This window comes from Hyperolius riggenbachi, chromosome 4 (assembly GCF_040937935.1).
Source record: "Hyperolius riggenbachi isolate aHypRig1 chromosome 4, aHypRig1.pri, whole genome shotgun sequence".
In the NCBI taxonomy this organism is placed as follows: Eukaryota; Metazoa; Chordata; class Amphibia; order Anura; family Hyperoliidae; genus Hyperolius; species Hyperolius riggenbachi.
The window spans coordinates 190,246,894-190,823,609 of record NC_090649.1 but is presented as its reverse complement, the minus strand read 5'-3'; the positions used below and the strand labels follow the sequence as shown (position 1 = coordinate 190,823,609).

General features: G+C 43.3%; 2 protein-coding genes across 3 annotated transcripts in view; both read right to left on the bottom strand.

The window, feature by feature from the left end:
• Positions 1–215,956: 215,956 nt before the first annotated feature.
• On the bottom strand, positions 215,957–495,295 carry XXYLT1 (xyloside xylosyltransferase 1). Of its 2 annotated transcripts, XM_068281152.1 has the most exons (4): positions 494,748–495,295; positions 432,627–432,774; positions 367,103–367,235; positions 215,960–216,829 (listed from the first exon to the last, which is right to left on the bottom strand). In XM_068281152.1, exons 1-4 carry the CDS (start codon positions 495,201–495,203, stop codon positions 216,433–216,435), a joined length of 1,134 nt encoding a protein of 377 aa, XP_068137253.1. In that variant the 5' UTR covers positions 495,204–495,295; the 3' UTR covers positions 215,960–216,432. The 2 variants fall into 2 exon arrangements, with proteins under 2 accessions (XP_068137254.1, XP_068137253.1); XM_068281153.1 differs by lacking the exons at positions 432,627–432,774; positions 494,748–495,295 and adding an exon at positions 378,969–379,044 and having other exon boundaries at positions 215,957–216,829.
• Positions 495,296–522,205: 26,910 nt separating this feature from the next.
• Positions 522,206–576,716, bottom strand: part of ACAP2 (ArfGAP with coiled-coil, ankyrin repeat and PH domains 2) — a 121,992-nt gene continuing 67,481 nt past the window's right edge. Inside the window, exons 8-23 of the mRNA XM_068233321.1 lie at positions 572,197–572,292; positions 569,760–569,834; positions 564,998–565,110; positions 564,667–564,687; positions 554,720–554,771; positions 552,274–552,374; positions 550,693–550,798; positions 547,028–547,224; positions 544,821–544,890; positions 541,021–541,115; positions 539,601–539,767; positions 528,027–528,119; positions 527,236–527,441; positions 524,861–524,970; positions 524,054–524,164; positions 522,206–522,383 (exon numbers count right to left, since the gene is read on the bottom strand). Of these exons, the coding sequence (XP_068089422.1) occupies positions 522,206–522,383; positions 524,054–524,164; positions 524,861–524,970; positions 527,236–527,441; positions 528,027–528,119; positions 539,601–539,767; positions 541,021–541,115; positions 544,821–544,890; positions 547,028–547,224; positions 550,693–550,798; positions 552,274–552,374; positions 554,720–554,771; positions 564,667–564,687; positions 564,998–565,110; positions 569,760–569,834; positions 572,197–572,292 (1,791 nt within the window). The remainder of the gene's footprint in view (positions 522,384–524,053; positions 524,165–524,860; positions 524,971–527,235; positions 527,442–528,026; positions 528,120–539,600; positions 539,768–541,020; positions 541,116–544,820; positions 544,891–547,027; positions 547,225–550,692; positions 550,799–552,273; positions 552,375–554,719; positions 554,772–564,666; positions 564,688–564,997; positions 565,111–569,759; positions 569,835–572,196; positions 572,293–576,716) is intronic.

The following is a 576,716-nucleotide window of genomic DNA, read 5'->3' as shown; positions in this document are numbered from 1 at the left end:
GGCGTCGTCTCTCCTCGAGAAGTAACTGCAGGTATGCCTAGTCGCCAGTGTCCCTCAGGTGCTGCAGCAGCTGCTGTTCTGCACCGTCTATGTGCTCAGAGCTTAAGCTTTGTAGAACAGTTACTTAAATAACAATGTTCTATTGTTCTGAAAATGATCTCCAAACAACTGCAAAACTATCAGCAATTTGGGCTCTGCCCCACCGCTGCCTACCAATGTGACGTATGCCCAGTCACCCACCAATTCCTGTTCCCTTTGCTGCAGTTTACCATAAAGCCTCAGACCCTGAGGGAATCATGAAGACAGTCAGAACTGCAGGCAAAGTAACCTTTTGGATTGGTTGGTGAGTCCACACACAGTCCAATTTCGATTGTATATACAATCGATACAATTTGTGCTCTCATATAAAGGCCAGGTCGCTGCCACCAATCTGCAATAAAAGCGTGTGAATGCGCTAAGTCTAACTCTAGCTAAATCCTGTAGGAAAAAGGGTTAATTTGACAACCTTTCTAAAGATAGCAAAACTAACAATATTTAATATCAAAACCGTTATGGTAACATGTCTCTCTTTGAAGATATGAATTCTTTTGGCGGAGATTTGTTTCAGAACAGCACTTAGACAAATGATTTTTTAATCGTTTATTTAAAGAAAGAATGCAGAACAAAATATAGCAATAGAAACAAATTGATACAGAAATAATAAGGGTTCAATATGAAAATAATAGCTGGTTACAGTCTGAGCAGTTTGTCAAGTTACCGTGTCCTTTGCGGTAAGTCCCACAGAAGATATGTAGTTCAATTCTGGAAAGTTCTGTGGAATGGGTATTAATCCTTTTATCATCCAGCCCAAATCCGTGATGGTACAGGATAGCTGGGGTCTCTCTCTCCAGGCTGAGTGTCAGTCGTTTTTTAACCCTTTCTCTGCCAGAGGGTGTGGATGGTAACAAGAGAGGTTGCTCCACCCTTAACAATCTGACCTCAGGCTGCTGAAGTCCGCCCCTATTGTCTGAGGGACAGAATTGGCAGTTTCTCCAAGTATGCCATAACTCAGCGGATATCTGACATATCATATAAAACCCAACATTTTACATTCTGTCATCATGCGCTGAACCAATCGATATCAAACTCGCTTGGAGTGCCACCTTCCCTGCCTATGTAATCTATATCTCAGGCTGGGAGATGACTAGGTGATCGATTAACGTCTCAGAAGGTATGCTGCGCTGGTCGCAAGGCGCACTGTGAGTTGTGGACCGTTGGGCCCAAACGGTTCCGCAATATCCATCAAATTATGGACTACTATGAAATGAGATATCAAAAGCTCATTAAGCCAGGGACATGTCTCTGGGTATTCTCAGGACAGGCAGGAATGTGAATGGGTCCTAATGAGTTTATGAGGGGGTCTGTTCCTCTCCTTATCTTTAAAACTAGGATGGGAGAAACTTCCTGGAGAATCTTTATTGCCCTACTTATAGATAACCTTTTTCCTGTGTGAATGGTCTGGTTTTAGGGTGAATGGCTTCTCTCAGTAAATACAACACAAACAAACACTCACTCACTCACATCCCCCAGGGCAGGGGTGGTGAGATGGAAGAGCACTGAGTTTCTAAAAGCCAGGCTAATGAATTAAAGGGGCTCTCCAGATCACAGTTTGGGCGCATGTACATGCGCTTGCCGCAATGGCGTTCGCGAAATCGTGACAGTGCTTAAGTAAAAAAAATCCCTATGATTGCCATTACTTTTTAGCCCATTATGGCCCATTTTACCTGTTTACCTGAGAGAGGCCAGCTATCTGGAGATTGTTTTCAAGATTACACATAAGCTCCCCCTCCATACTCTTATCTTTAACTCATCCGGGGCACAGTAGGAGGTAACAATCCCTTAGTCCACAGCATAAGGACAAAAGTTCTTGGCAAGTGAATGTTTTATTGCTCAATAGCAGTGTTTTAAGATTTTCAGAGTTCAAATACATGAACTATTGACTTTTTCTATCTCTCCCCTGCACTCAGAAGTTGTATTCTGCCAAGATGACTTTTGTGGCTGCAACTTTCTTATCAGCGAGGTTTACTATATTCTATTATTATAAGACAGAAGCTGTCACTTGCATGCCTGAAAATTAACTCTTTCAGGTAGCAAAATAAAAAAAAAAGATAAACAGCCTGGTTATTAATATATATTTTACTGTATATACACATGTTTATCTCATCATGTCACTTGTCACCTCCTGGGGACTGTGCGCAGTAAATCCTACGCCGCACTTGTGGCTGCCTAAGCCTGATGCGGGATTTACGCCACTTGCTTTTTCCACTCCCGCCGCGATTGTGAGCACCTGAGAGGGGAGATTAAGCTGTCATATGACAGCTGACATCTCCTTTCACTGATCAGGAACCATGGTGATTGGCTCCTGATCACTACGATTGCCAGCCGATAGTAGTGATCAACCTAAGCAGCGACCGTAGAAGGGGACGAAGAGGACTGGGGCTCACCTTCCTGACATTCCCCTGGTGATCGTCGCTCCCCTCTGCTCTGCATCCCTGCTCGCTCTGGCTCTAATGTCGGGACCCGGAACTTAGCGTTAGTGCAAGCAGGGATGCTGGGCAGAGTGGAGGAGGGTAGTGCTGCTCATCGCTGGAGCTTGGGAGGTGAGTAATGGCTGCTGGCTATAATGGGGACATACATGCCCAGGGGCGTAGCAATAGGCCCTGCAGCGCCTGCGCCCGCGGGGGGGCCCGGTCCCCCCCCTGGGGCCCGCTCGGGGCCGTTTTTTGGGGGCTGGAGGGGTGGCAGCATGAGGGGAAAGCCTTGCCCACAGTCGGCGGGGAGAGGGGAAGTTCCCCCCTCTCCCTCACCTCGGGGCTCTCCCCTCTGCGCTCCCCTCCAGCTAGTGAATGTGTGTGGGCAGCGGGCAGCGGCGGCGGGATACATACCTTCTTCCTTGCGTTCCATCGCCGCCTTCTCGCTCTAGCGGCTGACGTCACTTCCGGAAGCGGAAGTGACGTCAGCCGCTAGAGCGAGAAGGCGGTGATGGAACGCAAGGAAGAAGGTATGTATCCCGCTGCTGCCCGCTGCCCACTGCCCACACACATTGAAATTCTGCAGGGGGATTTTCAGGTGTCTGCTGCCCACATTATGATTTTCAGGTGTCTGCTGCCCACATTACGATTTTTAGGTGCCTGCTGCCCACATTACGATTTTCAGGTGTCTGCTGCCCACATTACGATTTTCAGGTGTCTGCTGCCCACATTGCGAATTTCAGGTGCCTGCTGCCCACATTACGATTTTCAGGTGTCTGCTGCCCACATTACGATTTTCTGGTCACTGCTGCCCACATTGCGATTTTCTGGTCACTGCTGCCCACATTACGATTTTCAGGTGTCTGCTGCCCACATTGCGATTTTCAGGTGCCTGCTGCCCACATTACGATTTTCAGGTGTCTGCTGCCCACATTACGATTTTCTGGTGACTGCTGCCCACATTACGATTTTCAGGTGCCTGCTGCCCACATTACGATTTTCAGGTGCCTGCTGCCCACATTACGATTTTCTGGTGTCTGCTGCCCACATTACGATTTTCTGGTCACTGCTGCCCACATTGCGATTTTCTGGTCACTGCTGCCCACATTGCGATTTTCAGGTGTCTGCTGCCCTCATTACGATTTTCAGGTGTCTGCTGCCCACATTACGATTTTCAGGTGTCTGCTGCCCACATTGCGATTTTCAGGTGTCTGCTGCCCACATTGCGATTTTCAGGTGTCTGCTGCCCACATTACGATTTTCAGGTGCCTGCTGCCCACATTACGATTTTCAGGTGTCTGCTGCCCACATTACGATTTTCAGGTGTCTGCTGCCCACATTACGATTTTCAGGTGTCTGCTGCCCACATTACGATTTTCTGGTGTCTGCTGCCCACATTACGATTTTCAGGTGTCTGCTGCCCACATTGCGATTTTCTGGTGTCTGCTGCCCACATTACGATTTTCTGGTGTATGCTGCCCACATTAGGATTTTCTGGTGACTGCTGCCCACATTGCGATTTTCTGGTGACTGTTGCCCACATTGCGATTTTCTGGTGACTGCTGCCCACATTGCGATTTTCTGGTGACTGCTGCCCACATAAGGATTTTCTGGTGACTGCTGCCCACATTAGGATATTCTGGTGACTGACTGCTGCCCACATTAGGATTTTCTGGTGACTGCTGCCCACATTAGGATTTTCTGGTGACTGCTGCCCACATTACGATATTCTGGTGACTGCTGCCCACATTAGGATTTTCTGGTGACTGATGCCCACATTGCGATTTTCTGGTGACTGCTGCCCACATGGCGATTTTCTGGTGACTGCTGCCCACATGGCGATTTTCTGGTGACTGCTGCCCACATGGCGATTTTCTGGTGAACTCTGCCCACATTACGATTTTCTGTCCCACATTACGATATTCTGGTGAACGCTGCCCACATGGCGATTGTCTGGTGAATGCTGTCCACGTTACAATTTTCTGGTGACTGCTGCTCACGTTACGATTTTCTGGTGAACTCTGCCCACATTATGATTTTCTGGTGAACTCTGCCCACATTATGATTTTCTGGTGAACGCTGCCCACATTACGATTGTCTGGTGAATGCTGTCCACGTTACAATTTTCTGGTGACTGGTGCCCACATTACGATTTTCTGGTGAACTCTGCCCACATTATGATTTTCTAAAGGCCCACATTACGATTTTCTGGTGAACTCTGCCCACATTACGATTTTCTGGCCCACATTACGATTGTCTGGTAAAATGCTGCCCACTTTACAATTAATTTACAGTGAAACGCTGCCCCATTACGATTATTTGGCACCTATGGGGGGGGGGGCCATCCAAATATTCGCAGGGGGGCCCAGTGATTTCTAGTTACGCCCCTGTACATGCCTAGCTATCTATACTGGGTATACCGCTGCCTGGCTATCTAAAAGTGCCCCACCCAACACATGTAAAAATGCTCTGGTCCTTAAGGGGGTTAGGCTGCCAGTCCTCAGAAAGTTAAGAAAAGAAGCCTCTGAATTTCTGAATAACAGCCTGCATGGAGCTAGGGGTTATCAAGTGTTGGAAAAAGGAGGTCCATGCTCACCCTGCAGAAATGTTTTGTAAACAGTTCCCTTAGCATTTTTATTTATAAAACATCCCTGTGTATATAAAATTCCCCCACAGCAGGCTCACCAGCTTTTTTGCATGGATGTCCTGTTGATCTTTTGCCTTTATTACTTTTAGGGCTCGTTTCCACTGTTGCGACGCGATTTCGGCCGCATTCCGACGCTTGTAAAAACGCATGCGGATGCGTTTCCGCATGCGTTTTTACCCGCGATTTCGCGTGCGATTTCGCATGGCAGGGTGCCATGCGAAATTAACCATGACACTGCCAGGGCAAAATAACATTGAAAAGGTGCGAAATCGCCCGCGAATTCGCGGGTAAAAACGCATGTAAAAACGCATGCGTTTTTACTATTAAATACATTAGCGGCGATTCGCCCGCATTCCTGAGGCACGCGAATCTGCACGACCCTGTCGTGCAGATTTTCCCCGCACAGAAAAACGCCGCCGCCGCCGCACACGTGGAAACAACCCCATACAGTAACATTAAGTATGCGAATCCGCATGCAGTGCCCGCATGCGGATTCGCTACAGTGGAAACGAGCCCTAAGCCACTGACCCATAAAGAGTATGCAGATCAGGAGCTCTGATTAAAGTCTGGTTGCAGTGGCCACATGCTTGTTTCAGGTGTGTAATTTAGACACTACTGAGGCCAGAAAGTGCAGCAGTACAACTAGGATGCTGAAATTGTTTTAAAGGATATAAATAAAGCAGTCCATATACATCGCACTATAGAGTCACTTCATTTAACATTCATAAAATGACAAAAAGGTACATATTTGTGTCAAGCAGATGGCAATTAACAGACCTATTTTTTCACAGTGTTGGTGATGGTGAAGCTGTTGAGTTGAGTTGGATGTGTTGGAAGGTGAAAAGAGAGCAAAGGCTGCTAATGTATCAGCCGAATGCCAATCAAAAGCAGAAATTTCACACATACTAGATGCAGTTTTCACAAACAATCTTCTTCTGGTTCAAAGACAGCATGGCAAAATTTACAGAGGCCAGTAGAGAAAATGGATGAGAAGAATGATTTCCCGGATAGATGATTTCTTATTTCAGTAACACTTTTAAAGGGGCACTAGGCTAGTGTTGGGCGAACAGTGTTCGCCACTGTTCGGGTTCTGCAGAACATCACCCTGTTCGGGTGATGTTCGAGTTCGGCCGAACACCTGATGGTGTTCGGCCAAACTGTTCGGCCATATGGCCGAACTAAGAGCGCATGGCCGAACGTTACCCGAACGTTCGGCTAGCGCTGTGATTGGCCGAACGGGTCACGTGTAGTGTTGGGCGAACATCTAGATGTTCGGGTTCGGGCCGAACATGGCCGCGATGTTCGGGTGTTCGAGCCGAACTCCGAACATAATGGAAGTCAATGGGGACCCGAACTTTCGTGCTTTGTAAAGCCTCCTTATATGCTACATACCCCAAATTTACAGGGTATGTGCACCTTGGGAGTGGGTACAAGAGGAAAAAAATTTAGCAAAAAGAGCTTATAGTTTTTTTAAAAAATCGATTTTAAAGTTTCAAAGGGAAAACTGTCTTTTAAATGCGGGAAATGTCTGTTTTCTTTGCACAGGTAACATGCTTTTTGTCGGCATGCAGTCATAAATGTAATACATATAAGAGGTTCCAGGAAAAGGGACCGGTAACGCTAACCCAGCAGCAGCACACGTGATGGAACAGGAGGAGGGTGGCGCAGGAGGAGAAGGCCACGCTTTGAGACACAACAACCCAGGCCTTGCATGAGGACAAGAAGCGTGCGGATAGCAATTTGCATTTTGTCGCCATGCAGTCATAAATTTAATACAGATGAGAGGTTCAATAAACAGGGACCGGAAACGCTAACCCATCACAGATGTTCATTGTTCATGTTACTTGGTTGGGGTCCGGGAGTGTTGCGTAGTCGTTTCCAATCCAGGATTGATTCATTTTAATTTGAGTCAGACGGTCTGCATTTTCTGTGGAGAGGCGGATACGCCGCCGATCTGTGACGATGCCTCCGGCAGCACTGAAACAGCGTTCCAACATAACGCTGGCTGCCGGGCAAGCCAGCACCTCTATTGCGTACATTGCCAGTTTGTGCCAGGTGTCTAGCTTCGATACCCAATAGTTGAAGGGTGCAGATGGATTGTTCAACACAGCTATGCCATCTGACATGTAGTCCTTGACCATCTTCTCCAGGCGATCGGTGTTGGAGGTGGATCTGCACGCTTGCTGTTCTGTGTGCTGCTGCATGGGTGTCAGAAAATTTTCCCACTCCAAGGACACTGCCGATACCATTCCCTTTTGGGCAATAGCTGCGACTTGTGTTGTTTGCTGCCCTCCAGGTCGTCCTGGGTTTGCGGAAGTCAGTCTGTCGGCGTACAACTGGCTAGAGGAGGGGGAGGATGTCAATCTCCTCTTTAAAGTCTCCACAAGGGCCTGCTGGTATTCTTCCATTTTGACCTGTCGGACTCTTTCTTCAAGCAGTTTTGGAACATTGTGTTTGTACCGTGGATCCAGAAGGGTATAAACCCAGTAATTGGTGTTGTCCAGAATGCGCACAATGCATGGGTCGCGTTCAATGCAGTCCTAGGCCGAAGAGGTCATAGCCTAGGGTCACAAAAACCTGTTTATTTGGGCTATTTCAATGGTAGTGATGGTGACGTACATAAATCTCAGCCATGGCCGTTAGCAACGTCTGAATTTCACGAAATGTCTCATGCAGGTAGAAGACATATTGTTAGACTTGGATTCCAAAGATGGGGTCCCTACATCTCTGCAAACCAGAGTTACAGGGGTCCAAAATTGGTAAAATCCCCCAAAGGCTTTCATTGCCTCCTCATTTCACTTTCCAAAATCTCACATCTTTTCAAAGGGCAATGGCTCAGCAGTACCAAATTTTCTAGCATTGTAGGGACCCTTAGGGGGAACATGAGTGGTGAGTTTCGGGCCCCTAGGCCAAAGAGGTCATAGCCTAGGGTCACAAAAACCTGTTTATTTGGGCTATTTCAATGGTAGTGATGGTGACGTACATAAATCTCAGCCATGGCCGTTAGCAACGTCTGAATTTCACGAAATGTCTCATGCAGGTAGAAGACATATTGTTAGACTTGGATTCCAAAGATGGGGTCCCTACATCTCTGCAAACCAGAGTTACAGGGCTCCAAAATTGGTAAAATCCCCCATAGACTTTCATTGCCTCCCTATTTCACTTTCCAAAATCTCACATCTTTTCAAAGGGCGAATGTGATTAGAGATAAATTTGTCTGTAGTCGAATCTGCCCATACACTACAAGCCAATTTCCGTCCGATTTCAGGATGAAGTCATCAGGGAATCGGCTGAGCCGCCGCGTCCGCCCCGCCGCTGCCCCCAAAATGTATAAATGTATGTAGTGTAGTGCATTTATACATTACCTGTCCTGTAGCAGCTTCCGCATGGTGTCCATCCATCTCGCCGGATAACAGCCGCATACACGCTAGCGCCGCATAGCGTCTGACGTCAGACGCTATGCGCAGCCGGCATGTATGTGGAACCCGGCGAGACGGAAACTGCATGGAGGTTGACACCGGACAGGTAATGTATAAATGCGCTACACTACATAAATCTATACATTGCGGCGGTAGCGGTGGGGGTTGTTGTCGTCTCGTCGCAATTCGCCACCGTACCACTGTGCACCCGACCAACCAAATTTTCCAGCATGTGCAATTGACCGTGCGGCCAATTTCTGTCCCAAAATTGGTCGCTTTGACGGTCGGGCATGTACTTGGCAGCACCAATTTTCATCCAATGGATTATAATAATCGAATGGGATGGTCGATTGGTTGGTTGGTTGGCTAGTGTATGGCCCCCTATAGATTGACATACTCTACTGTGATCTAGAGTAAGAATAAAGCACACAGTGCTTTGAAGTAATGACTTTGGTCTTCTCTTCAAATTTATTGTTTCAGTTATTCACTATTTTAGAGGTTAGAAGCATTATTGGTGACTAACCCATATAGAGTAAGCCATGATCAGCTGCAATCTCCTACTGGACAGGAAAATGCTGTTTTATTTTCTTTTTTAATGTAGCCCACTCTCACAAGATGCCACCCCCACAATTCAAACCACATATATGGCTTTCAATATTTAGGCTTGGCTTAAGAGGCAGGGCCTACTACCCATCTGCCTGCCTGCTACTCTGCTTCCCTGACTCTGCCTGCATCATACCTGAAAGTATACGTGTTGCTGCTGGGCCCCATACTTTGTAGTTATCCATGCCCTCTGCAGCCACTATGCACTGAGATAGACTGTTCTGCTCTGCTCACGTGGCTGGTTGCATTGCACTGCTCAAGGGGTAGATTGTACTGCACTGCTCATGTAGTGGACTGTTCTGCACAGCTCATGTGGTGGCTGTACTGTATCGCACTGCACTGCTCATGTGAATGACTGTACTGCGCTTCACATGTGATAGCCCGTCCTGCACTACTCTTGTGATGGACTGTTTTTGCAATGCCCGGGTGATGGCCGCCCTGCTCCGCTCACGGGACGGACTGCTTTTGGAATTGGACGTGTACACTTTGTAACACTGATTGCTGCATCCACTGATCTGCCTTGACCTGTACTGTATTGATCTGAACTGTCTCTGTGGGCAGTGACCCTGCGCAATGCCAGGATCCTCCACCCCCCATGGGCGCCTTACTCCCACCATCAGCCATTCCCACGCCACCACACGCACCACGTACTCCAGGGAGCAACTTCTGCGGTGGGAACAATGTGGCCCATCATCCCCTGAAGCCAAACTCCTGCCAAACTTGGTCCAGAACTACATCCAGCAAGTCCTGGACTCTGCCCCTTGGCACAGTGCAGGCTGGCGGCGAAGGGGCTGTCGAGCTGGGGCTCGCGTGAGACTCAAGAGGAGGGGACTGAGGTCAGCCATCCCCTCGATACTCTTGGCAAATGTCCGCTCTCTACCTAACAAGCTGGACGAACTATGTCTCCTCTGTGGCAGGTGGGAGCTCGGGATGAACACCCCAGTGCTCTGCTTCACGGAGACTTGGCTACATGAGAACATCCTGGAGAACGCCCTACACCTTCCAGGATTCAGCCTCATTCAGGGGGACCATGACCCTACCCTCTCTGGGAAGAAAAGAGGTGGTGGAATCTGATTCTACGTCAGCTCCTCATGGTGCCCCACCCCACCAGTACTCAGGGACGGATCTAGGGGGGGGGGGCAAGCGGGTATCTTGCCCCAAGCTCAGTCTGTTGAATTCTTAAAAAGGCGGCAAAATTTGGATGGGGAATGGCAGTTTAGGCGCCAAAACCTGACCTTGCCCCAGGCGCAACTTGGTCTAGATCCGTTCCTGCCAGTACTCGACAGGAGGTGCTCCCCAGACCTAGAACTTCTACTCGTGAATTGCAGGCCGACATACTCACCACGGGAGTTCTCCTCCTATGTCCTTGTCAGAGTCAGGGGCGTTTCTAGGGTCCTTGGAGATCGGGGGCACCTGTGGGCACCAGGTGGGGAGGCAAAAAATGGGTGTGGCCATGAGGTGAGTGGGCGTGGCCATGGGTGGGGCCAAATGTACATGAACTTAGCCGCGGTGTAAGCTACAGATAACGGGCCTGCCCATCGAAATATTGGATGGAGCCCCCTGTCCTTTATTTAGATAATTTACAATCAGTATAGGCATAGATCAAAGATGTATACGCACATACAATTTTGATTGGTCAATCACTGACCCCCAATTTTACCACCCCCGTGCAGTAAGTGGGCCAACAGACAATGAATTTTATGAACAGAGCTAAAATTGGCTAATCAAAATTGTATGTGTGTACCAGGCTTTACAGCTAATACTGTACATACTGAAAGTAGCAGGGATTAGCATACAATATAGCTGGTTTACAATCAGTAAAGGCACAGAGTAACACCTTACACTGTACACACTGGAGGTAAATCAGCACACAGTGCAGGCACTAGAGAACAGCGTATACTGTCATGGCCGGATTTCTGGCAAGGCCACATAGGCCTTGGCCTAGGGCACCAGATAAACAAGGGGCGGCCTGCACACATGGGGCATTATTTGCAGGGCATTATTTGCAAGTGTCCAAACAAATGAAAGTGGTCAGGATAACTGCACTATTAGTACCAGCTGGCAACTGCCTGTGCTGTGCTACAGGCAGCTGCAGTCCGTTAACCAAACGTTTGTGAACAGTGTGTGACTAGCAAAAAGCCAGACCTTGTCCAATAACATAGCAGCAGCTCCAGGCAGTTACAGAAGGCCAGGTCTCACACACTTGGTGTGGGGGATGAAAGAACCAGGGGCAGCACCAGATAATAGTACAGAATACAAAAGGCAGTCTCTCACAGTACCCATTTCTTAATTATTGATTGGCCAACGCTGTTATCCTGGAGACAGCAGTGGGTACAGGACTCACTTTTACGTGTTGCTGACCCCACCCAATGTCCAATTGTGAGCCACTTGTGACTATGTGGGTGTGGTGGACGGCTCCCACCACGCCCATCACCTGTAGATCGCTTGATTGACCAGTTCCCCCATGTGACATGATTGATTCACTTCACGTTGCCATGGAGACCTTGGCACTAGCCCCAATAGTGGACACCATCAGCCCAAATTTTTTTGAATGGGTGTGTGTGGAGAGAGGTGGTAGGATACGGTTTCGGTTGGGGCGGCTGGTAATAGTCGGCCTAGGGCGGTAAGAAGTACAAATCCGGCCCTGTATACTGTACATACTGTAGGCAGCAGAATTCAGCACACTGCAGCTAGCGTGGCAAAAATATGAGGATCACGTTGTGCGGCGTGCTTATCGCGCCGCACTGAAAAATGGGTGGGCCATGGACCAAAATATAGGTGTGGTAACGGGTGGAGACAAATTTACATGAACCTAGCAATGGTGGGACATCAGATTATGACAGTGGTGGCGAACCTTTTGGAGGCCGAGTGCCCAAACTGCAACCCAAAAGTCACTAATCTATCGCAAAGTGGCAACAGCAATTTAACCACTTCCCGACCGCCTAACGCACAGAGGCGGCCGGGAAGTGGAGCCCTGAAGGACCGGCTCACCCACAGAGGCGGTGGTCCATTTAAGGGCATGGGCGGAGCGATCGCGTCATCCGTGACGCGATCCTCCGCCGGCGCCTGTCACTGCTCGCCCGCCGCAACATCCCGCCGGCTATACGGAAGCGCCGGCGGGATGTTAACCCCGCGATCGCCGCATACAAAGTGTATAATACACTTTGTAATGTTTACAAAGTGTATTATACAGGCTGCCTCCTGCCCTGGTGGTCCCAGTGTCCGAGGGACCACCAGGGCAGGCTGCAGCCACCCTAGTCTGCACCCAAGCACACTGATTTCTCCCCCCCCTGCCCCAGATCGCCCCCAGCACCCGTCTGACCCCCCCCCTGCCCACCCCCCAGACCCCTGTTTGCACCCAATCACCCCCCTAATCACCCATCAATCACTCCCTGTCACTATCTGTCAATGCTATTTTTTTTTATCTCCCCCCCTGCCCACTGCCCCCTCCTGATCACCCCCCACCCCTCAGATTCTCCCCAGACCCCCCCCCCCCCTGTGTACTGTATGCATCTATACCCCCTGATCACCTGTCAATCACCCATTAATCACCCCCTGTCACTGCCACCCATCAATCAGCCCCTAACCTGCCCCTTGCGGGCAACCTTTCACCCACCCACACCAATAGATCGCCCACAGATCCGACATCAGATCACCACCCAAACGCAGTGTTTACATCTATTTTCTCCTCTAAACACCCACTAATTACCCATCAATCACCCCCTATCACCACCTGTCACTGTTACCCATCAGATCAGACCCTAATCTGCCCCTTGCGGGCACCCAATCACCCGCTTACACGCTCAGATTGCCTTTAGACCCCCCCCTTATCAATTCGCCAGGGCATTATTTACATCTGTCCTTCCCTGTAATAACCCACTGATCACCTGTCAATCACCCATCAATCACCCCCTGTCACTGCCACCCATCAATCACCCCCTGTCACTGCCACCCATCAATCAGCCCCTAACCTGCCCCTTGCGGGCAATCTGATCACCCACCCACACCAATAGATCGCCCGCAGATCCGACATCAGATCACCACCCAAGCGCAGTGTTTACATCTATTCTCTCCTCTAAACACCCACTAATTACCCATCAATCACCCCCTATCACCACCTGTCACTGTTACCCATCAGATCAGACCCTAATCTGCCCCTTGCGGGCACCCAATCACCCGCCTACACGCTCAGATTGCCCTCAGACCCCCCCTTATCAATTCGCCAGTGCATTAGTTACATCTGTTCTTCCCTGTAATAACCCACTGATCACCTGTCAATCACCTGTCACTGCCACCCATCAATCACCCCCTGTCACTGCCACCCATCAATCACCCCCTGGCACTGCCACCCATCAATCACCCCCTGTCACTGCCACTCATCAATCAGCCCCTAACCTGCCCCTTGCGGGCAATCTGATCACCCACCCACACCAATAGTTCGCCCGCAGATCCGACGTCAGATCACCTCCCAAGGGCAGTGTTTATATCTGTTCTCTACCCTAAACACCCACTAATTACCCATCAATCACCCCCTGTCACTGCTACCTATCAGATTAGACCCCTATCTGCCCCTAGGGCACTCAATCACCCGCCCACACCCTCAGAATGCCCTCAGGCCCCAGCCCTGATCACCTTGCCAGTGTATTGCTTGCATCTATTCCCCCCTCTAATCACACCTTGAGACACCCATCAATCACCTCCTGTCACCCCCTAGCACACCTACCCATCAGATCAGGCCCTAATTTGCCCCGTGTGGGCTCCTGATCACTCGGCCAAACCCTCAGATCCCCCTCAGACCCCCTTCCGATCACCTCCCCAGTGCATTGATTGCATCTATTTTCCCCTCTAACCACCCCCTGAGACACCCATCAATCACCTCCTGTCACCCCCCTAGCACTCCTATCCATCAGATCAGGCCCAATACAACCTGTCATCTAAAAGGCCACCCTGCATATGACCGGTTCCACAAAATTCGCCCCCTCATAGACCACCTGTCATCAAAATTTGCAGATGCTTATACCCCTAAACAGTCATTTTGAGACATTTGGTTTCCAGACTACTCACGGTTTTGGGCCCGTAAAATGCCAGGGCGGTATAGGAACCCCAGAAACGGACCCCATTTTAGAAAAAAGACACCCCAATGTATTCTGTTAGGTGTATGACGAGTTCATAGAAGATTTTATTTTTTGTCAAAAGTTAGCGGAAATTGATTTTTGTTTTTTTTTCACAAAGTGTCATTTTTCACTAACTTGTGACAAAAAATAAAATCTTCTATGAATTCGCCATACACCTAACGAAATACCTTGGGGTGTCTTCTTTCTAAAATGGGGTCACTTGTGGGGTTCCTATACTGCCCTGGCATTTTAGGGGCCCTAAGCCGTGAGGAGGAGTCTAGAAAACAAATGCCTCAAAATGACCTGTGATTAGGACGTTAGGCCCCTTAGCGCACCTAGGCTGCAAAAAAGTGTCACACATGTGGTATCGCCGTACTCAGGAGAAGTAGTATAATGTGTTTTGAAGTGTATTTTTACACATACCCATGCTGGGTGGGAGAAATCTCTCTGTAAATGGACAATTGTGTGTAAAAAAAATCAAACAATTGTCATTTACAGAGGTATTTCTCCCACCCAGCATGGGTAAGTGTAAAAATACACCCCAAAACACATTATACTACATCTCCCGAGTACGGCGATACCACATGATTGGCACTTTTTTGCAGCCTAACTGCTGCTAAGGGGCCCAAAGTCCAATGAGTACCTTTAGGATTTCACAGGTCATTTTTGTTTCAAGACTACTCCTCACGGTTTAGGGCCCCTAAAATGCCAGGGCAGTATAGGAACCCCACAAATGACCCCATTCTAGAAAGAAGACACCCAAACGTATTCCGTTAGGAGTATGGTGAGTTCATAGAAGATTTTATTTTTTGTCACAAGTTAGCGGAAAATGACACTTTGTGAAAAAAAACAATTAAAATCAATTTCCGCTAACTTGTGACAAAAAAATAAAAACTTCTATGAACTCACCATACTCCTAATGGAATACCTTGGGGTGTCTTATTTCTAAAATGGGGTCATTAGTGGGGTTCCTATACTGCCCTGGCATTTTAGGGGCCCTAAACCATGAGGAGTAGTCTTGAAACAAAAATGACCTGTGAAATCCTAAAGGTACTCATTGGACTTTGGGCCCTTTAGCGCAGTTAGGGTGCAAAAAAGTGCCACACGTGGTATCGCCGTACTCGGGAGAAGTAGTACAATGTGTTTTGGGGTGTATTTTTACACATACCCATGCTGGGTGGGAGAAATACCGCTGTAAATGGACAATTGTGTGTAAAAAAAATCAAAAGATTGTCATTTACAGAGGTGTTTCTCCCACCCAGCATGGGTATGTGTAAAAATACACCCCAAAACACATTGTACTACTTCTCCTGAGTACGGCGATACCACATGTGTGGCACTTTTTTGCACCCTAACTGCGCTAAATGGCCCAAAGTCCAATGAGTACCTTTAGGATTTCACAGGTCATTTTGAGAAATTTCGTTTCAAGACAACTCCTCACGGTTTAGGGCCCCTAAAATGCCAGGGCAGTATAGGAACCCCACAAATGACCCCATTTTAGAAAGAAGACACCCCAAGGTATTCCGTTAGTAGTATGACGAGTTCATAGAAGATTTTATTTTTTGTCACAAGTTAGCGGAAATTGATTTTAATTGTGTTTTTTCACAAAGTGTCATTTTCCGCTAACTTGTGACAAAAAATAAAATCTTCTATGAACTCACCATACTCCTAACGGAATACCTTGGGGTGTCTTCTTTCTAAAATGGGGTCATTTGTGGGGTTCCTATACTGCCCTGGCATTTTAGGGGCCCTAAACCGTGAGGAGTAGTCTTGAAACGAAATTTCTCAAAATGACCTGTGAAATCCTAAAGGTACTCATTGGACTTTGGGCCCTTTAGCGCAGTTAGGGTGCAAAAAAGTGCCACACATGTGGTATCGCCGTACTCAGGAGAAGTAGTATAATGTGTTTTGGGGTGTATTTTTACACATACCCATGCTGAGTGGGAGAAAGATCTCTGTAAATGGACAATTGTGTGTAAAAAAAATTAACAAATTGTCATTTACAGAGATATTTCTCCCACCCAGCATGGGTATGTGTAAAAATACACCCCAAAACACATTATACTACTTCTCCTGAGTACGGCAATACCACATGTGTGGCACTTTTTTGCAGCCTAACTGCGCTAAGGGGTTCAAAGTCCAATGAGCACCTTTAGGCTTTACAGGGGTGCTTACAATTTAGCACCCCCCAAAATGTCAGGACAGTAAACACACCCCACAAATGACCCCATTTTGGAAAGTAGACCCTTCAAGGTATTCAGAGAGGGGCATGGTGAGTCCGTGGCAGATTTCATTTTTTTTTTTTGCAAGTTAGAAGAAATGGAAACTTTTTTTTTTTTTTTTTGGTCACAAAGTGTCATTTTCCGCTTACTTGTGACAAAAAATATCTTCTATGAACTCACTATGCCTCTCAGTGAATACTTTGGGATGTCTTCTTTCCAAAATGGGGTCATTTGGGGGGTATTTATACTATCCTGGAATTCTAGCCCCTCATGAAACATGACAGGGGGTCAGAAAAGTCATAGATGCTTGAAAATGGGAAAATTCACTTTTTGCACCATAGTTTGTAAACGCTATAACTTTTACCCAAACCAATAAATATACACTGAATGGGTTTTTTTTTAATCAAAAACATGTTTGTCCACATTTTTCGCGCTGCATGTATACAGAAATTTTACTTTATTTGAAAACTGTCAGCACAGAAAGTTAAAAAAATCATTTTTTTGCCAAAATTCATGTCTTTTTTGATGAATATAATAAAAAGTAAAAATCGCAGGAGCAATCAAATAGCACCAAAAGAAAGCTTTATTAGTGACAAGAAAAGGAGCCAAAATTCATTTAGGTGGTAGGTTGTATGAGCGAGCAATAAACCGTGAAAGCTGCAGTGGTCTGAATGGAAAAAAAGTGGCCGGTCCTTAAGGGGTAGAAAGCCCTAGGTCCTCAAGTGGTTAAACTAAATACTGTACAAACGTTTTCACTCATACATGAACATTATGGAAAATCCAAGTTGAAAATAAACTGTGAAGATAAACCATTTCATCCATCCTACTCCTGAAAAATGTATTCAATTTTTTAAAACCTCCCAGTTTTATTTTCGGTTTTAAAAAGCTAAAACAGTAGGTTTAATGTTATTGTCTCATATGATAAGGATTCAGCTTTTCCCATAGTCTCGCAGTTAGCAATCATGTGACCCCCAACAAGACAAATTCAGCAATCATGAGGCCCCCAACAAATCATGAGGCCCCCAACAAGACAAATTCAGCAATCATGAGGCCTCCAACAAATCATGAGGCCCCCAACAAGACAAATTCAGCAATCATGAGGCCTCCAACAAATCATGAGGCCCCCAACAAGACAAATTCAGCAATCTTGAGGCCCCCAACAAATCATAAGGCTCCCAACAAGACAAATTCATGAGGCACATAAATGGACAGCATTTCACATAAATAGGCAGAATGCCCCCTTAATATGGTAGCCCCCCAAGTTAGGTAGTGAGTGACAGGGACCCCCAGGTTAGCTAGTGAGTGACAGGCGCCTCCAGTTAGGTAGTGAGTGACAGGGACCCTGATAGTGAGTGCCAGGGAGCCCCTTTAGGCAGTGAGTGCCAGGGAGGCCCTTTAGGTAGTGAGTGAGTGCCAGGGAGCCCCTTTAGGTAGTCAGTGAGTGCCAGGGAGCCCCTTTAGGCAGTGAGTGAGTGCCAGGGAGGCCCTTTAGGTAGTGAGTGAGTGACAGGGAGGCCCTTTAGGTAGTGAGTGAGTGACAGGGAACCCCTTTAGGTAGTGAGTGAGTGCCAGGGAGCCCCTTTAGGCAGTGAGTGAGTGCCAGGGAGCCCCTTTAGGCAGTGAGTGAGTGCCAGGGAGCCCCTTTAGGCAGTGAGTGAGTGCCAAGGAGCCCTTTTAGGCAGTGAGTGAGTGCCAGGGAGCCCCTTTAGGTAGTGAGTGAGTGACAGGGAGGCCCTTAAGGCAGTGAGTGAGTGCCAGGGAGCCCCTTTAGGCAGTGAGTGAGTGACAGGGAGCCCCTTTAGGTAGTGAGTGAGTGACAGGGAGGCCCTTTAGGCAGTGAGTGAGTGCCAGGGAGCCCCTTTAGGCAGTGAGTAAGTGCCAGGGAGCCCCTTTAGGCAGTGAGTGAGTGACAGGGAGCCCCTTTAGGTAGTGAGTGCCAGGGAGCCCCTTTAGGCAGTGAGTGAGTGACAGGGAGCCCCTTTAGGTAGTGAGTGAGTGCCAGGGAGCCCCTTTAGGCAGTGAGCGAGTGCCAGGGAGCCCCTTTAGGTAGTGAGTGAGTGCCAGGGAGCCCCTTTAGGTAGTGAGTGAGTGCCAGGGAGCCGCCACCGCTCCCCCCCTTACCACGCAGTCAGCAGACCTCAGGATCAGCGGCGACCCGACCAGTAGTACGAGCGGGCGCCGGACGCAGCCGCTCTATATGCGGAAGTGATATCACTTCTGCATATCAGTGCGGGCGCTGGGTCCTAGCGCCCGCACGATTGGTCGCTGCCTGATCGAGGTCTGAGTGACGCGGCGGCGACTGGAGGGAGCCGCTGACAGAGGGGGTGAGCGGCGGCCGGGCGGAGATCCGTGGCACCCCAGGACAGATTGGGGGCACGTGCCCCCCCAAAATAGGGCTAGCGACGCCCCTGGTCAGAGTGTATATCCCCCCTGACGCTGATGTCAAATCTGCCCTGAGTACCCTCAACGACACCATCTCGCAGTGGGAAATGTCTCTCCCAGACTCACTGTTATTCGTCATGGGAGACTTCAACAGGGCAAATCTTCGACAGGAGCTGCCACGCTACCATCAGCATGTTGCTTGCCTCACCAGAGGACTGAACACCCTCGATCATTGCTACACGCCACTGAGGGATGCCTACAAGGATATCTCTGGGGCTGTGCTTGGCTCCTCTGACCACTGCCTTGTTCATCTCATCCCCAGCTACAGGAGGCTCCTGGTACCGGCAAAACCGGTTGTAAAGTCCTCCAAGGTATGGTCAAGTGAGGCCAAGCTCCACCTTCAAGCCTGCTTTGACTGTACGGACTGTACGACCCTGGCAGCCCCAGACCTGGACGAGTGGGTGGATGTCACATCACACATCAGCCTCTGCGAGGTCTCCTGCGTCCCAACCAAATCCTTCAAGGTCTATCCGACCATCAAGCAGTGGTTCTCCAACAAGCTACGGCTATTGCGGAAGTGCAAGGAGGTGGCACACAAGGCGTGAAACCAGGAGGAATTCAGGAAGGCGAGGAACACTCTGAAACGAAAGCTGAGAGCTGCAAAAAAGGAGTTCGCTGAGAATATGAAGCAGAACCTGCGCTCGAACAACTCACGAGCCGTATGGCAAGGGCTTAAGGTGGCCACAAACTACAAGCCTCCCCCACAATGTGCAACACTCAGCCCCGAGTTAGCTGAAGAACTAAGCAAATTCTACAACAGGTTCGAGAGTCGTGCTGAGCCTGGGGGGCACCTACCACCTCCCACTCTCCCCCCAGCCCCCAAGAACAGCAACCCAAGTGAGAACTCACACTCTCTGGTAGTGAGTGAGGCAGACGTTCGACGCCTCCTGTCCATGCTAAATGCCAGGAAAGCGTCGGGTCCCGACCTGCCTCAAAACCTGTTCGGGGCAACTTGTCCCCATCCTCTCGGCCATCTTCAGCAACGTGTCCCCAGCCTGCCTCAAAACCTGTTCGGGGCAACTTGCCCCCATCCTCTCGGCCATCTTCAGCAAGTCTCTGACAGAGGGCAGAGTCCCTGCATGCTTCAAGAGGTCCACCATCATTCCTGTTCCTAAGAAACAAGGCATCTCCGACCTCAACAACTTCAGGCCTGTGGTCCTGACATCTGTCATCATGAAGTCCCTATTGAGAGTGGTCTTATCCATCCTCAAGCTATCCACCTTGCCCCTACTAGACTCACTCCAGTTCGCCTACAGGGCAAATAGGTCCACTGACGATGCTCTAAACATTTGCCTGGAATTCATCTACAACCATCTTGACAGACCAGATGCGTATGCCAGAGTACTGCTACTTGACTTCAGCTCAGCATTTAATACTATAATGCTCACGCATCCTCCAGAATGTTCTGACCACACTTGGGGTCCACTCCACCCTACGCCTATGGATCACGGACTTCCTCTCTAACAGATCCCAAGCTGTTAGGCTAGGGGACATCTACTTGTGAGAAATGATAACCAACACAGGGGCACACTAGGGCTGCGTCCTGTCCCCGCTGCTGTTCTAACTCTACACAAATAACTGTAGATCCATGGTAGACTCCGTCAAAGTCATAAAATTTGCCAATGACACCACCATTGTCGGCCTCGTCACCAAGGACAACATCCAGGACTACCAGCAGCAGGTGGAGAGATTATGCCACTTGTGCAAGGAGAACAGTCTAGTGCTCAACACGGCCAAAACCGTCAAGCTAATAATTGACTTTAGGAAGTCTGTTCCCACCCCTCCCATCTACATCGATGGCATCAAGGTGGCCAGAGTGCCCTGCGCTTGCCTTCTGGGCACCAGCATCTCCAGCAATCTCAGTTGGAGGACCAACATCATGTCAACCCAGCGGAAAGCCCAGCAGAGACTCTTCTTCCTCTGCCAACTGCGGAAGTTCGGCATGGCGCAGGAGATTCTAACATGCTTCTACTCTGCCATCATTGAATCGATCCTCTGCTCTGCCATTTTGGTCTGGTATGCGGGAGCCACCGTCGGTGACAGGCACAAACTGCAGAGAGTCATCAGGACGGCGGAGAGGATCATCGGGAGACCTCTGCCTCCACTTGACCTCCTGTATAACACAAGACTGTGGGCCAGGGCACTGAGGATCGCAAGTGACCCCTCACACCTGGGCCACTGTTTCTTCCCCCCCCCCCCACTTCCATTAGCCCGGAGACTCCGGATCATCCCCACCAAGACCACCAGACACAAGAACTCCTTCTTCCCTATGGCCGTTAGCCTCCTGAACTCCCTTAACATTCTTCCACCCTCAATCAATGCCCAGTCATCATTTTTAAACTGATCAGACTTTTTCCGCACCTTTGGTAGACTTCGGCAGTGTTTTTGGAAGATGCATACTGATGTTTAATGTATTTTTGATGCTGAATGTATAATTGTGTATGTATATATTTGAGAATGATGTAAAACTGTCATGTCTTTTTGTATTCTGTCGCTTTTTTCCTGCCTTTCTGTCCATGTACCACTCGGTATTGTGCCAAACCCAATTCTGGGCATGACCCAGTCATGCTTGGTGAAATAAACGATTCTGATACTGATTCTATTTCCTTCTTTTCTTGTCCTAGTTGCTCTTCCTTCCTTATATGCATTCGGTTTCTTCCTATTTCTTTTTGTCTTATGCTAGGTACACACCATACAATTTTCTGTTAGATTTACCTGCCAGATCAATTTTTTCCAAAATGTCTGATCTTAATTTGTATCTATTTTCCAATAGATTTTCTGATCGGTTTCCATAGAAGTGAACCGAAAATCATCAAAATTAAGATCGGACATGTTGGAAAAAAATCGATCTGACAGGTAAGTCCAACAGAAAATTGTATGGTGTGTACCTAGCATCCACTTAGACTGACCATATTATGTAGGTACAAAGAGCAGTGTGGATGCCTGCCACTGGGTGACCCATTTTCCTTGGGGTTGTGCTCCTTCTGGACTAAGTTGAAATATAATGGATCACTACTTTTGTGGACCTAAAATAATATCCTTGACATAATTTTGTCAGACTGCCTACATTAATTTATCTATGCATTTCTATAGTTTATCTTGGTTATTACCCAATGCAATACTGGACTGGATGGAGTAATATGCATACTTTAAAAGCTGTTTGGTTTTCCCCTAAATAACCATCACCCAGGTGAATAAATAGAGAAATCTGTTTAATCATTCTTACTTTCTCACATGAGTGGTTAAGGAGAATCTGTACTGTCCGATTTGTACAATGAAAAACATACCAACCGAGTCACTGGGATCTCCTGCATCCCTCTTTGCCGTTTCCGCCATGATCCTGGCTTTTAATCGCCAGTTCTAGGCAGTGTTTACTAACAAAGAACATGGCCACTAACCAGGAAGTGACAAATGAATATATATATATATATATATATATATATATATATATATATATATATATATATATATACACATATATATATATATATATGTATATATATATATATATATATATACACATATATATATATATCATGTTACAGTATACTACAGTTTTTTATTACATAGTGAATTATCTGCACTCCAGTCTGGGATTCTCACAGTTTCTCAGCATGTGACAGGCAGCTTCCTTCCCCCTCAGCCTCACAAACTGCATGACACAGACAAGCTGTTTGTGAGAAATAAACAAAGCACACAGGGCGTGCATAACTTGTATTCATTACAGCAGATGCAGCCCATTCCTCCCTGGGTCGACAAAGCTTGACAAAGAAAAGAAGATTAGATATATTAAGAGGCAGTGCAACTAGAAAAGGCTGCTGTAGTCCAGACCACAGGTATAGGAACTTGTAGGATAGAAAAATAAGGCTGAAAAGGTTGTTACAGAGTCTTTTTAAATTAAAAAAAAATCACCCATAGCAAGTTAGAAATACAAACAAGAAACACTTGCTTTTTAAAATAAATGTTATGTCCCCACCATTATTCATCAGTCACAGTGTACATTTTTGTCTCGTCACATTCTTCATCTCTGTGCTTCTGTAGCCTGGTCAGGAGAGCACCTAAAAGAAATGTATATATTTTTTTTTGTCCCTCTGAGCAACAGAAGTTGTGTTGCGCTGCTGGCTCAGGGGAAGGGCAGACTGAGATTGATGGGCAGATTGAGGTAGCTGCAGTGGGAGCGAGGAAGTGCGTGCGCTGGTATGGTCGTACGCACTTCTCTCGGTTGCCAAGCAACTAGGGGATGCGCAGCGGGGAACGAGAGCGGCGAGGCTTCTAGAACGGGGGCGCTCGCGCTCAGAGCGTGAGGTTCAGTGACGAGGCGGCATGCGGGGAGCCGTTGGAGAGGCTGGTTATAACCAGCTCTCTCTGAGGTGACACAGTTTGGCGGCGGAGAGGCAAGGGAGAGGACACGGCTGGGGCTGCGGGGACTGTCCAGCAGACAAAACTGCGGAGATGAGTGGTAGAGCCAGCGAGCACCAAGAGATCCCCCTGCATCAGTCAGACGCCATTCTGGGGGGGGGGGGGGAGTCTGTGAGGCCAGGAGAGAGAGACACTTCTGATGAAGAGCCTAATAACAAGGGCAGCAGACAGGGAGTCCACATTGTGGCCTTTGGAGTGATGAGTACAACCTATATTGGTATCAAGCTAATCTTGAGAGAAGAAAATAGTATGACAGTACCCACAAACTGAATCTTATAGTAAAATTGAGCTGACAGCGAAGAAGGGTGAAAGAAAGAGTTAAGATTCACTACTGCCTGTCTGTTAATAGCTTGTTTTTTATTCATTTACCTTTTTGAGAACTGCATTTTTGCTATTTATTTTTATTCTATGCTCTCTGGCCATAGTTAATCACTAAGTGGAAAATGAGGAGGTGTAATTAAATGCCTGAATACAGTTGAAGCCTCCTTCTTTAATGATTTCCAGTGCCCAGTGTTGGTTTATGTGTGTTTGGTTTAACCCATAGCAACCTGAATCTTTCATATGGTGACTGTACCTAAACATATGGACTGTAATTACCGCCTGCTAAAGCCATCCTGTATGGTCACCTGAGAGATAATACCCTGAATGCTGTGTCCTGATATTCATATATACTGTAAGGCCTCTGCCGCCTAATTTATACAAATATTAAGATATTATAAAGACATGAACTGCTTATTTATAAGAAGCCAGGAGTTGTTTTGAGAGAAAAGGATGCTTACCTAGAGTCCGGTTGGTGCTGCAGACGCTCCAGAAGTCTGAAAGAAAGGAAGAAGATTAATACAAGAAAATTACCAGTTTAAATAGAAGTTATTGGTTAATTACCTTTGGAAAGACTGTTCCGGTGGTATCTGGATCACCCTATGAAAGAGGAGTGAACCAAGGAAGTTTTTCTTTGTTGTTTAGAAAAGAAACTATGTTTATTTTTATTTTGCTCACCAGTCGAACTCATTTTTGGCATTTTTTTTCCTTGTCTTCCTCATCCTCAGGGATTTTGGTTGGAAGAGTTCACCTAAAGAAAAATGGAAACATAACTGTTAATTATTTTAGAAGGAAGACAGAGATTATTTATTTATTAACTTTTTCCTATTCTATTAACTAATTTATCTATTTATAACCATAATTCTTTTTATTTCTTACTTTAGCAACTTCCGAATTTATGAATTACACCATTTATTTATTTAATTTATTAATACACTAATTTATTAATTTATTTGTGGATATTTATTAATAATTTTTTTTCTCGTCTAATATATTAATTCATTAATCTATTATTTGGCTAATCTGTGAAAACACCTAACCAGTTATTTATTTGAGGAGTCTATTTACACCAAGATCGGACCTTTGTCAGTGGCTAGGTATGAATTAAAAGGGAAACACCCCACCAGGTTAATATGGGAATATACTTTAGTCACTAGGGAAGTGGACCATTATAGAGTTTTGCTGATCAGCAAAGGAAATATTAAGGTTCCAGAATTAAAGTGTCAGATGGGGTTTCCATGAATGTTTTCTAGGAAATTGACTCTCTGTAGTGAGGCTTAAAATATATAGTCACAGCAAGTAATAATATTTGATTAGAGGGTAATCTAGGTCATATATATATATATCTATATGTATATACTATAGAATTGTCCAGTTATAGATACTTACCGAGAAGGTGCCGGTGTGTTGGGATGATTGAGTTGGGGATCTCTTCCTGGGACAGCCGGAGTTGCCTATTCTAAAGAACCAAGAGTCTAACTGAACGGTGTTGTAAACACTGTGGTATTTTTCATTGGTTGAGATTCCATTTATTTTTACCAACTTCATTGTTTGTTTTTTGTATTAATAAAACACATTTTCTTTTGCTAAATTACTGTGTCGGTGTCTGATTTCCTCCCATCAGTCCCGTTTCATTCTGGTTACACTTCTTGCTTTTCAAATTTGCCACTGATGACCCCAGTGGTCTTGACCAATGTGGATCCTTGTTTTGAAATTCAAAAGTGTCAGAGTTCTCCTATCTGCTGGTGTGAGTGAAGTGAAGATGGACTGCAGGGAAAGAGCACTTCAATCAGGCTAAATAAACACAAATGAAACATTTGAAATACAAATATGGAGCAGAAGCCATGATCAACGGGCACCATGCGAGTGCATTCTACTTGACCCATGCTGTAGTTGTGATGTACAAAGAACATTTTGATATTAATATCATGCCAATAGATATGCGATTATTCTATCTAGCATTACAGTATGCTTAGAGCTTCGACTTCACTGGGGAAATGTTTAAATGTGGTTGTATGCAATTATATATGTTTTAACTTTGCTACCGGTAAGCCTCTCTTAGATGGGAGGATAAACAGTGAGCTTATCAGGCAGTTCATCATCCGCCCACTAGCGCCATTCGGCTGCAATTGCCACACTCAGCCGGTGCAAACCAGAAGCTAACAGGTGTTGAATTCACTGCTTTCAGATACCTGTATGGAAGAGGCCTAAATGTTATATTGTACTTGTAGTTAAATGTATTCTCTTACAAAGTGTAATTACTACAGTATTTAGATGGGATTACAGGTGATTCAGTTGTATTAATGATGTCTTCCCTGACAAAATCCATGGTTGAAAACCAGCACTGCCTGCTATTTTCTGCCAATCACTTCAGCAATTGTTTAAGGCATAAACCACATGGCAATATCCCATTAAATCCCTATTGCTTGTTCAACACTATGGACCATACTATTATTATTATTGATTTATAAAGCGCCAACATATTCCGTGGCGCTGTACAAAGTAAGAAACAAACATGGGGTACATAATACAGACAATGGTGTACACCAATATACAACATACATAATTAGTGACAAAATACAAAGAATGATACAAAATACAAATTATTGAATTGGTAATGATAGTGATAAAAGTAACATGATGAATAAAAGGTATAATGGTTACCAAGACATAAAAGGGGGAGAGAGCCCTGCCCTTGCGAGCTTACAATCTAAAAGGGAATGGGGGGGGGGGGACAGGAGGAGGGGTAGTATGCAGCAAATATATAGAGGCTTTGTGCTTTAGGATACCTAGTAGGAGTGCAATTTGGTCTTAGTACAAAGGGAAGTGGCCTAAGGTAGAGCATATGCTTGTCGGAACAAGTGTGTTTTTAGATAGCGTTTAAAAGTAACAAAGGTTGGCGAGTGACGGATGTGTTGTGGGAGGGCATTCCAGAGAAGGGGTGAAGCACGTTCAAAATCTTGTAAGCGTGAATGTGAAGAGGTGATTCTAGAGGAGGACAACAGAAGATCGTGTGCCGATCTGAGATTGCGATTGGGTTTGTATCTGGAGATTAGTGAGGATATGTACCGGGGAGAGAGATTGTGGAGAGCTTTGTAGGTTAGGGTTAGGAGTTTGAACTGAATCCTCTGGTTAATTTGCAGCCAGTAAAGAGCTTGACAAAGAGGAAGATCGAGAAGAAAGATGAATGAGACGAGCAGCTGAGTTCAGTACTGACTGGAGCGGGGCCAGTTTGTTAGACGGTAGTCCACAAAGTAGTATGTTGCAGTAGTCCAGACGAGAAAGTATGAGAGCATGTATTAACATTTTAGTTGTGTCTTGAGTGAGAAAGGGACGGATGCGAGATATGTTTTTTTGTTGGAGATGGCAGGAGCTGGTTATGGAGTGAACATGAGGAATAAAAGAGAGAGATGAGTTGAATATCACCCCCAAGCACCGAGCTTTGGGAACTGAAGTTATGGGAGTGTTATTAACATTTATTGTTACTTCAGCCAGGGAGGTGGACAGAGACGGTGGAAAAATTATTAGTTCTGTTTTACTTATATTAAGTTTTAGGAAGCGAGAGGACATAAAGGAGGATATAGCAGACAAGCAGTCAGGAACACGTTTAAGGAGGGGGTTGAGGTCTGGGGCAGAGAGGTACAGTTGTGTATCGTCTGCATAGAGGTGGTATTGAAACCCGAATGAGTTGATTAAATCACCAAGACCATGCATGTAGATGGAAAAGAGGAGGGGACCAAGGACAGAGGCTTGGGGAACCCCGACAGACAAAGCATGAGGAGAAGAGATCTGATCTGAGTAGGAGACTGTGAAGGACCTTCCAGAGAGGTAGGAAGATAACCATGTGAGAGAAAGGCCCTTTATTCCGACTTTTGAAAGTATTTGTAGGAGTAAGGTGTGGTCGACAGTATCAAATGCTGATGACAGGTCAAGAAGGATGAGTATGGAAAATTGACCTTTGGATTTGGCTGTAAGAAGGTCATTGGCCACTTTGGTAAGGGCTGTTTCCGTGGAGTGGTTAGAGCGAAAGCCAGACTGGAACTGATCAAGTAGGGAATTAGCAGATAAATAATGGCTTAATTCTGCATGTATTAAGTTCAAGTAGTTTGGATGCAAAAGGGAGAAGTGACACTGGGCGGTAGTTGGCAAGTGTGGTAGGATCTAGAGAAGGTTTTTTAAGTAGTGGTGTCACAACAGCTTTTTTGAGTGGGGACGGAAAGATGCCAGAGAGGGACAGGTTAAATAGCGTTGTTAGTGCAGGCAAGAGAGATGAGGATATGCAATTAACTTTTTCTCCCGAGTTTTCTCAGAGAAGATACATTTTCATCTTCTATTTTAAAAAAAATTCTAGCGCTTTTCAACTGAAAAAGTACTGAAAAGTATGTGAAAAAGTACTGACAAAATCATTTTGAGTATATTCTTGCTTTCTGGTGGCTCAAAGGGCATTATATTGACAGGTTTAAAAATATCACCTAGGAGAAAAAAAAAGTTAATTGCACATGGCCCATATGCAATTTACTTTTTCTCCTTAGTTTTCTCTTAGGTGATATTTTTTTTCATCTGTTCTTCAAAATAACTTTTCAGCATTTCACAATTAAAATAAGTACCAAAAGTAGTCGAAAAAGTACTTGTAAATTGATTTTGTGTATTTTTTTGTTTGCTGGTGTTTTAAAAGGCATTTTATTGTTGAGGTGTGAAAATATCAATTTGGAGAAAACTAAAGAGAAAAAGTGACTTGCATATGTCTTGTAAGTCTTCTAATAGGAGATAATTTTTCATATTTTGTTCAGATAGATTATTCTATTTTCTTGCTTGGTGGTGACTTAAAAGGCATTTTATGGTCAAGGTGTGAAATTATCACCTAGAAGAAAATGTAGGAGAAAAGACAAATTGAATGCAGTTGACTTCTTTTTAACATGTGTAGCCATCAGGATTGCAGCTGGATTACCTCTCTTCACTGTTTCTGTAGCAATAGAAAAACCATGCCTACGCAGTATACAATTATAGGACATTTATGATAAATAGTTAAACTGGACCAGCCACATTTTAAGAGCGAATGGGGCTTAAAAAGTAATGGAATGCACACATGCACAATATTTCAAGCTGATTTCACATTTAGCGGTTTGGATTTTAAATGTTATTTTATTGAGTAGTGAAACAAGTGTTTATTATTGTTTTTGGCAAACTTTGATTTGCAGATTTTCTGGGTTTTTTGTCTGTAATATGTCCAATTATTTTAAGAATTAGTTTTGAAACTGTTATAAAATGATTTGGAATGGAATTTATATGGATAACAGACATATCTCAGGTAAAACACAAATGCAGCTTAAAGAGAAACTCCGACCAAAAATTGAACTTTATCCCAATCAGTAGCTGATACCCCCTTTTACATGACAAATCTATTGCATTTCACAAACAGACCATCAGGGGGCGCTGTATGACTGATTTTGTGATGAAACCCCTCCCACAAGAAACTCTGGTACCGCGGTACTCTGGGAAAACTGCCACAATGTAACAATGTTCACAGACAGGAAATGGCTGTTTACAGCTGTCTGTAACAGCCAAAACAGCTAGGAGCAGCTACATAACCTGCCCACAGTAAAAATGTCACCATGTGATAAATGTCAGAATGTAAATCTGGGAGAGGAAAGATTTTACAATGAGCAAACACTGACTAAATCATTTATACATAATTATTGTAAAAATGAAGCACTTTTTTATTGCATTATTTTCACTGGAGTTCCTCTTTAAATGCATAGATCAATTAATTATTTTACTTGCCTCCGATTCTTACATTTATCTATACTTACCCTATGTTAGAATCCACAGGCAGGGTAGTAGTTAAAGAAAAAAAATACTGCATGTAATAAGATTCAATATTGCCTTGCCCCGATGTTTACAGTCCTGTACACTTTGCTTATTTATATGTACATCATGGCTACAGGAAAGCTAATAAAGTTCTGAAAAACTGTCACGCAGCGCCTGATCACGATTAACAACATATTTCCAACAAATATGTTGTTATTTTACAAGAACCAAATGTCGGTCCCTGAATTCTAAATGCGGTTACATCTGCCTGGAAACTACATTTATAATCTGTAATCATTCATACATGATAACCTTTATAAACAACAAATGGTGTCAGTGCTTTTATTTATTTTTCATTAAGTATTTCTGTATGCCAGCACTGCCGCGCATAGATTGAACTGCTCAATACATGTATTTCTTTGCAGAGTTAACAAATGATCTTCTCATCAAAGGAACTCAGCTCCGGCATCCCAACTGCATACAAATGATGTTTCCGCTAGAATGGCCAATGGCTGAATCAATAAAAGCAGAGACATTGATAATTCACTAAGCATTTTAGGACAGACTGTGCTGGTACATGGGCTTGTTTAATATGAGTAATTAGGAGAGACTCATAACAAGGTCTTTAGGTAATCATAAATAAAATATTCTTCTATATTTTTCATTTGCAAGCAGGAACATAGATTTATGCAGCGGATACATTATTTAATAAATCACTTATGTGCTTAAAACAAAAAAGTATTTATTATTTTGATTATTATGTAACAAATGTTGTCCCGGATAAGCTCGCTGGCACATATTGTTCCATTTAGGTTTATAATGGACGACCTTCAAATGAAGAGAAGCTGTCAACAAAAACATTATTTTACCTTGAAATTTGCCATTCATCTGTATTTTAAAAAAGCATGATTTTATTCATAGGATTGATGTAGATTTGCATAATGTCATTCGAATTGGAGTGCTCGTCAACGGTGTTCCTATCAGTTATGAGACTGATGATTTACTAGGTTGTTAAAGTGTTAACTATCAAGCATAAAATAAAAAATCTATTCTTTATTTTTATCTGGTAAACAAGTAATAAGGATGCTCACCAGGCAATCCAAAAGTTAAAAATCACTATTACTTTTCTTGTTGATAAATGATCATTACCCAGTTTACCTGACTCATATTTGGTACACTGCCATTGGCACAAAGGAAGTTGCAGGGCATGCTAGGTTGTCTTTTTTTGCTTCTTTACTTTCCCCTCAGACTTAACTAATGCAGCCTGATTAGCTGAAGCCTCTTTCCCTCCGGTTTTCCCCTCCCACACTTCTGTTCCTCTCTGATTGGCCAATATTTATCATGCTGAGACAATGAACTTTCTATTGCAGAGCTGGGTGGGAGTGCCTGAAGACTGGGAGGAGGGGGAGTAATGCATACACAATCAGGCAGAGGAGAGTAAGGGAGGAAGTGACATCAGGATTGGCTTCAAGATAGACACAGTTAAAATGGAGACTCCTAAGAAGGATTTTCTCTTTTTTTTACTACAGAAAAAGAACTAAAATTAAAACGTGGACTGTGCAATACATATGTTATGTAGTATTTATCTACTTATATATTTTTTTTTTCTGATATAGTATGGCTGACAGCTCCTCTTTAACCCCTAGCCAACCGCTCCATGCCGATTGGCGTGAACACGGCGGCAGCCCCAGGACCGCTCCACGCCATTGGCGTGAATGGCTGCGGACGGGGATTGCAGGAGATCATGTACGCTGATGCGAGCGCATCTCTGCATGAATGACTGAGCTCCACCTTCAGTTGATCGCTGTGATAGGCTGATGGGGGGAGGGAGGAAAAATAATTAAAAAATAGTGAAATTTATTTAACCTTTTTGGCGGTAACCCAGAGCTGAGGTTAGGCTAAGCCACCACGGAAGATTTCTCAGGCCCTAGTGGGTCGATCGCCGCTGGGGTACAGGGGCCCCCCCGCATACCCCTTGCGCAGTCTGGCCAATTGCCGCCAGGCTGTGCTATGGGGTGGATCGGGACTCCCTGTGATGTCACGACGTCGATGACAGCAGGACAACGACCCTAAACATAAAGTCAGGGCAACAATGGAATGGATTAATACAAAACATATCTATGTGTTAGGCCATGTCACAAGGTAAAACAAAGCAAAAATGGTCAGATATATTTGCAATACATTCCTTTTGGGGGTCGAAGAGGCAAAGCATTATTGAAATTAACAAATACCACACTATTAAACATGAGTGGCTGAACAAATATAATTGCATTTTAAAATACAAAAGAACAAGTTATCCTAGTTAATATATAGTGGTATGTGTTTCCAAATTCCACTGTAAATAATACTTTCTTTTACCTTCTGGGTGACATAATATCTGTAAGCTAAAATTCCAGCAGATTATCCATTTCTAATGAAAATATTTTACAAATAAGAATCTGGCATGGCCAGGGCACTTATTGCAATTAACCGAATGCTCCTTTTAGAAGGTATTTCATAAGAATAGCTTCTAACTGTATGTGTGGTATTTTGAACATTTAAATGACAGTATATTATATGCTGAAAGTGTATAACGTAAATATTTGAAATATGTTCACCACAAATAGATATTATAAATGAGAGCCTATAATGTATTGGTGATGCTTGAAATCCTATCTGTTAAAATGCCTCAATGTAATAAAAAATCACAATGGGGCATATTCACTAAACTGCGGTTAAGTCTAACGCAGGATAAGTAAAGCGTAATGCAGTGTAGTAAGACCCACTACCATGCACTCTACCTACCGTGTGTGAATGTGCTCCTACCACTTCTTACTTGCCTTTTGTTTAGAATATATTACGTAACTTGTTGTTTTATTACTGCCTTGTCAAACAGAAAATGCTAATACTTTTTTAAGTAAAAATAAAAAAGCACACTACAATGCTCGACTTATCGTGTGGTAAGAGCTTATGTACGCTATTTTGAAAACCGCACTTTAGTGAATATAGGTTTAATTTGAAAAATTAGAATATTGTGCAAAAGTCCATTTATTTCAGTAATTGAACTTAAAAGGCGAAACTAATACAGTATATCAAATAGACTCATTACACGCAAAGCAAGATATTTAAAGTCTTTGTTATATTTTAATAATTAGGGCTTACAGTTTATGAGAATCCCAAAATCGAAATCTCAGGCCATTAGAATATTGTAAAAATGTTCAATATTCTAGGCTCAAAGTGTCAGACTCTAATCAGCTAAATAAACCAAAACACCTTCAAAGGGTCCCTATTTCATATATTAGTTTCACATTATAAGTTGAATTACTGAAATATATGGATTTTTGCATGATATTCAAATTTTTCGCGTTTCACCTGTATACCCCAACATATCTAATTTTCTACAGAATGACCCTTAGAGAAGCTTGCAACTAAAATAAAGTGCATAGGGTTTTTTTTTTCTACTCCATTAATTTGGAGCACCATAATTTTTCTACTACGACAGACTAGAAATTCCCTCACAGGAATTTGTGTTTTATGCTCCCCGAGTCTGGCCCTTGATGAAAGATTTTTGTGAAATATACTGATTCTTGGCAATACAATTTTGTGAAATATAACCTTTATTGTGATGTACTTGACTCCATTCCCTTTCACATTATTCCTACCCTGCCATTCAATTCACAGCCCCAGAAACCCATGCAGAGCCATATAACAGGTGCAAAAATAGCCTACCACCATGGTCTGATTTTAAGGTAATCACTGAAAAAGACATCTTGGATATCCTCTCAAACCTTCACCAGACTACCTGCGATCTGGACCCTGGCCCCACTAAGTTCATGTTGAAATGCCCTGAACTATTTACACCGGCATTCCACAAAATAGTCAACGGCTCCTTACAAGAAGGGTGGTTTCCCTCTACTCTGAAAGAAGCAATCGTCAGGCCTCTACTCAAGAAACCATCCTTAGACCCAGATGCTCTAAACAGCTACAGACCTGTCTCAAACCTCCCCTTTCTGGGAAAAGTTATTGAAAAGGCTGTCTACCTCCAACTTGAAGCCAGGCTCTCCAGAAACAACATCCTTGACCCTCTTCAATCTGGTTTCAGGAAATATCACAGCTGTGAAACACCCCTCACCCAGATTTGCAATGATCTGCTCATTGCAAGAGACAAGGGTCAATGTTCCATCCTGATTTTGCTCGACCTCTCAGCGGCTTTTGACACAGTCGATCATGAAATCTTACTCAACAGGCTACAAGAGTACTGTGGCATAGATGGCATTGTTCTCCGGTGGTTCAACTCCTTCCTGGCTGGCAGAACACAAAGGGTAGCCTTAGGGCCCTTTCTCTCCAACCCTGTACCACTAAAATACGGTGTACCTCAGGGCGCAATATTATCCCCTTTACTGTTCACCATATACATGCTGCCACTTGGAGAAATCATACAAAAACATGGCCTGACATATCATTGCTATGCTGATGACACCCAGCTATATTTGTCATTCAAACCTGACGTCACAGACCCTACTCCACAAATAAACGCATGCTTAGCTGAGCTTCAGGAGTGGATGAATAATAATTGGCTAAAACTTAATGCTGACAAAACTGAGGTTCTTGTTATCGAGGGCCAGGGCTCAACAGCAAAGCAGCTCCAGTCTCAACCAACACCGCTAAGGATAGGGAGCTCAGACCTGAACAACTCAGACTGTGTGCGCAGCCTGGGAGTACTGATTGATGGGAAATTAAGCTTCAGGAATCAAATCTCAGCTGTTGTGAAACATTCCTTCTTTCACCTAAGGAATATTGCAAGGATCAAACACCTAATTCCTTCAGAGGATCTTCCAACCCTAGTTCATGCCTTCGTCACATCAAGGTTAGACTACTGCAACGTCCTCTACACAGGCCTGCATAAGAAAGACTTACTCCGCCTGCAATTAGTACAGAATGCCGCCGCAAGGCTGTTAACGAGCCAACCCCGCCATTGCCACATAACACCAACCCTGAGCTCACTCCACTGGCTACCGATAAAATGGAGAATTCTGTTTAAGATTGGCTTACTGACATTCAAATCCTTGCACAATCTGGGCCCTGGATACCTGAAGGACTTGTTGCAACTACATCACACCCCCCACAATCTTAGATCAAAAGGACGTAACACCTTGGTCACCCCCAGAGTCCACCTCAAAACCTTTGGAGACAGAGCCTTTTGTCATGCTGCCCCTACACTTTGGAACTCCCTGCCACACCCAATCAGGACAGCCCCATCCCTGGAAACATTTAAGTCTAAACTGAAAACCTACCTCTTTAGTCTGGCATTCATGAACATCTGACTATCTCCTCTGTAACACAACCCAGCCTGAAACCCTGTATTAATCTGAGACACAGCTATGCGCTTTGAGTCCTATGGGAGAAAAGCGCTTTACAAATGTTATTGTATTGTATTGTATTGTATTGTACCCTATCCTTCTCCATCTTACCTGCCCTAACTCTACACTTTATATATTACTTTCCACTGACATCTCTCCCTCCTCAATCAAGTACGCCATCATAAAACCAATCCTCAAGAAACACTTACTGGACCAGTCAGTCCTCTACCGATGTCTATAGCTCTTTCCTTCTCATCTAAATGACTGGATCAGCAGCTTCAGACTTGGTCTACAAACTCCCTGCTAACAGTATGTTTGATGACTACCTCCAGTCTGGTTTCTGTCCTAACCATTGTACTCTAACTTAGGCCTCAATTCACTAAGCTTTATCAAACACTTTATCAAACATTTGATAATTTACCTCATGGGTAAAATCTAATTTTGAATTCGCTAAGGTGTTGTATATTTATCAAGTGTTTTATCGATAAAACATTCAATAAATCTATAACACCTTTGTGAATTCAAAATTAGATTTTACCCATGAGGTAAATTATCAAACGTTTGATAAAGTGTTTGATAAAGCTTAGTGAATTGAGGCCACAATGTACTTATTAAAATGACTAATGATGTACCAACTGCTAAATCCATGCTATATAAACGCATTCTCAATTTGTTGTCAGCATTCAGCACCATTGACCATTCTTTACTATTTCACATTCTGTCTTCCCTAGATATCCAGGATCTAATAATATTTTGGCTTTACTGATATCTCTTGGATTCATTTAGGAAATCTATCCCCGGGTGCCTGTGTCATGTGACAAATGCTAGAGGTCAAACACTAGTGGCATACATGTCAGACCTCTAGTATTTGTCACATTACACAGTCACCCTGACATAGAAGACACACGGAGGAACACCTCAGCATGGAGAGAAGACACAGGAGGAGATACACCAGTGGACAGGTAGCTGCATGGACAACAACCGGGGGATACTTTATGTGGGGGAGACCTGGGGCCTGGCTGGCGGCGGCTCCACAGTTTGTTTATTTTTTTGAAAATACTTGTATAGTGTGTGCGCAGTTAATAGATCAGATTCAATCAGAGATGTACCGATCTGATGGTTGATCTGTTGGCTATCTATTAGTGTATGGCGACCTTTATGCTATTATCCCCTTTTGTTATCTCTAGTGGTTCCCTATCACAAAAATAATTCAGTTTAAGCTTCTAACTCTAGCCTTTAAAGCCCTCTACAATGCTGCCTCACAATGCATTGCTGAATAAATACTATGATAAATCTCAAAATGTATCTTCACTCTGGAAATTAACTTCTCTTGTAATTCTGTCAAATTACATCCTTCAATATCAAAGAGCTGCAGAACACTTGGATCCTTCAAAGTATAGTGATTCACCACACTCACCAGGAGTGGGGGAGTTGGCCTTTTTTTATTTTTAGCAATGTCAATAAAAAATGAAAATTTACATTCCTCATTTCACTTATATATACATTTCCTTTATTCATTATCAAATATGCAATATGAAAAGTGCATAAGGGGGGTTTGCTTATTTGATAACGAATAAAGGAAATTTCTATATAAGTGATATGAGGAATGGCAATATTCATTTTTGTATTGAAATCCTATCCTTCTGCACCTGCATTGAGAACTTTCTGTGGGATACTCTCCTGTGAAACTCTCTTGCACATTCTATTTGGCACTCCTAGTCCCTCTAAATTTTCAGATGCAACCTTAATACCCATTGTCTTCAGGCAAGTACATAGTCTAATCTAGAACATGTTATCAATTTTCTGATCTAGCTTGGTTGCATTTCTTTTTTTAGTACCTAGTCATGGAAACACGGCCTACTGATTTTCTTCACCTTGTATTTTCCATCTCTTTATTTATTTATTTATTTATTTAGAATGTAAGCTCTTATGATGTTGCACCCCTCAGAAGGTGCCTTGAATGGTACAGGTATTAAAGGTTTTCCCTCCTGCTATATGCCTCCTACCTACTGTATTGATGTATGTTATCTGTATTATCCTTGTTTGTATCATGTAGTTGCCTCTATACTTTGTCGGTGCTGCTGTAATTGTAAAGCACCATGGAACATGCTGACAGTACATAAATCTATACTATTTGTATCATCAGTAGCAGAGTTCTATGCTAGGTTACCATCAGTTAAAGTTTGAAATAAGAATTGCACCATTTATTGGCTAACTTAAAAGATTAACAGAAAAGCTTTAAATACAATATATTCTGTAGTACCTTCAGACTCCCATCTTGTTACTAGATCAGACGCTGAAAACACAACTTGTATACGTTTGATCATCAGACAGAGGCTTAGAGATTGCTTTCATTCTACAAATCAATGTATTTAAGATGTTGTATAGTTATTTAACAATTTTTAAGTCCTCTTGAAGTATTCTTAGATACCTTGAAAAGTCTGACTTAGCATGAGAAATTACAAATCTAGGACTCACTCAGATAAAGTTATTTAAACAAGGCAGATTGTATTATTATTATTATTAGCAGTAGCAGTAGCAGTAGCAGTAGTAGTAGTAGTAGTAGTAGTAGTAGTATGTTTATTCATGTAGGGTAGACATCTTTCAAAGCAGTTCACAATGTACATAAAACAAGTTATGCCACTAATTTTTAATCAGAGTATCTCACAGCTCAATCCCTACCAGTCACAATGCAGGGCCTGATCCAATTCACTTTATATCCTATTTTTTCATTTTTCTGTTTCAAATAACGTTTGCTCTCTGCAATTGAAAAAGTACAAAAAAGTGGGTAAAAAGAAAGTACAGTCAAAAAGTATTTTTTTACTTGCTGGTCCTAAACCCCCCTAGTGACCAGGCTATTTTTTTTACAAAATAGGCCACTGCAGCTTTAAGGGCTCACTGCAGGGCCATACAACTCAGCACACAAGTGACCCCCCCCCCCTTCTGCCCACCAACAGAGCTTTCTGTTGGTGGGCTCTGATCACTGCTGTGTTTTTTATAAATATTTATATGTTTTTTTATAATAAATAACACTATTTTTTCTTTATTTTTGTATTTCCCTACCCGCCCTCCCCCTGCCAGCCAATCACAGTGATCGGCTCTCATAGACATCAACCTATGAGAGCCGATCACTTCCTGAGCCAGCCGTGTCACACGGCTGTCCCCAGTACAGCGCTGCCATAGATCGCATCACTGTACAATGTAAATAGACAGCAGTTTTGCCGTCTAATAGTCTCCTATCGGCAAACGCCACTGGGAGACTGATGACAGAGCGGAGTTCCGTCATTCAAGCGGAGATGCATGCGCAATGGGGTGTGCGGTCTCCTGCAAAGCCCCGCCCTAGGACTTCATACCAATTGCCGTGAAGCGGTCCTGGGGCTGCCGCCGCATTCAGGCCAATCGGCGTGGATTGGGCCGGCAACAGGTTAAAAGACATTTTATTTTAGAATGAGTAGTCATTTTTTGGACCTGTAGACAACACTTATTACTGTATAACACATTTCTTATACACTTGCCTTGCTAAATACAGCAAGTGAAGTTGAATGTTACAATATATTTATAAGAATGTAGAATGTGCTATTGTACAAAAGGATTTATTTTGTAAGTGACCTGTACAAACTGTGCATTGCATTGTTGTTCTGCCTTATGGCTGGATAGTGTAATGGTTAAGGGCTCTGCCTCTGACACAGGAGACCTGGGTTCAAATCTCAGCTCTGCCTGTTCAGTAAGCCAGCACCTATTTCAGTAAGGAGTTTCTTGGGCAAGTCTCCTTAACACTGCTACTGCCTACTGAGTGTGCTCTAGTGGCTGCCTCGCAAGAGCTTTGAGTCCGACAGGAGAAAGGCGCTATATAAATACTGCAATTATTATTGCAATTATTATTATTATCACAGAATAAAGAAATCATGGGTTTTTTTTGTTTTGTTTTTTCTTAAATGATGCCTCAGTGAATAAAGATGCAGAGGTTCACTGACAAAAATCAAACTAATGTTCCAGTAGCATTACACTTCTGTGGCCAAGGAAGTATCTTGAGTGACCTTCGGCTACTGTACTTACGGGTGACTTCACATGAAACAGGGATAGCTTAATGTGGGAACTAAAGGTTGAAGAGAAATCGAGAGCCCAATATGGTGTAGTATGTCAAAATTGATTTGATAAATGAAACAGTGAGATGGTAATACTCACAAACACGGGTTACCACCTAGGTAACCACTCATTAGGCAGGTGAGGAGATTAGACCTGTCCTCACTCAGGATTAAGAAGTCGCTGTCTGTAGATAGGAAGAAAGGGGGTAGATCACCCCTCCACCTGGGGTGGACTCAAATATATTGGTAGGTGAACAGAGGCGCCAGAAGGATAAAAGTACATAAAATTTTTTAAAAATTGCTGGGAGGAAGTGGTGGACTCGCCACCGTTAAAGCAGACACCAAGGACTGTAAATATATAGATATACACATTTATTGAAAATACCCCAAAGATGCAACGCGTTTCGCGGGCACAGCCCACTTCTTCAGGCAATAAGCAGGGGATAAACAACAGCAATTCAGTTATAGCAAGCAGAGCACCTCTGCGCAGAGCACCTCTGCTTGCTATAACTGAAGGTTATAGCAGAGGTGCTCTGCTTGCTATAACTGAATTGCTGTTGTATATCTATATATTTACAGTCCTTGGTGTCTGCTTTAACGGAGGCGAGTCCACCACTTCCTCCCAGCAATTTTTAAAAAAATGTATGTACTTTTATCCTTCTGGCGCCTCTGTTCACCTACCAAGCTTAATGTGGGAAACAACATTTATTGAAACACTATCAATGTTTTTTTTTTTCAATTGAGATAGTAATAGTTTGGGAAGTGCTTTTCAGTACTGGTGTATTCATTTCAATGCTAATCTCTTTGTTTACTGTTATAAAATTCCTTTCACACTTCGGTGTCGCCAAATCTGACGGACTAAATCATGAGAGGAGGGGTATTCCATCTCAGTACATCTGTTAACCCTGTGTGTGAGAAAGCTCTCTCTGCAGCTGCCTGTGTCTCTAAGAGAGCTGTCTGCAGATAGCAGAGGAAATGTATCTTATGTGCAACATACACATTTATAATAGTGTGTGTAATAGTGTGTGTAATAGTGTGTGAAACCTGACACCAGAGGCAGTTCATGTAACTCTGCATTAATATTACACTGTTCTTAGCATGTCAGACTGCAGAGAATCACTGTTGCAAATGAGACATTCCAAACGCAGCTAAAACCTACACACAATGAATTAACCACTTGATGACCCAGCCTTTACCCCCCCTTAAGGACCAGCGCTGTATTTGCTGATCTGTGCTGGGTGGGCTCTACAGCCCCCAGCACAGATCAAACACCAGGCAGAGCGACCAGATCGCCCCCCTTTTTTCCCTACTAGGGGGATGATGTGCTGGGGGGGTCTGATTGCTCCTGCCTGCGTGTGGCTGGCAGGGGGGGGCACCTCAAAGCCCCCTCCACCGCAGGATTCCCCCTCTTCCTCCCCCGGAGATCGGAGGCTGCACAGGAACGGATCTGTCCTGTGCAGCCTCTAACAGGCTCCTGCCTGTCATGTGACAGCGATCCCCGGCCGCTGATTGGCCGGGGATCGCTGATCCAGTACAACGCTGCTACTGTTAGCAGCGTTGTACAAATGTAAACAAAGCGGATTATTTCCGCTTGTGTTTACATTTAGCCTGCGAGCCGCAATCGGTCGGCCCGCAGGCTATTCACGGAGCCCCCCGCCGTGAATTGACAGGAAGCAGCCGCTCGTGCGAGCGGCTGCTTCCTGATTAATTAGCCTGCAGCCGGCGACGCAGATCTGCGTTGCTGGTCCTGCAGCTGCCACTTTGCCGACGCGCGGTATGAGTGCGCGGTCGGCAAGTGGTTAAAGCTTTTGACATGATTTGTAAATTGTCATTTTAGAACACTTGGGCCCATATGCAATTTACTTTTTCTCCTGAGTTTTCTCCTTGGAGATATTTTCACAACTTGCCTTTTCAACCATCAGCAAGCAAGAAAATACTCAAATTAAATTTAATAGTACTTTTTCACCAACTTTGGGTTACTTTTTCAATTATAAAATGCTGAAAAGTTAGTTTAAAGAATAGATATAAATTCTCTCCAAGGAGATAGCTCAGGTGAAAAAGTGAGGTCAGTCATTTTTTCACCTGAGTTTTCTCCTAGGAGATAATTTTTCAGCCTCAATTTAAAAGTAGTTTTCCAGCACTTTTTAACTAAAAAAGTACCAAAAAGTAGGTGAAAAAAGTAATATTAACCACTTCCCAACTGAGGGGTTTTACCCCCTGACCACCAGAGCAATTTTCACCTTTCAGCGCTCCTTCCATTCATTCGTCTATAATTTTATCATTACTTATCGCAATGAAATGAACTATATCTTGTTTTTTTCGCCACCAATTAGGCTTTCTTTAGGTGGGACATTATGCCAAGAATAATTTTATTCTAAATGTGTTTTAATGGGAAAATAGGAAAAAATGTGGGAAAAAATTAATATTTTTCAGTTTTCGGCCTTTATAGTTTTTAAATAATGCATGCTACTGTAATTAAAACTCATTAAATGTATATGCCTATTTATCCCGGTTATAAAACCGTTTAAATTATGTCCCTATCACAAGGTTTGCCGCCAATATTTTAATTGGAAATAAAGGTGCATTTTTTTCAGTTTTGCGTCCATCCCTAATTACAAGCCCATAGTTTATAAAGTAACAGTGTTATACCCTCTTGACATAAATATTTAAAAAGTTCAGTCCCTAAGGTAACTATTTATGTATTTTTTTTAAAATTGTAAATTTTTTATTTTTTTTTAATTACAAAAAAAAAAAAAATTGGGGAGTGTGGGAGGTAAGGAGTTAATTTTTTGTGTAAAACTAGTTTATTTGTGTGTAAAAAATGGTTAGGGTGTAGTTTTACTATTTGGCCACAAGATGGCAACAGTAACTTTTTGTTTCATGCGACCTGCAAGCGTCCTTCCGGACCCTTGCAGGAAGTAGAAAGAGGCTGGGACTTTGTTATTGCTCACAATGATCGCGCTGCTCAGCCGAGCGGCAGCGGATCATTGCGGGGCTTAGATCAACGAACGGGAATGGATTTTCCCGTTCATTGATCTCTGGGCGAGCGGGCGGCGGCGTGTTTAGTAGCGGCGGGCGGCGTGTTTACGAGCGGGAGCGCGGGCAGCGGCGGGAGTGCGCAAAGTACGGATTTCTCCGTCCCTGGGGGTTAAAGGATGGAAAAAGGGACGGAGAAATCCGTACGGGCGGGGGTAAAGTGGTTACAATTATTTTGACTATTTTCTAACTCTTTGGTGGCTTAAAATGCATGTTATTGACAAGTTTAAAAATATTACCTAGGAGAAAACTCAGGTGAGAAAGTGAATTGCATATGGGCCTTGGTTTGATAGCATCACTTTAAAGGACCAGGGGCCATATGCAATTCACTTTTTCACCTGAGTTTTCTCCTAGGTGATATTTTTAAATTTGTCAATAAAATGCCCTTTAAGCCACCAGCAAGCAAGAAAATACTCAAAATAATTTTTATAGTACTTTTGTACTTACTTCTTAGAACTTTTTCAGTTGAAATGTGCTGGAAAGGTATTTTAAATAGAAGATGAAAAATTATCACCTAGGAGAAAACGCAGGAGAAAAGTGGAATTGCATATGGGCCCAGGACTGGGAAAGGTTAGGCATCTAACGAAGATATTGGGCCATATGCAATTAACTTTTTCACCTGAGTTTTCTCCTGGGAGATAATTTTTCATCTTCGATTTAAAATAGCTTTCCAGCACTTTTTAACTAAAATAGTACCAAAAAGGAGGTGAAAAACTAATATCAAAATTATTTTGAGCATTTTTTTGTTCTCTGGTGGATTAAAAGGCATTTTATTAACAAGTTTAAAAATATCACCTAGGTGAAAAGTCAGGAGAAAAAATGAATTGCATATGGGCCATTATGTCAAATGCTTATTTTTAATATCTTTTGAGTTAGTAAATATATGCAATTATCCTTATTGTGAACCTTTTGCACATCTTGTAAAAGAAAAACAATTTTACATGCAGACTTGTAACTTAAGCAATATGTTTGCTTTAAGCAGTAGTTTTCATAATAAAGGCAAAAAACAACTCACCACCACCTAGCAGTTCAATAAATGAATTAATGTGCCCTCTCCAGTTTGTCAGTGTCCAGATTAATGTTCTGCTGCCATAATACAGTCATTGTGATTTCAGTGATTTTGAGTAATTATGTCCTTGCAAAGAGCAATGTTGACAGTTGAAATCTCTGTAGAGTTTTTTGGTTGTGCTTTGGGGGTTTCAGTTAAAATGACATGAATTTCAAATAAGAGGAGATAGAAGATGGGCCATTTGTTTGAATCATAAACTGTGTTTAAAATAACAAGACTTGTGCCGCTATGCTAATGATGCTGGCATACGGAGAGAAATGACAAGGTGTTGTGTTTCTGCACATACTGTTGAGGATTACTGAGATTTGTATAATACTATCCGACCTGCAACAGGAACTGTATTTGCAGCTAATGAATTAGTGTAAGCAGTTGCTGATAGACAGATAGATAGGTAAGCAGGTAGGAAGAAGCACTCACCCTTTTTCTTAGACCTTCAGCAAGATGGGTCAACAACAGTGCATTGGGGTCATCTAGGCTGCCCCCGCCTTATCCAGACCTCTCTTTTTCTGCTCTCACTTGTGTAGAGCTCATGTACTCAATGCACCTTAAATAAAGATCATTCGACCCTTCATAGCTTAAAAACGTCTTAAAAGTTTTATACTTTTAAAATTTCAAACTCACATTTCACAGCAGAAAAGCATGCAGAGAGTTTTAATAGGCTCTATCCCATGCATTGGGCGCATGGACGACTTTTGGGCTAATTCTCCATGTCTCACGCCAATGGCCACCTTCGTCTCTGGTTTTGCATCCTAACCCACCACTTGAAACTAGTTTTATTGCAACCGCGACTCTTCAGGAACATCTTGCTGAGGGTCTAAGAAAAAGTGTGAGTGCCCCTTTCTATAGGGTGAGGTGGTGGTACTACTCTGAAGTCACAAGAGCTTTCTTTGCCATGATACTCTGTCTATGTGGAGGTGCTTGTGTGACTTGAACATATGGATTCATAGTGTGCAGTCTGATAGTTGAAGTCGTATAGTGTGATTTGTAATTGACGCCCACCACCAAGTGAACTTTTATTGTTGTTCACCCAATTTTTATGTCAGCACAGTATTGCATAACTATAGTAAAGTGAACTGAGTGATATACTCTGTAAAAGCACTGTGAAAATGTTAGCAGTACATAAATGCTTAACAAGAATTTTAACAACAACTCTTTGAGTATGCCATAAGTCCAGCACATCTATCACGGCACCTCTGATAATTTAGGTTTCGTTTTTGCAACTGGTACAGTGACTCTGTTCTGGCTTGAATAATGTGACACCTCATACACTGTATTATCACAGTGGTTTGGCGGTCACAGTGTATAATGAAATTGTTCCGTAGCAATTGTTACGTAGTCCATAGTAGTATGGTTATTGCTCAGTTAATATTTTCTTCCCGTTGCTTGTAAGTATAATTTTAATGGTGTAACCCGTTTAATGGGCTGGGTTGACAGTTCTGTGCCTAGAGGGTTGTGTTAAATCACTCCCTTTATAGTACTGAATTTCACAAACAAAAAGTGAGTACACTGCAGAAAACATGTTTTCTGCACGATTGAGTTTCCATAAAAATATATTATGTATCTTGACTTGTCATGCCATTAATACAAATTAGTCAAGAAAAATGATGCCCTTTACATAATAATTTCCCACGATACACAAAAGCTACAGAAGACTGTTTTCTATAAATCTAAACCCTGAATTATTCACCATCGTATGAATCATGATATGGCCAAGAAAGACAATCTGTACCCTGTCTCTTAAATAAAAGCAGCATATAAACTACTTTGTAATAAGCTGTCATGGATGGCAACCACTGCCAGTGACTGGAGATTCATTTTCTTTCTTCCCAGTCTCTAATGACCGTGTTCATGTAGAACTGTGATGGCTCATGGATGAGTAGGTATTTGGCAATAGTCATCTATTTAGGTTGTTAAGGACTATTTACTTTTTATGGATGAAGTTTTCTTCTGATGAACAGCTGCATATGCATGTAGACCACTGCCAGAGAATATTGCTGGCTGGGAGATGTATGTAGTCCAGTGCCGTTCATGCCTGCTTTTCATAAACTAAAAGAGCAAATTATAAAAGCGGTATCTACTTGTCGGTTTTTCTGTCCATATTTTATATTTCATACTGCAAAGGATTACAAGACCATATCTAATGATCTGGGACTCCAAACCTCAGTATTATCTCCTAGTGATGAAGATGGGAAACAATGGTGAGTTTTCCCATGAGTGGTTTGGCTAAATTATTGTAGGAGTGCAAGGACAACTAATCCAGGAAGCCACAAAAAATCCCAGAACATCCAAAGAAAAGCAAATATGTCTAGCCACTGCTAGTCAGTGCCCATGATTGCACAATAAAAATTCATGGGAGAGTAACAAAGCAGAAAGCATTGTTATCCAAGAGTAACACCAAAATGTAGGGTTCCTGGACAAGTTAAAGTGAACTATTTGGCCACATGGGTTCCATAATGCATGCAGGGTTGTAATACTTTTCTAATATGTTTCAATATACCCTGGCTTGGTTAAAAAAAAAATAGTTAAGCAGAATTTTCAAACAATCAAAATTGATAAAATATTAAAGTAAGTGAATAATCTTGATACATTTTATGTTTACTTATTATAATACATTTTCCTTGAAAAAAAAAAGTGCCACAAGGGCATTTTATAAATTGTCTATAAAAAAATGATTAATAATAATAATTATTACAAATAACAACAGTCTTAGTATGATTAATAGGGACTTGATTTATCAAGGGTGGCCTGGAGTTGTTGAATATATTCTTCGGTTAAGTGACAAAAGTTACAACTCCTACTTAGGTCATATTAGACCAGGCTATCCTGGATTTATTTGAACTAAAAAGTCTTCACTGGAGGTGTGCATGCAACCACTAGTTTACAAAGTATTCTAAAATTCTACATGACCTAGGGGAGGTTTGCCATCTTTTGAGGACTAATAGCCAAACATAGGCCTCAATTCACTAAGCTTTATCAAACACTTTATCAAACGTTTGATAATTTACCTCATGGGTAAAATCTAATTTTTAATTCACTGAGGTGTTATTTATTTATCAAATGTTTTATCGATAAAACATTCAATACATCTATAACACCTTAGTGAATTCAAAATTAGATTTTACCCATGAGGTAAATTATCAAACATTTGAGGCCATAGTCATGACAGGTTTTCAGGATCACTCATATTTTACAATATCTAGTTAAAGAGAACCTTAGCCATTTCATTTGAAAATGTCAAAAGAAAATGTATAAAGACTGTTTCCCAAAAAGGAGGCTCTCAGTAAATTTAGTATATTTTAAGCAAACGTAAGCCAGCCACATAGTCATCTACTTGCAGATTATGTCTTATGATGCGAAAAAGTGACATGGGTCCCTCCAGGATGCAAAATATAAGGTGCCCTCTAGTTAGTGTTCTTCTAGAGCATCCTAAAAGGGATGGAAGGCCTGGCCCCTAGTGGACACCAGGCTCTTTGCTGCTGAAAACACTGAGGACCACCCTACTACCAAACATAAATATGAAGAAATATGGGGATCACTTGGGAAAATACTGGAGAAGTGCGATATGGTAGGCCAGCTGATGATGGGTTAGGCAGTGATCAGTCAAAAAAGTGGACAAACAGTGGCCAGGTAGCTTTTAGGCAACATGGTGGTCAAGCCAGGCAACATTCAGGCAGTACGGTGGACAAAGTGAGCATGGAATGCAGAGAAGTAATGAGAGGTTATGCCAGAAGAGAATAGGTTTAATGAGTTAAAATGCACTTCTGGCATTGATGGCCCACCTAATGTGGGCAGTGTAGTGCCATAATAACACTTGACACTTCACGCCAGTGCACAGACACAAACAGCTTTGGGTAGGAGAACACTGATTCATATCTGCCTGGCTGTCCAAGAGAAAGTGCATGCACCTAATAACAAGGAACACATGCACGTGCAGCCGTATGATGTGAGAAAAGGGAATGTTCTAATAAAAGTAATCTATAAGTTTCCAATTTCCTGCACTTACTGTCAGAAATTCTACAGTTCACATAACAGCTGATGCCTATAATATATCAAAAGAACACATTCACAAGAAACATGGAGATTTTTAAGACCGAAGACAGACAGAGGAGACATTAATAAAGAAGCTATTATGTTGTAAGCAAGTGGACATGTTACCTTAACCTACTTACGGTAAATTGTATTGACATGCACCAGAGAGGAATAAAAAAGAACAGTGAGTAAACAGATGTCAGAATGAAGAAACATAAAATCATTTCAAGGGATACAATAGTGCAGAGCAGGATGCCCTTATATTACTGGTCTACTTGACCTTCTAAACCAGATGATTTAGATACACACGTGAGAGGGATAAAGGAAAAGGGGAAAGTAAGTGATCTTCATTGCAAGTTAAACTTACAAAAATGTATCCATGATTATGTATTTCCATGTGTATAGGCACAGACATTTGAGCTGATTGCACAGTCCTATACAAGATATCACAGGAGATATCACAGGTATCAAGTTCTTTTCGTAACCCAAGCTAACTTCTCCAAGCTTTGGCATTCCCGGATTAGCCTAACCCTAACCTCACCTATGTTGTGCCTTATCTTAATTTTCTTCTCATGCTTAAAGCCTCGTCTACACGAGGCGATCCGGCGGCTCGATTAGCCGCCGGATCGCCTCTACCGCATCCCCGCACGTACCCGCTGTGTCCCCGCTTGCCCGCGCATGCGTCGGATTCGATCCCCCGCTCGTCCCCGCCGGCGCCGCTGATCTTCCGCTCGATTCCCTGCCATTGTCCCCTCGTGGGGAACGAGCAGGGAATCGGCGGTGGCGAAATCCGACCTGACGGATCTAAAGCCCTGTCTACACGGAGCGAGGTTTCCATGATATGCCTCCGACAGGTCGGATCTCGTTACCGCCGATTCCCTGCTCGTTCCCCACGAGGGGACAATGGCAGGGAATCAAGCGGAAGATAAGCGGCGCCGGCAAGGACGAGCGGGGGATCGAATCCGACGTACACGCGCGGGCAAGCGGGGACGCGGTGGGTACATGCGGGGATGCGGAACAGGCGATTCGGTGGCTAATTGAGCCGCCGGATCGCCTCGTGTAGACGAGGCTTAAGGAGCACATTTAGTAATACATTTTTGAAGTTCTTCACCCCATTTCTAAAGTGACAACAAATGTAGCAATTATTCATCATTAAATCTTTTCAGTCTATTCATAATAAATATAAAATGTATCACTTCATTCATAACTAACAAATAAGCTTTCAAAGATATGTTGTGGTTATTTAAATCTACATTATTGTGAATCTCAGATTTCATGTTTGAAATACTGAGATCCTCTCCGACGAAAAAGATTGTAGATATAAAGCTTCCAGAAACACCTCCAAAACATTGGTCAACTTCGGGTGCATAATGGGGTACTCTCGGCTCTCCAGATTCTCGTCTCATGCACTGATTTGTATCCCCACTGCTGAAGTCAGAGTGCACCTATCAACTTCAGAGAGCCAGAACTAATACTGGCCAAAGGGGAGCTGTCCCCATCTCTTCTGGAGGGATCACTCAGTGCCTTCATTACTTTGCTCCAGCAGTGGCTGGATACTGGGACACTATTGAAATCTATATCTACTGAAAAATAAAGTCTCTAAACGTATCTGTTGATTCTGAGGGGATCAAGCTGTGGGTTTTGGATATTTCTCATATATCAATTTAATAGACCATGGAATTGAGTGGTGGAAGAGTCTCTGGATACTTTGGGACATCAGGGCCGCCATCAGAATTTTCTGGGCCCCATACTGGGCAAACCCCCCTTACTCCCCTATGCCTCCATATGTCAAATCACAATCTGATAGGTAACTTGTAGTAGCAGGTAGGTATTGCTAGGTGTATAGCAGGTGTGGGGAGTGGGGCCTCTTGGTATAGTAGGCCTCCTCCACCTGCCATATTAGATTCCCAAGGGGTCAGGGCCACATGCACGGGCAGGGCCACAGCATGATGGGGCAGAGCCACAATGCATTGTAGTCCTCCCCCTGCATTGTCGCGTGAAATTTTTAAGTTCTTCTATAGCCAGAAGTTAATGGGTATAAAATTACAAAAAAAAAATATCATATTTATTTCTGGTCTGGGGTGTAATACAACCTTTGTCTTTACATATGTTTTTCAACACTTTTTTGGATACTTAAGTGGCGTTTTTTCATCACTTTAGTGTAAATTTAGTGTAATTCAAGAAAAAACAATTCACACCTTTAGAAGTTTGGTAAAAAGAGACTGCAACTAAAAAGAGAACTGAAAGGTGAAGCTTCATTGTCAATAACTTTGGACATTTTTTCCCAATGATAGAAAGCTCTTTTGATCTAGCTAACCACTTCTGGTTCTGGTTAGGGTATCAGTGGTCTTGAATGGCCTTCATTTGTACTCATTTTGTTTGACTGTTGAAATGTAGTTTTTTTTTTTTTTTTTACTTAAATCAAACAGAATGGGTACAAGTGAAGGCCATCTTTAGAGATACCATCCTACACGCAATCTCCACTCTACTAACAATATTCTCCTGTCTTCCTCTCTGGTCACCGCTTCTCACTCCCGCTTACACAACTTCTCTTGATCCTCTCCTCTCTTCTGTCCCTCAACATATCACCCACACTTACTCTTTTTAGGTGCAATCTGAAAACTCACCTCTTCAGGTAAGCATACTCTCCTAGCAGCCACTGACCACTAGAGATGGCCTGAACTATTAGCCCGCGAACGGTTCCCGGCGAACCGGAAACTTTTCCGGAAGTTCGGTTCGCCCTCATAGTGCATCATGAGGGTCAACTTTGACCCTCTACATCACAGTCAGCAGGCACATTGTAGCCAATTAGGCTACACTCCCTCCTGGAGCCCCACACCCCCTTATAAAAGGCAGGCAGCGTCACGCAGTGGACTCACTCGTGTGCCTGCAGTAATTAGTGAAGGGATAGCTGCTGCAGACTCTCATAGGGAAATCTTAGTTAGGCTCTTGTAGGCTTGTTAGCTTGCTTCTGGCTGATTGTTATTGCTAAAAAAAAGCACCCCTCAACAGCTCTTTTGAGAGCTAATCTTGTTTTTGTGATCTATTTTTTTTGTGTGGCCCACTTGCATTATATACAGCCCTGTCAGTCAGTGTCACTGTGCCTGTCTGTGTGTGACAGGTGCACATGTAATACCCATCACTGCATATACCTACTACCTGTTGTTCACTTCAGTGCACCCACCTACCTACGTGAGCGCACGCAGTGGGATATACCACTCCGTGCATACCTGTTAACTGCACCTGTGTGACTGACTGCACATTGTATTAGTCAAGTCAGTGCATACCTTTCACTTCATCCCCCCCCCCCCCCCCCAATATGGACAAAATAAAAGGCAGAGGCAGGCCACCTGGCAGGTCTGTTAGAGGTCACGCTGTCGTGATTTTGTGCGGCCCGCGACCAAAGTACAGTGTTCAGAATAAGGCACGTGCCATCAACCCCCAATATTGTCAGGACGTAGTTGACTATTTAACACAGAACACCTCATCTTTCTCAGCTTCTGCACGGAAGCATGACATATCTTCCTCCTCCTGCTCTGATTCTGGCACCCCACTTAACACTCAGTCGGCCGCCACCACCAAAGTGCCATCACCCCAGGGCTCAGCGGTGTGGAAATTTTTTTGTGTGAGAGCAATGCCATCTGTACTCTCTGCCACCGAAAATTGAGCCGTGGAAAGACCAAGACCCGCGTAGGGACAACTACCTTACGAAGGCACCTGATTACACAGCACAAACTGCAATGGGATGACCACCTGAGGGAAAGCAGTACACAAAAGCAAGTCCACACACCACAGTGGAAGATAACAGGCCACAATTATTTCCCAAAAAAGGCAAAACCCAAACTGTACCGTGATGTTGAAAGGCAAGTGGTGTCATCTCTGGCACACAGCGTTGGTCAAGGGACCATCTGACCACGTGGTCTGCAAAGCACGGTCAGGCTTGCCCAAAGACTAAGTCAGTCCTCACACACAGCATCTCTGCCTGTGCGCCGTGTGACTGCCTGCCCCAAGACTAAGTCGGTCCCCACACAGCCTCTCTGCCTGCAGGCCACTTGACTGCCTTCTCTGCCACCCCCAACAGGGTTCAGGACTCCAGGCGGATTCCTGAATTTTTAAGGCCAGCTGGTATATGGTTTATCCTGCTACTGCACAAGTTCCCGGCAGCGTTAAATACTATTCCCCCTCTAGGTCCACGTGGATAGTGGGGAATAATGTAATTCGGCTTCCAGCTATTGCTTGAGGCCAAATTACAGGGTTTTAAAAGCAACTTCACCTCCGTCTTCTGACGGCGCAGAAGTTACTGACTGTGCGCTGCTATAGCCGTAATTTCTATTAAGGCCTATGATGGTGCCGGCTGCGCCCAAATCTCCTGCGCTGTTATTACATCGCTCGGCCTCTGAACCCTACAGAGGATTCCCGCATCGTTCTTGCACCTACTGCCACTCCACGGGACCCTCCGGTAGATCAGGGCAGCACTCCTCTTCATGCACGAGCACAGCTGTGCTGCACCAGCGCAGGTGCTCATGCTTGAAGAGAAGTTGGTCGCGATCAGAATCCTGTCGAGCTCTTATCAGATTTATTGTCGGTGGAGGTGGTCTGGAAGATGGCATGGGAAGTGGATCCAGAGGCCTCCCTTCATCTTAGGTAAGGATCTGTTTCTTTATCTGAGGAACACCCGAGAACACCTCTGGAACATGGTAAAAATATTAGTTTATTATCGTTTTAAAGCATATATATATATATATATATATATATATATATATATATATATATATATATATATATATATATATATATATATATATTTTGCTCGTACTGAGTTGAGCCAACCACCTAATTTTGAAGGAGCTATTGTTGCAAAGAAAGTAAATCTCCACTGGCCATCTCTTACATTGTTTTTATTTGTTATTTCATTAGCTTGCTCTAAGCAGTCCCGACAGTCTCAGATTGCTAACCAGAACCAAATGCAGGATGTTTGCTCTGATTCTTGGCACAAGCTACGAAAAAGGAAACATGAGCAACTTTCATTAAATTCCCAGCTACACTTCGCCGTGCACCTGCCTGATAATGATCAAAGCCATTTATTACTATTTGGGAACATTATTTTTTTTCCCTCCAAAGGCAGGATATGTTGCTAAGATTCAAATACACAACTAAAATCCGCCTATTTGCTATGTGGGAAACACACAGAAAAAGTTAAAATGACAGAGGTGTTTCGTTTCAAGGCAAAGACATGAGTATCATCATATCAGGAAATAAAACAATACATGTCTTCATGGCAGCTAGGACAGAAGAGTAGTCTGCTTGTAGTCTGTGGAAGGCCTGTAATCTGTTTTGGAAATAAATGAGTTTTGTGAGTTTGATTATAGTTTCCTCTGAGGTTATATACAGTTTCAGCTGCTTATCTGTAAACGTTCTTCTTGCTGTGAGTGTCAGCGCCAGGAGAAATACAAAACTCCTTTTTGCTTCTGAATTTGAAAGCCAAATAAGAGATAAATTATAACTTTGCAGTGCTCTAGCATGGTTCCTAATTAATAATGCACATCTACTGCATTATTGATAAGGAGAGATAGTTACTACATTACACAGTATGTGGTTGTTTTTCACCAAATATGAAATTGTGTGTCAGTAGTGAGGTGTTTTGTTTTCTGAGGTAAGGGCCTGTTAACACTACACAAGACATGCACAAATGCAATGTTATGCATGGGTTCCTAACGCACGGCATGTGCGTTGAAGTGCGTTATAGCATGGATGTCAGCAGCCTCAAAACAATAGAACTGACAGGAAATGGCATGCGTTGTGAGATAAAATGTCCCCGGCCACGTTACATCCCTACACATGGAAACACACAGCTGTACTGGTAACTGTGACATGAAAGTCTATGCACTTTTAGGCTACCATACAGTCCACCACATGCTATGTGCAGGGCGTCATAACTGACACAGCAGCACATAGTGTGAATGAGACCTAAGCCGTTGGCAGCACAAACACAAGCACCTCTTTTTTCTTCAAATGACAGTTTATTGAGTGCATAGGTCAGTCTACAACAGACAGTAAATCCGTCAGACAAACTCTTTCCCCCCTTGATGAGCTTGAAGTGCCAACATGTGCAAATTGCAGTGCAAATCCTCCACAACTGAATTATGCAAACATATACTGCAACTCAGTGCAACTATGGTTCATCTGTGACTTAAATACAATCAACATTAGCGCGAGATGACGGAACAACCATAAGACTACAACTGTCCATCACCGCCCTTGTATCCACCTCAACCTCTCCAGTCTCACTTTAGTGATGTGCCGCCACCTGTCATGTGAGCACACCGCCATATGTTTCAATGCCATGTTATTGTTACAATAACATTGTGTTACAATAACAGTATGTGACATTACATAATGGTGATAGGTGGTCTTTGGAAACAACAAGAGTCAGATTGGACACCTTGCATCTCCCCTGCCACTGAAGAAGGATCAGGAGTAGGTCCTCAAGACCTCACTTACTGGAGCCAGCTAGCAGGCGGCTGCAAACCAAGAAGTGGCCAGGAGAGGACTTTTGGGTTACAATCAGTTGCAGTTATCAGAAATGAAAAACCACAAACATTCAGGTTCGCTCTTAAGGTATCGCTCTAGCGATGTACGGGCAGATCAACCAAGAGAAATCTCTCTCTGATCAAATCTGGTCAGAGAGAAATCTGCTGGCTGCCAATACACCACAGGTTGATTACTGATGGACTTCAGCAAGAAATCTGTTGGGAATCTGCCTCATGATGCCACTTTTATCGGTGCCACCCCCCCCCCCCCCCCCAATGTAAATATGCCCTTGCCCATGCATTACAATCATTTACTTGTCTGCTATTACTGCTAGTGTCCAGCTGTGCTTCCGCATTGGCAGCCCATGTGAACATTGGCATATAGAACATGGCATATGTGTGACATCACACATGCGCCCTATGTGCTATATGGTGGCTGACACATGGGGAAGGACACCTTCATTGGTATAGCAATTTTTGGAAACACTGGCAATTCCAAGAAAGCATAAATTATTGCTGAAAGCACTCTGGTGTGTCCTAGACCTGCAGGTTGGATGTGGCTCCAGTAGTCAGCTTGTTTCCCTTTTTTACAAAAATGTATTTCGCTTACAAAAAGTCAAAGCACCTTGCAGGTGTCAGCACTGAGGGTTCCATGAGTTGAAGTGGATACAGATGTAATCCACTCTTCTTGGTTATACTATTTCCTGCTCACTCCACACAGTGATTGCTATACAACAGCGACACGGAATATGTTGGCGCTTTATAAATCAATAATAATAATACAATACTTATATACATGATGACCATGGATGCAAGATGCTGCTGATGATCAGAAACAGCAATATGAGAGCACAGCTTTAATCTATCCAGGCACACTGACACCATAGTGCAGCTGAGTATGGAGGAGATAATGAATCAGCCAGCCTGTCATGGAACAATATGGTCTGCCCAGCTGACAGAGGAAACAACAGTAGTATAGTGTGCTGAGCTGTCTCTACTGCATTCTTTGTAATCTGATAATCCAATTTACTCTGACTGATTGACAAAAGATACACATAAGCAAAACCCAGGAATTCAATAGAAGCAGCACACTATGCTGGTGCGGTATCTCCAGCCATATATAAATATAGCATATCACTGTGTGACAGCTCAGATGAATATCTTCCCCAGCACAATTCCTCAAAATATCATAGCAGCAGAGATAAAACACCTGTTTCTTGGCTGCTACTATTGGTTATCAATGCCATGAAGGAAAGGCAGGCCCAGATTAAAGACAAAGTGACAATGGCACCCATCGGGGACCCCACAAATATGGTAGTTGTCAAGGGGCTCAGCTGTCTTTTCTCCTGCAGATACTCACCTTCCTTTACCTTCATTACAGGCACAATTTGGGCATCAGCAATTGGCTACAGTATAGCCAAGCACCAGTTATAAGAGAGAGAGCATGATGGTACTATAAAGCCAAGCTCCAGTCGTTTACCCATGACCAGCACTTGGCCATTCTGTAATCGTGCATGGCCTCACAAGTTAAATGAACAGTGCTGGATAGGCGCATATGGACACTATTTAACATAGTTGTCTGTTGCAGAATTTGCCTGGATTTAGTTAACATTGGCTATTTTTCACACTTTTCAATCCCCTTTATCTTCTATTTAGTTGCTCTTCCTCTTCATGTCATTCCCCCCCCCCCCCCCCCCCCCTAAATGATTTAATCTCCATCTCTGTGTCACTCTTCCTTTCCTCCTCTTCTGTGTGTCTTTATCTTCCACTCTGTATTACTCCCCCATTTTCCTCTCTGTGTCACATGTGTCATTCCTCCCTACTATGTATTTGTCTGTTTCTGTCTGTCATTTTCCCCGACTCTGTGTGCCACTCCACACCCCTTCTCATCCCTTGGGCCTGATTCACAAAGCGGTGATAACTCAGTTATCACGCCTAAAAGACTTTAGGCATGATAACCTTTGCACCACACTGGTGAAAAGCCAGTTTAGGTGTGATAAGTTTAGGTGTGATAAGTTTAGGCATGCTAAGTTTAGATAAGTGTAGATAGCGTGCAAAGTCCCGCACGCAAAGCAGCGCCATTAAACTCTATGCGAAGTGCACCAGACTTTGCTAGCGCAAAACTTTTGATCAGCTGTGCACTGCGGTGCTAACGCAGTTGGTGCTTAAACTTATCATGCCTAAACTTATCACACCTAAACTTATAATGCCTAAACTTATCACACCTAAACTTATCATGCCTAAACTGAGTTTAGGCGTGATAAAGGGCTTTTCACCAGGGTGCTAACTGTTAGCACCGCTTTGTGAATCAGGCCCCTTGTCTATTTAGTTATCTCTACTCTTTGTATTACTACCCCTTCCCCATTCTTGGGGCTGTCTCACACACTGTTAGTCACTTGGCCCCTCTCTCAATGTGGCTCTCTTCCTACCCGTGTCATACACATACATACCTCTCTCTCTTTCACCCCTCCTCCCCTGGGTGTCTAGCCCTCTCTGTTTCATTTTACCCCCCTGTGTAGCTGCCTCACCATCCTCTTTGTTTTGCTACTCCCTGCCTTGTCCATGTAGCATCTCTACTCTGTATAATCCCCCCCCCCCACCACCTTATTGCTGTCAGTCTATCACACTAACACTTGCCCCAAGCACTTACCGGACATCCACCACTGCATGCCAGGCTTTGCTTGCAACGTTGCTCCATTGCGTCCCGCCACTCTGCAAAGAGAACTGGGCCCATTCACGAAACAACAGTAAAATGTATGTAAAATTTTACCAGCATTTAAGAAAACTACGTAACAGGAGTTGCGCTAGTGTTCCGGTCAGCTTTCATTGTTAAACGCCAGGCTGGATCAGGTCAGTGCTACTGTGCAGGGGCAATTAGTCTGAGCAGTAGCATGGAGCCGATCAGGCTCTGCTATTTCTGTAAGAGTCCAAGTAGGATGGTACTATTTGCACAGTGGGAGACATGGCAGCGCTTTCAAACAAAACTTATACCTGAATGATTTATCTGCATTGATGTGCAGAGCTCCAATAACTGGACTATATTACACACCTAGCACTCACTACAGGCAAAGGGGGGTGTTAGCTTCAGTGATAATGTGTGCACAAATTATGACCTAATAGACTTCCCCACAGTGGTGACGTACCCCCTTCGGGGAAGACCTAACACTAATCTAACTATAATAATAATCCTCGGATTATTATGTTTTTATTGTTAGATTAGTGTTAGGTCTTCCCCGAAGGGGTACGTCACCACCGTGGGGAAGTCTATTAGGTCGTAATTTGTGCACACATTATCACTGAAGCTAACACCCCCCTTTGCCTGTAGTGAGTGCTAGTTGTGTAATATAGTCCAGTTATTGGAGCTCTGCACATCAATGCAGATAAATCATTCAGGTATAAGTTTACCCCCTTTTGCCTGTAGTGAGTGCTAGGTGTGTGATGTAGTCCAGTTGTTGGGTTCCGCACATCAATGCAGATAAATCATTCAGGTATAAGTTTTGTTTGAAAGCGCTGCCATGTCTCCCACTGTGCAAATTGAATGTAAGTATACTTGTGGCTAGCTGCATTCACTGCTTCACATCCACTTTCCCCAAAAAAAAAAAAAATTAGATTAGAATTAGCACATAATTTGCATCTGTTTTGTATTCAAGGTATGTATTTAGTTTCAGAGGGGATCTGCATTGCCTCTGTAGGCTTGCAATTCAGGTGCATCCTTGAGCGCTGTCACTTTTTTGTCAGGATGGTACTATTGCACGTGCACAGGGAGGGCACACTTTTCGGGGGTCCCAGCGGTGGAACAGGCTGACGTACTCTTTAGGATCCAGAGGCTTCCCTCTCTTAATGTAAGCATCTGATTTATTAATTTAAATAAGTCACAGATTCACTTTAATTGTCTTTGTCATACATACTGTATATGCTGGCTTTGCTTTTACACACATCTGCAGACTTGCAAGTTCTCCCGGCACATCCTGTGACCTCCATAACTTTGATTGACTCCAGTCTTGAGTTTATGACTCACCTGGAGATGATCATCAGAGCTCTTATGATCACTACAAACTCTTTTAAAGACAGGACAAAAGTTGCAATGTTCCCCAAGGAGATCAAGAGCAATCTAAACTTCTACAAAGAGAAATATTATATTGCTTCTTCTCAGAAAAAACTGTGTTAGAGAACTATGACAAGTGCATTCAAAATAAGGGTCTTGTCATTCACTGGATAGGTCTCCTTAGATGCTTATTGAAGAGAATTGATTTTAAAAATACATGAATGACATTATGTAGTCAGCAAGTCTAAAATTTCTTGTCTATTTCCTAATTAATGCCGATTTAATTTTTACTACAGAAAGACACTGCACAGTTATAAAAGAACATATCAAATACAGCTTGACGGCAATTGTCTGTAGGGATTATTGTCATTCTTTGTATGTCTTTGTCTATATCTAGTAGTTGATGATCATTGTTGATCCATAGAATTTTGTATTCTTCTTATTTGCTTATAGGATGTTTGCATTATAGTAATTTCACTAAAACTAACATGCATTTATATATTCAGGATGATACGTGCATAACGTTATAGCTATCCCTACAATTACAAGTAAAGTTAATTTGGTATCACCTCAGTAAGCCAAACAAGCCTGAATGCTCAGGGAATTAGTGATACTTGCACCAGGGGCACAGTGTAAATGGATCTGACAACACGGCTGGCTCAACCTGAAGAGGAAATAAACTGATGAGATAAACAATTGTTTCTAAAGAGATAATCCTAAATACTTTTCCCGTAGAGTTTCCTATTGTTACCGTATGTTGATTTTAACGGTTACATATTTAGTTGTGGAAATGTAACTGCCTCACTATTGTTCATTGCTGCATTTAATTTTTACTGATGTTAAATGGTAATGATGACCTATTGGACTTTACCAAGTACCCCACGGCCCCGAGGGGCACTTAATAGAGGGCGAACCAGCCCGAAACGTTTTGCCGGTGCTACTTCATGTATTCTGTTCTAAATAAAGTTACTATTCCGTGATAACTTAACCACTGGTTGAGCCCTGGTTCTTTGCACTCCTTGGATCTGTTGGGGAGTGCTGGACTCCTTTTTGTCTGGTGGATCCCGAGAGGACACTTTACAAGCCTGCAGGGGACCTCCTATCTGCATTTGACCTATTGGTCTCCGTCAGCAGTGTTTGTAAACTCAAACACAATTTTTTGTAACCTGTAGAATTAACCCTACACATATATGAGAGCTGTCACCTGCTGGGACTGGGACTTGATCCCTCTATTGACAGTTTGGGGCTGGGCTCTATATAGACACATCGCTAGCTTTTACTTTGGAGGAAGGAGCTGTGCCAATGGTGCTGTGCACAACAAAGTGGCATGAAGCAGGTGGGAGGAGTAGGAGAACAATGTCCTTGGACTGCACAAGGTGGAGATCACCCACCAGGCTGATTGCTCGCTGATGCAATGAGGGGGATCGGGGACCACTCCACGCACACTTAGCTGAGAACCATCTAGCGTGTGTACAAGTAAATGTCCATGTTCTCTAGCTGCAGGGAAGCAGTGCTATAATTTTTCTCACTGTGTTTCTTCTGTTCTATATTTTCTTAAAAGCTGTTGCAGTATCTGGTACCATTAAACAAAAGCATTTCAGACCATTAAGGAACATTTTGAATTGAAAGGGTTATCTAGTGTGGCAGTGGATTTTTATTAAGGAAGTGGGGGAAGGTGCAGTGAAGGACTATGTGGCCTTGTGCTGCAAAACATGTACTGTATTTCTGTTGGCTTCTAATACAAACTGAATTAAATGAGGTGGCACATCAATCACTACTAAACAAATGATTTCTGATTTAGAAGTAATCAGTCACTTGCTGGATTGGGCCATTATCGACTAAGTGTACTTCAGTGATCACCTGCACTGTTGGTATATCCAGCTGACAGAGATATCTTCCAGAGACTAAGCTGTGAGTGATTTATGAGCATAAAAATGATATTACATTTCCAAACTAGTCCAAATCTTGCAATATCTCTGTGGCTTTTCATGGATATACAAAGCATAAGTGCAGTAAAAGACTAGTAAACATTAGAGCTACTTGGGTTACAGTGTGCGTTATTTCATGATCACTATGCACTTTGCACTTCAGTGTTATTTGTACCCTTGACAAACTCAATGCAAATGTGTATAATAAACACAGAAAAAAAATGAGAAAGAAAGAGGAGAAAGAAGAAGGAAGGAAGGAAGACAGACAAAGGACTGATAAGGTAGGTAAGAATAAACAGAGAGAAAAGAGAAGGGGCGGGAATCCATATAAGCTACCAACACTATTATCAGAAGGACTACAGGGAGTGCAGAATTATTAGGCAAGTGGTATTTTTGAGGAATAATTTTATTATTAAACAACAACCATGTTCTCACGGAACCCAAAAAACTCATTAATATCAAAGCTGAATATTTTTGAAAGTAGTTTTTAGTTTGTTTTTAGTTTTAGCTATTTAGGGGGATATCTGTGTGTGCAGGTGACTATTACTGTGCATAATTATTAGGCAACTTAACAAAAAACAAATATATACCCATTTCAATTATTTATTTTTACCAGTGAAACCAATATAACATCTCAACATTCACAAATATACATTTCTGACATTCAAAAACAAAACAAAAACAAATCAGTGACCAACATAGCCACCTTTCTTTGCAAGGACACTCAAAAGCCTACCATCCATGGATTCTGTCAGTGTTTTGATCTGTTCACCATCAACATTGCGTGCAGCAGCAACCACAGCCTCCCAGACACTGTTCAGAGAGGTGTACTGTTCCCTCCTTGTAAATCTTACATTTTATGATGGACCACAGGTTCTCAATGGGGTTCAGATCAGGTGAACAAGGAGGCCATGTCATTCGTTTTTCTTCTTTTATACCCTTTCTTGCCAGCCACGCTGTGGAGTACTTGGACATGTGTGATGGAGCATTGTCCTGCATGAAAATCATGTTTTTCTTGAAGAATGCAGACTTCTTCCTGTACCACTGCTTGAAGAAGGTGTCTTCCAGAAACTGGCAGTAGGACTGGGAGTTGAGCTTGACTCCATCCTCAACCCGAAAAGGCCCCACAAGCTCATCTTTGATGATACCAGCCCAAACCAGTACTCCACCTCCACCTTGCTGGCGTCTGAGTCGGACTGGAGCTCTCTGCCCTTTACCAATCCAGCCACGGGCCCATCCATCTGGCCCATCAAGACTCATTCTCATTTCATCAGTCCATAAAACCTTAGAAAAATCAGTCTTGAGATATTTCTTGGCCCAGTCTTGACGTTTCAGCTTGTGTGTCTTGTTCAGTGGTGGTCGTCTTTCAGCCTTTCTTACCTTGGCCATGTCTCTGAGTATTGCACACCTTGTGCTTTTGGACACTCCAGTGATGTTGCAGCTCTGAAATATGGCCAAACTGGTGGCAAGTGGCATCTTGGCAGCTGCACGCTTGACTTTTCTCAGTTCATGGGCAGTTATTTTGCGCCTTGCTTTTTCCACACGCTTCTTGCAACCCTGTTGACTATTTTGAATGAAACGCTTGATTGTTCGATGATCACGCTTCAGAAGCTTTGCAATTTTAAGAGTGCTGCATCCCTTTGCAAGATATCTCACTATTTTTGACTTTTCTGAGCCTGTCAAGTCCTTCCTTTGACCCATTTTGCCAAAGGAAAGGAAATTGCCTAATAATTATGCACACCTGATATAGGGTGTTGATGTAATTAGACCACACCCCTTCTCATTACAGAGATGCACATCACCTAATATGCTTAATTGGTAGTAGGCTTCCGAGCCTATACAGCTTGGAGTAAGACAACATGCATAAAGAGGATGATGTGGTCAAAATACTCATTTGCCTAATAATTCTGCACTCCCTGTAGTGTGCTCGCACATATCCAACAGTCTCACATGCAGATAACTGCCATGGCAAAATAAGCAAACTAGAAATGATGTAAACTGAGGGAAGTGGCACCCCAAAAAAAGTATAACATTTTTAAAAACTGTTTACATGGTAAGTAGAAAAGGCTTTCCTCAATGATATGCACCACTTGTGTAGGATAAACAAGTTTAACAACCCACTAATGACAATGCGTTTGGCAGGTCACCATCTGCTTTTTTAGGTCAAATACAAGTGTCTAAAATCAGAGAGAGGCCATCGTAGCTGCGGCTCTCTCTGATTTAAGACACTTGTGTTTGTAATCACTCAGTGACTCAGTGCTTTACAATTACTGTATTTCCCTCACTTCTTGTCTGGACTTGTTCTACTCTAGTCTTCAAGATCCACTGACAGTGTTCCATTTCTACTATCAAACACTGTTGCATTAACCACTTGAGGACTGCAGTGTTAAACAGCCCTAAAGACCAGGCCATTTTTTCCCTAATTGACCACTGCAGCTTTAAGGCCAAGCTGCAGGGTCGCACAACTCAGCACACAAGTGACCCCCCCCCCCCCCCCTTTCCCTCTTTTCTCCTCACCAACAGAGCTTCCTGTTGGTGGGGTCTGATCCCCCCAACAGTGTTTATTTTTTTAACCACTTCACCACTGAGGGGTTTTACCCCCTGAGCACCAGACCAATTTTCACCTTTCAGCGCTCCTTCCATTAATTCGTCTATAACTTTATCATTACTTATCGCAATTAAATGAACTATATCTTGTTTTTTCCGCCACCAATTAGGCTTTCTTTAGGTGGGACATTATGCCAAGAATTATTTTTTTCTAAATGTGTTTTAATGGGAAAATAGGAAAAATGTGGGGAAAAAAATAATTATTTTTCAGTTTTCGGCCATTATAGTTTTTAAATAATGCATGCTACTGTAATTAAAACCCATGAAATGTATTTGCCCTTTTGTCCTGGTTATAAAAACATTTAAATTATGTCCCTATTACAATGTTTGGCGCCAATATTTTATTTGGAAATAAAGGTGCATTTTTTTCAGTTTTGCGTCCATCCCTAATTACAAGCCCATAGTTTATAAAGTAACAGTGTTATACCCTCTTGACATAAATATTTAAAAAGTTCAGTCCCTAAGGTAACTATTTATGTATTTTTTTTAATTGTAAATTGTTGAATTTTTTTTTAATTACAAAAAAAAAAAAAAATGGGGAGTGTGGGAGGTAATGAGTTAATTTTTTGTGTAAAAGTCATTTATTTGTATGTGAAAAATGTGTAGGGTGTAGTTTACTATTTGGCCACAGTAACTTTTTGTTTTAATGCGACCTCCAAGCCTCCTTCCGGAAGCTTGGAGGAAGTATAAGGAGGCTGGACACGTGAGTTTTTCTTCACAATGATCGCGCTGCCCATCGGAGAGCAGCAGATCATTGCGGGGCTTAGATCAACGAACGGGAATGGATTTTCCCGTTCATTGATCTCTGGGCGAGCGGGCGGCGGCGTGTTTACTAGCGGCGGGCGGCGTGTTTACGAGCGGGAGCGCGGACAGCGTCGGGAACGCGGAAAGTACGGATTTCTCCGTCCCTGGGGGTTAAAGGATGGAAAAAGGGACGGAGAAATCCGTACGGGCGGGGGTAAAGTGGTTAAATAAATATTTACATTAAAATTTTATTAATACATTTTGCTTCCTTACTTTTTTTTTCTTTCAAAAACCCCTCCCACCCCCCAGCCAGCCAATCACGGCGATCGGCTGTCATAGGCTTCTGCCTATGAGAGCCGATCGCTCTCGAGTGCCCCAGGAGGACAGCCGTGTCACACGGCTGTCCCCAGTACAGCGCAGTTGCTGATCGCAGTGCTGTACTAATAGAAAAGACGGTGGTTTCGCGACAATTGCCGCTCGGAGACTGAAGGCAGGGCGGAGCTCCACTCCTGAACAAACCCTGAACCCTGCAAACTGCAGCCCCAGGACTTGACGCCAATTGGCGTTAGGCGGTCCTGGGGCTGCCACCACGGCCACTCCCATTGGCGTGGAGTGGTCTTCTAGTAGTTAAAGTGGCCTGAAACTCAGCATTTCTTTTTTGCTGTAAAAGATTCCTTACAGCTTTAAAGCTACTATCACAAAAAATTGTAGCAGAATAGCATTCAAACAGTAAAACACAGCACTTTATTCTGCCATGCAAAGCCCCTTTAGCTTAGGATCCGATCCGAAGTGGAGATAACAGTATCTTTTGTTTTCATTCCTCAGTTGTTACAGTGGGGTTGATTCATTAAGTACAATAGCGCAAGTAACCTCCTGTTACTCGCACTATTTTTGCCTGCGTGCCTTAATGCACGATACGCACATTATTGGCGGTGTAGCGTGCTTTATTAAGTTTGCTGAGAGGAGCACTTGCTATGCTATGCACAGCGAGCGCTAGTAACTTACGCCGGCTACATCTTCATAACAGGTGCTCTGATTGTCCCATCCTGAACCCCTTTGGGTCCAGTGGCTTCAAAGGACAAGATCCCTGTGTCAGGAACCAGCCCGCGGCACGCCTGCGTATACGGTTCCCGACTGCGGGTTTGACCAGATCAAGCGGGGAGCAGCCTTATTCGAGCTAAAACAAGGCTGGGATCCCTCAGAACACCTCTCACTGCCACCACTAGCTGTTCGCTAGACACTTCCACTCTGCTGTCGAGTCCTCAGCGCGCACTCCGCGTTTTCGTATTTGGGTCAGCTTTGCGCTTAGGCCGAATACGGGAACGCCACGCACTCACACACACACACACACAGTTGCAATCTTACACTGTAGTGAAGCAAAAACCCAATAACAGTCGTTCCGAACGATACTGTTAGCCACTCTGCTGTCGCTACTCGCACTGGCGTTTTTCGTCCGTTGGGTCAGCTGCGCGCTTTAGGCCAACGTATGACAAACGCCCCCACACACAATGCAATTACAATTTCATATGGTAGTGTTGCTCAAGCATAGAATTAGGCATGGACTATACACAGTTGCACTTCAATCTCTTCTAGGCTATGAGTGTTAGTTTAGCACAGCAGAAGTCAAGCTTATTAAATAACGATGTAATATTCCATAAAAAACGTGGAACAATGCAGAACAGAATATATACAAAAGATTACAAAAAACAAAATAAAATGTTACAAAGATAAAAGTTACAAAAATACACACACGGATATTTGCGTAAAAATAAACGGGGGGAAAAAGAATGTTACCAGCTTAGGTTAGAACGCTGTTTGACGGGAGGACGCCGTTTTGACCAGGAGTCGCGATCATCCCTAGCTAAAGCGCTACCTCCAAGAGAAGATTCTTTCTAGGTATCTGGCTCTTCTTTTTATACTCTGAAGTGTCCCCTGGGGCATTTAATGTACAGCCCCCAGGAACTAATGCAATTTCACGTTTGTGACATCACCGAACGCTTGTCATAATCTTCCTGTGATATGCAAACGTCAAAGGGTTCCTGTTTTAGCTTCTTGAAGGTTGCAGAATTCAATAGGTAAGATTGTATCCTACCAGACATCAAAAGGTTTCCTCAACATTATTTCCTAGGTTAAAATGTATTTTAGCACATACCTGAAAAGACTTCCCTAGTCCACGTTACAGGTGACAACCCCAATGTTGACAGTATTTCCTAGCTGATCAAAGATAAGGATATAGTTTGCACCTCCACCAATAATTTAATTTCCTCACAACAAAATAGTGTTTAACACACAGGAGGCTCTTCCTCAACAGAAGTGTAAATGTTTCAAGTGTCAATGACTTCCACACTTCACTTCTGCCATTGTCTGATTACCCCAGCTTATTCACTGAAGTCCCTTTAGATGCAAATGTAGTACAGCCAGATGACTATCGCTTCAAAGCAGAATACACATGTGAGATGTAGCAGACAGAAAAATGACAGAGATATGTTCCTGTACTCCCTAATATCATCAGCACCTCAATATATCGCCACACCCTGCACTTTCATAAGCCAAATAGGCTGGCTGTCAAGTGACAAGGAAATCAAAGTGCAGGGATCTCGTCCTTTGAAAACACTGGTGCTGAAGGGGCTCAGGGCGGGACGAGCAGAGCACCCATTATGAAGATGTAGCTGGCGTAAATTACTAGTGCTTGCTATGCACAGCATAGCGAGCGTTCCTCTGAGCAAACTTAATAAAAGCACGCTATGCTGCCAATAGCATGGTAGCGTGCATTAAAGTGCGCAGGATTAAATAGCGCAAGTAACAGGAGGTTACTCACTCTATTGTTTTTAGTGAATCAACTCCATTGTGTGCAACAACTGAAAACAAGCTCTCTGTGAAGCGCTCTCTCTCTGCAGCTCACTAGAAGATTTTTATATACAATGAAAAGCAGCTTAAATAAAATGCAATAGCCGCTTTCAGAGTAAATAAACTGTACTTTGGGAACTTGTAATTTGTAACAGACAATATTACTTGTATTCAAAAGCAAATATGTTAACTGTATGGGTAATAAAAAGTAGGAAAATCCATTTTTATTGAATGTTATGTCAAAGTTTCAGACCGCTTTAAGCAACCATCAGACCACTATTCAAGAAACCATCCTTAGACCCATATGCTCTACACAGGTACAGACCTGTTTCCATCCTCCCCTTTCTGGGTAAAGTTATTGAAAAGGCTGTCTATCTCCAATTTGAAGCGAATTTAAATCTCTTCAATTTGGTTTCAGAAAACATCACAGCCCTCAACCAAATCTGCAACAATCCGCTCAAGAGACAGAGGCCAATGTTCCATCCTGATTTTTAATGACCTTTCAGCGGCTTTTGACACAGTTGATCTTAAAACCTTGCTTAACAGGCTACAAGACTACTGTGACAAAGATGGCTTAGTTCTCCAGTGGTTCAACTCCTTCCTGTCTGGCAGAACACAAAGGGTATATTTGGGGCCTTTCCTCTTCTATCCTGTACCACCACAAAAATATGGTGTACCCCAGGGCATGATACTATCCTCTTTGCTGTGCACCATATACATGATGCCACTTGGAAAAATCATCCAAAAAGCATGTTCTTACATATCGTTGTGATGCTGATGACACCCAGCTGTATTTACCATTCAAACCTGGCATAACAGACCCTACTCCACAAATAAAGACATGCTTAGCTGACCTTTAGGAGTAGATGAATGATGACTGTCTAACTGCTGAGGTTCTTGTTATTGAAGGTTAGTACTCAACAGCAAAGCAGCTTCAGTCTCAGGCAGCACCACTAAGGGTAGTAAGCTCAGACCTGAACAACTTAGACTTTGTGCGCACCCTGGGTGTACTGATTGATGGGAAATTAAGCTTCAAAAATCAAATCTCAGCTGTTGTTAAAGGGACACTTAAGCCAGAAAAAAAATGAGTTTTACTCACCTGGGGCTTCTACCAGCCCCCTGCAGCAGTCCTGTGCCCTCACAGCCACTCACTAATCCTCTGGTCCCCTGCTGCCAGCTAGTTTCGTTTTTGCCGACAGGCCTGGCCACGCGTTGCTTTCTCCGCATTCCCGACTGTAATTAGCGCTATTGCAAGTCGCAACGCGTAAAAAAATACGCGGTGCAGTATTACCTACGCATAGATATGCGGCAACGCGTATTTTTGTACGCGTTGCGGCCCGCAATAGCGCTAATTACAGTCGGGAATGCGGAGAAAGCTACGCGTGGCCAGTCCTGTCGGGCCTGTCGGCAAAAACTAAACTAGCTGGCAGTGGGGGGCCAGAGGATTAGTGAGTGGCTGCGAGGGCACAGGACTGCTGCAGGGGGCTGGTTGAAGCCCCAGGTGAGTAAAACTCATTTTTTTTCTGGCTTAAGTGTCCCTTTAAACATTCCTTCTATCACCTAAGGAGCATTGCACAAATTAAAGGGCAACTGTACTGAGAAGGATATGGAGGCTGCCATATTTATTTCCTTTAAAACAATACCAGTTCCCTGGCTATCCTGCTAACCCACTGCCTCTAATACTATTAGCCATAGATCCTGAACAAGCATATGCAGATCAGGTGATTCTGACATTACTGTCAGATAAGACAAGATTAGCCACATGCTTGTTTCTGGAGTTGTTTAAACACTTCTACAGCCAAATAGATCAACCGAACAGCCAGGCAACTCGTATTGTTTAAAAGAAAATGAATATGGCAGCCTCCATATTCTTCTAACTTCAGTTGTCCTTTAAGCACCTCATTCCTACAGCAGATCTTCCAACCCTAGTTCATGCCTTCATCACATACTGCAATGTTGTCTATACAGACCTTGCAAACCAAAACCTGCACAGACTGCAATTAGTATAGAATGCCACTGCAAGACTGTTAACAAGCCAACCCCGCCATTGCCACATAACACAAACTCTTCAGTCACCCCATTAGCTACCGATAAAATGGAGAATTCTATTTAAGTTTGGCTTATTGACATTAAAATCCTTGCACAATCTTGGCCCTGGATACCTGAAAGATTTGTTGCAACTGCAACCCCCCCCCCCCCCCCCACACACACACACACACAATGTTAGATCAAAACGATCAAATAACGTAATCAACTCTTGAGTCCATCTCAAAATGTTCGGAGACCGAGCCTTCTGTCATGCTGCCCCTACACATTGGAACTCCCTGCCACACCCAATAAGGACATCTCCATCCCAGGAAGCATTTAAGTCCAAACCAAAAAGCCACCTGTTTAGTCTGGTATTTATTAACACCTGATTACTTACTCTGTAACACAGTCCAGCCTGCAACCCTGTATTGATCTGAGACATATCTATGCACTTTGAGTTCTATGGGAGAAAAGCGCTTTACAAATGTTTTTGTATTGTATTACTGTATTGTATTGTGATTACCTTGTAATTAATAATGTAATGTAATTAATTGTAATGCACTTTTATAAGGAAACAGTATTTTACAATATTTATAAAAAACAAAAACAAATAAAACCACTACAAATAATTCCCATTGCTTTGTAGATTACAGATGGCTACACAGTCATTCTTGTTGTGGCTGTCACTCCTGTGACATAGGACTATGACTACAGCAAAATCTTACCTTCAAGCTAGCAGACAGCCCCTGAGCTAAGCCATTTATCCGACCTTTACTTCCTGGAGAGGACCTGCTTTGGATATTGCTCTCCATACCTCTGTACATAGTCTGTAAATGTGATTTTCTAATCTTGTCTCACAAAAACATGCTGTGAATGCTAAACAATAATAAAATCTATTTCGAGAAACAACATGCCATAACTTCAGTGAGAATAAAACAGATTGCTTACTGCAATCTTCCCTCAGCAGTAGCAGTGATTTATAATAGCAAAGAAAAATATGGTCTTTAATCTCGTGTAAAAAAAATTTTTCTATGAAAAAAACCCCCTGCAAATACAAATCGCATACGTTATAAAAATGTTATTCCCCAGAAGGATCTCTTATGTGGACCCGGGACTTAAATATTTCTCTTATACCTCTTTCATTAAGCCAGCAGCTCAGTTTAGGGAGGAATTGAAAAAGGAAATGCTTAGTCATCAAATTAGCTTCACAAGATATTTATGGAAAAAAAAAATTCTAGACATGATGGTTATTAGACAAATAAATGAACTATTAATCTCTATGTAAAAAATACAGGTAGATTTTTTCCCCCTGGATTACTGCGGTTATTACCTTATGAACATTAAAGAAATATTCCTGGGAGTCAGTGTAATAAGTTAGACAGGATGCTTAAAGAGACACTGAAGTCTCTTTTTTTTTTTTTTTTTTTTTTTTACCTTATTTTCTTATTCATCCTTCTTCAGCATTAAATTCTAAGCTGAATCGCCGCATCCCTGTGGCAGAACAAGTTATTTATAGCCCTGAAATTGCCCTGCAAAGTTACACAGGTCGCATCATTCTGCTTCCTGGTAGAGGAAGAGCTTTGCGCAGTAGCTCTACCTCTACTCTAGTCAGTCTCCACAGATCTCCACCTCTCCCCACCCCTCTCAGTCTTATTTCACTGAGAAGAGCGGGGAAAGGCAAAGATCGTCAGAGATTGACTGGAGTAGAGGCAGAGCTACTGCGAAAAGCTCTGCCTCTACCAGGCAGCAAAATCTACGACCTGCAAAGCTGTGGAAAATTTCAGGGCTATAAATAACTCTTTCTGCCATGGGGAGGGGGTGATTCAGCTTAGAATTTAATGCTGAAGAACGCTAAATAAGAAAATAAGGTAAAAAACGAGACTTCAGTGTCTCTTTAAAGATAAATAGTCCTTTAGGGACAACTGAAATGAGAGGGATATGGAGGCTGAACAACTCAGACTTTGTGTGCAGCCTAGGTGTATTTATTGATGGAAAATTAAGCTTCAGGAATCAAATCTCAGCTGTTGTGAAACATTCCTTCTTTCACCCGAGGAATATTGCAAAAATTAGAAAACACCGGAAAAGAGAAGGATAAAAAGGCATATCTATTTCTTTTTAAACAATACCAGTTCCCTGGCTATTCTACTAATCCTCTGGTTCTAATACTTTTAGACATAGACCCTGAACAAGCATGCAGCACTTCAGCTGTTTCTGACATTATTGTTAGAAATGTCGCGAACCTCCGATTTTCGGTTCGCGAACCTCCGCGAACCGCAATAGACTTCAAAGGGGAGGCGAACTTTGAAAATTTGAAAAGATTCCATTGGCTGGAAAAATGATAGAAAACATGTTTCAAGGGCTCTAATACCTGGAGGCCCTCCCTCCTCCCTCCACCCTTCTACCTATTCCCTCCTCCGGTCTCATCTGCCAGGGAATTATACTATTTCAAAAATCAGTTTACATACCATAGCTGGGAATCGAACCCAGGTCTAACTGTGTGGTGGGCAAGCACCCTAACCGCTGTACCACAACAGTACTAACTGAAGCTGCCCTAGCATTTACTATTTATGCTCAATGCAATAGAAACATTAGGTTGCTTAAAGCGAACCTTAACTGAGAGTGATATGGATGTTTCCTGTAAACAATACCAGTTGCCTGGCAGTCCAGCTGATCTCTGTGACTGCAATAGTGGCTGAATCACACCCTGAAACAAGCATGCAGCTAATCCAGTCTGACTTCAGTCAGAGCACCTGATCTGCATGCTTGTTCAGGGGCTGAGGCTAAAAGTATTAGCGACACAGGATCAGCAGGCGATTCAGGCAACTGGTATTATTTTAAAAGAAAAAAAATCCATATCCTTCTCCGTTTAGGTTCCCTTTAAGGATGTGTAGCATAAAAGCCAACTCACATTGGCTGGGATTTGAACCCGGGTCTCACTGTGTGGTGGGCAAGCACCCTAACCACTGTACCACAACAGTACTAACTGAAGCTGGCCTAGCATTTACCATTTATGCTCAATACAAGAGAAAAAGTAGACAGTAAGCCAGCACCTATTCAGTAGGAGACCTTAGGCAAGTCTTCCTAACACTGCTACTGCCTATAGAGCATGCCCTAGTGGCTGCAGCTCTGGTGCTTTGAGTCCGCCAGGAGAAAAGCGTGATATAAATGTTATTTGTCTTGTCTACTTTTTCTCTTGTATTGAGCATAAATGGTAAATGCTAGGCCAGCTTCAGTTAGTACTGTTGTAGTACAACGGTTAGGGTGCTTGCCCACCACACAGTGAGACCCGGGTTCAAATCCCAGCCAATGTGAGTTGGCTTTTATGCTACACATCCTTAAAGGGAACCTAAACGGTGAAGGATATGGATTTTTCCTTTTAAAATAATACCAGTTGCCTGAATCGCCTGCTGATCCTGTGTCTCTAATACTTTTAGCCACAGCCCCTGAACAAGCATGCAGATCAGGTGCTCTGACTGAAGTCAGACTGGATTAGCTGCATGCTTGTTTCAGGGTGTGATTCAGCCACTATTGCAGTCACAGAGATCAGCTGGACTGCCAGGCAACTGGTATTGTTTACAGGAAACATCCATATCACTCTCAGTTAAGGTTCCCTTTAAGCAACCTAATGTTTCTATTGCATTGAGCATAAATAGTAAATGCTAGGGCAGCTTCAGTTAGTACTGTTGTGGTACAGCAGTTAGGGTGCTTGCCCACCACACAGTTAGACCTGGGTTCGATTCCCAGCTATGGTATATAAACTGGTTTTTGAAATAGTATAATTCCCTGGCAGATGAGACCCTCCTCCCTCCGGTAGAAGGGGAGGAGGGAGGTGGGAGGAACCAGCTGTCCCTTAACTAATTAGTGTAGGCAGACAAGTGAGTGAAATGGCATAAGGACCTTGCTTGGAGGAGGGAGGGGGGGCGGGCCTCGAGCAGTGTGTTTGGTAATAATGTGACTGCTGACTGTGATGTAGAGGGTCAAAGTTTTGCTCAATAGAGCATTATGGGGCGAATCGAACTTCCGCAAAAGTTCGCCTGGTGCAGGCAAACGCGAACCCCCAAAGTTCGCCTGGAACCGTTCGCCGGCGAACAGTTCGCTACATCTCTAATTATTGTCAGATATGACAAGATTACCTGTATGCTTGTTTCAGGTGTTATTAATAAGTAAGGGACAATTTGCATATTCAGCAGTGTTGCTTTGCGGGAGACCTCATTTGCTCACTCCAACCTGAATAATCGCAAATACCTTCTGTTTTAAGAAGGCAAATTTCCATTTTACCATTTCTGGTGTATGTGTATGTAAGGAATGATTTGTAACAATCCCAAAGGTCCAGGGTTCATTGGGTCCAGAACCTGGGCAGAGCACCGTACAAACATGGGCAGAGCATCAGCATGTCAGGGTGGTGTTTGGACGTGACTGGATGGACTTTAGGTAAGAAGATTATAGTCTACTATAAGTAACATTAGTGGCTTGTTTTTTATGTAGGTCCACTTGTGCCATTCGGCCACGTGATGCAATAAAATTCCTTAGAGAAAGACCTAATGCTAGGACTGATCAGTGGCAAAAAGTGACAAGGCCGCCAGAGAAGGCGTTGGCTTGACACCATCAAAGCTGACACAGGATTGAGCTTAAAGGACGACTGTAGGGGGAAAAAGGTGAATTTACCTGGGGCTTCTAATGGTACCCCGCAGACGTCCTGTGCCCACGCAGCCACTCACCGATTCTCCAGGCCCCGCGCCTCCAGTTCACTTCTGGAATTTCCAACTTTAACCACTGCGCCTGCGTGGCCATGTCCTTGCTCCCGCTGAAGTCACCAGGAGTGTACTGCACAGGCGCAGACTGTACTGGGCCTGCACAATACACTCCTGGTGACGTCAGCGGGAACGAGGGCACGGCCACGCAGGCGCAGTGGTTTTCTGACTTTAAAGTCGGAAATTCCAGAAGTGAACTGAAGCGGGGACCTGAGCATCAGTGAGTGGCTGCATGGGCACAGGACGTCTGCGGGGGAGCATTAAAAGCCCCAGGTAAGTTCAACTCTTTTTACCCCTACCCCTCTACAGTAGTCCTTTAAAGAGACACTGAAGCGGGGGAAAAAAAATATGATATAATGATTTGTATGTGTAGTACAGCTAAGAATTAAAGCATTAGGAGCAGAGACATAAGTCTAATATTTGTTTCCAGTACAGGAAGAGTTAAGAAACTCCAGTTATCTATGCAAATTGCTATTGCGCTCTGCAACTTTCAAAGTTGTAGAGAGCTCTGTGTTCTGAAGGCTGTTATCTTAACTGTATTGTTTTTCTTTTGCAGAGAACAGTTCAGGACAGGTCAAAAGTTCACTGCCTGTTCTGTAAAAAACATTTAGAATGCTGAGTAGTGTGTAAACTGCAAATATTAGAGAATGATGCAATGTTATAAAAAAAAGCTGTATAACTGAAAATAAAACTATGAGAATATTTTTTTTGCTACTAATGTTCTAGTAATTATCCGTACTACACAACCAATTCATTATATCATCATTTTTTTCCGCTGAAGTGTCTCTTTAAGGCAAATGGCAGAAATGGTACAAGATTGGACAGCATGGACAGAGCTAACCCATGGGATCACCAAGAGTTGGATACGACTGAATGGATAACATCATCATCATCACATGTGCCATGCCTAAGCCACTGGTTTGAGCTAGATCAATGTTATAATGTTTAAGCTGTGTAGGATTCAGGGAACCCCCAGGTACCTCCTGGAGTTAGACTCCTTTACACTACTATCCATTTATAGACACCCTGAAACTGCCATCCTCAAAGCAAGAAATAACCATCCAGTGTATGGAAAACACACCATGCTGTGCATATGAAAAGAAGCAAACGTTAAATACTCAGCAGTGACTAATCTGGCTTTGGGAAATGAGAGAGATTATTTTTTATTATTCATTATTTAATTTACCCTATGACTAGCTTTTGCGGAGTTGAATTAGTGACAGAATTAGTCGGTACACAATAGGGCTAATTTACTATGCCATTAGATTGGAAATTGCTTTCCTTCTTAGCATGGCAATACTCAGCAGGATGCAATCACACCCTGCCTGGGCACTGAGCAGTCATAATGTTCAGAGCTGACCCAGTGTTCTGCACATCAGGAGTCATGGCCACCCACAGGAAAACAGTGCGTTAGCATGCATGTCTGCCTATTCATTACAGCGCATCACAATGCCCAGACAGCAGTGTGTCTCACTGGGGGGGGGGTTCTAAATCCCCTGCCAGTCATTATTAACCTCTTATCCCCCATACAGGCAATTGCCAAGGTGAAGCCAGTACGTGTCTATGAGCAATAGCAATACATACGATTCTTAACACTGGAGGTTATGAAAGGGCGAGAAAACTTCCATTGTCTAATGTGAAGGATAAATGATTTTTTTCAAGGCAGGAACAAATTTACCAGAATTGTGTGCATTTAGAAACATACGATATTTTGCCACAATCCCATTGCAGAAATCGTGTATGCAAAATGCAATTGCAAATGCAAAGTACTGCAATCTTCAAAACAGCCAGAGACATTGGCCTCAATTCACTAAGATCGTGCTGGAGATAATAAGGCAAGAGAAAACTTACCTCCACACAGTAAGAGAGTTATCTTATCTCTTCATTCCTTACGTTACCTCTTCTGTAGTTAATTTACCTCCACTGTAGTTAATTTACCTCCTCTGTAGTTAAGTTACCTCCTCTGTAGTTATTTTAACACGCAGTTAATGAACGGCCTGTCTTTAACTCTGGAGTTATTTTAAGGATTAAAGAGTTAACTTAAAGGGAACCTAAACTAAGGTTATGGATTTTTCCTTTTAAAATAATACCAGTTGCCTGACTCTCCTGCTGATCCTGTGTCTCTAATACTTTAGCCACAGCCCCTAAACATGCATGCAGATCAGGTGCTCTGACTGAAGTCAGACTGGATTAGCTGCATGCTTGTTTCAGGTGTGTGATTCAGCCACTACTGCAGCTAAAGAGATTAGCAGGGCTGCCAGGAAACTGGTATTGTTTAAAAGGAAACATCCATATCAGTCTCAGTTTAGGTTCCCTTTAAAGACAGAAGAGTTAACTTTAGGTTTGCCTGAGGTAAAATGTTTCCTGAATACTACATGCCTTATCACCATGGTAACAACTCTAGAAGAGTTATTAAAGACAGGAGATAAGCTTAGTGAATTGAGGCCATTGTGTTGGAAAGTGTGCACCCAGCCTGCTTGCATCTACAGCTCCATCTCCTGCATATAAAGGCTATATGAGACACATTTAATAATATGGTCTTCCATCACAGGCCTCATTTGCTACACTAGTATACAGTGGCGTAACACTACAATTCATCCCCCCCAATCTTCACACGACCTTCCTTGCCTCCCTTTGGTGCTCATCACAGCATGGGGGCCCATCTCATTATGGTCATACAACAAGTGTGACCATCATGCTCCTCACACCCATAACAAGTATAGCCACACAAACACCAGGTCTGAAGTATAGTCCCCTGCATCAGAGGAAGGGAAGGTTAGTAGTTGCCCCCCAGCTCTGGGCTCCCCTCTAGTTATGCCCCTGCTAGTATGTATGCTATTTTCCTATAGTAGACTTGCAATCATTGTTTTCTGAAATCCCGCAGATTAGCCTGCCTGAATTTGATTTACCAAGATTTGCCTCAACTAGAAACCAAAAGTAGAGGAAAAAATGAACTCAGCAAATCTGTCCTCAATCTCTAGAAAACTGGCTTTTGTAATATAGCAAAGGCCTGTAGTCCTTAAGGTGGCCACTAACGGTCCAATTTCTAGCAGAAAATTGTTCAAGTGATCAAAAATTCTGATCGGATTGGTTGTGAATCTCAGCAGATGGGCACAATCGATTATGAACGATTATAAAAACAGTCATCCGATGGAATTTTTTGTTGAACCAAAATTTGTATTTTCTTATTGGTTGTGATACATAGGAAGCAAAAATTGGTTTGTTGATGTTGTAGTGAACGATTTCACTTCCGATCAGAATTTCTGATCGCTCCAACAAATTTACACTAGAAATTGGATCGTTAGTGGCCACCTTAACTTGGATTACATCAGACCATGGCAAAAGGTGGGCGAATTAGTATTTGTACTATTCCCATCACATGCATACACCTACAATTGGTTACCAGATTAGGTCACTATTGAACAGTGGATGGCCACATTTAGGAGCGGAGATGATGGAGAGACAGCTGCCACAGGCTTTAATGATTTCTTTGTTACAATACAGATATCATGGTTACCTTTTCAGAACAGGTAAAGCTGAAAGAAAATACCGCATGGTGTCTGATGTCTCTGTGGGTACACAAGATATTATTCACTTCTTAATTTATTGACTTGTGCCACAAGTTTGTAAACTCAGATTTTATATGTTGTTTATAATTCACCCTCCTCGGGCTGCATTGTTCAATATTTACAGCATTCATTAAAAAATGTGCCTCACCCCTTGTTACACATCATGGTTGCATGAATGAATGATAAGTGAGCTCCATTAGTAATGTGTATGGTAATCATGTAATAAATTCCACCACTAGAAGTACATGCTAGCTGACAACAATCTCTGTCTTTTCTTGTACCCTTGTTACTCAAATAAAATCTTTATTACAGAGTGAAATCTGCCTTTGATAATGAATTGGTTAAGTAAACTCCTGCTACTGAATGCCCAAATGAAATCCAATAAAGTGCTAATTTACTGCCAACACGTGCTTGCTAGCGAAACGAGTCACCAGGCAGATTATGCTGTCCCCTTAAAATGTTTCAGTATCAGCCTGGGATTCTGGTAATTGGCTCTCCCGAGCACCACACTATGAATATTTCATGACCAGCTAAAAGCATCTATTTTTTCTTTCCTGCAGGTCTGGCTGTTCATTGCCAGCACAAACCTCGGAAGAGTTTTCTTTCTTGTTTCTACCCTGTCCAAATCCTGTCATGCTGACTTTTTCTGGGAAATGGTTCCTCCTCTCTCTGTTTCACAAAATATTGGTAAATAATACAGAAGGTGTACATTTCACCTCAGAGCTTGATTTCATTGGCCCTTCCAAATTAAAGACACATGAACTGTTAATAATGAATAATTCTGCTGTCACCATTTAAATGTTTACATAGCAATATATATTCTGATGAAACGCACACAGCCACATATGCATACTTTGTTCCGTTTGTTCTCCTCTTGCTCTGCAGTATGCTGATGTCATGTCATTTTGAATGGCAAGACTCACAGCTGAATGTACAACTATAGAGCCTATAGGCACGAGACTCAGGGCTGAATGTACAACTATAAAGCCTGTACGGACAAGACTCAGGGCTGAATGTACAACTACAGAGACTATAGGCACAAGCCTCAGGGCTGAATATACAGTACATCTATAGAGCCTGTAGGCACAAGACTCACAGCTGAATGTACAACTATAGAGCCTATAGGCACGAGACTCAGGGTGAATGTACAACTATAAAGCCTGTACGGACAAGACTCAGGGCTGAATGTACAACTACAGAGACTATAGGCACAAGCCTCGGGGCTGAATATACAGTACATCTATAAAGCCTGTAGGCACAAGACTCACAGCGGAATGTACAACTATAGAGCCTATAGTCACAAGACTCGTGCTGATTGTACAACTATAGAGCCTTTAGGCACAGGGCTCAGGGGCTGAATGTAAATCTATAGAGCCTGTAGGCACAAGACGCACAACTGAATGTACAACTATAGAGCCTATAGGCACAAGACTCAGGGGCTGATTGTACAATGGGCTGATTGTACAACTATAGAGCCTGTAGGCACAAGACTCAGGGTGAATGTACAACTATAGAGCCTGAAGGCCCAAGACTCAGGGAAGAATGCACAACTATAAAGCCTGTAGGCACAAGAGGGTGAATGTACAACTATAGAGCCTGAAGGCCCAAGACTCAGGGAAGAATGTACAACTATAAAGCCTGTAGGCACAAGACTGGCTAATTGTAAGTCTTGAACGTACAGTTAAAGGCTAATTGTAAGTCTTGAACTTGCAATTAAAGCCTGTAAGTTCAAGACTCAAGGATGAATGTACAATTATAGATTATATAGGCACAAGAATCAGGGGCTGATTGTACAACTATACATCTTATAGGCACAAGACTCATGACTGAATGTACATCAATAGAGCCTGTAGGTACAAGCCACAACTGGCAGAAAAAATGTTCGGGATGCAAGGAAAAACCCACAAATAACTTCAGGTGAAATACAGGACTCTGGAAAAATGTGGTGTGATAGTTTCAATATGCACAATACAGAGGCAGAAAGATGGGCTGCATGGTCGAGTTGCTAGAAGAAAGCCATTACTACGCAAATGTCACAAAGTATCCCACTTACAATATGCCAAAAAGCACAGAGACAAGCCAAAAACCTTCTGGCACAAAGTCATTTGGAGTGATGAGACTAAAATTGGACTTTTTGGCCACAAACATTAAATGCTACATTTGCAGAGGAATCAACAAGGCCTATGAAAAAAGATTCATCATTCCTACTGTAAAACATACTGGTGGATTGCTGATGTTTTGGGTATGTGTGAGCTAGAAAGGCACAGGAAATGTGGTCAGAATTTATAGCAATAGGAATGCAGTAAGTTATCAAAAAATGCTGGAGGAAAATTTGCATTCATCAGCCAGGAAGCTGAGCATGGGACATACTTGAACATTCCAACACGACAATGATCCAAAACACAAGGCTAAGTCGATCTGTCATTGGCTAAAGCAAAATATAGTGAAGGTTCTGGAGTGGCCATCTCAGTCTCCTGATCTCAGTATCATTGAGACACTCTGGGAAGACCTCAAAATTGCAGTTCATTCAAAAAAGCACAAGTATTTTCGGGACCTGTAAGCTTTTTATGCCTGGAAGAATGGGCATCTTAACATTCGAGAAGATAAAGAGCCTCAACCACAACTACCACAGGAGACTGTCATTGATGTTACAGGAGACAATAAATGGTATTAAGAACTGTGGTATGTAAACTTTTAATCAGGGCCATTTGGGTAATTTGTGTAGTGATAGAGAGTAAACACAGTTGTTTTACAATAAATGACTTCAGCCAACCAGTAACCATGAGAAACTGTACCGTGATGTTGAAAGGCAAGTGGTGATGTCTATGGCACACAGCGTTGGGTCAAGGGTCCATCTGACCACGGATGCCTGGTCTGCAAAGCACGGTCAGGCTTGCCCGAAGACTAAGTCAGTCCCCACACACAGCATCTCTGCCTGCACGCCATGTGACTGCCTGCCCCAAGACTAAGTTGGTCCCCACACACAGCATCTCTGCCTGCACGCCGTGTGACTGCCTGCCCCCAGACTAAGTCGGTCCCCACACAGCATCTCTGCCTGCAGGCCTCTTGACTGCCTTCTCCGCCACCACCAACAGGGTCCAGGACTCCAGGCAGATTCTTGAGTTTTGCGGCTGCTATAATAATTTTTCTGGTGCGTGTACGTGCCTGCCTATTTTTTCTGGCTGCACTGCAGCTGCAACAACAAAAAAAAAGGCATGTACATGTGTCAATTCCCCTTCGTGATCATTACCTTGCCGCGGTAAAGGGGCTAGCGTATCACAATGAAGCAATGACCGACGGCTATATGAGTGTCTCGGGGGGTGGCACACCAAAGATAATAAGGTTGTTGCTTCATTGTGGACAAACCAAATTCGATCAGCTGGACAATCACTGCTGTTCTGTCATTGAGCTATCTCAGCCTGGTGACCATATGGGCTTGAAAACCGCTATCACCTGCACTCTCGCCATGGTGCGCACCAGTCCAGCACGACCGTCACAACAAAAACAGCTGTTTGTGGTGCGTTACACAGTGATTTTGGTGTGTCAGTGTGAAGCAGTACTCTAATTACACTCACTGATTGATGTATACACATGCAAGATGTTTTAGAGCACTTTAGGCCTGCAATTTAGCATTCAATGTGATTTCTGCCCTTAAAACGCTGCTTTGCTTCAAATCCAGATTTTTCCCCAGGACTTTTGGCATCTATCCCACTTATCCATGCAAAAACTCAGATGTTAGACACCTTGAAACATCTTTTCCACCACTGTTCTGGCCAGCATAAGTGTTTCTAGTTTTCAAAGTTTGCCTCCCCATTGAAGTCTATTGCGGTTCGTGAAAGTTTGCGCGAACCGAACTTTTGCGGAAGTTCGCGAACCCGGGAAAATCGGAGGTTCGGGCCATTTCTATTTTCCATGCACCATGGTCAGGCTGAAGTAGTTCACTGACAGTTAAGTGACCAAAAAAACCCACTGATTCTGCACTGAGGCCTAATACTGGGGGCAGTATTGGATACTAGATGCCAGTAGGGTTATAGGGCTATGGTCAGAGCACTACTAGGACTAGCAGACCTGTCTCCAACAGCCAACGTGTGCACTGGACACACAGAATTGAAATATAACAATAGCAAGAAAAAGAAAAACAGCCCTTACAAGGGCTATTGATTTATCATGTTGGTGCACTACTAGGACCGGCAGATCTGTCTCCAACAGTTAATGAGTGCAATAGACAAACAGAATTGCAATATAACAATAGCAAGAAAAAGATCCCTTAGAATGGTGAACTACTGTAGCACTAAGCACTGACTGCACCTGTCTGCAACAGCTTAAGTGTACTATAGACACACTGAACAGCAATATCACAAGATAAAAACACAGCTTTTTGAAGACTGTTATGTAGATGGTGAATTGGTACTGTAGCAGCAAGACACAGAACACTAACGCTTTCCCTAATGGTAGTACAGCTCTGTTCCCACAGTGTGAAATGGCTGCTCTGCTGGCTTTCTGATAGGTGAGGAGGCGGTCCAGGTGTGAGGGATAGCAGATTGGCTGCCATGTGTCTGCTGACTCTGGGGTGAGGGGTCAATTATTGGCTTCATTATAATGTATAGGGGGCGAATCGAACACACCATATTTTCGTGAATAGACCCGAATGTGAACTCTCGTTGTTTGTTGCAAACTATTCGCTGGGTGAACAACTTTAGTCATAGACCCTGAAAAGCATGCAGATAAATGTTTCTGACAAAATCTGAAGATTAGCTGCATGCTTGTCAAGGTGTGTTTCAGACTCTACTGTAGCAGCAGAACGGCCAGGCAACTGGCATTGTTTAAAATTGAAATAAATATGGCAGCCTTCATATACCTCTTTAAGTGGAGTTACTGAGTAGTTTATTTAGCCAGCTTAGAAACAAATCGTGTTTATCATGATTGTTCTTTGCATTGCTCTAGTTTATAAACCACTCATAGTACACATTGCAGTACAAATAATGCACTTCACCATAAAGTACATTCACAAATGAATAGAATAACCATACGGCTTAGCAAAACAGGATTCGCTTTAGAAAAAAACCTGGATGTACATAACCTATATAACCCTTATTATCTCCTTGATCACAGCAACACAATTGTCAATAAGATACATTGATTTGTTTGCTAGAAAAATAAGCTCATCAATATGTAAGCAGCAGAATCAAATTAAACTGCTGGGAAATGTCACTGCCATCCAAACATTCATTGACATCTGATAAAAACTGGCTTTAGGGTATGCTTGTGCCTATAGTCAGAGTTATATTTATTACCTTCATTGGAGCACAAAGCAATACGGATGGTTAAATACGGCTAAATGATACGCTCACCGAGCACTTTATTAGGAATACTAGATTAAAACTGGGTAGAGCCTCTCTTTGACCTCTAAGTCCTTCATTGCATGGATTCCAATATTGGAAACATTCCTTTGAGATACTTATTCATGTTAACATTTTATTGTAAAGCTGTACTTGTATGCTTCATATCTCTTGTTTAACAGCATCCCAAACCACCAAAACACAGTGCAGGCTGGGTCTATGGATTCATGCTACTGATGGCAAATTCTGTCCCTACGAGATGCAAGTCTCAGCACAAGGGAAGACTCTCACCAGTCCTGGCTAAGTCCTTCCACTTTTTAACCGTCCAATTTTGGTGGGCCTGTGCAGTCTCATCTTAATGCTCTTGGCTGCCAGATGGTGTAACCGACCAATCGATTACTATCACAAGGAGAGAGTTCCCTTATTACTCTTAAAGCGGAAGGACAGCGACTGACCAGGAGGATAAATTGGTGAAAAATAACAATTGATTTTATTTGGCAAACAAAGAAATAATGTCCACTAACATGCAGAACAAGAATACAAACCCCCAATTGAAATCCTCAATATCAAGACCACCCTTGAAATACACTAAATTAATGAGGTAAAATAAGCAACAAATTCAGAGTTAACACTTCTTGCTTGAAGGTCTAGCACCTGAAAAGAAAAAGGTTACTTCCTGAAATATCATTAGAGGCTACTGCACTTGGACCTTGCTTGAAGTTCCTGCACCTGTAGGAAAAACAAAGAACAAAACACAGCAAATACACATTTCACAAATCTTCATCAGACCTTTTTCTTCATCTCACTCTCAATACGTCTATAGCGATACAGTTTTCTCTTTCCTATCTAAAAATATGTATGCATACATGTATGTGAACAAATACACCTGAGAGAAACCAAATAGGAAATGGACTAATGCTTCTGGTTGGGTAGATAAGTAGTGACTGACTCGAAGTAGTCCTTACTGTATGGTAATGACCATAACAGTCTTCAGTTCCTTGCAAAAGTCTTATCTAACCATACAGTGGCTATGAATTCATATTCACACTTAAACCTGTATATGATCATGGAGTAGGGGTACCCCTTTAAAAGAACTGATGATAAGTTGCTGATGAAAGATCTTTTCCTGAAGCAGATGATAGCTTATAATAACCTTACTTTACTTTACATGCAGCACACTCCAAGATGCCAGTTCAATAATTCTGAAGTAAGTTTCTTCCCTTTATTGTTATCAAAGTTTTTCTTTTTCCTGTATGTCACATATGTAAGTATCAATTCTCTCCTTTTATTACTTCTCACTGCAGGTTGGTTTAAGCTCTAAATGCAATCACTTCACTTGCAGAACACACAGAACACAGCAACAGATCTGTTCACGGGTAAGTTCCTATTTTTCTCCCATGAATTGATAAATTTCTTTACTAATGTGTTATTCTCTTTTCTCCACACAGAGAGATTAACACTCCAAAAATATCGTCAGGTAAGTGTCTTTTCCACTCATATCAGGCAGAGCCACACTGGGGATTATTCTTGAGGCATATGCACAGTCAATGTACAGAGCAAATGCATTCAAACACAGGCTGACTGGCTTTACTGTGGAGAGACAGATGAATAATCAGTACCAGTGAGTGCACACACAGATTCTCTCACTGATCAGCTCTGTGGTGACAGGTAGGGAAACACAGTCATTGATTCACATCATACAGTACTCTGGTGTTGCTATGACAACATTTCTTCTCCTCACACACACTGTATATATATTATCTAACTGTAGAGAATCAGACGAAGAATATTTAGCTGATTTGATTTGACAGTCTGATTTTTGTGTCATTACTATTAGGAAAACTCCTGTCATTTTCTTTCTGTGTTTCTGTGTGGTGAAATTTCACTTATCTGTCAATTTTTCCTGAAGTGGTCTCCTTGGCCTTGCTGAGCTATCTCTCACTCCTCTGTGGATGAGGTGTCTCCCTGTTTTGACTCAGGGAGCTGTCTCTCATGGTCCCCTTTCTGTGTGTCATCAGTGAGCTAAATTCCTCTGCTACTGAATGCCATTTCTCTCTCTGTCAGCTCAGTTTCTCCCCCTCTGGTCTCTGTCATCTCTCCTCACGCTGCCTGTGTCACCTTCTGAGGTAAAAATCAGAGAGGGCTTGCCTCTTCAGCTGACACCCGCCCCCTGACTGAGAGCAGAACAGCCATCTTGAGTGCTGGCTGCTTGCTCTGTGTAAATACAGCCTGTGCCAGCACTAATTCTCATAGCTGATGCTGGCCAGAAATAAAAATACATGGTTTTTTTTTTTTTTTTTTTTTTTAAATTAAAGAAGCTGCACTATTTGTAGCAGGGCTACATGGGAAAACCAATGTGGCACTATGAGATGCTTCTTTGCCCACCACCAGAAAAGTGGTTATCTGAGTTACCAAAGCCTTTCTGTTAGCTCAGACTAGTATGGCCATTCTCCTATGATCTCATCTCGCTTGTCATCAACATGCTGTTTACATCCACAGAACTGACACATTAAAGTTCTTGATATCTACATTATTTTATGCATTTAGCTACTGCCACATGGAAGGCTGGTTATGTTACAGAGAGGCTAAAGACATGGAAGGAGAGATTTGGGTGGAGTTACATGGGGGCGGGGATGCTAGCCTTCCTAGCGGTAGGATTACTTCCAGATTTTATTGTCTAAAAGTGGTGCAATTTTTTCACAAGCTTTTAGACCCTATAAATCATACCATTAGATAGATCTGGAGCACACCTGCACATTACACAGCTCCCATGGATCCAGCTCAGGGTTACCGTTTAGAGCTGCAGATTTCCAGCCAGAGCCTGACTTGGGGTTACCGCCACGGAGCCTAGGGCGGGGAGGGGATTATGATAGAGCAGATTACTGAGACACAGAGGGTCACTAGTATTTTATGTCGAGGACATCATGAAAGATGAAGGGTATGGGTGGGGAGCAAAACTAAATTGTCAAATCTCTATTCTAATATTGTAGCTAACATACAGTATAAAGCTGGGGAAAATACTTTCTATTTCTACTGCTATTATACAGTATTTTCCCACTATCTATAAGTTGAGAATACCTCAATCATGCACCAGTATTGTGATCATACAAACTGGTATGGCAATACATTCATCTGTACTATTGAAGATTGCAGGGTTAATTGTGTCTTCACAAGTTAATTCATAAAAGTCATGTAAAACAGACCCCGCTCTTTGTTATGGAGAGCACAAGGATTTGTTTGGAGGTCAATTGTAGTCAATTATGTATTACCCACTTAGCGACCACAAGCAATAACAGTGCATGTCAGTTGCTGCATGACTCCACCCGACCCCTGCCAACACACTTTGCAGGCACAAGTTGTTTTTAGTTCAGCAAAGCTCAGAAACCATGCTAAGAGTGATACACTAGAAAGCTTGCATAGCTAGGCATAGTGCAGTGCTCTTGAAATGAATTTGATGTTTAATGCCCTTTTGCACGATCCCACATTTTACATTGTTAGTAAAGGTGAACTAGGCCAATAGTTACACAATTTTGATATTTGATGCAGCCATTCCAGAGAAATTCCCTTTGGAAAAGTCTGTCACATGACCCATATTTTACACACAATATGCATAAAAATAAAGACAGAAGCCTCAGCTCGGTATAAATTATGCATTACATAAATTACCGGTCTCTTGTAATATAAAGTTCTAACAGCCTGCTGAGTCCTTTCCCGATGATTCGTGTCAGCCAGCTTCCAGTGTATAGCCCAGCTCTACTCAAGATAGAGAAAAAGAGAGAACACCAAGAGCCCAATATAATGTAGTATGTACTGGTAATGTATAATTGGAAGAGTAATAATATTAATTTAATACTCACAAGCCAGGGTTACCAAGTAGGCAACCACTGTCAAAGCAGGTGGGCAGATTGTCCTGACCCCACTCAGGATTAAAAAGTCGCTCTCTGTAGTAGAAGAAGGAAGGATACAACCCTCCACCAAGGGTGGACTTGATGTAGATAATAGGATAACAGAGGCGCCAACAGGATTAAAAAAAACACTAAAATAACTTAAAAACCCATCTTGGTAATAGAGGAGGCAGTGGTGGACTCACCTCCTCCAAGCAGAACACACGACTGTGGATTTTCAGTCAAAACAATTCTATTGGACACTCCAAATAAAGTGCAATGCGTTTCGCGGGATACAAACCCGCTTCATCAGGCAATAACAGATAGGAGTAAACAGCATCTGCCAGTATCATCAACACTGAGCGCCTCAGAGGCACTCAGTATTAAAGATACTGGTAGATGCTGTTTACTCCTATCTGTTATAACACTGAGGATCCTTTTATAGGATACCTAAGCTGAATAGTGAGGGGGAAAATGAGACCATACATAGGTGAGCACACCAAACGAGCAATAGGGACAGCACTCAAATCACTGGAGGTGATGGAGCGTGCTGCGGAGCCAACTGGGTTCACCCAAAAGAATCCGGCACTTCTCTTTCACAAATAATTCTTTATTAGCTGTGTGGCGTGACCAAGGACCAGGAAGGTACAAAACGGTGGACCGTAGCCACTGTACAGCTTAGGTTTTATACTGAAGCTTAAATAAAGAGAATGGTTTGTGAAAGAGCTGTGCCGGATTAATTTGGGCGAAGATACATAGGTGAGGGCATGTATGCTGAGCCTCGCCTATGTTCCAGATTACTCCTGAGAGACTCCGATTTGCTGCGGTAGTAGGCGTGACTTTAATCCGTTGCCAACCTATGACCTGGAGGTAGCAGCTCTGCACATGGGCAGTCTGTCAGCTCTAAATGCTGTGACCACGGTCTCCGTTCTCACACTTTATCGTACATGACGGGAGCACAAGAACAGAGACCGCAGGCACAAAATTCAGAACTGAAAGACTGCCCAGAGTCCTGAGAGGCTCCGATTTGTTGCGGTAGTGGGCGTGACTTTAATAAGTTGCCAACCTATGACCTGGAGATAGCAGCTCTGCACATGGGCAGTCTGTCAGCTCTAAATGCTGTGACCACGGTCTCCGTTCTCATGCTTTATCGTACATGATGGGAGCACAAGAAAAGAGACCGCAGGCACAAAATTCAGAACTGAAAGACTGCCCATGTGCAAAGCTATGACCTCTGGGTCACAGCTTACTGAAGTCATGCCCACTGCCGCAGCACCTCGGGAGTAATCTAAAACATAGGTAAGGCTCAGCATATATGCCCTCACCTATGTATGGCCTCATTCTCACACTCACTATTCAGCTCAGTCATCCTTTAAGTAAAGGGTAGTAATATATGACAATCAATCAAACTTTACTGTTTAGTGATCTGATTTCAAGAAGTTAAAGGCTGATTGTGATGTTTCTTTGTGTTGCTTTTTTAACAAGCCTGGTTATTTGACATATGCATTCCAGGGAATCGCTGCACAGTGTCAGTGAAAGTGTTTAATGGGTTGTTTTAGGCTTGAGGTTCTGCCTTTACCAACAAAGCACACATCTAAAAAGGATACAGAGCCATTCTGCAATTCACTCCCCACTCTCCACGCTCTATAAATATCCACCAGCACTTCCAATTACAGCTCCAGGGCTGTAATTCAGTTCAGGACTATAGCTGCAGCCCATAAAGCTGCACACTACCTGCAGGATTTATGACATCTGCAGCCTCTGATTGAATCAACACTCAGCATTGAATTGAACACCATGTAGCTGGGGAAAAAACATACAGTGAGCTTTACAGACCCAGGAATTGATTGGAGGAGTGTAATAAAGAAATGGCGTAGAATTAGGAAGGCGCTGTGTATTGCCTTTGTTACAATGTACACAACTGACAAAGTAACATTTCCCTGAGGTAACATTCACAATTTTATATGATAGTATATAGTGTTATTTTTACAGGACAATACGGGGAACGATTTGTTTCTCTAAGACGTTGGAGGAAACCGGTCACACATACAGCTAGAAATGCGTCCACATAATTCTATTTATAAAGGCTGCATTGTATTACTTGTTATAAATATTTATATATCGCCAACATCTTCCACAGCGCTGTACAGAGTATATTGTCTTGTCACTTAACTGTCCCTCAGAGGGGCTCACAATCTAATCCCTACTTTAGTCATATGTCTATGTATGTATCATGTGTAGTGTATGGATTGTAGTCTAGGGATGTTGGAGGAAACCGCAGTGCCTGGAGTAAACCCATGCAGACACAGAGAACATACAAACTCTGTACAGATATGAACCAGGAACCCAGCACTGCAAGGCGAGAGCGCTAACCACTACACCACCATGCTGCCCCATGCTACATAGAGTATTGCTACATTCACACCTCCCTGCCATTTTTCTCCATGGGGAAAGCTGAGAATCCCATCTTAACCTCCTCTGGACTGTGTATAATTAAATCTATGCTGAGTTTATAGATGTTTAATCTTGACACAGCGTAGATCTAAATACGCTCCCTCCCTGATTACACACTCACACTACCCAGGGCCTCTTCTAGGCACAATGGGGCCCTGGGCAAAAATTAAATGGGGCTGCCCTGACCCACCACATCACCACCTCCTCTTGATAGCTACATAAAGGTCACCCCTTTGTTCCTGACCACACACCCCCTTCTGGTGGTGTTGGGTGTTCCCCTATGGCCCCAGATCCGGTTGTCAGATCCCGCCCCGGGTCTCCCAGCAAGTGAATAGTGGTCCCAAGTGCCCCTGCAGAGTAGTGACAGTGGAGTGGCTCACTTGTCCAGCTGGCACGCTCTTCCATTAGCCTGTGTGCTTTCATCTTCATCCTTGCTAGACGTACTCACTTAACATGCCACCAGGTCAAAGAGAAGTGGCAGCCAGCTGGAATGAAGAAGGAAGCACACACTTATGGAGGAGCACACTGGCCAGACAGGTGAGTCTCTCAATTGCCAGTACTCTGCAGGGATGCAATTCACTTTTGGGGAAACTGGGAGGCGGGCTAAGTTAGCTCTGGGGCCCTGGGCAATTTCCCATTTTGTCTTTATGGAAGCACCAGCCATGGCTTCATCACTAACTCAACTGTTATTAGACAGTTGAGTTTTATGTAAGCACAAGGAGCCAGTTTCATTGGCTCCTGACCCTGTGATCAATGAGAGCCAACCACAGTAATCACAGGTTCAGAATTGTAAAACGTGCTCTGAAACCTAAGGGGGTTCTGCATGTTGGTACTGAGGGAGTTAAGATTGCCATAAATGACCCAGTCTTGCCCTGGTGATGTAAAGTAATGCACAGGCAAGAATGCCACTGTTTAGGTCCATCTAAATGCTAACTTTGCCGAATTCCTCCTTTCTTTGGATTTGGCTGGCCAGCTCTGGTCAGATCGCATTCTGGCTGGCCAAAGTCCGAAAGGAGCAAGTTCTTGGCGTACTGGCCGCATCAGTCAGCCACTTTGGGTATTGGCTGGCTAGATCGCGAAGTGGTCAACTTTGGGATCTGGTCGTAACATATACAAACTCTGTGCAAACACCAGTACAAATAGCTGTGGTAGCATTTCGTGTACAAGTGTCTAGCAGACCTCTTTCACACAGTCCTTTATATGACCAATGATAACGATGGCATGGAATCAACAGGTTTTTTTTTTTTGCCATAATTCTAAGTCTAATCTGAAAGCCTTGTTCATGTGGTGGTGCAAGAAATGTAAAACAGTAGGAAATCAATAACAATTTTTATATGGAGAGATCGATTTTTATATATATATTTTTTTTACACAATAACACAGGTCAGAGGTTGCACGAGAGAGACAGACAACAGGAAAGGAGTGTGGACAGAGTGGCAATTAGAAGCAGAGAATAATGTGGAAACAATGAACAATCTCACACACATAACCATCAGTGACAGGAAAAAAGTATAATCTAGAAGTAGGACTATGCAACTTGTTGCCAATGTGGGGATGTCAGGCTATTGTTCCAAGCTGTGTGCTGGCAGCCTCCTGCTATTTCATCATACAGAGTAGCCATAACACATAGCATAGCTGTAAAAGCTGTGCTCAACAGATCAACACTGGACATGTTTGGCAACCTTAACAATTTCAGATACTAAGTAAAAAATTACTGATATGTTCAGGGGCAAACGCAGGATTTTTAAGGGGGGGGGGGGGGGGTTCCTGAAAGGTCCAGAAGCACGTATGTCCCCGAGTGCTTCCGAATACAGGTGGCTCCATACTGCCCATGCACAAAAGTGCGCTGGCGTATTACGGAGCTGCCTATCTTTGGAAGTACTCAAGGACACGAGTGTTTCTGAGGGCTTCTGGTAGCAGCAAATGTGAACGGGGTACAGCTCTGGAACAACTCCCCAAGAGAGGAACAGGAGATAGAGTTTGGACAATTCAGTGGAATATGCTACATAGTGTCACATAGCGCAAGCGATACCCATATGATGCAGGGATATATGCATCTGCGGAAGATGGCGGCGCTATATAAATACTAAATAATAATATTTTGCCTCACCAGGATTCCACTTTTATTTAGCTTTCCTGTATGACAAGAACACACAGCCAGCTCTAGGGGAAGAGGGAAACAAAGGTGAATGAAGGAGGCTGGTGCACACCAAGAGTGCTTCTGAGCGTTTTTCAAATCAACAGTGATTTGAAAAGCGCTTGGCTAATGTTACCCTATGACAGTGTTCCCACAGCAGCGTTGTGATTTTTTCAAAATCGCAGGTATACTGCATGTAGCATGTTTTTGAGCAATTCATTCAAAAATCGCTCTGAAAATCACTTCACAAAATCACACTCACAAATTGCTAGCGATTGCTATTGTCATTTTGGCGTGCACTAGCCCAGAGAGAGGAGTGGAGAAATTGAGAATAGCCTGAGATGGAGCAGAGAACTTATCTGTATTGCAGTCCCACATCACACAGGCTACTTGCCTGTAATCGGACTCCTGTCCCTGTCAGTCTCTCACACAAGTCAGAAAGAAGCCCTCCTGGAGTCTAGGGACTGTCAAAAACTTTTCAGCTTGTTAAACACCTTACCCACACATGCAGTCATTATAACAATGGGGAGAGACCAGACAGATGTTTGCCCACAGACCCTCCAGGCAAGCTCTGCATCATGCTGTGCATATTTACCAGCTTGCCTGCACTCTAATTTCATCATGTCTGACACTTCTGTGCTGTGGAGAGTCCAGGACTCCATAATCAACATTCTCTCACTGCAGGCTGCATCTTCTTGTGAGGGAAGCTGGGCTGCCTTTTTTCATTCTATTAGCTGGAGGGAGGCACCAGCCATGCTTTGAAAACACACTCCTAATTATTCACCCTCTTTGCTGATGAAAGGCATGGTTTACCTCTTGGTAATTAGCTCAATAAAACAATTAGAGGTTACTGAACTTTCTGCGGATGGGGACGGTCGGCAGGTCTGCTCAAACAGGCCAATTTAACAACTTTGAATGTAAAATACAAGGTAAAATTAAAGTTTATTTTAATAATGAAACAGATAGTCGGCATACATTTTTCATGTGCTATAGAAATGTCCTGAGTGAAAAAAAGGTGCTCGGTTCACTTTAAAGACTCACAATACACCAGTGGTTATGGGTGTGTAACTGGCTTCCAGAGCATAAAGAGATGATTTGCATATGCAGAAGTAATGCATCATGGGAAACCACAGTTGCTAATTTAAAGCTGAATAATTGAAAATACCTTCTGTTTTAAAAAGGAAACCTTATATTCGGTGTTGTTTTTTAGTCAGAGGGCTTTTTGGTCTATTTTGGCCTATTATACTTTCCAGGTGAGCCACCATGAGCTTCTGGGTAATCTGTTAAACTGCTAAGAAGCAGTGCAACTGTGCTGAAGTCCTAAATTCTACTCAGTGTACTGAGTGCCACACCATTCACTGCAGCTAGATTCAGCAGGCTTTACACAATACTATTAGAGGAGCTGCCCCTACTCTCTTGCCATTGTGTGAACTTCTCTGAGATCTTTGAAGGGCTGTAGGACCTGAGAACTTCAGTCTTGCATTTTAAAAAAGTGAAACTCAAACCTGGAAAAACAGCCCACCTCCCAAGTTGGCTTTAATCCTCAAAATTAAAGAAATGTACAAGTTAGAGCACATCACTTCCTCTATCTCCAACAAGCCGGACGATTTTCTTGGCACTTGGAGTCAATGGTCGAACTGGATATCATCCCATTGACTTCCTCATTTGCAGGCAAACAGGAGGACAAGAAAAGTCTGGCACTATGGTTTATTCTGTGCAGCAAAAAACAACAGGATGGTGTATAGTGCCTTCAACTTGCAACAAGCATGGCTTGAACAAACATCAAGGAAAACAATACACATCTGAGGTGTGCACCTCAGATGAAGCTCGGCAACCGCCTAGCGAAACGGTCGTAAGGACCGTGCACCTTCTTGGCGCCCACACCTGCTACCTCTCTCACATCCAGGTACAGCTTAAACACTGTGTATTGTTTTCCTTGATGTTTGTTCAAGCTATGCTTGTTGCAAGTTGAAGGCACTATACACCATCCTGTTTTTTGCTGCACAGAATAAACCATAGTGCCAGACTTTTCTTGTCCTCCTGTTTGCCTGCATCTATTCCTGCTTTTTGTCTTGAGCACATGGTTTGCTGGGTGTTTTGAGCCAGCTAAAGACAGCTTTCCCCGAGTGCCTGCCAGCTCTCCCACAAGAATTGTACCGACTTCCTCATTTGACCTGGATCTGGTGTAGACCTTTGATGTTTGTTTATTCAAGGTAGTTCGGTTAACTACAATATCCTTGCTCACTCCTTGATCACGGTATTGACCGATTCTAGACCTGATTAGTCACATGTTTACCTGCTTATTGTACCTTTCCTATTTCTTTTGTGCATTTGCTATTCTTTCTTTACTCCTAACTGTGTATTTTTTTTTTCAGTCTCTTCTTTATGGCTGGAAGTTATACATATTGACAGTTCCCTACTACTAAACCCTTCTGGCTATTGTTTATACTGTTATACTTGTATTGTTCTTTTATCTTTATTTATAAAAAGAGAAATGAATAACAAGAAAGTTTTTTTAAAAAATTGAAACTCTCCTGGCTACTCCTAACCTGCTTTTTGCATTGGGAAGGGGTGACGTTATTACCAGCCTCTTACTCAAGATATATGGTCACTGGGGCTTTCAGGGGGATGCTTTCAATCAGAACAATGGAGCATACTCATTGTTTTTAAATAATTTAATTATTGCCTACTTCATTCCCACTGTTGTCAATGGAGGGCAGCATGGCTATGGGAGCTACCTGTTTTCTTTACTGAAGAGGCTCTTGGGTACAGCATGTTACCTTATGGAAGAATAGGTGGCTGGGCAATCAATCACCTCACTCCACCCTTCTGTATGGAAGGAATATGGTCAGAGATAAGAGGTGAATTGTAGACCAGTCCAGGAAAGAGCTTGATGGTTGTTTAGAGAGAAAGTCACATGATTGCTGAAGTTAAGGACCTCCATTAGGTGAATATGAGTGAGTATTTGGAGGAGGTTCCCAATGATATGTTGAGCAGAGGTTGCGAGAGGGATATAAGGGTATAAGGGGGGGAATGTTGGAACCAGTCTATAACTAAAACACTAACCATTAACTATTACTAAGTTTAAAGACACCAACCTAATATTGATGCCTACAGTTAAACCTAAAGCACAAGTAAACCCAAAATGTAAAGACTCATGTTCATTACTGCAATATTAAGTATAACTTTTTGAAAATAACTTTTCACATTTCCTGCAACTGTGCAGCAATATACGCTGGCTCAAAAATCCTAGAGCCTGCTGAAGTTTCCAGCACCACCACTGCATTTCTCTACTAAAGAGATACCTGTCTCAGTTTGTGACACTGCATACATTTATCCATCCTTAGAGAACCATCACAACAGACAGCTAACATTCTAAAAGGCAATCAGCAGTGCTACCTTCAATCTCCCTCTCCGTTCAAATTCTCTGTAATAAGTAGCCCCAGTTCTTTGCTAATTTTTTTGTTTACTGATCAACTGCAGGGAAAAGTTCTCTTCCCTGACACAACTGTCTGTAAACAATTTCACTGACCTCAGGCTGACAAATAATATAATTTTCTCAGCATGCTAAAAGTCTCTCTCTCATGCTACAGCTTTTCATTACTGAGGAAGGCTCCTTGAAGATGTATGTGTAATATGTCTCAAAACTAATTTAAGTGACCTAGCAGGACTTTCACACATCAGAAATAAAGATATTGGAAACATGAATAACCTTTACATAAATGGCTCTGCAGAATGCTTGCCTCTTTGCTTGTCCTTTTTCCTGTAAAGTACAGCATTATCCTATTAAAATAAAATTACTTTGACCACAAATCCAATACACAAGAGATTTATTCCCCATTTGAAAGAGAATTCAACCTTCACAGATCTTTTTATCAATCACTTTCAACAGCATTATAAATTTATAACATGCTTTGTGAACCCTTCTTCTTTCTAGTTTGTAAGGTAAATCAAAGCTGTTTGAATAATTTACTATATTTGCTAAGAATGTCACATGGGGTGACATTGTTGTTAAGGGCTTGGTTTATTAAGGTTCTTCTGTGCTGTAGATCACTGCAGAACGTCTATGGCCCTTTATATCTAGTCTGGACCTAATAACCACTATCTATCACTAGGTGGCAAATTATACAACCTTTACCCTGGTCACAGCGAGAATAGCTGAAAGTATAGGTGTAAATGCAAATCATTGGGCCTCCCCAAAAAATCATGATGGCACCTCTCCTCTATACCCACTCATCAGCTCCTCCCTTCCCCTCCCGGGTTGTGTCCATGGCTAGAAGGACCAGCTGCTGAGTGCTGAGTATGGTCACCATGACTCCCCTCCAGTCACAAGAATACCTGCTCTGGAGTGCCCTGTATCCAAGAGAAAGAGGGAGACCAGGAAGTTGGAGCCTCCCATGAATCTGAAACCCACTGTGGCTGCAGGAGTTGTTCCCCCATTAGTTACACCTCTTGTTTGAAAGTTTCATAAAATGGCAGCTGTGAGATTGCAGTTCTAGGTTTATTATAAAAGAAAAATCCCAATGACACATGTTATTCATGCCTGGGAGGAAATGACCTGACATGGATGCAGTGGTCCCTGTTCCTAGAACCAAATGACTACAGGGCCATTAGTGGTGGCCCTATACTGACAGCATTTAAAAAAATACATAAATAGTTACCTTAAGGATTCAGCTTTTTTCAATATGTTTTTTATGAGGGTATATGACTGTTTTTGCAAATAAGGGCTTGTAAACCCTTTATTTCCAAATAAATATTATCACCATACATTGTACTAATGACATCATTAAAATGTAATAACCAGGACACACAGTTCTATCTACAGTAGCATTTTTTATTTTTAAACTATAATGGCTGAAAACTGAAATATTGACTTTTTTCATTTTTTTCTTACTCTCTTTAAAATGCATAGGAAATAAAATAATTCTTAGCAAAAAGTACCACCTAAAGAAAGCCTAGTCTGTACCACAAAAAAAAACAACATATAGACCATTTTAGTTTGATAAGTAGCAATAAAGTATTTAGCAAATGAATGGGAGGAGTAAAATGCAAAAAAAATTATGTGGTTTTTTAAGGAGAAATAACCTGTTGTAGGCAAGTGGTTAAAAATGAAAGTGCATGCACACGAACAATGACTTGCTTTTGTTTTGTTGCTATGAATGGTGTAGAAAGGACAACAGCATCTCGCACAATGAAGTGGCTTCTGGCATTCGGGGTAAACAACAGATTATCCAGTATTAGGGCTCAGCCACACTATAAGCGTTTGTGATTGATTAGTGTAATCGTGTAAAAATCACAGCGATTTTTCGCGCATGCGATCGCAGCGATTTTTTTTCCCGCTAAACAATCACGAGCGCTCAGAAAAGCGCTTACAGTGTGGCCGAGCCCTTACAGGTCCTTTCGCCAGTGTATCTGCGTGACTGTTCACACACTAGATTCTTGGCATAGATGGTCATGAGTCTAGCATGCGTACAAGGCTATAAGCCAGGTGTCATTGATGCCGGTTGATATGCCCTATCCGGTTACTGACTCTCAGATCTCGCTGCTGAGGACTGTAGTGAAGCGGCGCAGGTGCACATGTGCGAGATCTGAGAGGCATTGAAGGTGGTAAATAGGATACAAGGGTGGGCCAGAAGGGTGAAAGAGGCGTGATTCTTGGCATAGATGGTCATGAGTCTAGCATGCGTACAAGGCTATAAGCCAGGTGTCATTGATGTCGGTTGATATGCCCTATCCGGTTACTGACTCTCAGATCTCGCTAATGAGGACTGTAGTGAAGTGGCGCAGGCGCACATGTGCGAGATCTGAGAGGCATTGAAGGTGGTAAATAGGATACAAGGGTGGGCCAGAAGGGTGAAAGAGGCGTGTTTTATGGGCACTGCGCAATCTATTCTTCCATACCGCTCTGAAAGACGGGGAGACAAGGAGAGCTGACCAATACACTTTTTTTTTTATCTGGTGTGCGTTGGAAAAGGGGTAGTTTTATACGGCAAGTACATCTCAAACTCTATATTTTAACTGGAAAAAGTTTGGGGGTCGTCTTATATGCCCCGTCGTCTTACACGCCGGAATATACAGTATTTTTCAATGCCTTATAATACAAGATTATATCTAAGCAGCGAAACGATGCTTTAAGAGGATGAGTGCCGCCAACTTAATCTGCATGTGAAAAAGTGACAGAGGTGGTTTATGGAAGAAGTCCAGCTTGCACAAAGAAGAGCGGAAACTGATAACTGAAATGAGGCATATAACGGATGTCCGCACAAAGGAAACTTCTGACTGAACCGCGAATGTGGAAGACTTAGATGTTTGTAAAATACATATACAAAGAGATTATACTGTCAGCTTGAGCAACTCATCAGCCTGTCCTACCACAGCTACTGCAAAACACACTGTCTTGGCCGAACCTACAGATTAGCAGCAACTGCCTTATCAACATCCTGAGCAACAACCCTGGGAAGCTACTGTGTGCGTTTACTTTCCACAAACTGTGGCTTTTTTTTGAATAATACATAACCTCAGTGAATATGTATTATAGACCTGATACTACAGGATCTTCTAAAAAAATTAGCATATTGTGATAAAGTTCATTATTTTCTGTAATGTACTGATAGACATTAGACTTTCATATATTTTAGATTCAAATACACACAACTGAAGTAGTTCAAGCCTTTTATTGTTTTAATATTGCTGATTTTGGCATACAGCTCATGAAAACCCCAAATTCCTATCTTAAAAAATTAGCATATTTCATCCGACCAATAAAAGAAAAGTGTTTTTAAAACAAACAAATTCAACCTTCAAATAATTATGTTCAGTTATGCACTCAATACTTGGTCGGGAATGCTTTTGCAGAAATGACTGCTTCAATGTGGAGTGGCATGGAGGCAATCAGCCTGTGGAACTGCTCAGGTGTTATGGAGGCACAGGATCCTTCGATAGCGGCCTTAAGCTCATCCAGAGTGTTGGGTCTTGTGGATCTCAACTTTCTCTTCACAATATCCCACAGATTCTCTATGGGGTTCAGGTCAGGAGAGTTGGCAGGCCAATTGAGCACAGTAATACCATGGTCAGTAAACCATTTACCAGTGGTTTTGGCACTGTGAGCAGGTGCCAGTTTGTGCTAAAAAATGAAATATTCATCACCATAAAGCTTTTCAGCAGATGGAAGCATGAAGTGCTCCAAAATCTCCTGATAGCTAGCTGCATTGACCCTGCCCTTGATAAAACACAGTGGACCAACACCAGCAGCTGACATGGCACCGCAGACCATCACTGATTGTGAGTACTTGACACTGGACTTCAGGCATTTTGGCATTTCCCTCTCCCCAGTCTTCCTCCAGACTCTGGCACCTTGATTTCCGAATGACATGTAAAAGTTGCTTTCATCCGAAAAAAGTACTTTGGACCAGTAAGCAACAGTCCAGTGCTGCTTCTCTGTAGCCCAGGTCAGGCGCTTCTGCCGCTGTTTCTGGTTCAAAAGTGGGTTCATGCTTCCATCTGCTGAAAAGCTTTATGGAGATGAAGATTTCATTTTTCAGCACGACCTAGCACCTGCTCACATTGCCAAAACCACTGGTAAATGGTTTACTGACCATGGTATTACTGTGCTCAATTGGCCTGCCAACTCTCCTGACCTGAACCCCATAGAGAATCTGTGCAATATTGTGAAGAGAAAGTTGAGAGACGCAAGACCCAACACTCTGGATGAGCTTAAGGCCGCTATCGAAGCATCCTGGGCCTCCATAACACCTGAGCAGTGCCACAGGCTGATTACCTCCATGCCACGCCGCATTGAAGCAGTCATTTCTGCAAAAGGATTCCCGACCAAGTATTGAGTGCATAACTGAACATAATTATTTGAAGGTTTACTTTTTTTGTTTTAAAAACACTTTTCTTTTATTGGTCGGATGAAATATGCTAATTTTTTGAGATAGGAAATTTGGGTTTTCATGAGCTGTATGCCAAAATCATCAATATTAAAACAATAAAAGGCCTGAACTAATTCAGTTGTGTGTATTTGAATCGAAAATATATATACGGCTAATGTTTATCAGTACATTACAGAAAATAATGAACTTTATCACAATATGCTAATTTTTTGAGAAGATCTTGTATAGTTGTATATCCAGAAGTGGTAATAAATACTGAGCCTGAGCTTTCGAGGAACTGTGTGGTTTACCTATTGTTCATATAACATATTGCATCTTTTCTTTTTCTTAAAACAGATGCAGAAGCTTTAGCGACAGGAATATGAAGGCGGTCATCTTTATTTCCATTTAAAAATCAGACTATTCCCCTACCTTTAATATTTTTTGAATCACATATCCAGAGGAAGCCTGGCTCAAGTGTAACTCCACTGGCTGCATGTTTGTTCCTGGTGTGGCTTGGACACTACCAAAACGAGAACATAAGCATCTCGGTCAAGCAGCTAGAATATAGTAAATGAGGAAAAAGATGGCAGCCTCCATACTCCTGTTACTTCCTTTTAACTCGAGTCACATATACCGTAAATAGTACTGTTTAATTATTCTAAATTACTGCCAGTAGAACCTGATTCTATCTATATTTCTATGTCACTTTCTATTGAGGGCCAGTTTACAAAACCTTTAAGGATTATACTGAGTGATGCCTACTCCTCCTGTTAGTTTTTTCCACCTCTCCGTACCCCATGCAAATGATCATTAAATACTATTTTGTAACTGAATGCAGGTTTAAAAAAAAAAAAAAACAAGCTTGAGTTAAGAATAACTCTGCCTTTGTACCACACCCTAGAAATGGTTAAACGAACACCAATGATAGCACTTAAAGGAGTGTCATTAGCTATGTGAATTCCGGATAGATTTGTTTCAAGCATTTTTGTGCCATGGTCAAAATGTTTACATTTTCTATTGTCCATGCGGTGGTATTTTTTCTTTTTGTTGAAACTCTGCTGCTGGATATAGCTAAACCTGGTGGGTTGGCTTCATTACTACCCTCTTAATTCCAGGTGTCCATTTGTGACATTGAAAGATGAATTCTCTTTTACTAATTCTATTACTGCCAGTCAGAAAATGCAAAAAAGGGGGAAAAATAAAAACAAACAAACAGTCCAGCTGTTTAACCAGTGATTTCATCATTTCTTTACTGGTAAGACTGTGGAAATTGGGAGGTAGGAGTGAGGAGAGTGAGGGAGAGAGGGGGAAAACCAAACAAAACACAAAACTGAAAACACAGAAGAAATTAATAATAAAAGATCCACTAGCAATGAATATCTCTTTCCAGAGCTTCCCAAAGTATTGCACCAGCTATTAGTTTGTTATTCCCGTAGGACTCCTCAATGCCTTTGTCTTGTTTAAATATTGCGTCAACACCACTCCCCTGTTAGTCATAAACTGGAGTATGGGCCCTGTGCCAGTATTTCGTAATATGTTTTCTAGCAATTAGTGTTTACTTAAAGGTCAACTTCCTCCCTAATCTTTCGCCTCTTTTAAAATATATTAAATTAACTTGTAAAGTTGTCTAAGTTTGAAACAAAATAGGTTCTATCCTAACACAGAAATAATTACATTTTTTCCTCCCAAAACAGTCAGTTTGGGGCTGGTACGCCCATTCAGTCAAGGATGGATGGTCTGCATCAAGGCAGTATTTCCCCTCGCAGTTAATTGTTTCTAGTGACTGCAGTCCTGAATCACAATACATTACCATCATCTAATACCGTCTTTCCCCTAAAATAAAACCTACCCCGAAAATAAGGCCTCCCTTATATTTCAAGCATGCTTGAAATATAAGACCTACTCTGAAAATAAGGCCTAACTGGGGGGGGGGGGGGGGGGCGCTGTGTGTATGGGGAGGTGTGTGGGCTCTTACCGCACCTCCCTTGTGGCTGCGTCCCCCTCCGTTCCAAGTAATTTCTCCGGTGGTGGTGGCGGCGACATGGTATTCAAGCTATGAGGGCGCCCTTTGACCCTCACGCTGCACGCAGTACGCTTTGCCGGTGTAATGTCAGAATGGGCAGCCCCGCAGATTGGGCAGCTCTGTTGGTTCTGCGCATGCGGATGTAGTACGTGCGTGCTGCGTCATCCCCCCTCGCAAGAAGGAACTTAGGTAAAGAGCATAATTTTAGTGCTGCTCTGCTCCACCCCTCGCCGCCGAATTGAAATAGTTGGTTGAACGCAGCAACAGCACATCCCCCCTCCCACCATCCTCTATCAGGCAACACAATTAGCACCTCTCTAATGCAATTGTTGTAAGTCAATGGAAGCGATTTTTAAAATGCAGAAAATGAGGCGGAGGATATCGGGGAGGGCAGTAGGTTATTATGCTGATGACAGTGCTGGTGGTAGGCGGAGGCAGCAGCAGAAACACGGGCACGCCTATCACATTGTCACGTTCTGATGACGTGTAGCCCGATGCTCTACTACGTGATGATGTTTCCCTTCAGCGTGCTGGGCTGCTCTCGGGCTGCCCATTCTGACATTACAGCGGCTCTGTGCTGATGCTCCCCTCATGTAATAATCAATGTGCGCCTGGGACGCATCAGCCAGGCGCACGATTATGATAGGAAGGGAGCGCCAGCGCAAAGCCGGCATAGCAGACCGCATGCAGCGTGAGGGTCAAAGGGCGCCCTCATAGCTTGAATACCATGTCGACGCCGCCACCACCGGAGAAATTGCTTGGAACGGAGGGGGACGCATACACAAAGCATGCACAAAGCTTCTAGCCCCTCCCCCCCCAAAATAAGCCCTAGCACATATTTCTTCCCCAAAAAGAATATAAGACAGTGTCTTATATTCGGGGAAAGACGGTAGTACATACTGCATGTAGACACAGTGTGCAATGGAAATGAATGAAAGTTTGATCCAGGAGCTTCTTGCATTTTTCAACTTTACGCAACAATCTACTTATACTTGTGTGTTTACAAAGACTGAAAATGGATTCTGATCAAGTGTGCACTGATTCCTGTTTGATAGGTGTACTTCTAAATTGTCCTCGACAATTCTGAAATGTTTCCTACCTTCTCTCTTGTTGTAAATGGTCTCCCTGTCTGGGTAGCTTTCATCAGCACACATGAAGCATGGAGTATTCTGTTGATGAGTTAATTCTCACTGCAAACAATGGCAGTGACATGCCATTAGCTTAAAACAGAGTGGAGATCCACACTGTAAGGGCACACCGAAAAGCATTTTGCGGGTCATTTTTCCTGTTTTAAAAATCGCTTCCATTGACTTACATTAAATCTGCAGTAAAATTGTGGCAAAATAGCTGCAATAGTGATTTTTCAAAAAATCGCGATTCACTGCGATTTTGATGTAAGTCAATGGAAGTGTTTAAAAAAAAATCGACCCGCACAACACCTTTCAGTGTGTCAGGGCCCTTAGTTTGTGCTTTTAATAAACAGATCCATAATTTTATACACTTTTACCACATTCAAGTATCAATATACACAGGGCTTGCTCACACTAGGTGCAAGTGGTGTTAATACATATACAATGCATTGCTGTCAGGTGCAGTGAGGACTCCATTCATTGTTAAATGTTTGATGGTGTTTTTCTGCATTGTGTCCAAAAGTGTTTCCTGCTCCATGATAACACATCAGTCAGGAGCGCAGCCTAGCAGTGGAAATGTCAGACATTGTTCCCCTCACTGTTTACCATTGTGTGCATAAAACCAAAAAAAGTAGGTTGCCATGTCAACCCAAGTGTAAGACCCTGTAAACTTTAAGACATGTAAGCCTGAGAAATATATGACAAACAAAATACCTCTACAGAAAATAATGTGTCGCTTATTTATAGCTCAGGCTTCAGCAATGTACATGGCTAATACAGCCTAATCCTACTGCGCAAAATTGTGCTTCACGCCTTCAAAAATACTTCAAGTCAAATGGATGAGCAGGTTATAAAAATAGAAAATGGGGGTGGCATAGATGCCGTCAGCACTTACAGTACGATCAGGAGCAGAACACCTCTGCACAGCAATATACTCATTTATGCCCTGCAAAAAATATATTCAATGAATAACTAGAAAATAAATCAATACTTTATTCTAAAGTACTTCAACCTCTTGTTTAATTAGACATGCCAATGTTTGGCATAGTAGTAAATCAATTCCATAATATAAAATCAATACTTAATCACCAGCAGGACTGTGGGCTTTTACATAAGTCATACAGTTAAGTCAAGGTGAATCATTTCAAACACATTTTCTGCTGATAATTGCACTACAAAAGGCCCATTTTATACAGTATTTTTGATTAATAAAGCACCAGCATATTCCATGGTGCTGTACAGAGTACAGTACAGTAGGGGGTAAGGGGACCTACTAATCTAAGTCCTGTCCCCTTCAATACATCAGAGAGATAAGGGGCACTGTGTTATTGCCTTAAGATTCAGTTCCTCAGAAAGATGATCATATCCCGTAACCATAATTTGGGAATTAAAAAAAAGGTAACTAGGTACACTTTGCTTCATTCCAGCTCACACTTGCAACCAGGTTAGCCGGAATCAAATGATTGGTGTTTGTAATACCCGTCGTTCTTCCAGGGGGAGGGGAAAAAAACAAATAGCAAAGAACTGGGAGCCCCTTATGGTGTAATATAAAAATAATGCAAAAAAGAAAAAATAACAAATAGAGTACTCACAAATCAGGTTGCAGAATGGGGACCCCGGATTTCAGGTTGTAAGTGGTGAAACCGACCACCAATAGGGAGCTGATGTGTTCAGTGTTGTTAGGTCCCACTCCAAAATAAAAAAAGGATAGTAGATGGGAAACTGTAAAAACGATTGCTAAAACTAAAAACCAAACCCCATAGGGGCATGTAAGGAGGCACCCCAAAGAATGTATAATATTATTAAAACAGTTTAAAGGGCAAGAAAACTTACCCCAAGACGAGGCCTAATACAAGATACACAAATAATTTATTAAAAACGCTGGTTAAGTTTTGCGGGCATCGACCCACTTCCTTAGGTCAATGAAACAGTGTCTAAAATGTAATACAAAAATTCCCTTTATATTTCATTTCCATAGACTTTTATTGACCTGAGGAAGTGGCTCGATGCCCGAAAAACTCCTTGTCCAATGTTTTTTATTACATTATTGCTGTATGTTTTATTAGTCCTCGTCTTTGGGGTACCAGAACTTGACATTTAAACAGTTTTTAGCCAATTGTTTAAGCTTAATTATTAAAGATAATTTTGGCTGCCTTTTACAAGCGTGCACTGATAATCCCCTTATGTTCGTCATGAGTTGTTTAGCAGTCTGACATGTTGGAAATTCATGCCCAATTGCTATTGTAAACTGTAAAAATGCCAGCAGTTCCGTTCCTATTCATCATCCTCCCTCCCTGCTCCATAGAGCAGTAACCACTGCACAAGTGTTACAGTGTAATTTTATGGTTCTTTCCAAAATTGCTGCCTAAAATCATCTGTAAAAATCATTTGGGGTGACAAAGATTCAAGATTTGTACAGCGCCTTAGAGCAGCTGCCTGGATTGTTCCACAGGTAGGGTCACTGCTAGTAGGACAAAAATGTTGGCTTTACAGGCCTTAGTAGAAAAGTCTGTCAGCCATACATATTTCTGTTTGCAGACATTGGCAATGGATATAAATGTACTTCTGTAGCTTGCGAGCATGTCCTAAAGAGAACCCAGGGCGATGTGGGGTTGACAGATGGGACACAGAGGCATGTTCTCTGCCTCATGACATGCCTCGGTGTCCCTCAGACGCCCCTCTTTCTCCACCCACCGTCGCGCTATAGCCTCCTAAAATTAATTATTTCTCATTATTTCGGAGGGTAATGGGTGGAGAGGGATCCCCTGCTCAAAAAGCCCACTGGGGGCATTCTTGCAGGCTTTCCAGATTTGCCATTAGGTAGCTCTCTCTTCCTGGCCAAGCCCCCAGCAGTAACAAAAGTGAAAGGGAAACAGTGCAGGCCAGTGCTGCTCATCAGGATTCCGGATATCCGGGTAACCCGGATATCCAATCATTTTTACGATATCCGGATCAGATTCTGGATTTCTCTAGAAACTGGTTAACCATCTGCGGATATTTGGTCACATAACCCGGATATCCGCGGATATCCGGATCCGAAATACTGTAACTAAGGAGCTGACGTCCTGGAGCCAGAGGGCTCCCAGCAGAAGCCCTAGCAACTAATCGCAGAGGGGAACCCTGGACAGCCCCACCTGACCTCATTGAGCCAATCAGAGGGCTCCCAGCCTAAACCCTGGCACCCAATCACAGAAAGGAACTCTGGCCAGTCCCCCTGTATAATAAGTAGGGCTGCCATGATGAGACATATCGTATTACCTTACTGAATGCTCACTGAGAGACATGCTCCAGTGCTGGTGGCCTAGCAAGGGGGCTGTACACAGTTATAAACTTAAAGCTGACCAGTGATTAACCCCTTCACTACTATAACTACATTATTGTTAAATCATTAATTAGCTTGATTGATGTCATAGTGTGACAGTCAGAGTGTTTGCTCCAGTGCTGCTGGGCCAAGGGCTGTACACAGTGATAAGCTGTTCAGTGATTAACCCCTTCACTACTATCACTACACTATTGTTAAATCGTTAATTAGCTTGATGTCATTTGTGTGATAATCAGAGTGTGTGCTGCAGGCAGCTGCTATGTGTCTGTGTGTGTGCTGTGAACAAACCAGGCCAGCTGCTGCCTGCTGGCCAGCTATTAGCCTTACGCATAGGTTAGGTTAGGGGATAGGATTACTGTGTTATTGTGTAGTTAGTACTGTAGTACTGCAGTCAGTGTGCTAGTAGTTAGAGTAGTAGTACTACAGTACAGTTAGTGTGCACTAGTGTCTTCTCCTCTGCTGTCTGACTGTCACTCGGCACTTGGCACGTGTCACTTGGCACGTGTCACTTGCCAAGTGGCACGTGTCACTTGCCAAGTGTCACATGGCACTTGCCAAGTGTTACGTAGCACTTGGCAAGTGCCACGTGCTAAGTGCCAATTGCAATGTGTCACATCCGGCATGCTCCTGGCATACATTACACCTGCTGCTGCTGCATTGCCCTGCTCCTGCTGCCTGTGCAGCTTCCACCGCCAGGCCAGGGTGCCACAGGCCACTGATATATTTAACCCAAAACACAATCGCTGCATAATTTTTTGGAGGTGTCTTGGCTGAAAACTGCCATGTCCCAGTTGTGTGGTTGGACTTTGGACACAATGCGGGCTGCACGACCGCTGTCTGGAACCTAGGCCTTCCAGTTTTCTACACGGATATCCGAATCTGCCAGATACTAGGGTCAGATATCCGATTCGGATTCCGGAAATTTTGAACTCTGATATCCGACCCGGATCGGATAGCGGGGTATCCGGATCCGAATCTGATCTGTATTTTGAAAAGGGATATCCGAGCAGCACTGGTGCAAGCCAACAGAGCGGCGGCTACCTGATCTGCTCACCGCGGGCTCTCTTTAAAGTACACTTGAAGTGAGAGGGATATGATGGCTGTCATATTTAGTTCTTTTCACAGTTGCCTGGAATCCTGTTGTTCTATTTAGCTGCAGTAGTGGCTGTATCACACACCTGAAAAAAGCATGCAGCTAATCCAGTCAGATTTTAGTCAGAACACCTGATCTGCATGCTTGTTCAGGGTACATACTGTAGCTAAAAGTATTAGAGTCAGAGGCTCTCTCACTTCAGGTGTGCTTTAACATCTTGTCTGGCTGTCTCTGGCTAAAAGGTGGCCACTAACGGTCCAATTTCTAGCAAAAAATCGTTTGATCGATCAGAAATTCTGATCGGACGAAAAATCGTTCACTACACCATCAACTAACCAATCATTGCTTCCCATCTATCACGACCACCAAGAAAATCCAAATTTTCGTTTGACGAAAATTCATTCAGGCGACATTTTTTTCACTCATTCATAATCGATTGTGTCCACCAATGGAGATTATTTACAACCAATCCGATCAGAATTTCTGATCGCTAGAAATTGGACCGTTAGTGGCCAGCAAGGGGTGTCCATCAAGAGAAAATAGAATGTAGTCTCCACTGTCCACTTGCAGGTGAATGTGGTAGCTTATATTTGTTATGCAGAGAGTGGGTACTAAGCTTCTCTTTGTGCACCTGGATCGTGAGATCACTTGGCAGAGATAAGGAGTGACCTATAAGTGCTTTATTTGAACCTGTAGTTATAATAGGGCACAGGCAGAGACTGCTCCTTTCTCTCAGTATCATTTTAGAAATGCGCAGCGATCAGACTCAGAGCAGCTGCGCTATGGTGAAGCGGCATGGTAACACATCTTTGAGTACAGATAATTGAAGCTCACAGAGGTGAGGTGGGATGCAGGCAGCTGCGTAATTCTCTGCAGATGTCAGCATTTCTATAGTTCTGCAATATAACACACATTTCCCAGCAAATACTGTGTCTTGCTATTTAGATGCTTATTTTGCAGTGATTTATAGATGGTGCAGGTTCATTTGCTTAGGTACTGACTGTAACTAAGCAACATACATAATGCAGGCATTTTACAGTTAAACTGCGCCATACCATAAAGGATAAAGAAAGGAAAAAAACTGTCTAGATTACAGTCAGGCTTTGCACGCTTAGTTCTCCATATAAATGAAGGATTCTCAAGCACTGTGAAAGAAAAACAATGAAAATAAATTACTTTATATCAGTGCGATTCTTTTGTTAATTATGCAGTTAAATCAGATAAGGATTATATGCAGCCACATGTTCTTCATGTTACATTACTGATAATGCATATTATTTCAGCACAGCACAAATACAATGGCTGTGTTTTGAAGGACAGAATAAATGCATACATTTGTGTTTAGCATAGCATTCATGTTTAGCAAATGTAGATTTTTTTTTTAAAGAGGTTTTATCATATTTTGTATATTAATATATATATAAGTGCTGGATATACAGAACCAGCCAAGGCCTTTTTCTTCAAGGAAATTGGGCTATGCTGAAATGGGGTCCAGTGACGCTTACATCAAACACAATGTGGCAGCCCATTACGACTTGTCCTCATTTGAATACCGATTCGGTTTTAACTGGTCACCAGAGGTTCTCTTTAAAGCAAGCCAGAAGTGAGGTTAGATCCATACCTATGTAGAGGGAAGCCTCTAGATACCATAGTCCCTTCCTGGTCCTTGGTCCGTTCCGTCGCTACAGGGGCCGTCCACCTTTGAAGTTCTGGGGCCAGCTGTGTATCCAGTACTCCTTGAGCACATTTATACTAAGCATGCACAAGCCGGGACTCCCATGTGTGCGGTGAAGATGTTCTTGAATTTGAATTACTCGGGGAGACTCAAATACTTTTGAGGGCTTCCCTGAGTCCCGAAGAGGTATTCAATCTAGCAAGTCAAATAACTTTGATGGGAGACAGCAATGGAACAACAGGAGGGACTGAGGACCTGAGAAGGCTCTATGGTAAATACCTAACCTTAAGAGAGTTTTGTCACTTGCACTATCTATAACTTTTTGAGTGACACTGAGTACAATGTGAGAACTGCCAACAGGGCCATTCAAAAGCCAGGCTGAAATTTGTGCAACAAAGTTTAGTAAACCCCCTGTTATCCAGTTCATGTGTGGACAGCCTGATATCAGATGACGGTACTTTCTGTCTTCATGAGCATGTCCTCTCCTCAGCCATGCAGAGCAGTGAGTGACTTACCAGAGAAATAGGGTGCCATCCTCCTCTCTGCTTCTTGCAGCTGCTGGCCGTGCTGCTGCATTCTCTCCGATGACACACATCTGTAGCCTACAGAGGAGGCTGCAGAACAGCAGGTGGCTCCGATAAGTCACTCCGCTGTTTGGTGTACCCGCTTAGCTAGAGAGGATACAGAGGCACACACACCCATGAGACACAAGACAATCTGATTGCTTCAGATTGCCGGTTTCCTGTATGCCAGATAGCAGGAGTTATAATATGTTAGCTTAAGGGTACCATAATTTTTGGCCATGCTATTTTTTATTTTTATAATGATTTGAACTATTTTATAGAATCACAACTTCTAAGTCTGACTTTCGTTAATTATGAAATAAACTCCATTGCCAATCAGCTTTGACCGTTTCAGGTTATTTCGGAGGCAATTGTTGTTCTTTGTGAAGGGGTACTGACAATTTAGTCCATGTCTTTTAGTAAGTAACTACCAACAGCAGCAAGAAACTTCACGTTTGCTGGCTTACAGTGTGTTAGTTAACCAGTGCTTTTATATGCCATAGGTACAATTGGCACCCTTACCACACTAAACTTACTGTTGTTGCCTAACCTGCTTCCAGCAGAGAAGCCTTTGGGATCGGGCTGTCATTTTAGAATTCCGTTTGTTGCAATGTTCGGAGGAGATAACACTGGCATCCAACTGGGGTGTTATTTGAGTGCTTGTGTTCATTGGCATTACTGACTGTAGTGTATGTACAGCTGGAACTTGTTTGCCCAAGAGCAGGATAAAGAAAACCCTACTGTGAGGGATACTTGCTTCCTGATGAAGATCTAAGGAGAGTCGCATGACTTACGGAGCAGCCATTAAAAACACTGATGAGGGAGAGGCTTGACTTTTACTAAAATGTTCAGCATTTTTATTTAGCCAATCAGCCTAGCTGCTGACCATAAATTAAGAAGCTTAACTTTATTATGTATTAGCAATACCCTTGTCATGTTTACCATCTTTTAAAACCATTAAGAATGATTGTTCTGCCAGGTGGACTTGATAGACCCATGGGGTGCCTTGCAACTATGAAGGTGCTCCCAGTAAACCCACACCAGTCAGGAATACTAAAAGGGACTGCCTTGCATATGCCTAACCATATATGCAACATGAAATGTGCAACATCAGGTGATCTGAGCATCCAGGTCATCCTAATTTATAGGATGTCATCACTACAAGTAACTCCTTTATCATAGTTTCACTTCCCATTGCTTCATTGGCTCATGTGTACATAGTAGTTTGGATTTGTTCTGCAGAGATTAGATGGCCTCAACTCTGCTTAAAAAATCTGCAAGCAATGCTATCCTAATTTACAAATAAAATAGAACAGTATCATTTATATACAGTAAAAAATGGCCATAGTGAATAACAGAAACTGTCTAAGTTTTGTGTATTTTCGCATTTTATTGCCATACTTGAACATTTTTTAGATCTAGCCATTTGTTATTTATTAAAACACCACTATTACATTTGTGAGTTTTTAATGATTAAGAAATTCATATTTGTGCCAGTAATGCATATACTGTGGATTCAATAGTTTAATAGAAATGTAATTTTGATAAATATTTGAGTGACTATTGATGTACACTTAGGTATTGATACATGTGGAAATTCATAGCTGAGAATCAGCTCAAGACAGGACCCTAAAATAATGAGTAACATTTTGTTTGGTTTTTTTTGGATATTTACTTTTGCATTTCTGGATGTTTATGTAGACTCAAATAATTTATAAGCAACTGTGATGCTAACAACAATTCTCATCATGAGGAATGTGTTTATAAAGCCAATGAATCTAGCTGAAGAAATGCATTTATGCATGGTTGATGTTTGTAAAAAAAAATAATGCATTAATATTACTCATAAAAAATAATCAAGGAACTTATTTAGTAAAACAAAAATTGTAATTTGTTGAAGTGGACACATGCCTCGCTGATCTATTTGAAGTGCGATTTTAGTGATGTGTTTTCTTTGAAAACATTTTCACACTTGATTGCATTAGTCTCTTCAATATTTGTAGTACTTCCTGTAATTGCCACTAGCTCTCCGAGAGCAAAGCAGATTGCTCATATGATGGGCCCCACATGTAGCCTGTCTGTAAGGATCATTTCAATGACTACAGAGAAAGTCTACTAAATGAACCATAGATTGACATATTTATCAAGCTCCACGTCTTGCCTTTGTAGGCTATCACAGGACTGATCAAATCTCCAAGAAAACTCACAGCATGTGTTCAAATCCACAGAACACACTCATGTTTTTAATTGGTACATTTGGTAGCAGTTATCAAGCAAACCATCTTCACAGCTCATTTTAGTTGTTAATATACAGTTACCTTTTTAGCTCAAATATCTGCTAACAGCTCAGAAGCTGGTTTTCCACAGCTGGTCCAAAAGATACTATAAAAGGGTAATCTATACGCCCAGATCTTAAGGGCTTTAAAACATCATGATTGTTGAAATATGTAAAATGTACATTATATCTATACAAGCATGTTGTAAATATTTTAAATGGTTATAATAAATATTCTTTTTTTCATTTCAATCTGCAGCCAGCCATGTTTTTCTGAAACAACCAATCAATTTGAGTTTTCCCACAGGCATTTCAACAGTACGCAGTTTCCTAGCTAGCTTTCTTACCTTCATGCATGAGTAATAGACTCTGTTTTCCCCAGAAGTCCATATATTTCAAGCATCCCTGGGACTGTTCCTGCATTTATTTTGCTGAGCCTTTCCTCTTGGGCAGAGAGTAATGTACATCTTCAGGAATTTTAGGGCGCTTTTTTATTTTCAAAACTCAGAAACTCTAAAAGACCTTTTTATTATAAATGTGACAATCAGCCTGTTCCCTGAAAAGAGCCCAGGATATTTACACTGTAAAAAGTGGTTAAAAGCTGAAATAATCAACACTTCCCATTACCACGTCACCATTATTTAATGGTGCTATAGTGATGATCTCCATATTTATGAGGTGGTGATTAGCTAATCTCCACTTTACAGGCCATAAAAAGCATTCTCCTTGTTTAAAGGAGAGAACGCTGTAGGCTAAAATGTAAAACAGTTGCAGATTGCTGATGTATGATTGATAACTATGGTATGGCACTCAAAGCACTGATTGCCTCCATGACAATTCTTATTGCCCATTCATAAATCTGGTGTTATTAAAATGGTCAGTAGCGGAGAACAATGAAGTGATTAACTGTTTTCAGATTTCCAAATCTTTCTAATTAGTTATGCTCTCAGTCTGTGGCATGCTCTGACATAGCAACACTGTAGACTCCTTCTCTACAAGAAACATGCATAGGTTGTATTGGTCTAGCAGGGTCCCCTGGTCGCAGTGCTGGCATAGTTTGTTTTCCTGGGCTTTTGTTTGTTGGTCTCCTACACTCAATTTCAAGGCTGTTGGCACTCTGCAGAGTCCAGGGCTTGCCACTCCAGGCATGAGACCACCTTATGGTGTTTCTGTAAACCTGTTAGCCTCTGTGACTCCTCCATTCATGCGCACAGCTCCCCTTGGTCTTGGATGTTCTGTATTTAATCTGGGCTCTTATTAGATGTGAACCGAGAAAGAAGCAGACCACCTCTTTTAGGGCATATGGCTTTTCCTGATCTCCGATGAGCTGAAAGACTTTATAACAGATGGAATCTAGGCTGCTGTCTCTTCTCCCTCTCTATCTCTCTGTCTCTCCCATATTGTTTGGTATTGAATAAAACACGTGTAAATTGTGATCAAAATGCGCTAAGTGCAGTAACTCTTGTAATCAAATCTTATTTTCTACTGCTGAAATCAGTACATGAGGATACTTGACTGGTTGCTTTGAGTTAGAGATTAGATTAAAAGGTAATTGCATGTCATACACTTCATTTTGGTGGTACGCACACAAAAGGGTCAAGCAGTGTTTTCTCCATTCCTATTATTTCATGATTAATCATCTATGAAATGGTAGAAAATGATTTGGTATGCTACCACACATACACACTATTGCTTTTTTATATCCTCTATCAATTTGACATAACAATGCTCCATTGTGCAGCTATATGCAGACACTCTTGCACAAGATGCATTAGTACAACTCAAGGTTAAATATATCTACATGCCCTGAATACAGAATGTACTGGAAAAGTTGATAGACAACAAATGTAAACTTTATTGTATAATGTAACCTGCGAAATACTGTATGTTTTAGATACATTTTATTTTTTGGTGCTTTTATTTTTATCACTGGCTAATCTGTATTGGAGTTTTTGTTTCCCTTTATTGTATTTAGTTGCTTAAAAAACGTACATTTCACAACTAGGAACGTATTAAGCAGGCATGAGTATTTAAGAGACTTAGAACTGGCCATTGGTAAAAGTACACATAAACATGGTATTTTGGTCAGATAAAATGGCCGATATCAAACAATTCAGGTGACCATCTGCAGAGCCATCTTGCATTATCAGAATGAAAGATCTTTCTTTGCTAAAGGATCCAACTACTCAAATAGATGCTTACTGCCAAGACTTGGAGAACATAATGTAACCATGGTAACTTTCTTCACTGCTGCCTCTGCATACATCTAGCTGTAGTTGTCAGATGATACAGGGCCAATAAGTTGTGAAGTGCCTGGGGTCTAGTGTGCAGCCAGGTTGGCTAGTTGTAGGTGTTTGCCAATCTGCCATCTGCGGACTTCAGCATACATACGTTCCACTTTTGTAGTGTGTTTTGTTGGCAAAGTCACCTCTAATCAGTGAGATATTAGTATTCAGTTATCTGCAGTTAGGAATGCGGGCCTCTTTTAAACATCAAGCAAAAAAAGACTTCATATCAGTTCTTGACAGAGATCACGAAAAAGCCTTTCCACTCTAAACATGATTTTGGCAGCTGAGTAATATAATACCATGCTACATTATGAATCACTGAACCTAGGTTCACAGAAACAGCACAATATGTATTCTGAACAATTTCTGTATAAAAGAAACCTCGTATATTGATGTTTTCCAAGAACAGCAATAGAACTGGCATCATACTGGTTTATTCAGCTTCTTTGGAAAAGTTCTTTGTCTGACAAAGAATTATCCTGTGGTGTTCTGATCTTTACTTGTAGATAAAGAGAAAGGCATGAATATTCTAATTATTCTATTTTCGGTTGGCATAAATAGTACCATCAAGCAATGTAGGTTTAAAACACTTGAAACATATCTCATGAAGTTCAAGTACGCCGATGTATACATGTAGAGCCCTGCACAAAAACAACTTCAATACACCAGAGCCTTTCTCCACTCCAGTTTTCATGTTGTTTGGTCCATTGGCAGAATGAGTCTATTACATAAAGTGTAGCTACAGATCTGACTACTAAATAACTGCATAGATTGGAAAAAAAAAAGTTTTTGTGTAAAAATGTATAAAAAGTGCTGCTCATGTTTTGTTTGTTCTTGGTGGAATGTTGTTGTATGCCTTCAACAAGCTCTTGTTAATTTGGGTACTGGATGATGGCAATGGAATATCAGTAATGTACAGTTACTGGTATTCTACTGTCAGCTTTGCGAAGGTGCTTTTCCCCGGGATTTCGGTGCTGTTCCCCATGAATCAGCTACCCCTGAATAATAACTCTCTCCTTCCTAATGCCCAACCCATAACTCTACATAAAGTAAACCCCTTACCTGAATGTTAATTACTTCCTACTGCTTGAGCCCAACCTTTCTCCCAATGTATAACACGTCCTGAAGCCTATCCCTAACTTCTACTACTAGCACAGTTTGTTTTACTAAAGATCTAACCCTAACCTCTTAATCATAAAGGAATAAATCTAACACTTTCCCCTTCAACACCAACCCTCCTAAAATAATCATCTTCCATTGTCTTCCTTCTTTGATGCCTGCACACGGGAACTGGGCTATTGTACAGTTTCATTGATTAAAACAGAAGCCTGTCCCAAAAATACAGTCACCATGATTTTGGCAGGAGTGCTCAGTGTTTTGACATTTTTGACAACAGGTTTGGATGCTTCCACTGTTGTCTTTTTTTCCTCATAGGCCCATCAGTTCCCTAGAGACTCACCTGATGAATACTTCTCAGTAATATACAGTCATCTGCAATGCCCCATTATGCACTACGTGAAGTATTACATTTTTATTCCATTTCAAAGTAACACAATGCGGAATTGTTGTAATTTTATAAACACTATGGGCTCTATTCACAAAACCTCTCATACATGAGTTATTTATCACATAATTAATAAATAAATAAACTTTGAGCACATTTAAAAGCAAAATAATCACTTAAAAGTAAGTTGTTCCTAAATAACTTCATTTCAATATTACTTTTTTCAATGTTACTTTTCTTACCTTAATTATATTATATTTTTGCTCTTTGGGAGCTTAAAAATTTAACATAGATAAGGTGAAAACAGATGAATAGAGGTGAAAAAGCTTTGTGAATCATGTCCAATATTCCAATTTGGAAGGGCAGCCACTATTTAATTTATTTACTTATTATACTAATTTGACAATCACTACATTTATAAAACCACTTTGAGTGCTGCACAGTAATTACATTTGAGCCATAAACACTTTTAAGTTCTTGATTGCTGTCCAGTTGACCCACAACTGAATAACTACTCATACATTTTCTTTGGTCTGCTCACACAGAACATACAGCTGCCACACTCAGTATGGCGCATACAACAACAACAACAAATAACATTTGTAGAGCGCTTTTCTCCCATAGGACTCAAAGCGCATAAGCATGGCTCAGACCATCGTGGTACAGAGGAAGAATTTTATAAGTCCGGAAATGCCAGGCTAAACAGGTGGCTTTTCAGTCTGGATTTGAATAGCTCCAGAGATGGTGCTGTCTTTACTGGGTGTGGCAGGGAGTTCCAAAGAGTAGGGGCAGCATGACAGAAGGCTCTATCTCCAGATTTTTTGAGGTGCACTCTGGGAGTGACCAAGTTTATAGAACTTTCTGATCTGAGGTTGTGAGAGGTGTGGTGCAGCTTCAGCAAGTCCTTCATGTATCCAGGGCCCAGATTGTGCAGGGATTTGAATGTCAGCAGCCCAATCTTGAAGAGTATTCTCCATTCTACTGGTAGCCAGTGCAGTGAGCGAAGGATCGGTGTAATGTGACAGTGGCGAGGCTGGTTTGTTAGCAATCTGGCAGCAGCATTCTGCACTAATTGCAGGCGACGCAGGTCCTTTTTGGGGAGGCCAGCATAAAGGGCATTGCAGTAATCCAGCCGTGATGTGATGAAGGCGTGAACTAGGGTTGGAAGATCCTCTGGGGGAATCAGATGTTTAATCTTTGCAATGTTCTTCAGATGAAAGTAGGAAGATTTAACTACAGATGAAATTTGGTTTCTGGAACTCAAATCCCCATCGATTAGTACGCCAAGGCTGCGCACAAGGTTGGAGCTGTTTATGTCTGAATTCCCAATCCTGATTGGTGTTGCTTTAGGATAGAGCTGTTTTGATGGCGAGCACTGGCTTTGGACAAAGAGGACCTCAGTTTTGTCAGCATTCAGTTTCAACCAGTTATCATTCATCCATGCCTGTAGCTCAGCTAAGCAAGAGTTTATTTTTGGAGTAGGGTCTGTTCCACCAGGTTTGAAGGACAGGTATAGCTGTGTGTCCTCGGCGTAGCAGTGGTACATCAGGCCATGTTGTTGGATAAGTGTACCGAGTGGCAACATGTAGATTGCAAACAGCAGAGGGGATAGGATTGATCCTTGTGGCACTCCGAATTGCAGAGGTGCAGGTTTGGACATTATAGGACCTAGGGATACTCTCTGTGTTCTGTCAGTCAGGAATGATCTGAACCACTGGAGGACTGATCCACTGATGCCACAGTACTCCTGCAGTCTGTTAAGCAGGATTTCGTGGTCAACTGTATCAAAAGCCGCTGAGAGATCCAACCGGATTAGGATGGAACATTCCCCTCTGTCCCTTGCCATGAGCAGATCGTTGCAGACTTGCATGAGGGCTGTTTCACAGCTGTGGTGTTTCTTAAAGCCAGATTGTAGAGGGTCCAGGATGTTGTTTACTGACAGCCTGGTTTCAAGTAGCAGATAGACAGCCTTTTCAATAACTTTACCTAAGAAGGGGAGGTTGGAGACAGGTCTGTAGCTGCTCATTGCATCTGGATCCATGGAAGGTTTTTAAGAAGGGGCTTGATGATTCCTTCTTTTAAAGAGGTAGAAAACCTCCCTGCTTGCAGAGAGCAATTTACTATTTTGTGAAATGCTGGACCAAGCAGGTCAGGGCATTTCAGCATATGTTTAGTTGGTCCAGGGTCCAGGTCGCAGGTTGTCTGGCGGAGGTGACGGAGGATGTCTGAGATCTCTTCCTCACTAATACTTTTGAAGTCAGTTCAGGGTGTTAGGTTGTTTTTGCAGCTATTTCCAGGAGTTGCATGAGTCTTGGGTGCTGTGGACTGAATGAGAGACCGAATAGAGGATACTTTGTCAGCAAAGTAGCAAGCAAATTTCTCACATAGCTCCTTTGAGGGAGTTATAGTAGGCTTTAGGCAGGATGGGTTACATAGTCTATCAACTGTGTTAGTCTGCGCACTTCTTTTATACAGCTGCTACACTCAATGTGGCTGCAGGTACATACAGCTGCCACACTCAGTATGGCCGGAGGAACATACAGCTGCCACACTCAGTATGGCCGGAGGAACATACAGCTGCCACACTCAGTATGGCTGGAGGAACGTACAGCTGCCACACTCAATATGGCCACAGGAATATACAACTGCCACAATTATTATGGGCGTTGGAAAACACCACTAATGCCACATCCAATATGGCTGCTGCCCTTCTCTATGCCCACCTTGGTGATGGTGATTGAGCATTTATCCTTTGGAGCACGACATACAGAGACTCCCTGAAAATCTGAGTGGGGTTGGGTTTACATTCCCCACCTGTGGTGTGGTTGCTTGGCCACCTTTCAGGTGACCAACCATTCTCAGTATCTCATTATCTTCCTACTATTTACAAAATATTTTGTGGTACATCAAGGTTGGCTTCCAGTACTGTCTTTTTCATACTGTGAAGAAACTTTTAGAGTAATTAGCACTTACCCAATATGAAAGGACATATATATCCCCGTAAGAGCCCCTAAAAGCATTCGGTATTCAAGTGTGTTATATCACCTGATCCCACAACCATACATCACCAGACTCTAGACCGCCTACTACATGTAGTCCATAGCTGGTAATTAAATATAAGTATGATCAGGCACTGTTAAACCAGATCGCCTCTAAAGTGTAAGCATTTGAATAAAATTAATGTAGTTCAGTGGACTTGAGGTAAGTTTTTTTAATCTAAAAACATGCAACATGATGTTTCGGAGTCACACAAGACACCATGATCAAGCCATAAATTCAGAGTTGGTAACTGACTAAGCACCATGGACCAGTTGAAACAGGCTGATCAACCCTCAGCCAATCCACTGAATTAAAGTGGATCCAAAATAAACTTTTACTCATTGCATAATTGTGTTCCAATTGTGTTGTTTCATATAGCTTATAGGGCATTTCTCAAGCCAAATACATTTTTTTGTTTGAATACTCTAATTCCCTATAAACTAAACAAGCCTCGCCCACAGCTTTTTAGAGTGCCTTGGCACTGTAGCAAGGGCTTATGGGAGCTCAGTCTGGGCAGGAGGAGGAGTAGTTTACTAGCCAGAGATTTCAGAGGTGGGGGGGGGGAGGGAGGAGGAGAGGAGACTGAATTGACACACAAGCAAGCTGATAGCATCTCCAGCCCTCAGCCTGTGACAATGTGAGAAACAGAACATGGCTGCCCTCATTGTAACACAGGAATAAATAATCATAAACTTTTGAAGCTGTTTGCAGCTAGATATGCTGTGTAAACTATCTAAACTTTAGATAAGATATATAGACAAGTTACTTGTTATAGTTAGTTTTTCATCTCGGATCCGCTTTAAATAAACTCACTTCAAAATCACTGAATGTTATTATAATTCATTCAGAAACCTTATTTTCTGACTTCTCCTCACAGTAAATACCTGTTATCTGTGTACTTTGACAGTAAGTAATTAAATGTTTCTTCCCGGCAGCAATTCATTCTAATATTTTCCCAAGCATAGTAATTAATTCTAATGCCCTACTTATTATGTCATTAATGATATAAACTCTTTACAATGCAAGGAACGATAATCTTACCGTCCATGCAACACCAAGACTCTTCAGGAAAAAGAAAACCCCCTAAAGCGTTAGAATACTCCCATCCAAAATGCATTCATACACACATACACACATAGATAAATACAAAATTGTAGAGGGTACATACAGTAGAGTGGGATGGATGTGACAAAGAGACTGTTCTAGGTTGAGCAGATATTGAAGATGCACCAGCTATGCTTTGATTTGACAGTCGGCCTATTGGGCCAATCAAAGTGCAGGAATCTCGTCCTTTGAAGCCACTCGACCCGCCGGGGCTGAGGGCGGGTTCAGTGGAGTGCTCGTTAAGTTTAATGAAGTGCTTGTTAAACTATTGTAGCATAAAGCTATTTAGCAGCACACGCTATGGCTGCATAGCGTGCGCTGGGGATTATTACCACTTCCTGCTGTCATTAAGCTGTGCTGCTTAGTGAATCAACCCCATTGTGACTAATGTAGCAGTTATTGGTCTTTATGTTTTACAGTAATTTGTATTATCCTTTTTGTTTACTTTAGGCAGTGGACGCACTTGACTGTTTTCATGCGCGTTTTGTGAACAGAATAACCAATTTAAACTAAGCACTCATGTTAATCAATGGACTAATTTACACTTAAAGTGAACCCGAGGTGAGAGTGATATGGAGGCAGCCATATTTGTTTCCTTTTGAAACATAAAATAATATCCATATAACTCTCACCTCAGGTTTTATTTATTTATTTATTGTATTAGTTTAGGTTACAGACAATATTTAGGGGTGACATGCAGCAAAATGACAATACATGAATACAAGAAAGACCAGACCATGCAGCACAGTATGAGTACAAGGTAATGCTTAGTCAGTCACTGGAGGGGAGCATGGAGATTAGGCAAGTCAGGTTCACTCAGATGTATAGCATGGGTTCACAGTAATGGAGGTGCATGATCAGGTAGGACACAAAAGGAGGAGGACCCTGCCCAAAGGCTTACAATCTAGAGGGAGAGGTAAGGACACGAAAGGTAGGGGACCAGAGTTCAGCTGTGGGTTAAGAGCACTTGTGAGGGGTAGTAGGCCAGAGTGAAAAGGTGAGTTTTAAGGGCTTTCTTGTAGATGCTGAAGGGTGGAGGTAGGGAGTTCCATAGTGTTGGAGCAGCTCTTGAGAAGTCCTGGAGGCATGCATGAGACTGGGTGATGCGGGGGGGGGCGGTTAGGCAAAGTTCATTGGAAGAGCGTAGTGAGCGGCTAGGTGTGTACCTCTGGGTAAGATCAGAAATGTAGGTTGGACAGGTTTTGTGAATAGATTTGTAGGTCAGACACAGTATCTTGAATCGGATTCTGGACCGGATAGGAAGCTAGTGGAGGGATTCAAGGAGGGGATCCGCCATTGTGGAGCGATGGGAGCAGTGGATAGTTCTGGTTGCCGCATTCATGATGGACTGCAGTGGGGCTGTTCGGGTCATAGGGAGACCAGACAGCAGGGCATTGCAGTAGTCAAGGCGGGAAATTATGAGGGCATGGATGAGGAGTTTGGTGGTGGCAGAGGTCAGGAAAGGGCGAATCTTACAGATGTTACGAAGGTGGAAGTTGCAGGACTTTGTGAGGTTTTGGATGTGGGGAGTGAAGGAGAGTGCCAGGTCCAGGGTGACACCCAGACAGCAGGCTTGAGAGGTAAGGCGAATGGTAGTGTGGTTAACAGTTACATGCACATCTTGGAGGTTCATGGATGGCCAGGTTGGGAGGGGTAGTACAGTGGCCTGCTTGAAGTCTGAGGGGAAGGTGCCTGTGGATAGGGAGAGGTTGAACAGGTTCATTTTAATGCTGTTTTGCATGCAGGAAAAAAAACCTGCAGTATAATTCTGTAAATTTTGTCAGTTTTCTCTACCAATTACATTAGCTGCTGTAGGAAAAAATGTGCGCATTTTTCTACATACAAATACACATGGTGTGCAGAAAACGCATGCAGAAAACTGAAAGACAAGTGTGTCCCCTGCCTAAGTGATTTAGGCCTCAATTCACTAAGCTTTTCTCCTGTCTTTAATAACTCTTCTAGAGTTGTTACCATGGTGATAAGGCATGTAGTATTCAGGAAACATTTTACCTCAGGCAAACCTAAAGTTAACTCTTCTGTCTTTAAGTTAACTCTTCAATCCTTAAAATAACTCCAGAGTTAAAGACAGGCTGTTTATTAACTGCATGTGAAAATAACTACAGAGGAGGTAAAATAACTACAGAGGAGGTAACTTAACTACAGAAGGGGTAACTTAAGGAATGAAGAGATAAGTTAACTCTCTCTTATGTGGAGGTAAGTTTTCTCTTCACAAGAAAGAAGAGACGGCACACCACAGGCTGCAATAAACTTTGCTGTATTGGAACAAGTGTACACTACATGTTACGGATATTACATCCTTCCTCACGTGTATAACAGCAACTGAAGATACATACAGCTTTTTAAACATTCAGGGCTAATTGCCACACCTACTACTGTGATACGCCACACCCATTCAATTAACCCATTGTATAATGTCCATCAATATATCTTCACGGTCATTTGGCACTCCATATTGGCTACCACTAAGTGTAAAAACATGACTGACCGTGATCCAAGCACTTCCCTCCATGGACTGCCACTGACCACCTATAAAAAACATGCAATAAATAACATGTATAAAATTCGTTGCAACAATAAATTTCACGCATATTGCAGACCAGCTTATCATAAAAAGCATTTCAGGGGTAACCTCTCATTCATGCCCCTTGGGGCTACCACGTCAAGCATGTGAATCCATCTGGCTTCTTTCTGTTTTAGTATTTTTTCCATGTCGCCTCCTCTATTTGATGGACTCATGGATTCCAGTACACACCACCTCAGCTGCGCGGCACCATGCCCCATAGCAGCAAAGTGCCTCGCAACTGAGGTGTCATAACCCTTGCGCTCACCCTCAGCATATTTGCTGATGGCCCTTTTATGTTCCTGTATCCTGTTTCGAACTGGCCTGGTCGTTTCGCCTACATACATAAGCCCACAAGGGCATTTCAACCCATAAACAACCCAGGGTGTGGAACAGTAGTGTCTACCTCTAATGACTATTTTACGGCCAGTATGGGGGTGACATACAGCATCCCCTTTAATAATTCCATTGCATACATTGCAGTTTAAACACGGCTGCGTTCCCGCTCTCCCCGTGCTCGACAATTTTGGTGTGGGGGCAGTGTCGGTGTGTCTTACACTATCCTGAATCGTTTTACCTCTTCTTATGGCAAAAACGGGTTCCTCCTTAAACAAAGGCCCCAATTCTTTGTCCGAACTCAACAGGGGCCAAAACCTACGGATGGATTTTTTAATCAACTCTGTATTTTTGCCAAAGTTCATGACCACCGGTGTCCCTTTCTTTTCTTCCTTGCCAACCCTTCTGCGCAGCAAAGTAGATCTCTCTATGGCTGACACCTCCTGTCTGACCTTCTCAATCTTCAAATTGTTGTACCCTTTCTGTTTAAATTTTCTGCTTATGGCCAAACTCGCGCAGTTGTAGTCTTCCTCCCTAGTGCAAATACGTCTGGCCCTAAGGAATTGCCCCCTCGGTATGGCCTTGACCACATGAGCATGGTGGTGGCTATCATGCCGCAACACGTTGTTGCGGTCGGTAGGTTTACGGTACAATTTAGTAACCAACTTCCCTTCAGATGTCTTAATAGAGACATCCAGAAAATTGACGCTCTCCGCGGATATCTCCGCCGTAAATTTAATGGTGGGATGTACCCGATTGGCCTGGTCAACCATCTCTAGGAGCAACTCCCTAGGGCCTTTCCACAGCAATAAAATGTCATCGACAAACCGAAAATATTGCACAATATGCTTTCCATACATGGGGTTCTTTAAAAACATGGACTGCTCCAATGACTCCACAATAATGTTAGCGATGGATGGAGCTGCCGGGGACCCCATACTCGCTCCCTGTCGCTGCACATATACATCGTTGTGGAACCTAAAATAATTCGATTTGAGGGTCAATTCCAAGATGTCTAATAAAAAATATACAAGCCCGTTGGAGAGGCTGGTCTCCAGCAGCCTGTCCTCTATTACTGAAATCGCCTCATCCTGCGGGATGGCTGTAAATAAACTTTGTATATCAAGGCTGCAAAATAGCAAATCGTCAGTGATATCACCCATCTTCTCTAGTCTTACCAGCAAATCTGTGGTGTCCTTCAAACAGTGAGGAAAGGACGCCACGACTGGCTGCAAGAATGTGTCCAGAAACCCTGCTAGTGGATACAACACTGACCCCCTGCTCGCCACAATTGGCCGTCCAGGGGGGTCCTGTAACTGCTTGTGAACTTTCGGCAGAAGATATAATAAAGGGATGACAGGGTGATCAACTGTGAGTCCCTTAGCTGTACTGTCATTAATGACACCATCTTCCACTGCACACTTTAATAAAATGTCAGCTTTTTCTTTTATTTTAAGGGTAGGGTCATCATCACATTTCACATAGTGTGCTTCATTCTGCACATGTCGGAAACCTTCTCGCAAGTAGTCTTGTAGATCCTGCACTACAGTGGCACCCCCTTTGTCTGCCTTAGTGATGATAAGATTGGGGTTGTCACCAAGTGATTTCAGTGCCTGTCGTTGAGCATAAGTAAGGTTGGGATGCACATATTTGCTGTTGTCCCAATGCTGCTTGATCTCCCGTTTGACCAATTTTTCAAACAAGTCAATCGCTGGGAACTGTTCCTCCGGTGTCCAATCGGACCTCTTTAAATACCTTGATGCTCTGTTCCCCCCTATAGTGTCAACCGGGCAAGCATTACTACAATCTTTAAAATGTGCCTTCAGTCTAAGCCTCCTAGTGAACCTAAATAGATCCACTTCCCAGTCGAACAGATCATCACAGTGGGTTGGCACAAATCCCAAACCTTTCTCTAACACTGACACTTCAGCAGGATTGAGTTCATAGGAGGAAATATTGATAATGTTGCTCACCTCATCTAATCCCTTTTCCTCAGATCGTAGTTGGCTCTCTGTGGATGCTGTGGGTGCTGGTACCTCCTGTTGGCACCCGAGCTGCCGCCGCGTTGTCCTGCCCCGCCTGACGCGCCCCCTACAGTGGGAGCGCGGGCCTCTTGAAAATCCTGTTGTGAGTCAGAATCTGTCATGGACTCAGCGGTGTCCCAGTTCCTATGTCTCGGTGTACCTCTACCGCCTCTGCCACCCCTTGGTCGCAGGCCTCTCCGCCTCCGGCCGCCTCCGGCCGCCTCTTCCTGCCGGACCCGGAAGTGCACCTCCGCTGCCTTGTCCGCGTGGAAACGCAGCAGGCCTGGAACTGACAACTTGGTTCCCCTCTGCGTCCACCGCTGCTGCTCCGGCGTGTGGCGGAACTCCGCCTCTCCCTCTACGCCGTTCCTCTTTCCATGAGTAGACGCGGTCGGCGCTATAGTCATCAGCGTCTCTCTTCAATTTAGACTGCTTTCTTGCTGCGATCGTGCGGCGTTCACAGCTGATCTGCTCATCCATCTCCTCCATGATATCAGTGTATTCGTCAGAGTCAACCTGGCTTTTCAGCGCATCTTCTGCCTCACGTATGTCACTTCTCATTTTGGACAGGTGCATCTGTAATCTTTCAATGGTGAGTACCATAACATCGATACTGCATTTATTCAATATTTCAAAAAACTTCTGTATGAAAAACTGGTCGTGATTAAGTAAGGTAGAGCGCAATCCCACTCTGTAGCCTCTGGGAATCCTTCTGTTTTTCACATATTCCACCAGGAATACTTGATGCATAGAGTATTGTAACTCCTTGCGCTTGAGTTTGTACAGGGAATCTTTCATGTTATCACTACTGGCGCCCACCTCTGGTTCGAAGTCATCCATGGTGACCATGTCCAATATGCGTAGAATCTCTTCCTCACCATATGCAAAAGTGAGGGCTTGTTGTCTGTTAGCTGCAGCAGTGGCCGTGCTGTTACCTTCACCACTGTCCTCGTTCCCAATGTTCTCCATCCTAGAGCAATCAATGTACACAGACCGAATCCAATGGATGTCTGGAGAACACTGTGTAAGGGTCCTCTGGACCTTGATCGAGCCGGTGCCTTGTCTCAGCCGGATTGCTCTCACGGCTATAGAGTAGCTCAACACAAGAAAGAAGAGACGGCACACCACAGGCTGCAATAAACTTTGCTGTATTGGAACAAGTGTACACTACATGTTACGGATATTACATCCTTCCTCAGGTGTATAACAGCAACTGAAGATACATACAGCTTTTTAAACATTCAGGGCTAATTGCCACACCTACTACTGTGATACGCCACACCCATTCAATTAACCCATTGTGTAATGTCCATCAATATATCTTCACGGTCATTTGGCACTCCATATTGGCTACCACTAAGTGTAAAAACATGACTGACCGTGATCCAGGCACTTCCCTCCATGGATTGCCACTGACCACCTATAAAAAACATACAATAAATAACATGTATAAAATTCGTTGCAATTCCTTAGGGCCAGACGTATTTGCACTAGGGAGGAAGACTACAACTGCGCGAGTTTGGCCATAAGCAGAAAATTTAAACAGAAAGGGTACAACAATTTGAAGATTGAGAAGGTCAGACAGGAGGTGTCAGCCATAGAGAGATCTACTTTGCTGCGCAGAAGGGTTGGCAAGGAAGAAAAGAAAGGGACACCGGTGGTCATGAACTTTGGCAAAAATACAGAGTTGATTAAAAAATCCATCCGTAGGTTTTGGCCCCTGTTGAGTTCGGACAAAGAATTGGGGCCTTTGTTTAAGGAGGAACCCGTTTTTGCCATAAGAAGAGGTAAAACGATTCAGGATAGTGTAAGACACACCGACACTGCCCCCACACCAAAATTGTCGAGCACGGGGAGAGCGGGAACGCACCCGTGTTTAAACTGCAATGTATGCAATGGAATTATTAAAGGGGATGCTGTATGTCACCCCCATACTGGCCGTAAAATAGTCATTAGAGGTAGACACTACTGTTCCACACCCTGGGTTGTTTATGGGTTGAAATGCCCTTGTGGGCTTATGTATGTAGGCGAAACGACCAGGCCAGTTCGAAACAGGATACAGGAACATAAAAGGGCCATCAGCAAATATGCTGAGGGTGAGCGCAAGGGTTATGACACCTCAGTTGCGAGGCACTTTGCTGCTATGGGGCATGGTGCCGCGCAGCTGAGGTGGTGTGTACTGGAATCCATGAGTCCATCAAATAGAGGAGGCGACATGGAAAAAATACTAAAACAGAAAGAAGCCAGATGGATTCACATGCTTGACGTGGTAGCCCCAAGGGGCATGAATGAGAGGTTACCCCTGAAATGCTTTTTATGATAAGCTGGTCTGCAATATGCGTGAAATTTATTGTTGCAACGATTTTTATACGTTATTTATTGCATGTTTTTTATAGGTGGTCAGTGGCAGTCCATGGAGGGAAGTGCCTGGATCACGGTCAGTCATGTTTTTACACTTAGTGGTAGCCAATATGGAGTGCCAAATGACCGTGAAGATATATTGATGGACATTATACAATGGGTTAATTGAATGGGTGTGGCGTATCACAGTAGTAGGTGTGGCAATTAGCCCTGAATGTTTAAAAAGCTGTATGTATCTTCAGTTGCTGTTATACACCTGAGGAAGGATGTAATATCCGTAACATGTAGTGTACACTTGTTCCAATACAGCAAAGTTTATTGCAGCCTGTGGTGTGCAGTCTCTTCTTTCTTGTGTTGAGCTACTCTATAGCCGTGGGAGAGATCCGGCTGAGACAAGGCACCGGCTCGATCAAGGTCCAGAGGACCCTTACACAGTGTTCTCCAGACATCCATTGGATTCGGTCTGTGTACATTGATTGCTCTAGGATGGAGAACATTGGGAACGAGGACAGTGGTGAAGGTAACAGCACGGCCACTGCTGCAGCTAACAGACAACAAGCCCTCACTTTTGCATATGGTGAGGAAGAGATTCTACGCATATTGGACATGGTCACCATGGATGACTTCGAACCAGAGGTGGGCGCCAGTAGTGATAACATGAAAGATTCCCTGTACAAACTCAAGCGCAAGGAGTTACAATACTCTATGCATCAAGTATTCCTGGTGGAATATGTGAAAAACAGAAGGATTCCCAGAGGCTACAGAGTGGGATTGTGCTCTACCTTACTTAATCACGACCAGTTTTTCATACAGAAGTTTTTTGAAATATTGAATAAATGCAGTATCGATGTTATGGTACTCACCATTGAAAGATTACAGGTGCACCTGTCCAAAATGAGAAGTGACATACGTGAGGCAGAAGACGCGCTGAAAAGCCAGGTTGACTCTGATGAATACACTGATATCATGGAGGAGATGGATGAGCAGATCAGCTGTGAACGCCGCACGATCGCAGCAAGAAAGCAGTCTAAACTGAAGAGAGACGCTGATGACTATAGCGCCGACCGCGTCTACTCATGGAAAGAGGAACGGCGTAGAGGGAGAGGCGGAGTTCCGCCACACGCCGGAGCAGCAGCGGTGGACGCAGAGGGGAACCAAGTTGTCAGTTCCAGGCCTGCTGCATTTCCACGCAGACAAGGCAGCGGAGGTGCACTTCCGGGTCCGGCAGGAAGAGGCGCCGGAGGCGGAGAGGCCTGCGACCAAGGGGTGGCAGAGGCGGTAGAGGTACACCGAGACATAGGAACTGGGACACCGCTGAGTCCATGACAGATTCTGACTCACAACAGGATTTTCAAGAGGCCCGCGCTCCCACTGTAGGGGGCGCGTCAGGCGGGGCAGGACAACGCGGCGGCAGCTCGGGTGCCAACAGGAGGTACCAGCACCCACAGCATCCACAGAGAGCCAACTACGATCTGAGGAAAAGGGATTAGATGAGGTGAGCAACATTATCAATATTTCCTCCTATGAACTCAATCCTGCTGAAGTGTCAGTGTTAGAGAAAGGTTTGGGATTTGTGCCAACCCACTGTGATGATCTGTTCGACTGGGAAGTGGATCTATTTAGGTTCACTAGGAGGCTTAGACTGAAGGCACATTTCAAAGATTGTAGTAATGCTTGCCCGGTTGACACTATAGGGGGGAACAGAGCATCAAGGTATTTAAAGAGGTCCGATTGGACACCGGAGGAACAGTTCCCAGCGATTGACTTGTTTGAAAAATTGGTCAAACGGGAGATCAAGCAGCATTGGGACAACAGCAAATATGTGCATCCCAACCTTACTTATGCTCAACGACAGGCACTGAAATCACTTGGTGACAACCCCAATCTTATCATCACTAAGGCAGACAAAGGGGGTGCCACTGTAGTGCAGGATCTACAAGACTACTTGCGAGAAGGTTTCCGACATGTGCAGAATGAAGCACACTATGTGAAATGTGATGATGACCCTACCCTTAAAATAAAAGAAAAAGCTGACATTTTATTAAAGTGTGCAGTGGAAGATGGTGTCATTAATGACAGTACAGCTAAGGGACTCACAGTTGATCACCCTGTCATCCCTTTATTATATCTTCTGCCGAAAGTTCACAAGCAGTTACAGGACCCCCCTGGACGGCCAATTGTGGCGAGCAGGGGGTCAGTGTTGTATCCACTAGCAGGGTTTCTGGACACATTCTTGCAGCCAGTCGTGGCGTCCTTTCCTCACTGTTTGAAGGACACCACAGATTTGCTGGTAAGACTAGAGAAGATGGGTGATATCACTGACGATTTGCTATTTTGCAGCCTTGATATACAAAGTTTATTTACAGCCATCCCGCAGGATGAGGCGATTTCAGTAATAGAGGACAGGCTGCTGGAGACCAGCCTCTCCAACGGGCTTGTATATTTTTTATTAGACATCTTGGAATTGACCCTCAAATCGAATTATTTTAGGTTCCACAACGATGTATATGTGCAGCGACAGGGAGCGAGTATGGGGTCCCCGGCAGCTCCATCCATCGCTAACATATTTGTGGAGTCATTGGAGCAGTCCATGTTTTTAAAGAACCCCATGTATGGAAAGCATATTGTGCAATATTTTCGGTTTGTCGATGACATTTTATTGCTGTGGAAAGGCCCTAGGGAGTTGCTCCTAGAGATGGTTGACCAGGCCAATCGGGTACATCCCACCATTAAATTTACGGCGGAGATATCCGCGGAGAGCGTCAATTTTCTGGATGTCTCTATTAAGACATCTGAAGGGAAGTTGGTTACTAAATTGTACCGTAAACCTACCGACCGCAACAACTTGTTGCGGCATGATAGCCACCACCATGGTCATGTGGTCAAGGCCATACCGAGGGGGCAATTCCTTAGGGCCAGACGTATTTGCACTAGGGAGGAAGACTACAACTGCGCGAGTTTGGCCATAAGCAGAAAATTTAAACAGAAAGGGTACAACAATTTGAAGATTGAGAAGGTCAGACAGGAGGTGTCAGCCATAGAGAGATCTACTTTGCTGCGCAGAAGGGTTGGCAAGGAAGAAAAGAAAGGGACACCGGTGGTCATGAACTTTGGCAAAAATACAGAGTTGATTAAAAAATCCATCCGTAGGTTTTGGCCCCTGTTGAGTTCGGACAAAGAATTGGGGCCTTTGTTTAAGGAGGAACCCGTTTTTGCCATAAGAAGAGGTAAAACGATTCAGGATAGTGTAAGACACACCGACACTGCCCCCACACCAAAATTGTCGAGCACGGGGAGAGCGGGAACGCACCCGTGTTTAAACTGCAATGTATGCAATGGAATTATTAAAGGGGATGCTGTATGTCACCCCCATACTGGCCGTAAAATAGTCATTAGAGGTAGACACTGCTGTTCCACACCCTGGGTTGTTTATGGGTTGAAATGCCCTTGTGGGCTTATGTATGTAGGCGAAACGACCAGGCCAGTTCGAAACAGGATACAGGAACATAAAAGGGCCATCAGCAAATATGCTGAGGGTGAGCGCAAGGGTTATGACACCTCAGTTGCGAGGCACTTTGCTGCTATGGGGCATGGTGCCGCGCAGCTGAGGTGGTGAGTACTGGAATCCATGAGTCCATCAAATAGAGGAGGCGACATGGAAAAAATACTAAAACAGAAAGAAGCCAGATGGATTCACATGCTTGACGTGGTAGCCCCAAGGGGCATGAATGAGAGGTTACCCCTGAAATGCTTTTTATGATAAGCTGGTCTGCAATATGCATGAAATTTATTGTTGCAACGAATATTATACATGTTATTTATTGCATGTTTTTTATAGGTGGTCAGTGGCAGTCCATGGAGGGAAGTGCCTGGATCACGGTCAGTCATGTTTTTACACTTAGTGGTAGCCAATATGGAGTGCCAAATGACCGTGAAGATATATTGATGGACATTATACAATGGGTTAATTGAATGGGTGTGGCGTATCACAGTAGTAGGTGTGGCAATTAGCCCTGAATGTTTAAAAAGCTGTATGTATCTTCAGTTGCTGTTATACACCTGAGGAAGGATGTAATATCCGTAACATGTAGTGTACACTTGTTCCAATACAGCAAAGTTTATTGCAGCCTGTGGTGTGCCGTCTCTTCTTTCTTGTGTTGAGCTACTCTATAGCCGTGGGAGCAATCCGGCTGAGACAAGGCACCGGCTCGATCAAGGTCCAGAGGACCCTTACACAGTGTTCTCCAGACATCCATTGGATTCGGTAAGTTTTCTCTTGCCTTATTATCTCCAGCATGATCTTAGTGAATTGAGGCCTTAGTCTTTGTTACATTTCTCATTGTATGCTCATTTACACAAGGTTTTCTTAACATATTCGAGAGTAGAAATCAACCAGTTTCTGAGGGATCTTAGAATTAGGGCTCATTCACACTATACAAAGCATACACGAATGCGATTTTGTGCAGGCGTACCTGACGCACTGTATGCACGTCGTGGTGCGTTAAAGTACAGACGCCTGCGGCCGGTACACAGTCGAGCCTGATGGGAAACGGCATATGTCATTTGATAAAATGTTCCCAGCCGTGTTACTTCACAACGCATGGAAACGCACAGCTCTGCTGTGAACGGTAACTTGAAATGTTACCATGCAGATTGCACCCTGTGTGCAGTGCGTTATTACTGACAGCATTACACAAAGTGTGAATGAGTTACTTTGTTGCACTGGACTCATCTGCTGTTAATTGACTCAAATGTAGTGTGCAAAGTGTGTAGACACAACTGTCCCTGTCGATCTTTTAGACCACAGCACCTGCTGCTATATTGGCTATGACATAATGTAGAATGTACTTGCTGTCACAGACCGCGAGCCGGTCTGCGGGTGGGGTAAATCGATCAGCGTCAGAAATCCTCTCACACGGTCATTTGTTCATCACGAAGGGTAACCCGCATTCGCAATTTGATGAACTGACTCGCGAAGGGAGCGTTCTGATACCAACCGAATCACTCCACACACATATACAATTCAAAGATCTGCCACCAAGCGAGTTACACAGCCCGCTACTGTAATTTTACTAGGACTTCGAGAACACTTTAGTAACCCCTAGCAGTATACAAGAATCTGGGCCAGATCGTTATGTCTGGGCCGGGTTCTCGCATACGGGTTATAAATGTATACTTCTATTAAACACAGGGTAGCGAGTTCAGGAGAATAGGTACGATTGGGTATGTTCAGCAACAGGTCATAACCGCTAAACGATTTTTAAACGTTTAATAACACAAATGCATTACATACAGTTATATACACCTATTAACATATAAAACACAGAGCTTAAAAATAAAAGGAATAAAACAGAAAGTTCTTACTTAGTTAGCTGAGCAGTCCATTTGAAGCATGAAGAAAATAGTCCAGTTTAAACGTAGGCATTCAGCTTAAAAGTCCTTTGTACACAACATGCGCCCGGTTCTTCCGTGAGCACATGTCTGGACTTCCCCAGTCGATGTAAATTGAAGAACTGGGTGGAGTACCTTGCATACGCTTTTTACTGACCAGAGTTTTGGGGCGGTCACTACCTGGAAAGTAGGTGTGTTTGAGGCAGGGTTACCTCCTGGCAAGTCAGGTTACCACCCACAGACTTGGAGCAAGGAATGTACCAATTATTAATAATTTGTGTAATTCCGCCCCAGATGGGTGCATCGCAGATCCGAGACCATATTCATAAGCAGCATGCGACTCTGTATTAAATGAGACTATACACGCCTAGTCTAACGAATTTGCTCTACGCATGCCGGATAAAGCGGTTTCTCAATTGATTCCTGATAGCTAGAGAATGATAATTCATGTGAATTATAGACCTGTTTCCTAGGTATCAGGAAATGTAATTTTGGTCTTGCTGTGCCAAACCTATTTTGAATTATTAATAAGTTAACGTTCCCTTTGTGTGAAGCTATACGCTTGGAGGGAAATTTTGAATCTCAACCAGTTTGAGCTGGGTTTCCTTTTGGGGAAAGATGAGCTATGTACCAAATGTCTGCTGTCCAGGTGGTCTGGCCACGTGTGAATTCTTTCCTGACCTGAACAGGATGTGGGGGGAAGGTTACTGTTCTCAGTAAGAGAGAGGGAAATTGACATCTATTGTGCATTTACCCAAGACTGACAGGGACTGCGCACGACTATTGCGAAAATCGTTGGCGTTTACGCGCACGACTTTCGCAATATCCGTCACATCTCTCTCCTACCAGACGGACGCACAGAGTGGGTCTGCATGACCCGCTCTACACGGCGCTTAGCTACTGAACGGGTTCTCGACTTCTTATCTGACTGCCCGTTAGACAACTCACCAGAAGCGTAAGGCCTCATGGTCCGGTGTGTCCCAGTGTCCGCTTTGCGGACGGTGCGAGGCACACCAACAGGCTTACCTCTAAAGGCCTGGCTGGGTTTGCATAGCGTTTCCTGTAAGGGAGAGAGTCGTTGGCTGACATCCGGGTCACTTCCTGACTCTCGGGTGTCAGCCTGCGAATCTGGAAGCAGCGTAGCATACCCCTGCTCTAACTGACTACACCTTGGCACAACATTTTGGTCAGCACAACCTAGGTGAACATTAGAGCACAATTTTAAAAACGAATTTGCCTTCACCTGGGTGGCGAGGCTTGCCCCTTCTCCAGGAAGGATAGAGGGTGGACCTGTGGGCAGTTTTGCACTGGGTTGCTTCTGCAAGGGGAAGACATGCAAGGGTGAGACAGGGAAGGAACGGCCTGTCTCCACCAGCTGTTTGTTAACAGCAGACAATGGTGGAGCACTCTGGCTGTCATAGCAGGAGGGGAGGTCTAGGCCCCCAGCTGCCTGCTCTGACACCTGGCCTGCTTCCACTGCCCTGGACGGATATGACCCAGGCAAAACAAGACTGTTACCTCTTAGATTAGAGACTGTCACATTTAAACATACATCATTTTTAGCACTGTGAGATTCAGCATGAAAGCTATTAGCAACATCTGGTACAACATTAAAATCACAGTTACGTTCATTTTTCACATGTACACAGGTATCTGGAACAACAGTGACAGGTTTAGAATCAGACAAACCGTGACTAGACAGCTGTCCATTAGAAACAGGTACCGCTTCCTTCCCTCCTTCCCTAGGAGGGCTAGGTACCATTACCCTGGCTGCCTCCCTCTGTCCCACCCCAAGCTTGTACAGTACCTGAGTGGGTCCAGACTGGCAATCCGGGGTGTTGATCACAGGTTCATAAAAGGATCGTAGGGTGCCAAGATCGGTGCCCAACAGCACAGGCACTGGGATGTCATCTGTCACCCCCACAACTTTTGACTGGCGGCCCCTTCCCCAATCGAGAACAACACGAGCTTTGGCGATGCGTGCATGTGTGCCACCAACTCCCAAAAGTGTGACACGCTCATTAGGCAGGAAATTCTCCCTGGCTACAAGATGAGAGCGAACCAAGGTAAGCTCTGCGCCTGTGTCGCGGAAACCAACAGCGATCTGGTCGTTAACTTCCACGACTTGATGATTTCCGGAAAGTTGAGGATTTGCTGCTCCCATGACGAGGTAGGCGTGTGCAGTAGAGGATGCGCTAGCCACTTCTGCGCTAGGCTCTGGAGACGGCGTCCTCACCTCGGGGCAGGCAGACCTGATGTGTCCTCGCTGTCCACAGTGGTAACACTTCGGAACATATGTGGCATCAGGCGGATGAGTAGCAGGTGCAGCATCCGGCCTCTGTGGCTGTGGGACCCGATTCCCACGGTTAGCAGGGGGAGGAGAGCTGGGTTGCATAGGTCTCCCCCCTCTCCAGCTCTGGGCTGGAGGTTTGCGGCTGTCCGGCACACGGGTGGCCACAAAAGTGTCTGCAAGTTCTGCTGCAGTTTTGGCGGAGTCCGGCTTCCGCTCCAAGACAAACTGCCGGACATCTGGAGTGCAGCAATTCAGCAACTGCTCCTGCACGATGAGGTCCTCCAGACCTTGGTGAGAGTCTTTTTTGAGGCCCCGTGACCACTGCCTGAACACAGTCAGCAGGCGACTCTCCAGGTCGGTGTAAGAGTCAGTGTGGCCTTTCTGCAGGGAGCGAAACTTTTTGCGATAGACCTCTGGGGTCAGCTGGTATTTGGCGATAATTGCAGCTTTTATCGCCTCATAGTCATTGTCTTTCTCAGCGGGTAAGTCCACAAACGCCTCAAGCGCTTTGTCCCGCAAGTTGGGTGTCAGATATCTCGCCCACTGCTCCTGGGGCAGATGATGCTGACGACAAGTCTTTTCAAAGGAGTGTAAATAAGTGTCCGGGTCGGTTCCCTTCTCCATTTCTGGGAATTTAAACTTTGGAGTCCCAAACGGGCCTGCTGTGGGCCGGGGTTCCGGAGCACTTTGCGAGGGATTTTGGCCTTGCGCTCGCAGGTTGGCCATTTCAAGGTCATGTCTGCGTGCGGCTGCTCTCTCCTCTCTTTCCGCTTCTCTCTCAGCAAGCCACCGGCGCTCAGAGGCTTCCCGTTCCGCCTGGCGTTCTGCACGGTCAGCATTTTCTCTGACAATCTGCATGTACAGCTCAGGATTTGTCTCCAACAGCCTTTGTAATCCAGGTTGCATTCCAGCATCAGGAACACAGAACAGGTTGGCATGGGCGGGCTCCTGCCGGCCACCATGCTCCTCAGCAGTTACAGCGACCGGTTCAGACGTGGTCCTGTTTTCCTCTGGGTCTGGAAGTGGGTTGCTTTGCTCCAACCGCTCACTTTCCTCTGCCCCAGTTACAGCACCGTCTGAACCAGGAGTGTGCTCTCCCAGCATCTGCTCCGGCTGGGTATTCAGTCGCAACAAGTCCTCGATCAATTGCGATTTCTTTTTTCTATAGGTCATAATGCCTTTTTCCTCACACAAGTTTACTAGGTCTGCCACTGACATTTTCTTGTATCTTGCTGCAGCCATTTTTGCCAAATAAAAGATAGGATAGCAAAAGAGATTGGGGGGGAACTCTGTGCTACACGTTTAGTCTATATAAATGGTAATGCACCGGTTATCGACCACAGATTTTTGATCTGTTCTGGCAGGTTAATCAAATAACGTTGCCATTGATGTTCTGAACATACACAAATCCCAAAAAGCTGCCAAACAAATGTCACAGACCGCGAGCCGGTCTGCGGGTGGGGTAAATCGATCAGCGTCAGAAATCCTCTCACACGGTCATTTGTTCATCACGAAGGGTAACCCGCATTCGCAATTTGATGAACTGACTCGCGAAGGGAGCGTTCTGATACCAACCGAATCACTCCACACACATATACAATTCAAAGATCTGCCACCAAGCGAGTTACACAGCCCGCTACTGTAATTTTACTAGGACTTCGAGAACACTTTAGTAACCCCTAGCAGTATACAAGAATCTGGGCCAGATCGTTATGTCTGGGCCGGGTTCTCGCATACGGGTTATAAATGTATACTTCTATTAAACACAGGGTAGCGAGTTCAGGAGAATAGGTACGATTGGGTATGTTCAGCAACAGGTCATAACCGCTAAACGATTTTTAAACGTTTAATAACACAAATGCATTACATACAGTTATATACACCTATTAACATATAAAACACAGAGCTTAAAAATAAAAGGAATAAAACAGAAAGTTCTTACTTAGTTAGCTGAGCAGTCCATTTGAAGCATGAAGAAAATAGTCCAGTTTAAACGTAGGCATTCAGCTTAAAAGTCCTTTGTACACAACATGCGCCCGGTTCTTCCGTGAGCACATGTCTGGACTTCCCCAGTCGATGTAAATTGAAGAACTGGGTGGAGTTCCTTGCAAACGCTTTTTACTGACCAGAGTTTTGGGGCGGTCACTACCTGGAAAGTAGGTGTGTTTGAGGCAGGGTTACCTCCTGGCAAGTCAGGTTACCACCCACAGACTTGGAGCAAGGAATGTACCAATTATTAATAATTTGTGTAATTCCGCCCCAGATGGGTGCATCGCAGATCCGAGACCATATTCATAAGCAGCATGCGACTCTGTATTAAATGAGACTATACACGCCTAGTCTAACGAATTTGCTCTACGCATGCCGGATAAAGCGGTTTCTCAATTGATTCCTGATAGCTAGAGAATGATAATTCATGTGAATTATAGACCTGTTTCCTAGGTATCAGGAAATGTAATTTTGGTCTTGCTGTGCCAAACCTATTTTGAATTATTAATAAGTTAACGTTCCCTTTGTGTGAAGCTATACGCTTGGAGGGAAATTTTGAATCTCAACCAGTTTGAGCTGGTTTTCCTTTTGGGGAAAGATGAGCTATGTACCAAATGTCTGCTGTCCAGGTGGTCTGGCCACGTGTGAATTCTTTCCTGACCTGAACAGGATGTGGGGGGAAGGTTACTGTTCTCAGTAAGAGAGAGGGAAATTGACATCTATTGTGCATTTACCCAAGACTGACAGGGACTGCGCACGACTATTGCGAAAATCGTTGGCGTTTACGCGCACGACTTTCGCAATATCCGTCACACTTGCTCCTTTTAGAGAATGTTCCTATGCCATTTATATCATACCCTTCTATGATATGAGTGGTGAGTGCTTTCAGTGGTAACCTGGTAAGTAAGAGGTTCTTGTTTTGCTTGGCATTTAGAGACTTGTGAAAAACAAAGCATGCAGCCCCTGCGGATGAGCTAACAGGTTTTTCATATCATCCTTGTGGCCTTTAGCATTCCCATGTAGAAGGCCATCATATATATGGCATATGAGCGTCCTACAAAAGAAGCAATGGCATTTTACATGGTAAGGGCTGCCAGGATAAAATAATTTGCTGTGGATTGATGCTTAATAGAGATGGTGTGAGATGATCATCATTTTGAGCGGATACATTTTTTTTTTTTACTTTTGAAAATGGACAAGTCAAAATCATGACGTACTGCATTTGATTGGTCTAATACAGGTATGCATACATTTGCACAAAAATTAAATTACATTTGCATCAACTCTAAACTAGTAGCATCTCATTGACCTTCTATTGTCATCAAGATCGTCAGTGACCATTATTGACAAGCCGTACACACTGTAATGACATGTAGTAGAATGTAATACAATATTCAGGACACCTAGTTTTACTTTAAAGAGACCCTGTAACAAAACAAAGTGCCCCTGGGGGGTACTTACCTCGGGAGGGGGAAACCTCTGGATCCTATTGGGGGCATACACTGCTCGATTTTGCCACTCGATTCTCCCGATCTATCGATTCCCCGCTTGATTCTGCAGACGAATGTCTTATCTTCCGCTAATTTTTCTTATATTTTTGCATTGTCCTCAATGCAGAACCGAGCGGGGAAACGATTGGGCGTGAGATCAGACGTGTCGGAAATGATCTATCGAGCCCTCTAAATGGCTCAGAATCGAGCCGTGTATTTCCAGCATTACTCTGTCGTCCTCCGTCCCACGGTGGTCTCTCTGGGCCCCTCTGAAGCCACAGCCTGCAATATTTACCTTCCCCGGCTCCAGAGCAGGTGCTGTTCGGATGGGCCCAGCGAGACCACCGCGGGACAGAGGAGGACAGGGGAAGCCTCGATATGATCCAGAGGCTTCCCTCTCCCAAGGTAGGTGCCCCCCAGGGGCACTTTTTATGTTACAAGTTTTCTTTAATTATCCTGATTTCATAATCAGAAATGCTTCTTACAGTATATATTACTGTATAGTAGTATGTAATCTAGCCCTCACTGTGATGCTTAGACTAGGCTATTTAGTTAGGCAACCTTCTCCCCAGCGCTCTCCCGGAGATCAGGGGGTGTTCCTGCTCATTTTACAGAGTATGAGGGGGGGGGGGGGCATTCCACAATGAGGTCCTTGCCATCAGTAAAGATGCTGACATCACTGATCAATTGAAGAATGTAAATCAGGTGGAGGTAGGATGGTCCAATGGGCAAACATTCAGTAATAAATTTATTAAATTAATATGGTAAAAAAAAAAGATTTATTCAAGAAGTTATGTGCAGGAAAATTCCACCTAACAGCTAAGTAAGGTGAAAGAGAACAGTGATGAATCATTCTAAACTAATTTGCATCTATCAAGTTGCTATATTGATGATCATAACATCCTTAATCCCTTTTGAACCCTCCTGTGGAATGGTATGATATACAATATATAGCATAGGAACATAGGAACATCCTATAAAAGGAGATAAAAAGAAGAAACCGAGAGCCCGATATAGTGTAGTACGTATTGGAACCAGAAGTGTAATAGACAAGTAAGTAATATACTCACAAACATGGGTTACCACACAGGCAACCACTGTATAGGCAGGTGGGGAGATTAGACCTGTCCCCACTCAGGATTAAGATGTCGCTCTCTGTAGAAGGAAAAGAGGGTAGAACACCCTTCCACCAGGGTGGAAAATTCTGATAGTAAGCTGTGCAGAGGCGCCAAAAGAATAAAAGTATACTAAAAAGTTTAAAACATTCGGGTGGCGGCGGTGGACCGGTCACTCCAAAAAAGGACACGATAATTCGCGAATTAATTGTGGAGTATTAAATTAAATTGTCTGTTCCTCAAGTGACAAATATCGTGTCCTTTTTTGGAGTGACCGGTCCACCGCCGCCACCCGAATGTTTTAAACTTTTTAGTATACTTTTATTCTTTTGGCGCCTCTGCACAGCTTACTATCCTATAAAAGGAACAAGGACATGTTACAAGATTAGCACTGCTAGCATATTAGCAGTATATGTGGACTATTGTTTTACACGATCATCAGTGACTCGTGTACCGAAATCCTGTGCACACTAATTATTAACAACAACTAAAGGACGTTCAACAGAATAAGTGGTGGATCATTCATAATTGATTTGCATCTTTCAAGGTCCTATATGGAATATTCTGAATCATTGATTGCTTTCTAAGTGATAGTGGCAATTTTGTCTATAGCTTGTTAGTGTGTTGTGCCATACAGGTGAATGCTGATTATATTGCATAGGTTATCAGGGGACAAAATGTTCCCTTGAATACTTCATGTTTTGGGGGATTTATATTAATGATAAACATTGAAAAAGGGCACGATGGTAATTTGTGCCCCAGAAAAAGGAACTAGTGGAATTTTAGTAAAATAATCGATATTCCACTATTGTCCATGCCTAATTGTGATAGTAAAATCCACCCGGCAGATCGTTCAGGAAAAGCCCTATCAGTCCGCCGACAGTTTGTACACATGCACTACAGTCTGCTGAAAACCCGCCCAGCGGGAGGTGCCGACGGCTGCTGTCGTACGTGTACGCACCTTTACCCTAAATGATCCCTGTCAGGAATATAGCAGCTGGTTATGATGGGGGGTACAGTTGCCACTGGGCTGAGAGACACTTGAGCAGAAGTGACTCTCATACATCCCCAGCTTGTGAACCCGGGGCAGTACATACCTGGGAAAATGATTGCTGTCAGAGGAGTTGGGGGTGTCACCCCAGCCATACCCACCGCCTTGGTCCACCTGGATTGGGGGGCCGGCAGCGGAATGAAGTAAGTTGGGGTAACTGACAAAATCCCCACCAACGTTTTGCGGGGTACTGACCTGGGACGGTTAGTAGCCCGGTATGAGCCTAATTCAAACCCCGTGGAGCCCGCCTCCCCAGCAGAAGTTCAGGACTCTTGCAAAGTACTGTTTGATAACTCTGTGCAAGTGGGGGTGCTGGGGGGCCTCCCGGGGCTACGGACTGTATACTAGGAACCAGTCCTAGTGATTCTCCAGTGCCTAGGCCTGGAGTGGGACATGTTGATACAGAGAATGCAGAAACTGATGATGTCATTTATGACGCACGGACTATCGAGGCGATCGATGCAGGAACTGTTGATGCTACTTGTGAAGTGCTGAGTAGCACTGTGTATAATGCTGCAGATAATGTTGATGTGGAATGTGATGTTCTAAATGTCAATATGTGTAAGGCGGATAATGTTGATATCATATGTGTTGTGCTATATAATGATGCTTGTCCTGTGGACACTCCGTCGGCTGCAGGAGTAACCAGCAGTGGTCGCTGGGCTGCAGCAGGTGGACTGCCCACTGAAGGGGCAGACGGCACCAGGCCAGATCTTTCCCCTTCAGATGTTGTTGAGATCAAATGTTGGAGCAATGATATGTGTGATGCAGACACTCCCTCCACTGCAGTGGTAACCAGCAGCGCTAGTGGGTCTACAGCAGAGGGACTGTCCGCTGAAGTGGCAAAGGTTGCTGGGTCAGCAACATCCACTTTGGAACCGAGCCCTGAGGGCCCAGGAGCCTCTCAGTTTGCAGCCTTCCTGGAGTGTGTGACAGGCAGCACTGAGCTATTTGGGGCTGTTCGATTTGACAGCAGCCTGGAAGAGCTCAGGGGTCTGGCCAGCGGGTCACCGGCTGGAGGGGGCAGGCTGAGAGGGTTCTGGGAAGTTATTCCCTCGGAGCTGTCCGAAGTGGAAGAGGCAGACCGGCAGATAATCGTTACCAAAGGGACCGAGAGATAGCTCCTGCCACTATAGAGAAAGTGCGTGTAGCGACTGTTGGAACCCTTCCCCAGCTGCAGCACTGTCTCTATGGTCGCAAATTCACGGTCGTCACTGACCCTCATTCCCCTGGTTGGTTACGTCAGGTTGCCAGGGGCGACGTCACATTGCAGCAACCTGACCTAGCTTTACAGTCGTGTAGCTTGAAGCTAACTGCCAGGTGGGAAACCCTCATGAGAATGCTAAGGAGTTACACCCCCCCCCCCCCCCCAGGCCCGGCCGTCAGTGTAGGCTTTGGCAGGACGATTCGTTAGAATCATCTGCCAGCGCTATCTGAAAGAGGGGGCGTGTCAGGAATATAGCAGCTGGTTATGATGTTGGGATAATACAGGAGTATATTTTCATTTTTCATCTGCTGTGTATCTTTCAGAGGTGGATGTAGGCCAGTCTGGCTTCCTGGAGTCCTTATATAATGTAAATTAGCTCTGCATTCAATGGCCAGCAGGGGCCAGCATTGTCTGCTCCTAATTGGGAAAGAGGTAATTAGATAACGAGCCCCTCTTTTGTCTTTTGTTGCCGTGCTTTGAACTTTGTGCATATGTCAACAAGCCAAAATACAATCCAGACTGGACAGTGGAAGCGAACACAGGAATGTTTGAAGTTTTCAGATGACAGCCTACCTGGAAGTGGGTGAAGTGGTTTGAAGTCCTTTTGATACAATTTTACCTGTGGTCTGAATTGCTTTGAAGTCTGCAAGGTGTGACAGGAAAAGCCTTGAAATTCGCATGTCACAGCTAACCCAGATGTGACAAGTGGCTCGCCAGACCGTGATGTCACAAACGGGGAAATTGCGTTAGATTTGGGGATGGAATATTCAATGCCCCAGGCCCCAAATGGGCCTATAAGAACCTGCACAGGTCCTTCACAACTGGTAGCTCTTTGGAGATAGCAAACGCTAGGGCTATCCTGGTCTGACCAGAAGCTACGTTCTCCCGCAAAACGACGTTTAGACCTTCAAGTTGGTAACATTTTGATTCCCGTTTATTTTTATGCAAGTATTCTTGTGTGTACCATTGTAACTTTTATCATCGTAATTTTGACTTGTTTTGGTAAATCTTTTGTATATATTATTTTCTGCAGTGTTCCACTTTTTTCCTGGAATATTAAATCGTTATTTAATAAGTTTGACTTCTGCTGTACTAAACTAACACTCATAGCCTAGAAGAGACTGAAGTGTAACTGTGTATAAGTCCATGCCCAATTGTATGACTGTGCCACACTACCGTATAAGATTGTAATTGCATTGTGTGTATGGGGCACTTCTGCGCTCGACAGCAGAGTGAGAAGTCTCGAAGTGGCTAACAATATCGTTCGGTTAGTTAGTGGTTTGGCTTCACTACAGCGTAAGATTGCAATTGTGCGTGTGTGTGGGGAGTTTGTCATACGTTGGCCTAAAGCGCGCAGCTGACCCAACGTACGAAAATGCCAGTGCGAATAACTCGACAGCAGAGTGGAAGTGTCTAGCAACGGCTAGTGGTGGCAGTGAGAAGTGTTCTGAGGGGTCACAGCCTTGTTTTAGCTTGACTAAGGCTGCTTCCCCGATTGATCCGGTCAAACCCGCAGTCGGGAACCGTATACGCAGGCGTGCCGCGGGCCGGTTCCTGACAATCCCTACTGCAAACTTTGCCATTAGTTATGCCTAACCTATTCCCACATGAGCACTCCCCCTTCCGATGCCTAACCCTAATCAAAGCCCCATTTAATTTCTGCCAATATCTGCCCCTCCTTTGCGGCTATATTTATTTGGCACCAGCCACCTAATTCCGATATTTATTGGAAGTTGCCGGCACCAAAATTACTAACCAATATTGCGGTCTATGGGGGCGCTCATTTTACCACAGTGCCACTGCTGCCCCAAATACCTGCTTCAATTTATATGTCCTGTCATAAAGGGTAAGTGCTTATTTCTCTAAAAGTTTTTTTTTTACATCAAGGGCAGTTGTTCATGAAAAATTAGTAGTAGGTTCTCTTGTTTTTGATTGTACATGGATACCCTTCCAAAATTATCAGCACAAAGGGAAAGCCTTCAGTAGTGGTACCTACAGGCATGGGGTGATAAATCTGTCCCTACTTAAAGAAAATCTAAAACACAGCCAGGTAACAGAAACAGAGCTTATGGGTGAAGCAAGTTAATTTGGTTGTAGCTGATTCAGCATCAGTGGCCACATTACTAGCAGAAAGGTGTATGTATTTGGCCCCTTATGCATTATTGGCTACCATCTAGAACTGAGACCATCAGTGGCTGGAGTAGTTTATTGGTTGAAGAGGGGAGATTGGCCACTAGATGAGGATTCACAAATGGAGGACAAAAGAGTAAGTAAGTCTTGTTGTAATAAGCCCAGATTAATAGGGTTAGTATGAGGGTACGGAGAGGGGATATATGGCTTCAGTTAAGGTTGGGCATCAGGAAGGGGTTAACTTAAAGAGGGCGTTAGGGTCAGAGGTTAACGTTAAGGAAGAGGGAAGGGTATTAATGTTAGGAATCAAGATAGTGTCAAAGTTAAAGATGGAGCTTAGGATTAGACATCAGGGCAGCGTTAATGTAAGAGAGGATGTTAGCGTTTCTTTCAGGAAAGGGTCATGTTATAGGGGAGAGGTTAGGGTTAGCTATTGGGAAGTGGCTTTTTGTATCATATTTGGGTAATTGATGGTGGTTGTTGAAAACATTGATGAAAACTGCATCGCAAGAGTGAAAAACCAGAGTACTGTCAATTGGCTACTAATTGGATACTCAGAGTATCAGCTATAGTTTTTCCAATGTTTGGCACCCATGTCGGAATTCATATATACTGTTACGTCTGTAGACATGAGCTCACAGTGCCTAATGGGAAATCCATCCCTACTGTGACAACTTTCAGCAATTCTAGAGATTTAAGAAAAATGTAATAGAGCAAAGTTAAAAAAAAAAAGAAAAGAAATCTAAGCTCTTGAACATTTCTGTTGATTAGTGAAAGCCATCACATCAAAAGGTCAGCTGAAAGGCCTGACAAGACAAAGGGGGTGGACTTCCTCCTGACATCCCTAGCAACAAAACTTATTTGCATATCATTCCCCAGGGTATATTCCTGGAACAAAACAAAATTATTTTGTCATAGTTTTCATTTTACTTTATCATTGTATTATCAGCTCATATTATTCGGGCTAACTTTATGGTCACTTTAAGACTTCAGACACTCATCGTTATTAACAGTCAATCTGCAAAAAAGAAATGTGCTATATGCAATGGAAGGAGATGCTATAATAGTAGTGGCCTACAATAGCCAGTTATTCAGCTTAATAAAGGTGAATTATGCCGTCTTTAGGTGCGTCACGATTTGGTAATATATATTATGCTTCTTTATGCTTAAATGTGCAGAAGCCAAGCCACAGCTAATTGCTGTAAGGATGAACATTGTGCTCCCTTTTGCCCCCTCTCAGCGGCAGTGAATCTCTATCTGCTATAATGAGGTAGTTACTTCTGACCTGACAAACACGGCATGCTCTATTGAAGTGTGTAAGTGTAATTACTGTGTAACAAACAGCTGCAGCTTCCGGGTGGAAATGAGACTTCAGAGAGATATTTTAGCAAATGAAACAAGGACCCTGGCAGTTTTGCGTAGGTTACTTCTCACTATATTCCACTGATCGTTATTATTTGCCAATTATGCTTGTAAAACACAATAAAGGACGACCCCTGATGCCAGTGTCTATCCTGGTCATCCCGCAGTCAGAAATATAGGTCAGAGAGAAAGCAACAAGTGCTCTGCCATTCGGTACACTAACCTCCGAAGGGCACAAAGTAGATGAAACGGTCCAGAGACATATCCTGTAATAATTGGTTTCCTCTCGTTATGCAACTGCTTCAGTGACGCATCATTTCTAACGGAAGGTGCACAGATATACATTTTCTTGGCTTCACCTCATTTCTTTGCCTTGCAGCTTAGAATAAGCGCCCACATATCTGACCTACATAGTATAAAAAGCAACAGACATAGTAAAACACAGTAGATAGTAACAGGCAATAGATTCTCAGCACTGAATATTAACCCTGCGAAGTAGGATTTCAAATTCCTATACATTTAAAGTCGGGTCCATTTAGGCACACAATGAAAAAGCAGCACTATGTGCAACTCTTAAAGGGACTCAGTGGTGGATTGGGCATAGGAGGATCCATGCATACGAATCCACTATAGTTAAAACACAGCACTTTCCAGTCCCAATGTGATAAATCCTCACACCTTCCCTCTCAATGGAGATAAGACAGCAGGAGTCATCAGAAGGAAGAGGATGAGGAGAGAACACAGGGAGCCAGTAACAAGATTAAATGACCTTCAGGATTTTTTTATATGGCTAGATAAGACAGAGGAAAAGATGTTCCGTATAAGAAACAGCAACCGTGCTTTTATAAAATGCTTCTATTCAGTGGCGTAGCTAAGGAGCTGTGGGCCCCGATGCAAGTTTTACAATGGGGCCCCCCATGCACTCTATACATAACAATTGATATGGCGCACCAAAACCTGCCAATGGCAACTACAGTGTTAGAGGTACAAGAAGGGGATGGGAAACAGTTTGTTAATGATTACCTCTATTCAAAGCATCTATAGAAGTGATTATTATGAGCACAGGAGCAATATAGAGCTAATATTGTAGTTGAGGGAGGGCCCTTCGGGGGCCCCTCCGGCCCAAGGGCCCTGATGCGGTCGCTACCGCTGCAACCCCTATTGCTACGCCCCTGCTTCTATTTAGGATACAACAGTGGATTTATATCTATGGACCCACCCCCAACATCACTTTAAAACAGAACTGAGGTTAAGGAAGAAAAACAATATAAATGTTTTACATTTTTGACATTTAAAATGAAATCAAGCAGACTGGAACTGTAATGGGCCAAGGGGTGGGCACATACATTGCCACATCTGTAAGCACTTTACCTTTAATCTACTTAAATACTCATCTACACCACCTAAGCAGTAAATCACTTCTCTCCCTTGACCATTCCTTTTTGAGGTCTCTATATAATCCAATGAGGGTAACCGCTTTCTCTAATCTGAGCATAACGTTCCCTAGATTCAGATTTAAATAATCCATCTGTTGAACAATTCTGTCTTAAACAGGGCAGATGATGGCTGGTGGCATGGAGCAAGTATTACTAGCTGTGGGATTGCGAAAAGTAGTAGTTGCAATAGCACCATCTACTATCCTTAAATTAACCACTTACAGAGTGGGTAAAAAGTTGAAATCTACACCATATTTATGCCCGCTTATTCCTGCCAGGGCGTCGATTTAAATTCCTGCTTTTGCATGCACATGCCACCCCTGCTGATACTGAGATGCCATAACCCGCTGGCTCTGCCGTCATGCTGACAGCAGAGCTCTGTATGGCTCCTGACCCTGTGATCACTGCGAGCCAATCCCAGTGATCACTGCTTGTTTTCTGGAAAAATCTCTGGTCTTTAAGAGGCTAGCGATGCTGGGTCCCAAAGTGGTAAAGGTCATTCAAAATGCACCTAATGCAAATCAATGGAATAGATGCCATTGACGTGAATTTAACTTCGATTTGCAGGGAAAATTATGGATAGCATGCCGCAAATTATCGCAGCAGGCATCCGATTCCCCTTCAAGTCAACAGGAAGTTACATCCAGCTGCATACAGACTTCTGGAGGGGCCCGCAGCTGGAAGCAATGGGATGATCGCATCGCACCGCGGTGATGTGGCTAGTGGAAATGGGCCCTTAAAGACATTATATGACAAGGTGTGAAAATATCTAGGAGAAAACTCAAGAGAAAAAAGGGAATTACATAAGGGCCAATATGTTTTAACCTATTTATCATTATATATCAGGTATTTTATAGTACATGGACAGCATGGGGAAAAAAAACAAAAACATTACGGGTTGATCATACAACATTTTTCAGTTTTACCACATTTAAGTATTATAAAACAGATTGAACACATTTAGAACAGATTAGGCCTTCTTACTATACAAATGTGATAATACTGAACGAAAATCCTATATAATAAAAGCCCTGTGTCCCTAGCTCAATGACTGTCAATGAGAAAAAGGACACAATGTTAAATTATGCCATGTAAACCATCCCATTGATTTACATTGGTTGTGAGTTCTAATGCTGATTTATGTGTGGGAAAATGCATGCACATTTGGCAAGCGTGATCTTTGCCTTAAGTCCATTTGCAGGCTGCATACATATGCATAACAAAATTGCACAAACTTGTATCAGAATTATTTGTATGCAATTGACCACCCCTAATCATTTCGCATCAGAACACTGATTGACCAATGCTGTTGCTAGCTCTGTATTATGCAAGCACCACACCAGTGAACACTGATTTGAAAAAAAAAACTGAACCCCCCCTCACTTGATATTTTGATCGAAATGGCAAACATATTTAAAACATTTACTGTTTTTATGGACTGTAGTCTACTAGAAATCTCTAATATATGGTGCAATGGATTATTCTCACCAACATTCAGTATAACATGTATGGGAAAACTGTGAGCTTACATGGTAACAAGCATTACATATTTATACCTGAAGCACAAGTGTCAGTGACTTCCTCTTAATTCATGAATTAACAGCTACATTTAGTCTGCAGTGCCAAGCTATATTCATTTTGCATACATTCACACTGGACATTGGCAGTAGATAAAAAGATAGCAGAGCAGCATCTGCGAACTGTAATTTATCTGCACTGACAGCCTCTAGTTCTCTGACTGGCCATTCATATTCTCAGGCCGGAATCTATAGCATGAATCACAGCACCAGGAACTTGAAGCTGAGGGTAAATTACAGCTCCCAGCTGCTACTCCTTGGCATGAAACACTTATACCTATGGCACTTACCAGCTGGAACACTGCAAAGTACAGTTCTGCCTTCTGACTGAAGGTATTTGTAAGTGCAACCGCCACATGTGCTGCAAGCAATGCAAATAATGCATCAGCATCTCCTCAGGACAGTGGAGGGAATAATCCTACAGAACCATTGGTTTGAGGCTCGTTAACTTTACAGTTACATGATTCAACTTTCAGGCATCTGATTGTTTTCACCAACACAAGGTTATGTCTATGGGGCCCTTCCTGTCCACCCCTGTACCACTTAAGTATGGGGTGCCCCAGGGCTCAATCCTCTCTCCCCTGCTTTTCATGATTTACATGTTACCGCTTGGAAAACTAATCCAAAAACATGGCCTGACATACCACTGCTATGCGGACGACACCCAATTATATCTTTCCTTGAAACCTGGTGTGACAGACCCAGCTCTAACTATAAGCGCCTGCTTACGTGAACTACAGCAATGGATGAATGACAACTGGCTGAAACTGAATGCAGACAAAACTGAAGTCCTTCTGATCGGAGAGCAGCGCATGACAGCAAAACAACTTAAAGGGGAACTGAAGAGAGATGTATATGGAGGCTGTCATGTTTATTTCCTTTTAGACAATACCAGTTGCCTGGCAGCCCTGCTGATCCTCTGCCTCTAATACTATTAGCCATAGCCCCTGAACAAGCATGCAGCAGATCAGGTGTTTCAGTGGTTCAGACTTATAAGTCTGATCTGACAAGACTAGCTGCATGCTTGTTTCTGGTTTTAATCAGATACTACTGCAGAGAAATAGACCAGCAGGGCTGCCAGGCAACTGGTATTGATTAAAAGGAAATAAACATGACAGCCTCCATATACCTCTCTCTTCAGTTCCCCTTTAACTTGCAGTCTTCACCACTGGGAATAGGAGGCACGGATCTATGCAGCTCTGATCATGTGCGTAGCCTGGGAGTTCTAATTGATGGGGATTTAAACTTCAGACCTCACATCTCTGCTGTGGTGAAATTATCCTCTTTTCACCTTAAGAACATCGCAAAAATCAAGCACCTCATCCCCCCAGCAGATCTACCAACTTTAGTTCATGTCTTCATTACCTCCCGACTGGACTACTGCAATGCTCTCTACACTGGCCTTCCAAAAATGGTCTTATACCGCCTACAGCTGATACAGAATACCTCTGCCAGACTGCTAACCAACCAACCCCGTCACTGCCACATAACGCCAGTCCTGCACTCCCTTCACTGGCTACCTATAGAATGGAGGGTCCTATTCAAGATCGGCCTACTGACATTTAAATCCCTGAATAATCTGGGCACTGGATACATGAAAGATATGTTGCAGCTGCGTAGCAATCCCCGCATTCTCAGATCCACAGGTTCTAATAATCTAGTCATACCCAGAGTCCACTTGGAAACTTTTGGTCCCAGTGCCTTCTGTCATGCTGCCCCTACGTTTTGGAACTCCTTACCTCAACAGATCAAAACGGCTCCATCCCTGGACGTGTTTTAAAGGGAACCAGAGGCCCCAGAAAAAAGGTTTTATACATACCTGGGGCTTCCTCCAGCCCCATACGCACGGATCGCTCCCACGCCGCCGTCCTCAGCTTCCTGTATCCGGCGGTACCGGGTCCCGTAGTTTTGGCCAGTCGGCGGCAGGACGCGGCCAATTGTCCGCATCACAGGGGCTCCCGGCATACACTTACGAGTGCAGCTGCATGCTGAGCATGCGTAAGGGTATGGAGGGAGCCCCTGCTCATGCGGACAATTGGCCGCGTCCGCCGGAAGTGACGGGACCCAGTACTGCCGATACAGGAAGCGGAGGACGGCGGCGTGGGAGCGATCCGTGCGTATGGGGCTGGAAGAAGCCCCAGGTATGTATAAAAGCTTTTTCTGTTTGTTTTTTTAGTTCCTCTCTGGTTCCCTTTAAATCCAGACTGAAAACCCACCTGTTCAGTTTGGCATATAGAAATGTTATTGTATTGTATTATGTAAAAAAAACAAAAAAAAACATTTTGATATTTGATTTTCATTTCAACAAGACACATGACACAACAAGTCACATAGCATTTGTACTGTGCTTTTCTCATGGCAGACTCAAAGCACTTCAGCATTGCCACTTAGGACGCTCTCCACCAGCGACCAGGAGCTTTAGCTTACAGTTTTATGTACTGGGCTGAGCAGGGCCGGCCCGCTCATGAGGCGGGGTGAAACTTTTGCCTCAGGCGAAAAATTTCTAGGGGCGGCATCCACCCGTCCGTGGATGCGGGGGGGGGGGGGGGGTTGGGGCGGCCACCGAGCTGGAGGGGTAGCGGGCAGGACGGGGGTATTGGGCCTAGCCTGGGTCCCCCGATCTGCGCTCCCCTCCAGCTTTAAATGGCGAATAAGCAGCGGACAGTAAGAGGCAGCGGGTGGGGATCACTCACCTCTTCCTCGTTCCAGCGTGCGCTCCACTGACGTCACTTCCTGCAACGCCGCCCACTGTATTGTACGTGGCCGGCGTTGCAGGAAGTGACGTCAATGGAGCGCATGTTGGAACGAGGAAGAGGTGAGTGATCCCCCGCCCGTGCCTCTTACTGTCAGCTGCTTACTCGCCATTTAAAGCTGGAGGGGAGCGCAGATCGGGGGACCCAGGCGAGGGGGGGGGGTCCGACCCACCCCCATCCTGCCCGCTACCGCTTCAGCTCGGCGGCCCCCCATGGGGGGGGGCAGGGGGCGTGGGATGCGGGGCAATTTTTTCAAAATCTGCCTAAGGCGGCAAAAAGTCTAGGGCCGGCCCTGGGGCTGAGCCAAGATTTGAATCCTTGTCAAAGGGTCAAACCCGTAACCAGTATGCTATCCAGATAAACAAAAGGTTATAAAACAAAATATGATGTAAAAAAAGTTATTGGATATACTCAAAATAAAGTTGACTTCAGGTATAAGTTGACCACCTTCTATTTTATCTTTAATTTGGAAACTGAAGACTGTACCTACAGGAAATACATATGGCCATATCACCTCCCCCTTCCACTTATAACAAGCATAGCAATGCACCAGGGCCGGATTACTGACCAGGCAACAAAAGCAGTCGTTTAGGGCCCCCATTCAGAGTCAAAGGGGCCCCATCAGCACATAAACCAGCCATCGCCATCCTGTCAGCGGTGGCTGGATGGTATAATGGTTAAAGGGACTCTGAGCAGTGCAGTAACTATGGAAAGATGCATATCATTTTAAAGCTCTCTTTCCAATGATATATAAACCGCCGCCCTATGACTTTCAGTTTTCGCTATCAAAATCGCGGCCACGGCAATTTCGATCGCAAAAATATCGAAAACTAAAAGGCGTAGGGTGGCAGTTTATCTATCATTGGAAAGAGGAGAAAGAGCTTCAAAATGATATGCATCTTTCCATAGTTACATTATATTACACAGGACGACTTTTCTCCAAAGTCGGCAGCTCGATTCAGCACAATGTAATGAAATATAAGGAACCCAGGGGGATATAAGTACAAACATCATGCTGGTAGGTGTGAGGATGTAATTAATTAGTTGTGGGTATGCTTAAAGGCATACCCACAGGCAATGTTCGGAGTCCCTTTAAGGGCTCTGCCTCTGACACAGGAGACCAGGGTTCGAATCTCGGCTCTGCCTGTTCAGTAAGCCAGCACCTATTCAGTAGGAGAACTTAGGCAAATCTCTCTAACACTGCAACTGCCTATAGGGCGTGTCCTAGTGGCTGCAGCTCTGGCGCTTTGAGTCCGCCAGGAGAAAAGCGCGATATAAATGTCTTGTCTTGTCAAATGATGCCATGTGCTGCTGATTGTCTTCAGAGCCAGGCTCTCCTCCTAGGTCCACCTCCTGCTACTGTGTGCACTGCCACTGCCCACTCCTCCCTCCCTTCCCACAGAGAACCACAGCTGCAGCAAGAATGATAGCAGCAGATGGCAAATGCTCACTCACCTATCCATGATTCAAGCGATAGAGATCCCGTCATCTGAAACCCCTCTGTCTCTTCTACAATGCAGCCGCTCGCTCTGAACTTCCTGATTCTCAGATCAGACAGGAAATAGGAAGTAGTAATAGTAGTAGTAACAGAGCGACAGCACTCTAGAGGAGACAGATGGGCTCCGGATGACAGGACCTCTATTGCTTGGATCACAATAGGTGAATGTGAGTCATCTGGTGCTGTCATTCTCCTCCGCTGCGGCTGCCTTCTCTGCTGGACTATCGTATTCACTGGGATGGAGGCTGCATGGTGGCTGTCTAGTTTGGGAGGAAATCGGTTGTTCGGTGGTGGGGGTGGTTATGTAAATCTGTCTGGGGAACGGCTTCCGGTTTGGCAGTGTCCACCAGAGCTTTCTGCTATTGCCAGGCTGGAGATGCAGGGGGAAAGTGCTGCTGCTGTGATATCTGGCGCCCTCTTCACAGGGGTGCCCCAGCCCCTGAGTGCAAATGTCCCAGCCATTCATCTCTCACTCTGCATTTTGCCGCTGCTATTCCCTACATTGTGCAACCACAGAGGAAAGCGGGCTGTTGCCCATAGCAACCAGTAGCTCGGCTGCCCCGGTGTGTGCGGCATGTTGCTGTGCAGCTGCATCTTCTGATTCTATTACGACATGATGGGGGGGGCCCAAATCAGTTACTTTGCTTAGGGCCCCATTTAGCCTTAATCCGGCTCTGCAATGCACCCCAACAGAAGTATAGCCCTGCCCCAACCTCACACAACAAGTAAAGCCATGCCTACCTCCCCCTTGTAACAAGTATAGTCATGTGTCCATCCCTTTATACCAAGTTCCCCTCTCCCGTATAACAAGTACAGTCATATTAACTGTGTACCTTCCACCTCATAGCACATAAAGCCATGCCCCCTTCCAACTGCTGTTAATTTTTTGGACAATATTTATAATCCTAACAATCCTATTGGTAGTAATTGTTCTACATAAGCAGTTTTCCCTCTTGTCTTATGCACACATCTTGTAATAATATTGTTTAGGGCTACAGAAGATAATATAGGTACAATATTATTACTAATAATAATATGAATATTATTATTGTTATTATAAAGAAAAAGGGATTATTTCAGATCATTTGGCAACATCATTTTATCAACAGACATTTATTTTAGTTTCAAAATACTTTTATTAAGGAAAGGTAGAACTGTACATAGTTGGCAAAAAAGACACCATCACCCAACATGGGTGGTGGGTCGGCAGTAGAAAACATTTAAATTCACAATCGTTACAGAAATATAAAACATTGCAGTAATTATGACGTGGGTGGTGTTTAGTTGTAGGACTACGTCAGAAAATTCTATATATAAGTATACATATTCAGATATTCAAAAATACAGATGCATACATATATACATCAAGTTACAGTAATGGTTCGCAAAGAAAAAGAAAAAGAAGTAAAAAGAATAAATAAAATAAACAAATGTAGCATTGGGGATACTATATGATAGGTATATGCAGAATTGGCGTGTATGTATCATGGGAGAATATTGGGGGTAGTGTCTCGGCAGGAAGAGTCGGGGTCGTTGAGTGGGTACATGAAGTTGCTGGGCTAGGAATGTGATAAGGACCCTCTTTCATTGAAGTTTCTATAGTAGAGTTAGGCCTCCAGGACTGCTGGGAAACTAAGATTTCCCCTAAAGTCAACCCATGGCTCCCAAATGTTAACAAATTGGTCCATTGTATCTTTAACTAGAGCATTTAGACGTTCGCACACCATTATATGATCAATTCTTCGTTCCAGTGTGGTCAAGGAAAGGGTAGGCTGGAGCCATTGGGAGGCTATATAGGTTTTGGCAGCCACTAAAATAAATTGTAAGAGTCTATGCTGCGAGTTTGTAAATCTAGGGGGTTTGAGGCCTAACAGGCAAATTTTGGGGTCTTTTGGGACATGGGGGGAAAATAAGTTAGATATTTTCCTAGTTAGTTTCGACCAGAACCGTGCAACTTTTGGGCATGTCCACCATATGTGGAGAGTGGTCCCGTTGACGGTGCAACCACGGAAACAGTGAGCAGATTGGGTTGGGTCGATTTTGTGAAGGCGAACAGGGACCAAATACGATCTGTGTAGGAGTCTAAGTGAGGACTCCAGATTAGAGGTCTGAAGGCTACCTCTGGAGAGGGTATCTAAGCATTGTGACCATTGTTCTTTAGTTAGTACTAGATCAAGGTCCTTTTCCCATTCTAGCATATAGGGAAGTTTGTGGTCAGGGGGAGGTTGATTAAATGTACAGTACAGAAAGGATAGGATCCCCTTGCGCAGTGGGCTATTAAGACAGATGCTCTCAAAAGAGGACTGTTGCGCCCCCTGGTCAGGTGGTACTAAGGGGTTAAGATAGTGGAGGATTTGAGTGGCCCTAAAATACTCTGAAGGTGGTATATTTTTGTCCTCAATTAGCTGGTTGATAGTGTAAAGCTTGCCTTTCGTTATAAAATCTCTGAGGGATGTCAGTCCTTGAGATTGCCACCAATGGAAAGCTCGCGAATCCTGGCCAGGGAGGAAATCCGGGTTTTTGAGGAGCTCTAGTCTTGGGGACGGTTGGGATTGTAATTTCATTTTAAAGCGGCATCTGCGCCATATAGTCAATGTATGTGCTGTCAGAGGGGAGTTCTTAGCTACCACAGTTGGAATAGTTGTTTTAGCCCATAGGGCACCTTTCCATGAAATTGGAGATAGGAAGGCATTCTCTAGGGAGACCCATATGGGAGTGTGGGGGCCAGCATAGATTAATGGCAGTGAGGCTAATTGGGAGGCGTTGTAATATCGTTTTAAGTGGGGGACTGAAAGACCCCCATCCTTCCTGTGCCAGTGCATAATTTTTCTCGAAATACGGGGGCGTTTGTCTCGCCAGATAAATTTGAATAAGGCTGTCTGTAATTTCTGTAGGTCTGAAGTTTGTACTTGAATAGGCAGTACCCTAAAAAAGTATGTAAGTTTTGGTAGCCACGTCATTTTTATAGCCGTGACTCTTCCGAGCCAGGAAAGATGGGGGAAATTCCATAATGATAAGAGGGTCAATAATTCTTGTACCAGGGGTCTATAGTTCCATTTATACGCTTGAGAAACATCATTGCATAACTTAACACCTAAATATTGGATGTAATGAGGTTGATATTGGAAGCGAAACACTGAGGCCATCATTCTACCCACGTCTTTAGAGTAGTTACAGAACATGATCTCAGACTTGTCAACGTTAAGTCGCAGGCCTGAAATCTGACCAAAAGAGCGGAAAGTCTCCAGGAGGTTGGGAATCGAAACCACAGGGTTGGTAAGAGTAAGAAGGACATCATCCGCAAATAGACTGAGCTTTGCTGTGTGAGGGGGAATTTTGTATCCTGAAATGTCAGGGTGAGATCTGATATGTTCTGCGAGTGGCTCCATAGCCAGAGCGAAAATGGCAGGAGACAGGGGGCAGCCCTGCCTCGTGCCTCGAAAAATATTAATAGGTTGGTAAGAGGTACCAGGTAGTTTCAGTGTAGCTTGTGGAACGGAGTACAGAAGTGTAAGCCACTGCAAAAAGTTTCCTTGTATTCCCAATCTCCTGAAGACCCCAAACATGTACGGCCATGTCACGGTGTCGAAGGCCTTCTCGAGGTCCAAGGCCAATAGGACCAGTGGCGTTTTGGTTCTTTGAGCATGCGCTATGATGTTAAAGTTCCTCCTTAAGTTATCTGATGCCTGTCTGTGCGGGACAAAGCCCACCTGGTCCCTGGAGACCAAACGAGGTAAAAGTTTGTTGAGACGAGCTGCAAGTATGGAAGTCAGGATTTTATAGTCTAAATTTAAAAGGGAGATGGGGCGATAATGTTTTGGGTTGAGGGGGTCCTTATGAGGTTTGGGGATAATGGTGATAGTGGATGCCAAAAATTCAGGGGGGATATGGCTCAGTCTTCGTAATGAATTTAAGGTTTTAGTTAGTGGAGTGATGAGGTGTGGGAGGCATTTTTTATAGTACAAAGCTGAAAGACCGTCTGGGCCTGGAGCCTTATGTAGTTTTAGTTTTTGGATTGTTTTAGTTACTTCAAGTTCGGAGAAGGGATCATTTAAAGAAACTAAAGTTTCAGGGGCAACCACAGGAAGGTGTACCTGGTCTAGGAATTCGTTAATTTTGATAGGGTCTTGCTGTGAGGGACAGTTATAGAGTTGAGAGTAATATGAATGGAAGACTTCATGGATTTTGGCTGGATCAGCTGTGACATTACCCTCAGGGGTGCGAATTTTGTAAATATGGTTAATTTTTTCCTGTTGGCGAAGTTTGTTTGCTAGAAGGGTATCTGCTTTATTAGCGTATCGGTAAAATTTTGCCTTGGTCCATCTCATAGCCTTTTCAACCGTTCTAGATAGTACTAGATCTAGTTCTAATTGTGTGTCTTTTATTAGCTTGTATAAAAATCTAGAGGGATCTGTTTGGTTAAGCAAGGTCAGTCTTCTAAGTTTGTATGAGAGGCGTAGAAAGTTATCAGAGCGTTGTTTTTTAAGGCGAGAAGATATCTGGATCAGTCTGCCCCTTATGAAAGCTTTGTGAGCTAGCCAGTTGTTCATGGGGGAGGTGTCTTCAGGGACATTTTGATCGAAATATTGGGAAAGGGCCTCTAGTGTCTCACTGCGTGTGGTGGGATCTATAAGAAGTGATTCGTTTAGTCTCCAGGGAGTTCTGCGGGCTGTTGGAATTCGGGTATCCATACATATTAGGACAGCGTCATGGTCGGACAAAGGGGTGGGAATATGTCGTAGATAAAGAAGCTGAGGGACCATAGAGGTTAGGAGTAGCACGTGATCCAGCTTGGCATATGTGTTATGTGCTACTGAATGGTGGGTGTACCCACGTTTATTGCCATGATATTCCCTCCAGGCATCAACTAAAAAGTTATCTTCTAGGAGAGTTTGAAGGACTGCCCGTTGGCGCTTGGTTAATTTGTCAGGAGATGGGTTTGATTTTTCTAGGGCCTCGTTCAGAGTGAAGTTGAAATCGCCACACCAATATAGCATTGTATTAGGTGCATGGGATATGAGTGGGGCGACCTCCAAAATTGTAGAAAATGCCTGTTCTGGGGGTGCATAGCAATTAATAATTTGGATGTTTTGGGAATACAGTGTCCCAGAAAGAATAAGGTATCTACCCGCCGGATCACGCACCACTCCACCCACATCAATTGGCAGTGAGTTTTTCAGCAGGATTGCTACTCCACGGTGCTTTTTACCAGAATTAGCCATATAAAATTTTCTGTAGCTACTGTGCAGATAGTTAGGATGAGATGTCTCTGAGAAATGCGTTTCCTGCAGACATATTATGTCTGGAGTAAGGCGCTGGATGTCAGCAAATAGTTTTCTGCGTTTTTGTGGCGAATTGAGACCCCTAGCATTCAGGGAGAGCAACTTAAATGAAATAGACATATGTTAACCTAGACTTCTGCTTGCATAGTATCCTGGATATACGACCCCAAAATCTCCCGTATAGATCCCCAACACAGAAATAAAATTTAAACATAAAACAATAACAATCTACGGCAACAGTCAGTATGGTGGTTAAGCCACCTATATTACTCGGGTACCGAGGGATGGGGGGGACCCATATTATTGGGTATGACCTCATTCCTCAATAGCGGGGTACAACATAAGGTCCCCGACCGAGAAGGGCATATAGCATATATAATAACCTGTAGGGGAAAAGTGAGGGATAATCTGCTACCATGATATACGTTAACTGAATAAGGCACAATATAGATGAATGAGGCTACTTCTGCGAGCATATTAGATGTCTCATGGTGGTGTAAGAAGAGGCCTGCCGCTTGAGGTAGGGAATGCAGTTAGTTCATGCAGTTTATTGCCGGAGTTGGTCCTGAAAGAGGACATAGTAAGAAAGACCCAAAAGTCCTGGGTTTCAGTGGCAGCATCTCATGCGGAGGAATCGGCTGAAACAATTTAAACAAGGGAGATGGTAGCTAGATAGTTTCTAAAGTGCGTCAAGGCAGGAGCTCCAGGCAAAAGTTCAGGCCTAGACTGTTCACTGGAGCCAAAATGGCGTCTATAGCGCCAACCTAGAGTTTGTTTAAACAGTGGGATAAGGGCCAAAAGTGAAATAAGAAAATTCCGTGTGGTTGCGGAAAGGGGGGTATCATGTCAACCTTATTCAATGTACTTAGCTGTCTGAAGGTGTTGGGGAGGCGTTCTGGTCCCGCTGTCTTCTCGTTCCAGACCTCCATATTCTTTCAGGCCTCTGGGAAAGAGGAAGAGGGGCAGGAACCGGTAAGGCAGGTGCAAAAGTGGTAAGCTGTTCCAGGCGTATGTCGGCCTCCTCCAGGATTTTTTTGCCCTCAGCGGCAGTTCGGATGACGTGTAAGACTTCTCCTATCTGGAAAGCAAGTTGGCAGGGGAACCCCCAGCGATAGCGTATCTTCTCCCTAATCAAGGTGAGGGTGACCTGTCTCATCAAGCGTCTCTTCTGGAGGGTCAGCGGAGAAAGGTCGGAGTATAGCTGAACCGTTTGCGGGACCCCGGGTAATGTGGAGAGGCTGCGAGCTGCCGCCATGAGCTGGTCCTTCACCTCGCCGTAATGAAGCTTGAGTACGACATCACGGGGTAGATTGGAGTTTCGCGGTCGGCCCAGTGCTCTATGTATTCTGTCCATGCGAAACATGGATGGGTCTAGCTGGGGAAGCAAGGCCGCAAAAAGGTTGGTTGCAACCTCTCTGATCTCCGTCATCGTTTCGGGAAGGCCCCGGATGCGCAGGTTGGAACGGCGGGCTCTGTTCTCGAAGTCTTCGAGCTTATTTTCTAATTGGGTTATCCTTTCCTCCTGGGAGTCCAACCTTTGTTTGTCTTCCGCTAGTGCGTCCGCTATTTCATCATGGCGGGTTTCTAGATCGTTTACCCTTTCGCCTATGTCCCCGATTTGGGCGGTAATGTCGCGGACTGCCGAGGCCAGCTCTTGCTTGAAGAAGGCTTTGAGTTCCCGATACTGATCTGGCTGCGGGCTTAGATGGGCTGGAGTTAGTGGAGGATCCGATAAAGAACTTCCAGGGGAGGAAGGAGCCGAGCCTTGTGTCGCAGCCTCCGCCATCTTGGAATCCAACTTCTCCCGCTGGCGTTTCAATAACGCTTTTATCGTGCCCGGAGCAGCTTCTGGTGAGTTCTTGGCTCCCTTACGCTTGCCTCCCATGCTTAATAAGGTGCCGGTGAGCAAAAAGGTGGGCTAGCTGTCCCCAAAGTGCTTAAAAAGAGCCCATAAATCTCGGTCAGGCACGGAGCCAGCAGGGTTCACATCCGTCCTCGCTGGCGCCGCGCATGCGCCCCCGACATTTATTTTAAAGTATAAAATATTAATTTTAAACTACAAGGGTGACTTTAAATAACAGATCCAGACAGTATTGCAACATAAGTGTCCATGAAATGAATACACTTTCTTAAACAAATGTGAATCAATCAAGGCACTTAACAGGTGTCTTGTTGAATTGAAAGTCAAATATCAAAATATTTCAATTACTGTAGCTCCATAGTTGAGAGTGCTACATCTTTCAATAGCGGATTAAAAGGAAAAAGGATCTTTAGGCTGAAATGTCCTAAAACAGGTGGAGACACCCATAGAACTGAACAGTGAGCTAAGCTTCTCTCTTTTCCTGCCCCCTTATATACTGTAAGGAAACGCGGAAATGCCGCCGTCTCTCAAGGTGAGGCGGCTGTTTCCGCGTCCAGCATGGCGTCACAACGCGGAAAAAACGCTGCATGCCGCATAGGCAGTGCGGCGGAATCCGCATTGGGAACGGCGGAATCCGCATCAGAGGCGGCCCCCGCACTAGATACATTGCATGACAGTACTGGTGTGGCTGGGACTGATAGTCCACCAAGATTCAGACTTACACGCGCGCGAGCAGAGAGGCAGCGTTTAAATAGCAGTTAGAAGGGTGTCGGCTGACCAGCTGGGTCAGCTGACAAATTCCACTGCTCTCATTGGACCAGCAATTAGGGAGGTCCTGGAAAGGTCCTAGAGTATATATACTGCTGGCTGTTCACTTGCTCTTTGTCTGGCGTGCGATCACATATGTGGGAGCACCCAGATCCGTAGTCAGATCCGCAAGTGTGCCGGGACCAGCTGGAGCTGTAATCCTACACTTAGCTAGATTATTGATAGCTAAAGTACTAGTTTGATTATGATTATCTGTTATGACTTTTGCCTGCCTCGACTATCCTCCTGAACTCTGACCTTGTACCTCGATATTTCTGATACTCTGTTGCCGAACCTCGGCTCGTTCCTAGACTCTGTTTCTGCCTCCTGATTTTGTACCCTGATATATCTGATACCCCGTTGCCGAACCCTGCCTGTACTTTGACTCCGCCTTTGCCTACTGTATTTGTACTTTATCTGTCCGTGTGTGTACGACCTGGCTTGTCCGACCTCGAGAACCGACCTCACGATTGGAGGCGGTTCCCAGTCCTGTTAGTGACACTTCTTCCTGAGTGTCACTCTCGGACTTTCCTTCCTACTGTCAGTCTGACTCCTCCCGTCTTGGAGAGCTCAGGTCTGCGGAAGGAATCCGTGCAGTTCTCCTTGCTGCACTGAGGCCTAGGCCTCCTAGTGTTACTGTTACACCAAAACACTACACTCTACTCAGGCGAACAGAGGTTAGTTTGTATATCGGATTATCGGTGAGACTGCAGATCACTTATAATCTGGTATATATCTGTATTTCCGGTGATACTGCAGATCACCGGTAATCAGATACTCTCTGCGCCCACCGATCGTTACAGAACGCCAGACCCAAAAAATGCAAATGGACGCACATACTGACCGTCTGGGCGCACTTGCCACTTCGGTGGAAAACATCAACCAAGTGCTGGGTAGCCACAAGACTATGATTGATGTCCTGTCAGGCTCTGTGCAAACCCTCCAGACGTCAGTTGATTCAGTGCGATCCTCTCCTAGTACTGACATACGTATGCCTGTACCTGATAAATTTTCCGGCCACAAGTCTGACTTCCGGAATTTCAGGAGTAGAGTGTTATCGTATTTCGAGTTGAGACCCCGATCCTCGGGTACTGAGACCCAACGGGTCACCTTTATTAAAACTTTGCTGTCTGGTGACTCCCAGTCATGGGCATACAACCTGCCTTCTACCGATACTGCTCTGACCTCGGTAGAGGAATTTTTGAAGGCCATGGCCGTAATCTACGACGACCCTGACCTTGCTGCATCCTCTGAGCGGAAGCTCAAACTTTTACGGCAAGGCAGGGGTCCAGTCGAGGATTACGCGGCCGAATTTCGTAGGTGGTCAGTTACGGCCAGGTTTGGCACTTATGCCCTGTTAGATTACTTCCTGTCTGGGTTGTCGGATGAGGTCTCCGACCTAATGTTAAGCCAACCCGAACCCAAAACAGTCGACGAGGCCATCTCATCGGCCATTCGAATCGACCGTAGGCTACGCCATCAGAGACAGACTAGGGGCAGTCATCGGCTTAGGCCGACCTCTTACACAGTGCCTCCCGCTGCACCCCTAGTAACTCCGTCTCCTTCTGTCTCATCATCTCCGGTCTTGCCTCCACCTGAGCCGATGCAGATCGGTCGGTCTAAGTTGACCCAAGTGGAGAGAAGACGGAGATTGTCGGAACAACTATGTTTATACTGTGGTGAAGGGGGGCATAGGGTACGAGACTGTCTCATTAAGCCTAATAAGGATAAGCCGGGAAACGCTACCGCCTAGGAGTGATAAGGGGTGACACCCTAGGCGCCCAGCTCGCACCCCTGAAAGAAAGACGATTGCTCCTCCCCTGTACGATTACATGGGGGGACAAATCTGAAGCCACGGAGGCCTTTATTGATTCAGGCTCCGCGGCTAACTTCATGAGTTCCGAATTTGCAGAGAAGTTGGACATTCCTCTCACCCCAGTAAAACCACCTATCCAGGTTACTGCCGTGGACGACTCCCCGTTACAAAGGGACCGTCCGCTGTCCCAGACACCAGAGGTGGAAGTCATTACTGGGGTACTGCATAGGGAGAGTTTACGTTTTTTTGTGTTACATATGACCACCTCCACCATTGTCCTAGGTATGCCTTGGCTGCAGCTTCATTCGCCACAGATTAATTGGGCGACAGGACAATTAACCAGTTGGTCAGACTTCTGTTCCCAACAGTGCCTAGGAAAAGTGGTATTAGGTCAGACCAAGGTACATGTGGAGGGTGTTCCCGAGCAATACTCCGAGTTCTCGGATGTATTCTGTCCCAAGGCTGCTGATAGGTTACCTCCTCATCGCCCTTTCGATTGCCCCATCGATCTCCGTGCCGGTTGTATGCCCCCTAGGGGTCACCTGTATAATTTGTCTGGACCAGAGAAGGTGGCTATGCAGGAGTACATCCGTGACAATCTGGCCAAGGGGTTCATTCGCCCCTCCCGCTCGCCTGCAGGGGCCGGTTTCTTTTTTGTTAAGAAAAAAGACGGAGGTCTTCGACCTTGCATCGATTATCGGGGCCTAAATAAAATCACGGTGAAGAATCGTTATCCGTTGCCATTAATAGACGATTTATTCACGCAGGTCACAGACGCTAAGATCTTTTCAAAATTGGATCTGAGGGGTGCATACAACCTGATCCGCATTAGAGAGGGCGATGAATGGAAGACGGCCTTCAACACACCCGATGGGCATTACGAGTACTTAGTGATGCCCTTCGGGTTGTGCAATGCGCCAGCCGTCTTCCAGGAATTGATTAACGAGGTATTCAGGGAGGTGTTGGGTAGGTTTGTGCTTGTATACCTTGACGATATACTAATTTACTCCAACAACCTCTCCGAGCACAGGGTCCATGTCAGATTTGTGCTAAACAAGTTGAGACAAAATCTGCTGTACGCCAAGTTGGAAAAATGTATTTTTGAAGTTACATCTGTCGCCTTTCTGGGGTACATAATCTCCACCTCGGGCCTGTCTATGGACCCTGCCAAGGTATCCGCTGTTCTGGAGTGGCCTCAGCCGGTGGGGTTAAAGTCGTTGCAACGTTTTCTGGGTTTTGCAAACTATTATAGGAGGTTCATAAAGGGGTACTCCACCGTTATTGCACCTCTCACCAGTCTCACTAGGAAAGGGGCGGATACTACTCACTGGTCGCCTGAGGCCCTACAGGCATTTTCGACCTTGAAGGAGCTGTTCTGCACAGCACCCATACTAAGACACGTAGACACTTCCTTCCCTTTTATTGTTGAGGTAGACGCCTCAGAAGTCGGGGTGGGGGCTGTGCTGTCTCAACGTTCAGGCTTACAGGGTAGATTGCACCCATGTGCCTATTTTTCTCGGAGATTCTCTCCAGCAGAGAGAAACTACGATATAGGCAACAGGGAACTCTTAGCCATTAAACTAGCCTTTGAAGAATGGCGTCATTGGTTAGAAGGAGCGGAGCATACTATCACGGTTTTTACCGACCACAAGAATCTGGAATACATCGAGGGGGCTAAGAGGTTAAGCCCTCGTCAGGCTCGATGGTCCCTGTTTTTTTTCAAGGTTCACATTCGTGATTACGTACACCCCGGGCAGTAAGAATACTAAGGCAGATGCGCTATCCAGGTGCTTTGAGCCAGAAACAGCACAGGCCTCCGTCCCGGAGACAATTGTTCCGCGAAAATTGGTGCTGGCTGCAATTGAGACTTGGGAAGACTGGAAGGAGACGTTGAGCCCCTTCCAGCAGGACATCCCGGAAGGGAAGCCTGAAGGGGTCATGTTTATTCCCTTGCCCTTTCGTCTTCAGATCCTTGAAATGTTCCACGCACATAAAAATGCTGGACATCCTGGAGTTGCCAGAACACAGGATCTTGTAGCCAGGTGTGCCTGGTGGCCTTCCCTGTCTGTTGATTGCAGGGAATTTGTTAGGGAATGCGCAGTATGTGCTAAGAGTAAACCCTTCCGGCTGGCACCTGTCGGTACCTTACAGCCTTTGCCCGCCCCGAGTGAGCCATGGACCCACTTGTCCATGGATTTCGTGGGTGAGCTCCCCAGGTCTGAAGGCATGTCGGTCATTTGGGTGGTAGTCGACCGCTTCAGCAAGATGGCCCATTTCGTGCCCTTGAAAGGACTCCCCTCGGCTCAGGAATTGGCCGACCTATTCATCATCCACATTTTCCGGCTGCATGGCATTCCGGAAAACATAGTGTCGGATAGGGGAGTCCAATTCATTTCTAGATTCTGGAGGGCATTTTGCCACCAAATGGGCATGAAGCTGTCTTTCTCGTCCGGCTACCACCCACAGACTAATGGCCAGACTGAAAGGATAAATCAGTCTCTAGAACAATTTTTGAGATGTTATGTTGCGGAGGCACAAGACGACTGGGTCAGATTTTTGCCCTTCGCAGAATTTGCTCAAAATAACTTGAGAAATTCCTCCTCCGGATTTTCGCCTTTTCAGGTGGTAACGGGGAGATCGCCCAAGTTTTCCCCCTTGCCAGTTGCCTCCTCTCCGTTTCCAACCCTGGAAGCCTGGCACAGGGCATTTAAAGTCATCTGGGGGAAGGTGAAGAGTAATCTGGAAAGGGCATTCCAGAGTCAAAAGGGTCAGGCTGACAAAAGACGCTCATTGGAGTGGAAGTTCCAGCCAGGAGACTTGGTCTGGGTGTCCACACGTCACTTAACCCTGAGACAGCCCTCAGATAAACTGGGCCCCAGGTTTCTGGGTCCATTTTCAGTGGCCAAGAAGATCAACAACGTTACGTATTCCGTTGATCTTCCCGCCAGCATGCGTGGGGTAAAGTCCTTCCACGTATCCCTGCTTAAACCAGCAGTCCATGTGGGTCCCACTCCTCCTCCTCCTGTGGTGGTGGACGACCAACCTGAGTACGAGGTAGAAAAGATATTGGATTCACGCATGGTACAGAATTCGGTACAGTACCTCGTACATTGGAAAGGGTACGGCATTGAGGAGAGACAGTGGGTACCGGGTTCACGCATGCATGCAGACGAGTTAAGGAGGGAGTTTCATGCCTTACATCCCGAGAAACCTGGTAGGAGTTGTCCGGAGTCCACTCCTCGGGGGGGGGGGGGGGGGGGGAACTGTAAGGAAACGCGGAAATGCAGCCGTCTCTCAAGGTGAGGCGGCTGTTTCCGCGTCCAGCATGGCGTCACAACGCGGAAAAAACGCTGCATGCCGCATAGGCAGTGCGGCGGAATCCGCATTGGGAACGGCGGAATCCGCATCAGAGGCGGCCCCCGCACTAGATACATTGCATGACAGTACTGGTGTGGCTGGGACTGATAGTCCACCAAGATTCAGACTTACATGCGCGCGAGCAGAGAGGCAGCGTTTAAATAGCAGTTAGAAGGGTGTCGGCTGACCAGCTGGGTCAGCTGACAAATTCCACTGCTCTCATTGGACCAGCAATTAGGGAGGTCCTGGAAAGGTCCTAGAGTATATATACTGCTGGCTGTTCACTTGCTCTTTGTCTGGCGTGCGATCACATATGTGGGAGCACCCAGATCCGTAGTCAGATCCGCAAGTGTGCCGGGACCAGCTGGAGCTGTAATCCTACACTTAGCTAGATTATTGATAGCTAAAGTACTAGTTTGATTATGATTATCTGTTATGACTTTTGCCTGCCTCGACTATCCTCCTGAACTCTGACCTTGTACCTCGATATTTCTGATACTCTGTTGCCGAACCTCGGCTCGTTCCTAGACTCTGTTTCTGCCTCCTGATTTTGTACCCTGATATATCTGATACCCCGTTGCCGAACCCTGCCTGTACTTTGACTCCGCCTTTGCCTACTGTATTTGTACTTTATCTGTCCGTGTGTGTACGACCTGGCTTGTCCGACCTCGAGAACCGACCTCACAATTGGAGGCGGTTCCCAGTCCTGTTAGTGACACTTCTTCCTGAGTGTCACTCTCGGACTTTCCTTCCTACTGTCAGTCTGACTCCTCCCGTCTTGGAGAGCTCAGGTCTGCGGAAGGAATCCGTGCAGTTCTCCTTGCTGCACTGAGGCCTAGGCCTCCTAGTGTTACTGTTACACCAAAACACTACACTCTACTCAGGCGAACAGAGGTTAGTTTGTATATCGGATTATCGGTGAGACTGCAGATCACTTATAATCTGGTATATATCTGTATTTCCGGTGATACTGCAGATCACCGGTAATCAGATACTCTCTGCGCCCACCGATCGTTACATATACTATATGAAAATATTCTTGCTTTTATGGGGTTTTTTTTTGCTGGCTTACAAAGTTGATAAGCACAGAGTAACTGAAGGAGCATTTAAAGAGACTCCGTAACAAAAATTTCATCCGGTTTTCTTCCATCCTACAAGTTCCAAAATCTATTCTAATGTGCTCTGGCTTACTACAGCACGTTCTACTATCACCATCTCTGTAATAAATAAACTTATCTCTCTCTTGTCAGACTTGTCAGCCTGTGTCTGGAAGGCTGCCAAGTTCTTCAGTGTTGTGGTTCTGTGATGCATCTCCCCCCCTCCAGGCCCCTCTCTGCACACTACCTGTGTGTTATTTAGGATTAGAGCAGCTTCTCTCTGCTCTATTATCTTTTACAATCTGGATAAATCCTCCTCTGAGCTGGCTGGGCTTTCACATACTGATGAATTACATACGGGCAGAGCTGTCTGCACTCTGCAGGAAGAAACAGCCTGACACTTCAGTGGAAGATAGCTGCATAGGGAAAGAAACACACAAATGATCTCTTGAGATTAAAAAGGAAGGCTGTATACAGCCTGCTTGTGTATGGATGTGTTTTCTATGTGTGGACATACTGTACATCAACCTACTTCCTGTTTTGGTGGCCATTTTGTTTGTTTATAAACAAACTTTTTAAAACTGTTTTTAACCACTTTTAATGCGGCGGGGAGCAGCGAAATTGTGACAGAGGGGAATAGGAGATGTCCCCTAACGCACTGGTATGTTTACTTTTGTGCGATTTTAACAATACAGATTCTCTTTAATGTGTTCCTTTTAAATACAATCTATCTAAAGAAACTTTTACAGCAAGGCAACAGTTAATTGTAGCCTGTATATAAGGAAGGCACCCTAGCATCCTTGACTGATCCATATAGCTTAACAATGCCCACTGATTGCCAGGCAAAACTTCAAACATGTAAGTGTTTTGCAGATAGAGTACTGGTTCGGGGCACCACCTTTAACATAGGAGACCAGGGTTTAAATCCTGGTTAGGGACAGTACCTAATTAGTAAGGAGTTCAAGACAAGACTCCCTAACACTGCAGGGTGGCCTCTTGAGCGCGTCCCAGTGGCTGCAGCTCTCATTCAGATTACAGCATGTTGGTGGCAGCCTTTTCCCCAACAGATTAAAGGGACTCCGAGCAGTGCAGAAACTATGGAAAGATGCATATCATTTTAAAGCTCTCTTTCTCCTCTTTCCAATGATATATAAATATAAATCGCCGCCCTACGCCTTTTAGTTTTCGCTATTTTCGCGATTGAAATTGCCGCGGCTGCGGTTTCCATCGCGAAAATAGAGAAAACTAAAAGGCGTAGGGCGACAATTTAGGGGTCGTAAGAAAGAGGAGAAAGAGAGCTTTAAAATGATATCCATCTTTCCATAGTTACATTGTATTACACATGGCGACTTTTTCTGCTGAATGGAGCTGCTGACTTTAAAAAGTCGCCCTGTGTATACAATGTAACTATGGAAAGATGGATATCATTTTAAAGCTCTCTTTCTCCTCTTTCTGACGACCCCTAAATCGCCGCCCTACGCCTTTTAGTTTTCTCTATTTTCGTGACCGAAATCGCTGCAATTTCAATCGCGAAAATAGCGAAAACTAAAAGCCGTAGGGTGGCGGTTTATATATCATTGGAAAGAGGAGAAAGAGAGCTTTAAAATGATATGCATCTTTCCATAGTTTTTGCACTGCACGAAGTCCCTTTAAGTACTCTCTGTTCTATCTCCTCCTCCTGTACATGTGTTGCAACATTTACAAAGCAAGGATTCCTGCTTCACTAGCAACCAATGACAGAAACCTGGACACAGCGAATACACCTTGGCTTATTAATGGAGGTACTAGTCTCCATTCATATTATTGCTTTATAAAGCACCAACATTATTGTTGCGACACAAGTGCATACATAAGCACCAACACAAACACAAACATGGGATTGAATGACCTAAATTGGAGCTAGTGAGATCCTTCCAACAATATTATTTATACTAATTTATTGGTGACTAAGCAAACACTGGCAATCCAGCTCAGGAGATTTGGGCGCAGCCGGCGCCACCATTGACCGTAATAGGAATTACGTCTATAGCAGCGCACAGGGAGTAACTTTGGCGCCATCAGAAGACAGAGCTGAAGTTACTTTTAAAATACTGTAATTAGCCTTCCAGCAATAGCTGTAAGGTGAATTACATCATTCCCCACCATCCACGTGGACCTGGAGGGGGATAGTAATTACGTCGCTGGGAACTTGTACAGCAGCAGGATAAAGGTGGCCACACACGATACAATAAAATGATCCAATTTTACAGTAATTCGATAAAAACGATCGGATCTCCCGGAAAAATCGAAAGCTTTTTTTTCAATCGACTGAAAAATCCGATCGGAATTCCCGTTTTCTTCGATTTTAATCGATCCGGAATGCCAGATATTTTTCTTCAAGCTTTCTAAAGATTGTATGGTGTGTGTTAGATTGTCAATTTATTAATATACACACCCTAGCAATTTTGTCAGAGTTTCCAATCATTTTTACCATAATTGGGGGAAAAATTGAACATGTGTGTGGTACATTGGTCATATTTTTGAAATGTTACAATCAGTCAGAAAAATTGATTGCAATTCTTAAATTGAACAGATATTTAAAAAATTGTATGGTGTGTGGCCACCTTAAGCCGTACCGGCTGTATCCTGCACCCAAGTCTCCCGCGCCGATTCCTCTCCTACGCTGGCTAAGACCTATGTACCTCTCAACTGCAGTTTCCTTTATTTAAATATGCATTTATCACAGCTCCTGATGCTATGGTCATCAGTGTATTACACTGGGCTCACTAGAACACTGGTCTCATCTGAATTTTGCATATGTATTTAGCAGATCACTCTGCTACCTTAGCTCAGATTAGCCAGCAGCATGCGTGGTAAATGCATGGAGTGCTCCATTGAGGTGGTGGTGGCACTATACCTCACATGCCCTAGTTTTTGGTAATGGAGAAATAATTTTATTCAGCTTGTTGCTGCTGATTAACCACCTTGTTTCAGTGGAATTTTTCGCTTGTCTTTTAAAATGTGTCTTTTTGTACACGATGTATACCTAGTCATCCACCCATTTCATATTTTTTAGTTACATTGTAAATCAAACTCACCTAGATTTTATTGTCTGAATATTCATATCACATTCACCTGTATTACAGGGAGTGAAGAATTACCATATTTTTCGCCGTATAAGACGCTCCGGCATATAAGACACACCCAGATTTAGAGAGAAAAAACTAAACCTAGGTGTGTCTATGATGCAGGAGTGTCTTAAGGACTTTTTACCCCCCCCCCCCTTTCCAGTTACATTACATACTTTTACACCACATAAGGGGACAGTGTGATGATTGGTTGTTCCCATGTTGCCTGCCTATGTTCCTCTATGTGGTCAGTGTAGTGATTGGCTGTTCCTGTGTCCCCCTGTGCTGGTCCTGTGCTGTGTCTCCCTGTGCCTGCTGGGTCCCCCTGTTCTGCCTGCCATGTCCCCCTGTTGTGCCTGTGACCCCCTGTGCCTGCCATGTCCCCCTGTTGTGCCTATGCCCCCCTGTGCCTGCCATGTCCCCCTGTTGTGCCTGTGCCCCCTGTTGTGCCTGTGCCCCCCTGTTGTGCCAGTGACCCCCTGTGCCTGCCACGTCCCCCTGTTGTGCCTGTGCCCCCCTGTTGTACCTGTGCACCACTGTTGTGCCTGCCATGTCCCCCTGTTGTGCCTGTGCCCCCCTGTTGTACCTGTGCCCCCCTGTTGTGCCAGTGTCTCTTGTGCCTGTGGCCCCCTGTTGTGCCAGTTCCCCCTGTGCCTGCCATGTCCCCCCCTGTTGTGCCAGTGTCCCTTGTGCCTGTGGCCCTGTTGTGCCAGTTCCCCCTGTGCCTGCCATCTCCCCCTGTTGTGCCTGTGCCCCCCTGTTGTCCCAGTGTCCCCCTGTTGTACCTGTGCCCCCCTGCTGTGCCAGTGTCCCCCTATTGTGCCAGTGTCCCTGTGTGCCTGCCATGTCCCCCTGTGCCTGCCATGTCCCCCTGTTGTGCCTGTGCCCCCTGTTGTGCCAGTGCCCCCCTGTGCCTGCCATGTCCCCCTGTTGTGCCTGTGCCCCCCTGTTGTACCTGTGCACCACTGTTGTGCCTGCCATGTCCCCCTGTTGTGCCTGTGCCCCCCTGTTGTACCTGTGCCCCCCTGTTGTGCCAGTGTCTCTTGTGCCTGTGGCCCCCTGTTGTGCCAGTTCCCCCTGTGCCTGCCATGTCCCCCCCTGTTGTGCCAGTGTCCCTTGTGCCTGTGGCCCTGTTGTGCCAATTCCCCCTGTGCCTGCCATCTCCCCCTGTTGTGCCTGTGCCCCCCTGTTGTCCCAGTGTCCCCCTGTTGTACCTGTGCCCCCCTGCTGTGCCAGTGTCCCCCTGTTGTGCCAGTGTCCCTTGTGCCTGTGGCCCCCTGTTGTGCCAGTTCCCCCTGTGCCTGCCATGTCCCCTTGTTGTACCTGTGCCCCCCTGTTGTGCCAGTGGCCCCCTGTTGTGCCAGTTCCTCCTGTTGTGCCTGTGCCCCCCTGTTGTGTCAGTGTCCCCCTCTCCTGGCTCCAATCCTGCCCGATCCTCTTCTTCCATCTACCGCTGCCCGCTGCTGCCGAACATCGCTGGCCGGTCCTAATTAGCCACAGGGATATGCTATCATCACACGCATGCCGCCGAACAACGCTGGCTGGATCTAATTAGCCATACAGGAATACGCGATCAGCACACCACGTGTGCCGGGGTCACGCATACGCATGCGTGACCCGGCGCATGCTGATCTCGTATCCCTGCGCGGCTAATTAGGACCGGCCAGCGTTGTACGGTGGCATGCGTGTGATGATAGCCTATCCCTGTGGCTAATTAGGACCGGCCAGTGATGTTCGGCAGCAGCGGGCAGTGGTAGATGGAAGAAGAGGATCGGGCAGGATTGGAGCCAGGAGCGCGGCGGCAGGAGCAGGTAATGCATATACTGCTTCCCTGCGCACCTCTGCACCCCAAAATCTGTACCTTCGCCGCATAAAACGCACCCACTTTTGGGGAAGAAAAAGTGCGTCTTATACGGCGAAAAATACGGTATTAGGCAAATGAGTATTTTGACCACATCATCCTCTTTATGCATGTTGTCTTACTTCAAGCTGTATAGGCTCGAAAGCCTACTACCAATTAAGCATATTAGGTGTTGTGCATCTCTGTAATGAGAAGGGGTGTGGTCTAATGACATCAACACCCTATATCAGGTGTGCATAATTATTAGGCAACTTCCTTTCCTTTGGCAAAATGGGTCAAAAGAAGGACTTGACGGGCTCAGAAAAGTAAAAAATAGTAAGATATCTTGCAGAGGGATGCAGCCCTCTTAAAATTGCAACGCTTCTGAAGCGTGATCATCGAACAATCAAGCGTTTCATTCAAAATAGTCAACAGGGTCGCAAGAAGAGTGTTGAAAAACCAAGGTGCAAAATAACTGCCCATGAACTGAGAAAAGTCAAGCATGCAGCTGCCAAGATGCCACTTGCCACCAGTTTGTCCATATTTCAGAGCTGCAACATCACTGGAGTGCCCAAAAGCACAAGGTGTGCAATACTCAGAGACATGGCCAAGGTAAGAAAGGCTGAAAGACGACCACCACTGAACAAGACACACAAGCTGAAACGTCAAGACTGGGCCAAGAAATATATCAAGACTGATTTTTCTAAGGTTTTATGGACTGATGAAATGAGAGTGAGTCTTGATGGGCCAGATGGATGGGCCCGTGGCTGGATTGGTAAAGGGCAGAGAGCTCCAGTCCGACTCAGACGCCAGAAAGGTGGAGGTGGAGTACTGGTTTGGGCTGGTATCATCAAAGATGAGCTTGTGGGGCCTTTTCAAGTTGAGGATGGAGTCAAGCTCAACTCCCAGTCCTACTGCCAGTTTCTGGAAGACACCTTCTTCAAGCAGTGGTACAGGAAGAAGTCTGCATCCTTCAAGAAAAAACATGATTTTCATGCAGGACAATGCTCCATCACACGCTTCCAAGTACTCCACAGCGTAGCTGGCAAGAAAGGGTATAAAAGAAGAAAAACTAATAACATGGCCTCCTTGTTCACCATTTCTGAACCCTATTGAGAACCTGTGGTCCATCATAAAATGTGAGATTTACAAGGAGGGAAAACAGTACACCTCTCTGAACAGTGTCTGGGAGGCTGTGGTTGCAGCTGCACGCAATGTTGATGGTGAACAGATCAAAACACTGACAGAATCCATGAATGGCAGGCTTTTAAGTGTCCTTGCAAAGAAAGGTGGCTATATTGGTCACTGATTTGTTTTTGTTTTGTTTTTGAATGCCAGAAATTTATATTTGTGAATGTTGAGATGTTATATTGGTTTCACTGCTAAAAATAAATAATTGAAATGGGTATATATTTGTTTTTTGTTAAGTTGCCTAATAATTATGCACAGTAATAGTCACCTGCACACACAGAAATCCCCCTAAAATAGCTAAAACTAAAAACAAACTAAAAACTACTTTCAAAAATATTCAGCTTTGATATTGAGTTTTTTTGGTTCATTGAGAACATGGTTGTTGTTCAATAATAAAATTATTCCTCAAAAATACAACTTGCCTAATAATTCTGCACTCCCTGTATAATCCAATAATAAAAATAATACTTAGTTATTATCAAATCAATCTATAGCCTTCTAATTAGTCACAAAAAAAAAACATAATTCTTTTAGAGAACATGTTTATTCTTAGAAAGCACATTCATTTGCGTACTCACATACACTCTGATTCATTTAATCTATTATGATCTTTAAGAAGAAATATAATCCAAAACTCATGTCATTAGACAGTAGGAAAAACTGTCTTATGATAATATTAATACCATAGTATTAATAATATCAAGGGTTTCTTAGTGGATGAATCAATAACTACAACTGAAGAATCGATTTTAACCTGATTTAGGCTCCCTGCACACTGGAAATCCATTCCGATTCTGTTTCCGATTTGCAATTCCGATTTTCCCTGAATGCAATCAACAGAAAAATGGAGGAAAAAACGCAGCATGCAGTAATGATTAAAAATCAGAATCGGAATCGCACGTAAAAAACGATTGAAGATCGGAATCAGAATCGCATGCAGTGTGCAAAGAGCCTAAGTGTGATGTCAATAAGTCAGTCAATGTCAATGTAAATCAATGTTTTTTGCCCATTCGTAGTTTTCTCCAAAGTCCTTTTTGAAATGTGTTATATCCATATTTTTTATTGTTTATTGATTTTTTTGTTTACATTTATAATGCAGAGTGTCTTTATATAATCCTTGTAGTATTTAAGTGTTGGGTTTTTGTTTTTTTTTTGGTTTTTTTTTGAGCCCACAACAAAAATATTGGGTGCTTTCTTTCCTCCATTACTCAAATGGCTACTCTGTGACATTATCAAGACCAAAATTTGCATAGGCCATAGAAACATCTAGTTTACAACTGTATAAAGACTGGATAGCCATTGGGATGCAATTTTAGGTTGAGTTTATGGAAATTTATGAAGCTTGGAATTTAACCAATTCAAAAGCATAAGTTGCATAAATATATATAAGATTTGTATAACATTTTAACCTTGGAATTTTTAGAATTGTATTAACCATCACTAGTATGAAGTTCACTGCAGGTTACTGCTACACATCAGATTTCAGGACAATGCTGGTCTAGTTTCATGCATGACACAAAATAAGAAACATGCATTTTAATTGCATTTTTGCGTATTCCCTAATTACTCTGCTGATGTCAGTGATTTATTTTGTACAACAAAAGTGGAACATCTCCTTGTGGTAAAGCCTGAGTGTTCACAACACAAACACACAGGGAAAAAAGCTGTGTAGAGATTTCCTAGGTGCATCATGTAGTAAAAGACTAATAAAATGTGAAAAGTTGATATGTCTATAATTAGATAATGTACACAAATCCCATAACTGTTTTACTATTCAGCAAAACAATGGCTTAGATCTTTCCAGTGAGAGCTGACTCAGGAAAAGTTTCTTCAAGACGAGAAGTGTACAGATTGCATTAAAAGTACCCTTCGGAAAAAGCCTGCATTATGCCCCCTTCCCCAGATTTCACAGGGCAGTGTTATTGATCACATATGACTGACAGAATGGTGACTGTCAAATGACATTACGTTCTCAGGTTACAGATATCCACTGAAAGGATTCTAGTTTGTCCTGTAAAGAAGTGGTTCTATTAGCATTCTCTTTTCCATATCTCCTGCATTTCAGTAGCTGGATGAGAATGTACTTAACCACTTGAGGACCGTGGGCTTTACCCCCCTTAAGGACCAGCCACTTTTTTTTCCATTCAGACCACTGCAGCTTTCACGGTTTATTGCTCGCTCATACAACCTACCACCTAAATGAATTTTGGCTCCTTTTCTTGTCACTAATAAAGCTTTCTTTTGGTGCTATTTGATTGCTCCTGCGATTTTTACTTTTTATTATATTCATCAAAAAAGACATGAATTTTGGCAAAAAAATGATTTTTTTAACTTTCTGTGCTGACATTTTTCAAATAAAGTAAAATTTCTGTATACATGCAGCGCGAAAAATGTGGACAAACATGTTTTTGATAAAAAACAACCATTCAGTGTATATTTATTGATTTGGGTAAAAGTTATAGCGTTTACAAACTATGGTGCAAAAAGTGAATTTTCCCATTTTCAAGCATCTATGACTTTTCTGACCACCTGACATGTTTCATGAGGGGCTAGAATTCCAGGATAGTATAAATACCCCCCAAATGACCCCATTTTGGAAAGTAGACATCCCAAAGTATTCACTGAGAGGCATAGTGAGTTCATAGAAGATATTAATTTTTGTCACAAGTAAGCGGAAAATTAAAAACAATGGTGCATGAGCCAGCCTGGGGCCCCGGGAACTCTCACTGCCCGGGGCCCCAGAACCAGCATCTAACACCATATGTGAGCGCAGCCAAATCCTTGGAGCTGCCACCCCCAAGGCCTGTCTCCTACTGCTCTAAAACTTACCAAACACACAATTGGAGAAACTCACTCCCAAACCGTTCTCTGCTGCTTTATAAAGCCTGCAGGCTGCTTATAAGCCAATGAGAAATGCACACATATAATACACCTAGCTTGCAGTGATTAATCAAGCAGAAGCTGAGCAAGTCAGCCAGTCAGTTGGAGAGGGCTTCAGTTGCATATAGACAATGGCTATATGACCAGCAGGGGGCACCAGCGTGCAGGATATTCCCTCTCCTCTGCCCCCCTCCTAACTAAACTGCATGGGATACTACAATAAAATTAAAAACAATGGTGCATGAGCCAGCCTGGGGCCCCGGGAACTCTCACTGCCCGGGGCCCCAGAACCAGCATCTAACATAGCCATTGTCTATATGCAACTGAAGCCCTCTCCAACTGACTGGCTGACTTGCTCAGCTTCTGCTTGATTAATCACTGCAAGCTAGGTGTATTATATGTGTGCATTTCTCATTGGCTTATAAGCAGCCTGCAGGCTTTATAAAGCAGCAGAGAACTGTTTGGGAGTGAGTTTCTCCAATTGTGTGTTTGGTAAGTTTTAGAGCAGTAGGAGACAGGCCTTGGGGGTGGCAGCTCCAAGGATATGGCTGCGCTCACATATGGTGTTAGATGCTGGTTCTGGGGCCCCGGGCAGTGAGAGTTCCCGGGGCCCCAGGCTGGCTCATGCACCATTGTTTTTAATTTTATTGTAGTATCCCATGCAGTTTAGTTAGGAGGGGGGCAGATGAGAGGGAATATCCTGCACGCTGGTGCCCCCTGCTGGTCATATAGCCATTGTCTATATGCAACTGAAGCCCTCTCCAACTGACTGGCTGACTTCCTCAGCTTCTGCTTGATTAATCACTGCAAGCTAGGTGTATTATATGTGTGCATTTCTCATTGGCTTATAAGCAGCCTGCAGGCTTTATAAAGCAGCAGAGAACTGTTTGGGAGTGAGTTTCTCCAATTGTGTGTTTGGTACGTTTTAGAGCAGTAGGAGACAGGCCTTGGGGGTGGCAGCTCCAAGGATTTGGCTGCGCTCACATATGGTGTTAGATGCTGGTTCTGGGGCCCCGGTCAGTGAGAGTTCCCGGGGCCCCAGGCTGGCTCATGCACCATTGTTTTTAATTTTATTGTAGTATCCCATGCAGTTTAGTTAGGAGGGGGACAGATGAGAGGGAATATCCTGCACGCTGGTGCCCCCTGCTGGTCATATAGCCATTGTCTATATGCAACTGAAGCCCTCTCCAACTGACTGGCTGACTTGCTCAGCTTCTGCTTGATTAATCACTGCAAGCTAGGTGTATTATATGTGTGCATTTCTCATTGGCTTATAAGCAGCCTGCAGGCTTTATAAAGCAGCAGAGAACTGTTTGGGAGTGAGTTTCTCCAATTGTGTGTTAAGTAAGCGGAAAATTACACTTTGTGACAAAAAAAAAAAAGTTTCCATTTCTTCTAACTTGCGACAAAAAAAAATGAAATCTGCCACAGACTCACCATGCCCCTCTCTGAATACCTTGAAGTGTCTACTTTCCAAAATGGGGTCATTTGTGGGGTGTGTTTACTGTCCTCGGATTTTGGGGGTGCTAATTTGTAAGCACCCCTGTAAAGCCTAAAGGTGCTCATTGGACTTTGGGCCCTTTAGCGCAGTTAGGCTGCAAAAAAGTGCCACACGTGGTATTGCCGTACTCAGGAGAAGTAGTATAATGTGTTTTGGGGTGTATTTTTACACATACCGATGCTGGGTGGGAGAAATATCTCTGTAAATGACAATTTTTTAATTTTTTTTACACACAATTGTCCATTTACAGAGATCTTTCTCCCACTCAGCATAGGTAGGTGTACAAATACACCCCAAAACACATTATACTACTTCTCCTGAGTACGGCGATACCACATGTGTGGCACTTTTTTGCACCCTAACTGCGCTAAGGGGCCCAAAGTCCAATGAGTACCTTCAGGATTTCACAGGTCATTTTGAGAAATTTCGTTTTAAGACTACTCCTCACGGTTTAGAGCCCCTAAAATGCCAGGACAGTATAGGAACCCCACAAATGACCCCATTTTAGAAAGAAGACACCCCAAGGTATTCCGTTAGTAGTACGGTGAGTTGATAGAAAATTTTATTTTTTGTCACAAGTTAGCGGAAAATGACACTTTGTGAAAAAAAACAATAAAAATCAATTTTCGCTAACTTGTGACAAAAAATAAAATCTTCTATGAACTCACCGTACTACTAACAGAATACCTTGGGGTGTCTTCTTTCTAAAATGGAGTCATTTGTGGGGTTCCTATACTGTCCTGGCATTTTAGGGGCCCTAAACCGTGAGGAGTAGTCTTGAAACAAAATTTCTCAAAATGACCTGTGAAATCCTAAAGGTATTCATTGGACTTTGGGCCCCTTAGTGCAGTTAGGGTGCAAAAAAGTGCCACATATGTGGTATCGCCGTACTCGGGAGAAGTAGTACAATGTGATTTGGGGTGTATTTTTACACATACCCATGCTGGGTGGGAGAAATAACTCTGTAAATGGACAATTGTGTGTAAAAAAATCAAAAGATTGTCATTTACAGAGGTATTTCTCCCACCCAGCATGGGTATGTGTAAAAATACACCCCAAAACACATTATACTACTTCTCCCGAGTACGGCGATACCACATGTGTGGCACTTTTTTGCACCCTAACTGCGCTAAGGGGCCCAAAGTCCAATGAGTACCTTTAGGATTTCACAGGTCATTTTTGTTTCAAGACTACTCCTCACGGTTTAAGGCCCCTAAAATGCCAGGGCAGTATAGGAACCCCACTAATGACCCCATTTTAGAAAGAAGACACCCCAAGGTATTCCGTTAGGAGTATGGTGAGTTCATAGAAGTTTTTATTTTTTTGTCACAAGCTAGCGGAAATTGATTTTAATTGTTTTTTTTTCACAAAGTGTCATTTTCCGCTAACTTGTGACAAAAAATAAAATCTTCTATGAACTCACCATACTCCTAACGTAATACCTTTGGGTGTCTTCTTTCTAGAATGAGGTCATTTGTGGGGTTCCTATACTGCCCTGGCATTTTAGGGGCCCTAAACCGTGAGGAGTAGTCTTGAAACCAAATGTCGCAAAATGACCTGTGAAATCGTAAAGGTACTCTCATTAGACTTTGGGCCCCTTCGCGTACTTAGGGTGTAAAAAAGTGCCACACATGTGGTACCGCCGTACTCAGGAGAAGTAGTATAATGTGTTTTGGGGTGTATTTTTACACATACCCATGCTAAGTGGGAGAAATATCTCTGTAAATGACAATTGCTTGATTTTTTTTTTACACACAATTGTCCATTTACATAGAAATTTCTCCCACCCAGCATGGGTATGTGTAAAAATACACCCCAAAACACATTATACTACTTTTCCTGAGTACGGCGGTACCACATGTGACACTTTTTTGCAGCCTAGGTGCGCTAAGGGGCCCAACGTCCTATTCACAGGTCATTTTGAGGCATTTGTTTTCTAGACTACTCCTCGCGGTTTAGGGCCCCTAAAATGCCAGGGCAGTATAGGAACCCCACAAGTGACCCCATTTTAGAAAGAAGACACCCCAAGGTATTCCGTTAGGTGTATGGTGAGTTCATAGAAGATTTTATTTTTTGTCACAAGTTAGTGAAAAATGACACTTTGTGAAAAAAACCCAATAAAAATCAATTTCCGCTAACTTTTGACAAAAAATAAAATCTTCTATGAACTCGTCATACACCTAACAGAATACCTTGGGGTGTCTTTTTTTCTAAAATGGGGTCACTTGTGGGGTTCCTATACCGCCCTGGCATTTTACGGGCCCAAAACCGTGAGTAGTCTGGAAACCAAATGTCTCAAAATGACTGTTCAGGGGTATAAGCATCTACAAATTTTGATGACAGGTGGTCTATGAGGGGGCGAATTTTGTGGAACCGGTCATAAGCAGGGTGGCCTTTTAGATGACAGGTTGTATTGGGCCTGATCTGATGGATAGGAGTGCTAGGGGGGTGACAGGAGGTGATTGATGGGTGTCTCAGGGGGTGGTTAGAGGGGAAAATAGATGCAATCAATGCACTGGGGTGGTGATTGGAAGGTGGTCTTTTGGGGATCTGAGGGTTTGGCCGAGTGATCAGGAGCCCACACGGGGCAAATTAGGGCCTGATCTGATGGGTAGGTGTGCTAGGGGGTGACAGGAGGTGATTGATGGGTGTCTCAAGGTGTGATTAGAGGGGGGAATAGATGCAAGCAATGCACTGGTGAGGTCATCAGGGCTGGGGTCTGAGGGCATTCTGAGGGTGTGGGCGGGTGATTGAGTGCCCTAGGGGCAGATAGGGGTCTAATCTGATAGGTAGCAGTGACAGGGGGTGATTGATGGGTAATTAGTGGGTGTTTAGGGTAGAGAACAGATGTAAACACTGCACTTGGGTGATCGGACGTCGGATCTGCAGGCGATCTATTGGTGTGGGTGGGTGATCAGATTGCCCGAAAAGGCCGGCAGGTTAGGGGCTGATTGATGGGTGGCAGTGACAGCGGGTGATTGATGGGTGGCAGTGACAGGGGGTGATTGATGGGCGGCAGTGACAGGGGGTGATTGATGGGTGATTGACAGGTGATTGACAGGTAATCAGTGGGTTATTACAGGGGAGAACAGATGTAAATATTGCACTGGCGAATTGATAAGGGGGGGTCTGAGGGCAATCTGAGCGTGTAGGCGGGTGATTGGGTGCCCGCAAGGGGCAGATTAGGGTCTGATCTGATGGGTAACAGTGACAGGTGGTGATAGGGGGGGAGAGAATAGATGTAAACACTGCGCTTGGGTGGTGATCTGATGTCGGATCTGCGGGCGATCTATTGGTGTGGGTGGGTGATCAGATTGCCCGCAAGGGGCAGGTTAGGGGCTGATTGATGGGTGGCAGTGACAGGGGGTGATTGATGGGTGATTCACAGGTGATCAGGGGGGATAGATGCATACAGTACATGGGGGGGGGGCGGTCTGGGGAGAATCTGAGGGGTGGGGGGCGTGATCAGGAGGGAGCGGGGCAGGGAGGATAAAAAAAAATAGCATTGACAGATAGTGACAGGGAGTGATTGATGGGTGATTAGGGGGGTGATTGGGTGCAAACAGGGGTCTGGGCAGGGGGGGGTCTGATGGGTGCTGTGGGCGATCTGGGACAGGGGGCGGGAAATCAGTGTGCTTGGTGCAGACTAGGGTGGCTGCAGCCTGCCCTGGTGGTCCCTCGGACACTGGGACCACCAGGGCAGGAGGCAGCCTGTATAATACACTTTGTAAACATTACAAAGTGTATTATACACTTTGTATGCGGTGATCGTCGGGTTAACATCCCGCCGCCGCTTCCGTATGGCCGGCGGGATGTTGCGGCGGGTGAGCGAAGCCAGGCGGCGGCGGAGGATCGCGTCACGGATGACGCGAACGCTCCGCCCATGCCCCTACAAGGACCGCCGCCATTTGTCAATACGGCGGTCCTTGCGGGGTCCACTTCCCGGCTGCCAATTGTCAATACGGCGGTCGGGAAGTGGTTAAGAGGGAATCTGAGTTGAGAGACATATGGACGCTAAAATATTGATTTCATTTTAAAAATGCATATTGTCTAGCTGTGCTGCAGATCTATTGCCTCTAATACTTTTAACCAGACCCTGAACAAGCATATACAGATTAGGCGTTTCTGACAAAAATCTGACAAAATTAGCTACAGGCTTATTTCAGGTGTGTGATTTAGACATTACTGCACCCAGGCAACTAGTATTGTTAAAAAGGAAATAAATATGGCATCCTCCATATATCTCCGATCTCGGGTTCCTTTTAAAGTTACCGTATCATGTCACATTTTAATCTATAATAATTTGAACTCAGAATTGTGAAGCAAAATTTTGGCCTCGATCCATTTCACTCCTTCACTCCTAAGTTTTCTCCTAGGAGATGTTATTTTAAACTGAAGATAAAACATTTTCAGCACTCTGCAATTAAAAAAGTAATATTCAGAATATTTTAACCCACTTTTTATTCTCAAAAATAATTCTCTTCTACTTTTTGGTACTTTTCCAACTGCAGAGTGCTGAAATGTGATTTTAAACTTTTTACCTGCCTCTTTATCTCCTAAGAGAACTTATAAGTAGTGTTGCACATCCTGAGAAATAGGTGCGCAATGCAACAGGGATATAAAGTTGCAGCTGTGGTGGACCAGTCCAACCAGCATACAGTTTTAGACTTTTTGCTTGCACTGCCCATCACCAGGTAACACACTCTGTGCTGTGTGTTATCCTGTCAGAAATCACCACAAAAGAAACAGTGTAAAAGCTCCCATTAGAATATAATTGTATCAAATTTTAATGCGATTATATTGTCCATTGCGCTGCAACGAACGTAGTGTGAAAGGATCCTTTGTGTTTAAAATTATTACATTGCAAATTATTTTACATGTAACGCAATCCTGATATTATTGGGTGCATGTGCAGCTTTACCAGGTGCATTCGAACTTTTCTCACATCAGATGTTACTTTTAGGCATACCGGTGGACAGTTTCTATTGCTTCTGGTGAATACTATTTTGCACACACATCACATATTGGGCATGATTCACAAAGCTTTTTCACCTGTTTTTCTGTTTTCACCTTATCTATGTTACATTTTTAACCTCCCCAGGACCGCCTCACGCCGATGGGCATGGTCGCGGTGGCAGCCCCAGGACCGCCTAACGCCGATAGGCGTCAAGTCCTGGGGCTGCACTTTGCAGTAGATCTGTAGTTTGCAGTCTGCGCGCGCATCTCCTGCTCTGGGCCCGGAGCTCCGCCCCGCCTTCAGTCTCCGTGCGGCGATCGCCGCTTGGGAGACTTATAGATGGTGGAACCGCCGTCTAATTAACATGTACAGCACTGCGATCAGCAGAAGCGCTGTACTGGGGACAGCCCTGTGACACGGCTGTCCCCTCCTGAGGCTGGGGAGTGATCGGCTGTCATAGGCTGAAGCTGAAGCCTATGACAGCTGATCACGCTGATTGGCTGGCGGGGGGAGGGAGGGAGCAGGCGAATCTAGATAAGGTAGAGCAATCCGGCTGGGACTGGGCACCGGCAGAGACACAGGCATCTAGAGACCTGCAGAGCTGTTCCCCACGCAGAGATTGGTTTTTGATAATCTAGATAAGATAGGCATTTTTATATTAAAAAAAAAAATACTATAAATATTGATACAAAAAATAAACACAGGGGGGGGGGGGGCGATCAGACCCCACCAACAGACAGCTCTGTTGGTGGGGAGAAAAGGGGGGAGGGTCGCTAGTGTGCTATGTTGTGCGGCCCTGCAGCTTGGCCTTAAAGCTGCAGTGGCCAATTTAACTAAACATAGCCTGGTCTTTAGGGGGGTTTAGCACTGTGGTCCTGAAGAGGTTAAGCTCCAAAAGTGCAAAAATATGATATAACTAAGGTAAGAAAAGTAATATTGAAATTAAGCTAACCAGGAGCAACTTACTATGAGGGATTATTTTGCTTGTAAATGTGCTATTTTTTATCAATTAGGCGATGTTATTTATGAAAAGTTTTGTGAATAGAGCCCATTGTCTAGCACATTTGAATTTCCCATCAGGGCTTTCCATTGGCCCAGCCAAGTATGAAGTTCTAAACCTCAGGAGGAACTTCAGACATGCCAGGGCTCTAGGTCAGTGCTTTAAGAGGAGCTATAATCACTTTAACAAGGCAAACTACACTCAGCGTTGGCTTTTTATTTATAATAGTCTTGCTGCTTTTATTTTGTTATGTTCTACTTGAGGTTTGCATTACAAATTTTGGTCAGCAAACCAAAATTCACCATCTAGTGCATCTGAATACATTGGTGTGTGTGAGATTAAATGTTTGCATGTTGCATAATGTTTTGCGCTGTTTGCATAAAAAGTAGTAGCAGATTTGCATATGATTTGCATCTGAATTGAATGCAAAGTGTGCAGAAAATCTATTTAGGTGCTGCACACTGAGCTGGTGGTCATTTCAGATGCAGCCTTAGTGTTTTGCGCTGGCGTTCCGCTCGCTGTTCAACCAAATGTAAGTTACACATTTTTTTTGCTTAGCTGCTCCCAAGGTTTTAAATTTAGGTTAGGCCACTTGCCCGGAGGTTTGCCTCACCGTGGCGCAAGTGTCTAGTATAATATACTTTGCATGCAAACCATATTGGAAGCTAAAGTTCCTCCTAGTTTAATAAATGTTAGCACTTGTCTTGGATGCAGGGCATGCATTTTTCAGTCTGGCAGAGGCGGTGTATGCCTGTGCGATTAACCATTCAATTGCAACATATGTTTAGGGATGCGCGGCCTTTCCACCCACCTTTTCTTAACTGTCAGGTTAGCTGCTCCCAGCCCCTCCTCCTGAGTTTCCTGTTTGCATAAAAAGTAGTAGCAGATTTGCATATGATTTGCATCTGAATTGAATGCAAAGTGTGCAGAAAAACTATTTAGGTGCTGCACACTGAGCTGGTGGTCATTTCAGATGTAGCCTTAGTGGTATGCGCTGGCGTTCCGTTCGCTGTTCAACCAAATCACACTAAGCATTGCTTTTTAGTAGGAGGACTTTTCAGGCTCTTTTAATCCCCTTTACTTTCCTAGTAGTTTTGAGTCACCCCGAGCTGCTTGGGTATTCTGTTTATGAAGACTCTGGAACATTGCAATCACTGGGAAGTTGAATTAGCCTAAAACTGTCCAGTCGTAACATTAGTATAAACATTTGTTTTGTTATTTTTACAGTTGAATGCGAAAGTTTGGGCAACCTTGTTAATCGTCATGATTTTCCTGTATAAATCATTGGTTGTTATGATGAAAATTTTAAGTTAAATATATCATATAGGAGACACACACAGTAATATTTGAGAAGTGAAATGAAGTTTATTGGATTAAAGAAAGTGCACAATAATTGTTTTAATAAAATTAGGCAGGTGCATAAATTTGGACACTGTTGTCATGTTACTGATTCCAAAACCTTTAGAACAAATTATTGGAACTCAAATTGGCTTGGTAAGCTCAGTGACCCCTGACCTACATACACAGGTGAATCCAATTATGAGAAAGAGTATTTAAGGGGGTCAGTTGTAAGTTTCCCTCCTCTTAATTTTCTCTGAAGAATAGCAACATGGGGGTCTCAAGACAACTCTCAAATGACCTGAAGACAAAGATTGTTGTAAAACTGAGTTATTTGGGCATAACAAGGAGCATTGATGCATGGAGGAAAAACAACACAGCATTCCAAGAAAAAAAAACAGGTCACTTTAACACTAGCATAAATGTGAATAGAATCAGGCCCTCTGTATTTACTTTGCTAAACTGTCATAATAACTAATAAACAGTCCGGTCTGACGATAAGAAAGAGGAAGCAGCCTGAGCAAAACAACTGCAACTCTCACATTAGAGATACAAGAGTGAGGTTTTTATTTATCATAGTCTTGCTGCTTTTATTTTATGTTCTACTTGAGGTTTGCATTAAAAAAATCTTGGTCAGCAAACCAAAATTCACGATGCAGGCATGGGCAAACTCGGCCCTCCAGCTGTTACGGAAATATAAGTCCCACAATGCATTTGCCTTTATGAGTCATGACTGTGGCTGTCAGACTCCTGCAATGCATTGTGGGACATGGAGGGCCAAGTTTGCCCATGCCTGATCTAGTGCATCTGAATGCATTGGTGTGTGTGGGCACCTTTAAAACAAATATATTTTGCCTTGCTGCTGCATTATGGTTGACCTAAAAAAAACACACACACAAAAAAAAAACAACACATCAAAATACAGGACTGAGGCTATTCTACCAATCATAGATCACCTAATAGCCATATTAACCATGCTTTCTAGAGCAGTGGCATGCTGTCAGATTCATTCCGCATCAGTTGGAGTTACCTATACTGAGGCGCATAGAAAGGCAAAACGACCGTATATACTCGCCTATAAGTCGAGAAATTTAGGACTGACTCAAAGTATAAAAGTGGGGGGGGGGGGGGGGGTCGCCTTATACTTGAGTAGTCCTAAATTTCACAACTTATAGCCTGGCATTGTGGGGGAGCCTCTTTCTCTCACCTTACCCTGTGCTAATGCAGCAAGCTTTCCATAAAGCCCCCCTCCCTCCCATCACCACGCAAAGGGTGTCCGCTTCTCCCTCTCTCTCCCCCCTGTGTCTGTCATCTAATGCGCAGCCCCAGCGCTTAAGCGGAAGCCGTAACTCACTGATTACACAGCGCAACATCCTCCCTGATCCCTCTGCTCACGCTGGTCTGTTTTACAATACCACAGCTACGGCTCCGATGTCACGACACATGAAGTCACATGACATCGGAGCCTTAGCTATGGTATTGTAAACAGACCAGCGTGAGCAGAGGGATCAGGGAGGATGTTGCGCTGTGTAATCAGTGAGTTACGGCTTCCGCTTAAGCGCTGGGGCTGCGCATTAGATGACAGACACAGGGGGGAGAGAGAGGGAGAAGTGGACACCCTTTGCGTGGTGATGGGAGGGGGGATATGCGGAAAGCTGCTGGGGAGAGGGTGAGTGAGGGGGGGGGGGGGGGCGGCATTACAGCAAGCTGCGTGCTGTAGCACTGTGAGAAGGAGAGACAGATGCTGGCTGCTGCAGATCCTACAATCCAGTGTAAAACAAGGGACACACAGCTAGGGGACACAGGGGCCACACAGCCAGGGGGAAATGGGCCACATAGCTAGAGGGGCCACACAGCCAGGGGGACACAGGCCACAAAGCTAGAGGGGCAACACAGCCTGGCAAACACAGGGGCCACACAGAGGGGTCACAGTGACCACACTGAAACATCCTGGTGACATCCTGGTCCCCAAATGCAGTCTTTAGCTTTCCTGGGTAGGCTTATACTTGATTAAATAAAAAATTCCAGCTTAAGAGGGTCAAATATTGGGGTCGACTTATACACGAGGTCGACTTGTATCCGAGTATATACGGTACTTTGTCTAATAAACCTCCTTGCAGAATGTAAATAAGTTCAGGTGATGCACAGAAAATTCTCCAGGTTTGCAATGCTTAGTATGATTTGCAGGTACTTGCGATAATTCATCTGGTTTGGGGTCAAGCGAATCTGCGTGGGTATTCTGTTCAGGTTTGCAAATCTTTAACCACTTTCCAACTGAGGGGTTTTACCCCCTGACCACCAGAGCAATTTTCACCTTTCAGCGCTCCTTCCATTCATTCGTCTATAATTTTATCATTACTTATCGCAATGAAATAAACTATATCTTGTTTTTTTCGCCACCAATTAGGCTTTCTTTAGGTGGGACATTATGCCAAGAATAATTTTATTCTAAATGTGTTTTAATGGGAAAATAGGAAAAAATGTGGGAAAAAATTTATTATTTTTCAGTTTTCGGCCTTTATAGTTTTTAAATAATGCATGCTACTGTAATTAAAACCCATTAAATGTATATGCCTATTTATACCGGTTATAAAACCGTTTAAACTATGTCCCTATCACAATGTTTGCCGCCAATATTGTAGTTGGAAATAAAGGTGCATTTTTTTTCAGTTTTGCGTCCATCCCTAATTACAAGCCCATAGTTTATAAAGTAACAGTGTTATACCCTCTTGACATAAATATTGAAAAAGTTCAGTCCCTAAGGTAACTATTTATGTTTTTTTTTTTATTGTAAATTTTTTATTTTTTTTTTAATTACAAAAAAAAATAAATTGGGGAGTGTGGGAGGTAAGGAGTTAATTTTTTGTGTAAAACAAGTTTATTTGTGTGTAAAAAATGGTTAGGGTGTAGTTTTACTATTTGGCCACAAGATGGCAACATTACCAATTTGTTTCATGCGACCTGCAAGTGTCCGCAAGGACGCTTGCAGGAAGTAGAAAGAGGCTGGGACTTTGTTATTTTTTCACAATGATCGCGCTGCTCAGCCGAGCGGCAGCAGATCATTGCGGGGCTTAGATCAACGAACGGGAATGGATTTTCCCGTTCGTTGATCTCTGGGCGAGCGGGCGGCGGCGTGTTTACTAGCGGCGGGCGGCGTGTTTACGAGCGCGGACAGCGGCGGGAATGCGCAAAGTACGGATTTCTCCGTCCCTGGGGGTGAAAGGATGGAAAAAGGGGCGGAGAAATCCGTACGCGCGGGGGTAAAGTGGTTAACTAACCAAAGGTAAGGAAATGTAACATGCTGATAAGTTAGCTGGAAGTTAGACTTTGATTGTCTGAATTTTTACCCCTTCCTTGTCACTAATGAGTATCTTTCAAACAGGATTTAAATGGTTATTAATTTAACTATTGTTTCCAGTTGAACACTTCTAGTTGCAGCCATTGCATCACAATATGTAACGGTTGCTGACACCTACACAACAACATATATATAAAAAAAAATACAAACTTGAAAAGGAAACAGTATATTTATATTTCAAAATGATTGGAAACAGCAGACAAGAATACATAAACCACAGGTTATAAACAGCAAGATATTCTAAAAATACATATTCATTCAACCTCTCGTTCTTCCACTCACAGTAGCAGGATTCCTGTGAGATCACATCTACTTTTAATGCAGTATATAGATTGGTCCTCAAACTTAACATATAATATTGTGTGTCTTGCAGCTATGAAATTCAGAGAAGATTTGCAGTTCCATGAATGATTTACCAAATTAATAATACAACAGTACATCTACGTTCCTAGACTATCCTCCTATATATTAGTGGATATAATTTTTCCCCCATTTCCACGGGACATCTTTTTATTGTGTACATGTATTTTTGATACGATATAACAAGTTTTCTTCTGGAAAGCTGCATCATTTATTTAGTTTATTTTATGCTTTTATAGTTCCTATTATGAACTTACCTGAATTAATGTATACCTGAAGCATTGTAAAAAGAAAAAGTTAGATACTTACATCAGTAGTTGAAAGCCTCGGTATGGTCCAGAGGCATTCAAGATCCTCTTACAGCCCACCGCTTCGGTTTCTTCCACCTTCTTCTCTTCACCAGGGGCGTATCAATAGGGGGTGCAGGGGTTACGACTGCATCGGGTCCTTGGACCAGAGGAGCCCCACCTCAAGCACAGTATTAGCTCTCTATTGGTCCTGTGCTCATAATAATCACTTCTGTAGATACTTTAAATAGTAGTGATCATTAACACACTGTTACTTATCCTCTTCTTGTACCTCTGACACTGTGTTGTCCTTGGAGGTTCTGGTCCGCCGTATCAATTATGTATAGAGTGTTGGGGGACCCAATGTAAAAGTTGCATCGGGGCCCACAGCACCTTAGCTACGCTACTGCCGACCACACTCCCGGCCATAGACTAGTGCTTCCTGACTGGGCATGCGCAAGTAAGGTACACAAATGCATAGTAGAATGATGCCGCTCATGCAAGTTTTATCCCCCCTTTGTGCGCAAATGCTTTGTTCTTTGAGCGCATCCAGACTAGGCATGAGCAAGTAAAGTCCGAGCATCCCCAGTCAGGATGTGCTTGTCCATGGCTGGAAGAAACTTTTAAAACCGGGCTAGTAAAAAAGGGCGCACAGGGATAGTGGACAAAAAGGGCACCGCCATAGACTGAAATGCAAAATATCGGCTATTCGGTGCCCGGCAGGAAAAAAGGGCGCCCAAGAAATAGCGGTTACAGGGATCGTGTTAACAAAAGTTTTCGTTTACAAAATAAGGTTTATAACAAATATCGTTTACAAGTTCGTTTTGAGTTTGTCTTATACTTATTTTTTTGTTTTTAAATTTCGCTTATATCAGTTTTAACTTATTTTTTAGTTTTAAAATTTCTCTTACAAAAGTATAACAACTACATTTTCGTTTACACTTCTTTGATCATTTAAAAATTTGTTTTCATATGTAGAATGCTTAAATAGCATTTTCAACCTTATTGTATTAGAAATACATCGCTTTTGGTATAAACTTTGTTTTTACTCTTATAATGCGTTGATTATAGTTACTAAAATATCGCTTTTAATATTACTGTTATTTTAAGTTTTCTAATGCGTACATGATTGTAAGGCTATCTATTGTATTGTATATATTTATATATACTTTTCTCTATTTATAATATTAATGTATACGTGATTTTAAGGCTATTTTAAGGCTATTTATTCTATTACAAATAAATAAATTATTTTATTCAAGTTATTTGTAGAGAAGATAAATTATTTTATTCATGTTATTTGTAGAGAAGTATTTTAAGGATTAAATATATTATTGTTTATACGTGTTTAGAGTGTTTGTGCGGTGGGGATGGTTAGGTTTAGGCATTACCAGGGGGGTCTAGGGGTTAGGGATAGGTACAGGGAGGGTTAGGCATAGGTTCAGTATAATATATGCAACCAGGGGGTGGTTAGGGTTAGGCACCACCAGGGGGGTCTTAGGGTTAGGCACCACCAGGGGGGGGTCTTAGGGTTAGGCACCACCAGGGAGGTCTTAGGGTTAGGCACCACCAGGGGGGTCTTAGGGTTAGGCGCACCAGGGGGGTCTTAGGGTTAGGGATAGGTACAGGGAGGGCTCTGTGTGAGAGTAAGGTTAAGTATAGTTACAGCATAATATATGTAATATATACAATTTATTAAATTATGTATATTTAAACAAAGAGGGGGTCTAGGGGTTAGGGATAGGGAGAGATCTGTGTGAGCCTACAGTTAGGTATAATTACAGTAAAATATCTGAAAAACCTACCATTGCATGGCTATGCTTAATACAAGTGTAAATATCACTTTTGTTATAGACGCAATTTGATGTTTTTTTCAGAATTCGTTTGTTGTTATAGACGGTATTTTGCCATTTCATTTCCGTTTATTTAACCTATTTAGCACAAAATTTTCGTTTACAACCTCTTAAACGAAAAATATGGTTTTGCATTAAAACTTACAATTTCGGCTATACCCCGCGCCCTTTTTTCCAGGCGCCCTTTAAAACTGGCGCAAGTTCAATATATATTTAGAGGGACCCATTGCTGGAACGGTGGGCTGTAAAATAATCTAGAAAGCCTCTGGGCCATCCAAAGGCTTGGCAGTGTTGAAGCCACGTTCACAGTGGTGTGTTGCAATGGCAGCTTGTAACACAGCTTCCTGCACTGCAATGCACCACCTATGCGATGATCACAGTGCGGCGAGTGCGTTGTGGTATAACGGGTTGTGACATAGTAACCCTGCATGCCTGCCTCTCACTTCAGGTTCCTTTAAAGTAAAACTTTCCAATTCCTGGAAAAAAATGCTCAGACTGAGGAATCAACGATTTCTCAGAAGGTCCATGAGTGCAGTGATTAATTCTGGTGCGTGAACTGAAAGGAAGGTGACCTTTTTTTTTTTTATCACCGAGTGCTCTTACAATAATTTATTGGTACATTTACCGTATGTTAGTACTTCTATTTTTAATGCCGGGATTTTGTGTCTCTTGTTTGAATACATACTATATAACATAAAGTACATTAATGTTAAAGTATGGTGTTCTTTTTCAGTCACTTTATCTATTTTTTAAATAGAATTGTAGTTTGGCACTTCAAATTTATCTCAGTGCTTTATAACAACTAGGGATGGTCAATAGGATGCTGATATTTTTGAGTTGACGTGTTAATCGTATGCAAATTTATGGTGGCTTGAACTGGACATATCAAAACGACTGCATAAAGTTCATATAAAATTTGCTTCAACTCAGATGATAAACATCTCATTGGCCATCTCTTTTAACAACCAATACATTCTTTAATTATATTTATTTTGATTATAGGCTGTCAAAGTATTTTACAAAATACTTCAGACAGTACTAGATGCATATATCATATGTCAGACTACTCTAGATGCACATATCATACGTGAGACTACTCTAGATGCACATGTCATACTTCAGACTGAGCTAGAGCCATATATACCTCAGACAGTACTAGATGCACATATCATACTTCAGACTGAGCTAGATCCACATATACCCCAGACAGTACTAGATGCACATATTATATGTCAGACTACTCTAGATGCACATGTCATACTTCAGACTGAGCTAGAGCCATATATACCTCAGACAGTACTAGATGCACATATACTTCAGACTGAGCTAGATCCACATATACCCCAGACAGTACTAGATGCACATATTATATGTCAGACTACTCTAGATGCACATATACTTCATGTCACAGGGCCCCTGGTGGCCAGACCGCAAATTGCCTTCCAATCGGTTTCAGCACACAGACCATGCAAGCTGTGGTCGCGATCAGTGGGTAGAAACCGACAGAATTTGGGCAGCAGCCCGACCAGAAGGGAGCCTGTGAGGTACGGTAATTACAACTTACACAATATTTCTGGGTATAACTGCCACCACTTCTGCTTTCCTGGGCCAGAAGCACCCACTAACTAGCTATTTCTAGACCTGCAAATAAAACGGTTAAACACACTCTACTCTGTCTACCTAGCAACAAAAGTAGCGTCTCCTCAGAAGTCTGGGTTCAGTTTCTGTGTATAGCTGAATAATAGGGTAGCTGAATAAACAAAGGATGTTTGAACGTTGTTTATTAAATATGCAATATGAATAATTAATATATACAGAAAATTATTAAAATCAACAATTATTGAGACATGAGATAACACAGTATGAAAATAAAAAGGAGAAAAACGGATACTTAAAGTTCATGGAGAGATGTCCTTTTGTGGGAAAATCATAAAGTTCTTGGTTTCAATTTCAGCAAAGTTCTTTTGTTTCAGATCAGAGCAAAGTCCAAACAAGATGGCCGTTAGCCATGTGTCCTCTGGCTGGCAGCACACAGGCTCTCATACAGATAGAATTTGGAGGACTGAAGTCCGCCTGCTGGCACTGTGCTTTTGATGAAGCTGGCTCGGGGGTGTGGCAATGCCCACCCTCTCTGAATTACCAACCAATGACAGTTCATTCTCTCTGAGAGAGATTTGAGGTTTAAACGTATAAAATGCGTAACTCATGGATGATACATGTCATATTTAGGTGGATAGCAGATTCCTAATTGTCAGAAAATACCGATTAATATGACATCAGACATGACTAAGACAGCGTTCCTGAGAAGATTCATACTGCAATAACTGGACGAGAAATTGCCATGAATGTTATATCAACACGTTGGGCAGACTTTAACCATTTTCGGACCGCAGTGATTGAGATCTACGCCCTGTATTGGTGGGCTCCTGGCTGGCAGGGCGTAGATCTCAATCACTGTCCGCAGCATGCATCCGCCGTTTCCGCCGCTACCCGCCGCTCAAACCCGACGATTTTCGCCGCATCTCACAGGCTCTGCCTGTCTCTATGACGGCATAGTCATGTGAGCCGGTCAGGAGCCGATTTCATTGGCTCCTGACCCTGTCTTTCAATGTAAGCCGTTCCCATTGGCTTACATTGAAAAACAGGGTCAGGAGCCAATGAAAGCGGCTCCTGACCGGCTCACATGACTCTGCCGTCATAGAGACGGTAGAGTCTATGTCCTGAGGGTCCCGGCGAGCGGCGATGACGGCGGTTGCGGCGGGTATGTGCGGCGATTCGTCGGGATTTCGTCGGGATTGGACCAGCGGTCTCTGGTCTTTAAGTGCCCAGAGACCGCTGGTCCTTAAGTGGTTAACGAATAAGACTATATGAATTTTATAGCTGTGCGATATACGGTCTCCATATAATAGGTAAGAAACCATACATCACATGCATTAATATCTGTCCTTATCAATGCCGCCCTGGCTGGCTTTCTCATGGCCCCCCTGGGAAGCCAGCTTCCTGGCTCTTTTCATGGAGCCATTTGACTGAGGGGGGAATGAGCTGGTCCCTGCAGGGAATCTGGCCACGTGCGACATTCCTGAGGGGTGAGGGGAATGCTTTGCTCACAGGGGGACAGATCTCTGGTTTAAAAAAAACACAAATAAGTCATTTTCTGATCGATTGCACGACTGGCAAATCTGACCAAGAAATCGGAAAAATCGACGGCGTTCCTCCCAGATTTTACAGGGATTCTCTCAGCTAAGACCAAACCTCCCATCTGTTCCTAGTCAGAGGGAGATTACACATCACATCTCGGTTTAACGATTTGTGTCGCAAACCGACCGCAATTGCGTTTTGGCCGACTGGGCGTCGCCTGGCGTCACACCTCAGATTACTCTAGATGCACATGTCATACTTCAGACTGAGCTAGATCCACATATACCTCCGGCAGTACTTAGAAGCACATATCATACTTCAGGCTGAACGAGATCTACATATCATACTACAGACATACTTCAGACAGTACTAGATGCACGCAATCAACCGTCAGACTGCGTTAGGTGACCATATTAAACTTTGGAAAGAATAGATGCACATATGCACCTTCTTGCTAAATTCCTGGTGCAAAGTCCCGTACACATCCTAGAAGGTTCTCGGTCGGTGCTGTCTCTGCTGAGAATCTAGGGTGTACAACTTTCCCTGATGTGTTGAGAAATCCGGCGTGCTGCATAGTCCCAGCCAAGTGCTTTGTTCCTCTCCTTACCACTCCCACTGTAAAGCAGTTCATCATGCGCTGCACCATCTGCCCTCCAAACCCCTTCTCACGGCGTATCTGTACAGTGCTTGGCCCCATGCTTTTGCCAAAGACTGAGTTTCAATCCATGCAGCCGTCTTTCTTAGCGCATGCACACACACCTTAAAAATGCAGCTGTCAAGGGTAACGTACCCACAAAAAATTACAGCAGTCACAGAAAACAATGTGGCGAGCGATCAGCTCTGGAAGATGAAACAAAAGGCAACTGTAGTACAGTGGGGTGTAGCAGTGAGGAGCAGCCACAAGGCAGCAGAAGACACACAGAGGCTTGTGAGAGGATTAAAAAAACAACAACAAAAAAAAACTTAACTGTCTGCAGTTAAGCCCCTATCATCCACCCTGCAACCACCAACCTCCCCTTCTTAAAAAAATAAAAATCTGCAGTTATTCTTTAAGCTTAGAGTTACTTCAATGAATGTCAGACCAGCTGCAAGGCATGATAATTATGGCTTACTAAGATATCCACTACACATCCTGAAATATGTGAAGCATTAACATTTGTATTTCTGTGTATGTGTATATAGGGATTTTATGTATTTCAACTTGTGTTTTAGGTTTAACTAACACTGCATGATAGGTAAGCCAGTACTTCTGAAATGTACCGAAATAAGAGTTCAGGACTCATTGTACATTGGCTTCGGAAAGCATTTAACTGTTAAAAGCAGATGTTGGTTGTGACTCCTGGCATGTTCCTGAAGTGCTGCTGAACCTTATCTTACAAGATAGCACCACTTTAATGCACAGCTTAATCAAAATGCATGGTGGAGAGTGTTTCCTCAGGCGGGCAGAATGATCAAATGAAGAGGACACAGCGCAAAGCCGTAAAGCCATCAGAGACAAAGAATGTCAGGATTTACTGCTAGTTCTGGGAACATAGCGATTTCTACGTCAGGAGCAGCAATCCATCTACTGGAATTCAGGTTTAATACACAGAACACGCCAAAAACTGAGCTGTACCCACATTAGGCTGCAGAACATGGACTCCAAACTATATGTGTTGTTGGGAAGAATCCTCAATTTATAACAGTACGTATGGGAATATTAAACATGTTAAAGGGCTCGTTTTATTCCCTGATGGTCCCCTTAGTGGCAAATGCCACAATACATTCCATTCCTCCATAATGAAGTGATGCAGATCTGTGTTATGCAGCAGGGGCAGTCTATCACACCCATCAATGACATTATCTCCTATCGTGTGTGTGTGTGTGTGTGTGTTAGATAGATAGAGGAGGGGGAGGAAGAGTTGGTGTGCTCCCCCCCCCCCCCCATGGGCTGACATCATTAATTGATGTCATAGGTCCCCACTGCCATGAGATGCTAGGTTACACCACTATTTTCTGGGTATATTGGAAAGAGTGAGCAGCACCACCACCAGTAAGGGGAACTGTATGTGACTGGATTAGGATGAGGAATAGCGCCTCCAGCCTGCCTCTGTACATTATGTCTATATTTCCATGTACAGTAGTGGTCTGTTCTGTACTGCTGGGTTGTTTGCATTTTGTCGTTATTGTGTAGCTCATGTCCCCTTGTTTTCTGCCTAGCCTAGGAACAAAACCCTCATCTGCTAGGTTTTTATATTGCCCTCTGATGTAAATGTATACAGGTTAATCTAGATCTTCTCTACAAACATTGTTAATTCTGGGACATGCCTATAAACCGGACTGTGACACCCAGAACAGGCACCTGACCATTGTTACATCTGAAACCCGCTGCAACGTTTAGTATTGTATTCTAATATATAGAGTGCACAAGCTATTTTTTTTTTTTAGTTTTCGTTTTCAATCCCTTTGGTTCACTTTAACAATATAATCTGCACTGGAAATAACATTCTCTCTCTACCAAACACATTTTTAAAAATGATGTTTTCATTCAACTGTTGTAATTTCTGCTTAAATCGGTTGCCTTAATTGCTTAGGTGATGACCCTGGCCTGATTCCTGTCACTGTGGCTGATATGTTTTTCCCTGTGACACTCATTACAATAAAGTGCACACTCAGTGCAGTTTATCTTCAATAGGCCGTGCCTGTGCAGCGGGATATAACTGGAAATGGTCAGCACTCAGACACACTTCCATCGATTTTCTATAAAATACTTGCACAAGGCAGGAACAAACCATCTCTACATTGCTCCTCAGGGTGAGGATGATTCAGTGTCAACATCTTTTGCGCTAGCTGAAGAACGCACATGCTGGAAGGGGGAGACATACAGGGACATGACAGGATGCACCAGATAGCTCATTTATACGTCAGTATTCCAGCCCAGAGGGGAGAGACAGTACATTAGCACAAAGAGAGGACCGTCACTCTAAATGATCCTGGAAAGGTTAAGTCCTCGGCAGAACACATTCGATGCCCACACAGATATAACGTCACAGGATCCAATAAGCTCAGTGAAATGGCGTATGATGGCTCCCAGCTACAGCAGTTGATAAACTAGCAATGTTGCTGCCATGAATTCTGTTGATCTCATTTGTGCAACTTATATACTGCAATCTGCTTGATAAGCTGTGTCATGTACAACGTGGACAGCTCAGAAACAGAATATTACTGTTACCACACTCTGATATTGCTTACTCAAGACCGTACTCCAACAGTACTCCAATTATTAAACAGTATGGGGAACTTTTTCAGGGGAGTATAAAGCTAAAAGTGGCAATTTTGACAAACAAATTAATACATTAAATTCGTAATTTTTTACACCATCATAAAAAAATTAAAGAAAACCTGTACTGAAAAAAAGTTCCCCTGGGGGGTACTCACCTCAGTAGGGGGAAGCCTCTGGACCCTATTGAGGCTTCCCCCGTCCTCCTGTGTCCCACGGCGGTCTCGCTGCAGCCCCCGGAACGCACAGGCGACAAATCCGACAGCCTGTACAATATTTACCTTTTCGGGCTCCAGCGGGGGTGCTGTTGCAGCTCTTTTGACGGAGATAGGCAAAAATAGTCGATCTCCGCTCTACTGCGCAGGAGACTTGCGCCTGCGCGGTAGAGCGGCCCGACGGAAATCGGCTATTTTTGCCTATCTCCGTGGGAAGAGCGGATACTGCGCCTGCGCTGGAGCCAAAAGGTGAATATTTACATCGCCGCCGCTCCGGACGGATTTTCTCCGCCGCCGTGGGACCGAGGAGGACGGGAGAAGCCTCAATAGGATCCAAAGGCTTCCCCCACCTGAGGTGAGTACCCCCCAGGGGAGGTTTTTTCATTACAGATTTTCTTTAAGATTTTCCAAGCGATGTCTTACACAACATAAAACATAAAATGTATCAACCTTCTTAAAGTGGAAAAAACTCTGACATAACATTTAATAAAAATGTGTTTTTTTTTTACTTTTTATCACCCATACAGTTACCATATTTGCTTTTGTGCACAAATAAAGTTGTCAATTTACAAATGACAAGTTCCCAAAGTTACAGTATCTGCTCTGAAAGCTGTCATTGCATTTTATTCATAGCTGTTATAATTATATATTAACATTTTCAAGTGAGTTCTTCTGAGCTGCGTGCATGCTTGAAGCAGAGAGAGATGGTTTTCAGCACAGCTAAGAATGTAAGAACAGAGGAATGTAAACAAAAGATAATGTTATCACCTCTTCAGATGCAGATCAAAAACTGAAGGAGCTCTCCACTGCTGAACAAAGCACTGTGTTTACCTTTGTAAATGCTGTTCTGCTACCATTTTTTTGTGGTAGTAGGTTTAAGGCTGTAAGTAATCTTTTAGAACAAGGAAAAAATGTTGAGTTTCTGATCACTTTCGATACAAAGATGAGAGCACACATGTATAAATTTTCACTTTTTGGGGGATGCCATTATGTTCATAAGTAACACACAGAGCCAAAACCCTGAGGTGTACATGTATTACCAATATTCTACTACCTAATTGGCTGGGCAGCGGCAGAAGTCTGTGACGGCTAGGCAGCGGCAGAAGTCTGTGACTGCTGGGCAGCGGCAGAAACCTGTGATGGCTGGGGAGCGGCAGAAGTCTGTGACGGCTGGGCAGCAGCAGAAGTCTGTGACGGCTGGGCAGCAGCAGAAGTCTGTGACGGCTGGGCAGCAGCAGAAGTCTGTGATGGCTGGGCAGCAGACTGAATAACTTCAGGTAGTAAAGCAGGCAGAGTAGCTTTGGACAGGAGAGCAGGCTGAATGACTGCAGACAGGGTGGCAACAGGCTGGATGGTTTCAGACAGGGTGGCAACAGGCTGGATAGTTTCAGACAGGGTGGCAACAGGCTGGATAGTTTCAGACAGGGTGGCAACAGGCTGGATAGTTTCAGACAGGGTGGCAACAGGCTGGATAGCCTCAGGGAGCTAGTCCATTGGCTGAGCACCTGGCTGGGTCATTGGCTGAACACCTGGCTGGGCCGTTGGCTGATACCCCGATACAGTCTGTGTGGGCTGGAACGGAGCCTTTGCGGGTTGGAACGGAGCCTGTGCAGGCTGGATACAAAGTTCTGTAGACGGGATGCAAGATTCTGTGGAACAAATGGCTGGATTGGTCTCCGGATTTGATGCAAGCAAGATCTTTAATAACTGTGAAAGAAAATCTAAAGTCTGTATCAGGGGGAAATTGGCTGGAGGCTGCACCAGACAGGAGTCGGTTGAAGGCCGCACCAGACAGTAGTCGGTTGAAGGCCGCACCAGACAGGAGTCGGTTGAAGGAACAGGAACTGACTGGAGTAATAGAGGTTGTAGGAAAATATTTGCGTTTTGTTTTGTGGACCAATCTGGAAACAGGAACAGGTTCTTGTGAAGTGACTGGACACTGCCACGACCAAGGTGTGGACCAGATGGCTGTTTGCAATTTCTTAGGTTTTATCTTTTACAGACTCTGAGCTATGGACATGGTTAGAAATATATGGAGAGTGAGCAGAAGGAGGAGAGTGGAAACAGGAAGAAAGGATCTCATACCAGACCGCATTCATTCTTGCAAAGCTTGTGCACCATCAAATATTCTGTCGCACGTATACAGGCAGACACATGATTCACATTTCTCTGAGTAAAATTCAAAAACCCCTTGTTTGTCTCTCTTCAAATATCGATATAAATGGTCAATCTGATTAGAATTGAAAATTAAGTCAAATTGTTGACTTTTAGGATGTTTAAATGCTGTAGGCTGAGGGTTCTGAACTTAATGAGAGACACTCAGAGGGTTAGCAGAAGAATTGTCTAACTGCAGAATTGCTGACTAGGCAGTGTAACGATCGGTGTAACACAGAGAGGGTCTGATTACCGGTGAACTGCAGTCTTACCAGGAATACAGAATATACCCGATTATTGGTGATCTGCAGTATCACCGATAATCAGATCTATCTACTAACCTCTGGACACCAGGGAGAACAAGTGAGTGTTTATGCAACAGTATACTTTGAGTACTTCTCCAGAAGTATGTTCCTTCCTATGGCCTAGACTCTCCAGGAGGGAGGAGCTAGGCTAAGGGTAGGAAGGTCAGAGCGTGAGTGACACCCAAGAGGGAGGGTGTCACTAACAGGTCTGGGAACTGCCTCTAACAGTAAGGCCAGTTGTCGAGGTCGGCTAGCCAGGTCGTTAACACACAGATAGATAAAGTACAGAATCAGGATGCAAATACAAAGTCCAGGAACGAGCAGAGTTTGGCAACAGGATGTCAGAAATAGCAAGGTACAAGATCAGAGTTCAGAGGGATAGTCAGACAGGCGGAAGGTCATAACAAATAATACAATGCAATGTTCCTAATGCTAAGGTTTGAACGCCTTGATGTCAACACCTTTGGAAACTATGCTAGAACACAGATACAGACAAGGTCTGAGTGCTACCACGTTGTGATCGCAACGGCAGACAACCAGAGAATGCCCAGCACCCAGTATATATAGTAAGGTACTCTCCAGCGCCTCCCTAAGTGCTGGACCAATGGCAAGTGGTGAAAATGTCAGCTGACCGGCCTGGTCAGCTGACCCTTTTCTGGCTGTCATATAAGCTCTGCCTCTGAGCGCGCGCGTGCGTCCTTCTGAATCTGTGTGGACTAGCAGTCCCAGCCACACCAGACATGTCTTGCAATGTGACTCTTGATGCAAGCGCGGGGACCGCCGCCCCGCTCTCTAAGGGAGCGGCGGTTTCCCCGCGTCCGGCTGCACTGTCAGCAGCTCTGCCATCCGTGCAATCTGCCGCCTCCAACGCGGACTCCACCGCTCTGCCCATGCGGCGGTTTCTCCGCGTTGTGCCGCCATGTTGGACGCGGAAACAGCCGTCTCACTCTGAGCCCTTGCGGCGGCTTTTCCGCGTTTCCTCACAGGCAGCAATTAGAGCAGAACCAGATTCATACTTGCAGCAATTGGCATGCATCAAATTCTTAATGGCATCCAAACACCCAGACACAAATTCAATAGATTGCTTGGAATAAAACTCAAAACATTCTCCCCATCTCTCTTCAGATAATGCTAATACATGTCTACCTGTTCAGAAGTAAAATCAACCTAAACTGGGCTTATAACAGGTGAGGCAAGGGCTGTGGAAACTGCAGAAATAATTATCTGCCATGCATTTAGCAAGAGAGAGGCTTTCCCGTACTCGCATATTCCCTGAGTAATTAAGGACTGGAGGGAATCAATGCAAGCTTGCACGGTCTGTTTATTTTGGTTTGAGTAAAAATCAAGGAAACACTTCCTGTCGTCCTCAAACAAGTTAATCAGGGTTGAAATGGCATAATTATCAAAAGGTAGTAGGTAATCACTGACTATCTTTTGATTATTATCAATTTGCAGGTGAACATTTGTTGATTTAAGCCTCATCTACATGGTAGAATTTTCCATCAGATAGCCGGATCTATTAGATAGATCAAATAAGAAATTGCTTCGTGTGTAGATGTCCAAATTGTTTCAGATCAATTTTGTGATGGATTTTGCTTTGATAAGTACCCAAAATCTATTGCAAAATCTAACGCAATCCGATTGAACCGGTTGGAAATGATCTAATAGAGCCGTCTAATAGATCCGATCAGACGGAAAATGGTCCTGTGTAGATGAGGCTTTAGGGTATGCCAGATCATTCCAGATCCTGGCTAAACTCTCAATATCTTGTGTACAAAATATTCCCAATGTGACATAACTATAGGTCTGGCTAATCAACTGCTGCAATTCAACGCTAGAAAATTCAGCAAAATCCGCACGACACTCAGCTTCATCCTCATGAGAAAGCAATGCATAATTAATTTGTTGCAGATCCATTTTTGGACATAACAGGTATCAGAGTGCAGTATAGCTGCAGTAGTCAGTGTATATATGGCCAGAGCTTACTGTTATAAGCCTGAATGGAGGAACAGGTAATGACCACAGTGTGCAGCAATACAGACACTGAAACAATGAATAATATGCAATAATGGATTATTGTGACCTGGATTGTGCAAACAAACAGATAAATGCAAATAAGATGCAAATACTTGTGCAACACACTATCTATAGAGCAGATGCAAACCATGTGCACAACACAGTATATACAAAGCAATCACCATTAGAGATGGCCCGAACCTCCGATTTTCAGATCGCGAACCTTCCGCAAAAGTTCGGTTCGCGCAAACTTTCGCAAACTGCAATAGACTTCAATGGGGAGGCGAACTTTGAAAACTAGAAACACTTTTACTGGCCAGAAAAGTGATGGAAAATATGTTTCAAGGGGTCTAACACCTGGAGGGGGGCATGGCGGAGTGAGATAGACACCAAAAGTCCCGGGGAAAAAATCTGGGCTTGACGCAAAGCAGCGTTTTAAGGGCAGAAATCACATTGAATGCTAAATTGCAGGCCTAAAGTGCTTTAAAACATCTTGCATATGTATACCTCAATCAGGGAGTGTAATTTGAGTACTGCTTCACACTGACACACCAAATTCACTGTGTAACGCACCGCAAACAGCTGTTTGTGTAGTGACGACCATGCTGGACTGGTGCGCACCATGGCGAGAGTGCAGGCCGTGGAGGTTTTCAAGCCCATATGGTCGCCGGGCTGTGGTAGCTCAATGATAGAACAGTAGTGACTGTCCAGCTGATCAAATTTGGTCTGTCCACAATGAAGCAATGACCTTATTATATTGGGTGTGACCCCCCCCCCCCTCCCCCGAGACACTCATATAGCCATCGGTCATTGCTTCATTGTGATACACAAACCCCTTCACCGTGGCAAGGTAATGATCACGAAGGGGAATTGGCACATGTACATGCCTTTTGTTTTGTTGTTGCAGCTGCAGTGCAGCCCAAAAAATTAGGCAGGCATGTACACACACCAGAAAAATTATTATAGCGGCCGCTGCTAGCAGCGGCCTTAAAAATTCAGGAATCCACCTGGAGTCCTGGACCCTGTGACTTAGGCGACTTCTCTTCTCAGTGACAATGCCTCAAGCTGCGCTGAAGGCCCTTTCTGACAGGACGCTTGAGGCAGGGCAAGACAGAAGTTGGATGGCAAATTGGGACAGCTCTGGCTCAGGTCAAGCCTGCGCACCCAGCAGTCCAAGGCTTCATAGCTGCTTACAGTGTCTACATTCACACGTAAGGCCAGGTAGTTGGCTACCTGCCGGTCCAGGCGTTGGTGGAGGGTGGATCCGGAAGGGCTAAGGTGAAGCGTTGGACTAAAGAATGTCCGCATGTCCGACATCACCATGAGATCGCTGGAGCGTCCTTTCCTTGCCTGCGTGGACATGGGAGAAGGATTACTGGCAGTGGTACCTTTATTGTGTTGTGTTGTGTTGTGACATCACCCTGAAACCCATTGTAAAGCATAGTTGCCAGCACGTTCTGCAAGTGCCGCATCCTTTCTACCTTCAGGTGAGTTGGTAACATGTCCGCCACTTTGTGCCTATACCGAGGGTCTAGTAGCTAGAGTTGGGCGAACAGTTCGGCTGTGTTAGCCGAACTGCAGCCGAACTGTTCGGCTGCCCAAGCTGTCATTTATCTGTGGCTCTTACTACTTCCGGGTCGCAATGACCCGGAGTAGTACGTCTGCGCTGGCCCGGCGGAGCGCGTCCTAGATCGCGCTCCCGTTGCCGGGCACTCTATGCGCATGTGTGTGACATCATGAGTGACGTCACACACATGCGCAGAAAGTGCCCGGCAACGGGAGCGCGATCTAGGACGCGCTCCGCCGGGCCAGCGCAGACGTACTACTCCGGGTCATTGCGACCCGGAAGTAGTAAGAGCCACAGATAAATGACAGCTTGGGCAGCCGAACAGTTCGGCTGCAGTTCGGCTAACACAGCCGAACTGTTCGCCCAACTCTACTAGTAGCGTGGCCACCCAGTAATTGTCATCCCCCTTCAGTTTTTTTTATACGGGGGTCCCTCAACAGGCTGGACAGCATGAAAGACGCCATCTGCACAAAGTTGGATGCAGCCATACTATCCACGTAGGTAGGTGGGTGCACTGAAGTGAACAACAGGTAGGTACAGTGGTGTGAAAAACTATTTGCCCCCTTCCTGATTTCTTATTCTTTTGCATGTTTGTCACACTTAAATGTTTCTGCTCATCAAAAACCGTTAACTATTAGTCAAAGATAACATAATTGAACACAAAATTCAGTTTTAAATGATGCTTTTTATTATTTAGTGAGAAAAAAACCTCAAAACCTACATGGCCCTGTGTGAAAAAGTGTTTGCCCCCTGAACCTAATAAATGGTTGGGCCACCCTTAGCAGCAATAACTGCAATCAAGCATTTGCGATAACTTGCAACGAGTCTTCTACAGCGCTCTGGAGGAATTTTGGCCCACTCATCTTTGCAGAATTGTTGTAATTCAGCTTTATTTGAGGGTTTTCTAGCATGAACCACCTTTTTAAGGTCATGCCACAACATCTCAATAGGATTCAGGTCAGGACTTTGACTAGGCCTCTCCAAAGTCTTCATTTTGTTTTTCTTCAGCCATTCAGAGGTGAATTTGCTGGTGTGTTTTGGGTCATTGTCCTGCTGCAGTACCCAAGATCGCTTCAGCTTGAGTTGACGAACAGATGGCCGGACATTCTCCTTCAGGATTTTTTGGCAGACAGTAGAATTCATGGTTCCATCTATCACAGCATGCCTTCCAGGTCCTGAAGCAGCAAAACAACCCCAGACCATCACACTACCACTACCATATTTTACTGTTGGTATGATGTTCTTCTGCTAAAATGCTCTGTTACTTCTACGCCAGATGTAACGGGACACGCACATTCCAAAAAGTTCAACTTTTGTCTCGTCGGTCCACAAGGTATTTTCCCAAAAGTCTTGGCAATCATTGAGATTTTTTTTTAGCAAAATTGAGATGAGCCTTAATGTTCTTTTTGCTTAAAAGTGGTTTGCGCCTTGGATATCTTCCATGCAGGCCGTTTTTTGCCCAGTCTCTTTCTTGTGGTGGAGTCGTGAACACTGACCTTAATTGAGGCAAGTGAGGCCTGCAGTTCTTTAGATGTTGTCCTGGGGTCTTTTGTGGCCTCTCGGATGAGTTTTCTCTGCGCTCTTGGGGTAATTTTGGTCGGCCGGCCACTCCTGGGAAGTTTCATCACTGTCCCATGTGTTTGCCATTTGTGGATAGTGGCTCTCACTGTGGTTTGCTGGAGTCCCAAAGCTTTAGAAATGGCTTTATAACCTTTACCAGACTGATAGATTTCAATTACAGTACTTTTGTTCTCATTTGTTCCTGAATTTCTTTGGATCTTGGTATGATGTCTAGCTTTTGAGGTGCTTTTGGTCTACTTCTCTGTGTCAGATAGCTCCTATTTAAGTGATTTCTTGATTGAAACAGGTGTGGCAGTAATCAGGCCTGGGGGTGACTACAGAAATTGAACTAAGGTGTAATAAACAACCTTAAAGTTATTTTTTAACAAGGGGGGGGGCAATTACTTTTTCACACAGGGCCATGTAGATTTGGAGTTTTTTTTCTCACTAAATAATAAAAAACATCATTTAAAACTACATTTTGTATTCAATTATGTTATCTTTGACTAATAGTTAACGGTTTTTGATGAGCAGAAACATTTAAGTGTGACAAACATGCAAAAGAATAAGAAATCAGGAAGGGGGCAAATAGTTTTTCACACCACTGTATATGCAGTGATGGGTATTCTAATGTACACCTGTCACACACAGACCGGTACCAGACAGGCACAGTGACACTGCGTGCGCTTACGTAGGTAAGTGGGTGCATTGTGAACAACAGGTAGGTATATGCAGTGATGGGTATTACAAATGTGCACCTGTCACACACACACACACACAGGTACCGAGCAGGTACAGTGATACTGCATGCGCTCACATAGGTAGGTGGGTGCACTGAAGTGAACAACAGGTAGGTATATGCAGTGATGGGTATTACAATGTGGGCCTGTCACACACACAGGTACCGGATAGGCACAGTGACACTGCGTGCGCTCACGTAGGTAGGTGGGTGAACTGTGAACAACAGGTAGGTATATGCAGTGATGGGTATTACAATGTGCACCTGTCACACACAGACAGGTACCGGACAGGCACAGTGACACTGCGTGCGCTCACCTAGGTAGCTAGGTGCACTGAACACAACAGGTAGGTATATGCAGTGATGGGTATTACAATGTGCACCTGTCACACACAGATAGGTACCGGACAGGCACAGTGACACTGTGTGCGCTCACGTAGGTAGGTGGGTGCACTGTGAACAACAGGTAGGTATATGCAGTGATGGGTATTACAATGTGCACCTGTCACACACAGACAGGTACCGGACAGGCACAGTGACACGGCGTGCGCTCACGTATGTAGGTGGGTGCACTGAAGTGAACAACAGGTACTAGGTATATGCAGTGATGGGTATTATAATGTGCACCTGGCACAGCAGTAATTATACCACCAAGGGCCATAAGGCGAACTGCGACTGACTGACAAGGCTGTATATAATGCAAGGGGGCCACAAAAAAATAAAATAGATCACAAGAACAAGATTAGCTCTCAAAAGAGCTGTTGAGGGGTGCTTTTTTTAGCAATAAGAATCAGAAAGGAGCAAGCTAAGAAGCCTACAAGAGCCTAACTAAGCTTTCCCTACGTGAATCTGCACAGCAGCTCTCCCTTCTCTAATTAATGCAGGCACACGAGTGAGTGAAAAGCCTGACGCTGCCTGCCTTTTATAAAGGGGGGGGGGAGTGGCTCCAGGAGGGAGTGTAGCCTGATTTGCTACAATGTGCCTACTGACTGTGATGTAGTGGGTCAAAGTTGACCCTCATGATGCACTATGGGGGCGAACCGAACTTCCGGAAAAGTTTACGGTTCTCCACAATCGCGAACCCCGGAAGTTCGCCGGGAACCGTTCGCCGGTGAACTGTTCAGGCCATTTCTAATCACTATACATATAAATGTGCAAAACCCCCAAAGACCCGATCTATCTATTCTAGCTAACTAATATATACTTATATATGTACATGATAATATATACAGAAATAATATACAATAATCGCGGTACAAAAGGGAGCAGGCAGAAATCACAGTCAAACGTAATGCAAAGTCAGGCAACAAAACAATCGAAGTACAGAGGAGCAGGCAGGAATCAGAGTCAGACAAAGTATACAGGGTTCAGCAACAGAAAGGCAAATATAATCTCAGGGCAAGGAACAGGTCAGGTAGCAGGTTTTCCAGAAGCTCAAGGCTGCAAAAAAATTCTAAGCTCTGGCAACCAGCAGGAGGAAAAGGCAGTTCTTATATAGTCCGGTAGCAAACAAGATGCATGTGGAAATTGCTGAAGGGCTGCTCACAGTCCACAGAGCCCTCTGCTGGTGGAGGACAGAACCCCAGGGCTGCTACATGTCCATAAAGCCCCCTGCTGGTGGCATAGTGCAAAGTCCAAGGCAGTCCCAGTGAACACCACCACCAGCAGGCAGGAACAAAGCAGCACATAGTTCGTAATACACTGCCTATAAAAATCAATACAGATGGTCGGCAGCATTTTTCTGTATCACATATGCAAATCCCTACAGCCCTGCATATAGGCATCAGAACAGTTGCCAGTGTAATAGGCAAGAAGGCTGCACCACAGTTGCCAGCATTGATTGTGGCAGGCTGTTTAGGATGTCTCCTGCAAGTGGGCCCTTAACGAGCCGTTTGGTGAATCTGCTGGTCTATGCCTGTTCAATCAACTCCCTCTTTGGCGTGTTCTCTGATATTTCTGCATCCTATAATGTCACACATCACTGGATGGTACTCACGTTATGCCCAATGCTTGTGGCAATTGCAAGCATCCACAAATTTGGGCAACACAACTCCAGGATACAGTCTCACCTAAAACTGGGTGTCATGTGACCTGATATGTACACAAAGTTAATAATTTGCATATGATGCGCTCTTCTTCTGGTACTGTGATCTGCATGTGTCTATGTTCTTTTTTCATATTGTTGCAATTTCACTTGTGAGGGGTGTATAAAAAACAAACAAAAAAAAAACAGTATAAAGTACCCCTGAATCTGGGGAAAAAATGAATGGACCCATGGAGGGCTAACATTACGTCCTCCTGAGTAGCCAAATGCTGCGTGTTGTCCTTTAAGATCTCTCATTTGAATACTTTCAGTACAGTTGGAATCTCACAGGTGCGCAGTTCAGAGTCACTCTGATAAACTTAGGGGAGGCTGGGAGATAAGAGGACCAGGGGAGGAGAACCGGCAGGACAACAAGCAGTCTCTTGAGACTCAGAAGGAAGTCATTTATCCCACCATGGGCTTCATTCAGTAATTTTTCCACAGGATTCAGAGGTATAGGTTTCTCATGAATTCATATTGGAATGCGACACTTTCATATTTGGTACCCAAATGTCTTTATATAAATGTATCTGTTTAAAGAACAAGTGACACTCATGCTAACTCAGAAATAAAAACACATATATAAGTAGATAAATACTAGTTCTACCTCCGTGGACTGTGTATTGCACTGTGTCCACGTTATGATTCCTGTGTATTTTATAAAGGAAAAGCAGAGAATCCTATTCTAGACAGTTTCCATCCTGGTTACCTTTGAATGAAGCTAATCCTGCCATCATTTCCTCCCTCACTCTTTTTCTCCTCTTGCTAATTGTGTATTCGTTACCCGCCCTCCTCCCAGAGTCTTCAGACACTCCCACTGAGGTATATACTAGGAAGTGCACTGTCTTATGTCATTAGAAGAAGGGGGAAATAAAGGGAAGAGCATGAATATATTATAGATAAAAAAGACCCCTCAGCATGCAACTGTATTGCCAGCTAATGGCAATTAAAGGGCCAGTACTCCTAAGGTATGTGAGAACTCCAAACCATAACAGCAGAAAAAGTTTTGAATGCAGGATTAGCATCTTTATCACTTAATACACTCAGACCAGTTGCTGTTGAAATTTGTTTTTTTTTATGGTGAAATACCGCTTTAAATTACAGCTAAGAACAGCTATAGCAAACCCACACATACACAGGAGAACATACGACTTAGGTACACCTATATTCACATAGGTGCTACAAGCATCCTAGTATCTATAAGTGAATCACAAGCCTGCTCTTCCTATCACTGTGTGCAGCCAACACGGCTTCTGAGCACAGCAGCAGCCAGACTGCATTTATATTACATATCACAAGACTGCACTTCTATTACCAGGGGAATGCAAAGAGCTGGGATTTAAATGACACCTTAAACACACCAAACACTGACTGAAAAACACTTTACCTTAATGGCTCTCCAGTTTCAAAATGTATTTTAATCACCACGACTTGACAGAGCTTCAACAATACAGGAGTTGAGGCAATAACCTGTACATTTGAAAAGAGCAATGCTTTTAAGCAGCTGTAATTGCTTCTCAATGTCTACAAGCCATACTGGGTTTTCATTTTGGCTAATCAACCCCTTTAAAAGAGGTAAAACATTAAGAAGCACAAATTGCTAAAGGAAGGCTGTGCATTTCTTAGCATTACAAGCAAATTCATGACGCTTGATGAATTTGCTCTAAGTGAGAATAAGATATTGTCGATGCTGAGCTCAGTACTGCACTAAAAATGGGTCAATGAGTATTGTGCTCATTCCATGCCACATATTCCTCGCCTGGATTCCAATTCTGTTTTTTTCCAAATAGGACTAACAAGAAAAAAATGTCAACAGAGTGGATGTCTTGCATGTCCATTTATAGGTCTTCTTAGGAAACAGGAAACCTGCTTATTGTAATGCTAGGCAGCCAGTAAATGAGCTGGCACATCTTCATAAGGGTCCTGGCAAAAACTAACTTGGCGTCTGCAAAAGGAGAACCACGAGATGTGGAGGACTGCAAAGACGGAATAACTTGTGGGTCAATTATCCGGAACACGGGGAAGCAATTCAAACACATGCAGTCAGTCACATGCTCGTACATCAATGGCGTAAAAGTGCTACAATTTATAATCACCTTAGAAAGTAACATACCACCCATCTGTTGGAAATCAGATCAGCTTGACTCTTTCTTGCTGATTCCTGAGCAGAAGGATTGAGCTCCTGGATGGAAGCTTGTAAAGAGAGTAACATATACTTTATACACTCATTTATAAGTGGAGTCATTTCTGTTTACTTTAAATTAACCCCTTCATGCCTGAAGGTTTTTCACAGACATATTAAGATGTATTTTATTATTTTGCTGTCTTTACAATGAAGTGCTACTAACTTTATAACTGTTCTGAGTATTAACACAAAAACATGCTTCTATTGTTTACGGTCAGTCAAGACTTTCTTCTGGTCCCAAACTGAAAAAGGGTGCTTTTATTTCTGCTTATTGTTCAGGTAAAATCTGGTAATCATTATAAAAGAAAATTCTATTTCTCCAACACCTAGGTGGAAAGAATGAAATCTTTTATTCTATTTCTTTTATTTATTTCCATTGTCTAACTAATTAAATATTAAATATACTATTAAATATAAAATATGCTAAGTATGGTTGATTTACACCACAAACTGATTAATTAATTACAAAATTAATGTATCCATAAATGCTCAACTATGATTTTTTTTAATTGTGACTCCCTTTGTCTTATTTAAAAACAAAACAAAAAACAACAACGTTTCACTATTCTTTTCTAAATGAATACCATGTTTCTTTCCATACTATCCCTTTTTTCTTATTAATCTACCATTAAGTAATAGATGAATTGTTACAAAGCTTTATCATGCAGCTTTCTCACATACTTAGCCAATCAGACTGCTCCATTTATTATGGTGATGGGGTGTTTTACTTTTTCATTTATTTTCAGTTATTTAACTAAAATCAGTACGGATTTTCAAAAATCAGTCTTAATTTATAAAGGATTGTTACACCGGGTATGCAGAGCTTATAGAGGAAGGCCTTCAAGAGGAACCGTAAGATCGTACTGGGGGGGGGGGGGGGGGGGGGGGGGTAAATCAATACATTACAAAAAGAGAAGTTAAAGATAGATCAAGAAATGATTGCTAATCGCTGTGTAATTCGTTCATGTTGTTTGTTCCAACCTGAGCCTACTGGTCAACATCTTTACTACTGGCATACAAGAAAAAACCCAGCAACAACTGCCATTATCTATAAATACATCCACTAACAATGTGATAGGCTAAAATGTTATATTGCTTGGCAGTTGGAAAGCGCTGTTATTTCCCACAACGCAAAGAGGTTCACAGACAGGAACTTGTCAGGACCATGGTCCTCATCAAACTCTGGGAGGGATGTCACCACAATATCAGCCATACAGATGTCTTTGTTCATCTATTCGAGAAAAGGTAAAGATTTGTTATGTGAAAGGGGATGATGGCTACTGATTGAGATGAAGTTCAATCCTGGGTAAAAGTTCCTCAGTGAACAGTGAACTTGTAACGACCATGAAAAATCGACTACAAAATTACCCAATTATAATGCGGTAACAATTTGAACCTGAAAAGGTGTGAGAAGTGTGTTTTTTTTGTAGTTGTTGTAATATACGGTTCAACTTTACCAGCCGTCTGTGTGCACAGATCTGCAGTGCATAAAACCTTCTGGTCAGACATATAAAACAATATATACATTTATGAAAACATACTTCAATATAATAGAGCTTCAAAGACCAGACCACACAAAATGCAAAATACATTTTTATTTTACACCATGAGTATCAGAAGAATGCATGGCAATTACTGTTCTACAAGCATGAGGATTGTATCAATGCATTTTTTTTATAGTTTTAAAAATCCTGTACATATATGACAATAATTGGCACATTAACACTGAGAAGGTCTGCACACATATACACCTGTAATGTTCTTCAAGGTTTGTACAGCGGAATGCTTGAAGTATATCTAAACCTTTCCTGTTCCAAGCTTTCTGTGAAGGAAATGGGTGTGAAATTCTGAAGCTGCCCGAGAGGTCCACTCTACACTAGTGCTTGGAACAGAGCCATAGATGAGGTTCATAGAAATCAATTAAGCAGCTTTCATGCAGCTGTATTCTGTTTCCTGATCACAGAGCTTCAACCAGACTCAGGTGCACTTTAAGGGCTCATTCACAATGATTTACTGGAAACCACTTTCAGATACAGTGTGGTGACAAGGTGTTCATGAAAGCATGCCCAGCTGTACACAGCTCACCATCATTACTGAGATGGTACTGACAAGTCCCAGTGGACTGCTGGTAAACAGGGCCTTTCTGAATTTCAGGAAGGCCACATAACCCGAGACCGAGGGGTAACAGCCGCTAAATGGGGAGCTATTATCTGGAATGAAGAGTTTCTGAAAATTGTGATAGGAGATGCTGAAAATGGGGTGCTGAAGATAGAAAGAAGAACCTGATGTTCATATCTTGGCAGGGGGGGGGGGGGGGGGAGGGAGTGCTGCACACAAAAAAAGCAAAGTAGAGAGTCCACACAACAGATATGGACTAGGTAAAAGGTATAAATGTGGCCCTGCTGGTAAACCACCTGGGACAATAATTACATATGCATGGGCCATAAGCAGCCCTCTGTACAAGCTTTAGCTCACCGTAACACATGATGCAGTTTTGAAAGTTTGAAACCAGGTGAAAAAAAAAGTACATACAATAGGGTTCAATAGAGAGGACAAGAATGCCCTGAAATGTTACACGAGAGTCCAAGCAAGATAAATATTGATCATGTAATGCACATAAATAAGAACATTTCTGACATCTCAAATGAGACACCACCAACCTTTCCTGTGTTGTGCATGGCAACCACATAATCATATTCAAGTAATTGATTTACATTTAGACAGTTTTATAGGTCACAAACAATAAATGAGGGCAGGTAAAACTACACTATGACACTTTGATGCATATAAATGTGGTCATGCGAGTACATATTCTTTAGCTCTGTCTAGGTTTTGCATGGACTGTGTTAATTTCCCCATTTGCTTGTCAACGCACAAAGAAATGAGCAGTGTGTTATTTGCTGGGTGGTACACTACAATCTCTCCTTTTTAATCATCACTGCTTTATGCGCTGATGGCACATTCCTCAAAGGATTCAGCATTATGCTACAGCAGTACTGCTACCTCCATCTGGGTGATATTCATAAACAGCGAAGCACAGGCACATAGTAAGTGTCTGCATACATGATCAGAAATGGCATACGTTGAGAAGAATATGTATCTGGTAGAGGTCATCAATTGTCTAGGGGTACAATTAGATGGAATGCACATTCATTTAAAGTGAATTTTCACTGCCCGCCACTAGAAGGTGCCATTGGAAACCATGATTAGTACTGTCCTTTCTCTGAAACCTCAGGTAGAGCACGGTGTCCCATATCATTGCTATTGTTCCCTGCTTGGAATTCTGGGAGTAGACATAGCACAGACAGTCAATCATACTTCTGTAATACAGTGTCCTATGGGAAGGGAACACAACCAGGGCCAGCTTGAACAAATGAGAAGATGACTCCGGCACTCTCCAATACGAAACATCTTTATTGAGCCACGATGCAAAGGTACAAACAATACCCCAGCCAGAGCCAGCACTCTCCTTGGCAGTGAAGAGGGAAGCTGGTTAGTTCACTGAGGGGAAGGTGGGGGGTGCCTAGTGTCATAAGATCTCAGAGTAAAGATGGAAATTATGGTATTTAGAGGCTTTCTTGTTTCCAGTATTTTACCTAGTAACATGATGATGTTTGGTAGATAATGGAAGGGACCAGGTATAATTCTTTAAATTCACTTTAAGTGACTAAGATCAATATACATTTTATTTTTATTCTGAAAAAATGTACGTTACTATTTAAAAACAAAAACTTCCATTTTCTAAAAATAAAATATAGAGTACCTGTTACGCTGAATCATAGATTCCTCCATCTCTTTTGCTCCTGCTACCCTTCCTGCAGGCAGTCACAACCATGCCCCCCCCATACATCACTGGTGACCAACGATTTATGGTAGAGAGGTGTAGAGTCTACAGTAGAGAGGTGTGGCTACAGCCAAAGTCAGACAAGACAGACAAAGTAGTCAGTCCTTCCTCCACACTGCATGGGCAGTGCCACTGTAGTCCTATTGTGGCCTATGGCGGCACGATTCCAAATGCCAGTGAGAAGGGAGATGCAAGCAGGAACAAAAAAGTCACCAAGGAAGGGATGGGTATTTGTGATTCAGTGCAACAAGCACGTTTGATTTTAATTTTCTTTGCATAAAGTGCATGCTTTAAAATAAATAAATAAACCTTTTGCATTCATATTTACAAATGTCATTCATTCTATCACAGAGATAAAGCAGAGAGGTTGGGTGACTTTCTGCAGAAATGAAAACAGGACCAAAAGGGTGTGATGAGACCGGCACCAGCATCTGATCTCTTTACAGACACTATTTTCCATGTAGGATCATATTAATGTTTAACTGATTAATAACAGCTACAAAGAGATTGAATGGAAACTTCATTATGGCATCCATTCATAACCTGTCACAGAGTACATTAATTCCCACTGCAGAAAAGATGAAATAATGGTACACAGACACAATTATAATAGCCAACATGAAAAAGCACTGCTGCTTACAATGAACAGCACCAATCCATCATTAAATATTTCTAGAGAATCATAACAAAGGCCATGTCTGAGGAACAGAGATTCCAAATTTAGTTGCATTAATGAAAATATTTATTGCATTTAATATGCTGCATGCAGAGTAGCTTATGAAAACACAAGTTTACTACTTGCTTATGTAAGTGTTCCTCCACCCACTGATAGATGTTGCCATTTGCAAACAGAAGACTGACACAGTCTAAAGCTACATACTCCCCAGAAGTTGGATCAGGGGACCCAAGGCAATGCGACCAGATGAAGGAACGCTCTCTGAACGAGAGTTCAAACGACTGTGGCACTTTGCGTTGTCAGGGATTTTAAAGGATACATCCAGGCTCCAAAAAAAACAATCCACTTATCTGGGGCTTCCTCCAGCTCCTGGCAGCCGTCCTGTGCCCTTGCCGCAGCTCCGGTGGCTCCCGTTGTCCTGCACTGCGATAGCCAACCTCGCCAGGTCGGCTTCCTGTGCATTCCATCGCGCGGGTCACGTGGTCCGGCCGATGTCATCAGGATTGTACTACGCAGGCGCAATAGTTCTGCGACGTGCGCATTACAATGCTGATGACGTAGGCCGGACCACGTGACCCGCGCAGTGGAGCAAAGAAGCAGCTGACCAGGAAGCCAACCTGGCGAGGTCGGCTTCTGCAGCGCAGGACACCAGGAGCCCCCGGAGCTGTGGCGAGGGCACAGGACAGCTGCCAGGGGCTGGAGGAAGCCCCAGGTAAGTGGATTTTATTTTTTTTTTAGCCTGGACCTTACCTTTAAAGATCCGGTCCGCTTACAGGGCGAGCTAACTTAATTAAAATGTGTGTTCTGCCGGGATTCATATACCTCTTCATACACATCCCAATTCAACTACCCACCCATCTGTTCTCTACACGTAATACAATGAACACCTCTACTCCTTGTATTGCCCTCTCTGCATTACAGCTCCTGGTTCACCAAGGGGGGTATAACGATACCCAAATTCAAATTTTACTACTGGGCAGCGGTCCTACCCACGGTCTACTGGTGGTTTGGGGAGTCCCAATACAATCCGGCTTCACTGCTGGAGGAGGCAATCATAGGCTAGCCATTAGCTCTGTCAAACCTACCGTTCTGAGGCCTAAAGCTTCTTCCTCAATGACTCTTCCCATGATCACTACCGATCAGGTCTGGAAAGCCGCAGGGAATTTCTTATTACAAACAGAAAAGTGGTGTCCCTATGCTACATTGTGGAATAATACAAAACTTAAAGAGTTTTCGTCTACTCCTTACCCGTCTATCTGGGTAGGAAAGGGTATTACGAAACTCAGAGACATGTTGGGTGGAAGAGAAATTATGCAATTTAATGCACTTAAAGCTCAACATTCTTTACCAAACGCTATGTATTTTCGATACCTTCCTAGATACAATTTGGAGCACATGGGTTTATTATGCAGTCCCATGCCATTGAGGAACTACTGAGCCACTCAGGCCACACAGGGATCACTTCTCTCCTCTATAATATTCTTATAAACACAGATAAGAATGCTACTAAGAAACTTTTGTCACTGTGGCAAATATACTGGACCTGACTGACAAAGAATGGCCAGAAGCTACCTCATTCTTCCTACTGACCCTGATGGCAGCTCTCCACAAGCTCACTGCACTTAAATATCTCTGCAACACCTACCTTAACTCCAACAAATTATCTAAAAATAGGCACTGCTGACCACAACAGATGTTGAAGATGTGGTGAATCTGGGCCAAAATTCTATCATATCTTCTGGACATGTCCTGCCACTAAAACTTATTGGGAAGATGTACATAATTTACTTGCAGAACTGTTTCCATTTCTTCCACTCCTAGGACAATGTTGCTCAATATTTTTGGCAAAACTACCTAGTCAGAGAGGAAATTATTTCTAGCTAGGCTACTTCTATTTTATGCCAGGAGACAAATAGCCCTGAAGTGGAAAAAATGGGACTGCACCAACCCTTACAGAAGTTCTTAAAGAGAACATGTAACATAAAAAACCCCTCTGGGGGATATTTACCTCAGGAGGCGTCCCAAGGAGGCTTCCCCCCGTCCTGCGGTGTCTCTGGTGTCGGCGGCTGTCCATTCAGGCTAAGGCGAAAATAGCCCAGTCCGATCGTATCCACTCTACTGCACAGGTGCGAGTCCTTTGCACCTGCGCAGTAGAGCGGATTGATTGGGCTCAGCTTTTTCTGCCTTAGCCCGGTGAGCCACTACTGCGCCTGCGCTGGATCACGGTATGGAAATATTGCCTACCGCTTGTCAGGTTTGTCGAGGAGGTTTCAGGGGAGCCAGCGCCAAGCTTTGTCGAGGAGGTTTCAGGGGAGCCAGCGCCAAGCTTTGTCAAGGAGGTTTCAGGGGAGCCAGCGCTGGGTGCATTGTTCTTGGGGAAAAAGAAAAGAATATTTTACACACACACACACAAAAAGAATCCATTTAGGATGTAAGCATCAAAGTGAAATTCCAGGAAAATTAATAAAACTGCAAGGGCTGTTATCACTCCCATCCTCAAATTATAGTGTAGATAAAAACAAAGTAAAGAACATTTTTGTGGACTGCAAACCAGTGAAGGTAATGTGACTTTGGTCCCCACTCCCAGCTGCCTGTGCTTCTGGCGGAAGTCCTGTCCACCAGCTGACATTAGCACACTGACTTTGGCATTTGTGTCAGGAAAGGGGGGACTTCTACTCTGTCCATAGGCTATAGACAGATTCAATGCTTGCAAAAACGTGTGCTGAAGTCTCAGTTTTACAAATACAATTGAAATATCCTCAGCTCACCTAGTTGCAAATATACTTGTATAGAAATGTACTTGTATAGCACTGACACGTGTTCATAGCTTGTTTTTTTTTCTGCGGAACCATTTTGAAACAAGGAGACAATGAGGAAACTTTATGAAACAAGACTGTTCAGGTTATTATCTGGTGTAAATCAATCCCTTTCTTCAGATGAGTGCCTATATTCAAATGGAGTTGCCCGGCAAAATCAAGACTTAATCCCTTGGGGCAACAGTTCAAGGCCCAATTCTGTACAGACACATTGTTAGTCACCAGGCTAGCATCACATTCTTCTGCTATAGGGTGGGGCGACGGGCCAACAGTGTGATGCATGAGTGGCATACAGTAGGGTGGGGTGAGTAGGAAAACAATACAATACTTGGCCAAGCCATGGCTGACCCGTGGACTGCTGTACACATGCTTGATTCTCATCAGAGGAAGCCATCTAGCGTGTGTACAAGGCCTTCTTTTTCATAGGGTTTGGAATGTTTGTTCTTTGTTTTTGTGACTTGCGTCCCACAGTCCAGAACAGATGACAATTACAGCAGCTTTGAACAGCACATAGTGGTCTAGGGCAGCTTTACTCTGAGCAGCATAGAAGGAATTAATCAATAAAGTTATATGGCTATAGTGTATCTGCCTCACAATTTGTTGCCTTGCTCCTACTTTGTGGTTCTTTGCTGAGTGGTACAATCGATAAAGCTCAACCAATGTTAATAACACTCGGCCTTCAGATTGCTCAGTAGACATTACCTCTTACATCCAGTCTGTTTGTGGTGGAACTATTGCCACACTTTTCCAGACATACAGATTTGCTAATCAGGCATGGCATTTATCCAAAGAATCCATTTCAGTTAAACTGATTTGGAATAAAACGCAGTTCTATTACTATATTTCCCATACTTTTAAAGAGACACTGAAGCGAGACTAAATCTCGCTTCAGGTCTTATATATAGCAGGGGCACGTGTGCCCCTGCTAAAACGCCGCTATCCCGCGGCTTAACGGGGGACCCTTCACCCCCAACCCACCCCCCGCAAAAGTTGGTCGTAAAATGGTCGCTGGGAATCTTCTTCCTGGAGGCAGGGCTAACGGCTGCAGCCCTGCCTCCCAGCGCGTCTATCAGACGCGCATCGCCGCCTCTCCCCGCCCCTCTCAGTGAAGGAAGACTGAGAGGGGCGGGGGAGAGGCGGAGATACGCGTCTGACAGACGCGCATGGGGCAGGGCTGCGGCGGTTAGCCCTGCCCCAACCAGGAAGCGCTCCCCCGCTGCACGGAGGGGGTTTGGGGGGACAGGGACCCCCGTTAAGCCGCGCTATAGCGGCGTTTTAGCAGGGGCACGCATGCCCCTGCTAGCTATGAGGTCTGAAGTGAGATCTATTCTCGCTTCAGACTCTCTTTAAGGTGAGCAAAATAAATGACATATTGGCATGACTAAAGTGAGCCATATATCCCAGCATGGTCATATACATAGCAAATTGTTTTAGATTTGTAATCAGAAACAAATGGTTCTCTTTAACTGACAAAAGAGTGGATGTCCACTCGGTTTTGTTAAACATTGGCAGCTAGAAGTCATAATTGCCCTTTCAGCTCTACAAAGTGCAGTTTGGGGCAGTATGTGTAGAAGAACTAATCTTCCAAGATGGGAGTATTGCAGTTGCCATGAAGTATCTTAATGTGGCTTTCACACTTATAATACTGATCAAAGATGTCAGCATACCCATGATCCTTCCACCAGGTACACAGTTGTCTATTCCAGCTACAGTCTAGAACATAGAAGAGTTCTGGGTGCTCCATCCCAATCATAGAAAAGAAGTCCTGGTCTCCTAAGTGTCCCTTGAAGTGGTATTTTTCAGCAAGCTGACGTACAGCAGTGGGCTCCAGCAGCTGGTTGTAAAGTTTGGATTGGCGCATGGCTTCTAGGTTTAATAGCATCACTCCACTGTTAAATCCAGGCATCCCCTCTGGTGGGGGTTCACCTACCTTGGTGTTTGGATTCTCACGACGATACTGCCAAAATGTATGCCTAGCAAAGAAAAAAAAAAGCAAAACAAAGAATTGTTTCACTGAGGTGAAAAAAGGAGCAATACAGTTGCTGACTTTTACTCTACAGCCCCCTAATATTTCAATTACAATGGTGGAAAATAACTTACTGAACATAAAAAGATTATAGCAGAAAATTACTGTATGTGAAGGCACAACAAAAATATCCTCGCCACTCAGGGAAAAACCAACAGATAAACAGAACATAGTACAATAATGCAACACAACTGATTATTTGTGCACACAATATTTTAAGGAGTTCTATAAATACAATTCGTTTTGTGATTACAAAGGTTTACTTAATTCAGGACATGCAGATCCTGACTAGGGATGATCGATGAGATGCAAATATTTCTGAGTTCATGCAGGATTATGTAATTTTTTATGCTGATATATGCAGCTTGAAAACGGACCAATCAATTTAAATCTGGGTGGGACTTGATTGGTCCATTTTCATGCTGCATATATTTGCATAAAGATTTACATAATCCTGCATGAACTCAAATATTTGCATCTCATTGATCATCCCTAATCCTGACGAAGGTACATTTAACCATTAAAATCTGTTATTTATACTCCAGGATTCCTTTCTTTTTAGTTTTCAAAATGTTTTTATTGCAAAATGAAAGTAGCAGAACATATAGTTTGAAGTAAAATTGTACATACTTTTCCTTACAGGTTTCTTAATTCAGTCATAATGGAACAGTACATCAGTATAGAAGCACGTTTATACAGTCATAGCAATCTGTTAGCAGAATATAGCAGGATAACCAAGGAAATACCAAATCATGAACATTTCAAAAGCTCAATCAGATGGATGACAAACTTTTCAATACCAGCTAAAGAGACATTCTGTACTTAAAGGACAACTGAAGCAAAAAAGGATATGGAGGCTGCCATATTTATCTCCTTAGCAATACTAGTTGCCTTGCTATCCTGCTAATTGTTTCCCTCTAATACTTTTAGCCATAGACTCTGAATATGCAGATCAGGTGTTTCTAACATTATAGTCAGATCTGACGAGATAAGCTGTATACTTTGTTTCAGGTGTTACTACTGTAGTCAAATATATCGTCAGGGCTGCCAGGCAACCAGTATTGTTTAAAAGGTAATCAATATGGCAACCTTCATATTCTTCTCACTACAGCTGTACTTTAAAGGGAACCTAAACTGAGAAGGATATGGATTTTTCATTTTAAAATAAAACCAGTTGCCTGACACTCCTGCTGATCCTGTGTCTCTAATACTTTTAGCCACAGCCCCTGAACAAGCATGCAGATCAGGAGCTCTGACTGAAGTCTGACTATATTGGCGGCATTGCTTGTTTCAGGTGTGTGATTCAGCCACTACTGCAGCCAAAGAGATCAGCAGGCTTGACAAGCAACTGGTATTGTTTAAAAGGATAAAGGGGAAAGAGGCACCCAGAGAAGATAAAATGCGTTCAAAACAAATAAAATGAAAAAAGTGAGGTTGCTTACTTCAATGAAGACAAATTCACGTATTAATAGAATTTTATTGCACTGGCAACGCGTTTCATTGGTGCATACCCACTTCCTCAGGCCAAATAGCAGTGCCTAATAGTGCTTGCAGCCACAAATAAGGCGCCTCATTTGTGGCTGCAAGCACTATTAGGCACTGCTATTTGGCCTGAGGAAGTGGGTATGCACTCACAAAACGTGTTGCCAGTGCAATAAAATTCTATTAATACGTGAATTTGTCTTCATTGAGGTAAGCCACCTCACTTTTTTCATTTTATTTGTTTTTAACAATTTTATCTTCTCTGGGCTCCTCTTTCCCCTTTATCCTGTGCCTTCGCCCTCCTTTTGGAGGGGGATCAACCCTCTTTGACCAATTTAGGTCATTTGAGGTTTGCTTTTTATCAAGAGTGCGACCATCACCAGCTCCGTCTGGTCACCCGAGTGGAGTCAGGAGTTCTCCACCATCTTCTAGTTGTCGGTTGCCCTTCTGCAACCCACCTTTGTTAATATAATTCATCCACATATTTTACATACTTATGGTACTGTGACATACTGCACCATTTGGGCTGCTGTTGTCTCTGTGTTTTCTTTCTGCAGGGTGCAATTTTTATTATCTGTACTTTTTGTCCACTGTTTAACATCCTTAGCGATATGCACGGCACTGTGTCAGGCATACCGCTTCCTGGCCCCAAGAGTCCCTCATGCATAATAAATGAGTTCCCATGCCTGAAAGTAGAAGCTAGTAGAAGTGCCCGGCATCCCCGATCCTCCCGTTAATACATTACACAGCCTTGATCCAGCGATCGCGCAGCCTCCTTGCACAGCTTCGGTCTCTCTATGGGGAGGATCTGGTTTGCACATGACATCAGGACGTCGGCAACATCATGATGTCATTTGCGATCCTCTCCATAGTGAAGATCGGAGCTGTGCGGAGAGGCTGCGCCGATCGCTGGATCCAGGCGGGGAGGAGCGGCGGAGATCAGGGGGTGTCGGGCACTTCTACTAGCTAGCCTAATGCTAGCTAAAGGTTTTTCAGGCATGGGATCTCATTATACTGGGGGGCACAAACTGGCAAAACCTCCTGAGTGGTGTAACGCTCAGGAGGTTAAACGGAAACATCCATATCCCTCTCAGTTAATATTCCCTTTAAGCTAACACTCTAACATTGTGGTAAGTAATGATTCGGGTTCTAGGCTCTGAGATTGGGGGTGAAAGTCTCATGTAAAGACACACCCGACCCCAACCCAGGAAAACAGTATATCTAGCCCTGAAGGTGTAAACAATATTTGTGGTTGAAAGGACCTTATTGAAAATGTCAAGAACCTTCATCAAGCATGTGGTTCGAGACCCTGCCGATAGGTACCCCCCCCCCCCCCAACTCCACACAGCAACAGAGAAAATGGATAACAGGAACGTTTAGAGCCAGTGTGCGTCCTGCAAGAACTTGTATTGATGCGAGTACACATCAGAGTTGCTTAGCCGTGCCATGCACAGCTATAGGGATTTGGGTGTGTGCTGCAGGAAACTGCAGCATACCATCTAGAATCCCACCACAATTTGTAAACAAACATGAGCTGTACAGGAAACCTTGGCTGGGAGATCTTGCCTTTGGCATCCCTGTGAGGGTGGCCTCATCCATCAACTCCAACTACAATATTCAAGGCACAAACCATAAATAAAAAAAGAAGATTCCAGTGCTGAGCCCAGACATGTCCTCAAATGTCCACATAAACAAAAACACCTCTATGCAGATCTCCTAGGATGTTGTCTGAAATGACACCTCAGTGCTAAAAAAAACAAACAGCAGGTGACCAACCCCTTAAAAGAGGGAACGTTTACCAACCCCAGACAAAACAAGTTATAGGATGTCAGAAAGCGCAATTCCTCTGCATAGACCACAGTCAATTCTCCCTATTTCTGGAATCCCAATCTTGCACTCAGAGATGTCCTGAATAACGGATGAATAAAAATATAGTACTAAGTGTAGGTTAATCTTCAAATAATGTTTCATGGGGTCTAATACCAGGAGGAAGACATGGTTGAGTAAAACACACATCAAAAGTCTCAGAAAAAAATCTGGATTTAATACAAAGCAGTGTTTTAAGGTCAGAAATCTCATTGAATGTTCAATTGCAGGCCTACACTACTTTATGACATCAGGAATCCTCTCTCTCTCTTCCCTCACTCCTCTCTCTGCTCCTCTCTCTCTTCTCTCCCTCTCTCCCTCCTCCCGAAGGGAGGAGGGTCTCATCTTCCAGGGAATTGTAGTATTTCAAAAGCCAGCTTACATACCGTGGCTGGGAATTAAACCCAGGCTGGGCTGGGAATTGAACCCAGGTCTCAGTGTGCAGTAGGTAACTCATTTAAAGGGGAACTTCAGCCTAAACAAACATACTGTCATCAAGTTACATTAGTTATGTTAATTAGAATAGATAGGTAATATGATCTCTTACCCACCCTGTTTTAAAAGAACAGGCAAATGTTTGTGATTCATGGGGGCTGCCATCTTTGTCATGGGGGCAGCCATCTTTTTGGTTGAAAGGAGGTGACAAGGAGCAGGAGACACAGTTCCAACTGTCCTGTGTCCTGATTACCCCTCCCAGCTGCACACGCTAGGCTTCAAATGTCAAATTCAAAATGTAAAAAGCAGTTTTCTTCTGTGCAGCTAAAAATGAGGCTTGTATAAGAGAAACAAAGCTCTGATGCTGTGAAACTGTTAAAGCGGACCTGAACTTAAAATTTAACTTTGCCTTAATACACTAAACCCTAATGAATATGGACGGTTTTTAAACATTTTCTTAAAATTGTTTATTAATAAAAAGTTATGCTAAATATGCGCTTCTAGCCACGCCCCCCCCAAGCTTTTCGTGCCGCGGCATGGGCCCCAGCATTCATAGCGGCGCTTTGCTGCTGGGCGGATATCGCTCTGTGGCACCTTGTGACATCTCGCGATGCTTCCTCCTGAAGCATCACGTGATGTCAGCGTCATTTGGAAGCGCCCGGTAGTTTGTAGTTCGCCGGGGACACAGAGAGGAAGAGCGGCCGGTGTTCAAGAAGAGCGGGGACCGGAGAGAAGAAGCGGATGAAGCGGCGGACCACGTTGGAGGACGCAAAGCACCAGAGAGAAGGAGCGGAGGAGGCGCTGCAGACGGAAGAAGCCGAGGACACGAAGAGGAGGACCGGAGGACACGAAGAGGAGGACCGGAGGACACGAAGAGGAGGACCGGAGGACACCGTGGACCAGATCGGAGGAGCAGATGCGTGCAGCGGAGGACATCGCCTGGCAGTTCTGGAGTGGTAAGTGGTATTTCTTCCCCTGCTGCAGCACCTAGCAAACCTCTACTAGGGGCACCTACCTAACTAAGCTATACTGGGGGCAACTACCTAACTAACCTATACTGGGAGGCACCTACCTATCTAACCTATACACAGGGCACCTACCTAGCTAACCTATACTGGGGGCACCTACCTAACTAACCTATACTGGGAGGCACCTACCTATCTAACCTATACACGGGGCACCTACCTAGCTAACCTATACTGGGGGCACCTACCTAGCTAACCTATACTGAGGGCACCTACCTAACTAACCTATACTGGGAGGCACCTACCTAGCTAACCTATACACGGGGCACCTACCTAGCTAACCTATACACGGGGCACCTACCTAGCTAACCTATACACGGGGCACCTACCTAGCTAACCTATACACGGGGCACCTACCTAGCTAACCTATACACGGGGCACCTACCTAGCTAACCTATACTGGGGCACCTACCTAACTAAGCTACACTGGGGGCACCTACCTAACTAAGCTATACTGGGAGGCACCTACCTATGTAACCTATACTGGGGGCACCTACCTAGCTAACCTATACTGGGGGCACCTACCTAGCTAACCTATACTGAGGGCACCTACCTAACTAACCTATACTGGGAGGCACCTACCTAGCTAACCTATACACGGGGCACCTACCTAGCTAACCTATACACGGGGCACCTACCTAGCTAACCTATACACGGGGCACCTACCTAGCTAACCTATACTGGGGGCACCTACCTAACTAACCTATACTGGGAGGCACCTACCTATCCTATACACGGGGCACCTACCTAGCTAACCTATACTGAGGGCACCTACCTAACTAACCTATACTGGGAGGCACCTACCTAGCTAACCTATACACGGGGCACCTACCTAGCTAACCTATACTGGGGGCACCTACCTAGCTAACCTATACTGAGGGCACCTACCTAACTAACCTATACTGGGAGGCACCTACCTAGCTAACCTATACACGGGGCACCTACCTAGCTAACCTATACACGGGGCACCTACCTAGCTAACCTATACTGAGGGCACCTACCTAACTAACCTATACACGGGGCACCTACCTAGCTAACCTATACACGGGGCACCTACCTAGCTAACCTATACTGTGGGCACCTACCTAGCTAACCTATACTGAGGGCACCTACCTAACTAACCTATACTGGGAGGCACCTACCTAGCTAACCTATACACGGGGCACCTACCTAGCTAACCTATACACGGGGCACCTACCTAGCTAACCTATACACGGGGCACCTACCTAGCTAACCTATACACGGGGCACCTACCTAGCTAACCTATACACGGGGCACCTACCTAGCTAACCTATACTGGGGGCACCTACCTAACTAACCTATACTGGGAGGCACCTACCTATCCTATACACGGGGCACCTACCTAGCTAACCTATACTGGGGGTACCTACCTAGCTAACCTATACTGAGGGCACCTACCTAGCTAACCTATACTGAGGGCACCTACCTAACTAACCTATACTGGGAGGCACCTACCTAGCTAACCTATACACGGGGCACCTACCTAGCTAACCTATACACGGGGCACCTACCTAGCTAACCTATACACGGGGCACCTACCTAGCTAACCTATACACGGGGCACCTACCTAGCTAACCTATACACGGGGCACCTACCTAGCTAACCTATACACGGGGCACCTACCTAGCTAACCTATACACGGGGCACCTACCTAACTAAGCTATACTGGGAGGCACCTACCTATGTAACCTATACTGGGGGCACCTACCTAGCTAACCTATACTGGGGGCACCTACCTAGCTAACCTATACTGAGGGCACCTACCTAACTAACCTATACTGGGAGGCACCTACCTATCTAACCTATACACGGGGCACCTACCTAGCTAACCTATACTGGGGGCACCTACCTAGCTAACCTATACTGAGGGCACCTACCTAACTAACCTATACTGGGAGGCACCTACCTAGCTAACCTATACACGGGGCACCTACCTAGCTAACCTATACACGGGGCACCTACCTAGCTAACCTATACACGGGGCACCTACCTAGCTAACCTATACACGGGGCACCTACCTAGCTAACCTATACTGGGGCACCTACCTAACTAAGCTACACTGGGGGCACCTACCTAACTAAGCTATACTGGGAGGCACCTACCTATGTAACCTATACTGGGGGCACCTACCTAGCTAACCTATACTGGGGGCACCTACCTAGCTAACCTATACTGAGGGCACCTACCTAACTAACCTATACTGGGAGGCACCTACCTAGCTAACCTATACACGGGGCACCTACCTAGCTAACCTATACACGGGGCACCTACCTAGCTAACCTATACACGGGGCACCTACCTAGCTAACCTATACTGGGGCACCTACCTAGCTAACCTATACTGGGGCACCTACCTAGCTAACCTATACTGGGGCACCTACCTAACTAAGCTACGCTGGGGGCACCTACCTAACTAAGCTACACTGGGGGCACCTACCTAACTAAGCTATACTGGGTGCACCTACCTAACTAAGCTATACTGGGTGCACCTACCTAGCTAAGCTATACTGGGGGCACCTAAGCTATACTGGGGTCACTTACCTAGCTTGTTTTTTTTTTTTTTTTTCAATTTTTTTCAGCTCAGTACAGCCAGGAAAAAGCAGCGGACCAGGTTGGAGGACGCAGAGCACCGGAGAGCAGGAGCGGAGGAAGCGCTGCAGATGGAAGCCGAGGACACGGAAAGGAGGACCGGAGGACACCGTGGACCAGATCGGAGGGCACAGAAGAGCAGATGCGTGCAGCGGAGGACATCGCCTGGCAGTTCTGGAGTGGTAAGTGGTATTTCTTCCCCTGCTGCAGCACCTAGCAAACCTGTACTAGGGGCACCTACCTAACTAAGCTATACTGGGGGCACCTACCTAACTAAGCTATACTGGGGGCACCTACCTAACTAAGCTATACTGGGGGAATCTACCTAACTAAGCTATACTGGGGGAATCTACCTAACTAAGCTATACTGGGGGAACCTACCTAACTAAGCTATACTGGGGGAACCTACCTAACTAAGCTATACTGGGGGCAACTACCTAACTAACCTATACACGGGGCACCTACCTAGCTAACCTATACTGGGGGCACCTACCTAGCTAACCTATACTGGGGGCACCTACCTAACTAACCTATACTGGGGGCACCTACCTAGCTAACCTATACATGGGGCACCTACCTAGCTAACCTATACTGGGGGCACCTACCTAACTAAGCTATACTGGGGGAACCTACCTAACTAAGCTATACTGGGGGAACCTACCTAACTAAGCTATACTGGGGGCAACTACCTAACTAACCTATACACGGGGCACTTACCTAGCTAACCTATACTGGGGGCACCTACCTAGCTAACCTATACTGGGGGCACCTACCTAACTAACCTATACTGAGGGCACCTACCTAACTAACCTATACTGGGGGCACCTACCTAACTAAGCTACACTGGGGGCACCTACCTAGCTAAGCTATACTGGGGGCACCTACCTATCTAACCTATACACAGGGCACCTACCTATCTAACCTATACACGGGGCACCTACCTAACTAAGCTATACTGGGGAACCTACCTAACTAAGCTATACTGGGGTCACTTACCTAGCTTGTTTTTTTTTTGTTCAATTTTTTTCAGCTCAGTACAGCCAGGAAAAAGTGGCAGACCAGGTTGGAGGACGCAGAGCACCGGAGAGCAGGAGCGGAGGAAGCGCTGCAGATGGAAGCCGAGGACACGGAGAGGAGGACCGGAGGACACCGTGGACCAGATCGGAGGGCACAAAAGAGCAGATGCGTGCAGCGGAGGACATCGCCTGGCAGTTCTGGAGTGGTAAGTGGTATTTCTTCCCCTGCTGCAGCACCTAGCAAACCTGTACTAGGGGCACCTACCTAATTAAGCTATACTGGGGGCACCTACCTAACTAAGCTATACTGGGGGAACCTACCTAACTAAGCTATACTAGGGGGAACCTACCTAACTAAGCTATACTGGGGGAACCTACCTAGCTAAGCTATACTGGGGGCACCTACCTAACTAAGCTATACTGGGGGAACCTACCTAACTAAGCTATACTGGGGGAACCTACCTAGCTAAGCTATACTGGGGGCACCTACCTAGCTAAGCTATACTGGGGGCACCTAAGCTATACTGGGGGCACTTACCTAGCTTTTTTTTTTTCAATTTTTTTCAGCTCAGTACAGCCAACGGGTGCAGCCCAAAAGCTTTTTGGTTCCAACCACCGTGTTTTTGTGCGATGCAGAAAAGTTGAACGGATGGTCTCTACATGCCTGGTTCCCACCGTGAAGCATGGAGGAGGAGGTGTGATGGTGTGTTGGTGCTTTGCTGGTGACACTGTTGGGGATTTATTCAAAATTGAAGGCATACTGAACCAGCATGGCTACCACAGCATCTTGCAGCGGCATGCTATTCCATCTGGCTTGCATTTAGTTGGACCATCATTTATTTTTCAAAAGGACAATGACCCCAAACACACCTGCAGGCTGTGTAAAGGCTATTTGACGGGGAAGGAGAGTGATGGGGTGCTGCGCCAGATGACCTGGCCTCCACAGTCACCAGACCTGAACCCATTCGAGATGGTTTGGGATGAGCTGGACCGCAGTGTGAAGGCAAAAGGGCCAACAAGTGCTAAGCATCTCTGGGAACGCCTTCAAGACTGTTGGAAGACCATTTCAGGTGACTACCTCTTGAAGCTCATCAAGAAAATGCCAAGAGTGTGCAAAGCAGCAATCAATGCAAAAGGTGGCTACTTTGAAGAACCTAGAATATGACATATTTTCAGTTGTTTCAAACTTTTTGGTTATGTACTATACTTCCACATGTGTTAATTCATAGTTTGGATGCCTTCAGTGTGAATCTACAATGTTCATAGTCATGAAAATAAAGAAAACTCTTTGAATGAGAAGGTGTGTCCAAACTTTTGGTCTGTACTGTATATTGGGGGCTCCCTGCCTCATGCCACTAACTGCTCTCAGGAATTCCTGCATCGTATCAGTGACCAGAGATGGGCTTCCAAATCGGACGCCACTCGAAATCATGCTTACAATGAGGCTTAATTGCCTCAGGTGTGTGCATGGGAGACAGAGGGTTAAGTACCCAGAAGTCCGGCCGGCTTCTATGTCTTGCACGCGTCTAATGGGGCAAGTTCCATGACTCACTACTGCGCACTTCCTTCTTGAAAGATAAATTGCACGGTAGTGAGTCGTGGAACGGGTCCCATTGGACATGTGCAAGACGTGGGATACATAGAAGGCTGCAGACTTCTGGATAAGTAACCCGCTGTCTCCCATGCACACACCTGAGGCAATGAAGCCTGATTGTAATCATGATTTCGAGTGGCTTCCGATTTGCAACTAGCTATACTGGGCACTGTACTAGCTATACTGGGGCTATACTAGCCATACTGGGCACTATACTGGGACTATATTGGGCACTATACTGGCTATACTGGGGCTATACTAGCCATACTGGGCACAATACTGTGGCTATACTAGCTATACTGGGCACTATACTGGGGCTATACTAGCCATACTGGGCACTATACTGGGGCTATACTAGCTATACTGGGCACTGTACTAGCTATACTGAGGCTATACTAGCCATACTGGGCACTATAATGGGGCTATACTGGGCACTGTACTAGCTATACTGGGGCTTTACTAGCTATACTGGGGCTGTACTAGCCATGCTGTGTGTTCTATGCGGCTAAGCCGCGTTAGACTGTTTGCACATGCTCAGTCATCTTGGGGAGGAGGGGAGAGCGGCCGGGCACATGGCTAATTAATATTCACTGCACTCAGTGACGTGCAGTGTTTACTTCCTGGAGCAGCCGCTCTGTGCGGCGATTGGCCGTGCGGGACCACGTGATGCCGCATGCGTCCAAGAGTACGCATCACGGACGCCAGAGTGAGCTGCACAACGCAGCTCACTCCGACGTCCACACCAGAGAGCACCAGGCGTTGCGTTAGGGGCATGTTATGTGCCCTATAACGTCCCCTAAACGCAACGTCCTGGTGTGTAACTAGCCTTAATGTTATTTATTATGCATGATATTTCCTGGGGGGCTGAGAGGGATCAGCGGGTATTGCAGATTGTGTGCAGGCAGAGGGGGCCTTAGAGTACGTGGGGCCTGGGGCGAGTGTCATATGCGGGGCATAGAGACAGGGGAAGGTGGAACGCACTGGACGCTGCTATGTGGGAAAGGAGGGACGCGCTGGAAGCTGCTGGGTGGGAAAGGAGGGACGCGCTGGAAGCTGCTGGGTGGGGGAGGAGGGATGCGCTGGACGCTGCCGGGTGGGGGGGGGGGGGGGAGGAGGGACGCGCTGGACGCTGCCGGGTGGGGGAGGAGGAGGGATGCGCTGGACGCTGCTGGGTGGGAAGGAGGGACGCGCTGGACGCTGCTGGGTGGGGATGGAGGGAGGCGCTGAATGCTGCTGAGTGGGGAAGGAGAGCCGTGCTACATGCTGTGTTGTGTACTGCTGGGTGTGGAGAGAGGGTCATGCTGTATGGGGAAAGATGAATGTGCTGAGTGGGGTGTTAGCTAGTACAACACTGGGTGCTGCTGCCTACCAGGTCTCTAAGGGCTGGTCTGCATGGCCCGCCCTCCTTCTCTTCTCCTCAGTCCCTTCTGGTGCACATCGTTAGTGAGAGAGATCTCGCTCTGTGCCTGCCACATGTGCCCTGGGGTTGCTAACTTCCCATTATACCTGGCAGCGCAGCGAGATCTCTTGAAACTGACGTATGACGTCAGCTACGGCTCTCCGTTGGAAATCCCGCATCCACTGACATGCGGGAACTGGGGTGGAGGACGGGCATAATTGTAACTTATGTGTCAGGTGTGGGAATGCGGCTGCTCCCCGATATACTCAAACCACTGAGTAATCCGAGGCCTCTGAAGAGGGTGCAGGCCTGGTCACATATAGCCCCTGCACACTGTCTTCAATACTACCGACTGACACCCCCCGCCCCCACCGGTAATATCGTGCAGCATATTAAAAGTTTTTAAAGTCAGCCGCAATCACGTGCAGTCAGCAGCCCCAGAGCTTATTTATAGAGTGGGGCCGAACCTCCGATTTTAGGTTCGCGAACCGGGTTCGAACTTCCGCGTAAGGTTCGGTTCGCGTAAAAGTTCGCGAACCGCCATAGACTTCAATGGGGATGCGAACTTTGAAAAAAAAAAAATATGCAGGCCACAAAAGTGATGGAAAAGATGTTTCAAGGGGTCTAACACCTGGACCCCCAGGTGGAGGAGTGGGATACATGCCAAAAGTCCCCGGGAAAAATCTGGATTTGACGCAAAGCAGCGTTTTAAGGGCAGAAATCACATTGAATGCTAAATGACAGGCCTAAAGTGCTTTAAAACATCTTGCATGTGTATACATCAATCAGGTAGTGTAATTAAGGTACTGCTTCACACTGACACACCAAACTCACCGTGTAACGCACCGCAAACAGCTGTTTGTGTAGTGACGGCCGTGCTGGACTGGTGCGCACCATGGCGAGAACAGGTATGCAGTGGCGGGTTCACTTAACAGAACAGGTATGCAGTGGCGGGTTCACTGAACAGAACAGGTATACAGTGGCGGGTTCACAGAACAGGTATGCAGTGGTGGGTTCACTGAACAGGTATGCAGTGGTGGGTTCACTGAACAGGTATGCAGTGGTGGGTTCACTGAACAGGTATGCAGTGGTGAGTTCACAGTACAGGTATGCAGTGGTGGGTTCACAGAACAGGTATGCAGTGGTGGGTTCACAGAACAGGTATGCAGTGGCGGGTTCACTGAACAGGTATGCAGTGGCGGGTTCACTGAACAGGTATGCAGTGGCGGGTTCACTGAACAGGTATGCAGTGGTGGGTTCACTGAACAGGTATGCAGTGGTGAGTTCACAGTACAGGTATGCAGTGGTGGGTTCACAGAACAGGTATGCAGTGGTGGGTTCACTGAACAGGTATGCAGTGGTGGGTTCACTGAACAGGTATGCAGTGGTGGGTTTACAGAACAGGTATGCAGTGGTGGGTTCACTGAACAGGTATGCAGTGGTGGGTTCACTGAACAGGTATGCAGTGGTGGGTTCACTGAACAGGTATGCAGTGGTGGGTTCACTGAACAGGTATGCAGTGGTGAGTTCACAGTACAGGTATGCAATGGTGGGTTCACAGAACAGGTATGCAGTGGTGGGTTCACTGAACAGGTATGCAGTGGTGGGTTCACTGAACAGGTATGCAGTGGTGAGTTCACAGTACAGGTATGCAGTGGTGGGTTCACAGAACAGGTATGCAGTGGTGGGTTCACAGAACAGGTATGCAGTGGTGGGTTCACAGAACAGGTATGCAGTGGTGGGTTCACAGAACAGGTATGCAGTGGCAGGTTCACTGAACAGGTTCACTGAACAGGTATGCAGGTCCTGAACAGAACAGGTATGCAGCCAGGAACAAGCTAAGCCTAACTAATCTTTCCCTATGAGAGACAGTCTACAGCAGCTCGCCCTACTCTCACTAACGCAGGCACACGAGTGAGCGTAATGGCCGCCGCTGCCTGCCTTGTATTAGGGGGGGGAGTGGCTCCAGGGGCTAGTGTAGCCTAATTGGCTACACTGGGCCTGCTGACTGTGATGTAGAGGGTCAAAGTTGACCCTCATGGTGCATTATGGGGCGAACCGAACTTCCGCAAAAGTCCGCCTGCGGGACGCGAACGCGAACCACTGAAGTTCGCATGGAACCGTTCGCAGGCGAACCGTTCGGCCCAACTCTACTTATTTACAGCTCAATCAGTGTCCTAGACAGACAGCCTGTAATGCGCACCAGTGGGATATCGGCTTAGCCTCCCCGCCTCTACTGCTCCTGCACCAATCAGTGCAGGAGCTCGCCGGGAAGCGCGAGATATCGTGCATAGAGGAGCAGATTCAGGACAGCCTACTGCCGCTTAGCCAATCGGTGAATGAGCTCGCCGGGAAGTGCGAGATCTCGTGCATAGAGCAGAGTGGATTCAGGACAGCGCTGCTGGCTTATTTTTATGAGAGAGCCCGGCACGTCCTGACATCCGGGCACGGGTGATGACAGCTGGAACCAGGCGGGCGGTAATAGAGTTGACCCGGGCGGCCCGCCCACCTGTTTGATCCTGGGGAGAACACTGCTGGGTGCTATACTGGGCCCTATACTAGCTATACTGGGGCTATACTAGCTATACTGGGCCTATACTAGCTATACTGGGGCTATACTAGCCATACTGGGGCTATACTAGCCATACTGGGCACTATACTACCTATACTGGGTAATATACTAGCCATACTGTGCACTATACTAGCTAAACTGGGCACTGTACAAGCTATACTGGGCACTGTACTAGCCATACTGGGCACTGTACTAGCCATACTGGGCACTGTACTAGCCATACTGGGCACTATACTAGCCATACTGGGCACTTTACTAGCTATACTGGGGCACTACCTACCCATACTGGGACTATACTAGCTATACTGGGGTAACTATACTAGCCATACTGGGGAAGCTATGCCCCCCCCCCCATTCACGACACTGTCCACCAGAACGCGCGCACTCCAAAACATCCCCCTTCCCCCGCGGTCCCCGAATAAAAATTTGGTCAGAAAGTGGTCCCTGGGCCGGAAAAGGTTGGGGACCTCTGTATTACGTTTTTCAAAAACACTGTCTAATGCTGGGCATACACGGCAGTTTCTTTCCTTCTCAATCGAGCCGCTGATGGCTCGATTGATAATATCCGACAGGTCCGATGACCTGCCGGATAGATTCCCTGCTCGATCCCGATGAGCGGGAATCGATCCGCGCGGACGAGCGGGGATGCGCCAGCGGCTCGATCCGGCGTATAATTCGATCCGTGTGTGCCCAGCATAAAACAGCACTGTATTCTAATCTAATTAGAATAAAGATCTGCAGCTGTCAGGTAAGCAGTAAAGAAAGAAGGGGGAGAGAAACACTTGATTTACAATGAAAGATAGCACTGTCAAAAACATATTACAGTGTGTAAATCACAAGGACAGCAGAGCAAGCTGAGAGGATAGCCCTGACAGCAAAGGAATGAGGATAGAACTGACGACCAAGGATAGTTCTGTCAGCAGAGGAGAGACAAAATACAGAGCAGAAAAATGACAGGCTGGAAAACACAGGCAGACACTGCATACACAGTCGCAGCCAGATGACATCACTGTAACTGTACACTACCAGAAGCTAATTTGCATGCTGCACAGTGATTGGAGGAAGGAGCTGCTGGAGAAAGGAGCTGCTGGAGGAAGTAGGAATCAGCTGGATGGCACTGTGTAAACTTGCCAACCAACATGTGGCTGCGCAGTCTACTAGCAATGCAGTAACATAAATAAGGACATCTGACAGGTATAGTACAGCAAACATACACTTTTATTTATTAAAGCAGTATTAAGCAACACATCGGATATTTTTTATAGTATCAAATGTTGAGGTCACTTCCTCTTTAAAGAAACACCAGGCCTTTTCAGTGCTGCTGAGTCGATTTTTAGTCCGGAGGTTCACTTTAACCACTATACCACCAACAACACTACATGCTGAAGCCAGCCTAGCATGTACCATTATGATCAATCCAAGAGAAAAATTAGCTTGCTTAATCCACAGAATTGTACTATATCAAAAGCCAGGTTACATACCGTGGCTGGGAATTGAACCCAGGCTGGGCTGGGACTTGAACCCAGGTCTCAGTGTGCAGTAGGTAACTCATTTAACCACTATACAACCAACAACACTACATGCTGAAGCCAGCCTAGCATGTACCATTATGATCAATCCAAGAAAAAAATTAGCTTGCCTAATCCACGGAATTGTACTATATCAAAAGCCATATATATATCAAGGAAAATCACTACACCTCACTCCGGAATGCACTACAGTTCACTCACTCAGCTGGAGCGGCCCTATATATATATATATATATATATATATATATATATATATATATATATATATATATATATATATATATATATATATATTACAATGTCCACAGAAGGCAGCGCTACACAACTTAAACCATGGGGCAATATATGCTCTAAAAGTTCATATAGGCTTTATGTGATCCACATCCACTTCTAAATGGTTGATCTTCTTAATGTTCTCAGTGTCTTCCTAATTCTTCCTACTACCTCCACCAACATCCCGTGAGCTGACACTCACCGGACACAAAGACCTCCACTCAGGTCTAGTAAAGCCTTGGGACACTTCGGGCCATCCCCCACCACACCAAGAACGACTTGTCACCACTCTGTTCTTTTTACAGCAGATGTTTCTTCAAGCGTATAAACCTCAAAACAAATGCCTCACATAGTGTAAAACCATCCAAATTTATTAAAATATAAAAATGATTGCACTCACAGACTTTCTTCTTTGTATTTGGCATAGAGTTTGGGTACGGGCTCTCCCCCGTATAGTTGGGCCCCGGCTGGCACCTGTAGTTCCTCGGCTGAAGATTCAAATGGCGTGCACCTCCACTTCCTCCTCAGGCCCAAGCGCCGCTCGTCCGCCCACTCTAACAAATAGCCGCTTTCACTTCCGCATCCTATGCCCCGCCTTACATGTTTCGTCTACAACGGTAGACACTGAGAATATTAAGAAGATCAACATTAAGAAGTGTCACTGTGACACTGATCTTCACAGATCGTTACAACTTGTTCCCAAAACATCATGTGTTATCAGCTTTCAGTGTTTAGCTAACTGAGACAGCCTTGTACCCAGAACACGTCAACAATTCTTCCAGAACCAAAACAATCCTACGAGAATGTTTTAGTGTCTCAAATAATCACTGGCTTTGAAATATATTTCAAAGTATTACATTCTATTATATAGGGTTTTACAATAATTATTTCTTTCTTTTGAAGGACTGTATTGATTATTAATATTTATATATACATACACATATGACAGCTTTTCCTGCATAAATAAAACCGCTAGAATTCTGACAATACCACCAACAACACTACATGTTGAAGCCAGCCTAGCATGTACCATTGTGATATACCTAAGAGAAAAATGATCTCTCTCTCTCTCTAGGACTTGATGCCATTGAAGTGAATTTTCAGCTTAAAAACATCAACGGATACCGGCAGAATTTCACAGGCAATTTTGGAATTCCGCCAGATTGAAAAAACAATTCCGTTCCGACCAAATGGAACGGAATGACCAATTTCCGCCAAAAATTGCGGAAAATACACCACGGAAAGCAGTGACCATCCCTACGAGAGAGAGAGAGATGAATCTACCTGGCTATCTGGGGTTCACTGTTGAACACAAAAGGGAACACAAAAGGCAAGGCCATGCCTGGGTGGGCTTGAACCACCAACCTTGCAGTTAACAGCCAAAAGCACTAACCAATTGTGCCACACAGACTGTGTACCACAAAGACTGTGCATGCAGTTGCTGTTGAATGATTTTATGGGGATGTATGTGTGTCTTTTGGAGGGAGGAAGTAAGTCTGCTCCAAGAAGTTTCAGCATGTAGTGTTGTTTGTGGTATAGTGGTTAAATGATTTACCTACCACACACTGAGACCTGGGTTCAATTCCCAGCCCAGCCTGGGTTCAATTCCCAGCCACGGAATGTAAGCTGGCTTTTGAAATACTACAATTCCCTGGAAGATGAGACCCTCCTCCCACCGGGAGGAGGGAGTGAGGGAGGAGGGGTGAGGGAGGAGGGATGAGGAATAACAATCAGCTAGGAACAAACCTACAAGATCCTAACTAAACTCTCCCTAGCAGAGTCTGTCAGCAGCTGTCCCTTAACTAATTACTGGAGGCAGACGAGTGAGTAAAACGACTGCAGAACCTTGCCTTTTATAAGGGGGGGTGGGGCTCCAAGAGTGAGTGTAGTCTGATTGGTGACAATATGCCTGCTGACTGATGTAGAGGGTCAAAGTTCTGCTCAATAGAGCATTATGGGGCACATCAAACTTCCGCAAAAGTTTGCCTTTGTCGGCAAACGCGAACCACCTAAAGTTCGCCTGGAACCGTTCGCAGGCAAACCGTTCGGGACATCTTTAATAATGACATTATAAAAACAATTGGGTAACACCCAAAAGGTTCAACTTACATTCAGGGTCCCATATTAAACACAATGGACGTTAAGGTAAGTGCCTGTTTTTAATATTGGGAGGTTGGAGCGGACGGCTACCCCTGGCGCTGGCCACGCTTGGGGGGGGGGGGGGTCGCCTGCGCCACCCAACCTCCCCCTCCGGGGTGCTGCTGTGGTTCCCAGGCGGTGAGAGTGCCTAGGACCCCGCGGTCCCCCGGTTGTATGGGGGCATTGGGAAGCCTCCCCGTGGCTTTGCGGTATTCGTTTTTTGACCCTGCATAGTTTGGCGTGCGAAAGCAAATGCATATTTGCATGAGCATTGCCTCATGAATAGCCAATTGAGCCAGATTTGCAGAGCCAGACTTGCTAGGGTTAAAACTTGGTGTTAGAGCACGCATACATTTTCCTCAGGTAACCATATTACAGGGCTCCCCACAATGTATCAATCTAAATGAACAGAAGGTGCTTCTTGACTTGGTGACTTACCTATGATTTAATAAAAGTGTCCACACTTAGTACTATCTCGAGCTCTGCCTACTATATTCTAATGGATAGACTTCGCTCCATGCCCCAGAACTAGAACGCATAGGCATAATGTAGTGGGTCCTTTCAAAGGCCCAATTACGCAGCTGCATTCCTTTGTGACAGAGTCTCTTTAGGAGTGTACCATCATGAAACAATTAAAAAAAAAATCAATTCCAAAATATTCCAGAACTCTAACACACAGGTTAATTATGTTTCCATCAGTGAATTCATTATACAAGGACGAGTGCCTCTCGCATAAATCTCCTGAAACAATCTCCTGTTTCAAATGTACCTTTTTCATTGTTCTGCTAATGTGATATCACCCTGGTTGCTTCCTAATACTATTTAGCCCCAGAGAGCTAATTTATTCTTACAAAACAGAGCAATTCAGTTGTGAATCCATTAAACATCTATGCAAAAAGAAATAATTTCACCAATGCTAAAAAGAAGTGTACATTTGGAGATATTGTTCTCTTTGTGGGGAGTCAGATTAATTGCTCTAGAATGTTATTCTTCTAGCACAACACTGTTATTTCAGATGACATTATCTGCTGCCATGTATTAGGATGTAAATGAATAGGCTCTCCTGCAGCTCCCAAAGACTCCCTAGTTCTTCTGAACTCGGCAATTCTGGGTCTAGGACATGAAGATGAAAGTATACTGACATGTCATCCAACAATTATTGCTCCACTGATGTCTAGTTGTATTATCTTAGTTTCTTTTTGAAATAATTATTGCACTTAGCAATATCTATACATATTATACTTTCCTCTGCAGACAGTAGGCCAGCCAGCACCTACAGTTCAGCAACCATCTGTAGTGGTGTCCACAGACTCGGCATACTAACCTCTATTGAAATTGGGCGAGATTGAACAGTCAAAACTCAGCCTGTCGATGTCCCCATAGATATGAAACTAGTTCAATCTCTCCATGTGCTATTTCACCACAGGAGAGAAAAGCTTACCATATCTCTCCTTTTTATATTGTTTTGTTTTATACCTTTTTGCTGCCTCCACCATTTTACGTTTATACTTATCACACCTCTATTTGGAGGTTGTATGCTTTGAGTACACCTTATCTGTAGGAACTATTCATCAGGAGTGACCTCTGTGGAACTTTGCAGACCCGAGTATAGGCGGGTTTTACGTCCGTAAGCCATATCAGTGGTTGCATTTCCCGCAACCTGAAATTTGTGAGTGTATTTTACACCTATTTATCTTGGTGTATAGACATGTTGGCTACTCGTGGTTTTTCCTTTGTTTCTTTCCATTTCTTGATTCCCTTGGTACAGGGAAACAGGGAATAAGTATAATTTACCTGGAAAGTCGATTTCTGCTGAAGTCAGCTGTTGTTTTAGAAGCGCAGCATCCAAGTTTAGTTAGTTGCCTGGCACCTGATCACCTCAGCAAAGTAATACACTTCTCTGTGCACTCTCGTTACATGAAAAGGAAGGCATGCAGAGAGAGCTCTGCAGTAAAGGTAACTTAAGGTAGGGCTCTATTCAGGCCTGCAGCCATTGTATTTCTAAAAAGTGAACTAGAAAAGCAATCACACACAGAGGAAAGTGCTTGATCGAGATGTCATACTGTGAAGCGCTAGGATGAAAACTTTTCCAAGAGGAAATAGCTGATTCTATCAGATACAAATCACAAATAAAAATGAAAATGTTTTAAAGCTGTTGAAGAAACTGAAGAAAAATAACAGAAAGAGAACTGCTCGTTACACCTTCATGCAGAATAAACCCTTTGACCACATGGTTTTGTTCTGCCTGTGTTATAAAATCATAAAATGTAAATGTGTACAATGGTTATCCCAGTAAATAGTGCTATGACTTATCATTACTGTGGCAAAGGCCAGATCAAGACTCCATTAAGGGTAGGCTCACCGTGGCGTTGCTATAGCAGGAATGCAATGGATCAGGAAAGCAACACACCACATTATCCGCGTGTTGAATTGTGTATAGTGAAGTATACAGTCAATGAACAGAATGCTTCTCTGTAACTTTTAACATGCATGGTTTGCGGTAATGCATTGCATGCAGTGCGTTATGATGCCACACACAGTGAAGTGAAGCCTAAGAAATCTTTCTTGTGGCCAAGTCTTTCATTTGCAGTCTTACTTGGGTATACAGCAACCTCAGCCGCCCCCTTCCCATTCGATGTATAACTCTCTCGGTAAGTGTACCATCCCTGTACAGCAGCCCCTGCTTCTTGTGCATGTCTCTTGGGCAGCAGCTACCCTTGTTTGTAGCGCTTTATTTGCAATCTTCCCTTCCATTTACAACAACTCCCTCTTCCATGTCCCTTGGGAAGCAGCTGCTCTAGACAACAGCCTATATGTTTTTTGCATAAAGCTAATTACAATTCCATGTATTTATACATGAGATAAGCAGGGTGAGGCCCCTTCCACACTGGGACGTTTTCACTGCTTTGTGTTACCCTTTTTTAACACAGTGTAATGCTAAAGCAATGAAAACATGTGGGACATTTATAGGGACTCCGAGCAGTGCAGAAACTATGGAAAGATGCATATCATTTTAAAGCTCTCTTTCTCCTCTTTCCAATGATATATAAACCGCCACCCTACGTCTTTTAGTGTTCGCTATTTTCGCGATTGAAATTGCCACGGCCGCAATTTCAATCGCGAAAATAGAGAAAACGAAAAGGAGTAGGGCGACGATTTAGGTGTCGTCAGAAAGAGGAGAAAGAGAGCTTTAAAATGATATCCATCTTTCCATAGCTACATTGTATTACACAGGGCGACTTTTTCCATAAGTCAGCAGCTTCATTCTGCTGAATGCAGCTGCTGACACTGGGGAAAGTGTCGTCCTGTGTAATACAAGTAACTATGGAAAGATGGATATCATTTTAAACCTCTCTTTCTCTTTCTAAATCATCACCCTACTCCTTTTCGTTTTTTCTATTTTCGCGAATGAAATCGCGGCCGTGGCAATTTCAATCGCGAAAATAGCGAAAACTAAAAGGCGTAGGGCGGTGGTTTATATATCATTGGAAAGAGGAGAAAGAGAGCTTTAAAATGATATGCATCTTTCCATAGTTTCTGCACTGCTCGGAGTCCCTTTAATACCTGCGGCTGTGCGATGCGCCAGAAGTGTCTGATCTGACTCGAAAGCATCAGTGCATCACCGCTCGACATCCAAGGCGGCTGGAAGTCATGAAAGTCAATGGCGTTGCAGTGTTCTCCCCAGAATTTTTTTCCAGCCGGGTGGCATGAAGTAGTAGCCAGCCGGGTGGCATGAAAAAGTAGCCGGGTGGGGAGAGATGAAAATGCGGGGCAACTATGCTTACAGCATAGGAGGAGGTGAGGAAGTGAGCCGATGACAGCCGGGTGGTCACCAAATCTAGCCGGGTGGAGCACCCAGCTAAGAGAGTCTGGGGAGAACACTGCGTTGCAGATATTTTGTACTGTTTCATGTTCACATTGCACAAGCACGGAAGCGTATTTTGCCAATACACTTCCGTGCACTTCACATTTCAGCCACAGGAAGTGAGCGCTAGAGAGCCTCATTTATAGCTTGGCTAGCAGCTAGAAGTAAGATTACCGCACATTGCCGTGGTAATCTTCAAAGGCTATTTTTAACGTTGCCATGCGGTGTGATCATCCAAATGCACCGTACCTACAATGATGTGAAAAACTATTTGCCCCCTTCCTGATTTCTTATTCTTTTGCATGTTTGTCACACTTAAATGTTTCTGCTCATCAAAAACCGTTAACTATTAGTCAAAGATAACATAATTGAACACAAAATGCAGTTTTAAATGATGTTTTTTATTATTTAGCGAGAAAAAAAACTCCAAATCTACATGGCCCTGTGTGAAAAAGTGATTGCCCCCCCCCCCCTTTTTAAAAAATAATTGTGGTTTATCACACCTGAGTTCAATTTCTGTAGTCACCCCCAGGCCTGATTACTGCCACACCTGTTTCAATCAATAAATCACTTAAATAGGAGCTATCTGACACAGAGAAATAGACCAAAAGCACCTCAAAAGCTAGACATCATGCCAATCATACCACCTCTGAAGAAGCTGGTTTAACCCAGCGAAACAGCTGTCAGGCACTTGATACCCACTGCATGTACCTGCTGTCTCCCCCACCGGAATAAAGGGACTTTTAAGGAGTGGTGCCCCGCTTTTTTCTTCAACTCGATTAGACATCATGCCAAGATCCAAAGAAATTCAGGAACAAATGAGAACAAAAGTAACTGAGATCTATCAGTCTGGTAAAGGTTATAAAGCCATTTCTAATGCTACGTACAAACATGCGACAACGATCGTTCGTTGTGAACGACGAACAAACTTTTAATTGATGAAAGAACAACCTGAGTAAAGTTAGTTTTTAAATGTGTGTAACGATCTGATCGTTAGAACGAACGTTACATCACATAAAGCAACTATTGCGCTTGCGCATAAAAATGAGAAGTTTCATGGAGAAATAGCGAAATGCGCATGTCAAGCCTAGTACGAACGACCGTTTCCAACGATGTACTACTTTTGCAAACGATCGTCGTTGGAAAAAATCTGCCAAGCTAGATCGTTCGGTTTTAACGATCTAGCTCGTCCGTCGTTAGACTTAATGATTGTTGGTAGCTTTTTTTTAAACGATCGTCGTTTGGAACGATCGGGGAACTATCGTTTCAAACGACGCATGCGTGTACGCACCTTAAAGCTTTGGGACTCCAGCGAACCACAGTGAGAGCCATTATCCACAAATGGCAAAAACATAGAACAGTGATGAACCTTCCCAGGAGTAGAGATGTCGCGAACCTCCGATTTTCGGTTCGCGAACTTCCGCGGAAGGTTTGGTTCGCGTAAAAGTTTGCGAACCGCAATAGACTTCAATGGACTTCAATGGGGAGGCGAACTTTGAAAAATAGAAAAAAATATGCTGGCCAGAAAAGTGATGGAAAACATGTTTCAAGGGGTCTAACATCTGGAGGGGGGCATGGATGAGTGGGATAGACACCAAAAGCCCCGGGGAAAAATCTGGATTTGACGTAAAGCAGCGTTTTAAGGGCAGAAATCACATTGAATGCTAAATTGCAGGCCTAAAGTGCTTTCAAACATATTGCATGTGTATACATCAATCAGGGAGTGTAATTAGAGTTCTGCTTCACACTGACACACCAAACTCACTGTGTAACACACCGCAAACAGCTGTTTGCGTAGTGACGGCCGTGCTGGACTGGTGCGCACCATGGCCAGAGTGCAGGCCGTGGCAGTTTTCCAGCCCATATGGTCGCCGGGCTGTGGTAGCTCAATGATAGAACAACAGTGACTGTCCAGCTCATCGAATTTGGTCTGTCCACAATGAAGCAACGACCTTATTATCTTCTTGTATGTAGGTAGGCATAGGTAGGAGTCAGCATAGGTAGGTGCCTCAGTAGTTAGCTAGGCATAGGTAGGAGACCCAGTATAGGTAGGTAGGCATAGGTAGGTGTCCCAGTAGTTAGCTAGGCATAGATAGGAGTCCCAGTATAGGTAGGTAGGCATAGGTAGGTCCCCTAGTATAGGTAGGTAGGTAGGTGTCCCCGTATAGGTAAGTAGGTGCCCCAGTAGTTAGGTAGGCATAGGTAGGTGTCCCAGTATAGATAGTTAGGCAGGTCCTGGCTGGCTCAGTAATAACAATTACCAAGGTCCAGCTGCAACAAATAGGGCGGTATAATGTCAGTGTCAGTGAGCAACACACACAAAAAAAACAATCAGGAAAACATTATCTCTCAAAAGAGAGCTGAGGGGTGCTATTTTAGCAATAACAATCATCCAGGAGCAAGCCAAGAGCCTAACTAATCTTTCCCTAGGAGAACAAGTCTGCAGCAGCTGTCCCTAGTCTGTCTAGCAGGAACACGAGTGAGTGTCATGGCCAGCGAGCCTGCCTTATATAAGGGGGGGTGGGGCTCCAGGGCTTAGTGTAGCCTGAATGGCTACAATGTGCCTGCTGACTGTGATGCAGAGGGTCAAAGTTGACCCTCATAGTGCATTATGGGGCGAATCGAACTTCCGCAAAAGTTCGCCTGGTGCAGGCGAACGCGAACCCCCAAAGTTCGCCGGCGAACCCCCAAAGTTCGCCGGCGAACCCCCAAAGTTCGCCGGCGAACCGTTCGCTACATCTCTACCCAGGAGTGGCCGGCTGACCAAAATTACCCCAAGAGCGCAGAGAAAACTCATCCGAGAGGCCACAAAAGACCTCAGGACAACATCTAAAGAACTGCAGGCCTCACTTGCCTCAATTAGGGTCAGTGTTCACGACTCCACCATAAGAAAGAGACTGGGCAAAAACAGCCTGCATGGCAGAGATCCAAGGCGCAAACCACTTTTAAGCAAAAAGAACATTAAGGCTCGTCTCAATTTTGCTTAAAAACATCTCAATGATTGCCAAGACTTTTGGGAAAATACCTTGTGGACCGACGAGACAAAAGTTGAACCTTTTGGAAGGTGCGTGTCCCGTTACATCTGGTGTAGAAGTAACACAGCATTTCAGCAAAAGAACAACATACCAACAGTAAAATATGGTGGTGGTAGTGTGATGGTCTGGGGTTGTTTTGCTGCTTCAAGACCTGGAAGGCTTGCTGTGATAGATGGAACCATGAATTCTACTGTCTACCAAAAAATCCTGAAAGAGAATGTCCGGCCATCTGTTCATCAACTCAAGCTGAAGCAATCTTGGGTACTGCAGCAGGAAAATGACCCAAAACACACCAGCAAATCCACCTCTGAATGGCTGAAGAAAAACAAAATAAAGACTTTGGAGTGGCCTAGTCAAAGTCCTGACCTGAATCCTATTGAGATGTTGTGGCATGACCTTAAAAAGGCGGTTCATGCTAGAAAACCCTCAAATCAAGCAGAATTACAACAATTCTGCAAAGATGAGTGGGCCAAAATTCCTCCAGAGCACTGTAACAGACTCGTTGCAAGTTATCGCAAATGCTTGATTGCAGTTATTGCTGCTAAGGGTGGCCCAACCAGTTATTAGGTTCAGGGGGCAATTTCTTTTTCACACAGGGCCATGTAGGTTTTAAGTTTATTTTTCTCACTAAATAATAAAAAACATCATTTAAAACTACATTTTGTGTTCAATTATGTTATCTTTGACTAATAGTTAACGGTTTTTGATGAGCAGAAACATTTAAGTGTAACAAACATGCAAAAGAATAAGAAATCAGGAAGGGGGCAAATAGTTTTTCACGTCACTGTATAACGCTGTTGCTGGTGTGAAATTGGCCTGTGGGCGTGCATTATGGAATGACTTGGAATTACCCAAAGCACAATGTTGTACAGGGAAACTATAATAAGTCATATTGATGACTACACTAAGATCATTACTTGGATATTTTCCTTAGTCTGTGCAATTATATCAAAAATGAAAATAAAATATACCTTTACAACCGCATTTTACACCTTACTTCAGATACCTAAAGGCAGCTGTGATGTTGGGGGGCCATACTTTCTGACCACCCAGCGCAACAAGGCTAAGCAACTGGACAATGGAAGAGGCTACACAGGTTGTCCAAAGCAACTGCAGCTCTGGGCTTCCGATATCGCTACAAATAAGACACAATGGCAGCGCAATGCAATAATGCGCTGCTTATGGTCTGAGTAACAGAAACGAACAAGACTAAGCGCTGCCCTAGTGATAGCAAGCATTCACACAGGCAAGACTACAGGAAAGTGCCGGATGCTTACCTGGTAGCAGTGTTCCGGCAAGTCCTCCAGGACGGCCCCTCCTGAGATTGTGTCAGTCTCCCCTCCCAAATCGGAAACACCTTAAGAGAATTAAAATAATTAATTGATGCAGTATAAATCCCACCTCCTCACAATCTCCCACAGTTTATGCAAAGAGAAGAATAACGAACCGCACTCCCTTCATAAATAAAAGTTAAAAAGTCAGGGTTGGGAACTAGGCGGCCGTCCTGGAGGACTTACCGGAACACTGCTACCAGGTAAGCAGCCGGCACTTCCTCCCTTCGTCCTCCAGGACGGCCCCTCCTGAGATTTAGCGAGAAATTTATCTTAGGGTGGGATGACTGCTTGCAGAACCTTACGAACAAAAAGTCTGGTCCTGACTGGAGAGGAGTTTCACTTCGCAATGCTTAACGAATGTCGAATGCCTGGACCCTGTCGCAGCCCGACAATCTGTTCCAAAGAGACTCCCGACCTTTCTGCCCATGACGTCGATAAAGATCTGGTCGAGAGTGCTGCAATATGAGCAGGTGCTATTACCTAAGCTTCTGAGTAGACAAGAGTAATAACCTCCTTAATCCGTCTAGACACCGTAGCTCTAGCGACCCGAAACTCCTCTTTTAGTACCTCCGAAAACTATCAGAAGGTTAGTTGAATTTCTCCAGTCCTTGGTTCCTCCCAATAGGACAGGAAGCACAAGATGTAATACCAGTACCACCTACTCCTAGCTATCCTCAGTGCATTGAATATTACCTTGAATTAGTAGGAGGTTTATCATTTGAATTGGGTGGGTATATACATTTGTTGTGGAGGCTACACGGAAAACCAACTACCGGTAACCATAATTATTGGCTTCCGCTTGCCTCCACAATAGGTCAACAATGAGAGTTAGAATACAACCTCTTCTCAGGGCAGGACCACTCCAAGGATTGATTTCTTGGTAAATCCAAAACGATAGAGCTTTATGAACGTGACATAAGAGGCTCATGTGGTAGCTTTACAACTGTGAAACAACATGACAGAATACCTTTCTGCCCAGGAATAGGAGACAGCCCTAGTAGAATGTACTTCCACGTTCTCTGGATATTGTTATACTTAATTTTAACCAATTACTGAGTGTTCTCAGATATATACAGTATATCGTTTCAGCATACTGAAACCAAACAGAAGTTCTGTTTGGATAAAACAGAAATAACTTTCGTAGAAATAAGAGCGGTAACCTGAAACCAATTCTATTCTCCAGCACAGAGATGGATGGTGGTTAAGTGTATAGGGCCTGTATTTCTCCAATACACCTGGCCGCCGCTGTCACCCCCAAAAAACATTTAAGGATTAAGTCTGTAATAGAAACTTCATGCAAAGGTTCAAGAAAGACATAAAAGAAGAGGTTTCTGTATAGCGATAGCGTTACTGTTTCAGATAAATGACAGCCTCACTTCAGGATGAGCCGCCCACACCTTCAAATAACGAGAGGCCACTGTGAAATGGCCTGACCCTGCTTCACAAAGATCACCCAAGATCTGCAAAAAAAACCAATGGCACCTTTACCAAAGGTAGGACTATAGGAGATGTCAAACCTGTTTTGGCCAGTCTGGCACAAAAAGAATACCTGAGGTCTGATCCTACATCCCTCTTTGAAGTACACTTCCTATTATCTTCAAGGGGGGGGGGGGGGGAACAAAACAAAAACGTATGCTCTCCCCAGTGCTGCAAAAAACGTTCACACTCTCTGGAAGAACAACATTGTTCCAAGCAGAAACCAGGTAGCTACAACTTGTCAAACATATTTGTTTGGACGCCAGTTCTGAGATGGTTGTTTGCAACTCAACCAATGTGCTAGAATAATATCCTTTCCTTTGAGATAAGCGGATCTCAAGGAATCACCTTGCTCACTGCACACTGATTCTTTCATTTCTGGAGAGCACTCAAGACTGCAAGAGGTTCAAAGAGAATATTTTCTCCAGTGAAGCATACTTGTCATGTATGTAATTGAGATCCAGATGCCCTGTACAACTCCAGAGTCTTGCATCTGTCATAATAACAAATGGATTTTATAATCCATTCGATTGCAGACTTGGTTGAGAAGTCCAACTCTAGGGAGAGTGTCACTGGATCTGACATCCAGATTGATTTCTCTATCCAACCACTGACATAGAAATGCTGTTTGAAATATTTAGTAGACAGCTTGTGCCTAAAGGGGTTCCCCCGCGAAAAAAGTGGGCAGCCAAAAAACTTGGCAAATGACAGGCCCCGGGCCAGCCCATCCCTCCAAGGGGGACTCCCAGGGCCCTCCCGCCCCCAACAGCACCCCCCGAACAATAGTTGGAAAATCTAACTGACATAATAGTGTGCAAGTGATTAGGGAGGCCGGCTGGTATCTTGCTATTTTGGCAGCTAAACTGCTGTCCAGGAAACGCTGCCGAAAACAAAGAAAGCCCCGAGAATCCCCCCAAAAAGACGGACCGGCCCAAAACCCGCCATCTGCCACACCTCCCAACTGCCCACCCTTCTCGTGAAAGAACCCCTCCAAGAAACAGCTGGAATACAGGCAAAAGGAAAGACATAACTTGTCTGTGACCGACTTTGCTCTGAAAAAAATATCAGGGTACTTCTGATCCAATCTTTTCTGCAGATCCATCCTAAATACTCTAGAGTTGAAAAAAACAACCTGAATATTATCTTCGGTCTTCCTTCACTTTCACAGCTAGGCAAAGTTCAAAAAATATCTTCTGTATATTCAGATTCCTGCTATTGTAATCATGATCTTTCATAAAGATCCTGGGAACATTTGTAACCCACAAAGGAAGTAGCATGGACCGCAAACAAAATATTTGGGATTGAATCCTGAATTGCTGCTTCAGCATTTATGTTGCGCCTCTGTCCAGATGGACTGAAGGCACCTGAGCTGCAGCCATTAAAGCACGCTCAGTAGGCAGTAGCAGTTCCAAAGAACCTCGCCCAAGGACTCCTTACCGAACAGGTGTAGAGTTTCTGAACAGGAAAAGCCAAGGTATAAATCCCGGTCCCCAGTGTTAGAGGTAGAGCCCTTAACCACCAAACTAGCTACCGTCACTTTTAGAATCTTTATGAAAAGCAAACTTGCCATCAGCATAACTTATGCATAAACCTTGCATACCTTTATATGAAAAACAGTGTTCCAATTCAAATGTGTATGTGCAGAATCCCTGCACCTAAGTAAACACACCTCTGCTAATAGCTTGACTCCTGTGCATATTCTCTGCACAAAATTATTTTCTGAAAGCACACCTGCTATCAGAGTCATTATCTGAAAGGAGTACTTGCTATTGCGAATAGAAATGTGTATAATTATTACACACCATTGATATCTGAAAATTAGCATTGCAAACTGAAGGATTCTGTGCATATTTTTTCCCTGTAATTCTGCATTGCATTCAGAACCCTGCATCTAGACTATGTGCCAATCCCTGCACATAACTCCTATCTGAAATGCACCATTGTCATCAGAAAATCCATGTGCCAACCCTTGCACACCATTCTTAGTTGAAATGCATCATTGCATATCCATGTGCCAATTCTTGCACAAAAACTTATCTGAGATGCACCCTTGCATTTAGAATATCCATGTGACAATCCCTTGCACACAATTCTTACCTGAAATGCATCATTGCATTCAGAATATTCATGCGCCAATCCTTTGCACACAATTCTTATCTGAAATGCATAATTGCGATCAGAATATTCATGTGCCAATCCTTTGCACACAATTCTTATCTGAAATGCATAATTGCGATCAGAATATTCATGTGCCAATCCTTGCACACAATTCTTATCTGAAATGCATAATTGCGATCAGAATATTCATGTGCCAATCCTTGCACACAATTCTTATCTGAAATGCATAATTACAATCAGAATATACATGTGAAAATCCTTGCACATAATTCTTATCTGAAATGCATAATTGCAATCAGAATATCCATGTGCCGATCCTTGCACATAATTCTTATCTGAAATGCATAACTGCAATCAGAATATCCATGTGCCAATCCTTGCACACAATTATCTGAAATGCATAATTGCAATCAGAATATCCATGTGTCAATCCTTGAGGTGCGTACACACATGCGACTATAGTTCCCCGATCTTTACCAACGACGATCGTTACAAAAAACGAACCACCGACTATTAAGGCAAACGACGAACGAGCCAAATTGCTACAAAAGGAAGTTCTGTCTCGGCGGATTTTAACCAACGACGATCGTTTGCAAAAGTAGTACATCGTTGGAAACGATCGTTCGCACTAGGCTTGACATGCGCATTTCACTATTTCTCTGTGAAACTTCTCATTTTTATGCGCAGGCGCAATAGTTGCTTTACGTGATGTAACGTTCGTTCTAACGATCAGATCGTTACACACCTTTTAAAAAACTATCTTTACTTAGGTCGTTCTTTCATCAATTAAAAGTTCGTTCGTCGTTCTCAACGAACGATCGTTGTCGCATGTGTGTACGTAGCATTGCACACAATTCTAATTTGAAATGCCTAATTGCAATCAGAATATTCCTGTGCCAATCCTTGCACACAATTATATGAAATGCATAATTGCAATCAGAATATGCATGTGCCAATCCTTGCACACAATTATCTGAAATGCATAATTGCAATCAGAATATCCATGTGCCAATCCTTGCACACAATTATCTGAAATGCATAATTGCAATCAGAATATCCATGTGCCAATGCTTGCACATAATTCTTATCTGAAATGCATAATTGCAATCAGAATATCAATGTGCCAATCCTTGCACACAATTCTTATCTGAAATGCATAATTGCAATCAGAATATTCATGTGCTAATCCTTGCACACAATTCTTATCTGAAATGCATAATTGCGATCAGAATATTCACGTGCCAATCCTTGCACACAATTATCTGAAATGCATAATTGCAATCAGAATATCCATGTGTCAATCCTTGCACACAATTCTTATTTGAAATGCCTAATTGCAATCAGAATATTCCTGTGCCAATCCTTGCACACAATTCTTATCTGAAATGCATAATTGCAATCAGAATATTCATGTGCTAATCCTTGCACACAATTCTTATCTGAAATGCAAAATTGCGATCAGAATATTCATGTGCCAATCCTTGCACACTATTATCTGAAATGCATAATTGCAATCAGAATATGCATGTGCCAATCCTTGCACACAATTATCTGAAATGCATAATTGCAATCAGAATATCCATGTGCCAATCCTTGCACACAATTATCTGAAATGCATAATTGCAATCAGAATATCCATGTGCCAATCCTTGCACACAATTATCTGAAATGCATAATTGCAATCAGAATATCCATGTGCCAATCCTTGCACAGAATTATCTGAAATGCATAATTGCAATCAGAATATCCATGTGCCAATCCTTGCACACAATTATCTGAAATGCATAATTGCAATCAGAATATCCATGTACCAATCCTTGCACACAATTATCTGAAATGCATAATTGCAATCAGAATATCCATGTGCCAATCCTTGCACATAATTCTTATCTGAAATGCATAATTGCAATCAGAATATCCATGTGCCAATCCTTGCACATAATTCTTATCTGAAATGCATAATTGCAATCAGAATATCCATGTGCCAATCCTTGCACATAATTCTTATCTGAAATGCATAATTGCTATCAGAATATCCATGTGCCACTGCCAATACTTGCACATAGTCTCCATAATAGGTCAACAATGAGTCTTTGCGCATAATTTATATGTGAAAAAGTGGCATTGCATTCAGAATCTGTAAAGCACACCTGCTAACAGATAAACTATGCATGCATATAATTATCTGAAAATGTATGCACACAAATCATTTTTTCAGGTAGCCTGTCACCACCGTTAGCACCCTTCTTAGATTTCTTGGTGCTTTTAGTTGGTTTCTGCCAAGACAACTTATAACACAGGCCCCAAACAGTGCATTACTAACATTGTTTAAACAACCATTTGTCACAAGAATTAGTAACACTGTGCCTTACCGCTGGGCGAGATCCCGTCTGCTCAGGGTTACCAGCTGAAGGCGACTCCTGCGTCTGTATGACGGGCTCCATAGTCTGCTTCATAGCCTCCAAGAGACTGCAGGGTCTGTGCGAGGCGTGCTGTAGTGCATGCAACAAAACCGCACTACACTTCTTCCGGGATGGCTCTTATCCCCGCCTGCACGCGCCGTACTGTACGCCTGACATTGACGCATTCAAATTCTTTACGCGTCATCTAACGCATGCATGACATCAGGCGCCTACCCGAAAGTAGCGAGACGGTACTGCGCCAAGAGCCAGGAGAGCAGCGAATAGAGAAAAATTCCACCTAATCCTCTCCACTCCAAACGGAGCACAGGTGCAACTGCCCGTATTACTCATTTCTAGGTCGCACCACCGTGCTGACCTAAACCACTCTCCAAAAAAAATGAAAAATAAAGAATACATGTAGATACTGCAGGTGCCAACAGGCTCGCCCACAGCAGGAACATCCAAGGTGCTTCCGTGAAAAGTCTGGGAAACAAACAAAAAACTGTGGGAGATTGTGAGGAGGTGGGATTTATACAGCATCAATTAATTATTTTAATTCTCTTAAGGTGTTTCCGATTTGGGAGGGAAGACTGACACAATCTCAGGAGGGGCCATTCTGGAGGACGAAGGGAGGAAGAACGTAACTAATAGCAACAGCAGCCTATAGTTATGTTCCCAGAAACTAGAGTAGCAGGAATACTACCAGTCACTAATGTGGTGATCGCAGAATCCAAGCTATCAGCATAATGGACTTCACTGACCCACCGCGGATTCAGCAAACGTCCAGCTGGCAAGAGAACTAGGCAATACACAATAATACAGAAAAATAACAAACGGCTCAACTAACGGATAAATATTTATTAGCAAGTCTGCATATATATTTATCAAAAAACTAGCTAAAGCACAAATAATAAGGTCACAATGAACTACAATAACAGATCTATAACATAGTGTCAAGGTGCCCAGCAGATCAGCATACCGACCGCTATGTCGGGCAGAGTCCAAATTGGGAGGCAGACTTTTATGCCGGCATCAATCAATGGATGCAAGTATGCAAATTTCCACACGGCTGAATGGTAATCATTCAATCCTGAGCTGGCTTGATTACCATTTTCTAGCTGGCAGTGAATGCAAAGGACTTTCATAAGAAATACATGCAATATTATGTAACAACATGCATGCAGGAAATCCAGGGCTATCCGGCCGCAGCTTAGCTGCAGCAAGCAATTGGTGGAATGATGACAGCATCCTGAGCTGCCCAGAACTACAGAGCAACTGCAAATGACAATGAGACTGATTTCGAATGCACAACCGAATGCAAGCAGATAAGCCAGAACTGTCCGTTTGCAGCTCCACTGCAACGGACAGAACCCGCTATAGGAGGGATCCTGACAGCAGCCCAATTGATGTTTATGCTCCAATTGGCCAATAAAGGTCATTATAGGGACCTGTATATTTGATTGATTAGCCTGTCTCCAACCTTCCAACAGCATCCTCTAATAATAGATGGAGGCAGTATGAGCTCTATATCAAAACAGGTTGCTATCAATACGGGAAAGTTACTACTGCACTATCAAAGTCAAGCAGCTACAATATGGTTTTTAAGCAGCTATCCTAAACACAAAAGTACATTTTAATTGCACACCAAGGTTATTTAAGGCAAAACATTTCCTGAGTACGGAGTGAGATATCATAATGAGAATATGAGCATAACTGGAAGTGGGTATTGTCTAAAGTTTGGACTGCAGCAGTGTAACGAGAAAGGAAATAGCTGTTATGTAAAGCAGTGCTGAACACTTTATAGCTCACACCGCTGCAGGAAACAATGTCTGTTATTTGCCATAGTAACTAAAATGTTGGCTGTCACACACAAAGTTCTGATAACACATACTATCCAGTTTCCTGAAAACACACAGTCACAGAGCAATATTGTTCTGAATGGATAAAAGGTCAGCAAGCTGATGTTTTAAACTCCATCAGTATGGGGACCAAGCCACGCCACTCATCCTTTATGGAAGATCACCAGAGCCTGCAGAACACAGCGGTTAGGTAAAATACAGATAAGATTTATAGGTACATCCAAGAAGACGGTGCTACTTCTGTCTGTGCACACCCAGTAGCTTCAAGTATGTAGCTACTTGTAATTGAAATTTAAATAAGACAGCGCTGCCCACGGCAGAGGGGGTTAACTTACCTGTGCCGCCTTAGCCTATGCGATACACTTGTGTTTCACATCACTCCCATGCTTCCTTCTTCAGGGCTGAAGGAGGAAGCATACAAGTGACCTAGAACATGACATGGAATGGGAGTGGAGGTCATCGGCTAAGGCGGCGCTATCTAATTAAAATTTTGGTCGAAGCCCTAGGTAACTGAACCTTTTTTTTTTCAGTTAAGGTTGATTTTAAGCACGCCCAAATTTACAATTCAACAGACTACACTCAGCCAAGGCAGCCAGGTGGGGCCATCGCGGCCAATAATTTAGAGTGTGCATAGGTGTCCCCAGAGGTAGCCTAATGATCTGGCACACCAGACCATTAAGCAAAAATCTGCACCCAAGACCAATCTATTGTCGTTACTCATCCTATCTGTAGCTGCTCCATCATGTGCTGCGCGTTGTCCCACTTCCCCAGCACCATCTTCTACAGTAGAATAAAGGTTTGTGCAGTGCTCGGTTCCTGAACTTTCACCTGAAGGAATTAGTCCCGATACCTTTGGGAGACAAAAGTTGTGCATGGAAATGCATCAGACATCTTTACACTACTTGGTAAGTCGCCCATTCTTCAGCCACTAACTGCTGGACAGATTTCAACTGCTGAAGACTGTTTATCTTTTCAAAGAGTTCAGCCTTTCAGTCTGGACCACTGGTGACACAAGCCAATCCGCAGCCACAACTCTACCCTACAGAACCTGACTTCTTCTTCAGCTCCACTGTTTTAGGGCATGTAACCAGGGTTGCTAATTCATCCCTTTAAATACTGACACACTTAGGTTATTATATACTACCACCATTTTTTTCTACTAGGACAGCACTCAACTAGATAAAGAGAACCCGAGGTGTGTTTAAAGAGTGTTATCTGCATACAGAGGCTGGATCTGCCTATACAGCCCAGCCTCTGTTGCTATCCCAAACCCCACTAAGGTCCCCCTGCACTCTGCAATCCCTCATAAATCACAGCCGTGCTGTGAGGCTGTGTTTACATCTGTAGTGTCAGTCTCAGCTGCTCCCCCGCCTCCTGCATAACTCCGGTCCCTGCCCCCGTCCCTTCCCTCCAATTAGCAGGGAGGGAAGGGATGCAGGCTGGGACTGGAGTTCTGCAGGAGGCGGGGAGAGCAGCAGACTGACACTATAGAGATAAACACAGCCAGCTCTGACAAGCTGTTTGTCAGCAGCGTGGCTGTGATTTATGGAGGGATTGCAGAGTGCAGGGGGACCTTAGGGGGGTTTGGGATAGCAACAGAGGCGGGGCTGTATAGGCAGATCCAGCCTCTGTATGCAGATAATATTCTTCAAACCCACCTCGGGTTCTCTTTAAACACAGAACTTCCAAGCTCGCTACAGGGAAAGCTGGAGGCATCCGAACTGGAGATAACATTATCTTGTGTTTACATAATTGTATCAAGTGAGGAATGTAAACATTCTCTGGCAATTCAGACACTCCCGAACACAGACAGATACTCAGAAAGCATTTCTGGGTACATTACAATGTGAATACACCAGTTATGAATAAAATGCAATGTCCACTCTCAGAGCAAAACATTTTTACTTCGGGAACTAGTAATTTCTAAATGAATAATAATACTTATGCACAAAAGCAAATATGATAACTGTATGGGATATAAAAACTAGGAAAGCGTTTTCATTTAATATTATGTCAGAGTTTTATACCGCTTTAAGGACTGAGACCTTTTTTTCACAAAAATGAGCGGTGATCAATGGGATTGGCTTACAGTGATCATGGGGTCTAAAGCCAATGAAATTGGCTCCTGACCAACATGCGGAGCTCTGCTGTCAGCACACTAAGCTACTACTGAGAATTATTTGGACATTGATGAAAAATAAATGATTTATCTTTTTGCAAACAAAGGATGATACTGGGTTTTGTTTATAGGCTACTTACACATGATCAGTGTCTAAACTACATCTAACTTGGCCCAAGACCTGTTCAGATCAGTAATTCAATAATTAAGTCAGTAATTAAAGGGATGAGTTGGCAACACTGCATGTGACCATTTTTAAAAAAAAGATTTTTTTAGCTACAGAAGTCTTGGTTGGCACAAATGTATTTAAATGGTTACATAGTAAAGTCTGGAACACACTTTTAATTATGGTTGGACAATCACGGACCAATTTTGCCACCTCCATGTTGTAGGACAGTCGACGGATATTGAATACTGTAAGATTGTGTAGGTAGACACTCATACTGCATGGAGGTGGTAAAATTGGTCAGTGATTGGCAAATCAAAATTGAAGGTGTGTACTAGGCTTTAATAATATTACATTAGATTCTATGGTGTCATGTTGTAAGCCTGGATAGACTCTTTCGATTTGGATTGGTCAGTTTTACCACATTCATGCAGTAGCCAACAGATTTTGAATACTATGAACAATGTGTAGGTAAACTCTCATACTAAATTGAGGTGGTAAAATTAGCCAATTTAAAATTGGATACATGTACACGGCATTAGCCCTTACTTCCTGCCTTTTGTTTACTCACTAAAGAACTTATTGGTGTTTATGGTTGAGATTAAAGTGGCATTTTGCAATGCAGTGAATTTTCCAGTGACCTATCCTCCCTCAACAGAGTGTTTACATACAGCACATACCACAGCAACAAACTAAACTCTTCTTTGTGGAATGAAAGAGGTGTTATTCTAAGCCAGCGTCTGTTTGTGGATTTGCAGACTGTCTTTCAAAAGATGCTGTTTCTCATTCCAATTCAGGGAGCTGGAAGGACAAATATAATTGAGGTAGCATTTCTGCAGAGGCAAGGTACACATATAAGCCTTGTCTGGGTCAACTCATGTGAAATCAGGTCATACAGTTTCCAACAGCCTCACAGCAACATTGTCTCATAAACAGGAAAATCCGGCATGTTTCCCTGCAAGGCTGAAAACAAACATCTGAAATGCCTGCATTACTGTACATTCTTCAGTCTATCAAAGCAGCTCTTTATCCTTGTTCCTCTGCCCTTTAAATATGCACGGCTCCTTTTTGAAGTCTGTCACAGGCAACATACCGCTCATGCTCACAAGGAGAAGCACATTTATGGAATGATACAAAAAATATTTTTAAAGTGAACCTAAAATACAAAGCTGGCCAAACACGATACAGTCTTTTTATCCAAGCAGACATTGGATTCGACAAAAACATCTAATTGGACACAAGTTGCGGTTTCCCACTGCACTGCGATTGTCCCGTGAATGACCAGTGGACGAGTCGACATTAATTAATTGTGAATGCCATTTTTTGCCGATGTCAAGAACATTCTTGAAAGTAATGCTGATCTTGGGCCAGTCGGCAGAGTGTTTGAATAGTGTATAGCTAGCTTTAGACGTAGAGTATAAAATGGTGCTATATTATCTTGCAGTGGTTCCAATGTACATGAACAGATGTTTCTTTGATGCTTAATAAAAAATATGATGCAGTTACGTGCCTCACCTAATGGTGGCATTCTGTCCTACTGTCAGTGGCTTTAATTTTCTAGGTGATTGGCATCAGAAAAGTCATTAATGGCTACAGGTCAGTTTTATTCACTGTAACCAAGGATTGAGCTTCATCCTAATCAGTAGCCGTTATCCCTTTTCCATGAGAAATCTTTACCTTTTCTCCAGTAGATCATCAGGTGAATCTGTATAGCTGATATTGTGGTAACCCCCTCCCCCTTCCTTCCTTGGTGTCAGGACCTGTGTCCTGACAGTTTCCTGTCTGTGAGCCTTGTTGCATTGTGGGAAATAATGTGTGTTTCCAAGTGCCAAGCAAGCAGTATCTCCCTCTGTGCATATGTATATCTATAAGTAAAAAACAAAATAAAAACCTTAAAGCCTATCACATTGTTAGGGGGTGTAGTAATGGCAGTTGGTGCTGTCTGCTTTTTTTATGTCTGCCAGTAGTAAAGATGATTACGTGCAGGCTGATTGTGGATCAAAGAATATGAACAAATTACATGGCGCATATCAATCATTTCGTGTTTTGTTTTCTATTTTTTAACTCCTCACTTTGCAATGTATTGATTCATTTTTCCCCCCTCTTTTCGCTAAAGTTAGTCTTTAACATCCAATTGTATAGGGTAAGAGTGTGAACTAACACACACAAGTTACAAGAAATGCTAATAAGATTAATATCCATACGTGCAAATCAAAAGGAATATGATTAGGACAGAATTGACAATGAGCCAAACAAGTTTCATTACCTAATGAATTTTCTCACAGAGAGGCATGAACACATGTCACAGTTCTGAGCACTTACAAACGTGCTTAGAGGCACCTTTCAAGTGCCTTTTTTGCAGAGATGCCTGCCAAACATTTGTTCAAGCTACAAGTTGGTGAAGAAAACATTTTCAGTCATATTTCTCCATCATTTTTGACTGAAGAATATCAGAAACTAGCGATACTGTTGACCAAGCAATATCTGTTTTTAGGTCTATCTAATCACGGATGTCCCTTGGATCTCAGACTCTCCGGTCTCAGACTCTCCAGTCATGAGTTGCACTCATGTGGGGGTTCCATTGGACTTCCTCCCTATATCACATGATGTAAAGAACTTGGAGTGGGAGGAGTAATGTGATCAGAACCCGAGCTTCCAAATGCATTGTGAAGGACAATCTTTGATTTTTGTAAGTGGACTAAAAGCTGCCTGAAGAACTACTGCAGAAGGCAGCAAAGCTATAAATTATAGCAAAGAAATTGAAAGCAATTGTTATGACTGAAAAAAAAATGAAACTGACTGCTAAGATATATGCATTAGTTCAAAATTAATACAAGAGATAATTATATTCCCCACATTCCAATCAAATTGTATTGTTTAGGTACTTGGGCCTCGTGCCAGTCCCACGTGGTCATCCTACAGATGGGAGGACAGTAAACCACACCGAGGCTCTCTCTCTGCCCATAATTCCTTTAGTGGGACAGGACAGTACAAACTCTATTTACAAATGACATCTATATGCCAACTCCCTGGCTAATAGGAGACATAACCGTAGCGCCCCCCCCCCCCCCTCTTCTCTGATGTAGGGCTCCCGCCCACAGACCAACAGGCTGCAGATTCTAGTAAAAGAAACTATCAGAGATAATCCCTCTGGCACTTCATTCTGAAGTCACTCTATACGGTTACCTGCGCAGGGTGCATTTATACCACACTGGGGCTGAACACTTCTCCTCGGCAAGTGAATCTATTCATAAAACTCCTCAAACTGAGTGCTCAGCCCAATTTAATTACTGGTTTATATAATATAAACTAGTAGACCTAAGCCCGTTTAAAAACGGGCTCTAGGTCTGGTTGAAACCCCTCCTCCCTCCCCTCTCATCCTCCCCTGTGACCGCAGCCACTGCCGCACATTCACCGCGCATTTGCGGGCAAGCTGCACGCCCGCCGCGCGTGGCCTTTCTGGCCCCATCCTCCCTCAGCCTCTGCGTCCCTCCCTGCACATGCGCATTAGCGCAAAACACAGGACACACACACACAGGAAGTGCAGGGATGGGCCGCAGAGACAAAGGGGTTTTATTATAGAGGATGGATGGATACCCTTTCAGTTATACTTATAGGTAAATGTTTACGATCTTCCCTAATCTGCTGAAATAGGTGAATTATTATACCCGTATTGAGACTGTAATGAGTTATGTATTGAATATTTTCAGGTTCTTTTAAATATTTGTCCGCCTTGGTACCCTTTTTTTAAGATGCTGAAATAAAATGTTATACTTTTATAGTAAACGAATGACTTTTGACTACTTTATGACTGTTTACACTACATATCGCCTTGAACGTACCGGAGACCTAACTACCTAAAAAAAAAAAAATGAATATGCCCAAAATGTAAGATCACTATATTAATCCCTAATACAAAATTGGTTTAATCTCAGAGATGTTTTAACACTTTCACTAGTTGTATTTCAAAGAGTGTAAATGGGAAGATTGAGCCCAGGAACCTTATAAAAACACACATTTACCATAGTTCCGAGCCAACAGGAAGTTAGCCCAATATTCCGGCCAGTGTTATTATAATGTAACAGGACCAAAGAGGCCCACTGCTGAATTCTATTATAAACACTTGCTTTACCTTGAGGGTATGATCCAAAAAGTGTTACTGTTTAGCTGGCATAAAATACTGAAAATATGCTCTTATATTAAAAGTTTTCAAAGTTGATTAGTTGAGTGGATTACAACACTTACTAAATACATATGTGCTCCACTATATACTAACCAGCCAGTCCCTGTCAAAGATGGTGGTAATATTCAGCAGGTCTAGCAAATAATGTTAGCTCTTGTATTTAAAGGGAACCTAAACGGAGAAGATATAGATTCTTCCTATTAAAATAATACCAGTTTCCTGACTCTCCTGCTGATCCTGTGTCTCTAATACTTTTAGACACAACCCCTGAACAAGCATGCAGATCAGGTGCTCTGGCTGAAGTCAGACTGGATTAGCTGCATGCTTGTTTCAGGTGTTTGATTCTGCCACTACTGCAGCCAGAGATCAGCAGGACTGCCCGGCAACTAATATTGTTTAAAAGGAAACATCCATATTCCTCTCAGTTAAGGTTCCCTTTAAATCCAGTGAGCTCACCCAGTCATCGCCCATGATAGCATTAGCTTTGGCTTGTTGCTGGGTATGTGCTCACTACCTTGATTTCCTGTTGCCAACTATTACCTTGTATCTTATTTATTTATTTATTGTACTTATAAAGCACCAACATATTACGCAGCGCTGTATCTTGACCACGTTTATCTCTGCTGGATTTCCTGTTGCCGAATATTGCCTTGTATCCTGACTACGTTTATCTCTGCTGGATTTCCCGTTGCCAACCTTGCTCTTGTACCTGGACTACGCTTGCTTGCTGCCTGTTTGACCTTCTGCTTGGACACGGATTTGCATGAACTCTGCCTGGACCGACCTCAGATTGTTTGACTACTCTATCTCTGGAAAGTAATACCTGGACTGCCTTGCTACTCACCTGGAACTCCTGACACTGCAGTCATCTGACTCCCTCGCCTGGATAGCCTTATCTTTCAGGCCTCAGGTGACTATTATATATCTACTGCAGGGCTGCCCAATACGTCGATCGCGATCTACCAGTAGATCGCGAAGGACTGCTGGGTAGATCGCGTCGGCATTTTAAAATAGTACGCCAGACGCTGACTATATGCAGCGCTGGCGTACCGTCTGATTGTGCTGCTCTGCTGCCCTATGCAGAGCAGCACACAGCCAATGGGTGCAATGGAAGAGCCGCGTCCCGCCCACCTCCTTCCTCCCCAGCTCTCCCACTTCCTTTGTCTGGCCTGCCGCTCTCCAGTCCTCAATGTGTCGCCTGGATCTCCGTCGTTGACCCTGCATGCCTTGCGTGACCGCAGTGGAGAGGAGAGCCGTGGGTGAGGACGTGTATACAGGAAGTGCTTTGCCTGTATACACGCCATTACCCTCCGCTCTCCTCTCCACCGCTGTTCGCCGCTATCAGATGTCTCAGTGCTGCATGCTCCTCTGGGCATGCAGGGTGAGTGAAGGGGGGTGGATGAGACCAGCGCCTGGTGGAGGGAGGGAGCCGAACTATCTTTATGGAAGGCACATATGCCTAGCTACCTATATATATGGGGGGCACGTTTACCTAGCTATCCATATGTGGGGGGAACCTATGCCTAGCTATCTACGTGGGGGGCATATATGCCTAGCTATCTATATGTGGGGGGCACCTATACATAGCTATCTATATGTGGGTGGAAACCTATGCCTAGCTATCTATGTGGGGGACACCTATGCCTAGCTATCTATATGGGGGGCACCTATGCCTAGCTATATGGGGGACACCTATGCCTAGCTATATGGGGGGGACCTATGCCTAGCTATCTATATTGGGGAAAAATTGCCAAGCTATCTATATTAAGGGCAGCTATACCTGGCTATTTTAAATGTTGGTAGATCTCTTGAGCTTGGGAAATTAAAAAGTAGCTCGCGAGTCAAAAAAGTGTGGGCACCCCTGATCTACTGTGTCATTGCTTACTAAGTATTACCATGTTCTGTTTGGTGAATTACTACCTATCAGACTGTATGCTACATATACCTGCAGGGTTACTGTAGTACTGTGTTAGGTAGGAGTTTGCGCAGGTGTTACGGGCTGGGCTCTGGGTCAGTCGTACAGGCATACGCTCTGAATTGTAGTCATTGACCAGACAAGCCTGACATTAGACTCCAGCAGCCAGCTAATAAAATGGGCGTTGCATAGACTGCAATGCTAATTGAGGCTATACCGCCACCTGGCAAGAAGTTTGGACACTGGAGGTGCTGGTAAGCATACAACTGCAGCTACTGTTGTTGCCTAGCAATAGCCAGAGTTGACAAAGTAATTAGGGCTCCTGATATTAGGAGCAGTTGCGTCAACGGCAAAGGTGGCTCAGTTATCGGCGGATTTTTCTGTAGGGTCGTTGGTTAGGCATTGGTAGGAAGGGCTCCTGGGAGGATAGGATTAGGTTTATACTCCGCTTTTTCTCTTCCTCTAAATCTTCGTTCACTCTTATGCAACAAGATTGGTGTTAATTGACTTAGTAGTCTAGTTTCATGGGCTCAGTAAGCTAATGTTTTTTGTAATCCAGTTGCAAGTTATTTAGCATTGGCTCAGTACCAACAGTATGATAAGATATGGAACCAGGCCATGTTTATAATCTCAGCAAATACTGGAATGGCTGTTATTACTCTGCATTGTATTTCTGCAACTGTTCTAACTGCAAGTTTATCTTACCTGTTTAAAGTTTAGGGCTCCTGTAAGGAAAGGGTTAAGGTAGCCATACATCTAGTGATTTGGCTGTACAATCGACCATACCATAGAATTGAGAGGGAATCTAGAGTGTCACAGAATTCCCAATCAATGAAGAGTGACTGATTTCATGTAGAATTAGACCAGCTGAGTCGATCCAGTAGGATGCTAGATAATGGTCCATCGCATAGGAATCGGCTACTGTTCACATGTAATTAGATCGACTCTGAATTGATTTTGCATTCAGAGCCTGGAGACACAACATCGGTCAGATCGAATGTGAAGGTGGATCGCATAGGATATAGTTTGTAGTGTGTGGATCACTAGTCGATCAAATTTCGATTAACCATACTGAAGTCGATTACTTAATAAAGTTGATAGCTTATTTCAAACAAGAGGTCAGCGCTCACAGTTTAACCCCCAACCCTCTATCACCTGTTCGCCTCCTCTTAAGAGTAAAAAATGTGTGTCACAAGAGGTAGCGCTCACGGTATGCGATCAACCCACCCTGATAAATTAGGGACTCAACAGAATACCCTTACATGCAAACCAGAATTAAGAACATTACAACCATAAAAATTACAATCCTCTCAAATGCAAAAAGACCAATTAAGTCCTCTTAGGTCTCAGTAGATATCATTAATGTCCAATATATTCCTTGATATGCTAAAAAACTGGACCATATGAATATGATCCTATGCAGTTGAAAGTCCAAGTTTTCAGGACCTAAAATCTACTAAGCTTATATTAGACATTAAACCAGGCTAGAATCAACATATAGGTCTAGTGAACGACAGTCTTCACATATAAATCCCTCAGGACCATATGGGTGTGCTCCTATGCGATTGAAAGTCCAAGTTTCCAGGACCTAAAATCTACTCAGCTTAAATTAAACATTAAAACAGGCTAGAATCAACATATGAATCGAGTGAAAAACAGTCTTCGCATAAATTCCCTCAGGAGCAGCAGTCATTGGCTTCCAGCAGTATCAAAACAGGTCACCTCCACCAGCACCCTTTGTGTGCCACTCACCCCTGTCCTAGACCAACCAATGGTCTATATGAGCCTTGGGACCGTTCCCGGGTCGTCCCCCACCACTCCAGCAACACAGTGTCCACCAATAGATGATAGATGATAATCTTCATATGATGAGTACCTCAGTAAGAAAAAGCTCCCATAGCATAATACTGTTAAAAACTATTTATTTATAAAAAGCAATTGCACTCACATGGTCTTCAGTTAAAATCAGCGTTTGAGTAATTTATAACACGGGCTCTCCCCCGTATGGTGGCCAGGCTGGCAGGCTTCTATCAGTGTTCCCCCTCCGTTTCCGCCGCGCGCACGGAAAAACGCTGGGATGGATACCACATGTGCCTCCTCGCCTCTGCTCACACTCAGGCTAGTTCCCACTTCCACATCAGGTTCCGCCCGATCGATTTCGTCACTCAGTGACTCATCAGGGGTTTTTCACTCGATTCATATGTTGATTCTAGCCTGTTTTAATGTTTAATTTAAGCTGAGTAGATTTTAGGTCCTGGAAACTTGGACTTTCAATCGCATAGGAGCACACCCATATGGTCCTGAGGGATTTATATGTGAAGACTGTCGTTCACTAGACCTATATGTTGATTCTAGCCTGGTTTAATGTCTAATATAAGCTTAGTAGATTTTAGGTCCTGAAAACTTGGACTTTCAACTGCATAGGATCATATTCATATGGTCCAGTTTTTTAGCATATCAAGGAATATATTGGACATTAATGATATCTACTGAGACCTAAGAGGACTTAATTGGTCTTTTTGCATTTGAGAGGATTGTAATTTTTATGGTTGTAATGTTCTTAATTCTGGTTTGCATGTAAGGGTATTCTGTTGAGTCCCTAATTTATCAGGGTGGGTTGATCGCATACCGTGAGCGCTACCTCTTGTGACACACAAAGTTGATAGCTTAGTTGATTGAATTAGAATTGCTTGATGTATGGCTAGCTTAAGGTTAGCTGTTAGTAAAATATCGGAATTAGCAGCTGACTATAGCGGAATAGCTGTAATTTTACAGATATTCCACTAGCAGCTTTCCCCCACGTTCAAATTATCATGGTGTTCTTTTTAAATGAATGTTATAATTTGAGGGTCAACTGATGTTCAGTCCAAGTACATATTACACATTTAGGCATAAAGGCAAATTAATAAATTAATAATAAAAATGCAAATTAATAGTTACAATTGCACCTTGTCTATTAGATCAATGCTGTCCAACTGGTGGCCCACGGGCCGCTCTCACTTTACCAGACTATTTTTTGTGCCCGTCCCACTCCTCTGGCAGGCCCACCTCTTGTCCATGCTTGACTCCAACCCCCGAAGCTGTGACATTGATGTTATGCCCCTTATGCCCTCACGAGCCATAAAATCTGGTGCTAGCCACTCCCCCTGCCCATGAAGGTTGACAGCACCGTATTAGATGATCAATGATGATATAACACACATGATTAAAGGACAACTGAAGCGAGAGGGATGTGGAGGCTGCCATATTTATTTCCTTTTAAGAAATACCAGTTGCCTGGCTATCCTGCTGATCCTCTGCCTCTACTTTTAGCCATAGACCATGAACAAGCAAATGCAGCAGATCAGGTGTTTCTGACATTATTGTCAGATCTGACTGGATTTTCTGCATGCTTGTTTCAGGTGTGTGATTCAGACACCACTGCAGCCAAATAGATCAGCAGGGCTGTCAGGTAACTGGTATTGTTTAAAAGGAAAAAAAATATGGCAGCCACCATATTCTTCTCCCTTAAGTTGTCCTTTAAAGCAGGAGGATTAACCATACTATGCCAGGGAAAAAACACATATATAAGTAGATAAATACCTTATCTACTTACATAACACATGTATTGTACTGTCCAGGTTTTGATTTCAGTGAAATGTATATAATAAATGAAGAGAATTCTGTTCCTGGTGGGAACCATGTATTTTGCCCATAGTTTGAGGCCAAATACTAATGTCATTTCTGCCCTCAACTTTTTTCCTCCTCCAATCGCTGAGTCACCTTGCTTGTAAACACAAGTAAGCAGGGGATCGTGTTTCATATAAGCAGCTAGGCACGGAAATAAATGGAAGAGGAGGAATATATTATAGATAAAAAGAACTCCCAGCATGCAACTGTTTGGCAATGGCTATTAAAGGGCCAGTGCTCCTAAAGTATGTGATAACTCCAAACCATAACAGCAGAAAAGGTTTTGAAAGTTTTGATTGCAGAATTTGCATCTTTATCACTTAATACACTCAGATCAGTTGCTGTTGAAATTTGATTTTTATGGTGATAATCCCGCTTTAAATGATTCCACTGTCTGCTAACACAATTAAGTCTGGTTATCCATTTAAAGCCGCATCTACACGCGTAGATGCGGCCGCGATGCTCCTTATCAATCGAGCCGCTGATGCGGCTCAATTGATAAGATCCGGCAGGACAGATCTTCGCACCGCCGATTCCCTGCTCGATCCCAGCGAGGGGACAATGGCAGGGAATCGTGCGGGAGATAAGCGGCGCCGGCGGGGACGAGCGGGGAATCGAATGCGGCGCACGCGCGGCGAGCGGGGACGCGGCGGGCACGCGGAAGAGGCGATCCGGCGGCTCGATTAGCCGCCGGATCGCCTCTTCCGCGTGCCCGCCACGTCCCCGCTCGCCGCGCGTGCGCCGCATTCGATTCCCCATGGTGTAGATGGGGCTTAAGACCAGCCCTTAATTGCTGCAATGTTTAAAACTGACTTGAACTCAGAACGTCCTCTCTGCTCTAAAAAATACACAACAGCATAATAACCTTTAAACGAAAAACATTTTTGTCACAGCTGATGCAAATCCTAAAATAAATCTGCACGGTTTCTACTTCCTGATTTATGGAAGCAGACATACTTTTAACAGCCTGTGCTTTTAAATTAACTTCTCTACCATCTCTGCCGTGGCAGTCATGTGACACGGGATAGATCAGATTACAACTTGTGGTTAGACACAAATGAGGGGGAATTAAATAGGCTGCTCTCTAAATACATACAGGGTGCATTTCTCTATGTTTTCCTTCTGTCCTGTGGAAGAGTTCAGGTCCACTTTAAGCCAAGCAAGCAGCAGCCAGCATCTACAGTTGTGTTCAAAATGATTTAACCTCCAATGCTGTAAAGGGTTTTAGGGAATTTAGTGTACATTTGTAATTGTGTTCAGAATGAAATCTTACAAGGACTTTTTAACCATTTACCGGCATTCTAAAGTATTAAAACGTCATGCTTTAGCCTGTTAACGGCAACATGACTTTTTAATACGTCGCACGTTCCCACTGCCGCGCCGCTACCACCGCTGTTTCTGTTGGGATTCCGTGTTGAGCGACTGGGGAAGAGGACCGAGCGGTCCTCTACCCAATCGCAATGCATGGAGTGAATGGACGTTACCGCGAACAGCGGCCATGTCCATTCATAAAACAGGAAGCCGTCACATTGTATTTAAATGTAGAAAAAATAAACTTGAACACTTTCTAGAACGGGAAAGTGTTCACGAGCGCCATCTTGTGGCCAAAAAGTAAAATTACACATACAGACACATACATACTTAGCCAATACTAATAAAATTAATAACTTGCATTACCAAAGCCCCCTCATAAAAAAACACTCATAAAAAAAAAATCTGTAAAAAAAATATATACATAAATAGTTGCCTTAGGGACTCAGCATTTTTAATCTATATTTTATGAGGGAAAATTACTTTTACTTTACTACATAGGGGCTTGTAATTATGGACCGGACAAATGAGAAACAAAACAGAAAAATAACACCTATATTTCAAAATAATATATTGTCGCCATACATTGTGATAGGGACATATTTTAGTTTCAAACAGTTTTATTGAAGATAGCAAAATAGTTACAAACAATCCCAAGTGGGATATACAATAGAATAGCAAAAAGCCAAACAATTGGTGAACATAATCCAATAGAGATTAGCCACTCCAGAAATGTATGGGAAAAGAAATCTAGGAAGGCATGCAAAACATTTCCTTACATTTACAGCGTTTCATCCAAGAAAATAAAACCCAGTCTGTTAAATCACTGTAGCCTGGACGCAAAAGTAAGTTGAAGTCTGGGGCATCCTGAGAAGTGGCATCTAAAGTTTATATTTTCTAGACCAATTATTGAGCAATAGTTATTGCTAACAGTAAGTGGACAGGTCAGCAACCTAAGCCAGGAAAATCCTAGCCGTTACCCTTCCTGTTCCACTAAAGGAAAGCCAGTATTGGAGTATTGTGAGGTAGGTAACTTAACAGCAATGGGGTTAGATTTCAATATAATTATAAGAAGGAGGTGAAAGAAGGAATTGAAAGGAGATGGCTGTTTATATTAATTGGGGATGGGAGGTACGGGTCAACCATAGGATGGGGAGAACTAGCAAATTGTTAAATGCAGTCCATTGAATTGGGAGATCAGCTAAAGTACATAGTATAATGAAGACCCATATTATCCGCATACTGTATCCAGGGGTCCCATGTATTTTGGAAGTGGTCTGCTCTGTCCGAGGAGATAGCCAACATTCTTTGATAAATCATTCATTGATGAATTCTATTAATAAGGGGTCTAATTGGTAGGGCAGAAGACTTCCAATTGGCCGCTAGATATGATTTGGCTCCCATAGCGATATATTGGACCAATTTATGGGCCTGGTGGGTAAAATGCAAAGGTTTGTGACCCAAGATTAGAATTGCTGGATCTAGTCCTACCGTAAGAGAAGTAACTCTATGAATTAATGTTGCAACTTTATTCCAGTAGGATGAGACTAGTGGGCACGTCCACCACATATGAGAGAACGTGCCAGTTCCTCCACAGCCTCTGAAGCATAATGAGGAAGGATTTAAGTTAGCCTTATGAAGGCGATATGGGGTAATGTAAGCCCTATGAAATACTTTGATATTTGTCTCTATCAAGGAATAATATAAACTTCCCTTCGTGAGGGTAGTGAAGCACTCCAACCAGTCCTCTTGGTCCAGGGAAACCCGAAATTCCGTGGTCCAAAAATGTTTGATCTGCTCAATTCCTGAGGAGCTATGTTCTAAGATAGTGGCATAAAGTTGAGAGATAAGTCCACCTTCCAGGGGTGATTAGTTACCCAGGTTTCAAAATAGGTACTCTGAATGGTGTAGCCACAGGGAATAATTGATCGGAAAAAATGGAGGATTTGAGTAATTTGGTATGAGTTTTTCGGTGAGAGCTCTGCTTTCTCCAGGACCTCTCGATAGGCGAGTAATCTTCCACCTGACCAAAAAGCTGATAAATTAGTCATATTTTTATGGGAGGTCCAGGAGAAGTCTTGAAGATGACCAGGGGGAAAGTCGGGGTTCCCTAATATAGATGTTAAAGATGAAGGACTGGAGGATAGCCTCAAATGCTCCCTAGACCTTTTCCACAGCTGAAGTGTTAGAAAAGTTGAGGGGAGTACATGTTTAGAGAGAGATGACCAGGGAATCGAGGACCAAACCAACCAAGCTTATATGGATCGCACAAGGATGCTCTAAGCCCAGCAAAAATAGGAGCAACCTGGGCCAGTTGAGCTGCCCTATAATAGCCAAATAAGTTTGGAAGCGATAAGCCTCCCTTAACCCTGGGCTGAAACATGTTGGCACGTTGAACCCTGGGTCTCTTATTTGCCCAAATGAAGCCAAAGATATCTAATTGGAGCCTATGAAGGTCAGATTTTTTAACCAGGCATGGAAGGGTCCTAAATAGGTACAATATTTTTGATAATAAAGTAATACGAACCGAGTTTATTCTCCCCAGCCAGGATATCGAGTACTGATGCCACTCCTTTAACAAACCCCGCAAGCTAGGAATCATTGAGCCATAGTTATATTTAAATAAGTCAGAATATGAGCTTGTGATCTTCACACCTAAATATTTTATATAATGTTCGCAATACTGTAGGTTAAATTTGGCAGCCAGTAATTTAGCTTGATGCTTAAAATAATTGCAAGCTAACATCTCAGACTTCTTTAAATTAAGGCATAGGCCTGAAATGTTCCCAAATGCGTCCATAAGTTGGAATACAGATGGAAGAGAAATCGGAGGTTCTGAGATTGTTAAGGCTAGATCATCTGCAAAAAAAGCAGACTTATATTCTTTCGTTCCCACTACATACCCCTTAATCTCAGGGGTGTTCCTGATCATTAAGGCTAGGGGCTCTATCGCAAGGGCGAAGAGGGCTGGGGAAAGTGGGCATCCCTGCCTAGTTCCTCTAGTTATTGGTATCGGAATTTGGGTTGGGGAGGGAATTTTAAGTATTGCTGAGGGAAATGAATAGAGAACCTGTATGGCTGAAAGAAAGTCACCCCTAATTCCAAATTTTTTGAGTGCAGCCAGCATATAAGGCCATTGTAGACTATCAAAAGCCTTTTAAATATCTAAGGCCACTACTGCTAATTTATTACAATATAGATTTGCGTAAGTAATAATATCAATAATTCTGTGGACATTATCCGTGGCCTGGCGAGATGGGACGAAGCCCACTTGGTCCCTGTGGATCAAATCAGGAAGAAATGTATTAAGCCTAGCTACAAGAACTGAGGTAAGGAGCTTATAATCGATGTTAAGCAAAGAAATAGGCCTGTAATTTTTAGGCGACAGTGGATCTTGACTATCTTTAGGGATGACTGCTGTGATAGGGACATAATTTAAACGTTTTAATAATCGTGACAACTGGGCAAATAAAATGTGTCTGTTTTATCCACAGGAGAATGTTTAATTTTAAAACTATAGAGGCCAAAAACGGAGACATAATGATTTGTTTTCCATTATTTTCTTATTTTTCCCATTAAAACACATTTAGAATAAAATAATTCTTAGCAAAATGTACTACCCACAAAAAAGCCTAATTGGTGGCGAAAAAAACGAGGTATAGATCATTTTCTTGTAATAAGTAGTAATAAAGTTATTAGGGAATAAAAGGGAGGAGCACGTACAGGTGAAAATTGCTCTGGTCCGTTAGGGTAAAAACCCTTGGGGGTGAACTGGTTAAAGAACCAAATGCAACTAAAATGACATCAATGTTTTTTGTAATACAGTATTACATTTTTTTTTGTGATTTCTTCAATGACCCAATTATTCAACCCCTTAAAGACTACCACTCTTAAGAACAGAGGTTCATTCAAGTGTTTTCGAACAGGTATTGAAAACACCCGTGGATGTTAACGAGCAGCAACCAAGCATAATAAGCACCAATTAGGCAGAATTAAAATGACTGATACTCGGCTCTTTCTAGACATTTACTGGTGTGTTTACAAACATGATGAAGTAAAGAGAATGGTCCAGGAAGACAAGAGAAGAGGTGAGTTCTCTTCACAGGAAGGGCAATGGCTATAAGAAGATTGCAAAGATGTTAAACATACCAAGAGACACCATAGGAAGCATCATTCGCAAATTCAAGGCAAAGGGCACTGTTGAAACACTACATGGTCGTAGCAGAAAGAAGATGCTGACTTTGACTGCTGTGTGCTACCTGAAGCGCAAAGTGGAGAAAAGTCCCCATGTGACTGATGAGGAACTGAAAAAAAGATGTCAGATGCGGGTACTGAAGTTTCAACTCAGACAATAAGGCACACACTGCGTAATGAAGGCGTACATGCCAGTACTCCCAGGCACACCCCCTTGCTGTCTCCAAAGAATAAGAAGAGTCGACTGCAAGTCATGTGGACAAACCACAAAAGTTTTGGGATAGTGTTCTGTGGACTAGTGAAACAAAATTAGAACTATTTGGGCCCATGGATCAACGCTATGTTTGGAGGAGGAAGAACAAGGTCTTTGAAGAAAAGAACACCTTGCCTACTGTGAAGCATGGCGGGGGGGGGGGGGGGGGGGTCAATCATGCTTTGGGGCTGTTTTGCTTCTGCAGGTACAGGGAAGCTTCAGCTTGTGCAAAGTACCATGAATTCTCTTCAGTACCAGGAGTTATTGGATGAAAATGTGATGCAGTCCGTCACAAACCTGAGGCTTGGGAGACTTTGGACCTTTCAACAGGACAATGATCCCAAGCATACCTCCAAGTCCACTAGAGCATGGTTGCAGATTAAAGGCTGGAACAGACTTAAATCCGATTGAGAACCTCTGGTGGGACTCAAAGAAAGCAGTTGCTGCGTGCAAGCATAAGAATGTGACTGAACTGGAGGCTTTTGCCCATGAAGAATCGGCTAAGATACCCGTAGATCGCTGCAAGACACTTGTGTCAAGCTATGCTTCACGTTTAAAAGCTGTTATAACTGGAAAAGGATGTTGTACTAAGTACTAAGAATGAATGTCACTTGGGGGTTGAATAAAACTGATAATGATGTGAGCACAGAAAAGACATTTGTGGTTATTTCATTATAAATGTTATGTTATATTTGTCTGACTTACAAGTGCCTCTTTGATTTAATTGTAAACAAGATAACTGAAATGATCAAAAGCAATGTCAAACTGGCCAAAACACTCAATTTCAATGTGGGTTGAATAATTTTGAACACAACCGTAATAGTGGTCTGGTAAAGACACAGATTCATACTGTGCCAGACCCTTGGGGAGAGGATTTCACGGGAGTAATTCATTTCATAACACTGTGTGTATGCTTGTTATTTTAAGAGTGGCATGCTTTCCAACAGAGTTTGCATTTTATGTTAATTAATTTGCAGAGAGGAATCAGCAAGTCTAAAGTAGCAGCAAGCTACAGGATGATTAAAACTTTTAGTATTAATTTGTGTTTTTATGGGTTGAGTTTCATAACAGTCTTTACCAAAAGTAATTTTAGTTCAGCAGAACTGAAAGCAAAAATCATACTAAACCACTTAACTTCAGGCAGTTACATAAACTAAGTAAAATGCAGCCTGAACAACAAAATACTAAATTATATTATGTGACAAAGTGTTGGCATCATGTGGCCCCTTTGAAGTTGTGCTACATGTCCCATGCTGTATGAAAACTCATATGAATGATATGAATGATTAGGATGCAAGGTAGATGAAATCCGCACACCCGCAGGTAAAGTCCAAGGGTTTTTATTGAATCCAACTCACAAAAGCAGTAAAATGGCTGACATGTTTCGGATCATATCCTTACTCATAGCTTGCTATGAGTAAGGATATGATCCGAAACATGTATACTATGTATACTGTCTTTTATACTGTCTAGTACACAATTTTAATTGGTTTTATCATTACAATGACTATGTGATGTAATAAATATATACTATGTACTAGTTACCAGTACATATGGTGGCACAATCTACTTCTTCCAGGATTTTGAATTGTATGGCTGTTCTGTTGATCCTGAGACTAGCACGCCAAACATGAATATAGGTGTGCAGATATTGTAATTCTTTGCAGAAGATAGACATAGCATTTGGGCGATCTCGATCGACCCCGTCACTTGACTAAACTCGGGCAATCGACTGTAAATGACGCGAGATGAACACTCCCATTCATCTCAATGACAAACCAATCACTAGGGATCCCGAGAGGTAAACTCTGAGGGCCGATTGCCGACAATCATCTGTCTGAACTGGCCCTAAATGACAGAACACAGGAGTAGAACTTGCAGATGCAGATAAGCAATCCTGATTGCTTTATTCGAACTGACAATGCTTACTGTTATTTGTTATTACGATGTTACATACATTTAGGTGCTTATTGAAATATATCATATAGAGTATTTTTTTCCCAACTACAGTTAATTTGTAAGTATAACACCACATAAGCTGTTTTTGTGTGACACTGGCGTTTTGTTTCTATGATGGTGCTAATAGGTATTGAGCACAGATATTTCTGATTTTGCAGATGCATATGTAAATAGGATGTAATTCAAATTCCCTTTCATGCTCTGTTTCTGTTCATTTGTTCCGTGTCATAACTACAGCCTTAAACTCAGACACTGAAAAATTAGACTGTGCTCGTCTGAATTGTGGTTGATCACTGCTTAGTGTTAGTGAGGGCCATTGATTTGATAAATGCCGATGATAAATTATGTCATCTGCTGAAATGAGGAGTTGGTAAAGATACTGTCTGTGCTGTGTGTTTTATGTTATGCTGTGATAATGTCCGCTTACTAATCCACGCAACTCAGATCTGCAATGCAGCAATCACCATAAAAAACAAACACGTCCTAGTAACAGCCTTTTCACTGGTTGGAAATAGCATAACCATATACTGTATATCTGCATGCTTACTACTGTCATGCCAGTTTTTACTGGAACATTGGAGCATTTATAATGCTGCAAATAAAAATAATCAAGATTGAAGCAGGCATGAACTTGCAACAGGAAACAAACTAAACGCAAGGTTGTCTAGAAGCATTATTATTCCCATTTATTTAAAGGGAACCTGAAATGAGAAGGATATAGAGGCTGACATATTTCATTTAACGAATACTAGTAGCCTGGCAGTCCTGCTGATCCTCTGCCTCTATTTCTTTCAGTGATAGACCCCGAACAAGTATGCTGATCAGGTGTTCTGACTGAAGTCTGACTGGATTGCCAGCATGCTTGTTTCAGGTGTGATTCAGACAATATGGCAGCCTCCATACACCTCTCACTTTGAGTTCCCTTTAAAGTGTAACTGTTGGACATAAAATCAAAACTCAAATCTTTATTATTATCTGGTAAACAACTAATACGGATGCTAACCAGGCAATCCAAAAGTTAAAATCACTATTACTTTTCTTGTTGATAAATGATCATTCACCAGTTTACCTGACTCTTATTTGGTACACACAACATTTGGTATTCACAAAGTTGCAAGGTATGCTGGTTTTCCTTTTTTGCCTTTCTACTTTCCCCTCAGACATAACTAATTCAGCCTGATTGACTGAAGCCTCTTTCCCTCCTGTTTTCCCCTCCCACACCTCTGTTCCTTTCTGATTGGCCAATATTTCTCATGCTGAGACAATGCACTTTCTATAGTTGAGGGCGGGCAATGCATACACAATCAGTCACAGGAGAGTAAGGAAGGAAATTACATCAGGATTGGCTTCAAAATAGCCACACTTAAAATGGGAAATGCTAAGAAGGATTTTCTCTTTTTTTACTGTAGAAAAATCACTTAAATCAAAATGTGGACAGTGCATTACATATGTTATGTAAGTAGAGCAAGTATTTATCTACTTATATGTTTTTTTTCTGAGATAGTATGGCTGACAGCTCCTAGTTAAACAAATCCTAGAGCCTATTTTTACTAGGTATATGGTTTTCCCCCACACAGGAACACTTTAGACCTGACAGTTGCTATAACTTTTCATTAAACGGCATTGTTATAGTGCCAATACAAGTGGGTTAAACTGCATGCACAAAAATGTATAAAATAGATACATTCATGCTTGTGAGCTGGAAAACAACTGGGTTTAGAATAGGCCTGAACGATTTTAGGAAAAAATTGAATTGAGCGATTTCTGTCTGAAATTGCGATTTCGATTCGATGCACGGTTTCCTTCCAATCAAGCTTTGTTCCCCCTCTTTGCCTAGTTGTTCCCTCCTGTCTCACTTTGTGCCCCTTTGCCTCTTTATGCCTCCTCTGGGTCTCTCTCTTGCCCCCTTTGTGTCTCTGTGCCCGCTCTTTCTCTCTGTGTCTCTCTGTGCCTCCACTGTCCCCCAAGCTGCATCAGTTCTGGACATAGCTTCTAATGCACGGAATACTTCCTGTATGTTATGTGACATACAGGAACCCGGAGTTTTGCCAAGCAAACGTTTTCATACTTTCCCCATGTGAAAATGACGTGATCGCGATAATTGCCGCTTTGACGATTCCAAAATTGTGATCTTGATGATCACGATTTCGATTTAAATTCGATTTATTTTTCAGGCCTAGTTTAGAACACACTGTGCTAAATCAGGCAGCAAAGCCAAGTAAAACTACAATTTGGTATGTAACTGTATAAATTACTGGCAGGTGACGGTTTTAGCTGGAGAGCCAGTATATCTGGTTATCAATATAAAGCTTCCCGAATTAAGAAATCCTAAATAAGTTGCTAATTTCTCGAATATAGAGAGCAACAATTCTTTCCCTTAACCGGGTGGGGTTGCTGCAGGAAAAGGACTTTACCACTGATGACATAGGTATAGGTTGCAGGATAACGCCTGGTACACACACTAGATGAAACTCGGCCAAGGCGGCTGATAATGACTGAGAATCTAGCACGTTTACAGTGGCGCTCAATGCTCCCCAATGTCTCAACCAGTGAGCAGTCTGGCAGATCCATTTGACTGAGCACCAGCCGAGAGCATTGTCTTTCCCACTCACCCCACCCGCTGTGTTATGCCCCAAACACGCCGGGATTAAATTTGACAAATTGCCGATAAGCATTTTTCATCATTATCTTTTCTGGTCATTGTGCAATATTGTTACATCGACTATTTGCCGATTCGGTGTTGATCATTCGTTTTCAACAACATTTATCTGACGTATGTAGACAGTGTTATCATTTTTCTGCTACACAGAACATGTCAATATTTCTATACAGAGGAATTGCTTGGTCATGCTTCAACACAAAATCTCTGCTGCTGTTGTCTGTGTTTTTCTTTAAATCACCTGCTTGCCTATGAATTTTAAAAAGCAGCCATAAGCCTCGCTATGACCTTCATGGTGCATTCCGCTTAATGCCCAACACTTGTCTCCAGAGGGCCACTAGTTTGAAAGAACTCTTTGTAAACAGTGCATCTCTTGCCTGAGGAAACATCTGCAGGACTGCACTTCCAAGCATTCAAACACAAAGAGCCAAGCAGGACATTCCACAAGGACTTCCCCTGCTGTCTCAGCACTCACTCACATCTCTCCATTACTAATGTCTTCTAATATGCTGTGTTACTGGACAGCTGCATGTGGCCTGGGGAAATGTCTCTACCCCCTGTTCTTTATCCCCCATAAAGATAAACACAGCAAAGAAAAAGAATTTCACTGTATGTTTGTGTATCAAACTCTTACAAAGCACTGTCAAAACATTCTTATTCAGGCAATCGTCACTGAAAAAAAACACAAACGCACACAAAATGAATGCAATGTTTTTGGCTCATGTGAGTGTTTGAGTAGACCTTACCATTAACCTTTCAAATGTGCTGTAACATTACTTTCATATCACATAAGGTCACATTACCTAAATGTATACTAATAATATTCTTTTCACAAGTGGCAATGCTTTATTAGTGGAGGCTTCTGTGGGGCTTCAGTAAGGGACTGTGCCTACACCGATATCATAAGGACTACCTCCCAGGAGCATTGTGGGAAAGTGATGTCACCTGTAATGCATAGTCCAGGCATGTAGGCGAATGCATCAAGACTAATGCCAGGAGTAAAAACGCTATGAATGTAAAAGAGGTACAAAAGTAATCAGTTCACTGGCATTTGTAGGCACATCAGGATTTATTTTATGGAGAAGTTGGTTTTCATTTTGCTATGTCTTTTTTAATTTACTTTACAAATCCCAAGTGCATCCAATTCCAAGATTCTTCTAATTTGCATTTAACTGACCATCTCTAGCCACTATCACAATTTTGGCAGAATCTGAATACCACCTAAACTAACATAATGGTCACCATGTGTCACCCAAATCCAAAACAAAACAGCTAAGGCCAGGCGCCCTCTACAACTCGCTTATTTTTGCTGGTCTTTTCTACAGGGACTTCTGGTCAAATTTTATTTTGGTGCTAGCAATTTGCACAGCACTGACATTGACTTTTTTTTTTTTTTTTTTAAGTTTGGGCAGTAAAATTGCTGAAAAATCGCTTATGCAATGCAATTGGAAAGCGATTTTGCAGCATCCCTATAGTTTGTATTGAAGCACAAATAATCCAAAAATGCTGCAGGACCCACAAATGCGATTTTGCCTAGTCGCAATTGTGCCTGTGGGTTCGCCTGCATTGACTCATTAGCATATCGCTTTTTGGGATAACCAGTGATCCTCAGCCATCCCAAAACGCTGCTAAAATCACTCTATTGGGCTAAAGTCCTAGGGCATTACCCTCCCTCGCAAAGTTCACTGAAATCAATGCAAGTCCACTACGGCAGGGGGCACATTTATTAGAATCACAGCGTTTTTACCACACAGTAAAAACGCAATGCCGCACTTATGATTAAAGTCAAAGCACCACTCAAGAAAATGTGTTTATTGATTTATATATATTTTTTTTTTTGGGTGGGGCAAAATTCAACAGAATTACAAACATACAAGATACGGTATGCAGAAAAAAAAGCCGGGTGGTGGTGGTAGGGGGGATTCAGGGGAGATGCATGCGGGGCTTGGGGCGGGCGGGTTACTGCCGGGACTCAGTTTTTTTTCTTTTTCGTGGTTTTTTTTTTTTCATGGCAGAACAACTCGTTTTCAGTTTTTTATTCTTTTGTAACTTTGCCTCAAAAAATACATTAAAAAATTTGCAAATGAAAAGTAATGCGTGGAAAAGACAAAGGCGCATGCCATTGCAGAGGGTGGGAAAACTACCTGCAGGAACAAGTGTGCATCATGCAGCTACTATTGTATTGTGGAAACCTTTCCTATCCAGAACGAACATCAGAGCAAGGCTAAAATTAGCTCATAAACACAAGGTTAAGGACTTCTGGAAAATGTGTATGTATGGGTAATACAAAGCGATGTATGGCCTCAGTATCAGAAGGCCAAAACCAAACATAACATTTCACAACAATTACCAGATATCAAAACCAAACATAACATTTCACAACAATTACCGTATATCAGCTATTAAGTATGATAATGGAAATTGCTTGGGACTGCTTTAGAACTTGGGCTGTTCCATCACAGAATTCCCTATGAATTCTTTACTGTATAAAAAAAATATGCTCAAATCACACCTGACCTGAGGCAATGCTAGCTAAGGCAAGCACATAGGTATGTGCATTCTGTACCTACAGACATCTGTGCATTTTCCGTTCCTCAATTTGTTTCCCCTGGTCCCCGTAATCATTCCTTGAAAAATCTAACTTTTGACAAAAGTCATATTTTGAGGCAGGGAGCGAAGGGTTGCTGTGATGTTCCTATCACCCTCCCATTTCCTCATCTTTCCAGCCCCATTCACTCCCCTTAAAGTGAACCCAAATTAAAAATACAAGATTTCAGAAATAAAATCTATTTTCTAAATCCTACTAATATAATAAATGGGAAAGTTCGGATGTTTGTTACTCAATCACGCAAAAACGGCTGAACGGATTTGAATGAAATTTGGCACACACATAGTACATTACCTGGAATAAAGTATAGGATACTTTTTATTCCCATAACCAAAAAGAGACAAATACTGGAAAATGTAAACTGCAGCCATTCTAAAGTTACGTACACACATGCGAACACGATCGTTCGTTGTCAACGACGAACAAACTTTTAATTGATGAAAGAACGACCTAAGTAAAGTCAGTTTTAAAAAGGTGTGTAACGATCAGATCGTTAGAACGAACGTTACATCACGTAAAAGTAACTACTGCGCCAGCGCATAAAAATGAAAAGTTTCATGGAGAAATAGTGAAATGCGCATGTCAAGCCTAGTACGAACGATCGTTTCCAACTATGTACTACTTTTGCAAACGATCATCGTTAGGAAAAATCCGCCAAGCTAAATCATTTGTTTTGAACTATCTAGCTCGTCCGTCGTTAGACTTCATGGTCGTTGGCTGCTTTTTTTCAAACGATTGTCGTTTGAAAGGATCGGGGAACGATCGTTTCAAACGACTATAGTCGCATGTGTGTACGCACCTTTACACTGTTCTCCAGCTTTGCACAGTTGGTCACTGGGTGACTGAGATTAATATTCAGAAAAGTGGGTGGAGCCTACAAAAGCCAATCAAAATCCACCTATTAATCTTTAAGGGGAATATTTAATTGATGCCATTCTTGCACTGTTAATCACCTGTACCTGGTACAGTTGGCCATTGGGGTTCAAATTCAGAAAAGGGATGAAGCCACAGCCAATCAGATTTATTTTATTTCAATTCAAATTATTGATGCCAAAGACCGCAAAGCTCACAAACTTGATCATTAAGTAATTTTGTGTTAGGGTTAGAAAAAGTGGGCGGAGCCAAATACATACCTGGACAATGACGAGTCTTCAGTGGGCGGAGACAAACACAAATTTCACTGGGAAAATGTAAACTGCAGCCATTCTTACACTATTAATTGTAGGGTTCTAAAACTTTGCACAGTTGGTCACTGGGTGACTGGGATTAATATTCAGAAAAGTGGGTGGAGCCTACAAAAAACAATCACAATTCACTTATTGATTTTCAAGGCAAATATTTAATTGCTGCCATTTTTGCACTGTTAATGGCACAAGCCTCAAACCTGGTACAGTTGATCATTGGGTGACTGGGGTTAAATATTTAGAAAAGGGGTGGGGCCACAAACAGTGAATCAGATGTGTTTCATTTCAATGAAAATGATTCATGCCAAAGACCACAAATCTCATAAACTTGGTCAATGACTATTGAGTACATACACTAACCGAAGGTAAGTACCAGGGAAATAATACAACAGACACACTTGTCACTTGGACATGCCCTATAGGTACTAGATCAAGTCTAATGCACTTGATATATATTAAGATTGAAATTTCAATAAAAGAGGAACACCATAAGCGTCCTGGTGTTTCATACAGTAACACTAGCTATATATCTATAGTAGCATTGTATTGTGGGGGTCCTGGCTGATCGCCCTCCACTGCAACAATGTATCAGTGGGGTGTAACTATCCCACATCAATACTACTTAGTGTCCTGTAAGGGTGGTCTGGACCTAAGTGTGATCGCAGGTGTGGTACTATACACCACCTTAGCAAACACCTCACGGTCTAAGTCCTATACACACCCCACTAGGGGGGGCTAAAATACAATAGTGTTTAGAAAACGTGCATAGTGCTGTACATATGAACCTAATGAGATCACATTTCACCTAAAAACGGCTTCTTCAGAGGTGCTATACATATATTACATAAGTGCTATACAACATACACATCACCACTTAGATTAAAATAACAAAATGCCCCCCATAACTGGTAGCCCCAGTCAGAGCTCCACAATACAATGCTACTATAGATATATAGCTAGTGTTACTGTATGAAACACCAGGACGCTTATGGTGTTCCTCTTTTATTGAAATTTCAATCTTAATATATATCAAGTGCATTAGACTTGATCTAGTACCTATAGGGCACGTCCAAGTGACAAGTGTGTCTGTTCAATGACTATTGACAATTGTGTGTTAGGGTTAGAAAAAGTGGCCACAGCCAACAGCAGCCAAATACATACCCTGGAAACATTAGGACATCAGTGGGTGGAGAAAAATACAAATTTCACTGCCAGAATGTAAACTGCAGCCATTCTTACACTGTCTGTCAATGGCAGGGTTCTTAAACTTTGCACAGTTGGTCACTGGGTGACTGGGATTAATATTCAGAAAAGTGGGTGGAGCCTACAAAAGCTAATCGAAATTCACCTATTGATTTTCAAAGGAGCAGCCAATTAAATTTATTTCATTTCAATGCCAATTATTGATGCCAAAGACCGCAAAGCTCACAAACTAGGTCATCATTGAGTAATTGTGTGTTAGGATTAGAAAAAGTGGGCAGAGCTAACACTAGCCAATTACATACCCGGGCAACGCCGGGCGATAGCAGCCTTTTTTCAGCTGCTTGATGACAAATATAAAATATTTTACATTTATTGGAGGAACCTCTCCCTTCCTTTCATATTGCCGGGCCAGAATCCGGCAACTGGTGGAGTAGGAGGTGTCCGGCAAAGGAGGAATTGCTAATGGCTGCCACCTGTATAACCCTAGTAATGAAAAGAGAAGGGTGAAAAGCATGCACTGAAATGCTCATAGGCTTGAAGGAGTGTTTATTTATCTTGGTATGTGTCAGAGTGGTGCAACTAAATATTTTGAATTAAAAATATGTTTTGGTTTGGGTCCGCCTTTAAGAGAAGCCAAAAGTCACATTTTTTAAGGGGTGATTACGAAGGCCAGTGTGAACTAGGAAAGGAATGGACAATGCACAAAGGTATGTGGATAGTGGATACAGCACAAACATACCTCTGTGCTTTGCTTAGCTAGCTTTACCTCTGGTCAGGTGACCTTTAAAGTACACCTTGCTTCAGGTTTGATACTTACCTGACTAGAGGAAAGGCCCTGGATAGCATAGAGCCTTCTCATTCCTCCGTAAAGCCCCTCATTCCTCCGCTGTCCGTCGGTAAAGCCATTTTTCAAGGCTACTCGTGTCCCCGAATAGTTCCAAGGACACGTCCATCACTAGCTTTGTCCTTGTGACAACTGTGGGGCACAAGTAGCTCAGAAGAGCTGTTCAAATAAACAGCTTTACCAACTGACAGGGGAAGAACAACAGGGCACATGGAGGAACAGGAAGGCTCTATACCATCCAAAATCTTCCTGCTAACTAGGTAAGTATAAAAACCTATCAGGAAGCTTGGGGGGGGGGGGGGGGGGGTGTTTGTACTTGTGATGCTGGATGTCCTGTTGTGTGCTGAACTTTACATATGCTCCCCATTATTCTCTGCTTTCTACTACAGTATGTACAATGCTTTGGAGATATTGCTTTATATATAAATACATTTAAAAAAATAATAACTGAGCCCCATTATATAGTTATAATATTTGGCTGAACTTCTTGGGTTGGAAGTGGTGTAGGAATAGGGGTTACAGAGGGCCCAGCTGTGCCACTGAAGTGACAGATTCACTAAACTTTGTTGAGAATGACAGACTGAGCAGGTTCCCAACTTTGTAAACACGCAGCCATTACATGAAGATACAACACATTTTATTTAGTCTTCCTGTGCTACAAAATACCTCCTGAACTCTCTGTATTTTCTGAGGCTTAAATTATTGAGGATGTGCCAAGGATATTCTGACATTCTTGACAGAGTGCTGCAAATGAGTATCTGTCAGTGAACTTGGCAAACTATTAACAGGAGCTAAAAGAATCCACGTGACAGTGCCTGGTTTTGAAATGACCCCAGAGCAACTTAGAAGGGAGGAAGAAGACCCACAATGTAATGCACAGTACTACAAGCCAGCAACAGTATCAATTTGCCATTTTGTGATGTGTATTAAAAGAAGGAGTATAATTTTGGACAGTATAGTATACACGGAGGATATTTTTATTTACAGGCTGAATTTTGAACTAAAAGCCTCATTGAAGTAACCCTATAGTTCTCAGGATTTGTTTAGACATACAGTATTTAAAGAGTAACTGTTAGGCATTAAATACAAAATTATTTTTCTAGTGCAGGCTGTTACAATAGTCAAGAGGATGCTAACCAGGCAAATCCAAACCTAACAATCTACTTACATATGTATTTTTTGTGGGGGGCATATGATGGATAACAGTTGTTCTTTAAGAGAAAGTGATTAGTTGACGTAAAGGACGTACTGCAACTGCAGTGCAACAACAGTACAGTGTATTGTTAGTATTTAGCAAGGAGTTGACTGGTCTGAGCACACATCCCTTTTCTCTTGTGTAGCATACAGTACAGTGTATTGTGTTGGTACCATACTAATAGCACATGGCTGTTTTACAAATTCTGCAGAACATAACATGCTTTCCCTGAAAAGGCATCTGGGCCCTTCTTCGATTCCCTTTTTCTCCAATGTTTTCTCCAAAGAGATATTTTACTACCTTTTCAATAAAATGCCTTTTAAGCCACCAGCAAGCAAGAAAATGCTCGGGATAATGTTGACAGCACTTATTCACCTACTATTTGGTACTTTTCCAATTCCAGAGTGCTGAAAAGTCATTTTAATCCGATGAAAAATTATCTCCTAGGAGAAAAAGTGAATTGGATAAGGGCCCTGGGCTGTTTTTAACCTTCCTGGCGGTAAGCCCGAACTGAGTTCGGGCTATGCCGCCGGAAGGCACCGCTCAGGCCCCGCTGGGCCGATTTGCATAATTTTTTTTTTGCTGCACGCAGCTAGCACTTTGCTAGCTGCGTGCAGTGCCCGATCGCCGCCGCTACCCGCCGATCCGCCGCAATTCCTCTCGCCGCGGCCGCCCCCCCCCCCCAGACCCCGTGCGCTGCCTGGCCAATCAGTGCCAGGCAGCGCTATGGGGCAGATCGGAGTCCCCTCTGACGTCACGACGTCGATGACGTCGGTGACGTCATCCCGCCCGTCGCCATGGCGACGGGGGAAGCCCTCCAGGAGATCCCGTTCTTTCAACGGGATCTCCGGATCTCCGATCGCCGGCGGCGATCGGAGGGGCTGGGGGGATGCCGCTGAGCAGCGGCTATCATGTAGCGAGACTTTGTCTCGCTACATGAAAAAAAAAAAAAAAAATTTAAAAAAAAAGATTTGCTGCCCCCTGGCGATTTTTTTGCAAACCGCCAGGAGGGTTAAGGATTGGTGTGCTCCAAAATGTTTTACTGTCAATCAATAAAAGATGTCATTTTTTTTAATTCTACATTTATTGTTGGGTGACAAACCACAAGTGTACGTGGTTCCTGTATACATTATATGGAAAATGCCCAAGGAGATGTGAAATTTCGACACAGTATACATTATTTACATACTGATGCAATCACTGTTGTGGTCAGAAGAGTATCAAATGTTCCCAGTGTGTCACTGTGAGTTCCCTAGGATGAAATGATTGTAAGCAATGTAATCACAAATTCTGTGGAAGATGTTGACACTATACAAATAATAATAATAATAATAATAATAAAATTGTTAAAGCCAGAATCCAGGACTCTAGAGCCTATGTTCTCAACGTGTGGTACGCGTACCCCAGGGAGTACTTCTGATGGTTCCAGGGGGTACTCGGGCTTCATGTACATAGCCAAGAATAACACATTTAAAGTTTTCGAAAAATTGAAAATCTTATATAAACAACTCCAAATTAGTATTTTAGCTAATTAAAAGCAATATTAAATATATACTGGACTATATTGGTTTAGGCCCTATTATGAAAACCTGGATATCCAGCCTATACTCTAATCCTTCGGCTAGAATAAGAGCTAACGGCACGCTGTCCGCGAGCTTTGGTCTGGCAAATGGCACAAGGCAGGGTTGCCCCCTTTCACCCCTTTTATTTGTTCTCTCCCTGGAGCCTCTCCTTAGGAGTATCAGAAAGAATCAGGCAATACTAGGGGTAGACATTGGGGAACACACACACAAACTGTCTGCCTTCGCCGACGATATCCTGCTGTATGTTAGAGATCCCTGCACCTCGTTACCTCATTTAATGCAAGAATTTAGGGAATATGGGGCAATTTCCAACTTTAAAAATAATATGAACAAATCTGAGTATATAGGGATAGGTATCAGTCAAGAGGAAATGGGTAAATTAAAAGGGCAATTCCCTTTTACGGCAAAAGAAAGCTCCCTAAAATATTTGGGAATCACACTGCCTTCCAGTCTAGACAAGTTATTCACACTAAATTTCACTCCCCTGCTCGACACTGTCGGAAAAGATTTAGAACTATGGAATAAAAGAAGCTTCACCTGGCTCGGTAGAGTCAGTATCATCAAAATGAACATTCTACCTAGAATACTCTTCATTATGACAATGATCCCTATACCTCTGCCCAAAACTTTCTTCGGGAAGATACGGACCCTACTAGGCAAATTTATATGGAAGAGCAAAAAACCACGCCTTTCATACGAAATGATGACGAGAGCTAAAGATAGAGGGGGATTGGGAGTCCCAGACCTAAAACTATATCATCAGGCTGTGGCCCTAAATATGATCTTAGATTGGCACCATAACAATGAATATAAAGGCTGGGTAAAGCTAGAAAAAATGCTATCAGGCAGAAATTTAGCAGGGGCCATATGGCTGAGGCGGGACACTAGGGGACTAGCGACCACAACTCCATTATGGGTTAAACATACGCTTAACCAATGGGATAGAATTAACGAAACCCTCAGATGGGCCCCAGATCCCTCCCCCCTGATACCCCTAGAGGGCTTCCCATATTTCCCCCCAGGCTTAGATAGGGGATTTTTGGGGAATTGGAAGAAGGATAGGCAAAATTTAACTTTGGGACACTTTCTAAGCGGCAATAAAATAAAGGCAATTGAAGAACTCAGACAAGACTATGGCCGTTTTCCTCTAGATTATTGGAAAATTGGACAAATTACCCACTGGGCAAACACCATGGGGGCACTAAGGACAATCATTGACCTGACTGAATGGGAGAAACTTTTTATTAGCAAAGGGAAAATACCAAGGGCAATATCTCATTTATACAAGTCTATACTGGAAGGCAGGAGCAAAGGGAAACCATATTTTCTATGCGAGTGGGAGAGGGATATAGGACAAACAATCACAGAAATGCAACAAACTAAAATACTGTCCATGACACACACCTCTTCTATAAGTACCCATATACAGGAGGGGGGTTATAAACTTTTAACTAGGTGGTATAGGACCCCAGAATTCCTTGCTAGGGTCTATGGAATAGATGGAGCTTGCTGGAGGGGATGTGGGGCCAGGGGGACGATGCTACATATATTCTGGGAATGCCCAGAAATATCTGCATATTGGCTGAAAGTAATAGACCTGATAAAAGAAATTACAGGAATGGAACTAGAACGTAACCCCTGGCACATCTTATTTCATATGACGCCACTATCCTTCAAAAAATACAAACATACGGTTACCCCATTCCTACTCAATGCAGCCAAAAGCTTAATATCAACCAAATGGAAACTTCCTGGCCCCCCCTCCCTGAAGGACTGGTTACGGAGGATTAACTTCCTCCAAGAGGCGGAAGTGACAATCCTATCAGGGAAAGATAAGTTTGAAAAGTACAAACTCATATGGCTAAATTGGATACTTTTCAAAGATACTGTCACATATCAAACAATCATGCTCCCCGGAGAAGGCGACTAAGTCTTAATAGCCATGGGAAAGAAACAATACATTTAGAACTCAGGAGGAATAATTAGTGGATCTGACACACGTGATATTGTTATGTTATATATGTTACAATGTTCTGTTTTCCTTTTGCTTAAATAAGAGTAGACATATAGGTTATAAGAAGGCCACACTCGGAACAGACTGCTTGCGAGCAAAAGAAGGCCAGAGAACAAAACTGGGACTACAAACCAGAGTGCACTCAGTTAGGATATCATTTATGCTTAATATAAGTTGCTTAGAGAAGGTATATGAAACAACAATATGATGTAAACTTTTGACAACCTTCCTGCGCACTGTGTGCAAAATGTCAATGTATAAACCTTGTGCCTACAGATTTTTGAAATAAAAAATGATTATATAAAAGCAATATTAAATGCTTGGAAATTGTTTAGAACCAATTATCATGTACTATGATTAAATATATATTTGTCAAGGGGTACTTGTGTTGTGATAATGTTTACTATGCCAGGGGGTACTTGGTCAGTACAGGGTGTTAAAAGGGGTACATACCAATAAAATGTTGAGAAACACTGCTCTAGAGCATACCAGATAATATGGTATTTATTCACTGCTTCCTTGCTTTACTGCTATGGATCATAGCATAGTGGTAAAAAAGTGACAAAAGGATATCAAAAATGGAATATATATAGAATATATAGAAATCAATACTACTCACATTGGGTGGTTGCCCAATTGCTACTGGATTTTTCACTTGTGGAGAAAACCCGTCTACACTTGGCCATTTAGTCCTTTGTTCACTCTTCAATCTGTAAGCTGCGGTCAGTAGTGGAGGGGGGGGGGGGGGGGGGGAGGGGGACCAGCTGCAAAGTTTAAAAAACTTGGATCTACAATAAATATATATAGGAGATGCCCAGATAACAGTATTTAAAATAATAGGTTACAATTAGACTTCCCTTTAAAGAATGACTTAAGAAAAATGTATTGATTTCATTGGCGTGTAACAATGCGTTTCGTCTAGCCCACTTCATCAGGTATTGTGCCAGTTTGGCTATAGTCTAACACTGGTAAGAAAGCCTCAGCAGTTGCAGCGGGAAATGGAAATGTAATCTGCAGATACTTAAATGACAGCATGGTTTGTGTAGCATTTACGTATGCAGTATTAGAAATCATATCAGGAGTGTGATCTGGCTCCTGCAATGTTAGAGGCAGTAGCGTAGTAACAGAGGATACAGAGGTAGCGACGGCACCAGGGCCCCTGAACTAGAGGGGCCAAGTAGGGCCCTCCTGCAACCGCTTTGTTAGCTCTTTATTGATGCTAAGCTGATAATGATCACCTCTATATGTGCTTTGATTAGTAGTTACCAATAATAAACTGTTCTCCTCCCCAGCTCTGACAATGTGGCTGTCCTTGGCAACTGTAAAGCGATGTAAAATTTGCACTGGGGCCCAGAGCTCCTACACTACTGGTTAGAGGCCTGTTTACTACAGCAGTAAGAAAAACAATTCTGCTTCAAAACCAGTATAACTAAAGCAATCTAGTAGAGGTTTAACACGTGTAATATTTTTATCTCCCTAAAACATAGATATATTTTCATTATTTATGGTAACAAATATAATAAACAAGCAAAACAGATCCATTGGAACATAATTTATTGATACAAACATCAATGACCTGCTAAATATATATATAAGTATACGGTTAGCTAGGAGAAAAATGATGAAAGAAATATGAGAGAACAAGACTTGTTTGAAGCGCTAATGCCATCCTTTGTATTTGTTAAGTACTTAAGCATAATGCAGATTAAAAAAAGGCTATAAACCAGGTTACCACATGAGTGTAACATGCACAACATAGGAGTAATGAAGATGAATAGAGATGTAAAAAAATAAAAATCCACAAATAAGCCAAAAACCCCCCCACAAACTTTACCTTTATGTAAAGTTAGGATACATATCCTACCGAATAAAAGCCCAGGAATCTGCTTCCATGGGCTGCATGCGTGTGAGTGCACAGGTGCACACCTGCGGTCAATTCCATGCCCACGGACGCTGGGTGGACGTGGGTGGGCACACGCCTGCAATCGTTGGCGCTTGCTGTATGTCAATCTAATGCCCATTTTTTCAAACAGGCCTAATTAACTAGTACTGTGCATACATTTGATGTTATCTTCATGTACATCTAAGCTGGGCTGTCACAGTTTCAATGTAACCAAACCCAGAGAAGTCACAGTGTGGCATCTACTGTCCATACTGCCCAACTAATGCATTTCACTGTATTGGCTGCTGATGGCTTCCTCACTACCCACTGGAATAAACTTCTGCCAGCCGCATATACATCAGTAAACTTGAAGTCAGGCCATAGCATGATCATTTTTATTACAACAGGGGAAATGTTCACTTTTTACAATTGTTCAAACGGAAGAAAAACTGTTTTGTACAGAAGTTAATTTGAGCAAACAGCTGTAAGTGGGAAAAGCAGTCATAAATCAATCAACCTCCATGGGCCCAGTAACAGCTGCTCCAGGTACACACCTTGTATTTACGCTTCTACCTGAAACACAGTGGAATACAAATATAAAAACAGAAGCGCAGAAAACTGGGGCAAAAGGCCTAGACTAGATCTTGTTTACAATGATCTGTTATGTCCATGCACTTCCATTACTAAAAGAACCCACGTCACATACGGAAAATAATTCACCTTGCTGGGAGACCTGTGCCTGATACACACTTACAATCTATGAAATATATCTAATTAGATGCAGTTAGATTCATTATAAAACACTGAATATAATGAAAGTATATTAGAGCACACCGGAAGTGGGGGGGGGGGGGGGGTCGTCGACATTTACTTACCTGGGGCATCTTCTAGTTCCTGTAAGTCTTTTGAGGCCACTATGGCCATCATTCATAAAGCATTACCCATGCGGTAATGCTGAAAATTTCAGCTGACTTTACCGAGCACTTAGCAAAATGTAAATTCATAAAAGCTGTTACCGCATGAAAAGCTCAAATTACCGAGCAGTGAGGTAAATTACCACCTTGTGCAGTGATTATCTCAACACGTCACTAAATTTCAATTCATAAAGATTGGAGCAGGCAGTATTGGGATGGAGAATACCGCTTGCTTGAAGGAGGCGGTAAGCATGCGGATAAGAGCAAAGTAGGCTGTGCAGGGAGCTGAAGTCTCTGCGAGTCTGTGCAGGGAGCCGAAGTCTGTGTGAGTCGGTCTGTTTTCGAGTCTGTGCAGGGAACCGAAGTCTCTGCGAGTCTGGGCGAGTCAGTCTGTTCGAGTCTGTGCAGGGAGCCGAAGTCTGTGCGAGTCAGTCTGTTCGAGTCTGTGCAGGGAGCTGAAGTCTGTGCGAGTCAGTCTGTTCGAGTCTGTGCAGGGAACCAAAGTCTCTGCAAGTCTGTGCAGGGAGCCGAGGTCTGTGTGAGTCTGTGCAGGGAACCATAATTACAGCTTGTAACAAAAGCGAGATAACCACACTTCTGCTGTACCACTCAATGGGCTGCGGTAATTTACCAAACTTCAAAGGCAGCTGTGAAAATGTTTATGAATTAGCACACAAAGGTCTAAAATACCGAATGCAGTATTTTCCCGCCCAGATCCTTAACCAAACACACTTTTATGAATGATAGCTCATGTGTCCTCTGGTTTACTCGGCTTGGTTGTGTCACTGTCACCCTAACAAATGTCTCTGACCCAGCTTGGTTGTGCATTACAGCACATGCACTGTTCCAGCCACACGCCTCCTTGACCACGCTCCTGTGGCTGAAAGAGTTCTGCGCATGCATGGTTACAAGACTTTACAAACCACTCATGCACTCATGCTCAATCAAGAAGGTGCTCGGATGGGACAGCGCACACGTTGTAGCATGTGACCAAGCCGTAGTGTCGGTGGCACAATGAAAGTGACCCACGGAACACTGAGGGGCCTCAAAGACTACAGGGGATGGAAGAGGCCCCAGATAAGTAAAAGTCAACTTTTATCCCCAGTTCTGGCATTCTTTAAAGCAGGGCTGTGGAGTCGCTACAAAAATCATGTGACTCTGACTCCTCATTTTATGAAACCACCGACTCCGACTTCTGGTACGCAAAAGTGCTGTGACTCCTTGACTCCGACTCCTTAGTCTAATTTTTACAAAGGCTATGTAGCAGGGTGGTAAAGTCTCAATATCAGATAGATATCCATCATTTACCACAGCTACTCATGTATGCCACTTTCTCCCCTATTTATTAATGATAATAGATTTAAATGTTGATCAAATTCAGCAATGTGACCAGCCTTCTAGACTGCAACCAGAGGAAAGAAGTTAGAGGTCATTGACCCATATGCAATTAATTTTTTCACCTGTGTTATCTCCTAGGAAATAATTTTCATCTTCTCTTTTAAGAGGACCAACTCAGCAGCACTGAAAAGGCTTGGTGTTTCTATAACAGTTTCACAGCATCAGAATCATCATTTTTAGCTGCACAGAAGAAAACTGCTCTGGCATTTTCCCCTGATGCTGTGCAAAGCATCATGGGATTTCTGATGTTGTTCTCCTTCTGCTGTTTTGGCGCAAATTTGTTATTTAAAGTTTTGAATTTGAGATCTGCAGCCTAGAGTGCACAGCTGGGAGGGGTAATCAGGACACAGGACAGTTGGAACTGTGTCTCATGCTCTTTGTCACCTCCTTTCAACCAAAAAGATGGCTGCCCCGATGAAATCACAAATATTTGCCTGTTCTTTTAAAACAGGGTGGGTAAGACATAATATTGCTTATCTATTTTAATTAACATAATTAATGTAACTTAACGACAGTATGTTTGTTTAGGCTGAAGTTCCCCTTCAAACTAAATTTTCTGCATTTTACCATCAAAAAAATATGCAAAAGGTGGTGAAAAAGTACTTTGAAATTTATTTTGAGTATTTACTTGCTTGCTGGTGGCTTAAAATTAATTTTACGACAAGTTGTGAAAATATCACCTAGGAGAAAACTCGGGAGAGAAAGTAAATTGCATATGGGCCATTATCCCTAATAAGTTTTTCTTCTCCAGCTAATCAGTACACGGGATGTATCAGTCTTTAATTTCAGACACAAAATAGGACAAAGCATAGGAAAGCATATTTTGCCTAGCTTAAGTGATTAGTTTCATATTTGACCTTGGACAGAGTGACGCAATCTACAAAGACTATTGACTTTAGGCCAATATAATCAGACGGTTTGTAGTCTTAAATGTGGGATTCCAAGGATTACGAAAACATTAAACACAATAGGAGAGAAATCTGAACGTAACCTTCTTATGCTTGGCGACACACAGCCAGGTCTGACACGTGCCAAACATACTCATGTCTCACATTCCTGCTTTGCCTACAGCAGGAAGTTACGGACTTACATTCAGATTGGATTCATTTGATTTGCATGCATTTGAGCAAACCTAATAGAAATATTGTTATTAAATTGTTATTACGCACTATTTAAATAATTTATTAGAAGCCATGATTTTGGTTAGACTTTACTATTACCCTTGTAAATGAGTGAAACATTCAGTTTCTCCACCCTACAATCAGCTGCACAGTTCAGAGTTCACAGTGGCCGATGCGTTCCATGTAACGGCAGGAAGGCAATGGATGACTAAAGTGGCGCTGTACATTATCCACACGTTGTGCCGCATACAGTGAAGTGAAGCATACAGTCAATGAACATTATGCTTTACTGCAAATGTTAATGAGCATTTTGCGGTAACACATTGCATGCAGTGCGTTACAATGCTGCACATTATTATACTGCAATGCAACCATTGCACTGTGAACGTCGTAAAGGTCCAACTCCGCTGTTAAAATTAAGAACCCAGCGTGGCCCACAAGCAGGGCTGTGGAGTCGGAGTCGGAGCAATTTTGGGTACCTGGAGTTGGAGGTTTTATAGACTGAGGAGTCGGAGTCGGATGATTTTTGTACCAAAACCATAGCCCTGATAAGTATTAGACTGATCAATATATAGAAGATGGCAGAGTGAGTGCACACAAATGCCTAATACCTCCCCACACACTTCATACAGTGGTGCAAAATCCGGATGAAAGACAGCTTGGCATCATAATTTCAGTGTAAGACCAGCCTCCGCACCTCCTGCACTACCTCAGATTGATAAGTATTGCTGTTATATGTCTTTTATAGTACATTATGCCTCTTTTAATGGAAGAATTGAATTAAAGGTTGAAACTTTTATTGAAGAATGAAATGGTGAAGCTGCTCCTGGATACTCTTTTTCTTACACTGAAATTAAGTATTAGACTAAGGAGTCGGAGTCAAGGTGCCGGAGCAATTTTAGGTACCTGAAGTCGGAGTTGGAGTCGGTGGTTTCATAAACTGAGGAGTTGGAGTCGGATGATTTTTGTACCGACACCACAGCCCTGCCTACAAGTCAAAATGTTTGCTCGCCTCTGTATTAAGTGTTAATTTTGGGACTACTTAATGTCTAAATAATTTTTTCCAGGTGACATTAAAGGAAACATGAGATGGGGAGGATGACAGCAAGGGACTGATTAGCCTGAAGGGGGCTGTATATGGTATGTATAATATTTTTATTTTGCATCATCTCAGGTACACTTTAAATCCCTGGGCACTTTCAAGCCACTGCTTGTATTTGTAAAATGCATCTAAAAACTAAGTCCACTACAACTTCACAGCTCTCTACACTCAATTGGATAGAATCAAAAAGCCATTATGGTCTATAGATCGTACACTGTTGTAGTTTTTCCAGCTAGGTGTGTTAATTGAGCAATTTTGAAAAGGAAGTGATTGCTTTACTCCATCTGCAAGAGAATCATGAACGCAGACAAGGTTTTGTTACAGTCATGTAATATCTAGGTCATGACAAATAGAAAGCCATGGAAAAATAAAACATCTGGCTCATTAAATTGGTAAAAATACGTAGGAAGCCCTTGCGAAATTGAAGAAGAGGAAGGTTTAGTTAGATAATACGTAAACTGGAAGTATATTTATGAACTTTACATAAAAAGCAGCATATGGAAAAGGTGATACAATGGTTAGAAGAAGGGAAGGGTTAGTAGTGTAGTGAATAGTTACATAGTTACATAGTTATTTTGGTTGAAAAAAGACATACGTCCACTAATTGGAATTTTTACCTTGGGTGTCTGTCGCAGCACCCAAACTTCCTTGGCACCCAAATTTGCCACTTCGACCATAACCACTAACCTGCAGCAATGCTTTCTTTCCATAAGAAAGAATGACGGGAGGATGTCAGAGAGTAGAGGAGGATAATTGGCACTGTGCACCACACCCTATCCCAGAAGGTAATGGGGAAGACCAGAAAGCTGTAATGAGGTAGCAGCCTTGCTCCAGAAAACATAAAAATCCTGCATGGAACCTCCTAACTGATGTCACAACTGAAATTCTGTTGGTAATACTGATTAGTTGGGAAGGGGGACGTTAATGGGGACTGGGGTGTTTGGTCAACTGTTACAGGATACTGAGAGGATAGTCAGTGGAAAACATTTTCTTTTTCAACTATTAGTATACCTACACGCTTGTTCCCCACTAATTCTCATTAAGTTTCTCACAAATTGGAATAGAATACATATTTGTTGTAATAGTGGTGTATAATGTATAAACCCCCTCCAACATGACTGCTGTGATGAGATGCAATGCAATACTCACGAAGCAGGTTGCCAAAGCTGGGCACAGTAATTTGGGGCTCTGTCGATCGTCGGAAACCAAATTATCTCTCCCTCTGAGTTGCGGAGGGAAATAGTATTTAATACTACCAGCAGGGGGAGCCGTCATGTCTAATGGAAACCAAGCTAGGGTCCTCTGTTACTGACTGCACTTTCTGTTGCTGGCTTTGTGGTATGAAACAGCATTAGAGCCAGAGGTGGCATAAGGTGCTTGCACTGTGTAGGCTCTGTACAAGAAAAGAAAAGCACCAGCTCATAAGTATGCCTTTATAAATATTTATAAAGCCATTAGAATAATTATAGAAAATGGCAGCCCTGAGAAAGCATCTTTACATGTACAAAATTAACTTTTTATGTTCTACGTGTGAGAGGTGTTTTGCAACACATTTTCTCTAATGATAGCAGCTTCTCATTAAAGTGCATCTGTCTGCTATATTCGCACGGAATCTGTTAACAGAAGTTTCAGGTTAGCACAATTGTTGGGATTTTTTTTTATTCCCCCATCCTCCCAAACTACACACCAAAAACGTTTTAGAAAAGGAAATATACAATATATTAAGTTGGAGATCTATCTTAAAGCCTTAAGGTGGCCACACACGATACAATAAAATGATCCGATTTTACGGCAAATCGATAAAAACGATCGGATCTCCCTAAAAAGTCGAAAGCTTTTTTTTTTCATTCGACTGAAAAATCCGATTGGATTTCCCATTTTTTTTTTCGATTTTTATCTATCCGGAATGCCAGATATTTTTCCTCAATTTTTCTAAAGATTGTATGGTGTGTGTTAGATTGTCAGTTTATTAATATACACACCCAAGCAATTTTCTCAGAGTTTCCAATCATTTTTATCATAATTGGGGAAAAATGTAATATAGGTGTGTGGTACATTGGTCATATTTTGGAAATGTTACAATCAGTCAGAAAAATTGATTGCAATTCTTAAATTTAACAGATATTTAAAAAATTGTATGGTGTGTGGCCACCTTAAGGGCGGTTTCACACTGGCACGGTGTTGCAATTTACTGCAGCCTACTGCTAGGGCAATGTAAGTCTATGGGGTAGTTCACATTGTCTGCGGCGCCGCGCCAGAAGTAACCCAACTAACGTGAGTGCAAGCCTATGTTTCCATGTGGTACCTATAGCGGACTGGAAGTCATGTAAGGATATGGCGATGGATGGTATTTAAAATGACCGCCGCAGGTTTTACACGTCACAGAAGCGTATTTTAGCAGTAAGATATGTACTAGGATTGCTATATAGATACCTGGACTGTAGTGTTAGTGTTTACATATGTAAAGTAGCCATGTGGTCTCTATGCTCCGGATTGGAAGCGTAACTACGTATGTTTTATGCGACTTTTATGCCGCATACATATGGGATGTTCCGATTGACCGGTGGCTCAGTCCTCCCATTTCCATCTGGTGACGTCAAGCGGCTAATCGCCGCTTGCGTCCCCATTTCCGCCTCGACACGCTACGGCGTGATGACATGCAGGGCTCCCCATCAGGTCCGCTATGCGCGGGGTGATGGCGTCACTGCGATGGGAGGCGGGCACAGGAGGACTTGAGTCACTGGCCAAGAGGGGCAGGACAGATGGGATGTTCCATAACACTGTGTCCTATCAGGACAGCGGCACATAAGTTCTCCATCAGGTCCATGAGTCTAGGACTATTATGATTGGTGTAAATGTATTTGAATTCTATTGGCTGCTGTCACCCATGATTAGTATAAATACCTATGTGAGCATGTCTATTTTGTAACTGCTATTCCCAGCCTAGCTTGACAAAGAGGCGTGCAACCTTGAAACGTTGCAATTCTTGCTGGAATATTTTCATGCTTTAATGCAATAAAAGAGCAGAAGAAATAGATGGTGCCAGCTTCTTCCTTCTTGTAGCTGATTGATCCGGAGTGCTGTTGGATCGTTGGCCGGGCACGTCGATTTGGAGATCGTAATAGAGTGTGCAGTCAAATCACTACCAGTTAGCAGTATGATTCTGGGCACGTGATCGATTCGGCCACAGGAAATGAGCGTCACTTCCTGCTTGACCAGCTTCTACACTGGAATTCGCTAATATGCAGTGTGAAACCGGCCTAAGTGTACTTATTCATAAGTGGGCTTGCTAAGTTTGAAAATGGACAAAAGTGGTGAATCAAGTCATTTAAGGTGGGTATTGTGGAGGAATGGCACATGACAGGCAGATTTCTGCAATCACTGGCAGGAAAAATATATCAGCTACAGGTGGGAGGATTAGGATCCGGATGGTTAAGCCTAAATCGAACGACGAAAGGAGAGATCATTAGCATTAGGAATAATCTTTTTAATATAGTGGCATGAGAAGTCCAGTAAATGCAACGGTTACTCTTCATACCTATACTGATAACCAGTTTGTTCTAAAACTTGTTTGGTTTTAATTATTTCACTGCTTCTATAGTTGTGTTCAGTCTCTCCATGCTTATCATCTCTCCAATGAATGCCTATGGGCCTGTTTCCAAACGCGATGTGCAAATTTCAGCATCATGCATGGTTTCCCATACAATGAACACGTTAGTGGAAACAGGCCCATAGGCATTGATTGAGGTCAGTTTTTCTGCATCCAGAATCTGTGTGTAATGGAAACAGGTCCCAAAACTCACTTAGGTTAAGAGTGCAAAAATATACTAAAATATACTAAACCTGGTTGCGCATCCATGGTGCAGGGAACTCAACCTTCTTCTGCTTGGAGACACACAGCCAAGTCTGACATGTGCCAAACATCCTCATGTCTCACATTCCTGCTTTGCCTACAGCAGGAAGTTACTGATTTACATTCAGTTTGGATGAATTTGATTTGGACACGTTTGTAAACATAATGTAAATATTGTTATTAAATTATGTTATTATATACCAGTACGCACTACTTAAATAATGTTATTAAGAGCCAAGTTTTAGGTTGGGCTTTTCTACTGCCCTTGCAATGAGTGAAACATTGAGCTTCTCCACCACACAATCAGCTGTACAGTTTGAGACTTATATGACAAGAGCTTCAAGGCTGAGTTCACAGTGGCCGTTGCGTTCCCTGTAAGAGTAGGTTCACACATGTATTAAAAACGTATCCGTGGCTCTGTTTTTTGGCTCGGATCAAAACCGGAGCCACGGATACTAATGTTAACCACTTCGCATCCAGACCTGTTTTCCCCTTATTGACCAGAGCAGTTTTGATGCTTTAGCGGTGTCCCTGTTTAATCACCAATAACTTCATCTGTACTCGTGCCACATAAGTGATCTATATATCTTTTTTTTTCAAGACAAACTAAGCTTTCATTGGGGGGTATTTGGTCCCAAGTAAAATGTTACTCTCTATGCATGTTAATGGGAAAAAGGGGGGGGGGGGGGGGAATAAAAAAAAATGCACTTTTTCTCAATTTTGACTAATTTCTGTTTAAAAACAAAAAGTGCGATTGACATAAAAACTGTGCCACCAGTTAAAGTCGCCCCAGTATAGATATCCAGATGTTTCCCCAGTATCACCCCACCCCCCCCAGTATAGCCAGATGTGTCCCCAATATCAGCCCCCCCAGCATAGCCAGATGAGTCCCCTGTGTTTGCCACCCCCAGAATAGATTGACAGATGCACCCCCAGGAATAGTGCCCCTCTTTATAGCCAGATGTGTCCCCGGATCAGGATTACCCCCACTATGGCCAGATGTACCCCCAGGATTAGCGCTGCCACCCATTATAGCCAAATGTGCCCCCAGTATTAAGGTATGACCCCCCCCCCCCCCCCAGGTGCCCAGATGTGCAAAATTTGTAAACCCCCCCTCCCCTTGGTTACTCAGATATCCCCCAGTAAATATGTATGCACCCCTTTGCATATCCCCCCTCCCTCCGAGAATCTGTAGCCAGATGCCCCCCCCCCATCAGGCAGCCCCCTCCGTGCAGAAATAGTTAAAAAAAAATACACAAGCAAGCAGTCTCACTCACCTACCTCGGTCCTGCGACTATCCTGAAGCCTGATCCTCCGATCCCCGCTCTGCAGTCAGCCACATATTGCCGGTAACCCGGGTCCCGGCTTAATGACGTCAGCAAGCCGGGACCCAGGTTTCCGGCAATATGTGGCTGAATGCAGAGCGGTGATCGAAGGATCAGGCTTCAGGATAGTCGCAGGACCGAGGTAGGTGAGTGTGGCTGCTTGCTTGTGCATTTTTTAAACTATTTGTGCGCCGAGGGGGACAAGTGAAGGATCGCTGCAGTTCACTACTGCAGCGATCGTTCATGGGAGGGGGGTGGACTAATTGGCCAAAAGGGAACATGTTCCCTTCCACCAATTAGTATTGCAGCTGACAGTGCCGGAGGGTGCGCTCTAAAGAGCACCCGACCGTGCACAGCAGGGCTGCAGCCAGGTCAGTATATCTACGTGGCTGTGGCTTGGAGGGCGCCACAGCTGACGTAGATATACTGTAGTGGTGGGGAAAGTGGTTAAAAATAACAGCAGGAAGGAGATGGATGGGGAAAGTGGCACCGTACATTAAAATGCACTTTGCATATAGTGAAGCATAGTCAATAAAAAGTATGCTTCACTGTTAATGCGCGTTTTGCAGGAACACATTGCATGCAGTAAGTTACAATGCTGCACACTATTATACCGGAACGAACCCACTGCACTGTGAACATCGCATAGGCAGTGCACAACAGTAGTTACAAAGCCCCCCATTATGCTGCATGGTGTTTATTTTTTTTTTCCCTGATGAGGCAATTACACACACATACTAACATAACTGGGCTAATCTAACTCACAGGCTAGTTCTTAGTTTTCATGTCATAATCCAGGTAGGCTATAGATAATCCAAGTTTAAGCACCGAAATGCAGCTCCTTTTACACTTAATCCGCTGCGTTTGGCATGCGTTTGCGTTAGTACGCTTTGGTGTGCGTTTTTTTCCAAATGTAATAGAAAACCTATTTGTTACAATCCCAACATGCTGGCACCCGCAGAAAAAAAAAAGTACTGTACTCTTTTTTTTTTTGCAGATGCCAGCATGTGGGGATTGTAACAAATAGGTTTTCTATTACATTTGGAAAAAAAACGCACACGAACGCGTACTAATGCAAACGTATGCCAAACGCAACGGACTAAGTGTAAAAGAAGCCTAAATTGAGCCTCCATATCACTCTCAGCTCAGATATCTTATACATTGTAAGTACACTTACACACTGTATACGTGTTTAATATTTGGACCACACTGTCAAATCCTCAAGTGGCCACCAGTAAACCAAAGGACCAAGTTCAAACTCCAATGAAACAGAGCTCTCAGTAAGTTGTTGCCTCACTAATCTCCAGATACCATCTTACTCAGAGCTTCAACTTTTTCCACAAAACCCTCCTTTCATCTAGTCTGGTAAACTCCTCTCACTTTCGCATCCAGGGCTTCCAATGAGCATCACCACTTCTTGGAACTCTCTCCCACAGCTTGTCTGCCGTGCTCCGAGCCTGGAAGTCTTCACATTCACACTGCATCAGTTGCATTGCAGAATAATTCTGTATGTCAACTTACTGCCCATACAATTCTACAGGGTTTTTGGCAGTACTGCGTTGTAACTGATTGCGTTATTCTAATTCGCTGCATGCAGGCTTTGTATTAGGGTGTATGGTATAACGCACGCAGTGCCCATGGCAGTTCATACACGTTATATACAACACATGCATTATGCAACCTGCACAGTGTGAGTCCAGCCTTAAAGAGGGATTATCAGCCACAAAATCAAATTCCATTTACTCTGTTCTGTGTTTATTATGCATCCTGCAGAATTGCCCTGCATTGCAAGTATTCCAATCTATTCAGAAATGTTTCTGCTGTAATAAATCTTATATGTCAGCCTGACTATTTGGTACCTTGCTGATCTGAAGGAAGCTTGTTATCACCCCTCCCACATTCCTGCACCTCACTGATTGGCTGAGGGCAGTTCAGTGTGAAGCTGCTGAAACATGATCCATGCTTGCGCTCACCTGTTTACAAAGTAAGCAGCTATGACAGAGCAGATTCGAGGAGAAAAAAAAGTAAGGGAGGAAATGACATCAGAATTAGCTTCAGTCAGAGGGAATAAAAAATGGAAACTGCCAGAAACAGAATTCTCTTCATTTACTATATAAATTTCACTGAAATCAAAAAGTAGAGAGTACAATACATGTGTTATGCAAGTAAAAACAGTAGTTATCTTCTTATATATGTGTTTTTTTCCCCTGGCATAGTATGGCTGACTCTGTTGCTTTAACATGCATCTATTTAGACACGTTCATAATTTGTCATAGTCAGCTGTTGAGGCACACAGCCTCATCTGTTACTATCTTCACACCTAAGTGGCTCCACCCTTCTACCCTCTACGTAGTTGGCTTGCAGGATCAGGGTTTTTCCACTAGTTTTTCTTGTTTCTGCTATGTTATCTATCAAATGAACATGTACTACTTACTATAGCTGTTGATTTACAGTATGTATTTTGGAAGTGTGTTGTTCTGTACGTTGAAGCACTTAAGCATCTCTGATCCCCACTAGTATCTATTTTGTACTTTGTACAGCACTTGGGAATGTTAGCACCATGTTGATAAAAAATAATATTGAGGGCATGGATTTACTATGACTACGAGAATCAACCTGGTGGAAGTGGTGGATAGTTATCCCACAAACATACAGAGAAATTGATTGGCTACTTGAAGGAGACTGTGATGCCTAGAGGAACCCGACACAAACACAAGGGAGCATACAAACTCAATGAAGATAGTATCTAGGCACAGATTTGAATTCGGGACTCTAGCATTGCAAGATGACCGTCATCACACATCACCCTTTTTTATCCATAAACTGCCCAAAATCAATAGAAAATAGTTCAGGCATGTTGCGGGCAACAGATCCCTTGCATATTACACCCGTGTGATCAAACTGCCTGAAAAATATGAAATGTGCATGGTCAGCCTTACCTGTTGACCTGCACTGCCATGACAACACATGGAAATGTGGGTGTTACCAATACTGAGCTCCTCCCCTGCAGAAGGGAGAAGGGGGACAGCACGGAGTGCGCTATGTTACTTGCTTTGTGCTGCTTAGCATATAAAACATAAGATAAGCTGGTCAGAATTACAAATCTTTTAGCAAGAAAATATTTTGTATATATATTTTGCTATCTTTATATAGTTTCCATAAATCCCAAAAATCCCAAATAATGCATAACATCATGAAAGTTCTTACCATTTATAGAGAGATTAACCGGTTCTTGGGTTTTAGAACATCATCTGTCTCTTTTCAGTACATATTGTACAGAAAATGCAGCATGAATGACAGCTTTAACTTGTCATCAGTTCTTACTGAAAGGAAATTGTACAGTTCAAAAATATCTTGTTCCATTTACCCAGTAAAACAGGACTTATGAACCTGCTCGCCGCAGTAGCATTTGTTTCAAGCTGCTTAAGGACAAAGAGGGCCAGATTTACAAAGGCATCTTCAGTGATACAGTCGGGATATGACATTGATCCAGAAGACGTGGACTAAACAAAGTAAATACTGCCTGCTGCTTTCTGCTATGAGACTGCAAGCGTCATCTGGGTCATACTGGTACTGACGATGGCTAAAGGGATGGTAAATTAGCAATCATGGGACGGTCGTCTCATATACAGTATTCCCTCACAGTAAGAACTTTTGTTTTGATAAACCCAAGCTGTCCCGGGCTTATTAAAAACTAAAATGGTCTATGAACCGATATGACCCAGGTGAGGGTATCCCATCTTCATTTCTTAGAAACAGATACTTTTAATTCAACTAGTCCAGTGATGGCCAACTTTGGCACTCTAGCTGTGGTGGAACTACAAGTCCCATGAGGCATTGCAATACTTTGACAGCTCTAAGCATAACTTGGGGAGGCAGAAGCATGATGGGATTTGTAGTTTTGTCACAGCTGGAGTGCCAAAGTTAGCCATCACTGATTAGTCAGACTGCTGGATAAATGATGACCCCCCCCCCCCCCCCCCCCTTGCAGATGATTAGAGATCGCTGGAGATGCCATAGTAAAAAAAGATCTAACAATTTCCTCTGTAATTACTAAATAGTTCCTATAAGTCATTGTAATATGGCATTCATGAAATTCATGAGTACAATGCAACCCTGCCGAAGGCTTTTATTACTTTTAGAAATACCATTAGCTACATGACTAAGTATGGGCATCTCTTTGTCACTGGATGTTGTTCCCCCACACACACATGCACATTACTGCTGTAGTCCAGCCACACACCAATATCACTGCAAGTACTGCTACTACCTCTTCAGTATCTGTGCCACCTACAGTTGTCTTCTCACTATCTATCCTACCCATGCCACAATGGTCCATATCCCATTTACTTTTCTCCTACCTTTTCTCCAAGGAGATATTTTCAATTGCAAATCTTAAAACAATAAAATACCTTAAAAGCACTCACCACCAGGCAATTACTAAAATAAATTTGAGTCTTACATTTTCAATAAATAAAGCAAACCTGTAAGGTTTGCTATAGGCATATTGGAATACTTACCTTAGGAGGGGGAAGCCTCTGGATCTTCAAGAGCTTTCGCCTTTCCTCCTCAGCCAAGCCGATCCAGCAACACAGCCCCCCGTAATGTGGCCACACTGCCCCTGCACAGTAGCACAGATCCGCTCAGGTGGGAAAAAGTCAAGCCCAATCGAGTCTGTGCTACTGTCGAGGCGGGTTGCATGTGCTCAGTAGCACAGACCTAATCGGGCCTGGTAATTTCCGCCAGAGCCTGAACAGGTCCATACTAGTGCACATGCAGCAGCTTTTGACAAGTGGCGCTGGAAAGTGTCGGTGATGGAGGAAGGGGAGGCCTCTCCAGGATCCAAAGGTTTACCCCTCCCGAGGCAAGTACCCCATAGGGGCACTTTTTCCCCTACAGGTACACTTAAAGTGCTGAAAAGTTATTTTTTAGAGAATGATGAAAAAATAGGGAGAAAACTCAGGAGAAAAGTTAATTGTATATGGGCCATAATGGTGCCCTTGGTTGAGGTGGCCAGTTGACACGTGAGATGTGAAGGTGCTTCCTTTCAACATGAAGTGATGCACTTCTCAGAATAATCTATTTGTAAAGCTGGAACAAATCCAAGCACCTTAGCTAGCAACAGCTGGTGGCATCTATAAAAAAATACTGCGTAATACAAGTGATGATGGATGTAAATGAAAGTCACTGGTGTATTTGCAGCAATTCCAACAAATCGGTGATCAGCTACCGTACAGATTTTAATTTTTTTTATTTTTTTAAACCTTTTTGTCAAAAGGGCAAGAGGGAAGGAAATCTCACAAAGACTACATTAATGGAGATTTTTTTAATCTCTGGGGAAGCTTTCACTGAATATAACATCTGTTGGTTTATAAATACAGCGATCAATATTTTATAGGGCAAATAAAGCGTAAGACAAAATTATACCAGTAGTATTATTTTCTGAGGGAAAACATTGTTTACAATGACTTAAAATTTGAAATGAACTCATTTCTAGAACACAGTTCTGGATTAAAAAAAAAAAAGGAATGTTTTGTACGCAATAACTATTTTCAACTACGGTTTGGTTTTGGTGCAGTTTCACCATGGAAGCAAACTGGCGCTACTTGAAAGCAGATTAGACAGCAACAGCTTGAACTCAATTACTTAACAATCAGGACTTGAATTGTGTGTTTGGTTGAAATGACTGCAATCATTTGACAAGGGCATAAATCTCTGCCACTATGGGAGCCCGCAAAGGCAAAATCACTAAATGGGTCAAGCCTGACATCCGTGCTGCACATCATAAACTGTCAAAACACTAAGGGGTCCTGGCATGGGCACATACAGCAAGAGCTTCACGCTGTCCACTCTATCTCCGCTAGGAAACTTCATTAAAATCTAGCTCAATGAAATCACAGTTTCGCTCCTCAGAAATATAGGACAATAGGCTAAAGTCTCTTTGGGCTTATGTAAGAGATTATATCACCGGTGACAAAATTCCTGATGTAACTTCGCTCTACATGGAAAAAAATAAATAAAAAAGAGAGAGAGACAAGAGGCCGGCATGGACTCCTTTAACAGGAAGCAGTAGACAGGCACAATGCTCTCCTCTTGTTTTCTAAACTATTTCTAGCATGTCAAGTCAGGGCTAAACTTAGAAACAATATCTCACTCTTGGAGCCTCCATTCCAACAAACAAAGGGAAAAGAGCCGCTAAGTGACAATGGGTACACAAATAAACACCAGAGACCCATTTGTGTTCACTGTTCTGGAAATGTGTTTACTACTAAAGGCCATCACCATACAGTTGTCAACTTCTTATATTTTCATACACTGTCCGCAACACATCTTTCCAAAGAGAATAAAAATACAGTAGAGGCGCAGTTATCCAGAGCTTAAAGGGAACCAGAGATGAACGATTCACACAAAATAAACATATCAGTCAATAGCTTGTAAAGAATAAATGCTCTACCTGATAATTTTACCACTCTGGTGTGCCTTTTTGAGTGTTTTTTATCCATTATTGCTCCAGGAAAAATCCAATATGGCAACCGGTTCTGGATGTGCTGTCTAGGCTCTATGAAACTATAGTCAAGCAGGGCTGCTGCTGCGGGCTTTCATCTGTGTGCTTTCAACTTTATTATTCTGTTATGTTGTGTGGCTGCCTGTAGGAAGTGTCTCTCATAGAAATGAAACTACATACAGTAGATAATAATGATGAGTGGCTGCACAGTTCACACAGATCACCCAGCCACACTTGTCTATTTCAGAGCTTCTTTCTGCAGGAGCAACCCCTCCCATGTCATCAGCTCTGAGTATGCAAAGCAGGAAAGCTGAGCCAGGAATGGGGCAGGCTTGGGCTTGAAAAGACTCCACAGAAGACTGACTCAGCTATAATGATTCCAGGTCAAACCTAGACTGAATGCTCAGTAGGGAATTCTTATCACAGCTGATAACAGAAAGTTTAAAGTAAACCAGAGACAAAGCACCCTCATGTATTTTACCATATAGATCAGTGGGAACATTAGAGAAAACACCTACCATGCTTTCTGTTTCATTCTGCACTGCACAGCTTGTTTCTTATCAGCCCTGATAAAATCCCCGACTGGGAATTCAGTCTGGCTTTGCTCAGGAATATATATAGCTTAATCTGTCTTCTATCATGTTTTTTCAAGCCCAAGCCTGCCCCATGCTGGCTCTGCTCAGGAATAATTATAGGTGAGTCATTATAGCAAAGCCATACTGAATGCTCAGTCAGGGAATTTATCAGGGCTGATTAGAAGCAAGCTGTGCAGGGCAGAATGAAACAGAGAACAGTGTAGGCGTTTTCTCTAATGCCCCCACTGATGTATATGGTAAAATACATGAGGGTGCTTCGTCTCTGGTTCACTTTAAGCAGAGAAGAATAAAACTAAAAGCAGGGTAGGTGTTTACTGTCATGTTCCCGCTGATAAATGTAATGAAATACATGAGGGTGCTTCGTCTCTGGTTCTCTTTAAAGAGAACCCGAAGTGGGTTCTAACAATGCTATCAGCACACAGAGGCTGGGTCTGCATATACTGCCCAGCCTCTGTTGCTATACCGATCCCCCCTAATGCTGGGAATACACGTTTCGTTTTTGCCTTCGTTTTAGCCTTCGATTCGTTCAGTAAACGAATCGAGTGTTGAAAACGTATGTGAAAATAGTCATAATCTCATTATAGTTTCGATTAATAGACCCCAAAAACGAACGACTAGTGATCGAACATGTTTGATATTATCTCTCTTTATCCATCTAATTGAGACATTGGTAGGCTTCGATTATTTCGGGAACGAAAAGGACAAAAGGCACAATCGAAACGAAGGCTAAAACGAAGGCAAAAACAAAACGTGTATTCCCAGCATAAGTTCTCCCTGCGCTCTGCTATGCCCCCATAAATCATCAGCCGAGCTGTCGACAGACAGCATGTCGCAGCCGGCTGTTTATCTCTGGTTGTATTAAGAAATAAATGATCTGTGATAAGAGATGTATGTCATGGGAAACAGATACTGACACTCCCTCCCATGCACTCCCTGCACTACATGCGGTTTTCTCACAAGTTCCTTCACCGCTGTGATATGAACTGCTTGACAATGTAGCAAACAAGATCATAAGCCCCCAAGAAGGTAATCAAGTCGGCCACCTGGTAAAATAGGCGCCGCTATTGCAATATTGACTGCAGTGATGCTGGTGCCCAAAGGGTAATTTGGGGGCAGGTGGTGCTCATTAATTATCATAATTAGGAGGCGCAAATAATGCCGGCGGCAAAATTAGCACTTATATATGAGGCAATAGCGGTGCAAGGGGTAGGTTAGGGTTAGGCATCGTTAGAGGGAGAGTTCAAGTGAGAATAGGGTCAGGTTAGGCATTGGTAAGATATAAGTAAAAATTACTGATATTTTACTATCGGAATTAGCTAGAGATCAATAGTAGAATATTTGTAAATTACCAATATTCTACTAGCAGCTGTGCCAGACACCCAGATTATCGTGGAACCTTTTTTCATGTACCCCATAAGGCCTGCTTTAGCCACAAATATTACATGATGGTTTCTCATCCAAGGTTTCTTGAGAACCCTACATCTTTGCTCTGGTGATGCCTCAGGTGGGGGTGTTGGTTCACATTACCATCGTGTTAATAAACATGCGAGAGGCCAGAACTTAGGACAAGTATACAGCGTCTGAAGAGGAAATAGAGAAATCCAGCAGGTAAATAACCAATGCGCTCATGCCAATATGTGAATGAGGATGTGGATGCACATTAATAAAGGGCTTTGATGTTATGGGCACTATAATAAAGTGACACAATAACAGCATTATAATGGGAGGAGGAGGGACAGTACAGTATAACTATGCACTATAATAGGAGGCACAGTGAAAAGGAGCCCAAGGAGTCAGTACAGTAAGAAGCACAGTAATAAAAAGCACTAGCATAGGTAGACTATACAAGGATGGGGAGTATAATGGGGGTAGTATAATAAGGATCACTTCTATAATGAGCACTATAAATAAGTATTATAATAGGGGCACACTGTAATTATGGGAGCTGATAAGAAACAATGACGGCTACTATAGTGGGGAGCACTGTAAATGAAGACATGGAATAGGGGGTTAAAATTAAACAAGGAGGCTGTTACAATAAAGAAATAAAAAAAAGTTTGGTCACACCCAATTTTAAAGGTGTTGCCTCCTGCAAAATAAATCCCCTCTCCTGTCCGCCAATGTATAACTTACCCCTTAAAGGGAACTGAACGGTGGGTAAAGAGTTTCACTTACCTGGGGCTATTACCAGCCCCCTGCAGCAGTCCTGTGCCCTCGGAGCCGCTCTGGAATCCTCCGGTCCCCCGCTGTCACTTAGTTTCCTTTTTCACCACTCACCAGTCGGCTGGCCACCATGCGTATTATTGGACGCATTCCCTACTGCAATTACAAAAATACGCGTTGCTGCATTCTGCACGTGTAGATATGCGGCAACGCGTATTTTTGTACATGTTGCGGTCCGCAACCGCGCTAACTGCAGTAGGGAATGCGTCCAATAATACGCATGGCGGCCGGCCGACTGGTGAGTCGTCAAAAACAAAACTAAGTGACAGCGGGGGACCGGAGGATTCCAGAGCGGCTCCGAGGGCACAAGACTGCTGCAGGGGGCTGGTAATAGCCCCAGGTAAGTTAAACTTTTTACCCCCCCCCCGTTCAGTTAAGGTTCCCTTTAAGGACCAGGCTCTTTTTGCCTGATCTGTGCAGCGTGGGCTCTCTAGCCCACAGCACAGATCAGGTTTGCAGCAGCATGGCGATCAGACTTCCCCCACTTTTTTTCCCCACTAAGGGGATGTCCTCTTGGGGGGGGGGGGGGGGGTCTGATCGCCGCCGGCTGCCTGTGATTTGCGGGGGTGGGGCTCCTCAAAGCCCCCATCCGCAGCGATTTCCGCCCTCTCTGCCCTTACCTCCCTCTCTCTATGGGCTGCGCAGGACAGATATCCGTCCTGCGCCGCCTAGGATAGGCTTCAGCCTATCAGATGCCGGCGATCCCCGGCCAATCAGAGGCTGGGGATCGCCGATCTCCTTTACGGCGCTGCTGTGCAGCAGTGCCGTATAATGTAAACAGCGGGGATTTCTTCCCCGCGTGTTTACATTTAGCCTGCGAGCCGCAATCGGCGGCTCGCAGACTGTTCACGGAGACACCCTCCGTGAACGGACATGGACCGTTTCCATGTACTTCCACTTACGACCAGCCGCCGCCTATCGGCGTTAGGCAGTCGTTAAGTGGTTTTAATTAAGCAGGGGTTCTATGAGATCTGAAAATGATTTGATTATATTCCACCAGGGTTAAAAAGATTGAAAAAGGCTGCCGGTCAATGATATGTAAATCATTCTGAGTTGATGTAAATTTGATGCTAATGTTCTAAAAAATGTATGCAGATTAAAAAAAAAAAATGTAATAATCAAATCCTACCTCTGCAGAGAATTGTGTATTTTAAAACAGTGTAATTTGCATAAAATTAGCATAAATGCAGAATCACTTGTTCATTGACCATCCCTGACTGCAAGTAGAAATGTACATACTGTATATATTTGCAGTTTCACACTAAATGGAAGAGTCTATTTTCAGTCTACTTTCAGGAGAAACAGATTCATCATGTAAAAAACAATACAAAGAAAAACAATAATCAGAACGTGCTCTGTGAGATTTCGCACTACGTAGTAATGGTTACTTGACTTCTAGGATTTATCCTCGCAGATAAGAATGCCAGGATGAATGAGCTGCGTCAGAAGCAGGCCTTCGCAGGGAACAGCTAAACCTCATGACGCTAAAGCATTTTCCTTCTTGTGACAAATTAGAAGTACCCAATTCCTGCAGCTCAACTGATGAAAACACATGATGCTGTCCTTAGCAGGATGACATACTTGGTTCTGATGTTGCATAAAAAGAACCCTCAAATATACAACTCTGTCAGTTTTCATATCATATTTACAAAGTGCTATGGCTACAAGAAGGACCGGATGGCAAGTGTGAATATTTCATTAAAGGATTACAGGCCTGTTTTCGTTTTATTAAACATAAGGGAAATTAAATGAAGCCTGAGGTGAGAGGGAAATGGCCAGTACCACAGCTGACCTACTTCTGAAAATGCCATTTTGCTTGCCTTATGCTTTCTGAAATACAGACCAAGACGGAACCATATATGCATATAAAGATTTCTAACCCCACTGACTGCATGCTTGTCCCAGATATGATTCAAATGACTGAAACCAAAGGATCAGCATAACATAGGGTTGCCAGGTGTCCGGTTTTAGACCGGAAAGTCCGGTTTTTGGCCGCTGTGTCCTGTCCAAAAAGGCATGTTAAACCGGACAATTAAGATGTCCGGTTTTATGCCTTTTGCCCATGCCCGTTTCTAGCCCCAGCAGCCAGGGAGGGAGCGCTGTATACAACATACCTCCCTGGCTCCAAGCGCTGCTCTCTCGCCGCCGGTCTTCTCCTCTCTGCATACACGCTTATACACACGCTGCTTCCTGTTTAGCCGGAAGCAGCGTATGTATACGCGTGTAGGCAGATGGGAGAAGACCGGCGACGAGTGAGCAGCGCTTGGAGCCAGGGAGGTATGTTGTATACAGCGCTCCCTCCCTGGCTGCTGCTGCTCACTATACATCTGAGGGGGGAGCACGGAGGGCGGCCCGGGAGAGGGAGGGAGAGGTCGGGTTGCCCTCCCCGCGGCTCCGGCTCCCCCCTCCATTATGGGGGACAGCTACCTATCTAACCTATCCTGGGGGCACCTACCTAATCTAACCTACGCTGGGGGGCAGCTACCTATCTAACCTATCCTGGGGGGCACCTACCTAATCTAACCTACGCTGGGGGGCAGCTACCTATCTAACCTATCCTGGGGGGCACCTACCTAATCTAACCTACGCTGGGGGCAGCTACCTATCTAACCTATCCTGGGGGGCACCTACCTAATCTAACCTACGCTGGGGGGCAGCTACCTATCTAACCTATCCTGGGGGGCACCTACCTAATCTAACCTACGCTGGGGGGCAGCTACCTATCTAACCTATCCTGGGGGGCATCTACCTAATCTAACCTACACTGGGGGGCACCTACCTAATCTAACCTACACTGGGGGGCAGCTACCTATCTAACCTATACTGGGGGGGGGGGGGGGCATCTATTTATCTAACCTATACTGGGGGCACTTATCTAACCTGTATTGGGGGCACCTACCTACCTAGCTAGCCTATACAGGTGACAACTATACTGGCTACCTATATTGGAGACACCTACCTAAATGACCTATACTGGGGGCACCTACCTATCTAACCTATGCTGGGGGCAACTATTGCATTATTTGCATAGTTTTCCAGTTTTGTAATAGTTTTCTGCTCTGTCTCTTATTATGTGCATTTACTGGTGAAAAGCGGTCTCTTATTATGTGCATTTACTGGTGAAAAGTGGTCTCTTATGTGCATGTACTGGTGAGGACAGTTAGTGACATGGCTATGTACTCTGTAATGTGCTGCAGAAGATGTCAGTGCGATATAAATACTGTAAAAAACATTTTTTAAAAAGCCCATTGCTTAGCCCCACTCTACATAAAAGTGTGCTTCTGACTCCGCCCCTAACTCCACCCCCTGTCCGGTTTTCTCCATCAGCCGACCTGGCAACCCTAGCATAACAGCTAGGCAACTGCTATAGTTTAATTTGAATGGAAATTAAGATAATCATCTAATCTTCCATGTTCAGGTGCAATTACAATACAACAGTGCTATACCACTGTGAACCAGGTACCACACGAAGTCATCTGACTGTGGGCTTGAAATATATTTCACTAAAATAGCCACTGGTGACTTTCTGATTTAAGGCCGGTTCACACGGCTTCTGGTGACGTCTCAGTTAAATGCTTCTCAGCAAGAGGGCAGAAAAGCATTTAGCGTCTTTTAGCGTTTGACGGTTTTCACCCCTGCAGGGGGACACGGAGGCGTGGCGGCAAGCGATCCCGGAAGCAACCTGCTGCTTCCTGAGCCTGTTGAAATAACGGGAAAAATAGAGGTAAAAACATGGCATTTGCACAAACGGAGCGACGGTACCAGTGCTGCCCGTTCCTTTAAATAAGCAACATTTAAATGACAAGCGCCGCAGCTGGAAGTAAACGTTGTACGAGCGCCTGTGTGAACCAGCCCATACACTGACAGATGGACTGCAGATTGGACTATCAGATCCCTCTGTGAACAGAGAAGGACCTATTGCTGGCAGTGCAGTGCACACAGATTTACAATAGATCTCAGTATGAAATCTGTGCAGCTGCCTCCACCCTCTGGGCCTCCCATGTAATATGTTCCTTTCGCACAGCTCCCAACTGTCCCTCTTTTGGATGGGATGGTCACTCTTTGGGAACCCTGTCCCTCTTGTACTGATCTATGTAAATATATGTATTTTATCTACTGAAAAATATGTTTAAATGACTCTAATCTGTTTCCCATCCTTTACATTGATGTCTTTCTTATTTTCAAATGTTAATATGAAGGAAACGCACCAGTATAGAAAGGACCAGTGTGGCTTGAATTATAAAACAACATATTTTTCTTATGAAATCTTTATGGTATGCCTGACTAGTGGTGTGTCAGTGGTGTGATTAGGGGAGTGGCTTAAGTGTCCCTCTTTCTTATCTCAAAAAGTTGGGAGGTATGCCTCCGGGCCTGCGGTGAGTAAGGAAGAAGTGCAGGCAGGTCACCTTTCTGCAGGCACCTGTACCCCGTGATCTCACGGCATGTGTGACCTCATACAGGTTGTCAGGTCACGGGATACAAGAGCCCCTACTTATTGCACATACATTTGCATGAATCAGCTATGCATTTTTTTGCATTTTGAAATACATATATGATCTGGCTAGCTGACTCCTACCGTTTCATTCTCAACAGACTGCAATATTACTGGATAGAAAGCTGTCCAGACTCCTCCCCCCCTAATCCCTGGTGCGGTGCTGCAATCCCTTGTGCTGCAATCCCAGGTTTCCCTGGTGCTGCAAGAGGGTTCCTATCTGTTATTATCACATCTACTTTGACACACCATTATTTAACAGTCATACAGACTTAACAGACTGCAGTATTACTGGAAAGAAAGATGTCCAGACTCCTCCCCCTAATCTAACATCACTCACTCAGGAAGTGGCACAAGCCAGTCTTTCCCTGTCAGCACAAATCACCTGATTTGGTCCGCCTCCTCCCTCCGCTTGTGATTAACTCTTTGCAACCAGCACTGCAGCTATAGCATCATCTCATAATGATAAGAATTTGTAGTGCTTGCCAGGTAAAAAAAAAAATCTGTAAGCTGTAGAGGGAGACAGTGGGCAGAATGGTCCTGTGCTCAGCAGTCAAAGCTGCTGCCAAGCTATGGAACACCCATTTTTCCTGGTGCTTCAAGCTTTCGTGAAAGGATCCTGGGTCACATTAATTACTTTTCCAAAAGGGATTTCTCTAAAATAGGGACATACAGAGCACTTAGATAACACAGCAAAAAGCACACAGCATTTTTCCATTCTGTACACAGAGTAGAAATGAAAAAATGTTGCATAAGTGGATTTGAAGGGGATGGCACGACACCTGACAGTACAAGTAACAAAATAACTGTGTCACACAAGTGACATACCAGGAACTTGCTAAGTACACAAAAGCATATTCCTTATCTAGCTATATGGTCCTTGTTCCCAAGTTACATGTCAGGCTGTCTACTGACAAATGTGATATACGATCACAGAGAGATGGTAGGGCTGCAAACACACAGCAGAAGGAGCTATTGATAACAAAGCTTTATGCTTTAAGTTTCCTGGTGAGCCAACAGGTCAGGCTGGAAAATAAAATGACTTTTCCATTGAGGCCCAGACCACACACTTCCTTCACATTACTGGAAACAATTCAATCTAATATCAAACAAAAGGAACAAAGGCTTTCCAGTCAGAGTTACTGCAATGACACAGTCACTACTTATCTGCAGTGGATTTCAGATTATAATAATTGCATGGGGAAATAGCAGAAGTATTTAGAGTATCCATAAGCTGCTTCTGATTTCAGTGCAGGAAAGAGACACCAGACACTGCCACAGAGCCGAGACTATGACACAGCCCTTAGAAAATGAATCTACTGTAATGGATCTAGGTTCCTATAAACTCCCCCAAACTCTATTGAGTTTAAAATAGGCGCTGGCAGGACCATTCAAAGGAATTGACCGGGTCTCGACCTGAATTTTGGCAATTATAGCCCAATTTGTTGCATCATAGTCACAGTAAAGTACTCACAATGTTTCAGCACGCTGGCCTTTAACAAGTGCTTGACAAAGCCTGCGTGCCGGAACGTTGTGCATGCTTTACAGTAGCTATGATACAATAAATTGGACTATGATTGCAACAATCCAGGTCGAACCCCGATCAATTCCTTCACGATTGTGTACTTTTCACTGTTTGGATCCAGATGCAGGCTTGTTGACTCACCGGCGTTGAAAACTTTGCAAGCAGTTTGAGCGAATGGAAGATTTTGGTTTGAATGGCCATTGAAAGGGCCTGGGTGTAGCCCTTGCCGAATGGACGATCTTGGTTTGAATGGCCATTGAAATGGCCTTGGCAAACAAGCCCTAGCAACAAGGTCCCCGGGACTCAGGGCAGGCTGGTAAGCCACAGCAGAAATGTACTGCATATTACGGAATCAAGTATTTGCCAAGTTTTGATGCACTTCTAAATGATGTTACTTTACAGTTGGTGGGAATGTGAGGAAATGGGCAGAAGACAAGATGAGTTTAGAAAGGCATTTTAACCAACCAGATGGTGAATAATGCAAACCAAGCAGGGCACCTTCAGCTATGAATGGTAAACAACCAAAAGCAATTGCAGAGGGCTAAAAATGTTATCAACTGTATTGTTGTTAAATGGAAAAGTTTGCAGACCCTATAACTCCTGGTTAAATTAACACCATTGCCAAAATGGCACAGATTGTGCAATGCAAAACTTTTGGGATGAGCTATTAGCAAAGCATCTGAAGAAGGAAGCATCTAAGTAGCAATATAAGTGATTTGAATTTCTGCATTGATCTTTGAGTGATCTGCTTTACCAAAGGGCCTATTTACGCTGAGAGCAAATTCACAGTGTGAAAATATTTGTATTAGTATTGTAAGCAATGCAATTTCAATGGAATAGTTTCCATTGAACGCATTTTTTGCAGTCTGTTCCAATCCAATCCACACCCCCCCCCCCCCCCCACACACACACACACACTTGGACAGCTTGCTGCATATTTTTGCACTCCACATCAGTTTCTCATGTAATGATTTTCAATTATGCTAGACACGTGAAAATTTGCATAAAATAACACAAACGTTTGTATACGGAAAAATGCATGCAAAATTTAATATCCTTGTGGAAACACAGCCAAATGGTGGCCATACATGGTACAATTTTTTCATACCATCTTACCATGTCTATGTAGTATAAGGGTAAATTAAGTGAATATATTGAAAGGATAATTTAGGCAGTTCCCTTATATTACATAGAAATGGTAAGATTGGGTGAAATAATTGTACCATGTATGGCCACCATAAAGGTGGCCATACATGGCACAATTTTTCATTTTTTTCGATTAGATAATTTGGTTCGATTATTCCGTTAGATCGAATATAAAGATTTTTCCAGCATGTCTGATCTGACTTTTCTCGAAAAAACGGGATAATCGTTCGAATTTCTTGACTGAAAAAATAAATATTTTCAACTTTCATTGGATTCGATCATTTATATCGAATAAACGGGATAATCTAACGTTTTTATTGTACCATGTATGGCCACCATAAGAGACACTAAAGTATTCCTGCTGTCGCTGCCACATTATGTAGTAAATGTTATTAGAGTGTAAAACATAATAACAAGAGTACTGGACAAGTTCCTGTTTTTCTGGCGGTTGGGAATAAAGTACTCCTGAACAGGAGAAATCCTTTATGTATAAAGCCCATGGTGTGCTAGAATACCTGCTGCTGACACGCCTCATGCTGCTCACTGTCTGCGGGGTGCCTCCAATTCCTGTGCTTTTAAATATTCAACTAGCCCTCTCAGTTAAATATTTTCCAGGATGTTCACAAGGCAGTACATAAGCGCTTATGAACTGGGCATGTGTGTGTCCCGAATCACGCATCGCCAGTAAATCGAAGCTCTTGTGCTCGAGAGACAGAAGTGCACAAGCACTTTCTTTCACTAGGAATGCACAGTTTGGAAGATGTGCATGCCCACTTCAGAATCGCTTGTTCACCGCCTGGTGAACATTTGGAAGCCAGTGAGGGAAAAAGGTCCTGGAACAGGCAATGGGAGGGACCACGAAGAGAGCAAACAGCAGAAGGATGGTCCGTAGTGGGTACTCCAGCCCACCGTATTTTCAAAGTTATGGCCAGGGCTGTGGAGTTGGTACAAAAATAATCCAACTCCTCAGTTTAAGAAACCACCAACTCTGACTCCAGGTACCCAAAATGGTTCTTACTCCTCGACTCAGACTCCTTAGCCTAATATTTACCAGGGCTGTGGAGTTGGCACAACAATCATTCACTCAGACTCCTCAGTTTATGAAACCACCGACTTCAAATCCAGGTACCCCAAATTGCGCTTTAAATAAAAGAGGGAGTACCAACGTTATGGATATGACTGTATTATCTTTTGCAAAGTCAGGCTGTTGTGAATTATATTTTTTTATTAAATTTGGAAAATAATTAGACATTTTCCTGAAACAGAAAATCGCAGAAAATCTACGTGTATAAGTATCCTCATAAATCCTGTGTTGAGTAATCAGCGGGAACTCGTAGATTATTGCTGTGTCTGCTCAGAACTGGGATGTTTGTACGTCAGGGCAGGTCAAGAGCCCAATCTCTGCCAAGACTCTCTGTGTCACAGGAACGTGCAAGCAGCTCTCAGGTTGTGGTAAGTTACAATGTTATGCCATGTGTTTCTAAGCTCCCAGAATCCTCAGTATATTTATCCACAGAAGACATTGCCGTCCAAAAATAATATTAAATAATCGCAGCAATTATCCAAAGCTGCCCCTGGTGACCCATTGTATCTGGACGTCATCTTATTCCATGCAATGCTATTAATTATTTCTGGGCATTTCTCAAGGCTACGCTGATGTACTTCCCTGAGCAGGAACTCATGCCAAGCACTGACAGCTATAAACAGTTTCATGCTGGTGTCAGTACATCCTACCAGTCTGTCGAAACAGCACTAATTCTAACAAGCCTGTTAAAGGAGTTTGTTACGCTATCAGTTTACTGTCGTCAACTAAGAGAATTAACAGGAAGGGCTTCTGGTCACAATCAAAAGCCAGAGAACGTGTTGGTTGTGAATATAATCCTTTACAGATAAAGAAAAAAAACAAATTACACACTGCTATATTTTAGATAAAATGTGTAAATAACAACAAAGACAGAGGAGTGGGGTACCCTTACTAATTTAGGGGTAAAGCACTGATAAAATCAGGAAGAAAAAAAAGAGGGGACATCCGGGCACCTTCCGTCTTTTGTTTTATTGCCAAAATTTTACATCCATTCGGGTAGCATACCACAGGTGTGTTCAGCTAGTGGTCAATATGGTGGTGGTGAGTGGGAGGTGGGGGTGCCGGGCATCAGTTGGGGCTTGCGACGGCCGTTTCGCGTCTTGCTAGACGCTTGGTCATGCTGTGCTCCAGTAACTGGGGCAGCCTGCAAACTTCCGGTATATACGGCGGTGAACCCCGCCTCTTTCGGAAGTCACATGTGCCCATGCTTGGAAACCAATAGGAGAGAACGCTGGAAACCGGATGTCCGTCCCCGGGCGGAAAAAACTACATTTCCCATAAAGCAATACTGGTGGAGGGCTGGGAGCTGGCGGTGTGTCTCCGCCTCTCGCAAGAACGCCAATGGCAGTAGGTCAAAAGACCGCTGCCTCCATCTAATAGGTATTTAACCCTATTATTCCGTCCTGCATAAATTTTAGCAGGATCTGCAAAAAATGGGTACGCATTTCACAATTGTCCACTCATGGGGATAAAACATCCGGACCACTACTTCTCTCTGTGTTATGTGTTAAGTGACAGTGAAAAGGACTGTGTAGTTAAAAGCACACACGTTAAAAACACACAAGACCTGGGGGAGTGTTTAAGACCTAGCTGCAGCCAAACCAGCAAATTAAGCTACAGCGCACCACTACTAAACGTTATATATTTATCACTGGAAGAATATCAGGGCAGCGAAAATTATTGTTTCACGGGGCCAGGCAGAAGGTGGGGGGGGGAAAGGAAGGGGACATTCAACGCTGCCCCTCTAGGGATCCCCAATTCCCACACACCAATACCTGCATATTTTTATGCTGACCATATATATAAATATCATAAAAGGCATGTATCACAGATAACAAAGATGGCCGTATGGCCAAATAGACATGAAAATACAATTTAGGGATCTAGCATACAGGCCAATTCTATTTTGTCATTTAGACCTGCTGGTCCCATGGCTTCAGTACGTAGGATTATACATGTCTCCCTTCTGAGGAGCAACTTCTCCCTATCCCCCCCTCTTCTGGGGGCTTCGACCTTTTCCAGAATAGCAAATTTCAGACCATGGCTCACCCCTCCATGTGACTCTTTCATGTGGGACACCAATCTGGTACAACTCTTCCCAGCCTTAATGACACTCATGTGTTCACCAATACGTCTTTTCACTGGTCTGGTGGTTTGCCCTATATAATATCTTCTACAGGGACAAAACAACACATAGACCACGTGATCAGTCTGGCAGGTGTATAACCCCTTAATTCGAAACTCAACTCCCCCTACCACAACAACTTTCTGTGTAAGCATTTTGGGGCACCATTTACAATATCCACATCTAAAGTTACCTTTAGTGGCATAATGGTCTAGCCAATTTGATTGTCTAGGCGATACAAACTCGCTTTTGGTCAGAAATGTGCCCAAAGTGGGGGCTCTCCTAAACGCTACTCTGGGGGGTCCTTTTAACTTTCCTGTCAGCTCTGGGTCCTGCTGGACCATACTCCAATGTTTAAAGATACTCTCTCTGATTCTATTAGCCATTGGGTTGTAATCGAAAGTAAAGACCATTCTATTCTCTCTTTCCCTTCGTATGTTTCTGCCTTTCAACAATGTTGCTCTATCTTTTTCAGCGGCCTGTCCTCTGGCCTTTATCAATAGTTGTGGATTATAGCCCCTCTTGACAAATCTGGCAGTCAATTCTGACGCCTGCTTATCGAAAGTCGTACGCAACTGATTGTTCCTTCTGAGGCGTAGAAATTGGCCATATGGGATCGCATCCACCACATGCTTGGGATGGAAACTTTTTGCATGAAGGACAGAATTGGTTGCGGTCGGCTTGCGAAATCCCTCACTAATCAACTGGCCGTCCACTACCTTGAGTCTCAAATCGAGAAACACCACCTCCTCCCCTATCATTTCAGAAGTAAATTGCATGTTGATTTGATTAATGTTTAAATAATCGACAAAATGTCCGAATTCTACTTCCGGACTCTAACCCGTTCCGGAGGCACATCAGACGGTGGTCCAGGTACGTGGACGACGTCCTGGTGGTGTGGTCTGGCACTGAAGTAGAATTCGGACATTTTGTCGATTATTTACCACCCCAAATGGTTGCAAGGAATCCCAAAGGGTCAGATGGTACGCATCCGAAGAAACTGTACTGATGTGGAGACGTATGATAGGCAGGCAAACATACTAAAGGAAAGGTTTATACAAAAAGGGTATGATGCAGATTCATTGGAAAATATTAGGAAAAATGTCCGAGAAATGGATAGGAATACGCTGGTGGGTGGAGGTAGGGTAAGGAGGCAGAGAGAGAATGAGATGGCCTATATAAGTGAGTATAACCTTCAACATAGACAGGTGGAAAAAATTATTAAAAAGCACTGGCCGGTTCTGATGTGTGATTATGGGCTAGCTAAAGCATTGCCAAGTAAACCATCATTTATATACAGAAGGGCGCCGAATTTAAGAGACACGTTGGTGCCCAGTTGTGTGGATCCACCCAAGCCAAACAGAGATAATGAGTGGCAAAAACCTGGGTTTTACCCATGTAGAAGCTGTTTGGGATGCAGACAGAATGTAGTTAACAGAAAAAAGAAATATGAATTCGAATCCAGTGTGACCAAATGTGAATATAAGATAAAATCCTTTATCACATGTACAACGAAATATGTAGTTTACCTTATATGGTGTACGTGTGGAGTACAATACGTAGGAAGAACTACAAGGATGCTGAAAGAGCGTATTGATGAACATATATACAAGGTGAAAAAGGGCCACGAAAATTATAGCGTGTCAGCTCATTTTAAAAAATACCATGAGTGTGATCCTTCACAAATGTATTTCTGCGCAATAGAAAAACTGCATCCACAGTGGAGGGGTTGTAATAGAGTGCGTGAAATCTCTAAAATGGAAACACGTTGGATCTACAATTTGCATACTATGAAACCAGAAGGTTTGAATATTGAGATTGATTTAAATTGCTTTATCTCTAATGATTAAAATGAATGAGGCATGTCATTCGACATTCTGACACTAGATGGCAGTATATAGGTAAACAACAGCAGCGTGATTTATTTAGTACAAAAACATCACAAAAAGGGATATTAATTGATGTTAACACTGAGAGTGTATTTAGGTATATAGAGGTTGATGAATTTAAGTTTATTTGAGGGTGGTATTGAGCAGTTTATAGAGGTGAGGAGGATACGAGTAGAGGGGGTGGGAACCACTGGGGAAATTGAGGATTCTGGGTAGTGTAGTCCGTATGAAGAGCTAACTGATACGAGTATAGGGGGTGGGAATCACTGGTGAAGCTGAGGATTCTGGGTAGTGTAGTTTTCATGAATAGCCAATTGAATCTATACGTGGTGGGAGGAGATGTACGCGGCTTCTATTCCCCATGGAGTGTGTGTTGGGCAATGGAGTTGCTTATGCACACGCACAGGATTAGAATGTGTGGCTAATTTTACATCTGCACATCGCATGTGCATGGAAAGAGGAGAACCTTGGGTAATGTAGTTTTGGTTGTTCATGGGTGTACGCAAGAAGTAGTTTACACTTATGTATTCGGAGAAATCATGTACTTAGAGGAACGTATATGTCAGTTTTAAGTAAATAATGTATTGTGTGAGTTTTTTATGTTTATTTTAGGTTAATATGTAAACAGCATCGGCCCGACCTCCCATGATGTCCCGCCCAGATCTCTGACACCCTAGAGGTTGGCCGGGGTGGGAGGGGAGAGGGTGGGGATAAGCATATATATTGCTACAGGGAACGTGCGCACTCCAGCCCCTGATGAGTCACAACTTGGCACGTGACGAAACGCGTAGGGCGGAGCTTGGAGGACGCACGCTGTACTACCACTGATCGGAGGAGACGCGGCCTGGGCATGTGAGAGGTGACCGGAGCTGGCGGCGATGTGGTATTGTGATATGCTAATATACAAGATAATTTTATGTACGCAGTTTTAATTTGGGGGCCATTGGGAGCCTATTAAAGCGGTTTTATGCTATGTGAATACGCTTGATGTTTTTAAGGTTCTTAAACGGCATGGATGCTTTGTGATACGCAGTACTGACAAGAAACCTTCTGGTGAGCAGGGAAGGAAAGGGGGGGCGTGTGATCCCCATCTACCCTGGTGATAGTACCTTTTTCCCTCACGCAGTGTGTGCGATTGCACAAGGGTGTCACTGATGAGACGATACTCACTATGAGAAGGTCTGGTCTGCTGTGTTTCTGTTTTTAGGAATTCCTTGGATCACAAACGGTGATACAGAATATTGGCGCGGCTATAGTGTGATTGTTTATGTGACTGGGACTTGTCTCTGTGCATAGTCAGCAGCCTATCAAGGAAAGTGAGGACTGAGCGCAACATCACGGTGAAAATTAAATGACAAAATAGAATTGGCCTGTATGCTAGATCCCTAAATTGTATTTTCATGTCTATTTGGCCATACGGCCATCTTTGTTATCTGTGATACATGCCTTTTATGATATTTATATATATGGTCAGCATAAAAATATGCAGGTATTGGTGTGTGGGAATTGGGGATCCCTAGAGGGGCAGCGTTGAATGTCCCCTTCCTTTCCCCCCCCACCTTCTGCCTGGCCCCGTGAAACAATAATTTTCGCTGCCCTGATATTCTTCCAGTGATAAATATATAACGTTTAGTAGTGGTGCGCTGTAGCTTAATTTGCTGGTTTGGCTGCAGCTAGGTCTTAAACACTCCCCCAGGTCTTGTGTGTTTTTAACGTGTGTGCTTTTAACTACACAGTCCTTTTCACTGTCACTTAACACATAACACAGAGAGAAGTAGTGGTCCGGATGTTTTATCCCCATGAGTGGACAATTGTGAAATGCGTACCCATTTTTTGCAGATCCTGCTAAAATTTATGCAGGACGGAATAATAGGGTTAAATACCTATTAGATGGAGGCAGCGGTCTTTTGACCTACTGCCATTGGCGTTCTTGCGAGAGGCGGAGACACACCGCCAGCTCCCAGCCCTCCACCAGTATTGCTTTATGGGAAATGTAGTTTTTTCCGCCCGGGGACGGACATCCGGTTTCCAGCGTTCTCTCCTATTGGTTTCCAAGCATGGGCACATGTGACTTCCGAAAGAGGCGGGGTTCACCGCCGTATATACCGGAAGTCTGCAGGCTGCCCCAGTTACTGGAGCACAGCGTGACCAAGCATCTAGCAAGACGCGAAACGGCCGTCGCAAGCCCCAACTGATGCCCGGCACCCCCACCTCCCACTCACCACCACCATATTGACCACTAGCTGAACACACCTGTGGTATGCTACCCGAATGGATGTAAAATTTTGGCAATAAAACAAAAGACGGAAGGTGCCCGGATGTCCCCTCTTTTTTCATCCTGATTTCAACAGTAACCGTTTCTTTCTTCAAGTTATTGATCCGATGTGCACACGTCTGAGCCCGCAAAACATCAGAGGGATACCGGAGGAAGGGTGAGAGAAACGTTTATTTGCCTGCCTTTTTCCACGCATTTTCTCTGCATGATTAGGAGTGCCACTCTATATTCACTATATCTACATATGTAAACTGTAAAGCACTGATAAGACAATAGTGTATTATAATTATTATTGATTTATAAAGCGCCAACATATTCCGTGGCGCCATGTATTTATTGATATATATTTTTTGTATCATCAAGCATGATGACTGTAGCAAAATCAGGAAGATTAACCATTCACACTCCAAAGGATATCAATCTGTGGCATTACCATGAACATCAAACTGCAATACCGCTTGCCACATTAACCACAACTCCAAGGGGGGCTTTACTAAGAACCTTAGCGAGTGCTCTGCCAGAGCCATACATTGCTGCAAACGTAATACATATTACATTGTACTATCAACCAGGGCTGTGGAGTCGGTCCAAAAATCGACCGACTCCGACTCCTCAGTTTAGGATTCCACCGACTCCTCTAATTTGCATATTACAATTTTGTTGATTAAAAGTATGTAACGTGAAATTGGTCTCTAACTGCCAACGCTTAGGAATTTTACAAGACAACTGAAGTGAGAAGGATATGTAGACTACTATATTTATTCCCTTTAGACTAAAACTAGTCCTTGGTAAGAGTACTTGTAAAAGGTACAAACCGGAACAAAGAACATCTATCAGGCCCTAGGCAATGTAAGTGTGGGTGCATGTAAGAGTGATGTGCAGGTACTCTGCAGGCGAATGAGGAGATTATTCCTCTATTACACATTCTTCATGCACAATCTGAACCAGGTTTATGGGTGATAGACAACACCTCTGTGTTCAATATGCACAACATTCTCAGTGGATTCCCTGCAGCTCTGTGGGGAGTGCATATGTAGAGTATAGTACTACTGTGTAACAGAGTAAACCTGAGACAGATGAAATTAAAGTTTTATACATACCTGGGGCTTCCTCCAGCCGCCTTCAGGATAATCAGTCCCTCGTTGTCCTCCTCCACCACCTGAATCTTCTGCTATGAGTCCAGGTACTTGAGCCAGTCGGGCATAGTGCGCATGCACACACTCCGCCGCCGGGAGCATACTACACCCGTGCAGCACTGTTGCGCAGGTGCAGAATGTTCCTGGCTGTGGGAGCGGCACGTGGCTGGACTGCGCTGATTGGCTGAATTACCAGGACTCAGAGCAGAAGATCCAGGTGGTGGAGGACAGCGAGGGACTGATTGGCCTGAAGGGGGCTGGAGGAAGCCCCAGGTATGTATAAAACTTTAATTTCATCTGTCTCAGGTACCCTTTAATTTGTAGTCACCAAACCAAATTTTAACATATCAAATTATTTGATTTCATGAGCAAAAGGAGTGCATACATTTGCATAAATCAGCATCAATGCAGAATTATTTCCATCTCATTGACCATCTCTATTAGTGACACAGCTACACATCAGGCTTTATTCTTACAGCATAGACGTTATTTAGTATATATAAGAGATTCCTGTGTACACATCATATATACAGTCACAATCAGATGTGTATATCTGACCTTAAAAATACGGGGACCGCTTTATTGAAGCAGCACAAGTAACTAATTTTGATTGGTTTATTTTATTTTTGTGGACTGAACACAGCTATTACTGTATATATACTGTATATATACATTATTTTAATGACTATTATCTGAGAAATAGAACATTTTATCATATTTTCTATTTTAATTACAGTTACAAATTCATTAGGAGTCGGAGAATTTTTTCCCGACTCCAGGCACCCAAAATTGCCCCGACTCCGACTTCACAGCCCTGCTATCAACTAACGTATAGCACACTGCTATGACAACTGATATAACCAGACACATTTGCAGCTTTTAACATCTTTATCCAGGTAGATGTGTGCTCTGTCTGGGGACACCTGGTAAACATCTGAGGAAGGAACGGTTTCCACGTAGGCGGTTAGGGGCACATAGGCGTTTTAATGGGTGTGTGAGGTAGGGCGTTTTCTTAAAGGGAACCTAAACTGAGAGTGATAAGGATGTTTCCTTTTAAACATTACCAGTTGCTTGGCAGTCATCCTGATCTCTTTGGCTGCAGTAGTGTCTGAATCACACACCTCAAACAAGCATGCAGCTAATCTGATCTGCATGCTTGTTGAGGGGCTGTGGCTAAAAGCATTAGAGACACAGGATCAGCAGGAGAGTCAGACAACTGGTATTATTTTAAAATAAAAAATCCATATCCTTCTCAGTTTAGGTTCCCTTTAACTAAGTTCCTAATAGGTTATTAGCAATGTGTTGAGTTCTGTCAAAGGTATTTTGCAATACGATATGGATATGTGATTTTTTTTGTTCACAGGAAGTAATGAGTGCCTTTCCCCATAAGAATTGTTATAAAAATGATAGATTAAGGCACCTCCCTGGTCTTGTCTTTACGCTGGTGCGGTCTCACACAACAAAGTTGGTTTCCTATATTTTAATTATACATGCCCTCAGCTTTCAGAAACCAGTTTAAGGGCTGGTTCACAAGGATGGCAGGGGCAGCGGTACGGCGATCGTTGCAAACTGCTTTTCTCATCCCTGCAAGGGGACATGAAGCCGTGGCGGCTAGGTGACCCTGGATGTCCCATGCAGGTTCTAGGGCCGGCTCGAACGACGCGTTAAATTTGGATTAGAACGCCGCATTTGCACAATCGATGGTAATCACTAGTATCCGTGCGATGCTAAATGCTTCCATTCACTTGAATGGGAGCGTTTAGCCAACGACAGGGCTGTGGAGTCGGTACAAAAATCCACAGACTCCGACTCCTCAGTTTAGGATTCCACCTCTAATTTGCATATTAAAATCTTGTTGATTGAAAATATGTAACATGAAATTTGTCTCTTAACTGCCAATGCTTAGGAATTTTAAAAGAAAACTGAAGTGAGAAGGATATGTAGACTGCCATATTTATTCCCTTTAGTCATAGACTAAAACTAGTCCTTGGTAAGAGTACTTGTAAAAGGTACAGGCCGGAACAAAGAACATCTATCAGACCCTAGGCAATGTAACTGTGGGTACATGTAAGAGTGATGTGCAGGTACTCTGCAGGGGAATAAGGAGATTCTTCCTCTATTACACATTCTTCATGCACAATCTGAACCAGGTTTATGGGTGATAGACAACACCTCTGAGTTCAATATGCACAACATTCTCAGTGGATTCCCTGCAGCTCTGTGGGGAGTGCATATGTAGAGTATAGTACTACTGTGTAACAAAGTAAACCTGAGACAGATGAAATTAAAGTTTTATACATACCTGAGGCTTCCTCCAGCCCCCTTCAGACTAATCAGTCCCTCGCTGTCCTCCTCCCCCACCTGGATCTTCTGCTATGAGTCCAGGTACTTGAGCCAGTCTGGCATAGTGTACATGCACACACTCCACCGCCGGGAGCGTACTACACCTGAGCAGCACTATTGCGCAGGTGCAGAATGCTCCTGGCTGTAGGAGTGGCACGCGGCCGGACTGCGCTGACTGGCTGAATTACCGGGACTCATAGCAGAAGATCCAGGTGGCGGAGGAGGACAGCGAGGGACTGATTGGCCTGAAGGGGGTTGGAGGAAGTCCCAGGTATGTATAAAACTTTTCTTTTCATCCGTCGCAGGTACCCTTTAATTTGTGGTCACCAAACCAAATTTTAACAACATATTAAATTATTTGATTTCATGAGCAAAGAGAGTGCATACATTTGCATAAACCAGCATCAACGCAGAATGATTTCCATCTCATTGACCATCTCTATTAGTGACATGGCTACACATCAGGCTTTATTCTTACAGCATAGATGTTATTTAGTATACAGTGGGTTGCAAAAGTATTCGGCCCCCTTGAAGTTTTCCCCATTTTGTCATATTACTGCCATAAACATGAATCAATTTTATTGGAATTCCACATGAAAGACCAACACAAAGTGATGTACACATGAGAAGTGGAACGAAAATCATACATGATTCCAAACAATTTTTTACAAATCAATAACTGCAAAGTGGTGTGTGCATAATTATTCGGCCCCCTTTGATCTGAGTGCAATCAGTTGCCTATAGACATTGCCTGATGAGTGCTAATGACTAAATAGCGTGTACCTGTGTGTAATCTAATGTCAGTACAAATACAGCTGCTCTGTGACGGCCTCAGACGTCGTCTAAGAGAATATTGGGAGCAACAACACCATGAAATCCAAATAACACACCAGACAGGTCAGGGATAAAGTTATTGAGAAATTTAAAACAAGCTTAGGCTACAAAAAGATTTCCAAAGCCTTGAACATCCCACGGAGCACTGTTCAAGCGATCATGCAGAAATGGAAGGAGTATGGCACAACTGTAAACCTACCAAGACAAGGCTGTCCACCTAAACTCACAGGCCGAACAAGGAAAACGCTGATCAGAAGTGCAGTCAAGAGGCCCATGGTGACTCTGGATGAGCTGCAGAGGTCTACAGCTCAGGTGGGAGACTCTGTCCATAGGACAACTATTAGTCATGCACTGTACAAAGTTGGCCTTTATGGAAGAGTGGCAAGAAGAAAGGCATTGTTAACAGAAAGCATAAGAAGTCCTGTTTGCAGTTTGCCACAAGCCATGTGGGGGACACAGCAACCATGTGGAAGAAGGTGCTCTGGTCAGATGAGACCAAAATGGAACTTTTTGGCCAAAATGCTATGTGTGGCGGAAAACTAACACTGCACATCACTCTGAACACACCACCCCCATTGTCAAATATGGTGGTGGCAGCATCATGCTCGGGGGGTGCTTCTCTTCAGCAGGGACAGGGAAGCTGGTCCGAGTTGATGGGAAGATGGATGGAGCCAAATACAGGGCAAACTTGGAAGAAAACCTCTTGGAGACTGCAAAAGACTTGAGACTGGGGCGGAGGTTCACCTTCCAGCAGGACAATGATCCTAAACATAAAGCCAGGCAACAATGGAATGGTTTAAAACAAAACATATCTATGTGTTAGAATGGCCCAGCCAAAGTCCAGATCTAAATCCAATCGAGAAGCTGTGGCAAGATCTGAAAACTGCTGTTCACAAACACTGTCCATGTAATCTGACTGAGCTGGAGTTGTTTTGCAAAGAAGAATGGGCAAGGATTTCAGTCTCTAGATGTGCAAAGCTGGTAGAGACATACCCTAAAAGACTGGCAGCTGTAATTGCAGCAAAAGGTGGTTCTACAAAGTATTGACTCAGGGGGCCGAATAATTATGCACACCCCACTTTGCAGTTATTTATTTGTAAAAAAATGTTTGGAATGATGTATGATTTTCGTTCCACTTCTCATGTGTACACCACTTTTTATTGGTCTTTCATGTGAAATTCCAATAAAATTGATTCATGTTTGTGGCAGTAATGTGACAAAATGTGGAAAACTTCAAGGGGGACGAATACTTTTGCAACCCACTGTATATAAGAGATTCCTGTGTACATATCATATATACTGTACAGTCACAATCAGATATGTATATCTGACTTTAAAAATACGGGGACTGCTTTATTGAAGCAGCACAAGTAACTAACTTTGATTGGTTTATTTCATTTTTGTGGACTAAGCACAGATATTACTGTATATATAAATTATTTATGATGACTTATCTGAGAAATAGAACCTTTTTATTATATTTTCTATTTTAATTACAGTTTAAATTCATTAGGAGTCGGAGCATTTTTTCCCCGACTCCGACTCCAGGCACCCAAAATTGTTCCGACTGCACGACTCCGACTCCACAGCCCTGACCAACGAGTCCCGAACGTTTGGCGGTAAACGCCGTCAAGCGTCCGTGTGAACCAGCCCTAAAGGGTCCTTGGTGAAAAACTGTAATGTATAGTTTCTTAGCAACGAAGAGGCTGAAAGACATGTTACAATTTTTTTTCTAGTACTCCCTCCGCAAAAAGAAAATTTGTGCTGTTAATACTTTTTATCCACAGTGAAATAATATGTATAATTGTAATAATCTTGGCATCTCTCTCCTCTTACAGCACTTTGCTTACACCAGGTTTGAACCCTTTCAGGAAAAATAAGGTGGGCACAGCTTGCGCCTGATTGCCTATCACACTGATCAAAAGAGGCTCATCTAGCTGAGCCAGCCACACAGTGAGAGCAAGCACGGACTCTCTCCAGAAAGGCAGCATATGCATAATAAGCCAGTTGACTATGTGTACACTTGTGGTTTTGTGCATAGAAGAGTCCATTTACTCTGCACGTCATGCAAATAGTTTTGTGACAGGTTTTAAATTTGAATGACCAACCAGATAAATAAAACTACTCTGCTTAAAATTAAAGGGAACACTTAAACAACACAATGTAACTCTAAGTTAATCACACTTCTGTGAAATCAATCTGTCCACTTAGGTAGCAACACTGACTGACAATCAATTTCACATGCTGTTGTGCAAAAGGAATAGACAACAGTTGGAAATTATAGGCAATTAGTAAGACATCCCCAATAAAGGAGTGGTTCTGCAGGTGGTGACCACAGCCCACTTCTCAGTTCCTATGCTTTCCGACTGATGTTTTGGTCACTTTTGAATGTTGGCAGTGCTTTCACTCTAGTGGTAGCATGAGACGGAGTCTACAACCCACAAATGTTGCTCAGGTAGTGCAGCTTATTCAGGATGGCACATCAATATGAGCTGTAGCAAGAAGGTTTGCTTTATCTGTCAGCGCAGTGTCCATAGCATGGAGGCGCTAGCAGGAGACAGGCCAGTACATCAGGAGATGTGGTGGAAGCCGTAGGAGGCGGGGCAGTGCTTTTCAGCGCTGCTAGATTTGGGCTCAGCCGACGCCTCCATAGACTAGAATAGGAATTACTTCTATCAGGCTCTCAGTGAGTAACGTCGGCGCCCTCAGAAGACGGAGCTGAAGATGCTTTTAAAACATAATAATTCGACCTCCGGGAATCACGGGAAGCTGAATTATATCATTCCCCCACTATCCATGGCGGGCTGGAGGGGGAATAGTAATTAATACGGCCCGGACTTGTGCAGAAGCAGGATCAACCACATACCGGCTGTGTCCTGCGCCCAAGTCTACCGGCTCCGATTTCATATGTATTCGTAGGAGGGCAACAACCCTGGCAGCAGGAGCCTTTGTGCAAGGAGGAACAGGAGGAGCACTGCCATAACCCTGCAAAATGACCTCTAGCAGGCCACAAATGTGCATGTGTCTGCTTAAACAGTCAGAAACAGACTCCAGGATGGTAGTATTGGGGGCGCAACACCCACAGGTGGGGGTTGAGGTTACAGCCTAATATCGTGTAGGACGTTTGGCATTTTCCAGAGAACACTAAGATTGGCAAATTTTGCAAGATGAAGGCATTGATGCTATGGACTGGCCGGCCTGTTCCCCAGACCTGAATCAACTGAGTACATCTGGGATACCATGTCTCGCTCCATCCACCAATGCCACATTGCACCACAGACTGTCCAGGAGTTGGTGGATGCTTTAGTTCAGGTCGGGAGGAGATTACTCAGAAGACCATTCACAACCTCATCAGGAGCATGCCCAGGCATTGTAGGAAGGTCATACAGGCACTTGGAGGCCTACTACTGAGCCTAATTTTTGTCTTGTTTTAAGGACATTACATCAGAGTTGGATCAGCCAGTAGTGTTTTTTCCACTTTCATTTTAAGTGTTACTTCAAATCCAGACTTACGTGGGTTGATAAATTTGATTTCCATTGATAATTTTTGTGTGATTTTGTTTTCAGCATATTCAACTATGTAAAGAGAAGTTTTGTAGTTTGTTCATATTACCAACAGAAAGCTTAGAGCTTTTTGGGGAAAAAATGGTGGATAAAGAAACTAACAGTGGCAAGACATGCTCAGCTATACCATTTTAAATAGGTGTGTAATGTGCTCTTTTCAAAGCCAATGGTGCATTTTTTTCAAAACCAGTGCAAGAAAAACTGGTGCAGAACTGGAGAAAAACTGGAGCAGTTGTTCTGAGAGGCCAATCATAAATCGGGATCTGGATCCACTCCATTTTAGCACCAGTTCTGCTCCAATTTTCAGTTGTTTTTTTTTCATAAATATGCACCATTACGATATTACAACATTTTTTGCCATGCTAATGCCTGGTACACACCATGCTGTTTCTCATCAGATCAACAGATCTGATTTTCGATCGTTTTTCTGAGTAATTTTGTACAGAAGTCATCTGATTTAGAACCTTTTTTCGAATGCATTTTCCGATCGGACCTGTCAGAAATTATCGATTCGACTCCTCGATCTGATGGGAAATTGCATGGTGTGTACAGGCTTAAAAGGTGAAAACCTTGAAACATCCTTCAAACAACCTGGCTTGCACTTTCACACATATTAAAAGCTGCTCCCGTGTGCGTTTTATCACTAAGATGTGCTAATGGCTTACTGTAGATGGCAATTCCCATTGTGAGTATTTCACCTGTAACAGTGCACTAGAAGAGATATGGATGTTTACCATGAATTTACAAGATAACACTGCAGCTGACATATTTCTGTGTGAAAGGATCACACCGCTATCAGAAGCCTAGTACTATTTCAAACAAAGCAACATCTAACAGCATTGTTACATAGAAAGACAAATAAATCAATGACCTGCTATGTAGAACAGCATGGTCATTAGGGAAAGATGAGGCCAGCAGATGATGTTCAAAAAGCTAAATCTACAGAAAACGATCATTTGATGTTTTATTGATCTTAGTTATGTAAAGTAAGATCCTATTGGTTTTTACATGTTACTGTCCTTTTCATATTCTTGCTGCTCTTGGCACTATCAGTAATCACTGGAATGTCTGTGCATATTTTACAGATATTTGGCTAAAAAAGCCTCTACAATGGTGGAGTTTTCACACCCATTGTCTGTTCTCATATATGAAAAAAAGTATTCTTCAAACATTCATTATTATTGTTGATTTATAAAGCAGCAACATATTTCTAGGTGCTTTATAAATTATCCCCTTCTCACTTATTTCCTGGATAATTATAGGCACAGAATGCCACTTCTTTCTTATTTCAAATAGAAGAATTTCAATGTTCAGAAAGTCCAAGTGCTCCAAATAAAAGGTTTCCTTTGCAATGTGTGTTTTCTATAGTATCACATACAATAAGAAAACATCCCGTGCTTTCTCCAGAACATGCACTGCTTAATGCTAATTTACTCTTATAACAATGTCTTGATTTGTCCTAACGCCTTGTACACATGAGGCATATTCTGTTATGCAGGGGAGGAAGTCTGACAAAACCCTGGAGTGACTGAAGTCACGTGACAGGTAGGGTGAGTGGGTAGAACAATGATTTCAGTCAACAATTCGATCTTCCAGACTGATCACTGGCTAAGGATAGATTGGACTGTCTCTGACAAGTTTAAACTAGCGTTGTATTCTGTTGCTATGCAGGGAGGCAAAGGCCCAACGGACCGACCTGGAAGTGACTAATGTCATATGGTAGGTGGGGTGAGTGGGGAGGAACATGCTCTTGGCCAAGATCCAACAGAGTGATTACTGGCCGAGACGTTGGAGAGCATCGGGGGCCGCTGTACACATGCTAGATTTGACTGCCTCTGCCAAGTTTCCCTTATCGTGTGCACGAGGCTTTTAGCTTTTTTTGTACCTACGTATGAGGACTGTTGCTTGGCAGGGATCGGGCCTCGATCCTTCGGGCAAAAGTCCAGTGTAGAGTCTGTACAGATGGGTCACTAGCCTCTATCCACTAAAGTAGGCCTCAAAAATGGAATTTTTTTTAAATACACCTAAACAAATACGTAAATACTATATTTTGCCTACAGTAAAAAGCAATTTCGATAATTTTCGGCTTATGTGACTGTCACTTACAGTAGGTAGTAAAAAAAACAAAAAAAAAAAACCTGACAAACTGGATTAGCCCATGTCCTCACAAGGGATCCTCAGAGTTTCCTTTGAGGTGACCATTAGAAATAACCTTTTTTGGGAACGATCGACCTTCAGATCCAATAACTGCGATCAGAAGGAATTGATTGGGCCTATAAATAGAATAAAAATATAACCAATCTGATCATTTTAAATGGAATAGACCCACAAAACAGTTTGATGAAATGATTGATACATTAATCGGTTGTGGTCAATTGGCAGCATTACCAATAACCAATCTGATTGAGAAGATGGTCGATCGTTTGCTAAATTTGTATCATTAAAGCCAACCTGAACTGAAAATTAAAAGTCTAAGTGGCACTTATGTATTATCCCATCTGCAGAGTTTGGCAGCTTCTTGTTTAAGTTCTCTTTTCTCCTCTACCAAGATCTAACCAATTTTGGAAAGTCCTTGCTTTTCATTGCATCATGCCCACGAATCCGAGTGTCCCATTCTCAAGTTTGAAAGAGGGGTGTCCCCTGCACTTGGCTGCATAAAGCGTGATTACAGAAGTACCGTAATAATCAAATGATAAGATGGATGTTGGTATAAAATTAGATATTGGAGCCTCCTACTATAAGATGGCTTGCACATTTTAAAGGAAACTTGAAGTAAGAGTAATATGGAGGCTGCCATCTTTATTTCCTTTAAAAATCTCACCTGCCAGACTATCATACTGAGCTTTTGGCTTTAGCAGTATCTGGGTCACACACCTGGAACACACATGTACCCAATGGGGCAAGAGGGACTGATTTATAAACTCTGTGTGAGGAAAACTGTATCAAAACTGGAATAATTTAGCAGAACCAATCAGATGTCACCTGTAAAGCCCACAACGAATGATCAGATCCTCATTCTATCACATGCTTCATCAACCCTTCCAATTGGTAATCGTTCAGATGAAAATTCTATATCAAGGTACACATGGCTCTAAATCTGATCTTTTGTCCTTGTCCATTGTGTCTTAGGTTAACATCAGGCCAGATGCACAGCGGTGCATTTACAGCATATCCTGTGCACACAGCAAAGTCTGTCACATGTCCGTTGCAGCCGGTCATACCACTCACTGTTGTACATCTGGCCCAGTCCGATGCATACAGGTGCTCTGCAGATGGAGACAGGTGCAGCAATGCCAATAGATTGAAACTGACCAATAGGGAAACTCCCTTCCCAGGGAGCATTCTCATAGGTCACTGAGTGATTCTGATTAGGTGTTCTAAGCAATTACCTTACTTGTCATCCATGTTTTTCCCAGTTTGGATAAATCTGTTGTTCAGTACAGTCAATAAGCCTGAAAGCCATACCTATTCTGGGTAAATGAGCAAGGCAATATTAGATCAGACCACCCTAGCCAAGCAAATTACATTTATTTAACAAAATAAAAAAAAATCAGCAATGGTCTACGTCTTTCACTTTGGGTTTCTGGTAACTTATGGCTGTGGTTGGTCTGGTATGCGAACCACTCCACAGTGGTTGATGGCCACAAATGACTTGCTTTTGCTTTAAATCTTCAATAAACTGGGAAAAATGTGCTTGTAGCAGAAAATAATGGAATCTGCAATGAGCTTCACAGAATATAGGTTATGCGATTGTCTGCACAGATAACCTAGTAGCATAGATCCATAAATGTAATGTAGGTCACTGCCTTGCGGAGGCTGCTGTAAATCGAACAGCAGATCGATACAATGTTGTATGGGGCTCACTATACAGATAAAGAACATCACCACCATCAAAATACTGGACCAGGGAAAAAAAGACAATAATGCTGACAGAAATTATAAATGTCACAAAATATCAACAACTCCAACATTCAATCTGTATGCATGGATTTCAATTAAAGGATGGGTGATTATAGCTTTATATCATGTCAAATCCAGTCAGATGGAAGAAAAGGTCAAAACATGGTTAAACTATCATTTTATTCTAATATTTTAATGCATGAATAGAATAAATGGTCTGTTTATTTCTTCAGTTAACAGAGAAGAACTGACTGAACACTTCCAGAACGTAATATATGAAATATATATTTTAGTTGTAAATGGTGAAAAAAAGGGATGAGTAACCTTTTTGGGGTTTATAGCTGTTCACGTCTAGAGAGTATCCTTCAACTCCTTCCGGTTGGGTACATCTCTTCAACTAAATGCTTGTACAAACGTGCAACTTTTTCCACACAACTATTGTCCAAGCTTGTAGGTTGGGCATGTGTACGCGTGGCAAATGACTAGATGAGCAATTGATAAGATGTAGTTTGGTCAATTCAATCAGCAGGCTGTTCACGTGTGTACAAGTCGTTGGTCTGCAATTATACGTACTGGTTGTGCAAACAACAAGTCATGCGGTTTGTCATGTTGGGTGGTGGGTTGTGCATTAAATTGCACGTGTGTACAGATTGCAAGAAACACTGATTTCATTGTAATCTTAAAGTGTACCAGAGACAAAGCATATTCAAAGTTTTATACATACCTGGGGCTTTCTCCAGCCCCATCCGCACGGATCGCTCCCTCGCAGCTGTACTCAGTCTTCTCCAGCTCCGGTACCGAGTCCCGTAACTTCATCCAGTCTAAGCAAGCACAGTGTGCTCTCTTCGCTGGTGAGAGATGGAGGGAGCGCACTGCACATGCGTCAAACTGGCCGCGAATGCCAAAGTTACGGGACCTGGTACCGGCGATACAGAAGGCTGAGGATGGCGGCGTGGGAGCGATCCGTGCGGATGGGGCTGGAGGAAGACCTAGGTATGTATAAAACTTTGAATATATGCTTTGTCTCTGGTTTTCTTTAAATGCCAATTTCTGTTTCCAGACTTGTTAATTGCCTGTCAATATTCTTATGCATTTGTGGCAATAAAATTCAATGTTTTAAAAAAAAAAAAAAATTTACACAGGTGTCCTGGGTGAAATTTACCCTAGAAACAGCCCTATCAGTAGGAAATATAAAGAAACTAAAAAAAAAAAACAAAAAAACACAACACTCCCGTTCCACCTTCCTTTTGTAAATGTTACTTTTGATCTCTGGGTCACCCGTGTCTATATTTAAAGGGATACTGTAGGGGGGTCGGGGGAAAATGAGCTGAACTTACCCGGGGCTTCTAATGGTCCCAAGCAGACATCCTGTGTTGGCGCAGCCACTCCCCAATGCTCCGGCCCCGCCTCCGGTTCACTTCTGGAATTTCTGACTTTAAAGTCAGAAAACCACTGCGCCTGCGTTGCCGTGTCCTCCCTCCCGCTGATGTCACCAGGAGTGTACTGCGCAGACACAGACCATACTGGGCCTGCGCTGTGCGCTCTTGATGACATCAGCGGGATCGAGGACACGGCAACGCAGGCGCAGTGGTTTTCTGACTTTAAAGTCAGAAATTCCAGAAGTGAACCGGAGGCGGGGCTGGAGCATCGGTGAGTGGCTGCGCGGGCACAGGATGTCTGCGGGGGACCATTAGAAGCCCCGGGTAAGTTCAGCTCATTTTCCCCCGACTCCCCTACAGTATCCCTTTAAGACATTGAGATTCAAGAAACACGTGAAGGAACATCTATTCAATTGGGACAAAGACAAAGAGATGAGAGTAGTAGATCCTCTCCCCCTGACCAGAAAAAAATGTACTCCCTTAAACATTACATTTCAAAATAGAAGTTTATGTTTTTAAACCTCTTAAAAAATGTTATGCATAAAATATGTTGTTAGCAAAATTAAATAGTAAAATATCTGCTGCACCAATTGTAATCCTTATTTCATCTAACAGCTGAATCCGGATTGGTTGCTCCTGGGTAACCGCTCCATTTTCCCTCCAGCTTCCTTGCACTTGTCTAGGAAAGGCTGCCTGCCTGCCTCATTATTCCAATATGTGATGCCATTCTCATCAGTTTCCACAATTTCTGACTCAGTGAACATATTATAGGTACATTTCTTACTCCAAACATTGCAAGTGGAACTAATAAATAAAATGGAAATCCTAGAACAACAGACATATCAAAACATGTCATTCAGCACAGGAACAAAATATCTTCATAAAAGAACACACTTCAAGAGGCACTCGACCTTGTGTCGTCCCTTGATGTAGCAATTGTTCCTCAATCAGTTTATGTAAAAAGACTACAAAGGTACTCATTCCAGATGTACACACGCCACAGATAGGGAAATAATAATAAACACAAAGCAATGTCCCTGCAATTTATGTTTCGATTTCATGCCACAATCTACATATGCATGTACACTGTCATTACAATGTTCTAAGATCTAATGGGCTCAAATAAAAGTTTGTCCTCAGCACCATAGACACTGGGCTTTGTGAGGAGAGAACTCCACCACTGTTAATACATGACCCCAACATGTGCAGCTGCAGTCTCCTCTCTTGTATGGACCTCCTACTAACTCAGATTCATCCCCTTTCCTGAAACTATTCATTCTTTAAAAAGTACTTATACTTATCCATCTTACTTGTCTGTTTGGCAAGTAAGTAGTGTGTTTATGTGTAAAAAACAAAAACAAAGGGCATTGTCAATGCACAAATGGGGGGACAGGGAAGCATTTGGCCCCACCATTATGATGTGTGTTGGTGGGGATAGCGGTGGACATTCGACAGTAAGGCTGCTCAGATACAGTTACTGTTCTCATGGTGGCTATAGGTAATGTTTTATCGGGGATATCTATTCTCTAACCCATGCTGCATGTGTTCTCACAGGTACTATAGGGGGGAACTACAAACCCCGGTGCAAAAACAACTGCAACACACATATATATTTTTTGTAAGTCTCATGAAAACACTGCTATTTGGTTTGATCTAACAAAACGACTTATATATGACTATAGGGGCCTATACACTCAGCCGATTTTTGCCCGATTGATCAAAATCCATCGATCGATTGGTCGATTGCAAACTAATTGACCAATCGAACGATTTGCAGCCGATTTCAATCGATCTTGCAGGCTGGAAAATCTAGGTCCATCTGTTGAGATTGCTTATCATTTTGCATTGGCCCTAATGGAAATCTGATGGCAAAAGAACGCCATCAGATCGATTTTCAATAGATTTCATACTGAAATCTATTGGAAATCTGTTCCTAGTAAAAAATTTTCCTAAATACATCAGATAGATCAAAAATCTATCTGCTGATCTATCTGCTGCTAATCTAACGAGAGTATGGCCACCTTTACAGTATACCGTATATATATTTCAACATATAATTAAAAAAGCAAAAACAACCCAATTAAAAATATGCATAGCTGTATTCTTACAAGCATTATCAATCACTCAGCAGAATAAGCACCAAGCAGCATTGCTAATCTCCATTCATTATTCGCCATAATGTGTGGGCTTTACAAACTGTCCTTGTCGGAAATCGGAACACTGGGGGAAAAGGAAATTCCAACTGTAACAGATCTGAAAGCAACAGCAATCTGCTAGAAGAGAAAATCTAATCCTTAAGACACACGAAATGAACATATTGTGCCATGCTGCCCACCCACAAATCCTAAAATAAGCCAACAGCTAGCGTTATACTTAGAATCTCTCTCTTCTAGCAGATTAATGTCACATCACATTGCCTAGCTTTCTTGCAATTGCAGCAACCTCTAATATACAGACTATTTATAGTCTCTACAGAACAAGTTCATGTGTGACTTCATTTCATGGATTAACACAAACTGACTTAAAAAAGTTTGGAGACTTTGTTCTTCCTAGTTATTAGCTATAATTAATGCCATAAGGAATGCAGAAAATCACATTAGCTTGCAGCTGCTGGTCATGTAAACTTCTAAGTCCAGCAACGCTACCAATCATGAAAATTAGTTGTAAGTAAGTGGGGATTACAGAATGTTTAGAATCCCACATCACCTAAAGCAGCCTTTTCTGAATCCCACACTAAACAGGAAATGGATAACATTGGGGCTTATGATACTCTTACATCAGGAAGATGAAAGCTTTTAACATGCATCATGGTACCTACCACAAAGAGATGCAAGACCCTCACTTCAAGTGAAGCAGCAAAGACTAGGTCCTTGTCTCTAAAGAAGCTACATTTGCGTCATGGTAACCCTTTTAGTGTTTATTGGGTTAGTGGTACAAGGTGCATAATCTTGTCACACAGGTAGCAGAACAGCTGACCAGCACAGGATTTTCAGCTACATTGGGCTCAATTCTGGTAGCTGTGCGAGGCGAAGTAATCAACAGTTGGGAAAATACCTCACACGTTATTTTTTTTCCCTTAGTTTAATTCTGGTACATTTTCCTGCCTGCTGCTTATGGTAGCTAAATTACCGATATGCAGGGGGAAAACAGTGAGGTATTTTCCCAACTGCTGGAAGATGCCCTGGCCAGCCCGCCTCCTGAGGGTCCCAGAGCTGAGGAGGGAAGCACAGCGCAGGAAGGGGGGAAATTGCGCAGAGCAGCGGGGAGGGGGGGAAACCTTCCCCCCCCCTACCTCACCTAGAGTCCCCCCCTTCCGCACTCCCTCCTCCCTCCAAAAGTGCAGCCAGCCAGCGGCAGCAGGGACTCAGCGAGGAATCACCGGCAGGATCAGAGCAATAGCGCTGCGTGCCGCTGGGCTGGTCTTCGTCTCCTCCACTGACCTATCACGCTCTCGCAGTACTTCGTGCGAGAGCGTGATTGGTCAGTGCTGGAGACTGAGACCAGCCCAGCGGCACGCAGCGCTATTGCTCTGATCCTGCCGCTAAGTGATTCCTCGCTGAGTCGCTGCTGCCGCTGGCTGGCTGCACTTTTGGAGGGAGGGGGGAGTGCGGAAGGGGGGGGGGCACTAGGTGAGGGAGGGGGGGAGGCTTCTCCCCCTCCCCACTGCTCTGCAAAGTTTCCCCTCTTCCTGCGCTGTGCCCCCCTCCTCAGCTCTGGGACCCCCACTAATTGGGGATATCTGCCGCCAATCTCAGCGCATTTATGGGGAAATCTGCTGCCAATCTCATCGCAATAGTGGGAAAATCTGCCAATCGTGTCGCATTTGTGGGGAAATCATAAGATTGCATTTGTGGAGAAATCTGCTGCCAATCTTGTTGCATTTGTGGGAAAATCTGATGCCAATCTCGTCGCATTTGTGGGGAAATCTGCTGCCAATCTCGTTGCATTTGTGGAGAAATCATGCCGCATACCGGGCTGGTGCCTCGATCGTTTTTTCTCCCCCTCACTCCCCAGCGGCCAGGACCAGGGGGGGGGGGGGGGCAGCGCGGGAAAGCCCCCCAAAATCGGGGCGGTTGGGGCCCCTGTAATATTTGTACAGTGCTTTTCTCCCATAGGAGTCAAAGGGCATAGATAAGCGTTAAATCAGTACATAGTTGCAGGGTGGACTGTGTTAAAAAGGAAATAGTCAGGTGTTCATAAAAATCATACTAAACAGGTAGCTTTTCAGTTTGGATTTAAATGCTTCCAGGGATGGAGATGTCCTGATTGTGTGTGGCAAGGAGTTCCAAAGTGAAGGGGAAGCATGACAGAAGGCTCGGTCTCCAAAGGTTTTGAGGTGGACACTGGAGGTGACTAAGTTATTAATCTTTTTTATCTAAGATTGTGGAAGGTGTGATGCAGTTGCAACAAATCCTTAAGGTATCCAGGGCCTAGATTGTGCAAAGCTTTGAATGACAATAAGCCTTAAATAGAGTTCTCAACTTTTTGGGTAGCCAGTGGAGCGAGAGGAGGATCGTTGTTATGCAGCAGTATGCTGTACTAATTGCATGCAGTGCAGGTCTTTGTTTGGAAGGCTTGTTTAGAGAGAATTGCAGTTGTCCAGAACAGTAATGGACTACTGCAATTAATGCAGTAATGTGAGAAAGGCATGAACAGGGATTGGGAGTTCTGATGGATGTATGAGGTGCTTAAAGGAGTACTGTAAGCCCCCCCCCCCCCCAAAAAAAGTTTAATTTACCTGGGGCCTATACTGGTCCACCACAGACGTTCAGTGTCTGTGCCCGCACAAACCGATCCTCCACTTCCCTGCTGCGGCTCACTTCTGTTTTTTTGCGACTTTAATGTCTCAAGCCACTGCACCTGCCCGGTCCTGGCAGCATGCGTCCTCGCTCACACTTACATTGTTGGGAGCGTCCTGCACAGGCGCCTGAGCACGACACTCATGGGCTGTGAGTGGGAGCGAGGACGCACATGGCCAGGGCCGCACAGGTGCAGTGGCTTGAGACATTAATGTCTTAAAAACCGAAAGTGAGCTGTGGCGGGAAATCAGAGGATCCCGGCGCAGGCACAGGATGCCTGTGGGGGACCGGTAGAAGCCCCAGGTAAGTTAAACTTTTTTTTTGGGCTTACAGTACAGTGCTCCTTTAATTTTTGCAATGTTCCTTAGGTGAAAAAAAGGAATGTTCCCCAACAGCTGATATTTAACTCCTAGGGTTTAAAGGGATACTGTAGGGGGGTCGGGGGAAAATGAGCTGAACTTACCCGGGGCTTCTAATGGTCCCCCGCAGACATCCTGTGCCCGCGCAGCCTCTCACTGATGCTCCGGCCCCGCCTCCGGTTCACTTCTGGAATTTCTGACTTTAAAGTCAGAAAACCACTGTGCCTGCGTTGCCGTGTCCTCGATCCCGCTGATGTCATCAAGAGCTCACAGCGCAGGCCCAGTATGGTCTGTGTCTGTGCAGTACACTCCTGGTGACATCAGCGGGAGCGAGGACACGGCAACGCAGGCGCAGTGGTTTTCTGACTGAGTCAGAAATTCCAGAAGTGAACCGGAGGCGGGGCCGGAGCATTGGGGAGTGGCTGCGCCAACACAGGATGTCTGCGGGGGACCATTAGAAGCCCCGGGTAAGTTCAACTAATTTTCCCCCGACCCCCTACAGTATCCCTTTAAGTCCCCATCAATCAGTATACTTAAGCTGCGCACAAAGTTGGAGCTTTTCAAGTCTGAACTCCGTATTCTTGGTGGTGCTGATTGAGACTGGAGCTGCTTTGCTGTCGTGTGCTGACCGATGACAAAATCTCATGTTTAGTCAGCATTTAGTTTTAGCCAGTTATCATTCATCCACTCCTGAAGCTCAGCTAAGCACTGGATTATTTTTGAAGTACGGTGTGTCACGCTAGGTTTGAATGATAAATATAACTGGATATCATCAGCATAGCAGTGGTTGGTCAGACCAAGAGGCAGCATAGCTATATACAAGCTTTTCTTTTTTAATGTGGGTACTAGCGCCTGACCACTTTTACACAGCCAAAGCAGTGGCTTCCGAGTTAACCAACTCTCCCCCGGCTGCCCTCCCGTTTAGATCTGGTGAAGGCAACGCAGAGTTAGGCGTAATTTTAGCAATCAGGACTGAGTTGAACCTGGAAGGAAACCTGAATGAGAAAGGGTGGAAATATGGGGGAATAGCTGTAAACTATGCTATTAAGAAAAACTGAAATACATTTAAACATTTGTAAAAACTGCCATTAAATAATCTCAGCAAAGCTCACAATCTTCTGTGTATAAAGTGTGTACGGTAGCCCCCAACCGCTTTGGTCAAGTGACAGGTGATAGCATTGTCTCCCCACTTACACCACCCACCGGGCGATCTCACTCCCATGCCGTGTACACAGCCTCCGCCCTGCAAGGGATCACTTCCCAATCCCAGTCAGGCAACATTAATTGAGTGTGTGTACAGGCCTTTGGTGTCCAGAATCCTCCCCCATTCTTGCCACTGATTGCTGCTTAACCCTTGGATCCTATTCTCAAGTTAATTAAGCAAATACATTCACATTAGCACAGGCACAAGATAGAGCACACAAAAAAATGCATTGACAGGAGACGGGAGATAACAGGTGGCTGAGCTCAAAAAACCCTGTAAAAGCTTCGTACACACGAGGAGGAAAGATTGCTGAAAAAGAACAATGAATGACTCCTTGCTCAGATGTTTGAAAATTCATGACACAAATGACGGTTTAAATAAATGATCCATGATCACATTGGCAGAAAGTCGTTCACAGTCAGCAGTGTGTACAGAGCTACAAACGATTATTAAATTATATGTCCATGAAGTCTACAGCCTAGATCCTGCATTATGTAAAGGACAACTGTAGGGAGGCTGCCATGTTTTTTCTCCTTTTGTGCAATACCAGTTGCCTGGCTGTCCTGTTGATCCTCTGCCTCTAATACTTTTAGCCATAGCCCCTGAACAAGCATGCAGCAGATCAGGTGTTTCCGACATTAATGTCGGAACTGACAAGATTAGCTGCATGCTTGTTTCTGGTGTTATTCAGATACTACTGCAGCCAAAGAGATCAGCAGGGCTGCCAGGCAACGGGTATTGCTTAAGGGTGAATAAATATGGCAGCCTCCATATACCTCTCCCTACAGATGTGCTTTAACAATCCAACCGTTTGGCATTTTGTTTCAGTCTACTGCTGCTGTTCACATTACATTGTGTGGATATCTTCAGTGATGGATTGTGCAACGATCATTCATTAATCGTATCACACAATGCTATCTTTTAGTGTGTACTTAGCTTTATTGAATTCTGAAACTGTCTAGATAGAGGGAAAGAGGGAATACTTAAACCTATATGAGAATCAAAATTTCAGGAAATGATGAAAAGAATGTCTAATACTAGGCTATTGCATTTCAGCCTGACCACCTTCAAAGCTACATCGTCCCATTCCTGTAACTAGAAATACTGTATTGATTTAAGTGGCTCTATGAGGATACATTTTTATGAGTTTTCAATTATGGAATTATTTTTAAAGTTTGAAATTGTTAATGTACTTATCTAAAACAACTAAAAATTAGGACCTTGTCATTGATGCAGTATATTCGCATTATTTATTTTACCCCATTTTACATGAAAATGACATGACAAATGTTTTGTGCAGCAAAGGTGAAAGTACCAGTTTTTCTGCTATTACAAATTGTCCTAAATGGTACTTAGATGCAGGATAATAATCCCAGCACATATAAATTGTGGCACAGAAGTATTCAGGTTCTGACGTACAAATCCCCTTTGTCAGTGCGTAAGCAAGTGGATGAGGCATGTGCACCACCGCCCTATACCCTCGCACCAAGGACATCACTTATGTTGTTAGGATGGACCATCCATTTATCCTGATTGCAAAGCACAGAAAGCGATCATTAAATCCTGTTTCACACTGTGCCATCAGAACATGTTGCGTATGATAGCGATTAGCACTAATATTGAAGTTCAGTCAGAACTCAGAAGTGGTACAAACAGTACGTCACACAAGTGACTACACCTCACATTGTTGTAAATATTTTATTATACATTTTCATGAGATAACACTAAAGATATGACACTTCGAAACAATGTAAAGTAGTCAGTGTGTATGTTGTAGAACAGATGCTGTCCCATTTTAATAACTGCACTAATATGACGGCAGCAGCCATCATGTGGCAGCACATCTGGAGGCATGATGGCAACCAATGATGACTGCAGCACAACTTTGAACTATAGAGACCTGTGCGTCTCCATGGACGACCTCAATGGCATTGACATGCCAAGACAGGAAAGGCACAAAGCTGATCTTGTACAACAAAGCATCAGCCTATGCATGGGTCAAGGCAATCCTCACATCCCATAACATGATCATCTCTGTCCATCACTTTATAGGAACTGGGACTGTCAACTGACTCCTTACTGTTGTTGTTACAATGCAGTACAATAGTCAAACCTTAGTACATTTGAAGGTCTTCTTTCTCTAATTGCCGGGTACACACGTTGCGATTTCCCGCTCGATCGATTATTTCCGACATGTTCGGTCTCGATTGATACAGCCGTCGATTTACTCATGCTAAGTATGCAAAATTGAGGGCTGTATCGATCGAAACCCAATCAAACATGTCGGAAATAATGGATCGACTAGGATCGATCCTGCCGATCGAGTGGGAAATCGCAACGTGTGTACCCAGCATAAAAAAGGCACCTAAACACTGTATTTTCCTACTTTACCACATGTTACTAGATCAGACAAGATGGGGTAAATCTATATTTATGAAAATGTGTTTTCCCAAAGGCCTAAAGCCTAAATGACTTGTTATATACACACAAAAAAGGGAAAAAGGAAAAAAATATATCTATAGAAATATAAATCTTAAAATATCTCTGTATTAATTGCTCACAAGTATAAAAAAAATATTAAAAACTTTAAAAAGGGGAACAACCTGGAGAAAAATCACACAGCATAATCACACAGTCAAATATCACCTAATACAAATAGATAGACCACAACTGTACAATATATTTCCAACAGCAACTAGACAGAATGACTGTCCAGTCATGAAAAAAAGGGGATCCCCTCTTAGTTTATGCTATTTATCACGTCCTATAAGGAAATTCCTCTGAGTTAAGCTGCTATTCATATATAGGCATAAATATGTTTAGAGCTTCAAATTTCCGGAGTTGTAAAGGTTCCACCATCAATTGTGTTTGCCCCGTATCATGGGATAGAGTAAGGAGTCAAAAGTCCACCAGAGGAAGCCCCTTACATGTTTTCTGTATTAGTCCTTTTTCTAAATCCTTGCACTTCTTGGAGATATGCTGTTATATGTATAACTTGACAATTATGGGCAGATTCAACAAAGAGACGAATGTATCTCTAATCGAATCTGATTAGAGATACATTGGTTTCTTTGTCGAAGCTGCCCATATACTACAGGCTGATTCCCATCCGATTTCAGCATGAATCGGCTGAGTCGGCTGCATCCGCACCGCCGCTGTCACCAATGTATAAATGTGCCCTCCCCCCCCCCCCAGTGTGCGCATTTATACATTACCTGTCCTATAGCAGCCTCCATGCGGTGACCATCCATTTTGCTGGGTTCTAACAGCCGCATACACACGTATGCGCTGGTGGCACATAGCGTCTGACGTCAGATGCTATGTGCCACTAGCATGTATGAGTGTATGTGGAACCCAGCAAGATGGACGGAGACCACATGGAGGCTGACACTGGACAGGTAATGTATAATTGCACACACGGGGGGCACATTTACAGAGGGGGGGGGGGGCGATGGTTTCATCGATTCGTCGCTGGTTCCAAAATCGTCCGCCATACTGCCGCACTCCCAACCAACAAACTTCGGCCCGACATCTTGCAGCATGTGCGATCGACAATGCGACCAATTTCCGTCTCGAAATTGGTCACTTTGCCGGTCAGGCATGCACTTGGCGGCACCGATTTTCATCCAATTCGATTATAATAATCGAATTGGACGGTCGATCAGATGCCAAGTCGCCTGATGTATGGCCAGCTTTAGTCATACACATAATAATCATCTATCGAAATTTCTACGATCAACAGAAAACAAAGGCAAGCCCACTTAGCTCATCCAAGCAGCCTATAATGTACAATGAAGTGCAAGTAAAGGGAATGGGGGGTGGGGACAGGAGTACTCAGATTGTCTCGAATCCTAATGGGAATCACAGCCAGGCGTAATCATCCCAGGCAGCATTATGGGCAGAACATGGGATTCTTGTACAAGCATCAGACGTTTATCGGAAAAACAAAAAACAAAAGAAGCTTGTCTTACAAATGTCCATATGAGACCATAGCTTTGCTGGTTTGCACTTTCAGGTCGACCCACCTGAAATGTCTATGGCTACCTGTAAGACATCATTTAGCAGGCCGAGAAGAGATATCTCCACAGCTTTACATTCTTTTCAAGGCAGAGAATTAATGTTGTAACCTTTATAGAGCATCAAAATAACTGCGAAGCGGAATTTTCATTTTTAGACAATTATGCAGCATTCACTTTTTAAAGTCTCAGACTTAAAAGGAAATGTTATTTTTAAAGTGTGATGTAACATTTGCCATTTCGTTTGAACAGATTCAGCATCTATAAAAAAAAAAACCTGAGAAATATGATGCTGTGTAATTCTATAAGAAAAGATTAATTATGATAAAAATATGTACATTTAAGAATGATTAACTATAACAGTTTTCGAACCAATTGCAGCCAAATTAATTGCTCTGCTTGGGGCCCAACATGGTCTTTATCCAGTTATGGTATCCGTATACAAATGGTATCAATATAATAATCACTGAAAAACACACAAAAACACACACACACACACACAAAAACACACACACACACACACACACACACACACACACACACACACACACCTATATGCAATTATGTCCTAGGACAGTGGTTCCCAACCCATGTGCTGCGGCACATACATGTGTCGCTGCAGCTTCGGGTATGTGTCGCGGCTCTCTCGGAGGGGAGCAGCGCAGTGGAGGGAGAGCTGTGGGCAGCGGCGAAGAAGGGAGCCATCTCCCCCCCTTCTCTCACCTTCGGGTGCTCTGCCTCCCTCGCTCTCCCCTCCGATACGGTGTGTGTGGTGGCGCTTGGCAGCGGGCGGGACTTACCTTCCGTGTCGCTCCAAGCGCCGGCCCGGAAGTTCTGGTTCTGCAGCCGCTGCTCTGGTCTGGATCAGGCCAGAGTAGTGGCAAATCATCCCGCACCAGCGACGAGACCAGACGGAGACACGGAAGGTAAGTTCCGCCCCTCTGCCAGCCACCGCACTTCGTTCCGGAGGAGAGAGCGAGGGAGAGAGAGCACCCTGAGGTGCCGCTCTCCTTCCCTCGCTCTCTCTCCTCCTGGGGGGGGGGGGGCACCTGGCTACATATACTGGGCACATATATCCCTGGCTACATATACTGGGGACATATACACCTGCCTACATATACTGGGGACATACACCCTTGGCTACATATACTGGGCACATATATCCCTGGCTACATATACCGGGCACATATACCCCTGCCTACATATACTGGGGACATATACTCCTGACTACATATACTGGGCACATATACATCCTGTCTACATATACTGGGGACATATACCCCTGCCTACATATACTGGGCACATATACCCCTGGCTACATATACTGGGGACATATACACCTGCCTACATATACTGGGGACATATACCCCTGGCTACATATACTGGGCACATATATCCCTGGCTACATATTCTGGGCACATATACCCCTGCCTACATATACTGGGCACATATACCCCTGGCTACATATACTGGGCACATATACCTCTGGCTACATATACTGGGCACATATACCCCTGGCTACATATACTGGGCACATATACCCCTGGCTACATATACTGGGCACATACCCCTGGCTACATATACTGGGCACATATATCCCTGGCTACATATACTGGGCACATATATCCCTGGCTACATATACTGGGGACAACTGGCTGTTTGTCATTATGTGCATTTACTGGTGAAAAGCTGTCTCTTATTATGTGCATTTACTGGTGAAAAGAGGTCTCTTATTATGTGCATTTACTGGTGAAAAGCTGTCTCTTATTATGTGCATTTACTGGGGAAACGCTGTCTCTCATTACCTGCATTTACTGGTGAAACGCTGTCTCTTATGTGCATTTAGTGGAGAAACGCTGTCTCTCATTACATGCATTTAGTCTACGTGTCACGGAGATCTGAACGTTTGGTTTGATGTGTCACGACTCCAAAAAGGTTGGGAACCACTGTCCTAGGAGATCATTTTTTATCTCAGATTTAACCTCTGGACGACCAGCTAACGCCGATCGGCGTAAACTGGTCGTCTGCGGGTTACCATGGAAACGGCCGCTCGATCGAGCGGCCTTTCCATGTCAGTTCACGGAGGGTGTCTCCATGAACAGCCGGAGAGCCGCCGATCGCGGCTCGCCGGCAAAATGTAAACACGCGGGGAAGAAATCCCCGCTGTTTACATCATACGGCGCTGCTGCGCAGCAGCGCCGTAGGGCAGATCGGCGATCCCCGGCCTCTGATTGGCCGGGGATCGCCGGCATCTGATAGGCGGAAGCCTATCCTTCAATGCGCAGGACGGAACTCCGTCCTGCGCATTACGGAGAGAGGGAGGGAGGGAGGTAAGGAGGCAGAGGGCGGAAATGGCTGCGGAGGTGGGCTTTGAGGAGCCCCACCCGCAAAACGCAGATGGCCGGCGGCGATAAGACCCCCCTCGGCAGGACATCCCCCTAGTGTGGAAAAAAGGGGGGAAGTCTGATCGCCCTGGCATAATACTGATCTGTGCTGCGGGCTGGAGAGCCCACGCAGCACAGATCAGGCAAATCACCCCTCGTCGGCAAGTGGTTAAAGTAACTTTTCAGCACTTTGCAATGGAAAAAAGTACTATAATGTAGGTAAAACATTATTTGGAGTATTTTCTTGGTTGCTGGTGGTTTAAAGCGGTATCGTCACCATAAAAATCTGAGTGTATTAAGTGATAAAGATGCTAATCCTGCATTCAAAACTTTCAAAACTTTTTCTGCTGTTATGATTTGGAGTTATCACATACTTAAGGAACACTGGCCCTTTAGTAGTCGTGCCAAAGAATTGCATGCTGGGGGTTCTTTTTATCTATAATCTATTCCTCCTCTTCCCTTTAAGGTGCGTACACACGCCGGACTGGAGGCAACGACGGGTCCGTCGTTACCTCCCGCTGGGTGGGCGTGCCAACGACAGTCCGGCGTGTGTACGCACTGTCGGCGGACTGATACGGCTGCTTCTGAAACAGCCGTATCAGTCCGCCGACAGTGCGTACACACGCCGGACTGTCGTTGGCACGCCCACCCAGCGGGAGGTAACGACGGACCCGTCATTGCCACCAGTCCGGCGTGTGTACGCACCTTTATTTCCCTGACAGCTTCTTATCTGAAACCTAATCCCCTACTCACTTGTGTTTACAAGCAAGGCTGAGGCGACTCAGATTGGAGGAGACAAGAAAAAAAGTAAAGGGCAGAAATGACATCACAGTTAGCCTTAACTGTGGGCAAAAGACATGGCCCCCACCAGGAACAGAATTCTCGTAATTTACTATATAACATTCACTGAAATCAAAACGTGGACAGTATAATACATGTGTTATGTAAGTAGGTCATGTATTTATCTACTTATATATGTGTTTTTTTCTCCTGGCATAGTATGGCTGATCCTACTGATTTAAAGGCATTTTATTGACGAGTTTGAAAATATCACCTAGGAGAAAATTAATTTTTCATTTTCTATTTAGAATAACTTTTCAGCTTTTTGCAATTGAAAGCGTACAACTATGTGGGTGGAAAAGTACAATCAAATCTATTTTAAGTATTTTCTTGCTTGTTGGTAATCTAAAAGGCATTTTACTGACAAGTTTGAAATGATCACGTAGGAGAAAATGTAGGAGTAGGAGTCATGAGAAAAAAATTTAATTGCAGATGGGCCATTGGCTCATATGCAATTCCCTTTTTTTCTTGCGTTTTCTCCCAGGTGATATTTCCACAACTTGTCTTTATCAACCATTTGCTGGCACTTTTTCAATTGCAAAGGGTTAAAAAATATTTTAAACAGAAGCCCAAAAATTATCTCCTTGGAGAAAACGTAGGAAAAAATTTAATTAGCATATGGGCGGCCATACACTATTAACTTTTCTCCCTAGTTTTCTCCAAGAAGATAAATTCTCATATTCCCTAAAAGGTAACTTTTCAGTACTTAGCAACTGAAAAAGTACTAAAAAGTATGTAAAATGGTAATATAAAACTCATTTTTAGTAATTTCTTACTTGGTGGTAGTTTAAAAGTATTTTATTGATAAAGTTTCAAAATATCCATTTGGAGAAAACTCAGGAGAAAAGTTAATAGGATATGGCCCACTGTATCTTTTTGATTGACTCTCCACATAATAACCTACTTTGTTTAACCATTTTATCATATCTTTTTACAAAGTTGTAGCAGCATCACACTCCTCCCCCCATGGGTTCCAGGGTTTTGAGATGGGGTAGTTCCTGTAAATGCTGCTGCACAAACAGTTACCTACATTCTGCAGTCATGGGATAAGGGGAACATGGAGAGAAGAGATTAAATAGATGCATTACACAGAATAGTAGCATGGCTGAATGACTCTTGTACATGCATCCAACAACACAGGATGTCCTCTTTAACAATTCTACAACTATACAAGTAGTAAGACTAAAATTCCACTTTAAGGCTGCATACACACAGTTATTGTCCTACGCAGCAATCGGGAGTTGCTCCATCAGGTGACAATTCAAGCCCGAGTACTGTAGTGCTACGTTCTGTTGCTACAGAAGGGGGGGGGGGACAATGGCGTGGCACCTTAAAGACAGACTTGCAGTGAGACATAAGCAAGTATGCTCAGTTGACATTCTCCAACACTTTGGATCTTTCAGTGAAGCATCACGTCAGCTATAACAAGTCAATGGCATGCTAGATAGAAAATGGTGTGTTTCGTTGCCCAGAAAAAAGTTTTTTTTAACTCCCCTAAGTTTGCTGGCTGTATAGGGATGAGTAGCAAAACAGGTAAGAAAGGCACCTCCATAGGCGCCCAAATTACTACTAATAACCGGTAATTGCTGCTATCAACATTTCTGCCGATAACCCCACCAAAAATAGGATTACACTGTTGGGGAGAAAGTATCAGAGCTAGGCTCCAGTGGGAGGGAGGTCCTTAGTGTCAAGCAATTGGCAAGGAGGTTGAGGTTAGGCACCACCATGGGAGTTTTAGGGTTAAGCAGCACCATGGCGGGGGGGGGGGGTTCCTTACGGTTAGGCAGCATTAAAAGAATCCTTACTTTTAGGCACCACCAGGGGGGGGGGAGGGTTAGGGTTAAGCACCATCTGGGGCATGGTGGTAGGAAACGTGTGTGAGTGTGTGTGTGGGGGGGGGGGAGCTAGTGTTAAAGGGAACCTAAACTGAGAGGGATATGGATGTTTCCTTTTAAACAATACCAGTTGCTTGTCAGCCCTGCTTATCTATTTGCTACAGTAATATTTGGATCTCCCACCTGCAACAAGCATGCAGCTAATCCAGTCTGACTTCAGTCAGAGCACCTGATCTGCATGCTTGTTGAGGGGCTGTGGCTAAAAGTATTAGAGACACAGGATCAGCAGGAGAATTAGGCAACTGGTATTGTTTTAAAAGTGAAAATCCATATGCTTCTCAGTTTAGGTTCCCTTTAAGTTAAGATTGGGTTAGGTCATAGTAAAATATTGGTTAAGATTACTGATATTTTGCTATCGGCATTATCTAATAGAATATCTGTAATGTTGCCGTTCTACTAGCGTCTTTCTCGGACGCACTTTTCACATGTACGTGATGAGTAGCAACTCATTGATGAATCATCATTATACAGGTAGGCTGATAGCACACTGCAATGCAGGAGAGCTAGAGAGAGCTGATATAAAAGACAGAAGCAGAACACAGACACACATGTATTTATTTACTTACCTAGTGTTCTGGTTTATATTTAGTACTATTTTGACTAGATACCGTACGTTCCTCATCGCCCAACACAAACTGCACAATAGTGAACACATGCAGCTGAGCGGTTAATGAATGGCTAAACCAACTTGGGAATAATCAGAGAAATCATCCTCACTGGTTATGGCCCAGGAAGATTCTGCCACTTCACTATGCAGTAAACATGCTGTTATGATGCAGATTGAGAGACAAAGCTGGCCTGATCACCAAGTGACAAGCATAGAACATTGAGCACCAGAGTCATTGCTATCCGCAAGCAAAGAGCTTGTTTCAGCCAAACGCTGCAGAAAGCAAAGCCTACTGCTGAATCCCTAATCAAGGCAGAAACTATAACCACTGATTCTCCAAGGAAATAAAGGACAGGCTTGTTATTTCCAGTGTCCTTTAAGGAAAATAGAACATGTTCTGTATTTGACCAATGAAGCTAGTGTGGGTGCTTCATGTGAAGTGAAAATATAGAGATAATGAGAAAACCAACAAGACAAAGATGCTTTTACAAGCACTTCGCTGCCTTAAAGTGAACCTTTTACGTCATATGTACTGAAAGTTAGTAGGTTGCTAAATTACTCTTATCTGGTGTAGCCTACAAGTACTGCTTCACTAATCCCTGGGTTTTCACAGCAATTGCTGCATTTATCTTGAAGTGTAACTGTCGGACATAAAATAAAAAAATGGATTATTTATTTTTATCTGTTTATTTATTTATTGTATTTATAAAGCGCCAACATATTACGCAGCGCTGAACATTAATTTAGGTTACAGACAATATTTAGGGGTGACATACAGCAATATGACAATACAGGAATACAAGAAAACCAGATCACACACCATAGTATGAGTACCAGGTAATGCTTAGTCAGTCACTGGATGGGAGCATGGAGATTACGCAAGTCGAGTTCACTCAGATCCATAGGATGTGTGTATGGTAATGGAGGTGCATGAACAGGTAGGAGACAAAAGGAGGAGGACCCTGCCCAAAGGCTTACAATCTAGAGGGAGAGGTAAGTACACAAATGGTAGGGGACCAGAGTTCAGCTGTAGGTTTAGAGCACTTGTGAGGGTTAGTAGGCCAGAGTGAAAAGGTGAGTTTTAAGGGCTTTCTTGAAGATGTTGAAGGAGGGGGTTGCCCTAATGGGTGGAGGTAGGGAGTTCCATAGTGTTGGAGCAGCTCTTGAGAAGTCCTGCATGGGACTGGGTAATGCGGGGGGCGGTCGGGCGAAGTTCATTGGAAGAGCGGAGTGAGCGGCTAGGTGTGTACCTCTGAGTAAGATCGGAAATGTAGGTTGGACAGGTTTTGTGGACAGATTTGTAGGTCAGACACAGTATCTTGAATCTGATTCTAGACTGGATAGGAAGCCAGTGGAGGGATTCTAGGAGGGGATCTGCCGTGGTGGAGTGATGGGAGCAGTGGATAATTCTGGCTGCCGCATTCATGATGGACTGCAGTGGGGCTGTTCGGGTCATAGGGAGACCAGACAGCAGGGCATTGCAGTAGTCACGGCGGGAAATTATGAGGGCATGGATGAGGAGTTTGGTGGTGGCAGAGGTCAGGAAAGGGCGAATCTTACAGATGTTACGAAGGTGGAAGTTGCAGGACTTTAAGCAGGGAGTTGAAGGTGGCAAAAAGACGCCGGGGGTTGGAAGCTTGTGCTCCGATGAGCTTGGTAAAGTATTCCTGCTTCGCATGAGCAAGGGCAGTGTGGAACTGCAGCAGGTTGGTCTTGTACTGTAGGAAATCCTGGTTAAGTCTAGTTTTTCTCCATTTCCGTTCAGTGGCGCATGTTTTCCTCTGGAGGATGCGAGTATGGGTAGTGCGCCAGGGCTGGGGGTTAGGGGGTCTGTTGCGGCGAAATATTGGTGGAGCAGCTTTCTCTAGGGCTAATGAGAGAGTTTGGTGATACTGAGCTGCAGCAAGATTTGGACAGGTTAGGGTGGGGAGAGTGGAGGAGAGGGCATGGAGGGGGTATCTAGTAAACAAGTAATAAGAATGCTAAGCAGACAATCCAAAAGTTAAAATCACTATTACTTTTCTTGTTGATAAATTATCATTCCCCAGTTTACCTGCCTCTTATTTGGTACATTGCCGCACAAAGGAAGTTGTAGTTACTTTGCTCTCAGATTTAACTAATGCAACCTGATTGGCTGAAGCCTCTTTTCCCCCGTTTTCCCGCTACACCTCTGTTCCTCTCTGATTGGCCAATATTTCTCATGTTGAGACAATGCACTTTCTATTGCAGAGCTGGGTGGGAGTGCCTGAAGACTAACTAGGAGGAAGGCGGGCAATGCATACACAATCAATACGGGAGGAAATGACAAATGGCATTATGCAGTCTCAAAGGCTCAGGAAAAGGTTTTTTTAGCCTTTTATTAAAGCTGTCCAGAGAAGGAGCCTCTCACACTGACTGTGGATGCGAGTTCCGTAGAGTAGGGGCTGCATAGGAAAAGGCCCGAGCACCAAATGTTAAGTGTATCCTGGGAATAACCAGATTAATCTTATTGGCAGAGCGAAGGGTGCATGGAGGGGCATAACGTTCCAATAGTACCACTATGTATTTGGGTCCCACGGGAAGGATTTTTTTCTTTTTTTACTATAGAAAAATTACTAAAATCAAAACGTTGACAGTGCAATACATGCGTTACGTAAGTAGAGCAAGTATTTATCTACTTATATATGTGGTAGGATGGCTGACAGCTCCTCTTTAAAGTGGATCCGAGATGAAAAACTAACTATAACAAGTAACTTGTATATATATCTTATATAAAGTTTAGATAGTTTACACAGCAAATCTAGCTGCAAACAGCTTAAACAGTTTATGATTCTTATTCCTGTCATATTACACAGGGAAAATGATAACATCTCCAGCTCTCAGCCTGTGAGAAATTCAGTCCCCCTCTCCTCTTCCCTCTCCCCTCTGTCTCTGAAATCAATGGCTAGTAACCTCCTCATCCTCCTGCCCAGACTGAGCTCCCATAAGCCCTTGCTACCTGGGACTGAGTGCCAAGGCTCTCTGAAAAGCTGTGGGCGAGGCTTGCTTAGTTTATAGGAAATTAGAGTAATAAAACAAATCAAAAAAAGTATTTGGCTTGAGGAATGCTCTATAAACCATATGAAAGGAACACAATTATGCAATGAGTAAAAGTTTATCTCGAATCCACTTTAAGGAATGTAAAATGTATCACAGAGATGTGACTGGACAGCTTTACATTTTCCAACAGCCTATTATCACACATACTTAAGCTATTAGATCCTGTGATTGTTATACTATGCTGCTTTCTCTGATAACAAACTACAGCTTTCACAGCTACCAATCCAGTCCGTCCTCTCACTGCCTCCGTTCAATCTGCAGATTAACTGTGAGCAGTGGGATAAGAGTGAGCTGGCTTTGCTTCCCCTTACTCGTCCTGAAATGCCCAAATAAGTGGAATATAGCAGCAGCTCATAAGGCAAGGGGAGGTAATCAAGGACATTCCCAGATACTAAAGACCTTAAGAAACAGACAAAGGCCACATGACTAAAATTTTGAGGTGTGTAGAAGCCCATTATTTATTTATGCATATTTGGTTTCTGGTACTTGCCTTACGTGGTTAGTTGGTGAGCAGATGAATATAAATCCTCAGAAATCATCCATACTCACTACAGGCAGGAGCCCCACACAGCCCTTCAGGGGGCAGGGAGAGTGGGCTATGTGCATATTACTGTACCAATGTACTACCCTCAACTGTCCAGACCCTGCCCGGCATGGTTAACCCTCTAGTGTCCCAATTTCATTGTTGGGAGAGGACAGTAGAGTGCTTAACTACTTCAGCCTACAGTGTTGTTCACCTTATGCATTCGAGCAACTTTCACCTCCCATTCATTCGCTAATAACTTTATAACTATTTATCACAATTAATTGATCTACATCTTGTTTTTTTTCCGCCACTAATTAGGCTGTCTTTGGGTGGTAAATTTTGCTAAGAATTATTTTTTCTAAATCCGTTTTAACAGGAAGATTAGGAAAGAAATGGAAAAAAAAACAGTATTTCTCAGTTTTGGGCTATTATAGTTTGAAATTAATACATGCTACCGTAATTAAAACTCATGTTTTTTATTTGCCCATTTGTCCCGGTTATTACACCGTTTAAATGATGTCCCTATCACAATTTATGGCGCCGATATTTTATTTAGAAATAAAGGTGCATTTTTATCAATTTCCGTCCATCACTTTTTACAAGCTTATAATTTAAAAAATATAATAATATACTCTCTTGACATGCATATTTAAAAAGTTCAGACCCTTAGGTAACTATTTATTTTTATTTTATTTTTTGTATTGTATTTTTTTTTAAACAAAAAAATGTATTTGGGTAATTTTTGTTGTGGGAGGTAAACAGCTAATTTTAAATGTAATATAATATTATTTAATAAAAAATGTATGTGGTTGTAGTTTACTATTTGGCCACAAGATGGCCACAGTCAAAAAGTCCTGGAAGCGAACGATCACGCTTCCAGGAACTACAAAAGAGGACGGGGAACTTTTTTTCTTTTTGCAGAAAGATAGCGGTCTCTGATAAGAGACCGTCTGTTTTTCTGCGGGGGACTGTTCGGGGAGCTAACGGCAGGCGGCGGCAGCAAGCGCAGAAGCGCACGCGATTGCCCGTCTCAGGCAGCAGATAGACTTAAAGTGAACCTAAAGCCAGGCAAAAAAAGTGAGATGAACTCACCTGGTGCTTCCCTCAACCCCCTGCAGCCGATCGGTGCCCTCGCAGCCCCGCTCCGATGGTCCAGGACCTGCCGTCGGCTACTTCCGGTTTGGCCGTCACGCATGGGAACGCGAGTGATTGTTCGCGTTCCCAGCCTGTGTATTGCCCCCTATGCTGCTATTGCGGCCTCCTGTTCCCATGCCTGTCGGCCGGTGACGGCCAAACCGGAAGTAGCCGCCGGCGGGTCCTGTACCATCGGAGCGGGGCTGCGAGGGCACCGATCGGCTGCAGGGGGCTGAGGGAAGCCCCCGGTGAGTTCATCTCATTTTTTTTGCCTGGCTTTAGGTTCACTTTAAGTGGTTAAGGACAACTGAAGTGAGAAGAATATGGAGGCTGCTATATGTATTTCCCATAAAACAATACCAAATGTCTATCAGTCCTGCTGATCTATTTAGCTGCAGTAGTGACTGAATAACACCAGAAACAAATATGCACCTAATCTTGTCAGATCTGACAATGTCAGAAACACCTATTGCTGCATGCTTGTTAAGGGTCCATGGCTAAAACTATTAGAGGCAGAGGATTAGTAGGATAGCCAAGCAACTAGTATTGCTTAAAATGAAATAAATATGGCAGCCTCCATATCCCTCTCGCTTCAGTTGTCCTTTAAAAATGTTCAGGAAGCCCTTGGATCACTATTGCAAGCTAAACCATTTACCAATCATTCAAAAGGCCAAAACCAGAGGCTCGTAGTCCAGTGAATTCCCTTCCCATGTACTGTACATTAGGTACCATATTGACACAGGACAATTTACTCCAGCACCAACAAGGTGCCGGGAAATCAGTTCACAAATTATCATAGGTTTGGCATTGTTATTAGATACGGAAATGGTTCTTTCATACCAAGAAAGCACAAAAAGATACAAACCAGTTATTAATATGCTGCAATTCCCAATGTCCCATAGTCAGGGACTTCTAAATTCCTGGGTTGTAAAGTCACCCAATCATATCTTACATTCACCAGACTAAAATGTCCATCTGTATAACAGCTGAAACCATTTCAATACCAACATAGTCAGTGTCCATGATCGATGTACTGACTGTACATTGTTTAAGTGTGGTAACAGTACCAATCAGATAAATTAAATAGGTGAACAAACTTATGCCATAGCCATAGTTTGAGGGATGTTGCCATTCATACATGATGCTAAAAAGATGCTCACATGAAAAAAGTAGATTTTTAGTTATACTTTATATTGGTTCATCACACGCAAATAATGCCTCTCGGTGGCCACACAAACTGGATATTATATTGATTGGGCTTATAAGTCATGTCAGCAGCTACATATAAGCAGGCTGCTATTCTCAGAAAAAAATAAAATAAAAAAATGTGATGACATCTTTCCTACATTACACTGCAGTAGCTTTGAGTGCATCACCGTCCTCAAACCAACTGTGCATAACCAGATTTATTCACAGCATGATTATGGAACTTAGCTTTGAGATAATCACAGATTATTCTTAGCATATGTCTTTTACTCTACAAAATGAATGGAAGATTCAAAGTGATTACTGAGGGGTGAAGCAAACACAGTGTCTGTCTTAGATTCTATGATATTAAACATGCATGTAAGTAATTCACACAAAAGTATTCCTGTTCTAAAATAGAAAGGTTTTTTGCAACACTGAAAGTGTGAAAATGAGTCTATACAAAGAAACATCTTACTAATGGTGGCCATGCATGGAACAATTTTTTCATACAATCTTACCATTTCTATGTAATATAAGGGAACTGCCTAAATTATCCTTTCAGTATATTCATTTAATTTACCCTTATACTACATAGAAATGGTAAGATTGTATGAAAAAAATTGTACCATGTATGGCCACCATTATACTACATAGAATTGGTAAGATTGGATGAAAAAATTGTACCATGTATGGCCACCATAAGATGCATTTTGGCCCATTAAATCTTCTGTTGCGTGATGCTAAATGCTCCCATTTACTTGAATGGGAGCGTTTAGCCGACGAGTCCCGAACGCTTGGCGGTAAATGCTGCCAAGCGTCCATGTGAACCAGCCCTTGGAGTTAGACAGCTTTTCTCTACATTTTCGGCATATTTTGAGTCTGAGTCAATTTACTCACGTTGCCACCTGATATTTTCAGCACCCATAAAAGTTATGAGAAGTGTGAAGATGCAAATGAGCATGAGTGAATGCTCACCCTATATGCTAGTATCAACTCTTAGGCCTGGAACCCACTAGCAGTGCTTTGTAAGCACCAGTGATTTGTAAAGCTCTTGCTAATGCAATGCTATGGGGGATTTTTATGAATTCACATTGCTTAAGTGGGATCACACCCATAGCATTACATTAGCAAGAGCTTTTCAAATCACAAGAACTCAGAAAAGGCTCAGAAAAGCGCTCCCAGTGAGTTTCAGGCCTTATTGCACACTCCCTACTGGAATATGCTTACATGCATTCAGAATTAACATTAGCATACTGGGTGATGCTTCAATCCTGCTTAATTTGCATATTCACAACCCTCCAATCTACAGATTTTTATTTATAATAATGCATGAAGAGCAAGGGCTCTATTTCACTATGAACAAGCCGATTTCCACTTATGCAGTTAAGCTACTATACTCAGTATAGAGAGCTTAATTATTATTATTTAGTATTTATATAGCGCCAACATCTTCTGCAGCGCTGTACAGAGTATATAGTCTAGTCACTAACTGTCCCTCAGAGGGGCTCACAATCTAGTCCCTACTATAGTCATATGTCTATGTATGTATCGTGTAGTGTATATATTGTAGTCTAGGGCCAATTTAGGGGAAGCCAATTAACTTATCTGTATGTTTTTGGGTTGTGGGAGGAAACCGGAGTGCCCGGAGGAAACCTACACAGACACAGGGAGAACATACAAACTCCTTGCAGCTGTTGACCTAACTGGGATTCGAACAAGGGACCCAGCGCTGCAAGGCGAGAGCGCTAACCACTGCGCCACCGTGCTGCCAAGATTGGATCCAAAACGCGTCAGGACGACGATTGCGCTCGGGACAAAATCGCAATGCAATCGGATCACACTAATGGAAATTGCTGCTGCCGTTTCCATTAGTTTTACTGTACCCTGCATTCTGCATTCCATGTGTCAAAAAACTGTACCTTGTGTAAAATAAATAAAATTAAAAAAAATATGTGATATAGATAGATTATACACTCACCTAAAGGATTATAAGGAACACCTGTTCAATTTCTCATTAATGCAATTATCTAATCAACCAATCACATAGCAGTTGCTTCAATGCATTTGGGAGGGGGGTCCTGGTCAAGACAATCTCCTTAACTCCAAATGTAATGTCAGAATGGGAAAGAAAAGTGATTTAAGCAATTTTCAGCATGGCATGGTTGTTGGTGCCAGATTGGCCGGTCTGAGTATTTCACAATCTGCTCAGTTACTGGGATTTTCATGCACAACCATTTCTAGGGTTTACAAAGAATGGTGTGAAAAGGGAAAAAAATCCAGTATGTGGCAGTGCTGTGGGTGAAAATGCCTTGTTGATGCTAGAGGTCAGAGGAGAATGGGCCGACTGATTCAAGCTGATAGAAGTGCAACGTTGACTGAAGTAACGACTCGTTATAACCAAGGTATGCAGCAAAGCATTTGTGAAGCCACAACACGCACAACCTTGAGGCGGATGGGCTACAACAGCAGAAGACCTAAACGGGTGCCACTCATCTCCACTACTAATAGGAAAAAGGGGCTACAATTTGCACGAGCTCACTAAAATTGGACAGTTGAAGACTGGAAAAATGTTGCCTGGTCTGATGAGTCTCGATAGAGTCAGAATTTGGCGTAAACAGAATGAGAACATAGATCCATCATGCCTCGTTACCACTGTGCAGGCTGGTGGTGGTGTAATGGTGTGGGGGATGTTTTCTTGGCACACTTTAGGCCCCTTAGTGCCAATTGGGCATTGTTTAAATGCCATGGGCTACCTGAGCACTGTTTCTGACCATGTCCATCCCTTCATGACCACCATGTACCCATCCTCTGATGGCTACTTCCAGCAAGATAATGCACCATGTCACAAAGCTCAAATCATTTCAAATTGGTTTCTTGAACATGACAATGAGTTCACTGTACTAAAATGGCCCCCACAGTCACCAGATCTCAACCCAATAGAGCATCTTTGGGATATAATGGAATGAGAGCTTTGTGCCCTGAATGTGCATCCCACAAATCTGCAACATCTGCAAGATGCCATCCTATCAATATGGGCCAACATTTCTAAAGAATGCTTACAGCACCTTGTTGAATTAATGGCACATATAATTAAGGCAGTTCTGAAGGCAAAAAGGAGTCAAACACTGTATTAGTATGGTGTTCTTAATAATCCTTTAGGTATATATATATATATATATATATATATATATATATATATATATATATATATATATATATATACACACACATATATATATATATATATATATATACATACACACATGTGTCTATATATATATATATATATATATATACACGTGTGTGTGTGTGTGTGTGTGTGTGTGTGTGTGTGTGTGTGTGTGTATCCTTTAATTTTAGTCCTTTAATTTCTCTCAGTATGAGTTTTCTTCCATATGCAAGACAGACATGCGGGTTATATTCGGATTCCCAAATCGCACAAAAGGTTGCCTGACACGTGTTTCACGGCACAAGGCCGCCTCCTCAGAGGCACACAGTATACATATACATCACTAGTGGGCCCTCAAACATAAGTCCGCGATCTGTCAAAGGACCAGTGTATTCATTCAGCGACAATATCATGGACGCCAGCATGCATCCATGAGTAGTGAAAGGACAGATTCCAGGACAGATATACATATATATATATATATATATATATACACAGTGGCTTGCAAAAGTATTCGGCCCCCTTGAAGTTTTCCACATTTTGTCACATTACTGCCACAAACATGAATCAATTTTATTGGAATTTCACATGAAAGAGCAATACACAGTGGTGTACACGTGAGAAGTGGAATGAAAATCATACAGGATTCCAAACATTTTTTTACAAATAAATAACTGCAAAGTGGGGTGTGCGTAATTATTCAGCCCCCTTTGGTCTGAGTGCAGTCAGTTGCCCATAGATATTGCCTGATGAGTGTTAATGACTAAGCAGTGTGTGTAATCTAATGTCAGTACAAATACAGCTGCTCTGTGACGGCCTCTGAGGTTGTCTAAGAGAATGCTGGGAGCAACAACACCATGAAGTACAAAGAACACACCAGACAGGTCAGGGATAAAGGTATTGAGAAATGTAAAGCAGGCTTAGGCTACAAAAAGGTTTCCAAAGCCTTGAACTTGAAATAGAAGGAGTATGGCACAACTGTACACCTACCAAGACAAGGCCGTCCACCTAAACTCACAGGCCAAACAAGGAGAGCCCTGATCAGAAATGCAATCAAGAGGCCCATGGTGACTCTGGACGAGCTGCAGAGATCTACAGCTCAGGTGGGGGAATCTGTCCATAGGACAACTATTAGTTGTGCCCTGCACAAAGTTGGCCTTTATGAAAGAGTGGCAAGAAGAAAGCCATTGTTAACAGAAAAGCATAAGAAGTCTCGTTTGCAGTTTGCCACAAGCCATGTGGGGGGCGCAGCAAACATGTGGAAGAAGGCGCTCTTGGTCAGATGAGACCAAAATGGAACTTTTTGGCCAAAATGCAAAACGCTATGTGTGGCGGAAAACTAGAACTGCACATCACTCTGAACACACCATCCCCACTGTCAAATATGGTGGTGGCAGCATCATGCTCTGGGGGTGTTTCTCTTCAGCAGGGACAGGGAAGCTGGTCGGAGTTGATAGGAAGATGGATGGAGCCATATACAGGGCAATCTTGGAAGAAAACCTCTTAGAGTCTGCAAAAGACTTGAGACTGGGGTGGAGTTTCACCTTCCAGCAGGACAACGACCCTAAGCATAAAGCCAGGGCAACAATGTAATGGTTTAAAACAAAACATATCCATGTGTTAGAATGGCTGTAACGATTGCGTAATTATTTCCAAGGTCAGCGCACAAGATGTGCGCTGACACTGTGGAAATCCTCCACAAGCGTACGAAACAACAGAACCCAGCTTTGGTGTAATGCACTTGTAGAGGGAAATTCCCACCGGCAGATGGAGCTGTGGAGTGCAGAGGAACAACCCCTCTGCACTGCCACAGATGCCAGATGGGAATTGTACGAATTGCAACAATGCAGGGCAAGTTAGCCCTGAGAAAGCGAGAGTGAGCACAGCGACAGAATGTATGTGTGTCCACCAATGTAGTTGCCACCTAGCGACTGTGAACACACAATAAGAAAGAGCAAAGGAACAGACAGGACTAACTACACGCGGACCCCACACGTTAAGCGCAATAGCGACAAAGTGCGTGCCCGGCACGGTCGCCACACGAGAAGCGCAATAGCAACAAAGCGTACCAACCCTGACTAACCAAAGAAACACGAAAACAAAAGAGAACGCGAACGCTTGCTAAACGGTTCCCTCACCGAGACTACAGCAAGCGTTCGATCCAGACAAGACAGACCAAAGGAGTAACTAGTAGCAACCGCAGCTATGGCCTACACTCCCAGACAGAGTACAGAAGGAACCACCGCCGCTACCGCTAGGGCGAATGCGATCCAGACAGAGACAGATGGAGCAACCAGTAGCAACCGCTGCTCTGGCTTGCACCCCTAAGACAGAGTACAGAAGGAACCACCGCCACTACTGCTAGGGCGAATGCGATCCCAACAGACAGAACGACTTCCTGTCGACCACCGCTGGCGACAAGACAATCGCAAACGACAAGACAGAACTAGGCAATACAGATAATCAACAACCTAACTATGCTAGTAGGAATGCAAGTGCACTCCCAAGGATTACTCTAAGATAATCTTATATGCAGAGGGCTGAGACTCAAGGTAAGTCTAGCAGGAACAAACCATCATGACCAGCAAGGGATTCTGGGAGGAAATGGTATTTATACTGCAAGCCATCAAAGTAAGCAGCTAAGCAATTTGCATGCCAAGTGGATGCAAATTCCTCACCAGAGCAGCAGCTCAGCAAGTTGCAGAGTGAAGACAGGTCTCCTTTCCAGGGACCTGCAGCACTCAGACTTACAAAATGGTCAATAAGCTGTCTGGCTGTGCAGACAGCAGAGCAGATCATTACAATGGCCCAGCCAAAGTCCAGATCTAAATCCAATTGATAATCTGTGGCAAGATCTGAAAACTGCTGTTCATAAACGCTGTCCATCTAATCTGACTGAGCTGGAGCTGTTTTGCAAAGAAGAATGGGCAAGGATTTCAGTCTTTAGATGTGCAAAGCTGGTAGAGACATACCCTAAAAGACTGGCAGCTGTAATTGCAGCAAAAGGTGGTTCTACAAAGTATTGACTCAGGGGGCTGAATAATTATGCACACCCTACTTTGCAGTTATTTGTAAAAAAAAAAAATGTTTGGAATCATGTATGATTTCCGTTCCACTTCTCACATGTACACCACTTTGCATTGGTCTTTCACGTGGAATTCCAATAAAATTGAGTCATGTTTGTGGAAATGTGGAAAACTTAAAGGGGGCCGAATACTTTTGCAAGCCACTGTATATATATATCTCCCCAGGCTCTTTTAGCCGGGTGCTGCACCCGGCTAGATTTGGTGACCACCCGGCTGTCATCGGCTCTCCTCCTCACCTCCTCCTATGCTATAAGTACAGTTGCCATGCATTTTCAACTTGCCCCACCCGGCTACTTTTTCATGCCACCTGGCTAATATTTCATGCCACCCGGCTGGAAAAAAATTCTGGGGAGATCACTGATATATATATATATATATATATATATATATTTTTTTTTTTTTTTGAAAGATAGATAGATACACACACACATTTCTAAAGGATTATTAGGAGCACCATACTAATACTGTGTACAGTATATGTAATTATGTGTGTATATACAAGCGTACGCGTAAATATATCACTAAGAGTTTGTGTACATTTATATGCATACTGTATACGTGTTAGTGGTGTGTGTGCGGACGTACATGCCGAAATCAACCTGAAATTGGTCTGTGGTTTATGGCAGATCTCTCTCCTACCAAATTCGATCAGAAAGATCTGTCAAGTGGTCAATCGGCTGCCAAAATCGCTAGATGTATGGGCACCTTTAGTTAAGTCTCTCTTTTTTCCAAAAAAGCACATGATAGTAAATGTAGGTGCCCCATGAACAATTTCAATCTCTTATGAGAGGAGGCATGGCCAAGAATGTCAGACCTTCAACCTTTCAGCAAAGCCCTTTGATAAGCGCAGTTCAGACCGCAAGGATCTCCTATGGTGCAGGACTATGTATGGTGCCCTATGTGCTTGCAGTGACAGTCATTTGATAAAGGTTTTTAGTAAAGGTTTTAAAATACCATTTTCTGTAGCGTCAAAGAGTGGAGTAGGCATAAGGAAAAAATGGACACGACACTAAAGATTGGGAATGTAATGTATCTTTGGCATGAAAGTTGCACAGCCTCCCCCTTTATTGCCTCTTATTTCAGTGCTGCAGTTTGAGATTTATAAACAAAATAAAATGAAAGAAGCTAAGCAAACTACAACAATCCACACAGCTTGCAATATACCATTTTAAGGATTTCCCACACTCCAGATGATCTCAGACTCCCCGCCTGCCCATCTGTACACATGCATCCCTTTCCCATCAGTCAATAACGCTATATTGCTTCCTTTAGGTTTATTATCTCCCTGATGCCAGTCCTTACAAATCCTCCCCTGCAATTTATCACTGTGTACCACAGTAATTCATATGTGTGGTCTTCTATCTACATGATAGGCTTAATGCAAAATAAAGCACAAAAATATCTACGTGTCGAGCTAAAACGTTTACTTGGGATGGCATGAAAATTCACAGGTAATGTAGTAAATTATGGTATTTTGTATATGTTAAGTATTCAGGAAAAATATTTACATTATGTGGGAAAAAATTTAGCAACCTACATGAACAGGAGCTTTTAAGGCTTGGCACAATGTTTTGCTATAGAGATCACTTAGAAAAGATGGGTCGGCTACTATTTCTAAGACTTGTAAGTATTAGTGTTATGGTTCCTTTTAAAATATTTCTAAAAAAGCCCTTATAGATGTACATCTACATATTTAAAGAGAACCTGAACTGAAAATAAAAAGTCAAAATAACCATACACAGGTCATAGTTACCTCCTGTGTAGTCTTATCCTCAATCTCTTTCTCCTCTCCTGCGTCCCATTTGTCCACTGTGATTAATGGAATTCTCTGTCCTCCATTTTAAAAATGGCCATTATCCCATAATAGCTTCCTGGTCAGCACACTGTTAAACTGTAATATCACCCACTGAGCCATAGGGAAACATGGACATTACCTTGCTCATTCAGTTGTAACTGACAGCTGCTGATATATAACTGACAGCAACTGGTATATTTCAGTTCTGACAAAATATTGTCAGAACTGGAAGGGATCACTGTAAGAAGAAAATGGTGAGCTTCTGAGAGGAACTGACAGTGAGGTAAATATGCAATATTAATTTGCAGCTATGTTGTGTTTATTTTAAATAATTTTACTAGCTTCAGGTTCCCTTTAACCACTTCAGCCTTCGGTTGCTTTTCACCTTATGCATCTGAGCAATTTTCACCTCCCATTCATTAGCCTATAACTTTATCACTACTTATCACAATAAATTGATCTAGATCTTGTTTTTTCCGCTACCACTTAGGCTTTCTTTGGGTGGTACATTTTACTAAGAATTCTTATTTTTTTCTAAAGGCATTTTAAACGGGAATATTAAGAAAAAATGGAAACAATTCATTTCTTTTCGGTTTTGGCCATTATTGCTTTAAAATAATACATGCTACCATAATTAAAGCCTATGTATTTTATTGCCCATTTGTCCCGGTTATTACACCATTTAAATTCTGTCCCTATCACAATGTATGGTGCCAATATTTTATTTGGAAATAAAGGTGATTTTTTTCAGTTTTGCATCCTTTACATACATATTAAAAAAGTTTAGACCCTTAGGTAACTATTTATGTTTTTTTTTTAATTGTATTTTTTTTTCAATAAATATTTATTTGGGTAATTTTTGGTGTGGGAGGTAAACAGGTAATTTTAAATGTAATAATGTGTGTTTATTTAATTAAAAAAAAAAAAAAAAAAAAAAGTATGTAGATGTAGTTAATATTTCGCCACAGTCAATTTCTTTTTTCTTTTTTTAGTCCTGGAAGCAAGCGGTCGCATCCAGGAAGTATAGGGAGGACAGGAAACTTTTTTTGTGACTTCAGAAAGATTGCGGCTTCTCAAAGAAGCCGTCGGTCTTTCTACCAGTGAATTCGATTAATTAACGGGAACTATGTTCCTGTTCATTGATCTCCGGGCTAACTGGCGGCAGCATGGGAGCGCACTCGACGCGGGTGGGGGTGCGCAGCACTGCAGCAGCAGTCGTTTGGACATAGTGAAAACGTTCAAAAGGCTAAAGTAGTTAAAAAGGAACTGTAGAGAGAATAACAGTTTGCTTTTTTTTTTTTTTTACAACATTCCTTTATAAGTGTTTACCAGTAAAATTTTTCCTCACTCTGATTTACATTCTGAAATGTTTCACAGATGGCAACATCCTTAGTCTTGGCAGGTACAGCTGTGTGAAATGTTTATTTCTTAGAATTACAAAGCCAATATAAAATAAACGCGGTCTCCCAGAATGCTTGGGGAGGACAATTCCACATAGCTAAACAGCCTAGGCAACACATCAGCAGGATGGCAGGGCTGCATACCAATATACAGCAATAAGTGGATATATGAAGTGTTTCTAATAGAAGTAGGTATCCTGAATAATTTACTAAGTTCTACTTTGTTACCACAGTGTCTCTTTAAGTAACTACTGTATAAATGACACGATCTTTACAAAATTCCCCCAACTTTCCATATGCATCTCATTCTCTGCAGTGCAGCAGGATATACAAATACATTTCAATGTAAGTTAATAGAATCCTCCCAAATGCATACACCCAATGCTGAATCTGGGAGTTTAGCCACAATGCTCAAAAGAAAGTAATTTTGAGTCCGTTCTGTGTAACTTTACTGGATTTTGTCAAACTGCAATCTTAATGTCAACTTGGAGTTAGCTGAAGCAGGTGCAAAGCAGCATGGGTGCTTGATGAAAAGACAGATTTAGATAATTGGGACACCGGTGCAGTCATTTACAATTTTAAACATTTAGTATAAATAGGTGCAGGTTCCGCAGAAATGTGGGCTTTCACAACACTGCTATTATACCAGTTTCCAAAGCCAAGCAAAAACATCCTACAGTATATCATCCTACAGTATATCAATGACCAATAATTAAGGAAAAGTAGGCAGAGTTACTGCTCAAGATCCAACAACCAAGACACGGTCACTCACCATGTGAAAAATAACATTGCCTCGTGATAGAATCTCATTCCTGCTCAGATAAAGGTGTGTAACATATGGCTGACTGTACACATTGGGGCAGTTTTTGCTATTGAAGGCTATCGAAAGTTGGGTTGCTATGGTGTGGTCATTTAGGATGGTCTTAACAACTGTGTGTCATCCTGAACACAGTTGTGGCCGTTTTTAGACAAAGGCGTTCTAGGCCATTGCCTGGAGTGTCATGCCCCTGGGTTAAGCACCACCCCCAAAGACCTGTCCTGTACTAAGCCCAGCCCCTGGGTGTTCTATCACCTGCTTCTGCTGCATGTGTGCATTAGCAGGAAGTTTGGTGTCCTAAGGAGCAGCAGCATTCCAGGTGCCTGGAGAGCACACGTCACAAGGTCCGGATAGTGTAAGTTGCCTGGAGTGACAAAAAGCCTACAAAACGGCCCTCTTCAGGAGAATGAGATCCACCAAGAAAATGGATGAAAATACGTGAGAAACTCATTATCCATGAGTCGTCTAAGCTTTGTGAGCTCTGTTCATTACTTTACACTGAGATCCTTCAAAAGCAATCACTCCCTGTAAATTCTAGGAAATCCTAAGTACAAAACACAGGTTGCGTGTATTGCTGACAATGGAGAAATTCTTTATAGCAACATTCAGAACGTTCTCTTGCTAAGCAGCGGTTAAGAGCCACTTGGCTCCTATAAGTGGAAGGGGAAATGTGTGCTTTCATTTTGAGCTTTTGATAATTGTCCCCACACCTGAGAGCAATTGTAGAATCAAGTCATCTTATCACAAGTGAATTATCATACAAAAATATATTTTAATTATACAAGAATTTTTTGTGTGCATTTCACTACACTTTGTACGCATTTTTTTTCCCATCAGAAGGCCTTGATTTGACATTCATTTGTCTATATCACAAACAAAATACTCTCTTTTTTGGTATATAGCATCAGGCCATAAGGCCCAGAAAACACTAGCAACCATAAGTGCTAGCGTTTGTGATTTGGTAAAACATTTTTAAAGTGATCTTCATAGCGATTTGAAGGTATGTGTTTTTTACCTGCTTTCCTTCAATCATAATCTCTCCAAAACGCAGCGCATTTGCAATTTCATCACTCTCATAGAGTTCCACTGTCCTAGCGCTTTGCAGGGAAAGCTCTGCTAGTGGGTCACGGTCCTTAGGTCTGGTCTGCTTTCCTGCTATCTACACCCTTCCTGTCCACGCTCAGATCCTTGCTTAGAACCGACTTCTACTCACAGATGTGTGAATAATGTTATTGCATACCATGGAAATATTCTGACCAGCGGAGAGGAGTGCAGCGCTGGCAGTGTGTATTGGCAGCGGGACTTGCATGTGTACAGCATATATACAACTTGTAAAGGGGAGCAACATGTAATTAACAGATATACAGGATTCGCACACTTCATTTGTGTTGTTATTATTGTAATTGTCTTTATTATGCATTTATATAGTGTTGATGTGCTCCTTTACAGATTACACCAAACGATTCATATCTCTTAACTCTTCCCCAGAGAGACACACATTCTAATGCTAGAGACAATTTTAGTTGGAAGCCAGTTAACATACCAGTATGTTTTTGGGATGTGGGAAGAAGCTGAACTACCTGGAGGAAACCCTTGGGAATATCGAGAGAAGATACAGCCACATGTAGTTAAAGCAGAACTGAAGATGGCTATAAAAACAAACCGTTTCACTTACCTGGGGCTTCCCCAAGCCTCCTGTAGCTGTCCTGTCCCGCGCCAGTCCTCTATGATCCTCCATTCCCCTGCCGCAGTGCAGTTTCGTTACCGCCGACTCGTAAGTCGACCGCAACTGCACAGCCCTGGTCACTCGTAACTTTCTTCATGTTACCGTTCACTGCGGTTCACTGCAGGGCGGTAAAGCAAAGAAAGATACACGTTGCCCTGGGTGCGCAGGCGCGGTTGCCACAAAACTAGCTGGTGGCGGGAGAATGGAGGATCGTGAAGGACCGGCGCAGGACAGGACAGCTGCTGGGGGCTTGGGGAAGACCCAGGTAAGTAAAACTGTTTTGTTTTTATAACAATCTTCAGTTCTGCTTTAAGTGTCCTGGCAAGGGTATGAGCTTGAGGCTACAGCTGCTAAGCAAGAGTTCTGGCTAACGTGCCACACCTCATCAAATAACCAACAACACTTTATAATAATAAATGATATTTAGATGATAAAATTCCTTACACTTTTTCTTCCTAAACACTGACTACAGTGTATCAGGACAGGCGTCCTTATTTACCTGTATACTGGCTGCATTTCCTGTGCAATCCCAATGACTGAGGCCTGGAGGAAGTTGTCAAATTCTTCAAACAGTTCCCGGATGTTAGTCTTGAACTTCAGGTCCAGGTCCAGCTGAATGATGCGAGTTATATCTGTCAAAGAAAGAAGTATGAATAAATAACCTCAGTTATTTTATTGCAACTGGCAAAAATATCTTCATTCTGAGTTACAGCTCAACAAGAATACAATGCTCTTCAGTTTTGGTATAGTGCCAATGTCAGAAGAGTATGGAGACTATCATCTTTATTGTAATTCAAAGTGTTTTCTTAGATATTCCTACCTCTGCTATCCTCACACACGTTTTTAATGTTATTCATTTAGGTGCCCCAAAAAAACAAATGCATAATCTCAACAGAATTCAGAGGTTTAAGTGCACCATCCTCTCTCTTCACCTTTATTTAATATTTATTAACTGTATTTATAAAGCGCCAACATATTATGCAGCGCTGTACATTAGTTTAGGTTACAGACAATATTTAGGGGTGACATACAGCAATACGGCAATACAGGAATACAAGAAAACCAGATCACACAGCACAGTATGAGTACAGGGTAATGCTTAGTCAGTAACTGGATGGAGCATGGAGATTAGGCAAGTCAGGTTCACTCAGATGCATAGCATGGGTTCACAGTAATGGAGGTGCATGATCAGGTAGGACACAAAAGGAGGAGGACCCTGGCCAAAGGCTTACAATATAGAGGGAGAGGTAGGAAATGAAAGGTAGGGGACCAGAGTTCAGTTGTGGGTTTATAGCAATTGTGAGGGGTAGGAGGGCCTTCTTGAAGATGTTGAAGGAGGGGGCTACCCTAATGGGTGGAGGTAGGGAGTTCCATAGTGTTGGAGCAGCTCTTGAAAAGTCCTGGAAGCGTGCATGGGACTGGGTGATGCCGGGGGCGGTCGGGCGAAGTTCTTTGGAGGAGCGGAGTGAGCGGCTAGGTGTGTGCCTCTGAGTAAGATCAGAAATGTAGGTTGGACAGGTTTTGTGGACAGATTTGTAGGTCAGACACAGTATCTTGAATCCGATTGTGGACTGGATAGGAAACCCGTGGAGGGATTCATGGAGGGGAGCCGCCGTGGTGGAGCGATGGGAGGAGTGGATAATTCTGGCTGCCGCATTCATGATGGACTGCAGTGGGGCTATTCGGTTCATAGGGAGACCAGAAAGAAGGGCATTGCAGTGGTTAAGACGGGAAATTATGAGGGCATGGATGAGGAGTTTGGTGGTGGCAGAGGTCAGGGAAGGGCGAATCTTACAGATGTTACGAAGGTGGAAGTTGCAGGACTTTGTGAGGTTTTGGATGTGGGGAGTGAAGGAGAGTGCGGAGTCCAGGGTGACAGCCAGACAGCGGGCTTGAGAGGTAGGGCGAATGGTAGTGTGGTTAACAGTGACATGCACATCTGGGAGGTTCATGGATGGCTAAATTCCGTTTTGTCTAGATTTAGTTTCAGGAACCTAGCGGATATCCAGGAGGAGATGGCTGATAAGCAGGAGGAGACCTTGTCCATGGTAGTGGTGGATATGTCAGGGGTGTGGAGGTAGATCTGGGTGTCATCTGCATACAGATGATAGTTAAAACCCATGGAGGAGATAACCTTGCCAATGACTGCTGCTCATTTTTTTTCTGGAAGGTAAAAGGACTTATAACAGTCACAGCAGATGTGAGGCAGAGAAGGTTTTAAAGGATAGACAACAATCAGAAATGGAGCTACAGTCGATCAGGCCGACACTGCACAGACATGTCTCTAGCCTCCAGGATAGCAATACATTCTGCTGGTATGCAGAGAAGGAGGTCTGATAAAGCAGAGCACATGGTGGGTGGGGTGAATGAGGAGAACAATGATAATGGCCAGCGCTCCGCTCCACCTTGTTAGTCACTGCCCGAGGCATCGTGGACCTTTATACTCCCTATTCTCGGCAGAGGCGGTCATTACAGTTTTCTGTTGGTGAGTCAGAAGGTCTTCTATTAAAGTGAATCAGAATGATTCCTCCATGTTCCTCTCATTTCAGGTTTTCTTGTAAAGCACTTCTAAAAGTATTCTTGATGGCACAGCAAAGTGCTCAGCGATTTGCAGATAATATTTTACCTAAAACCATTCTCGTCAAGAAACCTGCCTGCCTATAGCTAACTCGGCAAGCTTACTGAGCTAAGTTTTCTGTGCTTGCTTGTATGAAACAACCAGTTCCATCTTCCAGTTTACTAACAGAGTATAGCTTGGTCATCTATGGAGGAGGGTTTTGGCATGATAATTAATGACTCTTGTGTAGACACATTAATTGCCATCAGCTGATGGTCAATTGTGTCAATGCAGAGCTTTAGCCTGATGAATGGCAAGAAATATAATGCTTTCTACAAGAATAGCTATTGTTTTGTTTTAGTAGAAATCAGAAAGATTACCATCTGGTAGAGATTTTTTAACATATTACAGAGTATGTGCTTGCAACAGCGATCACTACTGATGTTAGTGTGTATGAGAAGACAGAAAAGCATGCATTGTGAGGTGATAGATTTGTGAGGCTCTGATTTGCTGCTCAGTTATGTGCTGAAGCAGAAAGTGATCACAGCAAATAAGACTGTTGTAAATAATCAGCTCGTAGGATTGATCCCATTCTTCTCCATGAGTTCTATTACCCACTAGCATCACTAGTTAGCATTTAGGATGCTTATAATCATTTGTTATAGTCATATGCTTAAAGTATACCTGATGCAAGGCAAAGCTATCCAAGATAACAATCAGAAACAACGCTAAAGTATGTTCATGCTGGATCCACATACCTCTGTCAGTTCCTCTCCTCCTACCCCTTAATCACTCTTTGAAAAATATAACTGCCATTAAAGTCAAATAATTTTCAGACAAGAAATGGCAGACTTGTGGCAATATTCCCCATCAGGGGAGTGAATGAGGTGGGGAAGAGGAGGGAATGAGAGGGTAATAGGAAGGAACATTGCAGCAAGCTTGCCTCTCTCGGGCTCAAAATGTGACTATAGCCAAAAATCGAATTCTTTAACCTCCTTAACAGTAACCCAGATTCAGGCTCGGGCTTGAAATCTGCAGCTCAGAGCGGCATCCCCGAGCTAGACTCCGGGAGGTATATACAGAGCCTAGAGCCTATGCACAGTGGGCATTTGTAACCCACTGCCAGACCCCGGCAGCAATTCTTCTTCCAGTTTTTGGAGGCTCTCTATTCCTCTGGGGAGATTGCTATTTGTCACATGGCGACAGACGAAGATCTCACTATAGGTGCAGAGCTCCACCCGGTGGATGGAGGGAAAATCGTAGCGCTGGATCCAGAGAGGCAAGTTATATGCAGGGGTGCCAAGGATCTATCTTGCGGTATGATTGCACCACTTTTAGACCCTAAAATCCGGAAGTTATCATATACCGCTAGGAAGGTTAAGGAGTGATTATGGAGACCGGTGGGAAGGAAGAGAGGAACGGTCAAAGGACAGAGGTATGTGGATCAAAAATAAACATATCTCTGTGCTTACCTTAGGTAGCTTTACCTCAGGTCTGATATACTTTAATTACTTCATGGCTTTTCCATCACACATGATACCTGAATGTCACAATTCTTGCTTTCATCAGGCTGCATATGGGAAGCCGAATAAACACTGGTCAATCTGATTTACACTCTTTATGGAGCACTGACAGTTCTGTTTTTTTCCCTTCTGACAAATCAAATTTAGCCCCCGGCCCATTCTGCCAAGCTGACAACTGTTTTCTGTCTGAATGAAGTCATCTCTCAAAACATATGGCATTACATACTAGAGACAAGCATGAAAATATTTTTACATAGTAATTAGGCATATATATATATATATATATATATATATATATATATATATATATATATATATATTATATATATATAAAAAATCTGAGTTGCTTAGTTAAGGAATGCAGTGCAATATTAGTGAACTGTGATCAAACGTCACATGCCGGTAGGACTATTTTTCTCCCTGGAGAAAAAAACAAAAGCAGAAAACTGGATCTGCACAATTCACAATAGTATTTCTCTGATGGAAGTCTGCTAAATCCACCTATATAAGCAATCATAATTTACATACAACTGTTGCAATCAGATTTAATCATCAAACCTAATGAGACACAAATGACATTTTTGGTTTGCAGCACTGATCTTAAATCGGACATAAATGGCCATTTTTCTATTTTCCCATGCAGAGAGAAAAAAAATCTGCCACCTTGCAGATTCTTACCCCTCCCATCATCCCTCCAATAGGAATGTAATCTAATATGGATTGCACCTCTGCCTCCACTTGCTTCGTATATGGAGTACAAAGCTCTGCACTGCCAATCATTTGCAGTTTCCACCTGCAGCCCAGCCATCCTCCTGTCATGTTTGATCCATAAAAGAATGGCCTTTTCCAATCAATGTTTAACCGGTAGAATTATCAAACACTAATCAGGAGGCCCAATTTTCAATAGATTAAAAAGGTATTAAAAATCTAGATTACTATGTAGGTACCTTTAGGCCAGTTTTACACCTGGCCAGTGTGTTTGCGGTGCAATGCCACGCCCCGATGCATCACCCCGCAACCCTCAAAATGCCTAACATATGACCCTGCGGCAGAGTGTGCTAACAGGGTCATATGCATAGCACCGCAACCCCACACACATACGCCCCTCGCTCGATGATGTACTTCCTGCTGGACAGGAAGTACATCACTGGGATTCCTGGGTTTCTTAATTGAAATTGAAGCTTCAAATTTGGTTTCAGTGTTTACTGTATGGGGCGAGAGCTGCAGTTGTGCTCCTGCAGTCTATACACAGCTGTTGATAAGAACAAATTACTGTATACACTTTGATCTGGATATATAAACAAAGATCAGTAGATTTCTTCACCAACTGCAAGTGGAATAAAGACTTTTCATTGTGTGATGTTCAAGAGTTCGGTTCTGCTTTAACATGGAACTGAACATGCATAGTTTACAACTGCTGAACCAAGCTTTGGTGCTGGAGGGGAAGTTAACATTATAAAATACATACTGTATGTAAATGATATTCTTTTCTTTCTTTTTTTGCTCAGCCCCTATACTCTCCACTTTGCTGCAGCTCTGATCAGCCCCTTCTACCCTCCACATGACTTGCTCTGGCAGCCTCCCCATCCATCTCCCACCTGCTCTCCTGCCCTCACACTGAAGCAGGTAATGTAAACTCACATGGAAGGTGGGGGCAAGCCAGGCACTGGGGGCTGAATACTTATTTTGCTTACCCTGCCGGACATCAACATTTCAATGTTAGAAAACAAAGTATACATATTGCAATGTAGTAGAGCCTAGTTGTCTCAAAATGCAACCCTCCCTCCCAATAGCCAAATGGCCCTTATAGACAGCATGCACTTTGATCCACATTTCAAAGCACATGCATTATGACATTCAAAAGGGCAACGTGATTAGCCTCCCTGGAGGTATGATTATTTCTGGATTTTAGGGTCTAAAAGTGGTGCAATTTTTTCACATGCTTTTAGACCCTAAAAACAGGAAAAAAAATTATGCCGCAGTGATATCTGCGACATTCCCTGCGCAGACTCACTTCCCTGGGATCCAGCACTACAAGTCTCCCTCCATACTCCGGGTGATGCGGTACCCCTATAGTGAGATTGCTGGCTGTCGCCATGACAACAAATGGCGAGCTCACCCAAGGGATCGAGAGCCTCCAAGGAACGGAATAGCTGCCAGCGTCTAGATCACAGGGAGGCAAGCATCTGCATATGTCCTGGCGGCTACCCGGGGTCAGGCTCGGAATTACTACTCCTGGCTTTTTTTCACCACCCCGAGCATGCCTCTGGGTTACCGCCAAGAAGGTTAACAAAGTAATTGTGGTTCCTGGTACAGAGTGCAATCCATTTTTAGCCCAATAGAAAATGTAGTGGTGGCTGCAATTTTCCAGCATTTGGGATTAGGTTAAATGAATGGTAATGCATGAAAATCACATAGCATACGCATGCTATGCGATTTCCCATTTGAAATCTGCCAAATCACACCTGTAATCACGGAAAAATGTGCATTCAAAAAGAAGTGAAAATCGTGATTGCAAAACACCACAATTGGGATTTTAAATGTGGAGGGGCCAATATTATTGTGAAGTAAAATACACTAAGATCATAAAAGGATGAAAACCTGGTATTTATACTAGTTTTAATTATTCATCAGTAAATGGAACACTGGGTTATAATTACTAATACAGTAATATATGCCTACAATTAAGATTTCTTATGCAGCTTTTCCAAAACAGAAGTCAAAAGCCATGAATAGGCAGAGAACGTGTATTTCCACTGACAACAGAAAGGGCTCAGACCAAATATTTTTGGAAGCACTGGTTACTGGGATTCGTCCAAGTCTGATTATGGATCCAATATTAGAAGCAGCAACATTTACAGTAAGCATGACTGTACCTTCTCAAAACTTCCAGCATTGTTTATCAGTTTGTTTTTACTGCATATTTTTTTCTAGCAGACGTGATGGAGTAAAAACATTTCACTGGCACATTTCAAAATATTCTGGTGATGATGCTTTTTTTCCACGATGGTAACATAACAGGAAGCCATGTAGAGACTCAGGGTAAGTCTAAGCACTGCATAACAATCCAGTCACACACTGTTCTCTTGTAACTCAGACTTTTAGCCAAAGACCTCTACTAACCATTCTGACTCATTATGTTTGCATTTCCTATGCTTCCAGTTAACGTAAATTACAATTTCAATGCTACCAAGCACTTGCCAGACTAGCAAAAAGCAGGTACTGCAGCTAGACACACATTTGTCCATTTCATTAATTACAGTACAGTAGTATCCCTTTATAGTAAACTCCAAGGGACCTGGCAAAGTAGTTTACTATATCAGAAGTTTACAATATCAGAAATTGCCATACTTAAAGAGGAACTCCAGCCTAAACAAACATACTGTCATTAAGTTACATTAGTTATGTTAATTAAAATAGGTAGGTAATATAATCTCTTACCCACACTGTTTTAAAAGAACAGGCAAATATTTTTGGTTGAAAGGAGGTGACAGGGAGCATGAGACACAGTTCCAACTGTCCTGTGTCCTGAGCACCTCTCCCAGTTGCTAGGCAACACGAATAACAACATAGGGAATCCCATCATGCTCTGCACAGCATCAGGGAAAAAAAGCCCGGGCTTTTTTTCTTTGATGGGTGGAGTTTCGCTAAAAATGCAGCTAAAAATGATGCTTTGGTAAGAAAAACAAAGTTCTGATGCTGTGAAACTGTTAGAGAAACACCAAGCCTTTTCAGTTCTGCTCAGTAGATTTTTAGTCCGGAGGTTCACTTTAAAGAGACACTGAAGTGAGAATAAATCTCGCTTCAGTGCTTATATTCAGCAGGGGCATGTGTGCCCCTGCTAAAACGCGGCTATCCCGCGGCTAAACGGGGGTCCCTTACCCCCCAAACCCCCCCCCCCCCCTGCAAAATCTACGACCAACTTGGTCGTAGATTTTGCTGCTGTTGAGGCAGGGCTAACGGCTGCAGCCCTGCCTCTCAGCGCCGTCTATCAGCGGCGCATCGCCGCCTCTCCCCTGCCCCTCTCAGCGAAGGAAGACTGAGAGGGGCGGGGGAGAGGTGGAGATATGCGCTGACAGACGCGCGTGAGGCAGGACTGCGGCCATTAGCCCTGCCTAAATGCGGAAGAGGGGATGCGCTGCACGGAGGGGGATTTGGGAGGTAAAGGACCCCCGTTTAGATGCGGAATAGCAGCGTTTTAGCAGGGGCACACATGCCCTTGCTATATATAAGAGCTGAAGCGAGATTTATTCTCACTTCAGACTCTCTTTAAGCACATAGAATATACTATAGCACTTTATCTTAATTCAATCAATAATTGGGAGCCAATTTTTTTTCAATGCTTCAGCAAGCGAGCACAGTGTCTAAGCTAGATCAAATGCACACAGCTTAACCACCACAGCCTTCAGTCGTTTTTCCCCTTATGCATCCGAGCAATTTTCACGTCCCATTCATTTGCCAATAACTTTATCACTAATTATCACAATGAACTGATCTATATCTTTTTTTCCACCACCTTTAAATTGAAATAAAGAAAGCGATATTCCATTTTTTTTTTATTTTCAGTTCAGACTTGCTCTAAAGAGAGCCCGAGTTAGGCTCATATAATAAAAAAAAAAAAAATCTAGGCTACCTGATCCGGGGGGCTGGGCGGATCAAGTAGCCGCCATCCACGCCACTCCTGAGGCCCACACTGCCCCACTTTAACTTTCAGTAACCTCTGGGTCATGACGCTGGAAGGAGAGATCTCTCTCTCCCAGCACGCAGGAAGGGGGCACAGCCAGGAAGATACACTTGACCAATGGCAGTTGAAAGGCTTGAAAGCCTGCAGGAACGTCCCTAGTGGGCGTCTTGAGCAGGGAATCCCTCTCTTCCCATTGCCCTCCGAGAGATTGTCGCTAATTTCGGAGGGCTATAATGTGGTGTGTGGGGGGGGGGGGGGGATCAGAGAATGGCAGTGGGTGACACAGAGGCATGTCATGAGGCAGAGAACATGCCTCTGTGTCCTATTTGCCCCCCGCCTCGGGTTCTCTTTAACCCATTAAATCCAACAGGATAGGGTTACCCACAAGGCAACTGAGGAAACTGGAGAACCACAGTAGGCCCTCTGAACTGCAGAGTGAGTTGCGACTGGAATGTGGAAAAGTGCCTCACCTGTACAGGATCCGGCGATGAATCTTCTCACTTCAGGCACTTTGCTTTCTGTCTCCATGGCTCTGGTCATTACTTGACCCATCAGGACATACCAGTGGGTTATGTGATGTGATACTGGAGCATCAGAGACAGGATACTTTGTCACTGAAGTAAATGTCTTGGCATTTTTCTACGGGGAGAAAGAGGAGGCGGGGCCAGGCACCAGAAGTCAAGTGATGTGGGGTCTTCGAGATAGTTTGTGCGACAAGGCTTCTCGGGTAAATAACTTTTTTTTTTGACTAGGAGACTGCAGCATTTATATTATTACTCTAAAGGTTCGCTTTAAGTTTAGTTGTGATGTTAAAGCGACCTGAGCACAGTTTTGTGTATTTCATAAGGGAGGTTTGTAATTGGGAGGGGGGGGGGGTCATCATTACTTACCTATGGGAAACAGCACCTCTGGCACTCGACCCATGAATTTGCCATCTTCTCCACCTGACCAACAACATATGGGTGACTTTGAGTATACAGATATAACTTGGATTAGCTGGCTAGCAGTGTGCATGTATGGTTGATGCATGTGTGGTGGGATGGCCATCTCATGCTGCTTTTAGCGGTTTTAATACTATAATACTATTCTTCTAATCAATAGAGTAGTTTGATATTTTTGAATATATTTGGACTAATTTCATGTTTATTGGGATCACCTGCAGCTTAATTACCTCTCCTAACTTGTGTTGTAATATGGAGGACTTTGAAACTCCCGGCAGAGTCTCTGGCGCATGCTTGATGCAATGCATGCCGGGAGAGGTTGTCCATGGAGGCACTGCTGGAAACTCCAAAATCCTGCAGTAGTTGCCGGTCGGGTGGAGAAGATGGCAAATTCCATAGGAACCAGGGTCCAGAGGAGCAGCACCCCAACTGGACATATTCCCCTTATGGGAAAAAAAAATATACACAAAAACAGTATTCAGGTCGCTTTAAAGTCAAGAGACTTCCGTAGATTAGTGTTAGAACATTCTATAAGAGGGGTGTCGGAAAGGGGAAGGTAGGTAGGGGGTGTCAAGGCAGGATTTCCAGATTTTCATGGTATACAGGAGATTGAGGTGAGCCCTGCTGTTCTGCACCGATAAGTCTCAACAGAAAGTAGCACTTTCCTTTAATAGTAAAAAAAGAAAAAAAAAATAGCAAATATCCTTTTCAAAGGCTCAACTTATTTGTTAGGAGGGGTGTAAACACAATTAAAAGCGAGCGGTTTTTAGTTGCACTATAAAAACAAACAGACAACGCAAAGACCTATAAAAGCAGAGACTGGCTCGTGTTATCACAATGACTGCGTTTATTGTATCCCCACGAGGCTCTGTATTGTTCAGCAAGAGTAAATCTATGCATTCTGATGATCAGAGTTCATTATCTACAACAACATGCATCAAAATTAAAGCCTCACAGCTAAGCTCATCTAAGTGAACTTTCATTGTTTAAACGCTTTAAGTATCTGTTCTCTAGTGAGCTATAGAGAGATACAAAATCATAATGCTGCTCAGGGAGGACTGCATTGCAGATTCCTTTCAGCTTTATCTCTTCCTTGTACATCGGTTATACATAATAATGATTGCTTCCAACGCCTGCTTGCTTTCAACCAAAAGGCCATATTACTCCTAAAACTGCCCCCACATTCCATAAATTAGATGCTTGTCCCAGATTATTATGATTATAATTCTAACCTTACGTGCGCTAAAGCTAGATATAAGCATACTGAGCTGCCAGGCTCAAGTTCTGATCCATCTCATGGCTTATTAACAGGGTCATTCCAAAGGCTCAGAGTTTCCATCTTTCCTTCAGACATTGCCAATGCAAACCCTCTCATTCAGTTCCTCGTAGCTGCTGAACTCTTCTCAAATGTTTTCTCTATCAGGCTATTACTAAGATAGAAAATACATCTATCAATCATGTATAACAAATCAAGAAAGCTCAAGTATTTTCACGTTCCCAGATACTCAAGATATGCAGTGGCTGTACCGAAAGCAAAAACTCTGTGTTATGTCCGACACAGAAGTTGAGTCTCATGGTGGGAAAAAAAAACCCAAAATTTCTGTTTAAGGGTCGGTCCACACTTGTCAGGTTGCAGATCGTAATGCGGTTTAACTACTTGCCGACCGGCTATCGCCAATGGGCGTGGCTGCGGCGGCAGCCCCAGGACCGGCTAACGCAGATTGCCGTCAAGTCCTGGGGCTCTGATTTGCAGGAGATCGCACGCAGGCTGCGCGCGCATCTCCTGCTTGGGGGGGTGCAGAGCTCCGCCCCCTCTTCTGTCTCCAAGAGGCGGTTGCCGCTCAGGAGACTGTTAGACGGCGTGATCGCCGTCTCTTTACATAGCACAGCGCTGCGATCAGCAGCAGAGCTGTACTGGGGACAGCCGTGTGACACGGCTGTCCCCCTGGGGGATAAGAGAGCGAGCGGCTCTCATAGGCAAAAGCCTATGACAGCCGATCGCATGATTGGCTAGATGCAGGATGGGAGGTAGGGGAATAACGAAACAAAAAAAAAGCATATTTTGTTTAAAAAACGCACAGATAAATATTTATAAATAAAAAAAATAAATAAATAAAAAAAAACACAACAACTTGGGGGCGATCAGACCCCACTAACAGAGAGCTCTGTTGGTGTGGGGGGGGGGGGGAAATCATTGTGTGCCGTGTTGTGCGGCCCTGCAGCTTTGCCTTAAAGCTGCAGTGGCCATTTTAGTTAAAGGGAAGGTTCAAGCAAAATAAAAAATGAGTTTCACTTACCTGGGGCTTCTACCAGCCCCATGCAGCCATACTGTGCCCTCGTAGTCACTCACTGCTGCTCCAGTCCCCCGCTGGCAGCTTGCCGACCTAGGAGGTCGGCAGGACGCAATGCGTACATTTTTACGCATTCCCGCTAGTGCAGGAACATTAACACATAAATTTTTACGCATTACTGGTTCAATGCGTAAAAATTTACGGCATTTTTTATTTTGCTTGAACCTTCCCTTTAAAATGTGCCCGGTCTTTAGGGGGGTTTACCACTGTAGTCCTCAAGTGGTTAAAATGGATCAGATTTTCTAAAAACTGATAAGTGTTTCAAAATGTTGTGCTTTTGCAGCATCCAATAGATAAAGATGCACTTACTGGCTGGATCCCCAGAATACATGGGAGAAGCGTGCAGAGAACCGGAATCCGGGCACCACAGATATATCAGCAGAAATATTGTAGAACTCAGCACCACTTCAAAGTTTCTTTCACTAAAGTCTTTATTGAAGAAAGTTTAAACAAAGTTATGCAAATAACAATGTATAACAACAGATACATATTTATCATATGTGTATAAATTTACCCAAAAAAGGGTAGTATACACTATATTTGAATGCAGTCAATAAGAAGAAAAAATCAAATGGCAACATAAAGAAAACCAGAAAAACTCTGAACTACCATACATGATTTCAATATAAAGGTGCGTACACACATGCGACTATAGTCGTTTGTATCGATCGTTCTCCGATCTTTACCAACGACGATTGTTACAAAAAACGAACCACCGACTATTAAGGCAAACGACGAACGAGCCAAATCGCTACAAAAGACAGTTCTGTCTCGGCGGATTTTAACCAACGATGATCATTTGCAAAAGTAGTACATCGTTGGAAACGGTCGTTCGTACTAGGCTTGACATGCGCATTTCACTATTTCTATGTGAAACTTCTCATTTTTATGCGCAGGCGCAATAGTTGCTTTACGTGATGTAACTTTTGTTCTAACGATCAGATCGTTACACACCTTTTAAAACTATCTTTACTTAGGTCGTTCTTTCATCAATTAAAAGTTCGTTCGTCGTTCTCAACGAACGATCGTTGTCGCATGTGTGTACGTAGCATAAGAATCAATCCAGGGAGATTCAAATTAACCAGGGCGGTCAAACCGACCATTACTTCCAGGCCGACCTAAGAATCCGCTACAGCATTGTTAGACCTAGAGATGTAAGATCTGGACCACTCTTCCCAGTCTAAGTTATATTTTGATAAAGTGTCATAGTGTGATAAATAAAGTCCATAAGCCATATTTCCTCCACTCTTGAGAGAACCTGCTCAAAAGTTACATTGGCCTGTTTCCAATTTCTGGCTATTGCCCATAGTAATGCACATACCAACACATAATAGACCCGTCTCCATTTTTTAGGAATACTTAGATTATGGGCAAAAAGCAATACATGATATGGTTCTATCTTTATTGTACGTGCACTCAATGCACCTAAATCTCTTTTAATCCTTTCCCAATAGACACCAACAGCCGGACGATCCCAAAATATGTCCTTGAAAGAACCTTCATCCGGACACCCTCTAAAACATTGAGGAGATACTGCAGGAAAGATTTTATGCAAACCTAAAAGGTGTTCTATACCATCTAGTAGTTAATTTTAAAGCAGTGCCCTTTAATGCAGGCGTTCTAGTAGAATTTATTAGGTTGAGGCCTACATTATGCCATTCATGGATGTCCCAGTCAAGTTGTAGCTCATTCTCCCAATCCAGCATATTTTTTGTCTTGTTTTCTTGTGCTGTACCAATCATATGTTGGTATATTCTAGATACTGTTCCAGTGCTAGGTGTAGAGAATAGATAAAGATTTTCAAAGATTGTACAATTAAGTAAAGCATAAGGGGCAGTATGCTTAAGGAAAAAAATGCTTTATCTGTAGATACCTATATTGCCGGAGCATTATAGTTAAATTGGATCAGTGAAAAAGGTAAAAATGTATCGCCCAGCCAAAACCAATTAGAAGTTGTTAGTGAGTTGGCTATCCACCAATGCAATTGTGAGTGATCCTCAAAAGCAGGGGGAAATTCAGGATGGCCTATGAATGATAGACGGGGAGGTTTAATAGAATGCAACTTTATCTTAGTTCCATATATATGCCATAATAAAAATTAGTCAGCCACTATTAGGTTAAAGTGAACCTTAAGTCAGAAAAAAACAATGAGTTTTACTCACCTGGGGCTTCTACCAGCCCCCTGCAGCAGTCCTGTGCCCTCGCAGCCACTCACTAATCCTCTGGTCCTCCGCTGCCAGCTAGTTTCGTTTTTGCCGACAGGCCCGTCAGGACTGGCCACGCGTAGCTTTGTTTTGTCTTTGCTTCTTACATTAGTTGGTCATATATCATTTTCTTCAATGAATATCCAATTTACATCATAGTCTTATGTATAACGTCCTTTTCAGAAATCCATATCAATCTGTTTGCCATATTCAAAAATAATTGTGTCCACAATACAATAGTAGGTATTCCTATGGCATTTAATCACCCATATCTGCTTCATATACTATGTAAAAAGAGATTATACACTGATGTATTCAAGGTTAAGAAGCAAAACTCTTTTTTTTTTCTTTCAATAACCTTAACAACTTAATCCTACCTGCCCTACTGTGCCATGTGCTCGCCACCCATTTCCTCCTTCACCCTCAAATCTCCAGGGAACCCAGATATCCCCCAATCCGTTGTTTCCGTTCCCTCCAATGGCTTCATTAGATCCATGATTTGGTCTCTGTTAAACATTTTTTCAACATACTTCCTCCATATTTTAAAAAATTTCTGTATAGATTTGTACGAGTATTTATCTAGATTTAGCCTTTCCATATGAATAAGATGATTCAGGATACCGTATATACTCGCATACAAGCCGAATTTTTGACCCCCAAAATGGGGGTCAAAAGTTGGGGGGTCGGCTTGTATGCGAGTCTTCCCTGGTGGTCTAGTGGTGGGTGGGTGGGTGGTCCGCGCCCCGCTCCCCCCTCCCCGCTCCCCCCGCGGCTGCCGCTGCTAATACCTGTTTAGGCAGCGGCCGCTTCCTAATCCGCGTTCCTCTTCTCTTCTCAGAGTATACACAGCAGCGTGCCCGGCGCTGCTGCTGTGACGATGCAGGGGGCAGGAAAGAGCGGTTCCCTTGGCAACGGCGATACAGATCGCCGCTATAGGGAGCCGCGCTCTTTCCTGCACTCTACATCGTCACAGCAGCAGCGCCGGGCGCGCTGCTGTGATACTCTGAGAAGAAACTTAAGAAGAGGAACGCGGATTAGGAAGCGGCCGCTTCCTAAACAGGTAATAGCAGCAGCGGGGGGCGGGGGGGCGGAGCACTACCTACCTATGCTGGGCACTAAACTGGGCACTATACTGGCTAAACTGGGCACTATACTGGCTAAACTGGGCACTATACTAGCTAAATTGGGCACTATACTAGCTAAACTGGGCACTATACTGGCTAAACTGGGCACTATACTGGCTAAACTGGGCACTATACTGGCTAAACTGGGCACTATACTAGCTAAACTGGGCACTATACTGGCTAAACTGGGCACTTTACTAGCTAAACTGGGCACTATACTGGCTAAACTGGGCACTATACTGGCTAAACTGGGCACTATACTAGCTAAACTGGGCACTATACTGGCTAAACTGGGCACTATACTGGCTAAACTGGGCACTATACTGGCTAAACTGGGCACTATACTGGCTAAACTGGGCACTATACTAGCTAAACTGGGCACTATACTGGCTAAACTGGGCACTTTACTAGCTAAACTGGGCACTATACTGGCTAAACTGGGCACTTTACTAGCTAAACTGGGCACTATACTAGCTAAACTGGGCACTATACTAGCTAAACTGGGCACTATACTGGCTAAACTGGGCACTATACTAGCTAAACTGGGCACTATACTGGCTAAACTTGGCACTATACTAACTAAACTGGGCACTTTACTAGCCATACTGGGGCACTATACTAGCTAAACTGGGCACTATACTAGCTAAACTGAGGCACTACCTACCCATACTGGGCGCTATACTGGCTATACTGGGCACTATACTGGCAATACTGGGCACTTTACTAGCTATACTGGACACTACCTACCTATACTGGGCACTATACTAGCTATACTGGGACACACTGGGGGGCTGCACCAATCCAGCATTTCCTACCCCCGGCTTATATGGGGGTCAATCATTTTTCCCTGTTTTTTCAGGGAAAAGTTGGGGGGTCGGCTTATATGCGGGTCGGCTTATATGCGAGTATATACGGTACTTTGGAGCAAAGGGAGGGACGGAGGCCTTTCTAAGCATAATTTATTGTAGTAAGATACAAACATTAAAAATAAGTTCTTTTTAATGTTTGTATTTTATTACAATAAATTATGATTAAACTTTTAAGTGGTGCGGAGATCCACAATATTTGTGCTTTTGCAGCATACGTTTCCAGTCCGCTTAAACATGTCAAAAATGTATCCTTCCTTCCTGTGTGTTTATATTGGATAAAGAGGTCCGCAAAGACGACGCTGAGAGGAGAAGCAGGCAGTAGGCAGCCTGCTTTGGCATCCGTTTTGTGTGAAAAAAGTTATCTGTGTACAGGGAGATCTGTTTGTATCACATCCATGTAGAGGGAGATCGGTTTTTGAGTTGCCTTTCATCGCCTCTGCAGGTATCCGGGCTCTGTGAAAATCTGCAAAATCTGGACTCTCTGTTCAGTTTTCTAAAACGAAGCCCACGGCTCCATTTTTTGAAGTGTGTGAAGACGGCCGCTATTTTTAACATCGGTTTCCGAGGCTCTGTTGATACGGTTTTGAAACAAGTGTGAACTGACCCTTATTCACGTTCAGGTTTTGGGAAGTGAGAGAACATGAAGAAGGAGATTATATGAAGGCATTTAGGAACACGAGATGTTATGCTGGGCATACACTGCTCGATTTAGCCGCTTGAGTCTCCCGCTCAAGGCGATTCTCTTACCTTCCGCTTGTTTTTCTTAACTTTTTCCATTGTCCTCAATGCAGAATCGAGCGGCGAAACGATGGGGTGGGAGATTGGATGTGCCGGAAATGATCTATCGAGCCATCTAAATGGCTCAGAATCGAGCCGCGTATTCCCAGCATAAGTGTGGCCACAACAGAAGCAGAGAAACACATACTGATGTAATCAGTGAATAGAAAAATGCTGGAATCACGATCACAAGAAAAGGAGATGAACCTGAGGACCAAGCCTTGTGGTACTCCTATAGAGAGAAGGAATAGTAAGGAGTTGGTAATGGCATGCAGGCCCCTGATGGATATATCAGTGAGGTAGGACAAAGCCAGGAGTGAATTAGACCCTGGATTCCTAGAGAGGTGAGAATCCGGAGAAGAGGGCAATCAACTTTCATCAGCTGATGAAAGATCAAGAATAAGTATAGAGTATCAACCCAATGAAAGATATCTGAGAACTCTGCCAATGAACGATTCTTGCCCAATCCATCGTTCAGCACTGCGCAAAGCAAAAAGGGAACGACGGGGAATTTAGCAAAAATCTGAACGATAATTTGCGATGTGATCCGTCATGATGGTCGTTCAAAACAAAGGGAGTTAGCAGCAAAGTGGTGCACCAAGTCTTTCTGTAAGCTTGTTTGAACATGGATGGGAAAATACCAAGAGACGGCATGGTTACTGTAGGCAGGCTTATTTATATGAATACTGTAAGTTAATAAGGTGCTATTATTAGCGCTACAGTATATTTTTTTTGTCCACAAAGACTCATTGAAACGGGCTGCAAAATGAATGATTAGTGGGCCAGAAATAAAGGTTTAGTGATGACCAAAAGAGTAGTTCTCAAATCTGATTTAAGCGATGTACAAACACTGGATTAAACTCAGCCTGTCCAATGTTGTCTCAAGATCCATCATGCCGGATCTTTAGTAACACCGCATATTGTCCTCCTCACTCACCCCATCCTCTCCCTGCCACTCAGTCGTGCATCGAGTGTTGTCCCCTCTCCCCGTTCCAAAGCAACAGAACACATTCCTAGCCTTCAGTACAGCATCAGGACCCGAACTGTCACCCGAGGGATCGATTCCCAATCCGAGCAAGCTGCATTCATTTTATGTGTTTACGGTACTTAGGTTTAGTCTTATTTCCTCAGAAAGCAATGTTGTTTCACTTGAACCTGGAATTAGCATATACCCCAAATTTTAATCTCATTCTGATCAACACTGGATCTGTTTATCTACATCTTTAAACTGCACATTTGTTATCAGTATAAAGGTCCATGGGTGGCCAGCTTGCCTATTTTTCTGTATTCAGAATATTTTGCTGCTCCTCTCCTGTTAAAACAATATAGATTATGTCCACTGAAACTCAGCACAGTAAGAGTTAACAGATTCCAAATAATCAAAGCCCATGCTTGTCATTTAGCAGGTAAAGGATGTCTAAGCATGTGACAGTCTGTCAGATGGATGACGAATAGGTCATTATCGTCAGCTTCATTATTATTGTAGTAGCAGTTATATTCTGTGCCATCGCTGTAAATGAACAACATCAGACAAAGATCAGCAGGTTCTGCTTTTTTGGCCGATTCAAAGGATATGGTTGAAATCTCATGTTGTCACAGGACATGCTTAATGGGCTTTAGCTCTCTGTGCTGCATCATTCTCCGAGAAAACAGTCATGTTAACCTCACAGCTGATGACTCCCCAATGGCTGACGGCAGATGGAATCGGATAATGAGCACCCATCACATACCGATTCTATCATTCACATGCCTTCAAAAGAGAATTAAGGAGGGGATATCTGACAGCTGAAGGGAAAAGGTAATTTGTTAATCAGGAGAGACATTTGTGCTAGGCAGCTGCATTGTAGTGCAATTTTTGCACAGCAATATCCATTTGTCATGCTTTTTGCACAGATTAAATGAGCAATGAAGCACGTCAGTTTATATCTAGCCAACTATTGCGTTACAGTCATTTGATTCTTTTGAAGCTTCTGTAAAACTTTAAAGCTCTGCAGACATTTAATTTTCAATCAACACCAACTATTACAGTAGGCTGCCCACTACCATGCACAAAAAACAGCCTGTTGTACAATATATTCATCCCCTTCTGCCTGTTTCCTATCGTTACCGCCTGATTTTTTTTCTCACATGCTTCCAAATATTTACACCTTCCTGTCTTGCTTTCCTGTTGACCAAATGTTACCAAGTTCTCTCTCTCTCTGCACTGAAATTAGCAAGCTGCTGTGTGCCAACAGGAAGTAGTATGTTATCCAGACAAATATCGGAAGATGGCAGGAGACTGTAGCACTGCAACTGAAAAAACGCTGGCGTTTCCACATTAAAAGACACTAAAGTGCAAAATTCCATCTGCATTTTTGGGGGGTTATCATCTGCCATTCATCTTCTGTACAAAACTGCCCCACCAATTAAATCCCCATGGTGGTCGAGGTAGAAACAGCAAACAGAAAGGTAAGTGGGTGGAGCTGCTACAGATTTTTGGCTCTGCATTAAAGAGAAACTGTAAACAAGAATTGTAGTTCATCCCAATCAGTAGCTGATACCCCCTTTCCCATAAGAAATCTCTTCCTTTTCACAAACTGATCATCAGGGGGCGCTGTATGGCAGATATTGTGGTGAAATTCCTCCCACAGTGTGATGTCAGGACCATGGTTCAAACATCACACTGTGTGAGCCTTGTTGCATTGTGGTAAATAACCGCTGTTTACAGCTGTTTCCAACTGCCAAAAAAGCAAGCAGCATCTCTTTCCACAGATATCACCTACCAGCAGTAAAAATGTCACCATGTGATAAATGTCAGAATGTAAATCAGGGAAAGGAAAGATTCTACAATGGGCAAATGCGGACTAAATCATTTATACATAACTATTGTAAAAATAAAGCACTTTTTTATTACTTAATTATTTTCACTGGCGTTCCTCTTTAAGATGTCCACCCATGATACAACTTTAATTGTACAATGTTACTAAATGTATGTAGTAGAAGGGTTAAATGGGTGAACAAACCATTATTATTGATTTATAAAGTACCAACATATTCCGTGATGCTGTACAGAGAAAGAAACAAACACGGGGTACATAATACAGATAATGGTATACAAAAAATACATACATTGGTACGTAATAAGGAATTGGTAAACATAGTAATTACAGTGACAGATTTAATATGATAAACAAAATGTATAGATAATTCCAAGACACGAAAGGGTTAGAGAGCCCTGCCCTTGTGAGCTTACAATCTAAAGGAACATGGAGGAAACAAAAAGAGTGGCAGTACACAACATGAATACCTAGAGGCAGTGTGTTAGGTCATATTTAGTAAGGAGCACAACTTGGCTGAAATGTTGAAGGGAGAATGGCCTATGTTCGAGGGTATGTGTTATACTTACCAGTTCCGGGGTCCAGAGCTGACCTTTCAGACTGCTGTTCTGGTAGAGTTCCAGGAACAGCATGGATGCTGTCCCCTTATTGCGGCTGTGGGTGTGTGCTCCATGGAGCGTGCGCATGCCCCTCAAAGGCAAATATAGCCGCCATGGTGGGTGGGACTAGGGCACTCGCAGGCGAAGGCTAGCATGTTTAAACCAGTACTATTCCGTCATTTTGAACAGCTGCAGTGCGTCCCCACACCGTTTGTAACTTAATTCATTGTGCCACTTGTCAGTTCTGTCAGTCCAGCCTTCAGTCAGTCCTGTCACCTGTCAATCAGTCCAGTCATCAGTCTGTCTAGTCGTCATTCCTGTCAGTCCCATCTACCGTCAGCGCAATCACCAGTCACATCAGTCCAGCCAGTAATTCTTGTCATCAGTCCGTTATTCACATGTCATTGAAAATGGAGTCTTTAGTTTTTCTTGTTTACAGGCAGAGTGCATTCTGGCCAATGTCCTGTCTTTCCTAGTCTTTCAGAAAGCTAACCAAACACTGTCACAAAGCCAGTTAGAAGAACCAATGCTATGTGGGTGCCCCTGCCTTATATCAAGACATCTGGACCCACAAATCAGATTGAAAATATTGCAGCCAATGTTTGTTAAACAGACTACCTTATGAACACCATATATGAACATGGATCTGAAGTCTGGGTGATTCCTTGACTTCTTGCCCCTGGAATTGATTTAATAGCCATAAGGTAGCCATACACCCAATGTGGCAAACAGATCCAATGCTCTGTAAGCTAAATTTGATTAAAGAAGGGATCAAATCCCTACATAAATTGCACAAAGATTTTTAATAGATATCACCATGAAGTCTATTGAAAATCTACCAAACCACAGCCTTGCACTGTTTAATACTGTGCAGCACTATGAGCCATCGATCTACTGCTGCTCCCCCTGCCACACCCAAGCGACCCAAATGTTCCATCCAATTGTAATTTTGATCAGTTTTTGCAGAAAATTCTATGTAAAATACAATTGATGCCGCTCAATGGGCTATAGATTTCCTGACGATTTCATCAGAGTGATCGAATCTGCCAGAAACAAAATCAATGCGTGTATGGCCTGCTTTACCCTTCTACTTAAAAGAAAAATGTTCTGGCAGAAGTTTCACTTTAAATTTCTCAGTCTTTTTCTCCCTTGCCAATGCACCAGATAAGAACAGCCTTAATTTGATTGACTAGCATACAATGCAAGGGCCAACTGTAACAATTCATCCTCCATTGTACAGAAATGTTTCGGTAAAGAACATCTAGAAGCCAATGTAAACTTAATTACCATGGGCAGCTTTACAACGCTGTTTAATATAGTGTCAGCCTCAGATGTATCAAACAAAAGCATGTAGTTATTAATCCTTGCTCAAAAGAGGTCAATATACTTAGAATGCAGGCATGAGATATCGCAAACAACTTAATGCTGCTCAAGCTCCTGTTGCCCGTTTCATAAATATATCAGAATCATTTATTTTGCTAAGTACAAACGGGGTGTTGCACCCGGAATTGGTTTTGGCTCATACAGGTTCTGGAAGGATGGGGGGGGGGGGGGATATTGTCCAAAAGTAAAGAGCCGAGGCTTCCATACTACGGCGCCACCAGTCGCACTTGGCAATAATCTGTCATCCCTGGAGGGGAGAGGGAGACGAAGGTTCAGCAGTGATGACCCAGTTCTTCATAGAAACCTTCGGTGATGGCTGATGCTGCTGAGGATCCCGATTGCTGACATCTGGCAGTGCAGGCCAAGGTGTTCCAGTTGAAAAGGTGCAGTAGTGTTAATTTCTGTGGTGGGTCCCAACTCCCTAGTGGGAGACCATAGTGAAGACTATCGGAGGTTAATAAAATAGTGTTTGTGTGACCACAGTCTCCTGCACACAGATGCACTGAGCGATTTTCACTGCAGAAACATGCATGTAGCTGCAACTGTACGGTCACTGGTTCTTTAATTACCAGCAATCCTTGCTATATTCTGCTATGACCCAGTCAGGAAGTGCTAGGTTCTGTCACCTAATAACACCATTTTTTAATATACAGTATCTAGCTGCGTTCCCCACAATTCTCCCCTGCCCCGAGCCTGGTCAATAAAAGACAGCATGTTACAACCCGTTCTCACGTTTGTTCTGTTTTCATGATTATTTCTCAGGCTTTCTCTGACAGTTCATTTCTTCTGCCCTGCGTATCCCATGAACTAGTTACTTTCACAGGAAAATGCCACAGCATCAGAGATATCATCTGTCTAGAATAGTTTTGACTTTGACTACAGTAGCCTTCCTGTTAGGAGCAGTGTATGCAGATTTATCTACAGTTGACAATTCTTCTAACAAATGAATGTCTATTTTTAGAAAATAATCACTGTATTATGTCTGGAGCCATCAGGGCATTAGACATGCACAACTGATGTTTTCTTCTGAATGTAAGAAATTGAACACAAACAGTGCAGATTCAACAACATATAATCCAGGAATACAAAAAATGGTGTAATATAATTCCAAAATTGATGTCCTTTCAGATTAATAGAATACTGCATACATGTATGTCCTCGAGTAAAGGTGGCCATACACTGGATGATGGCTGCCAATGGGCCCAAAAGATTCTAATTGAAATCTGAACACAGAAGGATATTTCCCTGCCTCACACTGCAAATACATTTTTTTAAAAAATCTATGGAATGTTCGCATCAAGGCCGGCTGATGGGCACCCCATGTCTCCCACCATCTAACAGTGATCCTGCAGGGCCCTTGCCCCTTATTTAAAGTATTTATATAGCGCCGGCATATTACGCAGAGCTGTACAGAGTATGTTGTCTTGTCACTAACTGTCCCTCAGAGGGGCTCACATTCTAGTCCCTACCATAGTCAGTAGACTTGAAGAAAGGAAAAGGAGGCACCGCTTCTTTAAAATTCCTTTATTCCGGTGGGGGAAGTAGCAGGTACCACCGGAATAAAGGAATTTTAAAGAAGCGGTGCCTCCTTTTCCTTTCTTCAAGTCTACTGGATGCAACAAACTTGTGGATGAGCACGCTCCTTCTTCCGGGTCCGGTGTGTCTGCCCTGCTGCGTTTGGTGCCAGGTACTGTTCTTTTCCTCTCAAACATTGTCGCCCTACCATAGTCACATGTCTATGTATGTATCGTGTAGTGCATGGATCATAGTCTAGGGCCAATTAACTTATCTGTATGTTTTTGGGATGTGGGAGGAAACCGGAGTGACCCGGAGGAAACCCACACAGACATGAGGAGAACATACAAACTCCTTGCAGATGTTGACCTGGCTGGGATTTGAACTGGGAACCCAGCACTGCAAGGCAAAAGCGCTAACCACTACGCCACCATGCTGCCTGATGCAGCAGAGTGCACTTACCTGTCTACCAGTGCGATCTGTCTGTGTCCTCCTCCGGGCCAGCTCTTCTCTGCCACACAGTGTCATGTTACTTGACTACTTACATGCTGCTGGGTCACAGAGAAGATGCAGGGAGGAAGACAGATGCACACAGGACACATGCCAGTGGACAGGTGAGTGAGCTATGCTTCGAGCCCTCTGCAGGGGCCCCCAGGAGAGCACTATCCTATCTAGATGATGGGTAAACTGGTGGGCCAATCAGCTGGCCATCAATGTACGGTTGCTACCACCACCTTCCGTCCTCTTTCAAACTAGAACATTCTGTCCGGAACAATAATTCTGATTGATTTTGGCTGGAAGTAGGTCGAAATAACGATCTGGCGGCCATGTTGGGGTATCAATTCCCAGCAGATTCAATAACAGTAGCTAAAGACATTAGTGCATGGTTAGCACTAGACCGGTTGCCCTGAAGTTTGATGGGGTTAACAATTGACTGAAAATGGATGAAGATGGCATGAATTTTCTATTTGCCTGCTCACGCATATTCATTTCTGGAAGTCCACATCCATTTGTCTGTTTCAACAGAAAAAATAAATAAATAAAAAACACAATTAAAGTCTATGGTAATATGGAGAAGTGCGTTTTGTGTCCATATTTTAATGGAAACACAGATGACAAAGTTCCTGTCAAGAACTTCCTGTCCCAATGCCATCTTGGATGCCACTAGGAGAGAGAGAGAGAGAGAGGCAGAGAGAGAGAGAGAGAGAGAGAGAGAGAGAGAGAGACAGAGTGAGTGAGTGAGAGAGAGAGAGAGAGAGAGAGAGAGACATAAAGCAGAACAGTGTATGGGCAGACTAAAGGCAAGGAGTTGACAAATGAAAAAAAAAGTTATGGTTGGACTCTAACTACTCCTGCAGCTTGCCCTCTAGCATCACCACCAACCACAGACCTCTGTAGGACATGAGGGAAAACTAATGATGGTACTGTCTAGCACCTAGGCTCTCAACATGCGGTACGCGTACCCCAGGGGGTACTTCTGATGGGTCCAGGGGGTACTCGGGCTTGATGTGTTTAATTAAGTTTAATAAATTTATGGTTTCAGAAAATAAATGGTTTCAGAAAATAACAAATCCTATTTAAACAACAGCCAAACTAGTATTTCAGCTAATTAAAAACAATAGCAAATGCTTGGAAACGGTTTAGAAACAATTATCAAGTACTACTATTCAGTGTATCTGTATCAAGGGGTACTTGAAATAGTTCTTACCATATCAGGGGGTACTTGGCCAGCACAGGCTTTCAAAAGGGGTACATACCCATGAAATGTTGAGAAACACTGGTCTAGCACATTAGTGCTGATAGCTAGCAGCAAGACTATCTATGGACTATCAGTAAAATAAGATCATAAAATAAGACAAGAGTGCACAGATAATTATTACTGTGATCATCATCACCATTCATTTATGCAGCACTGACATCTTCTGCAGCACTTTGCAGACTACAGTACATTGAACAATGCACATCACTAGCTGTCCCTCATGGGATCTTACAATCTAATGCCCCCCATTCATGTCATAGGGAAATGCCCCTACAACTGTTGTGATCCTACAGTTTGTGCAAGGTTTGCACAAAGTATTAAATGTGGCTATCTGACAACCATGTAGATTTACCATCCAGGATTTTCAATAGCTTTATATTAATCTCTTAACTACTTATGTACAGGCATTTGTTTAATTTCCAATACACTGACTTAAAATAAGACGTAAGTCAGTGAGGAGTTAAATCTCTTAATTCCTAGTGATTAATCATCCTAGTGTAGCCTTACAACCCTGGGAGACCGCAGTTTCATCCTACATGCACGGTCATTATTCACTGCATGTACCATTACTGATCACAAGGAAATAATTGAGAGCACCAGGTTATCTCAGTGCTGCTGTTCTTTATTAGCAAAAACCAAAAAGATATTGGATGAAACATTACAACTCTTCTGATTACCATCATAACACCACCAGCTCCTTGCATTACTAAACCACATGAGTTCCTTCTTGGGGAGAAACACAAAAGTGTGAGACTCTACCCATGTATGGCCACCTTCAGAGGAAAGCAATATTGCCACATTGCATGTAAACAGGCTTAATCCAGTGTATGGGCAAACTATACGAAGACTTAAAGAGGAGCTGTCAGCCATACTATCTCAGGAAAAAAAAACAAATATATAAGTAGATAAATAATTGCTCTACTTACATAACATATGTATTGCACTGTCCACGTTATGATTCCTGTGAATTTTATAAAGGAAAAGTAGAGAATCCTATTCTAGACAGTTTCCATATTTACTGTGGGTATTTTGAAGCCAGTCATGATGGAATATCCGCCCTTAGTCTCCTCTGCCTGATTTGCCCGCCCTTCACTATAGAAAGTGCATTGTTTCAGCCTGAGAAATTTTGGTCAATCAGAGAGGAAAACAGGAGGAAAAGAGGCTTCAGCCAATCAGGCTGCATTAGTTAAGTCTGAGGGGAAGTAGAGAAGCAAAAAAAGACAACCCAGCATGCCCTGCAACTTCTCTTTTGTATACCAAATTTTCTGTATACCAAATAAGAGTCTGGTGAACTGGGGAATGATCATTTATCAACAAGAAAAGTAATAGTGATTTTAACTTTTGGATTGCCTGATTAGCATCCTTATTACTTGTTTACCAGATACAAATAAAGAATTAATTTTTAATTTTATGCCCGACAGTTAATCTTTAAGGTAAAAGCAAATAGATGACACATGAGAAAGAAAATACAAGAAATTCATAAGCCCAGCAAATTTAGGCTTTGAGGTTCCACTGATGTACAGGTTGTTTTATTGTACAGACTGTCCCCTACTTACAAACCATTTCCTTTCCGGGAGATTTTTTTTAAAGTTGAATTGGTTTGTAAGTCGAGTCCTCTGATAAACATGGTGAAGCATGGATAAGTGATTTACTTTCGGACCACTCTGGATTTAGACAAATAATATAAACAATGTTTTGTGGATGTTTTTAAAGTGTTTTAAACTACTGTACTTATGTTATACAATACCGTAACATTTAACAACAAAAATATGCAATAAAAAACAGTATTGTATATTTTGTTTAAAGAGACAACATTGTTTGTCTCTGAAACGTAACTGGCGTTGTTAGCAAGGAAGGGACTGCCTAGATTTTTGTTTCTTTAAAGAGGAACTGTCGTAAAAATCTTAAAATTTAAAACACATACAAATAAGAAGTACATTTCTCCCATAGTAAAATGAGCCATAACTTTTCTCCTATGTTGCTGTCACTTACAGTAGGTAGTAGAAATCTGACATTACCGACAGATTTTGGACTAGCTCATTTTCTCATAGGGGGGTTCTCAGGGTTTACTTTATTTTTAAAAGCACTTGGTGAATGGCGGTTGCTCCGTCCAACTGCCAAAATAGTGTGCAGTGAGCAAGGAGGCTGGCCAGCATCTTTGTATTAATAATTTTCAGAGAATGTCTTTATAAAGAATAAAGGCCATGCTGAGAATTCCCCATGAGGAGATGGACTAGCCCAAAACCTGTCGGTAATGTCAGATTTCTACTACTTACTGTAAGTGACAGCAAGATAGGAGAAAAGTAATTTATGGCCCATTTTACTCTGGGAGAAATGTACTTCTTATTTGTATGTGTTTTCAATTTTAAGATTTTTGCGACAGTTCCGCTTTAAGTTAAAAGTCTATTCTGCCTCCAAAAACAAATAAGGAAAGTCTGTCAGTGGGGCTTCTGTAGGTCAGTATCTGCATCATGCTGTTTCACTGTATAGTCACATGCTTGCCTCTACTTGACAGATCTGGAACACAACACAATCAATGGCTCACAGAAGAGGGTATAATAGAAATAATTGGAGCTGACATAAACCCTTAGGTATCTATAGTCACGTTGCACTATTGTGCTTATTTTGTCTATGGGTATCCAGGATATGTCAGAAGGAAAATTACCTGTCTAGCCTGATCCCTGACAAGGGAGCCAATCTAGACATATTAATAAAATTCAAGATGTTATTTGAAGCACTAACATCTGTTTCAATGTCAAACAGATATGAGAATGTGATCACAGAAAAATACACTGCGATTTAAAGTGGGTCTACTGGAAAAAAACAAAAGCTAATATACATACAACATGTTTTTCTGACAATGACAAACCTAGACATGTACTATCTAACAAACCAAATGCTAAGTTATTTCTATGTTTCCTCCCAGGATAAAGTGATGCTTCCATTCTACAAATAAAGAGGTTAAGTAACCAGTTCTGTGTGATAAGGGCCTCACATAACAGGATGAGGTATCTGTATGCACAGTTGTTATCTCATTACTCAATGGAAAACGAAGAAGTGTAGGCAGCACCACACCAAATAAAGTGTGCAGTGCTCTGGTTGTGGAACCTCCGAACAGAAGTCCAAACAAACAGCAAAGAAGAAATCTTGGCCCAGCATCATCTTGAAAGTATTATCAGTTCTTTTATTAAGGCAACTTGAAGATACAGCAAAAGTCATCATCAATGCATTGTTGCTGACTTTTGCTTTATCTTAAAAGATGCCTTAATAAAAGAGCTGATACCATCTCATTGCAAGCCATTTTGACTTTGTGTGAAATTCTACATACTCATGTTGGATTAAACTCAGCCTAGCCGGCCGTCTGGCAAGAATCTTAGCATGTGTACAGTCGATCCTGACCCTCCTCTGTGCGTCGGTGTAACGATTGATGTCAGCTAACAGATATTCTGATTATTGGTGATCTGCAGTATCACTAATAATACAGATGCTATACCTGATTATGTGTGATCTGCAGAATCACCAATAATACTGGTATAGCTAGACACAGGACTACCAATGTGTTTAGTGCTTGGTGCAACAATAATAGAGAGAAGAAGAAGTCTCCTGAGGAGCGTGAGACTTCAGACAGTACTGCAGCCAAGGACCACCTGTGGAGCAGGCTAGCAGGTGACATAAGACAGTACTGCAGCCAGTGGACACCTGAGGTGCAGGTGTAACAGGCAATGCTCCAATACTGCTTCACCAAATGATCACGTGAATCAGACTATACTGCAGCCGGTGGACACCTGAGGTGCAGGTGTAACAGGCAGTGCTGCAATATAGCTTTACCTGAGGAGCAGGTGAATTCTTATGAACTCTCACCAGTGGTCAGGCCCACTGGCAAGGGTAGAGAGGTCAGACAAGCAGAGTTTGGCAACGTACGGACAGATCAGGTACAAAGACAGAAGGCTGATTCTGTATCAAGGTACGAGCAGAGTTTGGCAACAGTAATCAGATAGGCAGAAGTACCGAATCAGAAGTCAAGAGAGTAGTCAGGAGAGCCAAAGATCATAACAGATAAACAGTATAAATACAATCCTATTCTAGGTGTGAAGTCCTTGGTTTCAACACCTGGGAACTAGACTAGCAGAAGATAATACAATATAGCAATGCCCTAGTCTAGGTGTGAAGTCATTGGTTTCAACACCTGGGAACTAGACTATAGGATATATATAATTGAACAATATAATAGTACTTTAAAGCTATCAACGGAGTCTGACTATGTGTGAATTCCCAGCTCCGGCTGGTTCTAACACACTGTAAGATCTGACTAGGGTCTGTGCGCTCACACGTAAGCATTCACGACAGCAGACAACTTGCAACTGACAGGCAAGTCCTATATATTTCTAGAGCGCTCCACAGTGCCGCCCCAGTTACTCAGCCAATCCGAAGTATAGCCGGAGTCAGCTGACTGGCTGGATCAGCTGACTCCCCTTCTACTAGCATAAAGGTCCGGTCGTCTGGCACTCGCGCGCGTAGCTCTTAATCTGTGTGCACTAGAAAGACCAGGCGAACCAGCAGCATGTAGCTGCGCGACAGAAGCCGCTGGCTGGAACGCGGAGATGGCCGCCATGCCGCTTGCCCATGCGGCGGCATCTCCGCTATCCTTTACAGTACCCCCCCCCCCCCCCCCTGAGGAGTGGACTCCGGACACTTCTTACCCGGCTTCTCAGGGTGTAAGTTATGAAACTTTCTTTAAATCCTCACCATGCATACGACAATCCGGCACCCAAGTTCTCTCCTCTATACCATAACCCTTCCAGTGGACCAGATACTGTACAGAATTCTGCACCAATCGAGAGCCCAATATCTTCTCGATCTCATACTCAGGCTGGTCCTCAACCATCACGGGGGGGGGGGGGGGGGGAGAGGAATCCACGTGCACCGCAGGCTTCAACAGAGATACATGGAACGACCTCACACCTCTCATGCTGGCTGTGAGATCAATCGCATAAGTGACATCATTAATCTTTCTGGACACCGGATATGGGCCTACAAATCTGGGTCCTAACTTAGGTGACGGTTGTTTTAATGCCAAATGTCGAGTAGATACCCACACCATGTCTCCTGGGGAAAACTTCCACTCTACAGACCTTCTCTTATCTGCCTGTTTCTTCTGAGTCTGGAAGGCCTTTCCCAAATTTCTCTTAACCATTCCCCAAATCTCCTTTAATGCCCTTTGCCAATCTTCCAGAGCCGGAAATGGGGTAGAAGCCACAGGTAATGGAGCAAACTTGGGAGATTTCCCCGAAACCACCTGAAAAGGGCAAAATCCTGAAGAAGAACTCTTCAGGTTGTTATGTGCAAATTCCACAAACGGTAAAAACTTTACCCAATCGGACTGTGTATCTGCCACATAATATCTGAGAAACTGTTCAAGAGACTGGTTAACTCTTTCGGTCTGACCATTGGTCTGTGGGTGGTAGCCTGATGAAAACGAAAGGTCCATTCCTAACTGATGGAAAAAAAAGCCCTCCAAAACTTTGATACAAACTGGACTCCCCGATCTGACACCACATTCTCCGGAATGCCATGCAGCCGGAAAACGTGCTGAATGAAGAGCTCAGCTAACTCCTGGGCCGAGGGGAGTCCTTTCAGAGGGACAAAATGAGCCATCTTGCTGAACCTATCAACTACCACCCAAATGACCGTCTTACCCTCAGACCTGGGGAGTTCTCCCACAAAGTCAATTGACAAATGAGTCCAGGGTTCATTTGGCACTGGTAGGGGTTGCAATGTACCCACTGGGGGCCTGACGAGAGGGCTTACTTCTAGCACAAACCGAGCACTCTCTTACAAACTCCTTACAATCTAGTGCCAGAATAGGCCACCAAGTGCATCTGGCTAATAAACCCTGGATTCGGGCAGCCCCAGGATGCCCCGCATTCTTATGGGAATGGAACAATTGTAGGAGTTGCAGGCGGAAAGTAAGTGGTACGAACATAACCCCCTCAGCCTTCCCTTCTGGAATATCCTGTTGGTAAGGACCCAGCGTAGCCATCCAGTCCTCTCAGGTTTCAGTAGCTGCCAAGACTATTTTCTGAGGTAGGATGGTCTCAGGGGTTGAAGGCTGCACTGTCTCTGGCTCAAAACACCTGGATAGAGTGTCCGCTTTGACATTCTTACTACCAGGTGTATACGTTATCATAAATCTGAATCTTGAAAAGAATAAGGACCAACGGGCCTGTAGAGGACTAAGTCTTTTGGCCCCTTCTATGTACTCCAAGTTCTTATGATCCGTATAGACTGTAATAGTATGCTCTGCCCCTTCTAGCCAATGTCGCCATTCTTCAAAGGCTAATTTAATGGTCAAAAGCTCCCGGTTGCCAATATCGTAGTTCTTCTCAGCTGGAGAGAACCTACGAGAAAAAAAGGCACATGGATGAAGTTTACCCTGCAAACCGGAGCATTGAGACAATACAGCCCCAACCCCAACCTCAGATGCATCAACCTCAACTATGAAGGGGAAGGTGACATCCACATGTCTCAAAATGGGAGCAGAACTTGAGGCTTGAGTTGGGTCAGTGAGTAATAGTTGTGTAAGGAACTGACAAGGTCAGCAACAAGTCAGCAAAAATATAGTTTGAGCTGATAGGGTCGGCAACAGGGGATCTGCAAATACAGGGTCAGGACTGGCAATATCGCAGGGAAGCAGTCAAGACTGACAGTGAAAGAAGATCAGAAGAGGAGTAGTTAAACCTAGAAAAGTGAGCAACAAAACATCAGAAGAGGTGTACTTAAGGCTAGTAGAGTCATCACCAGATGATCAATTCAGAGTTTCTGGATAAGAAAATGAGGGGGCAAGGGCATAGTAAGAGTAGCCACAATAAACTAGCATCCAGCAAGAGTCCATGACAGAAACTTCTTTAAATATAACTTAATTCATGCTTCATGCACTGACGTGTGGGTTTTGTACAATCATGCAAGTACAACTAGGTTTCTAGCTCAAGGCTCACCTGGCAGACAGCAATATACAATAAAGTACTTCTTTTGAGAAAGGAACATTAGAAACTCTATAGGTTTTTATCATTGCCCCTCATTCCCTGTCCAGAAGACCATCAGGGTTCACATTAAAGCTATGTAGGACCCAGAGACAGGAAGTGTGGGAAAACTTACCCAAATACACATAAAACAGGGAAGAACTGAAAAAAGCCATTACCCTTACCCATACTATTCATACACAACAACTAAGATTTGGACAGATTAAAAATGTATAAAAAAAAGTTTAAATTAAAGTGTTGTTCTCATTAAAAAAATATATGTTTTCCTATAACACATTAAGCACACTAAAAAAATGAATATAAATCACTTTAAGACTATTCTGATGTCTGCCTGGAATACATTTTTATACCTAAAAAATAACGTCCTGAAGTCGTCCTTTAATATGTTTTCATTTGAAAGATAATACATAATCAGAAAAGAAAATGTGGGGAGCACCTGAAACATACCGATAGGTCGTACCCTAGTGGTCCCAGGACCACAGCATGAGAACCACTACTCAAAGTTATAGGAAGAACCCTTACCTAGAAGTTCCAAATTGCAAGCATGCCAGATAATGCATAGCATACTAATGAGTAGGTTGTAATTCATCATACTTTAGAACTCTCTGTGGATGGCCTAAATCTGAACTACTGAACAAATAATTGTAAAATAAGTAGATAAATAAAATAAGCCCACACACACACACACACACACACACACGTAACAGGTGCAGCCTCAAGGGAGTTCTCTCACAACATGACATATCAAGCCTTTAAAGTATTATTTTGTGAAGATCAAGAGACAGCCAGCCGTGCGCTCACACGACTTTTGCAGCTACTTCTAGCCAGAGGATGGAAAAAGTCGAATTTACCATAGGCTTCAAACTTTATTAACAAAAACCAGTTACGCCATTCTTTGGAATGCATGCCGAGCAATACATCTGTGGGTGAGCAGGTTAAATATGTGTGTTGTTCATACAGCTGTCAAAGAATATTGATCAATGCCAAATACAACAGCTGCTGAACTCAGCCATTCAACTTTTACACAGCTGTTAAGACGGTACTGTGGAGTGTTATTACAAGATACATACATAGTATGAGCATCTACTTAGTTCAGAAAGTAACACACAAATGTCTTCTCTACTCTGTTGCACTTCCTGGTTTGCTATTGTAAAATCTGCTTGGATTCACTCCAAAGTTTCTGTCTTTCTTTGCTTTTTTAATGTGCACATCTTTGATTTATATCAAGGCAAATGATCATTTGCGAGCACCGATGTATGATGATTGCTACTTTGTCTCTGCCAAGAATCTAGCGTCTTTCAGTTAAACCATCCCGATGCAGTGCTGTTAGATCACAATATTCAGTGGGGTACATTGTGTACGCACACACACACACTTTTTTTTTTTTTTACTGTCTGTCACTTTTGGACAGGTTTATCCTCTAGGTTAAAGCTGTACAATTGAGCAAAGTACTGCAAGGTGTGGGACTGGTGGGCATATTGGATTTGGAGCTCTGGAAATGTTACCATATGGCCACGAAGGGAATAATAGACCAATAAGAAAAGACAAGGTTCAGCCTAGATCAAATAAAACCTTCCTGAGCAGATGAGTGCTACATTTCTATTCCTCTAATTTATGTTTTAAATCACTGTACACAATCCCGCTTTAAACGCTGAGCACGAATCTTCCCTCTTCCACCTGCTGAGCCTTTCTCCCTACTCATCATGGCGACAGTCAGTGTCAGTGGTAATTAGAGAGGCTTAGAAGTTGGACTGTGGACTGGTCATGAGGTTTTTTTTTTTTAGTTTTGAAAGGAAATTGTTTAAAGGGACCCTGAAATGAAAGGAATACAGGGAATCCGCAGGTTGCCAACTTTCCTTTATAAACAATGCCAATTGTCTGGCAGTCATGCTGTACTTTTGGCTTTCGTCTTTTTTATCCACTTCCCGACCGCCTAACGCACAGAGGCGGCCGGGAAGTGGAGCCCGCAAGGACCAGCTCATGCCCAAAGGCGGCGGTCCTTGTAGGGGCATGGGCGGAGCGATCGCGTCATCCGTGACGCGATCCTCCGCCGGCGCCTGTCTCCGCTCACCCGCCGCAACATCCCGCCGGCCATACGGAAGCGCCGGCGGGATGTTAACCCGACGATCGCCGCATACAAAGTGTATAATACACTTTGTAATGTTTACAAAGTGTATTATACAGGCTGCCTCCTGCCCTGGTGGTCCCAGTGTCCGAGGGACCACCAGGGCAGGCTGCAGCCACCCTAGTCTGCACCCAAGCACACTGATCTCCCCCCCCCCTGATCGCCCACAGCACCCCTCAGACCCCCCCCCCCCCCCTCTGCCCACCCCCCAGACCCCTGTTTACATCCAATCACCCCCCTTAACCACCCATCAATCACTCCCTGTCACTATCTGTCAACGCTATTTTTTTTAAACCCTAAACTGCCCCTGGGGACTCCTGATCACCCCCCCACCCCTCAGATTCTCCCCAGACACCCCCCCCCCTTGTGTACTGTATACCTCTATCCCCCTGATCAGGGCCGGGCCAAGGTATAGGCTGGAGAGGCTCCAGCCTCAGGGCGCAGTGTAGGAGGGGGGGCGCACAATTCATTCAGCTGTCATTCCTAATTGTGTTTCAAGCAGAAAGAAATAAGAAAAGGGGATACATAGCAGTGACTGCAAGCCAGATAACTAGAGATTAAGGTGTTGGGGGCCCTGGGGCACCTCTTAGTCTAATAGCAATCGGTGTGTGACGGCTGGGGTGGAGGGATGGAGGGGCGAACTTTGGTGTCTCAGGCTTGGGTGCTGGAGGACCTTGTCCCGGCTCTGCCCCTGATCACCTGTGAATCACCCATCAATCACCCCCTGTCACTGCCACCCATCAATCAGCCCCTAACCTGCCCCTTGCGGGCAATCTGATCACCCACACCAATAGATCGCCCGCAGATCCGACGTCAGATCACCTCCCAAGTGCAGTGTTTACATCTGTTCTCTACCCTAAACACCCACTAATTACCCATCAATCACCACCTATCACCACTTGTCACTGTTACCCATCAGATCAGACCCTAATCTGCCCCTTGCGGGCACCCAATTACCCGCCTACACGCTCAGATTGCCCTCAGACCCCCCCCTTATCAATTCGCCAGTGCATTAGTTACATCTGTTCTTCCCTGTAATAACCCACTGATCACCTGTCAATCACCCATCAATCACCCTCTATCACTGCCACCCATCAATCACCCCCTGGCACTGCCACCCATTAATCAGCCCCTAACCTGCCCCTTGCGGGCAATCTGATCACCCACCCACACCAATAGATCGCCCGCAGATCCAACGTCAGATCACCTCCCAAGTGCATTGTTTACATCTGTTCTCTCCTCCAAACACCCACTAATTACCCATCAATCACCCCGTCACTGCTATCCATCAGATTAGACCTCTATCTGCCCCTAGGGCACTCAATCACCCGCCCACACCCTCAGAACCCAGCCCTGATCACCTCGCCAGTGCATTGCTTGCATCTATTCCCCCCACTAATCACACCTTGAGACACCCATCAATCACCTCCTGTCACCCCCTAGCACACCTACCCATCAGATCAGGCCCTAATTTGCCCCGTGTGGGCTCCTGATCACTCGGCCAAACCCTCAGATCCCCTTCCGATCACCTCCCCAGTGCATTTATTGCATCTATTTTCCCCTCTAGCCACCCCCTGAGACACCCAACAATCACCTCCTGTCACCCCCCTAGCACTCCTATCCATCAGATCAGGCCCAATACAACCTGTCATCTAAGAGGCCACCCTGCTTATGACCGGTTCCACAAAATTCGCCTCTCATACACCACCTGTCATCAAAAATTGCAGATGCTTATACCCCTGAACAGTCATTTTGAGACATTTGGTTTCCAGACTACTCACGGTTTTGGGCCCGTAAAATGCCAGGGCGGTATAGGAACCCCACAAGTGACCCCATTTTAGAAAAAAGACACCCCAATGTATTCTGTTAGGTGTATGACGAGTTCATAGAAGATTTTATTTTTTGTCAAAAGTTAGCGGAAATTGATTTTTATTGTTTTTTTTTTTCACAAAGTGTCATTTTTCACTAACTTGTGACAAAAAAATAAAATCTTCTATGAACTCGCCACTCGCCATACACCTAACGGAATACCTTGGGGTGTCTTCTTTCTAAAATGGGGTCACTTGTGGGGTTCCTATACTGCCCTGGCATTTTAGGGGCCCTAAACCGTGAGGAGTGGTCTAGAAAACAAATGCCTCAAAATGACCTCAAAATGACCTGTGAATAGGACGTTGGGCCCCTTAGCGCACCTAGGCTGCTAAAAAGTGTCACACATGTGGTACCGCCGTACTCAGGAGAAGTAGTATAATGTGTTTTGGGGTGTATTTTTACACATACCCATGCTGGGTGGGAGAAATCTCTCTGTAAATGGACAATTGTGTGTAAAAAAAATCAAACAATTGTCATTTACAGAGATATTTCTCCCACCCAGCATGGGTATGTGTAAAAATACACCCCAAAACACATTATACTACTTCTCCTGAGTACGGCGGTACCACATGTGTGGCACTTTTTTTACACCTTAAGTACGCTAAGGGGCCCAAAGTCCAATGAGTACCTTTAGGATTTCACAGGGCATTTTGCGACATTTGGTTTCAAGACTACTCCTCACGGTTTAGGGCCCCTAAAATGCCAGGGCAGTATAGGAACCCCACAAATGACCCCATTCTAGAAAGAAGACACCCAAAGGTATTCCGTTAGGAGTATGGTGAGTCCATAGAAGATTTAATTTTTTGTCACAAGTTAGCGGAAAATGACACTTTGTGAAAAAAAACAATTAAAATCAATTTTCACTAACTTGTGACAAAAAAATAAAAACTTCTATGAACTCACCGTACTACTAACGGAATACCTTGGGGTGTCTTCTTTCTAAAATGGGGTCATTTGTGGGGTTCCTATACTGTCCTGGCATTTTAGGGGCCCTAAATCGTGAGGAGTAGTCTTGAAACGAAATTTCTCAAAATGACCTGTGAACTCCTAAAGGTACTCATTGGACTTTGGGCCCCTTAGCGCAGTTAGGGAGCAAAAAAGTGCCACACATGTGGTATCGACGTACTCAGGAGAAGTAGTATAATGTGTTTTGGGGTGTATTTTTACACATACCCATGCTGAGTGGGAGAAAGATCTCTGTAAATGGACAATTGTGTGTAAAGAAAATTAAAAAATTGTCATTTACAGAGATATTTCTCCCACCCAGCATCGGTATGTGTAAAAATACACCCCAAAACACATTATACTACTTCTACTGAGTACGGCAATACCACATGTGCAGCCTAACTGCGCTAAGGGGCCCAAAGTCCAACGAGCACCTTTAGGCTTTACAGGGGTGCTTACAAATTAGCACCCCCCAAAATGCGAGGACAGTAAACACACCCCACAAATGACCCCATTTTGGAAAGTAGACACTTCAAGGTATTCAGAGAGGGGCATGGTGAGTCCGTGGCAGATTTCATTTTTTTTGTCGCAAGTTAGAAGAAATGGAAACTTTTTTTTTTTTGTCACAAAGTGTGCGGAATGCGTGCGGAATGCGACAACGCGTATTTTTGTACATGTTGCGGTCCGCAATAGCGCTAATTGCGGTAGGGAATGAGTCCAATAATACGCATGGTGGCCGGCCGACTGGTGAGTCGTCAAAAACGAAACTAAGTGACAGCGGGGGACCGGAGGATTCCAGAGTGGCTCTGAGGGCACAGGACTGCTGCAGGGGGCTGGTAAAAGCCCCAGGTAAGTGAAACTCTTTACCCCCCGTTCAGTTAAGGTTCCCTTTAAAGACTCTTTAAGTGTTTGTAACGATCGGTGTAACACAGAGAGGGTCTGATTACCAGTGAACTGCAGTATCACCGAGAATACAGAATATACCCGATTATCGATGATCTGCAGTATCACCGATAATCAGATATATCTACTAACCTCTGGACACCTGAGATAGCAAGTGAGTGTTAAGTGCAACAGTAATACTTAGAGAATAGCACAGAAGTGTTCCTTCCGTAGGCCTAGACTCTCCCGGGGGAGGAGCTAGGCTGAGAGGAGGAAGGACAGAGCGTGAGTGACACCAGAGAAAGGGTGTCACTAACAGGTCTGGGAACTGCCTCTAACAGTAAGGCCAGTTCTCGAGGTCGGGCAATCCAGGTCGTTAACACACAGACAGATACGGTACAGATTCAGGAGACAGATACGGAATCCAATAAACAGGCAGGGTTAGGCAACGGAGTATCAGAATAGCGAGGTACAGAATCAGAATGCAAATACAGAGTCCAGGAACGAGCAGAGTTTGGCAACAGGATATCAGAAATAGCAAGGTACAGAATCAGAGTACAGGAGGATAGTCAGGCAGGCAGAAGGTCATAACAAATAATACAGTTCAATATTCCTAACGCTAAGGTGTGAGGTCCGTGATCGTCAACACCTTTGGAAAATATGCTAGAACACAGATACAGACAAAGCCTTAGTGCTACCACGTAGTGATCGCAACGTCAGACACCAGAGGAATGGCCAGCACCCAGTATATATACACCAGTGCTCTCCAGCACCTCCCTTAAGTGCTGGACCAATGAAAGTTGCTGCAATAGTCAGCTGCCCGGCCTGGTCAGCTGACCCTCCTCTGACTGCCATAAAGGCCCTGCCTCTCTGCGTGCGCACGCGTCCTCCTAAACCAGTGTGGACTATCAGTCCCAGCCACACCAGTCATGTGTTGTAATGTTGCTGTATGGGATGCGGAATCCGCCGCCACGCTGTCTGAGCGTGCAGCGTTTCCTCCGCATCCCGCCTTACTGAGAGAAGCAGGCCTATGCGTACAAACCGCCGCGTCAGACGCGGCGCTTTCTCCGCGTTCCGCTATACCAGCCGCGGAAACAGCCGCCTCATCTTGCGTCCATGCGGCAGCTTTTCCGCGTTTCTTCACAGTGTTAAGACGTTATTGGCTCATTGGGCCTGATGCACAAAGAGTCTGTAAATTTGTCATGCGCAGACATGGAAATTTTACTGGTACCAATACCAGGGTAATACCGCCTGTTAGGCTATCAATGCTACGCACGTTACCCTGGTAATACACCACATGGATATTATTGTAATGGGTGGTGCTACCCTGATGTTGGTACAGGTAAAATTGCTGTGCGCAGCCTATGGATTTTAATTACCGTGACCCTGATCTGGTGTTCTGGGCTTTACTTTTGTTTCCCTGCCACTTGGGTTACATGGGTTAAAATTGATCTGTTATGCCTACTGTAGATAATGTGTTAGCTTTTCACAAATATAGCTTATTTACAAAAACAACCTATGAAAAATGCTACTGTAAAAGCACTTTTACATTTGATCATGTACACATACATAATAGATCACTGTCTCAAAATAGCATCCGTTTCTTACAGGAAAGTTGTGGGTAATTTTGCTGTGAAATCACACTTGGGTCACACCAGAGAATACACTTAAATGACAAATCAAAGCATTACAAAAATAAACAACCATCACCTAGTTTTCACTTATAGTTAAATCCATAAATATTTTGACAGACAACTTTTTTTTTTCAAATTTTGTTTCTGTACATTACCACAAGGAATTTTAAATAAAACAATTCAGATGCAGTGAGGGCCCATTCACACTTACAATCGCAGAACGCCGGCGATTACCGCCGGCGTTCTGCGGGAGTGATTTTCCCGCGATTTGCGCGGAAAAATCACTGGACACTGCGGCGGTTTTGGAGCGATCGCGATTAGCGTGCTATGCACGCTAATCACGATCGCAAATCGCGGAACGCTCGTCGCCGGCAAACCGCTGCATGCAACGCGGTTGCGGTTATCGCTAACCGCAACCGCGGCAGTGAGAACACGGCCACTGGCTACAATGTGTAGCGGTTCTTGCAGAACCGCTAGCGGTTTGCCGCGAGCGGGAATCGTGCGATTTCCGCTCAGGTGTGAATGGGCCCTTAAAGTGCAAACATTCAGCTTTAAAAGGAACCAGAGACGCCGGACATGAAAAAAGAAAAAAGATTTCATACATACCTGGGGCTTCTTCCAGCCCCATAAACCTGGATCTCTCCCACGCCGCCATCCTCCGTTTCCTGGATCCGCCACTACCGGGTCCCGTCACTTCCGGCGGACATGGCCAATTGTCCGCATGATCAGGGGGATCCCTCCATATCCTTACACTTGCGGCTGCGCAGTATGCAGCCGCACGCATAAGGGTATGCTGGGAGCCCCTGTGATGCGGGCAATTGGCCGCGTGCTGCCGCCGACTGGCCGAAACTACGGGACCCGGAACCGGCGGATACAGGAAGTGGAGGACGGCGGCGTGGGAGCGATCTGTGCGTATGGGGCTGGAGGAAGCCCCAGGTATGTATAAAATCTTTGTTCTAGCGTCTCTGGTTCCCTTTAATTCAGTGAGGTAAACAAAATTATTTCATAAAAATGTGAGGCAACTAAAGCAGATTTTAACACAATCCCTTCACTTCAGAGGCTCAAAAATAATTGGACAATTGTCTCAAAGGCAATTTCATGGGGAGGCATGGGCAAGTCCATTGTTAAAAAGACCTGGTTGTCCAAGGAAGACAACAGTAGTGGATGATTGCAGAATCATTTCCATGGTGAAGAGAAACGCCTTCACAACAGCCAACCAAGTGAACAACGCTCTCCAGTGGAAAGGCGTATCGATATATCCCAAGTTTCTCTATGAAAGTAAATACAGAGGGTGCATTGCAAGGTGCAAATCACCCATAAGCCTCAAGAATAGAAAGGCTAGATTGTATAGTATGCGGGAAACGATGAACAGCTTATTATCTAATACAACACCATCTGTAAAACACAGTGGAGGCAGTGTGATGGCTTGGACATGAATGGCTGCCAGTGGCACTGGAACACTAGTGTTTATTGATGATGTGACACAGTACAGAAGCAGGCGAATTCATTCTGAGGTGTCAAGAGACAGGGGCCCATATGCAATTAACTTTTTCACCTGAGTTATCTCCTAAGAGATAACTTTCATCTTCTCTTCTAACTTTTAGCATTTTATAATTGAAATAGCACCCAAAAGTTTGTGAAAAAGTGCTATAACATTTATTTTGAGTGTTTTCTTGCTTGGCTTAAAAGGCATTTTATGACATGTTGCAAAAATATCACCTAGGAGAAAACCCAGGAGAAAAAGTGAATTGCATATGGGCCATGGTGTCTGCTCACATCCAGCTAAATGCAGTTAAATTAGCATGTGGAAAATAGCTTACCCTATAAAAAGCTAGTCAATACTTATAGCGCTGAAAAGATTTTACTTAATATGGGTTACCATAGATGGAAATAAAGGTCATAAATGTACATTTGAAACTGGTTCAAATTGTTAACACTTATTGTACCCTCCTCGGGATCAATCCAACTGTCCTTATAGCTAGGCAAACCAATACTCACGTCGGTATGACACTTACTGCATAATACAAAATCACCCTCCAGAAACCCATACCTAATACTTCCAAACATGTTCTCCTACTCTAACATTCACTTTGTTCAGTTTCCTTTCTGTTTTTCTGATGTATTGAATACCACATATACACCATAATAGGTAGACCACCCACCCACTCAGTGTTACATGTGATATGCTGTCATATTTTCTTTGTAGTGCCATAAGCAGCAGATTGCACACCTGCCTTCTGCATCCCCCCCCCCCCCCCCCCTCCTAGCAATGCATTTTTTGTAAGGAAAAAAAACTTGTTTTTGTCCATGCAGCTTGGTACCAGGAAGGGCTTTAATGGGATCCCTGCATTAAACATATTTGGGTCTTTCTGGAAATACCTTTTTAGCATGGGGTCCTCAGCCAGCATGCTCCAATGTTTTTAAAAGACATTTTGATCCTTCTGTACTGTGGCTTTTAACCCCTGTGACAAAAAAAGGCCACCTGATTCATCCCTGGGGGCCATAGTCCCTTTGTCACGTAACAGGGCTTCCCTATTCAGTCTGCCAATCTCCATCATACACTTTTATAGTGAGGCTTCCCTTCTTGGGCTGTATAGTCCTCAAGTTTGTTACAGTTTATACTCTTCCTAGTATTTTATGCATTTACATTTTAAGCCAAGATAAAACCTATATATATATTTATTTTTCTGACTCTCCCTTTAGGAGATCTCCCCTCCCTTTCTGCTCTGTAAGTAAGGTAAAATCTACAATTTCACAGTTGTCACCCAATCAGCACAGGACTCAGGGATAAATCACCCACAGGTGATCCTGTTCCGAGACAACCACCAAAAGAAGCATTTCCCTTTCCTTTGATAAGTATCCCCTCTAAGTTTCTGTTATGTTTTGGGGCAGGATGAAGGGTTTTGTATTTTTTTTTATGGTGACACAGACAGTAATAAAAACTTGCCAGGTTTCAACTCTTCCCCACTATATATATATATATATTTTATCTTTACGTCCATTTCACATGCCACGTACAGAGGGAAAGCTATGGAATACCCTAAAAAGAGTACAGAGGCTAATTAAAGAAAAAAACGACAGTAACGCCATTTTCTGGCTACAGTTCTAGTTCTCACATTCATGAATGTAATGTAAAATGACTGTGGGGCATAATTATTTTACCTCCGCATGCATTTTCCTTGTGCTGTGGTTGAAATAGTTTAGTGAAAATTAAATCCTTGATTATTTCTTTCCTGATTACTGGTTTGGATCAAGGCTTAAGGGGGAGCCACTCTATAAAGTGTCTACATTTCCTAAATTACCTTCTCTTTCACTCGTTGGAAACTTAATTATTTTTTAAATTCTTCTAGTGTGTCACTGAGGTCATCTGTTCTGAGATGCAAGCAGATTCTGAGAAACTGTTACATGGGCCAGACTTGTGAATCTGCCAAGTCATAGACAGGTGCTGTGTCTTGCATAGTTTATCTCAGAATCTCAAGAACTCCCACATTGTACCTTGTTAGGCTGGGTTTCCACTTGTGCTGGTATCTATCTCTGAGACAGATGCTGGTGTAGTGTCTGTTTGGTATACTTTGTCAAGTTATATTACCTGGTCTAAGCTGTTAGGGTCAGTCAATAGGGTTAGTATGTCAAAATATTATTAGGTTGTACTACAAGCCCACACAGGTGGTCATGGTGTTGTAGTGGTCAGTAATAGGGGCTGCTGGGGCATGTAGTGCAACCATATACCTGTTCAGTAAGCCAGCACCGATTCATTAGGAGACCTTGTGCAAAGGTCCCTAACACTGCTACTGCCTATAGAGCTCGTCCTAGTGGCTGCAGCTCTGGCACTTTGAGTCCGCCAGGAGAAAAGTGAGATATAATAAGTACTGCTGGTGCATGAAGTGCCACAATACAGAGTATAAGAGGGCTGGCTGGGACTTGTTTTGCACTAATAGGGGATACTTGGTTTCCCTGAGCGGCTTCTCTGGTGTTCTAGTGGTGCCCCACCCCTGTTGCCATGTCCCCTTCTCCCATCCCACCTACATCCCCACACAGCCTCTTCCGAACAGACTTTTCTGTGACTAGCCAATATTGACAAACACAAAGGGATATGAGGCGATTTGCCAGGGACCAAGCTGGGCATGTGCAGAAAGAGTCAGTAGGATGACTAGGAGTGGATGATCGACACCACAGTGACACTTATGCTGATACAAATATGCACCCACATTGCCCCCAGTCTTGCCATGCACAGCTATTTGGATGAGTCTTCCGAAAAAATGCTGCAAGGTAAAAAAATTTCCTACGCACTTGGATTGGAAATGGTCTATCTACTTAAAGTGGAAAAACACTGAGAATCGCCTCCAGTGGAAACGAGTAAATGCAATATTTATGTGAGAACAGATTAACAACAGAGGGAAAATATAAGTACTTTGATTCATACTCTGTTGGTCTATAGTCAAGTATATACAGCAGTTTAAAATGCATAGTGTACCCAAAAAGTATGAAATCACTGATAAACTGAACTAGTAGACTGCATTCTTAAAAGAGTCTTTTTTGTAGAACACAGAGTTTCAAGTTTGTTATAAAGGATCAAAATGAAAGAAAATTAACTGTCCATAAAATAACCTCTGATGAGATTTTCAAATTAAATTGCTTTTAGTTTTGTCCCTAACACAATGAGGGCAGTGAAAATATATATTTTTCCAGAGCTTAGGCAATTATCTTTCTGTTGGAGATATTCACCTTATGTGAACTTATGTATCTGCATGCATAATTTACGTTATTACAGATGACATCACTTCCTTACAATACTTATGTGTGGTAGAGCTTCACTTTCACTTTAGAGAGAGCGATCAGATGAAAGCTCCAGATTCTGTTTCTTGGAAAAACAACATTCTAAGGGCAAGCAAAAATGTAAATACTCGTGTATAAGCCGACCCGTGTATAAGCGTTACCCCAAACTTTTACCTTTAGAACTGGAAAAAAAATATCAACTCGTGTATAAGCCGGGGAAGGAAATGGAGCAGCTACTGTTGCTACAGGATAAAATGCCATCACTGTGACTGCATTCCACACTGCCCATTTATACACACTAGTAGCAGCACACAGATATGCAGGCAAAGCACAGAAAATGACATGAGGGACACAGCTGCAGAGAACTGGGGACACAGCTGACCGGTCTCCAGTCAACACAGGCAGTCTCCAGTCAAGTGCAATCCACAGTCTGCCCGTGTGCTTCAGAAGATTGGGGACACAGCTGCAGGGCACAGACAATGCACACACATTGTCACCAGAACACATTGCAAGAGACAGAAAGTTAGGGATTACTCTTCTGAAATGGTAGTTTAGTCTGACTCTTTACACTGTCAGATTTAGCTACTTGTAGCTAAATCTGATTAGGTAATTAGGTAGCCTTTTCTGACACTACACTGCCATCGTGTCCCCCCAAGCAGAGTGGCATGTGTTAATACAGTTAAGTGCACCCTGTGCGGGCCGAGGATGGCCATCCTGACCCCCCCCCCCCCCCCCCGAGTGGAATGGCATGTGTTATGCATGTGTGTAAAGTTGTTACTGAGCACTCAGATTGTCCTGATAGAAACATGTAGTTAGGTGAGGCCTCGCTGTATTGCTCTCACCTATTGGCTGCTGCCCAGACTTCCCCTGTAAAGTTTGCTCCACGGGTGTCTCCGTTCCTCCTCAGCGCCCTCGTGCTGCTCTCCCCGCTCGGTCTGTTGCCGGGTCTCGGTAAACTGTGGAGCTCGGGGGCTGGATGACCACCCTCAGCCCGCACAGCTTCACCACAGCATGCCCGTGAGGGTGGTGGCGCACTAGGGTGGGTTCCCTTTAGAGGTGACTTGAGTATAAGCCAAGACCCCCACTTTTGGGCCACTTTTTGAGGCCTAAAAATTCGGCTTATACACGAGTATATAAGGTACATTATAAAACCATGACAAATCAGTCCTTTAACATTCTCGGAAAAGATGATGTTGACATAAAGGTGTTAGAGATTTCATAAGTTTTCTAGTAATTATGCAATGCTTTCAAAAAATGACCATGCTCTTGAACCTCAAGATAAAGCCCACAAAGGGCTTCTATTTACCACTGCAACCAACCTCCAAATTATAGATGGGTCCTTTATATGTCAGCCCTCCAAAACTAAGCTGCATCAGAGCCACCATAAACCGGTTAGCACCCTTAGCAGACTTGATTTGGGACCCTTGCCTCTTCTGCATCCATTCTACTTCTCTTGGCCAAATACACAGCTTCAAAATGATGGGATAAGCATTGCCGTTCTACTTATAGTTAAACTAAAGGCAAAACAAGGCACATTCTGAAAACAGGCATCAGATGTGCATCTCCCCTACATATAGCCAATTATTTCCTGTTTGCAGTGTTGCAATTGTTAGCACCTATTTCCTGCAACATGCTTTCTACTGTAATGCAGAAGTTCTGGAAAATGCATTCTTTCTACTTTTGGTGCAACACGGCTACATCCGACCGACCCACCCAGCAGCTAAATCAACAGACGAGTGAAAACAAGCGGGATTGCAGTTCCAAACACATTTGGCCCATGAAACAGGCAACCAGGCCGCATCTGAAATGGCTACCAACAGAGGCGTGCAGAGTCCCCTAGAGGCACCTTGTATTCAAAACAGATGCTAAACTATGCTATGGTTTTACAGATGCTAAACTATACTATGCCAATTCTTCCCTGTTGTATAAAAAAAAATATGTATCAGAACATAAAATCATAGCGAAATATAAATGAGGCCCAGGACCTAAAACCAAAAATGTTAGTAAAAGTTGACCATTTTACAAACAAGGAGCTTAACTACTGAGATCTTGGTCGATCAGTACCATAGAGGCCCTGGAGACTGCAAAATGGATGCAAATTCTGATTCATACCATTTGGCGGGGTGTCAGGTACGGGAGACATACAATATCTTCCCTTTATACCCTAAGCCTGCCAAAGGCAAATAAAAATTTGAAAATCTTCCATTTATAACCAGGAGAATATGTCAGAGACAAATGACAAAAAAAAAAGGGTAGTTGATGAAAAAAAAAAAAGCAAAGAGAAATTAAGGCCCCACAGGCCTACAGGGCAAAGAGGAAAAAAATAGAAAAAGAAGAGGAAGGTGAGATCCCACAGCAGACGTCCATCCAAGCGAATCCACTAAGCGTAAATGTTAATATGCAAAGTGTTACGCTTGGTGGTATATCCTCCACGGTCAGCACACAATGCGGATTCTGACGTGAAGGAGGTACACACGCTAGCACAAGGAACCATGATATCCACAGTTTAGTGGAGGAGAGGACTGACTCCAACAGGAGATGTGGCGCACAGAGCAGGCGTAGATCCGAACAGCCACAAACAATCCTTCCACTATAGTGGCTCAGCGCAAGAAGATCTCAGAAGATCAGGACAGGTAACAGAATGAACGTTTGCTTAACTAGTCACTGCTTAAGTGACAGCAAGCATCCAAGACAAGACAGACTGGAATGAGGCAGCCAATGCGATTGCAGCGGTGGCGTGCCTCACAAGGACAGGACAGAATAGTCGGGAAATAGAGTCAAAGAAGGTAGACGTAATCCACACAAATATACAATAAGTATGATTTCCTAGCGTATTACGGTTACAGCTATCAATGAACTACAAACGACTAACTGACATATGTATAAATCGGCGATAAACCGATATATGACATAAGCAAGGAACACTAAGAACTGAGCAGGACTAGGAACAGGACTGAACTAGCTAAGCACGGGTTATCACGATACGCGCAACCTCCCAAAACGTGCTGGAAACTAACTGACTGAACACAGGATATAAACAGTTTGAGTATGTATATATCAGCAACACTGATGTATTAACGTAACATGAATACAAAGAAAATAAACGTGCTAGTATGCGTATATATTGGCGATGAACCGATATAGGACGCAAGACAAGCAAAGTAACAACTTCTGATAACAAGAGCAAAACTAGGAGGACTCGCTGACCCCTTCGCAGGAGTCAGCGCAGTCCACACGGACTAGGAACGAAGTGGGGGCCGGACAGAGTAACAGACTGAACCTGAGACCATGATAGCCCATGGAGCACTGCAGGAAGCAGTCCTTTATAGTGAGGTCATCCAATGGGAGCAGACATGCAGATTCCCACACAGGTGAATGGTAATCAATCACAAGCTGACAGCAGGAAAGGGCAGACAATGATATGCAGCCTGCAAGGAAGGGATTGCAGTTCCATTGCAACAGACAATGTTTGTTATCACAAAAGCATATTAACCTGTCATTAACTTCAGAGCGACTGCAGATGGAATCAACGCTCAGTGTAAGCGCACGCAAAACTATGCGAGCAAATGCACGCAAAGAAATCAAAAACTGCTTGTCTTCAGTAAAACTGCAGCCAGCAGTACATGCTGCAGAAGTGATCATAACACAAAGAACCGGGAAAATTACACTGAACACTTTTAGGCCGGTTTCGCACTGAATATTGGCGGTAGTGCGATATTGCTATGATACACTACTGTGCATGCGCAGCACGTAAAAACTGCCTCAAGGGGTTTATTAGTCTTATGCAGTAAATAATAAGGGTTCTCCACCAGTAAGGATTTTAATAAACCTCTACATTTTGATCAAGAAGAGTCGGATAGCTGGGCAATCTCAGAAGATATGTAATGGATTGTATTATCCTAATGGTTTATAACCCATTCTGGGATTGCGAGTGTGAATAACTGCTACTCACGCCTCCTGCTCCATCATGCGCCACATTGTCATCCCTCCTCCCCTATCCATAGCAGCAGAATGTGTCACTAGCCTCTAGGCTAGCAATGAGTCTGTACAGCACTTGATCCTGAACAGTCACCCAAGGAATTAATTCCGCATCCCTGTGAGTCACAGTAATTGTACAGTAAGTAAGGAAAAAAGAAGCAGTAAAAAGATTCACTCTCCAAATCAGAATAAGGGCCCTTTTCCAGCAGGAAGCGTATTTTCTACTCGCCGTAATTGCGCCGTGAAGCCATTGGGAATGTAGCGCGATCGCAGGAAAAATTGCGCAGGTTGGCGATTGCAATTTTGGCAAAATAGAATCACACTAATTGAAAATGAGAATGTTGTGATCGGTAAAATGGTAGCTAGTGCAGCGCTCTAACTGCACTTTATTGTGTTCAGTTATACTTCTAAAACTAGTATGGCTTCTTCAGCAATTAACTATGCTATGCAGTTAATGCAGGGAAATAAAATGCTGTGCACCTCAGGCACTTCACAGTAATTAAAAATGATTAAAGTAAACTAAGGACGGAAAGCACAAACTGGTGCCGGTATTATTTTAAGTAACTGTAACTGCTATAGAAAAACATGGATCAATAGAGAGTACCAGCTAGAAATCATTGTTTTTCCCTGCGGACCCTAACCATTAATGTAATGCTGCAGACTTCCAATGCACCAAGCATAAAAGCTCAACGAAACAGCAATCTGATATTCAAATAAACTGGTCTACAAAAAAAGAAAAAAAAAGACTGTACACAACAATTAAATTTGCAGTGAACGTTAGTAGCAAAATGTAATGTAATTTTGCCAGTGCCCAATATGTGTTTCATAAAAATAATGACCCAGTCACGTGACAGATCACAGGTGAGCTTTACTTATTTAAAGGGGCACTATGGCGAGAAATTTTAAAATTTAAAATATGTGCAAACAAACAAATATGAGGTACGTTTTTCTCCAGAGTAAAATGAGCCATAAACTACTTTTCTCCTATGTTGCTATCATTTACAGTAGGTAGTAGAAATCTGACAGAAGCGACAGGTTTTGGACTCCTATGTTTCTCCTATGTTGCTGTCATTTACAGTAGGTAGTAGAAATCTGACAGAAGCGACAGGTTTTGGACTCCTATGTTTCTCCTATGTTGCTGTCATTTACAGTAGGTAGTAGAAATCTGACAGAAGCGACAGGTTTTGGACTAGTCCAGCTCTTCCTGGGGGGATTCTCTGGGATTTTTTTTTCCAGAGGCAATTAGTGAATAGAGATGGCTCGACCCTCCGATTTTAGGTTCGCGAACCTCGAACGTGAAGTTCCGCAAAAGTTCAGGTTCGAGCGAACTTCGCGAACCGCAATAGACTTCAATGGGGAGGCGAAGTTTGAAAACTACAAACATTTATGCTGGCCACAAAAGTGATGGAAAAGATGTTTCAAGGGGTCCAACACCTGGAGTTTTGCATGGCGGAGTGGGATACACGCCACAAATCCCGGGGAAAAATCTGGATTTGACGCACAGCAGCGTTTTAAAGGAGTTATCAGGGAAAAGTGAATAAAATAAGTGCTACTTACCAGGTGCTTCCTCCAGCCCCAAGCTTCCAGCACGTCCCTCGCCGCATCTCTCCCCGCAGCCGTTCGCTGCAGCTCGCTCCCGGTCCCCGGCGATGAAGTCAGGCCAACGTCCAGGTCGTCCTGTACTGCGCGAGCGGCGCTGTCGATCACCACCACGTCGGCCCACATGGCGGTAATTGACAGCGCCGCTCGCGCAGGCGCAGTACAGGCCAACCTGGAGGTCAGCCTGACGTCACCGCTGGGGACCGGGAGCGAGCTGCGGCGAACGGCTGCGTGCAGAGTTGCGGTGAGGGACATGCTGGGAGCTTGGGGCTGGAGGAAGCACCTGGTAAGTAACACTTATTTTATTCATTTTTCCCTGATAACTCCTTTAAGGGCAGAAATCACATTGCAATGCTAAATTGGAGGCATAAAGTGCATTAAAACATCTTGCATGTGTATACATCAATCAGGTAGTGTAATTAGTGTACTGTTTCACACTGGCACATCAAACTCACAGTGTAACGCACCGCAAACAGCTGTTTGTGTAGTGACGGCCTTGCTGGACTGGTGCGCACCATGGCGAGAGTGCAGGCCATGGCGGTTTTCAAGCCCAAATGGTCGCCGGGCTGTGGTAGCTCAATGATAGAACAACAGTGACTGTCCAGCTGATTGAATTTGATCTGTCCACAATGAAGCAATGACCTTATTATCTTGGGTCAGGTGTGCACCCCCCCCCCCCCCCGACACACTCATATAGCCAGTGGTCATTGCTTCATTGTGATACACAAACCCCTCACCGCAGCAAGGTAACAATCACGAAGGGGAATTGACCTGTACATGCCTTTTGTGTTGTTGTTGCAGCCGCAGTGCAGCCAGGAAAATTAGGCAGGCATGTACACGCACCAGAAAAAATTATGATTGTTTTTGTTAGCGGCCGCTGCTAGCACAGGTATGCAGTGACTGATATTAATACAATGTGCAGCTGTCACACACACACACACACACACACAGGTACAGTGAACAGGTATGCAGTGACTGCTATATAATATAACACTGCGTGCTGTCACGCAGGTGCACTGAACAGGTATGCAGTGAGTGGTATCAATACAATGTGCAGCTGACTGTCACACACACAGGTACCGTGAACAGGTATGTACGGTCGGACTGGTATTACAAATGTGCAGCTGTCACACACGTGCAGTGAAAAGGTAGTCACTGAATGTGCTGGGCCTTGCACAGTATAGGAATTACCAAGGGCCAGCTACGACTGACTGACAGGGCTGTATATGCAAGTGTCAGTGGGCCAAACAAAAAAACAAACAAAAAAAAAACAGATCACAAGAACAATATTAGCTCTCAAAAGAGCTGTTGTGGGGTGCTTTTTAGCAATACGTATCAGCAGGGAGCAAGCCAACAAGCCTAACTTTAGCCTAACTAAGCTTTCCCTATGTCTCTGCAGCAAACTCTCCCTTCTCTAATTACTGCAGCCACACCGAGTGAGGAAAATGGCCGACGCAGCTGCCTTATATAAGGGGGGGGGGGGGGCTCCAGGAGGGAGTGTAGGGAGTGTGATATAGAGGGTCAAAGTTGAGCGTAATGATGTAGTATAGGAGCGGGTCGAACTCGCCATAAAGTTCGCATTTCGACGCGAACCAACGATGTTCGCACGAATAAGTTTGTGGTCGAGCCCTTCGGGACAACTCTATTAGTGAATGGCAGTTGCTCTGTCAAACTGCCAAAAAACTGTGTAGCGAGCAGGGAAGCTGGCCAGCACCATTGTTTAAATCCTTTTTAGGGAATATCTTTATAAAGAATAAAAGCCTTGCTGAGAATCCCCTATGAAGAGATGGACTAGTCCAAAACCTGTCACTTCTGTCAGATTTCTACTACCTACTGTAAGTGACAGCAACATAGGAGAAAAGTAATTTATGGCTTATTTTACTCTGGAAAAAACATACTTCTTATTTGTCTAGGTTTTCACCATAGTGCCCCTTTAACTCCCCAGCATTAAATTTCCCTGCAATTTTTGTATCAAAAGCAGTAAAAAAAAAAAAAAAAAAAAAAAAAAAAAAAAAAAAAAGGTACGCATTTCTTTACATTGTAAGCATTTTTGTGGACCACTTGCAGGTTGTCCACGCAAGCATGTATAAAATATTTTTTTAAAGTCCTTTTTTTCCCTTTCTTATTGATTTTTTTTCCTTTATTATTCACTGCTATGGGTTTTTTATATTGGATCCAATACAGATGTTTGTATTGAATCCAATACTGAAAACTTAAACCATGATTGCCTGATGTGCATACGCCGGGGACGTGATTGCCGGGGGACAGGAAGCGGATGAAGAAGAGGAGAATGACGCCAAAAAGACGGGAATACGCACACGGGGGGATGCTGCAAGGATCCCGCACACTAGCTGTAGGTAATAGCAATTATTGGACGAGCCTCACTCAACCTTACCGATTCCAGCTGTTTTATTTAGGATGAGGCAGGCTTATCAATGCTACTAGAGAGGTTAAACTGAAAGCAAACACAGATGCTACATCTCAGTTTCAGTCTGCGTCCACATTTTTCCATATTTTTTAAAAATTAAAAAAAGGTTAAAGTAGGGCTTACACTTACAGAAATGTGTGCACCAATTTGCAAAAACATGTGTGCAGAAGATGAAATGTATTTAAATGGCATTGAATTGTATTTTCTGGTGTGTGAGTATTTGCATGTGCGAATTTTCTACATTTAAAATTCGGATGGCTGGTCTGCTTTTTTGAAAGCAATATGTAATTCATGTTTCCATGCAAGTCGAGGGCCCGTTTCCACTTGTGCCGTGTGCGGCTGCGAGACGCAGGGTGGCACTTCCTAGTCAGCGGGGTACGCAGACGAATCCCATCAGCGGTGCCATGCACGGTTATGGGATTCGCAGCCACCCGCACGGAAACGGATGGCAATGTCAGCCAAATTGCTAGGGTAGGAGATTTGGCCGGCGGCACCATTGTTTCCTATCACAGAGTTTCCCCGCGCAATTTGCCTGTAGGGAAACTGCGGATTTGGCACGGAAACCGCGCTAGCGAAAATGGGCCCTGAAGTGTACAGGTAACCTTTTAATAACAGTTAATGTATGGATTACATATAGTGCAACTTTGTAACAAAAAATGTAGCTATCCTTTAAGGGCAATTACTTTTCACATGGAGTTGTAGGTGTTTGCGTTGGAATTTACTGTGTATGTTCAGGTTCTCTTTGTTAAATAGTACATTTTATTGATAGGTCTCTGACAATTCAATGTAAAAAGTCTGCCACAACATGTGAATCAGGAATGGTCAAACTGATATGTTTTTATGTTACATTTATGCAGTTCTTATGCCACAGAACACTCAGAGAGGAAAAAGCCATCAGAGAAAGTCTTCCCAGTGACCTTGCAATTGCTAGGCAAGGCCAAGTTCATAGACAGACTAGCTGGCATCAGAAACAATATAGCATTAGAAAAAAAGTGCACTTTCTTAGAATAAAAAGTGTCTAATTTTAATATGACTGATTCAGTTCTTCTCATCAGACACAGTTCCTGGCCTTCTCAAGCACATTATTATTCATGTACCTCGGAAAGCCCAGTAAGATTATTACTCAGCATTGCTGCAGAAGCATAATATGAAATATTTCATTCGGAAACATGGTATTAAAACTAATCTGCCTTCTACAAAAATGGCTCCCTACTTCCTCAACATGGATAATAAACTGTACTCAAAGGCAATAAATAAAACAAAGAGCTCATGAAAACCTCCAAGCATAAAAGTGAACTATACAGTAATAGCATATTCAAAGAAAAAAAAGACAAAAAGGTTGCTACAAATGCAGACTTCTTTGTGCTCCAGATCCAGAAGACGTTTTATCACTGTAAAGGTACCCCCTAAAGGTAGCCATGCACTGGTCGATTTGCAATTAGATCAACCAACTGACAGATCCCTATCTGATCGAATCTGATCAGAGAGGGATCGTATGGCTGCCTTTACTGCAAACAGATTGTGAATCGATTTCAGCCTGAAACCGATTACAATCTGTTGAGCTGCTCCTGCCGCCTGCCCCCCCCCCCCCCCCCCCCCCCGGATACATTACCTGAAGCTGGCTCCGGGTCCTCTTCTCCGCACTGCACCAGCATCCCGCACCGCATCCCAGCGTACACTGTGTCACTCCGTGACCAGGAAGTTCAAATACAGCGCCCTCTATTTGAACTTCCTGGTCACTAGAGTGACACAGGAAGATAATGTACGCTGGGATGGAGCAGGAACAGAGCGGTGCAGCGCGGAGAAGATGCCCGGGAGCCAGCGTGAGGTAATGTATACCTGTATCGGATCGGCCGCCGCTAGCGACGCGCTCCCTACCCGTGGGCGATCGACGGTAATTTCCCACACGGCGCGATCGACGGACCGATCCGATTTCGGGAGGAAATCGGATCGGCGGGTGCGTTTAGTGCAAATGATGGGTAGCAGATTCAATCTCAGTGATCGAATCTGCTGTTGAACGGCCGCAAATCGGGCCAGTGTATAGCCAGCTTTATGGTACAATTTTCAGCGAAGGATTGCCCAATAGATCAGAGAATTGTGATTGGATTGGAAGAAAATAAACCTCGTTCTTGCCCTAAATCGACTTTGAACAATTCTAGTGGTGAGCATTCAAAAAAATTTGATTGCAAAAAAATGGTTTAAATATTGGTTCGTTGATGGTGAAACAATCAGGGTATTACATTTCTGATCACGTTTATTTGATCGATTGGGCGAGTCTCTGCTGAAAACTGTTTGGTTAGTGCAGGGCAGTTTCTAGGCTAAATTGCACCCAGGGCAAGGGTGAAAAATTACATCCCCTCCCCCACCCCGTGGACTCGCGAACCCTTACTCCTTAGGGACAGTCACACAGCCACAGGTCACAAGTAGATCTGCCTACTTGCTAGTGACCAGCCGCTCATACAAGAGGAAGCAGCCAGAGACCAGGAAAACATACAAGTAAAGAGAGCATGGAAAGCAGACTCCTCCATGGGTGCCGTGCACTGAAAGCCTGCAGTACCGCTACAGGACATAAGGTGTCATAACACGGTGGTGACGTGATGATGACTTGACGTCTGACGCAGGCAGCCCAGGAGGAGTCAAGGAAGGTGTTCGAGCTGGTAATCTTCTTTCTGCTTCCATTTGGCTGCACTGCGCGTCACCAACTCCTAGCGGTTATGTCCTTCTGCCAGCGCCCCCCTTTTTCTACTTGCCGGTCTGCGCCCAGGGCGGTCGCCCCGACCGTACTGCCCAAGAAACGGCCCTGGGTTCGTGGGCACATTTGCAGAGGAACTTCTTTATTTGTAAGGGCCGGTCCACACAGATGCTGTTACCATGTTTACCGCTGGCCACATCGCTTGTTGTTAAGCACTGCCCATTCAAATGAATAGGCTGCCTCGGTACCATTGTTTCCTGCCATCTATCAAACTCCACATTTTTATTTTTTCCCATAGTTTGAGCCAACACTGGAAGCAACATGTTGCTTCCAGGGTCTCTTAGGCCCGGTTCACATTAGCGGTGGCTATCCGGAATAGCCGTGCCGGAGCCGCACCGCATGCTGGCCGGACGAAACGGACGCACGGCATAGCAATGTAAGTCTATGCCAGGGTTCACATGTGTCCGTTTCGTCCGGACCGGAGCCGGACCGGATCCGGACTCCGGTGTCCGTTCCAACATGCGCTATTTTTTGGTCCGGCTCCTCCGGCAGCCGTATCCGGGGCGGAGCCGGACTGCACCATCCGGCCAACGGAAACCAATGAGAACCGGAGAGCGCACAACACACTGGCAAAAAATCCGGATGTTCTACCCCACTTCCTATGAGGATTGTTGCGGCGATATTGTATCGGGGACACATGGGCAACCATTTTGGAGTGGAGCAGCACGAGCTGGAGATGTTGGCAGCATGTTGGAGGTGGAGGTGAGTGCTAAACAGCGGAGGGCCTGATTCCACAGGTCCCCCTTCTGCTGACCTCCCAGACCCCAACATTTTTTTTTTGTTTTTATACAGGTTGTTATCTCTTTAAGAATCCGGATCCGGACCGCAACCGTGTTCATACCGCACGGAAACCGTATGCAACCGGACCGGATCCGGACAGGAACCGTACGGTTCAGGTCCGATCCGGCTCCGGTGCGGTCCGGACATCCGGTGCGGTTTTTGCAAAACCGCAAGTGTGAACCGGGCCTTAACCACTTCACCCCAAAGGGGTTTTTACGGACAAGAGCGATTTTCACCTTTCAGTGCTCATCCCTTTCATTTGCCAATAGCTTAATCACTACTAATCACAATGAAATTATCTATATCTTGTTTTTTTCACCACCAATTAGGCTTTTGCGGGTTGATATTTGTTTTCAGTAATTACTTTACTTTCTATGTATTTTAAAGTGAAAAACAAGGAAAAAAAAATGAAAAATACACTATTTCTTCAATTTCATTCCGTATAGTTTTAATATAAACACTGCTACTGTACATAAAACCCACACATTTTATCTGCCTATTTGTCCTGGCTATTACAAGATTTGAATTATGTCTCTAGTACTAAGTATTCTTGTATATAGCAGTAGTGGAGCACTCCTCAATGATGCTGTGGATGAGCCTTGGTAGAGCCAGCTGCACTCTGGATTACTTGCAATGGAATAGACTAAATCGGCACCATCCAGTATATGTATGCTCTTTATTGTCTTAAATTCAGCATTACAGCATACATAGCAACGTTTCAGGGCAGCCGCCCCTTTATCAAGCTGAGCCATCTGCTAACAAGTGCAAACTAACACAGTATCCCTTTTTATAGCCAGCATACACAAAAAGTGACCAATCATAATTCAACCATGTCAAAATATTCTCTTAGACGAAATAAGAGGGGGTTGAAATACATTGGTATGCAGATAATAGAATTCTAGATTTATCAGTATGAGGACACTGTGCTATGGGAGGTCTTCTCCCATTGGTCACCGCCGTCAGCTCCTCCATTGTTTACATTTACGCAGCGCAGAGCAGGGGTTTGTCTGCCAACTGCGTCTGTGTCTAGCGCCGCCTTACCACGTCACATGGGCAAGTTCCCCATTAGGCCCGCCATGGAGGGGTGGGTGTGGGAGTGATCTGGGTTTGAATGCGCCTATAGTAAGTGACTAGGTTAGTTTCCCATCAGGTCAGCAAAGGGCAAGACCGTGTGATTGGTGTTTTTGACATAGTTGAATTGTGATTGGTCACTTTTGGTGCATGCTGGCTATAAAAAGGGATACTGTGTTAGTTTGCACTTGTTAGCAGACAGATCAGCTTGATAAAGGGGTGGCTGCCCTGAAACCTTGCCATAAATATACTGGATGATGCCAGTTTACTCGACTCCTAGTACAAAGTATGGTGACAGTATATTTGGAAATAAAGGTGTATTTCTTCTGTGTTTTTTTTTTTTTTTTCAACTGATCTCACGTGCTCGAGGGCACGTGCATAGCGACAGCAGTGCTGCTTATCTTATAAAAACGTCCTGGAGCCGTTAAGAAACTCCAGCAGGACGTTTCAAAACGCCTGCTTGTTTTTAAGTGGTTAAAGCCACACCTCCATGTCCCCCTGTGGTAGTAAGAAAAAACAGTTAAGTGACCCCCAGTGATAGCCAATTATTTTGTGCATGCTGCTTGCCCATCTAAAGAGTGATGTCATGCATGCACTGCTCCATTGTCCCTTCACCTCTCTGCATAGCAACAGAGCGTGTCATCAGCTACACAGCTGACTTGTATCTCTGCAGCCCGGCCCAGCAATGTCACCCAAGGGGATTATGGTCCTGATCCACAACAGGCAACATCCATCAAAGGTGTGTATGCACCTTTTGCCCAGTAGTACTATCATGTCCTATGTCTCCAACTGGAGTAATGGGCCTCAAAAGATACCATTCCCTGTTTTGAGAGATCTTGTTCCAGGATGTCCCCGCCATCTTTATTTCCTCCTCCAGACTTTTTTTTTTAAGTTGCTTTTGGTCATCCTCTTCTTCTGCTGACTTAGGGATTCCATCTTAGAGCTTCTTTCTTGATGGAATATTCCTTGAGGGGAGTTTGGCCCATCCATCCCCATTCTCTTCACTTGATCTGCAACTCTACTTGTTCTTCAAGAGCTCTTCCCCACAATATTTATTTTTAAATTATATTTAACAGTTTCAACACTTTTTGTTATCTAGACTTTTACGTCCCATGTCCCACAGCCATACAAGATTTGATATTGCTCTGGAATATTCTAAGCTTTGTTTTTAATGAAATGTCATGAAACCACCATATTGGGTACAGTTGTACAAAGGCTGTGTTTATATACCATGACCTGGATAACTAAGAACTCTCATAGATATAAAAATACATTCAAAACTGTAGGTAAATTATATAGCCAGGCAACAGCAGTGAACACTGGCCACTGTATGGAACAAGAAAGCCTAACTCAGGACAGATCTCCCTTTTTGTTGAAGCATTGGATACAGTTTCCATAATGAAAAGGTATCATCTCTCCCTGGCTCTTATTCAATTCACTGTTTCTCCCAAGTTTTCTCCTAGCCGATATTTTCAAAACTTATAAATAAAATGCCTTTGAAACCACCAGCAAGAAAATATTCAGACTAAGTTTGATATTAGTTTTTGACCTACGTTTTGGTACTTTTTCAATTGCAGTGTTGAAAAGATATTTTAAACAGAAGACAAGAAATTATCTCCTAGGAGAAAACTTCAATGAAAAGTGAATTGAATAAAGGCCCCTGTCTCAGTGACACCTAGAGCTGTAACTGGAACAGGAAGTGAGAATACCCAGAAAATATCGGGACAAATACCGGTAAAGACAATAAATCCAAATCTGTGAAATTTCACTAGCTCAGACATGAAGGATTACAAGAAATCATCATTTAATGTTAATTCTTAAAAAAAGAATAATTCTTGAGAAGTAAACTTTTATTGCAAATGAATTGAGCCTACAGCTATAAGATTTTCCAAAACGTTCACATCTCTAAATAATGGCTTTTACTATTAACTAAAGTGTCTGTTTACGTTACACTGACAAACAATGTTCTAGGAACCTCTGCCGCCAACAAGTTGGTAAACTGTCAGCTGAGACAGATCTCTTTCTCTTTCACTTTGGCACTAAAGCAACAACCATGATCTCCAAATAGCACAAGCAGACTGTTAATTACATTCTTTGATCCTCCTCCACTTAGCATAACCCAGACAGACAGCGAGCACTCCTCATTCTCTGACCTTCTAATACTCTGTCAGACACAGTTACAAACAATTAGGTCAGACATCTTTCATTACAATGATTATTTCTCTTGGTCTGGTGTCATGACTTTCTATCCATGCAGAAGAGACACAAAGGAAAGGAACAGATCAGGAGAATCAGTCTTTTGCTTGTCTCCTAATGCTAGCCATACACCATGTGCTAGGCACCTGATGAACAGCCGATATCTCCATGACTGGAAGTAGTGATTGGTTAAACGCCTTGCACCACTCAATTTCAATCAGATTTCGTCAGAAATCTGTTCAATTGAAACCTTTTGAAAAAAAATCTTTTTAAGGCCTCTTACACACTATGAGGTCTTCTTATAAAAGCTTGTTAAACTTAATGTGTACAGACAGCGCTTGATAGGTTTACCGGCAATTACACAATTTGTGCAGCTGGCTTTACACAGTATATGCATTTCTTATATTGACTATTACACAAGCAACATTTAAAAAACATGCACTTTGCGGTGCTAATAAAACCATTTAAATGCAAAAACGCACAAGGGCATGATCATTTTGGGTAAAGTTTTAATCCTCTGCAACAACCATTAGGGTAAAAGCATTTGGTCACTTTCTATTGTATTCTTCTATTGAAAGGGAAGAAGTTCTTGCACCTCTCCCCTCCCCATGCTGACACACATCGTCTTGGTGCACTCAGCGAATGGCTTAGGTGCCACCAGACAATGTTATGACATCTATAGTGGTGATGCAGGACTTTTAGAGTAATTTAGGTATTGGTTACAGCCAGACCCGAATTGCGTCTTTCCAAGTTGCTTTAACTCAGAGTCGGAATAGTATTTAATGCAATAAATTCAGTGACAGCCACATTAGCCATCATCCAGCTCACCCTGCACCCCACAGTCCAGGCAGCGTTAGAATATATATACACCACCATACTATACTGCCAGGGTAGAGCAGTGTCTCTCATCATAATTAGAATATCATTTTTATGATTAGAATATCATCTCCCTTTATGAGAGATGGTGTTTGCTGAGTACCCCCTGTTGCAAACCACATCATCTCAAGTACCTCATGGCATGTATATTTTTGTGTTTAAAGAGAACCCGAGGTGTGTTTAAAGAATGTTATCTGCATACAGAGGCTGGATCTGCCTATACAGCCCAGCCTCTGTTGCTATCCCAAACCCCACTAAGGTCCCCCTGCACTCCCTCATAAATCACAGCCATGCTGTGAGGCTGTGTTTACATCTGTAGTGTCAGTCTCAGCTGCTCCCCCACCTCCTGCATAGCTCCGGTCCCTGCCCCGTCCCTTCCCTCCAATCAGCAGGGAGCGAAGGGATGCAGGCGGGGACTGGAGTTCTGCAGGAGGCGGGGAGAGCAGCAGACTGACACTATAGAGATAAACACAGCCAGCTCTGACAAGCTGTTTGTCAGCAGCGTGGCTGTGATTTATGAGGGATTGCAGAGTGCAGGGGGACCTTAGGGGGGTTTGGGATAGCAACAGAGGCTGGGCTGTATAGGCAGATCCAGCCTCTTTATGCAGATAATGTTCTTCAAACCCACCTCGGGTTCTCTTTAAAAGCATTCCAAACACCCCTTTATGTTTTTATTATTAAATAAAAATACTTATTCAGGCATGTTTAGGAATAATTTATAATTGTCTTTCTCCCAAAATTCACTGCAAAAAATTGACTATGACCAATTCAAGCACCTCCTAAATCCAATGCTCAGTCGTATGCGCTAAACGCACACTAAAAGAACAACGCGTTTCTTAGGATTTTGCAAACGTCTTCAGATCGATACAACAATAGCGCCTGTCAGCTTGGGCAAATAAGAGTAGGAGGCCACCATGTCACGTAGAGGGGCTCACTCCTACTGGTGCAAGATGACAGGCACTAACGTAACAGTAATAAATCTGGAGAAAAGCCAAAGTCCTGAGAAAACGTGTTGTCCTTTTAGTGCGCACCACTGAGGGTACACAGGCTGGCTTTGGGGGGGACTCAAGATAAAGTCTCGAGAAAAGTGTTGTCCTTGTAGTGCTAAATAAAATTTACATTTCCAGTTATTGCTGGCCTCCTCGTGCAGGAGAATTAACACCGTCACTATCGTATCGTGTCCCTCCAAAAATTGTCTTTGTACCATAGTACTATGGCATTGTAAAGGTCTCCTTTTTGTTAATAAAATAGCCTCAGAAAACAAGACATGCAGGCTGATGTTATCCACTAAAGCAGAAGGAGAGAGCATGTGATACCTCAGTTTACCACAGCTGACTAAACTACAGTCATACCTCAAAAAGTACCCAACCAATGCTAGACATGCAGGTGGGTCTCAGCATGGCACAGGAAGGACATATCTGCGCTTCCATTCATACAAGAAGGACATGGCTATGCTCTTGCTCACACAGGAAGGACATATCTGCGCTCACACAGAAATGCTAGTCTATAATCTTGGTGTGCCAAGGATGACGCTCCTTGCTTTGGAGTGGAGCACTACTGTAACTATAGGTGAACTTCTGGACTGTAGAAAAACAGGTCATCACCTTCTACCTTGCAGGTGAAAAGTGAGAAACTTCTACGGTAAAAATCGTACGTTTGAGTAACTTTTTTTCACGACAAACTTGAAAGCGTTCAAATACCACAAGAAGGGAGAACAATCAACCAACATTCAAGTTCCTTACTGCAGCCCTACTAATGAAACGAAATAAGGCTAATAAAAAAGTGAACTTATTGGACAAATGCTGGCGATGCGGGAAATCATGTAATAAGCAGTTTGCTGAGAGAAGCAGAAGAAGCCGGAGGAAATCCCACACAGAGAACTGCAGTGACAAAATCCTTCCTGTCTAAATGATTTTCATGATACACATTTCAGAACTGCTGCCATATGACATGGCTATGGATACCTTTGTCAGTTGACTTCAGGTCCAATTTAACAACTGTGTACAGTGTATATCCTGAACATGTTACCGTTTCTTTTTGCAGGAAAAAAAACACATTCACCCTGGTACTATGAAATATTCATATAAAAAGAAACATACACTTGCTCTAGTGCATGAAAACTATATCTGATTGCTACATATAGGGTTAAGTAGTATATGCCCTTTTACAGCTCTTTACTTGGTGGTTAAAAAAAACAAATCCAGTCTTTAGTAACCATGAGGTGCTAGATTTTCTGATTTCATATTTTAAAAGGTGGCTATATTACAAGAAACAACCTTCTAAAGGGACCCTGAAGTGAAAGGGATATGAAGGCTGCCATATTTATCTCCTTCTAAACAATAGCAGTTTCCTCGGCTGTCTTACTGATTCTCTGTCTCTAATACATTTAGGCATAGACGAGGTATGTCAAACTGGTCCTATGAGTGCCGAGGTCCTCACACATTTTTGACACAGCTCAATGGGTCTGAATCAGGAAAGGTGTGGTCCATCAGGTAGAACACATTCCTCGCTTTCTCAATCCATCCTAAACACTGGCATGGATCTGGCAAGCTTAGCTGACAAGATCTGCCCCCTGCTTATTTCAGGTGTATGATTCAGCTGAGTTCTCTGCCCGGTGACCGCCCAGCTGTCATGGCTCTCTTATAGGCAGTGCATGCAGAGGAAGTGGGACCAGCCAGCAGAGCAGTGAATTCTAATGAAAAGGAGCAAGAGACACACTGGCAAGCTCTCCTTTCTTGTGATTCAGCAGCAGAGGCAGAGAGTGTGAGAAAGATTGTCTGCTTTGCCAGTGTACAGTGCTGCTGCAACGGGTGTATATTATTTCGGCGCCGCTCAGTTCGGCGCGCTGAGAGCCAAAGGAAGGCTCTCACCGCTGCCACTAAACTCAGAGGTGGTGTTAAATACTATTCCCCCTCCGAGTTCTCGCAACTCTGAGGGAGATGCAATGCGGGGTCTGGCAGCCGCCAGAGCCCCGAATTACCGCTACGCACCCCACGCAGCATAGCATTGCTGCTATGGGGCGCCCAGTTTCGGCGCTCGGCTCTCAGCTGCAACCTCAAGTTACTGCCTAAATGATTTGATTCAGATTTTTGTCATAGCAATTCAGGCAGCAAACGCTAGCTGGCAGCAGCAGCACTTTACACTGGAAAAGCAAACAATCTTTCTCATACTCTCCTTTTGCTGCTGACTCACAGGATGGGAGAGCTGTGTGTGTCCTGCCCCTCTTCATTAGTATTCACTGTACTCCTGGCTGGCCCCACTTGCTGCTGCCATGCTGGGAGGCAGAGGCGTAGCAATAGGAGGTGCAGAGGTAGCAACCGCATAGGGGCCCTTGGGCCAGTAGCTCTCTATTGGTCCTGTGCTCATAATAATCACTTCTATAGATTCTTTGAATAGTGGTAATCATTAACAAGCTGTTATGCACCTCTAACACTGCAGTTGCCATTGGCAGGTTTTGGTGCGCCATATCAATTGTTATGTATAGAGTGCTTGGGGGGCCCCATTGTAAAACTTGCATCGGGGCCCACCGCTCCTTAGCTATGCCACTGCTGGGAGGTGAGCTGCTGGATCAGATGATCCATTCATACACCTCTGTCATTGATGTGGGATCTGGGGCCAGTAGGAGTGGAGGTCCTGGAGTTTGCAGGGTATTCAGGCTTCAGTCATACCACAGCTTGAAGGGTCTCTGGGATGGTAAGAGGGCATAAGGGGGCTTCTGTAGCATGCTAACAAATTTCAGCAGCAGAAGCTGAGCAGGGAGAGGGAGAAGGGGGGGTCATTTGACTGGCTGCCTTGAAGGAGACGCCACAGTGTATGTTTGGTGCAGTCCCCAAATGCTCAGCAGGGCAGAACTGGTCCCTGGAAGCCATAGCATCACCCTGTAACCCGTCTGACTAATTCAGGGCAACTAAACTGCTGCTACCATGACAGAACCAGGCAAGAAAACACACTTAATCAGATGGTCCCCACTGCATGCTGGCCCGAAGAGCTTACACTCCTTCTGCTCCCTGCAGGGATGTCCGGGCACCCCCTAGGGAGAGAGCTGCACTGCAATTGTGGGTAGACCTGGGGGCCTTTCAGCCACCTCCTGGGCCCTGGGTAATTGCTCAGTTTACCCCAGTGGAAGTGCTGGCCAAGTATTTCCCTGCACTGCTAGCTAGCTAATTTTTATTTATTTTTCTTAAAACATTACTTAAAACCCTTCCCAAGCATTTCATAAAAGCCAGTATGCATGTATATAGATCTCACATTCATTTATAATCATTTTCTTGTTCCACTGCAGAGGTAGACTGCCACACTTTAAAAGCCGTGAGAAATCTGTATAATTATGTGCTAAAAATACTGCAACGACTTCCAAGTTTAGAAAGATACAGGAGAATAGGCTTTCACCAATTAAACTATTAAGAGTCTCAGAGGCAACAGGGTCACATCTGTGCTTCGCAACATAGGCTCAAGGGAATTACAAGGATTAGATAAATGTGTGTAGACAGACACTCTCTAACACTGGCATATCTTATAATGTCTTTCAATGTTAGACTTACACTGCTAATGGGATATTAATCCAAGAATTTGGTGGCTGTCTAAAAGTGTCTGAGACATGAGAATCTTCTTGCTCTCCATGATTTAGAGGCACCTTTCATTTCCAGCAGATTGCACAGCAGTATGCACATGCCTGGGTCTCCAAAACTGGTAAAAAGTTTTAGGTCTGGGCTAAACTTTTTCAACATATGACAACTATCTCCCTGACTGGTAGGTATTGGTGCCACGCATGTACCTGTTCCATACGCATGCAAGCCTAACCAAAAAGATGGCAAATAAGAATTATCCACCTGGTGATATTCATAGCTCTGTAAATCTGCCTGAATAGCTTGCACGGACTATCTTGGCAATAAATCATATTTTTTGTGTAATTTGGTATAAAAGCAATTGAACTATCCACACTAGAAGTGTAGGTACTGAATACATATTAAAGTAATACTAAAGTGAACCTGGAAAAAAAAGAAAAAAGTTAAGATACCTATAGAGAGGAAAGGCTCTGGATCCCATGGAGTCTTCCTGGTGCTCTCTTCATGTGCTTGGTCCACCAATATTCCCCGTGAAAGTTACTCATTCAACTGGTCGAATAAGTCTTCGGAAGTCCTTGTGGAGGCGTTGAAGGTACTAGCATCCCTGAGTACTTCAAAAGACGAGCAGGCTAGTACTGTGCATATGCAGTACAGATGCAGCCATCTTCGAAAGCTCTCGGGGACACGAGTGATTTTAAAAAGTCTTCAGAGGTGTCTTCCGAAGGTGGGGACTTTTATTGGGGGGGGGGGGGGGGGGGGGAGAGCGGTGGACAGCTGGGGACCATGGGCACAGAAAGAGGACCGGGAAGACTCTATGGGATCCTGAGCTTTTCCTCACTGTAGGTCCTGTCCCGCGCCAGTCCTCCACGATCCTCCGTTCTTTCGGCTTCGCCGCCGGGCCACTGCGCTTGCGCGACTCTGGCCATGCGTATCCTTCTTCGTGTTCTAGTCCACAATAGTACTATTGCAAGCGGGAACGCGTACAAAGGATACTCTTGGCAGGGCTGCGCAGGCCTAGTCTTACAAGACGAGGAACAGAGCAGAGGCAGGAGAATGGAGGATCGTGGAGGCCTGGCGCAGCACAGGACGGCTGCTGGGGGCTTGCAGAAGCCCCAGGTAAGTGAAACAGTTTGTTTAAAAATGAACTTCAGTTCCGCTTTAAATGTATATAAGCTGTGTGTTCTAACATGTCAGTCACAGGAGTACAGTCTGAAGTAGGCTTATTAGCTGAAAGTTTTCTCTTTTTCTTTTGAGTTAGTCAATAAATGGTATCATCCTATTTTAAAACTTCCTGCTTTTACTGATGGCTAACATAGTACAATACTGCTACTACTGTACACTATGTCTTTCAGTCCAAATTAAAGTTAGAAAATGTGTAAGGACACAAAATAAAGATAAAGCAAACCTTTTGGCATTATGTGATGCAGAGCCACAGACAGGAAAAATATGGAGTCACTGTAGTAAGTTCCACTGCCAGCACTGAAGAGCTTCTGCATAGCCTCTACTATAGGGAATAACTTTTCCGTTAGGGCACCAACGTCATGGAATATCACCTACAAGGAAGAGAATAAACAGGTATGAATAAAATAAAAATGTTTTGTTCTGTTTTGAGAAAGGAGCCCATATTTCTAAACAAGAAAATTAGTGCATAATAAAAAGGAACACATTTTAGCTATAACAGGATTAGACCAGACACATTTTAACTGGCTGGGGTAAGGGAACATAAAGCTGTACCAGTTTTACAATGTTATAGGAGGCGTGCATTAGCACTGCATACATAAACAAACTAAAATCAGTATGCACATTTCCATTATATAGTTATTTTGGTGCAGTAGATGTAATGCCGAAAAAAGAGAACATCGATCCAATTAAACGGCTAACATTTCTGGTACTTTTCGTTGATAGGACACAACCACTTCAGGGAGGTTAGTGTTAGTCATTGGAGAGGAGGATGTTGGTGTTCAGCACTAAAAAGGGGGAAGTTACTGTCAGGCACTGGAGAAGAGGAGGTTAGTGTTAGGTACTGGATTGGGGAAGGTTAGTGTTAGGCACTAGAGAGGGGGAGGATAGTGTTAGGTATTGGAGAGGGTGATGTTAGTGTTAGGCACTAGAGAGGAGGATTTTAGTGTTAGGCACAGGGACACATTTACCATAAGGCACTGTAGGCATGTGCCTACAGGTGCCTGATAATGGAAAGGCGGCCCCACTACCCTCCCTGAGTGCCTCCCTCCTTCCCTCCCTATGCAGAGTCCTGATAAGATAGTAAATAAGAGATAACTCAACCTTCTCTCGCCATTCAGCTGACAAGATCTCCCTTCCTGTCAGGGGCACCTCTAGCTATCTAATACTTGGGGACACTTCTAGCTGCTTAATATTGAGGTTCATTTAGCTACTTAATACTTGGGGGCAACGCTAGCTACTTAATGTTGATGGAACGCCTGGCTACCTAATACTAAGGGGCACCTGTAGCTACCTATGATGGGCAAGGAAGTAAGGGAGAAGTGACAGCTGGGACAGCCAGCACACTTGCGGTGTTGGAGTTTGTAGATTCCTAGAGGGCAAAGTCTAAGGTACCAGGACATCTGTGCCTATAGGCTCCTCTGAGGTAAATCCGGACCTGGTTAGGCACTACAGAGGGGAAAGTTAGTGTTAGGCACTAGAGAAAGGGAGGTTAGTGTTAGGTACTGGATTGGGGAAGGTTATTGTTAGGCACTAGAAAGGAGGATGTTAGTGTTAGGCACTAGAGAGGGAGAGGTTAGTGTTAGGCACTAGAGAGGGGGGAGGTTAGTGTTAGGCACTAGAGAGGGGGAGGTTAGTGTTAGGCACTAGAGAGGGGGAGGTTAGTGTTAGGCACTAGAGAGGAGGATGTTAGTGTTAGGCACTAGAGAGGAGGTGTCACAGGAGCCCTAGTGGTCAGACCGCAAATTGCCTTCCAATCGGTTTCAGCACACCGATCATGCAAGCTGTGGTTGCACTCGGTGCACGGAAATTGACGGAACTTGGGCAGCAGCCCGACCAGAAGGGAGCCTGTGAGGTACGGTAATTACAACTTACACAGGGTATAACTGCCACCACCACTGGTATGGGCCAGTGGACCCGACTGACTGACTAGTCCTGCGAATACAAACGGTTAAACACACTCTATTCTGTCTAGATATCAACAATAGTAGTGTCTCTTCAGAGATCTGAATTCAGTTCCTGTGTATGCTGAATAATAGGGTAGCAGAACAGTGAATTACTCTGGTAAAGTCTTTTATTCACGGCAATATAAATAAATAATATATACAGACAATCATTAAAATCAACAATTATTGAGACATTAATAGCGCAGTATGAAAAGAAAAGGGAAAAAAAAATACTTAGGGTGTGTGGAAATATGTCCATTCTGGGAAAATCATGAAGTTCCTGGATTCCTTGCTGGGGAAATATGAGCACATGGAAAATGTCCTTTGTTTCAGTTCAGACAAGATGGCCGCCAACCACATGGTCCCCTGGCTGGCAGTGTGCTCTCGTGAAGGTGGAATTTGGAGGACTGAGGGAGGAGTCCCTCGCAACCACTTTTAAACAATGCCCATCTTTGGGTGGAGCCTTAAGTACAGCCCAGGGGTTGGACAGGGGCGGTGAGCTCCCTGGAGGGGTGCTCTATGCCCACCAAATATGACATCTGTTATATCTCGGCTTCCGCTTTCCGAACACACATGACCCATCACATATTCATATTTCTCAGACTAGGCCAGTTCATATGATACCAAACTTGGGCATGTTTGCATGCCCGGTTAAAAAAAACAGTGGACTCCCCCGAGTTCTGTTTATGCCAGTGGCTCCAATTTAATAGCAAAATACTCACAAGATCCAGACCAGCAGAATGATATAACCTTCACATTTCTCACCTGAACGGTATTGCTTAAACATGCTCAAAATCCTAAACTCCATGCTTTCTTATTCAGTCTATATGGCTCCGGCCAGTCTGGGGGGGAAAGCAGGTTTTGAATAGCCCCCTGCTGGGATTAGCTTCCTGAAGGCAAGGGTTTGTTCCTGTTCATTAGCATATCAAAAGAGCCATCCTGCAATTAAGCTGATGCCATCTCTCTGCTGAGAAAAGACTGCAGATGCTCCTACACAATCAATCCAGAGTCTATTGATCTGAAGCGCAATCGATGCAGAGAATCGAGTGCGATCGTTTTTTTCTCACAAACGGTTCCAGACACGTCTGCGGCCCCGAAACCGTCCGTGACAGGAGGATGTTAGTGTTAGGTACTGGATTGGGGGAGGTTATTGTTAGGCACTGGAGAGGGGAGGTTAGTGTTGGCATTGGAAAGGGGAAGGGTAGTGTTAGGCATTGAAGAAAAGATGGTTAGTGTTAGGCATTGAAGGAGGGGGTAGCTAGTGTCAGGCATTGGGGGAGGGGGGGGGAGGCAATGGAATGACTAAAGGTTAATCTTAGGCACTGAAGAGGAGGAGGATAGAGGATAGTTTTAGGTATTAGAGGAGAGGAGGATAGTGTAAGACATTGGAGAGGGGAAAGTTGGTGTCAGACATTGGAGCGGGGAAGGATAGTGTTAGGCATTGGAGAGGAGGAGGATAGTGTTCGGGATTGGAGAGGAGGGGGATAGTGTTTTGATGGGAATACACAATTATTTTTTTTAGCAGATTTGCTGGCCTATCGATTTCTAAGAAAAAAATCGATCAGAAAAACGATCAAAATCAGATTGGGCCTGTCAGAAATTATCTATCGAGCCATCTATCTGCCAAAAAACTCATTATATATTCCCAGCATTCGGCAAGAAGCGGATCCTACTGTTAAAAATGGCCTTGCGACAAACAGAATGCAGAGTCCCGACCTGCTCTGTTTTTCAGGTCGAGCGGATGCACTGCCCATAGCCACTTACGGTGCTAATGCGTCCGACCCGAGAAAGTGGAGCAGACACTGAACTGGTCCACTCCAATACGAACGGGCTGAAGCACTGCGCTGCAGTACTGAGCCTTATTTTGAATCTCTTTGCTAGTATTTACCATCTCAACCTAAAAAAAAAAAAAAAACAAACAAGAAAAAACATCTAGCAATCCTCTCCTATCATTAATGCCTTTCCCTTTCCATGTCCTAACCCTGTTCTGAATGTAATCTATTCTTTTCCCATCTATGTCCTTGCAAACACCTTAGGGTTGTATTATTATGAGATTATGTATCACATCCAGGGTCATAACAATAGACCCTGCAAGGGATGCAGCTGCAGAGGGGCCCAGAAGCAGCAGGGAGCCCCGTGGGGGAGAAGTTTATTTTCTCTGTTCTGAGAGACTGACAACTAAAAAAGTTTTCTGCTCTCTGCACAATTGTTCTAATGACTGCATCTGCTCAGCCACTGATACGTAATCATACAAAGTTTTGCAGACAAAGATTTGTAGACAGTCCCTATTAAGTGTGCAGCAGGCTCTTGTGTACAACTCCCTCGCCCCAGCCTCTCTATCCCTCCCCAAGTGCTCTGTACTGTAGTGATGCTGGAGAAATCTACAGAGCCAGTTCTGACCCATCAGAGATGGAAGGAGTGAGTATAATAAGCTGAAGCTGGAAGCACACTCATCTGTCAATTTCCGTATGCGTTTTCTGCACACCAAGTGTGTCTGTATGTGTGAAAACATGCACATTTTACCACAGAAGCTAATCACAGATAGAGAAAATGTGAGCAGTGCTTCACTGCTGTCTGTTTTTATCTGCATGGGGAAAACACATTTAAGTGTGCACTAACCAAATGAATAACATTGGTTCTCAGTTTACCTGTACAGAAAGCAAGGGGGTGGGGAGGGGGCCCCATCCAAAGTTTCAGAGGGGGGCCCAGTGATTTCTAGTTACGCCCCTGATCACATCTCCTGCTGTGCTTTAGAGTACATAATTTTGTCACTTAAGTGTCACTCACAGGAGCTCACAATCTAATCCTACCACTGTCCAATATTTAACTATGTAGTACAGCAACAGAGGCGCCAAGTAGAATAAAATTAGTTAAAATTGTTAAAAAAAGGGGAAGTGGGTGGAGTCACCTCCCATCTGAAAAAATGGCCAGACAACGGGCAAGCTACTTACAGTCTAAAGTAACATTTATTATGAACTCCAAAAGTGCAACGCGTTTCACGGGTAACAGTCCCGCTTCTTCAGGCAAACAATATTTGGAGGGTGCAAGGTCGGGTCAAGAGTCAGATATACTCACAAGAAAGGTCACACTCTGGACCTTATATTCCATACTGGGCTGTCAATAGCCAATGTGGAAATTAATCCTGTTGCCTGGTCAGACCATCACACTATCCACTTCTCCCTTTCAATACCAGCTGTCAAACACCAGGTCAAGAATCAAATAAAATATCGCTGCTTAAAAGGGCTAACACCTCAAGATATCCGAGATAACCTTAGCTTTGATGAATTGAATGAATCCAGTTTGGACCCTGATACTCTGGTGTTTAAATACAACAAATGTGTGTCCTCCACCTTTGAGACCATTGCTCCTCTGTGCACCAAATATCTTACTCCACACCATCATGCACAGTGGTTTGATAACGCCATAAAAGAGCTGAAAAGACAAGGCCGAAAATTTGAGAGACTGTGGCGCAAATCTCAGTCCCCAGAAGACAAACATGCCTTAATCCTCCACTTGAAGAGCTACCAAAAGGTAATCACGGGAAAAAAAATCATCCTTTCTATCACAAGAGATTGCAAATGCAGTTAACAAACCAGCCCAACTGTTCCGCACAGTGGAAAAACTCTGCAACCCGGCATGTCAAAAACTTAATATCAAGTCTTCAAAGGACCTCTGTGACCAATTTGCCCATTTCTTCACAGACAAAGTCTACGCTATAAGGTCCGCCATCCAACTTACAGCATCTGAGCCTAATATAAAACCGAAAACCATTAGCAGAGACAACGTAACACCTTGGTCAAACTTCAAAGAAATTGATCAAGAAGTCACATCAAGCATCCTCCTTCACCTCCGCCTAACTACCTGTGACCTGGATCCTGGTCCAACACAGTTCATGTTGAACTGCCCCGACCTGTTCATACCGGTATTCCTCAAAATCGTTAACTGTTCCCTACAATCAGGGATATTTCCTAATAGTAGTATTTCCAGTGAAAGTGCGCTCAATAGTGCAAATTATATATCTCAATCTTATTGCAAACAATAAATTATATGCATATATATCTTCCTTGTGTCACAACACCTATATACTTTTCCACCTGTTTTTTTACAGGTGGAAAAGTATATAGGTGTTGTGACACAAGGAAGATATATATGCATATAATTTATTGTTTGCAATAAGGTTGAGATATATAATTTGCACTATTGAGCGCACTTTCACTGGAAATACTACTATTGACAAATAAGAAAACATATTTTTGGAGTGCAGCACTAGTGGGTGGAGCTATCATGGAATTGTATGAAACTTTAAAACGGGGTCAGATTGATTTAGATTCTGTATTTGCTAACCTGCTGGGCGGTCTGGACGAGCTCAGCTCGTCCAGTACCGCCGGAGGCTGCCGCTCAGGCCCTGCTGGGCCGATTTGGCTGAAATAAAAAGCAGCACACGCAGCCGGCACTTTGCCAGCCGCGTGTGCTGCCTGATCGCCGCCGCTCTGCGGCGATTCGCCGCGAGCAGCGGCGAAAGAGGGCCCCCCTAGCCGCCTGAGCCCTGCGCAGCCGGAACAAAAAGTTCCGGCCAGCGCTAAGGGCTGGATCGGAGGCGGCTGACGTCACGACGTCGGCTGACGTCGATGACGTCACTCCGCTCGTCGCTATGGCGACGATATAAGCAAAACAAGGAAGGCCGCTTATTGCGGCCTTCCTTGTTTATTCTGGGCGCCGGAGGCGATCGGAAGATCGCCTCCGGAGCGCCCTCTAGTGGGCTTTCATGCAGCCAACTTTCAGTTGGCTGCATGAAATAGTTTTTTTTTTATTAAAAAAAAACCCTCCCGCAGCCTGCCTGGCGATCTTAATAGAACGCCAGGCAGGCTAAAGAACCTGACACACAAAATGGTGATATTGAAAGCTGCTTCAAGAATATGCATTCTCTAATGACCAAAGAGGTAAATGCATGGTGGGATATGGCCAGTCTAACAAAATCCATTAAGGAAGGGATTATACCCAAACGCTTCAGATATGACATAATGGTATATGATGGAGAAGAAAATGATGAGAACGATAAGGAATTAGGGGAGTTTCTGAATGAATGTGGAGTGAATCTGTTGAGAATTTTATTAAAGCGGAAGAATGCACGGAGTGAAAGATTAAAAAAAGAAATTGAAGAAGGCAAACAGAAAATTGAATCTTTTAAAGAAGTTGCTGGTTTTAAGACGAGGGTTGAAGAAATGGTCAAGAGTCTCACCAAAATTGACAGGGAAGTGAAAGAGACAAAAATAGGAAGATTCCAACGTGAATGGCAGGAATATAAGAACAAGCAGGCATATAAGTGGCAGATGGAGCAAGCTAGGAGGAGAGACAACAGGGAACAGGAGGTGAGCAGGGTGGTGGAGCAACAGGGTACAAAGAAAGTATTAGAAGGTGAGTATGGTGCACAGCGTCAGAGGATGGATAGAGTCCAGCGGGTTCAATGGCATACACCTGGGAAATGGGGTTCCCCAAGAGGGGGAGGCAGATGAGGCATGGATAGTCCAAAACAACAGGCCCCCAGATGGTCTAGAGGGGAGTATGTTCCATATCAAAATAGGAATTGGAAAGTCCAGAATGGGTCGGGGAATCAGATGTATGAGGATCCTAGGTATGGACCGGGAAGAAATCATCAGTACAGACCCAAACATGAGTGGAAAGGGCAAGGACAGAGACAGACTCAGGGCCCGCATGGTGGCAGGGATCCCTTTGCACATCAATATAATGTAGCAACACAGAATAGATCTGATGAGTTGGAGGATGTTGGAGATGATTTTTTAGGGAAAGTATGGGAGGAAGTCAGGTGTTCGAGGGAGGGGGGGAGGACCCTGGGGGGATGGGAGGAACAGGGAAAAGAGAAATCGAAGAGGATGCAGGGGAGGCAAAAGAGAAAAGAAGAAGAGTAACAGAGGAAAGAGTATCTTCAACATAAGTGGTATTAAATTAAAACCAGAAGAGGCAATTCTGGATAAGGGATTGAAGTATGCCCCAAAACAAGGGTTAGATAAATTTGGAGCATATATTGATATTCAAAAATATGTAAGGAAACTTAATATCAAAAAAATACTTTGTGACAAAAGAAGGCCCCACCAATAGACTCAATGCCATAAGAGATACGGAATATGTACACACAGAATTAAGAAACAAGTCAGTGTTTAATCCAGGGGATAACAGTAAAGGTAATACAGTCGACATTTTTAAGAGATTGGTAATAGGAGATTTGGAAAAAATAACTGATGACCGAAAAAAGACAGAGAACTAATAACAGCGTTCAAATTGGCAGATCGAAAAGATCTCATGATAAGTCCGGCAGATAAGGGGGGAGGGGTGGTCGTAATGAGAAAAGATCAGTAAATTGAGGAACTAGATAGAATAGTAGGAGATACGGAAACATACGAGAGATTGAGGGGAGATCCCACAAAGACATATAAAGATGAGCTAGGGGGAATATTGAAAAGAGGATTAGATGAGGGTTGTTGAATGATGGGGAGTTTAGGCATTTGCTTATTGATGCACCCAGAATCCCAGTAATTTATCAGAATCCAAAAATACATAAAAGTATGGAGAAACCGCCCGGAAGACCTATAATTAGTGGCATTGATGGACTCAATCAAAGAATAGGTGAGTACATAGATACATTTCTGCAGCCTATTGTAAAGAATTTACCACATTTAATAAAAGATACAAAAGAAATGCTACAGAAATTGGAAACGATGGAAGAGGGAGATCTGCTGGCAACAGCAGATGTGTCCTCATTATACACTATAATACCGCATGAGATGGGAGTGAGGGTGGTAAAGAGGGCCCTGAGAAAGGAGGGACAACTTAGGGAGAGGCAGATCTTGTTCATATTGGAGCTATTGGAATATGCTTTAAGCCACAATTTTTTCTGGCACGCAGGAGAATTCTATCGTCAAAAGACGGGATGTGCGATGGGGGCAAAATTTGCCCCGAGTCTGGCAAACATTTATGGACAACTGGGAATGCGAGGTATTAGAGAAAGAGATGAGTGCCGGAGTGAAGAAATGGCTACGGTATATAGATGACCTGTTCATAATATGGACAGGGGGGCGAGGAAGGTCTAGGAACATACATGGAATGGGTCAATGAGAATGAGAGGGGTATAAGGTTGACGGCCGAATGTGATATGAACAGGGTCTGTTTCCTTGACTTGGATATATACAGGAAAGAGGATAAGTTGTTTACAAAAACGGATTTCAAAAAAACAGATAGAAATGGATACATTCCCCATTCAAGTTGCCACCATGGAAAATGGTTGAAGAACATTCCAAAGGGACAGATGTATCGAATTAGGAGGAATTGTACTGAGGTTGAGGACTTCAGAAGACAAACAGATATGATCATGGATAGATTTGAAGAAAGGGGATATCAGAGGGGGCCTCTCAGAGAGATGCGTGATGCCATTGAAAGAATGGATAGGATGGAATTATTGCAACCAAAGAGACAAACTAAAAATATAGGTGAGGAGTATCAATATGCAATAGTGTTGGATTACAATATGAAATACAAGGAAATTGAAAGGGTAATAGAGAAACACTGGAATGTACTAAGAGCAGATGGGATTCTGGGAAAAAAACTGCCTGCGAGACCTAGGTTCATATATAAAAAAGCAAAAAATGTACAACAAATTTTGGTTCCCAGTTTTATTGATGGCCCCAGAGGAAAAAGGGGGGACCTTATGGGAAATAAAGGGTTTTTTCCATGTAAAAATTGTGTTGGATGTTGTGAGGCGAAACCAATCCGAGGTAATCAATTTGTAGGGTATGTAAATGGAAGAGAGTGTGAAATTAAGGATTGTATTACGTGTAACAGTAGCTATGTGGTATACATGGCGTGGTGTCCATGTGGATACCAGTATATTGGTAGGACCACCAGGCGTTTAAAAGAACGTATAGGGGAACATGTGAGAAATATCAAAAAAGAAAATATATGGGGCATAGTCTGTCCAAACATTTTTACAACTGTCATGCTGGTGATCATATGAATATGAAATTCTGTGGGATTGAAAAATTGAATCCAAACTGGAGAGGATGCAACCGTGTGAGAGATATCGAAGCTAGAAACTAGATGGATATTTGAAGTAAAAACTATGTACCCTGGAGGTTTAAATGTTGAGATAGACCTTAATTGCTACATTGCTAATGATTAGGGAACATGTTGATAGGGGTATTGATGTCGTGGGAATGTATATTATTATGGAAGGAATATGTATAATTTATGCTGTTACAATATGGGACATAGATATATGTGTGGGTTGGGGAAGGGGGAGGGGATGCACCTGTGAGAATATGGGATGTAGATAGGAGGCATATGTTTAGATAGGATACTGCTAGCCATGTGAGCGTTTGGTATGAAATCTGTCAGTCTGGAGATGTGGACAGCTTAAAGTTAATGGGGGGAGGTGGTTAACTTATAATGAGTTAGAGAATGGAGAGTGGGAATAGAACCTGTTGCATATACGCTTGTTGCGCAAGATGGGGGGTAGGCTATAGTCGTGTAGGCGGAGATTACGCCTGTTTGGCCGCGTTGGCGCTTGGGGCGTGTGAAGGTTGGCTACATGTACGCTTGTTACGCAAGCTGGGGGTAAGATGTAGCCATAAAGGTGGAGATTGCGCATGCCTGGCCGCATTGACATGATAGGTACGTGATGTTTGGCGTGTAAACGTATGGGACGTAAGTCACTGCGGAAGTGAATGTGCTGGAACGCACAGGGCGGAAGCCCATAATCGGACTTCCCATTACGCTCCATATGAGGCAGACGTTGGCTGCCGATGATTGGGTGCCTGCTTGTGGAAGCATGCTGGGAAGGAGGAGGAGTTAGGGTATAAAATCTATTGGTCTAACGTCTCCAGCCCCTGATGAGTATTTGATACGAAACGCGTTGGGCGGAGCATAAGGACGTGGACTACAGCTCGTCTTGTGGATACTATATGCGCATTGTTTTATGGAAACATGTGAGGGCAACTCTTTTAAATTAAAGCAACAGTTTTACGCTATGGAGACTCCTCTTTAGTCATTAGGTTTAAGCTTGATGAAATATGGATACTATGGAGATCTAGACTGGTGAGGAGACAGCGAGATTGGAATCTACTAAGCGCTGTGGCTGACCTATAATTTGGCAGCATTCATATAAGGTGAGAGGCTGGAGATCTTGGTGGCATTTATGCAACACAGTTTGGTGAAAGGTGAAAGCTGCTATTCAAAATCACTGATAATAAACGTAGAAGCTGTCTGTGGGTTGGCAGCCAGCATAGAGGGTGAGGAGCTGTGATACCTGTATGTGGTGGGACCACATGAGAATTCTTATGTGGAACTATATGATTATATACAGAATCACGCTATGTTTGTTTGTGTTTTTTTTATGGTCACATCTGGAGTATAAAGGCACAGAGAATTGAAGGATTGGTGGAATGTATTGAGAGCGCAGTGTCCGTGGAAATCTAAGGGACATTTCCTGCTTTACTGAAGGAAGCAATCATCAGGCCTCTCCTCAAAAAACCCTCCCTGGGCCCAGATGCAATGACCAGCTACAGACCTGTCTCTAACCTTCCCTTTCTGGGTAAGCTAATTGAAAAAGCTGTATACCTCCAGCTAGAAGCCAAAATCCTACAAAACAACAGTTATGACCCATTCCAGTCTGGCTTCAGGAAACATCACAGCACTGAAACTGCCCTCATCCAAATATGCAACCACCTGCTCATGGCAAGAGACAGAGGAGAGTGCTCGATCGTCATACTGCTAGACCTTTCTGCAGCCTTTTATACAGTTGACCATGACATCTTGATAAACAGGCTACAGGAATACTGCGGCATTGATGGCATAGTACTTCAGTGGTTCCAATCCTTCTTGAGTGGCAGAACCCACAAAGTATCTATGGGGCCCTTCCTGTCCACCCCTGTATCACTTAAATATGAGGTGCCCCAGGGCTCATGCTTTTCACAATTTACATGATACCGCTTGGAAAACTAATCCAAAAACATGGCCTGACATACCACTGCTATGCAGACGACACCCAACTATATCTTTCCTTCAAGCCTGGTGTGACAGACCTAACTCGAACCATAAACGCCTGCTTACGTGAACTACAGCAATGGATAAATGACAACTGGCTGAAACTAAATGCAGGCAAAACTGAAGTCCTTCTGATTGGAGGGCAGAGCATGATAACAAAACAACTTAACTTGCAGTCTTCACCACTTGGAATAGGAGGCACGGATCTGCGCAGCTCTCATCATGTGCGTAGCCTGGGAGTTCTAATTGGTGGGGATTTAAACTTCACAACTCAAATCTCTGCTGTGGTGAAATCATCCTATTTTCACCTGAAGAACATTGCAAAAATCAAGCACCTCATCCCCCCAGAAGATCTGCCAACCTTAGTCCATGCCTTCATCACATCCCGACTGGACTACTGTAATGCTCTCTACACTGGCCTTCCAAAAAAGGCCTTGTACCGCCTACAGCTGATACAGAATACTGCTGCCAGACTGCTAACCAACCAACCCCGTCACTGCCACATAACCCAGTCCTGCACTCCCTTCACTGGCTACCTATAGAATGGAGGGTCCTATTCAAGATCGGCCTACTGACATTTAAATCCCTGAATAATCTAGGCTCTGGATACATGAAAGATATGTTGCAGCTGTGTAGCAATCCCCACATTCTCAGATCCACAGGTTCTAATAATCTAGTCATACCCAGAGTCCATTTGGAAACTTTTGGTCCCAGAGCCTTCTGTCATGCTGCCCCTACGTTTTGGCACTCCTTACCTCAACAGATCAGGACAGCTCCATCCCTGGACGTGTTTAAATCCAGACTGAAAACCCACCTGTTCAGTTTGGCATTTGCAGAAATATAACTTTTGTTGTGTGAATACTTCATCCTACTACCAATTACTGAATCTGAGAGCCTAAGCGCTTTGAGTCCTATGGGAGAAAAGCGCTATAGAAATGTTATTGTATTGTATAGCGCCTGTGTTACAGAGGCGCTATATCTGACTCTTGACCCAACCTTGCACCCTCCAAATATTGTTTGCCTGAAGAAGCGGGACTGTTACCCGTGAAACGCGTTTCACTTTTGGAGTTCATTATAAATGTTACTTTAGACTGTAAGTAGCTTGCCCGTTGTCCGGCCATTTTTTCAGAAGGGAGGCGAGTCCACCCACTTCCCCTTTTTTAACAATTTTAAATAATTTTATTCTACTTGGCGCCTCTGTTGCTGTACTACACAATTGTCGAGTCCACCCCGGGTGGATGGGTGTATCCCCATTTCCTTCTATCTACAGAGAGCAACTTCTTAACCCTGAGCGGGATCAGGTTATAATTCTCCCCACCTGCTTGTTCAGTGGTTGCCTTGGAGGCGACCCATCCTTGTCAGTATAACCATTGTGTGTGTTTACACCAGACATCACGTTACTAACATACTACACCATATCGGGCTCTCGGTTCTTCCCCTTTCTTTCAATATTTAACTATGGTACTTTTCCATCTTCACCATGTGCAGATTTACTGCGATGTGAGACACTGATGACGTCACGGTACAAAAGCTTATGTTTGTAGAAAGGAACTTATATTTGAAGTGCTATTTAGGCTAAGGTCCAACAAAGAACATATTCTAGCTAAATTAAATTCCATTTAGCTGTGCAGTGTTGTCTAGTTTCAAACTATTTTATACAGTCTCATTTGTCTTAGTAGTGGGTATGCATGCACAAAGTGGCATGACATCACTGGTCTCTTGTCCGGAAAATAAATCCACTAACTTTCTTTATAAATTCTTTGGTCTTAAATATAATAGCATACCCCTTTGCCAACCAAGACAGTAGGATCGTAGCCAGAGGGTTGGCAATAAAAGAACATTGAGTCAGCTGTAATTCAAGAACTTAAGCTACAGCCAAGGTACAATGCTTCCGTAACCGTTACAAGATACATATGACACATCTCAGGCAAAATATTCTAAGTTGGTAGACGGTTCTAACACCAGTATGTTGAAAATCTTCCAAGTGTCCAAATCGCTCTATCCACATTACAGACAGCAACTCAGCAAAATAGAAGATCCAAATGATACGTCTAAACAAGTACAGGAATTTCCACAAGCCTTGGAAAATCATTAGTCCACCAGCTGACATGTGAGCTTCCTCTGCAGTCATAAAGCATAAATATGAAAACCCAGAGAAGATTTTAAAGCATTTATACATACAACAAAAGCAGCTAATAAATAAACGGACCATCAGAATTTAAAAGATTTAAAACAAGTCACCGGAGTGGTCTCTTATCTGTAGGACTAACTTCATCTTGAAACTTTCTCAGAGGTTTGCAGGGTAGGGCTAGAATCCATTCCTTAAAAAACAAAAGAGCACCTCCAACATGCTAAATAATGAATTTACTGTGCGCACTATTTTCAGAAAAGGTACAACCGGCTATTCAAAAGTAAATTTACTCACTCGCTTGCCCATGAATCGCTAGCATTGTTATCCCCAAATCCCCCTACCTGGCAGCTTTGTTGCCGCGGTCCACCCCCCAATCGGTAGGAGCGAGCACAGCATTTTTTCAGATGCTGGTGGGGTATAAGAATGTTAGCGATTTACGTGCAAGCGGGTATGTAAATGTACTTTTTAACCGGTTATTTTAACCGACAACAGTATAGCCACACCCTTTGAGACTTCGTCTTAGCTCCAGGGCGTAGATATACGTAATCCGTTGCAATACTCCCTCCCGTGCATTTCCATGTGCATACCAGTCGCCACCCGTTAGAACACTGATCAGTGAATGGGAACAGGCGTTCCCAAAGCCGATCAAAGTGCCTGTAATCAATGATCACAGACATCAGTAGGATGCCAGTGGTCATTAACGTAAAAACCAGGAAAAGTGGGCAAATAAAATGTGTGGGTTTTATTAACAGTAGCACATTATTTTAAAACTATAATGTTTTTCTCAGGGCTGTGGAGTCGGTCCAAAAATCCACCGACTCCGACTCCTCAGTTTAGGATTCCAGCGACTCCGACTCCTCGACTCCGACTCCTCTAATTTGCATATTACAATTTTGTTGATTAAAAGTATGTAACATGAAATTCGTCTCTTAACTGCCAACGCTTAGGAATTTTACAAGACAACTGAAGTGAGAAGGATATGTAGACTACTATATTTATTCCCTTTAGACTAAAACTAGTCCTTGGTAAGAGTACTTGTAAAAGGTACAAACCAGAACAAAGAACATCTATCAGGCCCTAGGCAATGTAACTGTGGGTACATGTAAGAGTGATGTGCAGGTACTCTGCAGGGGAATGAGGAGATTCTTCCTCTATTACACATTCTTCATGCACAATCTGAACAAGGTTTATGGGTGACAGACAACACCTCTGTGTTCAATGTGCACAGCATTCTCAGTGGATTCCCTGCAGCTCTGTGGGGAGTGCATATGTATAGTATAGTACTACTGTGTAACAAAGTAAACCTGAGACAGATGAAATTAAAGTTTTATACATACCTGGGGCTTCCTCTAGCCGCCTTCAGGATAATCAGTCCCTCGTTGTCCTCCTCCACCACCTGGATCTTCTGCTATGAGTCCAGGTACTTGAGCCAGTCGGGCGTAGTGCGCATGCACACACTCCGCCGCCAGGAGCGTACTACACCTGTGCAGCACTATTGCGCAGGTGCAGAATGTTCCTGGCTGTGGGAGCGGCATGCAGCCGGACAGCGCTGACTGGCTGAATTACCAGGACTTATAGCAGAAGATCCGGGTGGTGGAGAACAGCGAGGGACTGATTAGCCTGAAGGGGGCTGGTGGAAGCCCCAGGTATGTATAACACTTTTCTTTTAATTCGCCTCAGGTACCCTTTAATTTGTAGTCACCAAACTAAATTTTAACAACATATCAAATTATTTGATTTCATGAGCAAAGAGTGCATACATTTGCATAAATCAGCATCAACGCAGAATTATTTCCATCTCATTGACTATCTCTATTAGTGACACAGCTACACATCAGGCTTTATTCTTACAGCATAGATGTTATTTAGTATATATAAGATTCCTGTGTACACATCATATATACAGTCACAATCCGATATGTATATCTGACCTTAAAAATACGGGGACTGCTTTATTGAAGCAGCACAAGTAACTAATTTTGATTGGTTTATTTCATTTTTGTGGACTAAGCACAGCTATTACTGTATATATACATTATTTTTAATGACTATTATCTGAGAAATAGAACATTTTATCATATTTTCTATTTTAATTACAGTTACAAATTCATTAGGAGTCGGAGTCGGTGCATTTTTTCCAGACTCCGACTCCAGGCACCCAAAATTGCCCGACTCCACAGCCCTGTTGTTGCCCCCACCTTTCCACTGGTGCAGAGGGCAGGGTAAAATTGCCAGAACAGCCTGGCAGTCCTATGTGTTCTGCAGCATAACATGTGCAATATCAATGTGCGCACACTGTACAGAGGGGAAATGCCAAGAACAAGGGAGCCCGCAGAGCCTCACAAGTAAAAAGGGTGGGGGCTACAACTGTGGGGACAACAAGGCTGCTCAGATACAGAATTACTGTCCTTTCAATATGGAATGGAGCTCAGCGGGATATACTTTAAAAATCCTTGCAGACAAAATTATTTATTTTAATTATATCCAGTCACAGAAATATGACATGGTTGCTTTCCATGAGGCCAAGCTTAAGTCCAGCAATCTATTACAAATTGGTTTCAGTATATCCTGCAATTATGATGCAGAAATTGGTTTGTAAGTAAATGTCCTCGCTTTTCCTGCCAGACCTGCATTATTGTTTTGTTAGCCCTTTTTTTTTCATTAGTTACAGAAATCGTTATCTAGATTCACCTTCTTCGCTCTCAACTAAAAAAAAAAAAAAAAAAAACAACCTGTCTTGAAGCTTTGTACACATAGATGGTTCTCGGCTGAGGTGGCCAGTAGGGGCTGCCGAGGATCTAGAGCACAGGTGTGGAACTCCAGGCCTGGAGGGCCAGATCCATGCCAGTGTTTAGGATGGACTGAGAAAGAGAGGCGTGTGCTCTACCTGATGGACCACACCGTTCCTGATTCAGACGCATCCATTAATTTGAGCTGTGTCAAAAATGTGTGAGGATCTGGGCCCTCGAAGGACCGGTTTGACATCGCTGACCTAGGGTGTGTACAGCAACCCAACTCAGCAAAGTGCTGCAGAGGGCCATAGCTCTATCCCTTTCCCTGCATGCTCCATAATGTTCTATCGATTTTGGGCCCTCCACATATCAACAAAAAATATTGCTAGCCTGATTACTAGCAATTTGTCTGTATGGCGTTGGCCCCAAACGGTTTCAGAGCGAATCAAGTGTCAATCCCACTTTTACAACATGCCTTGTAAGTGTGTATGAGGCTTAACTCTTTACTGCCTGACAAATTGTAAGTAGACAGAAACTGAGACTGAGAATTTAAGTCAGTGAATAGAGCTGTGGTGAACATCAGACAGAGTATGAGGAAAGAGAGGGGAACTGGACAGAGCTCATGTCACTTTAGCTAAGTGTTAGTAAGATCACAGAGTGGTAATTTTGAACAGAAAACTCTTTTAGGCCTGGGACCCACTAGCAGCGCTTTTTTAAGCGCTTGTGATTTCCAAGGGCTCGTTTCCACTATCGCGAATCCGCATGCGTCCAACGCATGCGGATTCGCACATGTAATGCAAGTGGATGGGCCTGTTTCCACTGTAGCGTTGTTGAGGTGCGTTTTTTTCAGCGGTGAAAAACCGCACAAAAGAACCGCAGAATTCGCATGCGAATGGAATGCATGCGAATCGCCGCTAATGTATTTAATAGGAAATTCGCATGCTGCTTTGGTATGCAACTTTTCATGCGAATTCGCATGAAATCAATGGAAAAGCACATCGGCATTGCCATGGTTAAATTTGCATGCATCGTCATCCATGCGAATTTTCATGCGAATTTGCACGAAAATTCGCACATGCGAATTTTGCCACAGCGATTTCGCAACGCAATAGTGGAAACGAGCCCTAAAGCTCTTGCTAATGTAATGTTATGGGGGATATTAAAGAAAAAAAAAAAAAAACATCCCTCATGTGATTTTGTATGCTCAATCAGCATACCTACAGAAAAGCCACAGAAATGCAGGGAGAACACATTCGACACATTCCAGTAGCGTAGCAATACAGGATGCAGAGCCTTTGGACCAGAGGGGCCCACTAGGGGACCTCCCTCAACCCCAGTATTAGTTCTTCAATGATCTTCTACTGTATATGTGCTTTGAATAGTGGTAATACTTAAACTGTTCCCCGCCTCTGCTTACACATCTCATACTGTGGCTGTCTTGGCAGGTTTTATTGCAGCATATAAATGGTTATGTATAGAATACTTGGGGGGTCTTATGTAAAATGTGCACTGGGGCCCAAAGCCCCTTAGCTATGCCACTTACACATTCTATACAGATTGTCCAGTAAATCATATAGTTTCACCACTGTAAAAGAATGCAAGATAATTAGAAGGGAATTTTAGGGTAGCTGATGATAATTCAGTATAGTTATCAATATTGAAAAAAAGACATGCATCCATCAAGTTCAATCCTTTGAACCTCAATTCCCCTTAATCCAAAGGAAAGAAAAGCCACAGGGTCAGAACCACAAGATACTCTTCCTAACTGGGTCAAAGTATCATCTTTCCTAACCTACCAATCATCGCTCTGGATACCCTAAAAAAGTAAGCAAATCATCCAGGCCCCTTTTCAAAGACAAGAATAGACTGTCCCATAACAATATGTGTTTATGTAAAACCACAAGAGGTAACCCAGAAAACAGCACCACATTGACCAATAGGATAATAGGATAGTCACATACATTTTATTGAGACATTATAAGACACTAAATAAAACCAATTAAAAATCACCAACAGGTGATGAGCAAGGGGTCACAGCCATGAAAATAGTCCATATAGTAAACAACATTATAATTACATGGTCAAACTGACCAAAATTGTATAGATTTATACTGGCACGCAAGCAAGAGGTGACCAAAAAGTATTATTAACTAGTAAAAAGCCCCGCCCATTGAAAAAAAATGGGCACTAGGCCACGGCCGCTAAACTCCAGCAACGCGCGTAACAACGCATCCCGCACAACCATCCCCCACTGCTGTCTGAAGTATATGCACACAGTGAGATGTTGCTTACTTGGCAGTTGGAAAAAGCTGTTATTTCCCACAATGCAATGGGGTTCTCAGAGAGCAAACAGTCATGTCTGGAAGCAGGGGCACACACACACACACACACACACACACACACACACACACACACACACACACACACACACACAGGTGTTTTGTTATATAGGATAATAATAAAATATAAACAAAAATGATTGCTGTGCAAACAATTGCAAGAGGTTCAGGACACTGTCAGTTTTGGAATTTTGCAAAAAATGGGATACCAGAATTAAGTTCTAAAGTGCACTAGTGGTAGCAAAAATATATATTGAACACAGTGGCAAAGAGGAGCAAAGAGTATGTATAGGTATATGGAGACAACACAACTTAAAGAGGAACTCCAATGAAAATAATGTAATAAAAAAGTGCTTCATTTTTACAATAATCATGTATAAATGATTCAGTCAGTGTTTGCCCATTGTAAAATCTTTTAAATCCCTGATTTACATTCTGACATTTATCGCATGGTGACATTTTTACTGCTGGCAGGTGATGTAGCTGCTGCATGGTTTTTTGGCAGTTGGAAACAGCTGTAAACAGCCATTTCCCACAACAACAGGGTTCACAGACAGGAAACTGCCAAGAGTATGTACTCAGAATTTCTTTGTAGGAGGGGTTTCACCACAATATCAGCCATACAGCACCCCCTGATGGTCTATTTGTGAAAAAGGAATAGATTTCTCATGTAAAAGGGGGTATCCGCTACTAATTGGGATAAAGTTCTCTTTAAATGAGTGTGCTGACACATTGGCCTCGATTCATAAAGCATTACCTCATGCGGTAATGCTGAAAACAGCAGACTTTACCGACCACTTAGCAAAATGTCAATTCATAAAGGCTGTTACCGCATGAAAAGAGAAAAAACAGGAGCACCTCTCTGGTGCATTAACGTTTAATTAAGAAGATAAGCGCATTAAAATTACACTTACAGTGTGTAAGGATAGATACAGCGTGTCTCAAAGCCTGCCGTCAGCTTCCCTCCTAGCTCTCTCGCTTGGCCAGAGCGAGAAGAGCGGTGGTGCGATGTGGAGCGAAGGTCTGATGGGCGGGTCTTCCTCACGCGATGCCGTCTGACGTCACGACGCGTTTGGGCGTTTGACCACGCCTTCGTCAGGACTACTATGTTACCGCATGAAAAGCTGACATTACCGACCAGGGAGATAAATTACCGACTTGGCTGCAGTTACCGACAACACATGTCAGTAAATTGTCAGCAAATGCCAATTCATAAAGCCTTCAACAAGCGGTAAGCCTGGCGGTAGTTACCGGCACCTCTGTTGAGGTCTTAACACGTTACCGACAGCTCTGATGAATGCAAAAGTGCAGAGATCCGAAGTCTGTTTGAATCATATGTGGAGAGAGCCAGAGAGCCCTCTGTGTGAATCATTTCAGCAGGCAGGGAAAGACTGTGTGACTCATCTGTCTGAGTCATCAGTGGAGAGAGCGAGAGAGAACCGTCTGTGTGATTCATTTCTGCAGGGCAAATAGAGGATCGAGACACTGCTCTACTCTACCGCTCAATGGGCTGCGGTAATTTACCGACCTCCAAGGGCAGCTGGGGAAATCTTTATGAATTAGCACACAGACCGGGAAAATACCCAGTGCGGTATTTTCCCGACAAGATTTTTTTTATCGCACTGCTGTTTATGAATCGAGGCCATAGAGGAATAGTGCTCCTATGATAACCAAAGGTAAAGTGCAAAAGTGTTAGCGGCAAAGCAAAAAAACTTGAGTGCCTAAAGGATCAGGGTAGAGCAGGGGACACCAGCGCTGAAGCATTAGCGCTGGTGTCCCCTGGCATTTGCCTGTGCAAAAAAACCAAAACCTTACCTTTGTTTACAAATTGGTTGTGTCGTTTCATGAGGTAAGCCACCTCAACCTTCTTTTTTCATTTTATCCTGCTTATAACTAAGTTTTATTCATCCTGGTCGCTTCTTTCCCTTGTTATGCCAATTTCACCTCCCCTCCTCCTGGGGGAAGGGGAGGGGGCAGTTACAGTCCACAGTGCCACCTGTAGTACCAGATTCAGTGCAACCACTGTACATCCAGCCACTGTACATCCAGCCATACCTGCAAGTACCCAGGTGGAGACGGGCTAGTTCTCTCCACCTGCTTCATGTAGTTGGTTGCCCCTGCTGCAGCCCACCTTAGTGAATATATTTTCTCATAAAGTTTTCAAAAATGATATATTCCACTATTGGGCTCCCGTTGTCTCTGGTTTTTTTTAAGTTATCAGTTGTAAAACTGATATACTTCCTACTGTATAGTGCCCAAAGCTGTATCCTAAACTGCAGATGTGTACAAAGGAGGCAGTATAGCATCTTGTGCTCTATTTTCCCCATTTTTTACATGCTAGACTTTAGTTTGCTTTAGTTGCTGCTGCCTGGCATGGAATATAATTGCTTATCTTTTCAACCAGTATCTCCAACTCTTTCACCAGGCTATGATAGAGAGGACATGTGATCTGGACCCGGAGGAGGATGTCAGCATTACAGCGCCGCTCAGTTGTGGAGGAGGAGAGCTAATCCTGTGCCTATATCAGGTAAGTATATAAATCGCTCCCTGCACCTCTTTGCATTAGGCATAGAAAGGCTGGGGAGGCAAGGCAATATGTGGTGCAGCAGCACACAAAGAAACCATAATAATGTAGCAGTAGTGTGAACCCACGCGATCATCATTACATGTAAACTGAATGAAGAGATTCCCCTCACGTCTTACCCCATCAACTAGGTGAGTAAAAGTTAAAAAGAAGAGTCAAAGGAGGACGGGCAGCAAGGGAAAATAAACTAAGAGGCGTTTAAACACTCCCCCAATTTAACCAATATTTTAAAAAAATATTCTGAGTGAATTTCCACATTCACACTGTGCACATATACATATATATATATATATATATATATATATATATATATATATATATATATATATATATATATATATATATATATATATATATATATATATATATATATATATATATATATATATATATATATATACAGTGTTCTCCCCAGGCTCTTTTAACCGGGTGCTCCACCCGGCTAGATTTGGTGACCACCCGGCTGTCATCAGCTCACCTTCTCACCTCCTCCTATGCTGTAAGCAGAGTTGCCCTGCATTTCCATCTCGACCCACCCGGCTACTTTTTCATGCCACCCGGCTACTATTCCATGCCACCCGGCTGGAAAAAAATTCTGGGGAGAACACTGATATATATATATATATAGTTCTCCTATGCGTCACAGCATGCATTTGTTCCAGACCTCACAACATGGCTCAGGAGAGCATTGTGAAACCTGAAGTTTCCACTCGGAAGATGCTGGCCATTTATAGAAGTCTATTGTGAAAAGACCCCAGATATATAAATAACAACAGCAACAGAGCATACCTTCCACTTGACACAGTTTTCACAGTTAATAAAATTATGTTGGGAAATGAAGCCAGAGCTGAGGGACATGGCATCTACTTTTCCACAGCGATGGACAGATAATTAAACATGCAGCTGGAGGAAAAGCCACAGCTAACCTTTCCTTATTAAATAAAATAAGCTAGATGGAGAGTGTGAATGAGAGAAAACACTGTGTGCGCTCTGCTTTTATCTTTTGTGTTGGCAGCCTGTGTGTTTTATACATGCCTCTAAATAGTTGATTATTACACTGTAAAAAAGGACAAGGACACCGTTAAATGCTTTGCAGAAACGTAATGAAGAAGAAATGTGTCAAGGTGAGCTGCATTGATACTGAAAAGCAGAGAGCATTAAACTGTGTCAGTTTTATTGTTAACGCTACAAGAAAACTCCTCTGCAGCCATTCAATATGTAGTAAGTGCGAAGTACTTCACAATCTCAATAGACAAAGTTGTAATATAGTGCCAGAAACAATGCTTCAAGGTAAACCTAGGACACTCACTGGAGAGGAACTTCCATTTCTAATAGATCGCAAGCTCATAAGGGCAGGGTTCTCTCACCTCCTTTCTTCTAATTACCATACGTTCTGTTTGACAAATGTTTGCATTAGTTATTATAACATAAATGTTGGTTATTACTATATTCTGCAATCATACTTGTATCTTAAAGGGAACCTGAAGTGAGAGGGATATGGAGGCTGTCCTATTTATTTACTTTTAAACAATGCAAATTGCTTGGCTGGCCTGCTGATCCTCTGCCTCTAATAACCCGTAGCTATAGGTCCTGAACAAGCATGCAAATCAGATTTTCTGACCCAAGTCTGAGTAGATAAGCTGCATTCTTGTTTTAGGTGTGTTATTCAAACATTGCTGCAGCCAAAGAGATCAGCAGGGCTGCCAGGCAACTGGTATTGTTTAAAAGGAAATAAATATGGCAGCCTCCGTACCCCTCTAACATCAGATTCACTTCAGTCCAGCCAGACAAAAACAACAGTGGCCCAATCTGGCAAACAATTAATTACTCCATGATCAAAAATCCATCAGACAGTGACAATCATTTTACTACCTTGGCTTGAACTACTTGATTTTAGAGATGGTCAATGAAATGATAATAATTCTGGTTTGCATGTAAATTTTTTGCAAATTTTATGCATTTTGGAATGGGACCAATCAAATGCACTTTCAGCTCATAATGACTGCCCAATAGTCTTTACATGAAATTTGCATTCAAAGCAGAATTATTAGCATCTCGTATATCATCTATTTTATTTCAGTAAATTTGAGCAGAAATCGGAATGGAAATTCATCAATCTTCCATTTGCTTGATGCAGCACAAAGCTACCGTATATACTCGGATATAAGTCGACCCCGTATATAAGTCGACCCCAATATTTGACCTTCTTAAGCTGGAATTTGTTGATTTCTCAAGTATAAGTCATCCCACTGTTCAACTCCCCACACATATAGTAGTCGTCCTTTTCTTCAATATATTTTATATATTTTTTAAATATATTTTATAATAATCCTTTAAGGAAATTACTGTACATTTTTATATGTTGTTTTTACATATATGAAGCAAGATATCTGGAGCAAATGACCCTGCATGATCTCCATGCATCTTCCCCACACTGTGCTGCTGTTAATGTGTTAATACATAACATTAACAGCAGCACAGTGTTATATGCTTGTAGATGATAAGGGTTACTTGTTCCAGATATCTTGCCTCAGATCTGGCTGGGATGGATACCTGCTGACTGTAGGGTCAATAACGCTGCTCTCTCCCTGGCGCTGCACAGTGACGCTATAATCACTGTATCAGCATCGCTGACACTTCAGGGGGGAGCAGCAATTAGACGGGCTGGGTATGGGACAGTGATGCGGTGGGCGGAGCTTAAATCGCCGGTGTCCTGCTGAGAATGTTACCTAGGCTGCGGGGGTAGGAGCTGCTCACTGTGCCTCATCTAGCTGGCTAAGAGGACTAACGCAGCTCTCTCCCCGGCACTCGCTGTATAAACAGCGCTGACACTTCAGGGGGGGGGGGGAAGCAGCAATTAGACAGGCTGGGCATGGGAAAGTGATGTGGCTGGCGGGGGGCAGAGCTTAAATCGCCGGTGTCCTGTCAAGAAAAGCTGCTTGTATCAGGGACAGGCAGGCGAGGACAGTGATTGGTGGGTGGATCAGAGGGATTTAGAGCAGCTCCTACCCCTGCAGCGGTTATAGGAGCAGCTTTAAATCCCTCCGTTCCAGCCACCGATCACTGTCCTCGCCTGCCTGTCCCTGATACAAGCAGCTTTTCTTGACAGGACACCGGCGATTTAAGCTCTGCCCCCCGCCAGCCCCATCACTTTCCCATGCCTAGCCTGTCTAATTGGTTCCTCCCCCCCCCCCCTGAAGTGTCAGCGCTGTTTATACAGCGAGTGCCGGGGAGAGAGCTGCGTTAGTCCTCTTAGCCAGCTAGATGAGGCACAGTGAGCAGCTCCTACCCCCGCAGCCTAGGTAACATTCTCAGCTGCCGCTCAAGAGCATAAGTAATGAGCGGGGGTTAGTCCATTCTCCTGCTTGCAGGGGAGAGCAGCATTGTGGCACCTAGGAATCAGCAGAGCAGGGGGGCACAATCTGGCTAGCTGGCAGCACTACAGTGGCAGAATTCAGCAAATGCAGATCAGAGGGGTGGCTTGATACTCGGCTACAAGTCAGAAATTTAGGTCTGATGCGAGGATAAGTCGACCCCCCTACTTTACAAAAGTAGATCAGACCTAAATTTCTCGACTTGTAGTCGAGTATATACGGTATGTGGCAATCACTCCCCACAGCTCCTCTTGAGCACAAAGAAAATAAATGCCTTCACTCTCCTTTCAATCCACAATCCAAATCAAAGTTGATCGGCTGGGATCCTAATTTTTATTCAGCTTTTGATTAGAGTATTTATCCTACCAAACCAGTAACTAGTTTAAAAAAATATCTTTACTGCACTGCAACACAGAAAACCCTGTATGAATCCTTAATAATAAATCATAATCAGTATTACCGTATATACTCGAATACAAGTCGCCCTCATGTATAAGTCGACTCCAATATTCAACCCTCTGAAGCTGGAATTTTTAATTGACTCAAGTATAAGTCTACCTAGCACAGTTATGGCTGCACTTGGGGGACCAGGAGGTGTTAATGACTGCACTGCATACAGTATTGCAGCCATTAACCCCTCCTGTCCTTTAAGTGCAGCCAATAACTCCTTCAGGGCCGCAAGTGCTGCAATTATTCATTCCCCTTCCTGAAGACCAGTATTTCCCTCCTGCCCCTTTCCTTGTTTATTGTTGTGGCCAGGAGTTTCAGACCTGTGTTTTCTTGGCATTTACGTTCCTCAAAGTATCACTTACCACTGGGTACATTGCTGCAAATGGAAATGTTAGTATTAGTACACACATTACTCAGTGTTGCCTGTGACTCGTGTATAAGTCAATCCCTATACATTTATGAAGTGAATCAGACCTAAATTTCTAGACTTATACTCGAGTATATACAGTAATCATTTCCAAATCTCACTAGTGAAGATTAATTCAGTAATAAATATTGAGCTGTAAAATGTCTAGGCAGAAAAGAAGCAATATAACTGCACAACAAAGACCTTTAGACCCAATAACATACCAGGGGCTACTAAAGTACTCAGAAACAGAACAATTATTAATTGGCCTCAGGCTCCATATCATCTTGGTTCAAACAACAATTACTTTATTGCACAAACATGATTCAAATCACAAGGAGGCTCCTTCATTGGAACCAATACACAGGTATCAGTTAAAAACTTATTTCTGCGCAGAAAGTCTCTACATTAAAACCACCAGAGCCTGCCCACATTACCCCTCAATAAGGAAACCCCAAACTATTTATGCTAATATATGAGACAATATTGTCTAAAATTGAACCATAACTCCTTGGCAAACCCCAAACTATTTATGCTACTAAAGTACTCCTCCACAAAAGAGCCAGCAACAAAAGATGCCGTAGAATGTATTTTTTTTTTTTACAGTGCAAGGACAAAGCACATCATTATTTCCAATCAAAAATCAGTGATGCTCATGAGTGGCAGAACTCATGCAAAAGCATGTGATCCGTTTTATCAGCTCCTATTTGCTGTGATCACTTCCTGCTTGAGCACATGACTGTGCCCAGCAAATCAGAGCCTTACAAATCTGCCACCTAATCAAACTTATCACATGCTTCTCCAAGAGTAACCTTATGCCGGGAATACACGATGCGTTTTTGCGTTAGTTTTTGCCGTCGTTTTCGCTTTCGATAGATTCTACTCTCGATTCACTGCTCGATTCTCCTCTCAGTTCCTTATCTTTTCTTATCAATTTACATTCACTTGAATGAGGAGAATCGAAATGAAAGTAGAATCGACCAGATCCGACGGGTTGGAATTTATCTATCAAACCCATCTATCTAAATGTTTTTCCCAGCATTACACACAAGCATATCTAGTCATAAGCAACGCTTTCTCAGGCCAAAAATAGTCTTTGGTGGATTAACAATAGATTCTAAGTGGATTACCCCTTTCCGATCCATTCCCTCCAGCTACTGATATCAAAATATCTCTGACAATGAGCAATATGACTGCTGCTGGAGGTGCCCTTGTGGGATATAATCTGACATGGTATCAGCCCCTTTAGATCAAAGTGCCGGACTAAGTCCAACACTACTCAGATCTATGCTCCCCGCTATTGTCTCTATAAAATAATAATAATAATAATAATAATATTGGAGAGGGCTAAAAACATTTTAGCTCAACATTAGTGAAGCACCCTTTTTGTACCCTCATTGACAGAGAAACTTCTAGTTACATGCAGAGAAGTTCCTATTACTTTTTATCCCCTTCTCCAGTAAAACATTATCTGAAACGTAACAAAAAAGTTACATAATCAAAAAATATTAACTTAATAGAAATGACTTGGAGAATGAATGCAACATTGCTAATAATCACGTGAACAATCCCACTGCAGTAATGAGGCAGGGTACTAAGTTAGGTTATGGAGAACCACACGGAATTTCTACATTAGTCCAACAAAAAAACTACTTGAAGTACATGCAATGCACAGAAAGGTCCCAATTCATCATATTCTTCCTATGTACTTTCTCACATTCTGTTTTTATCACTTTGACTTTAACTTTTCTGCACTTAGCAAAGGGAAAAGTACCTAAACTGCCATTGATTATTGGAAGGGTACTAAGTAAGGTTACATAGAATAGAACAAGGATTTTTTTTTTGCAGCGGAACTAAAAGGGAACCCATAAAACCTTTAAAAAAACAAACAAACAAAAAAAACAGGGCTGTAGAGTCGATTCCAGGTAACCAAAATTGCTCTGGCTCCTCGACTCCACAGCCCTGCAAAAAATGTACTGCAAGGTGAAGGGACTCTCTGAAGATATCCGACTCTGCGTAGGAGTGGAACCATATTGTTTACATGCAAGTATGGCTCTGCCTGTGCAGTAAGGTGAAGGCCCTAGTCCATGGGCGGCTGCATGCTACTGTACAGGCACATCTGAACTTGCACACACGCATTACAGTGCATTCATACACGGAGAGAAGTGTGAATGGAAACATAAATGGTCCCAGCCAGCAGCGGTGGGGTCAAGGAGGACATAGGATGCATCTGAACTATCCAGAGGCTACCCTTCACTTACTGTATGGAAAGTGTCTAACGGGGGGGGGGGGGGGGGGGATGTTACAGATTTGCTTTAAGTTGTGGAGAGCCAGAACATAAGGCCCCGTTTACACTTAATCAGTTGCTCTCACTTATAACTGAAAGAAAACCGATTTTCAAAGTAATACCTATGTTTTCCTATGGCACCTTTCACACTTAACGCGTTTTAACTGAATTCTTTCTCACAATGCACTGCTATGGAAACAACGCGTACCTACACCTACCAACAAGCACTAATGCACACCAACTGATTAAGTGTAAATGGGTGCTTGGAAGTTTAAAATGAGACAGGAATAATTGACATATTCTATCTACTACTAATGATGCATTATGGATTATGCTGTTGCTTGCTCACATGGAGGTGAAACTTGCAAATAGTAAAAAAAGCAAAAGTACTCTTTTCTATGATTATTTGAAATTTTACATCAACTTTTAGTTTTTTGCTCAATAGGTGCTGAAAAGTAGTTATATTGGGGATGCGCACCAGAAACTGCTGCATAGAGAGGCTTCGTGGACAACGTCAGGGGAGAAAACAACACTGGTAAATATAACTTTCCCTACCAGGAGGACCCATGAGATCTAAGATTTTAGCTGGATATCTGTTTTAAAGACAACCGAGGTTGTAAAATATAAAACATTTCATGTAAAACGGTTTTCCTTATGCAAGAATTGGTGGAGGAGGCCACAGGGCTTCGAAAATACTTTTGGGCAAAAAATGCCACGAGTTTCAGGCACATAATAATGGTTTATGGGTGAGCAGGTACGTTACTAACCCTGGCACCCACCTATTCTTTCATAACTAAAACAAAGGGAATTCTTCATGGGCATAGGGTCAATGTAAACATTTTAGCTTTTCCTACCAGTTTCACTTTCTTTATAGTGAGAACCTTGTTGCAGAGAGTGGCAGCTTCAGCTGAGAAGAGTGTTTTCTAAAGCCAGTTGATATATGCAATATTAAGATACGCCATCTGGCCAGTGTTAATCTCATGCTAACGAGCACTTAACCTCTTCAGGCACAGTAACAGCAAGCGAGGTGTTGCACAGTAAGCATGTATATATTTCAGGAGCACAGTACTGAAACCATATATGCAAGTAAGTCTGTAAAGAAGTACTGTCCTTGCTTTTACAATGATGAAATATTCATCGGCACAGTAACAGATTTCTTGACAATAAGTAAAGATTCGGATGACAGGCCAAAGAATTTGTTTTCATGTCCCTGCAGTGAATGCTTGTACAGATCATAGGTTGCTCACAGCTGGCTCCCAGTGGTGACTGGAAACACATGATTACAGGATACTCAGTCCTGAGGCAGTGAAGAGAAGGACAGCAAGTTCTCCTGTTAGATGAACAAAGATAAAACAAGAGTGACAGAACTATAGCCCTATGTGGAGCCAGAGAGAACTTAGCAGCAGGGGGTGCTAAAATCCAAAAGACAACTACATTGTTTTTTTTATAGAATGAAATAATTAACCCCATCCATGCTGGAAAGTGCTGCTAAAGGCCATTCTCATTCACTGAGCTCCTTCTGATGTCAGGAAATCATGATAAGGCACAGAACTTGAGAAGTAGGACATCACCATAGTGACCAGGCAGTGGAACAAGTTAAGGGGAAAAAAGCCTGAACTGGGGAAAAAAAAAAGCAAACAAGAGAAAAAAGGATGATATTGCTCAGTCAGACCATCTATGAGTTGCGTGCAGACTTCTGCCAGTAACATCTGCCTGGTCACATGACAGGCTGCTTACACAGCTAGTGAGGCTCTACTGACACCAGCTGGCGGCTGAGGCAATGCATCTTGGGTGCACAAAAACATGCAGCTTTTGTTTCTGAGCTGTCATAAAGCTGATTAGTCAGAACAAGTATTAAGGATGAACATTAATTCCATTTAATACACAGTGCTTAAAATGTGGGGAGGAGGGGACATGACGCTTTCCAGAAAATAGATTTTGTGTGATGAGCACTTCGTTACAAAACACAGAGCCTTGTTCCTTCTGCCTTTCCTAACTAGGCCCTTTTCTGCCGCAGGAGTAGCTGAGTATATACAGTAGTATCCAGATAACAGAAGACGACTTGGAACTGAAATAATGAGTAGAAATGGTAGAATGTGAACCAAATAACGTGACATACTCCAACATTTCTAAGGCAGGCATTAGCAGCAGATTGTTGTGCAGTGTAAATCCGATAAAATATGATGTTTTGAACCTGGTTGAAACCATTTACTGCCGTCCCAGATTTACATCACAGGAGCCTATAGTCACAGATGTCCTGGCACCCTAAACTTCACCCTCCATGAATCTACAAAGCCCTGTTGAACAACACTGCAAGTGCGCTGGTTGGCCCAGCTGTCACTTCTCCCTTACCCATCATAGGTGTCCCATAGCATCAGGTAGTCAGAGGTACCCTCAATATCAAGTAGCTACTGGTGCCAATGACTGAAGGGAGATCTTGTCAGAGGAATCCCAAGAGCTGAGTGAGTAACCTCTCATTTACACTCTGCTCGGGACTCTGCATAGAGAAGGAGGGAGGGAGGCACTAAGGCAGGGGAGTGAGCCGCCCCTCCATCATCAGGCGCCTTTAGGCACGTGCCTACAGTGCCTTATGGTAAATCCGGCCCTGATTTACTGGCCAACTTTAAACTTTCCAAAAGGGAGCTTTAGACCCAATATATATGTATTTTTCAAACTATTCAAAACAACCTTCAAAAACAGCTCTGGAAAAAAAAAGCTATGTCCTTAGAGCTTCATGGACTTTTGACTTGCGTTTTAAATTTGTCAGATGTCAGCCACTTCATCTTAGCAGTCTGAAGGACTGGAACCATCTGACGAGGAAAACCAATCTCCAGATCACAGGTCCTTCAAGTTGCTTGGAAAGGGAGTTTCAGTCCATATATTTTAGGAAAACTGAAATAAAAGAATTATGGATTGGAACTAATTCCACCCTTATGAAAATGCTTCTTGTAATACAAATATATCAAATGAGTCAGTATGCAGGGCAAGTGTTCTAACCCCACTGGCTGCACACTGGCTGTCATTAACCAGAGCTGTAGTAACAGATATAGCAGCCTCTATGGGGCCCAGGGACAGAGTGGCCTAGCTGACTGTCAGGTGTAGCGCATGAGCTGCCTGGAGCTGAAAACATTCAAAGTACATATTTCACCAAACCTCCCTCTGTACACCCTCCCCCCCTTCCCCCCCCCCCCACCACCACCACCACCACCAAACAACATGGCACTCATCTTCCCAGTGCTCAGTCTGTCAGTACATGTAGAAACAGCAATAATGGGCTGTTAGAGTTGCAAAGGTACAACTTCCCCTACATTTCTGTCCAGCACAGCTTGTACACAGCTTGTTTGAAATTATGCGGCATTTGATCGGCTGCCAATCAATTGGCTGGCACCAAGCAGCATAGAAGCAACGCTGAATAGAGACTCAGCGGAAGATCACATCTGCTGCAGAGCACAAACTGCTTCTACATATGTTGACAGATGGTGCTGAGACAGGTATGTGCCAAGCTTATTCTGCTGGGAGGGGGCATGTTATGGTGAGTGTCTGTAAGTGCTGGGGTAGTGGGTGAATGATGTTTAGTGGGAGGGAGGCATGTATTTTAGCAGACTACGTGTGCATGACTTTGCATATTAGCTTTGGGAAAAGCATGGATATTCTAGACATGCAATATTATGTCAAGTGATAAGTTCTAAACATCGAGGTTTTAGGGCCTGTGCACACTTGCATGTTTCTGTGCATTTTTCAGCAGTGCAGATCAGTCTGTAACACTGAAAAATGCACAGAAACGTGCCAGAGTGCTCAAGCCCTGACCTGCTTACCAGCTTGTACACTCAAGAGAAGGTTTCAGAAGAGATCGATCTGATATCATATAACTGCTGCCACCACCTGAGCCAGTGTAACGTTAGTGCAGCCCTTACTCCTGTTTGCAGCTCCTCCCTATCCAATCATCATTTACATGATGTAATATATATATATATATATAGAGATAGATAGATAGATAGATAGATAGATAGATAGATAGATAGATAGATAGATAGATAGAGAGACCGAGAGATAGAGACCGAGAGAGAGACCACTTATAGGGACCACCTGATGCCAATAAAAATTTTTTGTAAAAAATACAAAAAAATAAATAAAAAACAAAATATATACATATACACGCTGGGCTCTAAATGTGATGAGATGATTTGGCTTTAATAAACTGTAAGTCAAAATCACAACAACCAAGCTGCAGGAGATTCAACAAAAAAATAAGCGGTAGAGGACAAATGAAACAGAAATTGCAGTTTCCTAGGAAGACTGGATTAGGTATGATGCAAACTTCCTCAAGTTTCTAGATTACAAAAATACATCTTGAGGCATAACAGATGATAGTGAAAACATTTGAGGGTTTTATTAGAGAATGCTGAAGGTTTCTCGGGCTTCCTTTCCTGATTTCCTGTGTTTCTACTGACATCCTGCCCCTCCCGACAGTGTCATCTAGATGTATAGTCTTATGTGCCTCTAAATAATACATCACCTGCCTTCAGTGATCAGTTTACCAGAACTCAAGGTGCAGAGCAAAAACTGCATCTAGAGTGTGGCCTTTGCATTTCATGATTTCACTTACAATATAAAATAAATCAGCAGTATTTGTGGAGCTATGTAGAGGATTATTCAGTGACACACATAAAAGCATTACATGGTACATAGAGCCATCTAGTGGTCCTGGAACAATCCTTAGTTGCAGTATTCAATAAACATGTAACTACCCTCTACCTTTCACAGAGCAAGAAAAGACAAACTACTGAACGCAATGCAAATAGACTACACACCACTGAGATCCTCTCACAAGGGTGACATGGAGGACTTCTGTCCCTACCTCTTAACATTAAACCTCCTAATCAAGGCCTAATCCTCTCCAACAAATATATGAAATCACTACTCGCCTTCTGCTATTTATTTACGCTTTAAAGGGGAATGAAACCCAGCATTTATTCTTTGCTCTAAAAATAATTTACAACATATTATATACAACAAGCATTTTTATTCACTAGAACAGCATTCAAAGGGTTACACACAGGACTTGAAAGTTCAGTGCAGAGAAATCTGGACGCCCCCGAAGTGTGTTTACTTAAAGCAGACCCAAACTAAACATTTTTTTTTCATTCAAAATATTATAATATAAAAATGACATACACTTGGGGGACGGTAGCTGGACGATTTCCAATAGATTAGGTCAGGAGGCCTTTCGCCACTCACTTCTTTCTGCACTGGCTTCCACTGCTGTAGACTGCAATCCTCAGAGTGTAGTGGGTGCCCTAATCCCCTACAGGCTGATCAGCAGCGGCCGCAGACAACACCCTCCACATGCACTGATCTTAATATACAAAAGTCAGCTGCTTCAGGTCATGTGAGCAATTTTAAAATAGGATTACATTATAATTTACTTAACATGCATTTGTCTTATTTCACACAAAATGGCAACTCGGTGCTTTCTATATACTTAGCTGCCAGAGGCATACCTCAATCTGTATCTGGAGATGAGCTTTAAAATTATGGTGTTTGAGGATATGACACAACAATAAAAACACTATACATTCACCTAAAGGATTATAAGGAACACCTGTTCAATTTCTCATTAATGCAATTATCTAATCAACCAATCACATGGCAGTTGCCTCAATGCATTTAGGGGTGTGGTCCTGGTCAAGACAATCTCCTGAACTCCAAACTGAATGTCAGGGCTGGTGCACACCAAAACCCGCTAGCAGATCCGCAAAATGCTAGCAGATTTTGAAACGCTTTTTCTTCTTTTTCTGTAGCGTTTCAGCTAGCGTTTTGCGGTTTTGTCTAGCGGTTTTGGTGTAGTAGATTTCCTGTATTGTTACAGTAAAGCTGTTACTGAACAGCTACTGTAACAAAAACCGCCTGGCAAACCGCTCTGAAGTGCCGTTTTTCCGAGCGGTTTGCGTTTTTCCTATACTTAACATTGAGGCAGAAACGCATCCGCAATCCAAAAAATGCCTCACGCAGGCATTTTTCGTTTCTGCAAAACGTCTGCCGCTCTGGTGTGCACCACCCCATTGAGATACATTGACCAAGCAGATCCGCAGCCGCAAGCGGATCTGAAAACGCCCAAAAAGCCGCTCGGTGTGCACCAGCCCTCAGAATGGGAAAGAAAGGTGATTTAAAGAGACTCCGTAACAAAAATTGCATCCTGTTTTTTATCATCCTACAAGTTCCAAAAGCTATTCTAATGTGTTCTGGCTTACTGCAGCATGTTCTACTATCACCATCTCTGTAATAAATCAACTTATCTCTCTCTTGTCAGACTTGTCAGGCTGTGTCTGGAAGGCTGCCAAGTTCTTCAGTGTTGTGGTTCTGTGATGCATCTCCCACCTCTAGGCCCCTCTCTGCGCACTGCCTGTGTATTATTTAGATTAGTGCAGCTTCTCTCTGCTCTATTATCTTTTACAAGCTGGATAAATCGTCCTCTGAGCTGGCTGGGCTTTCACATACTGAGGAATTACATACAGGCACAGCTGTCTGCACTCTGCAGGAAGAAACAGCCTGACACTTCAGTGGAAGATAGCTGCAGGGGGAAAGAAGCACACAAATGATCTCTTGAGATTAAAAAGGAAGGGTGTATACAGCCTGCTTGTGTATGGATGTATTTTCTATGTGTGGACATGCTGTACATCAACCTACTTCCTGTTTTGGTGGCCATTTTGTTTGTTTATAAACAAACTTTTTAAAACTGTTTTTAACCATTTTTAATGCGGCGGGGAGCAGCGAAATTGTGACAGAGGGTAATAGGAGATGTCCCCTAACGCACTGGTATGTTTACTTTTGTGCGATTTTAACAATACAGATTCTCTTTAAAGTGGATCCGAGATGAACTTCTACTCATTGCATAATTGTGTTCCTTTCCTATTGTTTATAGGGCATTCCTCAAGCCAAATACTTTTTTGTTTTTGTTTTAATACTCTAATTCCCTATAAACTAAAGAAGCCACGCCCACAGGTTTTCAGAGAGCCAAGGCACTTTCAGACAGTAGGAAGAGCTCATGGGAGCTCAGTCTGGGCAGGAGGAGGGGGAGGTATTACTAGCCAGAGATTTCAGAGGCAGAGGGGAGGGGGGGGGGGGGGTGTTAGTTTTTTTTTTTTGCTCAAGATGCAGATAAGCCTGCTTCTGTGTAATGTTTACTAACAACATGGCTGCTGTCAATGTATCACAGGAATAATCAATCATATTCTATTAAAGCTGTTTGCAACTAGATTTGCTGTGTAAACTATCTAAACTTTAGATAAGATATATAGACAAGTTACTTGTTATAGTTAGTTTTTCATCTCGGATACACTTTAAGCAAATTTGAGTGTGGCATGGTTGTTGGTGCCAGCGGGGCCGGTCTGAGTATTTCACAATCTGCTCAGTTACTGGGATTTTCACGCACAACCATTTCTAGTGTTTACAAAGAATGGTGTAAAAGGGAAAAACATCCAGTATGTGGCAGTCCTATGTCCGACAATGCCTTGTTGATGCTAGAGGTCAGAGGAGAATGGGATGACTGATTCAAGCTGATAGAAGAGCAACGTTGACTGAAATAACCAAGGTATGCAGCAAAGCATTTGTGAAGCCACAACATGCACAACCTTGAGGCGGATGGGCTACAACAGCAGAAGACCCCACCGGGTACCACTCATCTCCACTACAAATAGGAAAAAAAGGCTACAATTTGCACGAGCTCACCAAAATTGGACAGTTGAAGACTGGAAAAATGTTGCCTGGTCTGATGAGTCTTGATAAGAGTCAGAATTTGGCGTAAACAGAATGAGAACATGGATCCATCATGCCCTGTTACCACTGTGCAGGCTGGTGGTGGTGGTGTAATGGTGTGGGGTATGTCTTCTTGGCACACTTTAGGCCCCTTAGTGCCAATGCCACAGGCTACCTGAGCATTGTTTCTGACCATGTCCATCTCTTCATGACCACCATGTACCCATCCTCTGATGGCTACTTCCAGCAGGATAACGCACCATGTCACAAAGCTTGAATCATTTCAAATTGGTTTCTTGAACATAACAATGAGTCCACTGTACTAAAATGGCCCCCACAGTCACCAGATCTCAACCCAACAGAGCATCTTTGGGATGTGATGGAACGGGAGCTTAGTGCCTTGGATGTGCATTCCACAAATCTCCATCAACTGCAAGATGCTATCCTATCAATATGGACCAACATTTCTAAAGAATGTTTTCAGCATCTTGTTGAATTAATGCCACGCAGAATTAAGGCAATTCTGGTGCGAAAGGGGGTCAAACACTGTATTAGTATGGTGTTCCGAATTATCCTTTAGTTGAGTGTATTACATAGAGCTGAATACAGTATAAATTAAATTCTTTTTACATATTGATGAGTCACAGATTGCCCAACAACCTCATGGTGAACCAGAACTCCTAGGAATGTGTAAGGGGCTGATAAAAAGACCAAAAAGCTCTCTAAGGGTCCATTCACAATTTTTAAAAGCGCTAGTGTAATGAAACCCTATAGGCCCATTCTTACTTGGGCGATTTGCGCTAATTGCCGCAAATCGCGCAAAAAGGCTAAACACAAGCGCGTAGCCTGCACCATTTTCAGGCGATTTCCCGGCAATCGCGGTTCATTGCTATAGAAGTGCTAAATGCGATCGTGGATAAAAACCCAAGTGTGAATGGCAATTTTTTTGCGTTAATCGCGCAAAATCGCCATAGCAAAACGCTAGCAAAAGCGCTAGCGTTTTGCGATCAGCAAGTGTGAATGGGCCCTTACTAAAATTGTTGAGCCTTGAGAGATATTATGGCTTGAATAGGTTTGCTGTGATTTACTGAGCAATGCTGACATCTTGTGACAGCATAATGGAACTACAGATGTTTATATATGCTCCATGTGCAACAATGTATTTATTGAGTGCCAGTAAAGCTAACCTAGTAACAAAAATATTTATATGATACAACTGGATAGGTAATCTCCTACATAGTTTGCTTTTCAATGGCAAAAGGTCACCAAGGATATTAATTGTGAAATACAAGGAACATCTGAGTGGCACGCACAAACATTGATATAGGACAGTACAGTCATGTAATCTTTATGCATGCAAAAATTATGATTTTGAAATTACTTTAAAATGGCTGAAATACACTATAATACATCACAACACTAAAGCTGACCATGCACTGTTTTTTTGATCTATCTATTTTATGATCATCAAAACAATCATTTTACTACCAACTAAAAAACAATCGATCGATTTTAGCCTGATCATAATATTGGCTGTAGTATGCATTTAAAAGAAAATCAAGTGATGATTGAAGACTCCACTAGATGGCACTGTTATTAAGGACCTAGGTTCTCGCAACACATCGCACGTGGGGTACTTTATGAACGAGACAACGCAAAACAGCACAGGAAAATGTAGGCGCACCATGCGCTGCCATAGGACGTAATGTGAATTATGGCTATAGTGGGGCTCAGACAATAATTTGGGTGCCAGCTAAAGATGGAGTCCAAATTACTAGTAAAATAGCGTAATTCAACCACCAGCAACAGCTAGCAGCCAAATTACGTCTTTCCCTGAGTCCATGGCAGCCTGGAAGGGGAATAGTAATTAACCTCCTTGCCGGTTATCCCGAGCTCAGCTCTGGGTAACCTGCGCAGGAGGATTTCTCAGGCCCTGCTGGGCCGATTTGCATAATTTTTTTTCCTACACGCAGCTAGCACTTTGCTAGCTGCGTGTAGTGCGCAATCGCCGTGCCGTGCCGAGCCGCAAATGCCTGGCCTATCAGTGCCAGGCAGCGCTGAGGCGCAGATCGGGATTCCCTGTGACGTCCCGACGTCGGTGACGTCATCCCGCCCCGTCACCATGGCGACCGGGGAAGCCCTGCAGGAAATCCCGTTCTAAACGGGATTTTCTGCTTACTCTGATCGCAGAAGGCGATCGGAGTGGGTGGGGGGATGCCGCCGCTCAGCGGCTATCATGTAGCGAGCCCTGGGCTTGCTACATGATTTAAAAAAAAAAAAAAAAAAAAAATTTAAAAAAATTTAAAAAAAAGTGCTGCGCTGCCTCCTTGCCGGGGGAATTAGACCGGCAAGGAGGTTAAAGCTGCCGGGACCTTTGCAGGAGCAGGGCGAGACGTTTTTCGGCTTTGACCTGTGCCTACATTTCCCACTGCCATTTTTTGCATGTTCGCCTTTAGGAAGGCTCAGGGACTACTTGAACTGGTCATAGTCAATCCATTATAATAAGTTGTAAGATTACTATAATATTTGCATGGAGGGGGCTGGAGGAAGCCCCAGGTATGTATATAACTTTTATACCCTTTAGTCTCAGGTACGTCTGAAGTGAGAAGGATATGGAGGCTGCCATATTTATTGACTTTTAAACAATACCAATTGGCTGGAAGCCCTGCTGAGCTATTTGGCTGCAGTAGTGTCAGAATAACACCTGAAACAAGCATGCAGTCTTGTCAGATTTGACAATAATGTCAGAAACATCTGATCTGTTGCATGCTTATTCAGGGTCTGTGGAAGAGTATAAGCAGGCCTGCCAGGCAACTAGTAGTGCCCAAAAAGGAAATACATATGGCAGTCTCCATATTACTCTTGCTTCACTTGTCTTCAAATTAACTTGGAACAATTTTCCATATTAAAGGACAACTGTAGTGAGAGAGATGTGGAGGCTGCCATATTGATTTCCTTTTAAACAATACAAGTTGCCTGGCATCCTGCTGATCTTTGGCTGCAGTAGTATCTGAATCACACCAGAGACAAGCATGCAGCTAATCTTGTCAGATCTGACAATAAAATTTCAGAGACACCTGATCTGATCTGCTGCATGCTTGTTCAGGGGCTATGGCTAAAATTATAGAGACAGAGGGTCATATGGTCATATGGCAGCCTCCATATATCTCTCACTTCAGTTGTCCTTTAAAGCGATAAATCTGTACCCTGAGGTATCACATGTTGGATATAGGGCCCTTTTCCATCATCAATCGCAATCACAAGCACTAAACACTATCAATTGCTTTTTGTCACTTTTATTTAAGGGATTTTGCAATCCTGAATGCGATCTTGCTTTGAACAAAATCGAATTGGGGCAGTGGAAAATACCTACCGTGATTCCTATGTTAATTGCAAAACCTAGCGGTTTAAAAAAAATCGCTATCGTTCTGCGATTTAGCTAAATTGCAGTGTAGTGGAAAGGGCCCATATTCCTTATTTCATAATTTGCAAATTAGTAGTGCTGAGTTCTGGTTCAAGTAGATTGTGGCGGATTACCTATGCCCAATATAGAAGTTCCCAACTACCCTAAGTTTTCTTTATTTTTGCATACTCCAACTTAAATAGGTGCCACAAACATTTAATATGGAGCATAGTAAGAAGCTCAAAAGCCTCTCCCTTCCAAAACATATCCCTCTCCTAACTATTCAACCTTCAAGTGCTCCCTTTAAAATGCACCTTTTCATACAATCTAACCTAGGGCATTCCACTTTCAGCCTCTGATCAAGCTAAGCTGCTTTCTGAATATAGTTCACAAATACAAAACCTTGGATGAAAATCTTATAGGACAACTGTAAGGAGAGCGATAGGGAGGCTGCCTTATTTATTTCATTTTAAACAATACCAGCTACCTGGTAGTCCTGGTGATCCTCTGTCTCTCATATTTTTAGGCCACATACACACATCAGACTATAGTCTTTTGAAAATGAAAGATCACAGACCAATTTTACCCCATTCCATGTAGTATGAGAGCCATACTCTTCACAGTCTTTTCTATGGAGCTGAACTCCCCATCAGAAAAAAATCTTTGCAAGATGCTGCACACACAGATGCTGTAAAGACACAAAAGATCAGTATCTGCAAAAGATCTGTTCCTGCCAAAGATCCGTTCCTGCAAAATGCATTCATAGTCTATGAGATCTGCAGATCATCATACACACCTTGTTTAACAGACATTTATCTGCAGATCAGACAATCCTCTGCAGATCTAAAAATCCATAGTGGTGGATCTGATCTGCAGATGAATGTCTGTTAAACAAGGTGTGTATGATGATCTGCAGATCTCATAGACTATGAATGCATTTTGCAGGAACGGATCTTTTGCAGGAACAGATCTTTTGCAGATACTGATCTTTTGAATGTCTACAGCAACTTTGTGTGCAGCATCTTGCAAAGATTTCTGTCTGATGGGGAGTTCAGCTCCATAGAATAGACTGTGTAGGTATGGCTCTCATACTACATGGAAGGGGGTAAAATTGGTCTGTGATCTTTCACTTTTAAAAGACTGTGGTCTGATGTGTGTATGATTTCAATAAGAAAGGTTCGCACACCTGGTTCACACTCCTGCCATGCAGGTACACAGTTTAAATAGCAAATAGGTGCAAAAAAGTCAGTAAACCGGGCCACATCAAGTAGCCCTACAAATACATGGACAGATAAAATGACTTGCACACCAACACTGAGATCAAAATGCATAAAGTTTTGTATTTAGAAAAAGTGAACAAAGTTTGGCTAAAGTCACAAATACACAAAATGTTACAGCTTGGGTATACACAAATAGTAGGAGCAAATCATGTGCCCCATGGGACAATAAGCCTTGTCAGTTAGCTAATAGCTGAACAATAGTTATCCATTTGTATAATAAACATGTGTCAAAAAACAGCAAACAGTCAGAAGCCAGAGAAAATACAGGATAAATAGTATACAAGGTTGTCCCAAAAGGGGTTAATACCCTGACAGCACCGTTTCGGGGTTATCCCTCCGTCAGAGGGTATATGCCTGGGCTCCTTGGATGGCTGCTGTGTTCAGAGTGGTGAAAAAATACAATATATACCTAACTTAATGGTGGCACGCCCGCTCCGGACACCTGGGCCGGCCCAACTGGCGTCAATGACGTTACGCGGTGGACGCCGCGTGCGTCATGACGTCACTTCCGGAATCACCTGTCCCCGCTCTGCGCCGCCAACCACAACAGAGCAGTGTAAGCCAGCCCTGACATGGCCGCCGCGCATGCGTGGGCGGAGACAGGAGTCCGGGCACGTAAGAGGGAATAAAGCATACATAATAGGCATAAACGGAAGTCCGTAGGCGGGTCTTTCTTATTGTTGCAAGCGTGTCCATTCGGAGCATGGGGCAGCGCCACCTAGAGGATACATAAAAGATAACAATTAGATACTTGTGTACACAGCTCATAAAAAAGGAGTCCTAAAAAAGAATAAGAAAAAAAACACGGTGCACCTAAGCACCAGCAAAGAATATATGATAAGCCAACCATACTACAAAAATACACACCAAGCTAGCCAGCATAGACAGCACCCATCATATAAAGCGAGATGAGCTATCTTAAAAAAGGAGCTAAACTGGTATCCTCATTCATACCTTGGGGGAATTTACTGCCCAATCTATAGATCCAATGTAGCTCTCTCTGCATCAACTTCAATTCACGATCCCCTCCTCTGTGGGATGGGGCCACCTCCTCAACTACCCTATACCTCAATTGTGTGATGTTATGTCCAGCCTGCAAAAAATGGCGAGCCACTGGGGAGCTTACTTCACCGCAGCGTATGTTGCTGCGGTGTTCACTAATACGCGTCCTAACATCTCTTGTTGTTTGGCCTACATATAGTTGGCCACAGGGGCAGAATAAGCAATAAACTACAAATGTAGTAGAGCAATTGGCAAAGGTCTTTAACAAAATGCGTTCACCTGTACGTGGGTGAGGAAAGGAAGAACCTCTATAAACATAACTGCATTGTGCACAGTGCCCACATGGGAACATTCCCGTGGGACGTGGTAAAGTAGAGAGCCAATTACCTCGATTTTCATCAATCGGTCTGTTGCTTTTTGCATGGACCAAAGTGTCCCTCAAGTTTTTTGATCGTCGAAAAGCACAAATAGGGGGTTCACGGAATATGTCACCCAATGCCGGATCACTGTGCAGTATATGCCAATGTTGCCTTACTATTCTCTGTGCCTGGAGAGATAAAGGAGAGTACGTTAGGACCATAGGAATACGATTGGAATTGTTCCTAGGATTGCAAGTAAGTAGAGAGGCCCGATCCATATCAGCAGCCCTAGAAAGAGCATCAGATAGAGTTTTGTCATCATAACCACGTCTCCTAAAGTTATCGAACATGACCCCAGCCTCTCTAAAGAAGGCCCCATCGGTTGAGGATATGCGACGTAAACGTAAAAATTTACTGTATGGTAGTCCTTTCTTCAAATGTTGGGGATGGTAGCTCTTGGCCTGCAAATATGTGTTCTTATCCGTCGGTTTCCTATAGGGGGAGGTATGCAATACCCCATCCTGTACTGACACCAACACATCCAAAAAGTGAACCTCTGACTGGCTGTAATCCAAACTAAATGAGATAGTAGGGAGATAGTGGTCCAGGTCATCCTTAAAGGATAACAGAGATGGCTCATTGCCAGTCCAGATAAAAAAGATATCATCAATGTACCTCAGCCAGCACAAAGTCTGGCTGAGGTACAGTGGATGTGTGTACACGTAAGAATGCTCGAAAGCATCCATAAACAAATTCGCATAATTTGGGGCCACATTGCTACCCATCGCCGTACCCTGCTGTTGTTGGTAATAGTTCTCCTCGAAACGGAAGTAGTTACGAGTGAGAACCATATGCAACAGTTTAAGAAGGAAATCAATCAATGGTTCAGTCATGTTCATTAGATTGAGATTGTTTTTTGTCTTTGTTCACTTTTTCTAAATACAAAACTTTATGCATTTTGATCTCAGTGTTGGTGTGCAAGTCATTTTATCTGTCCATGTATTTGTAGGGCTACTTGATGTCGCCCGGTTTAATGACTTTTTTGCACCCATTTGCTATTTAAACTGTGTACCTGCATGGCAGGAGTGTGAACCAGGTGTGCGAACCTTTCTTATTGAAATTGTATCTTGTGTTTTTCAGGTTACTGCACCCTATCACGTGTTTATTATGTCTTTTGCTGACTTGAGCAGTTTATCAAATCGTTCAGCTGACACATTGGCGTATACACAAACTGAAATAGACAGTGTTGTTAGCCAGTTGCATACTGCATACCTCCCACTATAGGAAACCGACGGATAAGAACACATATTTGCAGGCCAAGAGCTACCATCCCCAACGTTTGAAGAAAGGACTACCATACAGTAAATTTTTACGTTTACGTCGCATATCCTCAACCGATGGGGCCTTCTTTAGAGAGGCTGGGGTCATGTTCGATAACTTTAGGAGACGTGGTTATGATGACAAAACTCTATCTGATGCTCTTTCTAGGGCTGCTGATATGGATCGGGCCTCTCTACTTACTTGCAATCCTAGGAACAATTCCAATCGTATTCCTATGGTCCTAACGTACTCTCCTTTATCTCTCCAGGCACAGAGAATAGTAAGGCAACATTGGCATATACTGCACAGTGATCCGGCATTGGGTGACATATTCCGTGAACCCCCTATTTGTGCTTTTCGACGATCAAAAAACTTGAGGGACACTTTGGTCCATGCAAAAAGCAACAGACCGATTGATGAAAATCGAGGTAATTGGCTCTCTACTTTACCACGTCCCACGGGAATGTTCCCATGTGGGCACTGTGCACAATGCAGTTATGTTTATAGAGGTTCTTCCTTTCCTCACCCACGTACAGGTGAACGCATTTTGTTAAAGACCTTTGCCAATTGCTCTACTACATTTGTAGTTTATTGCTTATTCTGCCCCTGTGGCCAACTATATGTAGGCCAAACAACAAGAGATGTTAGGACGCGTATTAGTGAACACCGCAGCAACATACGCTGCGGTGAAGTAAGCTCCCCAGTGGCTCGCCATTTTTTGCAGGCTGGACATAACATCACACAATTGAGGTATAGGGTAGTTGAGGAGGTGGCCCCATCCCACAGAGGAGGGGATCGTGAATTGAAGTTGATGCAGAGAGAGCTACATTGGATCTATAGATTGGGCAGTAAATTCCCCCAAGGTATGAATGAGGATACCAGTTTAGCTCCTTTTTTAAGATAGCTCATCTCGCTTTATATGATGGGTGCTGTCTATGCTGGCTAGCTTGGTGTGTATTTTTGTAGTATGGTTGGCTTATCATATATTCTTTGCTGGTGCTTAGGTGCACCGTGTTTTTTTTCTTATTCTTTTTTAGGACTCCTTTTTTATGAGCTGTGTACACAAGTATCTAATTGTTATCTTTTATGTATCCTCTAGGTGGCGCTGCCCCATGCTCCGAATGGACACGCTTGCAACAATAAGAAAGACCCGCCTACGGACTTCCGTTTATGCCTATTATGTATGCTTTATTCCCTCTTACGTGCCCGGACTCCTGTCTCCGCCCACGCATGCGCGGCGGCCATGTCAGGGCTGGCTTACACTGCTCTGTTGTGGTTGGCGGCGCAGAGCGGGGACAGGTGATTCCGGAAGTGACGTCATGACGCACGCGGCGTCCACCGCGTAACGTCATTGACGCCAGTTGGGCCGGCCCAGGTGTCCGGAGCGGGCGTGCCACCATTAAGTTAGGTATATATTGTATTTTTTCACCACTCTGAACACAGCAGCCATCCAAGGAGCCCAGGCATATACCCTCTGACGGAGGGATAACCCCGAAACGGTGCTGTCAGGGTATTAACCCCTTTTGGGACAACCTTGTATACTATTTATCCTGTATTTTCTCTGGCTTCTGACTGTTTGCTGTTTTTTGACACATGTTTATTATACAAATGGATAACTATTTTTAGCTATTAGCTAACTGACAAGGCTTATTGTCCCATGGGGCACATGATTTGCTCCTACTATTTGTGTATACCCAAGCTGTAACATTTTGTGTATTTGTGACTTTAGCCAAACTTTGTTCACTTTTTCTAAATACAAAACTTTATGCATTTTGATCTCAGTGTTGGTGTGCAAGTCATTTTATCTGTCCACTGATGTGTGTATGAGCCTTTCGCCACAGACCCTAAACAAGCATGCAGCTGATCCCATGTTTCTGACATTATTGTCAGATCTGACAAGATTGGCTGCATGCTTGTTTCTGGTGTGATTCAGACACTATTGCAGCCAAATGGATCAGCATGTCTGCCAGGCAACTGGTATTGTTTAAAAGGAAATAAATACGGTAGCCTCCATATTATTCTCACTTCAGTTGTCCTTTAAGTATTTGCCCACCTCTGGTTTCCTGACCATTTCTTTAGTTTGTAAGCTTGCAAGAGCAGTGTTCTCTCTATTGTGTCTTATATAATGCTGTATGTTTAGTTAACCACTTCCCGACCGCCTAACGCACAGGGGCGGCCGGGAAGTGGAGCCCGCAAGGACCAGCACACCCACAGAGGCGGCGGTCCTTTTAGGGGCATGGGCGGAGCGATCGCGTCATCCGTGACGCGATCCTCCGCCGGTGCCTGTCTCCGCTCACCCGCCGCAACATCCCGCCGGCCATACGGAAGTGCCGGCGGGATGTTAACCCCGCGATCGCCGCATACAAAGTGTATAATACACTTTGTAATGTTTACAAAGTGTATTATACAGGCTGCCTCCTGCCCTGGTGGTCCCAATGTCCGAGGGACCACCAGGGCAGGCTGCAGCCACCCTATGTCGCACCCAAGCACACCGATTTCTCCCCCCCTGCCCCAGATCACCCACAGCACCCCTCAGACCCCCCCTGCCCACCCCCCAGACCCCTGTTTGCACCCAATCACCCCCCTAATCACCCATCAATCACTCCCTGTCACTATCTGTAAACGCTATTTTTTTTTATCCCCCCCCCCCTGCCCCCCCCTGATCACCCCCCCACCCCTCAGATTCTCCCCAGACCCCCCCCCCCCCCCCGTGTACTGTATGCAACTATCCCCCTGATCACCTGTCAATCACCCATCAATCACCCCCCGTCACTGCCACCCATCAATCAGCCTCTAACCTGCCCCTTGCGGGCAATCTGATCACCCACCCACACCAATAGATCGCCTGCAGATCCGACGTCAGATCACCTCCCAAGTGCAGTGTTTACATCTGTTATCTACCCTAAACACCCACTAATTACCCATCAATCACCCATCAATCACCCCCTATCACCACCTGTCACTGTTACCCATCAGATCAGACCCTAATCTGCCCCTTGCGGGCACCCAATCACCCGCCTACATGCTCAGATTGCCCTCAGACCCCCCTTATCAATTTGCCAGTGCAATATTTACATCTGTGCTTCCCTGTAATAACCCACTGATCACCTGTCAATCACCCATCAATCACCCCCCTGGCATTGCCACCCATCAATCTGCCCCTAGCGGGCAATCTGATCACCCACCCACACCAATAGATCGCCCGCAGATCCGACGTCAGATCACCTCCCAAGTGCAGTGTTTACATCTGTTATCTACCCTAAACACCCACTAATTACCCATCAATCACCCCCTATCACCACCTGTCACTGTTACCCATCAGATCAGACCCTAATCTGCCCCTTGCGGGCACCCAATCACCCGCCTACACGCTCAGATTGCCCTCAGACCCCCCTTATCAATTCGCCAGTGCATTAGTTACATCTGTTCTTCCCTGTAATAACCCACTGATCACCTGTCAATCACCTGTCAATCACCCATCAATCACCCCCTGTCACTGCCACTCATCAATCAGCCCCTAACCTGCCCCTTGCGGGCAATCTGATCACCCACCCACACCAATAGTTCGCCCGCAGATCCGACGTCAGATCACCTCCCAAGTGCAGTGTTTATATCTGTTCTCTACCCTAAACACCCACTAATTACCCATCAATCACCCCCTGTCACTGCTACCTATCAGATTAGACCCCTATCTGCCCCTAGGGCACTCAATCACCCGCCCACACCCTCAGAATGCCCTCAGGCCCCAGCCCTGATCACCTCGCCAGTGCATGGCTTGCATCTATTCCCCCCTCTAATCACACCTTGAGACACCCATCAATCACCTCCTGTCACCCCCTAGCACACCTACCCATCAGATCAGGCCCTAATTTGCCCCGTGTGGGCTCCTGATCACTCGGCCAAACCCTCAGATCCCCCTCAGACCACCTTCCAATCTCCTCCCCAGTGCATTGATTGCATCTATTTTCCCCTCTAACCACCCCCTGAGACACCCATCAATCACCTCCTGTCACCCCCCTAGCACTCCTATCCATCAGATCAGGCCCAATACAACCTGTCATCTAAAAGGCCACCCTGCATATGACCGGTTCCACAAAATTCGCCCCCTCATAGACCACCTGTCATCAAAATTTGTAGATGCTTATACCCCTAAACAGTCATTTTGAGACATTTGGTTTCCAGACTACTCACGGTTTCGGGCCTGTAAAATGCCAGGGCGGTATAGGAACCCCACAAACTGACCCAATTTTAAAAAAAAAAAGACACCCCAATGTATTCTGTTAGGTGTATGACGAGTTCATAGAAGATTTTATTTTTTGTCAAAAGTTAGCGGAAATTGATTTTTGTTTTTTTTTCACAAAGTGTCATTTTTCACTAACTTGTGACAAAAAATAAAATCTTCTATGAACTCGCCATACACCTAATGGAATACCTTGGGGTGTCTTCTTTCTAAAATGGGGTCACTTGTGGGGTTCCTATACTGCCCTGGCATTTTAGGGGCCCTAAACCGTGAGGAGTAGTCTAGAAAACAAATGCCTCAAAATGACCTGTGATTAGGACGTTGGGCCCCTTAGCGCACCTAGGCTGCAAAAATGTGTCACACATGTGGTATCGCCGTACTCAGGAGAAGTAGTATAATGTGTTTTGGGGTGTATTTTTACACATACCCATGCTGGGTGGGAGAAATCTCTCTGTAAATGGACAATTGTGTGTAAAAAAAAATCAAACAATTGTCATTTACAGAGATCTTTCTCCCACCCAGCATGGGTATGTGTAAAAATACACCCCAAAACACATTATACTACTTCTCCTAAATACGGCGGTGCCACATATGTGGCACTTTTTTACACCCTAAGTACGCTAAGGGGCCCAAAGTCCAATGAGTACCTTTAGGATTTCACAGGTCATTTTGCGACATTTGGTTTCAAGACTACTCCTCACGGTTTAGGGCCCCTAAAATGCCAGGGCAGTATAGGAACCCCACAAATGACCCCATTCTAGAAAGAAGAAACCAAAACGTATTCCATTTGGAGTATGGTGAGTTCATAGAAGATTTTATTTTTTGTCACAAGTTAGCGGAAAATGACACTTTGTGAAAAAAAAACAATTAAAATCAATTTCCGCTAACTTGTGACAAAAAAATAAAAACTTCTATGAACTCACCATACACCTAACGGAATACCTTGGGGTGTCTTCTTTCTAAAATGGGGTCATTAGTGGGGTTCCTATACTGCCCTGGCATTTTAGGGGCCCTAAACCGTGAGGAGTAGTCATGAAACAAAAATTACCTGTGAAATCCTAAAGGTACTCATTGGACTTTGGGCCCCTTAGCGCAGTTAGGCTGCAAAAAAGTGCCAATCATGTGGTATCGCCGTACTCGGGAGAAGTAGTATAATGTGTTTTGGGGTGTATTTTTACACATACCCATGCTGGGTGGGAGAAATACCTCTGTAAATGACAATCTTTAGATTTTTTTTACACACAATTTTCCATTTACAGAGTTACTTCTCCCACCCAGCATGGGTATGTGTAAAAATACACCCCAAAACACATTGTCCTACTTCTCCCGAGTACGGCGATACCACATGTGTGGCACTTTTTTGCACCCTAACTGCGCTAAGGGGCCCAAAGTCCAATGAGTACCTTTAGGATTTCACCGGTCATTTTGAGAAATTTTGTTTCAAGACTACTCCTCACGGTTTAGGGCCCCTAAAATGCCAGGACAGTATAGGAACCCCACAAATGACTCCATTTTAGAAAGAAGACACCCCAAGGTATTCTGTTAGTAGTACGGTGAGTTCATAGAAGATTTTATTTTTTGTCACAAGTTAGCGGAAATTGATTTTTATTGGGTTTTTTTCACAAAGTGTCATTTTCCGCTAACTTGTGACAAAAATAAAATCTTCTATGAACTCACCATACTACTAACGGAATACCTTGGGGTGTCTTCTTTCTAAAATGGGGTCATTTGTGGGGTTCCTATACTGTCCTGGCATTTTAGGGGCCCTAAACCGTGAGGAGTAGCCTTGAAACGAAATTTCTCAAAATGACCTGTGAAATCCTAAAGGTACTCATTGAACTTTGGACCCCTTAGCGCAGTTAGGGTGCAAAAAAGTGCCACACATGTGGTATCGCCGTACTCAAGAGAAGTAGTATAATGTGTTTTGGGGTGTATTTTTACACATACTCATGCTGAGTGGGAGAAAGATCTCTGTAAATGGACAATTGTGTGTAAAAAAAAATTTAAAAAATTGTCATTTACAGAGGTATTTCTCCCACCCAGCATCGGTATGTGTAAAAATACACCCCAAAACACATTATATTACTTCTCCTGAGTACGGCAATACCACGTGTGGCACTTTTTTTCAGCCTAACTGCACTAAGGGGCCCAAAGTCTAATGAGCACCTTTAGGCTTTACAGGGGTGCTTACAAATTAGCACCCCCAAAATGCGAGGACAGTAAACACACCCCACAAATGACCCCATTTTGGAAAGTAGACACTTCAAGGTATTCAGAGAGGGGCATGGTGAGTCCGTGGCAGATTTCATTTTTTTTTTTGTTGCAAGTTAGAAGAAATGGAAACTTTTTTTTTTTTTGTCACTTGTGACAAAAATGAATATCTTCTATGAACTCACTATGCCTCTCAGTGAATACTTTGGGATGTCTTCTTTCCAAAATGGGGTCATTTGGGGGGTATTTATACTATCCTGGAATTCTAGCCCCTCATGAAATATGTCAGGTGGTCAGAAAAGTCATAGATGCTTGAAAATGGGAAAATTCACTTTTTGCACCATAGTTTGTAAACGCTATAACTTTTACCCAAACCAATAAATATACACTGAATGGATTTTTTTTAAATCAAAAACATGTTTGTCCACATTTTTCGCGCTGCATGTATACAGAAATTTTACTTTATTTGAAAAATGTCAGCACAGAAAGTTAAAAAAAAAAAATTTTTTGCCAAAATTCATGTCTTTTTTGATGAATATAATAAAAAGTAAAAATCGCAGGAGCAATCAAATAGCACCAAAAGAAAGCTTTATTAGTGACAAGAAAAGGAGCCAAAATTCATTTAGGTGGTAGGATGTATGAGCGAGCAATAAACCGTGAAAGCTGCAGTGGTCTGAATGGAAAAAAAGTGGCCGGTCCTTAAGGGGAGGGGGGGGGGGGGGGGGGGGTAAAGCCCACGGTCCTCAAGTGGTTAATCACTACACACTACACAGCGTCATACGGATTACTATTTTTTGTACTCTGCTCCAATGTCTGTATATGTAGAGCACTGTCTGCATTTTTGTATACCCTTGTCTGTTTTTTAACTATACAGCCCATGGAAGATATCGCTATACAAGTCATTAATAGTAATCTGTTCACACTAAAAGTGCAAAGTGTTGCTCACATCTCTGTACTGCTTCTTCCCTACCGCTGCACAGAATCCCTAATTCACTTATGCAGCACTGTTTTGTTGTCTGCACTCATTTTTGTGCAGCCCTGTACTCTGCTGTGGCCAGGAGCAGTTCTAAGCTCTGTGCATCACTGGTCACTGGTGCCTGTGTGAACAGGCCCTATCTTTTCTTGTAATCAGTGTGCACATATTTGATGGGACAGTAAAAATAAAGAAAACTCTGATTTGGAAGTTGAGAATTCTCATATGAGAAACTCTTATTTGAGCACAAAGCCACCTTAACACCACAATGATAACCGGCCAAACATTTTGGGGGAACCAACACTTTAGACCTTGTTCACATTATAAGTCACAAGCGCTGAGCATTTTTTTTGCGCGATTTTTTTCAAGCGATTCCCAGCGTTTTCTGAGCATTGGGAGATTTTGTTTAAGTGCTTTTGGTGAGCGATTGATATTTCCACTTCCTGATGTTAGTCAGGAGGTGAACTTTTTCACCTTGAAAAGAATACAATGTATTTATTCTTAAAAGTGCTCAGGAAATCGCTATACAAAGCGCTTTTTCAAGCGTTTAGCGATTTCCCTATACCTTCCATTGAGCCAAAGCGCTTTTGGAAGCAGATCGTAATTGAACCGCTCATATGTGAACACTCTCATAGGGAATCATTGTACAAGCGCTTTTAAGGCGATTTCTAAAATCGCCAGGGTTAAAAAATACGCAAACACTCATAGTGTGAACAAGGCCTTATACTTAAAAAACCCTGGGGTAAAGAAAGTTACAGGCTCCATGTTTCCCCATGAGAAACTGAAAACATGAATTCAAAATCCAGCAGACATCAAATAAGAAACCAGATAGCAGGCAGGTCCTCCCCATCAATTAAATATGTGTATTCAATGTATTATTTGAGCTATTTCATTTATTAAGCTGATTATCGAAACAGGTTTGCGTTAAAGTCTAATTTAAACAAATTTAAAAAAAATCAGAGACAAAGGCTAGTGCTGACAAGTTCAGCACTGATCTGCTCTTTTCAGATATCCCACAGCAGGGATCTAGTCCTGGGAAACGAGGCGAGTGGACTCACCCCAAAAATCCCTGCGTCACGCCGAAAAAGGGCCGTGGTCACGTAGCAGAACGTGGGCGTAGTCATGGGTGGGGTAAATATACATGACTTTAGCAGTGCTGTAAAAGGTCTGCCTGGGAAGTGTGAGCTCTGCCATAGTGTATCCTGCAAAAATAGATGTAATCGGACAGCATTTCACCAAAAATACACGTAATCTGGCAGAGGTTCCTCCAAAATACAGATAATACGGCAGTGGTTCCTCCAAAATAGACGTAATCTGGCAGCAGCAGTTCTCTCAACATACACATAATCTGGAAGCAGTTCCCCAAAATACGCATAATCTGGCAGCGGATCACCAAAAATACACGTAATCTGGCAGAGGTTCCTCCAAAATACAGATAATATGGCAGTGGTTCCTCCAAAATAGACGTAATCTGGCAGCAGCAGTTCTCTCAACATACACATAATCTGGAAGCAGTTCCCCAAAATACGCATAATCTGGCAGCGGATCACCAAAAATACACGTAATCTGGAAGAGGTTCCTCCAAAATACAGATAATACGGCAGTGGTTCCTCCAAAATAGACGTAATCTGGCAGCAGCAGTTCTCTCAACATACACATAATCTGGAAGCAGTTCCCCAAATACGCATAATCTGGCAGCGGATCACCCAAAATACACGTATCACCCAAAACCAGGAAAAAGAACAGAGGTGCCAGAAGGATAAAAACAGGCTTTAAAATTGTTAAAAATGCTTGGGAGGCAGTGGTGGACTCTAGAAACTGTCAATCAATGAAACAAAATAATTTATTGTCATTCTTCACAATAGGTTGCAATGCGTTTTGCAGGCAATATCCCGCTTCTTTAGGCAATTAGGATTAGGGGAGCATACAACTGTAGACAGAAGAAAACAGTAAGTGGGGCACTCGTCAGAACCACATACTTTGTATATATGAATTCAATAATAATTTATTACTCAATTTATCAATTTGCTGGCTAGCGGCATAAAAGTGACTATATGATTGTGCATTAGTATATGAAGTTCCCTAAAATACACGTAATCTGGCAGCAGCGGTTCCCCAAAAATACAGATAATCTGACAGCAGTTTCCCCAAAATAGGCACCCCCAGTACAGGTAGCCAGGTCTATAGGTATCTCCAGTATAAATAGCCTAAAATTAGCTAGCCAGCTGTATATATGTCCCCAGAATAGGTGGCCAGGTATATGGATGTCCCCAGAATAGGTAGCCAGGTGTATAGATGTCCCCAGAATAGGTAGCCAGGTGTATAGATGTCCCCAGAATAGGTAGCCAGGTGTATAGATGTCTCCTGAATAGGAAGCCAGATTTATTGGTGTCCCCAGAATAGGTAGCCAGGTGTACAGATGTTCCCAGAATAAGTAGCCAAATCTATTGGTGTCCTAAGAATAGGTAGCCAGGACTTTAGGTTTCCTGAAGCAGGAGGGGAGGCAGCGCAGTAAAGGGGGAGCAGCGGGCACAGTGGCGGGATATCTCCCCCCTTCCCTCACCTTGGGGTTCCCCCTTGTTCGCTCCCCCCTCTAGAATTAAACATTGTGCATGGCTAGCAGCGGGCAGAGACTTACCTCTTCCTTAGTCCAGTGTGAAAGTGAGCTCTGCACTGCCGCTACTCTGGTCTGGTCTAAACCAGAACAGCGGCACACACAACTTCCTCCGGTGCTTGGAACAAAGAGGAGGTAAGTCCCAGCGCGCTGATGCCTGCTGCCAGCCGCCTGCAAAGTTTAATTCTGGAGGGGGGGGGAAATGAGCAAGGGGGAGCCCCAAGGTGAGGGAAGGGGGGGATGGCCCCCCTTCCCCACCGCTCCCCCTTTACTGCACTGCCTCCCCTCCACAAGCTAGGGTGGACGACGTCCACCTGCATTCACACAGGACAAGACCCGCCCCACAGCCTGATTCGATAGTTTACTAGGGTGGGCAGCCTCCATACCCTGCCACCACAGCACCTCTACCTAGTTTAAAGGAAACCTCTAATTTATTTTTTTAAAGTTACCGTATATACTTACATCAGTAGGGGGGGAAGCCTGAGGATGATCCAGAGGCTTCCTCAATCCCCTGCAACCCCTCCACTGCTAGCCGGGACCCTCCCTATCTATGCGGCTCTCTGGCCTGTGGAGTCGGATTCAAGGAGTTAAAGCAATTTTTGGGTACCTGGAGTTAGAGATCCAAAAATGCACCGACTCCGACTCCTAATAAATTTCAACTTTAATTAAAAAAAAAAAAATATGAAAAAAATTATAATTTCTCAGATAGTAGTCATCATAAATAACTTGCATACATGGTAATAGCACTATAGCAGTTCTAAGTCCACAAAAAATTAAATAATAAATCAATCAAAAAAAATAGTTACTTGTGCTGCTGCAATAAAGCATTTTTAAAATCAGATACACATACGTAACTGACTGTATATCTGATGTATACACAGGAATCTTTTATATAATAAATAACATCTCTGAGGTAAGTAGTAATAATGGTCTATGAGATGCAAATAATTCTGTGTTGATGCTGGTTTATGCAAGTTTTTAATGCAAATGTATGTAGCTTGAAAATGGACTAATCAAATTCCACCTTTGCAGGAGCTAATTGGTACATTTTCAAGCTGCATCACTTTTCATACAAAATTTGCATAATCCTGCATCAACTCAGAATTATTTGCATCTGAATTACCTTCCCTAGTCAATACTGCGACATCCAGCTGAGTTATTTTACCAACTGACATTCATAAATCATTTTAATATGTACGGTATTTTAAATGCATTACAAAAGAGTAATCTTTTTTTTTATAGCAGTCAGAGTGTTAACTTAACACATGTAACTATTGTCAGCTCCTGTACCATTTCTACATGAATGGGATGGCCAACAGGGTAGTGTCAGCTTCTTGGCCAGGAGCTTTTGACCTCTTTTCCATGGACTGTTGATAGGCAGTGAAATGCCTCTTAAACTCTCAGGGCCCTTTCCACTAGCAGTCGCTAGCGTTCACACTGAACGCTAGCGATTGCTGAATCGCAATTACCGTCGATTTCCCGACGTTTGCGGCCGCGATTTTGCTATGCTATGCACTACATAGCAAAATCGCGGCAAATATCGCTCCGCCGCGCGTTTGCGTTCCTGTAAAAAACGAATCGCGGTAGTGGAAATGACCTACCGCGATTCCTATGTTAAAAAGCAAACCGTAGCGATTGTAAAATCGCTAGCGGTTTGCGACTTTCCGATTCAGCCAGCGAAAACGTGCTAGTGGAAAAGGGCCCTCACAACTGCTCACTGCTGCCTGATAACTGCTTGTTGCTGCCTGATAACTGCTTGCTGAGCACACAGCTCAACAGTCCATGGAAAAGAGGCCTTAAACAGAACCTGAACTGAAATTTAAAAGTCAAAATAAACATAAACAAGTCATACTTACCTCCTGTGGAGTCTACTGATCAATCTCTTTCTCCTCTACCACAGCCTGTTTGTCTACTGTGATTAATGCAATTCGCTGCCCTCCATTTTGAAAGTGGCCATTACCCCCAACAGCTTCCATGTCAGCACACTGTTAAACTGTAATATCGCCCACTTGAGCCATAGGGAAACATAGACATTACCTTGCTAATCAGTTGTAACTGACAGCAACTGGCATATTTCAGTTCTGACAAAATATTGTCAGAACTGGAAGGGATCACTGTAAGAAGAAAATGGTGAGCTCCTGAGAGGAACTGACTGTAAGGCAAGTATGTAATATCCATTTGCAGCTACATCATGTGTTTATTTTAAATAATTTTATTCAGTTCAGGTTCCCTTTAAGCTCTCAAAAGCAGATGCCACCTCAATATAGCTTTACTTTTCCTAAGCTTGTATGCAAATTTGAGGAGTCGGAGGAGTCAGAGGAATCATAAACTGAGGAGTCGGATGATTTTTGTACCAACTCCCCAGCCCTGGCGACCATCCGTGTACAAGCATGGCTGCGCAGGAGTCAATGGGTTCACTCTTGCACAGAGAAAAAAAGCTATGCATGAGCAAGCTCTGTGCTGTTCACGGATAACTTTAATGTTGTTCAGAGGGTCCCAGCACAGTGAAGGAGGGGGGTAGGTGACCAGAGAAGCTTCTTACCAAAACTTCTGGATTTGTGAAGTAACACTTGAAACAAACAATATGAGAACAAGGTAAAAAACATGGAATTAAAAGTACTTTTTCCTGAGGCATAAACAAGGTGTTTAATCTATGTGCCTTTATCGAAGTGTTATTGATCACGATTTGTCAGTGTATGAATAAATGGAGGGACTTTTGGGATTTATGCCTTATAATCCCCGTATTTACATAATTATGCGGCCTCCATGATTGGCTAAATTCTGCGCTTCCATGCCCCACCTGGAGGGCTCAAAATATGAAGACGGAACGAAGGGAACCGTAACCAAATATTTTTCCGCTCAATTGCAGAAGAGCGTTTAGCTTTGGCTAAACGAGACACCCTGAAAGCCTGTGTGACCTGGTCCTGAAGGCTCCCCAACATTCAGAGCCTAAAGTCTTGTACACACAGCTAGATACCATATGAAAAGACCTGCTGTTTTACTTCTCAGTCAAGCCCCAGTGAATAGTTGTCAGTGTAGTCTATGCAATAACACACCTATACCACTGCCTGTAGCAGCTTGGGAGTGCATCTCTAAACCTCAGCTAGTCACACTGGAAGCTATGTCAGGCAATGCACATCATTCAGGCCTCTTTTCCATGGACAGTTGATAGGCAGTGAAATGTCTCACAAACTCAAACAACTGCCTGATAACTGCTCACTGCTGCCTGGTAACTGCTTGCTGAGCACACAGTTCAACTCTCCATGGAAAAGAGGCCTCAAACTGCCATCAGTTTATGGACATCAGCATCTTGGCACCTGTTCTCTCAACTTGGCCTCAATTCACTAAGCAATTTAGACTAGTCTACTGATGGTTTGGTGTAAATCAGTTGCATCAAAAGGGAATTCACGAATTACCAAATGTTTTAGACCTGGTCTAAAACATTCAGTAATTACACAATTTACAAAGGCAAACAAGGGAGTAACCATGCCCACTTTTTCTGACAGAATAGGCCAGCTGATTTCTGTAGGTAAAGTAATTCTGTGAGGTATTTTAGACATGAGGATGGAGCTTTTTGAATTAAATTATGCAGGAGTTTAATTGTATCCAGAGGAGAGCTTGTCAGGTGAGAAGGATGTCAATCATAGCTACTCCTATCTTTAGACCTTGTACGGTAATTAGACCTAATTACAGAATGTTTTAGACCAGGTCTAAAACATTTGGTAATTATTAGTGAATTCCCTTTTGATGCGACTGATTGCTGGTTTACCCCATACCATCAGTAGACTAGTCTAAACTGCTTAGTGAGTTAAGGCCTTAAAGTATAACTGCTGCTTTACTACCCAGGAAAACGAATGTCCTAGTACAAGATCACAAGGCACAGTACCCTAAAGCAGAGTTCCCCAACCCTGTCCAAGGCCCACTAACAGTGCATGTTTTGCAGAAAACCACAAACGTTCACCACGATCCGCACCATCAGTATAAATCTTTATTCAAAACGTTAAAACATGATAAAAAGTGTGGGTCGTGCACCGATGACGCACAGGCGTTTCGGACTCACTCAGTCCTTTCTCAAATCTTCTCAGACCCACACTGCCTATCTACACCTAAAATCATGCTTATATAAGACAAAAGAGGACCACATGGAGAACTAGTCACTTAACCAGTATGCATATGCATGAGTATGTGTATCCAATCAGGACATCACCTAGAGGCACCATAGACCAATCAGAGTGCAGCATACCGGAGGAGCGGTGGAATAGAAACAAATTTTAATAAGCAGTACCTACAAGACACTCATCTTGTCATGTCCCAGCATGTAAAACATTGGGTCATGAACCTACATTCATCGTGTCAGTACAGTGTACAAACACTGTCAACTGCATATACTCACCGCTCAAAATAGATCAGCCACCCTCAACCAATCAGCACAAAGCCGACAACGTCCGCATCAGGACTGCCAGAACACTAGCCAATCAGCGGGACGCTGTTTCCGTGCGCAATACGGAAATGAAAACCTGGGCGGAATCTAAGTAGGTGCGGCCGGCAACGTCCGCCGCTCCAACCAAGAGCCTCAGCCAATCGGCGCCGGGCCTACAGCGTCCGCATCAGGACTGCTGAGCCCACTCAGCCAATCAGCAGACCGCCGCTGGCATACACATAAACGTAGGCGGATCCAAAATATCAGCCAATAACAGTACGGCCGATAACGTCCGCCATATGGTAAAAACAAAAGGATGCGCCGGCATGTGGTGGGTGGGCGTCATTAACGCAGTACAAGGCGTCAGTCATAGCGCTCATCAACCTGGTGACAGACACCACCAGAGATGGCAAAAAATATAAAGCACGCCCATCCACCACAGCAACACCCATCGTATAGCCGCCGACATAGTCCGCATAAACAACACCTTGGCACAATACAGGAACACAAGGCATCGTCCCCAATCCAAAAGAAGGGGACTAAAGCACGTCCCAATGTACACGTTGAGGTCAAAGACCACCTCGACATCAGAGCTGCATATTAAAAGGGTGGCATGATCCCTCCCATGCTGCACACTGAGAAAGGTAGAATAAGACATGGTTACAAAGTTACCATACTTCAAACGTAGTCGCCCCAGGTGACGTCCTCCTGAAACCACAACTATAACATAAGCACAGTTACATATTCAAATGCATCACATCATAGCATATGCAAATCATGCTGGTCTCAAATCAACATAGTCACATCATAGTCCCTATTTAAATCTCTGGGTTCTAAGGTGTCCAGTTTGGACACCTTAGAACCCAGAGGTTTAAATAGGGACTATGATGTGACTAGGTTTCAGGAGGACGTCACCTGGGGCGACTACGTTTGAAGTATGGTAACTATGTAACCATGTCTTATTCTACCTTTCTCAGTGTGCAGCATGGGAGGGATCATGCCACCCTTTTAATATGCAGCTCTGATGTCGAGGTGGTCTTTGACCTCAACGTGTACATTGGGACGTGCTTTAGTCCCCTTCTTTTGGATTGGGAACGATGCCTTGTGTTCCTGTATTGGGCCAAGGTGTTGTTTATGCGGACTATGTCGGCGGCTATACGATGGGTGTTGCTGTGGTGGATGGGCGTGCTTTATATTTTTTGCCATCTCTGGTGGTGTCTGTCACCAGGTTGATGAGCGCTATGACTGACGCCTTGTACTGCGTTAATGACGCCCACCCACCACATGCCGGCGCATCCTTTTGTTTTTACCATATGGCGGACGTTATCGGCCGTACTGTTATTGGCTGATACTTTGGGTCCGCCTACGTTTATGTCTATGCCAGCGGCGGTCTGCTGATTGGCTGAGTGGGCTCAGCAGTCCTGATGCGGACGCTGTAGGCCCAGCGCCGATTGGCTGAGGCTCTTGGTTGGAGCGGCGGACGTTGCCGGCCGCACCTACTTAGATTCCGCCCAGGTTTTCATTTCCGTATTGCGCACGGAAACAGCGTCCCGCTGATTGGCTAGTGTTCTGGCAGTCCTGATGCGGACGTTGTCCGCTTTGTGCTGATTGGTTGAGGGTGGCTGATCTATTTTGAGCGGTGAGTATATGCAGTTGACAGTGTTTGTACACTGTACTGACACGATGAATGTAGGTTCATGACCCAATGTTTTACATGCTGGGACATGACAAGATGAGTGTCTTGTAGGTACTGCTTATTAAAATGTGTTTCTATTCCACCGCTCCTCCGGTATGCTGCACTCTGATTGGTCTATGGTGCCTCTAGGTGATGTCCTGATTGGATACACATACTCATGCATATGCATACTGGTTAAGTGACTAGTTCTCCATGTGGTCCTCTTTTGTCTTATATAAGCATGATTTTAGGTGTAGATAGGCAGTGTGGGTCTGAGAAGATTTGAGAAAGGACTGAGTGAGTCCAAAACGCCTGTGCGTCATCGGTGCACGACCCACACTTTTTATCATGTTTTAACGTTTTGAATAAAGATTTATACTGATGGTGCGGATCGTGGTGAACGTTTGCTGATTGCTCCTGACTCCGGAGTGGATCTCTGCACATCTATTGCTTACCATTGGTGCAAGAACCTTTTTCTAGGAACATTGCAGAAAACCACAAACATGCACAGGTGAGGTAATTAGTGACTCAGCAGAGCTGATTAACCACTTGAGGACCCACCCTTTACCCCCCCCCTTAAGGACCAGCGCTGTTTGTTGTGATCTGTGCTGGGTGGGCTCTGCAGCCCCCAGCACAGATCAGGGTGCACGCAGAGCGATCAGATCGCCCCCCTTTTTTCCCCCCTATGGGGATGATGTGCAGGGGGGGTCTGATCGCTCCTGCGTGCAGGCATGTTGCGGGGGGGGGGCACCTCAAAGCCCCCCCTCCGCGGCGACATTCTCCCCCTCCCACCTTTCCCCCCCGGTGATCCGGGCTGCACAGGACGCTATCCGTCCTGTGCAGCCAGTGACAGGACGTCCCCTGTCACATGGCGGCGATCCCCGGCCGCTGATTGGCCGGGGATCGCCGATCTGCCTTACGGCGCTGCTGCGCAGCAGCGCCGTACAATGTAAACAAAGCGGATTATTTCCGCTTGTGTTTACATTTAGCCTGCGAGCCGCCATCGGCGGCCCGCAGGCTATTCACGGAGCCCCCCGCCGTGAATTGACAGGAAGCAGCAGCTCGCGCGAGCGGCTGCTTCCTGATTAATCAGCCTGCAGCTGGCGACGCAGTACTGCGTCACTGGTCCTGCAGCTGCCACTTTGCCGACGCACGGTATAAGCGTGCGGTCGGCAAGTGGTTAACTACCGGTGTGGACTTCCATAAAACATGCACTGTTGGTGGGGAACACTGCCCTAAAGCTATGGATGTTCTATGTCCCATCTAACAAGTAGTAAATTGCCATAAGCAGTGGTCAGCAAGTTTCCAGTACAGTATTTGCTATCCGGATTCCTCTTGCAGCTGTACTACATTTCCAACAGGCAAATTCCATACCAACAAAATTCCATGCAAACTAAACGCAGTATTGGTGACCTGTCAGTGTGAACACTTGTTGTTGCCTTTGTGTGAGGCTTTACTAAGCAGTGCAGTGGCCCTTTCCACTGAATCACAAGCGGTACAACAAAATATTATTGGCTACATTTTTGTGTACTGTATTGCACTAGCGTGCAAAGGTGCATGGCTTTCAATAAAGAAGCCTGCCCAGCAGCTGTTTAGAGGCACTATCTAATGGCCCATACTCACGGGCAACTTTTGGCCTGTCGCCAGCACACGTGAGCGTGTGCGCAACAGGCCGGCGACAGCTCGTCGCCAAGTCCCTCCGCATACACACAACGGAGGGACCTGGCAACTGATGCGGCGGAAGCGGTCGCTGTTGCTCCTCCCCTGCCGGAAGCCCAATGCGTTTCTTATCTTGTTGCTGTCGGTAGTCCGCATACTCACGCGGACTAGCGACAGTTCCGGCGGAGATGCGGCGGCGACTGTCGCCAGGCGATTGAGCGGTTCAATCGCCCAGAGACATCAGCGACGGTTCGGGGTGCGCGCCCGTGCAACGCCGCATACTCACGGGCGACCTGTCACTGCAACACGCGCACGCGCGCCGCGTGTTGCGGCGACATTTGTAGCCCGTGAGTATGGGCCATAACAGTGAACATGACTTAGCCCTGCTTCCAGTTAGGGATGGCAATGACTAGGAGAACTCATGGAGAAGGATGTGATCAGCTGATAGATTCGTAAGATTCCGATTTACTGTGATGACTTCCTGGTTTAACACATCATCATGACCACAAATTAGGAACCTAATAAATCTATCAGCTGATCAAGCAGGTCACATGCTTCTCCACCAGTTCTAAGCATTCCCATCCCTACTTCCAGTGTGAACAGTTCCTTCTAAATAGCAAACAGTTGTACTAACAAACAAGCTATAATTTGTTGTGGTATTCTACAGTAGCGCAGAACTTTGGAAGCCCTGATGGTATGACTAGGCTTTGGAACTTTGGCAGCAGAACGTAACATTTCCAGGGTGTGCCACAAAGGGGAAGAAGCAGTAACTTGCCCGATGCTATGCACAGGGTTGTGTGTTATACAGTACAATACTGGATGTGTGCACAACCACTGCCTATCATTACACAATGGGACCCATGCATGGTGGAAATGATGTGTGTAGGCTTCATTTTAGGCATGTTTGCAAGAGGCGGCTATGCTAGTGTAAAGGTTAGGGGTGAAGTAATTATTCATTTTATTTTTTACTAAAAAGCACCAAGCCAAGTTAAACACACCTAGAAATATAAATGCTGTTACAAGAATAGCAGTTTAAGATAAAAATATATTTAACCACACATAATCTGCTGGGGTATCTCACTCATCACAAAGGCAATTATTCCAAGCTGGGTTTTTTTTTTCTTTTGCACCCACCTTATACTTGAAGGTTGCCCCCAGCAGCAGATCCCTGAGCACGGTCTTCCCAATCTCTTTGCTTGGCTCATCAGACACGAAATGCAGACTGAGGACCTCGTTGCTCTCAAATTTGCCATACTTCAGCAGGGAGCTGAGAGCCAGCTCGAACTTGTCCCTGAGGCCAGGACTCCTGTCCACCTTGGTGAACATCATGAGCAGGTGGTAGTCCTCCACACCACGGCTCTCCAGGTTCTTGCTCTTCCCTTCGCCCAGCTTCAGCTCGGAGGAGGAAGCAGACAGGTCCAGATCCTGCATAGCATATTCGGCAGCGCTATTCTGCTTCATCCGCCTGGTGGTGCTGGAGAAACTCTCCCTCCCCGAGCCCAGATAATAGAAGGCGAACACTGCCAGCGCTGCCAGGAAGAGCAGGAGCGCCTGGTAGGACCTCATAGTGATGATCCTCCCAGCAGCCATGCATCTGTCATGCCAGACACCAGGGTCAACCAACGCTTCCTGCACCCATTACACACTACTGTACATTGCCATGCAACAGGAGGAAGCCATGCTGCCTGGATGGACGAGGAAGATGAGAAGACAGACGCAGCACGCAGCCAACCAGCGCCAGAGCCGCCTCTCTCCAGCCAGCACAGGCAGAGCCGATTGGTCTCCGGGTGACGGAGCGTCATGTTGTGGTTGGCGGCTCCCTAGTCTGCTCGCTGGAAGCAATGTTGTGAAAAGAGGGAATCACGTGTAATCATTCACAGCCAGCATCACAACTGCAGCATCTGCTGCTCAACCGCTGGAAGCGGCGCCCAGAGACATTCCAACCTGACATACCGAGCGCTAGTCCGCTGGATTATCATGAATACCATATACTGCCTAAAGGTGGCCATACACTTATAGATTTGCAGCAGATTCAACCATCAGATAGATTTCTGGCAGATGCCTGTCAAGTCGAATCTGACAGGTATCTATCTGATGTGTGCCACACACTAGGAACAGATTTCCAGGGCAGAGGCGAGAGAGGCTCCAGCCTCAGGGGGCCGTGTAGGAGGGGGTGCACAACTCACTCAGCTATCATTCCCCTATTGTGCTTGAAGCAGAGGGTAATACGAAAAGGGGATACATGGCAGTGACTGCAAGCAAGATAATTAGAGATGGTGTTGGGGGTCCTGAGGCGCCTCTTAGTCTAAGAGCAATCAGTGTGTGACGGGTGGGAGGGATGGAGGGGCGCACTTTGGTGCCTTAGCCTTGGGTGCTGGAGGACCTTGTCCCGGCTCTGCAGATTTCCAATAGATTTCACAATGAAATCTATTGGAAATTTATCTACATTAATTATTGGACAATTAGATCCAATGCAACTCTCTGGGCCATGGATCTGCTGCCAGCAGCAGATCGACCTAGATTTTTCATCCTGTCAGATAGATCAAATCGATTGAAATCGGCCGCAAATTGATCAAATGGGGAATCTGATAGAATCGAACGATGGCTGAAATTGATCAGTGTATGGGCATACGTTATTAGGAATGGCTGATGGAATTTACGTCCTGTTTTATAAAAATGTGGATTCAGTGCATCTAATTAGGGCCTTTGTGATCGAACCTTAATTGAAAAAAAAAAACAAAAAAACCTTCATTTATTTCATGTCCTGTTTCTCTTTAATATGAGAACTGACCGCTCTGGGTACAGGAAATGGGACACAGCAATAACAATCAGTGGGGGATTCTTACCCTACAAAAATGCTTAATATGTTGCTTTTTTACTTTTAGAGAGATACTTCTATTTCCTGTCTGAATAGGAAGTCAAGAGGAAGCTCTAATTTGAAAATTCAACATTGAGACCCAGCGCACACCAAAAACCTCTAGAACATCTGCAAAATGCTAGAGGTTTTTGGAGCAGATTTTAGAGCGATTCTAGGCATGTTTTCATGCCTAGCGTTTTTTGGAGCGTTTTTGTGTAGCAGATAAATATTGTTACAGCTGTTACAGAACAGCTTCTAACAAAAACGTCTGGAAAACCGCTCTGATCTAGCGTTTTCAGAGCAGTTTTCCACTTTCATATACTTTAGGGCCCGTTCTCACTTGAGCAGGAATCGCGCGATTCCCGCTCAAAGCAAACCGCTAGCGGTTTTTAAAAACCGCTACATATAACACATGGCAGTGTTCTCACTGCCGCGTTTGCAGTTAGCGTTAACCGCAAAAGTGTTACATGCAGTATTATATTGTAAACTGAACAGAGGCGCCAAAAGGATAAAAACAGTATTTAAAATATTTAAAATTTCTTAGGAGGCAGTGGTGGACTTACCTCCTTCAAGCAGACACAAAAAACTGTGTAGTTTGACAACAATACATTTATTAGTACACTCCAAGGTTTTTATACAACGCGTTTCGCAGGTCTATACCCGCTTCATCAGGCAGTGGAGATAGGAGTACACAGCACAATGTCAGTCACACCTGGTGCCTTTGTGTTACATGCAGTGGTTTGCCGGCGGATCGCAATTATCGATAATCGCGATCGCTCCAAGCCCGCTGCTGTGTCCAGTGATTTTTCTGTGTAATTGTGGGTAAATCACTCCCGCAAAACGCAGCGGTAATAGCCGGCGTTTTGCAATTCTTAGATGTGAACGGGCCCTTAACATTAAGGCAGAAACGCCTCAAATCTAAAAAATGCTGCAGCCCCTGAGTTTGCGTTTGTGGAAAAAAACGAACCTCTCTGGTGTGCACCATCCCATTCACTTTCATTAGCCAAGCGGTTTTCCCCCTGCAAGCGGTTTAAAAAATGCTTCAGAACCGCTCGGGTGTGCACCAGCCCTGACACAGGAGGCAACTAGGCAATAGGCATGTCTCAGATGTCCAAGCATTAAAACAAATGCTGTCATGTACACACCTTATAGCAGGAATGATCTTTCTCCTCTCCCCCATAACACGCAGTTATTCCCTTTCTCTCCAAAGCAATGTTATTTCCTCTTTTTGACTAATACAGGTTGTTTAGCTACCCCGCTCTCTCTATTAAAGGACAACTGTAGCGAGAGGTATGTGGAGGCTGCCATATTTTTTTCCCTTTAAACAATACCACTTACCTTGCAACCCTGCTGATCTATTTGGCTGCAGTATTGTCTGAATAACATCAGAAACAAGCATGCAGCTAATATTGTCAGATCTGACAATAATGTCAGAAACACCTGATCTGCTGCATGCTTGTTTAGGGTCTATGGCTAAAAGTATTAGAGGCAGCGAATCAGCAGGACAGCCAGGCAACTGGTATTGCTTAAAAGGAAATAAATATGGCAGCCTTCAGATTCTTCTCTCTGCAGTTGTCCTTTAAGTACTGTATATCTATATATTTTCACCCTCTTGAAAAATATACTTTTTCCTCCTTCCCTGTGCATAACAAATAGAAAAATGTCCTGATCTTCAGTAAAGGGGCACAGCCACATCCCCTCATAAACAGGTTATTTTCATTGCTTCTTGTCTTGTACATTCACTCTCACCTCCAAGTAATTGTTATGTGGCATAACAGATCAAAAGTAAATAACCATGAGAGCAGCCTGCAAGACAGAGCTCTGTATGTAACTATACCTCTCCCCCCCCCCCACCAAAAAAAAAAATGTTAATTTGTAACAGAGGACCCCCTGGAATGCCTTGGCAAGAGATTCATATATCCTGATGCCAGGGATCTTAGTCAGCTGCAGCACACATAGCAGTGAGTAACGTGAATGGCATTCTTGCAAGCAAACAAGAACACAGATTTTCCAATAGGAATGATGCTATTAAAAAAAGAGAAAAAAAGGACTGAATCCTTCCCCATCTTCCTTTGGCCTGGAACTCACTAGCAGTGCTTTTCTAAGTGCTTGTGATAGCCACTTAAGGACCAGGGGTGATTTGGCTGATCTGTGCAGCGTGGGCTCTACAGCCCACAGCACAGATCAGCAATGAGGCTGGGCGATCAGACCACCTTTTTTCCCCACTAGGGGGATGTCCTGCTGGGGGGGATCTGATCGCCGCCGGCTCTGTTCGTTCGGCGGGGCTCCTCAAAGCCCCCCTTCACAGCGATTTTCCGCCTCTGTCCCCTTCTGTCCCTCCCCTTCCTCCTATGGGCAGCGCAGGACAGAGATCCGTCCTGCGCCGCCTAGAATAGATGCTGGCGAATCAGAATGTGGCGATCCCCGGCCAATTAGAGGCCGGTGATCACCGATCTGCCTTACGGCGCTGCTGCGAAGCAGCGCCGTATGATATAAACAGCGGGGATTTCTTCCCCGCGTGTTTACATTACGTGTGCGAGCCACGATCGGCGGCTCGCACACTGTTTACGGAGACACCCTCCGTGAACTAGCATGGAAAGGCTGCTCAAACGAGCGGCCGTTTCCATGCAAAACCACTAACGACCCGCCGACGCCTATCGGCATTAGGCGGTCGTTAAGTGGTTTTAAAAAAAGCTCTTGCTAATGTAATGCTATGGGTGTGATCAGACTAGAGGGATGCGGTTTTTTAAAAATCCCCCATAGCATTGCATTAGCAAGAGCTTTTCAAATCACTAGCGCTTAGAAAAAAAGCTGCTCGTGGGTCCCAGGCCTTCCCGTCTGTGCACGCTTAGGCCTGGAACGCACTACAAAACGCTATCGCTAATCGCAATCGCTAGCGTTTTGTGTGAGCGTTTTGTAAGTGATTTCATGAGCGTTTTTGGCAGCGATTTTAAAAAGTGCAAGGTTTTTGCCAGCGATTGTGTAGGGCTTAGCGTTTTTGATTCTGATTGGTCCTTTCAATTAACTTTAATTATCTTACAGTGTGCAGTAACTTCAAAACGCTAGCAAAATCACTCTGTATAGGTTTTGATGAGCGATTATGCCAGCGTTTATATACTTTACATTGCAGAAACGCTAATGCTAACGCTAACTGCTAAAAATGCTGCATGTCCTGCGTTTTGGCAATCGCTCCAGTGGAATTTGGCCCATCCATTAACATTAGCTGAGCGTTTAGGGAAATCGCTAGTAGTTTGAATCGCTCACTAAACGCTCACAAAATTGCTCCAGTGGGTTCTAGGCCTAATGGTGTGTACACACTTGAAAGATAAATGAAATATCTTAGACCAATTTTACCACCTTCCATGTAGTATGAGAGCCATACTCTACAGTCTATTCTATGGAGCTGAACTCATCAGATAATAATCTTTGCAAGATGCTGCACACAAAGATGCTGTACACATTCAACAGATCAGTATCTGCAAAAGATCTGTTCCTGCAAAATGCATTCATATGGCCTCGATTCATAAAAGAGCCTGCGAGCGGGGAAAGTGGAGCGGGGAAACACCGCTGTCGGTATTTCCGCCTTCAGGGTGTTAATTCATAAAAATGTTTCCTGTTGTGACAGGCGTGCGGAGATACTCCGCTGTAGGCAGGCGTTAGGCTGTCGGGAGACATGCGGAAGCCGGAGAAGCAGGCGGAATCCCTCCGTGCGGTGTTCTCTCTGCAGCTGCTTGGGAGGTCTGTCCCATTCACTGCAACGGATTCCGCACGCTTCTCGCCACATCAGAGGTAGCGGTAATACCCGTCCGCATACCGCTACCTCTAATCTTTATGAATTGACATTTGTTACTTTTGCTGTGATAATCACCGCGCAAGGCGGTGATTGATCACTCTGCTCGTGGAGGTCGGCTTTTCATGCGGAAAAAGCCTTTATGAATACATATTTTGCTGTGTGGTCGGTAAAGCGAGCGGCTTTCTGCATTTCCTCATGCGGAAATGCTTTATGAATCGAGGCCATAGTCTATATGTGCAGATCCTCATACACCTTGTTTAACGGACATTCATCTGCAGATCACACAATCATCTGCAGATCTGAAGATCCATCCTGGTAGATCTGATCTGCAGATAAATGTCTGTTAAACAAGGTGACCATATCGTTCTCACCTTGGGTTCCCTTTAAAGGAAACCTGAAGTGAGAGGGTAATGGAGGCTGCCATACTTATTTCCTTTTAGGCAATACCAGTTGCCTGGCTATCCTACTGAACCTCAGCCTCTAATACTTTTAGCCATAGACCCTGAACAAGCATGCAGCAGATCAGGTGTTTCGGACATTGTCAGAACCGACAAGATGCATGCTTGTTTCTGTTATTCAGACTCTACTGCAGCCAAATAGATTAGCAGAGCTACCAGGCAACTGGTATTCTTTAAAATAAATATGGCAGCCACCATATCCCTCTCGCTACAGTTGTCCTTTAAGACCAACCTAGTTTGCAACCACCTAATAACACGATCCTCTCCAGAAAATAAAAATGAAACCAAATAAAGGCATAATGCACACTTTTTTTTATTGAAATTGCATATTTTCCATTTTGCTGTGTACAAATCATCTGAACAAATATTTACAATTGATACATAATGTACATTTTCAGCTAACGCAATGTCTCTTACTGTTCCAAAGAGCAAAAATGAAACTACGGTACATTCAAGTTTTACATACAAAAATTGATTACAATAAAACTAGATATATGTTTAACATTCATCATGTTTTCTGGAAGGATTATTGCAATGTACAGATCTGTATTCACCAATCAAGATGCACGGGTTTATCCTTAAAATGATTGCACTGCAACCATCACATTAGGAAGCACAGAGGCATGGAAGCATAGTCATACACAGTCAATTATGCAAAGTACAAAATACAACTATATAGTCAAGCTTATAAGAAGGGATAGTCAAAACAGTCTAATAAGTTGATGTAAATGTTATACTATTTTTTTTGTGTGCAAAATTATGCAGCTTGGAAATGATCCAACCATATGCAGCAGCTACTGCATTTCAATGGTCCAGCTCTAAACTGCATCATTTTGTAGGTTATCAACTTGGAGTTGCATCACATTGGCCATCCTGAGTTACTTCAAAAGATCCTGTATTTACTGTACAGTATATACTGGACTATAAGTCTAAAACTTTAGGTCTGACTCATTAAGTAAAAGTATAGGGGTGGACTTGTACACCAGTCATGAGCAACACTGAGCAATGTGTGTACTATTAGTGACATTCCCATTTGCAGCAATGTACCCAGTGGTAAGTGACACTTTTTTGATAAAGGAAATGCCAAGAAAACACAGGTCTGAAAGTCATGGCCACATTAACAAGAAAAAGGCACGGGGAAGATACTGGGCTGCAGGAAGAGGAGTGAATAATTGCTGCAATTGGGGGGCCTGGAGAAGTTATTGGCTGCACTTAAAGAGACCCAGATATGAGATAGAGTGCTGTATTTTTACTTACCTGGGGCTTCCTCCAGCCCCATAGGCATGGATGTGCCCCTCGCCATCCTCCTCAGCGCCGCCATTCAGCCGCAATCTTCCCCGGTAAGCACCTCAGTGACGTCAGCGGCGGACCTTCTGGGCAAGTGCAGAAGGCCCCGGATGAAGTTACTCAGACTGAGCCACTTACCAGGAGTTGACTGCGGCTGAACAGCGGCGCGGAGGAGGACGACGAGGGACACATCCAAGCTTATGGGGCTGGAGGAAGCCCGAGATTAGTAAAAATACAGCAATATATCTCATCTCTGGGTCTCTTTAAGGGACAGGAGGAGTTAATGACTGCAGTACTGTATGCAGTGCAGTCATTAACACCTCCTGTTCTCCAAGTGCAGCTGCTAATTATTTCTGGTCCCCAAGTGCACCCATTAAAGGGGAACTGAAGAGAGAGGTATATGGAGGCTGTCATGTTTATTTCCTTTTAGACAATACCAATTGCCTGGCAGCCCTGCTGATCCTCTGCCTCTAATACTATTAGCCATAGCCCCTGAACAAGCATGCAGCAGATCAGGTGTTTCAGTGGTTCAGACTTATAAGTCTGATCTGACAAGACTAGCTGCATGCTTGTTTCTGGTTTTAATCAGATACTACTGCAGAGAAATAGACCAGCAGGGCTGCCAGGCAACTGGTATTGATTAAAAGGAAATAAACAGGACAGCCTCCATATACCTCTCTCTTCAGTTCCCCTTTAACTTTGCTGGGTAGATTTATACTTGAGTCAATAAAAAAATCCAGCTTAAAAAAGGGTTAAATATTTTGTAGTAGACTTATAATCGAGGATCATGGTAATAGTCTTTGAGAAATGTTGACTGATTACATTTTTCTACGAACAATTTAAATGCCATGTCCACCTTTAAAGTAAACTTTAAATTGAGAAAAAAAAATGCCCAGTTACTTAGCTGGGGCTTCTTCGGGCCCCTGAAGTCTTCCCGGTCACCCTGCACTGCTTGGTTCCCCCTTTGGCACCCTCTGTACACTACATGCGCATCCCCGCGCAGCGCACCTCTTCCAATGCGCTTCTGTGGATGGGAGCGTTTTGCGCTTTTGCGGTAAGCAAAAATTGCTACTGTGCATGCACAGAATGGGGAGTTCGATGGAGGAGGCGCACAGCTGGCGAAGGAGCAGGACGACTTCTTGGGGGCTGGAAAAAGCCCCAGGTAAGTAACTGGTCATTTTTTTCCCACTTAAATGTCCCTTTAATTCATCACTGGTATATATATTTAACAAAACAAGACATGACATGCCAGCATAATGACGTACAACTGTAATACAGACAAATATGGAGGCTGCCATTGCTTATAGCCACGGTTCACCAATACAACCAATCAACAACCATATTGTAGGAGGTCTGCCATGGCACCTTCCACATTTTTCTCATGACAGGCATACTTTGAAGGATCTGACAGTGCCATCTTGCCAAACACACCCAGCTCTGCACTCACTAGTGCAGTTAAAGGGACACTTAAAGAGACACTGAAGCGAAAAAAAATTATGATATTATGATTTGTATGTGTAGTACAGCTAAGAAATAAAACATTAAGATCAGATACATCAGTCTAATTGTTTCCAGTACAGGAAGAGTTAAGAAACTCCAGTTGTTATCTCTATGGAAAAAAGCCATTAAGCTCTACGACTTTCAAAGTCGTGGAGAGGGCTGTTATCTGACTTTTATTATCTCAACTGTTACTAAACAATTTCCTTTTTCTCTGCCAGAGGAGAGGTCATTAGTTCACAGACTGCTCTGAAAGAATCATTTTGAATGCTGAGTGTTGTGTAATCTGCACATTTTATAGAATGATGCAATGTTAGAAAAAACACTATATACCTGAAAATAAAAATGTGAGAATATTTTCTTTGCTGCTAATCTTCTAGTAATTATTCATAGTACACAGCCAATTCATTATATCATATATTTTTTTTCCCTTCAGTGTCTCTTTAAGTCAAACAAAAAAAGAGTTTTACTCACCTGGGGCTTCCAATAGCCCCCTGCAGCTGTCCAGTGCCCTCTGTCTCCCTCCGATCCTCCTGGCCCCGCCAGCAGCCACTTACTGTTTCGGTGACAGGAGCTGACAGGCTGGGGACGCGAGTGATTCTTCGCGTTCCTGGCCACAATAGCGCCATCTATGCTGCTATAGCATATATCATATACCATATAGCAGCATAGAGGGTGCTAATGTGTCTGGGAACGCGAAGAATCACTCGGGTCACCAGCCTGTCAGCTCCTGTCACCGAAACAGGAAGTGGCTGCCGGTGGGGCCAGGAGGATTGGAGGGAGACGGAGAGGGCACCGGACAGCTGCTGAATGGCACTGTCAGATCCTTCAAAGTATGCCTGTCATGAATAAGTGCTGAATCTTTAGGTAGGAGTTGAGGTCAATGGAAAAACAGTGCCCATGGTATCCCAGGTCCCTGACTACTTTCTCACATAACCTACCTAGAGCAGTTTGGGACATCTTCTCCTCTCTCCTGGCTGTGTGAGGCTTAATGGCAATACTGATGAACGGCAATACCACAGATCCAACCTCCAGAGGTGAAGACTTTAGCTGAAGCACCACCATGACCTTACCTTTAAAAGAAATGGTACCTCTGGGCATATATTTAATGACAGGCTGGTAGAAAAGAGTGGATACAGGGTTTTAGTTTTCTCATGCCTGCAGTTGGTAAACCGAGAAAATATATGATCAGACTTGCTCCTGAAGCATTCAGCAACAGGTATATGACAAGAGGGCATGATGGCAGATGGAGTGATAGGAGACTAATGTCGGCTCAGTGAAAGGGAAGCGTGTTAAACCACAGATGTCACATATTTGTGGTACCAGTAGTTTGTTTCAAACACAGACTTGTAAGGAGAAAAATGTTTTTTTTGCAGCTAATTTAGGGTAATTTGTTATCTACTAGATATTATCAATTTTTCCTACAGGTAAAATCATTTAGGGCCCATTTCCACTATTGCGAATTTGCATGCGTTTTTTCGCAATAGCAATACAAGTGAATGGGACAGTTTCCACTTGTCAGGATTTCTTGGCGTTTTTCTGTGCAGAAAAAATTCGCATGGCAGAGCCATCAGAATTTGTATACCGCATACCGCTATGCGAATCGCATACAATGTATGTAATAGGAAATTCGCATGCGGTTTGGGTATGCAAATTTTCATGCGAATTCGCATAGAAACAATGGAAAATCACACTAGCACTGCCATGGTTAAATTCGCATACATCGTCATCCATGCGAATTTGCATGAAAATTCGCATAGATCCGCATGCGAAATTCGCATCCGCATGCAGATTTTTCCCGCGAACGATTCCCACCGCACAAGTGGAAATACAGCCTTAGGATAAAACATGTAGCAAGAGAAACATGATCATGACCAACCAATCAGATCTTACAAGGCAGTGAGGAGGGGAACTCAAAAACCTTCACAAATGCATTTGGAATTTTGATTGACAAACAATCATTTGATCATATGCCGCTGTCAATTCCAGTTTTGCCCTACATGATTTTGCCTACAAGGCAAAAAAAAGTCTATTAACTACTTGTGTTTTTACAGTCTTCCTTTGAATGGTGATGCAAGATTAATTGTGCTTGCTACCTAGTTTTAGCTTCCCTGTAGAAGGTTGCTGGAGGATGTACGCGGTTTTGTTAATAAGGACAACCAGACATCTACATAAACATTTTCTGGTCACAGTCCAATGCTGTTTAATGCTGTGATAAACACAAATGCCATACTGCGGGATATACCATTTTGCAATCTCACATGAAACCGTTACCACTAGCTGCTAAAATATGAAAATGGCAGTAGATTTTTGTTCCGATAACCTTTTAACCAATGGTATCTATTTTTTAAAACTCCCAGGATATTAAGTATATAGGTCTAACATATTTAAGTTATATTTTCTATGTGCAAATTTCTATCAGTTAAAATATTTATATATAAAAAATGATATGACGATTGCATGTTACCAATAAAATAAAGACTAAAATGCAATATTTTAATACTTTCGTCATAGGTATTGTATATTATTTATCTATACAGCAAAATTAGCTTTCATGCTAAAACCAGATGTATTTGTATCGTAAAAATACCAAAAACAAATAGCTTAAAAAGAAAATGTGTTGAATTGAATCATAACATATAAAAAAAAACTTCTATGCACACACAGATAACCGTTGTTTTTCTATTTAGGTTGACAACTTCACTGAGGATAAAATGACGGAGTCTTATCTACAATATGTAAATTGTGATTGCTTTTATGTGAAATATCCAATTCTGAAAGGATTCTGACATCTGGGAAATTCCTTGCTTTTACTAGCATTTTCCAGTATGTACTCTGTATGTTAGCTAGCAGTGTGGCAAGTATGGCAAGCAGCACTCTTATGTGTGATACCCAGGCATTACACTATTTGCATGAGGTTTGTATGTTCTCCCCATGTTTGAGAAGGTTTCCCTTGGGCACTCTTGTTTTCTTCCACATATAAAAAAGTGTAAGTCCATTAATTGGCTTCCCCTAAAATGAATACAGGGAGGAAGTCCGCACACTCGCTGGTATATTCCAAGGGTTTTTATTTCAATCCAAATCGCACATACAGAAATTGGCTGACATGTTTCGGAAAGAATCCTTACTCATAGCCTCAAACACTGACATCTTGGTGGAACATATATACTACCAGGACCGCCCTGAAAGGCGTGTACTCGTCTGGCATGGGAAAAAACCTTTAATTCAAATTTAAAGGCACAGACCTAATGTATAGACAACATGTCCACCATAGAATTGTACATAAAATAACAAAGTACAATAACACAATAAAATGTTGCAAAGATACAAAAATACAAAAATGCAAAATGGTTAAAAAGATATCAGTATACAAAGTTAATATCCCACCTGGCATTTAAGCCATTAGGTTCCCTAGTACCCATCTGCAGGATCCAAAAGGCCTCTCTTGTTCGTAATTTTTTGTAAACATCACCTCGTCTAAACGAGACCGTGACCCTCTCAATCCCTTGAAAAGTAAAGCCCCTCATAATACCATTAGAATGAGCTGTACCTGGAGAGATGAAATTCAAGAGCTACAATGGCCAGATTGTGAGGAATAGAGGAATATAGAGCTCTTACGTCAAGGGTAACCCACTTATAGTGTGACCTCCATTGTATGTCAACCAGGGAGGCAAGAACATGTTTGGTATCTTTGATGAGGCCGGGGAGCCTCAAGACCAATGGCTGTAGGTGGGAGTCCAGCCATTCCCCCAATCTCTGGCCATTGTAGCTCTTGAATTTCATCTCTCCAGGTACAGCTCATTCTCGGCCTCTCTACAAGCTTATATTTTAGTGGTGACTGAGTTTCTTCTTTCACATAATTACTTTTCTTTTGATGGGGGGTTCTATCTCCAGAAATGCGGAGCTTCGATGGGGGCGAAGTTTTCGCCCTCCCTCGCAAACCTCTACATGGGTTGGTAGGAGGAGCTCCGCATTTTTGGGGAGACAAACCCCTTTCTTGATTGCATCGTTTGGTATGGCCGCTTTATTGACGACCTTCTCTTGATATGGCAGGGGTCAGATGAGGCTTTACAACAGTTCCTGACATATCTTAATGGCAATAACTTCAATTTGTCCTTCACATGTACCTCGGATAACATACAGATAGACTTTCTTGACATTACCCTTTGTGGTTCCGGGGATTCTGGAAGGATAGATACTAGGACCTATAGAAAGCCCTGTGCTGGGAACTCGTTATTGCAGGCCACTAGTTGCCATCCGAAATACACTCTTAGGGGTGTCCCTATAGGGGAGTACATTAGAGCAAGAAGGAATTGCTCCACTGACGAGTTCACTTCACAGGAGTTTTCCACTCTTAGATCACGTTTTAGAGCTAGGGGTTATCCCGATTCAGATTTAGATAGGGCTCAGAAAATTGCTGTCTCTAGGGACAGAGATCAACTTTTGAGAGATAAATCTATTGGTGTATTGGCACAAGATTACAATGCTAGTTCTGTCAATTTTATAACCACATATAGCCAGCAGTATAACAAGGTCATAGGAGTTATTAAGAAATATATTCCTGTGCTATATGCGGATGACAAGCTGCATCAGGTGCTTCAGTCAGGCTGTAGGTTCGCCTATAAAAAGGCTCCATCTTTGGGATCCACCCTTTCTCCCAGTCTTTTTCAGTCCCACATTGCCCCAGTGCGGCCCACATGGTTATCCACTGTTGGGTCGTACAGGTGTGGCTTCTCCACCTGTAATTTTTGCATTCACCACCATTCCTCCCGTACCATCTCGTCCGTTTCTAATCACAAGACTTTCCCCCTACGACAGTTTATAAACTGTAACACGAAATCCGTTATTTATGTAGTTACGTGTACAGTTTGCAGCCTACAGTATGTGGGTTGCACTACACGTTGTTTAAGGCAAAGGATTTCTGAACATTTTAATGGGGCTTCTTGGAAGACGGAAAATATTAGCAATGTGGCGAGACACTTTAGGGAGAAACATGATGGTATTATAAGGGGCTTTACTTTTCAAGGGATTGAGAGGGTCACGGTCTCGTTTAGACGAGGTGATGTTTACAAAAAATTACGAACAAGAGAGGCCTTTTGGATCCTGCAGATGGGTACTAGGGAACCTAATGGCTTAAATGCCAGGTGGGATATTAACTTTGTATACTGATATCTTTTTAACCATTTTGCATTTTTGTATTTTTGTATCTTTGCAACATTTTATTGTGTTATTGTACTTTGTTATTTTATGTACAATTCTATGGTGGACATGTTGTCTATACATTAGGTCTGTGCCTTTAAATTTGAATTAAAGGTTTTTTCCCATGCCAGACGAGTACACGCCTTTCAGGGCGGTCCTGGTAGTATATATGTTCCACCAAGATGTCAGTGTTTGAGGCTATGAGTAAGGATTCTTTCCGAAACATGTCAGCCAATTTCAGTATGTGCGATTTGGATTGAAATAAAAACCCTTGGAATATACCAGCGAGTGTGCGGACTTCCTCCCTGTGTTCCTGTTCTGCTGTCTGGTTTCCAGCACCTTGCACAAGGTATCAGAGGTTGAGCGGTCTTTTTCTACTGTGTTTCCCTAAAATGAATGATGGTAGGAGTGCTAGACTAGGACTATGTTTTTGTATATTATGGGCAATATATTGTGAGCTACTTTAAGCAACAATTGGTGACATGACTTAAGCAGTGTACTTTGTAAAGCATTGTGGAAAAGTGTCTACAGAGACACAACGGCCTATTTAAAAAAACAGCCTTATTATGACAGAAGAGAACTCCAATGCAGCACCATTGGGTCTTTAGTTAGGAGGCAAGTCCACCACTAACTTCCCTTTTTAAACTTTTTAACATATTTTATACTACTGGTGCCTCTATTTTACCTACTCACATTAACTATTCTCATTTCTTGTCACCCACCCTTGGCAGAGGGCCATCACCCTACTTCCTGCTGCAGGGAGAAACTTCTTAACCCAAGTGGGATCAGGATCATTCTCCCCACTTGCAATTACAGTGGTTGCTTTTGTGGTAACCAATGTTTGTGTTACTCACGTAAATTTACTTACCAATTCTGTTTGGTACTTTCTGTTCTAGTAATGCCTTGCATACTATTGCACAGTACAGTCATCTGATTTCCAGCTAGCAATTAAGTCACCAGAGTGAGAACCATCAGTAGCTTCATGGGGGGTCATTTTTAAAAAGTGACACCGAGGCCTGGAGGACAGCTGTACCTCTACTTTGAATTTTTTTACTACGAGTTCAGATCCACATTAAAAAGTTTTTCCACTTAAAGCAAATCATGGACCCGAGTGGGAATACCTCTTGTAGCAACACAAAGTTTCACCCTTTGTAAATGGCTAGCTTCAGTTTAAAACTATATATGAAGGGTCATCTTTGCTGAGGTTGAAGTCTTTCAAGAGAGAGGTGAAACCAGTCATTTGATTGAGTGAAGCATGCTTGGTTATAAATTAACAATAGGTGGGGGCATAATCGCGGTGGGGAGGGGCGTTAATGCCTTCATTATACTGTTTTTGAATCTACCCTTGACTAGCTGCAATAGGTTATACTGGGCTGCACTCAGGGGAGTTTTTAGGCATTACAGACTATTGCCTGGAGTGTCATTGGTCCCTGGGGGGCACCATGCCCCTGGATTAAGCCTCGCCCCAGACTAGCCCCTCCCCCACAGGTGTTCTATTACCTGCTACAGCTGCATGTGTTCATTAACATAATGAGCTGAGGGAATGCAGGAGGGGGTTGTGTAAAGAAATGAGACAAGGATCATTGGTTTGTTTGTATCTCGTGGACTCCCTGAATTATGTCACATGGTTTATATATTCTTTAGTGTGTGCATGTTTTTTTTTCTTGAGGGGGGGGGGGGGGTGACAAAAAGGCTAGAAACAGCCCTGGCTGCGTTGCAATTAATCTACTTAAAAGAAGTATACAGTGTAATGGTTCTTTAATAAATGTGAATGTTTGAGATTATATAAATTTAGTGAATTCTAATTTAGCAGTACTATAATGATGAGGAACGTAGTGCAATAATGAGCATCCACCGTGACCTCTAACACTGTTGGAATACAAGGAGTAATATCAACCAATATAACTGCAGCAGGAGAGGAAAAAACAACAACATTTAAACTCTAATCTTAATTTTGGGGGATATCCTCAATAACCTTCATGTAAAATGTCAATAGGTCTTACCACTTAGTGCAACACTGTCAAGGAAGGTGCCGAGCTCCGATTTAAAATGGTGTTTATGGTTTATAGAATACATCACATAAAACAGCCATGTATAATTGGTCCTTTGATACACAGAGTAAAAGCATTACTACTGAAGCCATTCATAAACCCTATTAGTACTGATATGGTACTGAAGCAATAATAAGGGCGGAAGTGATTATTCACTGACTCTACAGACGCTCTTACAAAGAACAGTATTCTAGAATCATGGCCGTCTCTTAATTCTTGTTCTGCTTTCATAGATGACATTAAGAAGCAGACTAGTGGTTTACCCGGATAGTTGAGCAGTCTCTGCTTGAACACATGAATGACAAGACCAGTAAACACTGGCTCCCGCTGCAGAAGATCGAGCTCTTATGTAGTTCTGCTTCCCAGGATAATTAGGATAATCGTTTGTAGTTAAAATTAGGGCATGCAGCGTGATATTCATGACTTCTGAGAATCAGGATTCTGAAAGCGGTTCAGTTTTTCTGGATTGTTTGGATGCCAATATGAGAGAAATCCATGAATATATCTTGATAGGTTCATCCCCTGCAGAGGAAAAAAAACGTTATTCATTACAATGGTATGCTTTAAAATGCCGCTATGAGTCTCATAAATACAATACACTGACAATATGCAGTCTTCTAGATGTGGGGGAACACTAAGATCCAGCAAGTGCAGCAGCCACTGGTGGGCATGGATTGCAGGGGTTTCAGTGCTACAGAAGTTGGCAAATCTGAAGCATGTTCTGTCTACCATAAGATATTTTAGGAATAATGTGGCCACTATGGAGTAAATGACGTAAAGGCACTTTTGTATTGCCTGTGTGGAGCTGTGACACTTTTCAAACAATTTCTCCTCAGGAACCAGTAACCAAAAGCACCTCAATTTTCTGACACTAGTGTACTCGGACCTAGGACAGTGATGGCTAACCTGGGCACGTCCAGATGTGACAAAACTACAAATCCATCATGCCTCTGCTCTCAGCTATGCTTAGAGCTGTCAGAGTATTGCAAATGCCCCATGGGACTTGTAGTTACACCACAGCTGGAGTGCCAAGGTTAGCAATCACTGACCTAGGCAGTTATTCAGCCATCTCAGATGGAAATCTAGCATGTGTACAGGTGTCCTCTAGTTTCACATTAAAATCCGGCACGCAGAATCTTTAAGCGATGGTCAAATCGCTGGAAGCCTCTCCATTGTGCACAGCGCCATCATTCCTTCTCTTACCAAATCAACAGTACACAGCACTCTGGTATATCAGTGACATACCCGCACAGCGCTCATTTCTCTGCAGTGCCACCTGCAGGCTCAAGCTCGGTCCTGACAGGCACCACCAAATATCGCATGTGTCTGCACCTTAAGTACCAAACACATCCAGACTTATACAATGCTTCCAGCCATTTACTATCTGACATGAGAGCCAACGTCCAACAAGGGGATGCAAGGAGCGAGGTCACTAGACCACCAGGTAATGTGAAACCTAAGTATTAACTGAGATTTTGCTTTGGGGAAGCATTTTAGGAGCAGAGCAAATAAACTCTCAGCTTATACTCTGGTATATCAGGTACTGCTACAACCATACTGCAGGGGGGGGTAAAAAGCATTAGCCACACACAGACAGATTTTCAGGAATGAGAAAATGTGTGGTATGAGTTGGAATATATTGCCACCCCAGCATGCTAATAACTAAGGAACCGGAGCCTTCCACCAAAGCAATGCACACATCATCAAAGAAGAAAACAATCCATATAATAAACGCAAGTGTCCTCTGCGCCCCATGTCCCTGTGTGAGTCTTTTTGTTCTGCGCATGTGCAGGGAGGGACGCAAGAGGACATTGAGGGAGAGCTGGGGGAATGACGCTGGCGGAGGCCAGGAGGGGCAGGCGTAGTGTGCGGACGCGCGCAGGTGCATGCACGCTGACAGACCTAGCCCGTTTTTAAACAGTCTAAGGTCACTAGTGTTTATATAAAGGACAAGAAAGATTCTGTATACAAGCGCATTAAAGTGAGGCACTTGGCAGATGAAACTCATTTCCTCTCTATTGCTTCCAAACATCAGAGCCAGAAAGTAAGGCCCTGTTTACAGCTTACACTTTGGTGCGCGTTTATTTTTTCCTTCTCCATAGCAGTGAATTGTGAAAAAGATTTCATATTAAACGTGTGAAGTTTGAACTGTGCTATAGGAAAACAGGGGCATTACTTTGACAAACCGTTTTTCCTTTCAGTTATAACTGAGAGCAACTGACTAAGTGTAAATGCCTAAAACTGGGGCTGAGTTTCACACAAACACATGAAAAACAATTAGTTTGTGCTGCACCAGGTAAAAGTTAAATGTGACCTGCATTACTCTGCAACCGAGGCAAGCACATTTACTGTATTATTAGTGGTTTTCATGACAACATGCAAATGTTCTTGGAATTTTTTTTGTTTAAAAATTGTAAAATAAATTGATAAAACTTGATAAAATTGTGACCCAGAGTAAAATGTATGGCATAGAAAAACAGAAAGTGATGATTTGCAAATGGTGTATATCGTGTATTTACAAAGAAAGTGGGCGTGATGCACTAACTATTGGTAATATTGCCGCATGAGACAGCGCTACAGCAAAATAACCATTACTACCGCAGCAGTGTACCGCGGGTTACGATATTAGCATAACTCATGGTACTAGAGTACCGTAAGCATTGCTACGAAAATGTTCAATACTAATACTAATAGCATTACTTACAGTATACTGCCACGGTAGTACCAGTAATATTTCCGTGCACTGTCTATGCACGGCAATATTACTGCCAGTTAATGCATCAGGTCCAATATTTCAAATGCTGAGTCAGAAGTTAAGATTAGTAATGGGTACACCTCTCAGTAAAACACAGCAAGTCAACTGTGCGACATTATAATAATAGCTTACGTCAAAAACTGGAAAGGATTTGGGGATCTTATCACCTACAGTAGAGAATATCATGGAACATGGAGAAAGGGGTAAGGCCAAACGCCAATATTGGACGCCCATGATCTTTGGGCTCAAGATCAAAAACAGGACTAAGTAAACCCACAGACAGATTAAAACATGCTTAAACTGTGCTTCTTCCCTTTTTTGTGAGTAGATAAGCCTCATAAGATTTCTATGTCCATGCACTAACAGTCAAATGTATTATAAATACTGTACATGACTTAATGGGTTACAGGTTAGTTACAATCACGACAAAAAACAAAAATTGAGCAGTGAGATCACTGTGTAGGGTAACCAAATTGTTTGTTTTTCAGGTCTGCTGTTCAGTTTACATATAAAATTTTAAAAAATGTGTCAATATAATGCCCATTCAGGACAACAGACACAAAATTTTGTTCTAGTACATCTGTGTCTGAGGAAGAAAACACTGCACTACCCTCTCATATCCCTCCCAAAATGGACAACTGAAGCAAAGCAAAAACTACAGGCCTGCTTTGACTGCATAGACCTGGTCGACTCCCCTTGTACCACCAAATGGCAACCTAGTTGAATGTGCAGGTCAGTTTCATGTCTTACATCAACTTCTGCAAGGAAACTTGCTTCCCCCTCAAAGTACTATAGAGTGTTTTCCCAACAACAAACCCTGGATCATTAACAAGTTACGTCTGCTACGTAGTACGTAGTGTCCCGTCCCCAATCCATTTTCTCGCTGTACATGAACTACACCACCTCAAGCAACAACTCCTTCAAGGTCATCAAGTTTGTGGATAACACCACCATCCTGGGTCTTATAGGCAAGTGTGATAAACAAGCCTGACGTCTAGTACTTCCTGTGTGAGTGGAAGAAATTTGGCAGTCGCAAGACCTGCTTCTACCATATTACCATTGAGTCAATACTTTGCTCATCAATTATCGATTGGGTACATGGAATCCTTTGTGAGTTAATACAGTGCCATAAGAAAGGATCATCACTATCCTGTACGGAGTTCTTACCGGTGGGAAGCAGCAGGCACATGTCTCCTGTGCTCCTCTCGTGTACAGCAGCAGCACATGTCTCCTGTGCTCCTCTCGTGTACAGTTATTGGCAGCGCCTCTCACCTGATCCTGGGTGCCTGCAGTGATCAGTGACGTCTCCTTCCCCTCACTGTTCATCTAGTGGCAGCTTTTCCTGGCTCTGTCATTACACGCGACCGGAGCTTGGGGAACAATGGAGGACACGGGAACAGAGTACTGCACAGAGGGGCATGGAGGGGGACAGAGTAGGACATAGGGGGACGAAGGAGCAGGGAGGATGACACAAAGGGGGGGGCAATGGAGGACAAGATGCACAAGGGGAACATAATAATTTGGTGGGGGGGTGGAGAACATTCACAAGTTGCCCCTGCGCCATGGACTCACCATGTAGCATATATTTTATTTTCCTGTTTTTTGTCTTTAAAGTGGACCTTAGCTCTTGCACAAGACAGAAGGAACACATAGACAAGCTAAACTCCCTAAATACATAAAGGGTACATTTCTCTAATTCTCCCTCATTTGTGTCTAATCACAAGTTGTAATTTGATCTCTCCGCGTGTCAGCTGACTGCCACAACAGATAAGCTTATTTGAAAGCACAGGATGTTAACATGTCTGCTTCCATGAAAGCAGGAAGTAGAAAAAGTGCAGATTTATTGCAGGATTTGTATTAGCTGTAACAAAGAAATGTTTTTCTTTAAAGGTTATTATGCTGTTGCGTATCTTTTAGAGCAGAGAGGAAGTTCTGAGTTGAGGTCCGCTTTAAACCTACTTGTGTCTTATGGTCAGGAGCATCTTATGGTCCCGAAAAAGAGGTTATATGATTGTTTGACATAATCATGGGAATACCAACGCATAAACTTAGATCCATATTTTGTGGTATTTAAAAAAAAATGTAAAGACTGTATTACATTATGGACAGTTACAAAATCCCAAGAGGAGATTACACGATTTCACTACTGTACAACCTGTGTGGTCTTACTATATTCTGTAGATTGGTAGAGCCAAAAGCGTAGTGCGTTACTGCTCTGCTCAATACAGTTATCCATTATAGAAAGTTCAGTGACTAGACACCAAGACAGAGACAAGTGAGAAATAGCAGCCCCCCCCCCCCCCCCCCAAACTTCATTCACCTGGGAATCCGCTTTAAAAGGAATCCAGTACACCTTGGAGTAATAGTTATTTAACCAATCTAAATCTTGACTCTACAATTGCAACATCTATGCATTGCCCTTCAGCAAAATATTATGTTAAGACGGGCCACTTTTGTATCCAATAATAAAAACTGGTGCAAAGCAATAGACCATGTTGGATCTTGAATGGAGAACAACATAACACTAGTGCATATAATGCCAGGTGGAAGAGGGCGCAAATGTTGCAACTGTATTAAATATTTGGATCAATAAAATAGCCATTCACATCATTCCAAGGTGTACCAAATTCCTCTGCTGGATTATTGTTAGTGTGGCAATTACTTAAAGAGACACTGAAGCGAAAAAAAATGATGATATTATGATTTGTATGTGTAGCACAGCTAAGACATAAAACATTAAGATCAGATACATCAGTGTAATTGTTTCCAGTACAGGAAGAGTTGAGAAACTCCAGTTGTTATCTCTATGCAAACAAGCCATTAAGCTCTCCGACTAAGTTAGTCGTGGAGAGGGCTGTTATCTGACTTTTATTATCTCAACTGTTCCTGGACTATTTACTTTTCCTCTGCTAGAGGAGAGGTCATTACTTCACAGACTGCTCTGAAAGACTCATTTTGAATGCTGAGTGTTGTGTAATCTGCACATATTATAGAATGATGCAATGTTAGAAAAAACACTATATACCTGAAAATAAAAGTATGAGAATATTTTCTTTGCTGCTAATCTTCTAGTACTTATTCATAGTACACAACCAATTCACTATATCATATTTTTTTTTCGCTTCAGTGTCTCTTTAAGTAAAGCCCTTTAGACACCTTTCATCTAAAGTACATTGAATCCACAGACTGTCACCTGATCCATCTCATGTGTATAGATAGCTTCCTTCTAAGTAATGTGTTGCAACATGCAGCGTTTAATCTTAGCAGACCTGTGCGGAGTGCATCTACATCATCAATTAACCAAACACCTGCCAGCATTCATCATAGGTGAAGCTACAGGCAGTCTCACAAGTATTGATAGCTGCATTCCACATTCTTTAAATACTGTATCATTAGAAATCTACTACATACTTCACAATAAATCCTGCTTCACACTACAGCAGCCACCTGGAAAAGCTTTTCTAGATACACAGAAGCACCCAAAGACGCCGGTTTAAAACTCATTATTAAAATGTGTACTTTACATTACTATTTATTTTATTACATTCCCTTCAACAGTGCATACCTATGAGGTCTAGTAAAAACACTGTCAGCAGTCCAGTCAGATTAGTGCCAAAAGAGTGTGTTCCACCGCTCCAGTAAAGAAGCCGATACTGTATACAGGGAAGGCATGTAATGCAATGGCCTTTACTTTCTATGAGCCATTCTTCTACATACTCCGCCTCCTTGTTCACAGTAGCTCGCCATGACAGGCCCCTCCCTCCAGCTCTCCTGTCTATGGTATGTGCAGAACACAACGTCTTGGTGGCAGGCATGGTGCCTGCTGGAAGCGGATTCCTTAACCATAAAAAATTCTAATGCTCGCCTGAGAAAACACCAACATTTTACTAATCTGGCTATTATACTCCAGTATTGCTTTACGTTAAGGACAAGAGTCAGTTCATCCACAGAAGAGAATACAGTATATACTGTATCTACAATATCCATCACAGCTTCTTACAGTTGTGTTTCCATGAATACTACAAAAATATTCCCTATTAGTTTCAATACAGCTCAACTAATCGTTGTTTTCCAAAGTAATAATGTAATACATTTAACTAAAACCTCAATGTAAATTATATGTGTATGGGTCCTCAATATGCCCATATTCCCATGCCCATCAGTACCAGTAAGGTGAAGCCTATGTTCTGCCACTCCGGCCCCACGTACCCCAGTCGTCTAATGGCGTACGAGAGGAATTGGCGCAGGAGACTTGGGTTCAGGATACAGCTGGTATGGCTTATCCTGCTCCTGCACAAATTCCCATCCACGTTAAATACTATTTCCCATCAAGGCCGCCATGGATGGTGGGGAATGAAATAATTCGACTTCCAGCAATTGCTGGAGGCCAAATTATAGTACATTATAAGTAGCTTCAGCTCCGTTTTCTGACGGCGCTGAAGTTACTCACTGCTGCACCCAAGTCTCCTGCGCTGGAATGGAAGTGTTCCTGTCTAATGACAGATGTACTGGTCTAATCACTGTAAGCCAATTAAGAAAAAGCAAGGGTTAAGCTAAGTACGCACTTTAGGTTAAAGTCTTTAGAAAGGGCAAGATCACAGACCAATTTTACCACCTTCCATGTAGTATGAGAGTCATACTCTACACAGTCTATTCTATTGAGCTGAACTCCCCATCAGATAAAAATCTTTGCAAGATGCTGCACACATTCAACAGATCAGTATCTGCAAAAAATCTGTTCCTGGAAAAGATCAGTTCCTGCAAAAATGCATTCATAGTTATGATATCTGCAGATCTCATACACACCTAGTTTAGCAGACATTCAACTGCAGATCTGAATCATCTGCAGATATGAAGATCCATCCTGGTGGATCTGATCTGCAGATGACTGTCCATTAAACAAGGTGTGTATGCGGATCTGCAGATACCATAGACTATGAATGCATTTTGCAGGAACTGATCTTTTGCAGGAATACAGTCCTCTGATGTCTGCAGCTCCGATACCAGGTTACCGCACTTCCGTCAGTCACAGCCAGTCTACGCAGGAGAAGGGCGCCCTTTATGTATCTCTCCAGCAGCTGCTGGCTCCAACTGACGGAAGTGCGGAACCCGGTACCGGATTTGCAGACATCGGAGGGCGGCGGCGTGGGAGCAATCCGAGCGGATAGGGCTGGAGGAAGCCCCAAGTATGTATAAATCTTTTTGTTTTAGTGAGCTCTGGTACACTTTAAAGTTGGATAAAACTTGAAAATGAAAACTGTCTACTAAAGGTAAGATCTGTGATCATTAACATGAAAACCTATTATTATCTACTTAAAGTAAAGGTTGGGGGTTGTAGTAACCAACCCCCAAATTTAATAACATATCAAATTGATTAATTTTAAGAGCAAAAAGGAGTTTCAAAAGCAAGGAGAAATTGTATAGGATCCGATGATAGTTACATGTGTTAACACTTGAATGCTCTTGTGTAAACAAATTACTGCTCAAAGTTATTACTCTTTTGTAATGTACTAAAATACATAATAAAATGAATATCAGTTTGCATAATAGTTCAACTGGATGTCGGAGTAGGGACTAGGGAAGGTCAATGAGATAAGGGCTGTGAAGTCGGAGCAATTTTGGGTGCCTGGAGTTGGAGTTGGGAAAAAATGCACCGACTCGACTCCTAATGAATTAAACTGTAATTAAAATAGAAAATATGATAAAATATTCTACTTCTCAGATAGTAGTCATAAATAATTTATACATACAGTAATAGCTGTGCTTAGTCCACAAAATGAAATAAACCAATCAAAATTAGTTACTTGTGCTGCTTCAATAAAGCAGTCCCCATATTTTTAAAGTCAGATATACATATCTAATTGTGACTGTATATATGATGTGTACACAGGAATCTCATATATACTAAATAACAACTATGCTGTAAGAATAAAGCCTGTCCTACACCACCTGGATGTTCTGCTATGAGTTCCGGTACTTCAGCCAGTCAGCGCAGCCCAGCCACGTGCCATTCCTACAGCCAGGAGCATTCTGCACCTATGCAATAGTGCTGCGCAGGTGTAGTACGCTCCCAGCGGCAGAGTGTGTGCATGCGCACTACGCCAGACTGGCTCAAGTACCTGGCCTCATAGCAGAAGATCCAGGTGGTGGAGGACAGCGAGGGACTGATTAGCCTGAAGGGGGCTGGAGGAAGCACCAGGTATGTATAAAACTTTAATTTCATCCGTCTCAGGTTTACTTTGTTACACAGTAGGACTATACGGATTTTTGTACATTTACAATTTTATCACATTTTTTTCTTTTAATTACAGTTTAAATTTATTAGGAGTCTGAGTTGGGTGCATTACAACTTCAGGTACACCAAAGTTAGTACGACTCCTTCTCCACAGCCCTGCACTGAACTGAAGAGAAAGTTATTTTACAGCATATACAAAAATACGTTTTTCTCTGTCATTCCTTGAGGATACAGTGTAACCAATGGACACAGGGCAAACATGGCCTGACATATCATTGCTATGCTGATGACACCAGCTATATTTGTCATTCAAACCTGACGTCACAGACCCTACTCCACAAATAAACTCATGCTTAGCTAAGCTTCAGGAGTGGATTAATAATAATTGGCTAAAACTTAATGCTGACAAAACTGACGTTCTTGTTATCGAGGGCCAGTGCTCAACAGCAAAGCAGCCCCAGTCTCAACCAACACTGCTAAGGATAGGGAGCTCAGACCTGAACAACTCAGACTGTGTGCGCAGCCTGGGAGTACTGATTGATAGGAAACTAAGCTTCAGGAATCAAATCTCAGCTGTTGTGAAACACTCCTTCTTTCACCTAAGGAATATTGCAAGGATTAAACACCTAATTCCTTCAGAGGATCTTCCAACCCTAGTTCATGCCTTCGTCACATCAAGGTTAGACTACTGCAACACCCTCTACACAGGCCTGCATAAGAAAGACTTACGCCGCCTGCAATTAGTACAGAATGACGCCGCAAGGCTGTTAACGAGCCAACCCTGCCATTGCCACATAACACCAACCCTGTGCTCACTCCACTGGCTACCGATAAAATGGAGAATTCTGTTTAAGATTGGCTTACTGACATTCAAATCCTTGCACAATCTGGGCCCTGGATACCTGAAGGACTTGTTGCAACTGCATCACACCCCCCACAATCTTAGATCAAAAGGACGTAACACCGTGGTCACCCCCAGAGTCCACCTCAAAACCTTTGGAGCCTTTTGTCATGCTGCCCCTACACTTTGGAACTCCCTGCCACACCCAATCAGGACAGCTACATCCCTGGAAGCATTTAAGTCTAAACTGAAAACCTACCTCTTCAGTCTGGCATTCATGAACATCTGACTATCTCCTCTGTAACACAACCCAGCCTGCAACCTGTATTAATCTGAGACACAGCTATGCGCTTTGAGTCCTATGGGAGAAAAGCGCTTTACAAATGTTATTGTTATTGGCATCCCAATGAAATGTTAATAGGTGGGAACAGCAAAATATAGTCCAGGCTGATCTCCTAAATAGAGGCACCCTAAATAAAATTAAGAAAACTAGAGGTGCTACAGAGTGTGGAGTAAAATAACAAAAGCAATACATTTTTGCACACTCACAGAGACCCACTGCATACCAGTCACTCAAATGACAAATTTGGGATACAGGGACCATCGCTACAACTAATTGAAAGTCATTTGTTTACAAAAAAATGCATTATTCTGTGTTGTCATATATGCCATCAGACGGCACTTCCGGATTCATACGAATACCTACCACTAGCCCTTTTACATGCACTATACTACAAGCAAGCAAACTATGCCTCAACCTATTCCAAGACTAGGAACACATATAATAAAGCTCCTCTCGCAGAAGTGTCTAAAACCTGTCCGAGGCAAGCTGCTGGACGCGTTAACATCAGTTTTGCAGGATTACTTTTTCTGAAGATCAACCAAGGCAGCAAGATTTAGAGAGCCCTAAATACATCAATAGAGTGGAATTGTGATTATCTACAATGGCTGGGGCAGAATAAAATAGTATGACCCTAACCATAATGTGCATGCAATAGTGATTTGCAATAGTGATCTGCAAAAGTGTGAAAAATGTATGCACCAAAAGGGACTTAATACATACTAACTTATTAGGGTGTTCAAACCTTTGGACGCTCACAATTTACTACTTGATTTGTTTCTATGTTTTAAAGTTTATGAAATAAAGTGACTGTAAAATTAGCAAATGTGTTTTTTTCTATACTTTGCGATAGCGCATCGCACTGCTGTGCAGCACATAGTCTGAACATCAGAAGTGCTGTCTATGCACTTCTGATGTTCTTGCGTGTCACACAACATACACGCTGCCAAAATGCACACAGCAGCGTGTACCGTGTGAACGAGGCCTTAGTATCAGCATTACGTAAATCAGGAAGGAGCTGCATGTGATGTCATTACCCACAAGGTTGTGCATCCAAGGTTGAAGTTTAAATTAGTCCTAGAACTAACGTCACTGAGTGGGAGGGATTTCACATTTTCAGCTGGATTTCCATTTGTTGCAAGACTTCTTCCCCTATGGGAACTGGGGTTTCTCTCACAAACCTGTCATCAGCTTCACACTGGTGGTGAGTTCATTTCCACCTTATAGTTCCCCTTTAATTTCTTCCTAAACCAAGCTGGAATGTGCAGCTCAATAAAGGTTATTTGTGGTGTGCCTTTCTCTTTAAAGACTCGATGTGATAAAGCTGCAAGCTGATAAATCCCTGCATGCACTTCCTACATTGCATTTCTGCATGACTGTTAGTGGAATATTGACCTGGTTGTCCGTAAAGTCCTTCAGATTCCCGCATCTCTTCATTCATACGTGCCAAACGCAATCTAAACAAAGGAGAAATCAAATTAGGAGGATGAATAAATAACTTTGGCATCCATCAGGCTAAACCATTAGCATTTTACCCTCTAAGAAATGTTCTGAAATATGGAGGATGCATTAGGTTTAGCATTAGCCCAGAAATCTGGCAGCTGCTTGAATCAGCAGCATTCCTTATTTCTGCTGAGGTAATCACCCTCAACTACTGAGCATATATGGGCTGTTCAGGTTTTTTCTGCATAAAATATACAGCAATTAAAGTCACATAATACCACTGACAACTGCCTTGCAAACACCTGATAAAGTGCTATATTAAATCTTTCAGGCATTTAAAATCATGATGGTGTGGACAAACCCTGTGGCACACTTGCCAGCTTTTTGCCTAGAGTTTTGCACAGCGTTTGCGCTTTGAAAAATGTTCTCTCATTCACTTAACAGAATCATGGCAAAATGGCCACACTTTCTCAAGATCGTGGCAAAACCGCTTGCAGTGATTTTGCGGCGCCTCTCATTTAGGTAAACGAGAGAGCATTTTTTTCCCCGCAAATGCTGTGCAAAACGCCGACAAGCCCTATATATGAATAAGAGACACAGGTGCAAGTATCCCTTTCCCTTGAATCAGATGCACATGCCACGGCCATCAAGTGTTTGTATGTAGTAGCTGGACCATTATTCAAAGGTGAGGGGATCCTCATATACTGGTCTTTTTCATCGCACTTACATTTACAGTGCATTCGGAAAGTATTCACAGCACTTTTCCCACATTGTGTCATGTTACAGCCTTATTCCAAAATGGATTGCATTTATTTTTTCCCTCAAAATTGTACACAACACCCCATAATGACAACGTGAAAAATGTTTACAATTTAGAATCCACACTCTGTATTTTAAAGGAAGCATCAGCCAAAATAAGCTTCCCCGTGATCTACTTACCTGGGGCTCCTGCCACTGGACGTATCGGCGGCAAGGGGCTGGAGGAAGCCCCAGGTAAGTAGATCAGGGGAAGCTTATTTTGGCTGATGTTTCCTTTAAAGTGAACCTGAAATGAGAGGGATATGGAGTCTTCCATATTTACTTCCTTTTAAACAATATCAGTTGCCTGGAAGTCCCGCTGATCATCTTCTAATTATTTTAACCATAGACCCTGCAGCATACAGATCTGGTGCTCTGACTGAAGTCTGACTGGATTAGCTACATGCTTGTTTCAGGTGTGTGATTCAAACACTAATGATGCAGGACTGCCCGGCAACTGGTATTGTTTAATACGAAACAAATATGGCAGTCTCCATATACCTCTCACTTCTGGCTTCCTGTAGGCCCCGTTTACCCTTGCATTGCAAATGTGTGTTACGTAACCCTGTTTTACCATAGAGTGACTCAACAGCAATGCAAGTGAACGGGGCCTTTCACACTGACAATGTTGCGATGCGGTGGAGGTATCCAATCGGCTGCAATCTCAACGCATAGCCTCCAGCGTACTACCGCAACCTCCAATGCATGGTGCATGGTAATGTAAGTCTAGGGGCGACGCAGGTAGTGTAAACGTCAGAGCGTGGTAGATTGTGGCGCGCATGCATGGACTGACAGGAAACTCAGTGACTTATCTCCTGCCAGCAGTAGTTATACTGGTCAAATGATAATGGAGTTATGAAAAGATAAATCAACTGCCAATACGTACAGAGTGACGATATCAGCATTGGCAGCCTCTACAGCAATAGTTAAAGGGTCTTTGCCATCCTCATCAGTAGCGTGCTGGTTGGCCCCTCTTTTCAGAAATAAACACACTTGTCTGCAAAAGAATAAAATATTGAGTGAGAAGGATGAACGTGATCAACGTGGTCAATAACAAGGTTGGGCAAACAGCAAATGACTAGTTTACTTGGGGTTCTTACTTCTCATCAAAGTTTAAAAATGGTTTGATGTTGTTTCAACATCAGTTGACTAGTTTCTTTTCAGTTGCCAGAGTTTGTCAGTTTGACAGTTTTCCATCCACTAGTGCAGCTGAGGCTACTGATGTCAAACTGAGAGCAAACTGAAGTTAGATGCCTTTATGCAGCAAAAAATATGTAGGAAGAGGAATTTGAAGGCTTGCATCATATAGTACTTAAAATACAGTAGTGTATTTTTCAGCAAAAGACACACTTTTCTTCCACTTTTTCTTCCATAAAACTTAGGGGGGGGGGGGGGGGAGAGGAAGTCGGTGCATCTTATATTGCGAAGATAAGGAATAAAGTGCAGCTGAGAGCGCAGGAAAGATCTTATCTGATCCCCAAATCACAAGACTTAGCTTCTATAAATGTCAAACATTTTTTTCTACAGATGTAAAGGAAGAAAAGTTTCTGTCCATACAGTTTCTTAGTCAAACTAACACATGAAGATACAACATATAAAAGCTTAAAATTATTTTTGTTATATTATATATGCTAATATAAAACAGATGTGTTAAAAGAGTTTCTGTTCTGTAAGTAATTCAGCTATTTCATACCCTGTATGTCCTAGCATGGTACCATGATGTAATGGTCCTCTTCCTTTCAAGTCACGGTGATTAACATTGGCCCCATTCTGCAGCAAGAACTCACATGCTACTAGAGATCCCTGGGGAGAGAAAGTGAATGAATGATATCAGTCACCTCATTAATGAGAACTGAACCACATTACAGCAAAGGCAAACCTAAAATAATGAATCATGCACATGGAACGCTTAGATAATCTACTGCCTTATCAAAAAAAAAAAACAATTGTGTTGACTATATTTTTTGCAGCATGCAGGTGGAAGTGATCCTGGCACTCTGATTGGCCCAATAGACTGCCTGTCAAGTACACGTGACATGCAACCTATTGGGCCAATCAGAGGGCCAGGATCACTTCCTTTAAAGTTACTGGACCCAAAGGGGTCCAGTGCGTGAAGATCAGAGCGCCAGTTACTGGCTAACAGCCGGCGTAAGCTACAAGCGTTCACTATGCTGAGCCTAGCAAGCTCTCCTCTGGCAACATGAAATAATGCACGCTATGCTGCCAATAGTGCACATATCGTGCATTAAGGTGGGCAGCGGGTTACTCACAATATTTGTCTTAGTGAATCAAGCCCATAGTATGCAATGTGTACAACACTATAATAGAGAATTTCAAGCTCTAGAAATCACATAATGTGAATGAGTAAGCAGGGAAAAGGCGTACATGCAAATTGGGCACCGCGGAAATTTGGGTGTGAGAAAAGGCAGATAGTAGATCTGTAGAATTACTGATATTCTACCTATGGGCAGTGGTAATTCCAATAGTAAATTATCTGTAAAGTTTACCAATAGTAAATTTTCTGTAAAATGTTACCAATATTTTGCTATCGCTTAACCCGATCCTATCCTCACATGAGCCCTCCCTCTACCAATGCTTAACCCTAACCAACCCATCCCTAGCCCTTAACAATCCCCCCCCCCCCACCAATATTTTACCCTACCGATGACCCCAACCAATGCCAAACCCTAACTCACACCCCTCCCTCCCCCCCTCCACCAAAGCCCAAGCGTAACCTAACCCTCTCGCCCACCAATGTCTAACACTAACCACCCCACCAACACAATAAAGATCCGGCGCCGCGAAAGTTTGGGCAAGCTATAGGCGTCTATGTTAATTATGGCAATTAAGTGAAATTTGGGCACCAGTGGCATCCAATAAAATAGCGTGAGCTGAAGCTGCCCGAACTTCACATATTGGGCGATCCCAGTGCCCAAATTTCCCCCTAATTGTTGATATTAAAGGAGTTCTGTGGGGGGTTGTGGAAGAGAAAAACGGACACTAACCTTGGGCTTCTATCAGCCCAGTGCAGCGGTAATGTCCCACGCCGTCCTCCTCCCATCTGCCGTTCTCCGCCGCCGGCCCCGGTCTAAGCGGCATGGGATCCAACTGCGGCTGCGCTAGAGTGGCCGCGCACCCGATCGCTTCCGCCTGCGTCATCGGAAGCTTACTGCGCAAGCGCAGTACAAGGCTCCGTTGTACTGCGCCTGCGCAGTAAGCCTCAGATGACGCGAGCGGAGGCACGGCAACGCGCATTATTCGTCTGTATGTCAGACGAATAATAGCCCGGTGCCGGCTGCGGGGAACGGCGGATGGGAGCAGGACGTCGTGGGACATTACCGCTGCATGGGGCTCATAGAAGCCCAAGGTAAGTGGCAGTTTTTCTCTTCAGAAACCCCCACAGAACCCCTTTAACATGGGCATCTATAGGGAGCCCAAATTTCTGGGACGCCCAAATTTCCTGTCTCTGTCAATAGTAACTGTGTATATAAGCGGAGGAAATTTTACAGAACTTGTGTAGGTGATAGATAAAATAAAAAATGCAATCATCACTTATTTAAAGTGGACCTGAACTCAGAATGTCCTATCTGCTCTAAAAGATACACAGTAGCATAATAACCTTTAAACAAAAACATTTCTTTATTACAGCGGATACTAATCCTAAAATAAAGCTGCACTGTTTCTACTTCCTGATTCATGGAAGCAGACATATTGTTAACAGCCTGTGCTTTCAAATGGGCAGTCATAGGCAGTCATGTGACACAGGGGAGAGATCAGATTACAACTTGTGATTAGACAAAAATGAGGGGGAATTAAACAGGCTAAACTCTCTAAATACATACAGGGTGCATTTTTCTCCATTTTCCTTCTCTCCTGTGCAAGAATTCAGGTCCACTTTAATTGCGGAAGATGGAGATTCTTTGGAGGTATAGAAAAAAATTGCAACATGTACTCCAAATTTATGGTAGCATACAGTAGCTTGGGGTCACAGTAATTACACACCAACAACCAGATTATTGCCAGAATGGCACGCATTTATGTGATAAAAATAAAAAGAATAGTACGTACCCCATGTACTGCCTGTATCAGAGGCGTACTGTTATTGTCTTTGGGATTCACCCAGTTGACTTCTGCTCCATGAGCCAAGGCCTCAGCCATTGCAGGGAGATTTTTCCTGTGTGCCGCTTGATATAACTGGAGTCCCGGAGGAAGCTTTTTAGTGTCTGAATCTTGAAATACTGCAGAATCCCGTTTTTCATCCTTCTGTGCCAATTCTGAAACAGAACACGAAATTGAATATGAATGTTTAATAACATACTGTTTTGGTTAGTTAAAGTACATAACAGTTATGGACAGAAAGGTAATAATAGATTTGTAAAATTACTGAAAGATCTGTTAGGTGGGTATAGACAATGAATGCAGAAGTTATGAAGTTTTCTGCATTTGTCAAGCCCTCGTTTGGGGCAGTCATAGATTACGCTCTAGTCACACAGCCAAAACAGAATACTGACAATGGGCCTGATTCACAAAGCGGTGATAACTCAGTTATCACGCCTAAAAGACTTTAGGCGTGATAACCTTTGCACTAGCAAAGTTATCACCACTTTGTGCTGTAACTCGCGCAAAGTCCCATAGGGCTTAATGGGTGCTGCGCGAGCGCCTGCGCGATTGCAAAACCTTGCGCGCGGGAGCTTCGCAAGAGTTACTTCAGATCACGCCTAAACTAAGTTTAGGCGTGATAAAGGGCTTTTATAAGTGTTTGCACCGCTTTGTGAATCAGGCCCAATGAATGATACTTTTCCACACATCTTATGTAAGTAACACTCTTCATACCTATTCCATTAATAAAGGACACTGACCTGCATCATACAAAGTGCTGGAAGACACAGTGGATGCTGGGAGCTCCCGGCTACCCTCGGAGCTGAATTGAATTCCGCTGTCAATGCTTTTCACTAGTAAAACCAAATAATACATATATTGTACTAAAGAAGGTGCTGCCATAAATATCTGCATAAAACTCAGCAATCATTTTCCAAGCATTGTGATGACAATGTTAATGGGATGAAGACACAAATACTTTAGTAAGCATGTAAATGTATTTTTTTTTATTATTTAAAAACATAACCTAAAATCACTGATATACAAATTTTGTAATGTAATAGAAACTACCTTGCTACTTCAGTCTACTGCCAAGTCTAATGTACTACGCATGTACATAATTTAGATGATTTTTCTTGTAACCATGACAACACCACCAAATTCTCATTTCTACCCAGTTTCCCTGAAAATAAGACCTAGCATGACTTTTTAGGATTTTTGAAGATGCTCGAAACATAGTACCTACTACAAAAGTAAGCCCTATTTACAGTTCATAAAAAAACATACATTTAAACAGTGTCCAGGCAGCTACATTACAAAAGCAAAATCAATTGGCAATAGAATGCAGCAGAACAGATCGACCCTTCAACAAGGAAAGCAGACACCCTCTCTCCCTAGACACACAGTAGCAGGACCGGTTGTGCTGCTCTCAGGAACACACTGAATGGATAGAAATGGCCCTCAGGATGCAGGATGTACCAGGAGTGGAGCTCAGGAAACACCTTTACAAACACAGGATTTTTGGCCAAGACATCTTTTAAAGGGACTTCGGAGCAGTGCAGAAACTATGGAAAGATGCATACCATTTTGAAGCTCTCTTTCTCCTCTTTCCAACGACACATAAACCGCCACCCTACGCCTTTTAGTTTTCAATATTTGTGTGATCGAAATCGCGGTGGCCGCAATTTGGATCGCAAAAATAGCGAAAACTAAAAGGCGTAGGGCGGCGGTTTATATATCGTTAGAAAGAGGAGAAAGAGAGCTTCAAAATGGTATGCATCTTTCCATAGTTTCTGCACTGCTCGGAGTCCCTTTAACTGCCACCATAGCCAAGCTTAGTTTAGTGTGTATATAGTTAGTGGAAGTCCAGAAAACAACATTAGCAGCATATTGCGTAAGTGCTAGAGATTCACAAGAGATACATTTCTGCCATTACCTCTTCTTGCCTGGCACGCTCCTTACAGACCATAACATACATTTTACTTTTTAAGCAGATTGACCACAGTGGCTAAAAGTGAATTCGATTTGTTATATTTACATTGTCATATCTTTCTATGATCTTTATCTTTGGAATTCACCAGTACCAGCAGGTAAATAGGGAATATTTCTTGAAAAATAAAATTATTGACTTTAGAAAGGGGGTTAGTTTTAGAAATTTGTGGTTAACCTCTTGAGGACTGCAGGGCTAAAGACCCCAAGTGACCAGGCCATTATTTGTAAAATTGGCCACTGCAGCTTTAAGGCCAAGCTGCAGGGCCGCACAATACAGCACACAAGTGATTCCCCCCCCCCCCTTTTCTCCCCACCAACAGAGCTCTCTGTTGGTGGGGTCTGATCGCTCCCCCCATGTTTATTTTTTTTTTATAAATATTTAGGTCCGTTTTTTTTTTTAAGGGCCCGTTTCCACTATAGCGGTGCGGAAACGCCGGCGAATCACCGCAGGAAAATTGCATGCGGGTGCGATTCCGCATGCGCTTTTTGCCGCGATTTCGCATGCGGTTTCGCATAGGTAAGGGTGATGCGATTTTAACCATGTCACTGCCTGTGTGAATTAACATGGGTACCTATGCGAAATCGCATGCGAAATCGCGGCAAAAAACGAATGTGGAAAACGCATGCGATTTCCCTATTAAATACATTGCGTGCGATTCGCCTGCATTCCACACGCAGGCGAATTCTGAGGGCCCTACCCTGCAGATTTTTTCTGCACAGAAAAACGTGCAGGAAAACGCACAAGTGGAAACAGTCCCATCCACTTGCACTGGCTATGCGAATTCGCATGCGGGCACCGCATGCGAATTCGTGATAGTGGAAACGGGCCCTAAAGAGAACCCGAGGTGTGTTTAAAGAATGTTATCTGCATACAGAGGCTGGATCTGCCTATACAGCCCAGCCTCTGTTGCTATCCCAAACCCCACTAAGGTCCCCCTGCACTCTGCAATCCCTCATAAATCACAGCCGTGCTGTGAGGCGGTGTTTACATCTGTAGTGTCCGTCTCAGCTGCTCCCCTGCCTCCTGCATAGCTCCGGTCCCTGCCCCTGTCCCTTCCCTCCAATCAGCAGGGAGGGAAGGGATGCAGGCGGGGACTGGAGTTCTGCAGGAGGTGGGGAGAGCAGCAGACTGACACTATAGAGATAAACACAGCCAGCTCTGACAAGCTGTCTGTCAGCAGTGTGGCTGTGATTTATGAGGGATTGCAGAGTGCAGGGGGACCTTAGGGGGGTTTGGGATAGCAACAAAGGCTGGGCTGTATAGGCAGATCCAGCCTCTGTATGCAGATAATATTCTTCAAACCCACCTCGGGTTCTCTTTAAAAAACCCTGTTTCTTTAATTATCTCCCCTCCCTCCCTCTCTGCCCACAGCCAGCCAATTGCAGCGATCGGCTGTCATAGGCTTCTGTCTATGAGAGCCGATCGCTCTCTTGTCCCCCAGGGGGGCAGCCGTGTGACACGGCTGTCCCCAGTACAGCTCTGCTGCCGATCGCAGCGCTGTACATAGAAATAGACTGAAGGCGGGGCGGATCTCTGCCTCCCAGGCAGGAGATGCACGTGCAGCGTGCGCACGATCTCCTGCATTAGCTGGCCCCAGGACTTTACGCCAATCAGTGTTAGCCGGTCCTGGGGTTGCCGCCGCGGCCACGCCTATCAGCGTGACGCGGGCGGAAAGAGGTTGAAGAGAAACCATAACTAAGAATTGAACTTCATCCTAATCAGTAGCTGATACCCCCTTTCCCATGAGAACTCTTCTTTTTCTCAAACAAATCATCAGGGGGCTCTGTATGGCTGATATTGTGGTGAACCCCTCCCAAAGGAAACACCGAGGACCATGGTCCTGACTGTTTCTTGTGTGTGAACCTCATTGCATTGTAGGAAATAGCTGTTTACAACTGTTTCCAACTGCCAAAAAATCAAGCAGCAGCTACTTCCACTGACATCACCCGTCACCATGTGATAAATGTCAGAATGTAAATCAGGGAGAGGAAAGATTTTACAATGGGCAAACACTGACTAAATCATTTATACATAATTATTGTAAAAATGAAGCACTTTTTTTATTATATTATTTTCACTGGAGTTCCTCTTTAAGATTAAAAGTAAAATTAAATGGATGACCAGCATTCTGGAACTGAAGGAGAGGTGTGATGATATCTCAGAGGACTACTTGCTAGAAATGATCTTGGCTAGAGACTGACTACTTCAATTTGTCTAGTAACAAAATGGTGACACGCATGCCATGCATGGCAGACTGTACAAGAAAAATCTCAAAGTTTGTTGTGGGATTACGTATGCAGACATTACTGATCTATAAATATACTGTACATACAGATCTATACATACAGTGGTTTGCAAAAGTATTCGGCCCCCTTGAAGTTTTCCACATTTTGTCATATTACTGCCACAAACATGAATCAATTTTATTGGAATTCCACGTGAAAGACAAATACAAAGTGGTGTACACGTGAGAAGTGGAACGAAAATCATACAGAATTCCAAACATTTTTTTTTAAAGATTCTTTATTTAAGAATTTTTCAAAGAGAACAAAACAGTTAAACAATAGAACAAATATAAAAGGTCACCCGTCTAAATGTCACATTGTTTACAGAGTAAAGTGCAAATAAAGAGTTAACATAGGAACCCACCAGCGGGTCCCTCAAGAACCAGTGCTGTAACAATGGAAGGATAACTCAGAGTACTATATCTTAAATAGAGAAACATATAGCTCAAACAGAGGAGAATATATATATATATATATGTATATATATATATATATAGATAGATAGATAGATAGATAGATAGATAGATATAGATATAGATAGATAGATATATATATATATATAGATATAAAAGAAGACAGAGACTACTATCTCCGTTGATTAAGTGTAAACACATAGCTGCCCCTATGTGTAGGAAGGTCAGACCTCGACCTGTCTCTGCAGAGAAATATCTGAGGTGAAGGCGGGGACACTGGGGCCCAAAGGGATCATACACCCAGTGAACCCATCTCCACCTTTTAACGAACGGAGGTCCGATGGATATTCTGAGAAAGCAGCTAAAACATTAGTACTCAATCAGAAATCCAAAAAAAAAGGGGGGTACGTTATGAAAATAAAAGAAGACAGGATAAAGAGAAAGAAGACAAGACATCGTAAATAAGAGAAGGAGGAAACAAGAGAAGAGAAAGGAAAGAGAAAGAGGAAAGAAAAAGAGGAAAGTGAAAGAAAAAAGCAATCCGGAAGAAGCACCTAGGGCCCCTAGAAGGGAGAGGAACCCCCCCCCCCCCCCCCCCCTCGGGAGGTCAGCAATATAAGTCTTAAGTATCAACACCATGTCATAAAGAGGTAGTGACACTATAACAACGTCAGGAGGACCAATGGTTATTAAACCAGGCCAGGGGTCATTAAGTTTTTATACATGTCAGTCTCTTCAAACTCCCACCATGGTGACCAGGTGCGGTTGAATTGTTCAAGTCTGTCATGCAGGGAATGTGTGAGGTCCTCCATGTATTTGGTGGATTGAATCTCTCTTAGCCATTCTGCAATGGGGGGAGCTTGAGACGACATCCAGTGGCGTGCAATAACAAGTCTAGCAGCGTTAATTAGATATTTTGAGAGAGGTTTTTTATACTTGCCCAATCTTCTCGGAGTCTTGTGCAGCAGGTAATACGAGGGGCCATCCGATGACTCCACATCCGTGATTTTAGTAATAATAGACTTCACGGCATTCCAGAAAGGCACAATAACTGGGCAGCTCCAAAAATATGGAGCATGGTCCCCTTATGTGCGGAACAGCGCCAACACAAAGGGCTAGAGTTGTGGAACATCCTGTGAAGTCTATCTGGAGTGTGGAACCATTGTGTTAACATCTTGTATGCAGATTCTTGAATGCGTGCTGATATAGAGGATTTCTGGGACAATATTAAAATCGTTTGCCACTGGGGGTCAGTAAAAGTCTTGCCAAGGGTAGATTCCCACTTGGAGCGCAATGAGGTAGACAGCCCCGAGTCAGTAAGGAGCATTAAATAAATTTGAAAAATTCCTCATGTGACATGTCCATCCCCGCTGCACAATCTCTCAAAGGGAGAGAGGGCTCTGGAGAAAAATCTAGCATTACCCAATCTTGATAGAAAATGTAAAAACTGCGAGTAAGACCTCCAAACATTTTTTACAAATAAATAACTGCAAAGTGGGGTGTGCGTAATTATTCGGCCCCCTGAGTCAATACTTTGTAGAACCACCTTTTGCTGCAATTACAGCTGCCAGTCTTTTAGGGTATTTCTGTACCAGCTTTGCACATCTAGAGACTGAAATCCTTGCCCATTTTTCTTTGCAAAACAGCTCCAGCTCAGTCAGATTAGATGGACAGCATTTGTGAACAGCAGTTTTCAGATCTTGCCACAGATTCTCGATTGGATTTACATCTGGACTTTGACTGGGCCATTCTAACACATGGATATGTTTTGTTTTAAAGCATTCCATTGTTGCCCTGCCTTTATGTTTAGAGTCGTTGTCCTGCTGGAAGGTGAAACTCCGCCCCAGTCTCAGATCTTTTGCAGACTCCAAGAGGTTTTCTTCCAAGATTGCCTTGTATTTGGCTCCATCCATCTTCCCATGAACTCTGACCAGCTTCCCTGTCCCTGCTGAAGAGAAGCACCCCCAGAGCATAATGCTGCCACCACCATATTGGACAGTGGGGATGGTGTGTTCAGAGTGATGTGCAGTGTTCGTTTTCCACCACACATAGCGTTTTGCATTTCGGCCAAAAAGTTCCATTATGGTCTCATCTGACCAGAGCACCTTCTTCCACGTGTTTTCTGCCCCCACCCCACCTGACTTGTGGCAAATTGCAAACGGGACTTCTTATGCTTTTCTGTTACCAATGGCTTTCTTCTTGCCACTCTTCCATAAAGGCCAACTTTGTGTAGTGCAGGACTAATAATTGTCCTATGGACAGATTCCCTCACCTGAGCTGTAGATCTCTGCAGCTCGTGCAGAGTCACCATGGGCCTCTTGACTGCATTTCTGATTAGCGCTCTCCTTGTTCGGCCTGTGAGTTCAGGTGGGCGGCCTTGTCGTGGTAGGTTTACAGTTGTACCATACTCCTTCCATTTCTGAATGATCACTTGAACAGTGCTCCGTGGGATGTTCAAGGCTTTGGAAATCTTTTTGTAGCCTAAGCCTGCTTTAAATTTCTCAATAAGTTTATCCCTGACCTGTGTGGTGTGTTCTTTGGATTTTATGGTGTTGTTGCTTCCAATATTCTCTTAGACAACCTCCGAGGCCGTCACAGAGCAGCTGTATTTGTACTGACATTAGATTACACACAGGTACACGCTATTTAGTCATTAGCACTCATCAGGCAATGTATATGGGCAACTGACTGCACTCAGACCAAAGGGGGATGAATTGCAGTTATTTATATGTAAAAAATTGTTTGGAATCATGTATGATTTTCATTCTACTTCTCACGTGTACACCACTTTGTATTGGTCTTTCACGTGGAATTCCAATAAAATCGATTCATGTTTGTGGCAGTAATGTGACATAATGTGGAAAGCTTCAAGGGGGCCTAATACTTTTGCAAATCACTGTATACTGTAGTTGTGGCTTATTAGCTGAAGTTTGAGGAATATTAAAACTTGTAATAAGTGTGGACAATATGAGGTCACTCTAGTATTCACTACTGTATTGCTGTACCACTGTTGACTGCTAATGTATTTTGCCTTAGGAAATCTAGGTGTATATCTGGTGAGCCAACTATTAAAAGCAGAACAGAATTGAGACACTGTTGAGGTTATGTTTGAAAATGTAATTCAATAAAAATCTACTGGGAAAAAAAAAAAAAAAAAAAAGCAGAACAGGATATCAGAAACACACATTCAGGCATACAGGTTGGTAGGAGGAGGAAATCTAGCTCTAAAAAATGGTAAGCTGATAGTTACTGATAAAGGCTAGACAAAATCAGACTGCACAGCAAACAGGGCACGCCATAGAAGAGTTGTTACTTACTACTACGTGGCTTTGAGGAGGTATCAAAGTAGGAGAAGAGTGAGTTTAGCTCATCAGGACAGAACAGAGACTCCCGCTTGGCTTCCTCGCTGCTAACAGCAACCACTGGGGACATGCAGGTTAGCAAAGCATACAGCGAGCAGCAAAAGAAGGAAGAGGATCAAGTAAAAACAGACAGCTATGAGGTAAGGGAGAGAGTTTCACTGTCAGAGACTATCAGATCACAGAGCTATGTATACAGCTAACTTAATTCCATACAAGATGTAAAAAATGTAAAAAATGAGGGGGGAGGGGGTCTGGGGAAACAAATTTACAATCACTGTTTTGTAGATACAGTCATTTTCAAGGCACAACATATCAACATTAATTTGTCAGCATTCTCTAAAGAACATTACAGGTAAGGTTTACCTCGGCAAAGGAGAAAACACTCTTGTACCTGTAAACACCTAAAGCCAGATTCTGGATTTTTTTATAATTTCAGTTTTTAATAATGTAGAAAGGGGTTAGAAAATGATTGGGGGTTTTATTGCTCTCTGTGTAACTACTGGAGATATTTTACCTCACTTACTGTCTCTGGCAATGCCATGGAGATTTGTGGCTTTAATATGAAAAAACTAGCCATGCCAGGGGCAGCAATAATCAAGTTAAAAAATGCCCAGGTATTTTAATTACGGTATTCCCCACTTTACAAAAGTGGTTATTTGTGGTAGTCTGTACGGTTTATTTCCAAGCTTTCAGGCTTGACAAGAATTGACAGAAATTCTTACTGATTGGAACAAAAGACAGTAATTAAGATCAATGAAAATCCAAAAGAGGATGTAGACCCTTACCGCATGATCCAAAATTCAAATTACCGGTAATATATATATATATTTATATATATCAGGAATTTGGCATTAGCTACTTCTCTAGTGGATGATTTGCGATGCACGAACACAAAAGTTATGTATTCAGAGTAGGACTGATTTACTAAGGAAATTTGAAGCAAAACAGCAAGAGCAAGCAATCACGTTTTAGCTGGTAAAAGAAAAATAACTTTTATTGGTTTTGAGCAATTGCTTTTGTTTCAGGTTTCTTTGCAACAGGCTTATTGAGGGCTGGTACACAACATGCAATATTACCATTGGATCGTCAGGGTTAGCAAATAAAAAAAAAAAAATCGTTGAACCATTAACCAGCAGCTAGGTTAATTATACAGTGGTTTTCTAGCCTCTACTTCCACCCACAGGTTGAAAATATAAAAGGTAGCTTCAATCTTAGTCCTAAATAAAGATGATGAAGGAAATACAAATGATTCTAGCTTGCAAGCATATTGTATACAGTGTTGAACTGGGCCAATCTGATGCCATGTTTGCTGTATTTCATTGGCCCTATTCAGAGTTATACACAATTTGCGTGCAAGGTGGAGTTATTTGCATATCATTGACTATTTCTTGTCTTGATTGGACTGGAAAGACCAAATACAACTTTCAGTGCATTTGTGGTCTGCTTAGGCCCGGTTCACATTAGCGTTCCAGGTCCGGCTTCCCCGAACCCGGAACGCTCCGTACACAGCGGATGGTGAATGGATACATTGTTAATCAATGTATCCATTCACACTCGTGCGCCGTCCGGATCGGATCCGGGAACGCAGCTCCGGGACGGTCCGGCTTTTTTTCCAACATGCGCTATTTTTCAGTCCGTCCCGGTGCGGCTGCGGACCCGGGCCGGATCCTGACCCGAACATGCGGCCCATGCTGTGCATTGAGAAACGGATGTTTCTCATCACACTGGCAATAGGACCGGATGCTTCCAGCACCGGTCCTATGCCACTTGGGGGGCCTGGATTACACGCCGGTATCCCCCATGCTTGCGGTGCCTTTCTGGCACTGCAATGTATCTGGTTCCGGCTACTTTATTGTAGCCGGAACTGATACATTCCGGATCCGCAACTTGTGGCCACCGCAGAGACCCGTACGGTCTCTTTGCGGCCCCCGGACCCCAGACACTTGCGGACTCGAACCGCAAGTGTGAATGGGGCCTTAGCATTTCATAAGATGTTTTGAAGACAAAACATTGCTGCACAGATCCTGCACAGCTTGCATAAATGGCAAATAATCACGTTACAGTAGAACCCAATTATAGTAATCGTCAAAGGACCTGGCCAATTAGTTAAACTTAATCAGAATTCATAATACATTGTGTGTTCATATAGGCACATGGGGGCTGAATGTACTTGGGCCAGAGGTTTACTATAGCAAAGTTTACTATAATGAGATTCTACATATGACAATTTAGCAGTGCTTGGAGTATTATAATCTGTTTCCACCAAACTGGAGACAGAGAACTTTAAAAAATACATACCATATGCAAATATAGTTAGCTATGTAAAAGCAGTAGTGTTTGTTTACAGTAAATAATAAGGACATGCTCAGTAAGTGATGAAGACTCCAGTCATCTAGTATGGTTGCAAGTTAACATTTGGGAAGACCTATCAGCAGTGAGGATGATTACAATTATCTATATAACAGTAGTGAAAGTTATGTATACGGTTTACACTGAATGTGTATAATCTGAAATTATAAGCATTGCTTACAAAAAGAAATCAAATTCTTTAGTTAGGGCCTGTTCCCACTTCAGCCAGCGAGCTTCTCCGAGAAACACGCCGGCACTTGCTGTGATGCAAGAACGCACCCGAATCCTAAGTCTCAAACATCGAGATAAGTCATGCAGAAGCGGTATAATGTATTTGGAAAACAAGTTAAGATCACAAGTAATTAGATTAACCTTCCATCCGATAGTAGCCAGATACACTCAAATCATCAGCCTAACAAGTAAACAGACGCAACTGGCAGTTCTTGGTTAACTTTAACAGTTCTATTTCAATATCTCGAGGCTGTGTGACTACAGGCAATCCCTATTATACCCAGAAAGGAGTCTTATAGTTATCTGATCACAGATAGGGGCACCACACTCACCTGAACACACTGTACTATTTGCAAAAGTGATGCCTGTATGAATATTCTTGCAGATCTCAGATCATCAATATGGTCTTGCTGTTCACCTGTTGTCTGTGAACAGCAGTCATAGAGCACTAGAACTATGTTGTAAACAGGTTGACGCCTACCCTAAACCACAGTTGTAAACACATCACGAGGTAGCTTAGTATTCACACAACCCAAATGCTACCTTTTGTGAAGCATTTGAGGCTTTTGCGGTTAAAAATCTTATGTGACCCAAAGAAGTTTAGTTTGAAGTGGAACTGTAATCCTCAAATGACACATGCTGCGGTTACACTAAGTGAACTCATAGGTTTGTATGTGGCATACAAGAGATGCACCATTGTTTTGGGTTATTTTTCTTGCAAGGGTTAAGGTGCCCATTACTCAATGTTCCATTGAGCGATTATGTGATCGACTTTATTATGCGATAAACAACAGTGTTGTTGATGTCAATTGACAAGTAGTCTACACACTGAAAGTGGGATGCTATGTTATTCTCCTTCACTAATCGAGCTGAACAATGTGGTGCCTCCATGCTCTGAAACCAAAAATCAATTCGGTTTTCATTGAAATTATGTAAACAGCAGCGGATTCCTTTACGATTGACCAGTATTTTCCAACCTGCCCGACTGAGTTAATTAGTCCATTCAACCAGATATCAGCTTATTTCCATCGATCGAGCAGAATGGAACATAATGGATTCTCACCCAATCCAACAAGATGATTGAATCAAGTGGTCAATCGAACAGGAAAATCGTGTGATATATGGGCACCTTTTGATATCCCCTGTCTTTGCACATGCCTATTATTTTTCGGGCACTGAAATGACAATATTGAGGTTATCCTAGAACTAGCAATAACGCTATACATGAACTAAATTTCCATATAAGGCGATTCGAGGGTGTTGTGATTGGTGGTGCCAAGATATGGAAGGGTGAGTATGCAGGACTATTTACTTCTTCCCTTCTGAACATGTAACCTAAAAATGTAGCTGGCCATTAATCTTTTATTCTGCACAACAGAAGCCCTGGCTGTTAGAGAAGAGTTACTGACTATAACAGCACTCAAAAGTGTACATAGCTAGCTCTGCAGAAGGGAATGCTGTCTGACTTGTATCACCATGATATTTAGAATGCAAGAAGCTGGGGCACAAAATAAACTGAGAAGACTGCAGTCTGTATCATGAAGTAAGCTAAGCACAAAATGACCGTGCAAAATACATAAATAAATTGTTTGCTTTGACTTTCCATTACCGGTACATTATACACCACAGACCAAGGTTATTTCTTAGAACAGACTTTCCAGTAAAATTATATAGGGAAGACCTCCAAGTCAGCTCTGGTTACCTGATAGCCTGGAGGGGGTCCTGGCGTTCTCTTCTGCCCCCGGACTCTTCTCAGCAGAACTTAGGCGGTTCTCACTTTTCTTTCTTGCTACTAATGCAGACTGACTGTTGTGATCCACAAACTTCTTCTCCACATACTTTGCTTTGATGTATGCTTCCTTCTCCTGTCTTTTAAGACAAAATCACAATTACTGCCTATAAGATCTGCTTTTACAGGACAATTCTATCACCACCTCACCCAGTTATTCTACACAGTGCTTTACTTGGTAAATAGATTGTAAGTATTAGTGGTTGTCTACATACAGGAGTAGACCATTTAATACAGTAAAAATTATACATCAGGTAAAAATGAAATATTACATCTGAATATTTCACACTTAATCCAACTTGTACACAGCAGAAATGTCCTAATTAAAAGCCCTGTTCAAACTTTCACTACTACTTTAGGATCCAGACATCATATTCCACTTCCCACTTCCCATCCTAGCAGAGTAAACAAGGGAGCTTACTTATCTTCACACAGAGTAATCAACACAGTACAATTTTCAATCAGATCGACCGGTGATCTGATAAGAAATTGCATTGTCTGTAAACGTCTACATTTTTTCTGAAAAATTTTGTGATGGATTTTGCATTGATAAGTACCCAAAATGTATTGCAAAATCTATCACAATCCGATTGCACTGGTTGGAAATTATCTAATAGATCGGACTATCTGATGGAAAATTGTACCATGTAGATGAGGCTTTAGCCTCGTACACACAATAGATAAAACTAATTTGAAACATCCAAAAAACTACAGATTTTGCCGATTTGCATGACAAACAGCGTAAAAATGTAACTAAACGACTATGATGATTGACCAATATCGGTTATTCTGCTTGATCCAACTAGCAGATCTACTCACACAACTATTGGGCAGATATTGTGCAGTTGGCCGGTGCGTACAAGTCACTCAAACAACATTGTTCCAGAGCATGCGCACATATCGTGTGAAATGCTACTTGTGCACGCAGTCTTCAAACAACAGAATCATTTGGAATATTGGTGCGTGTGAACAACACCGTTTAAACTACTTGTTTCTTTTTTCTTGGACATGTCATTTGGTAGTGTCGTTTGTGTGTGCCGACTTGACTTTAATTTAGCCTTACCTCCAGGTGACGCAAGGATTTTTTTTAAGCCAAACCTGCTTTGCAAAGTGAGCACAGAGTGTAGAATATTGGTAAAATATACATTTTAACTTACAGAAAACATCAGATCATAACTAATATTTTGTTATATCGACAAAATGTGACTAAAAAATAAATGAGAATTTGAAGGGGGGGGGGAGTAAATACTTCATAAAATATTAGCAGGTTTCCTTGTCCTTAACAAACATGAGTAGCATTAAAGGGGCACAGCAAAGCTGCACAGATGTTTACCTTTGACATCCATTCTGAGGCTTTTTTACACCCATTTTGTCTACTTGAGCTTCATATATACTGTTAATAACATCATTCCCTAGTTCACACATTAGCTGTTGGGGAAAAGAAACAAATATTTAGAGCAGTAAGAAATTCAAACAGGACATATCAAATAGACCACACACATTTCAGCAAACTATACTTGCAGTGCTAGATTTGTATTGCCTACATCTTGATGTCCATAGCGTTCTGTCATAAATCCTACCTAATAAAAAGGCAAGTGTCGCTGCGTCCTTCCGTGTGTCAGTGCTTTTTAGCACTGCGCATGTGCAGGGACAGACGCAGAGACACTGCCGAGAGCCGGGGGAGGACGGGGCCACAAGGGGCCGGCGTGTGTGCGGGCGGCATGCATGCAGGTGGCGGGCATGCGCGTCACGTGCGCGTGGCGGGCGGCGAAGTAAAGACAGACCTAGCCTGTCACTAGTATAACCATAAAACTGATGAGGGTTATGGAAACTCTGCATGCAAGTGTATGCAGCTTAAAAATGGACACGCTAATCATGACAAGTTGGTATTTGATTGGCCCATTTTCAAGCTGAATAAATTTGCATTTGCATTACGATCTAGAGTGGTATTCAGCTGATCAACCTATTAAAAATATGCCAGTTACCACTTTATTTCTGATAATTACTGGTAAAAATAACAATCACGTGAAACAGGCGAACTCTCTTTAAAGTGGGATGAAACTCCATATTAACCGGAAAAAAAAAAATCATACAAAAATAAATGACTTATTTAGCTTACCTAGCCTGTTGTTTTTAGTGTTCACTGCCAGATTTAGTAGAAATAAGATATATAAAAAAAGGAAAAGGATATTTCTGCTGGTTTCCATCTTTACAGCTTGTTTGTTATGACAAAAGAGACATCACTTTTTTTAAACTAAGCTCAGTGTTAATTTCCCCTCCCTACTACCACAGCAATCACTACCTGGATAACAGGCTTACATCAATGAGTAAACTCTCAATGGGGGACGGGTTCAATTACCTTCTGGTCATAGTATGTTATCCAAACTAGGAAGCTTTCTGTTATGTGTGTTATTTGCATGCTGAGTTAAACTAGTTACTGAAGCTAAAAAAAACACTTCCACAATCCTGCTGGCACTGCACTGTTCCTGCAGTTATAGCAAAGGCACCCAGACCTGGTAAATATAAAAAATTGCGGACAACTAAATACCTATTTTAGAAAGAAAGGGGGTTTATATATATTTTTGGGGCACTAACTACTGTCTGGCATTTTTCTTTATTTTTGGATGTTACAACCCCTCTTAAAAAGATATAATTTATGTTGAAGGTCTCTTTTATATAACATGGCACTCTCCAGATCTCAAGAAAATTTTGCCGATATGTAAATATCCCGAATAACCCATAACACTTGGAAGTTTGACAAACATGAACTGCAATGTATAGCCATACAGGCATTTCCTTAGAAGTTCAAGGGTTATGCATCACCCACAGTACCGGGAAGAGTGGCAACAGTAGGACAGGTGACTGCAAGATTTTTTTATTTTTTTTTAATAAACACTTTAGGGGGGAGCAAAAAATTGTCTAATTTATCCTAGGACATTGCCTAATATTAAAAAAGTCCGACACATACAAAATTCTTGATGAGGAGTTATAGTTCGCTGTCTAAGAGAAGGTTAACCATATTCGAATGGAACATTTAACAGAGGCTAACACAGATAAAACATAACAACTATAGGGCAAACACATGATTTTCTAACCAGTCTATTTCCTGAGATGTGATGCAAAAAAACTCTGTTGTAGAGCAAATACTTATTATAAATGTCTTCATCAGTAAATAAAAATAATGAAACACATGGCATTTGTTGAAGGCCATAAAAAAAAAATACAATAGATTTTCTGAGTATGGAAAAGACGTGAAATTCTTTTGGGATTTTGGGCTAAAAATTTTACTCAAACGTAAAAATTTCCCAGATTTCATGTTTTTTTTTCTTCTTTTTCTTCAAACTCAGCGCACACCTTTTGTGTTATTACCCAGCTGGCAGATTAACTTCACAGTAATACTCCTTTTACTGGGTCAATTTTGCATCATGGTTTGATTATATTCTTTCTTTATTATTATTTTTTTTTTTTTTTTACTATTCGTACAAAAAAACCCAAAATCAATAAACATCACAAATATATATACGCTGGTCCAACATACCTTCACCCAACCTCCCCCAAATTAATCATACATATCTACGTATATGCATTCATACCCCCTGGTCATAAGATTCCACACATCCTCTCCCATAACATCCATACATTCATACATAATAACTTACATACCTACATACATACATACATACATACATGTAGACTTTCATACTAGTGACATTCATACCATATGGTCATGAGAGACATGGACGTTCTGTTGAGTTGAAATATATCCCGGTCTAGTCCTTAACAGTAAAGGGGATGGGAACGGTCATAAGTTATTTTTGTGTATATCAGTATTTCCTTAACCATTACCTAGCGGGAAATAACCCTTAACAGTGGGAAACAGTTAGCCAGATCACCAAAGTATATACCACAGCCAATCATTGTTAAAGCGACACCATAGGTGTCACCTCCAGCTCATATCAATTAGCACCGTGAGTACAGATGTAGTGCACCCACAAATATATCCCTCATCGTAATAAGGTCCATTCGTTTGCCCATCAATTATTGCTATGTATTTTCCCTCTGTTCATTCTATAGATTTTGAGTTAATAAATTTTTCCAAATTTGTTTTTGTTCACTCCATCTCCCCTTTCCATTATCTTCTTCTGTTAAATCATCTGCTGTATCAAACAACTTATTCATCTGATGCAACCAATCTTCAAAATATGGGACTCCATTTCCTCTCCAACTTTCTAGAATCAAGGCCTTTGCAACTATCGTCCCTACTCCTTTAATTAGTTTCATCTCCTTATTATCTAAGGGGTCACAGATCCCAAATATTATTGTTTCATCAGTTAATATGAGATCTTTCCCACCAATACTCCCGAAATTTATTATACCTTCCCATTTCATGTTTTCAAGATGAGCAAGTAAATATGTCCAGTAAGGACAGATACGGCAACAGCATCCCTCTTTTTCTCAGAGTAGCAAGACTTAGAGATATGTCAGTATTTTATTGTTGTCCCTTCATTCCCGTCCCCAGGATCACCAGGGTATTACATGAAAACAAAGTAAGTCCAATGGAAAGGAAGTAATGTACAAGGAAGCATCTTTCAAAATCAAAGTCAGCAGTAAAATTCTAAAGATTGTAAACACCTTCGAAACTAATATAAATACTTTTCTGTCCAGTAGCTGTGCTGTAAAGACCATCTACACAAATTATGTGGTTTCCTTTCCTGCTTCCTGAACCTCTACTCAACACTAAGAATAGCACCCGAACCTTTCCATGATACCCACTATCTCAAGAAATCATATCACATGGGACTCCCAGCAAGGGCTCCATGTCTTCTGGAGATGGGCTGTTGTGCTAGCACATCATCCCCACACTTACTTCTGGAAGACAGTGCAGAGTGGCACATCGGCCATCCTGCTATTGGATGGGGTGGAGGGGCTGTAATAACCACCAATTCAATCCTTCCTGTTCTGACAACAGGGAGAAGAGAGGAGGAGCCAAGCAGTCTGTTCCAAGAGGCTAAGCAGGGACCAACAGTGCTCAAATAGGTGAGGAGTGGGATTTGAGGGGTGGGAGGGCCCCTCATAATGTTAAGTGAATGCTCTCACTACACCTTACAGACCATGTAATGCATTTAGATATACCTTTAGCAGCTCGGGCTCCCAGGTGTCCAGAGTTAAAGATCGCACTTTTGAAAAATGAACTCCTAGACTCCTTTAGCATAAGAAAACACAAGATAACATAGAAAAGTTAGCAGTGTATTTAAAGTAGTGTGTATTTAAAGTAGTGGTAAAATATCTGCTGCACTACTGCGTAAAATACATACATCATACTTTCAAATCACATTAAAAATTACGTATAGCATTAAATCCTTTTCAATTTAAAAACAATACAAGATATATCAATTATTACAATTGATTATTCATCGATTATGAATCAAGCAAGAGCTTATCAATGAAACAATCACTGCATATTTCTTCATCTACTACCAAGGCATTATTAGAAAGCTTCACAGATGGGAGAAACAAAAATTCTACAGTGATTCACCTTGCCAGTAGGAAAGATGCTGCAGTCTCTGGTTAGCCATGTTTAAAAAGACTCTGAAGTCTCGCTAAAATCCAGTTTTTACTTAACTAACTTCATTAGCCCTCATGCCCTACCTAAAACGCTGCATCCCTGCGGCTGAAATCGCTATAAAAACCCCCGAAATCCCTAGGGGGATGGGGGGGAAGATTTGGGCTGCACTTCCTGTAGAGGCAAAGCTTTGAGCAGTAGCTCTGCCTCTACTCCCATCAATCGGCGCTGATCGCCGCCTCTCCCTGCCCCTCTCAGTCTTCTTCCATTGAGAGGGGCGGGGGAGAGGGGGCGAATAGCGCTGATTGACAAGAATGGAGTCAGAGCTACAGCCCGAAGCTCTGCCTCTCCCAGCAGCAAAATCTCTGACCAAGAAAGTCGTGGATTTTTGCCCTGGGAATTGGTGGGTTTTATAGCGATTTCAGCCACAGGGATGAGGCGTTTTAGCTAGGGCATTAGGGCTAATGAAGTTAGTTAAGTAAAAACGGGATTTTATGGAGACATCAGAGTCTCTTAACCACCCTGGCGTTCTATTAAGATCGCCAGGGCAGCTGCGGGAGGGTTTTTTTTTAATTAAAAAAAACTATTTCAGGCAACCAACTAAAAGTGGACTAATGGGCCCACTAGAGGGCGCTCCTATCCCGTATTTCTGATCGCCTCCGGTGATCCGGAGTAACAAGGAAGGCTGCAAAGAGCGGCCTTCCTTGTTTCGTTTTGCTCGCCGCCATGGCGACGAGCGGAGTGACGTCATCCGACGTCCTGACGTCAGCCGCCTCCGATCCAGCCCTCAGCGCTGGCCGGAACTGTTTGTTCCGGCTGCGCAGGGCTCGGGCGGCTGGGGGGACCCTCTTTCGCCGCTGCACGCGGCGGATCGCCGCGCTGCGGTGGCGATCAGGTAGCACACGCGGCTGGCAAAGTGCCGGCTGCGTGTGCTGCTTTTTACAGCGAGCAAATTGGCCCAGCAGGGCCTGAGCGGCAGCCACCGGCGGTAATGGACGGGCTGAGCTCGTCCATACCGCTAAGGTGGTTAACCTCCTTGGCGGTATGGACGAGCTCAGCTCGTCCATGACTGCCGGAGGGCGCCGCTCAGACCCCGCTGGGCCGATTTTCATAATTTTTTTTCAAACACGCAGCAAGCACTTTGCTTGCTGTGTGTTGGGGACGATCGCCTCCGCTCGACGCTGATGCGCCGCTACCCGCCTCATAACGGGCACCTCCCCCTGAGACCCCTGCGCAGCGTGGCCAATCAGTGCCAGGCAGCACTGAGTGGTGGATCGGGACTCCGTCTGACGTCACGACATCGATGACGTTGATGACATCATCACGATAGTCATCATGGTGACAGGGGAAGCCCTAAAGGAAATCCCGTTCAGAAAGTGATTTCCTTACGAAGGTACGTGCCAGCGGCGATCGTAAGGTACAGGCGGACGCCGCAGGGAGGGGGGCATCATGTAGCGAGCGCTAGGCTAGCTACATGATTTTAAAAAAAAATATTTTAAAAAACTGCTGCGCTGCCACCCTGCCACATTTCATAGAACGCCAGGGTGGTTAAATAGTGGTTATTTGAAAAAGGAGACAATTTTTCATTTTTTTCACCGTCACTCCCTTATGTAAATACAGGACAGCTTAATCAAATATTGTTCCCATGGATAAAATAATGGAAAAACCATAAGACATACAATGTGCATCTGACTTCATAGACTGTAAACCTGAAAGCTCACTGAAATATTACTCTCTCCAAATAAAAAGGTTTACAAGAATCCTGTGGTTGTCTCACCTGTGAATTCCTGAACATTCAATGCATAAGGTAATGCCCAAGTTAATACTCGCCCAGCGAGGATCAGGTAAGCCGCAGTCACAGCACTTAGTGTTGCCAGGTATGCACTGCACCTTCTGCAGGGCACTCTCCCCTCTAACCAGCTTTGCCTCAGTTACAGGGCTTGTGTTGGACACTGAAGGCTTTTTGTCTATTTTCTGTAAGAATAAAATACACATGCTTATTAAATAAATACAGTAATTGCTGCCAGTATAAGTACAGGCTACCAATGCTATAAAATGAGTGCAAGAAGATGTGCACTTATACACACGCTGGATTCAGGTTAGATTCTCATCTGAGGTGGTCTTGGTCTGCCCCAGACTGAGTTTAATCTAGCGTGTGTACACAGTTAAATGTTTATTAGAGAACATTTGCTACTAGGTGAGAAGAAAATGCACCCCTCTCCTTGGTCATATTAGACCATAGCCAAGAATGCAGAAATGTTAGTGAAAACTGGCCTTAGGCTATGGAAGAGACAATAGACTAAGGGTGGCTACACACGCTGAATTTTTCCATTTCCATATAGTGTGAGGGCCAACAGATTTTGAATAATATGAACAGACAGTGTAAGTAAGCTCTCATACTACATGGAGGTGGTAGAATTAACAAATCATTGGACAATTAAAAACGAATGTGTGTACGCATCCCAAGTTTATGGCAGGGATAACATTGTGAGCTCCTTGCTGGGACAGTTACTGACAGTACCAAGTAATAAGTCCTTTATTAGTATATCGCTTTTCTCCTGTCAGACTCAATGCGCTTGCGAGGCAGCCACTGGAGCGCACTAAGTAGGCAGTAGCAGTGTTAGGGAGTCTCGCCCAAGAACTCCTTACTGAATAGGTGCTGGCCGAGCAGAGCCGGGATTTGAACCCAGGTCTCCTGTGACAGAGGCAAAGCCCTTATCCTGTACCCAGGTCTCCTCCTGTGTCAGAGGCAGAGCCCTTACCGTGTACCCAGGTTTCTTCCTGTGTCAGAGGCAGAGCCTGTGAGGAACCGGCCCGCGGCACGCCTGCGTATACGGTTCCCGACTGCGGGTTTGACCAGATCAAGCGGGGAGCAGCCTTATTCGAGCTAAAACAAGACTGAGACCCCTCAGAACACCTAACTGCCACCACTAGCGGTTCGCTAGACACTTCCACTCTGCTGTCGAGTCCTCAGCTCGCAATCCGCGTTTTTGTATTCGGGTCAGCTTTGCGCTTAGGCCGAATACGGGAACGCCACGCACCCACACACACACACACAGTTGCAATCTTACACTGTAGTGAAGCAAAACCACTAACAGTCGTTCCGAACGATAATGTTAGCCACTCAGCTGTTGAGCTACTCGCACTGGCGTTTTCGTACGTTGGGTCAGCTGCGCGCTTTAGGCCAACGTATGACAAACGCCCCACACACAATGCAATTACAATCTTATACGGCAGTGTCGCTCAATCATACAATCAGGCACGGACTTATACACATTTCAATCTCTTCTAGGCTATGAGTGTTAGTTTAGTACAGCAGAAGTCAAGCTTATTAAATAATAATTGAATATTCCAGGAAAAAAGGGGAACAATGCAGAACAGAATATATACAAAAGATTACAAAAACAAAGTAAAAAGTTACAAAGATAAAAGTTACAAAAATACACACAAAGCGATTTGCTTACCAAAATAAACGGGGAAATAAACGTACCAGCGTATCGATCTGGCGTTGTTGCGGGCGTACGCACTTTCTGGTCAGGAACCAGGTTAGTTCTAGCCGTGTGTGCTATCTCCAAGAACTACCAGTTGTGGCTATCCTAGCTGCTGTTTTATACTGTGAGATACGCCTGGAGGCTGCAACTTCCTTGGGGAGGGGGGGGGGAACTAGTTTTTAATTAAATCTCAGACATAATTCCATTTCCAGGTAAAAGTCTATACATCAAAAGATTGTGAAGTGAGGCTTTTCAACTCCAGGTGAAAACTTGATTGAGGCTTTTTCCTGTCTCCGTTTTTAAAGTTTGCAGAGATTTCCAACCCCTTCCCATAGATGTAATTTACAGGGTATAGTTTGCACCTCCACCAATAATTCAATTTCCTCACAATGAAATAGTGTTTAACACACATGTCAACTTTTGATGAAGAGACTCTTCCTGACTAGTCTAGAGTTCTTCACAATGCTTCATCAACAGAAGTGTAAATGTTTCAAGTGTCAATGACTTCAACACTTCACTTCTGCCATTGTCTGATGGGTAATCAGCTCTATCCACTGAAGTCCTCTTAGATGCAAATGTAAGTCTATTGACCCACACACACAATCACATGAACAGTCCATGAATCTAGCTTGGCATATCTACACCTTTGACATAACACAGCAGATATAAAAATGGGAAACTGAAAATATATTACTGTATTATCCCTAACAGCATCAGCACCCCAATATATCACCACAGAGCCCTTACCCTGTACCCAGGGCTCCTACTGTGTCAGAGGCAGAGCCCTTACCCTGTACCCAGGTTTCTTCCTGTGTCAGAGGCAGGCAGAGCCCTTACCCTGTACCCAGGTTTCTTCCTGTGTCAGAGGCAGAGCCCTTACCCTGTACCCAGGTCTCCTCCTGTGTCAGAGGCAGAGCCCTTTCCCTGTACACAGGTTTCTTCCTGTGTCAGAGGCAGAGCCCTTACCCTGTACCCAGGTCTCCTCCTGTGTCAGAGGCAGAGCCCTTACCCTGTACCCAGGTCTCCTCCTGTGTCAGAGGCAGAGCCCTTACCCTGTACCCAGGTCTCCTACTGTGTCAGAGGCTGAGCCCTTACCCTGTACCCAGGTCTCCTCCTTTGTCAGAGGCAGAGCCCTTACCATGTACCCAGGTCTCCTCCTGTGTCAGAGGCAGAGCCCTTTCCCTATAAAGGGCTGCAGAAGATACCAGCTCTATATAAATACATCATAAGATGCAGATTGTAGACTCACAAGGGCAGGGCTCTCTCACCCTTTTGTGTCTTGGAATTTGTTATACGTTTTATTCATTATATTACTTTTGTCACTGTAATTACCAATTCTGTATTTTGTATTGATTCTGTATTATGTACCAATTCTGCATTTAAGTCCATTTGTTTATTGGTGTATACCATTATCTGTATTATGTAGTATTATTATGTATCCCATGTTTGTTTCTTACATTGTACAGCGCCACAGAATATGTTGGTACTTTATAAATCAATAATAATAATTAGCAGTCTAGTAGTTAAACTCTAGTAGTTATGTTCACACATTTGCAGTACATTTTTTTCAGTCTAGATCTAGCAGGATACATTAGGTGACCGCTAAATCACAATCTTACCAAATCTAAGTAGTGGAAGGGTAAACTGTGTGAATACACTGAACAGGTACTTTAGGTAGCCCCTCATATTGCAAAGAAGTGGTAAGGTTGTACAATCAAGAACGTATCATTAGTGGGAACCTTTATAGATAAATGTCACTGTAGGTGCACAGCAATTGTCTGACCACTATTTCACAAACCTTCCACATTTCTGTCAACATGATATAAGATGACATAAGCAAGGGTTGCATTTCTTCGCCACTAACAGAAGGCGGCCAGTTTTGTTCAACATCTGAATAACAAGGCAATAAAATAATAGGCAACATGAAGTGCTGTATATCGTGTTCACTGACCTCTGCCTCATCACTCTTCTCTCTATAGGCTGTCGCAATACTGGTCTGAACAGCTTTTATCCATGCTTGCCGCAGCTTCTCTGAATCAGCCTGCATCATGCAACTCCTGAAGAACAAAGTAGCATTGGTTAAAAAAAATGCGTAGTCATATTGTATCCACTACTGTCCATAGCATAGATAAAAACACTATAACACTGAATTCTTACCTACAAAGGTCTCTATAGTCAATTCTCTAAAAGCTTTTCCTCACGTACTATCAGATTACATTGGAAATACAATACATGCTATGCAAGTGACAACCTCCTAACTAACTTCTACTAGAATTATCTATCTACACAAGAGTAAACAGGACTTCTCACAAGCCTTCCCTCTTCGCAGGAAGACTCTGGCACAACTCACTCAGCACTCTCCCCATCCCATTACACTTTACATGCATCAGCACACGTCTTTAGTGTGTAAATCATGTACCCCAAGAGGTTCCCTTTAAGGTGCATATACATACACAGTTGTTGACACCCAACAGGATCAGTTTGTGGACAGAGTGCTGTACAAAGGCTCTGCTCATGTCTGTGTTTATGGGGAAAGAGGGATGACTGCACATCTGAAGATTGAGCAGATTCCAACAGGCAGAATGAGGAGAGGAAAATTGTGTCAAGGGTCACAGTCGCTAAAGATCTTCATGCAACACTGGAGGACACCTGTACACACTAGATTCTCATCCAAGATGGTCCTTAACAGCTGAGGCAGTGCAAAAAGTGTACCTGAAGATTGGATTAAAAATGAAATATGTAGCTCAGTACTGGAAGCATGTGAGTAGTCCAGTGAAATCCCCAATGCTCCAGCGCTGGGTACCTCTAATCCTATGCAACAAGGACTCGTCAAAACGTACCTCTTGTGACCAGGCCACTGGGTACGAGCTTCTCTGTATCCACACTGGGCATGTGCGAGTAAGGCTCACTCATGCCCAGTAGAATGAGGCTTGTGCACAGCTTTTTTTCCTCTGTGAACGAGTGCTTCGTTCCACTGGGCATATATAAACCATATTGGCACATGCCCAGTAATGATAAGCTCATATTCAGATGGGAGCAATGCCACAAGATGAACAGGGTTCCGGGGAAGCAGCAGTATGTTTGGGGACAAACTGAAAACTTCAGAGTAAGGCTGGTCAACAAGATGCAAATAACGGTTAACACAGGATTATGCCTATTTTGTATGCAACTCAGAATTACTGTATTTGCATCTCACTGATCATCCCTAATCCAGAGGCTTCCCCACTACTTGGAAAAATAACTTAGAATCTTTTCTTCCTCACCAGTTTGCTTAAATGTCTGAGTGTCATCTAAAGTGAGTAGGCCAACTTTTCACTCTAACCCAGCTCTGCTGTTTCTTGCAGAACCTGGAACAGCAGCTCCTTACTAGCAACACTTGCAGGGCTCTGTCCCCTACTTTCTTTGTCACTCATCTGTGTGTATTTGTTTGAATTAAGGTGAAGGCGAGAGGTCAGCCTAGCAGATTGTCTCAGTTGAGCGCAGGCAGAGGGGATCTAGTAAAACTAGATGCTGATCTTCACCATGTGCTTACTTAGTAGGTGAAACAACCTCAAAGCAGAAACGTCTCTCAATGTCTTCACAATGCTTTACTGTGCACAAACGTAGATCCTCAACAACCACCGTAGGATTGTCCTGCGTGAACAGAAAAAAACAATGGAACATGGTTATACTATTACCTTCAAAAATTGGTATGAGAAAATAGCACATAAGCCATGATTTAAAAGATAACTGCATTTTAACGCAAAAAGCAGCCACATGCAAAATCTCATTCCATCTATACAAGGCTGGTTATTATACATTAATAAGCACTAAGAGTCAGCTTGGCTTTTATTAGCAAAATTAGCCAGATTTGGCTTTGGTGACAGTATTATGAAATGGGTCAAAGTCCTATACACCAACCTTTTACACCAAGTGTGCACTAATTCAGCCGTGTCAGACCCATTTGCTATCAGCAGAGGTAAATGTCAGGGGTTTGCCCTTTCTCCCCTTCTCTATGCTCATTCAGCAGAGCCCCTTGCTTGCAAGATTAAAGCACATCCTATGGTGAAAGGTCTACATGTTGGCGAGATTCATAAAAAGATCAGCCAATCGGCAAATGACACCATCTTGTACTTGGCAGACCCCCACTCCTCTCTGCAAGTAGTATATGATCTTATTGTGGAAATGGGTAGCTCCTCTCTGAAAGTAGTATATGACCTAATTGTGGAAATGGGTAGCTACTCAAGCCTTTCCATCACTTGGGGTAAACCCTCTATTATTGGCATAAATGACCCCAGGGCCTCCTCCAATCCACTTCCCTGCCCACTTCAAATAGTTCCTTTAAATATTTAGGTGTTACCATTAAAAATCAAGCCTAATCTCTATTTCCAGGATAATGTCAAACCTTTCCTTTCCATCCTACAACAAAAGTTGTCTTACTAGTCTCTTTGGGTGGATAAGGGAATGCTTTACTTAGATCAAACTATCCAAAATACCCAACTGGCTACATATGAAGGCCCAATCTGAGTTTTCACATTTATGTTAAGTATCTGAAGCTACAACATGCTTTAAAAGCTTCAATTCGGTTATGCACCTGGTATGTCACCGGTAATGGAAAGTATCAAAGGTGGTCACGTTAAACACCATATAGGCAACCTCTACTCTACGTTTCGTGAAGAACAGGCTCTCCTGATAATTTAAAACTCAGAAACCAAATAGATGAATCTACGTTTCCAAATAGATGAAGAATACTAATCCAGCTCTGTTTCTCGCTGTCTCAAAGACAAACTCACGCAACTGTATATTATACAGCAGAGTTACCAGCTTATCAAATACTCATCTGCCTCTAATAATTTCCCCAAATGCTCCTTCCATTTTCCCACCTTTCTTCACTTATTATGGCAATACAGGGGTTGCCCACAATAATGTTTTCAAGTTTAGGACAGGTAGATGACTAGCCCAAATGTCTAGTTCCCGGTTTCATTAATAACAAGAAAGAGGTGGCACACCTGAAAGAGGTGACTGCAAAAGATGCTTTATATTGTGGAACAGATACACTAGATTTATCTACCATGATCCCTGATAAACAGTACCTGGGTCACTGTTTCTTTGGAAGTCTATAGGCAGCTTGATCCCCGAAACCTTCTCATTTTCCTGACAACACTACTGAGAGTATATTTTTTTCATTTCTTCAATTTTATCTACGTGATGATCCAGATAATGAATATGTACGTACTTTGAACTGATATAACTGTTCATTTTACACTGCCATTCTCTGCTGTATATTTTACTGTTCAATAAACGCCTTTCGTTAACGATAAATAAAAAAGAAAAAACTCAATTTGGCAAAGACCCCAGGTACTGGCGAATAGGTATAATAAATGAGATGCGAATAATTTCTCCTTGCATTCAAATTTCATGTACATTATAAACCGCTTGAAATTGGACCACTCAGAATAACTTCTTGTCAATTTTTATAGGTCCACATTCAAGTTGCATGACATTCACATGACATTTGAATGCAAAGAGAAATAATTTGCATCTCACTGATCATCCCTACTGGTGAGCACTTCTGCCACATCACACAATGACGTGATCCAGCAACCCCCAAACTGGATTTTTTTTCTTCAGAAACTCAGGACTATTCAGTAATAAAAGTGTGGAACTCCTGCTTGGCTCCTATGGAAACATAGCAGGGTAGTTGCAAAATGAGTGAATTAGTGGGTGTGGATTTTAATTTTAATAAATCTGGCTTTTCTGTACTTCTTAGTCTTCTCAGTACTGATTTGAGTTACCCTTTTAAGGCCCAGAGCATTTTTCATAACTCTCATCCTGTGATCATTGTGATTGGCTCACAGCTGCACAACTTGACTGCCTTCCTACTTACTGGCTGATTCAATTTAAGTCCACATTAAGCAGCTTCAGTTTAAAAGTCCTGAGAATAACAACAGATTAGCTAAAAGGAGAAAAAAAAACATATACAATTATAAATATCTCACCTTAAATTTCTTTTGATACACTAGTTGATTATTCTGTATTGAAAACCAGCGCCTAGACAAAATGGAAGAAAAAAAATAATGGAGTTTTCACCCACTCTGAGGAGATGTACATTGTTTTCTGATGACGCAAGTAAGTTAATGCAAACAATTAGTACAACATAGTAGTACAGTGTTAACCACCACTTTAAACAACGGCATAATAGTTTGGGAAGTTGCACAAAAGGAAGCGGAAAGGACTGAAACAGAAGACACTATCTTACCAAAAGCCCGAAATAATCATATTCAAAAAACAAAAAAAGGTGGCCAAACAATAAACAACCAGCATGTCTTATAAACTTAAAGGGGATCTGAAATGAGAGGGATATAGAGGCTACTATATTAATTTACTTTTTAAACAATACAATAACATTTTTATAGCGCTTTTCTCCCATAGGACTCAAAGTGCTTAGGCTCTCTCAGATTCATTAGTTGGCAGTTGGATGAAGTATTCACACAACAAAAGTTATATTTCTGCAAATGCCAAACTGAACAGGTGGGTTTTCAGTTTGGATTTAAACACATCCTGATCTGTTGGAGGTAAGGAGTTCCAAAACTTAGGAGCAGCATGACAGAAGGCTCTGGGACCAAACGTTTCCAAGTGGACTCTGGGTAGGACTAGATTATTAGAACCTGTGGATCTGAGAATGCGGGGATTGCTACGCAGCTGCAACATTTCATGTATCCAGGGCCCAGATTATGTAGCGATTTAAATGTCAGTAGGCCAATCTTGAATAGGACCCTCCATTCTATAGGAAGCCAGTAAAGGGAGTGCAGGACTGGCGTTATGTAGCAGTGACGGGGTTGGTTGGTTAATAGTCTGGCAGCAATACCCGTTGCCTGACAGTCCTGATGATCAGTTTAACTGCAGTGATGTCTGAATCACACACTTGAAATAAGCATGCAGCTAATGTTAGATTTTTGTCAGAAACATCTAACATGCATGCTTGTTCAGGGATCTATGGCTAAAAGTATAAGAGGCAGAGGGTCAGTAGAATTGTCATACAACTGGTATTGTTTAAATTAAATTCCAGCTTCCATATTCCTTTCACTATTTAAAAGGTTCTCTTTAAGTACAAAAAGAAAAGTTGCCCATAATAATCAGGCGTATGAACAAGTCGCTGTAAATAACAGACTTTTCTTTGTTCAGCCAATAATCAGAAGTGTTATTTTACAAGTCACAAGTAAAACTACTACCCTCAAGATATATTATGTACTTAATGAATTAGTAAGAGAAGCAATGGACTAAAAGAAATAAGCCACATTTACCACACTATCTAGCAATATTTAAAAAGGCTTTATTTTGGTAAAATGCTATGGGTTACTTGACAACACTTATTTATTTTTATTTTTTTTAAACAGAGGTAAGGGCAAGGTGTTTTACACTAGAGTCCCCGGATTAAAGTCTGATCCAGTACACTACCTCAGGGGTGTAACTAGAGGAGAGCAGCCCTTGTGATTGCGGGGGGCCCAATTACTAACCTTCCCTTCCTCTGATACAGGGGACTATACTTCAGATCAGGTGCGTTTGTGTGGCTACACTTGTTATGGGTGGGAAGATCACGACGGCCACACTTGTCATATAACCCTTGTGAGATGAGCCCCCAGGCTGTGAAGGGCACCAAGGGGAAGGGGTGTAAACATTTGTGGTGGGGGGTGCATTAAAGTTTTGCTGGGGGAGCATCATGAATTTTAGTTAGGCCACTGCACTACCTGCAAGGAGGTTTTTTTTAAGTTTCCCATGTTTAAGTTTTCTCTGGGGACTTCAGTGTCTTTACACATTCTATGCTACTTCCATTATTTAGAACTCTGACTACAGGTGGCCAAACATAAGGCGACTTGGTGGCCGATCGACCATCCGTTTCTATTATAATCGAATTAGATGGAAAATCGGTGCCGCCAAGTGCATATTCGACCGACAATGCGACCAATTTCAGGATGAAAATTGGTCGCATTCTCGCTCGCGCATGCTGCAAGATGTTGGGCCGACTTGCTCAATAAGGTGCGCGGCAGGAATGGCATGCAATTTTGTGACGATCGACGAATGCAACTAAACCCCTGGCGCTGTCTCCTCCCCCAATGCCCCGTGAGAAGTATGCATTACTTGTCTGCGGTCTCTGCTTGTCCATCCGCTGCTGCGGGCGCATTCCCCTCTTCATACAAGCTCATCCCATGTGGTTTTCTAGTACGGGCGCGCGTGTGATGTCACACGTGCGCCCTTACTAGGAAACCACTTGGCACGCGTATATGCAGAGGCGATATCTCGGAAGTAGCGGCAGACAAGCGTAGGCCGCGGACAGGAAATGTATACTTTACACGGGGCACAGGGGGTGGGGGATATTTACATTAGGGGGCACATCGGCGAGGCGGCGGGCAAGTCCAATTACGGATCGATTTCAGCATGAAATTAATTGGGAATTGGCCTGTGGTGTATGGGCAGCTGACAGATCTCTCTCAGTTTTGATTAGAGAGAGATTTGTCTCTTGATCGAATCTGCCCATACATCGCTAGATGTATGGCTACCTTACATCTTTCTGCAGAGTACTAATGTTAAAGAGGAACTCCAGCCTAAACAAACATACTGTCATTAAGTTACATTAGTTATGTTAATTAAAATAGATAGGTAATATAATCTCTTACCCACCGTGTTTTAAAAAAAACAGGCAAAGGTTTGTGATTTCATAAGGGCAGCCATCTATTTGGTTGAAAGAAGGTGACAGGGAGCATGAGACACAGTTCCAACTGTCCTGTGTCCTGATCACCCCTCCCAGTTGCTAGGCAACGTGAACAACAACATAGAAAACCCCATCATGCTTTGCACAGCATCAGGGGAAAAAATCCCGGGCACGTTTCTTTGATTGGGCGGAGCTTAGCTAAAAATGCAGCTAAAAATTAGACTTCTATAAGAAAAACAAAGTTCTGATGCTGTGAAACTGTTAAAGAAACACAAAGCCTTTTCAGTTCTGCTGAGTAGATTTTTAGTCTGGAGGTTCACTTTAAAGAGACTCTAACATCAAAAACCTCCCCTAGGGGGTACTCACCTCGGATGGGGGAAGCCTCCGGATCCTAATGAGGCTTCCCACGCCGTCCTCTGTCCCACGGGGGTCTTGCTGCAGCCCTCCGAACAGCCGGCGACAGACCCGACTGTAGCTTCAATATTTACTGGCTGGCTCCAGCGGGGGCGCTGTGGCTGCTTTCGGCACGGAAATAGACGGAAATACCCGATCTCCGTCGGGTCCGCTGTACTGCGCAGGCGCCGGAAACTTGCGCCTGCGCAGTAGAGCAGACCCGACGGCGATCGGGTATTTCCGCCTACTTCGGAGCCGACAGCCGTCAGAGCGCCTGCGCAGGAGCCGGGAAGGTAAATATTGACGTCACCGCTGCACGGAGGGCTGCAGCGAGACCCCTGGGGGATGGAGGACAGCGTGGGAAGCCTCATTAGGATCCGGAGGCTTCCCCCACCCGAGGTGAGTACCCCCCAGGGGACGTTTTGTCGTTACAGTTCCTCTTTAAGACTAGTGATCCATCATTAAAATCTACAGTATAAATCTCGCAGAGACTGGGTTGTTTCCATGCAATCTGCCATCCCGTCACAAAGGAAACGCTAAAACCTGATGAGGAAATGGAATGCTATGAAAGCTTGTGGAAAAGCATGCAAATTACAACCTGGCTGGGAGGAAGAGAGGGAAATACTGACAAGAAAAAAAGAGGGAACCAAACAAACATCATATACAGATTAGTAATAAAATTCCCCAAGACCAAAAATGGTTGACACCACTGCAGTAGGGAAAAATATATACCACCTTAAAGTGACTCTGTAACAAAAATTACAACGTTTTTTCTACCATCCTACAAGTTCCTAAACCTATTCTAATGTGATCTGGCTTGCTGCAGCTCTTTCTACTATAACCATCTCTGTAATAAATCAATGTATCTTTCCCCTGTCGGACTTGTCGGCCTGTGTCTGGAAGGCTGCCAAGTTCTTCAGTGTTGAACTGTTCCTCTATGCACACTCCAGTGTGTGTTTTATTTACATAAGCCAGCAGCTTCTCTGCTATCTTATCAGTGATAGAAGAGAGCTGGATAAAAATCCTCCTCTGGAGGCTGTGAAAGGAGCTGGTCTGTCACATACTAAGGAATTAACGACATAGGCAGAGCTGTCTGCAGGAAGCCTGTAATGTTCAGTGCATGAGAGAAGCTGGGGACAGAAGGTAAACACACACAAGTGATCTCTTGAGATTCAGAAGTAAGGCTGTATACAGCCTGCTTGTGTATGGATGTATTTTCTATGTGTGGACATGTTGTACATCAACCTACTTCCTGTTTTGGTGGCCATTTTGTTTGTTTATAAACAAACTTTTTAAAACAGTTTTTGACTACTTTTAATGCGGCGGGGAGCGGCAAAATTGTGACAGAGGGGAATAGGAGATGTCCCCTAACGCACTGGTATGTTTACTTTTGTGCGATTTTAACAATACAGATTCTCTTTAAAGATCACATTACTCCTACAGATTTCACAGTTACCATAGTAAACGTGAAATGGAGACTATGCCATAACTTACAGAATTTTCATATTTGATGCAGTTGTTCCTGAGAGATTCCTTTTGGAAACATCAGGTGAACCAGAGATTTGTGCCAAAAGTAGAGCGGACAATAGAAGGTTCTCTTACTCTGCACAGAGCCATCACCTGACCACACCCACTTCCTCCAAATGTTCACTCTAGTTCACATGCTTCGAACTCCAGGCCTCGAGGGCCAGATCCATACCAGTGTTTAGGATGGACTGAGAAAGAGGAATGTGTTCTACCTGATGGATCTCACCTTTCCTGATTCAGACCCATCAATTAATTTGAGCTGTACCAAAAATGCGTGAGGATATTGGCCCTCGAAAGACCAGTTTGACATCCCTGTCACTTCCTCCCTCTGCTACTTCCTGTTGGGCAGGCGCCCTCTCCCAGATCCTCCCTAACTATCTCCTGTGTGTGATGATGGGATGGGGAGGAGTATGCACAAAGTATCTACCGTAACATTAGCAAAGTCACCATTGTAACCCAGGCAACTAGTTAACTACTTTACGTCCACCTCACGCCAATGGGCGTGAGCGGAGTGGCAGCCCCAGGACCGCCTAACAAGCAGTGCCTATGACAGCCGATCATGGTGATTGGCTGGCGGGGGAAGGGAGGGTGGGCTTTAAAAAAAAAAAAAAAAAAAAAAGTGTAACATTTTAAATGTAAAGATAGATAAATAAATAAAACATCCCTGCAGGGATCAGACCCTACAAAGAAAGCTCTGTTGGTGGTCAGAAAAGGAGAAGGGGGGGGGGGGGGGGAAATCACTTGTGTGCTGAGTTGTATGGCCCTGCATCAAGACCTTAAAGCTGCAGTGGCCTAAATAACAAAAAATAGCCCGGTCACTAAGGGGGTGTTAGCCTACGGTCCTTAAGTGGTTAATAAAAAAAAAAAAAAAAAAAAATAATGCCAACATGTTTTATGTACAATGCATACCATTTTGTGCATTGCAAATTATATATCAGACACATTTACAAAAATCTGCCAGCATATCTGACATGCAGACACCTAGAGGTGCATGTTTATATAGCATGCAGAGTACATATAGACACCTATGGGGTACATGTTCAAGAAGCACAAACAAATCAAGTACTTAAATAGGGCCTGTGTAGTTGCTAAACGGCTGTGGCAAGTAAAGTCCTAAAGCCATTAGGCCCTGGCTTCAAGCTGACTGGTTTGGGTTAGAGAAAAAAAAAAAAAAGAAGAAACCTTGTTGAGGTGAACTAGATTAAAAATGAACTGTAATGTGGAAATGGACCAGTGTGAAACGGATGACCAGTTTGCCAGAAAAAAAACAGTTCTCAAAGGATAAGAAGTCCTACAGCCAATGGAAATCCAGCTGAAAAGATAAAATCCCTCCCACTTAGTAGTGACATTACTCCTATAATTAATTCAAATTCAGCCTTGGATGGACAGCCTTGTGGGTGATGACATCACATACAGTTACTTCCCAATTTGCAGAATGCTAATCCTTTAAAGGAATGATCAGCCAAATAATGCTGCCCATGATCTACTTACCTGGAGCTTCCTCCAGCCCCTTGCGGCCGTCATGTCCCACGCAGCATTATTTGGCTGACATTTCCTTTAAGGCCAGATTTCTCAGCATTCATACTTCCTACACACTCCAAATTCTAAGGGGAGGGAGGAGACTCCACGAAACTAGATATTGAAGCTATCTTGTAAACCATTGGGGGCCCCTCTCCCTACCCTCAAAATCTGGAGTGTGGAGTGCTGAGATATCTGGCATTAAATATCAGCATTATGCAAATCAGGAAGGCTGTGCATCCAAGGCTGAATTTTAATTAGGCTTAGGATTAATGGGGGCTTAAATATCAGTAGCATAATACTGTAGAAAATCCACACCCGTTAGCTTGCAGAGTGCATAGGTCCACCGACGACGCCATTAACATCTGTCTGGAGTCAGTCTACGAGCACCTGGATATACCGAACTCATACGCCAAGATCCTCCTCCTTGACTTTAGCTCAGCGTTCAACACCATCAGCCCTAAAATACTTCAGGAGAACCTTGCTGAACTCAATGTCCACCCCACCCTGCACCTCTGGATCACAGACTTCCTCTCAAACAGATCCCAGGTCGTCAAGCTAGGTGCTATCCTCTCTCAGCCAAGGACCACCAACACAGGCACCCCACAAGGCTGCGCCCTGTTCTCCTTGTACACAAACAACTGCAGATCCACTGAAAGCTCCGTCAAAGTTATCAAATTCGAGGATGACACCACCATTGTTGACCTCATCACCAACAACGATGAGGAGGCATATCGTCACCAGGTTGAAAGTATCTGTAACTGGTGTAGGGCGAATGGGCTGGTCCTCAACCCCACAAAAACTGTTGAGCTGATCATAGACTTTAGAAAGCGCGCTTCCACCCCACCCCCAATGAATATAGAAGGCGCGGAAGTCACACAAGTCCCCTGCACTCGTCTCCTGGGTACAATCATCTCCAACGACCAGAGGTGGACAGCCAACACCACCTCCACCCAGAGGAAAGCCCAGCAGATACTATTCTTCCTCCGCCAACTGAAGAAGTTTGGTATGGACCAGAAACTTATGTCAAGCTTCTACTCAGCCACAATTGAATCTATCCTGTGCTCTTCTATCCTGGCCTGGTACACTGGCTCTTCTGCCAGCGACAGACACAAACTACAGAGGGTCATCAGATCAGCGGAAAGAATCATTGGAAAACCTCTCCCCCCTCTACAACACCAGACTGAGCTCCAGAGCATTGCGGATCGCTAACGATCTCTCACACCCTGGCTCCAGCTTCTTCAGTCAGCTTCGCTCGAGCCAGAGGTATCGGTCCATCTACACCAGGACCTCAAGACACAGGAACAGCTTCTTCCCCTCAGCGGTCAAATCACTGAACTCGCTGGACTCACTCCCATCCCCCACTGCCTTCCCATCGCCCTCTCCTTAGGCTGTTCCTCCTTGACTAGGCGGAACTGACCTCTAAGCATGTCTGCATGGCAGTACTCCATATCTGCTGTGAACAAGGTTTTTTCTCTGTTATGTATTACTGTATTGCATTGTTTGAATGTTATGCTACACTTATCTCTGTTGTATGTCCATTCCTGAACCTGCTTTGTGCCAAGCCCAATTCCGGGCACGACCAAGTCATGCTTGGCGAATAATAAAATGATTCCAATTCTGATTCTGAACTGTTAAAAGAATGGTCATACTAATCTCCATTTTCACTGTGCTAACTAATGTTGACATCTCTACCATGTACTCTTCTGCTGAATGCACTTACCAATGCATACATTCAAAATTACAACAATAGGTTTCCAGATGTTATTCATACAGCAATTTACTAAACATGAAACACCTGAACTTGTTAAGTTTCCTCACAAATATAGAATGATAAGCAGGCATATAAAGGCCTCACCAAATGCCTATGGTTAATACCTTATATAGTTATTAATTTCAGTAATTAGCATGCAAGTGTTAAATGAAAACTGGGAAGGGGGCACAGAACTGAGGAGGATACAACACAGGACAAGGTCAAAAAGGAGGTAGATACAACATTTTAGTAAGGAATTTGCCTGAAATAGGAAATGTTAAAAAGGTAAAGCTGACTGCAAGCAGGCGCGGAATGCAACCCTGTAGAGAGGATAACATGCAATGGAGAGCATCTCATTGGATAATATGTGCTTTCATTACAGAAGAATTTCAGGAATTGGAAAGAAAATCCTCAACTTTCACTCATGCAAGATTTTCTGGAAGAGGACTAGAAAGAAAATGTGAAAAAAAATGTGCTTGTGTACTTGGGACATCTCAGTGCACAGGTGAAATTAGTATATCCATCAATCTAATTTTTAGTAGCATGCACAAATAGCTCTGTACTCCCCCTTTCACCTACAAGATTTAAGGTTATCCATAACACCTTATTACAAACCAGCAGCCAAAGGCTGCCCACTGTAATCCAAAAATTAGCCCCTACCTGAGAAACGATTCACGTGGGGGGCACAAGATGTGCTGCTGCCTACAACGACTAGATGGACCAAGCCATTCATGCTGACAATATATTGCAGTATTTATATAAGCAGAAGTATATTCTATAAAAATCATGAAAGGCAAGATTTATTTTATTGTTATTCTCTGTGATTGCACTTGTGGGTGATTTCTCAATACGCTGCTCATACTGGCTCACTGACACCATCTCTAGATATAGGTGTCTGTTGAGTCGGCCAATTGGAGCAGCTTAAGGGAGGATTGGACAGCCACACTTTACATCTTTGGGACATAGTTTTGCTCTAAAGGGAAACTATGATGGAAAAATGTAAAATTTAAAAAACACAAGTATACAAATCTGTTGAAGATGTACATTTGTCCCAGAGTAATATGCATTTTAAACAACGTTCTTTCCGGGTATCTGTCACCAAAGATGCCCATTGGCTTAGACAATCAACTTTCAAATTCAACAATGCTGATCTGAAGGAAAATAAGAAATCCTCCATTGCAATCATAAATGGGATGAAAGATTATAACCGATCCGATCATTTCAAATGAAGTCAATCTCCTAGATTGAGCAACCACTTGAATGGAAACTGACTGAGAATATGATCATTTGTTGTTCATTTGCAATACAAATTCTAAGTTCAACCAATTTGAGTGCTATTATCAGATCAGAAGGTCAATTGTCTGTTCTTGTACTGTTGTGCACTTTTATAGTGAGAGTTTCTATTCAGATGGTTCTGGCCTCTAATCAACAGGTTTTGGGCTAGTCCATCTCCTCATGGGGGATTCTCTGTGTTTTCTTTATTTAGAAATGCACTGAGTTCCTTAGTCCAACTGCCAGAATAGTGTGTGAACAAGTAGGCTGGTTTATCGACATCTCTGTAAAGATCCTTGTCAGAGAGTGCTTTTAAAAGGAGAACGGAAACCTTTAAGAGTAGGACTGGTTCAAAACGTGGGTAACATAAGAAACATCAAATTAAAATAATTACCTGGTAATGACCACTATACAGAAAAAATAATTTACAGTTAAATTTTACTCTAGAACAATGTACATCTTACATGTAAGCATACGTATGTATTTTAATTTTTACAGGTTATAATAGTGCCACTTCAAGGAACTGAAGCAGGGATCCATCTTTGATTTAAAGTGGAGCACATCCTAAAGATATAAAGGTTTTTGTTTTTCTTAAGTAGATCTCTTTCAATTGGGGAAAAAAGTACAACAATCATTTGCTTCCATTTAAAAATACTAAACAAAATTGTATGAGATTTATCCATTGCAAGTGATCTTTGTCAAATACAGGGTTCACATGGAGAAGAACGTGCCACATGTAATACATGAACGGGACACAAGAGGCTGATTGATACCTGGAGTGGTCTGGCTTTTTCCTGTCATGTGAAAAAATGGGGCAGGATTAAAACATACTGGAAAGGAGGAGAAGGATGAAAATGCAAAATAAGAGCAGAGGCATGATATGAAATCGGAAATCAAGAATGCAGCTTAAGCACTACAAGAAAAACATATTAATTAATAAAAAAAAAAAAATTACAGCATTGCAGGAACTTTGTGCAGGTCATCCATCTCATTTAGTGTCCATAGATTATATTGCTGCAGCCATGGCAGTCCTTAGGAGGTAGTGACTTATGAAAATACAATTTAGAGTACTGTATAAGTTTGCAACACCTAGACATTAGTTACCTGTTCCAGGTTTTGAAGGCATTGCTAGCGCGTTTAAAAAGGTATCCTTCCATAACGATACCATTTTCCGCATCAACACTGCATTCGTAATTGGAGTCATCAGCAGATAAACCCTAAAAAAAAAAAACAAAAAAAAAAAGGTTATGAAACAAACCCCATTAGTGAGCTAAATGTCATATCTGATAATAGCAAAGCTAAGGTAAAGATAGTTCAAGAAAATAAATATGCGATATATGGTAGTTGCAGGGCCTGCAAACCACCTTTGTGAGTATACAATCTAACATCTAATACCCCACAATAATGCACAATTTGGCTCTTGGTCTCTCCTCGTCATACAGGTGACCGTGGTATCCCCACAGTGACCACCTTTTCTATTCTCATATAAAGGACGCATAACCAACGAACAGGTCACACACAAACTTTGTAGATATATAAGGTGATATGTCAAAAAGCCAATGCAGCAACCATGACTGTCATGGGGGAAAAGTCTGATTTATAATATCTTGAAAGAGGAATTACTGGGCCAAGGGCAGTAGTGTTTTGTAAGTGGTAGAGTTTGTGAACTGTACAGGGGTTGCTGAGGTTAAAGTTTACAATGAATGAATGAATGAATAGAACCTGTTTGACAACCCAACGTGGTTATTCTGAGGCAGGACAAACTATCGAGGTTAGAGGTTAACGTTGGCTGCACATGTTAGTGAGTTACTCTATGGTAGCATACCAAATGACCCGCACCATCAAGATGAACCAGGGGGCTTCTGTATATGTGTCAAAAACAACTGTACAGCGAACTCAGATGTGAGTAGGGTTTCCGAGCAGATGGCTGGTGACTGCATCCATGAAATACTGAAACTTGACTTGCACCAACTAGCAACGTGGACTTCTCCATTGAGTACCATTTTTAACTAAATAGCTTCAGTTTAAATTTAAACCTTTTACTCCTTTACACTAAGTTCTGGTGGCCAGAGTCACACCCAGCCATGAAATTGTTGCATGCTGCCTTGCCTTTTCTGCTATGTGCCAACTATTGGGTTGTGTATTATCTGCATTACCTTTGTTGATATATTCTAATTGTACATATTCTTTAAGCAATTACAAATGTTAAAGAGACACTGAAGCAGAAAAAAAATTATGATATTATGATTTGTATGTGTAGTACAGCTAAGAAATAAAACATTAAGATCATATACATCAGTCTAATTGTTTCCAGTACAGGAAGAGTTAAGAAACTCCAGTTGTTATCTCTATGCAAAAAAGCCATTCATTTCTACGACTTTCAAAAGTGGTGGAGAGGGCTGTTATCTGACTTTTATTATCTCAACTGTTTACTTTTCTTCTGGCAGAGGAGAGGTCATTAGTTCACAGACTGCTCTGAAAGAATCATTTTGAATGCTGAGTGTTGTGTAATCTGCACATATTAGTGAATGATGCAAGGTTAGAAAAAACACCATATACCTGAAAACAAAAATATGAGAATATTTTCTTTGCTGCTAACCTTCTAGTAATTATTCATAGTACACAACCAATTCATTATATCATATTTTTTTTTTCGCTTCAGTGTCTCTTTAAGTGCTACAAAATATGCTGGGTTCTTGGTCAACTCTAGTATGAAGGTTCTACTTTCCCATTTTCTCAGTTTGGTTGGTCGGCCGTCTGTGGTAAGATTTGTGAATTTCCTGATTTCCTCCAGTTAAGAACTACGGAAGCCCTATGCACACCTAAGGGCCCCAAATGCTCCAGAAATCTGTTTTGTAGCCTTACCCTCATCTGTACCTGAATGCAATCCTGTCATTAAGCTCTCCAGGCAATTCTTTGATCTTGTGGCTTGGATTCTGCTCTGCTAGACACTGGCAACTAGAGTGACAAGGGGCATTTTTTGGGAGGTACTGATCCCCTTCTCACGGTGTGGTTTTTGAACAGCGCTTGTTACTAAACAAGTGTTTATCAGAACAGTTATTTCCACTTCACTGCATCGTAGGGAACCTGTCACCTCAGCAATTTTCTGAAGACTATGGAGAGTTTTCTTAAGTTCAGTAAGGATTCTTCGGAAATCCTAATAACTTTATTTTTCAATACCAAATATTCTAGACTTCCTCCAGAGAGGTCTAGATGTGCATTTAAAATTGAACACCCTTAAAGTGCAATTAGCAGCTTTGGGTGCGTATTTGATGTTCCTTTTACTTCAAATTACTGGATTTAAAAAGTTATTAAGGCAGTAAAAAAAAGTCGGTGGTAAAGAAATCTACTGTACCACCTTGGTATCTGAATTTAAGTTCATGATTCTATTATTCAGTTTCATTTTTGAACCTTTGCATAGTTTCTATTAAGGACTTAATGCATGAAATATGTTTTTTGGTGGCGATAACTGTGGCCAGGAGTATTGGAGAAATACCGGCCCTAAACATTAAAGAGAACCAGAGACAAAGCACCCTCATGTATTTTACCTTATAAATCGGTGGGAACATGACAGTAAACACCTAATCTGCTCTTTGTTTCATTGTTCTCTGTTTAATCTGACTGTTATCACCTCTGAGAAGAGTCCCCGACTGAGCATTCAGTCTGGCTTTGCTACGGAATGATTATAGCGGAGTCTGTCTTCTCTGGTGTCTTTTCAAGCCCAAGCCTGCCCCGTTGTGGCTATGCTATAATGACTCAGCTATAATCATTCCCAGCATGAATGCTCAGTCATGGATTCTTAACACAGCTGATAACAGACACTTTTAGCATTGAGGATCAAACAGAGAGCAGGGTAGGTGTTTTCTCTAATGTTCCCATTGATATATATGGTAAAATACATGAGGGTGCTTTGTGTCTGGTTCACTTTAAACCACCATTCAGGTCTATCCTGGAGGATAGATATATTTTCAGGTTACCACCCTAATTTCTCCAAAAGTTATGTTTGATTTCCACATGGAGCAGGAAATCTTAATTCCTTCCTTCTATTCTAATTCCTCAAATAAAAAAGATGAACAATTCAGCTCCCTGGATGTGAGGAAGATAATTATGGTTTATTTAAACAGAAGTTCTTGATTGAGGAAGGAAGATTGTTTATTCAGTTTCAGGGTACCCAAAAAGGTTAAGAGTCTATAAGTACACTCAGTAATTGATTAAAATTATGCAAAACAATGTTTATGATATAGCAGGGAAGCCATCTCCAGAGACCGTGAAAGTGCATTCCACTAGGGCTGTCTCCTCTTCTGGGGCAGAAAGGAATTCTGCCTCTGCGTTTCAAATTTGTAAAGTTAGCCACATTGGCCTCTCATGATATATTCATAAAGCATTATCGTTTGGATTTCCCAACTAATAAAGACTTGGGTTTTGGATGTGGTCCCGCCCTGAGAGGAGTTAATATTCTAAGTCTCATGGTTTACCTGTTGTGGAGGCAAGTGCATGCTAATAATTACTCTTACCAGTAATTGGTTCTCCACGTAGTCCTCCACGACAGGTAGATATACCCACCCAAACGGTAAGTCTCCTACTGATACAAGGTACTATTCTAGACACTTAAGATAGGAGGTGGTATTTAAATTGCATTCTTTTCTGATGGTCCCTGGGAAAGATAGGGCAATCTCAAGGTTTACCTGTCATGAAGAACTAGGAGGAAAACCGGTTTAAGAGTTATTATTGGCTTCTTGATTAGGTCATTCTGAAATATAATTTGTATAGGTATTCCCTGATGACAGTCATCCACCAGGACAGAATACCCTTGCTGAGCAGTGTCTATGTACAGCTGTGAGTCCATAACTAATACAAAATACCTGATTTGAGGTGGCAGAAACCTAAATACTTCGGTTTAGAGCAAGTATACAGAACAGATATTCTAAGCCGATTGACTGCATGTATGATGCAGATGATTCACTCAAACTACTAGAGCCAAAAGATCAGTGTGAGACCCCTTTTACACTTCCCACTTCGCGGTAATCTCCCCACTGCAGCTTGTCACAGTGACCATTAAAGTCTATGAGATGTGCCACACTGTTTGTGGTGCAGTGCGACTGACGTGCTCGAGGCCCTGCAAAAGTAACGCACAAGCTGCAGTGCCTTACCCTGTGACTCCTGGTGCACTGGAAGTCTTCTGTCCTCGAGACCTCACTTAACCCCTGCCTAGAACAGGATATAATAGACTGCAACCAAATATTATGAGGGTTATAGCTTTTCTACACGTGTTGCCCAGGGAATTGCACTTCCTGCTGTGACAGGAAAAGGATACATTTCTGTAAAAGGGCCATATTGGGACATGCAGTAATCATAATAAAGATGGCCTATACCTTTTTGGCACACAATAAAAAAAACTTAACATTTGTTTAGTATGAAGATGTTGTATAACCTCTATCTGGTCGTAATGCTGCCCCTTGATCCCTGTTCTTATTACATTACCTTCACAAAGTTCTAGACGTCGACAGGAAAAAAATGAGTCCCTCAGTTCTAACAGACAGCAGTGACAAATCAGCAAATATTCTTATCTTTCACCACCTTTATAAATAATAAAAAATTGACAGCAACTGACCTTTAGAATTATTGACTCCTTGTATAAGGCTATTAATAACTTGTTCTCTTTAAACATGATAAATGGTTTAGTATTCAAAGCTGTGTATCGCTCACAGCCGCCACATAAATAATTCAAAGAATGGCCTGTTTCACTGCAGCCATGACCTTGATTTGAAATACAAGCCAGGCTGAAGACAATCTACTTTACATACTTATGTTCAGCGCCAGCTAAGTTACTGTGCTTCCAAATCACATTCTTTTGTGAGCAACCTACCTTCTGTTGAATTGTTGAGTGTTTTAACTCCATGTCTCTCTTTTCCTTTGCTGCATCGACAACAAGACCATCCAACTGTAAAAGGCAAGAAAGATGTGATATGATTGCCTTGCTGACTTTACTTCTATTTTAAGGTACAAACAGGTCACCTTCAGTATTGACTATAGGGACTGTTTCTCTTTAAACATTTGTTTATGCAATTAGTACGGTAATCTAGTTGCAGTTAATGCATATCCCAGTGTGAAATTTGTGCTTCTCAAATTTTACCTCTCCCCCTCCAATTTCCAAAATCTTATTCTGCAAACATTACAGTATATTTGATGTGCACACTTTTATCTGCATTTCATCACACTGTATGTATACAGTAGAATCCCTTTATAGTAAACTTTGAGGGACCAGGGAAAGAAGTTTACTATATCAAATTTGTTCATACATTGTATATTTCTACAGACTCATTTGCTGGGACCTGAGGACTGAGTTTACTATATCCAGAGGTTTACTATATCAGAGATCACCATAACGAGATTCTACAGATTCTACTGTATAGGGTGTATAGGTTACTTCTAACTGTAAACAATGGCTGTGACAAGCCTGGATCCTAAAACAAAGCTAAAATCTCTAAAGTAGAGATCTATTAGACATTTTAAAGAGACACTAAAGAGAAAAAAATGATATGATTTGTATGTGTCGTACAGCTAAGAAACAAAACATTAGGAGCAGAGGCAAGTCTAATATTGTTTCCAGTACAGGAAGAGTTAAGAAACTCCTGTTATCTATGCAAAAGAGCCATTGAGCTCCATGACTTTCAAAGTCGCATAGAGCTTGGTCTTCTGAAGGTTATTATCTCAAGTGTCTGGCACTGTATTGTTTTTTTTCTGCAGAGAACAGTTCAAAAGTTCACTGGCCTGCTCTGTAAAAACATTAAAATGCTGAGTAGTGTGTAAACTGCAAATATTAGATAATGATGCAATGTTATAAAAAATAAAAAAAAACTAGATAACTGAAAATAAAAAATTAGAGTATTTACTTTGCTACTAATGTTCTAGTAATTATCCGTATTACACAACCAATTCATCATAATTTTTTTTCCGCTTCATTGTCACTTTAAGAACCCTTATTCACAATTAAATATAAATGAATTAAAAAATAATTAGTATATAGTTCCTTGTGAAAGAATTCATCTACATCAGTGTTTGTTATGTTTTGTCGCAACCTGGAATTAAAATGGGATTATTATTAGGATTCACACCCTCTGATCTGATCTGAAACCCCTAAAGGTCCAATTTCTTGTTGATGGGCGCAAATGATTACTAACGATTATAAAAATAATCGCCAAATTGGATTTTCATCAAACCAATATTTGGATTTTCTGGTTGGTTGTGAGCGATAGGAAGCAAAGATTGGTTTGTTGATGGTGTAGTGAACGATTTTTCTTTCGATCAGAATTATCTGATCTCTCAAGGGATTTTTCATTAGAAATTGGACCGTAAGTAGCCACCTTTAATAAGATCTGGTCCAACCAATTAACGTCAAAAAATTCAATTAAGCAACCAACCTTAAAGATCAAGGAGCAATGCACATGGAAAAATGCATTAGATGCTGTAGATCAATGCAACCCATTTATCTTGCAGGAATCCTCACTTGGAATATTTCCAGACCCTGTGACTTACAAAGCATCCATCATCCTATCTACTTTGTGTACAGCTTCCTATATCTATGATAAAAAGTAGAAAGTGAAATCTTCATAGATTAGGAGAGTGACAATAAAACCTGAAAGGGGTTCCAAATATTTCCCATAAAACCTAAAACTAAACAAACCTGTTGGGCTAAGGTGTGTTTAAAACTGGGATGGGGCCTGGGTAGACTGTAGTTGACTGTGATAAGCTAGCCCAGACTACAATCCTTCTATATGTCCTGAGATGGCTAGTGAATATATGGACATATAGATGGAGCCCAGACAAATATATAACAAATTTAGACAGGCAAACACTACAGTAATTGAAAGAAAAATGTGGTTGAGTTCTGTTTCCCAAGCAAAGGCAGTTCAAGAAAAACGGTCAAATCCTCTACAACAGGTCTGATTCAACAATAAATGATCAGATCAGATTGAATGTATGTATGGAGCTTGAAAAGTATGTCCTGTTTAGATCCAGGGCCTCATTGAGTACACATAAACTCCTCAGGAGAACAAGACAAGGGCTTGTTCTTTAGCAGTGGTGTTAGTTCCATCTGTTTTCCCAAGCGGACTTAAGTGTTGGAGTCGTGATGATGCAAAAGCTACGCCCTTTCCCATGAAGCACAGCCACCTTCCTTCTCCTTATGATTGTGATGGATTGGATGCCAAAGCTGCATCTCTCGGTTTTATCTGAGAAGGAGTCGAAACGGTTCTTCCTGCTGAAAGAAAACTGCAACTATTGTTACTTCATCAAAGCATTACCTGTCCACCTAAATCCTTCATGTATGGCTCAAGTTCGCTGAAAAGGTCGTAACCTTGGTGGAAGAAGGCCAGATGGGCATACATAAAAGACAGCATCTGTTAAACAGTAAATAAAAAAATAAAGTTAATAAGCAAAAAAATAACTTCCACAATAGAAAGTAAGCATGCAGTAAAATAGGGCAGAGCATGCACACATGATTACTGATTCCACATGTACCACCAGGTAGGCTGCATGCACATCCTGAGTGACATTCTCTGTCTCTGCATATAAAACTGGGGGACAACAGGCAGAATTCATGCATTCAGTGAGTCAGCAAAATGTGGTACAAACCCATTCTCCTGGCTTTATAAACACGTATCACAAAACCTACATTTCCTTGCAGTCAACTTCCTTCCAGTACTGGGTTACATTTTATTGAAAGGGCCAATAGCTGTGAACATGTTAGAGAGCTCAGTATTACAGGCGGGGGTGAAACTAAGGCAGCTTGTCAGAGTCCTGCAGCAGCAGCAGATTATACAGAGAGCTATGGATACACAGCGGCTAAGAGCCGTACTGCAGCGAAGAGGATTGTCCGGAGATCAATAGGCTGCTCTAACACAGAAAGAGAGCATGAACGCTGCAGCCTCATATCTCCCTGGAGTATTCAGAAGTATAGAAATCAGACTAATGAAGCAAGTCAAGAAGTACAGAAATCACACTAATGAAGCAGGTCATTTCATCATTAAGCATTTCAGATTCAAATGCTCTTTCCTTATACTACACTAAAAACCGGCAATACCATTCATGCTATGGAGAGGGCCGCAAACTGGTGTGCAACATTAACCTGTAAGTTCATTAATACTTTGTTTTAATTGCGATATAAAAGCTTTGTGGACTACCAACTAACAGACTGGCACTGCTCCAATCTGTACTGAACTCAGCTGTTCATCTCATTCATCTTTCTTCTTGCTCTTCCTCTGGTTTACCTCTCTGCCAAGCTCTTAATTCCCTACCAATTAACAAGGATTCATTTCAGTCTTAAAGGGAACCTGTACTGAGTACAATTATTTAAAATAAACACATGAGGTAACTTCAAATGAACATTACATAGTTACCTTGCCATCAGTTCCTCTCAGAAACTCACCATTTTCTTCTGACAATAATCCCTTCCAGTTTTGACAACATTTTGTCAGAACTGAGATATATCAGTTGCTGTCAGTTATATATCAGTTGCTGTCGGTTATAGCTGAGTGGACAACTGATGTGCCCAGTAATGTCCATGTTTCCCTGTGGCTCAAGTGGACGATGTTACAGTTTAACAGTGTGCTGACCAGAAAGCTGTTATGGGTAATGGCCATTTTCAAAATGGAGGACAGAATTCCCTTGATCACAGTGGGTAAACAGGATGCAGGAGAGGAGAAAGAGATTGAGGAGTAGACTACATGGGAGGTAAGTATGACTTGTGTATGCTTATTTTGACTTTTAATTTTCAGTTCAGGTTTTCTTTAAGGTCCGTACACACGCCTGATCAAAGGCAACGACGGGTCCGTTGACACCTCCTGCTGGGCGTGTTTTCAGCAGACAGTACAGCGTGTGTACAGTCTGTCGGTGGACTGATAAGGCTGTTTCTGAGCGATCCGCCGGGCACAGGATACAGCCGGTATATGGCTGATCCTGCTGCTGCACAAGTTCCCGGCCGCGTCAAATACTATTCCCCCTCCAGGCTGCCATGGATAGTGGGGAATGAAATAATTCGGCTTCCAGCAATTGTTAGAGGCTGAATTACAGTGTTTTAAAAGTAACTTCACCTCCTAGGAGGGCTTCCTGAACTGCCATCAGTTCTCTGAAATTAGACAACTTTTTTCTTATGGCCGGAGCCCAAGAACCCTGTGCATGCTGCCCCAGAGCTGTTGCACCCCAGCCCCATGAACTCGCGTCCGTGAAAATCTTTATCGGGTTCAATTGTCTCTACCACCTTCCCGTCTGCAAATTCTCCTGATTTAGCCATCCTAGTAGGCTGAATCTCACTGGATCTGGAATGACTATCCGAAAATCCAAATTTATCCCAATTTGGGAGTTTTGTAAAAGTCTGCCGTGAGACTGAGCCCATATGACAGCCGGAATTGTGGCTGTAAATAGACCCAGAAGTCTCATGATTCGACGAAGGGAGCATTCCCTTAAAGTCAACAGTTAGGTAGAAAAATCTTCCCCTCCACAGAGTTTATCTGGTAGTCTAAAAAGGTAATTTCCTGAGCGGGGATCAATGATGACTTGGCATAGTTTATGATCCAACCCACTCGGGTAACGGTCCTTATTACAATCTCCCTGTGTGCCGATACTAGATCCTCTGTCTGTGCAAACACCAGGAGATCATCCAAATAAGGGACAATTGAGATCCTTCATAACTTCTGCCAGAACTTTCGTGAAAATACAAGGAGCTGATGCAATGCTGAAAGGCAGAGCTTGAAATTTAAAATGGCGAATCGGAAACTGATCTCGGATCGCAAATGTCAAATACTTTTGATGGCCTGAAAAAATTAGTATGTGCAGGTACGCGTCCTGAAGGTCTATAGAGACTAAAAATTCCTTGCCCTGGAGAAGGGCTCTCACCGAATAAATACTCTCCATTCTGAATTTCTTGTAAATTAAAAATGGGTTTAGAGACTTCAGATTTAGAATCAAATTGGAAATCTCCATTTGCTTTCTTTACCAGAAAAACGTGAGAATAATAACCCTGGAATTCCTCCGTCTGAGGAATCTGAATTATTACTCTCGTCCAAAAATTTTGAATCTCTGATTCCAGACCCCAAGCTTGATTTACAAATCTCCTGTGGAGGGGGAGGAACAGAATATGGATGGCGGTAACCCAGTTTTAAAATCTGGAAAACAAAAGGATTGGGATTTAACTTTTCCCACTCTGCCTGAAAAAAACGTTAATCTGCCCCCCACTGGTAAGACGTCATTTATTCTGCTTGGGAGGAATGGAACTCCTGAGCGTGAAGCCTCCTTTCCCTTTACCTTTCCGAAAGGACCACTTCTGCACATTCCGATTCTTATTAGGCCAAGTTATAGTCTGCTCATTAGCCTGTTTTTTAGCCACAAAGGGTTTCTTACCCCTCAAAACTTTTTATTCGGGAATTGTTTTCCCTTTTCTGCAGAACAGGATAGTACATTATCCAACTCTGTCCCGAAAAGAAGATTGCCCTCAAAAGTAATGGAACATAACCTATTTTTGGAGCTTAAACCCCCCTCTCAGGTTTTCAGCCATATCACCCGTCTGGCAGAATTAATGAATTCTCTGTAATAGCATCCGCTAAAAAAGCTACCGCTCTGAGAACCACCAGTAAAGAGCCGCATAATCTTTAGAAGGAGCCCCTTTAGCAATCTGAGAAATTAGATTATCCATCCAAATCCTAAAATTGCGAGATACGCACGTGGCTGAAATCCCAGGAAGGAAACCAAATGCTGCTGATGCCCAAGCTTTTTTAAGAAGACTCAACTCTTTTATCCATAGGGTCTTTAACCTCCCTGGCGAGGTTAAAGACCCTCGGAGTCCCGAGAATAAATCTCGCTTCAGACCTCATAGATAGCAGGGGCATGTGTGCCCCTGCTAAACCGCCGCCATCGCACCGCTAAACGGGGGTCCCTTCACCCCCAAATCCCCTCAGTGCAGCGGGGGAGCGCTTCCTGGTTGGGGCAGGGCTAACCGCGTCTGTCAGCGCGTATCTCCGCCTCTCCCACGCCCCTCTCAGTCTTCCTTCACTGAGAGGGGCGGGGAGAGGCGGCGATGCGCTGCTGATAGACGCGACTGGAGGCAGGGCTGCAGCCGTTAGCCCTGCCTCCAGGAGCGACCAAGTCTGCAACCAAGTGTTGCAGGGGGGTGGGGTGGGGGGGGGTTTGGGGGTGAAGGGACCCCCGTTTAGCGGCGCGACAGCGGCGGTTTAGCAGGGGCACACATGCCCCTGCTAACTATGAGCTCTGAAGCGAGATTTATTTTCGCTTCAGAGTCTCTTTAAGGGCCCGTTCCCACTTATAATCGCAAAACATTTTGCGGGAGTGATTTTCCCGCGATTAACGCGGAAAAATCACTGGACACTGCGGCGGTTTTGGAGCGATCGCGGAACGCTCGTCGCCGGCAAACCGCTGCATGCAGCGCGGTTGCGGTTAACGCTAACCGCAACCGCGGCAGTGAGAACACTGCTACTCGCTACATTGTGTAGCGGTTTTTGCCAAACCGCTACCGGTTTGCCGTGAGCGGGAATCGCGCGATTCCCGCTCAGGTGAGAAAGGGCCCTAAGTAACTCAAAAGATTCATCAGTGGAAAACAGAAATCTCAGAGTTTTAACTAATTGTTCAGAGTCTGACTCATCCGACTAAGGATGTTCCCCCTCTTCTAAGGATATAATCTCAGACACTTCCTCCCCCCCGTCTCACCCCTCCTCTTCTTCCTCCTCAGCCCCCAACACATCAGACATGGAAGAAGGTTGATAGAAAAACCCCGAAGGGCCCGGGAGGGAAGCAGAGGAAAGCCCAGGTAGAG

What these genes read in the sequence shown, in the direction of transcription:
- XXYLT1 (XM_068281152.1), bottom strand. Translation starts at nt 495,203, where the DNA reads ATGGCTGCTGGGAGGATCATCACTATGAGGTCCTACCAGGCGCTCCTG. An exon ending in GCATCACATAATGCCAAAAG is followed by an intron (nt 367,236 to 432,626) that starts GTTTGCTTTATC and finishes TTTCTTTGACAG; the next exon opens with ATATAACTCGCATCATTCAG. An exon ending in GAAATGCAGCCAGTATACAG is followed by an intron (nt 216,830 to 367,102) that starts GTAAATAAGGAC and finishes TTTCTTTGCTAG; the next exon opens with GCATACATTTTGGCAGTATC.